Genomic DNA, 535296 nt, shown 5'->3' with positions numbered 1-535296 from the left:
TCCACAGCCTGTCTTTGACGGATACATGTAGAATGGACTATGTGTCCTTGTACACATATAAACACACACACATGTCTATATGATGTGTGTCCCTTCAAAGAATTTCTCTGGAAATCTCTTAAACTGTTTCAATACAGCAGTGATGGATGGACCTCTCTTTTAAGTGCCATCCCTCTGCATTCACCCACCAGCCTCCCAAAATTTAAATGGAGGGATAAAGAGCTTTGGGGGGATGGGGAGTGGATGAAGGGGAGGGGGACATGATTCATTTCAGCAGATTCCTTGTGAAATCATTGCCCAGACTTTGCATTTATTGAGAGGATTTGTCTCTGCACTACTCTGATTGCTTTGGGCAAGCACTTGCTTTATTTTCAATGCACTTGGGGGGACAGTTGCCACATGTGCTCTGAGATGAGCACAAGTGGGAAGCAGTGTCTGTGGACAGAGGCAGGGAAGGTGGGCATAATGTGAGAATGACTCTGGAGCAGTGTTGGCAAAATTAAAGCCATCCACAGAACAGCTTTATCTGCACCTACAGCTCTGATTTATCCTTCTCTTGCTCTACCCATCCTCGCCTCCAGAAAACAAACAAAAAATACCCACACACCACATGATTGCAGGATAGCTAGAAAAGTGGGGGCTTAAGACAACCACTTTGAGGAATCCACCTGAAATCACCTTTGTATTGTTAGCTTTTCTTTTTGATCATTCCCTCAAGCCAATCAAACTTAAAAGTCACTTGTCCCCTCTCCCCGGTGTCTATTTCACTTTCCTTTGACTTTCTATTACAGTTTTTAGAAAATGTCAATGTCAGTGTATTTTCTGACCATGATCCTGAATTGCCCCATGACATCTCTTGGACTGTGTTAGGGATTCAAACTCCTTTTAAAGAAGCCAGGTTTTTCTTAAAGTAAATTCTTATAGGTAAACAGTGAAGGAGACAAGTTTTTCTGTTCCCCAAACAAAGCAATACGGGGCTGCAGACATCATTTCAATTATTACTACAGGCATGGAGAAAAAAAATATACCCTGGTTAAGATATTATTTAATAGGTCACACATTTTCACAATTTGTGATTGTCACATTGTTGTCAGTGATGAGAATGGCACCAGGTGTTAGGCTGGTGGGGTTAGACGGGACCTGGGTTCACAACCTAGGTACTTGAGTTCTGATTAGTAAAGAATTCAGAGCCAAGGCTCTAAGACACATGTGTCAAACACAAGGCCCACGGGCCAAATCTGTCCCACCAGGCCTTGCAATGTGGCCCGCACCGCGCTGTCATCACTGCACTCCGCTGCGTTTCCATCACAATGACAGTTTATGACTGTTCAGTAAACCATTCGGCCCGCGATTTAGTCTGGATTTTAGATTTTGGCCCCTTCTCTGATTGAGTTCGACACCCCTACTCTAAGAGAACATTTATTTAGAAAATCACAGAAGTAGGAGAAGCAATTTGTAGAAGAAGGTGATGCAGGTAGAAGAAGGTGATACAGGTAGAGGAAGGGCCCTTAGAGCTTAGAAGTGAGGAAGATACAGGGGATCTGTGTACCTGTGGGGAGGGGGGTGGGAGAAGGGAAAGGTGCAGGAATGGGCATGCTCCAGGGAGGGAGAACACTCTGGATCCTTCTTCCTAAGGGCTTTCAGGGTGGAAATTTTAGAGGTGCAAGGTCTCTTCTGTAGCTGCTTCCTGCCGAAGAGAGATGCATTTTTCTTCAGAGTTAAGAGATCCTTGCTCTCTGTCAGAGGGATGATGAGGCCTGGGCATAGAAGGTGGTGGCGATGGTGTTTAGAGGTGGCATTCCCTGAGTATAAGTGAGGTCTGTCACCTGGTGGAGATAAACTGTCTTGGCATTATTGGGGCAAAAGTTAGAATGACAAGAATTATGACAAATGATTTGATAGAAGGAGAAAGATTTTGTTCTAAGTATAAGGATGGGAGAAAAACAAAATATTAGTTTGGATGATGATATGAAATACTTAAGAAAATTATAAATATTCAGGTTCCATTCAATTCACAGGTGAAAAATAAAATTTGAAGACAATGATTTGAATTAAAGTTTAATATTCACAACTGTGTATTATATAGTCTATAGAAACATAGTTTCCCTCTTACAATCACTGTTATTTTTTTATATCAAAGAGCCAAATTAAGACTAATTTATTTACTATACTAAAGGCCCAGTGCATGAATATTAAACGGAATCAGAAGAGGCTCCTGCCACTGCAGCTGCCCTAGCCAGCCATGAGTCCAACTTCTGGCTGAGAGGTGCACCCCCTGTGGGAGCTCCTGCATTGAACGTCTGCCCCCTGGTTGTCAGTGCACATCATAGCAACCAGTCATTCCAGTCATTCCATTATAATGGTTGCTTAAGCTTTCATATATATATATATGTATATATATATATATATATAAAGTCCAGTTTCAATTTGGCCTGATTATTTGCATGAACATAAGAATAGCGATTGGTCATATAGGGTCTCTTAAGTCTGCTTCTCTGAACTCTCATTATTGAGCTTCAATAAACCTTTCAGGCCAAAGTAGCTAAACTTCCAAGCTGTCATCAGGTTTTCCTGCAATACCTATAGATTTGGGGGCATTTATCAGGTTTTTTAGGTCCCCAAAGATGTCTTGAGGTTCCTTTCTTGTCATCTCTTCATTCCTTACCTGGAAAGACTACTATGGGTCATAGGATCAAGCAATGTACCAGGCCATGTCTCCAAGAGGCTCATATTGACTTCAAAGTCAATCTTCATTTCTTAAGGATTTCTGGTGACATCCAGAGTTCAGGCATGTCTCTGCAGGTGTGACATTCCAGCCAAAGTCTTGGTTAATAGAACCACAGTTGGAAGCTGGTCTTATTGACATGCAAAGAAATGTATTGCCATGACTCACTCATTAACAATTGCCTGGTTCTGGAGGGATTAGGTAGAGAGAAAAATAAATTACCGAATTGCTTTTATAAAATAAGTCTTCTTATATCTGGAAAGCAAGAGGAAAATCCTCATCCATTTAACAATGTAAAGAAGAACTAAAAGCAAATGTTTGCTTTTGTTCTTTAAATTGATTTTCTTAGTAAATTTATTATTCAGCTTACTTATATAATTTTCTTTTAACATTTTTTTTTTCACAAACCTTCTATAACTTTCACAAACCTTTTTACAACTTTCACAACCTCTCTTACCCATTCAGAAAAGAAAAACAGCTTTGGAACAATTTACTTCATTTTCCTTAAAAAAACAAAACAAACAAACAAACAAACAAAACTTATACCTTATGCCTGCTATAAAAAAAACCACACACATTCTTTCAACTTACAAGTAAAAAGTAAGCAATTAGCGTTTTTTTAGATTGGCAAATATATTTCACAACTTTTAAAATCATAGGGTCCTCTATTGGCAAAGACACTCGTATTTTTAAGAGATATATTTCTAACAAAGTTTAAGATGTTTATTAACAGCTCCAAATCTATTTTCTAGCTTTTTGTAATAAAAGTAGATGAACTTAATACCTGTTTAGCAATCAATATTTAACAGCTAAAGTAAATTCATTTGATATGCTTGAATGGCTAAAGTTTGTTTTTTCTTTCAATAAGGATTATCTCCCAGACACTTGTATTTTAATAGATGGTTCAGATAAGAGTTCTTGAATAAAACCAGATATTTCCCTTTCAAAAGTACAGAGAAATAAATGTAGGCTCCTCCTAGAACTTTGGTTTCATAAAGCCAATTATCTATAAACCTTTTGAGCAGAAAAGTGGGTGTTAGGGGAAGGTAAAAAGATTTAGTGGGCTTTGATGTTCGGAGCCATATCTCTAGCCCTGTAAACACTTTATTTGTAAAACATGGAAGTCATTTTTAACACCTCAAGAATTGGGTTGCTACTCAAATGTTGGTGAAAACTGGCAAGTTTATTCACCCATTTTTGGAATATTTTTGTTGTTGTTTTTCCATTAGGTATATTTTCTTTCAGACTCTGTAGCAATTAGAGAGAGATCTAGTTTACCCGTGGTACATAGCTGAGGGTGATTTCAAAGAGCCATAAAAGTTTGCATGTATGGAAAAGACATATTGATCTAAAAAGGCCTCATCCTCTGTGTGCTTCCCTTGGGACTGGCAAAATAGGTTATTGTAACAGTGGGGATTATAACCCAACCCACTATTCTTTTGACATTGTTTCTGTAAATGCTGACTCAGACTAATATAGAGCTTTTAGATAAACAGCATGTTTGTATAGAATCCTACGAACTAACTTCAGGAGATACAGACTCCAGCCTTCAGCTATCCCAGTTCTGGGAGATTTGCTCACATTCAAACATAGAACTAGGATGATATAGAGACAAGATGATGAAGACCAGGATGACGTACACCAAACCATCACTTGGCCAGTTTTGAGATCCTTATCAGAATGGACGACGCTGGCCTGCACACAGAGAACTTTTCAGCCCCTTCCCATTGAGTTACTTGTTCTGCTTTCCCCTTCGTCCTTATAAAATCCCGTGCCTGCACTGAGATGTTGAAGTGGGCTTTGTGACAAGAGTTCCCCATCTCCTTGTTACGGACACTTGAATAAATCTCTCATTTTTCACCAGCATCAGTTTCAAGAGTTCAGTTTTTGTGGCAGCAAGCAGCTGAACATGGGTCCAGTTACAGGTGTAGCTATAAGATAGTATTAAAATTAATGGTGCCATTACCGGCCACACCTCTCCATTGCTGACTTTATAGTAGGGCCAGGCTATGTTACACCTGGGACTTTCAATCTTGGCGACCTTATGAAGCTGGTCTGTTGTCAATGCTCTGCTCAAGTCTGTCTAATTGCTTATCACAACATTAAATACTATAAATGCTTAAACCTACATATTTAACATTATTTAACAACAGGAATGGTTTTGACAGGTTATTTGGTTTCACTATTTTGAAATGATAGCTAATATGCATTGAGCTTTTAGATTATGCTAAACATTGTGCAAAGTACTCTTTAAAAGATTGTCTTGTTTAATCCTTAAAAAAAAAACTTACATTAAGAAAGAATGATTATAATTTCTATTTATTATTTATTTATTTATTTATTTTTATTTACTGTCTAAAGTTTTATATATGTCTCCTTTTCCCCCAATTGACCACCCTCTGCCCCAGCTATTCTCACTTTGGGCAAGCCCCTGATGCCCCAGTGTTTGTGTACATTAGTTATGCTAGTATGCCTGCATACAGGTCCTTTGGTTGCTCTCTAACCTTCCCCCACCATTGTCTCTGGATCTATTCTTATTCATCAAATTATGTTGATCATTATATCCCACACTAGAGGCCAAATACACAAAATTAGTGCACTTGGAATGGAGGGTCCCTGAGCCTGGCCTATACCCTCTCATAGTCCAGGAGCCCTCGGGGATGTCTGAGTGAGGGGATGTCTCCTGCCTCCATCTAAGGTGCTGCGTTGGAGGCAGGAGAGACTCTTGCCCCTGCCACTGCCATTGCGATCACCAGCTGTGAGCCCAGCTTTAGCTAAGTGGTGCTCCCCCTGTGGGAGTGCACTGACCACCAGAGGGAAGCTCCTGCATTGAGCATCTGCCCCCTGTAGTCTGTGCACGTCATAGTGACTGGTCGTTCTGCCATGTGGTCAACTAGCATATTAGCCTTTTGTTACATACGATATGAGTGAGATCATGTGATATTTATCTTTCTCCGCCTGGCTTATTTCGCTTAGCATAATACTCTTCAGTTCCATCCATGCTGTTGCAAATGGTAAAAGTTCCCTTTGTTTTTAAAAATAGTGGCATAGTATTCCATTGTGTTGATGTACCACAGTATTTTAATTCCCTCATCTGCTGTTGGGCACTTAGGCTGTTTCCAAATCTTAGCTATTGTAAATTGTGCTACTATGAACATAGGGGTGCATGTATTCTTTCTGATTGGTGTTTCTGCTTTTTGGAGGATATACGCCTACAAGTGGGATCACTGGATCAAATGGAAGGTCCATTTTTAATTTTTTTGAGGATATAGTGGTTGAACCAGTCTGCATTCCCACCAGCAATGCAGGAGGGAACTTTTTCTTTACATCCTCTACAGCACTTGTTGTTTGTTGATTTGTTGATGATAACCATTCTAACAGGGGGGAGATGGTACCTCATTATTGTTTTGATTTGCAACTCTGGGGTGATTAGTGACTTTGAGCATGTTTTCATATGTTGCTCAGTCTTCTGTAAGTCCTCTTCTAAAAAGTGTCAAATTAGATCCTTTGCCCATTTTTTTATTGGATTGTCTATCTTCTTTTTGTTAAGTTGTGTGCATTCTCTGTAAATCCTTATTGGAAATATCATTGGCAAATATGTTCTCCCATGCAGTGGGCTTTCTTGTTGTTTTGTTGATGGTTTCTTTTGCTGTGTAGAAGTTCTTATTTTTATTTTGATGTAGTCCCATTTGTTTATTTTCTCTTTAGTCTCTATTGCCCTAGGAGCTGTGTCTGTAAAGATATTGCTACAACATATGACTGCTATTTTGATGCCTTTGGAGTCTTGTAGGATTTTTATGGTTTTCCATCTTGTATGTACATTCTTTAGCCATCTTGAGTTTATTTTTTGTATGGTGTAACTTGGTGATCTAGTTTCATTTTTCTTTTTTTTTTCTTTTTTTTTGCATGTATCTGACCATATTTCCAAACACCATTTATTGAAGAGACTGTCTTAACTCAATTATATGCTCTTGCCTCCTTTGTCAAATATTAATTGAGCATAATGGCTTGGGTCGATTTCTGGGTTCTCTGTTTTGTTCCATTGGTCTCTATGTCTATTCTTGTGTCAGTTCAAGGCAGTTTTGAGAACCATGGCTTGGTAATATAGCTTGATATCTGGTATTGTGATCCCTCCAACTTTGTTCTTTTTTCTCAGGATTGTTGTGGCTATTCGGGGTCTTTTTTTATTCCAGATTAATTTTTGGAGAATTTGTACTAGATCTTTGAAATATGCCATTGGCGTTTTAATGGGGACTGAATTGAATCTGTAGATTGCTTTGCTTTGGGTAGTATGGACATTTTAATGATGTTGATTCTATCAACTCTTATTTTTTTAAAAATATATTTTATTGATTTTTTACAGAGAGGAAGGGAGAGGGATAGAGAGCTAGAATCATCGATGAGAGAGAAACATCGACCAGCTGCCTCCTGCACACCCCCTACTGGGGATGTGCCCACAACCAATGTACATGCCCTTGACCAGAATTGAACCTGGGACCTTTCAGTCCGCAGGCCGATGCTCTATCCACTGAGCCAAACCGGTTTCGGCTGATTCTATCAATTCTTGAACATGGTATGTTCTTCCATTTGTTTATGTCTTCTCTTTTTTTCAGTGTCCTATGGTTTACTGAGTACAGGTCTTTTATTTTCTTAGTTAAGTTAATTTCTAGGTATCTTAATTTTTTTTTGGTGCAATGATAAATAGGATTGTGGGGTTTTTTTTGTGTTTGTTTTTTTTTTCATCTTTCTTTCTGTGAGTTAATTATTGGTGTATAAAAAGGCCATAGATTTCTGCATGTTAATTTTGTATCCTGCTATATTGCCAAACTCATTTATGAGGTCTAGTAGTTTTCTGATGGAGTCTTTGGGGTTTTCTAGGTAGTTATTGGCCTATTCTGGGTTTTTTTATTCTTCCTGAGGTTTTGGGTATTTTTTCTGACCTTGTCTTCTAGCTCACTAATGTGGTCCTCCACTTCTTCTAGTCTACTGTTGTTGCTTTCTATTGAAATCTTTATTGCAGAAATGTCATTTTTTCATTTCTTTTTGGTTCTTCTTCATTTACTCTTGGTTCTTACACATATTGTTGTATTCGTCTTCCAACCTTTAGAGCATTCTTTTGACCATTTCTCTGAATTCTTTCTCTGACATGTTGTTTTCCTCTATTTCATGTACTTCCTTTACTGGTGATTCATTCTTTTCTCTTGTATGTGGGCTGTTTCTTTGTCTCCCCATGATAGCTTCTTTCAGGGTGTCTGGTTAAATAGCTCTCTCTCTCTCTCTCTCTCCTGTGTTTACTTTCTCTAGGCAATATCTGACATTTCCATCCATGAATTACCTCAACAGCTGTGTTTAATTCACCAATTCCAGGTGGGCATTGTTCAGTTCACCTGTTCTTTCTATCTGCTCTGTGAGAGAGCACAGGGCCTGTCTACATATTCAATGCTGCCTTTTCTTCCTCTGAACAGACTTTTTAGGCATGGTCAGGGAGGCTGGAGTCCCAGTGTTCATGGGTTCACAGCTCAGGCAGCTGGTCCCTGGAAGTTGTAGGGTCCCAGGAGGTATCCACAGTCTTCCTGGTTGAAGGTAAGGCTATGCTTCTGATCACAGCCCGTCTCACCTTCAAAATGGTATGGTCTCTGTGGCAGAGCTGGCTGCTCTGGAAGAGATTTCAGCAGCAGTAGAGGCTGCCCAACCCAGGGAGCCCAATCTGCCAGGACCCAACAGTCCTGGGGAAAATATTAGTAGCTGTCCCTCTCTCACAAATGCAGACACTCCTCACATGTCCACACACTCTTCTTTAGCTTTCTTACTCACACACTATCTTGCAGCCTGCTGTCCTACCAGCAGCCATCTTGGATCTCATCTCCATTTATTATAACTTGTTTATAATTTCCATTTATAATTTAAAGTTAAATTATCTCTATTAAGTTTTATTTATATTTCTCTTTTTATTTAATTTATTAGGATAACACTGTCTAATTATATAGGTTTGAGGTGCACAGTGCTATAGCATATCATCTATCCAGTGTATTTTGTGTTCTCCGTCCCAAGTCATGTGGCCATCCATCACCATTTATTCCCCCTATAACTTCTTTCACCTCTTCCCACCCTCTACTCCAGCAATAACCACACTGTTGTCCATGCCCTTGTTTTCTTCTCTTTTTCTTTTTTGCCCTGCTCAAGTTCACAAAGGAATAAAGATTCAGATGTGAGATTTAAATGAAGTTGGTCATGACCCCTAAATTTCTATAAACCCCATGAGAAGAACCACATGTCTTTTATTCAATATTATAGTCACCAAAATTAGCCTAAAACAGAACATATAGGATATGCTCAAATAACAATTTATAAAATAAATCAATATATAAGTAACTTTAAATCTTTCAAAACTATAATGATATATATATATATATATATATATATATATATGGAAAAAATTATTAATTACAGTATCATTTTAAACTTTGTGCTGGTAACACATTCTCTTTGCTTTTTTCTAAGTTAAAATAATGATGTTTTTCCCATCCTGTGCTATTACTTTTATACTCCCTAGGTGTTAGTTAAACTGTTCATTTAAATCTCCAAAAATGTGTCTAAAATTTTTTTGGTAGAACAGAAAATTTTTCTAGAAGGGTACTTTAAAAAAAATATCCTCACCCAAGGATGTTTATTGATTTCAGAGAGAGGAAGGAAGAGTAAAAACTTCAATGTGAGAGCGTCATCAAATCAGTTACCTCCCGCACACACCTTATCCAGGGATTGAACCCACAACCTTGGTATGTGCCCTTACTGGGGATCAATCCAGCAACCTTTTGTGTATAGGATAATGCTTCACTAAACCCAGCCAGGGCAAAATCATACTTTAAATATTAGAATTTGTGTAATTAGTTAAATACTAATTACTTATGGGATTTTTAAAATCTGTCATAAGATTGAGGTCTCTATTGTCCCATGGATACAAGATTGATTGAATTAAAAATCACTTTTGTGATGCCATTCTGTTTGCTGCTACTACTCCTGGTCTTAATTCTTATTAAGGCAGTTAATTAATCCATGTACTTCAGTTACCTTACCACTAAAGTAGGACACTCCATGCCAGGAACTGTGCTAACCATTTCCAATGTACTACTATTTTACTTACCCAATTCATTTCCTTCTCCACCCCCCCACCAAATATATATATTAGGTATTATTGTCATCAGTTTATAGATAAGAAAAGTGAGGTTTATTTATTTGTTTATTTATTGCCGAAAAAGCTTTATTGCTTCCATTTGGATCAATGCATGGGAGAGGGCTCCAGGGTGGTTAAAAGGCTAGTAGTTTTGGGGAGAGGCTCAGAAAGAAGCACTTGTGTAATCTTTGATATTGCTTATCTTTCCCATGCAACTATATCTTCTCGTTCTCTGCTTTCATACAGGTCCCACCCTCTGAATGGTAATTTTTCATCTATAGAGCCTCACCACTGAATAATATGTGTTGACTACTTTTAATGTAGGAAATATTGCAAAATTCATTATAATTTGTATTAATTTCCTTTAGTTGCTATAGCTCAATTTAGAGCATGTACATAAAATCTTGGGCAACACATTAATTTGTCTTAACTTCTGTGGAAGGTAGTATCATCTGAATGTTTGTGTCTTCCCAAAATTCAAATATTGGAATTCTAGTCCCCAAATATTGTAATATTATTATAGAAGGTCGGGGGGGAGGGTGTTGGGAGATGTTTAGGTCATGAGTGTGCAGTCCTCATGGATGGAATCTGTGCCTTTATAAAAAGAGGCTCCATACACCCTTCCATGATGTGAAGACTCAACATGAAGAAAGCAACACCTGTGAACTAGAAAGCGGGTCTTCATGAGACATTGAGTGTGCTGGCACCCTGAGTTTGAACTTCCAGTCTCCAGAAGGGTGAGGAATAAATGTTGTTTCTAAGCCACCCAATCTGTGGGATTTTGTAGTAGCAGGCCAAACAGACTAAAGACACTAGTATCTTTGACAGGAACTCCTAATGAAGAAGGAATATATGTTTCAGAGATGGAATATGGTTAATGAACAATTGCTTTTTAGAAAACCAAAAGTAAGTATGTGTGATGTTCCACATAAATAGTGGTTGAACTATAAGTTTGGATCAGATAGAGAATATTTTTAAAATATGTGAAGCAGAATCAGAAAGCAGTGAGACGAACAGGCACAATGTCGTATTTATATGAATATATTTTGAAGAGTGAGTACAAGGGCCACATGAAGACCTAGACCTCTGTGCTGTCAGAATTTAGCCACAAACCATGTATGACTAAGTGAATTCAACCTTAAGTACAATTGAAACTAAACTTTCAAACTTGTAGTAGCTATTGATATTATACATTTCAAGTACTTACCAGCCAAATATGTATGGCCAGTGGATCCCACAGTGGACAAGGAAGATACTGAGATTTTTTTCACCATTGACAAAAGTTCTTTCCGGGATGTTGATGTAGTCTGAGATGATTGGAATAAATGTCATCTACATGTGATTATGGACTCAACCAGTGGGACAGAGCAAGAAAATGACTGTTAAAGATAAGAGTATACTAAAAAATTGGTATGGGGGGGACATTTAATTAAAAATCTACCCTCTTTCTTTCTATTAATATTTTATATAGTTTGAATAAGAGTAACAGGACTTCAATCACTTTTCTTTGGGAAATAAAGTAACTGACAGGAGACAACTCATTGTTTTTGGAGAACATGTCTGGCACACACTACAGATACAAGCACAGAGAAACTGGTCATGAGAAAACCTATTTAAAATAGGTATTTTTAACAAACACCTGTCTACTAAGGAATGTGATACAATCCATACATTCAAGTTCATATAGGGTGTCTGGGAATGTGACACATCTGTCTAGTGCATTAAAAATGGCCTAATTGAAAACAACTGATAACTTCAGGACACATTCTAGATATAATATTAAGCAAAATAATTAATTTAACATCGATTAACCACTAAAAAAGTTTCTAATGTTTACTCAATCAAACTATAGACTCAACCACTTACCCAGTGTGACTTTTGCCACACTCCCAGGAAATCTGTTGCAGAAGTTGTGGTAAGACCACAAGGCAACTTCCAGGACAATGACAGAAACAGTTGAAGGACATCATCACACAGTTGGAATTGTCAAGTGTGTAAAAAAGCCGAATTATTATTATTATTTTTCTCTAGAAATGTGTTGTGCATACTAAAGCAGAAACCTGTGAGCAGTTCACTCATGCTGGTAAAGCAATAGTATGGTGCATATTAAAATAAATTCCTCTAAAAACGAAACAAAAGGACCGTCGTGACTGGAGCTGCTCTTGCCCTTTGGGGAGTAAAGAGAAGACAGGCGTTGAGAACACCAGGAAATCTGAGCTAAAACTAAACTCTGTGATGCTGCATTTTCAGTTTTCGTTTCTGAGCCACGAGGGGCCATTCCCCGAACCCAGGGAGGGCTAGTTAACTATAACACTCATCACCTTTTGTTTAGAGGCTAGCTTTTATGTCTTTCCAGGTGCTGGCTGCTTCGTTAAATCTGGAGTGCCCCCAACTTATAAAGCCTAAGCATTCCACACCTGGTATGTTGGAGATGGGGAGATTAGTAAAAATGTATAAATTTGGGGAATCAACTTTTTTTTTTCTCTGAGTTTAGAACCCCACGATGATAAAAACAGAAATATCACAATAAGGTACTTCTCAAAGCAACTGTTTAATCCATTCGTTTTGCATCTTAAAAGCCACATAATAAAATGGAGGTTTCCCTTTTATTATATGTCCATGTTACATGTTTATTGTGGTTTTGGGGATCTCTGAGGGCAACTCGGTTTACCAGATGGGCACTCAATACCAGGAATTACGTTTCAAACTTGAGAGAAAGGCTTCAGCTGGTGGAGCACTGCTTTTCTGTGAATTTGTATGTGTGTCTGTGGGGGGGAAGGAGGGTGGGGGAGGTGGGGAGTGAAAGGAGATGTTTCTTTTTAATATACTATACTGCACACAGCTCATCTGGTTTATTGGCCTGACTTATGAATTACTTAAAGAGCTATTTAACTAACGCTATGATACCATGGTCCCGAATAACATAATAACCTTGGCAATTTTGTTAATGACTGGATTTATATCTAGTTTATTCATTACAAAGCAGTATGGTTTAGATTTTTAAGGAAGCTTATACTTAAGTTCCTAATCCAGGATCCTGGGATTTCTCATTCAAAATGGTAGGGTCTTTGGCAGACTTCTTACTTCACTCACGTTTGAGACTCTTTGTGCTCACTGGATTCCTGGAGATTCTTTAGATCGAAGAGACTATCAAATCCATCAGAAACATTGCTATTCTCTAGCCATGTAACACGGACTATGAGGAGAAAAATCTCTGAAATCGTCTATGTTGCTTAGTTATTTAATCATGCTACATTTATATGCTTTTATAATGCACAATAATGTTGCAAATATAGCAAGAGGTCAGATGAAGTATGTTGCTCAGTGTTTTCATCTAATCCTGAATGGAGAAAAATAACTCTAGAATGAACCAAATGTTCTCACCCTGCAATTCTAAAACAGGATTATACCTCATATATTGAATAGGTGATGACATTTAGCAGAACACCCACATGGAAAACCCCAGTTACTGCTATCTTAAACTTTTTTCTCTTTTTTTAAGAGAAAAATGTTCATAGAATTTTCTGAATCTCTTTTCCATGATTTATTTTTACATTTATAAAGGGATTACAACCTTTTCTTTTATAAATAAATTAAATATTTTCTTTAACTATCTTTCTATTCCCGAATAATAGATTTATGTTAGCATTTTTTATGTTTAAAAGTAACTAATATTTTTCCAGGGGTTTTTTCCCCCCCTCTTCCTTTTCCTCAGAAACAACTTCCTAATTTTCCAAAGTGCTATTACATGTTGTGGTTATTTAGCATCATTCTAAGAGTAACTTAGAAGAAAACATGTGTCTCACTTAAAGATTTCATTTGGAACTTTAGTATAATATATAGCTTTAATGCCCTATGGTTTCACATTTATCCTTATAGATTTACTTGGGGCCCAGTGCACAAATTTGTGCACCTTGAAAGGAAATGTGGGCTGTGAGGCTGCAGTGGGCACAGGGGTGGGTCTCAGCCCATCCTCTGTGCCTCCGCCTGGACTCTCCCACTGTGACCCCTGTTCCCCTGTCTGCCAGTAGCCCCGCTCCAGCTGCAGATGCTCCCACATGCTGACAGCACCAGCCCCTCTCGCACCCACTGAGGGCACAGAGCATTTGAGGCTGGCACCAGTAGTGGGTATGAGCAATGCCTGCCGGCCCTGATCGCCCCTCAGGAGCAGGGGGAGGTGGGGAAGCCCTCAGGGGTGATTGGAGCCAGCAGCCACCACTCACATCCCCTGATGGCACTGAACGATCAGGGCTAGTGCTGGGCACTAACAGCGGGTGCGAGAGGCAGCTCCAGCACCAGCAGCAGGTGTGAACACCAGGTGGGATGGTGATACGGTGGAGCAAAGAATTTTCAGTAACCACCAGAGACTCACACCGATGACAACAATTGGCACCTGCTCCACCATTCTGCTCTAGCCAATACCCACCATGTTCTACATTCTTCACGTGCTGCTGACACCTGCCATGTTCCACGCACATCTCTGATGGTCAGCACACATCATAGCAACCAGTTGTTTGGTTGTTCAGTTGTTCTGCCATTCAGTCTACTTGCATATTAGAGTTATATATACAATATGTGTGTGTGTGTGTGTGTGTGTGTATATATATATATATATATATATATATATATATATAATATTATATTATAATATTTAATTCTTTCTTAATGTACACAGAGATAGAGAAAAATCAAAATCAGCCTGGCTCAAGTACTAATTATCCACATATTGAGAAAACCGAGACAAATTAACTCACATTACTCATCTGCAAAATAATAATGAAGAATATATAAAAAGGGTTGTGACAGTTGTTTTTAATTATATATTTGATCATTAATATAGCAACAATTGGACAATAGTCATACAACTCACATAGGAAATATTTAGGAATGCTATACAATTTTTGTAATTGTTTTTGTTGATTCTAAAACATAAGATACTCTTTTAGTTATTTAATATCTCAAATAGAAAATACCTCCATTAAAATACAGAGTAAAAACATGCTTTTGGCATAGGATATTAGGAAACCCCTTAGTGTTTAACAGTTATTTAATCCAAAGTGCCTGTTAATATTTTAAAATAAATTTTAAGTGACACTAGATACAACTATAAGTTTTTCATATGCATCCATGTGTTAACTAATCTAGGGAAGCAAAAAAAAAGTATAGAATTTCATGTTATAAAATATTGCTGGTGAAAAATTATATTTAAGTAAGATAATTTGATACTTTAATATGTAAAACGTTTGGGGCATGCTCAACTTTGCATTGGCATCTTGCCTAAATAAATGTCACTAAAATAATATTCTTACTGTCACTTAAGGGAATTATTGCATCCAGAAACTAACAGTATTTGTATCAGGTCTAGTAATAATTAATGTCGTTTTCTAATACTTTTTTAAATCAAATTTATTTAAACAATACAACAAAATTTAATCAACATTATAGCGCGGTGCGGGCCACATTGCAAGGCCTGGCGGGACGGATTTGGCCCGCGGGCCTTGTGTTTGACACATGTGGGTTAGATGGTAAAAGTTCATAATGAAGAATTCCTGTAAAATTCCACCAAACACACAACATCACTTTTTTCGCATGCAAGTCAGGTTTTGGCGTGGGCTGCGGACCCTCATTTTTGTCCAACCATTGAGGCCGCCTTTTCAAATTAACATACAGCACCCATTGTTCATCTCCGGTAACAATTTGCTCTAAAAACGGCAAACGGTTTTGACGAGAGAGGAGCGAACTGCAAATTGTGACTCTTTGATTACGGTTGTTGTCGGTCAACTCATAAGGAACCCATTTTCCAAACTTTTGGACTTTGCCAAGTGCACACAATTGATTGGAAATTGTTTTTTGTGAACAATTTAAAGTTGTCGCAAGCTCTTGTTGGGTAATTTGAGGATTTTGCACCAAAAGAGCTTGAAGAGCTTCTTGATCAAAATTGGACACACGGCCTCGACCACTGTTGTCATCTAACGAAAAATTTCCCTCGCGAAATTTCTCAAACCAACGCTGGCATTTTCTGGCACTAACTGCATCTTGACCAAGAGCACTACAGATGTTTTTTGCAGCCTCACTTGCTTTTCTTCCTAATTGGAACTCGTAAAGCATGCAGTGCCGAATATGCTCTTCATCCGCCATCTTCTTAGCCCTAGTTTTGCAACAAAAACCAAACCAAACACAAACTTTTTCAAGCAAAACTTGTTAATTGCACTTCACACGTTCTGTAGATACCACGTGTTTGAAGGTTATGTCAATACAAGTCAACGCCACGCAAGATTTTAAACGAATGTTTAAAAACGACATTAATTATTACTAGACCCAAATATTTTCTTTCATTAAGTCAGCAAAAGAGAGATTAAATACCAACATGATTTATCTAAAATATTTCTATTGTCTGGATTTCTCAATGTTTAAGTTTTAATTGCCCGCCCCTCCCCCCCATTTCCAAATAATTCAAGCAAGCCACTCATTTTACATTCAAGTGTATAGAATATATGATTTGAATATACAGAGTGGCCAGATTATTATGATCTCTAAACCTATAATAATAATCTGGCCACTATATATATATATATATATATATATATATATATATATGTATTAGAAGCCCAGTGAATGCATGAATTCATGCATGGGTGGATGGGTGGGGTCCGGCCAGCCTGGCCAGTGGGAGAGGACATGGGCGGTTAGTCAGCTTGCCTGCTGGTCAAACTCCTGGTCAAGGGGGCAATTTGCATATTAGCCTTCTATTATATAGGATATACATTGAGTGGTCAGATTATTATGCATTCAGAGATGATAATAATCTGGCCACTCAGTATATATTGTCCACTAGAACATATAGAGTGTCTGGAATATTTTAGTGACTATCAAAAACTATATAGGCTCTGAATAGGCCTTATTAATTTTCACCTAATATATAAAAATGATTGATGATTGCCTTCAAACAGTATGACAAGATAGTAATAAACTATTTAATTTTGTGCACAGACACATATATACACATACTAGTACACGCACACATGAATGCATAAATAAAATCTAGTGGTCCTTCCATCACAGACTACTCTAAAAAAAGCCAGTTTACTAATTCATAAAGTATTAGATTTCTTATTTGACCCGAAGCCTGTGAATTTACAAGAGAAAAAAAATCGAAACTAAAGGCATAGTTCTACTTTTCTAGAAATTTTAAGGATTTCCTATTTTCTGATACACATTTTTAGACATTGACTTAAGACAAAATCAAAAATTCACATTCACTATTGAGATTTATTCCAGCTCTAATAAGTAACATCTTAATAGCATATGATTTTCAATAGCAAAATAGGCACTATTAATATGCATTAACATTAGAATTTATTTTCAATGATTATGAAAACATTGAGGAAAATATTTATAAGCATTTATAATAAATTGACATCTTTAAATATTTTCATTTGAAATATTTTACCTCAAACAATTACATATTTCTGTAGCTGTACCAGTCCCAAACAGGACTTGGTGATACTAAAATGTTAACTGTTTTTTTCAGCTTCCAGATAATTGCACAGGCGATGTTAATTTTCAAAAGACTTTCTTTATATATTTAATACTAGAGGCCTGGTCCACCTAATTCATGCACAGGGAGGGGGAGTGTCCTCTAGCCCAGCCTGCAACCTCTCCAATTTTGGACCCCTTGGGTAATGTCTGACTGCCGGTTTAGGCCCGATACCTGGGGATCGAGCCTAAACTGGCAGCCAGACATCCTCTCACAATCCGGGACTGCTGGCTCCTAACTGCTCATCAGCCTGCCTCCCTGCCTGATCAACCCTAACTGCCTCTGCCTACTGGTTTGATTACCCCTAACTGGCACCCCTGCCTGCTTGGTTGCCCCCAACTGCCCCCCCCCCTCCTGCCAGCCTGGTCGTCCCACTCAGCCTGCTGTTCAGTCATCCATCTGATTTTTTTGGTGGTGACGGCCTCTGTTTTTTTATATATTAGGATATTGTTTAATACGTCTTAATTCTAAGCACCTATGGAACACTTTGCTTGGTGCTAAAGATCCCACAGTGACTTTATATATTGTGGTAGGAAGAAAAGTGGTTTCCAGTAAATGTCCTTGTCCCCAGTCCCTCTGCCCAGTGAATGTATAATCTTAAATAGCAAAGGGAGCTATGCAAATGTGACTAGGATTAAGGCCCTTGAGATGGGAGGTTAGCCTGGGCTATCAAGGTGGACCCCATCTCATCACATGCGTCCTTTACATCAGAGGACCTTTCCCAGCTGTGTTCAGAGAGAGAACCAGGATGACTAAAGAAGTGCAGATTGCTGATGAAGGAAGGGGACCACAGAATAAAGAATGAGGGCATCCTCGTGAAGCGGTAAAGGATAGAGAAACAGATTCTCCCTTTAGCGCCTCCAAAAGAAACACAGCCATGCCAACCTTTTGATTTTATCCTAGTCAGACCAATGCCAGATATCCGATCTACACTAAGATGATATATATTGTTTTAAGCCACTGAGTTTGTAGTAATTGGTAACAACAGCAATAAAAGCCAATGCGTATGTGTATGTGTTCCCTCCCAGAGTAGTTTGTAAACTATTTAAAGATAGGAGTGAAGTCTTACATTTCTTTATATCTTTGCAAATCATCTATTTTTATGCTTTTTTTTTCTTAGTAAATGTTCAAGAAATCTTGATTGAATGATATCATAAGGAAGTTGTGTGTGTGTTTAACTGTTTGTACTGTTTAGGTGGTGATGACAATCTTAACCTCAGTGGTTTCTGCTTTGCTCTGTGCAACGATGCACTGACTGCTCTCTGAGAGAAACATTTTGCAATGTGTTGTTTTTTCAAGTAATCAGGAGAAAGCACAAAAATTATACTGGACATTTCAGGAAGATTAGCAAACAATAGTGCTGTTTTGAAAGACAGAGATCTGTGTCTTTGAAAGGGGAAGTTGCAAAACTGTCTTTTCCTTTATCTATTCAGATCCCTAAGGAAGGAGGCTTTTACAGCCAGTATTATCCTTGATGGAGGCTCTTTTCTGTCTGGCCCTCTTCCAGGTCAACTTTATCTGATACCCTAGGCTTCCCAGAACCTCTTTGGGATGTAAACCCAACTTCTTGTGCAAAATGTAACTGAAAAAATTTATGTAACGGTGCAAAAGAAATTGCCAAATAATTTATTAGAAAGAAGCAGAAAAAATAGTTATAGGAATTACACAAAGTGTCAAATACAGATGGGTTTTGCTAAAAATCCTGGCCACATCCTCTAGGACGTGTGGGTGTAATGTGGGGAATGAAAGTATTTTTATCCCTGCCCCACCTGACTGGCCCATTTACTGCTTCTTGGATGACTGTTGTATTTACACATCTTATTGCAAACATAAATCATATGTTGAAACCTACATCCAATTCTTGCACCTGCCGGAAAATGACATTAATAATATTTGAGTACCCAAGGTATTAATAAATATGAGATCATACAAAGAAATAGAAGACATGAGCCCAAACCAAAGGAATGATCTTCTACCAATACACCTAACAATGAAAAACTGAGAGAGCCATCAGACATGTATAAAGTTGTTTTACGTATTTTAATATTTAATTTTGTGTCACTATTCTTTGTATGACTTTTCTTGTGATTTTTAAACTGTTAAGTAGAACTGGGTTTATACTCTCCTTTTTTTCTCAGTAAAAGAGGGATTCGTTTTTGGTCATTATAATGGCTAGTCAGTAATATTTATTCATTTGCACTTACTGCACACGTATTGCTTTCACTATATTTTCTAATGTAAAAATAGCTAGAAATACCATTTTCATTAATTTAAGAAATCTTTATGTGGACTGAACAGGTAATCTCCCTTATCAATTTTGCTGTAAATAATTTAAATGAATTAATTCCAAATTATAAATATAAATAGGCATTTATTAGAGCACTATTCTAAGCACATTTCATACTTTATATTTTTAAAATACTTCCTTAAGTTCTTACAGCAAACATAAGAATAGGCACTAATATTATATTTATTTCCCAGATGCTCAGTTTTACTACAGACACTACAGAGAGCTAGTATATATAAAAAAAAAATCTAAGATTGAAATCCAAGCATTTTGCTTCTGGAGCCTATATTATAACCTCTAGCAACAACAACAAAAGAAGAAAGAGAGAGAAACAGAGAGAGACAGAGAGAGAGAGAAAGAGAGAGAGAGAGAGAGAGAGAGAGAGAGAGAGAGAGAGAGAGAGAGAGAGAGAGAAGGGAGAAAGGGAAGGGAGGGAGGGAGGAAGGAAAGGATGAAGGAAGGGAAAAAGAAAAATGAAGATTGAAATGCTTCACAAAATCTAAGGGCATAGGATAAGGTCTGACTAATTGAAACTTGAATTAAACATGGAAAATGAGGAAAAATCTCTCCATTAATCATATAATTGATTTCTCCATCTGATAGGTGGCAGTGTGGATTAGTCACTTTTCTTAATCATTACTCAAGAACACACACTGTATATGTTAATAACTTTCCATTTCTTTCTGAACCCTATTAAATATTGAAATAAAACATGGATTTTAAAATCCTAGTTACTCATTGCTACAAATGACACTAGTAGCCATTCATCCTTTTATTTCTTCAAATAAACACTTTGGGTAGTTTTTTTCTGATGTTCAACATTTACATTGTTAGAAAATTCTCCTTCATATTGATCAGAAATCTCTACCTTACAACTTCCATGTCTTCCTGATTCTGCCTCCCTCAGCCAAAGAAAGACTACTCTCTTTAAAATACATAAAGATGTATATTGCTTCTTCAAGTGATGCATCTCATTCCAGTCCTCTTAATCATTATCATTATCAGCTTTTATATTCCAGTGCCCTCTTAAATTCTCCGGAGGAGAATGAAACACCATTAACATGGCCCAATCTACACAGAGTGGAACTCGGATTATTTCTATTCCTGAAATAAAAATTAAGGAGTTGTACCTGGATGGTGTTGCTCAGTGGTTGAATGTCAACCCATAAACGAAGATGTCACCACTTTGATTCCTAGTCAGGCTATATGCCTGAGTTTTGGGCTTAATCCCCAGGAGGCAGACAATTGATGTTGACATTTCTCTCTCATTGATGTTTCTATCTCTCTATTCCTCTCCTTTCCTCTCTGCCTAAAATAAATCAAATCATGGTTAAAAAATAAATTTAAAAAAAATAAATAAAGGCACTGTCTCTCTAAAAATATTTAAAGAGCCCTAACTGGTTTGGCTCAATGAATGGAGCATCAGCCTGCGGACTGAAGGGTCCCAGGTTTGATGCTGTTCTTGGGCACATGCCTGGATTGTAGGCTTGATCCCCAGTAGGGAGAGTGCAGGAGTCAGCCAATCAATGATTCTCTCATCATTGATGTTTCTATCTTTCCTTCTTCCTTCTTCTCTAAAATCAATAAAATATATTTTTAAAAATATATAAAAAAATTTGAAGAGACATCAGTTGGACTTAATTTTTATACAGGCTCAACCATCTACTGACAGTCTATTATGTGGGAAATAATTTTGTATAACACTACGCCATTTAATCCTCATAATAACCCCCTGAAGTGGGTAATGTGGGGTGCAAAGCACACTACTTCCATCCAGATGCAAGCTTTCTTTCTCCACGTTTTGTTCACTGTGGTCTCTCAGTGCCCACTCACTATCACTTCTTCAAGCAGCCTCGTGAAACTTCTCTTACATCCTTTGTAAATATTTAGGAATAATAAAAATATAAAATGTACATAAATGTATTTTATAGCAGTAAGATGTAATAAAACAATTCCCACATAATAAATCCCATAAATGCTGTGACTTTAAAGTGTTACTTTCCCATGTAATTCATACTTTAATTCATGCATATAAGGTTAAGTCAGCTCATAATTTACATAGGATTTGATTATGTAATACTAGAGGCCTGGAGTTCAACATTCATGTGTGTGTGGGAGGGGTGTCCCTCAGCCTGGCCTGGGCCCTTTTGCAGTCTTGGACCCCTTGGGGATGTCTGACTGCCGCTCCCTGAGGGGTCCTTAGCCATGCTGAGAGGCAGGAGAGGCTCCCACCATGACTGCTGCACTCTCCAGCCATAAACTCAGCTTCTGGCTGAGTGGCGCTCCCCCTGTAGGAGTGCACTGACCACCAGGGGGGCAGCTCTTGCATTGAGTGTCTGCCCCCCTGGTGGTCAGTGTGCATCATAGCAACTGGCCTTACCACTGTTCGATCTATTTGCATATTAGGGTTTTATTATATAGGATTTACAGGTAAACATTTGGTCACAATTTTTATTTTTTTCAAAATTGAAATCCGCCATAGTAGGAATAATGTAAGTTATTTTTTAAAAAGCTGTTTGGAACATTAAAATGAAACAACTCTACAAAAAGTATCCATAAATTACAAAGAAAAACTTTTGGAATATTTAACCACATTCCTTTTTTTTTTTAACTGGGTTAAAATTTAATTATTAAAGCATTAAGATAAAGAATAACTGTCCAATAATGTGTTTTAAATTAACTAAATGACACCTAACACTCTTTTCACATCTACCCCAGGAACCCCTGATCTTCATAGTTCACAAAAATATAAACAGACTTGTCAGACCTTTCTAAATTTATTAAGCTTTGGCAGAATGCCTACAGGAAAAAATCATACTTCAGAATAAAGCTTAAAATGAGTAAGAAAAATAACCTCTTGAAAGTCAAGCAACAGAGTAGAGCAGGTTACTGGTGAAATAATGAGTTCTTCTAGTATTTGTCTATCATATAGTTACCATTTATTTTTTATTTTTGGAAACACAGTTCTAAAACAGATTTACTGAAGCCTGAGTTCTATTTATTTTGGAATATGTAACCAAAATAGTACTGAGGTAAAACTGTGTCATGAAAATGAGGGAGAAAGATGAAGATATGCGTATTAACTAGCTGATGTTGTCAAACTGATGCCTTAAAATTGTTTTCACCTCTATCTTGACTTTATCTAGTTCTTGGTACATTGTCCCTGCATTATGTTGATTTATTTGACTTTAGATTTAGAACATTAGGCTGTGCTTATTTCTAAATAAACAATGAGACAATGGATAAGAAGTCTTTTATAATATTTACAGAAAAATGCATTTAAGTCACAATTTCTTTTTAAAAATATATTGTTATTGATTTCAGGGAGGGGAAGGGATAGAAATATCTATGATGAGAGAGAATCATTGATCGGCTGCCTCCTGTAGGCCCCACCCTGCGGATCAAGCCTGCAATCCAGGCATGTGCCCTGACCAGGAACCAAACCATGACCAAACCATGGTTCAGGAGTCGATGCTCAAACATTGGGTCATGCCAGCTGGGCTAAATCACCATTCTTTAAATTTATTATTTAGAAATTAAGAAAATCTTAATTAAAAGTGAATATATATATATATATATATATATATATATATATATATTCACATATTTAGAATATTTGCCCTGGCCAGATAGCTCGGTTGGTTAGATTGTCCTCCTGATACACCAAGGTTGACAGTTCAACCCTTGGTTAAGGAATATACAAGAATTAGCCAATGAATGCATAAATGAAACAACAAATCAATGTCTCTCTCCCTTCCTCTCTCTCTCAAAAAAAAGAAAAGAAAATTATGTAGAAAAAGTACAAGTAGATATTCACAAATATTCATTAAAATAATGAATATTTATATTTGAATGTCATTCTTAAAAGGGCCCTCTCCCAAAAACTGTGCTTTTATTCATTTGATAACTATTCATTAAGGATTTCTGTCAGTGTAACATTTTACAGAACAGACCCATTTTTTTAAATCCTTACCTGAGAATATTTTTTTTAATTGATTCTAAAGGGAGTGGGAGGGAAAGAGGAGAAAGAATGGAATGGAGGAAGGAGGGGGAGAGAGAGAACAGAGAGAGAAACATAAATTGGTTGCCTCCCGCAAGACCCCACAGGCTGAGAACCTGCAACTGAGTTATGTGCCCTTGACCAGTAATGGAACCTGAGATCCTTCAACCCATGGGTTGATGATCCAAACACTGAACGAAACCAGCCAGGGCAACAAAATTATTTTTAAACTTAATGTCTCAATATGCTAGATTTAAGAATGAAATATTTTTTTTTCAATAGCCTACAAAATACCTAAAGGCTACATTAACTGCATTGATGATTAACCTAATTTTCTGCTACTGTGGTTAAAAATATGCATAAATTCTGTAAATAAAGGATGTGAATTTTGCCGATGTATCTATAATTTAAACTGATGACAGAAAGAAAAATGACTTCAGGAAAAATAGAATTACTTGTTAAAGTCTTTAATTATTGAAATAAAAACAAAGAGAAGCCAACTTTTTTACCTTCCATTGAAAACATCATAACATCAAAGACATTCAAGATAAAATAGTCAAAACTCAAACAAATTTAGAGACTAAACTAACTATTAAGTACATAATTACCCCCTGAGTTACAGATTGAGTGTAACTTTCACTAAAATAAAATTTAAATGGTAATAATTAAAATGTAATTTAAATTTTCTGCCAGGATAAATATTGTTTTCATTCTTGCTAATCTTTTCCAGCTATTGAACTACCACTAATGTTACACTTATCTCCAAACAGGGCCACAGTTTTAGAGAAAAAAAAAAAAAAAAAAAAAGATAGCATATAACAGGCCAAATGTTGTGTTCTAATATTGGAAAAGAATAATTTCATTTTGTTCTTATGCTTAAATACCTTCCCCCAGAAAATTGTTTTATTGCCATGGCTAAGCACATATTATTATATTTTTTATTGTTATTATATATTAATTACATTACATGAATAGGATCTAAAAAGAGCATGCAAATTTGTACTTAAAACATCACTGTTAAAACATTTCAGGAATGTTTCAGGCCAAAAGCAAAAAGCAAAAACCTGAACATTTTTAACTTATTATTTATCTTTGGTTAGGATAAAAAGACTAAAATAGGAGTTAGTAAGTTAGCTTCTAAACAGGCTGTAGATATTTTTTTTTATCTCTGAAATTAATAATAAATTACAATTTAATTGTTTTAATCATATACCCACAAATGTTCACCACAAAGCATTTTCTCATTTGGTGTTTACGATATTATATAGTACATTTACTATGTACTTTTATTTTATTTTTCATTGCATCAGTTCTGTCCCCACACATCATCTTTGGTTGATTTCCAGAGTTTAGTCCTTCATTTAATTCTTATGCCTGAATACCTTCCCTCGGAAGACTGTTTTATTGCCATGGCTTAGCTCTGTAACGACAATTGATATATCTCATTAAATTATGAGTCTTCAGCCCTGGTTGGTGTGGCTCAGTTGGCTGAGCACTGTCCCATGCAGGAAGAAGTTGCAGGTTTGATGTCAGGTCAGGGCATGTGCCCAAGTATCAGGCCTAATCCCCTGTAGGGTGTGTGCTGGAGGCAGCCAATGGGTGTTTCACTCTCATCAATATTTCTCTTTTCCAATCTGTCTCAAACCTATCAGTAAAAATATCAAAACTAAATAAGTAATAAAAAGAAATTATAAAAGTTTTTTTTTTAAGTACACCTTTATTACTTAACATATATTTTAGTTGAATCTTCTATATCCATTACTTCTTTCACTGTTTTTGTTTTTCTTTAAAATGTTATTGTGTATCTACTTCCCACCAATAATAGCTCTAGGCTTGGAAACAAGATAGGCAAAAGTCCCTGGTCACCTGGAGGTGACATTTTAGTGATATTTTAGAGACAGCAAACAAATGAATAAATAATGACTGAGACTATTTCAGATAATAGTACGTGATATGAAAGGCATAAAACACATTATCCCTAGCAATGGGATAGCTAGGGATGAAAAATTTAGATTGGACTAGGGAAGACTAAGTGGGAAAAGTAACAAGAGAGGTAAGGTAAGAATATAAAAAGAAAAATAGCTTTGGAAAATCTGGGACAGGAAATTACAGACATAGGGAGCAACAATTGTATTTATAAAGCTACTAGAGGCCTGGTACACAGATTTGTGCACATTGAAAGGAAATTCATTAGAATAAATAATTTAATATCACAATTTGCCCTTTCTCTATAATAGAAATGTCAACCAAATTCACTATCGACAAGGACAAATCAAAACACACTCCTGTGATTGGCACCAGCTAGAGCTTTATATGTATCACACATGCATGAATCAACTTAGCCTTTTATAGATATAGAACAAACTTGCTTAATTAGACCTGCTTTCTGATTTAGCTAAACTTTTTCCAGCCCAGTGAAGCATCCCAACTTCTCTTTCAGGTAGTTATCAGCAACACAGCAGTAAATATCAACACAAAGCAGATTATTATTATTATAGATCATGCAGGGAGAACAGGGGGTAAAATATTTAACTGCGGCAGTGTTTGACTATATTCTGCAAAGTGAGAAAACCTGAAGTCATTTTCAAGGTCCACCATTTCTTCTTTTCAGTAGGGTCAAGTTTCTAAGATGTCTAAATCTCTTTTTTTTCTGCTAATGAAAAGAAAATAGGATTCCACCAAGTCTCCTATCTACCTACTCCAGAACTTCTGTGAGGATCAAATGAGATGAAGCATGGGGAAATGCTTCATAGATATTTGGTTAAAGTATAAAATGTTTCCACCTGACTATAAAACAAGTCATGTTCCTGGGCTGAAGAAACTGCAAGGAGGCTAGTTTCTAGGGAGAGGAAGCCGGGTGTTGCTACATGACATCATTACCCAGCACCCACAGCAACCAACCGTTGCAGGGCTGGGCTGGGCTAGGCTATGGGCCACATGTTGTGCCATGAGGTCTTAGAATCATAGGCTGCAATTTGGTGAGCTGTCACTCCGGAATGGTGGCAGGACCTATGCCACACTTGGGGGAAGCTGAGTATTGTTTTGTGGATGCCAGGTCCCCGGTGCTCTTTCTCTGTAAATGGCCAGTATGTATGATGCTCCTGAGTTGAGCATCTGCCCTGATGGTCAGTGAACTCCATAATGACTGGTCAGATGATTGGACACTTAGCATATTAGCCTTTTATATAGATAGATAGATGATAGATAGATAGATTTTTCTAGAATGGGCCTGTCACTGACCTGCCCTTTCAATTACCTTCTAGTCATCTCAATAATTTTTGGATATCAACCCAGAATCAGTTTAACAGACCACCATATTAACTTCCTTTTTTACACTTGCCAATCTTTATAACTTTAAAATGTTTTTGGTGACATTACCATTTCCCAAATTCCAGGTTCAGAATTTTGAATTAGCTGAAGCCCACATGCTTTGTTTTGAGAAAGCATTAGCCATTGTTCTTTTGAGATGCTTTCCTATCTTCTCCTTCCTACCTCCTTGGATTGTCAACCTAGATCACTTAGATAACTTTCTTAAAACATACTTTCTCATTTGTAAAGCAGAGGTAATAGTTATAGACACTTCTAGTAGAAATAACATGGGTTTTGGAAAGAGGCAAAGGAATTGAAAATTTGGCCCACCACTTATTAGCTAAGGCCTCAGGAATGTGACATCCTCTTTTAATCTCAGTTCCTTTACCTTATTTTATAATATTATATGCTTGGTTTATAAAACTTTGTTAAAGAATAAGGGGAGTAAACAACTTAAAGAGAACCAATTGGTATTAATGAGTGTCAAGTAATCTTTCTTGTCCCTTTAGATTATGGAACAAAAAATAATAATATATAGGAAAGCACTTTATTGATGAAGTAAAATATTTTGTCAATTTTCCCCCTTATATTCCCAGTCTCTCCCTCTGATCCAAGTCCTCATATCTTTCAACTTGCATTTTTCTTTAATTTTTTTATGATAAAATGAAAAATTCAGAATTCTGCTGCCTTTAGTTCTCTCACATTAAGCAAATTGAAATTGGGACATTAGAACATGAAGTTTAAACATTTTGTCTGGAATAGGATATAGAAGAAACTGTCACTGAGAGTTTTGCCTATTCGGTACCCTTTGATTCTGGCTCCATCACAAATAGTTCTTGGGAATTGATGCCTAAGCCCTGTGTAAGGCAGAAGGAGGATTCCAATCCCCCTATTAGGATTTAATTAACCTGTGATCTCCTGGAGGACAAGGCCAGCTATCATTTACCTCAGTGTCACCAGTGCCTAGCATAGTTTCTAGAACATACTAGGTGTTTAATAAATGTTTGTATTTATTTTCACATGATGCTGATATAATCTTGAGTGAATTTTAAAATAAGAGTGGGGTATATCACTGAATATTAAACCACCAAAATTTCATCACACTGTCCATAATTGAGTATCTAAGGGTGCAGAGAATTGTATGGCGAAATCTAACCTCTGGCACCACATTGCCATCACTGAGCTGATGGAGAAAGGAGTCCTCACTTAGTCCTGTAAACCCCACACCACCCATGACCAGGAGCCTGGCAGCTCCTCTGTAGACTCTGCCAATAGAATGACTATAATATCATAGAGCAGGCAATAGGCCTCAAAGTTCAAGAGGGAATCTCTTTTTGAAGCTATTATTCCCTTCCCTGGGAGGTCCAGCAAAGAGGGTCTTTGCTGTGGTTGCTTTGTTTGTTTTGGGTTTGTTTTGTTTTTGCTTAAAAAAAAAAATAATAAAGTTCAACGCCAGAGAATTGTATCACCCATAAAGCAACCCAGAACTTCCTGCCAGAGGAATTTCTGACCAAATGAATGGTTTCAAATGGAACAGCCTGCTACCAAGTTCCCAGCTTGCAATCTCCCTGGAATCTGCAGTCTCAGATTAACCCTCAACTAAAAAGCCCCTCATTCTGATGCCTGTGCGGTCCCTGCTCTGCGCCCCATTCCTACAGACCCTCCATGCTGGGCAAGCTAATGTGGACGACTGGATGTGTGGTCATCCGTAAAAGCAAATTTGTTCCACTCTTCCCAAATACATATATTTTTCTAGGTAAGGAGAAAGTAGCAAAGCCTCTTTAAGATCCCAAATTCAAAACACAGCAGAAGTAACACAGGAAGTTTTACTGAGTAATGGAAGTGATTACATGCAGAGCACTTTCCCATAATCAAGGAGTTTTCAAAGGAGGGCAGAGGGTGATTGACAGTGCTGGCTACTCTTGAAACTACATCCTGATTGGAGGAAATAATTACAGGCATGGAAAAAGAGATCCAGCACTCTACATTTCTTTATTGTCAGGTCTATTCTGGGAGAAGAAAGACAGTAGAAAACACAGTTCTGGAAATTTAGAAATCTTGTTCTTAGAAACAAGAAAACCAAGTCTCTGCTGGACCTACAACAAATTTTCCTCTTTTTTTTTTTTTAACATTCATTTACTGACACCTACTACGCTCCTTATTGTGAGAAAGATCAAAGCATAGAATGCCTTATAAGCCCTTCATGTGCACTGCAAACCTATAGAAAGATAGAAACTGTCACTCTGGATATTAATTAAGAAAAGTCCTGAGGGCAAAATGGCAAGATGTGGTACCAGGTTAAGCTTGCTGGTCTGTCTGCCAGCAGGAGTATCTATCTATGCATATGTGTACACAGATGCAGAGCAATTTCAGTTGAAGCAAGCATGGGGTCACTTGACTCAGAATTTTAGAGCTTCAGGCAAGCATTTGAAAGCCTGTGGGCTAGAAGAAAGAGCTAGTGCACCTCTGTCTGCTGTTGGTGCTCTGGCCTTGCAGAAGGAGCCGCGCTGTTTTCTTGATGCCTTTTCCCCTTTAACTTGATATTCCACTCCAATGCTCCCACCTTAAATTCTTGATTTTTTTTTTCTAAAAGAGCAAAAAATTGACCGCCTTGCCTGAAGGTTCCCAGATTCACATTTATCTTTTGACTACTCCCTGCAGCAACCAATAAAAATACAGTACTTAATTTTATACTGTTTTGTATTACCCAGTCATTTGTATGAGTTTCTCATAAATCCCAAGAAGCTCATGAAATAATTATCTGTATCCTTGAGAATGCTTATCACAGGTGCCCAGTCTTAAGAGTCTACTTTAGGAGGCTTAATCCTGGCATTACTACTTACTGGCATGACCTGTAAGTAAACTACTTACCATCTTTACACTTCATTGTTTTTACTCTATAAAATGATAATATTCATATCTAACTTATATGGTTGTGTTTTGTTTTATATATATATATATATATATATATATATATATATATATATACTTTAATTTATTCCACAGAGGAAGGGAGAGGGAAAAATAGAAACATTAATGAGGAGAGAGAAGTATTGATCAGCTGCCTCCTGCCCCCTACTGGGGATTGATCCCACAACCCAGACATGTGACCTGATCGGGAATCAAACCATGAGTTCCTGGTTCATAAGTCAACACTCAACCACTGAGCCACACCAACCAGGCTATGGTTGTTTTAAGTGTTAAAAAAATAATAAATGTATATTGACATGTTAAGTACTCAATAGATTTCAGCTACCATTATTATTATCATCAGCATTATCTTTACTTTCTCAAAGAAGTTTTACTAAATGGAATCCTATTGAATATAAAGGAGAATAGATCTATATCAACATTTTTCATCAAGGAGAAAAATAGAAACTTTTCATAATGTCACCCATTCACAAGAATGCATTGCTAAAGCCAAATGGGAGGGGAACTAAAAACCCTGAATGGAACTGGTTAAGCAGAAAGTCTATTAGACTAAACAATGAGCTGGGTGATGGAGGGGAATAGGGCATTAATAAGAAAGCATTGGCTTTGAAATCCCTGCTCACCCTGGTCAAGCTGGATGAGCAGAAAGGGATGTGGCCCAGCTGCCTTCCTTGACACTGTTTCTTCAATGTTGCAAGCATTTCCTTAAGATTGAATCCTGCCTGTAGGTATTCTGTTCCATTTTATGGTTAGATCATTCTCTCTGGACATTAGCAGATTGTGTCAATTATAGGTGGCAAAATGTAATTGCTCTAGAAACAAATGCAGAATTTAGACATTTTTAAAGATACAGATTGCCAATTGCTTCAGTGTAGGGACTGGACCACCCACCAGTTCTGCTGTTTTTGCACTGTAACAGAGTGATGAACCAAGAAATTATGAGCAAAATTTTAGGTTCTCTAAAGCAGCAAACATTGTGACATTTACAAAATGACATATTCATAGATAGTATATAGAAGCACCTTAAAAGGATTTCTTCATTTAACGATGTTTAAGTATATTTTTTAATCTTGTAATTTTTTCTAATTTGGTTGACTTGCTCTCAGAAATCTTGTTAACTAAAATATGTTGACCATTGTACATCTAACAAAAAGACTACTTTATAAAGCACTGAAAATTTAATTATTTCGCCGAAGCTGGTTTGGCTCAGTGGTAGAGCGTCGGTCTGCGGACTGAAAGGTCCCAGGTTCGATTCCGGTCAAGGGCATGTACATTGGTTGCGGGCACATCCCCAGTAGGGGGTGTGCAGGAGGCAGCTGGTCAATGTTTCTCTCTCATCGACGTTTCTAACTCTCTATCTCTCTCCCTTCCTCTCTGTAAAAAATCAATAAAAATATATATTTTAAAAAATTTAATTATTTCATCCCATTTGTAACATATAGGAAAATTACAAAATACTAAACCTTCTAAAATAATTCATTTGAGACATTTATGATCACAAAAGTAAGTAAATTTCTCCAGATCATTAGATAGTGGAGATTACAGGAGACAAGAATAGATGAGAGACTATTTTTAATTCTCAAGTTTTTCTCCCTAGTTTTAGAAGCCAAAGAATTAAAGGATAGGATTCAGCCACTTAACATATACAGGGTGTCTCAAAAAATGTATCCACACTTTAACTGACAGCTCAATTGACGTTTCTTTCTTTTCAGATTTAACCCATTGGAATTCTTAATTATTCCAAGTGTGTATACATTTTTGGGGAAACCCTTTACTATATATTGAAGATATGGCAGCAACCCAAGTACCCATCAATAGATGTGTGGATTAAAAAAAATGGTGGTACATATACACAATGGAATATCATTTGCCCATGAAAAGAATACTGTCTTACCATTTGCAACAGAATGGATGGGCCTAGCACGTATTATGTTAAGTGAAATAAGTCAGAAAGAGAAAGACAAATATCATGTGATTTTACTTATATTGTATTACAAAGAGCAAACTTAAACAAAAAAAATAAACTCAGAGATACAGAAATCAAACTGATGGTTGCCAGAGGGAACAGGTTTGGGGTGTTGGGTAAAAAAAGGTTAAGAGATTAATACCTACAAATTGGTAGTCACAGGATATAAAGTTCAGCACAGGGAATATAGTCAATAATATTGCAATAACTATGTATGGTGCCAGGTGGGTACTTGAAATATTGGAGGGACCACTATGTAAATTATATGATAGACAACCATTATGTCATACACCTGAAATTAATAATATTTTAATGTAAACTGTAATTGGAAAAAATAAATAAAATAAAAATTTAGAAATATATTTTTGAAAGATTTTCTACTAATCCTGAGGCTTGCACTTATAAAACTCTGCTAAGTTACTGTCTTGAGTTCAGAAGTTGTCCACCCCTATCCCAATTCCAGGAAGCCCCCTAAAAGGCAGGGGTCACCTGCAGTCTGCTTGCACACAGTATTGAGTTTTATTTCCTCGTCTGCAAATTGGGAAAATTATATCTCTCTCACACATAATATGTGAAACAAACAAAAAACCACCTCAGGGTTCACAGATGCAGGCGTTACTCTTGACACTAAGGAGTGACAGCAAGATAAATGGCCTTTGAGAGAGGCCATTGGAAGGCCATTTCCAGGAGGAAAGATTTGTCCTTTATATTTGAAAAAAGTCATTTTTGGTGGGGAAAGCTCTAAGCCCTCATTTCAGTAAACAGTGCTCATCTCATCTTCTAAAATGGTATCTTTTACATTAAGAAACATTTAGATTCCATGTTCTAAAGTGTGTTTATGTCTAAGAAAATGATATTATTTGCTTTTAAATATTCTTTTGCTAGATAGATTTATAAATTGCTCTATATTGATATACAAGTATATGTATGTTTTGCTAAATCAAAATGCATGAGAACATTTAAAATTTCCCTATTTATGGGTTAATATATTTAGCTATGCCTGTTATATTCTTTCTGTAACCTCTACTTCTGCTTTAAAAGATATACATATTGACAGAAAAATAGATACCTTTACTAAAATTCCCTTATTGATCTAATCTCCCTAATACCTTAAATAAATTTGTTACATTAAAATGCAAACATTTTCAGGTGAATTATATATTGCACATTGTTCAGTAAAATTTATGAGATGGTACAAATGATAAGAATGTTTATGTAAATTAACTCCATTAGATATGTAGATGTAGGTTACAAAAGAGTCAAGTCTCAGTAGGAATTAGGCTTACCTTAAAACATAGTGTGTATATACCTTTATGGTTTGGAAAAATAAGAGGTAGTTATTTACATAATTAGCCCTAATTAGACAGTAACAAAAAATAATCTTTAAATCCACTGACCCTGTGTTGACTGCAAAATCTCCACCCGCAGCAAAACATGAAATCAAAATGTAAATAAAGATCAAAGACTTTGCACAGCTGGCGGCGGTGGCTACTCAATTCATGCAGGCTCATTGACCAGTCAGCAAAGCCATGTTAAAGCTTTGCTGAGTGTCAGTGTCACCTGGAAACTGTATGGTTGGAGATCAGGGAATGAAAATGGGGAAGGGATTATACACAGTAGCTCAAAATATCAGTGAAATCCCTAGGAAAACCTTGCTTTATAGAGAAGAAATATGAGGCGTTTTACAATTCATTTCACCCTTAATAAGGCAGGCCCATTTTGCAGACAATTATTGCAAACTGTCCCTTGAATTAGAAAACACTTTAATTTCCAAACAAAACCATAGGACACCATCAAGTAACTGTAAATAAGACTTGGTAAAACCAATACCATCAATTTCTCTTTAAATCTGACATGCAAATTTCAAGTCACTTGCTTGGGATCAAGAGTGAATTATATCTTGCTTCTATGAGGTTGCTTTATGCATAGAGTGTTCATTCAGCGAATCATTTCAAAGGACACAGTGATAAATATGAACTTAATTCTTCTAGAATGAGATTATTAAATGCAGCAACAATGGATGGATCTCATAATTTGAGAAATGGACCAATCCCCTCTTCTCTTTATAATGCCTCTTAAAGTCTGTTCATAATACATCTGGTGTTTGTTCTCTTAGACTGAAAATAACTAGTAGACCACCAGTAATTTAAATTGTACCCTGTCCAAGAATATTTGACATGTGGTCCCTTTGGAAGAACTAATGCAAAAAACTGGCTCTAACCCTGGAAATAAGGTTACTATAGAACCACAGAAGGTTGTAATTAACTAATATCAAGTAGGTTAACCTGCAAATTTCTCTCTCAAATACTTGCTAATCTCATTTGTAAACCTTTTTATGCAGTTACGGAGAATGAAATAATAGGGTATTAATGTTTAATTTAAAATTTTATTTCTTTCACTGAAAAGAAAAATAAGAAAGAAGTGTCACATAAAGTTAATAGTTTCCAGTCTACCAAAGAACACACACAGCCTGAAGTTATTTAATGCCTTAAGCTCATTGACAGGTGACACTAATAGAGATTCCTTCTGAAGACCATGATATCTGTTTTTATCTTGAAATATGCTCAAAAATAAATAGAACTTTGTATTTTAAGGTCTTTATTATTCTGCACTATTGTGATTTCCTAATGCAATGGGGGATGGGGAGTTAACCATTGCACTTCATAGGTTAAGAAGCTAAAACTCAGATACCTGAAGTGACTTGCAGTAGTGTGCACAGTCAGTAACTGGGAAATAAGAACTAGAAATCTGTGTTCCTGACTCAAATCCAGAACACTTTCTTTCTTACAATACCATAGTGTTTCTTATAAAACATTCTGCATGTATCTCTGTAATTGATAAAATGTGGGCATACTTAACTAGAAAGGTAAATGGAAGCATGTAACACTTGATGAAAAATTTAAATATATTCTTGTATAACAGAAGTTCCATTTTAGAATGTTTCTTCTAATGGAGGGAACAAAAAGAATGACTTTCTAAAAAAAAAAAGGAAGTAATCTATTTATTAGAATTTTCTAAAAATACTAGTAAAATAATCTGATCATGGAACATTTAAAATTTACCTATAGTTTAAAGAATTACTTTAGTTTAATGGTGACTACTTGGGACAATGTATACATTAGACCATGTCACTCTGAGTATCCTATGAGCTATGGTGCCACCAATACCAATTCATGCAAAATAGGGTCAGTAGCAAACACTCTGATGTTATCTTTTTTATCTCTGTTACTCAAGAGAACAAGCTGCTAAACTACATACTGAGCTAACAGGCATAATCAAGTAAAATTTGAAACTGACAAAATATTCATTTATATGACAATAAAAATAGATTTGTCTGTCAAATAATAAAGATTATTTGACATGCTATATAATAAAGAGCTAATATGCAAATGGTCACCACGCCCTCGCACTGGGGCTGGGGGGACCTGAGGCTGTGGCCCCTGCCTTGTGGGTCTTGACAGGGGTGGGGCCAGGTCAGGTCTGGGTTTCATGCAATTTTGAGGCGAAAAATAAATTAATATTTTCTGAGGTGGGCAGGGACTTGACTCTGGGTCCCTTGGTGTGCCCCAGGCTCTGACAGGAGGGAGATTTTCATATACATTTTACTAATTTTCTTTCATCTCTGACACTTCTATTATAGAGAAAGGGCAAATAGCAATATTAAATTATTTCCTCTAATTAATTCCCTTTTAATGGGCATGAATTTCATGCACTGGGGCATTAGTAATTATATAATTAGCCCTAGAATAAGTAATTTCTTGATCATTTTGGTCATTTTCATCTGCCCTCTAGCCATGTAGCACTCTCCTCCAGTGATCACCCTCTCTCTCATGCCTTCCCCTTATCTTTTTTCCTCAGTTTATCATCTATGAAAAAATGTATCACTCATTTATTTCTCTCATATAAATATTAATATTGAACCTTTAAATCCTAAAACTGTAAATACTGCTTCATGAAAAGTATTCTATAATAGACTAGAGGCCTGGTGCACAAAATTCATGCATGGGGTGGTATCCCTCAGTCTAGCCTGCACCCTCTCATAATCCAAGACCCTGCGAGGGATGTCCAACTGCTGGTTTAGTTTGGGATCAGGCCTAAACCAGAAGTCTGAAATCCCTCTTGCAATCCAGGACTGCCGCCTCCTAACCACTCACCTGCCTGCCTGTCTGATCACACCTAACCACTCTGCCTGCCTGCTTCATCACCCCTAACAAATTGCTTGATGCCTAATCACCCCTAACCATTTGCCTGGCTGCTTGATCACCCATAACCACTTGCCTGCCTGTCTGATTGCCCCTAACCACTCTGCCTGCCTACCTGATTTCCCCTAATTGCGTCTTCCTTGGCCCTGCCACCATGGCTTCTTCTGGAAGGTCATCCAGAATGATGTTTGGAAGGTCATTTGGCTGTCCAGTCTAAGTAGCATATTGCACTTTTATTATTATAGATTCAAAATGAAATTGAACAACAAATTTGACACTAAAAATGACAACAATTTGGCTGAATTGCAGCTATAACGTTGGGAGGGACATGAACATTTGAAGGACTTAAAATAATATCACTAACACTAAAGTTAATAATCCCCATAAGTAAACTCAGCAGTATCTATACTTTCTGGTCATGAAATTTCAACAAACTGTTGGAAAAAATTTTAGTCCTGGAGATTTGATCTTGAAAAGTATAAAAAAAAAAAAAATCAGGAAAAAAAAAATAAAATATGAGTAAAAACAATAGTCGGCATCTCCTCCATATGTGGAAAATTAATTTTCAAAATAGGCCTAGGCTACTTTTATTTTTGAGACAAAGTCCACTTAAAGGAATATATTACATTTTATTTTGAGTTTCCTGTTAAGGTCTGGAGAGGTCTTCTGTAGGGTGAGGTGATAAAGTAGCTATGAAACCATAGAGATTATTGGTGTGACTCGTTTCTGCAATTTCTTGCACCACACTTTCCTCATTTGAAAAATATGGAAGCTAATAAATGTCTTGCAGAGTTGTGTTAAGTTTCATAAATAAAATGCCTGTTGCAGAAGAGGAGTTTAATAAATGATAGCTAATATTATTAATGTTATTGGAGGACATAGGCTTAGCAAAGCATGGGAGAAACTTCAGACAAAGAAAAGGAATAAAAAATTATAGTTTTGCTAGGTTTGGCTCTATTAAACATCATCTTGGCAAGAACAAATCATTTATAAAATGCAGAAATTTTTATGCAGGTGCAAATGCATGATTTATGCACTTATAACTAAATCTGGCTTTACACATGGCTGACTATGTAAAATGGGCTTCCCCCCGCCCCAGGGGATTTGTGATCATGGTATCTGTGTATAAAAGAAAGTGGAATTGTTAAGAACTCATAGTAGTAGAAATTGTGGAAATTATGATGTCAAGTAAAGTTTGAAATATTTGAAAATGAATTTTTTTAAATGCCATTATATCTAAAGCCATGGTCATGGTCTACTTTTTAAGAAGAAATAGATACCTAATACACTATAATTGACAACAATGTGCAAGAAATAATATTCTTCAAGTAATTACATTAGTAGAAAGCAGTTTAAGAGTAAAATCATAGGCAATGTGCTTTCACATAAAGATCTATTTGGAGGGGGTCATTAAACATGTAATAAAATTATTCACTTGCTGTGAGTGGGACCATAGATAAAACACTGGGCTTTGGTTTTATTAACATCTAGTGGCCCAGTGCACTACATGCACATTGGAAGGAAATTAATTAGAAGAAATATTTTAGCATTGCTATTCACCTATTCTTTATAATAGAAGTGTTAATTCATAATTGGCAATGACAGATCAAAACACATATGTGCAATTGGCAGCAGCAAGAGCTTTATATGTATCACACATGTGCATGGCAACTTAGCCTTTTGTATATATACTAGTGGCCTGGTGCACGAAATGCATGCATTGTATACATTTATAATTTAATTACTAATTATTTACTCCAAGGGAAGTAAATGTCTAGAAATGATAAATAAATCTGAATGGCATGACCTGTTTGTTTTACTGTCATTGATAATGGCAATTCAAGTTTATGGGAACCCAATCACTTTTCTATTCTTTTAAAATATATTTTATTGAATTTTAAAGAGAGAGAAAGGAATAGGAAGAGAGAAAGAAAAACATCTTTGTGAGATTGGAATATTGATCGCTGCCTCCTGCATAGTCCACACCAGGGACTGAGTGCACAATCCGGCATGGGCCTGACTGAGAATCAAACCAGCAACCTTTTGGTGCATGATTGACATCCAACCAACTGAGCCACCTCAGCCAGGGCCCAATCACTTTCCATCTACAAGTTCAGAATTCCACAAAGGACATGAACACTAACATTCGTCTTTTTGGCTTTCCAAAGGCCACAGCAGAAGCCAAAGCCAATTAGCAAATCTGGGCCTAATTTAAAGAAGGAAGATGCATCTTTAAATGTGTTTAAACTTCATGAGTCCTTTCTTATTTTCTCTTTGCTGTTTTCTAACTTTTGTCGTATTCTTATTTTGTGGAAATAATTATCATTTCAAATCCCTCCAGGGGTCATTCATAAAAATTTATTCAAGTTTGAGTTTGTATTATAAGCAGGGAAGGCCTGCTTCCCCCAGGTGTGACCTACCATCTCACAAGGCCCTGTGCTCAGAAGGCCTCTCAGTTTAGTGCTCACTGTGGACACCTGAAATTCGTAATACTTGTTGAACAAGGGGACCCATATTTATTTTTACCAGGCCCCACAAACTGTGTCATTGTTCCTGGTTCGAAGTCTACTCTTTCATTTTAGGTCAATTTTAATCTTCTTAATTTGTTTCCTTATTTTGAAATTGCTTCTTCTGTGAAACTCTCTAGTCATCTTTAGTTGCCTATTTGTTTTTTAAAACAAAGCAATTGAAAATGTTCTTCTATGCCTGTGTGTGAAGACAGGGCCTGCTTAAGCAGGAAGCCTTCCTCTCCCTGCAGGAACTTAAAGCTTGTTCTTGGGACATGCATTTTCTCCACAGAACAATTTTCTAATTAAATGTAATAGTGATACCATCACCTTACAAGTTAGGGTCACTCCAAGGTACAAATGAAAACAGACCTGTCTTTATCCTCCCTTGGGTAGCAGACTATACCTATATAAAATGTTTTCTCAGAAAAAAAATCTATTTTCTGTGATGATCTTGCTATTTTATCATCAGACATCTAACAAATGATTTTTTCAAGAGTTAAGCTATAGAAAAAGTTAAGGTTGATTAAATGGGAGAAATGCTGTTTTGTATAGCTAAAGGAAAGTTATTTTATAAGTAAGGCGGTTCAGGCATAGAAATTACTGAGGGAATCTCAAGATAAGGGACTGTATTTATTGTGGACATAATAAATGTTAACCCCTGTGTGTCCCAAGCAAGCATATGTGGGCTCTTCAAGGAGACATTAAGGAAAGTTTAGGATTTGTGAAGAAGAATGAGGATGCTGAAAAAAATCAGTAAAATCAAGTCTCACTTTAATCTGTCTTATTCTCACCCATTTCATATTCAAAGTGTTAGTACCTTAAAATTTGAAAATACCCTTAAGATGTAGTCTTTCCAATAATCAGAAATTTTTCTCTTAAAAGGTGCTCAAAATAATAAAAATTCATTTCTACATGTCAATCTGTGCGAAAGACACAATTTAAATTGGAAAGAAAATAAGATATGATTTTATATATTGTATATGTCAGATATAATACATAATGTATATGTGTTAATTAATATTATACTAATTAAATATTTATTGCATTATATTATTATATTATACATTCTGGACATCATTGCATATAAGGCCTTCCTGTTTTGTTTCCTGGTTTATTCTCTAGTACACATTTCCATAAGTAAAATTTTAAATAAAAACACTAAATTAAAATGAAAGGTCTTACCATAGAACTGTTGTCACTTAAATGGCTTTATTATAAAATGAAACTCCCAAATCATTTATAGACCTGTGGGAGGTACATATGTATGTGCAAGTGTATTTGTATATGATTTTTTTTTTTGAGAGGAGGAAAGACGATTTAGAATGATTATAAGATTCTCCTGTAGATCTTAACCTCTGTATGGCTAAAACAAAATCACTAATTTATAGAAAACTAAGAATACTGAGAAGTGACAAATTGGGACAAATAGAAGGAAGATTTCTTCAGTTTCTTATCCTTGCTGCTCTTAAATAATTTGATTATCAGTGCCTTGGAGAATAATATAAAAGACACTTAAAATTTGGTGACATAAAAAGTTCAATGAATTGATAGCATTCTCTATTATTTGGCTGTAATTCTGGGCCAAAAATATGTCATGGCTGTCAAAGTATCCGCCTGCTCTTTGAGAATGAGGGTGTTCTAAAAAAAATAAATAAATAAAAATCACACTTCAAATGTTTTTCATTTAGGGAACAGGACTGGCAGAGGATCTGGGCATCAGTGACAAGTAGCTTTATCTCTTAAATTGGGGAATATGTGAATTGTGATACAATTATTGGCAATAGATTACATATTGTTTTTAAATATCTCCCCTATTTTTTTAAATTATTGATTGATTTTAGAAAGAGAGGGAGAAAGGGAAAGGAGAGAGAGGTATTAATTTGTTATTCCACTTATTTATACCTTCTTTAGTTGATACCTCTGTGTGTCTGGAACTGGGATGGAACCTGCAATCTTGGCATATCCAAACAATACTCCAAACAACTGAGCTACCCAACCAGGATTTTAAAATATAAAAACAGAAATAAAATAACAATAAATAAATGATATTATGTGGATTAGAAAGACACATTTATCAAAACATACAGAGAAAGCAATTTCAAATTCTCTACTCTTAAAAAAAACTCACTTTCTTATTTTTCTAAAATAATACTGATCTTCATTTGTAGAATCATTTACTTATCCTTATTTTTGAATGAACTTGATACTAGAGACATTTAGAATATATACTAGAGGCCCACTGCACGAAATTTGTGCAGGGTACAGTCCCTAGGCCTTGCCTGCCATCAGGGCCATCTTCCCCGAATGCCTGCAGCCAGCCCAGCCCCCCACCTCCACCCACCCCGGTTCCCTGTTCACCATGAGGCAATCAGAGATTGGTCAGGGGGAGGGACTGTGAGGTCAGCCATTCCTGTCTGCTCAGGGACCCTGCCCCTGCCCCCAGTTGCCCTATGGGGTAGGGCTTCCCTGGAGGCCTGACATCTCCCCACCACCTAGTTACCGGCTTGCCATTGGGTGAGAGGTGGTCAGTGCGCCTCATGGTGACTGGTCGAGTGGTCATTCTGGTTGTTCCACCATTAGGGTAAATTTGCATAATACCCTTTTATTATACAGAGGATAATTTATTTTTAAATATATTTGATTGTACACCCGATGTATTAAAGGAGCTCTGATTTCCATTTATTTTTATGAGAAACAGCTGGATGAAGAGAGTTCTGCATTCTCTTTTAAAACAGCGATGGAAGGGGTCCATCGGCATTAAGAACATGTGTCCTGAAGTCAGGTTTGAATCCTAGTTTCAACACCGACCTTTTTTAGCATCTTTGGCAACTTACTGAGGACACTTATAAAAGTGTACCATCTTCACAGAGAGATTGTGAGGATTGTAAAGAGGTTGTAATGCACCTAAAACCATGCCTGGCAGATAAGCCCTCACTAACTGCCCAATAAGATCCTGCTACCGTTGTTGCCACTGCTGCCTGTATTGGACATCCATCTGTCTGGACTGATTGCCCAGAAATCCATTCCCCCTCTTTTAAGAGAGCACTGATTTCCTTTGGGGGACATTGCCACTCCCACTATTTGTGACCTTGATGGGACTGTAAGTTCAGATGCCCCCTTTCCCACTAGGGAAGCCAATAAGGTCCCTGGAGATTTCCTACCTCAGAGCCTGACGCCTATTGCCCTGTGTGTGCTTGTATGCCTCCTGAGCTCAGCAGGACTCTCACAGGACTTTAAATACCGAACATCTAATAGATGTGGAACCATTTAAAACATATCTGATATACTCTTCCTTTTTTATAGATGGCTCTTTATCTCTCTCCTTTGCTGAAGGTGATAGGTGTAGTCCCTCCCTCTTCTTCTTTCTCCTGTACTCTGGCCCAGGGGGAGGAGTGGAGGAAGAGAGAGATGGAGGAGAGGAGACCGAGATTCCCACTTCAAGTGTTTCTTTTTTCTCCTGAAAAATTCTGTCTCTGGGTGCAATGATAGATGGTCTCATCAGATAATTAAGTTTCAGTTTTGTTTCAGTTTAATACTGCCTCTCCCCTCAGAATAATGTGCTTAACCGTATTTATTTGGATCTGACAAGGTCTACCAGCCCCGGACACAGTGGGAGGGGAGGGGAGAGACGATGATTGCTTGAGAAGGAAAGCACTTCCAGATCTCAACTGACTGTCACAAGCTATACACTGGAGGGCCAAGGAAAGTGAGGCTAATTCATTAGAGTGATAGAGCCTGGAAGAAACTGTCACATTCTTCCCGCTCTTGAGACCCAGGTCACCTTGTTATAGTGACAGGCGCAAGGGCAGCCGGAGAGTGGGACTTTCTCTCCTATTGCTTGGGACAGGCTGTCAGACTTTTAGCTACCGAGACTCTAAAAGCCTGGGACTCTTGGGCCCACACTTGGCTTTTCAACCTTTTGCTTCTGGGAGCTCCCACAATATCTTTTCAATAAATGTCCTGAAGTTGCCCAAAGCATAGGTGGTTTCTGCTACTAGGAACTGAACACTAACTGAATCAGTGCTGTATAATGTCACTTATAAAATAAACTCCTGAAAATTAGTGCCAAGAGAAAATTTGTTTTCCTGATATTGTATTGTGCTTTTCAGGAGGTAATTTATTCCATTTTTCTTTTTGCTTAGCTGCCAGGAAGTTTAGGAGTAGAAATAGCTCATAGCTACAAGCAACTATCTTTAAGTTAAAAATTTTGAGGGGGGAAAAATAATGTTCTTTTTTTCTTATCATCTTTACCATATTTTAACTTTTACCTAATTTTAATTTTTAGCTACAGAATTGCCTTTATCAAAAGTTGCTTCTCTTATGCTTAAAAGGATGCATAATAAATAACAAGACTCTAAAAAAAATATAACCAAATCAAAGATAGAGATGGTGCATTTTATTAAAGCATTACCTGATCTTCATCTACCCTGCCGTTCTCTTACATGTACCCCAAATGAATCAACTGGGAAGATGTAGTTGATTTTTACTTCAATGTAGTCTTTAAGTTTCTTTTAAACCTGATATTTGAATACGTGCACAGGTATGAAACTTTAGTGTTCGTAAGTCAGATTATCATGAACATTTGCCCAATTCTTTTTTCCTTCTGATATTTAATGTCACTGGACCCTTTTCTTTATATTTAAACTCTTCAGTGACACTCACTGATGATTAATGACCCATGGGCTCGTGCTGCCTTCTAACATGAAAGTCACCGAAATGCCTTTCCCCTGGAGAGCAATTATTCTGTGGAACAATATCCCCTACCTGGTGCACTGCTGTCCCCAAAGCTGGCTGTTAAACTTGCAGTTGTAATTTGTGAAAAAGTCCAGAAAGCCAAGTTTTGAACTGTTGGGGATTTTATGCACAGTTTCATTTTACTAGAACAACTTGTTTCTTTTCTGCTTTTGCTTGCAACGATTTTGAATAAGTGGCGGGAATGGCAAAACCTTGAGTTAGATGCATTTATTTTAAGTCCAAGGATACCTAACTGGGAGCTTGGTGTTTCCCAGATTTTTTTTGTTTGGGAAAATATACAGCTGACGTTTAAAACACACACACACACATACACACACACACACACACACACACACACACAGAAAGTCTGGCATATTATATATGTTCAGATGCACAACCATTTCGATATTTCAATTGGGTGAGATCATCAGAAAGAGGATGCAGCTCAGGCATCAGAGTTACATTTTGAAATATAGAATTTCAATATATAATTCTACATGTAAATCTCTGGTCCTCAAAATAAAGGATGTTTCCAAATCTGATGCTTTCCTTCTTAGAAGAATATTCAGACTATTTGGCTCAGAAAAAAAGTGTATAAATAAAGCTGAAATTATTAGATTTATAAAATCTAAAAAAAAAAATGTCATATACCTATTTGAGATTTTTGATACCAAAGGATACCTTGTCAGCCTTTCCTCTCTGCTTATAAAATACGGTAATGCATTTTTAATGAATCAGCCAATTAGTAAAATATCACTGTTATGTGCCTTCAACTGTTTTGATGCTATCAAAGGTACAAGTGACAGTAGTTCTACACAATAAGCATTTAGAGTCTCTTTAGTAAGACAAATATACCACATTCATTAGAGCACAGTAAAATACCAGAGCATGTGATAGTGATGAAAATCACGTGAATTCAGGAAATAGAGAAATCATTATAAACTTCCTCAATCACAGAAGATGGGACATTGATTTTGAGTGAGCCTTTCAACATGGCTAAAGTTTGAATACAAAGAAAAGGTGTAAGAAGGATGGAAGATAAAATTATTCAAAAAATGTGGAACAGAAATAAGGAGACTTGTGACCTCCCTCAAGCAGAGTGAATGTTAGACTATTCTAGAAGAATAAGAAAAAAAGACAGATTAGGAAGACTGAAACCCAAAAGAAGTGTTTTGACTAGTGAGTGGCTGTGGATATTGACAGGCCACTGATCTGGGGCCAGAGCAGTAGATGATGGAGTGTAGGCAAGGGAGTCCTCTGAAGGCTCTTTTGGCCATTTAAGACTGAGGTGATGAAAGCCTGGAGCAGTGAGGTAACTATGGGAATCACACAGGGGAGGCCAAATGAAGGAATGAGAACTCTTGGGGACAGACCATAATTAGATGATGAAGGAACAGAATGAGTAAAAGATGGCTCCGAATTTCTAGTCCTTTCAGATGACTAGAAGAATGATAGTGTCTGTGAGAGATATGATGCAGTTAGGACTTGATAAATTGAATATGGTGGCAAGACAGTTCAGTGGTGATACCTTACAAGCAGTTAGAAATTTGACTCAGGAGAGCTGCTGTGAGATCCAATATATACATGCATATATCTCTTCAGATAGAAATGTTTCTATGATATTTTGATACTTGGCTGAATGCCATAGAAATTAACAAACAGGAATCTGAGAAACTTAAACTGATTTCAATTTTCATGTAAGTAAAAAATAAAATGCCATATTAAGAAATTAAATTTATTGAAACTTACTATCCAGTGATTCCATTTAACTGCCTCAGCCACTTTGTGCCTCAGTCTCCTTATCTGTAAGCTGGAAATAATAACCTTGGCCTTTCCCAACTAAAAAGAAAGTATCTAAATCTTTTCATTCTAATTATTCTTCATACTTATTTAAAAATGCTTGGCTAGTCAATTAGTAAGTAAAAAATATTTTTGTGTGTTTGAATTTTTGTATTACCGCTTAGTGATATAAGATATACATGTAACATATAAACTACATATGGCAATTTTTGACTATTGTACACATTTACCTTTGATACCTATTGATACCGTGTTTCCCCGAAAATAAGACATCCTCCCAAAATAAGACCTAGTGCATGGAAAGATAAGACACCCCCTGAAAATAAGACCTAATGCAACTTTGGGAGAAAAAATTAATATAAGACACTGTCTTATTTTCGGGGAAACAGGGTAGCTACATGCACTAGCCAGCTATGGAGCTTACCCTGGGTTAGTGTATTATAGAATATATCACTTACCTTACCCAACTGATGGGTAATATTACTCAATTGTTGGGTAACTAATCTACTGTAACCTACCACCATATGCTCAGCAGAGCTTCTCTCATCCTAGAGGCCTGAGGAGAGCAGTGGAACATGGCTGCATGTACAGCTGTGGGAAGAGGAAAAAGAACTGAAAATAGCATACCCTGTCACAAATACCATCAGGCTGTTAGCAACTGCAGCATTCCACAATTCTCCTACTGCAGTGGAGAGGAAGAGGAATGAAAAGAGAAGAAAGAGGCAAAAGGTAAACCAAGAAGGTAAATAATGGAGAAAAGAGAGGTCAAGGTTAAGTCCTTTTCAGTCTTCAGCAAGTTGTAGAGGCTCTCTTTACTCATCATTTAACACTCCCCTCCTATTTCTCAAGCCCTAATCTGTGGTACTTGAATTCTTCTGTGTCTTCTCTATCTTCTTTCTGGAGTCCTTGCTGTCTGTAATCTTCAGGCCCAGAGTTTGAAGGCAGCATCACTAGTGTATAATTGGGGACAGTCTTGTTTGCCATCATCTATCAACACCTAGATGGACACAAAAGCTTGAACAGTGAGAAATGAGAGAGTTTTCTGCCCTTTGCACTATGGTGAAATCTCAAGAGTGACCTTCTCCTCCTCAAAGGTCACTATTGGAAAGAAATTGATATCACTGAAAATGTGAAGACTTTATTGTTGTTTTTCTCTCCTTTCAGTACATATATAGTGCATGCTCAAAGATTTTTTTTTTAGCCCTTAAACCTTGGGAATTCTATTTTACACAGTTCTATTTATAATGTGTTCATTATAAATTTCAGTCTCTAGGCCTGCTTCAGTCATTAGCATTTTCTGATTTCTCAATTTTTAAATTAAATACTTAAAATCTTTTCTATAATTCTGTATGAAAGAAAGCATTGTACAACATTTTTTTAAAAAAATATTTTCCCCCAATTCTGCTTGGGGAAAAAAGCATTGATGTCAGTCTTTTTACGAGTGTGTCATCTCTAAAATTCAGTTTTCTTAATATAAACTTGGAATAATAATATTTATCATACTGGGCTCTTGTGACCCTTAGATTAGGCAATGTGCTTAGAGTATTTGGTAACAACTATAACTAGACTATGGTTTTATAATTCTATCTTCTATTATTTTTAATAAGAGAATCACAAATGTTTTGCAATATGGGATGACCTCAATAATAGACTCTATAATGAAATTAAGAAATCAAGCCACACTATGAATTAAACATTATGGGTTCAGAATGCTTTGATTTCATAAAGATTTAATTTTTTTTCCAAAAAGAGACAAGAGTTGTATTTTATGAAAAGAAAGTTGGATTGAAGTTGAGTTAACAGATGTCTAGATCCTCAAACAAATTCATAGACAGCTCCATGTTCTTGGAAGGTCAGGCAGTAAAACCACTGGGGAGCCTGATCTCAATCAGCTTGCCACAGGCAGAACGTTTCCTTGCCTAGTTGCAACCCTGTCCATATTTAAGTAGCATTTAGTCTTACCATCAAGGCAGATCCTGGGAATACCTAGGTGCCTGCTTTTGTGGTATAATAGAAAACAACTCAGTGGTCATAATGCTGTCACAAATGAACTTGTAAATATGATTTTTAACATAGCTTTAGTTTTTTGCTTATTTTTAGAATTATGAAGGTTAATAATTATAACAAAAAATAATTAAATATAGAAATAGTGTTAAAGGTTTACAACTTGCATATTATAAACATATCTATTTTCTTTACTATATACTGTAGTAATGCATTTGGGTACTAAGTCTATTTTATGCATAGAGGAATTATAAACTGGATCAGTTCTCAATTGAAATTTAAATAAATATTTTAATAATGGAGCAATATAATACATAAACATATTTTCCATTTAAAAAACTTTGCCTCAATTTTGCTAAACCTATGACTTTCCTAAAGACATTTCCATATTTAATCACTAAGATGTGTAACTGGATGTTTATTTATCTGAAACTTAGTAATACCATGTTCTCAGTTCATTCACATTCTAAGAAAAACAGTCATGCTTTGTGTTGTGATTTCTATCATTAAGATATTGCACAAATTGTTTACAAACATCCTGCCATATTCCCTGGAACCAACAACCTTGAAGGGGAAAACATTAGATGATGTCCTCTCTTCTATTCTCCTAGTGTTTGACTCATAGAATACCTTTTAGAAAGTACTCGTTAATTTAAGAGGCTTGGTCTTTTCCATGTTTGGAGAGAAAGTATATAAACTCTGGAGTTGGGCAGAGTTAGTCAAATATCAGCTTAGCTTCCAAGGCAACTGATTTCATTCCCCGTTGCCTTACCTGTGAAATAGGGCTAATAATGCTTTTCTCAATGGTTGTGAGAAGCAATAACTGAGGCAGCCCACGTAGAAACTGAACACAAGGCCTCGTAAAACTGTTAGCCCTCCAGATCTTGGCATTGGACTGAGAACAAGGAGGAGATTAAAGACATGAGCACGCCACACACACACACACACTCACTCTCTCTCTCTCTCTCTCTCTCTCTCTCTCTCTCTCTCTCTCTCTCTCTCTCTCTCTCCTTCTTGGCTGAAAAATGCAGAGGTGCTGTTCAGAAAAGCCCCTATTTTCTTCAGATGAACCCACAGTACACAAATTCAAATGGGGTGCACATTAACATGAAAAGCACATGTTTGGTCAGATTTCACTGTGGACCTGCAGGACCTAACTCTGCCAGTCAGGCCTCAAACTGCCAACCTCATGACAGTGAAGCAGGGACCAGGTTTGCTCTCTGCACTTCACTGCGCAGTGAGGAAGAGGCATGGTCTCAGTTTCCCATCAGCTGGTTTATAACCACCTCCACTCAGGTTTCACTCAGAAGAGCACAGATCCAAGGGAAAATCATTCTGTTTGGGACACTTCCCAAAATATATGAAACTGAACATGAGAGCAAGTTTTAAAGGGAAAAGAAATTTTAGAAGCCTAGCTTGTGTGCTGCTTTGGGGTTATTGGCAGTGTGCCGGTAGGCACCTTACATGCTCATAAAAGAGTCCTTCTTAGACTTTTAAAAATGGTTTCTTCTGGAATGAGACAATAGAGGACTGGGACTTGACCTTCAAAAAATAAGCCCAGGGCAGGGTAAGTTTAGTTTCATATGTTGTCACACCAGAAATAATGAAGTTAGTTTAGGGAACTTAGCAAGGGTTTGTGAAAAAAATATATTCACAATGATAGAATCTTTAATGTTGATATTTTCTGGAGCTGGTTTTGCCATGCTGAAAAGAGTCTGGTTTGAATTAAACACCAGAACAATGGTCTTTTGCAGGTAAAAAGAGAATCAAATGATCCTGTCCTCAGAGTAAACCTAGTCTCTCAGGGACTCAGGAGAGAAGAGATACCATGAGACTTGCCTCCAGTGGTCAGTGCAGCATGCTGGACTTACCCCATCAGTCTATACAATCATGTGGCCCATCCAAAGCCTTGTGCTGACAATACAAGGATTGTTTGCTGACTCAGCAGGGTTATTTTTAAGTATTATTTAATGGTCTTGAGTCTCTTGTTGAACAACAAAAATAAGCAAGTGAGAGACAGAATTCCTCTTTTTCTCCTAAAGGAAGGAGATTCATATCTGGAGGCTCTAAGCACATCACTGAGACCTGATGCAGCAAAGCTAAACCCTGCAGGATAAAGTGCTGCTTCTCAGCTGACTGCCCGGTCACCACACAAAGACAATTTTAGGGACAGAGAGATGACAGCAATATCCTATAATATCCATCCAAGAGCCTTCATTTTTGAAATTCCCTTAAATTTCATCAAGGAAATCAGTCACTGAGTGGCTGGGTCAGGCCTGTACACTAACATTTGGTGACTCCTACCACTAACTAAAAGCTCACAACATGTATATATAAACACAGGCCATAAAGTCACGAGGACCAGCAGTGTTGACTTTGAGAAGACGGCAGCTATGGTGACACTGGATCTTCACATTGTGTTACTTCTCTAAAGGAGTTGTCTGGTATTCACAATTGGGAAGTGTAGAACCTTTATTTCCTCAACACATCACAAGTGGTCTATAGCAAATATGTTGTTCTAGCTGACAGTAAACTCTGGATAAGCCAGAATGACAATTGTAAATTTACAGCAAGAAATACAACCTGACACTGAAAACACTGACCCAGATAACCAGTTCATTTGCTTTCGGTAGGAGATGGGAATGTGGGGAACCAAACCGTAACTCGAAGTGATAAGCACAAAATCAGAGCAGAGAGAAGTACCCATGCCATCTACGAACACTAGGATGCATAGCTAGATCAGTTAGGGAGCTTGCTAACAGTGTGGGTTATCTAGCTGTACTCTGGAGATAGCAAGTGGGACATGGAAGTTGCCTTTTAAAGGCACCTCAGTCAAGTCTGCTGACACCAGTTTCCATTTAGGAATGACAGAGAGATCATCCAGTGTGTACTGGAACTGCTCTAGGACAATCAAATGTGTTCGCCTCCACATAAACATGTCACAGCCTCCTGACTAAACAGTTCACATCCTTATCTCCTCTCCGCTGGACATAGGTGAGAACTGCCAGTGAAGTTCCTTCTCAAAACATCTGTGACTGCATAACTGCTTTTCCAACCAACACCTTCTGTATTTACACACACTGTTACCTTCACTGATTTTGTTGTAACCTGGGATCTATTTTGTTTCATCAAAGACAGATTTTTCAGAAAATAATAATATTGATGCAGCACCTATTTATTATGTATAAGATCTAATGCAGTGTAGTTTACATACATTTTTCTCATTTAGACTTCACAATTGCCTTGATCATTTATTACTATTTCACTGATAAAGAAATACATTTCAGAAAGTTAATAATTTGCCTAAAGTGACAAAACTGAAAATCAAGTATGTTTTGGATTAATTTATATCCTAGTGCCATGACAACGATGCAGAGTGACTTATACATGGTTTTATACTTCACCTCACAAAGCACATTGTTAATTCCAAATACAAATGCAGGTCCTTCACTGTTGCTCTTTCTCTCTGTGGATAGCCTGCCTAGAAACTTGAGATACTTGTGCATTTACTGACCCAAACAAAGAAGTTAGAACATTTACTTACTTATTTATTTATTTAGTCCATTTTCTCACTGTACTCCTTGGCTCAATGAGAAAACATTTTAGTTATATTAACAAGTGCACATTAATTTTAATAGAATATTAGGAGATATAATATTAAAAGAGAACTTTTAAAATAATTTGTTTTTAAATGAAGATTAAATAATAACATGATAATTTTTATTAGAAAACTATGCATACACATATGATGGAACAGAAGATGACTAATAAATATTGAAGAAAATGTGTTAATTCACCATAGGTTCTTAGAAAACATAAATTTTTTAAATCTTGAAATGCTCCTCTTCTCAGCTTTGTTTCTTTTCTTTGTCACCCATGGTGGTAAGCTATGGTTAGGAAAGGATATCTTTAGTAATAAAAGGACACTACTAGCAAAGGCAAAGTTTACTTAGCTTTTGTGATGCTCTAATTGAAAACTCACCTTTTCATTTTGCAAGAAGCATTAACATATTTGCCAAACACCCAAAGGGGGGAAAAAGTCTATTCTTTCTCCTCCCTAGTTTCACACTGGATTCTTCCAGTTTGGTTTGAAAATTGTTCAACTTGTATTCATCAACAAACTTTTATTGAGTGCTGCTATGATCTGGACAGTTACACAGTGATTGATGTGCTTATGGATTTAAGGTTTACCACTTGATGAGCTCTTAACAAATAACTCCCAGACTGTTTAATTTCTCCATACTTTTACTCAAAGTTTCTCTTCTTGCTGTCATATCTTACTAATTTTGTCCAAAAATTAAATATCTTCATTGGATTTTAAAACTCAGGCCAAAAAGTTACCTACTCCATTAAGCCAATAAATGACTCAGGAAGAACAAATAACCCAAGAGGTAAAAACCAGATTCCACTTTGAAATTGACATAAGACACTTGAAAAAAAGGGTCTATTATCTGAGAGCATAGCATGCTTGTCAAGCATCATGTAAATTTGCAGGTAATATTTGCCCCCATTTATTGGAAGCATGCCAGAGAGTGAAACCATTAAAAAGTAGTCAAGATGGAGAGAATGCTAAATAGTATTTGAGCATCTGACTGTAACTGCCTGAAGCTATTTGCATCCCTAGGTATTTCAGCTACTCCTGCTAATGGACATTAAGCTAGTTTAGGTTGTTTTCATCATTTGCAACTAGAAAAAGTGTGCATTAACATGCCATGATTGTCTCTGTGTTTGATGTAGGAAATGCCTATACTATACTATAACAGGAATTTAGAAACTGGGTCCTCAGATTATTTACTACTTAAAGAATGAAATATAATCTAGAATACAAGATAAAATATATGTTTTGCCCTAGTCAAAGTATACTAACAATTTGGTACCCTTCTACCAAAACAAACAAACAAACAAACAAACAAATATCTCCCAAGTAAAAATTAATTATTTTTAAATTATTGTACTTCATGGTCCTGGGTCATTTTTGAGGCCATTCCTAAAAATAACAAAAATAAAAATAAAAATAAAAACCTTAAGGTGGCTTACTTAAGTTGGGTGGATTTTGTTAATATCTCAGGATAATCAAGCCCTTTATTTACATCTTAACACCAAATGATATCCTCCAGGTCCTAAAGTTATTTTAAATGGCACGTGAGATGGCGTTTCTGTCAGTTCCCTTGGGATTGGGTTTCATGGTGTAATCAGACTCACCATTAACAATCTTCCCCTGGACAGGAACAGAGCTAATATAGTGTGATGAGAGAGTGTTGGCCGGTGGCTCAACCTGCTCTGCAAGTCTGCACATGTGGATTTTATTTTCAAACCTATGATTGATTTACTTTCCGACTATGGCAAACCTCTCCATTCTCCCATATGATGCTTATCAACAAGTGGTGTCTGCTTAACTCATTTATGGAGAAAATATAACCACATTTCAAAAATTGGAAATTATTTTTTGTGAAATTTTTTGCTTCCCCCTCCCCCCCATTGTGTTGTTTTGCATGTGTGATTTACTATCTGATCAAATAAAGCTACTTTGTGACAATTATTTAAAATTTTGAAAATTCAAAATTCATTAATACCTCGGGATAAAGATATTTGACCCCTTTTGATAATTTTATATTCCTCTTAATTCAAATGTTATTTATAATCTCTGTCTTTTTAAAAAATATCTTTTGAGGATTCATTGTTTTTAAATATTCACCAGTTAGTTCCCTACAGAATATAAAATATTCAAACAGGGAAGGATGATTATTGAAAAAGCATTTGTTAATTTGACTTTTGAATTTGATGCAATAATCATCAATTTCAATATATTCATACACAGCAATAGCAATGTGTGTGTGTTTATAACATCCAAATGCAAACTTGTAGAAAAAATAAGTATTCATTTTCCTTTTGATGTTATACAAATTTGATCTAGCTTGCATTAAAAAAAATGGCATGAGCCATGAAAAATAATTATAAACCCTGAATTACTGCTGAACCTTAAAGTCAAGAGTTATCACAGATGCTTTTTAGGGATACTTTAGAATTGATTCTGTTATTTGAAAATTGATATCAGACAAAAGGAGAAATTATGTAAGACTGTCATATATAAAGTTTCTTTAAAATTTTAAAAAATTTGTGTATGGATTTATAATCAGAGTTATGCTGACTTACCTACTGTCTTCCTATTATGGAAACAAGATCAGCATTGTCTGTTCCTTCCGGGATTAAAAAGAAGTCACCTGGGAAATTGTCTAAGCCTACCACTTTGGAAGATGATTAGTTTATGACTTTGTGAGCACTTGTTTTCACAGTTAATGGTTTGTTCAATTTATCCCATGTTTCATTTTTTTCTAGGGTCATTTTTGTTATTTTGGTTTTCTAATATTTTATATAGTTTGGGTTTTATTATAGACATAATTTCTTTTAGTTTTTTGCACTTTTTTATCTATAACTTTGCAAAATACATACTAAAAAGTGTTTACTTCTGCCCTTACCTTTTTACTCTTTTTTTAAAATTGTATAATTCTGTGTTCTCCTATTATTATTTTTATTTTATCCAAAAATTTGCTCTTCACTTTTTTTTTTACTTTTTCTATTTTTCTATTCATTTGTTACAGCTTTTGTACCCTTCTTTTATCTTTCTTAGGTTTATTTTGCAGTCTATTTCTATCTTGTTTTATTAAATATTTTTTTAGATTTATTTTGTATCAAAGTAAGTAGCATTAATGTGTAAGGCTCTGAATTTTTTATCTGAGCCCAATTTAGTCCATCTCATATGTTTTTTTTTTATATGTAGTGCTTTCATTTGTATATATTCTGCATACTAAATATGTGTGTGTGTGTGTGTGTGTGTGTGTGTGTGTGTATACATTGAACACTATTTGTTCTATATCACATTTTGGAATACTCTGTGAGGAACATAGTATTTTTTAAAAATATAAAATAACTTTTAAAAGTTTTACTCTAATACCATGGTTATTCATTCATGTATATACTTGTATCAACCTTATTAATTACTATATACACCTCTATCTTTTCATTTGTCTACTTGATTGTTCTTGGGATATAAAATTTATTGTGTTACTCATTTCTATTCAGTTTCTGCAGATTTATCTTTGAGAATCTTACATTCTCATTTTATATATCTGATTACTACTTGCTGCATAATTATTCATTCTCCAGTTTAGGAACATGAGTTTTTTAAAAATTTACCGTTAACTCTGTACCCAATATAAAACCATCTTTAACTACTTTAAGGAATTGTCTGTTCTATGTCATTATTTCAGTTTTTAGATATGCATATTTATGCTTTCTTATTGGTCGCTTAATTGTTAATTCTTTAATGCCATGGGTTTTCCCCTTGATTTTATAGTCTCTAATTTATATCCGCCTGTTGTTTCATTATCTCATCCTTATTTTATTGACTTCAAATTGTTTAGCATTTCTTCTGGAATTAAAATTACTTTTTAGAAAATCTTTTTCAAGTATCTGATGTAAGTTCTATGAGAAGGGTTTTTTTAGCTTGTGTTGCATTTTATGTTCTTAAAATTGAGCTGGCATTTTTTCCCCACAGGGGTCAGGGGATTTCTCCTTTTCCATATCACAAATGGATAATTATACCTGAACATTTCCCCCAGATATAGTTTATATGAATTCCCCATGACACTTTCCTTTCTTTTCTGAATTCTCTTGGTGTTCACTTCAGACCATCATGAAGGTTGAGGCCCGATTATTGCTGGTTTGTGGTCTGTCTGTATTTTTGTGCTCTTATTTTAGACAGGAGGCAAGGGTTCATTAGTAGATGCTCTGTGTCAACACAATTTGTGGATTTTTTTAATCTCTGATTCTTTTTTAAATTAAAGGTTTTATATCACCCAGTTATAATAAGAGATAGATTTGAATTTAATATGTAAGTCAAATATGAAGACTTCATCTCTCATGGAGATGAACACCTTTGTCCACCTTTCCCCAGAAGCACTCCATCTCCTCTCCTAGCCAGCGGAGAGAAAAATTGGCAAACTTTGCAGAGATCAAACAGAACTTTTCTGGAAGCCCTTCCATTGGGTACTGACACAATCTCAGGCATTCTATGTAACTCACTTTTTCTTTTGTGTTTCTGACCATTCAGACACTTATTCTTGTTGACCAGTGTTATCCTATATTGCCTCTCTTGCCTTTCAACCTGTAAGAAGACAAACTTACTCATTCTTACTGAATAATTCTTATGATGATGATGATGACATTTGCTTTCTCTTCCCTTTAGCTATCTGTCTGCAGATAAAATTAATTACTCTGGAAATGAGGTTTGCCAATTATTTAACCTGAAGTAATCCCATTTCCCATAGCTCAATCAAAATTCTGGGAGGTAAAACTTTTGAAACAAATGTTCTTCATATCTACAATGATCAATCCACCAGAATACTTATTCATTTTCTTCTGAAAAAAAATCTGTTTTATTTTTATTAGTTCTATAATGACAATGAGATATACAAAATTTAATTATTTCAGTTTTAAAATTTCTATAGGCTATGATATCTGTAAAACTAAAGGCAAGTCTACGCACTTAGATTTGCCACACTAATTTGTCCTGATCAAACCAAAATATCATTTTAGTCATGTGGTATTTAATTGTGAACAGCAATGGCTAGAGGGTTTTAAGGGTCACTCGGTCCAGATGTTTGGTCATTAGTCACCACCATATAACCCACCTTCAATATAATAAATATGGATAAAATAAGGAAACACTTCAGCCGTCAACAAGATTAGTGTTCAAGACTAATAGGAGCCTGATTTCTGCTTTTTGACTTTGTTAACATTTAACCCTTTGAGGGCAGAGGATTTCACTTGAAGTAAATCTCTCCTCACACACTCTGCTCTTATTTTCTGAAGTTTATATACCTTCATTAATGGCACGTCCATTCTCCAAAGAAGTGCAGGCATGCTTTTAAGTGTTTTAATACTTAACATCACACTTCATATCTTTTTCTTAACAACATATTGGAATGTTTAAGAAGGAGGTTTGGTTGGACAGTCAGGTAATTGTCTGATAAAGTGACCTATAGGGTCTGCTTATTTAAAAGAACTTATTGGACATATCGAGCTGATCTGTGCTCCCCAAAACAATTAAGGTTCCTTTAAAATGAGTATTACATTTCTTTGGTATTTATATAAAATGAAAAGTAAATACTTTTATTTCTAATGTAGTGGTTCTCACCTAGTGTGATGGAAATAAAAACCTACAGCCACATAGTGCAGGCCTTGGAATCCAGATACACTAGAAGCCATTACTATAGATTACTCTGTAAAAACGTGGGCATAATAATACTACTAATAAGACTAAGTTGTTGTTCAGCTTAATTAGATTACTTAATTAAAAATCAATTAATCCTGATCTTATTTTTCTTAATTGTGCAGACATTGTACAGTATTCTGACACGTATATTTGCAAATCAAATATGTACTTAAAATAGTGGATTAGATTATTGGCTACAAGGGCAAAGTTACTGGTATGGATCCTCTTGCTGATAGTTTTCTAATATTTTTGCATGATATAATGCTTATAATGTCTATTATTTTACATCTAGACCTTTTATGGAAGTTCTTATATTTTATTATTAGATTAAATATCATCTTGATTTCATATTTGTGGAACTTGTTTTTCTGTCAAAATAGTCATCATTCTGCACTATTGATAAGTTGCTTAAATTCTAGCTTTATCTTAGGAAAAAAGCTCTTATTTAAAAAATGAAAAAAACTCTTATTTAAAAAATTATATATATATAATTCAGTCTATAAGGATATATTTTTAATAAAGACACAGTGGCAGTTGTGACCCACTTGAGTACAGATTAGTTTTGCTCTAGATCTTTGCTTCAGAACACAAAACCTGATCCGGTTAAAATCATGGCTTGGTTCCTGTGAGTCCCTCCTTGACCTGTCACAGAGCAAGGTGGCAGTGATCCAGCTATATATAATTGTTCAACTGAAAGAAAGTAGTGGGAAAATAATGGATCATCCAGTCCAACCAAAAGTGGGAGTCCAATGACAAAACAGCCCCAGAAGCCCTTCCTCTCTTTATGAGTCTATTGTTTCTTTTTGTTACCTCTTCTCTCCCTTGCTGCTTTCTCTTCTCTCTCTTTCTGCAATTTGTTATTTCCTTGTATCCAAACAGTATGAAGAATAATCTTATTCCATACGGTCTATTCTCACGGCACACAGCATTTTTATGGGAAGAAAAGTACAAGGAATTTTTCTATGTCAATCATAAGATCAGAAAACATCGAAAATTTAAAGCTTCAATATAATAATTAGCTGCATTGTTTGTTGTCTATTGAGATGTTTTCACATTTTGAAAACTTAATCAGATTTTGGTTCTATTTCGAAAGCTGAGCTAAACTGTTATCTGTTTACTTACCTATAATCTCTATTTTCAAAACCATTTCTCAATCAAAATATATAAAATGGTTACACTTAATATATCCTTGTAACATACTAAATAGGTATATACATGGAAAGTTATATATTGTTCACACCAATATTGTATTATTATATTGTTCACACACATATATGTTAATTAATATCAATTTGTATTCATCTTCTCATACATCTACAAATAAGTTTTCCAATACTTACTTCTATCCCTACTGAATCTAGAAACATTGTCACAATTAATGTCATACATTATTAGGAAGCCAAGGAGAAAATATCTGATGTATTTTTCAAATGTTGACCAAACTCTTTTCTCCATTCCTTTCTGTAAACTGTTTAGTTAAACTAGTTCAGCTGTCTGAACATTAAGATTTAAACCTTCAAATGTTTTCTTGATCTTAGGAAAGATGCCTCAGTAGATTTTGAACCAGAAAGGTACGTTGAATCAACACAGCCTGTTTGTGTTTTTTTTTTTACTGCATTTTTAAACAAACGACCTGACAGCCCCAAAATAAGGAGCCAGCTTTATTTGTTAGGATATGTATGGAATTTAAAAAGACCACATATGTTTACCCTATCCGTATGAAGGAAACTAAAATAGGTTGTTTAGGAAACAATTCCATACCTTTCCATGCACAATAGGGGGTTAAGTGAAATACTTACATGTGGCAGGCTTCTATCAATGAGATGGATGCTTGCAAAGTGAGAAGTTTAATGGGGAAGAAAATTAGTGTGTCAGCTCGGTAGAGCCATCCATCCAGGCATAATTCTACGCTAAAGACACTTGACATGTGATAGCAATCCTGAGTGTACACATTATAATCTGGTTTTATTGGAACACGCATGGCAGGAGAAGCCATGCTTATCGATTAGGCAGAAATGAGGCATTCTGAGATCTCAGAATCTCAACCCCTCAAGAGAAGAATAGGGTTAGCAAAGAACACATTACCTGCTGCTTTTCACCAAGTGAGGTTTAGGGATTTAGTTTCTTTTAACTCTGAGATGAGAATGTGGACTTTGGACAGTAACACAGAATTAAGAGACATAGCTCTAAGATGAAAGGTCTTAAAAGCATGTCACAAATTATAGAGTTCTAACTCATAAAAAATAAGTAGGAAATATAAGCCAAACATAAAGATTTTGATTGCACTCTCTTATTTATGTGTGTGTGTGTGTGTGTGTGTGTGTGTGTGTGTGTGTGTGTTGGGGATGTGGGGGTGTGTATCTGGATATAAACTTGTGCTTTTGGCTACAAATATATTTCTATTTGGAAAAGGAATTTTTCATAATAAAACAAGAGATTTGATATACTGGATTCTAGCTTCTGACCCAATTTACTCAGGCACTAACGGTGCTAACGGGGTTAATCAAACAATGAGAGCCTTTCCCACAGAATGAAGATCAAGAATTCTCACACAGACAACCTGCACTTCATCATTTTAGTAACAAGGTACACATTTTTAAGGCATCTGAGGCAAAAATGCATTCAATTATAACTTGTTAAGGGTATCTAAATTTTCTTTATTTTTAAATATATTTTTATGGATTCTAGAGAGAAAAGGAGAAGGAGAAAGAGATAGAAACATCAATGATGAGAGAGAATCATTGGTCAGCTGCCTCCTGCATGCCCCACACTGGGGATTGAGTCCAGGTATGTGCCCTGACTGGAATCAAACCGTAACCTCCTGGTTCATAGGTCGATGCTCAACCACTAATCAACACCAGCTGGGCTAAGTTTTCTTTTTTAACAGGCTATATCAAATAGGAGAATTTTCTTTAAAACAACAAAAGGCTACCCTATCAATAACAAGATAACTGTATAAAAATAATAACAAAATAAAGGAGAAGCAGCACAATATTTGTTGAGTATTTAATGTGGGCCACTTGACTTCTGATTTTTGGTCCAACATGCAAAGAACTTAGAAATCATTATTCCCATCCAGATGTGAGAAATGCCAAACAAATGGAAAATTAACAACTCTTTTTAAATACAGCTGGGAATTAAGGTTTTATGCCTCTGTGCCACCCTGAAAATTGGAGAAAGTGAACAAGCAGATACACCCTGTCACACTTAATGGAAGCAGAAGTTGCGGAGCCCATCGCAGTGGGAAGACTAAATTATTTAATGGTGGACAGCAAGAGTTCAAAATTAAGTGATGGCTTATTCTCGGTATGTTGTGAGCCTACACTTACAAGGTTTTTACTTCCAGTTGCTCTATCAGGTTCCAACTGTGAAAATTTGAGAGAGAAAAAAAATACCTCATGCTTTCAGCAGGGGCGGGGGGGAGGGGGAGGAAACTACCATTTTGAAATATTTCCAGAGCTCCCTGTCTCAACAAGGTCTGACCCGATGGAATCTATCTTATGAGAACCTAGCTGCATGGAGTTTTACTAGAGCCTATCTAAGCTCAGAGAAGGGAAATAACCAAACTCAAGCCTACTCTAGCCTTTGATAAGCAAGAAGAGAACTACCCAACTCAAGAGAACTACCCAACTCAATCAGGGACTATAAGTCACTTTTCCTCTCTCTCACCATATTCTCTTCTATATAAAAGCAATACACTTGAGGAAGTTCAAACCTCAGGCCTTATTGAGTCCCTGCGAAAACCCAACACCACAGGGTAGTAAAAAACATGGAACCAAAAGGACATTTTAGCCTCTGAAACTATAGCTATAGCCAACATGAATACAACCCAAGTCTTAGATAGAAAGACATAAAAGTTCCCAGTAAAGCTCTATCTTCCTCAGTTCCTTTTACCTGAAAGTCTTTCTGGCTTTTTACAAAGATTACAAGATTTGTTAAAACACACACACACACACACACACACACACACACACACACACTAACACCCTTAAAAAATATACTCTGTAGAGGCAAAGCAAGCATCAGAACCAAAACCAGATACAGCCAAGATTTTGAAATCATTACACTGGAAATGGTAGAAACTATGTTGACTATGCTAAGAGCTCTACTTGAAAAAGTGGACAACAAGAAGGAACAGATAGGTAATATAAACAGGGAGATGGGAATTCTAAGAAATGGTTCCAAGAAGTGTGCACTCTACTGCTTCCAGGAGATGGACACATGTCCAAGGTGTACACTGACTTCTCAGTGTTCTCTGCAAACTGGTGCTGAGCTGCCTGCCACTGGCTCAGCATCTCGTCCTCTTGCTCCATCTAGGCCTGGGACCCGCTGCACCCAGACCACATCAGAGCAGAGCAGAGCCCTGCCGCCTTGACATTGCAGGTCGGTGTCTGTTACCTTCACCTAGGATATTTTGACTTTATACATTTTTGGATTGCTTGAATTTTTGTACACAAATCAAATATTTTTTAAATGGGGACACATTAATATTAATTTAATTTTGAAAAAAAAGTTGGGTTAAAAAAAATAAAAGTTGGGTCATACATTTGGACTCAATAATCTCACTTACTAAAGTAGGTCCAAAGAAGACTATTCAAAATAAGAAAAATATTTTATAGAATAATTCTATAGAAATAAAAAAAAGATTTAAAAAAATCAATAGAATTATTTTATTGGATCATTACTTATATTGTAAGATAGTAAGACTAGCATATGTGTCCAACTTAAGAAAATACATATGCTATTTGATGAAATATTGGGAAGCCATTCAAATGTAATTGTGAAGCTTTGCAGAAACTTACACACACACACACACACACACACACACACGACAAAAAATAAATGGAAACAGGATATAAACTGTGTCTAAACGTACCATTGTTTGTATTTGGTGATATATTTAAACAGGCATTATTAAGGTTGGTGGAATTCTTGCTAGTGTGCATATATACTTTTCAACTCTTCTTATTATAACTTGATTTTACTTTATAAAAATACTTTTAAAATGAGTTGCTTTGTTACTTTTTTGTTAAGTCTTCTTTGCTGGCTAGTGAACTCCTGGAAGGCAGTCAATTAGTTTTACCATTGGTTTTATACTGTCATTTCATATTACCTATCACAGCTTGTGATTATTTGTTCATTTGTATATTTATTGTTTTACTATCCTTACAAACCTAATCAAGCATTCATAAGTTCTAATTTTTTTCAGATTTTATTCACTAAATTATAAATAACATGAGGTCAATTACTATACCTGTTTATTTATACTATTTTATAGTAAAGTTATTAAAATATTTCCAGATTTACACTTAAGTGATATTAATCCCTCAGAAAAAAATACCACCTAGATAGAGGAAATATATTTATAAAAAGAAGAGAGGGGCACTGTAAGGGGGAGATGGGAAGCAATACACAGATAACATGCAGGTAATAGGCACTGCAGGTAATAGGTGCTTACTTGTATTAACTCCTTTAAACCTCAGAATGATCCTATGAAGTAGGCTCTATTGATAAACTGTTTCACAGAAGAAGAAAAAAGCTAAATTATAAAAAAATAAAGAACTAAGTAAATCCTGAATATGAACCTACGTAGTGTGGGACATTCTGGCTGCAGAGTCTGTGGTTCTCTTTTATTTTTATTTTTTAATTTTTATTAATTTCAGAGTGGAAGGGAGAGGGAGATAGAGATAGAAACATTAATGATTAGAATGGCTGCCTCCTGCATGCCCCACACCAAGGATCAAGCCCATAACCCAGGCATATGCCTTGACTGGGAATTGAACCATGACCTTCTGGTCCAGAGGTCAATGCTCAACCACTGAGCCATGCCAACAGGACCAAAGTCTGCCATTCTTTAATGCTCTTGTTATCTATCATAGCTCATTGGAATTGTTATTAAACAAATATATCAATTCATATTACGTGATGCATACATTGAATAATTCGTTTAAAGAAAACTTGAATATCTGCATGTATATTGTATATAGTATTGAAATTCTACTATTCATAATTTTTTTTGTATTTTCAGTCTAATTAATAAAGACTTTTCTCTGAAAATTCATACATAACCATTTTCTCTAATTACAAAGCATCATTTAAAATTAAAAATTGAAATCATATAACTTACATAAAATCTAGATTATTTGAGCAGGTCATCTGTTTTTTAAGACTGGTTTTTGAGACAGGGGAAATAAAAAAGACCAGCAATTTTAAAATATATTAATAGTTGGAAGCATTTTCCTTGAGTCACCTTATTGAATTTCTGGCAGTGGAATTGGAATTTCTATTATATAGAGAGAAGCAGCCACTAATTCTACTTAACGCCAATCAACTGAGAGATTTTGGTAAAAAATTTTGGTAAAGTCATTTGTCATGCAGCAGTGAAAGATTTTTAGGAAGGCAAGATGATTATTTTCGCAGGTAGATTCTTTAACATGGGATAGACATGCTCTTCACCTGTACTTCCTATACTCTTGGTAAGTTGTGAACTTACAGGTCAAGCTTTACACCTGTGGCCAATGCAGTACAAAGGCAGCATTAAGCTATTTAAAATGTAAGAATGATTAAATTATACATCTTAAGAATAATGCTTTACAGACATAATTATAAATTTATGAGTATTTTTTTTCTATTTCAAAGTGGTTTGAGACTATTTTATGGCTATATCTGGGATGATCCTATCTAGTCCGATGTTATTCTATTATTTAGGTACACTTGATAATAAAGAACATAATTACCTTTTCAACAGATGCAATGATGTTACTATGAGACATTAGCAATGTACAAAAGCAAAACATTCATATTATTATACCTTTCTTACATGAATCAAAAGGGCAATAGTGATACCTGGCAATTTTTTATTTTTTTTTTAGGTGGCCCATGCTTTCTATAGAGAGTGGATCTTATCATCAAAAGGCTGTGAATATAAAACAAAATAATATGTGTAAGTGTAAATTAAGCAAGATGTTCTTCATCATTCTTATATCTTAATTCTTATGGTTTTTTTAAATTGTATTACACCTCCCTCCCACTTTCCTTATGTCTAAACATTCCCTCTCTTCTTCACACATAGAGTAGATTCCCCTCTAGCTATGAATGAATGAAGTCATTCAGTTTACTTGGAGTATGGTCAGGAAAGTTACCTTAGCTTTATTCTGAAATGTTAATTAGCTTATGCTTAAACAATGGGAAAACATGTGACGTCAACTCACCGTGTTGTTTAAAAGTATCCAACCTATTTAGTTAACACATTTGTGATTTCTATAACACCCAGTGTCATTTTCCCCCCTTATTTTTAAGAGTTCTGAATGGTCTTCTTTAATGGTACCTATACGGTAGGAGCTACAAACTCTTTGCCTCTCTTAAGTAACAGGAGTGACCAAATTATAAGTAAACCAAATGTTCTAAAAAGTTCAAAATGATACAGTATTTGTATCTTAGAGACTAATTTGGGTTCTTGATGTTTAGTGTCCTCTTTCATTCTGCTTGCAACCCAGATGATAGCCGAAATGAGATATAAGAAATGTTTACAGTTTCGTTTATCCTCTCATGTTCTTCATTAACTTACTGTGGGTGTTGTTCTTTGGAAAGGCCAAAGTTCATGGCTCTGTTTTTTAATTGCAATTCGCTCTTTCCTACTTCTTTCTGGAGCATCGGCTTTATCATTGCCTGGGAGATTTACGGCGTTTCCTTCCATCGTCAGCTTGCTAATAGGCAGTGTTGAACTCCCTGGAGTCTAAAGGAGGAAATATGAGCAGTATGTAAGTGCTACAGCTGGAGTCACATTCCACTTCAGAAGCGTCTTTAACGGGGTTCTCAGATGTGTGAATATCCATTAGTGACCCAAGGGGATTACTCGCTGGCACCACGTTTACCTTTATGAGGGGCCTGGAGGATGAGGTGTCCCCATCCTACCCACAGAAGGGGAAGAGGTGCAAGGGGCCCAGAGGCTGGTGAATTAAAAAAGAAAATGTGTGGGAAAAGCCAGCGCTTTGAAAAAGAGATGAATTCAGAAAGGAAACTCGAACATTTGGCCTCGGGGGTATGCAAGTTTATTATTTATATTGCTAACATATTTATCAAAACATCCCAGGGCAATAAAGCTAACTAACACGACTTGATCTTCCTGTGTCTGTTTATGTGGATGGTAATTGACAGTAAGCAACACTGAACTTTCACTTCCTGTTCTCTGTATCTAGGGCAGACAATGCTGGGAGGATGACTCAGTTGCTCCAGCAGCAACTGCCCTTTGAGGAAAACGCTTCCTGATTGCACCACGTCTCTTTTTAAACATTTTACTCTTCCTGCCCAGCCCCAGCAGCTCTTCAGCTTCTCCTTTTGGAGCCACATCTCTAATTACTTAGTCCCTTAGATGTTACAGCAGTCAGAAAGACTCCCCTTCACAGCTTTCAGATAAGGGGATGTGCCTATTTTACAGAAGAGGTGCGTGGGGTGTTGTTTTTTTTGGTTTTTTTTTGTTTGTTTTTTTTCCACAAACACTGTCTGGGTTGCTCCATTTGTGAAATCAGTGTGAAAGGCTACCACGTGTTCCAGTAACATGCACAGCGAGGAGATTAGCAAGGGGAAAATTCTAGGGTTAAATTTGTCATTTAAACCCATGATATCAGCAGAGGGAGAAAAGAACTCAGTTAAATCAGAATGTAGAAAGTATCTAGCTATATTGTGTAGTCTTTTACAACTCCTAATAGAAACTTTTGCTTTTACTGAAAAAATATACTATTTATTATTAGTGTAACAAATAAAAGATTTGATAATATGATTTAAAGTCATGTTTTGAATAAATATATGAATGAATGAATAGAAAGATCACTTTATCAGAATTAGGAATTTCCTACACCAAGTCATGGCTTGAATGTTTTGTGAACAGATGGGTATTCAGATTTCATCCATTAGAGCATGTTTCACAATCCTGGCTAAACCTTAGAATTACCCAGGGAGCTTTATAAAAATGTTTCTTGATCTCCACCTCCAGAAAGGCTCCTTTAATTGGTCTGTGGTGGGCCTAGGCATGGGTACTTATTAAAGGCTCCCCAGGTGATTCTAACAGGCAGCCATGTTTAAGAATCACTACATTATAGCCTTGTAGATTCTTAGAATGACTTACAGATTATAGGAATGAACATCTCCTGATGATTTATTAAAAGGAGGGAACTAAAAAAGCAAGAGAGATTAGGAGGAAGAGGAGGAGGAGGAAATGTAGAGAGGAATGGATAAAGAGAGAGCAAGAGAAGAGGGAGAAGGTGAGGAAGAGAGCGAAGGAGAGAAGGAGAAAGAAGGAAAAAAAGAAAAATTAAATTCACTCTTGTTATTCAACAACTGGTAAATATATTGTATATTGAGTTGTTAATGTCACAAGTTGTGTTGAATATTTATCATGCACTGACCACTAGGGGGCAGACGCTCAACATAGGAGCTGCGGGGTTTTCGGGTGATGCACCAGGATCAGAGAAGAGGGAGCCCAATTTCAGGGTGCTTCACCCAAGAACCACCCTCTTGCAATCTAGGACCTCTAGGCATTGTTGGAGAGCCGGTTTCAGCTCGATTCTCGCAGGCCAGGCCAAGGGAACCCACCAGTGCACGAATCTGTGCACTGGTCCTTGAGTAATGAATGTAAACAGACTATAGTGGAGCTTATAGTTTCTTGAGAGGAAACTAAAATAAAAACATAAATGCCTATGAAATTATAATTGACAAAAACCATGAAACAAAAAGCAAATAGTGCTATGGAAAAAAGGTTTTCCTGTATTCCTTGGGAGGGATGGGTTTCCCAATGAAGTAAATTTGAACTGAGATCCTGTACAAGCACAGATGAGGGAGTGAAGTGATATAAGGGTAGAGGGAACTGCATTTGCAAAGGTTCTGAACATCCAGAGACTATTTATTGAAAGGAAGCCAGTAAAATTGTCATGTAGAGATCCAGGGGAAGAATAGTTTGGTACCTACCTGAAAGGATAGGCAAGAGTCAGTTCATGCTTGTTGGCTATGTAGTGTTGGTTTGTGGGACACTTTAAGGCTTGATGATTACTCTAGAAGCAGAGAAATTAAAGTATTATGAGACTTGGATTTGTAATGACCATCTAATGAGGAGAATGTATTTAGAGGAGATAAAAGTGGATAAGGAAGACTAACTAGCAAACTACAGGCAACCTTTGCAGTTACTGGACTTTTTATTTTTACAAATTGCAAGGTGGTGATAACCCTGCATTGATCAAATCTATTGGTTACAACAGCATATCTCTGTGTCGCATTTTGGTAATTCTTCCATATTTCAAAATTTGTCATTACTGTTATATTTGTTATGGTAATTGGTGCTCAGTGATCTTTGATGGTTACTGTTGTAATATTTTGGGGAACCACAAACACTCATATAAATGGCAAACTGTATGGGTAAACATTGTGTATGTTCTAACTGCTTAAGAGGATGGCCATTCCCCATCTCTCTCCTTCTCAGATCTCTCTATTTTCTGAGACACAACAATATTGAAATAAGGCCAGTTATTGATCCTATAATGGCTTCTAAGTGTTCAAGTGTCACATCTTTCACTTCAAATCAATGGTTAATTAGACCAAACAGCAGAACGACCATCCGGATGACCTTCCTGAGGAAGCCAGGGCTGCGAGGGCTGAGACAGCTGCCAGGGTGGCTGCAAGGACTGAGGTAGTCACTGGTGTGGCTGCAGGGGCCAAGTCAGTAGCCGGTAATGCAAGGGCCATGGCAGCTGGGCTGCAAGGGCCTATCCTAGCACAAATTTTATGCATCAGGCCTCTAATATTTATACATTGATAAGACTTAAAGCAATAAGACAATCCTATATAATAAAAGGCAAATATGCAAATAGACCAAACTGTGGAACGATGGGTCGATATGACACACACTGACCACCAAGGGGCAGATGCTTAATGCAAGAGTTGCCCCCTGGTGATCAATGCACTCCCACAAGGGGAGCACCACTCAGCCACAGCTGGGAGCACGGTGGACCACCTCCGTGGCAGCACTAAGGGTGTCTGACTGCCGGCTTAGGCCTGCTCCCCTAAATTGGACATCCCCCAAGGGCTCCTGGTCTATAAAAGGGCACAGATTGGGGTGAGGGACCCCCTCACCCCTACAAGTGCACACATGTCATGCACCAGGCCTCTAGTTTTAGTATTATGTTATATCAGAGTAATTAAAATATTTCCATGACTATAAAAATGTGAATACTTTTCCAAACTTGTGCTAATCTACTGTTGTGGAAAAGCTAAGTAACAAATGTTCTATGACAATCAAAGAGAAAATGCATGGATATCAATGAACTTCATTTAATCCACCAAATCCCACATAATTGTTAGGAGGCAGTTCTTAAATCATTTCAAAATGAAAAAATGTATCTCGAGATTAAAACAAAATACACACATTTGTTCCATTTAGACCTATTTTAGCTATCTCGTTTATTGGCTACATTTCCATTATATTTATCAGACTAAGATTGGTCTTGATCTTAGTAAACTTTTCATATGGTTCACTGTTAAGTCATTATTGTGTTGAAAGAGAATGTTTGACTCCCAAAGAATTTTTATGATAAGGAGGTATTATACTTCAAAGTCACTTCTTAAAGTGACTTTGGTAACTGATGTGTTTTAATTAGACACTTACAAATGTTCAAAAAAGCCTAAAGTTTTTGGCTTTATCTTTTACAAATATATGATTTTCTGACAACCAGATACTGGTAATTAAAGATAGTTCCTGTGTAAACACAGAAGCCATAAATCATAGTATCTTTTTTAAAGTGCATTGCATATGTATTTTAGAAAACCTGGAGCCTTCTAAGCTTGACCAAAACAAAATAAAGCAATCCAAACTTCCTTTACTGCATTTGACATTTATTATTATTATTATTATTATTATTATTATTTTCATTATTATTATTGGTGGTTCCATTTAGTGATTAAGATAAGCAACAAAGACAAATGTCTTATTCTGAGCTATCATCTAATTCTGATAATCAGACTATGGAAAAATAGTCACCTTTTGTGAAAAAGGGAAAACTTAAGTTGGACAGTATTATTTTTATAAGTTATAGTAAAGATCATGTGCTTTAACTTGAATTTTTTGATACTCCTGTACAAAATTCTTGGCATTTGTCTACCTAAATGACTATTTGCAAACAATCTGATTTATTTGCAAAGAATACATCAAGGAACCACAGAGAGTTACCTTTTTTTTTCTCTCTCTCTCTTTGACCTTACATTGTTAATTTTTAGCAAAGAGTTTCACATCCATAGATAGTTTCCTCTAATTTTAATTTATCGGTAATGATTTATGAAAGGAAATAAGATATAGATTAGGTTTGCAGGAAAATATGCTCATAGTTTTACAATTTTGGAACAGATTGTCTTTTTCCAAGCATAGCCCACATGAAATTATTATACTAGTAGGATGTTACTCATCATTAGTGATAACCCTTGACTTTTGTCATGCTGTCAAGTAGCAGGCTGAAAAGTAAGGAGCCTTAGATTGTGATACGATCGCATACTCTTTTCAGCTGGATTTAGACAGAATTAGTGTTCAGTTACTCTGCATTCATCATGATGACATGCATATGAATGATGCAGTATAGAAACAGACACCTGACCCAAACTGCTGAACTCAGAGTCATTCTCCTTCACATGGGTGCTCTGGATCTGTCCTTTGAGTAATGGAACGACTCTTAAAGTGTGCCTGACAGGCAAATCAAACCTGAGCAGACTATCAATCTGCCAGATGCCTCTGCACTTCAAACGTTTTGCATTTAATTTTGTATTGTACTTTATTTTATATGAAACTTTGTTTCATTAAGTTGCATGCTATGTTCAACTTTTTGTGTGTGTGCACAATCTCCTGATATGTAGTGCCTTTTGGAGGAGCCCCTTAAATCAGAGCATGCTCTTATTACGGAAGGAGAATTAGCAAAGAAAAAAAAATATACTGTATTTGTCACATCCATATTTTAAAGGAAATGGAATCCAAACATCTTTATTAGATAATAACCATCAACATTTGGGGGAACCAGCTCAAGAAATGTTTCTTTCCCACTTGGCAAAAGACAATGTTAACACATGTACACCAATCTAAAAGTCATTCTATTTATGAGCTCTAAGAAGGAAGATTTAGCCAACAGAACACATTTTCTCACCCATGTTTTACAAATCTCTCTTCTCTCTCTCTCTCTCTCTCTCTCTCTCTCTCTCTCTCTCTCTCTCTCTCTCTCTCACACACACACACACACACACACACACACAGTTGTAGATTTTCTGTTTGTTGGCCTTTTATATTTTTTATGCTACACACAAAACAATTTTAGGTCCATTTGGGTATTGAAGAAAACATTGTTATCACTAATGTGAGACAAAAAATTTTCTTTCTTTCTTAGAATAGATGAAGTATGGTTTCTAAATTTTATAGAGGTAAAAAACTTAACATTTTCTTGATTTTTTAAAATTCATGTTAGGAATGTTATTTTAAGGAAATTTTGCAAAGAAATTGAATAGAAGAACCCTAAGTTCTGCATAAGGCCATGATTACTAGATTACATGAGTAGACAAAATTTTAAGGAGTATGTAGAGTTTAACCATCACCCATTGCAGTCCAAAGGATTGTTGCAAAGTTTTGCAAAACAATTAACATAAATATTTAGTTTTGGCTTTAAAATAGGTGTGACACAGGAATATATATAGTAAATATTAACAATATGAGGCTAGTAATAGTATGATTACTGATCAAAGGTTGTTTGCTTATTTTTTACATTTTCAACATTATAATTCTTTCTCACCATCCCTCCAAGGTATAACTAATTTTTCAGTTTTGATATCATGTGAATTATATAAGGTCTTTTCCATAAACTCCAAAATCTCTCTCCCATTGGTAAGCCTCTCCCCAGAAGGCACTTTTTTTGTTTTGTTTTGTTTTGTTTTGTTTTTTAATCCAGCTCCTGGTAGAGAATGACTCTCCAAATTTATGATTTTTATAAGGGGTCAAAAGATCATGAATAACTATGAACCAAATTGAAAATAAATCCAAAAATTATTTTCTAGTTTTAAACATTTATAATCATATCGAGGGAAATTCCTTTGTTACTGTTTGTAGAACAAAATATTATACTGTAAGGGTCATGTAATTCAAATGAAAATATATTACCACTATTATTTCTATGTTACGAGTTTTAGGTAGATTAGTATTTGTAGTGAGGTAAATAGTGACACTCAAAAAGATATGTCTGCATCCTAATTCCAGAATCAGTGAATGAGATCTTATTAAAAAACACTTTTTTTTAAGTGTCTTTACAGATGTCAGTAAATTAAAGATCTAAAAACGAGATGCTTTGGATCATCAAGAGGGGTAGCAAGTCCAGTGACAAGTGCCCTTATAAGAAACACACAGAGGAAGGACACAGGAGGCGGAGTGGAAAAGCCAGATGAAGAAAGAGTCAAGAGATTGGAGTTGTGCAGCCACAAGCCAAGGGATGCCAGCAGCATCAGGGCCTAGGGCAGGCATGGAAAGACCGTTTGCACTAGAGCCTGTTGGCTCTTCTGACACCATGTTTTCTTTCTGAGGAAAGAAATTCTGTTGTAAGGCACCCAGTTTATATTAATTTATTATGGCAGCCCTAGGAAATGAATACAATGTCCAATTGTATAAATTAAAGACACACTTCAGTTATAATTATAGATCATTAAATAGGCACAGTCCGGAGGTTTCCTCCTTTGGGTAACCACCAAATGCAGAAAGCCAGGCAAGCTGTAGGTGCTCAATAAATAAGTGTGAACTGATTTTTAGAGAGAATGGAAGGGAAGAGGCAAAGAGAGGGAGGCATCCATGTGAGAGAGACACATGGATTGGCTGCCTCCCCGACTCCATCCCGCACGTGGCCCCCAGGGGAATGGAGCCTGCAACCGAGGTGTGTGCTCTTGATCGGAATTGAACCCAGGACCCTTCTTCAGTCCTCGGGCCAATGATTTATCCACCGAGCCAAACCAGCTAGGGCTCTCTTGAATTTTAATACCACAATTTGTATAAGGTAAAAAATGTACAAGACAGATTTCATATCCTGTGGATTTAAAAAACTTTATTAAATATCCGGGGGAAACAATTTTTCAGCATTTTTCTAATGCGAGTGTGGAATCCATGGGAAACAAAAAGCCTCAAAGAGAACCTCACACCTGTCCTTTGTGAAATGTGTGTCTTTTTCATGCAAAGCAAGCTTCAGTTGAAAATATTGGCAATTTAATTTGCTTTTGCCACAGAACCACAAATGAAGCAGCACGAGAGTTTTACACAATTTTCATGTAATATGAGATACGTACAAGAGAAAAAAAATTATAAAGTATTTATATATGCTATAAATCACAGTAAAAGAGCAGCCATGAACCCCTCTCCCCCATTCACTTCAGAATTAGAACATTAGCAGTAAGATCGCTTTTACCTTTGTGTTTCTTACTTGTTTTATGGCCCTTCCTCGGCCACCACCCCACCTGTATTTGTTTTCTTTGGCTGCCAAAAAAAAAAAAATTAAAAATTAAAAAAAAATCACAAATGTAATAGCTTGAAACAACCCCTGCTTAAAATCTCAGAGTTTGACTTCTATGCTAATGAAAAAATTAGACCCATGGGGCTGAGCCTATTAAACAATACTGTTGTATTAATGAAAAGCTTTTATCTCCCTACATAATTGGGCCCAAAAAGCTGATCCTTAAGGCTTTTTTGCAAGGGTTCTGGCCCAGCATGCCCAGTGCATTCTGGACCAATTTTAAATAGATACAAGGATCAGATGGTGAGAGGGCAGGGCGGGGCAAGGCTAACTCCTAATTCCATTTTGTACTGTGGGGCAGGGTGGAGCAGGGTGGAGCTATCTTCCATTTTGGACCCTAGCCCTCACCCAACCAATCGGGGTCAGCCAAAGCAGTGACATCACCACCCCTATAAAACCCCTTGATCTGTCAGAGTTTGGCTTCTCTTCTGCCATGCTGTCAGAGTCAGTGGGAAAGAGCCCATGCTAGCATGGAAGAGGCTCTTTTGTTTACTGCATCGGACTCGGCTCCCTGGTGGTCCTTGGGGATCAAGAGGTCTGGGCATAACAATGGAACTCCAAATCTACTATTGATTTACAGTACAGCTAGATAGGAAAATGAAGTTTGATAACCTGAACATATTCAGATGTCAGACCATTCCATCCCCTACAACTGAATTTACCCTCCCAGCCAGAAGGGACCAATGATAAATAGCAGAGCCTATTATGGGAGAGAGCAAAGAAAACAGCACATACTATATGAAAGACAGAAATTTATCTTATCTCAATAACTTTTTTTTTACTTCCTCTCTCTCTCTCTCTCTCTCTCTCTCTCTCTCTCTCTCTCTCTCTCTCTCTCTCTCTCTCTCAATACAGCCACTAGCTAAACTGGCTAAAAACATTAAGAAATAGTTAACAGTATGCATTTGTATTATCATAGCTAAATTTCAAAGAAAAAGAAGCTTTATGTAATAAAAATGTCTTACCTCAGTCATCAGGAGTAGAAATTAGGCCCTACTGTGGAGCTTGGCATGCAGGGAGCTGGAGTTTTAGTAACCAACAGCAAGAGAAAATATGGTATCAGATCTGAATTCAGTGTAGAGTTATGGAAGTACTAGTAAGCCTTCTGATAAGGCTGGGACTCACAAGATGTGTCCACTCCAGACAAAGAAGAAGGTGTAAATAAATAGCTGTGTGTCAGTATAACCATAGTGATACAATGCCTGTGTCAGGACTTTGATGGCAAAAAAATGTCTTCCATGAGAAGTAAAAATTCCAAGGTGGTGGGGATGGGGAAGAAGCTCACAAATAAAAATTAGAGAGCCACAGTTTGAAAACTTCTGTCCTAAGGAAGACCCAGGCAAAGTGGGATCTGTCCAAATGGCATTGTTGGACCCTCTGACCAAGACAGCATTTATTTTGCCACAAGCATAATAAAAATGGTTTCTCCTCACTAGCCTAAACAGCAAACATCTTTTAAAAATATATGTATTTTATTGATTTTTTTACAGAGAGGAAGAGAGAGGGATAGAGTTAGAAACATCAATCAGCTACCTCTTGCACACCCCCTACTGGGGATGTGCCTGCAACCAAGGTATATACCCTTGACCAGAATCAAACCTGGGACCTTTCAGACTGCAGGCTGATGCTCTATCCACTGAGCCAAACCAGTTCCGGCAATAGCAAACATCTTAAAATGCCTATATAACAATGGACTTCACTTTTTTTTGAGGCTATTGTGTTCCCTAATCAACTGTACAAATGACCACAACTCATGACATAAACAATAGAAGTTTATTCCTTCACAGTTTAATTGGGAAGTCCAAAATCAAGTTTTCAGCAGGGTCATGCCCCCTCGAATGGCTCTAGGGGACACTTGCTTGCCTCCTTTAGCTTCCAGTGACTTCCAACAGCCCCTAGCATTCTCTGACTTGTGGCAGCATGACTTCAATCTCTGCCTCTGTCTTCACAGCTTTATTCCCTGTGTCTTCTCTGTCTTTTTATGTCTCCAAGCACCCTCTCCCCCATCTCCCATTAAGATACCAGACTGGATTTAGAGTCCACGTTAATCCAGTATGTCCCCTTTGAAATTGATTACAACTGCAAAGACCCTGTTTTCAAATATGGTGGCATTCTTAGCTACCAGGGATTAGGATTTGAACATATGTTTTTCGGAAACACAATTCAATCCACAACATATATATAAATGCTTCTGATGATTTATAGAAATAGAGAGTCTCATAATTTGCTGTCAAAGATTTGGTAGCTTTTCTGGAGGAAATTTAGCAATTATCAAGAGATAAAATGTTAATGTTGTTTTGTGTGTGTGTGTGTGTGTGTGTGTGTGTGTGTGTGTGTGTGTTTTGTTTTTTAATCCTCACTGGAGGATATTTTTCTCATTGGTTTTTAGAGAGCATGGAAGGGAGGGAGGAAAAAGAGAGAGAGAAAGAGAGAGAAATATCTATGTGAGAGAGACAAATCAATTGGTTGCCTCCTGCATGCTCAACCAGGCTACATGCTCTTGATGGGGAATCAAACCAGCAAACATTAGGTCTGATGGCTGGTGCTCTAACCACTGAATCAAAACAACCAGGATATGTGTTTTTTTAATGTTCATATTTTTCACTTCAAGAAATGTACCCACTAGAAATAATTGGAAATATGTAAAGAATCAGTTGCAAAGCTATATAAGTTTCATTGATAAAAAAGAACATTTTTAAAAAATCCATATTATTTAAATAGAATCAATGTTTTTAAATTATATATTAAAAATATTAATATATAACTATATATTAATATTTTTAATATATAGTGAAGTACTAATAAAATAATTTAAAGTAAGAAATAGTTTGTGCTATGTTTTTGTTTTTTAGGTGTCATATTTATAGTTTTCTAAGTGCCATAGCTTTTTATTTTTTTTGTATATTTATATATTTAACGTTTTTTTCTCTAATCAGGAAAAAATAAAACAATGTCATTCCAGCTGCAATGACCTCTCAATCTTTAGTTATAACAGATTATATCTGTTCATCTGCTTTTTTTTTTTTTTTTCTGAATTGCAATGATGTCTTTCCTCAGGCTCTTTTGATCACCACTGTTATTGTTTTTCATGTCCTACTGAAATAATAATGTTCAGTGTGTGGTTACAGACCTGCTGAGGTAAATAGAAATGAGTCTGAAAAAACAGCTACTACAAAAAATCAGAATGCTGCAAAAACCTCTCAGCTACACATTTAGTGACTCACGTAACACTCTAAACTAGCTGAACAATATCACAAATGTGGCAGAGAATGTGTATGAAAGGGTACCAAAGCAGCCATAGCAAGAAGAAAAAGGATCAAGAAAGATTATAATAATTCACAAATTGCAAACTAAGGAACTGAATAGCTAAGAAAGACCCAAAATTTTTAGATTATTTTAATATAAAGGAGGATTTCAAATCTTGTTGTGTTATTCTTTAAAAAATATATATATTTTTTAATTTTTTAAAAGAATATATATATATATATATATATATATATATATATATATATATACTTTTTTAAAATTTTTATTTCATAGAGGAAGGGAGAGGGAGAGATAGAAATATCAATAATGAAAGAGAATCATTGAAAGGTCGCCTCCTACAGCCTCCTACTGGAGATCAAGCCTGTGCCCCAGGCATGTAACCCTGATCAGGAATCAAACTGTGACCTTCTGGTTTATAGGTCAACACTCAACCACTGAGGCACACTAGCTAGTTGTGTTTTTCTTGTTTCAAAAAGAAGATTTTGCCTAACAAGCATACTGTCTAGAACTCAGAAAAGAGCACATGCTGGTAGTATTTAAATGCCCAATGTACCCTGAGCCCCAGGAAGACCTTTCCAGGAAATCCACTCATTGATTTAAAATGTAGGAATGTATAATCTCATCGGGAATAACAGCCTGACATTTAGAACACTGTGAGGAAAGAAAAAAAATTAGATTAACTTTTGAAATAATTACCAGAGTGTTAAAATGACATATAGCGTGATGAATTGAAGGAGAGGTTAATCCTAAGAGCATACATAACGTTAAATTGAATTTTGGCGTCAAAGAGAACACCAGGAAAAATTTGGGAGGTGGGGAAAGCTGGAAAGGAAAACGGTGCTGCGGCTAATGTCTCCGCAGTGAATGTGTGTCTTGACTTGGTGACTTCCACGAAGATCAGACATGGTTATTTTATTATTATTGATTGATTGATTTTCAGAGAGGAATAGGGGAAGAGAGTGTTGGAGATGCTAATAGGGGGAATCAGAGGATAAGGGCAGGGAATCAGAGGATAAGGGCAGGGTGCTAGTTATATCCCACTTGCCTACTCAAATCTGTTCTCCACTCTTTTCTGTCTTGTGCTGTGAACCCATCAAAATGGTATTTATTCTGTGACTGCACTATCCAGGCTCTCTAGTGCTCTGGTTTCTAGAATAGTAGAATTTGGACAATGGGAGGTCACCCGTAGGAAATCTAAAGTGAGAAAGGTCTGATTTTTTTTACTTCTCCCAACCACCTACCTAGGTCATGGCTATGGTTCACTACCCTGAAAACAGTACTGTTGGGCGGCTTGTATATTTTGGAGATAGCTCTCAAGTTTCTCTTAATAATTTCATACACTTGTCAGCTTAAGGGTTTTAAGAGTTTCTCATCAATGATTCTTTTTAGGTGCTTTGCCATCCTTATTGTTTCTCTTTACTTTTTCTAGAGCTGCATAAATAGTTCTTGCATTAAACTCTTGAAATACCACTTCCCATGTGTTGTTTCCTGCCTATACAATTTTTGGTATTTCAATTTTTTACCAAGTTCTGGTAGCCTTAAATAGACCCTCTTCATTGGATTTGGAACTGTTGCTCATATACTGAAAGAGACAAAGAATCTCCTTGTTGGAATAAATGAGATGCTGTTAATTTGTGGCTTGCATTGGTGTCAGGATTATTCACATTATCACTGCTGGTAAAATACTGGTGGTGAGTGAGGCATTTGCAAATCTTGAGATGATGAAGCTTTTAGTCACCATGGTTATGATGATGATTATAAAAACTGAGCTAGCTGTTTCTGGATAACCTATAAGCTTGAAAAAATAGAGATACACTGAAAGCCCTGAATTAAAAACTCAAAGCATGGATGAAAAATCAACTGGCTTCCAGGCAGTTACAAAAGAATGCTCGTATTTAGTCCCAGGAAAGACTAAGGATCCAGCCCAAGGCCTGATTGCAAGAGTTATGGAATTTCAACTCTAATGAAATATATAATACCTCAGTCTCTTCTCCTGAGACAGAGATATAGGGTTAATAGGAATAGTACCCTGAAATGTGGTATGGAGGCATTTGGACATAAACAAGACAGAGACGGCATAGAAAGCACTGAACACTCAATCCTTCTCAACATTCCCTGGAAGAGAAAGCTCCCTCTTCCTCCACCATACCCCCCAGAAAACAAACCTCCCAATCTAAAAAAACCAAAAACTTTAAATAGCTGTACAAATAACAAGAATTACATAGTCTCTTAGCTGTCATTCATACCAATTCCCCTCACCGCTAGGCCCATAGGGTGATTTGTATCTTAGCATTGCCCAGATATAAAGGTGAAAAATCTGCTCAGGGATGAGGCAGTTTAGCAAAGTATTGAGCCTATTTGCACAGTCAAAGAGTTTTGCAACATAGGTAGAGATTATTTACAAGAATATATATATATATATATATATATATATATATATATATATATGAATGATCAAATACAAGATTGATTTTAGTTGAATTTAGAGAATCTCACCTGGGATGAATTTAATATGGGAGCTCAAGCATTTGGGAGTAGAGTTAGTACTGGCTTGGTTCATTAACCAAATGAAAACTGAACTTAGTGGTGAAATACTATCAATGAGCCAACAACACTTCCTGGCATGCTAAAGAAAATAGTGTGAACTCTACTGATGGGCACTTGGGCTGTTTCCAGATTTTAGCTGTTGTAAATAATGCTACTATGAACATACTGGTGCATATATTCTTTCTGATTGGTGTTCCTGGCTTCTTAGGATATATTACTAGAAGTGGGATCACTGGGTCAATTTTTAACTTCAACTTTCAATTTTTTGAGGAAACTCCATACTGTTTTCCATAGTGGCTGCATAAGTCTGCATTCCCACCAGCAATGTATTAGAGTTCCCTTTTCTCCACATCTTCACCAACACTTGTCAGTAGATAAGTGAATAAAAAGATATAGTTCATTTATACAAATGGAATACTCTGCAGCTATAAAAAAAAAAGGGTATCTTATCCTTTGAGACAGCATTGGAGAAACCTGGAAAGTATTATGCTAAGTGAAATGAACCAGTTAGAGAAAGACAAGTATTACATGATCTCTCTCATATATAAAATCTAATGAATAAAATAAACTGATGAACAAAACAGAGACATAGAAGCATGAAACAGACTGATGAATCTCAAAGGGAAGGTGGGATAGAGGGTTGGAAGAGATTAACCAAAGAACTTACATGCATAACCATGGACATAGACAATAGTGTGGTGAAGGCCAGGGAGATGGAGGGGTGGGGCTATGGAGGGAGGGAGTTAATGGGGAAAAATAGGGACACCTTTAATCCTTTCAACAATAATGACAATTAAAAAAAAAAGTGTGGAAACCTAAGGAATGTTAGAGCAGATCAATTTTACACAAGTTCCTCAGCCTCATTTTACTATCTTTCTAGAAAGACCAGAGGATACAGGCATAGCTCATTTTATTGTGCTTTGCTTTACTGCACTTCACAGATGTCATAGTTTTACAAATTGGAGCAAAAAATAAATAAATTTACATTTTGCTTTATTTTGGTGTTCATTTTATTGAGGTGATCTAAAACCAAACTCTCAATATCTCTGAGGTATCCCTCTTTACTCTTCTCTAAAACATTTTTTAAAACTCTCGAATTACTGTCTTATATAGGCCAGTGATAATAATGGGATATTATGGGCTGGAATCATACTTCTGCGTTTAATTTTAATAATAAACTCTTGGTCATAGCTGCCAGAATCAAGCCTAACCCACCAAAGGCAAATTGGCCACGAGGACTTGAAAAAGGACTGCAGTGCGGCTACAAGTTATGGAGTCTTTTTCTGAATAACCTATAAACTTGAGAAGAAAAAAACCGAAAACAACAACAACAACAAAAAAAAAACAGGAGTCTTTTCCTAAGTCTTCAACTAATGGAGGGAGATGGTAGTAGAACTTTACAGCAGATATGGAAATACAGACTTTTAGGAAGATTATTAGCTCTACACAGAGTCAATTTCCTGAGGTCAATCCCTGGATATACGAAATGCCACCAATTCTCAGATTAGAATGGAAGCTTACTGAAGTACAATGAGAGACAGAGTCTTGGTCTGAGTTAGTCTCACAGTGGAACGAGTGGCCCATCATGTGACTGTTTACCTAGCCCAAGCATGCTCAGTAAGAATGTGTACCTTTAGTATCTGGCAAACTCCCGTTAGTTATCTGATCATGGAGTAAGGCTATTATGATAGAAAAATTATAGTGAAAGCCCTTATAAATGCTGCTCTCCATAAAAAATAACACATTCAAAGCAACACTGCATCTATCAGAGAATTACAGAGATTAGCACTATCATTAATGTCTTGACAAATGCCGGGTCTGTAATTCCTCTCACATCTCTTTAACTTGTCTCTTTAGCCGTTACAAACCAAAGGAGTCTTAAATAATGACTGGATTTTAAAGATGATCAGGCAGTACCTGGAGCTAATCCCAGCTGTTCTTCATGATATCATTGCAGTAAATCTGTCCTTGGTACCTGATATTCAGCTGTGGAATAAGACATCCCTTTCTTTTCAATTTCTAAGAGAAGCAGATATAGTTGCCATGCAACTGGAAAGATGGAACTGTTTTGTTAGCTGGATGTAGTCATGCACACCAGCTACATTGCAATAGTCTGGCATGATGCCCTTATAAGGGACCAGCAAGATGGTCCCGGTTTCTCTGGATTCTACCTGAAAGAAGAGTTGGCTTGGCTTCAAGGTAAAGCAGTGAATGTGTATATACTGCTGACCTTTCCAGGGGCCACTCAATTCATTTTACTTTGTTGATGGTAACTTGCCTCTAAAATGGTCCATTTTGTAGCATATCATATATTATCTAGTTACAGCTATTATTTAAAAGAGGGGATTCTGGGAGTGGGGAAGAATCGATTGTGGCAGCTATTTTCCATTTCACCTGCCAGACCCCTTCCCTGAGTTTCTCTGCCCCACCCTGAACTCTCAAGAGCCTTGCTTCTACTGTGTGTAATCCCAGACTCCCTCTCACCTTGGCCTCTGTTGATATACAGCCAAGGTGAGGCGTCAACAGTCAATCACAGAATGAAAAGAGAGAGAAAGCTACCAGGGAAGTGATTCCCCTAAGTTTTTCCCTGATGAATTATAGTTTGCTGGTGCCTTCGTTTCTTGATCCATAGCCTCATGCTCCTGTAGCTTTCCTCAATGTTGCTTTCAGATAACAACAGCTTTCTTCCCCGTGCTCTCACTCTAGGGATGGTAATGGCTTCCAGCTGTTGCTAATTTTTGGGCTCTTCACCACCTCTTTGTAATTTCCTTCTGCCTTCCCACTCTTTGTAAATAGTCCCCAATTATCTCTTAAATTACGCATTTGCACCGCTAGCAGCACTTCCGCCAGGACCCCAGCTGACTTGGGACCGAGATGTGAGAAGGTAAGATTTGCAAAAATATTTTAAGAGGGAGTAAATAATATGGATATTTTGGGAAAGAGTGCTTTATACTGAGGTAAGAGCAAACTCTAAATAAAGCCTGGAGGCAAGAATGCAACCAACTACTTTGCTTAAGAGGTAAAGTTTGTGGAAGGGGAGTTGTTACCAAAAAGGGGAGCTAGCCCTTGGCGGGTCTGCGTAGGGCCAGCCGGTACGTTGTGGGTTCTTGACTTGGTGCAGGAAAAATGTTACAAGTCTAGGTGAATTTTAGAGGATGTTTATTAAAATGGGGGGCAATGAGCCCAGCGGGCTGTGGCTCAGTGGTTGAGCATTGACCTCTGAAGCAGAAGGTCATGGTTTGATTCCTGGTCAGGGCACATGCCTGGTTGCTGGCTTGGTCCCCAGGGAGGGAAATGCAAAATTCGTTCTCATCGTTAATGTTTCTATCTCTTCTCCCTCTCTCTTTCTCTCTGAAATCAATAAAATATATTTTTAAACACACACACACAACCTCTGGGACAATGAGACAAGAAAGGGCTAGGCCAGTGATCTGCAAACTCATTAGTCAACAGAGCCAAATATCAACATTACAATGATTGAAATTTCTTTTGAGAGCCAAATTTTTTAAACGTAAACTTCTTCTAACTTTATGTCCTCGAAATAGATTGGCACAGGCCGTGGTATTTTGTCGAAGAGCCACAATCAAGGGGCCAAAGAGCTGCATGTGGCTTGTGCGCCGCAGTTTGCTGACTATGGGGCTAGGGAAATGAGCTTAGGCTGTTCTACTTTGGCTAAGAAGTCAGTGAGTAGGGAGCCTTTAAGACAGGGGGTTTGCCTGGGATGAACTGCCACTGCCCATTGCTGCCCTGGTAGCAAGCAAGCCCTGTGGGTCCCTTAGAGTTTAGGAGATGCATGCCTGTGGGGAAAGATGGGGGAGGGGGAGCATGCTGGACCTTCCTTTTGAGGCCTTTTAAAGGCTGGGCATTTATAAGAGGTCTTAAGGGAGAATCTCAATAGAATATTCATCAGCTTTATGTACCAAAATGAGATCTATTCTCAATTTCACTGTCCTTGGGTGTGGTTGGCACAAATGACAGTAACTGGATTTGAGCTGACTCACCGAGTAAAGTGATTTAAGCTATTTGCTCTCTGGGTCGGGAGGAGTACAATCGTTTACTCTTAAGTGTCCTCTGTTTAGGGAAGATAGGACTTACTTGATAGTTGCAAAGTGCTTTGCTTCTAGATTTTCTAGATGGCTACAGACTGTTTAACTATCTGTCTCATTTTCCTATTCCGCTTGTCCTGGCTCACTAGCCTGTCTCAGAATAAGCCAGGGGGAGAGTTGGAGGGAATGAGATAGGAAAGCTTATAGGTAGCAATGAAAAAAAAATCCTTGTAGGGACTTTGGGTTTTACTTGGAAAATAGAAAGCCTTTGGGAAGTTTAGATGCAAAAGTTACATATAAAAGAGTAACAGAATCACTGTGGCCCCTCTGCTGTGAAGAGACAATAGCAGCAAGAGAGGCGGAGGTAGTTGCAATAGTCTTGCAGTAATTGTGGTAGAGATGATGGTGACTTGGACCAAAGTGACAGCTGTGGAGGTAATGAGAAACAGTTCTAGTCTCAATATATTTGAAAATTGATAACTAGCAGTATTTGCTTGTGGATTGGATAAAGAGCTTAAGAGAAATAAGAGTAAAAAATGACGACAGCCATTTTGTCCTGAGCAGTGGGAAGGATAGATTCACCATGAATTGAGATAACCTGTGAATGGTTTCAATGGAAAACAGAATACACTTTCTACAATCAATGCCACCTTTCTTCTGAAGAAACTCAGTGTTCTATTTATCTCCACAAAACATGTCTCCCTTCACATGGAGTTCTCTTTATAAGGACCCTCCTCCAGTGCAGCTATATCTTAACTACACCTGTGATCCCCCTATTTCCAAATAAGGTCGTACTCTGAGATAGTGTGGCTAGGACTTCAACATATGAATTTTAAAGGAATACAATTTAATAAATAACAGAATTCCAGGGCCAGTATTGATCAGCTGTGTGACCTTGTAAGTTACCATTTCTGTGTCTCCTGCTCTTCAATCAGAGAGTGTTGTTGATGATGATTAAGTGGATAAATTCAAATAAAGAATGTGTATCATCCAAAATAATCACCCAATAAACATTGGCATCAAGTAAATGGGCAACCAACATGTAGAGGATATTTCTGGAAGCTTGCCCCCTTCATCACGTTAGTCACATTATTTTCTTACAAGTGTTTCCGCTGACGGTAATGAAAATCTTACATCTATTTTGAAAGAATCTGAAATTACTGCTGTAAATGGTCCCCAAATTTTCATAAGATAAACATGAACAATATCAATGAATTAAGATATGAAGGCTCTATATTTTCTTTAAAAAGGTTTATTGAAATCTAAAAAGAAATCTATTAAATATTTATGCACCTAATTTAAGTAAGTAAATGTGATTAAATAAACACATTTTCCATGAATGGATTTATCAAGGCAAAATTGTGAAGAGGATATTGCCTTTATTTTAATGCAAGCTTTGTTGCATTCATTTTCCTCTGGATTTTATTTGTTTAGAGAACTGCTTAATGATAGACTTCTGAAAGACTAACTTTGTCTTATAAATCTTTAATATTTCACATGTATAGTTGTCAAGGACAAATAACAGAAAGAAACTAGCGTGTCTGAGTATCTGAAATAATAAGAGCAAAAATTGCCATTCTAATAATTCTTAAAAATGTATTATTTTACTAGGGCTTTAGAATTAAAAAATGTATTGGGGTGGCATTGGTTAAGAAAATTATGTAAGTTTCAGGTATATGATTCTACAGTATATACTGTGTGTTTACACCCCAAGTCAAGTCTCTTTCCATTACCATGTATTCCCCTTTTACTCTCTCCTACCCTTCCTCACCCTCTCTTTCCTTTGGCAATTACTATTGTGTTGTCTGTGACCAGGTCTTTTTTTTTTTTTTTTTTTTTTTTTTCTTCCTTTATGCCTTCACCATTCTCACCCAGCCTCTCCCCTTCTGACAGCTGTCAGTTTAGTCTTTGTGTCCATGAGCCTGTCTCCACTTTGATAGTTTATTTTGTTCATTAGATTCCACATATAAGTGAAATCATAAGGTACTTGATTTTTTCTGACCAGCTTATGTCACTTAACATAATACTCTCCAGGTCCATTCATGCTATATTTCAAAGGGTAAGATTTCCTTCTAACTTTTTGTCATGGTCAAGTAGTATTCCATTGTGTAAATAATGAATGGTGAGCTGAGATGTTTTCCCTAGGTTGTGTCTTGTGATGCCCAAGAATGAGCTCCATGGACCAGAAGATTTAAGCAAAAGTGTGGAGAATTTATTACAGCAGATTCAGACTCCCCAGTGGGGAGGGGGTCCAAAGAATGGGCTGCCCGTTAAAGCCTTGAAGTTCAGGGTATATATTTGCTACAAGCCTGCTTCTATTTCTATTTGTGTCATCACCTGATTGATTTCCTAATTTTTTTATTTTATTTTATTTTTGCCCAGCAAAGGACTTAAAATTCCCTGTTTCTATGTGTTCTTTCTTTCTCTGTTCCTATGCTAGACTTTCTGTTTTATGTGTTCATACACCTTGTTTCTGCAGGCCCTCCCTTGTCTTCCCATGCCTCCCGCTTTAAGTCCAGAAACATTTTATTATCTCTGCTTGGTTGGTTTCTGTGGTTAGGCTGCTCAAAGTGCTATGCCTGCCCCTGCCTATGTTTCACCTGCCTTTGTTTTCCACGAGACCCCTGCCCTGTCTGCCTGCATTTCAAGTTAACCCTCTCATAAATGTACCATAGCTTTATCATCCACTCATCTACTAATGGACACTTGGGCTGCTTCCATATCTTGGCTATTGTAAATAATGCTGCAATGAACATAGGGGTGCATATATTCTTTCAAATCGGTGTTTCAGGTTTCTTCAGATACATTCCCAGAAGTGGAATCCCTGGGTCTTAAGGCAGGTTCCATTTTTAATTTCTTGAGGTGACTCTATACTATTTTCCACACTGGCTATGCCCACCCACAGGGTCCAAGGACTCCCTTTACTCCACATGCTGGCCAATACTTAGTTTGTTGATTTATTGATGATAGTCACTCTGACAGGTGTGAGGTAATACCTAATTGAATGTCTTTTCCTTGAAAATGAATTAATGTAATTCTTACAATAGCTCCATGGGTGCCTCTCTAATTAATTTGTAAATATGGTACTTCATGATTCAGATTATGAAAATGTATCTATTTAAAAAATGAGTCATTTTACCATACATTTGTGTCTCTCTAGATATAAATCCAATAGACCAGTTATGGATGGCTTCTCTTAATAATGCTATCTCACCTGAAAAAAGAATATCTAATGGAAATTGTTTGTTGCTCATGAACCAATACCCATTAAAATGAAATATATCTTATAATAGTATCTACACATATACTTTTATGAATGATAATAAAATAAAACAATGGGATATCACTAGCCCAGAAAAAAATATAGAAAGCAGGTATGAATGTATAAGCTATTTAAATTGCCATTTTAATGTAATTGTATAAACCTTAATAAGCAGCCTTTATGCATTCTTTGACTAGGTTTATGATTGAAATATACTTATAGTTGTTGTTTTTTTGTTGTTTTTTTTTGCATATCAGTAGCACTTCTGTTTTTAAAACTTTGCCCCATCTTTTTTTTAGCACCATTTGCATTGAAATATATATATTTTAAAATTTCTTTATTGATTAAGGTGTTACATATGTGTCCTTATTCCCCATTACCTGGGGGGTGAGCATTATGCTAAGTGAAATAGCCAGTCAGAGGAAAATAAATATTACATAATCTCACTCATTTAGGGAATATAATGAACAACATAAACTGATGAAAAAAGATCCAGAGACAGAGAAACATTGATCAGACCTTCAAACCCCAGAGGGAAGGTAAGGGAGGAAGGGGGTAAGGAGGAGAGATCAACCAAAGGACTTGTATGCATGTATATAACCTAACCAATAGACACAAAAATATTGTTAAAGCCTATCTAAAGTCAGTGTAAGTCTGGCTTACATTTTCAGAGTCTAAATTGGTGGAATCTAAATGAATGTCAAAAAACTGAGTGTTGTCCTCAGTTTCTCTTAACTGCTCTCCAAACCATCCAGTCCCACTAAATGATTGCTTTTAAATATCTCTTCAGTGTATACATTTATTTCCATATTTATTACATTTGTGTTATAGCCTGTATAAGATTCCTAAAGAGCCTATACCTAGACTTTGCCCTACTCTTTTTACATCCAGTCTTGAATTGCTCAGAGTGATTCTCCATATTCAATGAAAAGATAGCAAAGATGTCTCTGAAATGCAAATCTGAACCATTTATTTGTTTAAAACACTTTAGGGCTTTCCATTGCTCCAAAAACCATAACCAGAACTACAAGGTACATTTTCATGACAAATGTATCTATTCAGTCATTTTAAAGCAAGTAAAGTTTAATAAATGATGAATAAGCACACCAACGTTCATCCAAAATATCTTGTAATAAATTAGATAATGCTGCCTGTTTGTATGCATTATGACTTTGAGCCTTCACTATGTTAACTTCAGTTTTGAATTTTTTCTGGTGGTGTCAGAAATTTACATGATTTCAGATATTTGATATGCCCCATCATTTCTCATATGGGTTCACCCTTCTTCTGCAGGATGGCCTGAATGTACTTTCACTGGTAGACACTGAGAGTAATGCTGGTTTTTGAGGCTTAGTATTTTTTCATCATTCACTGTTAATAGTCTTTTTCATAGTGACCTGTTGGATGGCGTCATCCTGATGTCAAAGTTGGTGAAGTATCAGCTGTTATTCTTTATGTCTCTGACCTGTACTTTCCTATGCTAATTATCTCCCCAACATCTATTGTAATAACTGTCTCTCAAACACTAAATCCCAATAAACAATCAAGCAAGCCTCCTTAGCCTCACTGACATCCTTGAACATTTCCTGGATTTACCACAATCCCTTGCCTACAGTCTTTCAAAAACCCTCATTGGACCCTCCCACCTGTTTAAGGACTAATTTAAGTGTTCCTTCTGTCATACCATCCCATCCCAACATATCAATCACTTTGTTTGCTAATCTCCCCCAGCTAATCGGAAGTTTCTTAAGTGTCTTTTGTGGACATAACATCCAAACAGAGAATACTTGTAAGCTTTTATTTGAACTAAAACTGACGACAATTGCCAGGAAAAGAGGGAATGCAAGGAAGTTTACGTGAACTTCAGAGAAAGCAAGGTGGGGACTGAATTATCAAATAGATAACAAGATTATATGTCTCCTGGGGGTGTTTATTTCAAAGATGTGTTAGCCTAGATTTAAAATAACACTGAGCAGGGCTTGCTTAAGGCAAAGATAAACCTTTTACTAAAAAGGTTTACTTAACCCATATGAACTGTCCAGTTAGAAATTTATGGTCAAATCACCCATCTAAAAAATAAATTGATTTGATCCAATTAAATTTAAATGTCTTACTGAGCATTTATTTTAACTTAAGTCACCAAATAAAATAAAAGTTGCTAGCACAATGGAGGACTGGCAAAATTTAATATATTAACAAGTACAATTGTTGAGGTTCCTCCACTTCACTCTGCAGAACTGCTCTCCCAGCAAAACAGTACACAGTACATGACATTAGCCATATAGATGGTTTAAGACAAAAATCAGATTGTTTCACTTCTTACATCGCTCAATGCATATATGCATAGCCCATGGACACAGACAATAGTGGGGTGCAAGTCTGGGGGATGGGGTAGGAGCAGAGTGAAGGGGGGGGCAATAGAGAAGAAAAAAGGGGGACATCTATAATACTTTCAACAATAACGATGCATTAAAAAATAAAAAATAAAGTCTTACTTTATCCAACCCCATCTCCTACCACTCACATCCCTCCCCAAGGCTTCATAGATAACTCAGAGTTCTCTTGTGGTTTTCGGTAGATACTTGATGGTTTCCTGTAGGTGTCTTGCAATTTTCTGAGTGCTGTATTCTTTCTCTAAGAAGCCTTATACAGGTAGGTGTGCCCTCCCTTACTTAATTATTGCTCACACAACACTCAGAACTAGCTGCCCTGGGCACCCTACTCCTTGTATGCCATTACTGTCTTGCCTTACTCTAATATCTGTGTTTTCTTAATAGATATTTTCAGTACCTGATTCAATTTGCATCTTCAAGGCTCCTTTAATAATATGCATATTTATTTCCCCCTAATTAGAATATAAACTCAGTGATTACAGGGATTCTTATAAACAGCTTTAATTCCAGCACCTGAACCAGGATCTCACACTTCATATATGTTCATAGAGTATTTCTGAAAGGATGGAAAGATGAATTAAACATTTTAAACTGTAATTTCAAAAACCCAAATAGTTTATTCAGTGCTTTAAACCCATTGAGTATTTGAATTTGCCATGCTCTCAAAAAAATAGGCTTGCAGTCATTTGTCTTTTAATTAATCTCAAATAAGAGATGAGGGAAATGGTGGATTTTATGATTATGTCTAAATAATCTTGTCAGAATTACATTTAAAAAGATTGTAAATAAAGTGAAGATTTATATATATATATATATATATATATATATATATAAATTACAGTAATAATTATAGATTATAGACAGAGGATATTATTTTTAGGTGCTTATACTTTTTAAATGTTTATATTTTAACAATGTTATCTTTGGGATATTCCATAAATATTTGTTGAGGCTTGACCATTGCATGGTATTGGGGACATAGCGGGGACCCCTGCTAGATCAATAATGATATTTCATTCCTCAGCTATAGTGGTTCAAGTGCTGGCAAGTGCCCCAATCTGACCTTTTTGAAGACAGAATCTTTTCAAAGGATTTTTTAAGCAATACAGGCAATCCCTTTTCTCCTTAGTTTCAGGGGGTGGAAGTTTTTTGAGTACAGAGCTGCAGATGGCTATTTCCTCCACCTTGTAGAGAAACCCATGGATGGCTAAAGACAATGAAGATGACTCACAGAGAGAGAAAAAAGAATCCAGTGATAGAAAACATCTTAGGGGCAGTTGTTTTGTGGTTTGAACTGGTCTGACTTTGGAGCTGTGTCTTTTATGAGGTTTGGGAGTTTAGCTTTTCCTTCAGTTCTCTGTCCCACCATTATATATGTCTGATATCATGACTTGTTATTGATTAGGTATTACAAATTGATTTCTGTCTTTGTAACAAGAGAGTTCTGCCCAACATAAAGATTATTCATAACCTGATACATATATTTAAAAAATTAGTGTACTTGAACGCTATGAAATTTTATTATGCTATCAAAGAAAACGAAGGTAAAATAGTATTATACTTTGAACTTGTCTCTGTATATTATATGAACAGATTAAAAATAGCATATACTTCAAGATACTATATGGCCTAGGAGCTGAGCTTATAGGAAAAAAAGGGGGAACTCTATACATATTGTATTTTCTTGTTTGTTTACAATAAATATTCTATATGTTTATGTTTATTTTTAATAAGATTAAAACATAAAGCTGTCCTATATAATAAAAACCTAATATGCAAATTGTCCCTGGGTGTTCAACCAGGGTGTGGGGCCAGTTGGCCAAGGGCCCTTGGCCTCTCCCTAGGGCCATCTCCACACCAGCTGGTGGCAGCGGCAGGCAGCCAGGGGAAAGGAGGCCCTGGCCCGTAGCTGGCAGCTGCTAGGGATCCTACCCATACACAAAATTTTGTCCACAGGGCCTGTATAAAATATAAAAATTAAAGGAAGTAGACAATGAAGAGTCTGTTTACTAATTTAAGACAATTTAGCATAGACTCATGGTTGGCAAACTGTGGCTCATGAGCCACATGTGGCTCTTTGACCACTTGAATGTGGCTCTTCCACAAAATTCCATGGCCGGGCAAGTCTATTTTTAAGAAGTGGCCTTAGAAGAAGTTTAAGTTTTAAAAATTTGACTCTCAAAAGAAATTTCAAACGTTGTTCTGTTGATATTTGGCTCTGTTGACTAATGAGTTTGCCAACCCCTGGCCTAGACTGCAAATACTAAGGCTTTATCTATACTACTAAACTATGTATGTATATTTGTTAGCTAAAATGTTGCCTTTAAACTGGGGTTATAATGGCAATCTCATTCTGAGTGTTTGTCAACTGCTACAAGCCTCCACCCATAATAAGGCTACTCCATAGAAGATATGCTTCTAAGATAAAGTCGCTATCTTCAAGTTTTTTTATGTATTACTATACTGTAGGAATTTAACAGTATGAAACGAGGTATATAGCGAAAGGAATAAGAAAAAAAAATCTTCCTATAAACATTTGAGAGAGGAAACACAGCTACAGTTACATAGATCATTTTGTGTAGAGACAAATTTGGGACCAATATCCTTTAAACTGTATTATTATAGGCAGAGAGTAAGGCTGTAAGCTCTCTGGCTCACCTTCTCATGGTTTCTTTACAACAAACGTAAGTGTAAGAATTGGTTGGCACCTTGGGTTTAGAGTCTCACAGAAATATGATGTGACTTTCCAGCTGTTGCCATGAATTAACTTCACATAGGAAATATATGATACTTCTCTTCATATCAAACACCGAAGCCACATAGGCATTACTGAACCAACTTCTGATGTCACATTGCTGGAATCCTTTTCATCAAGTAACACTGACGTATCATAGTGGGAAAGAGGATCCTAGGAGAGAGGCAGGGAATGGCCAAGGAGCCGCTATATCAGACTCGACTCTGTGCTTCAAAGGTACACTATTCATTTAAAAAAACAAATGATGTTGTAGTTTAATTGCTCATTCAAGAATGCCCTATACTGGTCTTACTGGTCTTATGGAAGTACTGTGGTGTTTTGTTTTGTTTTCCTTTATTGATTAAGGTATTACATATGTGTCTTTATCGCCCCACTCTGCCCTCACCCATCCCTGGTGTCTGTGTCCATTGGTTAGGCTTATACGCATGCATACAAGTCCTTTGGTTGATCTCTCCCCCATATCCTCCACCCTACCTTACTTTCCCTCTGAGGTTTGACAGTCTGATTGATAACTTCTCTGTCTCTGGATCTGTTTCTATTCATCAGTTTATGTTGTTCATTATATTCTATAAATGAGTGAGGTCATTATAATAAGCTATATTTGGCTTATTATAATGCTCTCCAGTTCCATCCATGCTGTTGCAAATGGTAAAAGTCCCTTTCTTTTTACAGCAGCATGGTATTCCATTGTGTAGATGTACCATAGTTCTTTAATCCATTCATCTGCTGATGGGCACCTAGGCTGTTTCCAAATCTTAGCTATTGCAAGTTGTGCTGCTATGGAAATAAGGGTGCATATATCCTTTCTGATTGGTGTTTCTAGTTTCTTGGGCTATATTCCTAGATGTGGGATTACTGCATCAAATGGGAGTTCCATTTTTAGTTTTTTTGAGGAAAGGCCATACTGTTCTCCACAGTGGCTGCACCAGTCTGCATTCCCACCAGCAGTGCACAAGGGGCACTGTTTTTTCAGCAGAAAATGCAATCACCCTCTTCTATGTTTCCTCCAACTTGCTCTTAGGGGAGTCTACACAGAGTTGTTTTTTATTGTTTGGTTTTCCAGCTTACATATATGCAACAATTACAATCTTGTGTTTTGATCTTCCTTAGGTTTTCCTTCCATGTGACTGTTACTCTACAGCACATGTGTCAAACACAAGGCCCGCGGGCCAAATCCATCCCGCCAGGCCTTGCAATGTGGCCCGCACCGCGCTGTCATCACTGCACTCCGCTGCGTTTCCATCACAATGACAGTTTATGACTGTTCAGTAAACCATTCGGCCCGTGATTTAGGCTGGATTTTAGATTTTGGCCCCTTCTCTGATTGAGTTCGACACCCCTACTCTACAGTCTTCTTCTCTTGGTATGCTTAATCAGATCATGCTTTTCACAGCTTTCCCTGAGTGTCTTTTTCACTATCATAGTCAGGAGCTATCAAAGCCAGTCTGGAGGAGAGGTCAGCCACTATAAAACCAAGCAACATTGTTTTTGTAAAGTAAATCTAGGACTATAGGAAAAGAGTTGATTGGATCAATAGATATTTTCTCAATAAGTAATTTACTCCCACTTAATCGATAAGGAAATCAAATCAACCCATTGTCAGATTTATTTTGGATATTAAGACTGTTTTTCCCAGTCAGCAACTAACATCAGAAACTGAGACATTTTTTTTTTTAATCCTTACTCAAGGTTATTTTTCCATTGATTTTTAGAGAGAGTGGAAGAAAAAGGACAGAGAGAAATATCTATGTAAGAGAAACGCATCAATTGGTTGCCTTCTGTATGCACCCTGATCAGGACGTTGGCAGGGGAGAAGCCTGCAACCAAGGTACATACCCTTGACATAGGAATTGAAACTGGGACCTTTTGGTCCCCTAGCCAATGCTCTGTCCACTGAGCTAACCGGGCTAGGGCCATTCTTGCTTTCAAACCTGGAGCAGATGCTCATTGATCATAGCATCCTTTCCAGCTAACTCTGAATTTAACCTCTCAATTTTTCTCAAAATATATTTGCACATAGGCACTATCAATTGGCCAGAATAGGCACTCAAACTGAAAGCTATTTTCTACTACAAAGCTTGAATGCACTCTCTCCCTGAAATGATTGAGGTCTTTGTTTACTTATCTGTAAAATGGGAGCATTGGACTAAAAAAAAAATCTCTAAAATTTTTGCCACTAAAAATTTTATGATGATCACCAATCTATATATTCCCAGAAAATACATAGTTTAGGAATTCCGAGGTATTTTCCATAGAAAATATATTTGAATTAGAGTACGTTTAGAATATTAAAAGTAGCATTACCCATGAACTTACATTCATTTTGTAACCTTCAAATGGTTTTCCTCAGGGTGCAAATTTTTCATGCTTGATCACAGCCCAAAGATAACTTGGTTCTGGGAAATACACAAACACCATATCTTTATTCATCTAGAAGTCTTGTCCTGTATGTGAAGAAAAAAGAAAATAAAGAAGAGCCACACACAGTTGAAATATTCCATGTGTCTGGTCTTTACCAAAGCATATTCTCCTGAGAATGACCATTTGAAATATGTTTTACAAATTGAATTTTTAATGGGATATATGTAGTATGAGGTCAGGGGAAATTCTTTGGTTATTTCTTTGAAGTTTAATGTTTTAAATATAATGCCAGTGCAGATTTAGGAATCTTTCAAAATTACATAACTGTGGTTTAGTCTTGCTTTTTAACCTAGAGGTATAATCTTTTTTTTTTTTTTTTTTTTTTTTTTTCTCTTTCTTTCTCTTTTGAAAGACACCAGCAAAGCATTGCTCTGAGAAATCTATCTCTTACCCATTCCCTTGTCTTTTGGCCAAAACTATACTCACATCTGTACAGAGCAGGGGAATTCCCCGCCACCACGTGCAGTCTGTGCTTTCAGCCTGCTGTCCAGGAAATTACTGCCTGTGTGGGCAGTCCTCAGTGCATTACTCTTAGGGCCCCCAAAACTGAAGATTCAGCAAAACAGCCAGGAAGCAGAAGAAGGAGGCAGGAAGGGGAAACAGAAAAAAGAAATCTCCCTCTTTTACCAAAGTACCATTTTTAGGGTTTCACAACCAGGGTTATAAAAAGAGTAGGTTAGAGTCAGGAATGTGTACTTCCTTAATAATAGAAGCAAAACAAAGCAAAAACAAAAATAAAAACAAACAAACAAACAAACAAAACACACCACACATAAAAAAAAAACCCACACAAAGAAACACCCTTAATGACACTTGGGAATATCTTTACAATGAAAATAATATATTCTTCAGTTGAAAACTGTGCAGAGTTTACTCATTTCCCTATCACCTTAACTCTGTTTACTACAGATTAGAATCTCCACTTTATAGATGAAAGAAATTGAGGCAGAGACGTTGAACACATTGTACTCATTCACAGGGCTTATGCAGTGGTGCTGGAAATTTGACTTGGACCATTTATTCTGACCCACAAAATTGGCTCCTGACCTGGACTGTCCAGTTGCTAGAACAGACTCAGGCATAAGGCCGATGCATCTTTCCCAGAGCCTCATAGCTCTGGAGAGAATAAAGTGCTGTAATGATTTTTTAATTCTTAATAGGAATATTTTGAGGGATTATTATTTTCATATAGCCTTTAGCCTGTAACAAATGCTAATTTAGGAATTTCCTATATCATTCTCTCCTTGACAACCCAAGACTCCCCTCTCTCTCACCCAACGGGGTGCCACATAATTAAGCCCCTTTCTTTCTTTCACACTCTCAAAGCTCAGCAGATGACTCACTGTTGTGTGGGGCAAGGCAGTGAGGCAGAAGCTAGAGTCTCCTCTTTAAGGGCCCTGCAGTGCCTGACATCCATGGGGTATTAGATGACTATGTTCTAGGACAGTCAGAGCTACAGACATGGCAATGCCACTTCATCACTGTGTGTCATTATTAGTGTTAACCCGGAGAGCATCCTCTTCAACTTAGCCTTCTGTTAGACATAAGCATTTTTTTTTTTTTTTTAGAAATGTGAAAGCAATATTGTGTGATAATTCCAGTTGGCATGAATATATGATCAACTTAAAGAGGCAAGATAGACAAAAGGATATTTTCCCATTTTTGCAACTGTCACATGGAACAGTTTTAACTCTAGTTTAAATGCCTGAATGATCATCAGTAAACAGTACCCTCAGAGGTGTCTACCAATGGGTGCATCACCTCAATCCTCTGTGAGTTCCTCCTCTTCTCTTTCTGTCCCTGGAAGTGTTAAAGCAGAGGATAGGGGCCCATCTTCCAGGACAGTGACAGGGAGAATGCCAGGGAGAATCCACACTAGTACAGTGTGAATGAGGTAGCTCAAATACCCACCCTGTTATTTGCACTTATGATTGGGAGATATTGTAATAATAAAGAGGAGTATAAATCTTAACTATGAGTTTAAACTATTTAGAATATAATTTCAACCTAAACCAATTTCCATATGAGTGGTGGTAAATTGAATTAGGTTTTTTAAACATCTTCTGGCTAGATTCCTTGCAGCTAATCTGTATGGTTATGCCATGTGGTTGGGAACAGGAAACACCTGTCTCCCTGCTTGCTCGCACTCACTTAACATGATCCCTGGCAAAACAGTTTTTTCAGCCCCGGTCCAATTCACCAGAGGTCATTTCAATATGGACTATTTCAACTTGTATTACAGTGTTTAACAATTTTAAAGCACTTTCTGGATATGAATCTGTGTTTAACAATTTTCAAGCACTTTCTAGGTATGAATCATTATATAGTCACCAGAGGTTTTTAACTATTGTCTTGAGGTTCTCTGAAAGAGATTATTTGCAAATTTCAAATTCATTGGAATTTCAATAAATAAAATACCTTATTTTTACATTTTTATTGTCATAGAGAGAATATATCTCACCTAGCAAAATGGAAAGTGTATTTCTAGCCCTTTGTTTTTAAAAAAGCATAATAAATAAAATCTATTGTAAGAGTTTCAAATGTCAGTGAAATATATTTGCCTTAGGGCTTTTAGTTTCTTTCTCTTTTTTTACTTTTTACAGTTCTTGAAAACTGAATCCTCATATTTATTATCCCACTCAAGTTCTGGCTTTGAATTTTGCGATGCAGACTTTGACAGTTACCACTAATACAGATGCTTCAGATATGCTAACAATTTCAGCTTCAGGAATCAATGTGTAGACTTTGTTAGCATTGCATGACTTCATAATTGGCAATCTGCCTAAATTGACCAATAAAACAATGAGTTTGGGAAATTGCTTTACCATTCTCTGTGGTTGTTAGTATACACATTTCTAAAAGAAGGAGATTGAAATACACTAGACTTTGTTTTTGGAAGGGTTGAGGCAAACTCTGACTTAAACATAGCAAACTTAAAAATATCCTACATAATAAAGAGATAATATGCAAATTAACCATCACTTCATCACAATATGGCTGCACCCACAGCTGAGGGAAGTGGTTTTCCCATAATGAGTGATCAGCAGGGACCTGAGGCTGTGTGAAGCTGGGCTGGGGTAGGGGATCTGAAGCTGTGACCCCTGCCCAGCAAGGCTTGGCTGGGGACCTCAAGCCATGAGCCCTGGCATCTGGCTGGGGGACCTCAGGCTGTGCACCCTACCCAGCAGGGCTTGATGGGGCCTCAAGGTGCATCCCCCATCCCAGTGCCAGGCCAGAGGACCTGAGGGTGCACTGGGGGACCTGAGACTGTGCACCTCAGACTCTGACAAAAGGAAGATTTTCATATATGTTTTATTTTCTTTCATCTGATACTTCTATTATAGAGAAAGGGCAAATAACAATATTAAAATATTTACTTTAATTAATTCCCTTTAATATACACTACTTTCATGCACTGGGCCACTAGTATGTTATATAAAAAATAGTCCACAATGACTGCACAAAAAAACAGTCTAAAATTACTGCAGTAGTTGGTCATCCTATAAAACTATGTGGTTGCTTGAAAGAGCTGTTTTCACCTTTGATGTAACTATTCTTCTTTACCTGTGTACCAGCAAAGGATTATTTGATATCCCAAGGAAGTGCTATGTAGCTCTGGCTCTGAGTTACTATGACATTATGTACCTTATCCCTTATAATCTGCTTTATATCATATTTTAAATCTTTTCAGTTAAAAAGTCAATTTGACAGACATCAACATAAGAGGGTATCTTCAATGTAAACAAAAATAAATATTATGTATAGATTAAAATTTGGTAGTCTACTTATGAATGGCTTGTGATCAATCACTTGCCTTTGTATACTGGTAAAGAACTAACTAGTTAAACATAACTTGAGCAGCTAGGTAATAAGGCAAAAAACAAGACCATTGTTTGATTAGACAGGTAGAATTAGAAATGCTAGCTGACTTCCCCTACCCACCCATCCACCCTCCTTTACTACAATGCCCAACCCCATGCCAACACTCTCCACCCACAGAATTTAGAGAAGTTTTTGGACAGTCAACTGTCCCAATAAGAGATTGGTCCATGGGAAAAGGCAATGTGAGGGTACCAGCTGCATTATGTCAAAAGCAGTTCAGGATAAGTTGTTCTATACATGTAAAAAGAGGAAGCCATATGTCTACTTTTTTTTCCCCCCTGGAATCTCACATCTCCCAATAGATGCCTCTCTAGATCCAGAATATTCTCAGCCAGCTGTCAATTGACAGTTAAGAAATACACTACTTTGGGGGTAGTATCTTTACCAAGGAAACTATAGCTCAGGAGAACAAGAATAAGATTTTTTTCCTTATATCAAGAATTTACCACCATTCCCCCTCTGTGGGTTCAGTGCCACATTTCCACAAGGGGCTGACTACAGGAATCATCTTAGAAAGTATTCTTTAGAACTTTTATATCTAACATTCAGGCTATGAACAATGCAGACCCTGATCACTGGATGGGGTTTGGGTGCTCTGATATTGATATGCAGGTCTGTAAAAATAAATCTTAAAAAAACCCTGAAAAACAAAACAACAAAAAAATCGTTGTGTAGGTCTTCAGATAAGGTCAGTCTTAGGAGAGAGGAGGTGACATCTTCCTGTTTCTGGAAGTCAAATATAAAGGTTAGAACTTCCACTGCCTCCTGGGAACATTAGTTGTCCTTGAAGATGGAAGCAATGGATTACAAAGTTAAAAACTAGAAGAATCTTGAGTTCCCAATGCTCTTGGAGAGCCAGAAAACAACTTTGGATTGCTTATCCCTGAACTACTGTTGCATGAAATAAGAAATACTTGTGCGATGTATCCACTGTGTTTAGGATTATGTTACTCATAGGCACATATAATTGATGTATCTTCCAATACTAAACAGTACATCCTTTTCTCTACATGGAAATATCTCAAAATGGAAATTAATTTTTAAACTACTCCATGCTTTACTATTCCAATTTGGGGATAAGAAGAAATTGGAAAAAAATAATTATCCCTTGTAAAATAAAAACCAAAATGGAAGCCAGGACCTATCTTTGCTTTTTAACTGATGGCTCACAGGCAGATTAGTAAAAGTCATAAAAATCCATTTCCTGAAATACCCACTTAAACTATAAAGGAAGTTTGAACCTTATTTTCTTATCAGTGTGACTCAGCACATTCTGGCCAATCAGTGATGATTTAGGTATTCTGCTTGTGCCAACCAATCAGAATTAAGTTCTATGTACTTTCTCTAGATTCATAAGTCTTACTGTAATCTTCCTGAAGCAACCTTTTCAACTCTTTTTGAAGTCTCCCTGTTCATGAAAAGTTTGTTTTTTGTCCAATAAAAATATCCATATCAAGTAAAGCTTTCTGAATTTTCTATTGACACTCTGCACATAAAATCGTAATTTTAGGAAGAAATGAAGAAAAGAAGGAAAGAAAAGTAGGTGGGCGGGACAAAGGCAACAGATTTCATAGGACAATTATGATGAGGTGAAAATAACATATTGACTTTGATTTGTCTTCAGGAATAGCTTGGACTAATTTGGCTCTCCTTCCCCTCTAACATAAAATGGGATTTCCTGGAGCAGTATGGGAGAAGTGGGCATATTAGATCTGCTTTACATTTGAGCAGGAAGGGTAAAAGCAGAGACAGTAGTTTTAATGTGGGAGCAAGGTCTCTTATTATAGGAGTTAACTATCAATGTTTGTTAAATTACTAAGAGTAATTGCCAGAATACACCAAGACTGATGATTTTTTATAGAATACAGTGGTCGGCAAACCACGGCTCGTGAGCCACATGTGGCTCTTTGGCCCCTTGAGTTTTTAACAAAGGTCAGCTTAGGAGTACCTTAATTAAGTTAATACCAATGTACCTACCTATAGAGTTTAAGCTAAAAAAATGTGGCTCTCAAAAGAAATTTCAATCATTGTACTGTTGATGTTTGGCTCTGTTGACTATGAGTTTGCCGACCACTGTCCTAGGAACCATAGATGTGTAATCCCTGCTTTAATTTTTCATTTATTCCATTTAATATTTTCCCAGAAAATGCTTTCCTCCCCTCTGTTAAATTATTTGAAGTCAGTTTGGTTTTTTGTTTTGTTTTGTTTTTTCATTAAAAATTCGAATTTTCACAAAATTGAAAGAAAAGCCCATTTTCTAAAGAGATATAGGTACATACATCAGAATTCACGTAATACAAACTCAAAAAAAATGGGTTTGTGGGAGGATATTTTTGCTTTGGCCTTGTAGACAATAGTATGAAGTCTCTTGAAACCTTTAGAAGTTTATGAGAAAGAAATGGAAGATCAACAAATGTGAACTTTCCAAAGATGGGAATATTTCTGCAGAATGAAGTCCAGAGTTTTATACATCAGTTTCACCACAGACAAGAATCTGAAAACACTTGGGAACCCCACGGCCTTCCTTTGAAGATTCCTTCTGCTTAGACAGAAGGAATTGAAATGTGGATTTCTTATTAATTTCTGATCTGTCAAAGACAACATCAGTAAGGTATACCTTGCCAAAGATGATGTCAGCCTTAAAGACAAAAGAAAAAATTTGAAATGATTTCAAAGAAATGTCTTAGAGCATTCTGGGTTTCCTCGACATAAGCCACCCTTATCTGGAAGAGTGGCTATGAGAATGTACTGTTTCTGCTTGCTAATGCATACTTTTATGAGGTTAGATTTTCTGCAGCTTGCTGTTAAACACAAGATGATCAAAATCAATTGCTTTTCAAAATAGTATGTAAGAGACCACTCATCAATTTAAATTATTCATATCCACTAATGCAATCTTCATATGGAAAATTACATGGAGCAGAATTAAACTAATTTGTACAGTTGAGTTTCCAATTTTTCAGTGCAATAGCTACAGTTTTACAGCAAAGTTATTAACAAAAGACCATTTTTGAAATATAATAAACATTTTTTATTATATGATGGAATGAACTTCTAAGGCATTATAATGAATTGCAGGTAAATTTTTGAATGTAAGTGTTGATATATATATTGGAATAAGCAGAGGTGGAAGAGGATTTTAGATTTCTTCAATCTTAAAAGGTACATGGCTCTAAAAGTTTGTCACTTTTATCTGGTTTATTTTTTATATTGTTACAGTTTTCAATGATTGGCAATACATGCATGGTGCCTGCATGTGTTTTAAATTTTCTCTTTAATTTTATTTTGATAATCAGTGACAAGTCTTCTGACTTTCAAAATGTAAAAATAATTTACCATTATAAAATAAGAGTTAGAACCCTATAGATTTCTCCCTCTCCCTCCCTCTCCCTCCCTCCCTCTCCCTCCCCCCCCCCTCTCTCTCTCTCTCTCTCTCTCGTGTGTTTGTGTGTGTATACTCAATTTTAGCACCTGTTTATTGTTAAATAACATATTTTAAAATATCCATATGATCTTTGAAGGATTATTTTTGTAGTTAACATCACTTTGCCACCATATGTACTAAAATTATTCAAAATCTATGTTTCATGTCCAACTGCAAGTTTTTTTATTTTCCTGTTATTAAATGTTTTTATGTTGAGAATGTATGTTAAATATTCTAAATCCATTTACATATCTGATAAATACTTAATGTATTCAAACACAAAGAAACCATTCTAACTATAGGGCTGCATTGCTGGCTTGTTCAGCCCCTCTCCCCTTACCTCCCCATTTGTTCCCACTTGCCCACTGTTAGATGTTTCAATGTACAGATTACTGGCATTTAATCTTGTGCCAGTACACAGAGCAGGGAATCTTTTGTTGAGTTGTAGCTGTTTAAATTGTTGAAATTTCAAGGGGAAAGACCAAGAGTATTTCTCATGCCACCATTTCTCTGACATCACTTCTCAGATGCTTTCATATTATTTACAACCTTTTTCTTAACAATTTGAAGGAATCTCTCAAGATCTAGTGGTGATAAACTTCCTCAAATTTTGTCTGTGAAAGATTTTATCTTTCATTTTTTAAGGATAATTTTGCCTAATGTGGTATTCTTGGTTGGAATCTTTTGTTATGTTTAGTACTTTGTATATATCATTTCCCTATTTCCTCACTTGTAAGGTTTTTCTTGAGAAACAGTCTTACGGAGTTCATTTGTACATGATAAGTTGCTTTTCTCTTGATGCTTTCAAAATTCTATTGTCCTTGAAATTTGAAATTTGATTATAATATATCTTGATATAGTTTTTTTTTGTTGTGGTTTCCCTTTGAGACTTTTAAGCTTCATAAATTTAGATACTCATTTAGCTTTCAACATAAGGAAATTTTCAGACATTGTTCATTTAAGCATGCTTTCTGTCCTTTTTTCTCTATTCTCCTACTGAGATGCTATAATTTATATATTCGTTGTTGGTATTTTATTCACTCTTTTTCATTTTCCCCCCTTATTTCTTCTCTGATTGGCTAATTTCAAATCACCTGTTTTTCAGTTCACAGATTATTTCCTCTGCCTGGTTAAACTGTCGAAACTCTTTAAAGTGCTCTTAAAGCTCTTGAATCATAGTGTTTAAACTTTCCATTTTATTGTATTCTTCACTTAAGGCTAAATAAAATGGTGGTAGATAGGTTGGTATGGTCTTAATTGACATCTTGAAACTTTTCTTAAACTCCATTTTATCTAAGCTTTTGAATTTATTTGCAGAAAAATAAATTTCTAGATTAACTGGAATTTACTACATAGAGAATTATGTCATTTGAATATATAGTTTTATTTCTTCCTTTCCACTTTTTTCTTGCAATACTGTACTAATTAGGAATATTAGTATGATATTGAATAGGATTGATAAGAGAAGTCATCCTTGTTAAAAGGAAAGCATTCAGTCTTTCACCATTAAGTAAAATTTTAATAATGGATTTTATTTTTATAGATAACTCTCTCTGCATTAGGTGAAATATTAAGATATTTCACCTTTTATCACAGCTTATTGAGATTTTTAAATCATTATTATTATAAATGGATATTGCCTTTTGTCAAATGCCTTTTCTACAGCTATTGAGATAATCGGATGGTTTCTCTTAAGCTGTTAATATGGTCAGCTTCATTGATTAATTGTCCAGCATTGAACCCAAAATTGCATTTTGTGAATAAACTCCACTTGGTCATGATGTCTAATTTTTTTTAAAATACATTGTAGGATTAGATTTGCTACTATTTTGTTAGGAACTTTTGTGTCTATGTTCATGAGAGATATTTATCTGTACTTTTCTTATCTGCACTTTTCTTATAATGTCTTTGTCTGGCTTTGGTAATATGCTGGGATCATAAAAAAGTAGGATATAAATAGATTCAGAGACAGAGAAGCATCAAACAGCCTGTCAAACTTCAGAGGAAAGGCAGGGGAAGAGGAGTGGGAAAGAGATCAACCAAAGGATATGTGTGTATGCATATAAGCATAACCAATAAGAGACAGACAATAGGGAGTTGAGGGCATGTGCGGAGGAGGAGGGAGAGTGGCTGGGGAGAAGTCAATGGGTGAAAAGGATATATATAAAACTATATGTAATACTTTAAACAATAAAGTATTTTTTAAAAAGTAGGGAAATGTTCCCTCTCATTTTCTGGAAGTGATAATATAGTTCTACCAATACAAATTTTATGTAGTTCCACCATATAACAGGCATTAGTTATTTATAAATGTTTGGTAGAATTCACTATTAAAATCATTTGTTCTTAAAGTATGTGAGTTAAAACCTATAATATTTAATTGCAATTTTATTGAATAGATTTTAACTATAATTTAATTTCTTTGGTGGAAAGAGGCTTTTTCAGTATATCACCTTCATCTTGATGAATTTTGGCAGTGTATATCTTTCATGGAATTACTCCATTTTATCTAAGCTTTTGAATTTGTTGGCATAATATTTTGGTTGTATTTTCTTCTTATTTTATTCAGTAATTATATTTCCATTTAATTTCTGATATTGATAAATTAGGTCTCCTTTTTTTTCATGATTAGCCTGAGTAGAGTGTACACTACAGCTAATAAAACAATGCAATTGATAGATACAAGGAGAAAAAGAACATGTTAGAAATAAAAGGTTTTTAGTTTGTATTTTCTCTAATAAAGAAAGAGAATAAGTGAAGGCATAGAAGACCAAAGTAATATATTTAAAAAGATAGATCTAATTGATATACATCAAACTCTGTACTCCATAAAACAAAGAAATTACCTTATTTTTCCAGGGTTCACAGAACAATCATAAAAAATGACTATATATTCACAAAGAACAGTTTCTAAAAATATAAATTAAAAATATAATCTATATAAATAAAAGCCTGAGTGACCACTGCAGTGGAACACCCAGAATGACTGGTTACTATGATGCACACTGACCATCGGGGGCAGTTGCTCAATGCAGGAGCTGCCCCCTGTTGGTCAGTGCTTTTACATAGGGGGAATGCCACTCAGCCAGAAGCTGGGTTCACAGCTGGCAAGTGCAGCCATTGTGGTGGGAACCAGCGAGCTGAGCGGTAAGGAGCCAGGGATTCTGGATTGTAAGAGGGATGTCCAACTGCCGGCTTAGGCCTGATCAATCCACTGGGCCTCTAATACTACTATCCAAAACATTCTCTGATTTCATTACACAACTAAGCATTAATTAATGACAAATACCATAAATAACTATGGTAGTAAACCCTAGTACTCCTACTCTGATCCAGTATTAAGCAATTTATAGAAGATGGTATGTTTGCCTTGTAAAAAAGGCAAAATGAGATAAAAATCAAGTTAGACATAATAATTCCCCCTTAAAAAATCATCAACTCAACCAAAATGATGCTAGAGCATGGACCTAATCATGTGAAAATTGCTATGTGTTAGTGGTGGCTAGCATAATTCAACATTTTAATTTCTAATTATGTATTTTTTGTTTAGAAAGTTATTTGAGTAGCTCCCTTGGTTTTTGGAATATATAATATATCCTTTAAACTTCTTATAGAATTTTCTTTCAATATACACATATTTCTGAGAATGCTTCTGGTTTGTTATATAATTTTTATGATGCTCTGAGGTGATTTGTACACATGAGAAATAAATGTTCTATATGCCATAGCAACTGTTTCTATGTTCCTATTGATATTAGAATGGGGAAATTTGCACTTTACAGAATATTAACTCCTTAACAACTTATTTATAGACTATAAAGGATCCATATCCAAATTTGAGGACAAACTACTTTTCTAAGAGATAATAAGTGCATTTAATCATCAGCATTGAAAACCATGGACTTTTAAATACTGTCAAATTTTTATATAATAACTGCAATTAAAAAGTCGTTTCCACAGCTCAAGGCTTTGTATCACATGTCAGATGCTACCAAAGGGGACATAAATCTCACGCTCCCAGAATTTTATTTCTGAACAGAGTTGTGGATGATAGGTTAATTTCATGTTTGATACACTTCTAGTTAATTCTCTTCTAATGAAATACAATTTCTTTCATTGAGTTAGTGGCTTATTTTGAAATGTTTCCAAAATTATCAATAATAAGTCAGTAGTTCTAAGAAAACCTGTTTGAAGCAGCGATAATTGAATAATGTGTGGTTATGACAAATAATTCAGATACTTACTGTTGTCATTGTGAGGCTACTAAGATTGTATAAGATTTTTCTATTGCAAATTAGAAAATTAAAAGATATATCAGTTTCATATACAAATTAGTGACAACTGCTTTTAATTTTCCTCATAAGTCTTTACAGGCTATTTTAATCCCACAAATTTATTGTTCAATTCAAATGTAAAATACATTTTATTTCAATAAATAAAACATAAACGCTACTTTTCTGATAAATTTATCTTTCTATAATTATTCACTGGAAACGCTTTAGCTACACTAGTAACATAACATGCTCTAATACCTTCATCCAAATTCCTGCTTAATTCATCAAGGATGGTTTCTGTCCTTAACACTTAATTGCAATCATACTCATTATGGTAAATGGTTTGCTGTCTTATATATCCTTTGTTTAATCTCATCAACACCAGTAACTGACTAGGTCACTTCTCTTTCACCTCCCCCCCCCATCCCCTTTCACCTGCTTCTCCTCTTGGCCTAAGATCCCCTCCTTTTCTTGTGCATTCTTCATACTGGTCATGAAATAAATCTCTAGTGAAGAAGTTAAAATGAAAATTATTCCATCTCCAGATAAACTGGTGGCCAAAAATATTATTCCAGAATGTGTAAAAAATAAAGCAAACTTTTCAGGTGACTTGAATGCTATTTCTATAATTTAGTTCAAACAACATGCCTTTCCTAAAATGGATTAAAAATGAGCTTCAGTGATAAATTAACCACAGTGGTCAAAGGGTATAAAATGAACCATTTCTGAAACAAAAATGAATACATACACTACAGTTGCTTTGTTAATTTAAACGTTTTAGAGATCATTTTTCAAACTGTTTCAGTGGCTTCTAGCCAAATTCTATGCTCCAGGTGAACAAAAATCTATCCTTTCTAAATGAATAGTATGGACTGCCAGTTTCCTTAGAGGAGAGGAAAGTTTAATGTATTTTCTCTGCTATAACTATCAATAATGATGTAGATAAACTGTAAAATATAAAAAGAACCTTTTTGTGAAGCTTAAGCTTTGCTTAAATCCTGTGTTAAGATAAATGCAATTTGTACTCACAGCAAAACAAAAATTTGAACTAAAATGTAGTACCATGTCACATCAGTCTTAAAAGGCTACTTGTGTCTCAACCATATAAATGAACATCAGAAAAAAATGTCAACTAGATATATGTTTTTATCAAAAGAAAAATATATGTGTTTTCATTTTCTGGCTTAAAATACTGTTATTCTAATGTCTTTCCCCCAAAGCTCATGAATATACCATACATCTAAGATAATACCAGTGAATTATGAAACTATAAACTATTCAATGTTTAATAAATTAATAATAGACCTGAAAGTATGGAATAAATCCACATAGCACACAGTTAACTCTTCACATGCTTATAATTTTTATTTATTTTTATTTTTCTTTTTTAAATCAAATTTATTTAAACAATACAACAAAATTTAATCAACAATATAGTTGCCGTTGTTTTCTACTACTTGTGCCCAACGCTCAGGAAGCATTTTAATCCCTCTGTTGTAAAATTCTTGTGATTTTGATGCAAAAAATTCGGTCAATGCATTTTTGAGGCATTCTTCATTATTAATTTTTTTTCCAAGAAGAAAGTTTTGCAAAGAACGAAACAAATGGTAATCGGAAGGGGCAATATCAGGAGAATATGCAGGTTGAGGGAGAACTTCCCATTCCAACTGGCGCAGTTTCTCAGCAGTGATTCTTGCAGTATGCGGTCGTGTGTTATCGTGGTGAAGAATTACGCCCTTCCTATTAATCAGCGCGGGTTCTTTTTCTCTTAAAGCTTGGGCTAAGCTTTCCAATTGGGCACTATACACTGCACTTGTAATGGTTTGGTTAGATGGTAAAAGTTCATAATGAAGAATTACTTTAAAATTCCACCAAACACACAACATCACTTTTTCGCATGCAAGTCAGGTTTTGGCGTGGGCTGCGGAGCCTCATTTTTGTCCAACCATTGAGGCCGCCTTTTCAAATTAACATACAGCACCCATTTTTCATCTCCGGTAACAATTTGCTCTAAAAACGGCAAACGGTTTTGACGAGAGAGGAGCGAACTACAAATTGTGACTCTTTGATTACGGTTGTTGTCGGTCAACTCATGAGGAACCCATTTTCCAAACTCTTGGACTTTGCCAAGTGCACGCAATTGATTGGAAATTGTTTTTTTTATTATTATTTATTTATTTATTTATTTTAATATATTTTATTGATTTTTTTTTTTGCCCCCCTCCCTTCCTCCCACACATCCCCTCCCTCCCCAGAGTTTTGTGTCCATTGGTTGTACTTATATGCATGTATAAAAGTCCTTCGGTTGATCTATTATCTCCCCCAGATCTTCCTCCCCTCCCCGCTGTAATTTGACAGTCTACTTGTTGATATACTGTCTCTATATCTATCTTTTGGTTCATCAGTTTATAATGCTCTTTATTATCCACAAATGAGTGAGGTCATGTGGTGTTTCTCTTTCATTGATTGGCTTATTTCACTCAGCATGATGTTCTCCAATTCCATCCAGGTTGCTGCAAATGATGAGAATTCCTTCTTTTTTATGGCAGCATAGTATTCCATTGTGTAGATGTACCATGGTTTTTTGATCCAATCATCTGCTGACGGACACTTAGGCTGTTTCCAAATTCTGGCTATTGTAGATTGTGCTGCTATGAACATAGGGGTGCATATATCCTTTCTGATTGGTGTTTCTAGTTTCTTGGAATATATTCCTAGAAGTGGGATTACTGAGTCAAATGGGAGTTCCATTTTCAGTTTTTTGAGGAAACTCCACACTGTTCTCCACAGTGGTTGCACCAGTCTGCATTCCCACCAGCAGTGCACGAGGGTTCCTTTTTCTCCGCAACCTCACCAACACTTGTCATTTGTTGATTTGTTGATGTTGGCCATTCTGACAGGTGTGAGATGGTACTGCATTGTTGTTTTGATTTGCATCTCTCGGACAATTAGTGACTTTGAGCATGTTTTCATGTGCCTTTTGGCCTTCCTTCTGTCTCCTTTTGAAAATGTTCTATTTAGGTCCATTGCCCATTTTTTAATTGGATTATTTATCTTCCTTTTATTTAGTTGTATAAGCTGTTTGTAGATGTTGGAGATTAAACCTTTATCAGTGGTATCATTTGCAAATATGTTCTCCCACACTGTGGGCTTTCTTGTTGTTTTGTTGATGGTTTCTTTTGCTGTAAAAAAGCTTTTTATTTTGATGTAGTCCCATTTGTTTATTTTCTCTTTAGCTTCCATTGCCCTAGGGGTAGTATCAGTGAAGATGTTCTTTTGGCATACGTCTGAGATTTTGCTGCCTGTGGATGCTTCTAGTATTTTTATGGTTTCCCGTCTGATGTTTAAGTCCTGTATCCATTTTGAGTTTATTTTTGTGAATGGTGTAAGTTGGTGATCTAGTTTCATTCTTTTGCATGTGTCTGTTCAATTTTCCCAACACCATTTATTGAAGAAACTGTCTTGACTCCAATGTATATTCGTGCCTCCTTTGTCAAATATTAATTGAGCGTAGTGATTTGGGTTGATATCTGGGTTCTCGATTCAATTCCATTGATCTATATGTCTGTTCTTGTGCCAGTACCAGGCTGTTTTGAGAACAGTGGCTTTGTAATATAGTTTGAAGTCTGGTATTGAGATCCCTCCTACTTTACTCTTCTTTCTCAGGATTGCTGTGGCTAATCGGGGTCTTTTATTGTTCCAAATGAACTTTTGGAGAGTTCTTTCTAGGTCGGTGAAATATGTCATTGGTATTTTAATGGGGAGTGCATTGAACCTATAGATTGCTTTAGGAAGTATGGACATTTTGATGATGCTGATCATACCAATCTATGAACATGGTATGTTCTTCCATCTCCTTACATCTTCCTCTATCTCTTTTTTCAGTGTCGTGTAGTTTTCCGCATATAGGTCCTTTACTTCCTTAGTTAAATTTATTCCTAGGTATCTTAATTTTTTTGGTGCGATGGTAAATGGAATTGCTTTTTTAGTCTCTGTTTCTGCAGTTTCTCTGTTGGTGTATAGAAAAGCCATGGATTTCTTGGCATTAATTTTGTATCCTGCTACATCGCCAAATTCATTTATTAAGTCAATTAGTTTTTTAATGGAGTCTTTTGGGTTTTTTATGTACAATATCATGTCATCTGCAAATAAGGATAACTTTACTTCTTCTTTTCCAATTTGGATGCCTCTTATTTCCTCCTCTTGTCTAATTGCAATGGCTAGTACTTCCAGTACTATGTCAAACAGGAGTGGCGAGAGTGGGCATCCCTGTCTTGTTCCTGTTCTTAGAGGGAATGGTTTTTGTTTTTGCCCATTGAGTATAATGTTGGCTGTGGGTTTGTCATATATAGCTTTTATTATGTTGAGGTATGATCCTTGTACTCCCACCTTGTTAAGAGTTTTTATCAGAAAAGGGTGTTGGATTTTATCGAATGCTTTTTCTGCATCAATTGATATGACTATATGATTTTTATCTTTCAATTTGTTTATGTGATGTATCACGTTTATTGATTTGCGGATATTGTACCATCCTTGCATTCCTGGAATAAATCCTACTTGGTCGTGGTGTATGATCTTTGTGATGTTCTTCTGGAGTCGATTTGCTAGAATTTTGTTGAGGATTTTGGCATCTATGTTCATGAGGGATATTGGCCTGTAATTCTCTTTCATTGAGTTATCTTTATCTGGTTTTGGTATTAGGGTGATGTTGGCTTCATAGAAGGAATTTGGAAGTGTTCCTTCCTCTTGGATTTTTTGGAATAGTCTGAGGAGGATAGTTTTTAGTTCTTCCTTGAATGTTTGGTAAAACTCTCCTGTGAAGCCATCTGGCCCTGGACTTTTGTTTGCTGGAAGCTTTTTGATGACTGTTTCAATTTCTTCCCAAGTCACTGGTTTATTGAGATTTTTAGATTCTTCCTGATTGAGTTTTGGAAGATTATATTTTTCTAGGAATATGTCCATTTCCTCCAGGTTGTTCAGTTTGTTGGAGTAGAGTTGTTCATAGTATTTTGTAACAATCCGTTGTATTTCAGTGGGGTCTGTTGTTATTTCACCTCTTTCGTTTCTGATTTTGTTTATTTGGGTCCTCTCTCTTTGTTTCTTGGTTAGTCTGGCTAGAGGTCCATCTATCTTGTTTATCCTTTCAAAGAACCATCTCTTGGTTTTGTTGATCTTATGTATTGTTTCTTTGGTCTCTATGTCGTTTATCTGTGCTCTGATTTTTGTTATTTCCTTCCTTCTACTTACACTGGGCTTTTCTTGTTGCTCTTTTTCTAACTCTTTGAGTTGTAGAGTTAGATCATTTGTTACACTTTTTTCTAGTTTTTTGCAATAGGCTTGTAAGGATATGAACTTCCCTCTCAAAACTGCTTTTGCTGTGTCCCATAGATTTTGGATTGTTGTGTTTTCATTGTCATTTGTTTCCAGGATGTTTATAATTTCTTCCTTGATTTCTCTGGTAACCCAGTCCTTGTTTAATAGCATGCTGTTTAGTCTCCATGTGTTTGATTTCTTTGGATTATTTTTATTGTAGTTAATTTCCAGTTTTATGCCATTATGGTCTGAGAAGATACTTGATATGATTTCTATCTTCTTGAATTTGAAGAGACTTTGCCTATGTCCCAAAATGTGGTCTATCTTTGAGAATGTCCCATGTGCATTTGAGAAGAATGTATATTCTGTGGCTTTGGGGTGGAATGTTCTGAAGATGTCAATTAATTCCACTGGTCTAGTGAGTCATTTAGGATTGATATTTCTTTGCTGATTTTTTTTTTTAGATAATTTGTCGAAGGGTGACAGTGGGGTATTAAAATCTCCTACTATGATTGTTTTGCTGTTAATCTCTCCCTTAATGTCCTCCAGCAGTTTTTTTTTTATGTATTTGGGTACTCCTGTATTGGGTGCATATATATTTACCAGGGTTATTTCTTCTTGTTTGATTGCTCACTTTAGTATTATGAAGTGGCCTTCATTGTCTCTTGTTATGTCCTTCACTCTGAGATCTAATTTGTCAGATATAAGTATTGCTACCCCAGCTTTCTTTTCATTTCCATTTGCCTGGAAAACTTTTTTCCATCCCTTCACCCTCAGTCTGTGTGCATCTCTTTTTCTGAGGTGGGTTTCTTGTAGACAACAGATGTATGGGTCTTGTTTTCTTATCCAATCTGTTACCCTATGTCTTTTGATTGGGGCATTTAAACCATTTATATTTAATGTTATTAATGATAGGTACTCATTTGATGCCATTTTTATTCTATACCCCTGTGTTCCTTCTTCGCTTCCTATTTCTTTATTTTTACATTAGACCCTTTAGCATTTCTTGCATTGCTGGTTTGGTGGAGATAAATTTCTTTAGTCTTTTTTTGTCTGTGAAGCTCCTGATTTCCCCTTCAATTTTGATTGATAGTCTTGCTGGGTACAGTATTCTTGGATTCAGACCCTTTCTTTGCATGACTTTGTATATTTCATCCCATTCCCTTCTGGCCTGATAAGTTTCTGTTGAGAAATCAGTTGTTAGTCTGATGGGGGTTCCTTATATGTAACTTTCTGTCTCTCTCTGGCTGCTTTTAAGATTCTAACTTTGTCATTGGTGTTCGCCAATTTAATTATAATATGTCTTGGCGTCGGTCTTCTGGGATCCATTTTGCTTGGGACTCTGCGAGCATCTTGGATTTGTGTGGGTTTTTTCTTCTCTATCTCAGGAAAATTTTCTGTCATTATTTCTTGAAATACGTTTTCCATATCTACCTCCGTTTTCTTTCCTTCTGGAACCCCTATTATTTGAATATTGTTTTGTTTTGCATTGTCCCAAAGCTCCCGTAGGCTCTCCTCCTGCTTTTTAATTTTTTTTTCTAGAAGCTGCTCTAATTGGGTATTTTTTTCCATCTTGTCTTCTAGCTCACTGATGCGATCCTCTGCTTCTTCTAGTCTGCTCTTGAAAAAGCGATGTCATTTTTCATTTCATCTTGAGTCATCTTCATTTCCTCTTGGTTTTTTTTCATTTCCTCTTGGGTCTTACTCATATTGTCAAATTTGTCTTCCATTCTTTTTAGCCATCTTAAGATCGTTACTCTGAATTCTTGCTCTGGTAGGTTGCTTGCCTCTATATCGTTTACTTCCTTTTCTGGTTAAGCCTGCTTTTCTTTCATATGCGGGCTGTGTTTTGGTCTCCCCATGATCTAGGATGTCTGGTTGTGTAGTTCTCTCTCTCATGCTTTGATTTAAAGGCACAAAATACAACACAACCAGGTACAACACACAAGGCTCTGAATAGAAATGTGTTTGCGATATTAATAACCACCAATAAGGGTGACTAGAACCCAGCTAACAAAAACATACAATCAAACAAAAAGCTTAGGAAAATCAATCTTATAAAAGAAAAGCATACAACTTCAGTAAAGTTAACATTCAACATACAACTTCAAAGAGTTAGAGAGAAAGACTGTTTTGTTTTTTTTGTTTTGTTTTGTTTTTAGGACAACTGCGAGGGAGGTGTGAATGGGTTTGTAGCAGGTAGTTGGAAATTAGTTATATACAAGTAGGGTGAAATTTTAGGAGGGGGTAGACAGAAGGAATGGGGGAAATCTAGAGCAGGAAAGGCTTAAGATAAACAGGGTATCAAATAAAAGATTGGAAAGAGGGTGAAGGCATAAAGGTAGGGTTGAGATAGAATAAAGCATTGGAGAAAGAAGGATAGATAAAGACTGTAGAACAGTAATCCTGAAATTAAAAAAAAAATATATATATATATATAATCAAATGAAATAAAAATAAACAAAAGAAAATAAGATGAAAAAGGTAAATTAGTAGTAGTAATAATGTTGATTACATATACAATGTAATAATTATCAAGATTAAATCAAGTGAGGAAAAAGAAAAAAAATAGTTTCTTGAGTAAACGTTGCAAATAATGAAAACAAAAATAAAAAACAAAAATTTAAAAATTAAAAAAATAATAATAAAATTTAAATAATTTAATTAAAATTTGCAGTAATGAAGGTCATTCGCTTTCTCTATTGTTATGATCCAGTCCTGATTTTTAGGCAGGTTTTGCTTTGTTTTTATTACACTAGAGTCAATTTGTGAATTAGCCTCTGGGTGCAGTGTTTCTAGGTTGACTTCCAGACTCTAGACTCACTCGCAGGGGTCTTCAAACTATGGCCCGCGGGCCACATGCAGCCCGCAGAGGAGTCTGATCCGGCCCGCCAGGTTTTTTGGGCAGTGAGCGCAGCCGAGGTGTTACAGTAGGAATTAGTAGTTTATATAGTCCGGCCCTCCAGCTCTCTGAGGGACCGTGATCTGGCCCCCACTTTAAAAAGTTTGAGGACGCCTGCAAGCCTCTCCAGCTTCTTCTTCTTTTTTTTTTTGTTTGTTTGTTTTGTTTTGTTTTGTTTTCTCTGAAGCTGGAACTACGGAGGGGGGGAGGGGGCAGGTCCGAGCAACTGGAATCTCCTGCAACTCTCCAATATCCCTCCGAGCCGGATCCAAATGTGTTGCTCTTTAGATATCTCCCCTGTTAGGAGCCCCGTCCACTTTCAAGGGTGACAACAGCCCAACAGCGGGGGCTTCTACTTGTAATCACCGCCCTTGTCCTCCAGCTTCCGCGAGCGTGCTCTGTGCGCTCAGGCTTTTTGTTTTCACCTCGAGCGCTCTCCACCCTCTCCCTGCGAAATCTGACCTTTTCGCTGAGCAGTGGGGCAATCCTGTGAGGGCAGGTGTTCGCGCCGCCTGGGATCCGCGTTCTGGGGGTCACAGATGCTTGGTGGTCGCTGCGGCTGAGGATATTCAGGCCTCTGACATGATCCTATCTTCCTCTCAAGATGGCGAGGTTTCCCTGTCCAAGCCGGTAGGTAGCTCCAGGCAGGGACACAGCCCTCATGGGTGCTTCCCTGTGAGGGGCACCTCTGTCAGCAGCCCCCCAGCAGTTTCTTCTGGTGTTCACTGTCTCCCAGCTTGCCGATAAACACTCACAGCACAAGACCCTCAGTTGCTCTCTCTTTCTGCTTCGGGAGAGGGCTCAGAATCCGCCCATCTATTCTTCCGCCATCTTACCTCCTCTCTCTGGAAACTGTTTTTTGTGAGTAATTTTTAAAACTCTGAAATCAGATTACTTTTTAATAAAACATGTCATAATTATTTTATAATGTGATAAGGAAATTAAGATCTAATAAAATAACTTCATCAAGGTTTGTTGAATTGGCATGTTAGGAAAAGGACTGTGATTATTCTTTATAACAGCAAATATAAAAATGCTTAATAGTTTTAGTTGCAGTTAAATAGAATGGACTGAAGCGTTACTGTTTGTCTTAGGATCTAAAGTTAGGAATTGTATTAGTATTTAAAAAACTGATGGATGGGAGAAAAAAAGGTCAAGGCAGGGGTAAGATTTGGGCAGTGGAATGGAGGCCTCAATAAAAAGTCAAAAATGGAAAATGTTGGTCAGATCAGAACAGTGCCAATTGTTATGTTGTATTTTAAGAAAGTGTAATGTTATATCAGGGTTCATAAGGGAAGTCAAGTTGATGAGTGTTATAAATGCCCCCTATTTCAAATTGATTGTAAGCCTAGTTTTAATTTGTGAATTTCTAAAACGGAAATGGAGAAGTCCAGAATCAAACTACATAGCCAGACTTCTATTTGTGATTTATCTATGATTGGATCACTACTAGTCAATATCTTCATCCAGGAGATAATTTCTAACTAGACAAAAATCCCGTATTTTTTCAGTCTGTCCTTTTCCTTGGTGTTCTTTTCTACACAACCAAATAATTATTATTAAAATTCTTTATTGCTTAAAGTATTACTTATGTCTCTCCCCCCCACCCCCACCCCGTTAACCTCTCGTCTGCTGTTCCCACCCCCAGCTCATGCCCTCTGCCGCCCCCCAGTCTGTGTCCATTGGTTATGCTCATATGCATGCATACAAGTCCTTTGGTTGATCTCTTACCCCCTCAGACACCCCCTTCCCTCATAGGGTGGACAGTCTGTTCTTTGCTTCAATGACTCGGGCTCTATTTTTGCTCTTCAATTTATGTTGTTCATTATATTCCACAAATGAGTGAAATCAAGTGATATTTATCTTTGTCTGACTGACTTATTTTGCTTAGCATAATATTCTTCAGTTCCATCCATGCTGTCACACATGGTAAGAATTCCTTCTCTTTTACAGCAGCGTAATAGTCCATTGTGTAGATGTAACCACAGTTTTCTAATCGACTCATCTGCGGATGGACACCTAGGCTGTTTCCAAATCTTAGCTATTGTAAATTGTGCTGTTATGAACACAGGGGTGCATATATCCTTTTTGATTGGTGTTTCTGTTTACTTGTGATATATTCCTAGAAGGGAGATTACTGGGTCAAATGGGAGTTCCATTTTTAGTTTTTTGAGCAAACTCCACATTGCATTCCCACCAGCAGTGCAAGAGAATTCCTTTTTCTCTGTATCCTCACCAGCACTTGTCTTTGTTGATTTGTTGATGATAGCCATTCTGACAGGTGAAGATGGTACCTCATTGTCATTTTGATTCTCATCTCTTAGATGATTAGTGAATTTGAGCATGTATATTGTAAAAGTTTTTTATATCTTGCCTTATGAAAAAAGTAATATTGTTACACATATTATTTTTCTTATAAATTTTAAAGTTAAGGTGTTTAATTTTGAAAATAAATTCCTATTGTATTTTTGTCAATTAAAAAATTAATTTAGTTGTAACATATCTTTATTATAAAATTTCTACCAAAGCTCAAGGAAAATTTTTCCATTTATTAATTTAAAAGTTTCTTATAGCATTTATTTACTTTTCCATGTTTTCTATTAATCTTTTTTCCTTCATCCTCATCTGAGGATATTTTTCCATTGATTTTTTTAGAGAGTGAAAAAGAGAGAAAAGGGGGGAGAGAGAGAGAGAAACATCGATTAATTGCCTCCTGCACATGCCTCCACCAGGACCCAGTGATCTGCAATCTATGTACATGCCCTTGACCTGGAATCAAACCTGCAACCCTGTTGTCTGCAAGCCAGTGCTCTAACTAATGAGAAACCAGCCAGGGCTAACAATTAATCTTTTTATTCCTATTTTTTAACTTATTGTTTGTATATTATATAAGCAGACTCCTACTATTGTATATTAATATTGCATCTACCACTTTACTATGTAACATAGTGTTTTAATATCCTCTAGGGTTTAGATAGTACAATTTCATCAAAAATTATAATTTTACTCTTCTTTCCATTTTAAAGCACAATTCTTTTTCTTTTTCATTGTATTACTTACATAGTACCATTCAAAGTCACTCTTGTGCTGAAGTGTCATAATAACTTTAGTAGGTAGATTTGCAATTTTTTTTTTTTTTTTTTTTTCGTGAAAGAGGTATATTGCAGACTTTTGAAGTACCAAAGACAATGGAGTATTACTGTGAGAGCAATGCCTTGAGAGAAGGCTGTAAAGTGGAGAGGATAACTGATGTGGGCATGAAGTATTCAGAGGAATGATTTTTCAAACTCATTTTGTTGGTGAGGTAACCAAGGCAGAGGTAGCATCTGCCTTTTGCTTATTCCCTGGTTTTACCAAACATCATTTGATTTGCTATCTTTCTCCTAAGCAATTTCAGATGCTGATTGAGGTTCTGAAGCTACTCTTGTCATCTGTTCCCTCTACTCTCTGGTCTTTCTTTAGTACTAAGGACTAAGTGTAGTCATCTTCTTAAATGTGTTACCAGCTATATTAGTGAGCTACTCTCCACTTGGTTCCACCAGTCACTCGTCTTGATTTTGGAGTGATAGCTCTCCTCACCCACCCTTCATACTGAAGGGACTGAGCCCCAGTCCAATGGCTTGTGACCTGCCACTTCAAGGGCAAAACTTTCATGTAAGGCACTAGTTATCAACCTTGACAACTCATTAAAATTACCCAGGGAGCTATAAATATTTTTACATGTCTGTATTTCAACCATACATGTCTGCATTTCAACCCTAGATACCTGATTTCATGAGTCTGAGGTGGACCCCACAACTGTGCAGTCAGTTTGAGAAGCATTGATCTTATTTGGCTATAAAATACAATCTGCTTCTCCTCTTTTTGGCTGACATTCTATCACTACATGGACACCCATGGGTGATTGTGACCTAAAATAGCCTTGGGTATATCAATTTTCTTTGGCCAGGGTTCTCTCTGTAGGATCTCTTTGGTAGATGTTCTATTATCTCCCTGCCTCACTTATCAGCCTATTCAAATTTGGCAAATTGTTCCCTTTCTTTTTCCCTTACCTGGGCTTGAAGGAGCAAGCATAATTCACACTTTAATCACTCACATGGGTAGTAAGTGGCAAAGCCAGGGCCTGAAACCAGGTGTACTGACTTCTAGACATCTGTTCTTTGCATTATGACTGAATGTCTTTAACTTATTTTATTATTTACTTTGCCATATTCTAGAATCTCCCTCTTTCCCTACATTTGGGCTTGGCACACTCAACAAATATAGATTGGTGATTATTTATATTTTTACACATTTTTCTCCCTTTGTACACATATCTCCTTTTAGACAATGCTGAAAAGATCATGATTTATTATTTCACGTAGTAAGAAACAGCTGGAGTCAATTAAAGTGAGTTTAACTCATATACCACATGGCACAGAAGCTGGATGAAGTTTTTATTGAAGCTAGACATTGGTAATATAATATGTAACGTATATAGACTCTCGATCACATTTCATTTCACATATCCTTGAATTTAGGTATTATAAGAAAATATGATCAGATAATGAGAAATGATGATATCCTAATTTTTTCAAAGAAATAAATTTTCTTTCATTAATGTCTCCACAACTGTGCTTCAAAACAAATTACAAATACAAATTCTTTTTCACATTCTAAGACTGGAAGGATCTTCAAATAAAATGGCAAAAATGTGACTTAAAGTACTGCTTAGTAATGTTTCATATGTCATAACATTATTTTTTTCTCTTTAAATCATCAAGGAACAAGCAATAGATCTTTTTAAAAATTGTCATTGATAATTAGAATTTTATATTTTAGGAATAATCTAGTGAGTAAAGCTAATCAATCCACATACAGGGGCTTAAAAAAAGCCATTCTTAAAAAATTACATTTCTGTATATTAAAGTACTATTCTAGACATGCACATCACATTATATAGTTAATACTTCAGTCACCAAAGACTTAAAGAGATATCCTATACTTGGCCTGCAACAACTAATAGCAAATGTTGTATTTTTCAATGTTTTATTATCAAATACAGTTAGACTAAAATTTAAAAATTATAAAACATCAAACTATTTTTTAAGCAATGGAAACTATATTCAATTGACATTATATGTGAATCCCAGACACTCATACTTTAAAGCTAAAAGCAGAGCCTGAGATTACATTCTCCATGTATCTGATCGCATTGATGCACTGAGCTCTTGCTCTCATTCAAATAATGGATATGTCACTTGTCTAAATACTGGACTGAACAATTTTACCTTCATATGTAATTGAGCAATGGGGGTCTAAAATGAATGTTTTTTATTTTTCTCAACAGAAATGCTTAAAGTGTAGGTTGGTCTAATTTTATTCTTTTGAAAACTCATCTTTTTCTCCCATATATTCCAGTGATTCTGTGATAGAGCACTCTAATTTCTTTCATCTCTAAATCTAGTTAGAATCTTCATATTGCAGCCACCCTCTTTACTTACATATCCTTTATGATGTGTGCCATATGCAAAAGCCAGTTGCAGCTTAGTGGAAATAGAGATCCTTGGCTATCAGCATCATGGAGAAGATCAGGACATTTCTGAGTTGGATGCAAAATGAGGTTGAGATTATAGAGCCAGTGAGCTTGCCAAAGGTTCACAGTGGAAGTAGGGGAAAAGGGCCATGTACGTGGCTGACGCTCTGGAAGGATAGTCCAGGCCATATGGGGAGACAGCTGAGTTAAGAGAATCAGGTACAAGCAACAAGGACTAAAGTGGTATCCAAATCGACAGGAGAACTGCCAACTTCACTTCAGAACAAATACTACATTTTTATGAAAGCAGAGACAATAAATTATTCCCTCTGGTAACACAATTGTTTATTGGAGACGGTGGCCAATATCTTAGGCCAGATCGGACACTACCAAGGAGAGAGAGCAGCACTTGGAGCAGAATTGCACTCCTAGGTACTTTCTATTCCCACTCATTCCTTCTGTCAACAAGAGAAGCAAGAGAAGACAAGAATCCCTGGGAGACCCTATTTAGCACCCTAAGTATCTGCTGACTTTGGGCTATATTTGTTTTTCTTTTCCTAGTCCTTAAAGAGGTAATGTTAGGTTGTTTATTTGGCCAGATTTCTACTACAAACTACAAATTGGGATTCAGAAACTAAAAATAAATTTCAATTATGAAGAAAAATGGACACTTTTCATTGTGTTCATTTTGTAACTGCAGTCATTTAAAGCATATTATAAATTGAGTTCTTTGCCCTATAGACTTTTCAGATTCAGGGTCGTTTCTGGTAACTCTAAAAATTATTTTAGCCATAGTTCCTTAATAATTATTTAGGTCTAGGTATTGTTTGAATACTTTAAGGTCTTATTAACCACAAAGGAAACTATTATAATCTTCATTTTATAGCTGAGGTAACTGAGGCACAAGTTAAATAAATTGTCCAAAGCACATGGTTACTATATTGTAGTACCTGCCTCCAGACCTCATGTGCTTACATAACGACATTACACAGCTTCTCATGACACTCACTTTCTCATTATCTTTTGAGTGACTTTTGAGTGACTAAAGTTTCCCCATTGTATTGTTCTGAAGTTTATTTAAAAATATGTCTAAGTGCGAGCCTTTTAAAATTTAAAGTGAAGGGCATTTGGTGAGCTCTTTCATTCTAAAACGTGTCTTATATTAAATCTGTTTCCTCCTTTTCATCATCTTTTTCTATGTTTTGTAGAAACCCCCAAATACTGGAATTATGGGAACTTAATTCTGGGGTACAAATGACTACACTAAAAGGTTGGGTTTTCCCATTTTCTGCAAAAATATTTTGGCTAAGAGAACAGGCAAAATAAGAGTAGACTAGGTTTTGTTAACAAACAAACCAACAAATGTATGACTTGAACAACAGTAGAGCCTGGAGCCTTTGTTCATGTATCCACTCTGGACTTAGGCCGACACTGGGGGTAGCCAGTATGGCATGTTGCTGGTCTGAGATTTATGGAAGGAGATCTGGAGTGGTTGTACCAGTTAAATGATCTGCTCAAAAAAGGGACACATGTCACTTTCTCTGATAGTTCCTTGGTCATAACTGGTCACATGGTCCTGTGAAACTATCAGTAAATTTGCTTGGGAACGAATGTGGATGTTTGTGATTTGTTTGTTCAGGACTAGTCAAGGTAAAATGGGTGTTTAACAACAATTATTTCATATTTACACTTTCACTGAATTTTAGTTCTCCTTTCCATTTTCACACTTAATCATATCTCCTGATTCTGAGAGGAGCGCTTCTTAGAGCTTCTCTCTAAAAATGTACTATCTTTTTTTGTTATAGTGTATTTAGGTTGCATCTTCTCTATTCAGCAATGATCTTTCTCGTTGGTGAGTCATGTTCATTTCCTTATTCCTGTTCTACTCAATGTTATACTTTTATCCTTCTTTGTAATTCATTCCAGTTATTTCAGTGGAATCTCAAAAAGAGTGAGGCAGACTATAGGTATTATCTGACTTCTATAACCTTAAGCCAGAATACTTTTCCCCCCAGTATCAGATTTGATTGATATACACCTTACATTGAGATACACCTAAATATATGAGAAAAAGGTGCTTTAAGATCACCCTTTTACACAAATCAAAAATATATTTTAGGTTTGTTTTTACTAGATCTATGGGACAAATAGATCAGAATTTTCAACTTTTTATTACAGTTGGATTACAAAGGTAACTGGTCTTTGTCTTGAAAAAGTGTATGATTTATCAGGGCAGGAAGATACAGATACATAAATATACGATATTAATTTAAAAAATTAACAACTATGGGAGTACAGAAGATGGAGAAATTATATTTAACTGTTAGATGCAAGAAAATCTATATAGGAGAATGATTGAAATGAACCTTTTTTCCCCTTTCTTTTACCCATCCTCCCCACCTCTTCTACTTCCCTTTTTGGATTCTAGTTTTCATGCTCTGCCATCTAAGTGTGAAACATTCAATTCCTTCATAGGAAAGTGAGAAAATTTCTACTTAATTAGACCTAATTTTAAACATGGTCTAAAACAGACATAGTTTTGTTAAAAAACTTACCCAAGAAGCAAGATATTATTTGGGCAAACACAGGCAAATCAATACCTTTCTTAAAAATATCTGGTATATCCTTTAAAAATCCTATCTAATAAAGCAATAATATGCAAATTAACAGTCACTCTGCAACAAAGATGTCATTGCCCATAGTGGTGGTGGGGGCATGCTGGCAGCATTGCCCTGGAGACTGTGAGCCCAACATCCCATGCCCAGCTGTGGAGGGAGAGGCGGTTGCCCCTGGTGACATGAACCGTGTCCCATGCCCCGACCATGCAGAGGGAGGGCCTCTGACTAGAGGCCAGGGTTTGGGACACTGGCGACATTGCAAGCCAGGCTGAGAGGCACACTCCCTCCTGTGCATGAATTTCATGCACCAAGCCCCTAGTCTATAAGAAATTTGAATAAATAAAATTGGTATAAAAGAGAGATGAGGGATCAAAAGATTCATTAGGCTAAGTACACATTTATTTATAACTTTTTACTTTTTGGCCTACCACATCTAAACTTATGATTTCAAGTGCTATTTATACTGTATGTTAACTGCAAATCTGGAGTTTTCTTGCTGTGATACACACACATTCTATAGCTACTCTACACATTGCTTTCCCATAGGCACATAAAACTCAACCTTGACTAATGAACTCATTATTTCTCTTCCCAATCCAGCCCCTCTTCTGACATCAGTTACTTAGAAAATGGTATCCTCATGTGTCTGGAATCCTGGCTAACTTTTGTTCAGTTGTTTCATTTAGAGTTCTTTGGGCTTAAGTAACAGAATGGCTGAAACCTCTCTAGTTGGCTGTTGTTTTAATTGCCTCCTGTCCATTGGTCTATATCAGAACTACATACTAGGATGTTCCTGACATGGAAGATCTGTGCCATTTCAATAAATATTTTGCAACCATTGTCATGCTTATTTCCAAGGGGCTCACATTTTCTGCACCCCAAATGCAGAGTAGGAAATGACAGAAATTGGCAGCTATTTTCTTGTTCAGGCAAAGGGAAGCTTCACCATTAATATGGCTTTAAAAAAAAAAAACTAGATTGAGAGAATCTAACATATTTTATTAACTTTTAAAGTATGAGCTTTTGAAATGAACATGGCTAAGTTCTAGTAAACTTTAACACATGCTTTCTCATGTCTATATTAAAACAAATGAAACAACCTGATTTTTTCACATATCTTATAACCCTGCTGCTGTTAATAGTAGAATGGCTTAAAAATTATATACTTATTCATGATTTTAAATTTTAAATTGAGTTTATATTTTATGACCCTCTTTAAACTGTCATGTCATATTAAAGGATGTATAGTAACCTAATTGATTCTATGAATGTCCATTTTATCCAGGGAAATGCTTGGTATTAGATCACACATAGAGGCCCATGTCTCATAGTTTTGAACACCACATTTTAACAATGCTAGTGAAACTTGAGAAATCATTTCCCATTTAGTCATCACTAAGAATGGAAAGGGATGAACAAGAAGAGATTAAGAGTCAAATATGTATTTTTCTATGTATGTGTGAATTTTAAAAGAAATTAACCAGTAAGCAGATTCATGACAGGGGTAAGGTCATGTACTGAAAATAATCACCCCACAATATGCTTCTGGAATGAACTTTTGGCAGAATCTAGACTGCTTATTTTTGAATTAGAGCCATTCAGATAAGTAACAAAAACTGTGATATTTAGAAAAAAATATTACTTTATATAACATTTACTTCATTATTGTATGTGTGTATTGAATATCTTAACATGTCTTGGAATCCAACCATGGGGAATGATATGGTGCAATTATGAATTATGTGCAAAAAAAGATTCTATAATCTTTTTGGATTATGTGAAGACAATGAGAACCAATGGAGAAGTCCAGAGACAAGAAGTCAAATTGCTTGGCCTTGCCCAAATAGGAAAAGATTATAAATTATAGAGATTCCTGGGATTTTGGCTTGAGAGCTCTGTGGATAATACTGCCATTTACTGTGTTGGGTTGGGGGATGGAACCAGTTTAGTGGAAGGGAGGGAACTTGAGGTGGTAGAGGGTCCGTTGCAGTAAAAGTTGTTTTCCTACACAACTATAAGAAAGCTTCCTTTAGAAATATAGAGTTGGGTTCTATGGGAAGGAGACTGTAAAATGGATACATGCATAGAAGTGGTTCATCACAGTGTTCTTAGGAATAATACTTATCAGAAAAGAAAAGGAGCAGGATTGTACAGAGGAAGAAGATTGTGTCAGACAGTTATAACAGTTCTTAATCCATCTTGTCGGAAGCTTTGGAGCAGGGATGACTCCTACTGAGTTAAGACAAGTGCTCTCAGTTTTTGTAACCTCCCCATCTATCACCATGGAGGCACAGAGCAGCTTCCTTCACCCCAAGGTAATTTCTGGAAGGGACTTAGATGTGAGCCACAGTCCACCCTCCTGGAAAATAGTAGAATAAGTGCCTCAGTATTGATCATAGGTATCTAGATGTTGCATCATAACTATATGACTTTCTAACCTAAACTTCTAAGTCTTATTTGAATATATTGCAAAGAGACTACCAAAATGTGTCTGTAGCTATACAAAAGGGTATTTTAATTCTCGGTTTCTAACTAGTAAGTAACAGGGCTAATGGGCAGCGGCGGTTGTTTGAGTTTGCTGTTTTAGAAAGAGGTGTCCTGAATGTGTTTGCAGGCAGAGAGAAGTGAGCCTGCAGAAAGGGAGGACTGGACATGCTTAAGAGAGAACTGATGAAACGAAGTCCCCAAGGAAGAGACGGGGGTGGCACCAAGATGATTGATAGAGGAAATGAGGGAAGAGGATTGATGGAGGTGATACATTGGTCCAGAATGGAGCCAGATGTTCCAAAAACAAAAGTTATCTACCTTACACTTTGAGGTAGGGGTTTTCCTGTTAAAATGCCTTGATCAGAAACTAAAGGGTCAAATTTTCTAGTAACCACCAATTAGGGTACCTACATACCACATTCCTCTCACATGTAGATATTTTTTGTTTTCACATGGAAGTCCCCAGAAAGAAAAGTAGCTTACATTATACTGGGTTCCACATAATATCAGGCTTCTTACTTGATTATTAAATGAGCATAGGGTGGCAGATTGTAAGTTGGTTTCAATGTAAAAGGAACCTAGTGTGTGTGTGTGTGTGTGTGTGTGTGTGTGTGTGTGTGTGTGTGTGTTTAACTCTTTATAAACTTCATTGTCTTAGCTGGCATAAAATAGCTAGCAGAAATATTTAAATATTAGATGTAATGAAAGGTATGCATAGATTCAGATATTTTAACAAGTTTCATTCAAACTATTATCCATGTTTAACATTTTTTGCCTAGAATATTTTTGTATTTTGTTTTGTTTGTTTTCTAAAGAAATCAGAAGTCTGACTTACTAAATTTCTAAATGCCTTGATGACAAAAGTGCACGTGAGAAGGGTCAGAGTTACATGAAGGAGTTGCAAGTTCATTTGTTTATTTGTGACTTGAGGTTTTGTAGAAGTACTTTGCAATCTCAGCTTTTGCTTCCAAAATCTAGAATTATTTTCACAGAAAGGAAGCTTTCTTAAAACATATTTATGATAGAAACCATCGTCTCTTTCAACTGTATTCTAAGTAATTAAATAGTCCAAACTGTCGTGACTTTAAATGATAAACTTTTATTCTGAATATACTGTTTTTGCACAAGATTTAACACAACATTTTCTGGGGTTATAAATATTTTTATAACAGTATTATACAAATTTTTACAAAATGTTTTCATCAGGCTACTTAATTTCCACAAAAGTGTCAAGAGAACATAATAAATGGGAGAAAAGATCTTTTGTTCACAAAGCCACTTGGCCTTTTGCATGGATGCACACTAAGCATTTTAATAAAAACATCCTAAAAAGCATGATCCAACAATCATACAGCACAACAAAAGAGAGCTTTGTCAGGTCACACTGTAAACTCAATTGGCATCTATACAAGACAGTATCCCATTAGTCTCGGAGGCATTTCTCCGAGTGAATTACGTGAGCTGTATAAACAAAGTACACGAAACTATTGGTAAGGGTTGTCTAAGTTTTTGAAATTCTGGATTTTTTCCCAACACTTGATACATTAGTTATATGGATTTGCTCTTTACACAAATGCACACGGGTTATTAGCAATATTAACATTCTGCTTTGAGCAGAACAACATTCCGATAACAATAAGGTATTTGAAATTGTGGGCAAGTGAAATCATCATTCTATTCTACACTTTAAAAAAAAATAAAGTCACTACATTTGTTTCACTGGAACAAACTCTGTATCTCTAGACATTTTAATGTCAACTACCATGATCAATGGAATAGTTTAGAGTTTTAAATTAAGACATAGAATTTCCGCTTTGGTGGAGAGGAAGATTTAAATGAGATGGGAAATACAAGAGAGCATCAAATAAGCAAGTAACACTTGGGTTGAAAAGGTCACTTAAAAAGGGATACTGCCTATTTGAGTCCAGTAAGGCCAGTTTTAAAGTTAATAAAAGGAATATTATAAGAAAACTTACAAATGGCAGCAACACTGTTCCGTTTTTTTATGTTTTTGTTTTCCAAGTTAAGCAATAATGCTTCAAGCATTAGAAACATGAAAAAAGATCATACTAAAATCTTACAGGTCCAGGACCTCAAAATCTCTTCAGTCAAACTTGCTTTGTCATATTAAAAACCTGTTATAAATATGGACCACGATTGGTGTTTGGCAGTAATGCTGGTTGTTCAAATGAAGAAAACCATTAATGCAAAATTTATTCCTATTACTCCACACCAATGCAAGAGTTATTTGAATTTGTTTTAATGACAAACGAATTTAAGCTGCATGAGTATAGCACAAATGAAGAATTTGAAAGCTCCTTTCTTGATCTCTTGTACTGCTCAGTCTTTGAAATTCAATATATATAATAGGCTATAATTTAAGTTTTTTATAACAATTAGAACTCAGAGAAAAATCCGAAATTAAAGATACACATTTGATGTGATGAGTGTTATTGTCTTACAGAAAAGTATGTATGCAAAAGGCATAAAGACAAGTATTAGGATTCAGAACAATTTTTAGTCAGAGCACATTCTTACCCAATTTATAATCACGTATGTGGCTGTCATAATATATTATTATCTTGTACAGCAGAAAATAAGGGATCACAGCAAGACTCATGCATTGAATATATTTTCATGGCAAATAAAATCAAATAGGATCCTGCCAAGAGATGCCACGTTTAACTGTCATTAATACAACAATAATGAATACATACTATTTCGTGACATTAGTCATGAAAATATATTTAATAGATTTTAAAGATAATTTTAAGGTAGTCTGTTGTATGCTGGAAGCAATTCCATTGTTTTAATGTGTTGCTTATATACACAAACTAACAATTTTATATTTTGATATCCCCTCCCAACACTTTCTTCATTTAAAATAGTCTAGCAAAAGTTAACAATAAGTTTTAAATATTTAATTAACAAACAACATGATTTAAACATTTCTAGAGTGAGAAATTCCACTTTTTGTTTTTAAACACTTTGGTGTTTTCTAAAATGTCAATACCAGTTACAAATGAGACTACAAAATCACAATGCATTAGAAATGGTAACTGATGTTAACTCTTAGAACAATAGTTGGCAAAGTGAATCCATTTCCCAATCCCCCCATTTTTAAATTAAAAAAATATTTTAATTAAGGAAATGTACACAAATAGTACCTAGGGTATATTGGTGGTAGGAGATTACAAATGTATGCAAAGCTAAAGACAAAACAAATATACCCTTTAAGCTATGTTAAAGAATTTGTTATATCTTTGCTATGTTGAGCATATTAAAGCATGCTGGATAATGTTTATAAGATTTTGACTTTAAAAGGATATATAAGAAAATTTCCAACACACTCACACACCAATATTTGGCATGTTCAAAAAAGAACAAATGCATTTTACCATAAAAAATATCTGTATACTTCCGACTTTCAGCAGAATTACTCACTACAACTAGAGTTACACATTCAGTTTTCACCCTTTCTTCAAATACTGTTTACTCTTGAAAATAACTTTTAAAAGTATACGTAATATCCGGCTTCCATATTCTTCTATAATGGAATATTTGATTTACTACACTAACGATTTTCACCAATGAGGCTGTATAAAACAATTTTGATTATCCATAATCAAGTATTCATGTGCATACATATAGATTCAAGGTTTCCTGTTTGTTCAGATTCTTGTAAAACCCTCATCAATCTGCATGGGAAATTTTGGTCAATTTCAGACAATTGAAAATGGAGGGACAAAGCAGCAGCAGCAGCAGACACTTTTGGATTGTAGGTGCCGCTATTCAAACGAACAAAGAGGAAACCTAGGATGAATCTTCATTGAGAACATATATGTACTTTTCAAAAAATAAATGTGTCAAATCTGATTTATGTACTTAAAATATCTGTACATAGGTTTTCAGGCAAAAGCACGAATCTGTATAAAATCTGTTAATTCCCATTTCACCATTTGTCTAACCCAGCCATTCAGCATTTACATTGCACAGTATATTCAGAGTAGTTTAACAATGGTTTTAAAGATGACTTAGGTGCATTACACCGCAAGGTTCAGATTCTTACATAACGATTATGTCACTCAGGTAACTGCTCAATGGACTATACAGTTAAGAGAAAAACAAAGGTAAAATAGCAGCAGCATCATGCAAAATACCCTTGGCAACCAAAGTTATCACAAGAAAAAACATCTTCCCCTCCCCCCGACAAGCTTTTCTTAGAGCACTGTGAAATATCTGATTAGCACTACATAACTCTACTGTGAACAAAGGAACAGTACACTGAAGCAATTAGTAAGGGCTTACATTTATGAGGAAGTACGTCAAATTTTCAAATTTTACCCTCAAGCACCTTTAGTATAATAACTTATTATTTTCAAACAACCAATTTATTACCCCACCAAAACTTAACTAGTCATCATCTGTGTTACATTTTTGGCAGAGAAGCCATTCTTCATAAGGCATTTTATTCACGGCGATTTTTTAAAATAGAAAATTAGCCATTATTTCTATTTCAACAGATTACATCAGTATTAATTCTCTCTATATATACATATTTCAATAATAACTACTCAAAGCAGGAAATCATGGTCAACAGAAGAATAAGTAAAGGAAAAAAAAAAAAAAAAAACAACCCTTATTTTTTCCCCCCTAGAGATGTTCTTTGTAAAAGAACAAGGATTGAACAAGTCAAATTCCAGGTCAAAATCAAGACAATTTGTGTGAATCAGAAACAGTTGTGTGGGGAGCCCTTGTACAAGTAATCACCAACAACAGCAAACTTTCAAATTCTCCAGGAAAGCACGTACAGAATTTTGCTTTGATGGTATACATGGATGATGCAACATTCGGACAAGTTTCAGGATCTGGCACCCCGACATGCAGCCAGTGGGCGCCTTAGGAGTCTGTGCCTTAGAGACTTATGCCATGTTATGGGCCCTGCTAATGTTCTCCTGATCCGAGGTCGACCCTATGTGAATGCAGTGGAGGACTCCTGTTGGCAGGGTCTGGAGTTTTAATTATGCAGATTTGGTTTTGGAAGGTCATAACTGGCAGTGTCTGATGCCAGATAAAAGCCAAAGAAGGACTAACTGGATTCCAACGATGGACCACAGGGAGGCATTTAATCCAGAGGCACCACCACAGTCGGTATAATCCTCCTGTTGGAAAGAACAGGGGAAAAAAATCCTGAAAAATATTTAGTAAGACGTCTTTCAGAGCACCTGGGTTTAGTCCACTTCTGAACTCACCTTATAAAATTTCTTTGAGTCCAAATAAATTACATTCACCCAGATTTTATTGGTCAGTGATTTAGGATAAAGAAATTTCCCCTAGTACCATTTAGAATGCTTTATAATTTTATTGTAGTTTCTGATGATGATGAAAGAAAATATTTTAATAGTGAATGCTATTTTGAGTTATGTACTAATTTCTAATTTTAAAAAAAACCCTCTCACATGATTAAGTGTTCCCATATATTCATAAATACAATAAATAAAAATAAAATTTAACAGCATGTTTTACAATTGCCATGAATTATGCTTTTAGCAATTATGCTCAATTAGGCAAATTTTGGGACTGGTAAAATAAATAAATTTGAGAAGTGAACTTCTATTTTCCATATCCTTACATCTAGTTTCAAAGGTGAACATCCCACACTGCACATGTAGCATCTGGACCTCCATCAAGAATTAAAATAAAAAGAACTTATTTGAACCATAAATGAAAGGGCATACTAAAGGAGCTAAGCTATCAAGTTTTGTTTAGAAAACCATGAATGTGGGTAATGCATATACTCATTTGGGTTACCCAATGTCTAGTTGTGGTTCATTACGTTCCCTAGAAATACAAAATTATTATTTATCTTTTATTCCAAGGTTCTGTATTCTATAATATTTTCTATATCATTTAATTCCTTTTAATATGTTGAATTTAATAGAAAACCCTCATATCTAATTATTTTTCTAAACATCATTTAAGAATTTATTAATCCAAGGTTGATCTTCCAAAAATAAAAATAATGTTCTGTAAGTATGTGAGTACAAAGGTAATTAATTAAATATTCTATTCAGAATATTTACACAAAAACTCTGAACTCCCAGAGAATAGAACATTGACTCTTTGCTCACTAGGGTTTAACACAATGATTGCTACCCAATAAATAAATACAATTTCTTTTTTGAATTGTATTATGAGGCAGAACGCTTTTGTTTGTCTGTTTAACAGAATTTTTGAGGAAAAAGAATCAACTAAAGGAAATTTCACTTTTAAAAGATAGGCCCTAAATCCAAAGAGATAGTTAAAAAAATGATCAATTCTCAGTCCTCATCCTATGAGACTTTTCAGGAGCATTTGACAAAGTACAGCAAATATTCTCTCCTTGAAATATTTTCTCAGGCATCTTTCCTCTACACTTGCTTGTGGTTCATCTTAACCTGTTCAGCATGTTCTCTTCAGGATCTTTCCATGTTTGATTATTCCAGGGGTTATTTTTCACTCCTATTTTCTTTTTTATTTATACTGTCTCCCTAGGTGTTTTAAACCAGCCCTGTAGCTTTAAATTTCACCCATTTGTTAATTACTCACATTTTTATTGTTTTAAATATGAAAACAATGTTTTTCCAAATTAATTCAACTCTATTGAATTATAATTGACAAAGTGGCAAGATATTTAAAGTGTACATTGTGGAACTTGATTATGAAAGTATTGCCCCTATCAAAATAATTCACACATCCATCACCTCACATAATAATTTATTTATTTTTGGTGAGAATATTTAATATCTATTCCCTTAGCAAATTTCAATTTTACAGTGTTACCAACATAGTTATCAATTAGTCACCATGTTTTATTAGATCCTCAGGCCTTATACTTCTATCCTCCTCTCCCCAGTCACCTCAGCCATGGGCAGCAATTTTGTGAAATTTTTTATTTTTTTAAAGATTATATATATATATATATATATATATATATATATATATATATATATATATCGGGTCTAGTAATAATTAATGTCGTTTTTAAACATTCGTTTAAAATCTTGCTTGGCGTTGACTTGTATTGACATAACCTTCAAACACGTGGTATCTACAGAACGTGTGAAGTGCAATTAACAAGTTTTGCTTGAAAAAGTTTGTGTTTGGTTTGGTTTTTGTTGCAAAACTAGGGCTAAGAAGATGGCGGATGAAGAGCATATTCGGCACTGCATGCTTTACGAGTTCCAATTAGGAAGAAAAGCAAGTGAGGCTGCAAAAAACATCTGTAATGCTCTTGGTCAAGATGCAGTTAGCGCCAGAAAATGCTAGCGTTGGTTTGAGAAATTTCACAAGGGAAATTTTTTCGTTAGATGACAAGAGTGGTCGAGGCCGTGTGTCCAATTTTGATCAAGAAGCTCTTCAAGCTCTTTTGGTGCAAAATCCTCAAATTACCCAACAAGAGCTTGCGACAACTTTAAATTGTTCACAAAAAACAATTTCCAATCAATTGCGTGTACTTGGCAAAGTCCAAAAGTTTGGAAAATGGGTTCCTCATGAGTTGACCAACAACAACCGTAATCAAAGAGTCACAATTTGCAGTTGGCTCCTCTCTCGTCAAAACCATTTGCCGTTTTTAGAGCAAATTGTTACCGGAGATGAACAATGGGTGCTGTATGTTAATATGAAAAGGTGGCCTCAATGGTTGGACAAAAATGAGGCTCCGCAGCCCACGCCAAAACCTGACTTGCATGCGAAAAAGTGATGTTGTGTGTTTGGTGGAATTTTAAAGGAATTCTTCATTATGAACTTTTACCATCTAACCAAACCATTACAAGTGCAGTGTATAGTGCCCAATTGGAAAGGTTAGCCCAAGCTTTAAGAGAAAAAGAACCCGCGCTGATTAATCGGAAGGGCGTAATTCTTCACCACGATAACACACGACCGCATACTGCAAGAATCACTGCTGAAAAACTGCGCCAGTTGGAATGGGAAGTTCTCCCTCAACCTGCATATTCTCCTGATATTGCCCCTTCCGATTACCATTTGTTTCGTTCTTTGCAAAACTTTCTTCTTGGAAAAAAATTTAATAATGAAGAATGCCTCAAAAATGCATTGACCGAATTTTTTGCATCAAAATCACAAGAATTTTACAACAGAGGGATTAAAATGCTTCCTGAGCATTGGGCACAAGTAGTAGAAAACAACAGCAACTATATTGTTGATTAAATTTTGTTGTATTGTTTAAATAAATTCGATTTTAAAAAGTATTAGAAAACGACATTAATTATTACTAGACCTAATAGTAAGTGATACGATGCAGTATTTGTCTTTCTCGGTCTGCTCTATTTCACTTACGTGCATAATACCTCAAAGTCCATCCATAGTTTTTGCAAATAACAAAATTTGATTTTTTTTAATGGCTGAACAAAAATCCAGTATTTATATAAACTTTTAGGTTGTTTCTATACCTTGGCTACTACAAATAATGATGCACTGAACACAGGAGTGTATATTTTCCAGTTAGTGTTTTAATTTTCTTTGGATCAATACCCCTAAGTAGAATTTCTGGATTATACCATAGCTTTATTTTTAAAACAAATTTAAGGAACCTCCATACTGTTTTCCATAGTGGTTGCACCATTTTACATTCCCCAAAATGTAGGCTTATCTTTTCTCCACATCCTTGCAATAATTTATTTTCTCTTGTCTTTTGTTTATTTATTTTTTACAATAGCCATTCTAATGGATGAGAGTTGGTTTACACTGTAGTTATGATTTGCATGTCACTCATAATTAGTGATGTTGAGCCTCTTTTCATAAGCCTGTATGTCTTCTTTGAAAATATGTGTATTCAGATCCTCTGCCCATTTTTAAATTTTATTTTTTTGATACTGAGTTTTATAAGTTTTTTCTGTATTTTGGGTACTGGCCCCTTATCAGATATGATTTGTAAATATTCCCTCCCATTCAGTAGATTGAGGTTTAATATATATATATATATATATATATATATATATATATATATATATATAATTTTTTTGTTTTGTTTTGTTTTGTTTTTGTTTTGTTTTGTTTGCTGTACAAAATCTTTAAGTCCCATTTGCTTATTTGAGTTGATTTATTTGAGCATAAAATGTAATAGTGGCCCAGTTTCATTCTTTGCATGTGGCTGTTCAGCTTTCCCAGCACGATTTGTTAAAGAAACTACCCATTTCCCACTGTATGTTCTTTGCTCCTTTGACATAAATTAGTTCACCATATATGCATGGATTTGTGGCTCCCTATTCTGTTCCATTATTTTGTGTCTTTTTTTATGACAGTACTAGACTGTTTTGATTACTGTAGTTATATGATATAGTTTGAAATCATGAAGTGTGATGCCTTCACTTTTATTCTGGATCTTTGAGATTTTTGTGGTTTATGTTGTACATATTGTAGTATTTTTTTTTCCAGTATACAGGTCTTGCACCTTCATGGTGACATTTATCCTTGGGTATTGTATTCATTTTGGTGCAATTGTAAATGTAATTAGTTTCTTAATTTCTCTAATAGTTCAATATTACTGTTTAGAAATGCAACTGATTTTTGTATATTGACTTTGTATCTTGCACTTTTATTAAATTTATAAACTCTATCAGTTTTGTAGTGAGTTTTAGGGCTTTCTATATATAAGACCATGTCATATGCAAATAAAGACAGTTTTACTTCTTCCTTTCCAAGTTGGATGCCTCTTATTTATTATTTATTGCTGAATTGTTCTGTCTAGAACTTCCAGTACTATCTTGAATAATAGTGGTGAGAGTAGACATCTCTGTCTTATCCCAGATCTTAGAGGCAAAGCTTTTACGTTTTTACCACTGAATATGATGTTATTAGCTGTGGACTTGTCATGTGTGACAATTATTATGTTGAGGAATGTTCCTTCCATACTGTCTTTGTTTAGAGTTTTACCAAACAGAAATTTGGAACTGAGCTGAGCTGCTAGCTTTCCAAAGAACAAAAATATTTCTTTGCTGAACTGGATAAAGTAAAGGACCCTCTCATCTTTAATTCTAGCCTCATTACAGACCTAGTTTGTTATATCCGGCTGGGACTGCACTGGCTTCACCAGGATGCCAAGTTGCTATCTTTAACTGAACACATTCTTGTTGCCTCTGATTTTCTCCATGACACTGTTACACGAAGGAAAGCTGCCATAACATGCCACCTAACTGACACCAAGAATAAGGAAGGGTGTTCCCCTCCCTTGTTCCTGTGTCACTGTTTTTATAATCTAAAGCCATCATCATATCATCTGACCCTGTCAATATTCCCAATGTGAAAAATTACTGAAATGCTTTTAAATCTGCAGGGAAATAAGCCTGCATGTTAAATTTGGTAAATGTGCGTGTGTTGAAATTATCACATGATCTTTATCATTTAGTTTGTCAATGTGGTATATTATGTTGATTTATTTGCAGATGTTAAACCATCCTTACATTGCTGGAATAAATCTCATTTAATCATGGTATATGATCCTTTTCATTTTAATATAATATGATCCTTTTCATTTAATTTGTTGGTGAGAATGTTTACATCTATGTTCATCAAGAATACCAGCCTTACTTTTCTTTTTGTAGTCTCATCTGGTTTGGATACCATGCCAAGCTTGGCCTTGTAAAACGAGTTTAGACTTGTCCCCTCCTCTTTAACATTTTAAAAGATTTGAGGAGAATTGTTATTTATTCTTTTTAAGTGTCTGGGAGGATTCATTAGTGTAACCATCTTGTCCTGGACTTCTCTTTGTTGAGAGGTTTTTGATAAGTGATTCAATTGATTTATTAGTCATTGGTTTGCTTAAATTTTATATTTATTCATGATTCAGCCTTGAGAGGGTGTTTGTTCCTAGAAATTTGTCCATTTCTTCTACTGTCCAAAGTTGTTGGCATATAATCATTCATGGTAATTTTTTTGATCCTTTGTACTTATTTGATATAAATTTTAACATCTTTCTCATTTCTAATTTTATGAGTTCTCTTTTTGTCTTGGAAAGGCCAGCTAATGGTTTGAATGTTCTAATTATCTTTTATTTCATTTATCTTTTCTATTATCTTTTTAGTCTCTAATTTAATTATTTCTGCTATGATCTTTGTTATTCCCTGACTACTACCATTGTGATTAGTTCTTTTTTTAAAAACATTGTAGAGGTATAGATTTAGGTTATTTGAGATTTTCAAAATTGTTAGTATAGGTATTTATCACCATGAACTTTCCCTTTAGAAGTACTTTGCTATTTCCCATAGTTTTGGTATGTTTTACTCCCATTTATTTTTTTTATTTCTTCTTTGAATGAAGATTATTTAAGAGCATGTTGCTTAATCTCCACACGCTTATAAATTTTCCAGTTTTCTTCATGTAATTGATTTCTATTGTCATACACTTGTGGTCCAAGGATGCTTGATATAATTTGATATCATAATCATCTTACATTTATTAAGTCTTTTATGGCATGGAATATGTCCTATTGTGGGGAATGTTCCCCATGCAGTTTAGAAGAATGTCTATTCTGCTGCTCTGGGGTGGAATGTTAATATCTCTTATGTTCTTCTGCTCTAACTTGTCACTTAGTTCCAAAGTTTCCTCATTGATTTTCTATCTAGATGTTATATCCCCTGATGAAAGTAGGGAATTAATGTCCCCTAATATTATTGTACTAGAGGCCCACAGTGCATGGATTTGTGTACCAGTGGGGTCTATCGTCCTGGCCTGTGACCTCTCACAATCTGGGACCTTTTGGGGATGTCGGAGAGCCGGTTTCAGCCCAATCCCTGCAGGCTAGGCCAAGGGACCTCCCTGGATCCAGGGTGCGGGTGAAGCAGATTCGGGGCGATCGGTGTCCCAGCAGCAAACTAACACATTACTGACTGATTCTATGAGGAATCGGGCTCTCTCCTCTACCGGTTGGAGTGTCTCCCCTTGGTGGTCGTTGCACATCATAACTACCAGGTGATTGGCTGAATGGTCAGATGGTTGCTTAGGCTTTGATATATATAGATTGCTATCTATTCCTCCTTTTGTCTGTTAATATTTAATTGATATGTTTAGGTGCTTTATGTTTATGCATAAATATTTATAAAGGTTATCCTCTTTTTAAATGATTCCTTTATCATTATATAATGACTTTGTTTCTTATTACAGATTTTTTAAAATCTTCACCAAGGATATGTTTAGAGAGATGGGGTGGGGAGTAGTTGGGGGGGAGAACATGGATGTAAGAGAGAAATATCAATCATTTGCCTACTATATGCACCATAACTGGGAAACAAATCCCCAACTTTTTGGTGCATGGGGCAATGCTCCAACCAAGATACCTGGCCAGGGCTTTTTATTAACTATTTTTGTCTGGAAGTCTATTTTTGTTTAAGAAAAGCATGGGATATCTGTTTTCATTTCTTCACACTAAATCTGCGTGTACCTTAAAACTGAAGTATATCTCTTGTGCACAGCTTATAATTTTGTCATTTTAAAAAAAATCCACTCTGCCAATTTATGTCTTTAAATTGGAAACTTTATTTTATTTACATTTAGAATAATTATTGATAGATATTATGATAATCGTTTTCTGGCTGTTTTCAAATTCCTTTGTTACCTTTACTTCTCTTACTCTCTTCCTTTCCAATTTGATGTGTTCCTGTAGTGGTCTGTTTAAATCCTTTTCCCTTTATCTTTGGGTACGCAGTATATTTTTGTCTTGTGGTTATCAAAGGCTTACATAAAACATCTTTTAACACTGTATCTTAAGGTGATAACATTTAAAATTTTTTAAAAATATTTTTTTATTGATTTTCCACAGAGAGAAAGGGAGAGGGATAGAGAGCTAGAAACGTCGATGAGAGAGAAACATCGACCGGCTGCCTCCTGTACACCCCCTATAGGGGATGTGCCCGCAACCAATGTACATGCCCTTGGCCGGAATCGAACCTGGGACCTTTCAGTCCACAGACCGACGTTCTATCCAGTGAGCCAAACCGGTTTCGGCCATTTTAAGTTTTAATACATCCTAAAGCTTTACATTTTTACCCTCTCTGCACATTTTTTTATATCACAATTTACATATTTTATCTTGTGTAATAATTATATTCTAGTTATTTTACTACTTTTTTTGGACGAAGATCTAGTTTGGGAGCAAATTTGCAAAGCACTGTGCAAATCATCACATAAATTATCTCAATTGTTTCTCATGGATGCCAATGAAGTAGGTATTGTGTCCAGATTTTACACAGAATGCAAGTTTCAAAAAATAAGCCATTTGCCCATAGTCACACTGTTAAGAAGCCAAACCATATGACCATAATCTGTCTCATACACCAGGATTAACTCTTAAATAATCATATTAGATATATGTGATTATTAATCCACCACCATTAAAATATTAATCTTAACTATGCATTTGCCTTTATCAATGACATTTATAGTTTCATATGATTTCCTGTTACTAATTAACACAGTTTAACCTGCACTTAAAGAGTCTTTAACATTTCTTATAAGTCTAGTGGCTATAATTTTTCTTTTCCTTTTTTGCTTGTCTTAAAACTCTTTTCTTCAATTCTAAAGGACAATTTTCCTGGGTATTCTTGTTTGGCAGTTGTGTTCTTTAGCTTAGTGCTTTGATTATTATGTGCCACTATCTTTAGTCTAATAGTCTTAGGGTTCCCTTGTATACAAATTTTCTTCTTACTCCTTTTAAGATTTAATCCTTGTCTTTACTTTGATAATTTAATTATGATGGGTCTTAGTGTGGGTCTCTTTTTATTGAAATACTAGTGGCCTGGTGTACATATTCATGTACATTGAAAGGAATCGAGTTCTCCTCTCTTTGGTTCCAGGGTGCATCAACTGCTGCTGTCAAGTCACTGCAGCTTGGCAGCTCCTGCATTGAGCATCTGCCCCCTGGTGATCAGTGCATGTCATATGTACCAGCCAGTTGACTGGTCCCTCAGATGGATGGTAGCTTAGCCTTTTATATATAGAGATATTTGAAATATAACATTTTATAAATTTAAGGTGTACAATGTGTTAATTTGATGGATGAATATACTGTAATGATTGCCATTGCAGCAATAATTAGTACCTCTATCATGTTATGTAATGACCCTTTCTTTTTAATAGTTGTGATAATTAAGGTCTAGTCTCTCAGTTTGATGATTATAATATAACGCTATTATGTATATTCATTGTACTGTGCATTAGAGATCCAGGACTTATTTACTACTTGGCTGTATCCTTGAACAACATCTGTTCTATTTCCTCACCCTCCTTTCCATACTCTGTTACTATTCTGTTTTTACAAGTTTTTTTTTTTTTAATTTTGTTTAAGGTTCTATATATGTGATATCATATAAAGTGCTTGTCTTTTTCTGACTGACTTACCTCACTTAGCACAACATGCTCCAGGCCTAACCATGTTAAGAATAGCAGAATGTCCTCCTTTCTTATAGCTAAGATATTCCTGTGTTAATTATTTGAAAAACCTTCCTATTGTTTTCCATACTGGTTGTACCAGTCTATATTCCAACCAACAGGGTACAAAGGTTCCCTTTTCTCACATCCTTATTGTCGCTAATCTTCTTGACGAAGCCACTCCAATAGATGTGAGATGGTATCTCATTGTGGTTTTGGTTTGTATTTCCCTGATGAATAGTGATTGATATTGAGCAACATTACGTGTGTTTTTTGGGTACACTGTCCCAGAGGGGGGGGAATCCGTTACACCCAAGATGGGCATTCTGGTAGCTCCCTCTGCACTGTTGTGTGGGAGGACAGCTGGTTAAGAACTGTCTGTTTGCTAAGTCCTGTATGAGCTGTGCTGGCCACCAGAGCCGAGTGCTCAAGGGGTGCCTTCTTAGAGTTGTGGTTAAGCCAAGATGCCAGATATGTTCAAAAATCTTCTCAGAGAGACACCACAAACCTGGAGTGGGTCAGACGATGAGCATGGAGGCATCGCCTACTGTGGTCAGCCTTTCAGGGAGGGCCACAGTCAGCCACTAAGAATGTGCTACATTGGAGGACTTCATTCTCAGGCAAAAGCTCTTAAAGTATGCAAATATCCCCGGGCAGGGAAAGACTGGGAGAAGGCATTTCTGGCTCCTCTCTTCTCTGAGCCCTGGGAGGATGGCCATGCTGAGTCCTCATGGGCCCATTAAAAACCTTTGTTTGCTATGGCCTTGTGGGTCTCATGGATGCCAGCCCCTAATGACTTTGAGAGCTAGGTGTTTAGGGGGGGACTCATCATCGGGTAGAAATCTTAAAAGTTGAGGTGCTAGATGTTCAATAGAAACCCTTCAGGAAGAAACTGGGAGTTGTGAGTTGCCTCTTGATTATAGGTTGATGTGCCAGATGTGAGGTGTATGACAATAGTGTGATCAGCATTTCCTATCCATTTCAATGTATTTTCTTGATCATCCAAAGTATAGGGGTCACTCAGCTGGATTTTTTCAGAATGAATTTGTTTATAGGTATAGGTTTGGTGTGTCTTGGGGCCTACTATGTCACCATCTTGGACCAGAACCTCAATTACTCACATTTTTATATCTTTAGCCCTAAATTCTCCTCTGACCTTCACATTCATTGATCTCTACCTCCTCTACTTGTATATGGGCTCAGAAAGCTTGCCCCAAAACATTATTTTTCTCAATGACACATTTAGGAGTAGTGGATCAGGTCAAAAACAACAAGTCGCATGCGTTTTCTCCCTTTTTCTCAAATCCAACCCATCAGCATGTCTTCTAGCTTCAAAATATATCATAAAACCTACTACTTCTCATATCTAAGTCACCATCTCTTCTTGTCTGTACTCCTGCAAGGCTGCCCCGTTGCTACTGCTTTCGTCCTTTTATTATCTTTTCCCAAAAAGCAGTCTTTTAAAAAATAGACATAAAATCATTTCACTGCCTTTCTTTGAATTTCTTATTGCTCTCAGAGTAAAATTTCTCAACAAAGCATCATATGGTCTGAGACTTGGCTGTCTTTCCAGCTTCCCCTTGCTGTATCCCTCTCCCCTCTCTCACCACTTATTCTGCTCCAATAATACTGGCTGTTTCTGCAACAGGTGAAGGTGTTTACTATCTCAGGCTTTTGTGCTCTTTTCTTTGTTCAGTTACTTTTCCCTGGTAGGTAGGGTTACCAGATTAAAAACAAAATTTTTTTAGTTTATACATATTTCAAATAGCTCACGAGTAAGTACGTAACAAATAGTAGGTACTCAGTAAAGTAGCACATATATTGATCAGTTATAAACACAAAATACTAACTTAAAGCTTGTCATATTATACCAGGAGTGTCTCCTAAGTTTAGTTAAGTGGTGTGTTTTTTCCATATTATTTTTTTAAAATTATTTGTGAGTATTACAGATGTCCCCTATTTTCCCCCCTTCACCTACCTCCCCCTAGGCTTTCACCTATTTTCTGTGTCTATGGGCTATGCATATATGCTTATAGGTTCTTTAATTTTTGATGGAACAAAAAATTAGACCACAAACAAGACCCATTAATGCATTAAGGATATATGTATCAAAGAAATCCTTATTAACGAAAAATCCTAGAAATGTATTATGGAAAGAAAAATATTCTCTGGCTTAAATCAATTTTCTTTATTTTTAAATGTGTGTTTGTTTTTTTTGAGGGGAGTGGGGGTTCCTTTCCCCCGTGTGATGATGAGATATGTCTGTATGAGCTTGCAAGGTGGTAGTTTAGATAAGTTATTTGGAGTCCCTGAAATCTGTAAGTTGATTCACACTAAAAAAAAAAAAAAAAAAAAAAAAAAATCTGCCTCTGCAGTTTCCTGATCATGCTTTCTCATGCATGGGCAACTACATTTATGAAGACTTGAGATTATTCCATGCAAGTAAATTATGAGCTATATTCTAAAAACATTCCAAATGCAATGGTATGGGTGGAACTTCAGCATTTCTCGGTTTTAAAGTGACTAACGGTCATGACCAGATCAAGTCTGATTTGTTTTAAAAGATTACTACAGTAAAAATAAGAGATTGGTACCTTGTTTCAGTATGACAGATTATATAGTGCCAATATTATAGAATATATAATAAAGTTAAACACAATAGAATAATTGATTTTAGTATATTTATTTCCAGGGATGTCTCTCAAAGGAATGTATAAAAAGATAAACTGAAAATTCCTCATTCCTATTTTCACTTTTCAGTTATTCATTAAAAAATCACACACAAAACACCAACATTTAAACCATAGTTATATATTCATATGCTTTTTAAGGATAACTTTTTAAGACTATGTATACTTGGTGACTAAAATTTCTTCCATTTTACTTTGTTAAACAGCTATTACTAAACAATTATTCTTTCTTTCCAAAACCAGATCCTGGGGTGACTAGCTGCACATAGTAAGAAAACAATAATTTTTAATTTATTTAAACAAATTTATGAATAATTTTCCCAAGAAAAAATTTTCCGTAACTTGGTTAAGAAGTTTTGGCTCTCGCCCCCCCCCCCCCCCCTGCCCCTGAATTATAGTCACCATAAAATTTCCTTCAAAAGGCAAGTCACTGGTGAAGACATCTACCAAACAATGGCTAATTTTCAAATTTAAATAGGTCAGGTCTGTACTTAAGTCACCCATAACAGCTTCAAAGAACAATCTATAAAACTCTTAACAAGTAATTTGTACTCTTACACAGCACCTTAACATACTTGCATTAACTAATGTAGTAGGTAGTGCATTTTTTCACCTATGTACATATACACCCATTTCTTCCTCCATAATCATTTTTCATGTACTCAATAATGTGTTTTTATAAATTAGGTTTGCATAAAATAATGAACTTCCTCAATGGACATAATTGGCTAGCTTTAATTTCCTCTTTGATTAAAAACAAAACAAAAACACACACACAAAAAACCCCCCCTCCAAACTTCATGTTTATTTCTCTTTTGTTATTCTTTACCACTTCATTCTTCAAAAAGCTCTAGTTCAAAGATCTCATTTGAATTTAAATACTTGTGTTTTAATAAAGCCTTCATGGCATGGGCTTCATAGTCAGATACCTATCATCTGTATCCTTTTGGACTCCACAGGGTGTAAGGGTCCTAGCCTTAGAGTCACTATTCAAATGTCTACAGAGAGGTCACCATTAGAAGGGGACACCTCTGGCCCAGCTTTTCTGTGAGCAAAATCTAACTCACACAGATTCCTACTTATATTAAGACTAACACTGAAGCTTAGATTTTAACCTTTATTGCTCCTAAATATTGGGGTTCATGGTGATATTCATTTTCTTAGTAAATTTACAGTTATGCTAAGAAAGAAAGAAAAATTGGGGGGGGGGTCTTAGGTAAAAAAGATTAATTCCTTATTGTTATGGATTTTTAAAATTTATTTTAGAGAGGGGTAAGGGATTGAGAGAGAAACATCAACCAGCTGCCTCCTGCACACCCCCCACTGGGGATGTGCCCACAACCAAGGTACATGCCCTTGACCGGAATTGAACTTGGGACCCTTGAGTCCGCAGGCTGACGCTCTACCCACTGAGCCAAACCGGTTTTGGCTGCCTAAAGGTTTTAAGTTAAAACTAGAAGCGACCTATTCAAAAGGAAGTTGATATGCATATTTGCCTGTAAATGGTAGCCTATAAATTTTATCTAAAAAAAAAAAATCTGTGATTGATGGAAGTAACTTTTTATACTATTCTTCACCTATAATTTTTTACCCTTAAGCTGTAGTTTGCTCATTTCTATTATGATTATAAATAGGAACACCTATAGAAAATGTTATGCTTATCTATGTAATCATCTTTAAGGAATCAATTATTTTGTGTGTTTTTTTTTTTAGGTAGAGAAATTGATTGGCTGCATCCTGCATGCCCCCTACACCAGGGAAAGTACCCTGAATGGGAATAGAACCAATGACTTCTGGAGCATGGAATGATGCTTCACTAACTGAACCACACCAGCCAGGGTAAGGGACAAATGATATTTTAAAAAAATGTTCATACAGAGAGAGAATTTAATTTCGGTATTTAAACCAGATGGGTTTCTTCACTTGGATTTTTTTCCGGTGAAAACCCATTTTATTATCCCAGGACAAATGCAGTTGTTTCCTGAATATCCCTCTGCTACTCCCTGTTTCCCTCTGGTAAGCTCACTCCATCCATAGTAATGGCCACACCTCCATCTAGTGGTTTCCTAATCAATGACTACCTGGACAATTATGATGAAAGAAAACACAACCAAAGTTGCTCTAGTAATAAAAATCATGGTGAATCAAGGCCCTCAGAAAAGAAACTGCAAAACTATAAGTGTTACCCTGAACACAAACTCAGGCCTTAAAACATCTATTTGGTTACACTAGTTATGTAATCCAGTAAATGGCAAAAGGTTAATAATGATTATTTTGCCATAGATGATGTGATATGAAGTAAAAAGCACTTATACAATAAGAGCATCACAATTTTGGCAGTAAAAATCTAAAAAGTTGTTTAAAAAAAGTATTATAGAATGATTGAATTATTAAATAATGATTAAATTGAGATGACCAGCTCTAATAATAGTCCTTAAGGTATTTCTCTTTAATAAAATTGAGACATCATGAAGCATCTATAATTTTTTTTCCACAATGACTTATTTAAAAATCAGTATTTTTCTCAAGTTTTAAAAAAAATATAGAATGTTATGTTCAGTTTAAGATTAGACACTTATACAACATTTGAAATTAACTATTTACAATTAGTTACTGATATTTTAATAACCTGGTATCAGGACAGTTAGAGCATTTATGGATTATTTTTAAAAATTTCGAGCCAAACACAAAGAAAAATTAGAGAAAGTGACTGACCATCCACACCACATGAAAACTTGCAGTAAAATGAAGGTAGGAGCTGACATCATGGTACAGAAAGAGACATACAAGATGAGATTTCATGCAATTTGCGAGCCTCCATCCGGAGCAGATTCACAGTGACCATTGCAAATAAGCATTACTGAAACATTCCACTGCTAAAGAAACGGACATTATTAGCACATTAAGCTACAGAGCAAGAGTTGTACTTTCACCCACAATCCACTGTATAATTTATAGGAATTGGAACGTTTTTAATGCCTTGATAAAAAAATATAGAGCTTCATAGGGTAAAATAGTTTTGAGTAACAGGGATTTTGTATGATCTTTTAAAGTTCATCTGAAGGAACTTAACCTCAGTCTTTGATGGCAAATAGCTGATGAGCAGCTATTGGTCATACATACAACATTCTTTGGGGAATGATTTGACAAAGGCAAAGCTCCTGAAAGTGTAGTAGATATAACAACCTAAGTCCTCATATCTGAATTTTATTTAATCCTAACTGGGTAAAATGAAAAAGAATAATTAGCAATTCTGAATCATTTCCCCATCAAAGGGAATAATCAGTATTCCTCTCAGAGATATACTTGCTAAAACATCTTGCTTTTTTAGCCTTAGTCTCCATATTTCCTTCTTTGCACCAATTATAATTTATCTAATTGAGTAATATGTATCTATGGAAATGCAAAAGGATGTAGTAGGCAAGTCTATTCTAAATAGATAACCTCTATAACCTCTATAAATGTATATCAATCAGTAAATGATTGGTACTATTTTTAAAATACCTAAGATAATAATGCTCTGTGTATGCAAACCACTAAATGTACAGGCACAGTTTGAAGAATCAGAATTGAATATTATATTTAAAATTAAATTTTTGAAAGTGGACAGGCATTTTGTAACCTTTATGTTTGAGAGTAAAGTTTCTTAACTAAAATAATTTTAAAAGCATAAAGCTGATTACTGTCACAGTGATAACAGTGTTAGAGAAAGACAGCTGACCTATAGAAAAATCAGCAGTTTGTTAATAAATAAAATTTTACAAAGCATATTTAATATGTTAACTTAACCTTAGATTGTCTGAAATTAGATCAGGTGAATTACACAGGGTTAAGAGAAATAATATATATCTAATCTGTGATAGAATCAGAAACCATGTAAAAAAAAAGGATTATAAAATAATAAGATACTCTGAATAAATCCATGTTAATAAAAACAACTTTTATATCTTTAAAGTTGGAATATAAATGAAGTCAGACAACTCATATATCATATGTAACATTTACTGCCCATGAAAGTCTTTAAAATCATCAGATTTCTAATGTTGGATTATTAGTAAATTGATTGGAATTATGTTTGAAAGTACAATTTTTGTGGAAAGGACAGATAGAAGAAGCAACTGGTAAGCTTATTCTAACTATGGAAAATATTGAATGAAAAATATAATTACCAGAAAGTACATCATGTTAATGAAAACACCATGGCTCTTTAAATTCTTATGGATAAGGACCATTGAGATAAAGTATTTTAATACAGTAAACATGTGGTCTTACCAAGTCATTGTTATCAAAGCAGACCTCAGGCCCCTTTCGGTATCTGGGTTGCTTAACCATAACACAAGGATCAGGACCATCAGCTAAAGAATGTTGTTAAGGAATATGATTTAAGGAACTAAACTGCCATGAACTTTTTAAATTTTGACCACATATGTCCCTGACACATAAACGTGAATGAATGAACAGAGTTATACTTATAAAATAGCACCGGGGAGAACCCTGGGGGACAAAGATAGACATAAACCAATTTCTAATAATAAATATCAACTCCAAACATAGGTGAGAACTTTTTTCAAAAATAGCAGGAGCAAATGCTAAAAAATAAACAGAATTATAGGTGCTCTACAGAACCTTTGCATGCGTGCTTAATAGTCATTGCATGTCATTTTGTTTGCTACAACTGCTAAAACTACTTACGGGGTAAACAACAGGGTTTCCTTTTTAAGACTTAATGATATTCCATTGGATGCATACACCATATCTGACTGCATTTTGGATTATTGACAGCTTTCAAGCCACAATGCCCCCTTTCCCTCTGCCCCACATCTAGGAGAGCCAGAGCGGAGGGCTCCCTCCTTTGGCACTGCCTGGGAAGTTTGAACCACACAAGCTCGAACCCAGCACTGCTGCCTAACCAAGACAGTTGCTCTTCCCAGGCCATTTCCCCATCTGCTTGGGAATCTGCACTGCTCTCGCCACCAAACTTCCATCCTGTGAGTAAGAAACCTTTTATATTCTTTTATAGCAACATCAGCCTTGACATCCAAAACACATTTTGCGTGAGGGGTCTATTCTTCCTGTGCGATGATCACTCTGTAATGTTTTTCTTTTGATGAGCATAAACAACATGACAAGGTTAAAAACGCATTATTTCAAGATGATTTTCCATTCCAAACATCTCTAGTGTCAAAGGATACAAGTCTGCTCTGCTTGTATGAGCAGTCGTGTGTCACAGGGGCATGTCCCTTTGCTCTCAACCATTATGAATACCAAGTTGGTGTTCATAAGTTTTTCTACATGAAATATCCTACAAAGAAAACATTTTTAAAAATTAACAGAACAGTATATTTTGGGAAAGAAATAATTTTCAAAGATTCTTAACATATTAAAATGATATCACATCTTGAAACATGAAGTATCACCAACATAAACAGTAAAACAGAAGAAAAATGAGTTTAGAAGAGTTACTGTGTTTTATGTATGAATATGCACCTATTACCTCTCTCAAATGAATAACAAATGCAAAATTGTTTTAAGCATGTTAAAACATTCTATGAGTTTCAACAACTAAATAGTGCCAATTTTGCATTGAGAACTAACATTTTTTATTTTACACATACAAAAACTCAGACTGCAAATGTGGCTAATCACCTTGCCCAAGCCAATGGCAGAGTAAAGACTATATCAATCAACTTTCTGTGATGATGGATTTTTTTTCTTTATGCAATATGATAGACAATAAGGCTACTGAGCACCCAAAATGTGACAGAGGCGAACACTTTATTAATTAACTGTAAATTAACTGTAATTGCCAAACATGGTGGTAACTGCTTAACTGGAAACAGACAAATCGAGAAAATCAAGAGTTTTACATTCCATGAAGTGTTTTGTTGTGTGTGTGGGTTTTCACATCTTAAGCTGCTTCTCTGGCTTCTTTAGCAATCAAGATAAAAATGTAACTCTGTCCTTAGGAGTGATATTTTGCAGTTCATTCTAATATCTTGATTACATTTATCTCTGCAATTTAATTTAGTTATTTTAAAGCACACATTGCTAGTACTGCACATCAATTAATGGAAGACCAAAGAATTCTGAAGCTCTCTCTGATGTGCCTGTAAAACATTGATAGAGGATAGCCTAATATACTAATCTCTAAACAAGGAGGTCTGCTTTTTACTGAGTTCAGCATGCCTGACTATCCTCCCCTTCCTTCTCCTTTTCATACTTTCTACTTCCTCCCAGGACATAAAGGTTAGCTAAATAAAGTCATCAAATCATATTGAACATGCTTATTAAAAATTCATGCCAATTTCATGCCAGTTTCAGCTAACCCATTCCTGAAAATATTTTTAACTATTCCAAACATCTATTTTGAATCCCTTGCAACTAACAATTCCAGCCTTTTCATGTGCTCAGATTACCTCAGCTCCTCGTATTTTCTCTTCTCAAATAACCACCTGCAGTCGCTAAAAACAAAGTATACCTACTCTTTGCTTTTCTGCTCGGTTCTCAGCAGACCTGTGACATGGAACATCAGCCTCCTCTGAAAACCAAACTTCCCCACCTCACCTCTATCCCATTACAGCCAAACTAAACTTCCCATCTCTCCCAACAGTATTTCAAGATGTTTTATATATACTGGTGACTAACTTTAACCTTTGGAAATATTTTCTCCCAGTTTTGAATTAGAACACACAACACTGAAAATTGTTTAGTAACTAAAGGTAAAAATAAATAAATAAATAAATAAATAAAAATCATACACCTGCCTTGGAATTACTGATATAATTAATTCTAATCTTATTAGAACGAATAATTTAATTTTTTAAATTTCTGTTACAAACATTTTAATATAAGAAAATACACAAATATAATAGAATTTCTCTAGTCTGCCTAAAAGTGGATGCTTTTTAAAAACCATTTATTATAGTTGAAGGGATTATCACTTACCTAAGTAAGAATGAGATTTAAAAACTATAATTTTTAAAGAAACTACAGAGAAAGTAAAGATCTCTGATATTTTCATCTTAAAACAATCTCCATTATTTTCTGTAATGACTATAAAAGTGAATATAATTTCTTCGATCCAGAAATGAGGAAAAAAATTACCTGGAACAGTTTCCGCAGTCTAATACACCACTGAAGGACTTACTGTCATTATCAAAGAAATACTGCGTTTGTTCAGTGATGCAACTCTGCTTCGATATAGAGGCTGTAAATTCCTCATCTTCTATATCAACTGTGGGGAAACAAAGACCACCATCAGGAAGGGACAGGGTAGGCCACATGTGTCAAACACAAGGCCCGCGGGCCAAATCCATCCCGCCAGGCCTTGCAATGTGGCCCGCACCGCGCTGTCATCACTGCACTCCGCTGCGTTTCCATCACAATGACAGTTTATGACTGTTCAGTAAACCATTCGGCCCGCGATTTAGGCTGGATTTTAGATTTTGGCCCCTTCTGTGATTGAGTTCAACACCCCTAGGGTAGGCAATCCCACAGCTTTCCTTTCACAGGGAGCAAAACAACTGTAAGAGGGCGTGCACCTTGATTGGCTGTTTACTGCGAGTATTACAGGGGTAGCCCTTAATAGGTGGCCAGCAATTTTTCAATGGAAAAATTAATTCAAATATATAACAGCTGCAAAATAGAGCCAATGAAAGAGAGGAAAGTTTTGACAAATAGATATGAATCTATGTGTCAAATGGATGATTCTTTCTCTTTCTATCACACACACTCTGAGTTTGTTAAATTCAGTACATCCAAAAAGAATGTTTTAATTATTATGATAATATCTGAGCATTTACTTACCTGCCTCCAGAAGCCGTGGAAAAGTCAAACTCAAGATAAACTGCTGTAGAATAGACCTGGATTTTAAATATGAGTAATTATTGATTAAAATCTACATATTTTCCTCTGTCAATTATATAATAAAAATGTGAGGAATTTTTAATAACACTTTTCTTTTTCACCTTTCCGGAAAATATTGAGAATTTGTTAAAAAGCTTAGAAGTATTTTATATAAGTATCCTTAAATTATACAAAGCAACATACATTATTTCCGTTAAAGATGTTATGAAGTCAGGGTGTGTAGAACCAAAAGAGAGACACATGTGTGAGGAGACAAAGAGATCAGTAAAATATCAATAATTCAATGTATGGGTTTAACAGTCAGAATTTTCTCCTTTTAGTTTTTAAAGCTTTGTGATAAAAGTCATTTTTGTTGTGGGTTTATAAACTTTTTACTTTATAATATAGAATATATTTTTAAATATAGAATTATTTTTAAATATACAGTGTAACTGTGGCATATAGAACATTTCAATTTTATAATAAAGGACAATTGAGCCAAATATTAGTATAGAGTTATGTGGAACTGAGTTTAGTGAAAATAACATAAAGGCAATCAAGTATTTCAGAATCAATATGAGATTTAAATATATATATAAATATATATATTTAGTGATTTCAGAGAGGAAGGGAGAGAGAGAGAGAAAGAAAAACATCAATGAGGAGAGAGAATCATTAATTGGCTGCCTCCTTCATGTGCCCTGACTGGAATCAAACTCAGGACCCTTCAGTCTGCAGGCCGACGTTCTATCCATTGAGCCAAACTAGCTAGGGCTCAATATGAGATTCAGAAATCTCACTTTCACAATCACCCACCCCCTCCTAGAATAATGGATTTTGTATTCTAAATTTTTGTTACTTTATTATCTATTTTTATCTGGGAAAGCCTCAATATCAAATGAATGTAAAGATTAACCTACCTGGAATAAAGCTAGGACAATACAAAGTTGGACATTGATAACAAAGAAATAAATATAGTAACAGTGAGGAAGGAAGGGAGGGAGGGAATGGATCCCAGACACAACAGGAGGTTGTTACTTGACTAAGCAGAACTGAACAATGACAAACTTGATCTTTCAGACTTTCCACAGTGCCTCACTAAGCAGTTTAAATGTCACATTTTCATGTCCCATTTTCACAGGTGGCAGGTTATAGGTGAGGGGGTGAAGGAGGTTGGATTCAGTGAAAAGAAATAAATAGATCCATTTCTGCAAGATGATTGAAGCCTCTAAAACTATGCCAGCCTCTGTATGAACAGTCAAGAGGTGGATAGATGAGTCGTCATGTCAGGAATTTAATAGATGAAGATATCCAACTTGAATATGGAATGCAATAAATAGAAGAGATAAAAACACCTACAATTTAAGGAACTGAGTTTAGAAAAAATAAGCTTTTGGAAAGGCTGGCATTTTGATGAGCATAACATTATTTTCACATTAAAAAAAAAAAAGGAATGATTGTAATAGCCTTACAAAGATCACCTAGAAGAACTATTTATAAATATATATTGCCGATATGCGTTATTGGGAATAAAAATGTAATTCCCATAATAATAATTTACATCTTTCTCTCCTCACCAATAAAAATACAATTTTGACTTACCAGGCAGCAGCTGTTGCCCACCAGCCAATGTGTAGTATGTCTGCTATTGACGGCTAGAAAACAGAAAATAAAAAAGTCAGTGCTTTAATCCACACTGAGTGTCTCTTGGAGAGGGAGGGGGGAATTGGATGTCACTGACCACGTATGCCGAGCGATGGCCTGCCCCTTGTTTTGGCGCAGCACCAGGCTCACACACCGACTGATAATCGTAGGATTTATTAAAAGCATAGACTGATATATTAACCAGGTGTCTCATCAAACTTGGATCAATCTCTCCAAAAAATCTTCCAATCTGCACAGAAAAAAAAGTTGCAAATTAAAGTAAAATATTAATACCTGGATCAGTACAGTGAAAAGAAATAATACAAAGAATCATGTACTAAAACTACTCAGGAGTTTTAAAACCAGAATCTCATATTCCAAAAGAGTGCAATGAGCTTAATTAAAAAATTCTGGATGGTATCTGAAGAAGGAATGGACACAATTTATTCAGCATTAAGGATAATCAAATGCCTCCTGAGGATGAGAAACAGCACAAATAAGGAAAATGGATGGGACTTGAGAAAAATCTGTAGGGACTGTGATAAACTGGAGTGAGCCCCATCCACAGGGTATTAGAGGACTACCCTAGAGTTTATCCTAAACTCCAGCCCATAAACATTGTCAGGAAAAACTGTCATTGGTGAGAGATCTTTTCCTTCTTTTTCTTTTAAGAGAAGTCACAAATGTAGACTCAGAAATGAAATTAATTGACCAAAAATTTTACTTTGTTGAAAATCTTCTATGAAGCAATTTACAAATTTGGGATTAGAAACTTTACTTGTTTCAAAGCAACCTTTTATTAACTTAGACAGTATCAACTGATAAGTATTTAATATATGGGAATATTTTACATTTCTGAGAGATCAAAAATAAAAAAGTTTATATCATGTTAACATCCTTAACTAAAGGTTTTAATTATGTTGAGTACTAGACAGTGAACTCAACTAACAAACATAAGGAAACCATATTTTGGATGCAAATCTTAATGATTTACATCATATTAAGCACTTTAAAATTTATAACAAAAATAACTCATCAATTTCTATTATGGTATGAAGGGGTTTTGTAATGTTGATTAGGAAAATATACTTTGGAAACCTTAATTCTTTTACACTTCAGGTACATACCTGGTTAGTATAATCATCATGATTTGCCATTAAAAGAAAGCCACCATCATCTAGAATCACACAATCCATTACCTATAAAAATAACAGTTAACACATATTTAGAAAGATTAGAAGGTTGTGCTAGCATTACTTAGATACATGCAGATATTTAACACTAAGAAAAATTCCAATGATTATGTCTTCTCTTGGATACACATGCTCAAGAGATTCTGATTAAATAAATTAAGGGCATGTATAGATTCATATCAAATCCCCACTATCCATCCAGTTAAAACTGTTAACCTAGTCTTAACAAATCATAAGAATAAATCAGAAATCTTTTTGCCACTCCAAAAATCACCTTAATCATTCAGTAAACTGAATAGATCAAAATATTAATGTATAACTTATTATTTTAAGCACATTTTTAAGACTTGACAGAAAATATTTTTGAAAGAATTTTAGTCACCAAGTTTCATAGACTAAAAAAAAAAGTCTGGGGATATATATATATATATATATATATATATATATATATATATATATATTCACACACTTGGTTAGATCATTTAAAAGCAAAAGAAGAAATGCCTGTGACAGAAAAAAAATCATTAATCCTAAAATATGGAATAAATTCCCACCTAATTGAAATCATGTGTAAATGCATGAAATCAGTATAATAGTTTTTATTATATAAAAATCACAATTTGAAACACTGTTTTCAGAGTTGAGGACGTGGTCATTCCATTTTCCTACTGTGGAAACAGCTTGCCAACCCTTTGCTTTAAAAATATAGTTCCCATAATCAATGTGTTCAAAATCTCTATAAAAATGGACAAATTATAAAAATTAAATTAATGACATAATTTTGATGACTATTGTAGAAGTGATCAGATTATATAAAGCCCTTGCTTCATTGGGAAATAGATGACTAGAGGAGTGGAATACATCCTTCCTTATTCATTTTAAAAAAAAATAGTTTTCTAGTATCATTCTTAAAGCATCTTCAGCTTTTTTCTGAACAACAACAACAAAAAAGTCCACATTTGCTTTTTCAAACTCTCAAATGGAGATAAAATAGAAAAGGCAATGTAAAATTCAATCCATGTTAGTAGAACTTTATAATAAACTAGAAGCCTGGTGCATGAAATTCGTGCATGGGGAGGGAGGGTGTTGCTCAGCCCAGCCAGCATCCTCTCCAATCTGGCACCCCTGGAGGGATGTCCAACTGCCTGTTTAGGCCCTAGTGGGATCGGGCCTAAAAGGGCAATTGGACATCCCTCTCACAATCCAGGACTGCTGGCTCCCAACTGCTCACCTGCCTGCAAGCCTGATTGATGCCTAACTGCCTCTGCCTGCCAACCTGGTCACCCCCAACTACCCTCCCCAGCCATTCATCTTGTGTGTTATAGTGATGGTAAATTTATATATCACCTCTTTATTATATAGGGTTATATAATCCTTAGGTTTAGTTAAAAAAAAACAAAAACACTTTCTCATCATTGTGAATACAGTGTTGAACAAACTTATGAGGAAATGCAAAAGAGGGGGGAAAGACTGCATGGATAAGGAATAAGAATACCTTGGTTAGAAAATGCCCACCCAGGAATAAAGGTAAAGATACATAGGTGCCAAAGAACCTAACAGAATTGAGATAGAGAATACAGTCCTTATTGATAATGCCTTTATTATAATTCCCCATAATAAAATCTTTTTTTTAAAAGAAGGATTTAAAGTAGTTCACAACTTCATAGTTAATTTTTTAAACTTGATTATTTTAAATAATAAAATCTTAGCAAGAGTAATAAGAAAAAAATTATAGTAGTTAAAATGTTTATTTTAAAGAGTTTTCTTACATCACTGTTTCTTTTGCAGTCACAAACTGGACCAGCACACTGAAAGACAAAATTACAATTATTACCACATTTTGTAAAACTGAATTTTAATTGTATCATATTACCATGTTGCAATTATAAATAAAAATAAATCAAAATAATTTATCTAGTATAAAAGATTAAACATCAGTCTTTCCCATAACAAAAAAAATAACTAAATTACTTTATCTTTAGAAAATAGCAATAGTTATCTACATTAGCATTTAAAATATTACTTTCTTATATTATTTTTTAAATCTTTGAAAAAAATTCATAATTTTGTTTCAGTTTAGTAGAACTGAAAATTTAGCTTCTGTATAAGATTTTACTTTTAATTTTATTCACATTTGAGAGTAAGTACACAGTAAAACAATTAAAAAAAAATATATATATATATATATATCTTACCGGATCCCTGATTGATGTTTTGGTGAAATTCTCTATCCATGAATTTACATCAATTTTAATTCCAACAACTGAAAATATATAAAAGAAAAATTGATATATATCTTTAAAAATGTAATTATGATTCTCATATGTCAATTTTTCTCCTCATATTTGAAAATTCCTGAGCAGGTTAAGTTTCTTGAGATTTAAAAAAAAATCAATTTAATTTCAGCTATACATTGAAAAGTTTATTTGAATTAATTTAAAAGACTGTAATTTTAGTTGCAACAAATATTTGCTACATGATAATTCAGGTAATTTATATAATAGCATTGAATTTGGGTTGAATATAATGTTGGTTACAAAGCTATTTCTTAGGGTTTGCATTAAAAAGTAATGCTGATAGCTCTTCATCTATCACCTAAACTTCATTTATATTTACAAAACAGCTTATTCATTTGCCACAGCCTGGCCATTTAACTAATATAGCTGATAAGCTTAAAAAAAAAGAGATAGTATTAAGAATAGCCTTATAAATATAAGGTCATTCAAATAGAATGTCTTAGGGCAGTGGTCCGCAAACTGAGGCTTGCGAGCCATATGTGGCTGGTAACCTGCTGTTTGCCGCTCTGTTGACTAATGAGTTTGCCGACCACTGTAGGAGGCTTTCCTAACCTGGCCAATGCAGTGAATGCCATAGGTGATTAAGAAATGTTGGCTAAAGAGTGACTAGATGAGAAGATGAAAGGTTGAGTGAGAAAATGGGAGAATGATTAAGCATCTGAGCAATAACTAAATGAATAAAAGCAAGTGAGCAAACGAAGGAAGGGTGTATTGGTTAGAAAGCGATGGAGTGAATCTAACTATGCAATTGAGCCACTGAGGGATAAAACTGCCCTCAGGAGTAGGAAGGCAATTTATAATATGAACCTTCTCCAGGTGGCCTAATGCATGCTCTCTGAACAAATCAAACAGCATTGAATCATTACAATGAAAAAATAATAACAGATACATTATTGTATCTACTCATTCCAGCCTACTTCCATTAATCTTCAGTTTTACAAACTGTTTTATTTGTTTGATTTCTTTCAGCAGTTATTTTCCAACTTACTTTATTGGAAGCTTAAAAAAAATGGATCCTCCCTAATACTTTTTATAGCATAGTTATGCCATAATTTATCTTTTCACCCCAACAATGGAAACTAAACTTTCCATGTTCACATCATTACAAATATTCACATCTTTGGGTATGTATCCTTCTGCACATTCATGTGTCTTTCAGGTTGGACTTCTAGAGTGCGAATGCTGGACCAATCCAGCATTTAGAATTTTTACATATGACACTAAATTAACTACATACATTTGTGCCAACAGCATATATACATATATATTTCATAGAAAATTCCTCAACTCCATATACTAACAACTTTATTTTTTCCCCAACCCCAAAGAGAAGTAATGGTATTATATTTTATTTTTAAAAACATTTGTCTTTGTTTTGGTTGAAACTTTCTGATAAGCATTGCCCATTTTTTAATATAAACATTGGGTCACATTGAATATTGGTCATGTGTATGTATATAATATATATGCTTACCTGCAGGTTTAAGAAGTTTTCCTTGGATATATATTTCTACTGCTTTGCTTACCATAATGCCTGATTCATATGCTCCAGGTCCACTTTCTAAAAAAAAAAAAGTGGAAAATAGACCTATCTAAATAAATCAAATAATTTTGAATTTCTTTCAATTCATGACTATTCTAGCACAGGTATATGCTATATGCCAGAGTAATTGGAGTGTCCATGAATTGGTTTGCATTAATTGCCTTTGGGATGTGAACTGTTCAGCTTGGCTTCATGCACTCCATAATACAATGGGTGCATGCCAAACCTCTGCCTCATGACATTTGCTAAAATATTGGCAGCTGAAGTGGAAAGATTTATCTTAAATCCTCAAACTGCCTTTGCATTTAAAGAAGATAATGTCTCTGGACAAAACTAAAATTTTCTGAACTTCTTGTAAAAATGAGGATAAATAACTATTTCCACAGAGGCTAAATTAAAAACTTTTGGGGGAAATAATATTTTAAAATATGGCTATTAATTTCTATACTTAATATATTTAGAGTACAGAAAATCGATTAATTACTTTTAACAAGCATTCTTCAATATATTTTCAGTTTGTGAAATGAGGGTTTACCTACATGTTTATAGTATTATGCATGCCAGTAGATAAGCTGCTTCTACATTATTGGATGACTGTTTCCTATATGTGCATTTTACCTCCTCAGTTAAATAGATGCTTCTGTCTTTCCAATGTCAGCATATCGTGTAATGACTATTCTGAGCAATTAAGTTATATTTTGGGGGAGTAATCCAAGTGGTAGAAATAATTTATTATTTTTTTAATGGTAAAAGCTAAATTTCAAGGAATACTTACTGTTAAAGTAGGGAGCAGTGAAAACATAGTTATCATTATCAAGACTCCTTTTATAGAAGCTGTCCTCATAGGTTTCTGGGTTTTCTTGCCAATTTTCTCCAGCCCTAATGAGGAAATGGCTCATCATTTTTATTCTTTAATCTACCTGATAACTTACACTTCCCTTTGTGGACAAAAGCAAAAGTTACCGATATGTCTACATCTCAGGTATGCCCAAGCAAGTTAGTGGTAATTAATGGTGTATATGATTCTCATTACTAAGAAATAGATCAACATTGAATTTATAGAAAAAAACTGACTCCTACATTTTACTCTGCCATTTACTAACTAGGCAATTCTGGACAAGTCAGTTAATAGGTCAATTAATATTAATAAGCCTGTCCAGCCCACTTTATAGACTGTTCTGAAGATAAACAGAGGTAAGATTCATTGATGTACAGTGAAAACAATAAAGTGCTATTCAGATATAGTCTATAGGCTATAACCATTATGTTCATTTGACTACGTTAGTTTGTACAAAGAGAAATGTATTTAAAATATCTTAAATTATGCAATATATATAATAAGCAAATATAAGCACATTACTGAAGAATTATATAAATAAATGAAATATTTTGTAATGAAAGTACTTTAAACAATGATTCCAATTTAATGTATGAATAATGATCAGTGTCTTTGGCTTTCTCATACAGTAATGAACAGAGTCTTGCTGTAGTCTTTTGTAATGCTCTTATTTTTACAGATGTTATTTGAACTTACTCTTTGGGATAAACTCTGGTAATCCCACCATCAGTCACAACAAACCGAGCTTTCACTCCCTTGCTAGAACAGAAGACAGAAAAAGGAAATATTTTATTCAACTTGCTCTCTGAAAGTTACTAATTTAGGTGTTGGTGATACAAAGATAAATAAAACTATTTATTAAAATACAGATAGCCAAAGTAAATATATCAAAAGATGCAACTGTGTTTTAATAGCTAAAATACCTAAGAAATAATTAATTAAAAGGGAGGATGCTTAAGGAAGACATATCATAGGAAAATAATAATAGAGCTGAATTTTGAAGAGGGAATAGGCGCTAACAGGGATGACAGAGCAAGCTAGTGAAGAGTGATTGCATCGGGTGTGATAAAAGCAAAAGGCACAAGATGAGAAAAAATAGGAAGTCAAGTTTTGAGTAAAGCTTCTAAGAATGGTCAGCTCATGAATAATCTTAGAATCTATGCTGGAGAGTGCCACCTTTAGCCTAGAATTGGAACTGCCTTTTAAAAGTTAAGACTGGTGTGAGTTATATGAAGATTATAGACAGGGGATTGTTGTAGGCAGAGGAATGGGAAATATTAAAGTCATAAAAATCAGTTGCTATAATTTCTTAAAAATTGAAATTAGGACTCTGTGTATAAAGAGAGGAAAACATTGTTAGAATAAATAATTATCATTTGATGATTGATTGGAAATGGGTGGAAGAGAGAGTGTAAACAAGAACCATCATCAGATTTGTCAGTTTCTTGACTGGGCACACTGTAGGAACCCTATTTTACCACATGTAGAAACACACAGAAACATGCCTATTCACACGTCAGTGCACACACTGCATGTAAAGCTGAGTAATGGCAGGTGTCACTCCTCACATACACCCACAACTGCAAATGCAAGTTGTCAATAATTGCAAAATAATTTTCTCAATAAATTGTTATTAAAGATAGGCATCAAATCTAAAGTTTGTTATTTATCTCCAGACATTCCCCAGAAAGATGCTAAAAAGAACAATACTCACATATTTTTCTGCTTACTCCAGTAATTTTGGACCAGTTCACTTGTAAAACCTGCATCCAGCAAGACCCGGTTTATCAAATCTGTGTTACCTAACTCAGAAAAAGGAGACCCTCAATGAAACCCACATACTTCTAAAGGTAAGATAATGAGACAAACATATTATTTCTAAAAGCAATTTAGAATGAAAACTATTTCTATGAATTTAAAAATAAATACTATATTTATTTTCTGCATTTTTCATCACACCTGGACTTTTTTTAGGCTACGGTCAGAATTAGTAGTGGAAAAGCCAATTCTAAATGAGGCAACTTATTTTTTGAACTGTGTTAAAAAGAAAAATGAAATATGCCATCAAGAAACAATGAAGAAATAGTATTCTCTTTTGCTTTTGTGTAGTAATTTCAAACTATTGTAGCTTAATTTCATGGACAATTTTATATATAAATATAAAAATGTATAGTTATGTAGGTTTTTGTTTGTTTTGGCCAAGAAACATAAGTTATCACACACCATCTCTATTCCAAGACTAGCTTTTGCAATCTACTGATATTAGTGAAGGATGCTATTAGCTCAAGTTCAAAGGTAATAGGGAAGATAGATGATAAAAACCAAGGATCAAATTAATACACATTTAAAAAACACTTTTTCTTCATCTTTTTCTTCAGGCTCCTCTGCTCTAAGCCCATGAAGCTCTGAATAACCTGTAAGCACCCTCTAAAACTTCATATCAACATTTCATTTTATTCGGAAAGGAACATGTGGTTTTACTTATGCTATTACTATGAGAGGTGGGGGTAAGATTAGGCTTACCCAACATTTTGGTTGGTTTTAATTATTTTAATTTTTAGGAATAAAAGTAAAGATTTTTAAAATGTTTTTAAAAGCTAAGAATTCATAAATCTTTATGAAGTTTCATAGCATGAATGATGCACAAATTTCTCTAAAAGACAAATGTAATAAAGACTACTAAAATTTCTTTATCCCAATTTTATTTACTTCATAAAATGGGGAAATATAGAAGGTTAATTACATAAGGTTGTGATCAAAATAGAATGTCAGCAAGAAAACAAACTATTAAGTAAGATACTGCTTATCTTTATATCTTTCTTTCTATTCATATTAAAACTCATTATGTAAATTGGAAAATATACATTTGTTTTCCTCTATATAGCAAGAACAATGCAACGAAAAACCTTCAGAAGATTATTCAAAATTAAGCTTCTCAAATTTGAAAGAAGCAAAGGTAAGCATATCGTATTTCCATCTAAACACTTGCAAGTAACTATTTTCTGGCTTTAAAATTTTGAATTTATTTAACAATGTAGTAACATTCCTTTACTAGGGTCATGTTGTTACATCTTACCGTTAAAATATTATAAAGTAAATAAACAAACCATCACAGCAAACTAAACTGAACGAGGATCTGACCACACTGAAACAATTATTGTGAATGAATGCATACTTACAGGATGGATTGTTTGGAGTTTTTCTATCAATAAACTCATTGAAATTTAAAAGAAATTCCGTGTTATTATCTGATATTTTAAGTTCACTGCAGTAATCTCTGAAAAAATATTTTAAGACATTGGGTATTAAAATCAAAACACTGAAAATGTACACATAATCAGAGGAAGTGGAAACACTTTTCTTACTAGCCATAAGACTGAGAGGGGCCTAACTAGGCTTCACCATCCCCAGGAAGAACCCAGTCTTCACATCCCTAATTGGTGCTTTGAACTTTCACTCTGTGCCCTTCTGTTACTGCGTAGCTCCAGGCCAAAAGCAACTTTGACCTCTACCAATAGAAGGTATCTAGTGTGGTGAGCAATTAACAGTGTCATCCTGTGTATGTGTGTGTGCATGTTTATCCTTGCTGGTTGAGTTGTGCTGCATTTTGAAGTCTTCTAAAGACATATTGACTACTTTGGATTACAGTAAACATCAGAGTATCAAATAATAATCCGATTGTTACTAATATCAAAAGCTAGAAAGTGTTGAAAGTACCCTTTTAAGGAGAGTTGTTGAATTAGGATGGAAAAAAGTGAAAAATTTTTAAAACGAAAATGTGAGAAGATATGGAATGTTGTGTCAGTGGAATGAGCTCTTTAGTAATAAGATGACCCAACAGGACCACAGAAAATTACCCACCGTGCGGAGTGTGGGGTCTATGCCACAGGCAATAAGTAGCAAGAAGCTGATGGGGATAGTTGAGGTGAATATGGGGTTAGGCAGACAGCATTGATGTTGGTTGCCCATTAGCCTAAAGGTTATTCAACACAGGCCTGGGAGCTTAAGAAATCAAGATAGTCACTATTTCTTGTTTTTTTGTTTTGTTTTGTTTTGTTTTCCAAAGGATTCACACATGTCAGTTGCATAGCCAAACAATACCTGTCATTACCAAAACTTCTAAATTCATCTCTAACAACATGTGGGAATACATGCTATATACCTTTTATTTTGCACTGTTTCTCTAAAAGTGACCACTTTCACAACACTGATCATCGTTCATTTCTTTTAGGAAAATGATTCCTTAGAAAAGTGAAGCAGCAAGGTGAAGAAATGTCTGCATGACTTTAAAAAAAACAAACTTCAATTTGCTGAAGACACTTTCAGGGCCTGTAATCTCTTTTGGTCACTTTCTGTTTATGACCAATTAGCTTTGTAACTTAAAAGGCTTTGAAACTACAGATCTTTACTATTAGAAATTTGGTAAATTACTTCTAGAATACTGAAAATGACTGTTTTCATTCTGTTCAGCAACCTTAAATACCGTATTTTTCGGACCATAAGACGCACTTTTTCCCCCCCAGAAGTGGGGGGAAAAAAGTCCCTGCGTCTTATGGTCCAAATATAGCCTACACATATACTTTAAAAAAAAGTTTTTTTACTTGCCCGGCTCTGTTTGGTCTCTGTGTGCTTGCCCGGCTCTAAAATGGTTCTAAATGCTGCTGTTTACTTTACAGGGTTGATTACATGTGTTTATGACTGTGATGTTGGGTTTTAATGCACATAAAATATTTTAGGACACTATTTGTTTCAGAATCTTTTTTTCTTCATTTCCCTTCTCTAAAAACTGGTGCGTCTTATGGTCCGGAGCGTCTTATGGTCCGAAAAATACAATAAGTCACAGATTAGCACTGAACTTTAGCCTATTGAAAATTGCTATTTATTTCTCATTCTACCTCATCTTCTTTGAAATGCCTTTCCCATTTCTGGACATCCAAGAAAGGCAGCCAAATTAATCTATGTTTTAGACTTTTCATTCCTATGACTGCATGCCTCTTTAAGGCAGGAATGTACTGTGCATCTAAATTCTCAATGTTTTCCTTTTGCAGTTTTTAAAGTGAGGAAATTACAAAAACTGATTAATCATGATCAAATAGTTTCATTTATTTAAGAATTAACAAAAATGGCTATATATATATATATTTAAAATTATTTTAGAATGACTATTTATAATACCCTTTATTGAATTCCTTTTCCTCTCCTTCCTCTTACTACAACCGTAAATAATAATGATTTATCTAAAGCTCATATCTTACCTAGAACTTTGGTATACACTTTGCATGCATAACCTCATTAAAAGATTACACAAACTCTGAGGTAGGTGTTAGCAACATTTAAAAGCAAAGAGAATTTGAGTAACACACCCTAACAATGAACATCCGGGTAACAAACCCAGATAGTCCTGCTCTAAAGTTTGCTACACTGTTTCTCATTAATAACAGTGACAAAAGTATATGACTGCTATCCTATATACATAACTTTGTCTTTTTTTGCCAATTATTATTTATCCCAATTTACTTTATTTTTCACAACTCTTTGAATACTTTCTCAGGAAATCTTCCCTACAAAAACGTTTTACTCAGATATACTAGTACTGAATGTTCTTTTGACACCAATCAGTATTTGTTTATTCGATCTATGCTCATATCTTGGAGTAACAAGGAAACTATTATCTCACGTCTCTAAAACTGTTTTCTGAAAAAGTGAAACGGGACAATAACACTGATTTATTATAGAGTTCTTTTGAGCAGTAAATATACTTACGCAAGTAAAGGGCTTAATGTGTGTTCATTGAGGTGTCACAAGTTACAACAGCATTGCTTCCCTTCTCTGGTGGATTTGCTCCATTCATAAACACATAGGAAAATACCAATCTTCCAGGAAGTCAGGTTGATACTGAATATGTCTTAGGGCAAACCACTGCTCAGGAGCCACATGCGGCTCTTTGGCCCCTTGAATGTTTTCTTCAAAACAGACTCGCCTAGGCCAAAAACCAACTTCTGTGCATGGGCCACGAAGTTTCAATCGCATTGAACATGCACGCCTGCACGTGGTATTTTGTGGAAGAGCCACACTCAAGGGCCAAAGAGCCGCATGTGGCTCTCTAGCAGTGGTTTGCCGACCACTGCCTTAGGACACAGATAAATTCCACTGGCTAAGTCCTTGCTAAAGCCCATTGCTTACCAATTGGGAATGAGACCATTTATCCTCTGTGGGAGTGTCCGCACCTCTATTTTCTACCATGTCTGATGGTGAAGCACAGAAGCCAATCAGCATGGTCTGTTATGTAAGACCTTCTATAGGGTAAATATATTCTCGTGTGTATATGAGTGTGTGTGTATATATTCTTGTGTGTATATGAGTGTGCGTGTATATAACATGTAAAAACAGAGAGGAGTGTTTGTTTTTTGTATGTGTGTGTGTGTGTAGACATACAAATGCAAACATACAATTCTTCATTCTTGTTGCCTAGTTAGTTCCAACAAAAGCAAAGCCTACATCTGTCTTGTTCACTATTGTATTCCCACATCAGCACAGTGCTTAGCATATAAACACCCGAATGAGTAAATGAATGAGTTAGCAGTATTCTTTTACTTTTTAAAGTTCTTGTTTTCTTTGGGTCCTTAATTTGGCATGATCAGCAATGTAGACCCAAATTCAGAACTGTTATCATTCGTACAAGCTATAAAAATAAAATAAAACCAAACCAACCTTGGTGCTAAGAATGTATAGCCAGATTCTTCAAAATTATCCGGCTTCAATGTCTCTGAATCTGCAAAGATAATGTTATAGGGTTAGATAAGCAATCAAGAATATATATCCTGAGAGTCTATGGTAATAAGAAGGCATTAGGAATATAATCTAATGAGAAAATTTAAATATGTGTATATTCTAAACTGAAATACATCAATGAATATAAATATCCTCCATACTTATAAAAAAAAAACACTTTAATTTTGTAACATGGATTAAAACAGTTTTTTTCAGAGAAAATGCTAAGTTTATAACTTTCCCATTTACTAACCATATCCTAACCAAAATATTCTCTTAAAAATAATTTTGTTATCAATAATACATAACAGGTATTTAAAATGTCAACATAACAATTTTATGATATTATAGTAAAGAAAATGATTTCAATAAACCAATTAATGCCTGAGTGAATTAGTAACATTTTTCACATTAGCATGGATTAGTAAGTGGAAGGATAAACACACACAAATATTTAAGTCTGAGACAAAACTTGAATGTGAAACAGGCTCCATTTGAAAACACAAGCCTATTCTTTCCCCGTTTTTGGCCGCTAAGGTTTGAATGATCATGGAGGAAAATCTAGCAAATGAGAAGCACAGAGGATAATATCCATTAGGAATGGAAAGATCAGTGGAAATGTCAAGTGTACTAAACAGGAAAAAAAATGAGCAACAAGAAAAATACTTGCCCTTCATTTTGCCCTTTTTTGCTGTGAAAATCCATCAGAAAGAGAAAGCAGGGAAACAAAAAAAAGAGGGTAAAGCAAAGGGGGTCACAAGCAATATTTTATTCAATGACTTCCTTGAATAAAAATATTGTGCATAGATCAAAGGTTCATTATGTACAGCTGTAGTCTGGAAAAGAAGACACATTTTTGGAGACTGGAAAGTATGCCCCGTCCATTACTACTAGAGCCCTATGTCTGTACTGTGGGTATTTCAAGGGTCTATTCTGCAGTGGTTAATGCAGGTGCAGTACTGGTGTTAGCCTATAAACAAAACCATTTACCAATCATCAAAGACCCGCTCTAGACATGCAAAGTTACTGATTGTGAAAAGACCATCATATCTATCAAATGAAAGTGATAAAAATGTATAAAATACCACAATGTACTATAAGAACCAGGACTACAGAGGGCAAAGGACTGACACAGAAATGAAGGAATCTAGTTTACTTATTCTTTAGATTTCTGATATAAAAGATATATGTAAATATATATACATCTTTTACTTTATTGCATTAGGAAAAATTTAGGGTGTCAGTAATAACTGAGCAATGTGCAAAGGATATGATGGTCCTTTAACATCCCTAAGTCTAGCCACCCAAAACAAAACAAATATTAATAATGATTTGAAATATTCACCAGTGTTAACAATTACTCCACATTCCAAATGATACTTAAAATAACAAATTCATTTGAGTTACTGAAGACATTAATTTGGGTTATGAGAAAAGGTCAATCCACCAAATCAAAACCGAAGACCAGTGCAATCTAATATTTTTCAACGAAGTAGAACATGTGGAGCACAATATTATTCTTGCCAAAAGCAACGACAAAACAAAAGAAAAAAAAAAGAAAATAAAAAAGGTAAAGCTTTACTTGCACAGTGCCATGAGCAGAGACCATGTGACACATTTTGCATCAGCTAGCGGACCCTTAAAACAACAGCAACAGAGGACACAGCACTGCAATGATTCTATGAGCACAAAGCAAGGCAGGGAAGGGTGGGTGGTGGGGACTGCCAGAGAGACTGGAGTACCTGCTCATATTCTATCCATGTAGAATATTTCTTGTTCCTTGCATGTTTGGAATGGGTTAGAATCATTGCTGTAGATTTAGTAATAAACAGCTACTAGAATGGATAAGCCTTGGGTATTCCAAAATCTAGATGTCCTTAAACATGTAATGCTAGAGGATAGTAAATAGACCCTGAAGTTGCTTTCACAGTACTTACATCTGGCCTGAGTTATTGTCTCTTCTATTTTGGCTTTTATATAGTAAAAACTGTAGGTTGGTAATACCAAGGCCAAACTGCAATAGAAACAAGAGAAGCATAAACACAAACAAACAAAAATGAAACATAAAAATAAAAATTAAAAAAAAAAAACACACGTCAAGTTCATGGAAAAAAATTCAAAAATATTTTTTCATGGGGAGGGAAAGACATGTTACCTTGACAGTAAAATGCATTCAGCTAATAGAATATTTAATCTGATCCTGCCATCCTGAGTCACCCAGTTCTCTCCATTATAGGGGATCAGAAGACACATGGAAAATAAGCACCTAAATATGCCCATGAATTAGCTGAGAAAGAAAGCTCATGGGTACTATATTTCCAGAAAACATTTGAGTGTTAAAAAATATAGAATAATACTGGAGTATATTTAAACAAAGTAAATAAGATTGATGAATTAACTATGATGTTAAAGTGCTTTATAGCAAGTATATGCTATTAAAAATTACAAATGTATTACCATTTCTATGACCCAATTTATCTAATCATCTGAAATATACTGTTTTAAAAATAATTTTCCTCTTTTAAAAATGTATCTTTATTATTTTTATTATATCTTTAGAGTTAGGTCAATGTACCCTTTTTCTCCCCTCTGACCCCGTCCAGCCCACCCCTTCTCTCTGCACCCACCCCAGGCCTTCACCACACTATTGTCTGTATCCATGGGTTATTCATCTACAATAAATAACTACTTCAATACTGTAATGTTTAGACAAGTCCACAGAGTCTGTTAATGGGAAAAGTCAGATTCCTTTATAGCACTAAAAAAGATTCCCTGCTCATGTCATTGGTTCTTACCCAATACTTCAGATTCATTTATTACAGATATTCCATAGCCCTGGGAAATTGCTGTCAGGTACAACAGGGCATACAACTTGAGCTCAGTACTTTACAGGACTCATGGGATACTAGATATGCAAAATAGAGGGCAGGTCCTGTGCAAATCTTAAACCAAGTTCACAGCGATCTAGACACAGGATGGTGAGAAAAACCTGTCTTCAAACCTTGTCTGAGTAACTGAACAACAAAAAAAAGCTGACAGGCAGGTAACCTTGCTGTTTTGAAGTTGCCAATTAATAAAACACATATTGCATTAAAAGTTAAAAGATGCCAGAAGATTTGAGTATTATGCAATTTCCAAAAATACAACACATGTATGAAATTCTTTTATTCTTACAAGGGCTAATATACATGTGTAGGACATTACTAATTATGCCATGCCTACATTTGCTGTTGCAAATGACTTTTGCAATCCTTTGAATATAGAAGGAAACTTAGGAGCTAATGGGTGCAAGATAATGAGGCAATCTCAAAGATTTCCCATGCAACTGTTTTCAAAAGGTGAGGTGAGGTTAAGTTGATCAATTGAGTCATTCAGGATTCGCCTTTAATATGTAATCTAAAAGGTAGCTGTGTACAGGAAAAAGTGTGCCTCTTTAGGCTTCTTCATGTTTTCTAGACATTTTCAGATCTTCTTTCAAATAACTCGGGCCTCATACCATGGCTTTGGGATGAATGCCCAGATTGTCATCTCATTACTTTTTCCGAGGGACAATACAGAACAGGAAGAAAAAATACAAAATTCCAGGTTTTTCTTCTTATAAATATACATGCAAAAAAAATTCCTTCTATGAAGAATAAAAAAGCAGTGGTTTATTTGCTACAATTTAACTGTTCAGTCAAGGTAGCAAAATGGGTGAATGCTTGCTACCTCCAGTTCTCAAACCTTTCCCCAGCACTAAGTAATTCATAGGGTTTCCTTATGGATAAAGGTCAGAGAAATAAAACGTTATGTACATTTAATGCAAATCTCTACATTCATTTTACAGGTAACTTCCTTTAAAGGGAGGCAGAGATTAAAATTAAAATAAGCAGTGCAATTAGCCTGAAAGCAAGATGACCTTTCACGATTCACTTGCCAGGAATAAAATGTGGAGCAGAATTACTGAGCATTTGAAGATTGTCTCCTAAAAATCCCTCTCCGGGGAAATTAGGACATTTTTACTACCCCATCAGCATTTATTGCTAAGAGAAACTTCTAATTAAAACCGATAACATTATATCATGTGGTTGCCACAGTGACGTTCTGTAAGCTTGTGTTACATCTCATGTACCATAAAAAAAAAAAAATTGTATGGCAAGCCTCGAGGGACACAGTAGTTTTAAAAGTGACACATTAAATATATGTCTGGCCTGGAACTCGGGTTGTTATTCGTGGATACACACTATTCTGTAGAAAAATATAGTTACATGTAATTATTTCCATCTTAAGGCAGCAGTTATTTCTTCAACCTGCAGCAGATAAGATCTTTACCAACATTCTCCCTCAACGATGCTTTCATATACTGTGTTTGCTGTTTCCCTCCATATAAAACCAATAGACCAAGGCAGCTTTATTTTCTCCTAGGGATTCAAGTCCAATAAATCCAGTGGTCACAAGATGGATGTTAGGTCCCATGTAATATTTATGTGACTCATATAAATGCGATTAACTAGTGAAGTAGAATAGAACACTTTTCAACTCGAAAAATGTTTCACTATAAACCAAAATCTTCATTAATGCTGAGGGATTTCTATTAATATAATTAATTATTGTATTTCAAAATGTATCAAAATTATGTCAAAGCTCCAGGAGACAAAAATCACTAAGTGAAATTTGGTACCTCGTTCATTAAATCAACACGTGCCATGTTTCTTTAATTTAGATGGAACATTTTGTTTCTAAATTGGTATTTGTGAATTTATTTGTACAGAGATTCAGGGAAGTACTTATAATGGAAAGAGATGGGAGCTGGCTCCATGTTGTAGGCTGGGGAAGAGAATGAATGACTCAGACATGCAGAAGAAAGGAAGATGGGCTATCTAGAGAGCAGTAATTTGTATGGGGAGAGCAATGGGAGAAAAGTCAGGGTAGAAATATGCGACGTGAATTATCAGAATTGGAAGTTGAAATTAAACTTGCATGAAAATGGGAAGAGACTAAAGTTCTATAAACAGGTAATATGCTCAACCCTGGAGAAATAAACATTCACCTGTCCACACCGTGTGTTATGTCTGGATGTGTGAGGAGATAAGCATTTGAGAGACTGTTACAGACACATTTAGGTAAGACAGAATGAGAAGTAAAAATACCCCCAAAGTATAATCTGGCTGCAGTAGGAATAAGTCTCATTGACAGCTCATTGTCAGGATCACGAGGTAACAGTTTTTCTAATTTAGTATTTGCCCACCTAAGAAAAAAAGGGATAGAGTGCATTCCCAACAGTATATCCGATCCTGTGTGTTATCATAAAACCATCTCTAAAGAGATAAGTCTCCTAGCTCTGGCTGGTGTGGCCCAGTTGGTTGGAACATCATCCCATACATCTGAAGTGAATACTTTAATTCAATATACAAATGAATATAGTTAATTACCTGTAGTCTGTTCCATTGACAGGGGTCCATGTATATGTCCTGTTTCCTTTGTCAATATATCTCTAGAAAAAAAGTTTCACATGGTTATTCTCACCTCTTATTCTATGTAAATTTAAATGATAAGCAAAAACAAACAAAAAAACCCAACACATTAGGATCTATTTATAAATCCAGTGGTCATTTAACATCCCTCCTCACAAATTTCTGATCTAATGTTATAATGTTTATTCTGTTATGGATATAAGTATGAATAAAGCAAAATGTTAGGACGAAATAAATACCCACATGATACATTTTAAGAACTTGAAAATCTTGGCAACTTATGCCAAATTACTAGCCCAAATACTTTAAAAACACTTCCTGAAAAATAAGCTTTAATAATGAAATAGGATTATGAAACATTAGGTAAGGCTCAGATAATCCATACTAGAGTATGTTTGAAAGAAATGGTCATAATACTAGGAAATTAATGCAGTGTGTATAGATCCAAATGTAAGATTAGCATATTACTATTCTTATTAAGCCATTACTACAGTTTTATCTATCAAAAGAGACTAACAACTCAGTATTATGAAGGTTGAAAAACAACAACTAAATCTACCAGGGAAAGGAAGTAAAGAGCTAAATAACTGCACAGATATAGACTCTTTCATATGCAGCTGATGAACAATACTAAAGAAATTATTCTTTCTTTCCTTAGATAAAGTGATAACATATTCATATCTTGTAATTCTTTTAGTTATTTCCAGTTTAGTCATCCTCATCAGAACAGTAACGGTCACCGAATTATTACTTGGAGTTAGGCAACATACCAAGTACTTTAGAGTGACTGTCTCATTTAATCAACCTTTTGGTGAAGGTACTATTATTTTCCAAAAATTAATGATGAAGAAATAAAGGGGACTTGAAATGAAAGGATGAAGAAAAATGTATGATGCTAAAACCATTGTATAGCAACTACACAATGCTACCACTATACATCAAACATCCCTCTTTTATTTATGCGAGTGGAGAGTGAGAGGAGGAAGGAATGGAATATTAAGGTTTGTGGACTAGTAAAACTCTTAAAATAATTTTTTAAAATAATGTTTACCAATTAGATACTGCTCAACAAACATGGCAAACTAATGTTGTTCTGCAAGTTGTAAAAATAATATAAAATAATCAGATGAGAAAACATACAATATGACATTGTTTTCACTATTCCTAATAGGAAAACTCTGTAAGTGACTATTGGTCATAAAAATAATTTACAGTAAATTGAAGTAGGAAAATATTAAAGTGATTTAATAGAAACAAAAGTTGAGGAAAGAGTGTTCAAATCAAAGAGTTGGTTGATGGAACAACATGGAAAAGTTGGTGAAACTGGTAAGTGGTATACGTCTTTCCTGGAAGGAATGAAGGGGTAAACAGCACAGCTGAAGTCTGAGTAAAGAGAACTGAAGTGTTAACAGAGACTTAAATGGATATTTACCTCCCCTATGTTCTCATAATGGGGACTCCGAATACCATTAATATAAGGAAAGCCACATGCCAAAGAAGGATCCTATTTAGATCCTAGCTACAACTTAGGAAAAGATCTACTGAGGAATTCAGGAGAAATGTTTACATTTTAACAGTATGCTATAAAGATTAAATTAAATTTCTAGGCTCAAAAGCTTCTGAGCTCTCTATATATTTTTCAAATACTCAAATATATGAATATGCATTTACTCTACATGTGACTAAAAACAGGCACACTCGTATAAAGAATTCTTCAATGACGATGGAATAATAATAAACAATAAATTGTATTACATGTTTGTACCAGTGATGTATGAGGGGAGTGGTGTTTTCAGATTTATATGCAAGAAAATTATTATAAAACGTACATAAATGGTGCACTAAGATAAATCTAGCCAGAAACAAGTAAACAACCAAAAAAATGCTTTAAAGCTTAAATAATTAATATATGGAATACAATAATTAAAACATCTGCATTATTGTGCTTATATCTTATAATGATAAAAATATTTCAAGAACATATTGTCAATATAAGAATACATAAAAATTAAATTTAATTTAAAAAATAACGATAAAGAAACCAAAAACAACATTATTTTACAAAAATCCAAGAGTTAAAAATCTTATTGAAAGGGGTGGGGGTGGGCTAGAAAAGGTCAACGGGGGAAAAGAGGACTTATGCAATATTTTCAACATTAAAGATGAAAAAATAGCCGCAATCGGTTTGGCTCAGTGGATAAAGCATCAGCCTGCAGACTGAAAGGTCCTGGGTTCGATTCTGGTCAAGGGCATGTACCTTGGTTGCGGGCCATCCCCAGTTGGGGGTGTGTAAGAGGCAGCTGGTCAATGTTTCTCTCTCATTGATGTTTCCAGCTCTCCCTCATCTCTTCCGCTCTGTAAAAAATCAATAAAATATATTTAAAAAAAATATATATATATCTCTCCAGGAAAGAAGAATACCTTAAAAATTGTTTATTGGAGACACTCCTGTTTTATAAATAAATATTGCTTTAATAGAAAAGAAACTACCAATATAAATTATTATTGACATGTATGAGAATAAGCCTGACTCAATTCTTACCTCATCTTGAGATTTAACCAGAGTTCTGAATGATTTTTCTCCATTTTCTCCATCTATCATTTTATTGCGAATCTAAGGAAAAATGAAAAAAAATACTTTATTTCTGATACTATTATAATTGACCTATCCAAGTATGTTTATTAACATATTATACCTTATTTCAGAATCAACTGAATAAAAATAGCAGGCTGCTGCTATTCTCTGGGAATACTTTTTCAAAAGCTATCACATTACAGTAAGTTTACATTATTTAAAAAAAATAAGAACTTAGTGAAATATTTTCAATGGGGCATTAATTTTTGAAATATAATCAATAAGACAGTGGACAGTTACTTTATGGGATGAAGAGGAAACTAATATTTAGGAGAGGCGAAATAATGATCATAGTTACGCAGTGGCATGAGAGTTCAAAGACCAGGCTCCTTACTGTTACATAATCGTACTCTAGAATATCAAAACACTTTACAACAAATATTCTTTAGCCTCCAAAAATATCCCAGCATCAGACCTTGGCCCAGGATAATTATAATAAACTAGAGGCCTGGTGCATGAAAATTCATGCACTGGAGGCGGGGGTTCCCTCAGCCCATCCATCCCCCTCTCGCAGTCTGGGAGCCCTTAAGGGCAGGAGATAATCTGGTGACACCCTCAAGGGAAGGTGACACCCCATCACACCTCTGGGGTGTCACACCTCTGCTGCTGCCACTGATGACAGTGCAAGCCTCTGCTGGCCCTGGTTATCTGAGCCTCAGCTGACATCCCAGGTTTGCCTGTGCCTTGGGCTGGCCATGGGGAGTGGAGGGGCTAAGGAGACTGGGGGACTCCAGAGGCAAACTTGCGGAGCAGCTGGGCCCACCTGGGGAAGAGCCCAGCCTTGACATGCACCTGCTGCCCCAGCAGGGCCGAGGGGACTGGACAGCGCCATCTTATGGCTGTGGGCACTTCCATCTTTGAGGGTGGGGCAGTCAATTAGCATATTCCCTTTTAAAAATATATATATTTTATTCAATTTTTATAGGGAGGAAGGGAGAGGAATAGAGGGTTAGAAACATCGATGAGAGAGAAACATCAATCAGCTGCCTCCTGCACAATCCCTACTGGGTATGTGCTCGCAACCAAGGTGCATGCCCTTGACTGAAATCAAACTGGGACCCTTGAGTCTGCAAGCTGACACTCTATCCACTGAGCCAAACCTGTTAGGGAAGCATATTCCCACTTTATTAGCTGTGGGCACCGCTATCTTTGAAGGCAGGACAGTCTATTAGCATATTCCCTCCTTACTGGCTGTGGGCACAGCCATCTTTGCTATGTTGTAAGGGTCAATTAACATATTCCCTCTTTATTAGGTAGAACAATTAAATTCTATTTTACAATGAGGAATAAAGCTGTAAAATGTGTAAAGCAAGTACAAATTAAAACACAATCTGACAAATTATGGTAAGAGAAGTTCATCCATCGGAAAGAATCTTAAAAATATTTGGTCTGGAGAGCAAGAGCTTGGTTCAAAGCCTGATTCTGCTACTTTTCAGCTGAGTAACAGGAGACAAGTTAGGCAATTTATCCTCTTTGTACCTTGCATATCATCAGTACAACAGATAGAATGACAATAACAGTAATAATAACAATACCTATTTCAAAGGCTCTTGAGAATCTGTGACTTATATATCATGTACTCAATAAGTATTATTATTATTATTACTAATGATTATCCTTATCCTGATGGGAGACCCTCTCAGAGGAAGTGATATGCAATTCTGGTTTTGAAATTAAATAGACATTTTCTGAGGAAAGAACACTAAGACAAACACCTCAGCTTCTCTATACATTGGTTGGTTGAATGGTTAGATCCCTGTATATTTCAACTCCATAGCAACATACTCTACGTGTTTTGTTTTGTTTTTTGATTGAAATTTACATGTTTCATTTGGGTTGAGATACTTAAAATATCTCTACCTGTGAAATGAGAAACAAATACACCCAACTTAAAATATTTATTTATTTTCAGATGACCTTTTGGATAAGTGAGCCCAGAACCTAGATTTTTTCAAGAGAAAAAGCATCCAAATTTGTACATACAGTACCTAAGAGAGCGACCAACCCACTGAAGCAGCTCAACAGATACTTGTGGAATGGCGGATTCCAGCATTTGACCTGAGGGTATTGCTCAGGCCTACTAATTACACTCACCTCCACTTTAATATCATTCTCTAATTCTGCATCAAGGAAATCCAAAGTTACTGGCTCCTGAGATTTGGGGTTCTACACAAAAAATAATAATTAAGCATATGTGACATTGTAAAATAATGCTATATATAGAATAATTCAATTGATATTTAAATTTAAAATTAATCTGTAAAAGGTTACTTACCTAAGGTATAATAAAAATTATATATATAATAAAAAAGGTATATTCTTTCATATATATATACAATATATATATATATATATATATATATATATATATATATATATATATATATATATATAAAATAAATAAATAAGGCCAGAAATTTAAGCTTTAAGTGCTGCAAATTTTAATTAATCACCAGTTAAAGACAATCTTATTTGGAGCACTGAGTTAGATACTACATTTAGAACCACAAGCTCTTGGGGGGAAATGACTTTGAAGATTCACTCAGAAGTTTCTCTTTAATTATGATGGAAAGGAGAAAAATATAGACAAGTTATTAATATATTGAGCAATATAACAAAAGAGAATATATAAATAATATCCTTTCTTATTTGTATCTGTAAAGTAATAAGAAATTCAATGAAGAAAAATACTTTCAAAACTATGAATGTGCTAAGCAAAACAAACTCTACTAAATGTATTCTTCTTTCTTATAATTCATTAAGATGCAAATTCCTTTCATGTATTTGAATCTCAGAACCTTTACAAATATTTTAATGTCAGGTTAAGTTTACTTACGGTAGAATTTGTGGCAAAGGCATAAGCACTTTTAATAAAGTTTAGGTATTGTAATTGAAGTCTACCAAGAATAATAACCTGTGGGTTCATTAAAACTGTTCCCTGTTTTAACATCCCCTACTGCTACTTCTTGCTGGTGTCCAACAATAAAATATATTGTGGAAAAAGAAATTTTTTTTAACTTATTTATATAAATGTATCAAAATAAAAGTTAGAGAAAAATAAAATAAAAGTTAGTCTGGCTAATTCACCTCATATGACATTTTTAAAAAGTTGTCAATTACAAAATGAAAACTTACTGAACTATTTGATAAACAAAAAATATAATGATTATCTTTTAACACTTGCCAAGTAATGCAACATGCCATAGTAGAATTTCAATGTTCACTAGAACAATGAAAACGTAATAGATATCTATAATTTTATAGTTGCAAAATTTTAGAAACCAGGTGCTTAATGTTTCCTGAAATAAATATGGCTATGTTATAATAATTAACTAAACAAAAGCAATAAATACAAACTGTGTTGCATTAGTACAAGGTAAATAGAATTTGAATAATTTCAGCCTCACAGGCTCTTCCAAAATATATTCAGATAATCACTATTTTAAAGAATGTTTTAGGAGGGCTGACTATCAAAGACAGAACCAATTATTAAAATCTACTAAAATTAACCATATCTTATTTATCACAAATGATGACAAATAAGTACACATGGCATGTATTAATTTATAATTATAACAAAAGGCCTTCTTTTGAAGAGTAACTCCACTTAAACAGTGACAATTTATGATTCCCATGGATTTTGATGAATGAGGATTTTTTAAAGGAAAATTAACAAAAATAATCTCAACTGTGTCTGTCAATTTTATTGAAAAAATATTCACTGCTTATGAAGTCAATATGTAGAATCAGAAGATTCTAGATTACTGAAAATAAGTATTACATGGTTCAATACTGACTATTGTTTGGGTAGCACCTTATTCGCTCAGAAGCCAATATTGATTTGAAATGTCACATATTTCATAAGAAGAAAATAAAAATCATTGTTGAAAATAATCCTAATCCTTTCTTTAAAGAAACAAAACAGAAAGTTTCTAACAAAAGGATACTCTATAGAAAATATTAAGAATTGCTTATTTAAAGTCCCATGAACTAAATTATCTCCACACAAGCACCATTATACCAGCATTAAAATTTTAATAAACTCACTGCAAAACAAAGTCAAAATAATCAAAACATAAATAAGAATATTATCTTACATGCAATGGATAATGCATAGCATGACCAGACCCAAACAGCATGCATGGAGAAGGCATTATCAGGAAGAATTGGCAATATGAAGATGATGTCCCAATCCAACATATAAAGACACAGAGAAGAAAATGAAATAATAAAAGAAAAATGTCAATGAATAACTTGTACTTTTTAAATGGCAATCTGGCTGACCATTGTTTGAAAGACTCATCATAGGCACAGTTATTAAAAAATGCAAAAGTAGAATCTTCTAATAGAAAGCAACAAGAGAGGCTTGATAATTAGAATTGAGTTCCTCTACTCCAAATACTTTTATTTATATTTTACATATCGAACATTTTTCATTTGTAAAATTTGAATACCAGCTGACAGAATAACCATGTAATTTGTGGAACTAAAATAAAAGGCAGTGTTAACAAATTTTAAGTTGAAATAATTAGTAGTTAGGTATTATTAAAAATACTACATACGCCGTTCAAAAAATATTCCCAAAATTCAGAAGTCTTGTGTGGTTGCTAGTTTGCCATTTGGGGTTTCCTTAAAGGAAAACAAACATAAAACAAACCACTTTAAAGGTTGTTTGTTTTAAAAATTATATCATAATATTACATGCAATCTGAAAGTACTGCAAAAATAATAATTCACTAAGATGTACATGACTGCTAATACACAGAAACATGCAAGAAGAGGAACATAAAATAATTTATCGAGAAAAGACATAAGTATGATTTTAATCTCCATAGGAATCATTAAAGATATAAAGACTTGATGCAACAACATGAAATTCAAATTGTCACAGAAAATCAAGAGCTAGAAGGGAACTGAAGCCATGAATCCAGAGACTCTACATTTAGAACAACCTGGGATGGTTTAAAAACTAATCAGAAGCCTGGCTTTCATCCACTGCCAAATTAAATGAAATTTTCAGGAAATGGAGCCTGAAATAAATAAATATATATATATAATCTCCTAGGCAGATATACTGTGTGAGGAAGAAAATAATTATTCCTTCAATCCTCCTGCTTTTCAAATGAAAAAAATCTGAAGTACTATGGGGTTTAGTGAATTAATCAATTTTACAGTATTGGCTATAAGTCCTACTTTTATAGCTCCAAGATTTCTTTTTAATATCATATTACCTCTCCATTATAGATGCTCTTTGTGTTATGAGGAGCTTCCGTCCTGATAAACACATCGTAAATTGAAAAGTTATAAGTTGAAAAATGCCTTTAACACTCCTAACCTATGGAGCATCATATCTTCAGCTAGACTACTTTAAAAGTGCTCAGAACTCTTAACACTGTTCAGTATCATGAGCGAGGATCCTACCATGTCCTGCTAGCCCAGGGATAATCAAAATTCAAAATTCAAAATACTATTTCTATTGAATGAATATTGCTTTCACACCATTGTGAAGTCAAAAAATTCCCAAGTCAAATCATTATAAGTAGAGACCATGTGTATGTCACCAACTTTCTTTTTTAAGAAATTGTAAGCTTACATTTAAGCCTTAAATAATATTGAACTTTCTTTAAAATTTTAAAATTCTTTTAGTAAACTGTACTAAATTACAGGAAGTATTATTTTACATTAATTATTTTTACGGTGCTTAAAGAAATATGTATACATATAATAAAGTTTAAATTTTGTTGACAATAGAGAAAAATTTTGCAATGAGTTTGCCAAACAATAACAATTCTCAATGTTTATTTGTAATTTTAGACATCTTTAATTAGTTGAAGGGAATTTTCTCTAACTTTTGACCTAAGCATACACTTTTAGAAAGTCAAAAAAAATGTTAGCTTAAATTCTATGGCTTGTAGAAACTATCACATCAGAATTGTATTTTTATTTCCACTTAGAAATTAATTTCACAAATTGTTAAGACTACATGGATTTGATACCACTTTCACAATATTTAATAAATTTATCTTTAGAAGCCATCTGATTATGATTGTGCTGATTGTTAACATTATTACTTCATAATTTGCTAGCAGTTTTTAGTTAGCCAAAGCATATACCCTCTGCCAAAATTAATAACATTTTGCTCCAGCGTATTGAGAAACAATGCTCATCTCCATCTCATGCTCTGGAAGCTTGAAGTCAGGAAAGGCAGCATTAATCATACGTTTTAAGAAAGAGAAGCTTAATTTCAACTCTGATTTAGCAAATCTGAAGGCACCGCCAATTTCATTCAGTTACCTGAACATTGGGTCTCCTTTTTCTTAAATTAATTGTTGGTATACCTACACCAATAGGCTAAAGCAACAGAAAGATGGTAATTCATCATGCTACATCTCAACACAGATAAGGGTTTTATCCTATAATAAATTGTGGTCAGGTATTTGCTTGACCAAAAACAGGTATTATAGAGTTCACTAAGAGTCAATAAACAAAACAAAAATTTAAAAATATGGCTAGTAAATAAAAACCTGTGGTTTTATTTGCTTTTTTTTTTTTTTAAAGTGAAATGACTGTTAATATTCTCTTTTCCTGGGAAAAAGTGAAGAAGTTGGAAGTGAGAAAGATGATTTGTCTCAGACAACTTTTATGCTGATTAAGAAAACAAAGAATTTATAGAATTTACATAATTCAAATATGTTAAAATATAAATACTACAGGCTACTAAAAAGTTTTAACCCTTGAAATTTGTACCTTTGTTTTCTGAAGTAATACCAAGTGTTATAGCTGTGGCACAAATGGATAATTCAGTGAAAACACTATATATTTATTTTAAATATTGACTTCTATGACATAGAGCAGGCGTCTTCAAACTACGGCCCGCGGGCCACATGCGGCCCGCAGAGGAGTCTGATCCGGCCCGCCAGGTTTTTTGGGCAGTGAGCGCAGCCGAGGTGTTACAGTAGGAATTAGTAGTTCATATAGTCCGGCCCTCCAGCTCTCTGAGGGACCGTGATCTGGCCCCCACTTTAGAAAGTTTGAGGACCCCTGACATAGAGTATATACAATTTTCCTTTACAATAAATACTTCTTGGGACTGATAAGAAGGAATTATCTAATATGAATACCTAATCTGATGGTTTCAATAAAACAAAATGGAAAACAAATGAATTTTGAAATAGAACAGAAAATTAGACTTTGATCTTGTTAAATAATTTTGGGTGCTATGGGACACAATATTTTTCTTTTTTCTATATTGCTAATGAAAAATTAGGATGAATTTTGTTAGCATATCTGCTGAAATTATCATATTGGTCCTTTGTATTTGTCAGTTTCTGAAACATGTCATGTACTGTATTATTACTTTATGAGTTTATTATATCAATCTGTATAGCATACATCACCCAAAAAATAGAAGTTATGCTTAACTTTTAATGTAAGAATTCAAACCCATGAATTTAAGGAAAAAAAATATGTTATTTAACAATATTTATTTCTAAAATAATATTTTTCTAAATGGATTCTGTTGCATACTTGCTTTTAATAATTTCCTATAAAAATATAATAGCTGGCCCTGGCCACTGTGGCTCAGTTGGGCATCATCCCATGTGGAAAGGTTGCCATTCAATTTCTGGTCAGGTCACATGACCAGGATGCAGGCTTGAACCCCAGTAGAGGGCGTGTAGGAGGCAGCCGTGTAATGATTCTCTTTCATCAATGATATGTATTTCTTTCTCTCTCTCTCTCTCTCTCTCTCTCTCTCTCTCTCTCTCTCTCCCTTCCTCTCCGAAATAAATAAAAATATATATATTTTAAAAAAGAATATACTTTATATCCTAGGAAAAAAGGCATAAAAATTAGGAAAAAATGGTGTATATAATTTTATTAATTGTATAATAAATCTCATTGATTAATAAACACTTCCCATTTCTGAAGCCCATTCCATGGAGTTTTACTTATTGAATTGCATACATATTTTTATAAGTCTATTTAAAAGTAGAAAGAAAACCCCACCACAATCTTGGAGATGAAGGGAAGAGAGAATTACCAGAGGAAAAGGGCAATAGAAAATGTGGCCTATGCATTGAGGAACATTACTTGAATTATCAGATTCAAGGGGGAGGAAGGGAGGGCAATCTCCTTCACTATCTTACAGCCTTAAACAAATCCCAAGTGGGGCATGTGGAACTCAGGCATGGGTGGTGAGAATGGCTGTCTTTAAGCCAAGAGTCTTGATTAGCTAAATATTGGAAAGCTAATTGGTAAGAGAAAATGAAAAGTGCTTTCACATTTTGATATATTATAAACTGTGATCTTGTCATCTATCAACATTACAAATATAAAAATGTTCCTTTCTATTTAGTGCTATACAGTAAATTTTAAAATGACATATCTATTAAGAACATTAATCATTAATTTTATAGGACACTAATCATAGTAAACAAATTGTATACATACCTTTGGCTGAAGATTTGGATGTAATAAAACATAACCATTAGGATCAATTGCAAAATAATAGCCATTAGGGCACAGCTGGAAACAAACAATAAAAGTAAAAAAAAAAAAAATTAGATAGAGATCCCTAAGCCACAAACAGAAATCCTCTTTCTCCTTTAAAAGAAATCTTAAATACAGGTTTCAAAGCATGAAGGAAGATAACATGATCTCTTTAATTTTTTTTATTTGAACATTTAGTTCCTTCTTTAATATAACTGCACATAATTTTTGAAAGTTATTTACTGCTTTAAGGACAAGTTAAATTAACACAGTTTTAAGACAGAAATAGATACCAAAATTGTAAATTGCATCTTACTGTAAAGCGTGGTGTTAGTCTTTTAATATCTTCCAAAGACACATCAACTCCCATCACGCCAAGGATTAGCTGGTTCTATAAAATAGCAAAAAGGTAGTGGGTTTTATACCAAAGCTTTACATAGTTCTACACAATATTATTCATCCCTTTTCTTGGCATTGGTTGAATACCACACTATAGCTCAAATTTACACACACAAGACACACACACACACACACACACACACACATCAGAGATCCGTTCCTACTGTGTGACATAACATGATTTTCACCACAAGTCAGAACCCACCTACAAAAGCATCTATGTCACTCACATGGAGCACATACACAGTAGTAATGAAGTGAAATAGCAAAAATAAATTAAAAAAAAAAAAAGGTAACAATTTTTTACCTTTACTTGTGGTAAATAAACAGTAATAAAAAATAAAGCACATATGTACATACGTCAAAATGAAAGAACTTTTTTTTTTTAAATAAATAAATGAAAAATGGCTAAGTAACCATGAAAGATGTACATCGAATCCGATGTAACTCGAGGACTGCCTGTCTATATTAGAGGCCAGGTGCATGGGTTTTTGCACATTGAAAGTAAATTAATTAGAAAGTGGCTGGAGGGGCGAAACTGGGGGAGATGGGCTGGACACGCCCTAGAGTCAACCTCCAGTAGTCCCTCCCCACCCAGCCACACCTGAGGTGGCACCTGGGCTCAGAGGGTGTCTGTGGAGTGAGTGGGGTCCCTCTGGCAGGTGTTCCTTGGCCAGGCCTGTGGGGATCAGGCCAAAACTGGCTCTTCAACAGCCCCCAAGGGGTCCTGGATTGCAAAAGGGTGGTTCTCGGGTGACACATCCCGAAATCCGGCTCCCTCCTTTCTCGTTCCGGCTGCGTCACCCAAGAACCGCAGCCGCCAAGTCACCACAGCTCAGCAGCTTCTGCATTGAGCTACTACCCCATGGTGATTAGTGGGCATTATAGCTACGAGTTAGACAGTTGAATGGCCGGACAGTTGCTTAGGCTTTTATAGAGATAGATATATAAAATAATATGGCATGTATGTATGGCATTTTTGTATCAATTTACAATGATATTTAGCTTTGTTTTCCTACAACTTTATTACTTATTATTTAACTTAAAAAAATAAAATCTTGAAAATTTAAGTAAAAATTTTTAAAATATGAAAAATTTTATTTTAAACTTATTGTATTTATTTTACCCCTAATATTTAACTTCATTGCTACTGTATAGTCAGCAGCCACAGCTCTGTGTGTATGCATGTGAGTGTATACTGATTTTTTGGTGTACTATCATGACAGAGACAATAGTGCAGTGAAGGCTGGTGGGAGGAGTGGCAGGAATGGGGTGGAGGAGGTCAATGGGTGAAAAATGGGGGACATCTGTAATACTTTCAACAGTAAAGATAAATTTTAAATATTAAAAATTTTTAAAAAAGCATTAAAATGTCTAGCTAACAAATGTTTGGCAATATGGAATGAGAAAACTTTTGGTTTTGTTGTTGATAGTACCTATTCTACTATCCAAAAAATATGTGATCTTATTGGTAATAAAGTAGCAGAAATCCTAAAAACACTACTTTCTGCTTGCTGCTAATTTCCCAGAAATACCAAAGAATGGGCATCATAGTTTTAATTGCAAGTCAAGGAGGCTGTTTGGCAAACTGTTATCATAATATTCTATGGGACATAAATTGAAAAAGGAGTTAACGTTTAGAATCAGGAATTTTTGTTTTAAAAACTTTACATGCATTGTAAGTTAAATTGAGATGTTATCAAGAAAACTATAAAATCCAGACTCTAGCTATTATAAGAATTCCTTAAACTTTGTGTAGATGCCCAGAGAATGAGAAAGTTATGTCAACAACTATGCTGTTTTCCTAGTTTGAGCAAAATCCCAAATTAAAGCAATCCCTTCTATGATCCATATGAGGAGAGAGAGAATGACTACTTTATGAGTTATGATATTAAGACCCATAGACATTTAAGAATGGTAATGGGCCTCTGAAGAGTAATAAGCAATGTTTTCTATGGCTACATTATTAAAATAAGGAGCTTAACTGAAATTTATAATAACTAAACAAGTAATGCTTAAGTGCTATAGGCTTCATAATACCATAAACTGGAAATAAATGGCCCTCAAATCAAGAATGACGACCAGCCTACAAAATGACTATTCAGTATTCTCTGGCATTCTTAAATTCCTTTTGATACAAGCTAAGAAATAATAATGTAGCCCTATTTTTAAATCAAAAGTATTTAAAAAAAAAAAGAAATGGAAATTAACAAGCACAGATATATATTTTTCAGAACTTTCCAAACTTTAAGTGGGTAGAATTTTCTTGTGCTGACAATATGCCAGTGTTAGAAAAATAAAATTTAAAAATTGTGAAATTCAAGTATTTTTCCTGAATCTTAACATAGAAAACATAAATTATTTAAATCTGATCCTTGTGCTGCATGATGATTAAAGAAAAGAATTGTTTGAATGGGAGCTGGAGGAGGAACAACTCCTTAAATAGACCTTATGTACACCTGAGACAAAATGCATTTGTTAGGATGTTCTTAACTCCATGAATATCTTCGATGCATTTTAAAAATGTGCACATAACAGTATTGCCCATTCATTACATAATTACTCCCAGAGCCTGAACTTGTATTCTCCTCATCAGGTCATAGTTAAATAGGGTCAGACTGAATCCTGTCTATGGGGACGCAGAGAACTTGACCTGCATTTCCTTTTTCCCAGGTGGTTATCACAGGAGCAGCTGTTGCCTTTTACTTCTAGCCTCACAGTCAGTTACACTGTATGTACTGCCTCATCGAAATATCTTATCCACATTAAGCTTCAACGTCATAATTTGTCAGTTATCATTACTAATTTTATCAATTAACTTTTAACCTTTAAATTTGTCTTATTTTCAACTTGGCCAGTTATATTGAAGACCGGAAGAGTTCCAGTAATGACAAGTCCAAGTTCCTAAAAATAGAATCAGAGAGAATAGGCAAATTAAAATTACAATTTAAACTCTGTTCTTCTGTATTAGTCTCTGATATCTGACATTGCATTTTATACTATTGATATATAGTCACAAAAAACTAGTAATATATTTTGAAAGATTATTTTACACAAAAAAAACACACAATAAAAATGACTTAGAAATAATCAAGATCTATTAGGCAGCTACGGAAGCATGCAACAACTAAAATATTACTCTGTAAGAGCACTGCAAATAATTTAAAATACAAAAAAAAAAAATCAATGACACCAAACATTTCAGTTATCCTGTCCTTCTACTCTTTTCTTTAAGGTGATAGTTTAACTAATATCAAAGGCATCCATGAGCAGAGTGTTACTAAAATATTATATGCTTCAAATGATTTATTCACCTTCCTTTGTTGTAGCTTCATTTATTTTTTTTCATGCCCTAGCCCTAGGCTTACATGCTAAATCACAAATGTGTTGCAGAATAACATTATGAACTGAAGAAACATGTTACTGATACTGTATTTCTGGGATATTCTTGGTAAATACCATGCTGTTCAAAAAAAAAAAGTAATAAATATCCTCCAAAAGTAAGAATACGTAGTTTTCACAAAGTAAAATGGTATAGACAAAAACTTCAAGCATAAAATATGAAAGACTAGTCATGAAGCAGTTTAGTATAACAATAATAAATCAGAATGTAGATAATATCCTAGATTAAACTAGAGGCCCGGTGGGGTCCCTCAGCCTGTCCTGCGCCCTCTTGAAATCCGGGACCCCTCAGGTGCACCTGGCCAGTTTTGACCGATCCTAGCAGGCCAGGCCAAGAGATCCTGCCGGTGCACAGATCCATGCACTGGACCTCTAGTATGCACATAAGATCTTTGGCTAATCTCTTTTCCCCTTTCCTCTGAGATTCATCAGTTTGTTCCATGTTTCCATGCCTATGCACTGGGTGTCTGCCCCTGGTGGTCAGTGTGTATTATAGCTACTGGTCAAACAGTTGCTTAGGCTTTTATTATATTATATAGATGAGACCATGGATGAGTCCAAATGAACTGATTTTCAAATTCCCTTTTCTTTATTACTGTCATCTGCACTAATAAAGAAATATATGTCAACTATATATTCTCCACTATTTCATGTCAAATACTATTTTTATTATAACAAAGTAATTTTTTAAATAATTTTTAAATTGTTGAAAATTTCTCAGCTAAGCTGAGAAAATAGTGAATGATATTAGTGACAAATATTAGTGAATCTTGTGAATAATAACCCTAAATCCAAATCTCAGGATCCCTGTTCTCATTCCAGAAACAGCATGGTCTTATGGAGAAATGTCCTAGACTATGGTTTAAAATTATGCATGTGAGAAGCACAAAAATAATGGAAACCAAGTCAAGTGAGGAAGGACAATCATAGAGAGACTTTCAGTAGAACAAGATACTATTGTACATTGTGGGGACAAATAAAGTTAAAGAAACAACTATACATAGTTGGGTGCATGATAATCTATACATTAGCATTCCATTTAGTCATAAACAAGAACATTTGACAATGAAAGTGTCCTTAATTAAATGTGCAAATTAATATTCACAGTGAAAATGTTTCATCTCAAAAAAGTCAAAAGTACAGGTAATTAATAAAACTAGTCCCCCAAAAATAATTAATTGAAAATTCCATTTGGCAAACATTCCATCTGAGTTATATAGTTTAATACATGCTAGGATAGAATAAGATAAGGTATATATGGATATAATCTCTTTCTTTGGGTCACTTTTGAATTTGTATAGAATACCCTAATTAGCATATAAATACTGTAATGTGTTCTAAAATAAGATACAAGACTAATATATTAAATAAATTTATGGGTAAACTCATTGGTGGCCAACATTCATTTTCTCCCTTATTTATACAGCACACACACAAAAATATGTACTCTGTTCCTGGCACTGTACAACTTTCTAGAGAATTGAAAAAGAGGAACAAAGCAAGATTTTTGCTCTTCTGCCTGGAATTCATTTGATATTTATTTTCTAGAACCCAACTCTTCCCGCCTCTATATTTTTATATGAAGATCCTCACTTTACTTCCCAAATAAAGTGAACCCTCTATAATACTGTTCCAGTCTTGTTTCTGTCCTTTCTCTCATTATCACCTGAAGTGCCTGAAGTATCATTCCTTCTCTATACCCCGCACTACCACAACTTTCATCCTGCACCCTATGTGGTTCACTGCTCATCACCAACAATAGAAAACTAACCTGAAGTGGAAAACCAGAAAAAATTCCACCATCTTTTTAACCTCACCCTACTTTATCCCCAAATATATGACTTATTTCTTCTGATTTTCCAGATACCTTTTCATTTGTTCATTATACTTATTACAGTCTCTTGGAATATTTTTCCTTTTACTTCTTAGTATAACAGTTATTTTGACCAGCATTTGTTTTGAATCTGCTATGTGCAGAGACTATAAACAAATAATTAGAAATACAAGATGGGTCACTTTTCATTTTCAAGGGAGCAAAAAGAATACTCTATGTGTTCTTTTTTAACATTTAGTTTCAGCTTATAGAACAGCACATTTAGAACCAACGTTTCTTCCTAATGTCTTTCGCACTATCAGTAAGAACCTTACCGGCAATGCACAAATGTTGGTTAATGAACTTCTGGTCATAGGAAATACTACAAGGCACAATTATTGACTCCTCCTATCACTCTCTGTACTGTGATGGATTTGGGAAAGCAAAAAACTTGACCATAGCTTTAGATGACCATGTGACCTTAAATAAATATGTGATGTCAAGAAGGAACACTGGACGGTAATTTTAACTGGGGCCCGAGGTAGCAAGCTTTACTTTATCTGTCTTAGCATGCAAGGCTGCTGCTAATAGTGCCTATTTTCCTACTGACTTCCTGTATGTGTTTATTTTACAAGAACCAAATGATAAGTAATTTAAGTGGGTTGCATTTTGCCCCTTGGGTTCATCATTGTGTTTAGAACAGTTGAATCAGTATATAATTAAATTTCAAGTAGGAAAAGGGGTTATTGAATCAGTATGTACTTTTCAGAACTTAGTATTTTGTTTCTCTCTAATATGTACATTATTAAAATCATTAATAATGTCTTAAGATTAACCATATGAATATTTTAAGTATGATAATGACTATAACTTTCATATCAGGAAAGAAAAAAATTACATTAAATTTATTTTCACAAATTCAGCCTTATTAACATTTTGAGCTGGATGATTCTTTGTTGAGTGTGCATAGTGGGAGCTCTCTAGTCCATAATAGGGTGTTTCGCAATATGCCTGGCCTCTGCACCCCAGTCATCGTGCTAGAAATACCTATATAGATATTTTCAAATGACCTGCAAAGGGGAAAATTGCCCACAGCTGAGAACTACCAACTTAAAATATAATTGAATACCTGAACTAAAAATGTAATTGTATAATGGAAAAGTTAACATGCTTTTTTGTTATTTCATACCAGATTTGATCACCTCAAGGGCCTATTTTTATAAACATCTGGAGTTGACCTAAAGCAAGAGTTTATACATGAAGAGATGATTAAGTTTGTATTGAATTCAGAATAAGGTAAGATTTCTTGGCTGTCTAACTGCATGTACTTCTAAGATTTTTTTTTTTAATCTAGCTTGATTTACCGAAACTATAAATGTTTCTGCTAATGGAGGTCTACTTTTAAAATACTTCAAAATTCTTGTTCAAAACCTGTAGTAATAGGTACTAATTCACAAGACTTTCCATGTTTCACATAGCCATTCAACAAGTTACTGACATGCCCATAAATTCATGGTTGGAAATTTTACATTTTTAATGGATCAACTGTAAAAGAGATAACACTTTACGTTTGTGGTTTTCTATTGTACAAGTATAGCTTCATATTTAAATTACCTATATTGTAGTTTAAAAATGTTGTGATAGTTTCTTTTTTAAAGGTTTAATGTCATGGAAAAGAGAAATGTCATCTACAAAGAAGTCTACTTCTGTTATGACAGTTTTTGCTGAATAGCTAGCCTCTTACCAGTGCATCCAGGTACACATTTGTCCATTGGACTTGCTTAGCTTTGTCTCCTGCTAAAACCATTGGTCTTCCCAGAACATCCAAATATTCCTATATATTAAAAAAAATAGTTGAAAATTAAAAATGCTGTGTTAAGAAAATCTTCTCCATAGAAGAAAAATTATCTAGAGTTAAAAATGGAGTCAAAATTATTAAGACAATAAGTATATAATCATTCCATTCCGACTTTGTGTACTCCTTAAATGGTATAACTACATACTCTGAATCAACATTATTTGACTTATATTATTTATAAAAGATATCTACCCCACTTTTTCCTAGTAACAATCAAAACATTATCTTTCTATGGAAGAGCCAATGATAAATGAAATATGTTTCTTATGAATTGTTTTATGTTAATCTAAACTATTTTAGGCTCTGTGATTTACTGGATGGAACTGCACAAATTTGAAATAATAAAGCAGCCACGTATTTGCTTTCATATCATGGATTGTTTGGCTGAAATTCAAATCTACATTTAAACATATAAAAATAAATGAAATGCTGTGCCAAATCTAGACAACAGACTCAAATGCAGCTGCTGTTTCATTTCAACATTCAATGTATTCAGTATTCATTTCCACAAATCCCACATTATTTCTGCTAAATTTTGACTTAGTCTATTTTACAGACCCTCAGTTATATTCAAAATTGAGCTATGATTTCAAACAGGAATTTATGAACACTTACAAATAAACATAATTAAATGAACTTTATTGTTTCAATGTATAAAATTACTGACCAGTCATGTTTTTAAATGAATGGTTGTAGAAAAAGTCATCTCCTTGATGTATGTTTATTTTAAACAGGTAAATATATCTACAGGGGTTATTTGGGGATATACATTCTCAGTAAGAACTTATATAATTTGTCCAGAATAATGATTGTTTCATTTTCTATATGATACCTACAACTGGAAAAAAACTCACTTAAATTATTTGCAATGGAATTAAGTTCAAATTACATGAGATGAGACTATTAGTAACTTTGATTTTATTTGTTTTGTATGATATTTTTCATATCTGAGAAGAATAATATACTTATTTACTTCATGTTTGAGTTTTAGAACCCTTGAAATCCTAATGGAATAAAGAGTAATACATGATGCCCTGGCTGGTATAGCTCAGTTGGGTGGAGTCACATCACAGTGCATCAAAGAGTCATGGATTTGATTCCCAACAAGGCATATACCCAGGTTTCAGGTTCTATCCGTGGTAGGAGGCAAGCCATGTATATTTTCTCGCTCTCTCTACCTCTCATTTCCTTTGTCTCTAAAATCAATAAAAACATATCCTTGGGTGAGAAATAAAAAACAACAATGCATTACCATAATACTCATCATTTTGTTACGAATGTAATATTATGTATAAATGTAAACTTACTATGTAAAATATTTTCATTTCCACCTATTTTCTGCATATTGAGCAAATATAATTCAGAAAATACCTTATACTTTGAGAATAATAACTTAATCAAGATTTGAAAAACTGTACCTGAGTATTGATTCTTATTGCTCCAATGGAAGGAATTTCATAGTAATAACCTGAAACATATATATACATATTTATGAAAATATATTACACAAAACTTCATGCGATTATTTATGGCTTTGTAAGAAAAACATTTTTTTCACATTAATTGTGCAAACAGTAAAATATTACCACCAATAAATTAGAAAATTTTTTTATTATTGTATATTCATTACAGATGAATAGTTTATTAGAAATGTTGCTACATTATCTTACATTGCACAAAATAACTTACTTGTCTACAAAGCAGTAGTGAACCTGGTAATATTAAAAATATTTTCTATGGGGGGAATTATTAATGATGAATGACCATGAGAACCTGTTAATTATATTTATATAAAATATGTGCCTAAATATAACTTTAATAATACATTTAGGATCTTTCCATTGCTGTGTGATTACTGTTTATTTTTCAAGTAACATCTTATATTTTCCTGAGAACAAAGGAAATATGGACTTACTACACAAGATATGAGTTATTTAGAAATGCATAAAATACATTTTTAAAACAATAATAACTTATGCAGACAAAAATGAACATATGTCACACTTTCTTATGTTTAAGATTTAGGTAATTCAGGTATTCTTTCATTCTTAGTTTTTCACATAAGGTTATATTTAATAAGCATGATTAAGTATCATTTAATATATCTTTTTATGAATGTACAATAGGACCAATGTCTGAGGAATTTTTATATAACAAAGTCTGTTGTGTTGTGTATTTTCCAGAGAAAACATTGTCAGCATCTCATTCTAGTGTTGAGTCCTATAAAATTAGCTACAACCTTAGATTATTTTAAATAGTAATATGTAGAACTATAACTACCAAATTATTTTGTCTAATAAAATGTGGTAATGAAAATAGATGTTACCTTTATTTTCACAGGCCATCCATTGAATAGGTCCCCTGTCATAATTATGCTGACCAACAGAAAATGTGAATACACGTACCTGGTGAATAAAAATTTAGGTATCTGTTAGGCTGCATACTCTTTAATTAAACTGCACAACAATATAACTAAAGTAAAAAAAAGTAAATAAAATCATGTGGGTTTTTTTTATAGTTGATTCATGTGACAAGAAAAGTTGACACCAGAAGAGCATTATGGAAGGCACCAGAAGTGGGGGCGAGGTGGGGGATAACCAGTTATGACATTTAAAGGTGCCCTGCACCATATCCTGATCCTATGGCAGAATCACATCTAAGATTTTATTAGTAGAAACAGCATGTTTCAGGTCCAATGTAAGTTCACCTGTTTTGCTTGGTTAAAACATATTACTCATATACCTAGTCAGTGCCAAATAAAAATTTCCCCATGCTTTATAGGTATGTAGTGATAAAAATCCTATATAATAAAAAGGTAAAGTGCAAATCTACCAAATGGCGGAATGACCGGTTGCTGTTACACACACTGACCAGACACACAATGCAGGAGCTGGCCCCTGGTGGTCAGTGACTCCCACAGGGCTCATGGCTGGCGAGCCCAGTGCTAAGGATGTCTGACTGCTGGCTTAGGCCCGCTCCCCATGGACATCCCCCGAGGCTCCCAGAATGCGAAAGGGTGCAGATGGGCTGAGGGGCCACCCTCCCCCAGTGCACAAATGTTGTGCACTGGGCCTCTAGTATATACATAATGGAGGTCATTATACTTTTAGTTGCTTAAGGCAATTATATTTAGTGATGTTTTCACTACTTTCACACTGTGGAAATATTCAGGATGCATAGGTATGATTAAGCTAGTTATATTACTTATTTCCTCTAAAGGATGGTTGGTATATATAAATATTTTAAGCTCCGGGGATTTTTAAAGAAAATCAAAATAGGCAGTTTCTAACATGTTATAAAATATGCAAAGATTTAAAAATTTAATTGAGATGGTTCTTAAATTATAGTCATTTAAGTATTTATTGAAAGGCATTGAATTTAAATAATACTGTAAAAGCATAGAGGACAAATTTAATGATGCTAACAAGTATTTGATAAACTGGCTATTTAACATGGGTGATTTTTACCAATTTAGTAATATAAACTAAAATTCTAAGTTCCACATTTCAGCTCTTTCTAAAGATAAACATGCAGAAAATCACTTTTCCATGATTTTCATGTTCTGATTTGAACTATGTTAAGAGCTTTTCCCTAATTCATGTCGATTGACTGTTTGAATTGACATTTTCTAATTGTTTCATCTGTTTCATCTTTTCCACATGATTGCAGAGCTCAAGTCTCAAAAGAGATTTCACATCTGTTCTCTGTTCTCTCACTTGTCTCGGCCACACATAAACCACATTATAACAACCCCTGCCCAAAAATGTACATTGGGGATGTTGCTGTTTCACTTGTAAAGTTTCATGCGAGCTGCCCATAAGCCGTCTAGGTTTGCCTTAGCTCGTTATGTAGGGAGCCATTTGGTGGACATGGCTGAGTTTTAATCACCTCAAGTTGCAAGAACAAACGTCTGGTTCTAGGTTAACACAAGTTGGTGACTAATGACACAATCTCTCTTAAAACACAAGGTTCATTTTCTTAAATTCTTCAATCGTATCACGTTTTAGGCTGCACACACACACACACACACACACATACACACACAAACACAATTTTATTATATATAATTTTATTATATATATATTTTATATTATTATTATTATTATTATTATTATTGCCTGTATATGTCAATGGCGTGTTACTACTTATACAGTTGAACTTGATCCTAAATGGAAATACTTTTATATAAACAGGCTGGCCACCTATGGATGACTTGATTTCAGTGCTATCCCCTAAACATTTGTCACATGAATCCAGGGCAGGGAAAAAACCCAGATGCTCCAGAAAGCACTTGGGGATTGTCTTCATAATTAACACGTGAAAGCTTGTCTCCACTTTTCAACTGAAAGCATTGCTTTCTCTCATTGTTCCTGTTCTCACAACAGTGTTCCAGGAAAAAAATTTCCATAAACACTCTTCATTAAAAAGAAATAAGTGAACACAACTAATATGTCTCTTCCAGGCAACAATTTCTAATATTATAACATAGAGGCATACATGCTAAACTTAGACATACCATGTCATTATTTTAAGTGATGTTATTCATCAAATAGTCCAAGTCAGCCAAAAAAAATGTGTTAAAAAAAACAAAAACTTGTAACTTTTATTTACTACAAAAGTTTTGCCTACTACCCTGGAGACCTCAGAAGTCCAAATTAAGGAATTCAGGATCAGAGCTGGGTGTGGAAATATACTTTCTGTCACAATTAAAACTTTATAAAATTTTAAAGCACCCTAATTTCCCCCATCTATCTTTGTTCATTTTTCACATAGGTCCTTATTTTTTGTTTTTTGTTTTTTTTAATGTAACATTAACTGATTGAATCATTCCCATATAACAAATGTATATACCTTAGTCAACATTTTTTTAAAAAGCATTATATTTTCTATTTTTCAATTATAGTTTACTTACTGTAAATATTTTAAATCTTTTTTATTTAAAGAGAGGGAGAGAGAGAGCTAGAAACATCCACAAGAGAGACACATCAATCTGCTAACTCATGCACGTCCCTTACTGGGGATTTAGCCTGCAACCTGGGCATGTGACCAGACCTGGAATTGAACCAGTAACCTCTTAGATGCTCAATCCACTGAGCCACACCAGCAGGGCTACTGTCAACATTTTAAAGATACTTTCTGAAATTTTCCAAACTCCATGTGGGTAATAAAATTTCAAGACTATAAAATGTAACCTTTAAATAATTTCTGCAACTACCTTATCATTATAGTATTTACAACATCTTTCTACTATAGCTAAGATTCTCATTTTTCTCTTGATGGATATACACACACACATATACATACATATACATCAATCAGATGCATGTATATAGTTAATGATTTCGGATTATCTTAGAATTTTCTGAAATAATTTAAAAATATATATTTGATTCAGAAAAAGTACACTAAAAATTATCTAAAAATTTAAATTCCTTATATGACAATGAAAAAAATCAATAAAATTTCACTTGCAGATGCCATAACTATGTCTAATTTTGCTTTAATATATAATAGATAATTATGAAATAAGTATTTTAACTTCATAGACATGTGAAATAGACATGTTATAGTAAATGTACATGATGAATTCATGAAATTTAAAATATGGATTTTTTTTGCATACTGACTTTTCACTTGGACTTGAGATGGTATTCTTTCTATCCTATATTATATTACTGCCACCCTGTGGAATAATGAACTCACTCTAAAATTCCAGATCCCCAAATCCACAGAGATGATTTCTATGCCCTGCTTCTCATGGTTTCCACTTCTTGAAATTTACACTTCATATTTAGCTATAATTTAGGTAGAGGAAAAATAAAGTGATTCCTTGTAATATGCACAATTTAAAAATCAAGGTAAACTACATTCCCAATTATATATACTTTTAGGATTCTTTTCTTATTCATGCATTTGGATGGTCTTACATAAAAGCAAATAAAATGACACCCAAAATAACTCAAAATCCTTAATATGTACTCACACAAGCTATGTATTTTATCTAAAGTCTCAAACAAATTAATTTAAACTAACTCTATATCAAGACAAAGTCAACTTTTGTAAAAAAAAAAATTCTTTACTCATGCTGCATGGTACATTTATAATCACAATATTAGATTCACGTAACAAATGCAAACTGAAAATTTTCTTTCCTTAATAAAATAATCTAGAAAATTTGTTAAATGTTCCTTAACGAATCTGTGTGATTTTCAACAGGCTCATGTTTCAAATGTTCACTTTTGTGAGGTACATATATGAGATATACAATCACAGATGGCTTTGAAAAATGTTTTGATAATGCTGGTGCCAAGATCTTTAACAGAAACACTATGGGAAAGTAGTGTTAAATAAACATTGAATTAGGTAAAAAAAATTCCAAGATTGCATTATTTTATCTATTGTATCTAGTTAGTGTCTTATAAATAAATGGAAATAAATATATGTTAAATAAAAAAAGAAAGCCCATAGTCAAAGGAGTGGTCTCAATTTCTTACCAGAGGGATCTAAGACATATGTCATGCTATCTGACATGTAAATCAATTAATTATAATATAAGAGAGCAGACACAACAGGGCTCATAGCTATCTTGAATTTTGTAATCTGGGCAGTTTCATTATATTATGGTAAATCCTTGACCTTTTTTTTTTTTAATGTTATTTATACTTGCTCATTTATACTTGTTAAACAATATTTTTCAGGCAAAATAAAGTATACTTAATTCATGTATCATTTATATACTGCATTAATTCTTAAAGAATAAAAAAAAATTCTTATTACCCTTGACTCATGTATAGTTGTATAAGCATAAGGATATGCATAGAAGCAATAGTAATTTGAGAGCATATTTAATAAAATTAAACTGAAAACAATTAAACACCAGTTCTTATGAGCCTCAAACTCTCATAATTGGCCTTTAGTTGTTTCCAAATCCAATTTTTCTCTGAATAGAGAAATTATAATTCCAATAATATAAAGATGATACATCAAATCTTTTTTTTTAAACAGAGAAAGCTTTTAATTAACAAATTTTGTTACTTAAAATACATTACTGATTTGTTTCTTATAATTCGCAAATGTTTTCTAACATTATCCTATAATACTGGGCTTCTGCTAATCTCTTTATTTTGTTTTGTTTGTTGAAGAATAAAATACTTGTCGTCAATTAAGATTTTTCCAAAGCCACAGGGTCAGCCTATTTTAAAAAGTCATAGGAATTTCTCATTTCCCAGCAGAACACAGTTACTGGAAACTGTCACCTCGGCAATTATCAGTTACCCAGAGTTCAAGTTTAATTTGCATTAGGCAAATCTCCAAGGAATAATGGAAATGAGACTAAGAAGAAAGCCAATAAAACTAAAATAAGAACTTCAGCTATCGAAACATATTAGAAAAAATGATGTCAAAATGCGTTTTATTAATTTACTATGTGTACTAAAATTTTTGGCTTTACGCCTCTAAAAATATGAGATTGGACTGAGTATTTTAGGATAAAATTCTGCAGTGGTTTCCAGGACTCACAAAGATTTCAGAATCCAGAGCATTTGAATAGCCCATATCTCTCGTTTTATAGTATTATAAAGTAAAAAAAAAATGTTTAAATACCCTTTTCACGCTGAATTTATAAAGCCCAGTGATCTGAAAGGTACTTGCAGCCTGCAAAGTTTTGACAGCTTAGTTTCATTCATCTTTGTTAAAGCTGTGGGAAGCATGTCCTTCAGTGGTAAAATTCTGTTGTCCAACAAGAAGGGAGGACAAATGACTGGCATAGCCACAGGGCTGCCCAGAAGAGGAGAGAGACAGAGGACCAGCCAGGCACATCCCACATAAGGCTCTGAGATTTGGACTGTAGATCATTTAAACTCTTGATTCTGTCACTTAATAGCTGTGAGACTTTCAACAAGTTACTTCTCAAATTTTGGATTTCTAATTTCCAAAATGGCAATGAGGATGATAATAAAAATGCTTTTATTATATGATTAATCCAGTTGAAAATGATGTGATACATGTAAAGCATTTATATTATATGGAAAATTGTGAGCTCTGTACATATTAGCTATGGTAATGAAGATGAGAATAATTATAACAGAGACAATGATAACTAGAATGTTTTCCGAAGTCAAACCATCAGAATTCAAAGAGGCAATATTTCCCATTAGTGGGACATTAGCCTTTCATGCCTCAAAATGAACTTGAAATTCCTCAAAATAATACCTCTCTAAAGGAACAAATTTGGCTCACTCTCTTACATTTAACAATAGCTCTAAATAAAAAAAGTCTAATATTGTCTAAATGTCATTTTGTTCCTATGAGATATGTCTGTACAGAATTTCCAAGGGTCTGACAAAGCAATAATATAATTGATGTGTGTTGGATTTAACAATACGAAACAACTTTAATAAGAAAAACGAAATGCAATAGTCATCTACTTTTATCTAAAAGAAGTAGATATTTTTCTCTCATATCTTACATGTGAGTGCATAACACAGATACATGACTTGGGATTATGTAGGTATTTTTAATTGATAAACAACAATTATAATGAATCACCCTTACATGATCAGATTATAAGAAGAGATTGAGTAACCCCTCCTTCTACGTTCATTTGTAATACTTTATAAGGAAAGAATAAGTTACAGGCCCATGGCATTTCCAAGCAATTTGTAACTCTGCAAAGACTGCTGTCAGCTGGGATATCAGAAAATAAGCAATATAGTGACTTATTTCAGATGTTACTCTTGAGTAATGCCAAATACTTTACTGACACTAATAATGAAAATCCTCATGAAAAACTAAGTGTTGGACTGATTAGGGTCAATGGAAAGCTGCCATTGATACAATCATTTTTATATAAACTTAAATCCTCCCTACATATAAGATGATGTATAAGAATAGACCCTCAATTTTCCTCGACATTCCAATTATAAGACAAATATTTTGTTTTGTTTTGTTTGTTTTTAATATATTTTATTGCTATTTTACAGAGAGGGAGAGAGAGAGATAGAAACATCCATGAGAGAGAATCATCGATCAGTTGCCTCTCGCACACCCCCTATTGGGGATGTGCCCGCAACCAAGGTACATGCCATTGCCCTGAATCAAACCTGGGTCCTTTCAGTCCCCAGTCCTACGCTCTCTCTGCTAAGCCAAACCAGTTTCAGCAAGACAAATACTGTTTTAAGTGACTTCCCATTAGAAGAGCAAAGCTATCGGTTTTTCATGACATTTATGAATTTCTTATATCAATAGTTTAACCTCAGGTGCATATTTATTGCATATTCACTGATATCAAATATGTCAGTAATCATGTAGCAACTACTGAGCCAAGCACTGTGCTAACCATAAGGGTTCAATGGTTGGCTTATAAACTAACACAATCCCTATCTTATAATAAAGGGGAGTTCAAATTAAAGAGTGAACAAGTACTTTAGTAAAATTAAAAATGGTAACCTGGGGAAAAGAAAACAAAAAAAAAAAAAAAACAAAAAGAGGCTGCTGACATAGAAAATGCTAAGGGAGTTTTTGAAGGAAGGAGCCACTCTAGAAAGATTGGGTAAGGAAGACACCTACAGAGATATATTGTACACAGAGTTGTTCATCTACCAATAAGGCAGCCCCAGAAAAAGGAGAAAGCAATGCCTTCTCCGGTGTGATGTCTTAACTCAAACAATGGGCAATCCCAGTTGCAGGTGATATCGTTCTACCTAGAAATTACTTCAAGGGTAGTTTCTATACTCTGAGGTTTATGCTACATTATACGCTTTCCGCTTAATACTTAGCCTCATTTTTTCAACAGATGTGTTTTAGATATTAAAAATTACAAATGCATTTGTTTTAGATATTAAAAATTACAAAATCTCTCTCGATGTTTCTAGCTCTCTACCCCTCTCCTTCCTCTCTACTTACTGAGTAATAAGTAATATTACTCAAGACTAAAGGAAATACATCCTATATAATAAAGAGCTAATATGCTAATTAGACTAGATGGGGGAATGATCTTCCGGAATAACTCTCCAGAATGAGTGGTAGGCAGGGTGGGCCACGGAAGTAGCCAGGGCTGTGTGGTCCTACTCTTGCATGAATTTCATGCATCCGGCCTCTAGTCTGATAATGTTTTCCTTAATTTAGGTAACTGTCAACACTAACTTTATTCAGAAAGAAACAAACTTGTTAAAAAGGAGGACACAATAACACACACATGCACAAAACCTGCCTTTGATAATCTCTCTATACTGGCACGGCCGTTCTTAAATGCAATTATTGCTCTCAGCTATCCAGTAACTCTGGCATAAAGTAATATATTTGATTTTATTAATAAGGTATAGTTCCTGTTCCAACATTAAAAATCATTTGGCAACTGTTGAAAGTGTCAAAATATCTGTAATAAAACTTTTAGAAAAGTTTTAAAAGTTTCATTATAGATATGTTAGAAGCAGTGCATTTGTTAAATAGTATTAAGTAATTTTACATATCTGGCCCAGCCACTGTGGCTCAGTGGTTGAGCATCGACCTGTGCACCAGGAGGTCATGTGTGACACCCAGTCAGGGGACATGCCAGGGTTGCAAGCTCAACCCCTAGTCAGAGCATGCAGGAGGCAGCTAATCAGTGATTCTCTCTCATCACTCTCTCTTCCTTTTTGAAATAAAAACACATTAAAAAATTTACACATCTTAATGCTCTTATCATCATATGTTTGAAGATTCATTCTAAAGGCTTTATTCTTGCCTTTTAAAGAAGCCACAGAGAGATAAGAGAGAAGGCAATGAATCATTTTCAGTCAATAATTTTCCCTACCATCTGTTGAGATATTGAAAATTTTCACTATTATCATATAAAACACATACACAGAGTCAGCCACTTGTGATTTGTTTTAAAATCGTATAGGGTATAGAGTATATCTCACTACTTTGGATGTGATAGAACATTAGGACAGACTTTGCCAATCTTTTTATTTAATTTAAAAAATAATGTATCTATTGTCAGATGATTATAATTTTATGACTAATCACTCTTAATTTTGAAAATTACTCCCCTTTTATCATATGCTTTTCTCCACTTGTTCTCATCCATTTACTAGTTGTTTTGAAATGCCCCCATTTTATTAATTTTGACTGTCTTTCATTTTTTAATTCTGAGAATTAAGCTAAGAATCAGAGAACAATTTTTTAACTGGCAAGACAAGCTTAAATGTGTGATACTAACCAACCCCTTTGCCAGTCTACAGAAGAGCCACTATCTTAATTTTGCTGGGCCTGGAGATTATCTTTCAGCTTTGCGTCTGGTTTTACTTTTCTTTCTTCATTTGTTTGGACTCTCTGAGAGAGTTCATTTTCCTTTTGGCACAATTTTAAGGATGTCTCGTACACATGGGTGAACCCTAAGGAATGGCATTGCTGCAGGTAAAGATTAGGAAGCGAATTGACTTTAATTTGAAACAGCTGTGCGAGGAGATTAGCATGGATTTGGTTTTAAAGCTGCACCTATCTGTAATCCCCAAGAGGAATACAGAAAGAACCCAAACATTCTGTTCTAACGCTCAAACTTTTGGCCTCATTAAATTGTGCTATGTATCTGTAGCATCATTCATCAGTTCCCCGGATGCACCTCATCACACCTACCTGGCTGCTCTGAGTGATTTCTGATGTCAACTGGATGAAAAATGATTGTAAATGAAGCATTTAGCAGCCACATTAATGCCAAGCAAGAGGCTTGGGAGAAAAGTAGCATTCAAAGAGTAGTTTTCTGATTTTTTCTAAAGCTAATAAAACTTTCTTCATGACTATAATTTTGGTATTTTTAAGCTACAAATGATTTTTTTTTAAAAAGCATACTTTAAACAAAGTTATAATCAAATATAGACTTTTTATGAGTATTGAAAATGTATATCTATCTAAATCTATCAAATTTCATTTGTACACATTGGGCATTTGAAAGATCATATGGCTAGTGAAATTCTGAGTTGATAAATGTACTATGTAACAAATATTAATTGAGCAGGTATGGAATTAGTCTATCATACATATTCTTAAATGACAAAGAGAACCAAAACCAGTTTGGCTCAGTGGATAGAGCGTCGGCCTGCGGACTGAAGGCTCCCAGGTTCAATTCCGGTCAAGGGCATGTACATTGGCTGTGAGCACATCCCCTTTGAGGGGTGTGCAGGAGGCAGCTGGTTGATGTCTCTCTCATCAATGTTTCTAGCTCTCTATCCCTCTCCTTCCTCTCTGTAAAAAATCGATAAAATATATTTTATTAAAAAAAAATGACAAAGAGAGACAACTATCTTCCACATCAGAGTCTGTGGGCTGCAAATGCGTCAGACAGGGTTGGTAGGTGCATGGAAGATTGGGAAGTTTGAATGAGGAGAGGAAGTCAGAAAAGATTATTCAATTCATCTACAACCATCTGAAGCTATAGGTGAAGATGATTAAAAAAAATCTTTCTTATACACCTTATACAGATACATTCTATTTTTAACATATATATCTATGTGCTATATGCACATATATGTCCTTGACATAAACAATTAAATATGTAAATACTATCTGAACAAAATGCAAAAACATTCAAAAGTAGAACTGAATTAAGAGTGTTTGTTGGTCATCATCTATTTTCACTTAGGAGTTACAGAACATGGTAATACCAGGAGAGTAATATGTGTTTAATGAAGTTTTCTCATGTTAGGGGGAAAAAATGAACTTCAAGAACATCTTAATTTTTAGGTTAAATGAAAATAAAAGTTATTTAAAAATCATATAAACTAAGGGCTAACTACTGAATTTTCAAAGTTGCTTTGGTATTAACAAAAGATGTGTGTTTTAAGAGAATGAAATGTCCTTAAAGCACAATAGACAATATATTGTATTAACAGAAATTCAGCAGTATTGCATATGAGAGTTTCATTAGTTTTACAAAAGTAAATGTTATGTGAATCATTTAATATGAGATGTAGCATGTCACAAAATGCCTTTGTTTAAAAAACTGAGCTTGGCTAAAAATAGGCATGGCTCAGAAGTTGAGCATTGACCTATGAACCAGGAGGTCATGGTTTGATTCCTGGTCAGGACACATACCTAAATTGAGGGTTCAATCCCTGGTCCAGGTACCTTTGGGGGGAAACTGATTAATGTTTTTCTCTCAATTGATGTTTCTCTCTTTCTCTCTCCTTCTCTCCCTCACCTCCACTCTCTCTAAAAACCAATAAAAAAACATATCCTCAGGTGAAGATTTAAAAAAAAAGGTTATAAAATTGCACTCACTTTTCTGTCTTTGTTGTATTTGGCAAAGATCTCCTGGGCTCTCTCCTCTCCTCCATCCGTGAACAGCATGATGATCTTATTGCAGTTAGCTCTGGAAACGTTGTACTGTAAAAAATACATGTATGTCATTCATAATCAAAGGCAGAAATATAAAGCACAGGAAAGAGCGTGAAGAGGATGCAAGTAATGAGGACATTGTATGCCCAGTATGTTTATTCTAAGATCTGGTTCCTGGATCAGCCCAGGCCCATCCCCTTACAGAGCCTTCCCTTCAGCCCCCACCCCTGCCCCAGACCTCCGAGACCCCAACTTCCTTCAGGTCTCTGATTAAATGTCACCTTATCAATGAGAACTTTCCCCAAAGCTACCCGAGGCTGTATCTTCTTCACAGCATTCTATACTAATATTTATAGCAGATATTTTATTTGCTTGCCCATTGTTGGCTTTGTATAATGTAAGGACCATAAGGGCAGAAGTCCTGTCTGTTTTTGCTCAGTGTCTTTTTTCTTTGCTTAGATAAATGCCTAGAACACAATAATTTTCCAGTGATTAATTCATAGATTTTAAATTAATTAATAGTTATGTTGTCATTTCTCTCCCCCTATAATTTAAACCAGAAACAAACAATATTAATAAAAATTGTTCATACCTTTTCACATATACTTTTAAGCTATTTACAAATATTTTCCCTCCCTTTCCTCCTTCATCCTACTTTATTTTATTAACTTTACATTTCTGAAATTATAAACTCCCAGTTAATCCCTAACACCAATACTCTTTCATATCTTTGTAAATGTTCATACCTATTCTCAGAATAGCCTCTGCTATTTTCTCTCAACCTGCCACACATATTCTAATCCTGAAAGACTCAATTCCTAGTGTAAATCACTTGAACTTTAAGGTCCCAAAAGAGACAAATTTAGGAGAACAATGGATTAGCACCAAAAGACCCCTCTGATGAATTTAATTTAGAAATAAGGGCTTCTTTGAAGTTTGCAAAGATAATGGCAGCCTTTTTACTGTTGCAAAGTGTGTTTCTGTGTTAAGTGCTTAATTTAAAATTAATTTATGAATGCTCACCTTCTTTCAAAATGCCAACGCCCTAGCCAGCCTAGTGCTATCAATAGAGATACACCTTATTTGTAATTTTAACTTTCTGATAGCCATGTTAAAGAAAGTAAGAATATCTGAAATTAATTCTAACAATATATTTTATTTAACTTGGTCATCCAAAATATTATCAATTAAGTATGAGATCAATATAAAAATTCTTCAGATAACATATACTTTTTCTTTCATAATAGGTCTTCAAATCTCAGTTCAGACCAGGCATATCCCAAATGTTCAACAGCATATATGATTGTGGTCACCATACTGGACAGCACATTAAAATGGCCCTTAAATTACACACACACACACACACACACACACACACACACACACACATATCCTAAAGTTATCCAGGAGATAATTAAGCTATTGGAGGACCATGCTCTATCTTATTTTAAAAAAAGATATACCCCATTTCCTGTTGGACCAGCTAAGAAAAACAACATTTTGCTTTATTGATGAAAAAATCCTGTTTCATATAATCTCACCCCATTGAATAGGCATTAGAAGATTGTCAATTAAAGCTTTCATCCAAGCATTGTGAAAACACAAGAATTAACTAATACAATTTGTCCCATTCAAACGTGATTCTTTTCTTTGAGTATAACTGTCTAAAAATTTCACTATACAAAAAATTACATATTTTATTATCAAAATACTCTGTGAAAGGTGTCGAAATCCCTTAACTAAAATTATTTTCCCTAATGATTTGTCTTTTTGATCTGCATATTAAAAATGGGCAAAATAAATATATATTTAAAAAATTGTCTCATAAAATTGATAAGTAAAATTTTTATCACAGGACTTAGTTTCCTTAAACTTGTAGAGGTATTTTATTACTAAATGCAAACATCACACTGGGTCGTGCTGATCATTTGTATATTGGTACAAATAAATAATAACCTTCCCCAAGAGAGAGAAATTAGGACACACAAAAAATGGAAATAAAATGTTTTGTTTTCGACATGATTTTTCCTAGAAGCAGCCTTCTCAGGACTTTTGATAAAGCAAAATACATCGTAGGAACTTTTCAGTGGATTTGCAATTACCTAAAGAATCACACAGTCATACAGTCACACAGCTATACCTGACTGGCTTGTAATGAATCAAATAAAATAAAGAACATGACTATTTCAATAAGTTGATTTGCTTTAATATATTATTTCATAACCTTCTTTGCTATATCCCTGCATGGTCAGGACACAGAGCAGCATCTATTACATATGCACTCAATAAAAATGTTTTGAAAATTGCATCTCCATGTATTTGGTGATATCTTATAAAATGCTACCTGAAGAATAATTCAAATCTTAATTTAAAGCTTTCTATGAGGAAAATTACATGTCTAATTCTATTTGATGCCTGCTTCAGTGATCTCAAAGGTAAACCTTACAAGGATTTACTGAAAAACAGAGAGTGGCATTACATGATAATAAGAGGACTAGGAGGGTTTGAAATAACAAAATGTGCTTCAACTGTGAATAAGGCAGGCTGTGACATTTAGGGAAATTACTTTAAAATGAAGAAGTGCAATACCTAAGGGACATGTGGAAAGCAGAACATTTGAGATTTATTCCAGGAATAACTGAGACATATTAAAACTCCTTTACAATGGTGGTGCAGGCAGCACCAGAGGCCAAGAGAAGTTAAGTTATATTTTATCAGCAACAAGCAATGAGTCTGGGAATTAATGTGGCGCCTCTAATGAGACTGCCTCTGAAATTGTACATTAGGCTGGAGACACCTTAGCATTTCACAAGTGAAACCTGAATAAGGGGGAAGGAAGCCAGCTTAATGAACAACGCTGAGAAGAATAATGAACCTGCCAATCCCAAAAACCTGATTACTGACTCAAGAGATAAATAATGATTAGTTTTAAAAATTATATTCCTTTTCTACAGAAAGGATATATCTGGATCTAATGGCCAATTATATTTGAATTTTGAAGTTTTCAGTTTTCATATTTTTGTTAGTGAACATACATCATTTAACAAGCATGCGCTTTTACCAAATAGAACTTCCCTTCAAACTGCAGGGCTGATCTGCTTTGCCTTTCCATCTCCTCCCTTGCTTATCTAACAGTCAACATAACAAACTGAGCTCTTTCTACCCTCATCTTCCCTCTATCTAGATTCCTGTGCCATTATCTATTTAGTAATCTCCTTAAAAGAACTTAGAGTCACCCAAATCCCTCCTGCCACTCACCAACCTTTTTCCCTAGTCCAGTTACCCTGTCACTCCTATTCCAACACCAGGATTTCTACCATAGCTTAACCCCAAACACTAGTTAGAGCATGTCATTTCCATAGCATTGCCATTTTGTTGGCTCCTAAACACGTCATTAACTGACAATTCATGGTCTTTCCATTTCCATCCTGCTCCTATATTGCTATGCCCCAGCCATGGCCAAACAGCCTGCAATCCCCGCAAGGTTCCATGTAAATCTGGCAATTGTCCATGCAGTTCTTTTTATCTTAAATGATTTACCCTCTATTGGCTACCTACCCAGATTCTACTCACTGCTCAAAAATCCTGTTTTCAAGGGAAGGCCACACCTTCCCGATGCCCTGTGGGTAAACTGAATTCCTCCTCCATGCTGTTCCAGAAGCATACTCGGAATGCCCCATGATGGCCCTAACTCTTTGAACTGGGTTAATGGTTTAGTGTATGCTGGAGCTTCTCAAGAATAGATGGTCTGGATTATTTCTGTAATTCCAGCTCTGGTGCTGTGACAGGAAATTGTGCGACACTCACAAATATTGGCTTGAATGAACCAAATGGATGGACCAACTGATCAGACATCTCAAAAACTGTTTAGAAGATTCACTTAGGGTACAACAAAGTCAAATTTGAAGAAAAGACCACCTGTAAGGGCTTTTCTGATTCAGCAAATAACATTAGGAATTACGTGCTGATTCTGTACCAGCCATGTTACTAGTCATTATTATAGTAATCATGATCTTAACTCCAACACCAGCCCAACAGCTTACAGTACACCAGGATTACTGTGTGTCAGGTACTGTAAACAACCCTGTCCACAACCGTCTGATGTACATGTGATGGTGACCTCCACTGTATAAGTGGAAAAAAACCAAGGCACAGGAGAACGGTTAGGTCCTCTCTCTCAAACAGGGTGAAAACACAGTCTCTTGAGAGATACATAACTGCATGTGAAAAATACAACTCCTGCTCTCAACTGGTTCAGAATGAAAAGGATGGCACGGCCATTTGAAAATACAGTCCACGGTGTCAGGGAGTAGGCAGCCAGTGTTCAATAGTCTCATTGCATACATGGATGGGTGGTGATTAGTTCAGGGGAATCTTCCCTGAGGAATTCCTGCTTGGGACTTATTTTCCCTCTCAATGTACTGCCTACCATTTTGACTTTTCTGTACACTTAGGAACAATTCAAATACCCAAAGTAGATGTTTAAAACTAAAATATTTCCACTAACTATTTGATGATTAAAAGAACAAATTTCCAAAAAATGTAGCAATTGATAGAAGGAAAAATAAATGATATTCTAATTATGCCAATTAAGTTTTAAGTGCTTATGCAAAATTAAATGACCTTATTAATATGTTTTTAAACCTATTCTGAAAATATGATAGAAGATAACAAAGGACAAGAAAATATTCATTTTGTATACCTTTTGAATTTGGATTTAGAAAAAAATAAAAGTAGTTCAAAGATTTCTACTGCCTGGACACATCCGCTTTCTAAACAAATGAAAAAGAGCACTAGGTAGCTTTAACTCTCAGGATATTGACATTCAGCAACTGCAGTGCAATAATGAAAGAGAAAAGGGGTTGGTATTGCTACTTACATTAAGCAGCTGTTCAAAAGCAAAGCTAAAGCCCTTCTTATAATCTGTAATCCCTTTCGCTGTGATATTATTCACGGCATCTTTCAGTACTTTCTTGTTTCTTACATTTGCTTGTACAAGGTGCTGAAAACAGCTTACATCCTGGGCGTTGCTGTTAAACTGAAAAAGATAAAATAGTGAACATATAAATGAACTTTAAAGCAACCATGTAATTTTCTTTGAATTTGTTGTTTGTACTTCTCAATCCCAGGGGATTACTTTCTCTTAAAAAAGAAAAAAAAAGAAAAAAGGTAGAATAGATTGGTAACAAAGGTATACCAAAGATCAAGTAGTAATTTTCACCTAAGCTATGAAGTTATATTGGAACTCTGAGCCTGTCACTTACCTCCCGAAGCCTGGTTTCCTTGATTATAAATTTGGGATTTTATTTATATACAATCCTTTCCAGCTCTCAAATTTTATGAGCATTCTGACAGGACAGGACAGGACAGGACAGGACAGGACAGGACAGGACAGGACAGGAAAGGACAGGACAGGAAAGGACAGGAAAGGAAAGGAAAGGACAGGAAAGGAAAGGACAGGACAGGAAAGGAAAGGAAAGGACAGGACAGGACAGGACAGGACAGGACAGGACAGGACAGGACAGGACAGGACAGGACAGGACAGGACAGGAAAGGAAAGGAAAGGAAAGGAAAGGAAAGGAAAGGAAAGAAAAGAAAAGGAAAGGAAAGGAAAGGAAAGGAAAGGAAAGGAAAGAAAAGAAAAGAAAAGAAAAGAAAAGAAAAGAAGGAAGGAAGAAAGGAAAGAAGAGAACCCCAATATATAATGAAATGTCTTCAGAATCCAGAAATGAAATGATGATGCCTTTGCAGGATAAGGGAGAAACTGAGTATTTTACTTGTGCTCTTAAGGAAAAGCTAGATGGAAAAATAGTACACTGAGTTACAGGAAGAGAGGTTTAATCACTTTGAAATTTGAGAGTCGAGTCTTCCTATGGGGATTAAAACAGGAAATCTGAAAGTGACAAGAACACCTGGTAGGTTTTTAGAACTATCACTATTGAGGTTCTCTGCAGAATTCAGTGAAATCTGGAGGCAAGCGAACACTGCTGAGAATTACTGCTGGAAGGGATGTGTCCCTGGTCAACAAAGAGGCAGTAAGAGTAGAGATGAACACCAACCATACGTGCCCCAAACTGAAAAGGTAAGAATCATCACCAATTCCACCAAGCACTATAAAAGGTATTCACGTAATTCATTGGATATTTCCCAAAAAGAACAATAGGAGTAACTGCAGTAAGATCCAGAATACTGAGAGAAGTAGGATCGTCCTGTCATTTATTAACTCTGCTATTTGTGTAAGTCCTTCATACTCATCTCAGTATTCTGGATCTACTGCAGTTACTCCTATTGTTCTTTTCTTTTTGGAAAATATCCAATTATGTGAATTCCTTTCATAGTGCTTGGTGGAATTGGTGATCATGATTACCTTTTCGATTTGGGGCACGTATGGTTGGTGCTTACTGCCTTTTTTTTGTGGTCTGTTGAATGCTTGTAGATTCTGACATGGGCATCTGGGTGGCTGGAGAGCTGGAGGAGCAGCTAGAGGACTTACAGGGAAAGGAAACAGAGTGAGCTTTCAATACAAGGGAGATATGCAAATGGAGATGTCAATAAATCAGAACATTTAAAAGAAGTTCTGGTTAAAGTTAAAAAAACAAACAAAAAACAACTTCAGCATAGAAATTGGGTTTAAAACCATATAAATTAAAAGTAGGGGAAGAGCCCTTGAGAAAACTGAGTAAGAGTTATGTTCCCATGGAGACAAGAAAGAAATGAGAGGGTTGGACTGCCTTAGATGATGAGAGAGAGAAAGAGTCAAGAAGATGACATTGCAGCTCCAGACAGAGAAGATGAGGCGGAACAGGCTGTACAGGCTGAGCTCAGTGGAGTGCGCTGCAGAACTATAGGAGGTGAAGCATGTACAGAGGATCACCTTCAAAGAGCCCTGGGTGGGAAGCAGAGAAGCAAGAGAGGGAAGTGCCTGTAAGCATAACTCTGGGGTCAAGGAAGGGCTTCTTTAAAATGAAGGTTCAATAGAGCAAGAGAGGATCGATAGTAAAGAGAAAAGGGAGAAAAAGATGTAGAAAATTAGGGTGTCCCAAAAAATGTATACACATTTTGAATTATTATAAAGGCAATGCTTATTAAACTATATTTCATTTTCAAAATGTAACAGAATCAGCTGTTAAAATGTGTATACATTTCTTTGGAACATGCTGTAGAAAAATATAAAAAAAATAAAAGTTCTTGTGAAGGTGGGGAAAGAGGGAATACAGCTGGCAGCTATAGCAATGATCCTTCAGGAAAATGTGTGTTGACTACCTGTTCTAGGAAAGAAGAGTGAGGGCCGAGCACAGATAATGGGGATGTGTAGGTTGGGTGTTAAACAGATGACAGTTTTTGTCCCCAGTGAACAATGAGGCAAGGTCATCAGGGTGAAGTAAGAGGAGAGATGGTTTGGAGGAAGTAGATATTAATAACAAGTAAAATGTCCTACACAGGTACTTTAAGTTCTTACCTTAACAGTGAACACTACTTTCAGGTTCATCATATATATGAGAATAAACTTCCAGTATATTTTACTGTTGTCTATAAATTTGAATGTTTTAACTCCCACTGCCTCGTTCATTACTTTCCAGTCTTTGATAATATGGCGCAATTTTAATCTACATGTTTTATTTTGACAATAAAAGAATGGGAGGCTGTGGCTGGTGTGGCTCAGTTGGTTGAAGCGCCATCCCTTGTACCAAAGGTGGCAGCTCGATTCCCAGTCAGGGCACATTCTTAGGTTTTAGGTTTGAACCCCAATCAGGGATTGATCGATCAATTTTCTCTCACACATACATGTTTCTCTGAGTGTGTGTGTGTGTGTGTCCATTCTCCTAAAAGACCATTTTGAAAAAGTATATATTTTATTGATTTTTCACAGAGAGGAAGAGAGAGGGATAGAGAGCTAGAAACATTGATGAGAGAGAGTCACGGATCAGCTGCCTCTTGCACACCCCCTAGTGGGGATGTGCCCGCAACCAAGGTACATGCCCTTGACCAGAATCGAACCTGGGACCTTTCAGTCCGCAGGCCGAAGCTTTATCTACTGAGTCAAACCAGTCTCAGCCTAAAAGACCATTTAAAATATTTTTTTTAAATGAGAATTACCATGTTAGAAAGTAAAAAAATTTGCCAATATATTAATAGCAAAATATTTAACTGTAGAAAATTATTAGGTATAGTTATAGGAAATGTTATTAACTGATTTAGTTAAACTAGACACCATAAAATTATGTTATGTAGAAAATGAGTATTGAATAATGTATAGACCTGAGTCTTCTGATTGACCTTGACCTGCTTTTAAACAGGAAAGTGAAACATCTCATTAAATCACTTTAACACAAACTGATTAAATGTAAATTTAATTCATTAAATATAAATTCAGTGGTGTACATCAGAAAGACTACAATTATATTCATAATAAAACTCATAAATAATGCAAGAAAGAACTTACCACATTTAAGTCCATATAGCAATTCTTATTCTCCCAAGGAAAGGGACAATACATTTAAAAGTCTATCTTAGGTAAGTACACATTTCATAGACATCTGATATTCATCTACTTTTAGAATAGAAAAATAAACCAGGTTTATTTTCATGAACTAAAATAGTAGTCTTCAGTAACACATGCCTAGATTTTATTTTATGAATCACATGTTTAATATATAAACCACATGTATATTAAAAACTGTTAAGGCAAAAGTTTAATAACATAACTGTGTAAAACTTTGAAATAGTATATGGTGAGTGAAAATAGATTTAATGAGCCCTGCTTTTATCATCTATAAATAAAATACTTCTTGCCCTAACCGGTTTGGCTCAGTGGATAGAGCGTCGGCCTGGGGACTGAAGGGTACTTGGTTCTATTCCGGACAAGGACATGTACCTTGGTTGCAAGCACATCCCCAGTAGGGGGCATACAGGAGGCAGCTGATGGATGTTTCTCATCCATGTTTTTAACTCTATCTTTCTCTCTGTGAAAAATCAATAAAAAATATAATAATAATAAAAAATACTTCTTTAAAGATGCATCTTTAACCCAACAGAGTCAGATTCAAGCTAACATCACACTGATTCCTTCCCTGACCTCCCCCAAATCCAAGCAGGTAGGTTCCTTTTGGAATTGTTGAGCAAAATCTCCGTGAGCATCTGAAACAGGGAAAGCGTGGGGGGTAATGTGAGCATCTGCCTAGAAACCATGAGGGACTTTGCATCTGTGCTCTGGCACTTGGACATTCATTTCTCTTTCACGTATCCTCTTCCTTCTGCCTACAGCCCTCCGCCTCTCCTCTACACTTGGTTATCCCACTTACCTCCACATTGTTTCCTGAGCAAAGGCTTTCATGCCTTTCCCTGACTGGGACAAGTCATGCCATAATAAGCTTTCTTAGGCCTAGATTCATATTTTTTATAAGAACATATCTTAGTTATCATTTCATATTTCTTTGCATGGCATCTTGAATGACTCTTCCACATGGCCAAAGAAAATGGTCATCCTACATTGCATCCTCAATGTTTGATATATAATAGGTATACTATAAATATTTACTAAATATAGGAAGTGAATTTAAGAAAATTAGAAGATGGTCCAAAATGCTGATCAATAATCAAGATATAAACTTATTAGTGTAGTGACTATATTTTTACCTGTGTAATATGTGTTTATATTTCTCTATCACAAACATAAGTAGTCTTTCCAAACAGACACTATTAAAATAGTCAAATGAAAATGAGTATAAAACACCTAGCATAAAGTAGATGCCAGCATACAGATGCTAAATCAATTATAACTCTATCCTTTAAAAAAAATTTAGTAAAAACATTAGTATAATCAATAGCAAAATCAGAAAGGATTCCTAGATGCATGAGATTGAGATAAACGATACCAGCTTATTGAACTTTCAATAAAGTTCACTAACAGGATGTTGCAAGGGTCCCTCAAACATTAGTTTAATATTTAAAGACATTCTCTGAGATAATCATGATGAGTAAATTTCAAAGAACATTCCTATTAAATACCACAGTCAAGTACACACATCAAAAAATAAAAGATACTTTAGGTCCAAAGCAAACTCTTAAGTTCTCAAACGAGGTATCCTAAACTCTTGGTTTTGTGAGGGCTGTATCTATTTATGTTCTATGTCCTCTACTAAATAAGAAACCATTCTAAAAAATATTCCTGGAGCAGCTCTGTTGCCCACTGGATTAATCTGGGATACAAACCATAAAATGCTGGCCTTGATATACACCAACAGCCAGAGAACATCAAGGTCCTGGAAAGTAACTGTGTCCAGGAGTGGCATCTGTAATACACCTTCGTGGAACACCAAGTTTCCCTGTGAAAGGTTGGTGGGATCACAGTTTACCTTAAAACATTAAGAACTAAAAGTAAAACCCCAAAGGGGATTTCTTCCACTTAGAACAGCAGAGAAAGAGAAGTGGCCTATTTAATATGTGTCTGATCACTCAGCTTTCTTTAATTCCCACTCCTTTACCTCATCATGGATTCTAAACTCCTATAAAGTCAGAACTACTTTAGGGTACTTTGTCGTAAAGCATTCTCCAATTGGAAAACTGAACACCATTTATAATTCCTTGATTTTTAAAAACTTGTTCTATATATAAATTTTTCCTTAGAACATGTTCTAATGATCTTTTATCTCTCTCTCTCTCTCTCTCTCTCTCTCTCTCTCTCTCTCTCTCTCTCTCTCTCTTTTGCATGTAAAAGAAATAGAGGAAAAGTGTGGACTCAAGCTGTGCAGTTGATATCAGCAAAAACGAGAACTCAAATCTAGACTGGCCTACTTTGGAACATGGGTATGGGTATGTTTAAGAATTATACAATATGAGTAAACTTCTTTACATAATTTAAATTAGATAGCATAATTAATTTAAATGAATTACTAAATTATATATTGTAAACAATGCAATTTTGCATATTAAGTAAACACAATTACCAAATTATGGTAACAGAAGCTATCCATATTTTGGACACCAGAGGGCAATGCAGGAAAAAAATAAAAGTGAACACAAACTGTGATCTTGAAAATATTAGTTAACTTTTATTCCTATTAAAAATACAGTTTAGTTATGTTGATTTTTCTATTTTTAATAGGATGTTTGTAAACTAGAAAATATAATAAAATTGTTATAAAATCCAAAGAAAAGAGCTGATAACACTTATTCATATACATGCATTCATATTCCCAGTTAAGAATCACTTTAAGGTTCTTTATCTATTGCCAAATTACTTTCCAGAAATACTGAATCAATATACAATAATATGCATAAAAATCTTACTTCACCTTCATAAGCACTTAATACTTTAATTGCTAAATTATATTAAAGAGGATAATTCAACATTTAATTACTTAAATTTCCTTGATGGCTAAGAAGTAAAATTTTTCTCATGGATTAATTTTCATATAATCTATTAAAATATAAGTCCTATTTTTCACTTTGTTAATTAGCTTTTAACTTTTACCCATTTATTATGAATTCTTAAAGTAATTCTATGCTTAGAAAACCATAAACCAATCAGGAAAATATTCATTTATGGTCTTTACTCGTATTTGATGTTTTTGGTTACTTATTTTACATTTCAGTATTTAGTCATGTTGAAGTTTATTTCCCCCAAAAGTATGAGGTGACAATTACATTTAGCTGTGTGTTTTCTCAAATAACCAATTTTCCTTTTTTTTTTTTTTGAATAATTATGGGTCTATGATCCATTCTTTTATAATCAATTCAAATTTAGATACATTTCTAGTATTTTTAGTCCTTTTACTCTTTCCATCATTTCACCAACTTATTTGTAATATTAATAAAAATATTAGCCAAAATATACTGAGGATAACAACTGAGCCAAGCTAAGCATTTTATGTGTATTAATTCAACTGACCTTCACCAAGCTTAATGTTTTATTTTTAATATGATTTTCATTATAAAGTTGAGAAAATGAGGCTTAGAATGAGGCAGAAACAGAGTCAGAGCTCTACTTATAACTCAAGCACCTGACACACTCTTATCTACGGTGTCTAATCATTTTCAATATATACCAGAAGAGCAAGCTGCCATACCTTGTCACTTTTTGCTCAGTTGTCTTCCTATTGAACTTTGGAACTTTTTTTTGTAAAATTAAAATTGCATTTACCAATCAACTTGAAAAAAACTGACATATTCACACGAGTCAGCTTTTCAATCCAGAAAGAATTATTAATTTCACATTTATAACTGTATTTCCATTTCAACTATTCTACATATATCTCATATATTCTTTCCTTTTTTTAAAAAAAATGCAGATCCTAAATATATTATTAAAAGTACTACTACGGCCCTAGCCTGTTTGGCTTGTTGGACTGAAGGATCCCAAGTTTGATTCAGGTCAAGGGCACATTCCAGGGTTGTGGTCTCAATCCCCAGTCAGGGATATGAGGGAGGCAACCAATCAGTGATTTTCTCTCATCATTGATGTTTCCATCTCTCTCTCCCTCTTCTTCTCTGAAATCAATTAAAAAAATATAAATTTTTAAAAAGTACTACTAGGTAATTTGTGAGTTTTGCTAATGTTGTAAATTTGATTTTAATTCTATTATTAATCTCCATTCAGGGAAAACCAGAATATGGGGCCATCCATAGTTGGAGACAAAATGGAATGTCTTTGCTGTGGTTTCTTGGTTTTACTGCATAAAAAATAGAGTTTGATAAAAATAAAAATAAAAACTTTTCCACTTTTTAATTCAATTTAGGAAAAGCAGGACTAGTTCAGGTACTGCTAATAATAAGCATCAATAGTCACATTTTATTAAATTCTCTGTTCTGAGCTTTAGGTTCTTCCTTTCTGAAATCAAAGGGAAAGTTCCTCAAATTATAAAATCAGGTAATTAAATTTAATAATTTTTTTTAACTCTCACCAGAAGATATGTTTTTGTTTTTTTTTACAGAGACCAGAAGGGAGAGGAAGGATGAGGGGGAGGCAGTGAAGGAGAGAGAAAAGAGAGAAAAGGAGAGAGAAACATTAAGGTGAGAGAGAAACATGAATTGGTTGTCTCCTGTATGCTCCCCTGACTGGCGATGGAACCTGCAATCTAGGTATGTGTCCTGAGCAGGAATTGAACCCACCACCTTTTGGTGTACAGGACAATGCTCCAACCAACTGAGCCACACCGGCCAGAGCTAGATCTGATCATTTTAACTATCAGGAAAAAAAATTACATAAATAGGAATAATAAATCCTGTGTGTCAAAAGAAAGTGACAACTATTATAATAAAATAATAAAAATGTTGATAACATTACCAAGACAAAATTTCTGTTTGCCTATAATTGTGGTGGTCCATCAAAAATTTTAATGGCTTCATTTGAAAATAAATATTCCAATTAACTTAAATCATAACATACTCAAAATTCAGTCTATCGTAACTTTGTTGAAAGTGTAAATAAATTTCTGCATAAGTCCAAGTGACATTTTACTGTATTCTATTTGCATTTTGATACAGGTTATTAACATTACCAATAAGTTCCTTTAAACATGAAATATCACCTGGGATCAACAAAAAAATACTAACTAGATTTGAAGGAATTATATTCAATCTAATTCAGTTCTATTGGGACCAAAATATAAATTTGAAATATACACATCCAAAAATTTTGTACTTTTGATATGGTATAAGTTAATAACAATAATAGATACCTATCGGTAGACCAAAGGGTTAAACAGAAGAGATTTCATGAGGAGTGAAAAACATTTGGGGAATATATTTTGAAGGGTACAATAAACATGAATCATTTAACAAAATACTAGAAAAGTGAGGGAAAGCAAATGGCAATATTTGTATCTGAAATGTAGAAGAGAACGTAACATGTTAATTGTCACTATAACAAAGACATTATAATGGAATATATGACCAAGAATTTGCTGAAATGGGATTTTGCTATTCAAAAATTAAGGTTTAAGTCTATCTGTTTACTAATAACCACCTTATAATACTATCACTTTATATTTTAATTTCTCTTAAAGTTAAGCCTGCCAAATAATTAAATAGCAAATATGATAGTTTAATTTAATTAAAATAACTGTGAGTTACCTTAGGCTATAGGTCAGGTTAGCCCTAGCCAATCTCTTTGCCTTTACTTAAAATTAAATGAATAAATGCACTTTGAAAATTTTACCCAACATGTAATGACATACATCTGTGCTTACTGGTGCCGTGCAGTCTTTACCTAGTCCTTCAAGCCCCAGTAAATAAGTTGATAGCTTTTATTTTAAAAATAATAGCCCAGTTTTAGAAATATTCCCTCTGCCTCACCTTGAGTATTACTTTCTTATTTCTAAAACTCCAAATGCAACTAATTTTTAAGTACCAAAGCCATCTTTCTTGCACCTTATAATTAATGGAAAAATATTTACCATGCTTGTCCACACCTTCTTATAAACTTTCCTTATACTCCCAAAGTAATTAAGTTATCCTCTAGCAATCTTTTTTTTTTAACTAAATAACCTTGATTACTTGTCTTGTTATATAATCCCTAAATTCCTCCTTTATTTCAGTCTTTCCTTCACAGTCTTCAGTTTCTTCTCTGTGTAATTTAAAAGAAGATAACTTCTTAAAGCACCCATCTTTACATTTAAAAGTATGGAAAAGAGGGAATTTCAGGTTTTTTTAATGAGCTTAATTTTACTCCTTCTTCCTGTTTTATTTTTTTTTTTATTTCACCCTCCCAAAAATAAAAGGCTACAAAATAAAAATATCCATTGTATTAGTGATTCTATAAAATACCAAGATCTTAAAATCTAAATCATGAATAAGCATGATTAGTTACAACAAGGCCCAGACAGATGCCCGCTGGTCTCTGCAAAATGTGCCTCCCTCATGAGCCCCATTCTTTGGTTTTCCTGCCGCTGAGGAATCACCCGGGAGACTTCCTAACTGCAGACACTGGATCCTGAGATCAGGGGCAGAGTTTGAGATTCTGGTTTCTAGCCAGCTGCCAGGTGCTGCTCATGCTGCTTGGCCACAAGCCCCACTGTGAGGATCAAGGGTATAAACTACAATATTCTTCTTTGTTGACATGAATGAGATATGAATCAACATACAATTTTCCTGAAATCTAAATGGATGGCTATTTTATCAGATGTGAAATGGAATTACTCTCCCAGAATTCATTTGTCGCAAAACGGCAACGGCATGCCAAATAGCTTTTCTTTTACTCGAGCACTGGCAAAATGAGGGCCTGCTTTGGAAGGAAATAAAAATAACTTTTAAATTTAAACTGGGCAACAACTGACAACTGTGCTCATTATCATATGCAGAAAAGTTCCTAAAATGAGAAAACCACGAGGCATATTTTAGAAGGGAAAAAAAAAAAAAGTTCTAAGCTCATAGGAAAAGGAGCAATCCAAATCGTATCTCTCTCTTGCAACTGCAGATTTCAACAAACCCCAATGACATTAGTTGGTGTTAAACTGTCAGGTCAAGAACTGGAACAGGTGTGAGATTTCATCCTACTTTTAAGCAAAGGAGTTAGTCTTCTACCATGTCAGAGATGTCCCCCCAAAATATAAGTCCTCTGGTGAGAGACGAAAGGCAGTAAAAACCAGACTGAGACCTATTAGCACCCCAAACCCAATTCCCACAGGGGATAAGAGAAGGGCCAGAGCTCATCGCACTGGCCATTAAAAAGTTTCAGGCAAGAGATCCCACATGAGGAAGCCCCAGCCCATCATCCCCATCAAAGGGAGACCGCACCTTCCCTCCCCAGCAATGTGAACCTCTTCTGGGGGGAGAAGACAGCTCTCCCTTCACTTGCCTGGAATGTACACGAAGCTGAGCAGATTGGCTGTTAGTGCTTAGCCTGGAAAAAATGTGACAGATTCATGAAGAACTGTCTCCCAGCAGTTGTTAGAAACGTAGTAGAGGAATATGATGGTAATAATAACAACTGCCATAAATAAGCATTTTGCATGTAGTGCTCAACAGCTTTTTGACAAGTTAAATGTGATCTGTCCTTTTCAAGGAGGAAGGAACAGATCCATAAGCCTCACATAACAAGTATAAGGTCATGGAACTAGTCGTTCCAAAAGGTTATGCACAATCCCTATGCAATTCAATGAGTACGTCCAAGAGGCAGAATTGTCTGAGAAGAGTGGGAAGTAGGTCACTTAACAAGAGGTGAGCCTTTACTAATGTTGCCATCATGTCGAGATCATCCCTTCCCCAGCTCCTACATGGTGGTGGTTCCTCACTCAACATTTTGCACTACCATTTAGACATTGTCACTCCTAAAACTGTCCTTTACTGACCACAATTTAGGTATGACTGCAATCTAGGGAAAGTGGAGAGTTTACTTTAAAAACAAGTTTCTCAGCCCTGGCTGGTGGGTTCAGTTGGTTGGATCGTCATCCCATACACCAAAGGGTTGACTCCAGGTCAGGGCACATACGTAGGTTGGGACTTCAATTGCCGGAGGTCAGGGCCTGAATGGAAAACAACCCATTGACGTTTCTCTCTCACTCGCTCTCTTCCCCTTCATCTCTCTCTAAAATCAATGAAAACATATCCTTGGGTGAGGATTAAGAAAATGATCTCTTACAACTAATAGCAACGCTATTATAAGGAATTATATTTTGATTATTTCATTCTGATGACTAATCAAAGACAGCCAACATTTTTTTTTCAATGTGCATGAATTATAAAAGCTTTCTGGAAGAAAATGCACTCAAGGAACCTTAATACCATCTTGATATTTGCTGCTAATTCTTAAGTAAGGAGATATGTCATTTTATGGAATTATATGAGAACCTTGTTCAGTTGCTAACTTTTCACACATTGCCCATAATCAGCATACATTTTCCTTTCATTATCCACTAGCTCACAACTTTATTCCTAAAATGTCAAATTCCCTCACTTTCGTAAACAAATTCCACTCCCCTGTCAACATTTGAAATTTTGCCTGTAAAGCAGAACATGCTATAATTGAATTGCTGCTCCTATCATCTACTCCTTATACTTCTGTCAAAACATAACTGGATTAGTGGGAAAACAGCTAAATAATGCTTGCATCTGAGCTTTGCCTAACAGCAGGCTTCCTTTCTGTAACCAAAAAAACAGCACTGGAAAACAACAGTCACTAGGAAATGATGCAGCATTCATTCTGACATCTCCTACATGATTTACGCATAAAAATTACTGTTCCTAAACAAAAGAAACTTAGATATGGCAAATCTGGACTGAATTTACGACTTTCTATTTTGCGATGTCAAATATATTTTGTTAGCAACCATCACAATGGCTGTTTATGTTTAAATGAAATAAAAAGACTGTCTTTTCTAATCACTTTTCTTGAGAGCTACAGACTAAATGGTGAGGTAACACACGGGGTCAGACAAGCTAAGGTTTCTAAAAGTTCATCACAAGCAGAAAAACATCTGGACATGGAAGGTGGTGCCCAGATGTTATTATGGGCTGAATCCTGTCCCCTTGAAATTCATATATTGAAGTGCCAAACCCAGTATCTCAGAATGAAACAGGGTCTGAAGATAAGAACTTCAACCAGATGATTAAGTTAAGCTGGGGCAGTTCGTTTATAGGGACATGTATCCTTATAAAAAGAGGAAGAGACACCAGAAGTCTGCATACACTGAGAGGTGACTATGTGAAGAGGAAGCAAGAAGGTGGCTATTACAAGCCACGGAAAGAGAACTCAGGGGAAACAGACTGTACTGGCAGCTTGATCTTGAACTTCTGGCCCCCAGAACTATGAGGAAATTCATTTCTTTTCTTTTTTTAAACAATATCTTTTATTGATTTTTTTTACAGAGAGGAAGGGAGATAGTTAGAAACATCTAATGAGAGTCATTGATCAGCTGCCTCTTACATGCCCCCTACTGGGGATGTGCCCACAACCAAGATATATGCCCTTGACCAGAATCGAACCTAGACCCTTCAGTTTGCAGGCTGAAGCTCTATCCACTGAGCCAAACCGGTTTCAGCAGGAAATTCATTTCTGTAGTTTAAGCTATCCAGTCTGTGGCATTCTATATGGTAGCTCCAGAAAACATAGACAGATGAAAAGAAGTCTCAATAAGAGGTTTGAGGGGTTCTTTGTATAGCTGGACTCGTTAAACTATGAACTAGCTCCAATTTATTAACCAGAGAGTTATATCATCTATGGACATTTTTCAGGGGGTTTTCCTTCATTGATCCTGGGTCCTATTCTTCATAGATACCCTTAGCTGGGGATATTATGCTTAAAAGCACCTTAGGATTAATTATCTTCCTCTCAGTAAATACCTTTAATCTAGTTACCTGGAGCTCTGATTGACAAGGGATTATACCCCATTCTCCTGCCTTCCACCTCTTTCACTACCCAAGGTGCCCTCTCAGTTAAAGGGGAAAAATCTATGGCAGGCAACGTGCTTGAACTTCTTCCTGCCAGTGGTTTCAGAGGCAAAGCCATTCTCCTGCATTCCACACAAAATGACCTCACCACAAATTCCTCTTCCTTCGCGTTCAGCTCTAGGAATATATCCACTTCAAATGGGAAATTACATCCATCAATCATCAGCCAGGACATTTTTGCCTCACTTCTATGGATTAAAATGAGACATTGTACCATTTATTTTGTTCTATCTCACTTGTTTCAGAGTTCAGTACACTATGAACAGGGAGGTCTAAGATGGTTCTGGGGAAAGAAAACTCTAAAAGAAGCACATTCAAATATCTATTGGTTCTCTTGTTAAATTGAAAAATAAATTTTATTAAGAGTTTCAATGACATCAATGAGTAAAAGGGTTCATGCCACCTGGCTAAGCTTCTCTGAGTAAAGGAGAATATGTGTAATGTTTTTTCCTTCAATTACTTTGTGAGTAAAGCCTTAGACATTGAGAAAGGACCTTGGTGAAGAAATAAAGGAAAATTAGTAACAAGATAGGAATAGATCAGTGAGATAGTCTTGTAACAGATCAGAAATATCTCAGCCTGTCCATAATAAAACACTACAGAGTATTTTAAAGTCACAGGAGATAGAAATTGCAGATTTAATTTCCCCAAAATGAGATGACTGCATAAGCCCAGTCATCTTATACTTACTGAAGCTACATTCACAAAATCATCATCTGAGAGGGTTTCCAACATTTCGGAGACAGACGTTCGGATCAATTTAAGCGTCAACCCACTAACACTTCCACTCCTATAAAAAATGAGTGCATGCATGTTAATGACCATCTACTTAATCAAAATCAGACACTTTAAGTAAAGGAAACTTATGTACTGGCTCTAGATCTTTATATAATATTCTAATAATTTTGTCTTTAAAAAAATCAGTAGAAAAAGTCATATTTTTAATAGTGTAGGAATAAATCTTTTAATATAACATTGGAAAATATATATTTCTAAACACAATTATAAAAATTAAAAGACACATGACTATTTTAAGAAAATATGGATACTCAGGGCATATTCACTTAGTAAAGAAACATAACTTAATACCAGCTTGGTTATCCAAGTTAGAAGTGAGGGGTTAAAACCTCTGCAGGTAAACATTTAAGGTCATTGCTCATGGTTATCCAGCGTTTTACTTGATTACACCAATAATTAAGCAGCAGCATAACAAATATAATAAGAGGCATTTTTTAATGTGGACAAAAGGCCTTATTTTGTATCCTAAAGTTGATATATTCAGGAGTTCAATCTTCAATTGTCTCTTCTCTAGGATGCCCAAGAATGACCTCAATCATTTGTGGGGCTCATCTCTAGACAACTTACCAATTCTACATCTCTAGCTCCCCACTTTCCCCACTTTTCCACTTCACTGCTTGTTAAACAACCATAGGCTTAATGTCCAAAATGACAAATTATTCCCAAACATATTTTTCTTTCCTATTTATGTTCTTGGTAATAATCAAGGTAGGTCTTAGTCCAATGTACTCCTCCCCACAACCTTCCTTCCCTTTCAGACAATTTCCTCATTCATTCCACTTCTCTCTGTTCCTCTCCTCTTCTCTCCACTCTGACTCAGATCTCCGTGACCTGAAGATGCTGAACTAGGGTTAACAGCTACTGCAGGCAGCTCTTAGTTGCCTCTCCTTGCCATGCTAATAGACGAAAATTCTGGAAACACACCTTAATACAATACTAGTAATAGCTCATAGTTACCTACTAAATATATATACTTTCAATTTTGGGATATGCATTTGGTTTACAAATATTTTAATATGATAAATTATTTCTGGAAATTATATATCCAATAGGATTATAACACATTATATTACCATTTAAAATTTGTACCTAAGGATTTATGTATGATATAAATTCCTCAATAATTTAAATGAGATATAGCTTAAATGCATTGAACAAATGAAATGGGAATAAACATTTAAGTTACATTTGGCTAATTCATTTATCTTCTCTTCTCAGGCTAGGTTATAAGGTTTTGAACTTGTTTACTTTAGGTCACAATGGAGAAATTTTCAAATGTTAATGCTAGCCTGGGATACAGATATATTTGCCAACAAATTGCTGTATTCTGTTTCTTCTGATGTGGTGAAGAACATTTGAGGACACACCTTTATTTTCTCAGGGAAAATAAGCAAAGCCATATGCTTTGATTTTATTCCTTGGTATTATTCTTAAAAACTAAACCTTTATAGCAGGATATATGTTTTTTTCTATGCTCTATCATTTCATTTTCAACTTCATTAGAGGAACACACACACACCTTAAATTGAAACATTATAACACATAAAATGACCAATATAAAAACTCCTGGAATTCTTTCACATACATTAGCATTTCTCTTGAGAAAGTTCCAGTATTGACATTTAATACATTTTACTCTTATCAGTTTTGTGGTCAAAACCCTCAAAGTTATTTGAATCTTAATGACTAGTCATCAACTGAGTGATTTTTTTTTTTTTTTTTTTTGTAGCAGGAACTGCTTAGTTTTAGCCAGACTATACCTTAAAGATATCTTAAATATAAACCCCCAAATTAGAAGCAAATTACTATTTTTCAAAAAAGTCCAGCTTTGAGAACCAGGCCAGGCCACAATTTTCAATTCTAATATAGATTATTTTTATTTTCAATAATATAATTTTTGTTTTGTTACTTTCTTCATATGGCTTCTTTGTCTGAATATAAAAGTAATCATAATAACATTTTGTTCTTCTCCCCCAACCTATCAATCATTTCTCTAGTCCCAACACATCACTGTAATCTATGAGTCCACCTATATTCTCAATATAGAAATAAATATATAGCATTTAACTACTCACACATCAACCAGAATAAGCATGTCTTTAGGAGATGCAGCTCCTTGGATGTACCTGAAACAAATTCCAAATAAATATATTTTTCTCTAGCAAAATAGCAAACATTGATATTTGTTACCCTGATATTTCCTAATTGGAGATAAGGTATTTTGCAAACAGACCTACTTCTATGCTATTTCAGTCAACAATGTTCTGCTCTTATTCATGATTTTGCATTGTCCATGTTAAAAATCTATAATAGTAGGGATGCCAGAGGCATATTGTTTCAATTACGTTTTTCAGATATTTATTTTAAAAGGAGGAAGAGACATGTCTTAGTACTAAGAGCAAAATAATGTAACTTCTGGAAGCCCATTTTTTTTTTTTGGGGGGGGAGGAGGATTATCCTGAACTTCAATTTGTTGACTACATATTTTAAAATGAATTCTAAGAAACAGTAAGAATAAATAATCATGAGACTAAGTCATATTTTTAAATGCAAAAACTAAACACAATATCTAGCTAAGTGGTTTAGGACTATCAAAAAGCAACATCAACAGAAGAGAAATGCAAAGGGACAATAAAGAAATTAAAAACAGAAAATATATGATGTTATTGCCAAGAGTTTCAGTGGTAGTTCTTAAACGTTTTAGCATCAATGAAATCACCTGGAGAGTTACTTTAAAATGTTGATTCGCAAGTTCAACCCAGCCCTACAGATTTAGAATCTCTGCATTTTAAAGAGACCACAGGAGAGTTCTCAGATCATTCAGGAATTGTAGAGGGAGAAACTTAACTGCAGCTGAATGATCCCAAAGTTCACATTGCCTGGCCAAGAGGGCCAGGGCACGGGGATCTCCTTTCCCCACAAGGCAGGGCTGAACCTGAATTCAACTTTCTACTCCTCTCGGATGCCCCTTCACCCAAACCTCACTTCCCATAAGTTTGCCCTATAATTTGTCAGTTAGTTACAGACAGCATCCAGCACCAATAGTATCTACTCAGGACTCCTTGCTGTGTTCATGAAACAGTTTACAACTTGCAGGCAAGTTTAGATCTCTATAAGAGGGCCAGGGGAGGCGCTGCTGGGATATTCCAATGGAAAGCAAAGTTACTTATGTACTTTTATTTAAAAAGGAGGAAGAGCAAAATAATGTAACTATTTCCCCGAATCCAAATCATGTGATGTAATTGTCTTTACCTCCCATTGCTTCACAGCCACCACACTTGGAGAAATATTAACAAACATAATACGTGAATTAATAATATTTTGCATGACTATAATGGTTGATGTTCATGTAAATTGCTACGGGGATATTTAACAGGGCACCATAAAAGCATTAAATACATTTACTTTGAATCAAACATTATGTCTTAGAATTTGTCTGAACTCTAGCAAAATGTTAGAAATAACCTAAATGTTGAATAATAGGGGATTTCTTAAATACGTTACCTCATAGTCGTTATTTTAAAATGATGTAAAGTGTATCCCTTACAAACAGGTACTAAAAGGTATTGCTATGAAAAGAGTAGATTATACAGCAGTCTGTTGGACATAATGTGAACTAATTCAAGAAAAGATATATTAAATATATTTCTAAAACCCCACAACACATAAGTTGGGAAATTATAAGTTATTGGTATTTTTTGAGTTTTGTATTAGGAGAATGAGTTGCTTTACTAGTGAAAAACAAATAATACTTAGTTGAAAAAAAAACACCACCTAAGCAATATATAGCTAAGGGCAGCTCTTATAGCTTGGGGCCAGTTCCCATTAGTTGACTGGCAAAGACAAACTATCTCCTACTCAGTCCAGAGGCTCAGTTAGAGCTCTACTCCAAGCAAACTGGAGGTCTTTCCACAAAAACCCCACCAGCTAAAATACTTTTGGAAATGGAATTACACATAAAGGTAGTTGATTTGAAATTGTTGATTAATTTCAACAATATTCAAATGAAAGTATGTTCCCATGTGAATTTATCTTCATTTACTTTTAACTGTATGCATTTGTTAACATTTTTAAAAATACTAGAGCCACTTAAATAATTAGACAATATTCATTCTAATAATGGAAAGATTCCATCCATCTTTCACACTCAAAAAAATGTAGCCTACTTTTGTCTGTTTAATCTTTTCATGATTACCTAACATTCTTACCATGGTCTTCTGCGTACATCATAAAGGTCAATCTTGTTTGGAGTTCGGCTGTTATCAACCCATGGAGAAGCTTAAGAGAAAGAAAGAAGAAAAAAAAGAAAAATAAGAGAATAAAAGGGAGAGATAAATTAAGTAACATTAAAAATTAGAGAAATTACATCAAAATATTAGATATGACCTATAAAAATAGTATTTGAAATAAATCAAAAACACCATTGACACATTCTTCTTAGTCACAACAATTTTAAAATGGGAGATACAATTTTTATGCATAATTTTTGGTTTTTTTAAATGGCAAAAAAATGGAAAACAATATAGCAATATAAAAGAAAGTTAACATATTTTCTTTTTCATATTATTTCAGAAATAATTTGAAGACAGAGGGATTTCCCGGGTGCTGACTTGTGTCTAGAAATTATATATTTTCCTTTTTCTCTATTAACAGAAAAATTTACCTTAAAAGAAAAACAGATTTGGGACCCATGGAAATTATGCTTTCAATTATTTAATCCTTATATTTTAATCCAAGCCATATTATCTTTATCTATAAAAAAGATTGCTGTTTTTCTCGGGTTGTTATCATACAATATCATAATTTTAACTTTATTATTAACATGTTGGATAATAGCTAGTCCATTTGAAATTATAATTAAAAGATTAAATTATAATTTAAAAACTATACAAAAACTGTTTTCCTTAAATTTATTTAAATGACTTGAAGTAATTCAATACAGATTCAAGAAACTTTTGTAAATTCAGAGCTTTTACCATTTTCAGTAATCAGAAAAAAATACTTTTGTCTAACTGCATTGATTTAAAATGTAATTAATGTATACTTAATTGAATTAAATCTATATTTTAATTTAAATGCTTTACAAATCTTCTCTCACAATCACACACACACACACACACACACACACACACCACTTAGACCCAATCTATGACATTAGAAGTTGATGAATGAGATGATAATTTTATGCTGAACAAGTCCTCTTCTCAAACATGTTTAGATATATGACCCTTAGAAAAATTTCTAATAATAATTCATGGTTCTTAAATGGTTTATATTTAAAAAGATTAAGAATCTTCTCTTAGCAGTCTTTTGAAATATCTACTATTAGGACATATCCCTTGATTATAGTTAAGATATTTATATTATGGTAAAATTAAACAATGTGATTTCTTCTGTGATATTACTAATTAATTTGTTGTAAAACCCCATTGTGGCAATTAACCGCTACATTATTTATATAGGCTCAGAGCTGTGGAAGATCAAATAGTAAAAAGGACTAATAACCATACAGTGAAATGATCTGATTCATAATGATGCAGAATGAAAGATACATGCTTTGAGAAGAAATAAGGGCTTCTAAAATCCCTGCAAAAAGTGAAAGGTTGCTCAGTTTAGACTCTCTTTTGCTTTTCCAACAAGATTTTGGGATGACAGAAGAAAGAAAGGGGTGGGAATAACAACTACCTTGTGGGCATATAATTTCTGAAAGCCAAAGTTAAAGGTGATATTAATCATTCATGACAATGCTTTCCTCTGAACTGCGAGTTTATCATTGAATACATCTAGTGAACTACGCTCCTACTTCATATGATATTTAAGGTGTACTCTGTCAGTTGTTGGACTACTGACTTAAAGGTGTTTATACATAACATCAGAATACTAAATGTGTGTTAGTTATATTCTCAAGAAAGTATGCGAACTACAAATCCATTTTCTAGTTTAATACAGTCTAAAATAACAGGACAGTATCAATTTTTCTTTTCAGCTGCTAGGAAATAATCCAGCTCATAATGATGCATTGCAAGCTGATTCTCTTGGTAGATACACCATTTCGCATGAAAACTAATTGCATTTCCAATTAGCAAGTTCAAGTGCATTTTTCTTATTCTACAGACTTCGCATTTTATTTCTCATTAAAAGAAAAAGAAAGGTGAATTTCACATACCTAAAAATACCTTTAACCTTGGTCCAATTGCCGGGATCTAACTGATGTTATGTCAATCATTATTTTAGGCTTGTCTCAGTCATCTGCTATAGAGTATTAGTCATGGTTCTGAATGCCAAGCCAAATAATGAGTTTGGACTTTTTTTTTTTTTAATTAACTCAATAAATTTGTGTTGCATAGTTCACAAGATTTTCAGGAATCTGAGTGTTGCTGCCCAACTACTGCCATCCCTGAATGGGTTCTCTACAGTACCTAATTAGCATCATGGCTCACACAGCAAGGTAAAGGATGAATCTGCTAGACAGCGAGGGGTTATAGACCCATATCCAGGTGTCAGAGAACCTAGGAAATCAAAAGTTTGCTCAACCATTGCTCAAATGTAGGTATTTCAGGAGACCACAGGGTTGCTTCCACAGCTAATATTCCAGAGGGATCTCAAGGATTCAGCTAAATTAAACCTTTAACGTTTTTTCCCCAGAACAAGTGGACAAATGGCAACACATTTGAAAGTATGTGAATAGGGCTTTAAAAGGTTAAAGCTTCTTCCTCAATTAGCATGTAAGATGAAAGAACTGAATGTGATTAAATAGTATTTTTAAAAGTCAATTGCTATTTGTAAAAAGAGCCATCTTTGAAAGGGCTTATAACATATAACACAACCTATCTTTACTTCCAACTCTAGAGCACAATGGTTTTACTTCCTCTTATTTTTCAATCTTTACTTCCTAGTTCTCTTTTACCATACTGATTTGCCCTTCCTCCTTAACATAATCAATTTCCCTCTGGTACCAAGTTATTGCCATACAAATCTAGATATTACCCAATTTATATTTCACCCCATGTTCACTTTTGTGAATTTTTTTATTGTAACGAATTCTACTTGCAAAACATGTTTAGAAAAAGTCAAGTCTCAGGAAAAATTCTGCTCCATACTGTTTCAAGTCAAGTTATTTAACTATCCCATAACCCAGGCCATGTCTTTGAGAAATAAAATGCATTTGTGCTTGTCAGCTTGTTCTTAAAAGTGGAGAATCAGACATTTCACTAAAAGTCCTTTCAACAGGTTCTCAGGATAGACTAGTGATTAATTTTTCACTTTCTGGTAGATTTACTTCTCCAAACCCTCCTTTGTAAGAAAATATAAAGGGCATCACAAAAGGGTTTATCCATTTTAATGTATAAAGCACATTCATCTTCATCGAATAGATCTATCTCATTGCTGAGATGCCCTCAAAATGAATCCAACTTGACACATTGAGAAAGCTTTATTTCATTGAAATTGCATGTTATTTCCCTTTATATTCATTTCGACAAATCCACATTTGTGATGGACGAAAAGCATCAATGCATTTTACATAGAAACATAAACCAGATCTGGAGAGAAAAATTTCAATTAGTTCCTGGGAATTCTCTTCAACTCTCAATGTGACTCACTGGTCCATGCAGAGCATGTGGCCCTTTATCTCAGAACTGTTTTAGGATTCAGGATCACTTCCTGTTCCAGATATACAAATACCTGATCCCTGATCTCACAGCGACCTGGCCTGACTCCAGGTGTCAAGGTTTAAAGTGATGTTGGTAGCTACAAAGCCATTTGAAGAGAAATAGCCTTTCCTTTTAAAAGTAGCATGGTAACTATCTTTTTGTTTCAACGTAGAAGGTCACAGAGTGTTCTCAAGAAGCGTCTGTATTTAGGATTTTGTCTGGTACCCACTAACTCACTAAGCACTTACCTGGATAATACCGGGCCAGGCCAGTGGCACTGCCAAACACCTGCCACAACAATGAAGGATCTTCATCTCGATTTTTTTTGAAAACTTCATCTAAGGCACTTGTCCAGTTCAGTTCATTTAACACAATTGTTGCTAACAACAACAAAAAAGAAAGAAATTAATAAAAATTTATAATTAATATTTGAATCAGTCTCCACTGATTCGCAAAAAAAAAAAAAAAAAATTTCACTGCTTTCTTATAAAGTACTTTAATCCAGTAGCTATCAAAATGTTTAGACATGGAATTTGTCTTCAAAAAAAAAATTTTATAGGAGGTCGGCCTTTAGACATTTTGGGCTGGGCAATCTTTGTGTGGGAGCTTTGTGTGCTTTGTGGCATACTTAGCAGCATCTTGGGCCTCCGCCTATGAGAAGTCAGTACAGTCCCCCTTGTTAATAATGAGCAAAACTACCTCTAGACAGTATCAGAAATCCCTGGGAGGGCAAAACTGCTCCCTCTTGAGAATTATATACTATATATATATTTATGGCTAGGTGTTCCTCTCTGTCTGGTAGGTAGATATGATGCACACTGACCACCAGGGGGCAGATTCTCAAAGCAGGAACTGCTATGGCATGCACTGGCCATTTAAAAATAAATGGCACCACAGACCTGATGCTGACAAACCAACACTTGGCTTCCCCTAAGTGGGATATAGGTCCCGCCTCCACTCCGGAGCAACACCCCACCAAATTGCAGCCTATGCTGCCGAGAACCCATTGCACAAAATGCAGCCCACAGCCCAGCCCAGCACAGAAACCGTCGCTTGGGCACTGAATTAATTATGTCATATAGCAATGCCTGGTTTCCTCTCTAGCAACCAGCCTCCTTGAAGTTTCTTCAGCCCAGGAACTCAACTTGCATTACGGCCAGGTGCAAACATTTTACAATTTAACCAAATGTCTGTGCCTCATCTCATTAGATCTTCACAGAAGTCCTGGAGTAGGTAGATAGACTTGGTAGAATCCTATTTCCTTTTAATTAGACTGGAAAAATGATTTAGAAAGCTTAGAAACTTGACACAACTGAAAAGAAGAAATAGTGGAACTTGAAAATAACTTCAGGTTTTCTCACTGTGCTGAATATAGCCAAACACTGTTGCAGTTAAATATTTTACCCTTTGCTCTCCCTGGGTGATCTACAATAATAACTGCTTTGTGTTGATATTTACTACTGTGTTACTGACAGCTATCTGAAAGAGAAGTTGCAGTGCTTCATATATATATATAAGTTGACTTGCATATGCAGGATACATATAATGCTCTCACTCGTGCCAATCACATGTGTGTTTCAATATGTCATTGTCTATCGTGAATTTGGTTGATACTGCTATAGAGAGAGGACAAATAACCATATCAAAGTATTTCTTCTAATTAATTTCCTTTCAATGTGCATGAATCTGTGCTCCGGGATTCTAGTAATACGTAAAACAGACAATGGCAGCATCTCTAACTTTCAGGCAGTTCAAAGACCCCTACTGGACCCTTCAGGGCACAGTTTGATGACCACTGCTCTCAAGTGTTACATAATCTGGTGTGTAACTTGAATTAAAAAACAAAAAGGTATTTGTCATTGATCACAATTTAATGTGTTTACACAATAAAAAAAATTAAAAAAAATTATTTTGACCAAAAAAATGATTGAGGTTTGACAATGTCAGTGTTAGAAATACGAAGTAGCTCATATTTTATTACTATCATTATGAAGTGTTTTTTTTCTAGTTAGCTCAATTAATAATTAGAATATGTTGCTAATAAGGATCAAGTCATTGATTTTGATACCTACTTATAACTGCTGACTGAAACATATGTCTTTCATTACAATGAAAGAAGTATTATAATGTGGGATAAAAAAAAGGGTTAAAGTAGTATATAATTTGTAATTATGGGCCTCGGTAATTACAGCACCCTATGTTTAGCATACTAAATATTTAATTGGCTTAGAATATTATTTTCCTTCCACACAAAAAGGTGACATTTTGTATGTGTTTTTATTTTGTGTGTGTGTTTGTGTGTGAAATATATACCATGACCTGAACAGATTAGCACAATGGACACCTCTCTTCTTGAGAATCAATGATCAAACCTAAACTAAAAATTAGCTTCAGATAAGGTCTGGAGATACTGTTTGGTGACCACATCAAATAAAGGAAGCAAATGCAATTATGGCTAAACCATGCACAAGACATTTTAAATGTAAAAGATAGAGCTTCTGTCAAAAAAGGTGTATATTAAAGTGAATCATTTACAAAAAAAAATGAAAACGGTAAAATTGTAAAACTGTTCTGGGACCAGCATCCTAATACATTTCTCATTATTGAAAACTAACAAGATTTCCATCTTTATAGACGTGGTTGCTTCCAGAAAGACCAGTGTGAATGTGAATATTCATGAGCTGGGTCGGATTCCTGGTGCATCTGAGATACCAGTGATTTCTTATGCAAAAGCATGATCCAATGAACACTAAGTGACTGGCTATATAAAAATTTATATTCACACAGGTAACCTGAAGTGATGCTCACTATTCATGAATATTGATAGCAATTTACAAAACATCCCAGAAAATGAGGGATATTGTACTTTTCTCTAAACATTCATAAGTTTAACAGTAATATTCTACTGAGCAAATAATCATGTTTATTTATGATCTGGTAGTATTCATTAATCTCCAATCTATTCTATCTTTTCAATTTCCTTGACTATTTAATTCTTATCAAGCAAAAACTGATATCTAATTATTTTAATAAACTTATTTGTTTTCAAGGCTATTTTTTTCTTAAGATTTATTTGGTAAATTAACAACTATAAAGATTAGGCTGTGATACGCTGACTGTGCATTACACTTTTATCTAGTTGGGAGAAAAGCCAACTCTGGAATATTCTTACTATACTGGTGATATGTTTTAAAATTTGCCGTTTATAGACTTGGAAATTCTCTTATTCAGATAAGCTATTATTGAAGTAGATTTCAAAATGTTTTTCTAAAATTTAGGTCATCTGCAAATGAGCAAAGTATTTAAAATATTTACATTATAGGACCCTGAATTGATTTTAAATTTAACTCAGAATGAAAGAAATGGTATTGTATACCTATCACAAAGCTTATCAACTTGATAATAGCATACAGCGATGAATAAGAACACAAATACTTCCATTTGTGAGTGGCTCTTTATAAAGGCTATTGGATGTTATCTTTATCCTATTAGACACTATCTTTATTTGAAAGTCTGGAGTAAAAAATTAAAATTAAAAGTTGGCCATGGGAGCACAGAAAAGTGCAACCTCTTTCAAGGGGAGCCTGCTTGTAGCTGTCATTCAAAATGAACATAGTCTTTAGCAATTTCAGCGGACTTAAACCATGAAGACAGTATGGATCTCCAGTCCTTAACCAGAGAATTTTAGAGCAAGAGTCATTCATTCTATCATAGTGTTCAACTTTTTAAAAAATATATATTTTATTGATTTTTTTACAGAGAGAAAGGGAGAGAGATAGAGAATTAGAAACATTGATGAGAGAGAAACATCTATCAGCTGTCTTCTACTAGGAATGTGCCCACAACCAGGGTACATGCCCTTGATCAGAATCTAATCTGGGACCCTTGAGTCCACAGGCCAAAGCTCTATCCACTGAGCCAAACTGTTTTCAGTTGTGTTCAACTTTTTAAGACACCAAAACCACAAAGGAAAATATATTGCTGCACTAGGAAAATATCTTCTTAAGCTATGTTGAAAGCAACTATAAATACAAAAATATATAAAGTATCATAGTAAGCAAATAAGTATGAATATTTTAACTGTTTCTTCATTATTTGGTTATGTTTTTCTGATCTACATCATACATTGCACTAGACTAATAAGCATATATTATTTTAGTATCCTCAAAGGAACAGATTTTTGTCTTCTTAAAACGTATAGAATTAAATACTAGCTTATTTCAGAATTTCAGGGGGAGGGTGTGTCATTTCTCCATTTCTATGGTATTAACACAACTCAAATTACTGGGTAATCTGCAGATGACTGAAAAATATTGTACTAGTAAAAGGAATGCAGAATATTGGCCATGGTTAAAACAAATGTATCTCATTTCCTGAAGATACTTACTCTCTCTCACCTAAAATCGTCAGGTAGAGATTATTTAGGGGGATGATTTTTTAATCAACTATCCTGGCTACAATTGGGTAAGAAGCCAGGCACATTCAAAAAGTTATTATAAGGAGATCTTTTGTTTTATAGTACAAGGAGTTTTTGTGGTTATGGTGTGGGTGCCTTTCTTTGGGTCTGAGTCTCCACTTTTTAAGAGTCTCCACTTTTCTTACACCATAGTACTGAAAATTAAAGATACAAAGCATAATCCTTCTACAATAAAACAAAACAAGACCAAATCTCGTGGAAAATTATTCTCAGCCAATACTACTTTGAATTATGAGACTGTACTGCTCATTTATAGAAAGACCTGAGATGCAAAGAATAATTAAGGTAATCTAACTCAATAAAGATAAACAGACTATAAGTAAGCTTCCATTTGTCAATGTATATTATATACACTGTTATAGTGCAGTTAGTTTTCTGTAAGTCACAGTCTTTATTTGAAACTCCAGAGCAAGAAATCAAAATCCAAAAGATTTTATTTAATTGCCAAAATACTGATATAAATTAGTGTCCAAATAATGTTTCATACAAAAACTCCAGAATATTTTTAAAAGAATTTGCAATATGTCTTCAACAAAACCAAAACTTTACCTGTTATTGGGACAGAATTACTTAATAACTGGATAACAGTTCTGACTGGTTTTCTATAAATTGTATAGCAGTATTTTAAGTAATTGTATTTTATTTATATATATCAGTTATGTATTATACATGTATTACATTTTAAAATATTGTGTACTATACAGGGATGGTATAGTAGCATTAATGCTTTTAATTATTCATTTAGATAATACAATAATTAAAAAGTAATAATACAAGAATAAACTGTTTCCTGTACTCACAACTGTAAACCTATTTCTGCCTACCCCTGTATTTACTCATGTCTTCCTTCTCCCATAACCTCCAAAAATAACCTCCAAAAATAATGTTTTACATTCACACAAGCTTATGATTTTTCATTTGAATGGATATTAGAAGTAAATGAGAGATTTTTTTTTCCACTATAGAAGAGTAACTGGTCGATGCTGATCTAGCCTTGAACCTCCTGCCAGTAACTAATGAACTTACGTTAAGTATCATAAACACAAGATAATGAATCCACTCTGCAAAAAGCAATATCCCCAATAAATGTTGTCAACAAAAACCCACAGCAAAACTTCTTCAAAGTGAGAGATGATATAATTTTCAAATATTACCGGTATTTTATGATATTAAATAATTTCAATATTTCTGTCTACATTTTGACAGAATTTATTACAGTTATTTCTATAAGAGCAAAATTAGTCCTCATGTTCAGCTGACTTTAAAGAAATGAAGAACTTTATCTTTGTTAGAAAATTAGATTTTGCAAAAATAAGTCTTTTATAGATGTCCAAGGCTAAGCCTATTCAAATCCATGAATGCTGGGGAAGCAAACCTTGACTTCGGGCCTCTGTTCTGAATGGTTAACAGGATTCCACTGATGATTGACGCAGAATGCCAAGGATACATCTCTATTCTCATACTTGGTTTTTAAAAACATGGCCTTGGTGTTCAAGGATTCTCTCTTTTAGAGTGTTCCATTCTTTAATCAGGCTTTTCAGGGGAAGAAAGGAAAATCTAATTTGCAATAGCATAAAAGAAGCACCTTACATTTGGTACGGTAATTCTTTTAAAATAAATGGCATGTCTATATCTTGTTTCTGACAAGGCATACAGAATTATTTATAAGTTCTGAATGCATTTTTCCTGTAAACTTCAACCCCATAAAGTGTTGCACTATTGATCCCCTACTTTAAGTCTAAATATATTTTGTTGACTTATTCAGGGTTCAGGGCCTCATGTGCATAGAAGACACAAAATTACTATTTCAAAAACCTTAACATTATAATGTCAACTACAGCTTTCAAATGAAGCAAATATATGTAGAAAACCAACATTTTTAATTATTTATTTAAAATATAAATAACACTGGTACATCTGTATCAAAAATAAATTTTATAAAACATATCGATAAAATAGTTTTGACAAGTCTCTGATAAGACCAGTAGATTTGAAGCCATGAAAGGACTAGATGCTAAAAATTGTGTTGTTTTATAATGGTAAATATGATGCAGTTAAATCATTACAACAAGAGAACTGGCTCCCATGTTTACTATACTATTGCTATATAACTAATAATACCATTCCCTTATCAAAGCCTTGCATTATGATGAAATTCGTATACATGATTTAAGTTCTTGCCACTGGTAATAACAAATAAGGTCAACAATATTTATTAAGCACTGACTGTATGCTGCAGGTATGTTAACTGTATATGAGCTATTTATTTCTGCGTTTTCATTATATGTTTAGGTCTACATATTTAAAAATTTAAATCTAAAAACATATATCAATGTCTTTGTTAACACTGTTTTTCTACTGAAACATTCCTCCCCAGGGGACCTTCATCAATGACTAAATACATTTTTTATTGTCATGCCTGGTGGGAAGTTATTTACATCTGGTGGGCAGAGCCCAGGGATGCTCTGTTCATTGAAGGATGTTTAGAACATCCCACACGAAATATTTACTAAAATGTCAATAGTGCCCAGGCTTAGAAACCTGGCTCAAGTGCAACTATAAACACAAGACAATGAATCCACTCTGCAAAAAGCAATATCCCCAAGGGATGTTGTCAACAAAAACCTACAGCAAAATTTCTTCAAAGTGAGAGATGATATAATTTTAAGTATTATTTTATGATATTAAATAATTTCAATATTTCAGGCTACATTTTGACACCCTGTGGTTTGAGCAAATATTTCATTTGAGTCTCAGAAACTCTAATACACTTTCTGATTTCTAAAAAGTAAGGATGCAAAGCTACTTTTTAGTGCCATTAAATGTTATCCTTCCCACCACCTGCTCTTGGACAGTCACAGAATATTAGAATTTTGCTTTGATGCTGTTGTTATTTTTAATGAGTCAACACTTACTGTGTGATTCTAAACTGAACTTATTTTATCTCTATAGCAAATGTTCATCTTATCCCATAGTACATAAGGTCACCATTAAAAAGGTTGCATTTAACAGATGAGCTGAGCCAGATGTCACTTATTTTATTCATCAACTCTAATCTCTAAAAGAAAAAAAAATGTTAATAAGAAACCCACTGATCCAATTAAATGCACAGGCAAAAAAAAAAAAAAAATCCACTTTAAGGATAGACAGGGTGCATAAGTATTAAAATGAACTAATCTTTTCAATGGGTTTGGCTAAGGGAATCTCATCTAATCCCAGTATAATGGGAAGATTAATAAAACACAGAGAGAAGAGAAGGCCACATCTAACCTCTCTAATTGTGTCTCACGCACCAGACTGCACCGCCCACTGAGGATGGGGGAACAGAAGGGTCCAAGGCATATGTAGACCCCAATGACAAGATAAGCCTTATTCGTACAGTTAATTTGGTACAAATATTAAAAGGCTCTTGTCCTTGTCAATTCTCTAAACCCCATATTACTGCGATGTCTGGTCTTGCTCCTTATGGCTTTCATTTCCCATAGATTGAGCATGCATGTGGCCAATATCCAGGGCACAGCTGTTCTGTTTTAAAGAAATCTGAAAATCTGAGAAGGGACTAAGAAAAAATCCAAGAAATTAAGAATACGGTAAGGGGAATAGAAGACCCTGGTTTATAATGTTATGTTTAGTAATTGAAGGACTTCAAGTGCCACTTTCCAAAAGTATGATAATTGTAACCTATTTCTCAGAGGGATGTAGTGATTTTGCATGGGAAAAATGAGAGTAGAAGGCAAGGTTAAAAACACTGTGTTTATCTTTCAAGCATTCTAAGTTTTTCTGTTCATCACATTATCCAAAAAAAGAAAATACAATTAGTGACTTTGGCAGAGAAGAGTCTCTATCACTGGCACAACAGGCTACTTAAATCATGTAACCTCTTGTGCTTCTGTGTTCTTTCATCTAAAAGTGAATATAAGAACTCTGGGTAGCCTTCAGAGTTAGTATGAATGTCAGATAAGTTTTTGAATAAAAGGGAGGATGATTCTATTATAGCTCTTCCCTTAGCTGGATTGGAAAATTGTAACATGTCCATGTCCTTTAGATGTCTACCATAGACAATAGTTTCTTTTTACATTTTTACATATTATTTTAGTCTTGCCAGTATCTTTGTTTTACTTGAACAGTTAGCATATGTCTCCATTTATTTTGTAATAAATCTACTATCTTTATATCCACCCCCTAATTAAAAGTTCTCATATCATGAGATACTCTTCACTGAAAACATATAGGTAAAATATATTTTTAAATTTAGGCCCATTGCATAATTTATCAATAAAATTATACAGAATCAGTAAACCTGAAGAGGACAATTTCTCCCATTGATAGAAAATCGCTTTCATCATAAATTCAACAATTTGTAATTAAATTTATAATGGTAAACAAAATTGTTAAACATGCAAATAAACCAAATGGTGGAACAACCTGTCATGACATGTGTGAGCCACCAGGGGGCAGACACACAACCCCAGAACTGGCACCTGGTGGTCAGTGTGCTAGGCCAGGCTCATGACTAGCAAGCCCAGCGGTGGTAGTGGGAGCCTCTTCCGCCTTAGCTGCAGGTGGGCAGTAAGGAGCAAGGGGTCCTCGAGTGTTAGAGGGTGCAGGCTGGGCTGAGGGACCCCCTTCCCACTGCACTGGGCCTCTAGTCTAGTTATGATATCTTAGAATAGATTACATGTATTCAGAATACTGTTTGTCACTTCCTAACTGAACAATAAACGTTGCCTGCTCTTACCATTATTATCTTATTTTCCCCACCTCCATTTTTTTTTTACTCCTCACAGTAGGACATAGTTTTACTAATTTTAGAGAGGTGAAAGGAGGGAAAAAGAAAGGGTGAGAAAGGAGAGAGAAGGATAAGGAGGGAAAGAAAAGAGAAAGAGAAATACAGATGTATGAGAAATATTGATCCACTGCCTCCCATATACACATGACTGGGAATCAAATCAGCAACCTAGGCATGTGTCCTGATAGGGGAAAAGAACCAGCCACCTTCAGTGCACTGGATGATGCTCCAACCACAGTGGGCAGGGCTTAGTTCCCTCTTAATATTCATCATTTCAAAGGTTAAAAATTATATTTTGATGGAGGAATTCTAATTGAGCTGCTAAAATGCTAGGATGAATAATTAAAATCTCGAATTCACTCCCTCCTCAAGAAACCTTTGCTCTTTACTCAGCCCTAAGTTAATGCCCAGCATTACTTAATCTCCTTGCTGTAAATGTCATGAAGAAAAAGGTATGTTAACCTTTCCAAAATTATTTGCATTGTTATAAGAGAATAAAAAATCTAAAAAAAAAAAGTTATCTGTTATGACAGCCCTTTATGTAGTGTATAAGTTTGGTGGGTAGACGATTTTTATAATGGGATATTTCCAGTGGCCCCTGATATCAAACCACACTGGTGAATGCTGCCATGATAGATTAGGCACCCAAAAATTCTGGTAGCAGCAATTAAATTATATAAGGTCTAATGTACACAGCAGACACAACACATAGAATTATACACCCACTGTTGCGTTAAAGCTGAGAAAACCCTGGGTGAGAATTATAGGCCAAATGAGATATAGGATATCTCTCTCTTGCCCTGAGACTCCTTAACTGCACAGGGAATTTAGTGTCTCCACAGAAAACTGGTCTGCTGAATTCAAAACGAAGGATCAAAAAGTATTGGAGCAGACTAATGAGATAAGGATAACAAGGCTCCTGGGGACGGGGCTGGTACTATCAATAAGGCACACAGTGCTTGCTACTTAAGGGTTTGTGTCAACCAGTTTTGGAATAAAGAGTTGCCCGGTGATTTAAAGATGCAAAGATCAGTACACAGTAGTTGGCCGTAATCAAGAAATCACTTGGTTGATACAGTATCCTCTGCTTCAGAATGAAACAAAACAAAACAAATTGAATGACAGATTGTTGTTTCCAGAGTCATGTTACCTAGAGGTATGAATAAAACTGAATACCATTTCCAAGGCAACGTGAGGTTAATACTCTATATCTCTAAGTGCACAAGAGATGTAGTTGCACAGGAATAGAGAATTTCTCAAGTGCATATAAACATACATATATGCAGAGCACTCAGTAAGTACGTTGCTTTTTATAGAGACAGATACCATGCTTACAACACAGTGAGCATGATTTCTTCAGATGTCAGTGTACCTGTTATAGTAATTGTCATTCAATTTATATTTATCAGCCTTAACGACTGCGTTGTTCAGCGAGTATCTGATACAGAAATAATTCTTATTAATAATCCTTGACTAGACCTTCAAGCCAAAATCAAATAAATTGTGATCATTATTCTCAAGTTTATCTAGAGCTAATAGGGAAGATAGTTTAAACCAAAGCATCTTAAATCAAATTTTTCTTTTGTATCATAGATTCTAGTAACTTTAACCTCCCTATGAAAAGCTAAGGGAATGCTTTGAGGGCTGAAGGAAGGTGGTCACAGAAGACTTCCTGGAGTGGGTGACACACAGTGTGAAGGAAGAGGGGAGAGGCAGACAGAGGGTGTGGTGGCTGAGTCAGCGCCTAGCCTGTGAAGGGCACAGAGACGATGATGACAACAACAACAAGGCACAAGACATTCTCGGAGCTCCTTGGTCAAGATGGTGAACGAAAGGGGATTGCATGTAGGACAATGGCAGCAACGATGAGATTAAAGACGCACTGTTATGATCATCCAGAACTACTAAATACACCATAATTTTATTCTGAGAATTATAGAGAGCTATATAAGCTGACATCGAAATAATATTTGCACTTGAGAGTTCACTTAAAAGCCAGATCGGAAGCAAGCCAGATGAGTGGGGAAAGCAAAAGAGAAAGCTTGCTTGGATGGCCAGGTGAGGATAACAATGGCCTGCACTAAAAAGACAGTGGTGGACACGGGAAGTGAAAGTTGAGGGAAAATACTCTACAGACCAGAGAGACCAGAGAGTGGGAAAGGGAAAAAGGAAGCCTTGGGCCAGGCTAGTGCTATTCATAAAGATAGGAACGTGGGAGGAGGGGTATGTGTGGGGATAATGATGATGAATTCCATTTTGCACACAACGTGAGGTACCTGTGAGATAGCTAGTAAACAGGGTTACTTAAAAGGCAATAAGAGAAATGAATCTGCGGCTGAGCAAGGAAGTCTGTAAGGAAGAATCAGATTTGGGAGTCATTGTTCAGTGACAATGGAACTGTCTGCTTTGCCTGAAGTCAGCAGTTATTGACATCATAAGCTCTAGGGATCTTTAAGTATGAAGGAAGCTTTCCTTATCAGAGAGAGATTGCCAAAAGGAACAAATGAGGACCTAACTCTCATAAACAGCATTATTTTCCCTAAAAAGTAATTGATGCACCGTATACTTCAATATCTATTGTTTTCATCTCATTAAGAGAGCAAGATTTGCCTTTCAAATATGATTTTCACATCTGCATTAAAATAAGAGTACTGAATACAAATTGTCCCTTATCCATGTATGGCTCACAAATCATCAAGAAGAGAGAATATGAAAAAGTATAAAAACCAATAAAAATCCATTACCTTCTAATGCATTTTTTTTTACAAGTTCGTATTTTTAAAATAGTTATTGACTTAAATGAAGTACCCAGGGATACAATGCCTGCCTCTCCTGTATGTAGAGGGAACGGATGCTCGCTGAGCACTCGGAGAAGCAATTTGCCTCTGCCTCCGCTAGAAGGATGGGGTAATCTATTGTGCCTGTATACACTGAGAGCCTCAAGAGAGTGAGGCTCGATGATTACATGATCTTATAAGACCATCGAGTTCTACCACAGGACTCATATAGGTATTATAAAGACACTTCAAATTGCCACTCACACAGTCCTCGCCGTCCTCGTGTGGCTCTCTTCTGCAATTCACTTGCACCTTTGACTCTTGGAAATGATTGAAACCGGCATCAGAAGCACTCAATGCCCGAATGCCAGCCAGCCTCATTCATCAGAAAGCAAGAGTGACAAGACTTAATTACTTAGAAACATATGAGGTTTTTCTTCCGAACAAGAAAACTTCAAGCAACCTCTCAGTAAAATGTAATATCAGGAGATAACACAGACCAAAAATTTTTAAACCTTCCATTTCATAAAAACAAAATTAGGTGCATATAAGAAGTAATAAATGCAATTTAACTTGAAACACACAGTTACCACTCTCAAATATAAACAAGGTTTCTGAAATATTACCCTTCTTCCCAAAATGAATTTTCTTTTATATTAATCTTATTCATGTTTTTAAAAGAAGCCTTTGCTTTCTTGTCCCTTTGTATTTTGAATTAAACTGATGAAAAGCCAGAATCTTTTATATTGTTTGTCAGTTCCTCTGGCCCTCCAAACATATCTGAAGCAAAGTCTTTTCATTTATTTGATTCAACTGAAGTTCTTTTATAAATTTCCTACTAAAGTGTCAATTGTTTATTTTCTCACCCTTGCATCTGATATTGGAAAATGCAACATTTCCAATATATTTTTGTGTGTGCAAAAATAAAAGCATGTGCATTTTATTGTTAACATTTTGGGGAACACATTTTCATAATACATATTCTTTAAAAAGGTACCAAAACCTTTTTCACCAAGAAGGTAGGGAGGAGTGTGTATGTATCATAATAAGCTCCAGATCATATTAGTCCATCCTCTATTTGAACCACTGTATACTTATATACAACCAAGAACATTTAATTCATTCATTTTAAAAGCATCCAACATAATAAAAGGCTAATATGCAAATCGACTAGAGGGCAGAACTGGTTGCTATGATGCACACTGATCAGCATGGGGTAGACACTCAACGCAAGAGCTGCCCCGGGGGTCAGTGTGCTCCCCTAGAGGGTATGCCACTAGCCAGAAGCCGGGCTCATGACTGGCAAGTGCAGCAGTGATGGCAGGAAAGCAGCGCTAAGGATGTCCGATGGCCGGCTTAGGTCTGCTCCCTCTTAGGTCAGACCTCCCTTGAGGGTGCAGGCCAGGCTGAAAAACCTTCCCTCCCCTGAGAGCATAAATTGTGTACAACAGGCCTCTAGTTTAGTGATAAAAGCCATTCTATACACTGACAAAACCTCACATAATTATTTTCCTGTTGGACAAAAACACAATTTTTTTTAAGCCTTTGAAAAATACAAGTATAATGACGTCGAGATAGAATTTACTGTTTCATTGTAATAGTATCAGAAAGGATTCTCCTGAATGTAAATTTATTTCCACATTTCCAAAGACAGGCAAAGTGACTTTTTTTCCTACCAAGTGGACTATATCTTATTAATAATTTAATAAAATAATTACCATTTTTTAAATCAAATTAAAAAATATCTTATTGTCTTTAATAAAATATATGTATATATTTTAATGTTTTTAATAAAATAATTTATACATTTTATTAAATTTAGTAAATCTTTCACAAAAGATGAATTCAGTAAAATTAAAATTTCCTTAAAATTCATGAACATTGTTATGTCAACTTCTAAACAATTCTCTTTTTTCCCTTAGTCAGAATAAGTTGAAATTCATGCCATCAACATAAAAAATATAGACAATGGCAGTATACTTCTTCCCTAGGTTAAGATATTTTTATCTGAAATTTCAATCAATACACTTCCTAGAGGGAGTTGTTCAATCAGATGATATATGTATGTGAAATGTATGCATATGTGCATTTAGCAAAGTAAAATGAGGATTAACTGGGAGATATGAAATGATATTCTAAAGTTTTCATTTTTCTGAAGACATCAAACAGAAGTCTTTTTTCAAAAAACTATTGCTTTTATTTTGGGTCCAAACTCTAACCTTTCTACTTTTTTCTAGCAACTGCTTTAGCATCATTTTCTAAGTAGAACTTTTAATTATAATTTTTTGAATGTATAAATCATAATTAAGATCATGGGGTTAACTTTTAAAATAAAACAGACTCTAAGTAGTTGGCAATATTTTTTATTGACCTAGAACTCACTATTCAAACCAAAGACAAGTAATGTTCTTTTATGTGCTCCTAGTCTGGGAGATTTTTATATACATAATATTATATAAACATTAAATTTGAAATAACTATATACTAATATAATGTGAAAAATTTAAGAAGAAATAACCATGTACATACAGCACTGTATGTTACCAAAAGAATTTGGAGTTTGAAATTAAGAATGTCTTAGTGAGAACAGAGTTCTCAATTTTCATTGTACAAAAATCTCCCACACTTTTACTGTTATAGAAAGTCTGAACTCAGCTTGCCCTGGAGCTAGGGAGACAGATAGGAGATGATGATCACACATAACTACATTGTTTATCCAAAAATTCAACAAATCAACTCCAGTGAAATGTCAAATGAGAGATGGAACTCATAAGACAGAAAAATATGTTTCAAGATCAAACTTGTAATATAACTTATTGTTTAATTCAAATCAGCAAGGCATATAATAGTCTTATTTGCTCCATTGATAAACTACAGTATTTTTAAATTCCATTAAAATTGTATCCTTCATTTAAGAATTAATGGAAAATATTTAAATAAAGATGAGTATAGCAATGGAGTAGTTACAATAATGGTATTTCAGTATATGGTTCCCTATAATGCAAAAATTTATTTGATTGATAATTTAAGTAGATATATATTTAAGAATATAAAAAATGTATACATACATGTTATAGCCTGCTAACTCAGGTTTAATGCAAATTTCTGTATTTGAATGGTCCCTAAACTAGTGATTACAGAATACATGTTAGTTCATATATTTTGTCATAATTACACATGGCATAATTGTGACAGTGGGAAGGTTAGTTAATATCATGTATTGTGAATAGTGGATTATTTTTTGAGTTTTATAAAACAAGCTAATAAATTGGAAATATCATTTCAACATACAAGATTTATATGCTTTTAATTCTTTGCTTTGATTATTGACTTGGAACTGAGAAAATATGTTTAAAACTATCTAAGTCTGAAATTGACCTATCATCAAGCTCCTCAGAGAATCAGTTGTGATTTTTGTTTTCCCTAATCTGTCATATTTAAAATCTTAATCAAGGAGAAAGAGAAAAATAATAAAAGATTGAGAATAAGAAAATGGAAATGAAATGACATTTATTTTACAGCTTTGTAATCTATTTGAAGTTGCAAGGTCAAAATATCAGAAATAACTAATATACATGCAAAAGTATTGCATAAAACTTGTTCACATTTATAAGGAGAAAACATATTTAACAGAAATACGTTCTTTTAAATTTGAGAACCTAAAAACCTAATGCATGACGAATAAAATACAGGGGAAAATTGACCCCCCCCCCCCGCCCCAATTAGCCCTACTATTGGAAATTGAAAAGTGTACTGTACATATAGTAAAAAAACAACAAAAAAAAAGACTGAAACCAGTTTTTCTTTTCATTTACTTGTTTGTCTTTTTGTTTTGTAGCTTTGGGAAGAAACTGATAACGGAAGAGGGGCAACAAATTAAATTATTCTGGAATGAGGATGTTCTATAGACTAAAGAAGCCCTGTGATTTATAAAAGATAAAGATTAAATAGAAAAGCCATTTTGAGAGTAAAAGATGCCAAACCCATACAAGGTTAGTTTCAAAAACAAAGCTTCCCACTAACTATTGTACTTATAGCTCTCCTGGGGACTTCTGCTCTATACCAAGCGTGGTCTAATCATTACCAATGCAATTCTCTGCCAAGAAAGTACAGAAACAACTGGTCCTCAGAGACCTGAGAGGGTAGGAATGGGACAGCTCCTCAGTCATGCTCCAGACTGGATGAATGTGAGACAAGAAAGGGCTCCAGTGTCCATTGAGCCTACAATGAACTTCTTCACAGATTCTACAATAGTTACTACAATATTATTTGCAAGAAACAAGTAAAAACAAGTTTGTACACAAGATTGAACCAATTAGCAAGGTTTGGTACTGCCTTTAGAATGTGATATACCTCAAGCAGTGTTTTTCAAAAGGGTCATGTATTATTCATTAAGTTAAAATTGTATACGACTTATTTGCACTAATCACAATAATAATTGACAAGATGCCATCTCAATCCTAGCATAGCTCATAGCCCCATGCTTTTAAAATCTGATCTTTGTATCTTGAGACCAAGAAGTTTTGAAATAGTTAATCTATTTAAAGTCTTCCTTTTTCTTCCTTTTTTTTAAATTTTTTTTACAGGATTATAGAAATACCTTTTAAATGCCCCTTTGTCTCTAGGGGGAAATCTGCATAAGATTTTATCCATGAAGCAAATGCCAGATGATTAAAAGATTCTCATCTCAAATTCCATACTTTCATTTTCTCTCCAATTGTCAATCCCTTTTTAATTTGCTGTGAACAGTACTATCAGTCTGTTTTGGAAGCTATTCTAATTTAAGATTTCATTATCTCTTTTCTTCAACCTTTGAATGGCCTGTCACTTGTTATATTCATCATAAAAAGCTCGCCAAGTACACTTCTGATTTCCAGCTATCAATTTATGAGGCATTGAATTATACACACATCCTTTTTCATGTCTTCCCTCTTATGTTCCCATTTTAATTTATTTTTTTAAAAACAAAAAAGTGCATTTTAATTTGTAATCCCCACTACACAATAAGAAATATAGCAATAACTGGACCTTTATCAAATGCCTGAATTTCTTGTTCATCAACAGTATAAAATAATTCAGAGTGTTCTATTTGTAACATGGCTACTAACAAAATATGAATAGAAATTAAGAAAATTTAACACACTGTTTAATGTTTTTTCTCCCTCTAAAGAAAAAGCACTGAGAAATAAATGCCAGCTCCTATATTTCATGGAAAGATGTATTCCTGAGTTACTAGTAATTGCGTGCTAAACAGAGTGCTAAGATATGGGTGATATATAAGGGCATTATCCTTATTAGATGAGCAAGATGGGGACAATACCAGTATTAATTGTGACATAGATTCTTAAAAACTTTTCTAAATATTCTTACTGAATATCCTTCATGTGGCTCCTAAAAATAACCTTTCCATTAGCCATTTCTTATATATTTGGCCAAATATGCAATGTATGAAATAAACTTTGTAGTTAAATATAGTCAAAAGATATACAGTAAAACATTAAGAACCATGTAATATCACATGTCTAAGTTCTGGCTGTCTTGGTAGCATCTGCTAAGACTGGCATGAAGTATGAAGGATGTCACTCTTCTACGGGACCTTAGGTTGTTCTGGAGGAGCCAATACAGAATGCCACGCCGGGCCTTGGAGGCAAGTAGCGGCAAGTTTTCATTCACATAGTACAGAAATGTGTGCTTCTTGGGTCAAAGGAACTAGAGAAGAGAAGAATCCAGCAGGAATCTCTAAATAACCCATAAGATCTTTCCCCTCAGTTCAATTATCTTAAAGATGCATCATCCACCCAGCCCCACCCTAAGCCACCCAGCCCGGGACCATCCTGCACCTTCCCTTCCCCACCTCGCTTCAGCTGGATAGGGGTAAAATTCACATATGTAGCAGCTTATAAATGCCCCGCCCCCACCCCGCCCCTGTCCCCTGTGCCTCTTCTCTGCTGCAGCCTCTAATCTATGGTGGGAAAGAAGAGGCAACACTACCTCAAATTTGAGATTCCTATTACATGGGAACAGACATTATCATTTCTGAATGGAAACATTTTTTTTTTTTTTTGGTGATTGTTTTTATGACTAAAAATGACTAAGGCCATTTTATTGTTTTAGAGTGATGATGTTAATTAAATATAATATATAGTTGTGGGATGGTAATGTTACATGGCCAAAAAATATGAAAAATATCAAGTAAAACAACATGAGTTTTGTTCCTTTCTAGCAGGATTTCTTTGAGCTGTTAAAGGTAATGTGTACTATGAATCTCCAAAAAGGGAACTATAAAATACAACATTTCTAAAACTTATTTGACCAGTAAACCATTATCCCACTGAAGAATCTTGATATAATTTTTTTACTTATGGAAATATTTAGAAAATGTGCCATTCTAGGGTAGTTGACAGGGTGAGTGATATAGAAGACTGATGCCACCATCATAAATAGATATCTATACCACAGAGCTAAGTGGACCCTGTGATCATAGCTATCTCAAAAGCTAATTTGCAATTTTATTTTCAATGAGATCAGAGAAGTTTTATAATTCTAAATATTATGAAGGTCAAAGTATCCCTCAAGTTTCAATTCAAGAACTGGAATGCTTCACAAACTCACCCAGTAGGAGAGTATTCTAAAATGTGATCTATTTATAATGTGCGCAGGACAATAGTATCTGCACATACTGGTAGAAACGATAGCAACTACTTGTCAGCATGACTTCCTAATTATCAGACTGTTAACATATTATTCTACCCTCTCTTAAAAATGGCAAAAACAAACCAGAGTTCAGTAACTATAATTTTCAGTTTCTACATCTGCAGATCCCACATATTCACTCAATCAATAACTTAGGGAATTCTCCATGAGAATCATCAAACTAATTATTGTTGCTATTTATGCCTAGAATTGCAAATTAATTGTCATGCCAATCAGATCTGTATCTATTGAGTTTGGTGAGCATTGAAGACCAATCCCTTTGAAGGGAAGTGCAAAAACCAAGATTCTGGATTAAAATGCAAAAAGGAAGCTTGCAAATACAAATTTCCAGCCAAATAGTTCTAAGCCATATATTTTAATACTAGAGTCCCAGTGTACAAAATTCATGCATGGGGATGGGAGTTTTCCCCTCAGCCCAGCCTGTACCGTCTCCAATCCAGGACCCCTCAAGGGGGATGTCTGACTGCCAGTGAGGCCCTGTGGGATTGGGCCTAACATGATAGTCAGACATCCCTGTCACAATCTGGGACTACTGGCTCCTAACTGCTTACCTGCCTGCCTGCCTGATCACCCCTAACTGCACCCCTGATGGCCTGGTCACTCCCAACTGCCCCCCAACCTGCCAGCCTGGTTGCCCCCGACTGTCCCCTGCCAGCCTAGTCGCCCCCCCCACCCCCTCCCACCCCCCGCTGACATGGTCACCCCTCACTGCTTCCCCCGCTCCAGCCTGGTCACCCCATGCTGCTCGGCCATTTGGTTGGCCCTCAATAACTCCCCTGCTGGCCTAGTTTCCCCATGCAGCCTGCTGCTCAGTTGTTTGTTCATCCCTCACTAACTCCTCTGCCCGCCTGGTCACCCCATGCAGCCTATTCGGTCATCCGTTGGGTTGTTTCAGTTGAAGCAGTCACTTAGGCTTTTATATATATAAATATAGATAAAGTATGAAATAAACAATGACAAAGTTAGGTTGGCTATTTTATCTTTATTCTTTTAAACCAGAGTTGCAGCCCATTGCATCTTTCCTCTGGTAATAAACTTGTGTTTTAGTCAGTTCAGGCTGCCATAACAAAATACCACAGACTTGGTGGCTTAAACTAGAAATTAATTTTCCCACATTCTGGAGGTTAGGAAAACCAAGATCAAGGTGACTGTCTATTCAGTTCCTGGCTTGCAGACACCTGCCTTCTCATATTATTCATCACCTGGACTTTCCTCTGTACATGTATGGGCTTTTGCTAGTAATACTAGCAGATTGGGCCCCAGTCTTATGACCTCATTTAACTTTTACCTCCTACCACCTAACTTTTTCTCCAAATACAATTACATTGGGGGTTAGGGTCTCATCATGACTTTTTGAGGAAAATTCAGTCCATAGCAATTTAGAAAACTGCTATTACTAATTATTCTGTTACTCTACATTCCTAAAAGAATTAAAGAGCCAGTATCTGTAAGATTATTTAGGTTTACCTGTGTTCACCATTTTCCTATAGAAAAATAAATATTTTATCACTCTTTCTGAAATGCATGTATTACATAAATAAGGTATTGAAAATAAGTGCAGATTTTACCTCAGAGAAGAATTGCTTATCTTTGGGCCATTCTTATTAAATACTAGGCCCAATGCACAAAAATTCATGCAAGAGTAGGTCTTCCTCCCGCAATTGCCAGCACTGGCTTCCCTCCAGCACAGGCTTCTCTCCAGCACCTGGGACCTGAGCTGGCTTCCCCTGGGCTGCCCACAGACACCCCAGACCGGGGCTGGCTTCCCTCCAACCCCGCCAACCCCGCTTCAATAGGAAGGACATCTGGAATGATGTCTGGTAGATGGCCGGTCTAATTATCATATTACCCTTTTATTATTAGATATGATCAAATTACCCTAGCCTAAAATCTGCATTTTGTACCTCAGTATTGTCTTCAATGTATTTTTATGATGTTCTTATTATTTTATTGCCATACTCCTAGTAAGAAATAATGTTAATTATTTAAGATAATTCTTTTTCCCACCAAGTGATGGGATAATCACTTTGTTACAGAATCAATTGTACTTCTTAAGAGTTCCCTTTCATAGCACTTATCAGATTTCTGTTTCCTTGATTCGGAACCAAGGTTTTATAATTGAAATAGAATTTTAAAATAAGAAAGAAAAGCTGCTTTGCCACTCTGGTATATTAATAAACGTGGTGCCATTTTACTGACAGTTATTTAAGGCATTGACCTTTTTAGCAGTTAGGCATACAACTCTATAGCACTGGAATGATGCACCCTCCAGAACTGCAGAAACATTTTTCTTTTTTTGGTAAATTATCTGGTTAAAAAACAATGGACGCAAAATTTAAGAATATATTATTGCTAAAAACACTTTGTATAATTGTATCTTGATCAAAATTAATATTTATCATAAATACCAGCAAAGAAAACAATTATAGAACCCAGCACAGGAAAAAAAAATATATGATGTAATAGCTGGACAAATATTGCAGTAAACTAAGCCAACTTACATTCATTGTTCTATACACTGAGAAGTTATTTAAAAGGTAATATTCAGCCGAAACTGGTTTGGCTCAGTGGATAGAGCATTGGTGCATCGGCCTGCGGACTGAAAGGTCCCAGGTTTGATTCCGGTCAAGAGCATATACCTTGGTTGCAGGCACATCCCCAGAAGGGGGTGTGCAGAGGCAGCTGATTGATGATTCTCTCTCATCAATGTTTCTAACTCTCTATCCCTCTCTCTTCCTCTTTGTTAAAAATCAATAAAATATATTTTAAAATAAAAGGTAATATTCAATGTTGATAATGTTGGAGTTAAAAGGGCACTATATCTCTGCTAACATAAATTTAAATTTGTATTAATCTGCAGTATAAATAAAATTTATCAATAGTTTTGACTTTCTAATATTTAAAGTCAAATTTTATCATAAGAAATTTATGAAAGGATTCGGAGATGTATTTATTTACCATGATAAAATGACAACAATATAAGTTAGCTATGGAACATATAATACTGAAATGTTATTTTCAAAAAATATTATTAAATAATGTATGATAAAGCTTCCTGGCATGTTAAGAGTTCAGGTTATAAACATTATATTCACTTGCTTTTGTAATATGTCATATTGGTAGATTCACTTAAGTTTACTATGTATTTACTATTAGTATATTCAGTGAACACACATATATATAGTATTAGTATCACTGTAAATTTATATATTCTCCTTTATCCTATTTTGTAATAGAGAAAATCATGTTTTTCCTTTACAGGGATAGATGGGGGACTCTGTAATAGTTTAAGAGCAAAAATGTTATCTGTATTTTACCTCTAACATTAATACTAACACATTAATGTTAGGTAAAATACATTGGTAGTTAGAATTTCAACATATGAATTTGGGGATAATATAAACATTCAATTCATAATGGAAGTGGAAAGTGTGATTTTTTTGTAGGAGGAATTACATAATCTGTTTTACCTTCATAAAAATGTTATATTGGATACTCTAGCAAGAACAGAGGAGGGGTGGTGTGACCTGGACAAAAAGTGGTAGCCCAAGGACGCATGCCTGTCAATACTGTGTAAACCTGGTATCTTTTTAGGTCTATACTCTTCATTCTAATTTCATATTTTATAATGACATTCTAGTATATTAATCTAATTATCTCAAAAATGTGATGTAAAAATTTAATTCTTATCAACCTTATAAATGTACTTTTGAAAAGCAAATGAGCTAAGATAAATTTATTAGGATCCTTAAAGAGCAGTGCATTAAATAAAAGCACAATTTGGCAAAATTTGAAATATCTTTCTCCATAATTATTTTAAAATACGTTTTTATTGATTTCAGAGAGAGAAAAGAGGAAGAGAGAAGGAGACAGAAACGGATGTGAGAGAGAAATAATGACCACTGACTCCTGCACACACCCCGACTAGGGAATGAACACACAACCTGGGCAGATGCCCTCACTGGGAATCAAACCAGCAACCTTCTGGCGCATGGGATGCTGCTCAGCCAACTGAGCCACAGCAGCTGGCCAGGGCTCTCCAACACTATTGATTTTTATTTCCTAAATTAAATAAACTCCATGTAACTTAATTTCTTTTCTGATCATTCAGTGGTAAAATTGGAACAGATGATAGAAATACCAGAGGACGATATGCAGATTTTTTTTTTTTTAATTCTGGTTTACAGAACTCCTTATACATTGATAGACATTTCTGAGCGTGGCTTTTGGGCTGGCATATTTTTTTGTGATCGTTTCTGATTTGGATTCACAGCACAGTACCAACCACTAATGCTTATATATGTTCTTGGTAGTGTTTTGGCTGTTTTTCTGTACAAAATACATAATTGTGAACTAATGCCATGCTCTATTTTTTTTTTAAATAAAGATTTTGATTGAGTTGTTCTACATATCAGAATATTGGTTGAAATAGTATATGATCTCTTATTAAACATCTTATGAATTTTGAAATTTCGTAGACTTAAAAGTATCAACTTGTGAAATTCTCAAAAATGAAAACTTTCAGATAGGGTTTTAATTAAATATACTATAAAATTTTAAATATATCATTGAGAAAAAAATGACCTTTTTTTTCAATTCAAGGGAATAAAGTAATCACTTTTGGGAAATAAGAACATGAGATTTATTAGAATGTAAATCCTCAACTGTCTTTAAGTGAAAGAAGCTGTTATCTTCTGTTAAGCTTCAATTAAATTGTACTTTCACTTTTTTTAAAATTCAGACACCTAGAATAATACTGTAAATCTAACATGTTGTGATCGACTGCATAACAACTATAGAATTATTAAAGTTTTACGATCTTGTTAACATTCCTGATTTTACTTCTGTGTCATTTACTCACACTGCCCAAAACACTGCATATGAATTTTAAAGGAGTATAGGCCGGGAAGGGTCAGAGTCTTATTGATGAGATTTTAGCCAAGAAGGAAAAGCCAATATCAAGATAAATAGGACTAAATAAATAATCCAAAGACAGAGCTTCTTTTTTTTTCTTTTAAAGATGTATGCTGTATGCCAAAGTTTTATGACTTCTGAAAACCTCTAAGTATTTTTTTAATTATTTTTTTAAAGTAAAGCAGTAATTTTATTCTGAGGTGATTAAAATCATCTTCTGCAGTTATTTGAAAATAGTTTATTTGAAGTTATAAATAAAAATATTTAGACAAAGTCAAAGCCCTTGTAAGATACTGAAAAAAGATCCATGCCCTGGCCACTGCGTCTCAGCTGGTTGAGCATCCTCCTACTCACTGAAGCACTGAAGGGTCGCCCTTGGATTCCCAACAAGGCACGTGCCCAGTTGTGGAGGGTGCAGGGGGCAGCCTATTGATGTTTCTCTCTCTCTTTCTCCCTCTCCTTTTCTCTCTCTCTAAAAATCAATAACAATATTTTAATGAACAGATATATATATATTATGTGACAATTAATATCTTAAAATATATTTGTGGATTTATTTTGTGTGTCAGATTTCATGACATTATAAAATAGATGAAGACATTAGTCATGAACTTAATTTTCAACTAAAAAAAATAGAGCAAAATAGTAAGAAAATGAAGATTCACATATGTAAGTCTATTGCTAACTTCTAGGGACAATCCTGGCTCCAAAATAATAAAGCCAAGTGAAAATTAACTCAAAAGTAAAATATCAGGTATATTATCTCTCATAGTTATTAAAAGAACAAAAGAGGGAATTAGAATTTATCTGACTGCTGACACCATTGCTTACAAATGTTGCGGTTTTTCATTAAAGACTTCACATCAGTTTCCTTCTTTTCTAATTTATTTTAACGAAGTTATAGTATTGTAAATAAAATATTAAGGAAGTTTATTAGCATGAAGTCAAGTAACTAGTATACTCTAAAAAAAAAAAGGTTATTAATCAGGTCAGTGGAATTAGAGTCTATTAACCCTTGGTATTAGTAAAATATATATACAAGGTAATTTATCAGACTATTAAATTATGTTCTAATTAGTTTGGGTTCTAATAATCTAGGTAAAAAATGAGAAATGCATTTTTTACTTATTTTTTGCTTCTAAATAATAGTATCCCATTGAAAAATTAAGCAAAAATAATTTTGTTTTTATATTCTCTGGGTAACCTACACCTGAAGAGAAATGTTCCTCTTTCAGTCTTTTAATAGTTTAACAAAAATATCTCTGCATTATAAGGCAGGTGTGGGGAAGCAAGCTGAAGAACAGTATGAAAAACCTATTAAAATTATTACATTAGTTAGTGTCGGCAATTTACAAAATGTTCTAAAGGACCAAGTCCCAAACTGTTAACCATGATTAGCTTTAGGAGAGGATGCCATTGGAGACTTTCATTTTCCATGTTAAATAAGTATGCAATATTAAAACTTTTGCCATGATGGCACACAGCTTTTAGAAGAAAAAAGAAACTTGTATTTCTTTTTGTTTTGTTTTGGTTAATCCTCACCCTGGGATATTTTCCCAATGATTTTTAGAGAAAGTAGAAGGGACGGAGATACACAAAGAGAAATACCGTAACCATCTTTTTGGTTACCTCCCAGACACTGGGCTGGGGATGGAGCCTGGACTGGAATCCAACCCAGATCCTTTCAGTTCACAGGGTGATGCTCTATCCACTGAGCAAACCGGCTAGGGCAAGAAACCTGTTTTAAAAAAGTTCTGATACTTTTCATTGAAAATTTTACAGAAAATTTGAGGATTTCTGTATAAGCACTACTGGACTGCCTGAACGTCAAGAAAATTTATCTACAGAGAGGCAAAAAGAATATGGAAGTTCATGTGAAGAGCCTCATTAAATATTTTGTGTATTTAATATGTTCTATTTAAGAATATAAAGGGATAGCTAGCCAGGGTTCTGACCATACCATATATTTCAATCGTGGTGGGGTTTTTTTTTTGTGTGTGTGTGTTTTTTAAATTTTACCTACAAGTCTTCCATGTAAAAAAATATATATATTTACATGGAAGACTTCTAGGTAATATATAAGTGTTTACATGTTAACATTACTTGAAAAAAATAATTGACTGAATATTTTGTTGACATTTATAAAGTACTGAATTTCAGGAGTAAGGGGAAAACTCAATAAGAGGCAACAAAACAGAAACACAATCAAAGAAGCTTCCCAATATGATCAAAACAATCAAGTTGAAGTCCATTTTTTTTTCAACACACTAATGCAAGTTGAAAAATAGAGCCATGCTATGCACAGTATTGACAAAAAATATGTTTTGACTAAGAATTTCTATATCCATTCACCCAGTTTATTCTTATGTAAATTCAATAGAAAGATAAAAAATAAGATTACTTTGTTGACATACCCAACGAGCAACAGGTTATAAACATTTAAACAAAATAAGATGAATTAAATAATATTTTTAAATGAAAAACATCATCATAGAGCTTAGTGTTGTCTGAATAGTGGCTTGCTATAGTAGTTATAAAATATAATTTCACATATTACAATAAATAACTTTTTTTCTAAATATACTTTTTATTGATTTTAGAGAGGAAGGGAGAGGGAGAGAGAGATAGAAACATCAATGATGAGAGAGAATCATTGATCAGCTGCCTCCTGCAAACCCCCTTCTAGGGATCAAGCCCGCAACCCCAGCATGTGTCCTTGACCGGAATCGAACCCAGGGCCCTTCAGTCCGCAGGATCTACTGAGCCACATTATTTACCGTATTTTTTCGGACCATAAGACGCACATTTTTTCCCCCAGAAGTGGGGGGAAAAAGTCCCTGCGTCTTATGGTCCAAATATAGCCTACACATATACTTTAAAAAAAAAGTTTTTTTACTTGCCCGGCTCTGTGTGGTCTCTGTGTGCTTGCCCGGCTCTAAAATGGTTCTAAATGCTGCTGTTTACTTTACAGGGTTGATTACATGTGTTTATGACTGTGATGTTGGGTTTTAATGCACATAAAATATTTTAGGACACTATTTGTTTCAGAATCTTTTTTTCTTCATTTCCCTTCTCTAAAAACTGGTGCGTCTTATGGTCCGAAAAATAGGGTAAGTTAAGGCTTAAATAACTGTTAGATAAAGAAGTGTGTGTGTGGGGGGGGGGGGGAAAAAAACACCCAAAAAACAATCTAAATCCCAGGTAATTTCTCAAAGGACTTGCAATTAATAGGATAAGTTGGTTGTAAAGAAGTCAAATTATGTTTAATTTGCATGGAACCTCAAAAACTACCTATATATACCATTATGTATCTATTATAGGTAGAGAAATATTGTATGTTTAACATCTTATAAGAATTGATAAGAAAACAAGATGCACATTTGAAACATTAAAAAGAAACAAAATGAATGAATACAGTATTTTATAGGTGAAATCTGTTAATGAAAAGAATCACACATGTACATAAAATTCCCTTTTAAACAACGAATAATCTCATAGTGGATTAAAAAAATAACAGCTAATTTACAATATCAGTCCCTGTGCTTAATCCTGTTTCTAAACTTTACTTGTAATTGATAGTAACAACAAACACATAAAACTCACTACAAGCCTGGTACTGCAAACTTTGCTTGCCCAGAGCATCAAAAATTTTGCCTCAGGAAACAATACTGGTAAAATTTAGATTTAAGCATAGGCCATCTGGCTCCCGAAACCTGGATGCTAGATACTCAGAACACTCTAGAGCCTTTCTGATTATGGGGAACACAGAAAACACACTTTAATAAATGTCAAGTGGTTCTTTCTCCTTACCAGTTTATGTGAGAAGGCAGGGTATGAGGGGGCATGAAAGTAAGCTGGTTAGAGAATGGAAGCCAGAGCTGTGAGCAAAGACCTTGCTTTCTGGGTCACAGCTAGTCCTCCTGGATGGCTGGGCCGTCCTTACAGAATTCCTAGTGAGAATTCTCAGGCTCTGCCTTGGTTCCATGAGGGTGTTTCTGGGAAATATCACTGACCCAAGCTTGCTCCCTTCCATCTTCCCACATAATTTACACCTTCCATTCTTTACAGTGAAGCCTTCTCAGTCTAATCTTCCCTGTAGTGGTTTTCTGCTTCCTTAGGTCTTTTGTCTATTCCTTTCCCCAACACTTCTTTTTATCTTGAGCCCACAATATATTGGGAGAGAGACTTAAAAGCATAAATGTGGAAAGAAATGGAGTCTAAAATATACATCTCACTGGTTTGTGTGTGTATGTAAGAATATTTGCATGTGTGCACTTGTGAGACATAGTTTTGATTTTTAAAGAATATATCTAATACTTCTAAGTTATTGATGCCAATCGAGAAAGCAGGATTATTTACTGGACACTAGAGTAGAACATCTCCATGGACTTGTACCTACCTACAAACATTTGTCCAAATAAAGCATCACATTAGCTCAATAAATTAGATAAGAACATGGTATATGAACTGTTGTTTGCATTCTTTTACTTACAGCCCTCATAGATGTCGGTGGGAATATGGACTGCTGCATGTTGATAGGATATTTGTCGTCCGAAATTAGCATCTTCGATGAAAACAGGTTTTATCCTCTGGCTGCCTGGCTCACTGTCATTTTTTTCAGGCTGTATAGGAAAATACAAAAACAAAAGACAGAATATTACCATGTATGCTAACACAGATGCTTTCACATTCCTATTGTCTGTCAGTGCATATTCTTTAAAAAAGGAACTAAAAGAATATTTTAAAATAGAGTACCATGATAACATCCAATTTATTCACAGTATAACCTAACTTCCCTCCTAATTTCCTCCATGTTCGAGTCACTCCTCAAGATCATCCCAACAGAACCAAAGCTTACCAGCACCTAACACTTATCAAAATGAACATTTAAACAACAAGATGAGTGTCGTTAAATGCAACCTAATTAAAACTATCCCCTTGGAGGGAATTGTACTCTTATCTTACCACATTTATATTGTACAGTTGAGGACAACTTTGGGTTTGACAACTAATGAGCCACATGACAAAAAAAAAAAAAAAAAAAAAAAAAAAAAAAAAAAAGTATTGAGCAATTATTTATGTTAGGGGTGTCGAACTCAATCAGAGAAGGGGCCAAAATCTAAAATCCAGCCTAAGTTGCGGGCCGAATAGTTTACTGAACTGTCATAAACTGTCATTGTGATGGAAACGCAGTGGAGTGCAGTGATGACAGCGCAGTGCAGGCCACATTGCAAGGCCTGGCGGGACGGATTTGGCCCTCGGGCCTTGTGTTTGACACATGTGATTTATGTCATGCTCCCTTGGCTTTTGCATGTTTCCCAAGAGAATAAGATTCTCTCCCCCCACCCCCCCCATAGACCAGGTCTATTTGATTTTCATGGACCTAGCCCAGAATATCACTGGAGACTATTTTTTCCGTTGATTTTTAGAGAGTGGAGGGGAGAGAGAGAAAAAAAACATCAGTGTGACAGACACACATTGATTGGTTGCCTCCCATATGGTGATTGGGCCTGCAACCAAGGTACATGCCCTGGACACTGGAATTGAACCCGGGACCCTTCAGTCTGTGGGCCCACACTCTATCCACTGGGCCAACCTGGATAGGACATATTTTGTTTTAAAAAAGAAAGTATACTAGAAAAGAAAAGATATATTGTAACTGAGTACAATTAAATTCTAACTAGAGCAATTTGTCTTCCAAGGTAGGAGCAAAAAAAAACCAATCAATAACGACTGAGGAAAATCCCACATGAGTTTAAGATTAAAGATGAATTTTCTATCTCTTTGAAATATGTTTTAGATACTGAATTACCTGTTGACCTCCCCTAACAAAATCTAAGAACCTCACTCATTTATTCAAAACACATGTCTACAACAATTGTTTTTGACTAAATATGTTAATCTTTTTTTTTCCAGTCCAAATATAGTTATTTAACTCTTCTCTAATTCTTTTTTTCATTAAATTCAAACCTGTATTATCAACTCATTCATGTTAGAGACTAATGTTTTCCATATTCCCAAGGTAATCTCCTAAAAACAAAACTGAATATAAAAATCACAACATTGGACTTTTTAATAGCACAAGGCAGTAATGCAAAGGATAAACAGAGACTTAATAGGATGATCAGAAGGATTCAGGAGGAGGTTGGGGAGGATGTGTTAACAATATAAAGTCAGCAGGTCTAGAAAGAAGTGAGTATCCAACTTTCCATATGGCTCTGGAAATTTATATGGCCATCAGCATCCTGATGATATTTTAACACCTTCCTACACACACAATCATAGTTATGTATTTTTTTTTTCTCTAGGGAAACTGCAACATTGAAAAGATTATTTAGACAGAAATATGAGCAATACAGTTTTTTTATTTCTGTAAAGCTGTAGGTCTGATCCATCATTAGATAATAAAATCAACTTAATAGGTCATGACCAAATAATTTTAAATGAAACATAAATATGAAAATACACTCCACATAAGAGAGAAATATATTGTGAAATTTTTGGTCAAGTTAGGTATGTGTGTATGAACATACATGTGGGTATGTGCAATTTGAATTGTAAAATTTGTCAATGATAAAAATATTTGGGAAGAGTTCACATTTTATTTATGTGAGTTACCCATCCATTAACAGATAATATGCAAAACAACACTGTCCAAAAGTCTAAAATTTAGCAACATACCTACATGCAAAAATCACAAATTATACACTTCTAAAACAGAAGTGTGTGTAGTATAATACCTATTACAAAGAACATATGGTACTTACAAAATACCATAAAAGGACAGTGGGAAGTATAGATGTCAGGAGATCTGATTCTACTCTAAAGTCTGAAACTCAAGTTGGTCCCAAGGTTGTGGGTTATTGTTAAGCTAAAGTCTGAAACTCAGGCCAGTCACTATTCCTCGGGCTGCAGGTGTGGTCCTTACCCGCGGGCTGATCAGAATCACAGCGAGAGCCTCCTCCCGCACCAATAAAGCGGCATCCCAATGGGGAGACTGTCTTTTGAAGGAATCTCTCAGTTGATTCTAGATTCTCTCCTATCTTCAATTAAGAACCCTCAAACTGAACGATTTGCACTGGATTCAACTGTGAATTTTAATACACTTTAAAATTCACCCTGCAGTTCATGGGCGTCTATTCCAGGGTACTATTGACATTAAGTGAAAGGTACAATAAAACAAACTACTTTCGTTAATAATGTGAATGTAAAGCGGGTTCTAACGGATAGACATTATTCTCAGCTGCAAGCATTCTGAATTAGTGAAAAGTCTCCACATTTACTTTAAAGCAGTGGTTTCTCAAAGTGCGGTCCTTGGACAAGCGACATCAGCATCTATGGAAACTTTAGAACCCAGGCTCTCAGGCCCCACCCAGGACCTAGTCAGTAAGAAAGACCCCGGGAGGGGCTGAGCGATCTGCGTTTAACAAACCTCCAGATGATTCTGATGAACACGAAAAATGGAAGTTCTGTGCTTTAAAATACCCGTCGTTTAAATTATACATACATTTTTATGTAGTAGAAACACTCATGAAAAAATTAGGATTGATCAGTAATAAGTATATTAATGGATGCCTAACATGGTCTACCCTCCATGTATAAGACAGTTTTCATATTACCGTGCATACACATGGCAATAAGGCAAGTAATGTTTTTGTCAAAGGAAGTTTCAAAAGACAACAGTCCCTTATGATACTCTAAGGCAGGGGTGGGGAACCTTTTTTCTGCCAAGAACCAAACATCATTAAGGGCCATACAAAATTATCAATGTAAAAATTAGCCTGCTGTATTTGGTCAAACATTTAATGAACTCAACCCGAATGCCTTGGCAGGGTCAGACCAAGTGATTTCTGGAAGCTTATATGGCCCGCAGGCAGGACATTCCCCCTGCTCTGGGGGTTAGCTCTATCCACAATTAAACTGGGAAAAATGCTGCCTGTTGGTTTCTTCTATTAAGAGAATACTGCATTTCAGAGCACACTGGTTTATCAAAGCTTCTGAAATAAGCTTCGCTAAAAATTCAACTGTTCCATTAAACAGTTGATTTTTTAGGGAATCTTATTTCAGAAGCTTTGTTATGCCCGTGTTCTCGAGCTTATACAACCCTGAAAGTGTTTTGTTTATCTTTTTAATATATTACCTGTTACAAAGAACAAAGGGTACTTACAAACTACCATAAAAGGCAGAGAGAGTGGAAAGCGTAGGCCTCAGGAGATCAGGTCCCACTCTGTTGCACTAATAATGTCTGGAAGGTAGGCCGGCCTGTGCTCCTCCGGCTTCTGTTTTTGACTTATAAATAAAGGCCGCTAGGCTGCAGGTGTGGCCCTTACCCAGGAAGATCAGAACCACATGCGGAGCCTCCGCCCCCACCAATAAAGCAAGGCATCCCAACGGGGAGGATGTCTTTTGTGGGAATCTCTCAGTTGGTTCTAATTCTCTCCTATCTTCAATTAAGAACCCTCAAACTAAACACTCTAAAATAGGGGTGTCGAACTCAATCAGAGAAGGGGCCAAAATCTAAAATCCAGCCTAAATCGCGGGCCGAATGGTTTACTGAACAGTCATAAACTGTCATTGTGATGGAAACGCAGCGGAGTGCAGTGATGACAGCGCGGTGTGGGCCACATTGCAAGGCCTGGCGGGACGGATTTGGCCCGCGGGCCTTGTGTTTGACACATGTGCTCTAAAAAGTCAGTTTCAGTTATGAAAATTATAGTTCCACTTGTATAATTTTAGAAAACAACACATTATTTTGGTAAGCATATATTTTCAAGAAATCTCATTTACATCTATTTCTAGCAAAGTTCAGATATAGAAAAGTAGGATTAGATGATAATAAACCAATAGGAAGGTAGTGAACTACATCTATGAATTAAGGTTAGGAATATGTGGAAATGTGCAAATATTTCATTCATTCATTCATTCATTCATTCATTCCAGAAACATTTACTTGGTAAAATGAGGAGGATTTACTGATAGTAATGTTTATAGAAATGCCATTTAATATCTAAATTGGAAAATAAATTAAATGCCCAACAATAATAAAATGGTCACAATAATAATGACAGCTACAATATAAAAGAGTAATTGCATTGAGAATATACATCTATGCTGTATTTGTTTAAACTTATCTAAAGTTTAAAAAGTAAATACTTGGCAAAAAGGAAAGAAAAGGCCTATTTATTTTGAGAGGAAAGAGGTAGATGAATATATCCATGGATGATTACATAGTAAATGTAATTAGTTTTGTAGTTATGAGATATAACTATAGTTATGTTTGTGTTCTCTTGCTTTTTATAATAATACGAGGAGCATGTATTATATTTTAATTGAAAAAAATATTAATTTTTTATTGAATTCCTTTCTGAAGTTCATTAAGCATTACATGATTATATTACTAAGGTGAAAATTGCTTCTTATATTTTTTCTGAATCCTCTCATAGCTAAAAATCACAATTTTAAATATATTAATTTATTTTAACATATATTATACAGATTTTTTTACTTTTAAATCACAATATAATGGATTTTTTATAACTCTAAAATAATAATGTACTTCTTAACTTGTATAATCGTGTATTAAGACTAGTTTTAATGTGCAGTTGCTATTATACATTAAGGAAAACTAATACTGTTGTTCTCCCTGGTCCTTCATTTCATAGTCTCTATAAATTGAAATACTTTCATGAAAATACCAGAATTTTTTAATGCAAATCATTTATTTTCTTAAACCTATATTATTGTTTCAGAAGCCTATATTAATAATGTCATTTTATAATAAAATACAACAAATAGTATACATAAACGAATTAATGGAAAATAAATTGGGGGAAAGGTACTTATATTTTTTAGTGTGTTAATTAAAATATTTAAATGCTTCCCCTGGAATTAACATTTCCTTGTTAAGTTATTATATTCCTTTTTGACATTTCCCCCCCAAAATCTCTCTTCTGAATTCTCCAGACCATCCTATAGAGAAGTCTACAAAGAAATGAGCAAACTGATTCTCAAATGTATTCAAATGCATTTGGTAAAACACGTAAGTGAAACATGAGGAGTCTGTTTTTCAGACTATTGGTCTCAATATAATTTCAGTTATTAAATAATAGATTAGATCACTCAGGGACAGCGCACAGGCCAATGCTGGATGGGCAGGTCATTCAATTTTCCAAGCAGTACACATTAGCAAATTTAATTTGCAAAGTCACAATGACAAGTCTGTGACAGACCGGAAAAGCTCTTGCATATTTAATATATTTATCTTGAAGTAAAGACTCAGAATTGATATTTATGATAACACATTTATTTTCAATAGTTATTTTTGCATGCTGTGTACTTCAAACTACTTCTGCTGAAAGGAAGATGTCCAGAAATTTAAAGTTTATTTATTTTACCCAAGTTGCAGTAGAAACTAGCCTAATCACCTTGCACAATTCAGATTAAATGTGCTCATTGGCTCCCAATCATACTTTGGCTAGGCTTATCTTCTCCTCCTGATCGCTCTTATTTTTTTTGTCCTACCAAAATTGAGAAAAGTAGTTGATAAGAATAAGAATGGTACACGGAGATTCTTGAGTGACTCTTTATATAACTGGTATTTCTAACTCACTAATGAAGTTAAACGAATGAACTCTTGTGAAATGAAACAAATTCTTCAATACCTAGAGTTCACTACTTTGTATACAATTATCCAGTATGTATGTGTGCATATTTTAAAATGTCTACCTTTAAATGCATCTTTTTTTTCTAACCCTCATTCAAGGATATGTTTGTTTTATGATTTTTGTTTTTAATTGGTTTTAGAGAGAGGGAAGGAGAGGGAGAGAGAGAGAAAAAGAGAGAGAATGATGTCAGAGGAAAACATGGATTGGTTGGTTGCCCCCTTTATGTTCCTCAGCTGGGAATGGAGCCTGTAACCTAGGTACGTGTCCTGACCTGGAACTAAATCCACAACCTTTTCGTGTACATGACCACTTTCCAACCAACAGACACACCTGGCCACGGCCATCTTTTCTTTTTTTACTATTGCAAGTATATTATAATATTTTCAACGGGCCTTGTGATCATTCTGTGGATTAAAAAGTTAAGGTTGCCTCTCTAACCACTAGTCCAATCCTGGCATGGAAGCATTCAGTGCTTCTCCATTAGTTACGGCTTGTTACCAGTTCTAGCTCTTACAAAGGAAAGCCTCCTTTTACCAAATTACTTGAATCTATTAGGAATGGAAATTCACCAAAGCAACTGCAGCTGACCAGGCCCAATTAGTGAATAATAAATAGCAAATGCGGCAGAGCCTTCTTCATCAGCCATAGTTGTTCTGGTCAGGTTGCAAGGCCAAGCTGAATATTAAGCCATGAATCCAGTTACAATAGCAATAAGAACACTGTTGAGTCTCCTCAGTTAATTGGTTTAAGCTATTTTCTCTTGAGGATAATCTGACTCACAAGTATTGAGTGGATGAAGAGAATTAGAAGGAAAATATGACTAAATAAATTATACATTAAAGACTAACATATTTGTACTTTTATGTAACTAGATTATAACAATAAGAACAAATTTTGATCTTAATAGACATATTATTCTTGCAAAAACATCAGGTTAGCTAATGATAATATGTTTTATGAAGAAATTGAATTTTTATGAATTCATGCCCAGGGTCCCTTTACAGCAGATAGAAAAAGAAAGTGTTGGAGCCCTAACTGGTTTGTCTCAGTGGATAGAGCATCGGCCTGTGGACTGAAGGGTCCCAGGTTCGATTCCAGTCAATGGCATGCACCTTGGTTGCAGGCACATCCCCAATAGGAGGTGTGCAGGAGGTAGCTGATCAATGTTTCTAACTCTATCCCTCTCCCTTCCTCTCTGTAAAAAAATCAATAAAATATATTTTTTTAAAAAGAAAGTGTTGGAAATAACTTGTGTACCTCACCACTGTTTGTTTTGAAAAATATATAAAAGCCTAAGTGACCAAATGACCAGTTGACTGGTCGCTGTGACGCACACTAACCACCAGGGGGCAGATGCTCAACGCACAGGATCAGACTCCCTCCTGTCAGGATCGGGCCTGTGGAGATCAGGCGGAAACTGGCTATCCAACATCCCCTGAGGGGTCCCGGATTGCAAGAGGGTGCAGCCCAGTTGAGGGACCCCACTTGTGCATGAATCCCTGCACTGGACCTCTGGTATTAGTATAACAACCAAAATGTGATTACAAAATCCTGATCATACCAACAGGACAGTGCTTTTAATTGGAAGATTACAACTCAACATATCTCTCTAATGCCATCTAAATTCATAGTTTTTTTTTTTTAAATGGGATTACCCTATATCCTTAGTCTGTCACTTTATATTAGCAATTATCCCATCCCTGTTATTTTTTTTCCAAAATATAAGTTTCCTTGCTCTATTCTAAAAAAAAAAAAAAAAAAAAAAAAAAAAAAAAAAAAAAAAAAAAAAAAAAAAAAAAAAAGAAATTGAATTTTTATGAATTCAGATTTCTTTAGTTCTTTGGGTAATCAAAATGATATAACTTTAGATTTACCTTATGGAAAAACTATAGCATTAATATTTCAGAAGCAATTTATTTAACAAATTAAGAAAAGATTGTTTTAAATATAACATGAAAAGTAAATTTACAACACTAGTGATCAAAAGACAATTGGAGAAATAATTCTAGCTCTTAAAGATTAGATTCACTGTGAAGCCTCCATGTATTCTTCTACTACTAATTATGATACATTAAAAAAAAGGTAGAAACAGTATGAAATAAGCCAACTTTGGATAAAAGAAACAGTAAGCAGGTTAAATTGTGCAATAACAAAGGTAACAATTAAAAAAATACTGTAGGGGATATTAAAGCAAAAGTATATATACATTTTCTGAATATGAGAGAGTCAAAGATAGGTATGAATATGAAACACATAAGACTACTAAATTAAATCAAAAGTGACACTGATCACTATAATAACTTATTTATTAAATTAAATGTAAAAGCAAAAATAGACACTCCTCAAAAATATATATACTGAGATTGCTGGTAATGATTATAATGATAACATTTTTTTAAAAAGTTGGAATACACAATATGAGAACATTCTCAGAATAAAATGGATGATTTTTTAGTTTACATTATGAGTGCAGCAGCTATTCCAGAACCTAGCACAGAGTAAGAGGAGGACCTTAGAATCATTATACAGGTATGTTTGATGGCAATAATATTTGGGATTGATTTAAATTCCAAAGTAGTGTGAAATTTTCAAATCACCAGCATTAGAAAGGGATGTAATATAATGAAAATATACAGATATCTAAATTTATAAATCTGTAAACTAAATTTTGTAAACAGGCTGATATTTCTCTCTATTAAGGGATTGTGAAGTATTGTCTTGAATTTGAAAAACACTATAAGATTTTCAGATACTCTAAAAGTTCAATATAGTACACCCTCATAAAAACTGTATAGTATTTTACACACACACACACACACACACACACACACACACACATATATATATATATATATATATATATAATAGGGTAATATGCTAATTAGACTGGGTCAATCGGATATCTTTTGGACAGTTAGGGGGCAACCAGATCAATCAGGGGACTAGTTAGGGGGTGACCAGGCTGGCAGGGGACCAGCTAGGGGGCAACCTGGCAGGAGGGCATTTAGGGGTGATCAGGCTGGCAGGAAGACAGTTAGGGATGATCAGGCAGGTAGGTAGAGTGGTTAGGGGTGACCAGGCAGGCCAGCAGGGGAGCACTTAGGGGCAATCAGGCTGTATAGGCAGTAAGGGGGTGACCAGGCTGGCAGGGTGACAATTAGGGGGTAACCAGGCCAGCAGGGGGCCAGTTAGGGGGAAATCAGGCTGGGAGGGTGACAGTTAGGGAATAACCAGGCCAGCAGGGGCCAGTTAGGGGGAAATCAGGCTGGCAAGCAGAGGCAGTAAAGGGCAATCAGGCAGGCAGGCAGGCGAGAGGTTAGGAGCCAGCACTACCAGATTGCGAGAGGGTGTAGGTTGGGCTGAGGGACCCCCCTCTCCAGTGCACAAATCTCATGCGCTGGGCCTCTTCGTGCACTTGAGGGTTGGGAGGGGGTCCCTCAGCCTGGCCTGAACCCTCTTGCAGTCCATGAGCCCTCAGGGATGTACAACTGCCAGGTTAGGCTTAACCCGGCAATCGGACATCCTTAGTACTGCTGTGAAGGCATGAGAGGCTCCCGCCACCACTGATGTGCTCACCAGCCGTGAGCCCAGATTCTGGCTGAGTGGTCGTCCCCCTGTGGAAGCACACTGACCACAAGGGTTAGCACCTGCATTGATCATTTGCCCCCTGGTGGTCAGTGCACATCATAGTGACTGGTTGTTCCACTATTTGGTCAATTTGCATATTAGCCTTTTATTATATAGGATATGAAAAACATTGAAATGAAATCATCCTATTTCTAAAAATTAAAAGCAAATTTTATGTTATAAATCTTATAATGGAAAATATACTTTTCAAAATACTGGAATAGTAAAAAGGTTTTGGAAAATTTTCAAGATGGGAAGGTAGGTCAATTTTGTTTTCCCTTGAGATCCGAGGTAAAGACCAGCCAATCCCTTACAACTGAGGTATAGACCAAGAGCCCATACTTCAGAACTCCAAGCTCCCACCATATTTATAGTGAAATGAAAACCCCTCTATGGCCTGTTTGTAAGATTTCCTACAATCTACGTCCAGCCTGATTACTCACCCAGACCTCCCATTCTGCTTCTTTTTGCTCATTGTGTTCCCACTGCAGTGGCCTATTTTCTCCTTCTCACACTCATCATGCTCTCGCTGGGTTAGCCTTCCTTGTACTGGTTGTTCCCTTTGCTTGGTATGCTTTTCTCTGGTCTTCTTTCATGGCCGCCATTTGTTCTTTAGGTCTCAGTGAAAGAATACTCTCTTGGACATTCCCCATCGAATCTTGACAATGGCACCCTACTTACTACCATCGGAGCACTGCTCCACTTTAGTTATCCAACTTTTTATTTGCCCATCTCTGTTGTCTCAGTACACTAAAATTAAGCTCCTTGAAGGCAAGAGACCTCGTTGGCATCATCAGTTGTATCCCTACCATCTAGCATAGCACTTAGAACTGTTTTTGCTTGCCATATTAGTATTATCTTTTGAGTAAATAATAAAGGTGAATCCATGTTTCCTCGTCTCCAAATTTATGCTTTTTTTCTAGGACAAACACTGGAAGCAATTTGGTGAATGGACAGACAGTGCCTCAGTCAGGAATCTGGGTTCTCTATCTCATTCCAACTCTACGAATCCTTGCTGTCTCCTCAGGTTTTCTTTTATAAGAAACAGAAGGAAACAAGATCTGTAAGGTTCTTTTTAGCTCTAAAATTTCTAATTCTGAAATCTATGGTCTTAAAAGAAATTGTCTACAAAGTTTTTTTTTTGTTTGTTTGTTTGTTTGTTTGTTTCAATGCCAAATAACTGGAAGAACATTTTAACGGTGGGTTGCTACTATAAAGAAGCATTTACCACTAAGGTCTCTGGGTAACCAAACCCTGAGAATTTACATTTTAATTTAATGTACATTCATATCAGAAAGCTACAGACGTCATATCAAACAGACAATTTGTAGGTGCATATGAATTAAAACATGGGTTTTATTATTTCATTTACATCTCTAAGAGATAATCAAATCCTTCTTTTTCATAAGACTTTAAATGAAAGTAAATTCATCGTGTATCAGTGGGATCTAAAAGGATCCATTGGAGGGTTGAAAGAAAATTGAACTGAAACATATTTATAGTAAGTGAAGTGAGGAAAAAAGCGAAAGTTTACTGATATTTACTATAGGGATTGACATTAGTGCTCCCTCTCCTCCTATCTTCTGTGTGTGAGCTGCTCTGGAATCACCTGCTACTAGTACAGGCAAGCACCACAGCAAAGAGTGGAAACCTACACACTGACAGGTAGGAGGTTACCTTCTCACTTGAACAAGCACTTTCAATGTATGGTGCTATACTTTATATGCAATTCATATACTATTATATTTTCTGATTTAGCCTATTTCACATGGATCAGTAGCTTAAAATATCTTAAAATTAATAATGGCTAAAGATGAAATTCTACCAATGGAAGTTGCACTGAACAATAGGAAAATGACAGATGATGCTTCTGTTTATTCTCAGCATTAGATCTTCTTCAACCTCATTACAAGATGAAATCAGACATTTAATTTGTTTAATTAGGCAAATTGGTCAAAAGTTAAAAAGTATCAAGAAAGCTATTTTAAGTACAATTTATAACTGATAAGAATGTAATGTGTTCGCATGGCCTGTTGAGATATTTCCAATGGTAACTGAAATCATCATAATTAACAAAGGCCTTTAATAACTAGCATCCAGAAAACCCTGTGCACTTTTTCATCTAGGGACTTTTAATCATATGCCACCTTAAATCAATACTTTATAAAATTCCACTAAACAAAGATTTAGAAGTCTCTTTTGGGGTTTTTAAATATATTAATTCAGTAGTAAATATTGAATTTATAAGTAAATATTCTTTTATAGGGAGATGCATTTTTTTTAAATAACTGATATGCATATGTAAACAAACGGTTGAAGATTCTGTTAAAAACAATCCAGTCTCCATCTTTGTATAACAGGGTAACTTTATAATGCCCATTTAATGCATTAAATTTTCTAAATTTAATGATTATTCATTGTGTTTTAAATATATATGCCATACTCTACTTCTGGAAAGAAAGAACTGGATGCAAATCTACAAGAGAATCATTCAATCTCCAAAACAACAACAAAAACACCCAAGAATCAATGTTTAAACTGTCCTTGCTAAACGAGCATGTGCCTAAGTGTGTAAAGCACTAAACATTTCTGAGCAGAGTCAAAACTTTTTAAAGAAGCCCCCAAAAACATAAGGTATAATTACTAAAAGAGATTGAATCTAATCTACCTTTTTTAAAAATTAGTTTTACAAAAATTTTCCCAATGACTCCTAATGTGGTCATATTTCACACAGGTTTGCATGCATTAATATCACTGGGAATAGTAGATCAGACCAGTGGAGATTTATGATTCAAAGCCCAACACCCGTTTTAATCATAGAGATTTCATTTTACCTACTGCAAATCACTGTCAATGATGAAACTGGCTGGATTAAATACAGGCCAACTACATCACCATTAAATATGGACAGAAAAACAGGTAGGTATAATCAATTAAAATTTTAAGTCAAAACCATCTCCCAAAATGTTTAACCTTCAGTCTTGATTTATAGCAGCTCCATTATAGAGCCCTCTCCATCCCATGGGCACCTACAGCACAGCACAATGCCACGCTGCTCTTGAGGTAGACTATGTGGACTGAACCACGTTCAATGCCCTGCACCACCAAATACCTACTGTGTGACTTAAGCTCACTAAGATTTACTTGTCTCATATGAAAATCAGTAAAATAATACTGTGTGTTACAAAAGATTAGTGTGAACTCTAAACACTGACATTGCATACACAGTATTTACTGCCTACTAAAGAATAAGAATATATATGTTAACTACTACTATAATCAAATCCAAAAATATACTATCCAAAATATTTAAAAGATTTATTTTAGATGCATACACACACACACAAAAAGCAACTCTCATTAAACCAGTTATTATACAGAAGCAATTAATATTCCATCTCTATGCCATCACCTATGTGAGGATTCAATATCAGCCATTAAAGCCTGAAACAAAGGCTACATTCTATAAGATAGTGAAAAAAGTAAAGTTAGGGGGGGGAAATCTAGACTTTGCTTCTTTAATAATTGGAATAGATTTCATCACTGATGCATATCCCTTCTAAATTGAGGTTTATTTATTTATATAAAGTAAGATAAGATCATGAAAGATTGGGCTTTTAAAAAGGCATTTAGTTAGGACATTGTGTTCAATTAATTTTAACACAGACAAGACTCTGCTAAGAAAATAAATAGTAACATAAATATGCAAGGAAATTCGGCAGGCTAGCCAAAAATCCCAGACAGGTCAAATTTTTAACATGATCAATAAAATAAAATGTAGCAAATAAATCAGCTCAATTTATCGACTTGGGAATTCAATGTTAAACTTCTTTCATTTGGAGTTTAGTCAGAAACATAGATCTTGGAATCAGGTTAATAAGAGTTTGTAATGATCTGCATTCTTTTTGCTTGCTCTGGGAATTAACTGTGCTGCTGGCTGGCACAACTCAAGTCTTGTGGGGATTTTGCTTCACTAATTTTGAGCGAATCTAAGGACTTATTGAGATAAATGTTCCTAAAACACCAAGCCAAGAACCTAAATGAATTTCAAAGCGAAGTAAAACTTAAAGTGGAATTTCATAAACAATTGTTGCTTAATAGCCTTTTTTCCCCCCCCCCCCCCCCATCTTATTTTGATGCTTACTTTTTCTTTCAAATCTGGACATATAAAACCTTTACTGATGCCAAGACCAATTTTAGCATTGTGTTCCTTTTATTCTAAATATTTTTTTAAGAAGCTACTTCAGTTTTTATTTTGTTTCACATTGTCTTAGTTATTACATCCATGCTAGAATTATATTCATAACAATAAAATGAAAAATAGTTTAATCTATTACCCTTTAATTATTTTTAATGCATACAAACAAATGTGCTCCATTTTCAGTTAAAATCACTTCAAATCAATCTTAAATTTATTGTAATAGCATTAAAATTATTCTCTTTAAAGACATACTCATTAATATTTCTGTATTACTGACTATGAGATAGGAAATGTTCTTAGTGCTTTATATGTGTTAACTAACTTTAATTTTCACACTACCTGTATGAGGTAAGTACTATGATTACCTTTATTTTACAAACCAAAGAAGTGAAAACAGAGAGACTGTGTGCCTGGGCCAATATCATCCGGCTAGAAAATGGCAGAGCTGGGATTCAAATCCCAGCAGTGACACCCCAGATTACAATCTCTCTCTTTTTTTTTAATGATATATTTTATTGATTTTTTACAGAGAGGAAGGGAGAGAGATAGAGAGTTAGAAACGTTGATGGGAGAGAAACATTGACCAGCTGTCTCTTGCACACCCCCTACTAGGGATGTGCCCGCAACCAATGTACATGCCCTTGACTGGAATCAAAGCTGGGACCTTTCAGTCTGCAGACCTACGCTCTACCACTGAGCCAAACCAGCTTCGGCCCAGAATACAATCTCTTAACACACTATAATCCACTCTGTATAACAATGTAGATAGTGATTGTGTGCGTGCGTGCGTGCGTGCGTGCGTGCGTGCGTGCGTGTGTGTGTGTGTAGTTAGTATTTAGGGGAAAACAGTTGTATACTGAATTATTTAGGAATATAATGCCATATTTCTAAATTACTTAATTCAACAACTTTTATTTACCCTAATTACAGGTTGAATCATACAGACCTTCAGTTTGATCAACTAACACAATATGTCTGATTTCATGTTTCACAGAGATTTATAATAACTTAGCTCATCAGATCTGCCCACACTTAGAACGAAATTCCTGACCAGGAATCAACTGTGACCTTCTGGTTCATAGGCAGATGCTCAACCACTGAGCATGCTGGTCAAACTGAATTGTTTTTTGTTTGTTTTTTTTTTTTTTTTTTTTAAATATATATTTTATTGATTTTGTACAGAGAGAAAGGGAGAGAGATAGAGAGTTAGAAACATCGATGAGAGAGAGTCATCGATCAGCTGCCTCCTGCACACCCCCCACCGGGGATATGCCCGCAACCAAGGCACATGCCCTTGACCGGAATCGAACCCGGGTCCCTTCAGTCCCCAAGCCGACGCTCTATCCATTGAGCTAAACCGGTCCGGCCTGAATTGGTTTTTAAATACTTAACATCTGACTGGAAAATTGTAGGGTAGCATGACCAAGTAATCAGAAGAGAGACTGTTTTTGCATTAGCCAGCACAGTGGACACAGGAAGAATCACCTTGAATTTCTAGTAAGGTTATGTGTCTTATATCTTTCCATGAGAACTGTGGCTTACCAAATAATTTTGCCCAGGTACAGTATACATACTTTTTTTTTAAGTTTCAAGGGGAAAACTTGTCTAAAAGTCTGCATTCATAATTTCTTATCATATTACACAATCCTAAGAAACATTAATTCTACCCCTTATTTTAGTCACTACTTTAGCTAAATCTGGCTGTCACCACTTATTTATTTTTATACCCACAAGGTGAATATAAATAGCATTGATCTGAGAAGCAGAATAATATAAAGTGACCCTGAGAACTTGTCTTATATTAAAGTCCCGATAGCTTCCCACAAACTGACTGATTCAGATGTAGCTAATAGAAAGATTACATTCCAAAGGAATAATTGATCACTTTAAAATACTTGTTAACCTTTAACTGAGGTTACATATCATCCTTATAATGGGCAAAATCAATGGGTTACACTTAAATATAACATTCTTTTTTGAAATCTTTATTGTTGAAAGTATTACATATGTCCCTCCTTTCCCCCACTGACCTCTTATTGCTCATCCCTGCCCCCCACATCAGGCCTCCACTACCCTATTGACTATGTCCATGTGTTTGCATATATGTATACAAGACCTTTGGTTGATCTCTTCACACCCATCCACCTACCCCCACCTTCCCTCTGAGATTCGACAGTCTGTTCCACGCTTCTGTCACTGAATCTATTTTGTTTCCTCTGTATCTTCAATAATACAATATTTCTACTGTACTGTTATTGAATTTTTCATAGATTGCTTCATCAGATAAGCAAGTCTTTAAGAAAATTATAACCACTGAAAATCCTAAAGTAATGAAAATGTGTCCCTAATCTGTCCTGATCTGTTCAATATTATAAGTAACTCATTTGTGCTAAAATAATCATGTGCTGAAGTCATTTGAACATGTACTTTAGAGATATTTATTTTAAAAGGCATATTGAGCACATAATATGCTTCAAAAGATTGAACAGGCAGGCTAGTTGTTGCTCAGCTTCCAGAGTGCCATTCATAGATGAAGTAAATGGCTTCTCCTGATGTATGCAGTTAAGGCCAGAGTAGACATGCCTAGTGACCATGGTGAGAGGAGCCAGGGTACAGAGATGGATGGGATCCAATCTCTGTCAACAATGTTAATGGAGTAGAGAGAATTTAAGTCAGTGCAGTGGACTGAGGTCTGAACAGGGGAACAGGGTACATTGTACAAATAAGAACAGAAAAACAGTCGAAACTGGTTTGGCTTTGTGGGTAGAGCATCAGTCTGTGAACTGAAAGGTCCCAGGTTCGATTCCAGTCAAGGGCATGTACCTTGGTTGTGGGCACATCCCCAGGAGGGGGTGTGCAAGAGGCAGCTGATTGATGATTCTCTCTCATCGATGTTTCTAACTCTCTATCCAACTCTCATCCTCTCTGTAAAAAATCAATAAAATATATATTTTTTAAAAAGAACAGAAAAACATATGGCATTTCTTCTTAGGAAGATACCAACAGTAAGTGTTAAACATAAGCACTAAAATTCATTATTACCTTGTGTCTAATTGGCATTTTTCTTCTGCTATGGAGCATTTTCTGGAACAGAACCCTGCTAAGTCAACTTGTTCAATAAAACCAATCATCCCAATATAACAAGGTCACCTTGGAATTTAATGTAAAATGTTAATACTCACATCCAGATCATCCTTTGCATTATAGTAGACAACTTCATTACTCTATAAAAAATATAAAAAAGAAAGCTTTATTAATTTGAGTAAAAACAAAAATATACAGGATGAAACACTAAATACAATTGATTTATATTTTAATTATTAAACCCATCATAATATTCTTTTCACAATATATTCCACAAAGATCCATAAAGATTAGCCAATATTTTCTAAGAACATATTAAAACACTATATCAGTGAGATTGGAAAAGCACATTTTGCATTGAGGGAAAATATCTCAGTGTAAGTCTGAGAACAATTTGTCAAGAAAAAAATAAAAATTTCATGCAGATAAATTACATACACACACGCACACACACACACACACACACACACACAGCCTAAACTATAAATGATAAGACAATTCAAGGAAAACGTAATACAAGCTGCTTAGTTGTTTGCTAAAACTATGACTTTTAAAAATACATATTTATCTAACACACTAATATTTTCCATTTCTACTAAGGTGGTGAATAAGTGTGTTGGCTCTTCAAGAGTAAATTTTGCCTCATAATTTGGGACATTTCTTTGAGTCTTAAAGGCTAGAACCATGCAATTTAAAAATAATCCATTTCTATTTCCTTTCCTCTCCTGAAGTGATTGAAAATACAATCTATTTTGTTTGTCTTCCGCAGTAATATGACTACTATGTAAAAAATGCTTTTTTTGTACCTCTTAATTAATTATAAATATGTATACTATAAAATTTCACTAAAAGAAAACACAATGTATAAAAAATATTTTAGGAAATTCCTTGGGAAAGATTAATGTTTCTAAAGATATGGACCCCTCTCCTCACAAAAAAAAATTCTAGCTCTTCAAACCATAATAAATATTACATAGGCAAAAGTACTCATTGATCATGGTGTCAGAATAAAAATAAAGATAAAATTGTCTCTTTTTAGTAGGCCCGCCACAGAGCCTCAGTGTATGCATGTATATTATATATGTCCAAGAGAAAAGTAGATTTTGTTTTGTTTTCCAGATTTATTTGCCACAGAACCTGGCTCCTTTTGATGCAAGAAACATACCATAAGATATAGGTATTTCTGAATACCAAACGACCAAAACAAGCCCTATATAGACAAATACGTAAAATCTTGATTCACAACACTGAATGAAACCCATGATTTCAAATGTATTTCATATAGAGTCAATAACACTTTTTTTAACTTATCATTAAGTGATCTTTTAAAAATAATTAAGTATCTAGAGATTTTTTACCATGCGTGTGAGTTCTCATTCCTGGAGCATTTCCTACAGCATTCGTTTTGAAGAAAGGTTAAAATGCAAAATCAGAACTCATCATAATCATCTGAATATACCTGAGGCACAAATCTAATATTAGTTTATTGATCCCTCATGCAACCCTGCAATTTACACTTAGGAGACAGTTTTCAATTTAAAATGTGGAGTCCATCAAACGTTAAAGCACTGAATAGATTTATCTTCATTCCAGACTTTATTTCTTCCAACTGCTTGCTTATATTTCAAAATTAAACTGTGTTGAAACTGTATTAAATACCATGCAGTTCAGTATCATCATTTTCAGCATCCATTATATACCCGAATGTACATACCGCTCTGCCAAGGAAGACACAATATAAGTAAACATACCTACCCTTTTCCTTTCAGTGAAATAATGGGTACAGGTCAATTATCTAAAGCCACTCATGTCTAAGACTACACCTGGTACATGTACTTGAGTAAAAGGACTAAATTGATTAGTAAGCTTTTTTCTTATCATCACATATAACAAATAAAGATAATTTATTTCTTAAACTTAAGATTTAGAATATCAACTACAGTCCCAGGAGAGAATTAAGTATGATAAAGAAATGGTAGTTTTAATTCAAACTACGATAAGTATTTTGATTATATTTAGATCAACTGTGCTGGAAATTAAAATAAAAACTAACATAAAGAAAACTGTTTATTTGAGAATCTCCAAATGCCTTTCCCTCTTTTACTCTACTGCATATTATACAAAACCCTATTACCTCTTCTTTTACAACCTCTGTATTGTTTCTAAAACTGTGATTGAAAAAATGTCTATTGCCAAGTTTATTTAAATTTTATACATTTGTACAAGTCTTTCTGGACTTTGAAATACATGTAATTCAAAAAGCTGACATTTTTTTTTCTTTTATGTGAATTATGAAAAATACATTGATCACAAAATAATAGTTCATGTCAAATATTCACACCCCTTCTAAAATGGGTAATTTGTATTTATACTTTTTTATTTTATTTTATTTATTATTTTATTTTATTTTATTTTATTTTATTTTATTTATTATTGACTTCAGAGAGGAAGGAAGACAGATAGAAACATTAATGATGAAAGAGAATCACTGATCAGTGGCCTCCTGTATGCTCCCTACTGGGGATTGAGCCCGCAACCCAGGCATGTGCCCTTCACTGGAATGGAACCAGGGACCCTTTAATCTGTAGGCCAACCCTCTGTCCAGTGAAATAAACAAGCTAGGGCATATTTCTATTTTTAAAAAGCTCTTTCTTTATACAAGGTCAATTTCTTACATGGTCAAAATATAAATGAGAAGGAAAACAATAGTGTCACTTTCACTGCCTTACAACAAAATGTCTTCTCCAATAAATGTGACATTGCTTTTGGCCTGGAAACATTTTTTATAAATATACTTTCCTTTTTGGAACCTCAAAACTTGCATGGGTAGCATGCACATTTCATTAGTCCTTTATTTTACCTAATAGAAAAGCTCTACTGATCAATTTTAGCAAATATGAATCCAAGTAACAATTTGGAGAAACTATAATTGTGCATTTAATTTGTCATCCCAATCCAACTACATGGCAGTTTGGCAATAAAATACAAACATTCACAGGGCACTGAATTTATATAAATTTTTGCTACATAACAATAGTTTTCCAGACTCAGTTCATCATACTTTTTTATGGAAAATTGCAGTGATTTGTTTTAGTGTGGCTTATAGTATTGGAATTATTTGAATCAGAAAAAAAAAAATTAAATGTAAGCTTGAGGAAAAACATGGTTTGGCGCAACTGTAAAGTTATAAATCAATTTCATTTATAACCATCTCTTTTGCCATATAAAAATACATATTAGTTCTGTACATAAGGATGTACATTAAGACCTGTGCTGCTTCTGTTGGTAATGCAGACTGGAATAGCGACTGTGAAAAACAATAGAGTTAATGCAAAAAACTAAAAATGGGACTGCCTTCTGACCCAGCAATTCTACTTCCGAGTATATATCCGGAGAAACCCAAACACTAGTTCAAAAGAATATATGCTCCCCTATGCTCATTGCAGCATTATTTACAATAGTCAAGATTTGTAGGCAGCCTAAGTGTCCATTAGTAGATAAGTAGAAAAGGACAGAGGTTTTGATTAGTAAAGGAATTAAGAAGTACAAATTGATAGTTATAAAATAGTCGTGAGGATGTAAAGTATAGCATAAATAATGAATATAGTAAATAACAGCTATAATTACATATGGTGTCAGGTGGCTGCTAGAAATATCAGGGGAACACTTTGGTAAAGTATATGATTGTCTAACCACTGAGCTGTATACCTGGAACTAATACAAAGTAGTACTGAATATAAACTGTAATAGAAAAAGAAAAAAAGAAAAAGAAAATACAAAAAAATCAACATTGAAAATTACTTAAATGTAAGGTCAATGTATTAGTGCAATTAATATTACAAATGATGGGTCAAAATCTAAATAACAAGCATGTTTAAAAACTAAATTGCTTCCAATGAAACAAGACATAGATGTAGTTCTATTTATATTTGTTTAGACAATTTTCAATACAAGTATTTTATATTACTTGTTAACACGAAAAAGAATGTGAAGCTTTGTTAAACCAAATAAGTATAAAATCAAATGACTCAAATCATGGGAGCACCAAAATATATCCAGAACCAATCTTAACCAGGTTGGGATAAAAGACAACTTTCAGGAATATTGGACAATTCACTCTGAATCAGCACTGCTTCTTTGTTCCCATGTTTTCATAGGGATGGATTTTAGTTAAACTCTGTCTGGCTGCTGTGTGTCTCAGTTGTTGAGTGTCAACCTATGAACCAGGATATGAGGGCATCTGCCTGGGTTGCAGGCTTGATTCCCAGTGGGGGGTGTGCAGGAGGCAACAGATCAATGATTCTTTCTCATCACCGGTTTCCCTCTCTCCCTCTCCTTTCCTCTCTGAGATAAATAAAAATATTTTTAAATGAATTCTGTGCTAAAGCAAAATTAGGAAACAGTGTAAAGACAGCCTTATGTCCTGAGGGGGTATAATTAAAGAGGAGTCAAAAGAATGACCTGCATTCCTTCTCCCTTTACTCTATGGAGACTTTGAGATCTTATGACCAACAGAGGGAGACAGTCCCCACTTATTCTACAATTTTGGCGACTTCACTCTGTGCTTGGTTTAGGAAACAAAGACGAAGACTCCCCTCCAACCATATGGAGCAAGTTCCTGCTTCCCATCTCACATGGGGCAAGAACTTGAGGTAGCTGAGCCAATCCCTCTAAAACTGAAGAATAACTCTTATTTGCCCTGACCACATAAATTAACTGTCCCACGTTTCAAAATAGGTGAAGATTAAGAATTTCAGGTAGTTGTAAAAGTCTCCCCATTTTGATCAGTTCAAGCATGTGTATTTGAGAATGTGCATGTGTGTGTTTCTTAATCATTTATCTACCCTATTACTCAAAATCCCCTCAGTCCCTTCTTCAGGAGTACATAGTTATACCAGTATATTTTAACATTTCAACTAATTAGCATATCTACTAATTATTACAGGCATATATAATAAAATTGAGTTATCTTGTTTATCATATTTCAGGCTAAATGTTTTTATGCAAATTATTCAACATTACCTTGGAAGTTATTTCTATCTCAAACACAGAAGTTTTCAGTGGATTTCAGTGTATTCCATGCCTTACAAGAGGATAAAGCATGCAATGGCCTCAAAGGAGATTTGTACATGAGTTAAGCCTTTGGAGAGCTATTTGTCATAATTTAAGCACCACCAGATGACAAGAACAAATTGTTTCATTTCTGATTTTAACCAAGTAGCTTAGTTATTTATTATCTCCTTCAAACAAATTTACCCAAATTGTCTATGCTAATATAATACTGCTGCTTACTGAAATTTAAAACACCCCCAGCAAGTTGAGAGATAAATTACTTTAGTTTCCCAGCATCTATTGGGAGTCAAACATTAAATCTGGGCAAAATAGACCATTCCATCTTTAAAATGGCAGTGAGTGACAGTCCCTTGCATGACACTTTCCTATAAAAGTTGGCCTCTGATGAATAGTTGATGTTAAAAATTCGAAGCATAAGTACAAAGCTTCTACATGGAAGTGAGATGCTGCCAGGAATATGATTTAAATATTGGATCGAAAAATTAGGATTTTATAGCCAACATCTGAAATATATACACATTCAAAATTCAAATAGAGATGAACTCCCGGTCCAATTTATTAATTCTCCTTTCTTCACAATACCCTTGGCTCTGCAAAATGATCCACAACCTGGCAAATTTCCAGCAACACTATTGTCTGCTAAAGATTTTGTTTAAATCTCATTATTATGGTCATTTTTATCACTCTTAAATTCCAAATATGAAGTCAGTCAGATAAACATTAAGCATTCTCTTATCTGTAAATGAGTTATGTTAAAAATTCCTATCAACAAATAATTCCTAGCCCATAATTTAGCTCAAATCACTTATAACTCAAATTTTGTGATTAATATACCTTTGTAGCAATGTGACCTGGTAACCATACACCACTGCTCCTGACTGTGCCCAGGTAAGCCATGGTACACGGGATGAGGTAACCAGCATCACTGTAGCCTGTGTGAATAAAAGAACTCAGGAACTCATGTGGGTATGCTTGCCCAGCCATGAGTGTGGTTGGGTGTGCATGCATGGGAGCACGGATGGCATGGGGGAAGAATATGAATGGAATGAATGTTTCCAAAGATAGCTTAAAGTAGATGAAGTAAACTGAAAATGGTCTTTGAGAAAAGAAAATATGTTTGTGTCATTACATTTTTGTGAGGTTTGGATTGTCTGAGTATATTGTTTATAAAGATAAAAAAGAAAAGGAAAGAACACTCATCAAACTAAAGATTAATGTTGCCAGATTAATGGACTGAAGACATGTGACAACCCTACTTTCATATTATGTGCCAGGAGGTAATAAATAACACAACTGATAAGTTTAGCACAGTGCCTGTATGACCTGTATATGTTATCAGCTATTCTTCTATATATTGAAAAAGAAAAATCAGGATTATCCATAAAATTTATGTTAGTTTTATCTGATACTTATATGAATTCAAATAAATGATTATAATTTTATTTCCTTAGGTCAGTTATTGTAGTATGCTGTGTGTCTATTTCATTCATTTAAAGTCATTAAAGTCATTTTTTTTAAAGACTCCATGTAGCAGAGTAAAGAAGTAAAATTAATTCCTATTATTTTTAATTGGATAAATTAGATGAGATGCATTTTTAAGGAAGTCTAATGCAAGCAGGATGCATATTGAACCATAAGTGATTACATTACACTTGTTGCTGTGCTCCAAACATATCCATTTTATGCACTCTTCCCAAACCCACTTCTCACACATCAATCCTCACTGATCCCTGCCCAACCTTAGTAAACCAAAACTGTGGAATCCTGCTGGAGAGAATTATACAGCAAGCCTCATACAGAGTAAGTCCCCAGTTCTCACAGTGTAAAACCTAGGATAAGCAAGTGTGGATTTGCTTTGTTTGGTAAATTTTCTTCTTTTTAGAAATGCTACTATCTGAAAAAACGGTTTCTTCCAATCATGTGATTCCATTTGGCTGACAACACAACTCCTGTAATGACAGAAATCTACTCTAATGACAGAAATTGCAGGTGCCTAAATCTGTCCACTTACAGTATTTCATTTTCCTGTAACTTTTTCAGAAATATTCCACTTTCCATGAGTAGTTATGGTCGTGAAAGATAAGCTGCTTAAAATCTCTGTGCCAGATTCCCTCCATCTCCATGCTTCTTAGTTTTAGAACCAATAATCTATTATTTTTCTTAAGATGAAAAATAATTTAGAATGTGGTCTCTAACTCCAACAACTGACAGCACTAATACAAATACCACATGCCCCACAATGCTCTTTTCCATTTTAATTCATGTTACTAACAGTTAGTAATAGCATTTGCTTGAACTTTAATTTTTGTTGGTGGCATGATGAAAACATAATTACCGAAAAACCTCAATATAACAAACTAAGTTGGGTGAAGGGGTGTCCACTGAAGCTGAAAGCCTGTTATACAATAAAGTAGGTTTTCTGAGTGCATATGTTAAAAAAAATTGACAAATATTTTCTGAGAGCATAGCTCAATCAATAAATGACTTTAAAGTGCTTAAGCAGTGACTAGTTAGCAGGTGACTTTTTTAGGCTTTGATTCCTTAGCTATAAAATGATGAGTTAGTTGACAAATACAGTCTAGAATCTTTCCACATAGATAGTTCTATGTTTTCACTGAGTAATTGTTTTGCTGTAGATCACAGAAGACCTAGTAGCTATGTTCCTCTATTTTTCACAATAAGTCTGTGATTCTTCTCAAGTGAACACCCAACAGAACTTAGACATCTTTCAATTCTGAAAGGGAAAGGGAAAGATTTAGCTTTGTTTTGTTTTTTTAGCTGAAATCTCTCTGACATATCTCTGTAGAAACATATAAAAGTGTAATAACTTCTACATCATGATTTTTCTTTATATCTTGAGAGGTCAAGTCAAAGTATATGCAATTATCCCTGAAAAATAATAACCGTATTTCTGAGGATGCCTGTGTTGAAATAAAAACCTTATATAAGATTAAATCAACCCCTTTGTTCATACCAATCTGGCAGTCTCTCCATTATGGCATAAAAGAATTGCTCAAGATCAACCACTTCTGTCTTTCATTAATATTATGAAATGCCATGCAGTTGTATTGTAACCAATAGAAATCTTTTTTACAGGTGATAGAGTACATTTTAAAGTTGTTCCACTTCTCTGTAAAAATAATTTTACTAACAGTACAAAGAAAAAAAAGCTTATTGCAGAAGAAAATAAATGAAATAAATACTAAAAATTTAAAAAGCATGACATTCCATCTGAATAATATATAAATGCTTTGAAAACAAATAAAAATTCCTAATAGCCTCAACTTCATTAGCCTAGTTTTAGAAACTGTATTTAATTAAGTTATATTTCAAAGAGCTTCTAAATTCAAACTGTTCATTGATTCAGATATAATTTGTCTTTAATTAAAACATGCATAATTGCTAAAGTGTTAATTATATTGAATAGAAGCCACAATTCAAAATTTCTCAAGGTATCCAAGACTCTCAACATAGTCCTAGTTCAGTTGTATACTGCATTTCACCTTTCACTCAAATTTTTAAAAAGGAGGGACAGGGAAAGGGAACTCTGTGGACAATTCTTAATTCCTCAGGCATACGTCTGCAAATTATTTAATTTTTATAAGGTATAATTATTTAGAAAAATGTATTTTTTTTGCTTGGGAGTATTAAATAAAACCTTTACATTTTTCAAAATATTATACACAAAGTTGTACCAAGCAGAGACAGCATGATACAATACAAATGCACTAAATGACAAATTAAAAGATCTGAATTTTATTCCTTGGTGCAATTCTTAGCCTGTGTTAGCAAGCAAACAAATTCACCAATTCACCTATTCAAAGTTGTTTTGTCTTCTCATTTATCAGCTAGACAAAGAACTCCAATCTCAAAGGACTGCAGTTATAATTTAATGCTATAATTTATCTGAAAGAACTTTTCAAAGTTTAAAGATATATATATATATATAATATTAATATGTTTATACAGCACATAAATTATTTTATAACTGACACAATTTTAATGAAGGCTACAGTTTAATATACAATTATTTAGTATCTTAGATACTTGTTTCAGTAATATAATTATACAAATAAAATAGAATAAGAGAAGGTTGAAACACTGAATAAAAAGTAAAAAAGATATTTATTTTGGTTAAGTGCAAATGATAAAATTTCAGTAGTTTTAAGTAAGAAAGTGAGGTAAAATATTAACTGGACAACTAAAGGACTTGCCTAAATGAAGTTATTTTAATTACAAGAGGTTACTTCAGTGGGGAGCAAAAACATTGCCAAGAAGCTGAGATAATTAGAGAGTTGTCTGCATTTTAAACTGTGCTTCCAGATGTGTTAAGGGAACAAAGGAACACATCAGCATATTCATCTTTGATCACACTGACTTCTTTCCTAGTGCATGGGAAACTCAGTATGAAAAATATTTTCCATTTTAAAGAATCAAGAAATTTCAGTCAATATTCAGGTGAGAAGTCTGAAGAGAATATATTAGCAGCTAATTAACCTCTGCAAACACAATGTCCTCTCCACAAAATTAGAAGGCTGTGTTCTTTCCTCTGTTGTGGATTTTGGTTACTTTCATGGATTACTTGTTTAGTAAAAATATGGCAGCTCTATAAACACCCCAGAGAAACAAGTGAAATGAAAGCAAATCAAAAAAAGCTACCACCCAAATTTTACACTCAAAAAGCTAAATTTTCAAATTATACCCAGAGTACAAGATAAACCTAAATGTGTTTAATCAAAGCTGATAAATACCACTATACATAATGTTCTTTTCTGTCAAGATCAAGTACATGTACAAAAATCAGTTATGGAATTGGCCTGGTTTTGTTTAAAAATTGCTTAGAGATTGCTCAAAGCAGAAATCAGGTCTTAATAAATTTAGAAAGCTTTAGGAAAGCTTCAGCTAAGGAGTTTCATGTAAGAGCTTGAGAAAATATTGGTATTTATAGTATAGCTTTGCTGAATAAAACAGAGAACACCCAATTAAATTTTAATTTCATATATATATATATATATATATATATATATATATATATATATTAGTAAAAGGATGTGTTCCAAACTTATACAAATGATGTTTGTTTATCTGAAATTCAAAATACTGGCCATTCTGTACTTTCATGTGCTAAATATAGCAACCCAAATTTGTAAGATATTATTTTATAATTTAAAAATTTTAATAGGATTTCTGACAAGTTTAAAATTATTGTTGTGAAAGTTTTTTTCTGAAGATGGATGATGCATTAATTACTAGCTTTGAAATTAAATCTGGAACAATGATCTCAAATGACATCAAATTACAAACTGCTCTAGTCTTTTAAAAACCACCCAAAAGGCCAAAGAGCATTTGTTCTTCAAAGTTGAAGTAAATCTTTAGTCAAATGCATTGTATGTTGAAATGGCATTTCCAATTTCACCTAGATAATTACCTGGTCTGTTCATTTAATTCTCATTTTGTATTCCACTAAGGAATCATCAAAACAGGTGCACTGATAATTCAGCAGCAGTTTATTATTTTGGGATGCTTTGCTAAAACTTATAATAGAAAAACATAGCTGTCTTCTCACAGAACACCTATGTCGATTTCTATGACCTGATCATGCAAGTAGTTAACCACTTACATTCAAACTTTCAATTGATCCTATGATTCCTCCAAACTTATACTGTTCTTCAAACAATCTCTCTCTCTCTCTCTCTCTCTCTTCTCTCTCTCTCTCTCTCTCTCTCTCTCGATATGCAATATAAACCTCCATAACTGATGAGTATATTTGTATACACACACAAAATAGGCAACAGTCTAATACCATTCTTTAAGATTTCTTTATATCTTTAACACAAACTTTAAGTAAAATTCTTAAGAAATGTGTTTGTTTTGTAATATAAAGAGAACCAAGAACCTAAGATTACCATCAGCATTTTTCTTCCCACTAGAGAAAAGAATGATACAGCATGTACATAAAACATATACAATGAGTGACCAGATTATTATGATCTCTGAACGTATATCAACCTGGCCACTCAGAGTGTGTGTGTGTGTGTGTGTGTGTGTGTGTGTGTTTTGTGTTTGAGGCCCAGTGCATGAATTCATGCATGGGTGGGTTCCGGCCAGCCTGGCCAGGGGAAGGTGACATGGGCAGTTGACTGGCTTGCCTGCTGGTCAAACTCCAGGTTGAGAGGACAATTTGCATATTAGCCTTTTATTACATTGAGTGGACAGATTATTATGCATTCAGAGATCATAATAACCTGACCACTCAGTGTATATGCTCACACAAATATTGAAAAAAATTACACTGAACTTGATCTTTGTAGAGCCATCATTTATAAAACAAGATATGAACAATAATAATGAAAATAATATCCTTTTCTTGATAATTTAATGTGGAAACATACTACCTCATGAACTGATCACCTCAAATATTAAGGAGATGTGTATTATTATAGTTTATAGGTGAGGAAACAAAGATTGAAGAAGGTAAGCCAATTTCTCAAAGTTACATAGAGAACAGCAAAATAGAATTTAAATCTAAGTCTATCGAACATCACAGCTTACATAATTTCCTCCAGAAGAAATGAATACTCTATGTTTATTTAGTAACATTAAATTAGTATACTACATATTTTTAAATTGTGAATATTCAATAAATATGGTGATAAACACTAGAAGCATCCATAGTATGGAAACATCAAATCCCAAACCTCTCAACTTCTGAATCACAATGTTCCTTCCTGGTGAGGTTCTGAAATGCTATTTTTTTGCAGTTAGCAGAAGGAAATCAAAGCAAGAAGTTTCGCCAGATTGGTCTGTATTTCACTAGAGGGCAGCCAAGATAGAGAGCTAAAAGTCAAGAAGCACACTCCAGTATATTACCAAACTACTGTTTGGATAAATACATTCAGCATGGTATGTTTGCTTAGATACTATCAATATTCATTAGGTATTTTATTTGACCCTTAAACAATTTTTGGGACATGAAATTTACTTAAAAAAAAGGTTTAAAACTACAAATTAATTTTTATATAATTAAAGACATATTGGTAATATGTAAAATTTAGAATATTAAATGCAAACCAAAATGTAACTACAAATTAGTTAAAGGCATGATTTAAAAAAATTAATTGACATAAAATACATCGACACACTAGGCAATCAACTGTCTCCACTTTTGCTTTAATTCAATAAGCATTGCTTTTAAATTTAGGGACAATCAGGGCAAATAACACCCATATAATTGCTTGTTTTGTTGATTTCTCTTTACTTTTGGATCAGGTATCCCAGCAGGAAGCCCTTTGTCATCAAATTGCATGTCATAAAAGAAAGCTGCAGGCCAGAGAACAGCAATTCAAGTTAAATCCCTGACACGTGTAAGTCTTTTTTTTTTTTTTTTAATTGATTTTTTACAGAGAGAAAGGGAGAGAGATAGAGAGCTAGAAACGTCAATGAGAGAGAAACATCGACCAGCTGCCTCTTGCACACCCCCCACCGGGGATGTGCCCACAACCAATGTACATGCCCTTGACCGGAATCGAACCTGGGACCCTTCAGTCCGCAGGCCGACGCTCTACCACTGAGCCAAACCGGTTTCGGCAGAAATCAGTTCTCTTGATTGTTCTGTGTAATCAACTTTCACTCTATAATCCCTAGTAATTTATCCAGAGGAAATGAGTACCCAGCTTTTTTGTTGTTGTTGCTAATTCTCAGCGGAGGATATTTTCCCCATTGATTTCTAGACAAAGTGGAAGGGAGAGGAGGAGACTGAGAGAAACATCAATGTGAGAGAGACACATGGATTGGTGGTCTCCCTCCAGCAAGCACCCAGACCAGAGCCAGGCATAGAGCCTGCAACCAATGTATGTGCCCTTGACCAGAATCAAATCTGGGACCCTTCAGTCTGCAGGCCCACACTCCAAGTACTGAACCAAACACTAGGGCCCCAACTTTTTAAAAAAAAATTACATTTTTTTTTCATTTACATGCTCTGCACCTCTTAACAAGTATCTAAATAATTGGGGGAAAGACTCTCTTTTTAGTGAAATTATAAACTAATATTTCTCCACCCAAAAGGAGAGATTCATCTGTACAACTAAGCTATTATTCATTAATAATTTGCAATGTTTTTCTTTTTTCTTCATTTTATAAACAGAATTCAGAAGGGAAATGAAATGGGAATCTAAGCAACTTCTCTTCATGAAAATGTGCTTAGTCTTTTCCACAAAGACCTCCTTAAACTTATTACCAACAGGTGAAAGTTGCTTACATTTTCCTGTTTTCACATTACCAATTTGCCTAGCATTACGTGATTCAGTAGACTTCCTATCAAACTAAAAAATAGATACCTAATACCCCTTGAAATCAAAGTATTTTGATTAATTTAATTTGCTCCACAGTAACCTTGAATTTTACTTATGAAGATTTTCAAAACTGTTGAGAGATACGGCTTCCTGCCAGTTTCAGGCTGAACTATGAATTATAGTGCAATTGCCATCTTTATTAATTGGAATTCACAAAGCTTCCAATATGGCCTAGCAGTGCTTTTGTGGAGAGACCTTGGCTTTCCTTGTCATTGCTGCCTTTTTTCCTGTGAGTCACATAGTATGACTCAAGACAATTTATAATCATCCACGAAATACACTTGACATTTGAGAGTACTAAGAAAGGAAACAATGCAAGTGGGCCATAAAGAGTGCCATGCCAGAGAATCCAATGTTCTACAGTTCCCAGCATCCTGTCAGTGCTATTCTTCTGTGTGCATTCAAATAAGAAAATAGAGTTTGATGAAAATGGCATACAATGTGATTATCCATTTGTGGCATAAAATGATTCATGTTTCCCACTATTCTCCCTTGCAAACTAATAACTAATTATGAATCAGAATTTAGAATTAAAAGCCTGTGAGATAGAAGAAACATTTAAATTAAAAATCTAGGCTATTAAATTAATGCGTTAACTTTCCGAATCAGAATTTCAGAGAAGCTCCTGTAAAAACTAGAGAAACTTCTGCGAAGCCTCAGGATTAACATCCATCACAATAACATAACAGAAACATTGATATTCTCTGGCAGGTCCGTTTGTTTCCCTTCCAGCCAAAGAAATAGGCTGAAGTCGTCTTGAATATATGATTTAGCCATCTTCACTCATCACAAGGATGATGAAAAAGAAGTTAGCATGGAACGATCAAATATCTATTATAGATGTGTTGCAAGTTGGATTTTGTAATCTATTCAGACTGTAACTAATGCTCTATTTCAAAACAAAAATGCTCAGAGCATAAAAACTCTTGAGAATTTCAAATAAAAGTGCAGAAATGTAGAATGTATTAGATTTTATCAGTCATGAGCTGTAAGGTAATGAGATTTCAACACTCACCCAAACACTATGAGTGCAGAAACATTTTTAGGACATTTTACAAGCTTAAAATTGCTGTGCTAAATATTTATTTGTTTGTTTGTTTGTTTGTTTTGCTCAGAGCAAGAACAGAACTGATCAAAATGGACGTATTAATTCCATATTATCTTTTTTATTTAACATTTCACAGTCACTTGCCTTGCATATCTTTAAAAAAAAATGTTTCAGTAAGGAAACAGCACATTTGCCTCCTCTATTAAAATTATCATTTTTTGAGAACTTCCAAAATGCTAGGCATATTTATATAAACTATCTCATTTAATTTGGGAATATGAATATATTGATATATAGCAACAGGATCCTCCAGGCTTAACCTGGCATATGGCAATATAGGTTAGGAGTTGGAAAATTATCAGGAATCTGTTTAATGCATTCACTTGCTGAGGGTCAATGGATTATTTCCTTAAAAAGGAGAAATACACGGACAAGAGTTCATGGGGACATTGGGGAGATGAGAATAAGGCAAGAAATCAGTCTCCTTAAACTCTCTCAGACAAAGGTGTTACTGCCCTCACTGACAGAGTACTTTATAAATAATGAATGAGCTGATTTCTTCAGGAATTTTGTGACACATGGAATATGAGAACTAGTTTCAAAGCCCTAGTGATTTAAAATCTATAGGGTTGGTATTTTCATTACTGGGTGTTTTTAAATATACTTTTTATTTATTTATTTTTTTATTGATTAAGGTATTACATGTGTCCCCACCCCCACCCCACTGCCATACATGCCCTCTTGCTCCTTATTGGTTATATGGCATTCAAATATTTTCTCCAGTTTTGTAGGTTGTCTTTCACTCTGTTGATTGCTTGCTTTACAGAAGCACTTTAGTTTTGCATAGTCTCGCTTGCTTATTTTTGTTTTTGTTGCCTATGCCTGTTCCATGTCCATGGAACCATTGCCAAGAACAATGTCATAAAGCTTTCCCTATGTTTTAGACTAGGAGTTACACAGCTTCATATCTTATGTTTAAGTCTTTCAATTAGACAAGTGTTGGCAAGAATATGAAAAATTTGGAACACTTACACATTGTTGGTGGGAAGATATAATGGTGCCTCTGATGCTGTTGTAATTAACCTAGTGATTAATAACAGGAAAGGGGCAGAGGGGAAGGCCAAAGATGATAGGCATGTCACTTGGGCAGCTTTGCCAGAAAGCTAAAGCTTTACACTCTCCATGGAGACAGGGCTCTATTCACCACACATTGCTGGGGGAAGGGATTGGACAGGGTGTAAGACAGATGCATGCTCAGTAAAGGTGGGGTCATGTCAGAAAGGTTCTGTCTGTCAGTCACACCTGGGAACAGGTCATTGGCCAGTATAGGCATTGCTGGGAACAGGTCATTGGCCAGTATAGAAAAACAAATCAGTTTCACTAAAAGAGATGTTAACAGGAAGCCAGGAAGGCTGGACAACAACCTTAATTGCTCTAACCACTCACCCTTTAGTTGAGACATTGTTAGCTGAAGCAGCTTCCACCTTGTTTATCCCGTGTAAATTTCTGTTATTTCCTGCCTAAAGGCTACATGTAAATTTCTGTTTATGTTGCCTAAGATGTCTTCCCCAAAGCCTCAATAAAAAGGGGATGGCAAGGCCAGAGCAGGAGTAGTTCTCCCACTAGAATTGGACTACCGCCTGGCCCCCCATATCGCCAAGTTGAATTTCTTCAAGTCTCAAGTCTCTTCATTTGTGTGCAGCCCTTCTCCAGAACCTGAACCCTGAATTGGAACTCTTTGTACATGGGCTGTGAAAGAGAAACGTATAAGACATAGCCATTGCACGGGTGTGAAATTTGGGATATTTCAGTCCCTAAACAAAGGAACTCACTCTCTCGGTTCCTCTTGGCATGTTGTGCTGCACTCTTGGCTCCCCTGCATTCATCCACATGGTGGACTCCACACCCTGAACTAATGGTCTACACCTAGCCCAATACTGAACTGGGCCCAGCTGCAATATGGGATAGAAATTCTGGACACTGGCTTTTATTTTAGCTCTACTGAAATCCCAGCTGCACTTCTCCCAGGACTGAACTAAGAGAAACGGGAAGCTGGAAAGCCAGGAATATAATTCTGCTCTTGCGGGAAGGGTGGCAAATAAAGCACAACAGTCATGGGAGCTGACAGATGCTCCATGGACTATGTGGGTATCCATCCAGGGACTTGTGTCAACCTGCTTGTGAACACCTGAGTCAAATCTTGGGGTTTCTGGAAAATATTTTTCTTGGTCGAGAGTACTCACAGGAACATAGAAAAATAATTACTGAGCATCTTACAGAGATAATTATGCTGGTGGAGACTATAGAGCTATTATACAGAAAACCACAGGCCCAAAATGGCTGCACTCCTGCCAAAAGTCCATGATACCAAACCTAGATTTAATACCTGATCTAATTGCATGCCAGTCTCTCCCAGGAATGTAATCTTAATCAAATCTGAATTTGCTGGTCAAGTACCAGTAATCTGTCGCCTGGGCCCTCTCCATTCCCCCAAGAGAAAGAAGACCAATATGCATAATAAAGACCTTTGCCATTCTCTTACTCCACCCTCTCAAGAAGATGCTGCAGTCTAAATATGGTCTAAAAATAATCTCTCTCCTCTCCTCTCCTCTCCTCTCCTCTCCTCTCCTCTCCTCTCCTCTCCTCTCTTCTCCTCTCCTCTCTTCTCCTCTCCTCTTCTCTTTTATTTTGTTAATAGTTCCCTTGCCTCAAGCTTCTTAATATGAAAACCTTCCATATTGTACAGCTCCAGGAGGGTCCTTGTACAACAGGGTCCTTGTATTGGGTCGGCAACCAAGTAATTGCGGGTTTCACACATATATGGCTTCAGTTGAATTTTTAGGTTTGCAGACGTAGTACAAATGTAAAACACATTTTGTTATTTGATAGTTGGCTATTCAGCTGTTAATCAGTAAAAAAAGTTTTTTGATCTGTTTTGTAGTTTTCGTTTGACGTTCGTTGAAAAATGGAAAATCAAAAGGAACATTTTCGTCATATTTTGCTTTTTTATTTCCGCAAAGGGAAAAACGCGTCGCAAGCTCATAAAAAGTCATGTGCTGTTTATGGTGACGAAGCCTTAAAAGAACGGCAGTGTCAAAATTGGTTTGCCAAATTTCGTTCTGGTGATTTTTCACTCAAAGATGAAAAACGCTCTGGTCATCCAGTTGAAGTTGATGACGCCCTAATCAAAGCAATAATCAATTCGGACTGTCACAGTACAACACGTGAGATTGCAGAGAAGCTTCATGTATCACATACATGCATTGAAAATCACTTAAAACAACTTGGCTATGTTCAAAAACTTGATACATGGGTTCCTCACGAACTGAAAGAATCACAGTTAACACAACGCATTAGCAGCTGCGATTTGCTAAAGAAACGTAATGAAAATGATCCATTTTTAAAACGACTGATAACTGGCGATGAAAAATGGGTTGTTTACAACAATATCAAGTGGAAAAGATCGTGGAGCAGGCCAGGTGAACCAACTCAAACAACATCAAAAGCTGATATTCATCAAAAGAAGGTTTTGTTATCAGTTTGGTGGGATTACAAAGGAATTGTCTACTTTGAACTCTTACCACCCAACCGAACGATCAATTCTGATGTCTACATTGAACAACTAACGAAATTAAACAATGCAGTTGAAGAAAAGCGGCCCGAATTGACAAATCGAAAAGGTGTTGTATTCCATCATGACAATGCAAGGCCACACACATCTTTGGTCACTCGGCAAAAATTAATGGAGCTTGGTTGGGATGTTTTGCCACATCCACCATATAGTCCTGACCTTGCACCATCTGATTACTTTTTGTTTCGATCTTTACAAAACTCCTTGAATGGTAAAAATTTCAATAATGATGATGATGTCAAATCGTACCTGATTCAGTTTTTTGCTAATAAAAACCAGAAGTTTTTTGAACGTGGGATTATGATGCTGCCTGAAAGATGGCAAAAGGTCATTGATCAAAATGGGCAATACATTACAGAATAAAGTTATTTAGTTCCATGAAAAAATTGTCTTTGATTTTCTTTTAAAAATCCGCAATTACCTAGTTGCCGACCCAATAGTTGCTAGATTAGATGCTTCCTAATTCATGAATCCCTTTCTTATAGCCAATTAAATCTTCAAATTTACTTGGTTGATTTTTTTTAACATGGATAACAGTCTTGAGATAAAGAAACTGATATTCAATAAATTACTATTTTTCTAAATCTCGTTGCAAATTTGTAGCAAAGCCAAAATTTGAAATATTTGTATAGCTCTAAGCCCAGTGTTCTGAAACCATGGCTGGGGACCTACATATTAAGAAAAGAATGTTCAGTTCAAGCAAATATTATTATTTCTCCAGTAAAACTGACACTGATGCTTATATTAAAAACACAACTAAATACTCAATTTTCATTAAAAAATATATATGCTACTTTCTGTTATGCATTATAATAGAATAGTTTTCTTAGTAATGCACTAGCTATAGCTGTTATCTCCAAGTTTACATTTTAGTGCTGAGAAAAAGTGGATAAAGGAAAATTATACAGTGGTGAGTACATGCTTAAATAGGAATAAATATACTAGGAATTAGAGACCATGTAAAATAGACAATAAATCCTGGATGAGTAAATGAAAGGCAAGAAGAAATAAGGGGTAAAGAGGAGATAATTCTATGCAAAAATTATCAAAAGTTCTGCAGATAAAGGAAAAAATATACTCCTAGGAAAACATCAAGTAGTTTACTCAGCTTTAGGCTTAGCATTTCTGGAGTGTGTTAACAGCTGCTGGGAAGATGTTGAAATACAAAATAGGAAAGGTAATGTCCACATAAGAAAGTCCAAATCTGTAGAGTATTTTTATAAGTATATTTGAACCAAACTGACAACATATGCCAGAGCAAGATCTCAAATGCTCTGGAGAATAATTGTTTTGCAGCTTCTTTTGTGCATTTTAATTGAGGGAACATAAGGAAGATTACATGGAGGTGGAAGAAAGCAAAGCAGACATTAGATTATACGATAATTGACAAATTAGGTGCTCTCTTGGGGGTGGTTATGCTTACTCCAAAGGTGTGTTAACCTAGATTCCAAAAACAGTGGAGAGGACTTGCTTAAGGGAAAGATAAACCTTTTAGAAAAAAGCAATATGCCTGGATATGACTACCAACCATAACCTGCCATTTAGGAATTTAAGATCAGATCACACAGTGAGGGTTTCCATAGAACCCCTTTTCTCATCCACAGTAAGATAAGGTCAGTTCATGAAGGGGCTGGTATACCATTTATGCTAAATGAAGAGTCACTGGAGATTTTTTTTTTTCAAGGAGCTACACACTCAAGGGGTAGACTCAGTGAACACTAAAGCCACCCTGAAGCATGTCCTGGGTAGCTGTGCTGTAGTCACAGTTTATCAGTCTGGGGATCTATCCCTCCCAGGGACATTCCAGTGACAACCAAGGCTCAATTACATTAGGACAGTGCACATAGCCCAAAGAGGTGAGGAGGCTCTGCCACGGGGCCCTATAGGACACCGACTTACACAGGCCACTCCACCAAGTCTGGTAGATGTGACATCACTACTAATACATAGAAACAAACATAGGGAAGCTGTCAAAACGTGGAGACAAAGAAACAGGTCCAAAATGGGAAAACATGAGAAATATCCAGAAAAAGAGCTAAATAAAATAGAGGCAAGGAAACTAGCAGATACTGAGTTCCAAGCACTGGTTATAGGGATGCTCAAGGAATTCAGTGAAAACTTCAACAGCATAAGAGAAGACATGGAAACTATAAAACAGAACCAGTCCAAAATGAAGGCTATATTAACCGAAACTATGAATAATTTACAGGGAATCAACAGTATAGCAGATGACATTGTGAATCAATTCATCCAATCAAAATAGCAAAAAATACCCAATCAGAAAAGCAAATAGAAAACAAAGAATCATCCATTCCCCTCAATGAAAATAGTGTAAGGAGCCTCTGGGACTCCTTCAAATGTACCCACATTCACATTATGAGGATACCAAAAGGAGAAGCAAGAGAGCAGGAAACTGGGGGGGGGGGGGGGGGGGGGCTGTTTGGGGGAAAAAATAATGACAAAACTTCCATAACCTGGTGAAGGAAATAGACATACAAGTCCAGGAAGCACAGAGTCCCAAACAACATGAAGCCAAAGATACTTACACCAAGATACATCATGATTAAAATGAAAAAGATGATAGATAAGGGGAGAATCTTAAAAACAGTAAGAGTAGCTTAGAGCACCTGTGTTCTTGCTGGGGCCACCTGGCATGACCACAGAGCAATATCTGAAGTTGGCTATTACTTGATGTGGAGGTCCCCAGTAGAGGCCAAGCTGCAAACCAAGTGCAGGGCCTTTAGAAAGAGGTAAGGGTTATGCAGAAGCCAGATGGGCCATTTGTATTAAAATCACTGGAAATAGCTTGGGGTGAGATCTCAGGGAATCACTAGGGAAAGGCAAACAGGATGAACCATGTTGATGGACACTCAGATATGGCACCACCCTGCCAGCTCTATGTCTGTGTGTGAATGGGGGAGTGAAGGAAGGGTATCTCAAAAAAGAAACAATAAACTCTGCCAACACTTTTGTCTGACAGAAAGAAGTTCCCATCCATCAACTCTCATAGTGATGTCAGACAATGCTGTTCCTCCCCATATGTGCCTGGTTCCTTTCAAGCTTCTGTCTCAGTGGTGGAGCTTTGGAGGGAGTTAAGTCTCAGTAAGTTCTTGCATGTGCTCTTCAAGAGGAACTGCCTGGGTCTCCACCAGCCCTCTCTTTCACTCAGCCATAATCCAAGCTGGTTTTTACTGGCATAGTAATGGAGACTTCTCTTCCTGGCTCTGGAACTCTTGGCTGGGGAGCCTGGTGTGGGGCTAGGACACCTTGCTCCTCAGGGGAAACCTATGTATCTGAGATATTCCTCTGGATTTTATCCACCACATGTGCTGTGGGACTAGCTCATTCTGTGTCTCCAGCTCATCCTACCAGTCACCATGTGACTTCTTCTTTAAATCCCTAGTTATATGATTCAGTTAGATTTGAGGCAGTTATGGATGATGGCTATTTTGTACTTTAGTTGTAATTCTGATGCAGTTGTGGGAAGATTTGAGTACTTTTAGTAATATGCAAGTCAATTTATAAAAAGTTAATAAAATCCCTAGATTCAAAAACTCTCTTCAAAGTGTAATTTAGCACCAACTGATGGCAATAATTAACTCTAAAACATTGATGTGGATGATTCTGGATGCAATTCATGGCTAGAATTTTTAGAATACTGGCATCATTTTAAGGAATTTCTCAATGATTTAGCAATTTTTTCATTAGCTTAATTACAGGTTAATAAGGCAACAGACTAGTCTTGAAAAATATAGATTCAACATCCATCTCTTCACTTTCTAAGTCACAGATACCTGTCCTTTCCAATTCATTCATCCCTTCCTGAGGGGAGGGGCAGAAAAAGAGAAAGAAATATACCCAGCCTCTTTTAGATCTAAGTTTGCATTATCCCAGGATAATTACCATGATGTATATCTTTATGGGTTCTATGGTACTATAATGTGACCTTGGTTTTATCTATATAATAGGCTAATATACAAAGTGTCCCTCGGGAGTTCAATCAGGAGACAGGAGTTCAATCACTTGCTATGACATACACTGACCACCAGGGGCGGCATGGACCACGGTGGGGGAACAGTGGCAGTGGGGTGCTGCGGCCAGGCCTAGAGACAATTACCCATACCTGAATTTCATGCACTGGGCCTCTAATAAGAAATAATAGAGAGGTCTGGAAGATCATTAGAAAATATTAAAAATTGTTAAAAATGAAAACAATATTATTGACTAGGTTATTAATGAATAAATATTTTATTTCTTCTATTTTTCAATATAAGAAAATGAGATTGGGGTTATTTCTCATGTTTATTTTTTTCTACTCTGCTGTTTTATAAGCTCTTACCTTGAGTATTTATAAGTATGAATAAACGGAAGAACAAAAATACCATAAATTTGCATGAGTCTTTTCTATTAAATTGGTTTCCCACAATATGGAAGTTAAGTCAATTTTGCACTGGGGCTCCTTTCCATCTATCTTAATAATGAGGAAAGACTGACAAAAAAAAATCTTAAAAGAAAGCAGCTGTAAAAAATTGATTGTTTCCCTATATACAAATGTTGCAAAAAAATAAATTAAATATGCAAGTTCTTGATTGGAAAGGGCAATTCATCCAAAGTTAGAAACTGAGAGAGACTAATAGATCACTTTGATCATCTATTAAATTCATTCATTTATACTTTACGACATTAAGACAGAACACTGCTTTCCCACTTTTATTTTACTCCCCCACTATTTGATCACTAAAAATTCAGCTCGTTCATATCCAGGACCTATACCGTATTATAATTTAGAGTAGTGTTTATCTTTATACATTATAACAAAAAAAAAAAGAAGTATGTTTTTATGGCTCACATATTTATAACTGTTTGTGCTGCAATCAATAAAAATAATCCAATTTCCAAGGGATGAATAGGATAGATGAAATAGTTAGACACATAATACAGTATTAATTTAATTCATATAAACAGAAAATTTTAAATATTACTATTTTACAGTAACATTGCAGAATGTGATTTGGGCAAAGTGATTACACACACACACACACACACACACACACACACAGACACACACGGATGGGCAAGAGTAGGTTTAGTTATTTGCACGAAAAGACATATGCAAGTTATGATTATTACAATAGCTTTATTAACTCTGTTCAGCATACTCACAACTGTAAACCTACTTTTGTCCACCCCATATATACAATTGAAGCTAAATTTGAACTAATGTATCCTGATTGACACTCAATAACATTTAATTTCACTAGAAAATTTCTCACCTTCTAATTTAGTTTCTCTGTGAAGTTGAAGCTAAAACAGTTCCTCAAAGGTTTAATTACTGGCCAATTTCTAGACGTCTGAACTAAGCCTACACAGTAACAAGCTGATGCTAATAACCCATACATAAAGATCCTTCTTATTAAAATACAAATTAGCCCCCTCTCTCATGTTTATACATATGTAAGTACAATTAATATCACAGGCTTAGTTGGAGATAAGACTGTTATAGTTAACCAACCATTGCAATAGAGTCAAATAAGATTTCTAATGCAATTGGAAAGATCAGTTCTATAGAAATGGCAGCACTATTTCATGTGGAGCAATTAGTTTTCCAAATTATTTTTTCCTTCCCCACCTGCTCTTGAAAAAAAAAAATAATAATTCTTCCATCATCAATGACCAGAAATGTCACCTTTAACACTTATATGTTGTAAGGAGACTTGAAAAGCAGCTGGCGCCAGACATGGCTTATTTACAAATATGCTCTGAACTTGGAGATGCATGACCGCACAACTCTTAATCCATTTAGAGTGTATGCCCTTTGTTCCCCAATTGTACATTCAATTGGGAATTGAGCTGAGGGAGAGTGTGAATTACATGATCTGTTTCCTGTTTCCTGTTGCCAGCATTTTAGTACTTTGCCTTTTGTTCTTGTTGCTCATCAGACTTCTCTCTACATTACACAGTAGGGAAAGTTAATCAACATTTTGCCCAAGTAATATTAATAAAACTGGCCTACTTAGACTTGAGGGAAGAATCAGAATATTATATTTCTTTTTGAAATGTTAATGTACCTCTTAGGAAATTATTTCTGCCTTCTAAATCATCTTAATGTTAAATTATTGAAGGATGGCATTAAAGAAATATTGCACTGATGCAAATAGTTAAAAACCTCAAAAGATAAGTCTTATATAGTCTCAAAGGAGGACTTTTTAAAATATGGTGGCATTTAACTTCAAATTAAACCTGTTTAAGCAGTTAGTTAAGACACTGATAAAACCTGCAATTGTTTTGTGAGCTGCCACAACATAAGGGGAGGCTTCGTGGTGATGATTTCTAATTCCCAACCACAGCCAGGCACAAATTTTAATTTGATTTGTATAATTGGCCTTGAAGGAGTTGCTTAGCCTTACTTTATATGAATTGAAGCATCATCTAGTTTATCGACAAACAACAACAAAAAAAACAAAAAAAGGAAAAGAGGGACAGTGTCTTATTTTTGCAATATTGACTTATTTGAGTCTGAAGGTTAGGTAATCTTTATTCAGGTCCTATTCTTCAAATACGAAACCACCACTATCTGACCATTCTATCAGCCATGGCATTTCAAAGGGAAGGCCTCTTATAAAGACGTTCTGTATGACTGACATGGTAAGATATGGAAAATATGAATTCTCAGTGTGCAAACTGACAGGCACGTGTCCCCTGAATAGCATTCGCAGTCTTTCAAGAAGAACTCAGGAAATGAGTTGACAGGGCTCTAAAGTGGCCTAATCTGTTTTCCCTTTAACAATCTCTTTTAATGTCACTCTAAATCTTCATATGTCCTAAATAAATTGTGAAGTAATCCAGGGGGAAATTAAGAAGAGAATTTATTCAAGAATTCTCCACACTGTGACTACTATTTGCTAAGAACTCTTAACATTTGCTGGGTAAACTATTTATTTTCCATTTTACCCTATAAAATGTAAAAATGTCTTTTGTGTCCTTATGGGACTAATTTATCCTCTTGCATAAATTTTCCTAGCAGTGATTCTCATTGGATATAGACAATGAGAAAGTAGGTAATATGAGTTAAATTTCAAAGTAATTTTTTCCATATTTTGACACCTGACAAGAAAAAATACAGCTTCAAATTGCTGGTACATCAAAATTTAATTGGCTTCCTTTTTCTTTCTTAGCAATACATAAATGATAGAGTGCCTTACAAATAATTATGGTTTGAATTCAATATAATATAGAATAGCTAACACACATTGAAAGTTTTTGTGACACCTACAATGGTCACTCATTGATGAAAGCTAATTCCAGCATGTCATAAATGCAAGAAGTTTCATCAAAAGGTTGATGGAACTTGGGGATTCAGCAGGGCTGAATACATATTACCTATTGTTGGAATAGCTAAGGGCATTTCCCCACACCTAAAGATTTGCATATATTATTGCCTGTTGCCAAACAGCTAAGAGCATTTTAATCTACATGTTATTGCCTCCTGCTGGCCAAACACCTGGACAGCTGAAGGCAGTTCCCCAAAACTAACAATGCCTACTGTATACTAAACCTTGCCTTGATATGTATATTTACTTTGCTTTAGGGCAATTTGTGTTAATAAAAAGCTAGGGGTCCAGAGATTCGGAGAACTTGATTACTGAAGCTAAGCCCTCCTCTGGCTCCCCCATGGATTACAAATTTATATTATATTTCTAGTCTCTTTATTAATTTACACCACAGATTCCTGAACCCTTCTAGATGCTGGATATCACGCACCAGCATTAAACTATTATTTCCATAAGGAGAAATAAAACATTGCAACAATGTTAATTTAGTGTTAATTTAGCTTGATATAAAAAAGTTCACAATATATCTGGGGGGAAAAACCTTATATCCATAGAACAGTAACATAATAATTGAATAAAACAACACCAATACTACAAAGGTATTACTACATCCCTACTTGCTAAATTATTTTCTAACACATTGTTCCTTAGAAATCTAAAAATGACATAAACTAATGACTATATAAAATATTATTAAATTCCTTTAAGTCAAAGAAAATCTTTTTGAAAGCAATGGAATATATAAACTTGGTTTTGGGATGCTCAGAATTACTTGTGATTTAAACTAAAACAGCACCAAGTTTACTACAGCAATCCTAGGCAGAATATATGGTCCAGCTTCACCTCTATTATGTTTTACACCAGACTTTATTATGTCACCTAAACGGGTGGAAGGAGAAGGGTTTGAAGATTAATCAAAAGAATATATTTGGATAAATTAGTTTGGCTGCATTTCTGTCTAATCAAGAAACAAAAATATTCAAGTATCCTTTTATCTAAAAAGTAACAATTACAATGTAAAATCTGTATTGGATGAGTTTATAATTTGCCCTCATTACAAAAAGGTTATCTTTTTAAATTTAATCATTAATTATTTTTTCTATGTATTATGGATGACACCTTGATCATTTTTCAACTACCTATTGTCAAATAATTGTGGACCAATCAAACAAGTATCTAAATGATGAGAACAAATCAAGCAATAGATCAATTTATGGAAAGAATCAACCTGACAGTACTGAGTCTCCACTTAGTAGACTAAGAGTTCAATAAATAAGTATATTTTCCTTTCATATAGAGTATAATCATACAAACACAAAGAAAACTTGCTAATTACTGAACCTTGATTTAGTGTTCTGTTGAAGCACAACTTTCTTAAGCTGCAAATTTGAGATTTTGGTTTGCAAAACATTCAAAGACAACTGAACAGTACAATCGATCTGTCACTCATACTTGGTTCATATTTTAACATCCTCAAAATGAATTGTCTACAATTTTTCTGTTATCAAGTTTAAAAAATTTTCAATGTAAGTGAAAAGTACAAATATGTAGCAGACATTTTTAACTGACTATTAGAAATAGACTTTTTCACTGTGCCCCTTAGCTGTAAGACATATAGCTACATACACAGATTATAGATAGATGATAGATGATAGATAGGTAGATAAATGGATAGAAATCAATACAAGAATAATTTCTGCTATTTGTATAATTAGCACAATGATTCTTGGAGAACAAAATAAGTTTATAAAATAAAATACATAGAAAAGTTAATATAAGTTGGCATTTCTAAAAGTGGGCTAGAGTTGATGAAAGATAACTTCCAGCTAACATGGAGCAAATTAAATTTCAAGAGGTTTAATACCTTTATTCTCACTTTAATCACATTGCCTACTATAAAGGTGATTTCCATATGCAAGTCCTGTCTCACAAACTCAAAACTTTAAAATGCCACTTGTTTTTTTAACTGATATACCTACAAAGTTTATTCAGATATTGTAATGTAATGTTATATTTTGCTGTAATTAGTTTTATAAATACCTTTGAGTATGGAAGAACATTTCAATGAACTCTTCTTTAAAAAAAAAATGGAACATAAGCAGAAACATTTGGAATAATTTAATTGGCCCTGATTAATACAAAAGCAATTTTTTTAAAGCAACAAACTATGGTTCTATGTTGGTCCTATAAACCATACTATTTCAACACTAAATTATATTAATGGAATCATAACTATAAAGACAAAGCAACTGGTAAAAAAAAAAAAAAAAAGAAAAAAAGAAAAAGAAAAAAAAAGAAGAAAAAAAAAGAAAGAAATATAAAAGGGTCCTTACTGCAAAATCTTCCCGCCACTGGTGGGCTGCTTGAACTTTCTCTGCTTCCAAAGCCAGGCGCTGAAAAGAAAACAATAAATCTTAGAATGCAAATGACCCCATGAATATGTAATCATAATATAGTCTTTGGGTTTTCAAATCAATTATGAAGACAAAAAAAAAAAAACAGGAATGACTCCTTGTTTATGATTCATAAAGTCTAAATGTTTAGATAATATAACCTACTGAAGTTGATAAACAGTACATGTATTTACCTTTTTAGTAATATAAGTAACACACTACTCTTGAATACCATGATGTTCATTGGCTCTGCCATCATGGGCAGTAAGTTCCCCTTCAAGTGCTTTCTATCAAAAACTAATATTTTAACCTGGGCAGTGTTGCTCAGAGGTCAGCCTATGAACCGAAGACCATGGTTCCATCCTGCAGGGCACATACCCAGTTCCTGGGGTTGATCCCCAGTAGGGGGTATGCATAATTGAGTCTATCAATTATTCTCTCTCATCAGTGATGTTTCAATCTCTCTCTCCCTTCCCTTTCTTCTCTGACATTAATATATATATATATATATATATATATATATATATATATATATTTACTTATTTTTTAATAAATAGTAACATTTTAGTTTTTAGAAAAAGCTTCAGGCAGGAGAGTAGTTTAATCTTGGTAGGTTGTTGTTAGTACATTCCTGTATAGAATACCTGTAATAATAAAAGTGTAATATTCTAATTAGGCTGGACGTCCTTCTGGACAACCTTTCAGATGAAGCTGGGGCTGCAAGGGAAGCATGGGTGTCAGTGGGTGGCCAGCGGGAAGTCCAGGTCCCTGGTGCCAGAGGGAAGCCAGTGCCGGCAGCTGGGGGAACGAAGGCCTACACTTGCACTAATTTCATGCATCAGGCCTCTAGTATTTCTATATGAGCAGAAAGGAAATGACATTGACAAATCATTAAATATACACTAAACATTGTACTAGGCACCTTGTTCCTATCATATTTTGTTGTTGTTATTTTACCAAAAGCCACAGCGATGTGAGAATGTCCACCTCGCTGAAGAACACTCTGAACAGTTCTTTCAGAGAAAACCTGTGAGGAGTAGCAAGCTGTCACAATCGCTTTTTGTAGATAGATTCTTTTTTTCCTTCTCTGGTGTTTAGTTTGTTTTTCCTCTTTGTATTTCCTGGTGTTACCATTATGTTATCCTTGTAATAAGCTTTTACAAAAGACAGGAACATTTAGTAATTAAGAATACAGAGATTAAACCAGACTACTTGGGTTTAAATAGGAACCCTGCTGCAGACTAGCTGTACAAACTTGGAAAAAATTAAGTTTCTCCTCCCATTTTATTATGTGAATAATATGAGAATCTGCTTCATGGATGGTTCAAAGGATTCAATGAGTTACTACATACACAGTGCTTGGCAGATAGGAAGTGGTATGTGTTACAGCTATAACTCTGAAGAGTAATTATGAATCTATTTGCACTCTGTGTCCATGTGAGAAAATAGCTTAGTGTGTGCATCTGTGGCCACCCCTGCCCTCCCCCACCCCCTACACCTCCACACACAGCCAATCAATGATTCTCTATCATCATTGATATTTCTGTCTCTTTCTCCCTCTCTCTTCTTCTCTGCAATTAATAAAAATATATATTTAAATTTTGAAAATGAACTGTATGTTAATAAACGCTGACTTTATGATCATTCAAAGTGTGTACACATTTAGGGGGACACCCTACATAGTAAGTGTGAATGCATTATACTAATTTAATAAGAGGAAATTATCGGGTTAGGTTCGTAAAAAGTATAAATCTCCTAGTGGTTCACTGGCTCATGTGTTTAATCTTTCACAATGAACTATGCTTCAGTGTGTGCTCTTCCTAGCAAGTCAGATTACACTAGATAATGGAAAGAACCTTTAGAGCAATGTTTTATATTGGTGTGTTGACCTCTCTTCCCTGCTATTTAATATAATCTGCACATTTTTCTAACTATTATGTAGGTATTATCCATGACTATAAAATATTGGCTAATGGGAGATCTCAATTTAAGAGTCCCTAAACTGAATTAAGAGGAAAATTGTCCAGCAATTTTAAATGACAAAGGTTTCGGCCATCAGCCACCAGGCACAATGGGATGTAATAGGAACCAGTAAACATTAGAAATTGTACCAGAGAGAATAAACAGAAAAAGGTTCTTTAGTCTTTATCCCTACAAAAAAAAAAATAAAAAACACAAATCACTAAACAGCAAAGTTAAAAGAATGCATATCCTTCAGCAACATTTTATCACACTGCTTTGGAAACTCAAAATCAGCGTGGAAATGTAGGGGGAGGGGGGGGAGTGAATAAGACAGCAGCAAATGAAATGGAAATGGAAGCAATTTCTTTATCAAAAAACCTCAGCGTGGAAGATAAGGAAAAAAAAGGCAGAATGAGAAGATAAACATGAAGTGATGTTCTTGACAAATTCAAAGTGTAAGTCGTCCCTCGTTTTTAACAGGTAATATGAGGTAATATTTTTAACAGCAGAACATTCATATGTATGGGCCACACAATAAACTTAAATATTTTGTGGATTTAAAGAAAATACTGGATAAAATAAAAATAAGTTAAATACTTTTTTAAAAAATATTTTATTGATTTTGTACAGAGAGGAAGGGAGAGAGATAGAGAGTTAGAAACATCGATGAGAGAGAGTCATTGATCAGCTGCCTCTTGCACACCCCCTACTGGGATATGCCGGCAACCAAGGTACATGCTCGTGATCTGAAGGAATCGAACCCGGGACCTTTCAGTCCCCAAGCTGACACTCTGTCCATTGAGCCAAACTGGTCTTGGCTAAGTTAAATACTTTTTAATTTAAAAAAATATTAGAACTTGCCGAATCCAGTTTGGCTCAGTGGATAGAGTGTCGGCCTGCAGACTGAAGAGTCCCGGGTTCGATTCTGGTCAAGGGCATGTACCTTGGTTGCGGGCACATCCCCAGTAGAGGGCGTGCAAGAGGCAGCTGATCAATGACTCATCTATGTTTCTAACTATCTCTCTCCCTTCCTCTCTGTAAAAAATCAATAAAATATATTTAAAAAAATATTAGAACTCTAAAATGCCTTTATGTCTTGGAGGATAATATTAAAAAGTTTTCCTTTCACTGTGCATAAAAGAAGGATTGTTCTCTATCTCCCCCCCAAAAAAACAAAACAAAACACACACACACACACACACACACACACACACACAAAACACACAAAAAACATACTGGGGGATATTCAGCCACAAGGGAAGGAATGGAGGAAGGGAGGGAGGGAGGGAGGGAGGGAGGGAGGGAGGGAGGAAAAGTGTATTTTAAAAGGTTTTTTGAAGCTCAAAATTTGCTAAATTTTATATCCTTAGCTTGGAAATCTGAAAATACAGTTATGAAATGCACTATTGTTACCGTCTTTGTTCATAAAGAAATTAACAAAATAAGTTTTAATCCAGCAAATCTCATGATAAAGCATAACACTGAACTTTAGATGTTTAAATAGTCTATCTTGGGGACTAAAACAAATAGTTGCTGATGGTGATCTTTCTTGTGGCAAAAGACCAGCTAGTCATGACTTGGAGAAAACTGACACTCAAGTCCCTAATTAACTTCTATTCTGGTCAAATGACATTTCTTTTTAAAGCCAACGATTGACCATTAAATGCCACAAGCAAATGTGTTAGGATTGATAAAATTCCTGCCTAATAAATTGTGAACATTTGCTTGGTAGAGTATTTCGGTTTCTATAGTTGGCTATATAAGTTTGGCCTAAAATTATAGCTTATTACAAGAAAAATAATTTTTCCTCATTTAATTCATAGTATCAATCATTAAAATAGACCAAGAACCATACAGAAACAAAGAACCCAGCTCAGCATAAATACATATGACAGAAAACTAAAAATTAATTCTGCTCATTTTAAGATATGCCAGAAAGATTCATTAAATGGCTTCATTATAAATGAAATAGCACATGTATATAAAAACCCTTTGGGTATAAAACAATAAATATATAAACAATGTCACAGATGTCTATACATTTTTATCTACCTATTGGTTTGAGCATAATAAAATAGAAAATCATATTAATGACTTTTTTAGGAATCACAAATTTAACAAAATGGACTTTAAGCCTTCTGATTTCAAAGCTTTTGCTCATTCCACAAGAACAATCTTTAGTATCCATTAAACCTATCAAAAGTGTTCATGTCACTAGTCACTGACAGACTATATGAAGACAAAGCCCTGTCAAAACCAAAAACACTGGTAGAGAACTATTTCAGATTAATGGGAAATTTCCCAGCAAATTTTTAGGCATTGCCAAAGACTGAAACAAAAACAGAACAAAAAACTGTTTGCCAGTTTTAAAACTTTCTTTACATAGGTCCTGTCCTCAAATCCTGAGAGACTATTGCTAATCAGAGAAAAAGCTTTTGATATGCAGTGATCTGCAGGAAGGGGGAAAAAAACAGAAATAGAGAAAGGGAGATGTTTTATCAGATCAGAGAAAGATCAGCTCCCTTGAAGGCCTATTCATTCTCAGCCTTCACTTTTTGACATGTCTTTATCTCTTCCACTAGCATTGAATTCTGTCAGGTGATATGAAAGTCTAATCAAAGCACTACAATTATACAGTGTATAAAGAAATAATTCTATCATTCTTCCACAACAATACCTACATATATTTTTCTTGGAAAGGGATTATTTTTCCAAACCTGTGTGTAATTTGCTTCCTAGACTGTAAGGTAATTGCAGATGAAAGATAAAAGAAGTTTTCTAATAAATTTCATTATTAAAAATTTTCTTTTGATAGCTCTGAAAGGAAACCTTCAGGGATCATATGCCAGTTCAGTTAAACTCTAATAATGTTGACATTCATGTGAATCACAAATTTTCTTTAAAATATCATTCAAAAAAACAATCTTTTTGGCTAGTGTATATCAAGACATTTCTTCCTAATAAAAAGGTAATAGAGCTCTAGTCAGTTTGGCTCAGTGGATAGAGAGTTGGCCTGAGAACAAAGGGTCCCAGGTTTCAATTCTGGTCAAGGGAACATGCCCAGGTTGCGGGCTTGATCCCCAATGGGGGTGTGCAGGAGGTAGCTAATCAATGATCCTCTCTTATCTTCGATATTTCTATCTCTTTTTTCTTCTTCCTTCCTTCTGAAATTAATTATATATATATATATATATATATATATATATATATATATATATATATTATTCACAATATAGTCTATTAGAGCTTCACAATGCCAAAAAGCTCCTAAAGACCCATATGGAGGTTCCAAAGCATAAGCGATTCAAGGAATGTATGTTTAATATTATAGTCAATAAAATGAGTTCAATTTTATTGTAATCATAAATAAAATGAGAAAGAAGAATAGATCATTATGAAATATGAAAAACAGTGAAAAGCCCAAAACAATCTGGAACCCATGACCCAGAATTCATCTTTTTTTTTTATATATATTTGCTTTAATAACCATTTTGGAAAAAGTAAGATATTACAAATACCTTTGAAGCTCCCCTTACTTATCTTCTTTAACTAAATTTCTCTACCCATAGAGATCAGTATAATGAATTAGTCTAAATTCTTTGACAAATATTTTTTAAGTATGTAAATGTTATCTGATGTCAATACTGTTGTTGTGTATAGGTTGAATGCCAAAGAAAACCCTCAAAGGCTTTAGTGGGGGGAGAGAACTGATATTTCTAAAGAGAAACCCATAATCATCGGAAGTCATGGTTTAGATTGAATAAGAGAATCAATTAATGTTTTAGTCATGGTTTTCAAAGAAAAGATAAGGTGCCAAGAAGAGAGAAGAACCCGCAAGGAAACAAAGCTGAAGCCACCTCTAATACCCTTTTTTAGCACGAAAACACTATTTATTGCATCGTTATCGTCAGAACAGAGGAGCAGGCCTTATTTGTAAATATAATCCTACTTTCTCTCTATTGTTGTTTCTGCATAGGTATTACTAGTACAGTTTGAAAGATGCTAAATCAACATTTAAGCAAGGCAACTTATCCAAAGACATTTTGATCCCCTTTCAGTATGGGGCTTTGGGTTAGCAAGCCCACTGTTACAAAAATGACTAAACACTGTTTTTATGTTTTACTTATGCTTGCCTAAAATATGTTTTTGCAGACTTCCTGGTTTTGTTTAATAACACAAAACATGAGCACATAATTACAATCATTAAATTTCTTGTTTTTTCAAATTCACTTTTGTTTTTCCAGCTGGGCAATCCCAAACTTACTCCAAGACACAAAGGTTATTTTTAATAAAATCCTGCTTTAATTTAGAAAAACATACTTCAATAATTTGAAAAATTCTAGCAAATCCTGATTAAATAGCTTAGTACCAGTCTATCTTTTTGAGACAATTAAGAAGGAAAAAAAGAGTTTGCCTTCTTGATTATTATTTCTTATGAGTAACAGAACAAGCTACATAATATATAATTTTTTATTATTCATTGAAATCATATGTAAATAGACTGACCCAGAGGAATAAAATATATTGTCTTGGTATTTATGTCTATTCAAATATTTTAACACTTCTGCAAATACTGGAATTATGACATGAGAAGAACTCCAAAATATTAAAATATTAATTTATTGTATAAATTGCATAATTTAACGTATAAATCTCACACTGCATAAAGTGCTATATATGGCTACAGATTAATTTGGTTTAACAGCCTGCCATTTTCTTACAATTTATTTCATTCCAGGTTATGTGAAATAAAAAATCTCATAATATAAACACAATTTCTCCTTCTATTGCAAGTTTTAAGGGAGAATAACATAGGAAAAACATATAAAATAAAAGTTGCTAAAAATCAAGCCAGTCACCATTCATTCTATTTGTGGCCCAGTGAAAAATAAATGTTTTGGAATATGGTTTCTGGACTGTGTTATTTAGATTTCAGCCCTGGATCTGCCATATTCATGAAATGCTTTTGAAATTAATCACAAAGCTGCAAGTCTAATCTTCAGAGATGTAATTAGCCCAAAATAAATTGGCAGACTCTTGGAATACAGAAGCCAGGGTAAAGGCGATGCCATCTGATAAGAATAGTAATATTCCTTCCAGTGGTAGCAAATGTAAATAATATATATCCAGTAATTATTATTACCTATTTTTTGGCTCTACAGCACAAGCCAATAAAATAAAAGATTGTTCAAATGAACATAATTTCCACATCAGCTTTACACTTTGACGAATCTAAAGAATTACCACATGAGCTTGTTCAACATGCTTGGACTTCATACGAGGCCACTCAACCCCACATTCACTCAAAGATTCTGATTCCATACCTGAGGTCATGCCCAGGATTCTGTATGTTTAAGAGAGTACACCTTTTCCTTGGATTAAACTTTGAAAACATCCTTCTAGAGGGGAATATTTTAGCTATATTAGACATGTGGACTTAATTACTCTTTGAGAAGCATTATTCTAAGTAGAAGCACCATTTCATGGAAGTAACAAAAATAAACTACTGCCCTTTAGTGGAGCCATATGCTTACACCATTATGACACCCTTTATGTTGTACTCAATTTCCTCTCTCTCTCTTTGTGTCTCTCTCTCCTCCTCACTCTTTCTTGTTCTCTGGCTTTCTTCTCTCTCTCTGTCTCTCAATAAAACATTAAATGTAAGTTCCTTAAGTATAAGAAGAAGTTCTTTTCATGTCTGTACACCTCATGCACCTTATACAATGAAGCAGAGCATGCAGTCGATTAACATGTGTGCAAATGTGGAAATAATAATTTCCAAGTATCTTCAAGATTTTCTCTCAGCTTATCAAGATTTATAACTAGGTTCACTAGATCATCATTATTCATTACCATGACACTTTGAGAGGCCACAAAAGTTGTCTTTCTACATGACAAGCATATCGCTAGATTAATTCATCACCACTCAATTTGTAAAAGTTGGATCCCCATCTGATCCTTAAAATTTAGTAGCATTTGGCTGGGCATGTGGCAGGGATCCAAGCTAATCCATATAATCCCACTTTAGGATTCTAGAATTAATTTATAATCAGTCGCCTTGTTCTCTAAATATTGAGTACTAATGTAGATTCAGAAACTCAGGAAATGATCACTGTGAAGAAGGAAGAGAATTTGGTCAGTGGAGAGGAAAAGAAGAGAAAAAACAAACAAACAAAAAACAGTTCCCCAAACTAGTCTAGCCCTTAATCCTATAAATGATGGGCTCTAGGGTCCCAAATAGTTAAGCCAAAAAATCAAACAAATATATTATGGGATCACATATTCAGGAGACTTTGCTCCTATCTTTTCAAGAATTCCAAACAGCCTGGGAAGAAAGACAGCATGTCTCCCTCCAGATTTATTTGTTGCTCCAGAAAATAAAAATATTCTGTGGGGGAAAAGTTAGGCAGGTTTGCTGGAACTCCCCATTTAAAAGATGGGTTTTTCCAACCCCAGGTTTCCTGGGCTGCAACACTAATCCATGGCACACACAGTGTCCACTTGCACTAACTCTGCATGGACTTGAGGGCCAGGAGGAACTGATGGTACACAATACCAAGCTGCCTGCTGTGCAGGAATCATAAAACCCATTGTGTCTGACTCAGTCAGTCTCCTGAATCTTTGAAATGTGGTGAACTAGCTTGCTAGCTTGCAAGAAGGGTAAAACCTCAGAGCCTTAATGTTTTTTTGAAACACCAGGCTAGTTGACTCAGCTTCCATAACAATGTTCACTGAGCTGTCTCCATATTTTCAAACCCTCACCATCATTTAACTGATACATTTAGTTTGTCCTCAGTTCTTTACTGAGCATGCGTTTTATACCCTGCTTACATCTCAGCATCCCTAGAACAGTGCTTCTCACAGGGTGCCCAGACCAGCAGGAGCAGCATCACCTGGGAACCGGTTAGACATGCACATTCTCAGAACCCACTCAACACCTATTTAATCAGAAATTCTTAGAGTGAGCCTCATTTTTAACAAGACCTCCAGTGATTCTAATGTGCACTTTTGAGAAGTGCCGCTCCAAAACAAAAATCAGGGCATTATTCAAGCAGATTTACACTGAGTGGCCAGATTATTATGATCTCTGAATGCATAATAATCGGGCCACTCAGTGTATATCTTATATAATAAAAGGTAATATGCAAATTGTTCCCTCCACCAGGAATTTGACCAGCAGCAGGCCGGCCAACCGCTTATGAATTATAAAACTATCAATATAAAGCAGTGTGTTTCAATAATGTATTTTTAAGAGGAAAAATAATAAGAGAAGATAATTTTAGTAATTCTAAATTGCATTTTTATTAATTCTAATTATCTATACGACGTTTTTTTGAGGATTCAATAGTTTCTTATACATTGATATTGTATATACACATTGATATTGTACATAGATATTTTATGTACACAATATACAATATAGCATTTTATAATCCCTAAAAGTATTGTATTTATCAGTATATCTCCTTTGTCATAATTCAAGAGTTTTAAAACAGCCTGTTATTAATTTTCCAAATGAACTCATACAGACATCCATCACCTCCCTCTGCACCACAACTGTTCTGCAGACAAATATTCAACATCTACCCATCATGTACTAGTAGATGCAGAAACATCCTTATATTACATGGCACCTAAAAACACCACCTAACATTTTCCACCAGCTATTCTGAACATAGTTCTGAAGATTTTACGTTTAGTTAAGCTTTTATGCAGGGCTTGTTCAAGAACACAGGAAACCATAAACCATGTACTGACTTTGAAAATACAGGAGAGAAGAGCATGGTAAAGGCCTGGGCTAGAAGGGACATCTGTAATACTTTCAACAACAGAGATCAATTTAAAAAATAAATAACATTTAAAAAAAAAAAAAGAAAATACGGGAGGAGTTATTTCATTTTTCTGTGTTTCTGCTTCTTCACTTGTAAAACCCAGGTAATAGTACCAGTTTCACAGGTTAGTGAAGGATTACATGAGATGTTTGCAAAACAAAACAGCGGTGACATTTTAATCACCATTAGCTATTACTGATGAAGAAGGGGCAAGGGAGTGCTTTTATCTTATTGAAGGTGAAATCTAACAGGGATATGTCATTCAGGTATAAACATACTTCACTGCACCCCACATCCCATCAGATTGTGTCTGCTCCAGCTGCCTTCCACCCTTTGAGTTTTACAATACTGATGTGCCATCTCTGGAGCCCCTCCTCCCCACAGCCTGCCTTTGATTCTTATTCTATCAAAGGGGATTTGTTTCATTTACCTCAGGCTACTCTTTGACTGGTAGTTAACTATTTATCATTCTTGTCATGAAGTCTTAATTTCTTTTTACCTTTAAATAATTTACATTGGAGTTTAATTAACTCTCACAGGCTGCCAATTTGGTCAGTTCTCAGGCTTTAAAAACAAAATAGTGATCTTAGCAAGCACACTTTCTGTTTAGCTAATGTCGCCATGGAAACAATCCCTTTTTTAAATTTTTGTTGATAACTCTGGGAATAAATGCATTACATCTGGTGGTAGAGAAAAGTGTGTACTGTGTACTTCTCCCCTACTGGTATAATTTTTCCTCCTCGTTTTTGGAAAATCACTGTGATGTGTAAACCAGTCAATCAAATTGGTAAGATATGCAATTTAACTTGAGTAATACTATTATTTCTCTTTGTTGTCATGTGAGTTTCAACAATTTCAATTAAAAAAGTTCCAGTAACTGATATTATCAAAGATCTCTTAATAATGCTCACATTATTATATTATCTAAAGTTTTCTGCTCCAATTTCTTAGCTATAAACTTCTAAGAAGTGACAACATTTTAAACACTTATTTCTTAAGTGGGATGTTCAAGAAGGCTCCTATTTATTTTTCTTTTTAAGAAAAAATAAAGTTTTATAGACATTATGCAATGCACATGAATGATAATTAAACTGGATCTGGAGAGTATTATGCTGAGCAAAATAAGCAGGGGAGCTAAATGTAAGTATCACATGATCTCACACATATGTGGAATCTAATGAATTAAATAAACTGATAATCAAAAATAGACCCAGGCCTAGATGGTTTGGCTCAGTGGATAGAGACTCAAGGGTTCAAGCTCTGGTTGTGGCTCAATTCCCAGAAGGTGGCATGCAGGGGGCAGCCAATCAATGATTCTCTCTCATCATTGATGTTTCTAACTCTCTCTCCCTCTCTGAAATCAATAAAAAAATAGATATTTTTTAAAAATAGACTCAGAGTCATAAAAGCATGAGCAATCCACTGAACCTCAGAGAGCAGGCAGGGGAGGGTGGATGGGAAGAGATCAACCTGTGAACTTGTATGCATATACGCATAACCCCTAGACACAGACAATGGGTTGGCGAGGGCCTTGGGGAGAGGTTAATGGGGAGAAAAGGTAAGTTGGGAGCGGAAATTTCTGCATCTATTCCTGTAGAAATTAACTTACCCAAAATATCCAAGAACGTTTAAAAAAATAATCTATCCTCAGGAAAGGGAAAATAAACACAAAGAAATAGGCCAAATGTGAGAAAGGTGGGGAAGATTTCTAAGTGAAGCCTCCCGATTTGTTTTTATCCAGATGCCAAGACTGTGGAAAGAAACTACTAAAATTTGTTTCACCAAAATTTCTATAAAGGGGGCTAAAAGCACAAGGCAGTTCAATTTTCAGGTGTGCCGTAGAGCAAAGCAAAGTGGATGGAGAGTGGGTTTCTCTTCACTGGAATTCCTGGGGCAGGAACAACCCCCAATAGGCTCAGAAATGCTCTAGACCTGACAGAGATGAAGTGTTATTATCATACTAGAGGCCCCAGACATGAAATTCGTGCAAGAGCAGGCCTGCCTTCCCCGGCTGCTGGCACCAGCTTCCCTCTGGCACCCGGGGCCCAAGCTTCCCTCCAGCTGCTGGCCGGCACCTGGGGCCTGGGCTTCCCTTGAAGCCACAGCTTCATCCAGAAGGACGTCGGTCTAATTAGCATAGTATGCTTTTATTATTATAAATGCAGAGGTGATCTCAAAGTAACATGGTTTGATAATCTTGCTTTTCAAAGTTTAGTATAGTCTATTTTTATCAAAAACTTGGATACCATGTTAGGTTGTAAAGGCAACAGAATGAAGACTTCCAGAAAATTGACCATATCTATACTAATAAAAGGGTAATATGTTAATTAGACCAGAGATCTTCCAGATGACTATCCATACATCCTTTCTGCCAAAGCTGGGCCAGGTGAAGCCGCCTGCCCGCCCTCTGTCCTAGCCACCAGCCCCTGCAGCTGTAGCCCAGGAGAGGGAGAAAAGCCGCCCACCCCGCAGTCCCAGGCACCAGTGCCTGCAGCTGAGGCTGCGGCCCGGGAGAGGCCCGCCCCACGGTTCCGGGTGCCTGTGGGCAGCTGGAGGAAAGCCCGCCCGGGTCCTGGGTGCCTGCATGCAGCTGGAAGAGGGAAGCCCAGGTCCTGGAGGGCAGCCAGTGCCAGCAGCCTAGGTCCCCGATGCCAGAGGGAAGCCTGTGTCAGCCAGGAGGGGAAGGATGGCCTACTCTTGCACCAATTTTCCTGCACCAGGCCTCCAGTTTTAGATTAAGAGCTACCACTTGTTTATGGCATGTTTGGGTGAAGCTTCAGAACAGCGAATCCCAAATAGTAAAGGGAGAATACAAAAGAACGTGATGCTTAGAGGAAAAGGATAAAGGAGGGAGAAGAGCTCACACAAGAAAGATTTCTGTAGGAAAACCTCCACTTTCATCCGTGGGGTTGTAATTGAACTTCTGCTAGGCTAGCTGCTGAAAAGACAGATGAAAACAAGACGACAGCTGCATCAGGTCTACTCAAGGATAGACAAGATTTTGCTTTAAGAGGAACTTATACTTTCTTAAAAATTATAGATGACAGTTAAAAGTTAACATTAAATAAAATAGAACCACAGCAGTAACACACTTCAGTGCAAATATATTTCAAAGATAAGTGACTTCAAATGAATTTATAATTTGAAATATAGATAAGCCTACCTTGCCCTGAAAAAAACTCTTATTGTAGCGTTTGCAATCTGACAGTGCAGTATCTGTTCAAGAGAACTTGCTTCTTTTTTTAAAAACACTTCAGTGGATGCATTTTAAGAGTCAGAGAAGCAAATTTATTTTAAAAAACAAACAAACAATAAATGTAGAAGCCAAAATTATACCATTCTTCACATCCTCAGAAAGAATTGCCTTCATAGCAAGATTGGTCTGCCCTTGTTCCATGCATGGAGAATTCAGTTTACTATTAGTTTTTCTTTATCTTGAATGTAAGCCAATGTTTAATTGCTTCATATCCATAATTGTACTAACTTTAAATAAATTGTTTTAAGTAAAAAAAAAAATTCTGTTCCATGAAACAAGAAGATTAATTACTAAAAGACAATAGCAATCCTTTGCTTTCAATCAAACATGCAGAAAAGCATGACCAGCTAATGAGGACTCAGCTTCATTAACTTTCCTCAAATCTCATTTGTAGTATGAAAGACCACCGTATATTCAATTCCCAGAAAGATAAATTTAATCAACCCAATAGTGTGTGAATTTGTTTATATCACCCTTACTCATTATCTAAAGCCAATCTCATGCTCTCTTCACATCGTAATACCATCTTCTTAAATATTCTTTGATAGAGCTTTGGGCTATTTTTAATTAAATAAATGAATTTTCTGAATATCCTTCAACCCATCACCATTTCTTCTTGGCATTATAAGAAATTAAGTCATAAAATCCTATGTTGTTAAAGATTGAAAGAAATCTTAGAGGCCATTGAGCCCATCCCTCTCATTTTACACAGTGACAAACCAGCTTATATAAAGGAACTGTCTGTTTAGTCATTAAAAGGTCACTAAAGGCTATGAAAAAATACTGTGTTGTTAGAAAGAAATGTATGCTATTGATTGATACTACAAAATTACAAAATACATTCCATTGTGTTTACAGATAAACAATTCACATTTAGTAAGTACACTGGTAATGAGGGCAATAATAAACACTATGCTCATAAAGAAGATGGAGGGTTTGTTTAAAACTATACTATATCTACAATATGTAAAGATTTGCTTTACTTTTATCATCCTGATTGCCATGTTATTCTCTTTAATATATAATTATTTATTAAGGATTTTAATTAAAAGCTAAGGGTTCATAAAGTTATTCATTTGTTTTAACTATTTGTTTAACTAGAAAATATGTACCTACACATTTATTTTACTATATATTTTATGCTTTTAAAGATATATTTTTGCATCTATTCAATGTAAGGATTCTAGCATGCATACTTTTATAATTTATTTTCAGCCTGAGAAATAGTTTTTCAAAACCTATTTGTTTGAAAGAATTTACAATATTAGCTTTCTGATATAAGCTTTGAGAGCTTCCCAACACAATCTGGCTTTATAGAGCTGCTTTTCAGCAAAAAGGTGTTTAATTAGGTTGTCTCACACTTCTCTAAATCTGAAAACCTAATCACCACCTTCAAACTCAAAGCACACAGGCAAGTTGCTTTGAATATTATCCTGCACAAAACCTTTGTTGTTTTTTCCTTCTACTCATTTCCACCTTCTCTCTGAATAAAAACTTTGACTTTAAAGCATTTTGTATTTTTTAAGAATAAAAAAAAATGTATTTTAAAAAGTCAAACAAAATCACAACATATTAAACCCAACTTATATTCTTATATTTTAAGGGGCCATATGTGTGTACATGCATGTGTGTGTATGCATGTGTCCATGTAATAAAGTTCAAGAACAAGTAAACACTTGAAAGCAGAAAAAACAGAAACAAAGAAATCAAAGAAAATGGGAAAACTGAATTATAATAGTAGTGGATATATATCAAAGAAACAGACTGCAATACACACGTTTAGTCAGATATATTTTCTCTCAGTTAGAACACAGATTCATCCTAGAAGCCCCTACTCCCCCTCCAAAAAAAATGATCACTACCTAGTGAGAGCTTAAGGCTCACATCTTTCTAAAAAAAATTTACCACAAGACATATTTGACTAGTCCTTATCCCTCTCTAACTTGCTGTTATATATATATATTTGAGCACCACATAAAATTCCTGCTCCCCAAAATTTTGCACTTAACTAGAGATAAACAGGGAAGAAAAATCATTTTTTAAAATAGAATGACTAACATAGTATCATAAATTAACTTAATATTCAATGGATTCCAAAGGAAAAAAATAAGAGGAATGTAACATTTAATTACTTTAATAATGAGCACTAAGCATGTGGTAGGTAATTTCACAATAATCCCATCAATAAGTATTATCATCACTGTATTAAAGATATAACAGGTCCAAGGTAAGGTAACTTAGCTGATTAATGTATTTTATTTGACAGAAAATGAAATGAATCTCTAAAGATGAAGAAACATTGAGAAATAAAGGTCTAGACTCTAGATGGTGAAGGTCTCACACAAAAGAGAGAGTGATCAATAATTGATTTCAATATCTGAATCTAAATGAAATATGGGGACTGCACAGGGAAGAAGCAGAGAAAGGCTAGGTGGTGTTACAGAAAATTATCCTTACACATAACAAATTCCTTCTAAGGGGGTTCAACCCTGTGAAACAGAGAAGACCACTTTGTTCAGAGGAGCATCTACGTTGACTTACATATTCAAGTTTGGGAATAATGTTGAGAAAAGCAGACTTCTTTCACATGAGGGCAAATGAAATTACAATGATGCGGCAATTCTGGAGGGGATGAGCAAAGGATGAAGACACTTCAAGCTGGTATGTATAAGTAGAATAGATGCAAAGAGACACCAGTGATCATTTCTCATTTGGGAATATCAAGAAATATTTTTTTAAATAATTTGGAAGCTTAATTTTCAATTTAGTGTTATTTTTGTGGCAAAGACTTAAACCCCTTTCCTAACTTTCCCCAAAAATTTTTAGTATGACATGCATGAAGTACAATATATAAGAAAGAATTGTGGAAGCAGAAGTTCTAACCCATACCAAAAAATGGCACTGTTATTTTTAAAGGCACAATATCTGGAGGAAAGGATTTTTAAAAAACAAACACATTTTTATTGATTTCAGAGAGGAAGGGAGGAAGAGAGAGATAGAAACATCAATGATGAGAAGGAATCATTGATCAGCTGCTTGCAGCACACCCCCCTTTGGGGATCAAGCCCACAATCTGGGCATGTGCCCTGACCGGGAATTTAACTGTGACATCCTGGTTCATAGGTTGATGCTCAGCCACTGAGCCATGCAGGGAAGACTTTTTGAGGGAAACATTAAGTGTTCACTTTGGCATTTTGAGGTGCATATGGAATCTGGGAAACTGGGTAGAGATTGCAATGCTTTGAGATGAGGAACTAGAATTTAAAAAAATATGTAAAGGATTGACTTAACAGTCACCTTCTTTTATGAGAAAAAATTTAAATGTGATCATAGAAAGGGAACAGTAAAGAGAGCAGAGGGCCAGGCCTTTAGAATCATCTATTGGATAGAAGAATCAACAGAACCAGTAAAAACAAAAACAAAACAAAAAAACAAAAAAGGATTTAAGGGGCTTCAGAGGGACTTTCAAAGAGTTCATGTCAGGCACCCCATTTAAGGCACTGACACAATGGGGTGCCTTAAATCAACTCCCTGTTGCTAGAGGTCAACTGCACCCAATACTTTCCATTGTGTTTGTATTTTCTATGTAGATCTTCTAAAGCTAATCACTTGAGTAGCTAATTCCTTTTTTTAAGTACACACACACATGAATACACACACACACACACACACACACACACACTTCTTCTTCTTCATCATCATCATCATCATCATCATCATCATCATCATCTATTATGTCTCTACACCTTTCAGAAAGGTAGTATTCTCCAGTACAATGACATCTATCCTGACCTACATGGGAAACATTACTTGATTAATGAGTTTTAGTTATAACCTCCTTGAAACAAAGAAAGCTATTTTATCAAGGTCATCCTTAAATCATCAAACTAGAACTAGATTCCATCTGTTCTAATTCCTGATTCCTTATTGTCTGGTGCTTTTCCTGCCAAACTATATTGGCAAGTTGTGTGCTCTTCTCAAAGGCTGCACAGAGACCTAGCCTGGAGATTTATGTTAGATTTGGATCCAGAACTGCATTTTGCCTGGGCTCTAACCCCTTACCATACAAAATATTAATCAAGACCAAACAGGTGAGAGCAATGTTTAAGTGCTATTAATGTTAGACACAGATGGAAGTACTTCTAAAGTATTTCAAACAATAGACATTGACACATTATCTACTTTTTAATGACTAAGGGCCACACATGACAATAGCAAATTAATCTCTTCTACCATGTGTGTCCAAAATAGTCCTGGGCAAACTGACAAATATCTGGGAAATTTTAGCAGTCTTTGGAATGAACAATAATTGCTTTGTTTTCATTGTAGTTTGCCAAATCTTCTGAGATGTGTGGGTTGGTGGGGGTATTTTTAATCTTAAAAAGATGTAGCATGGACAAAATAAAATCTCATTTATGCAGTGCATTAAAAATTAATCTGAGCGAAACTTGTATGCCATAATCCATGGGAATGCATACTATATTAAAGTGAGTATAAATAAGTAAAAGTGCTGCATTTCTTAGTTTTCTAAGTCATTTTGGTATAAAAAACTTGTGGTATGCTTGTGTTTTTGTCTGCCCCTCAACTCTACCAAAAATTCAATATTCAAAGAATGTGTATTATTAAAAACAACTGTATTTAACATGCTTGTTAGGATACTTAATATATTTTAACATTATCTTTAAATAGCTGATTTTTAACCCAAAAATTCATTTAGTGGTGCTGAGGGAAATCTAAGAATATATCTGGATATAAATGCTTTCAAATATTCCCTTTTATTGGTTATGTTTTATTCACTTTATTTCATGATTTTTTTAAAACAATGTCTCATCTGTATAAGCCACTTTCAGGATACATTGGAATCTCACCATAATGATTTTGGCATCAAAATTATAAGACTACCCTGTGTTGGCACCAAATATCACTAAATAAGGAAGTTAATATTCAATTACATTTCAAAAATGAGCCAACTGCATTAGAGTAAGATTTCAAAGTAGCTGCTAAAGGCACTATATATCTCCACACAAGCTGGCCCCAGCCACTGACAGAATGCACACAGCTCTCTCTGCACTGCTCAGTAAAGCTGGGCATGGTACCCATCAGCAGCCTCCTGCTGGGGCAGCCTGCCTGCAGGGTTCTCCTCATCTCCTCACAGCACAGGAGCACCTGTGATGGTCTCCACTCTGCCCTTCATGATGAAAAACTTCATACATTTTGTGCCAAAATAACAAGTAAATAAACGTCTGCAAGCTCATGTAGGGTAGGAAAATATATCTCTACTTCCTGTGCTGGAACAGCTAAAAAAGGAATATTTTCTTCTCTAAATAATTTGCATATAGTTGTGTATGCGTATGGAAAATACCATGCAAGGATTGAGGTATTTACATGTTCAATCTCAATCTCAAGCCCATTTTTCCTTAGATATATCTCTCTCTCTCTCTCTCTCTCTCTCTCTCTCTCTTTTTTTTTTTAATGAAGGAGTTATCAAGCTAAAGTCTAAGCAGGCATAGATATCTTAATGAGAAAAGGGAGCAAACAAAACCACACTGTATTTTATTTGATATATCTTATGACATTTTAATCAAAATAATTGTAAAAAACATCTTTAAATTTGGGAAAAGGGTATCAATTACAATGCTTGGCAAAATCAGATTGGAAAGAAAAGTGAACAGAGAAAACAAAATTATCTGTAGGGAAGGACTGAAAAATATAATGAAAAGGAACCTTTGAGTGTACGCTATAATGAGATGATACTATAAAAATACTTCACAGATGGTGGGTGAGGAGAGAGAAAGGGAGGGAGAGGGAGGAAGAGAGAAAGAAGAAGAGAGAGGAAGAGAGAGTAAGAGAGAAGGAGAGAGGGAGAGGGAGAGAGGGAGGGGGAGACAGAGAGAGAGAGAGAGAGAGAGAGAGAGAGAGAGAGAGAGAGAGAGAGAGAGAGAGAGAGAGAGAGAGAGAGATATGAACACATGCTCTTCCAAGCAGTCACATAAAGGTAATCATAAAAGGCACAGGCAATAGTTTGATTTTCTCTATCATATGTTTTATAGAAAATAATTTATTTGCAATGTTTTTGGATTAGTGCCCTATAACTGGAAGTATTTTTTTTTCAGATTTACATTATATCTTAATTCAAGCAGATACAAAAAACAGTTCCTGCACTGAAGAATTACATAGTTTTGGAAGAGAGATAAGACCATCACTGTGCAGATTGATGAGTGGATGGAAGTGAGTGGTGTGCCACCAGAACACATAAGGGAACGCCCTAATGTACAATACAATGGGGGGGAGGGGTATGACATTAGGGGAGGCTCCATGGAGAAGGTGATGCCTGACCTGTGTCTTAAGATCCAGTAGAAGTTAATGGAGTACAGAACGTAATAAAGGTTGTTCAAAGTATTTTGAAAAAGCACAGAGTTTGGAATTGGAGAACTGGTCAAAGATGAGTCTAGATAAGTAAGAAAGAAATATTTAAATATATTATTATACTTGTATTTCAGAACTGGATTTAAAAGTATCATTTTTATTAATTTGTAGAGAGAAGGAAGAGAGAGGGAGAAAGAGGAACATCAGTGTTAGAGCAAAACATATCCTTAGGTGAGGAAAAAGCAAAAACAAGGAACAAAAAAAGTACTGAGTGGAATGTAAAGATACTTTAAAATTGTAAGAATTTCCTTACCTGATATGCCTAGTGATTATAATTGTTCTTCAACATAGGCACTTCAGAAATTTTAGGCAGAAAAATGTCCTTGTATGGAGGTATCCCTGGCCCTTCCCACTAAATGCCGGCACCTATTATTATGATAGCCAAAACACCTTTATGTTTGCAAAAACTTTCTTGGTGGGAGATAAGGAGAAGCAGCAACAGGAGGGAGGTTGAATCAGTCCCAGGTTGAGAATATGAGCAAAGGGCTTAAAATGGAGCTGAGGGAATTCAATAAACCTGATGTTACCCTTGTAGCTCTGTGATCTCAGGCATATTACTGCTCTTGTTGTGCCTCAGTTTCTTCTTCTGTGATGTGGATTTGACAAGAGTTACCTCATAAAATCATTGTATGGGTCAAATAAGACAGGGACAACAAAAAGGCTTTACAAAATGTCAAGCATCATCCAAAATTATAACATTTTGTCTCATTTAACAATTATCCTATGCTGTACTTTATATGGTTAGAGATTTGATTTTTTTTAAGTATGTATTCCTGTCTTATTTGAATGCAACCGTACTAATTTGGAGAATCTGATTTTTGAGTTATCCAAGCCAGAAGCAATTCTAATCCTTGACCCTGTGTTACCACCTAATGAGGCTCCATTACCCTGCTGGTAGCTAAGGTGGCTAAGAAGAAGCTGGTATTTAGTGGGAATTTAATAGCCTCTTTAGGATCTGTTCTGGAAAAAAAAAATACAGTATTTTTTTTTTAACTAATGACAACAACAATATATCCATTTTAATTTACTTCTATGGATTTAGGAAATTACAAACCCAGTTCGTGAGGGTTATTTTTCCCACTGTTTTTATAAATATTTACAAAAAGCACGCATGGTACCTTACCAGAAAGGGAAACAAGTGTATACATAAGGTTAAACCCCTCTTTTCTCTTTGTTATTGAAGAAAACTCAGCCTCATAAGAAGCTTATAAAGCTGTCTAACTATTATGAATGACAAATAGCAACATGTCACATTCTGACTTGCTGTGAACTTGAGCCATATACCTTCAGGGCAAGAAAAGGTGGCTGTCACTTTATGGGAAGAATGGTGCTTCTATTATAGAGTGACAGATTTCACAGTCTAAGTGTGCTATTGCAAGAATTACTAAACAAGGATTCTATTCTAGAATTTTACTCTTTCAATGTTTAATAAATAAAATGCATTAGGCATATGTGTGTGTGTGTGTGTGTGTGTGTATATATATATATATATATATATATATATATATATATATAAAGGATAGTACTTAAATTCTATTTTCTATTATGAGTACTCATTTCATTGCATAATGACTTGATATTCTTAATAATTTATTTTAAAGCAATATAAATTACATTAAAATATTATAGGCAAATTGTTCAATCTACCAAACTTTTTTTTTCTGTTTCTGAATTATACCAGTTTTATGCAAATATCTTAGATTCAAATATAAAATTATAATCAGGTTAACACAACCACAGATAATTTATCATGTGTTTTTCAGTAAAAAAAATATCTTTTTTGAAGAATAATTAAATCATTTAATATGTCACATATTCTTATTCAAATTCTAAATCTACTAGTTATAAACTGTCAAATTGGTTTCAACTGCTATTTTAAATTGTTTAAAAAACTATTCAATCAGAATTTTCATATTCATAATTACTATCCAATTTCATCAGCTTATATTTATCCAAAAAAGCCAAATATATAAATTTTAAAATGGTATATAATTTCACTTTTTTAATCAATTAATCAACTGCAGATTCAAACACATATACACACAAACAGTGCTTTAAAGAAAATTCGGCAGAGAACAGTTCAACTGAATATATCCGAGGAAAAATAAACTAGGAAATAGAGACAATGCATGGATTCTCAGTGCAATAGCAAAATCCCTGCCGCTACTTTTCATTCGTGAAAGCTGTCATAAATCTGTGTCCACTGATCCACTTGCATTTGGCATAAGGGCTGGTAGATTATTTATGGAAGAGATTTCTGTCAGACTGGGATTAAGATGTCCTAAAAAATCCCTAGTGGGCAATTCATCACAACACAATTTAGAGAGCCACAATAGACCTTGGTAACAAAGTAGAAGTGAGTGATAGGGGAACCCAAAGCCCCAGCTTGATCTGAAGAAAGCGGACAACACACACCAATGGTGTCAATCAAACTGCCTTCTGAGCAGCCTCATGAATATAAAATAGGGAACAAACAGATTGGGTTTTTTTTTTCCTTGTTCCCAACAGTTATAAGAAGATATTCCAATGCTAATGAGTTCATTTCTGTATATCTGCCAGAAAAGTTCTAGCTCTAATTCTTCTCTATAGTCAAAGAAACAAACACAGGCTTTAATTTTTAAATAATAATGGCTGTGAAATGTTTCACTGCTGCTACATTTCTCCCTATACATCTTATGCCACATTTTTGCACTTGGTGAACCAAATAAGTCTTTCTCTGCTTCTAAAAATTAACCAAATGAAGTATATTTTTGGTACTTTCAGACCAAAATTTACAACAAAATCTAAAAAACATCCTCAATGCAAATGTGAATATTAAGCCATCATGCTAATGTTGAATTAAAAAATAAATTAAAAAGGCTTCCAACTATAAAGCAAATAGTCTTATGTAACTTAATTCTTTGAGTTCAGCAGTCATTTATATTAGTCAAAATTTCTGAACTTAAATATAAAATGAGTGGTTTTCCTGATGCTAATGTAAAAAAAAATTATGACCAACAAGAACTGGTCCTAGAGAATTACATACATTATACAAGTATTTGTTGAGTACATCAATCAATAAATTAATTGAAGGGATATATTTTTTGCCCATGTTAATATTTATAAAATATAGATGGGTATTATAATAGACCAGATGTCTGGTGCACAAAATTCATGCACAGAGTGGGGGGGTGTCCCTCAGCTCAGCCTGCACCATCTCATAATCCAGGCCTGCTGGCTCCCAATCACTCTCTTGCCTGCCTACCAGATTGCCCCTAACCACTTTAGCTTGATCACCCCCTAACCACTCCCCCGACAGCCTGGTTGCCCATAACTGCTCTCCCCTGCAGGCCTGGTTCCCCCCAACTGCCCTCTCCTGCAGGCCTGGTCATGCACAACTGCCCTCTCCTACTGGCCAGGTCACCCCTGTATTTGTTGAGTAAATTGGTTAATTTACTCAACAAATACTTGTATAATGTATTATACAAATACTTGTATAATGTATTAATAATTTTCATAATTCTTTGGTATGCAAAGAACTATTAACCTTCATTTTCCTTTGAGCTCTTTGAGTTATGATATGATTTCACAGTACTTTTTTTATTTTAAATGAGGGTAGGACTGGCAGTCATCTAAGGTGTGATACAACCAAGCCAATGAATTTCATATCTTCAATGAGCTGATGAGCTTCTCTGTGACACAGTCCATGTTGTGGAAACTAGCAACTTATAATCAGCCAAATGAAAGGAATGACAAGACTTCATGAGCGTTGAGGGCGGGTTTGCATATGAAACACCTCCTAAAATCCAGGCCAATAACAGAATGTGGAACAGAACCGGTCTGAGATACCAAAGGAAACTAATCACTGTTCATTTTCAAAGAAGTGGAGTGGTTACCAGTTGTGTAAATACTTAAGTACAACTTGGGGAAAAGTTAGATATTGATGGCATTTGGGACGTTTTGTTGGTTAAAAAACTATAATGTTAAGAGGATGATTGTTGTCTAAACTACATATTTACCAATTTACATCAAATAGATACATTTCAATTCCTTTTAGAGAGATGTGCATTTTTAGGAAACCTTCTTGGCTGGCATCCTGCATGCACTGAAAAGAGCCTCGCTAAGGTCTGAATGAGCCTCCCTAATGTGGTTTAAGCCAGATCCTTGTGATGTGAACTTTTCAGCTTGCTTTTATCTTTAACAGGCAAAGCTAAACATTAGTACAAATATCCTTTTTTGAAGTTGCTATAAAAAATAACTGCAACCTTAGTCAATTTCTCTTCAATTTTCTGAACAAAGGGAACAACCAGGGAGAAATGAAAATGAAGAGATGAATTCTTTGAAGCTCTGTGTGGATGGAAAACAAATCAATTTGGTCAATTGGTATGGATGGAGATCCTTTATTGTTCCTCCTCAAAACAGTCACTTGAGCAATTTTGCAACTCTGTGCTAACAACTATTTTTTTCTCTCATATTAGATTTATTTTGATAAGGTTTCCTAAATAAGACTCCTGATGTACTATTCATTTTATCTATCCTGTCTGTTGCCTAGAGGATTGACTGATATCAGAATTATTTATATATATATATATATATATATATATATATATATATATATATATATATATATGCTGGAAGAAGTCACCACAGAAGGGATAGAATAAGTAGCCCAGTAAAATAATAATAAATTGAATTTTCCGATCTCCAGAACCGCCTCTACAATGGGACTTTCCTTGTGTTGGGATGGGTTTTGAGAAAATCTCTCCCTGGCCAGAGAATTATAGGAACAACAATTAAGCTTGATTTGTGATTTTGCAGTAAGGGGTCTTATAATCTGTGAATTGGAGTTTAGAATATTGGATTGGACTAGGTAGAGGTTACTGGATATAAGGCTGAGTCTGTAGGAATCATGGAGAAAACCATGGTTTGAAACATGGATTTCTACAAAATCATAACTGATAGGCAGCTAAGCATAAGTATTTAGATATTTCAAAACTTTCATTTCCTTTGAGCTAGTAATTTTTCTTGATCCCTATGAAAATTTTTATTTGGGCAGTGAGGAGGGAGTCTAATGCACAAAAGATGTTTAACAGAATATTTTAATCATTCTTAAATTGTTTCATTTATTCCTATTAAGATTTGCAAAACATGGAAATTTTGAAATAATATAGAAGTAATCAATATATATATCAGCTTAATAAATGGAGTAAGTACTTATGTATTAGAATTAGTAGAACAATAATGGCATGAGGCGTAGAAAATATTTACTGAGATTTTCTATGTGCCAAGCACTGTGGTTTAAGAAGATTAATAATCTCATTTAATGTAATATTCAAAGAATTTCTATTAGACACCCTTTTATAAAACGTTCATTTTTATGTTGTTTTCTAATTGCACCACAACTCTTTTTTGATAGTAGCAACTCAATATTTGATGTTGAGCTACTTTTTTGAATTTTTTAAAATCAATTTGCGTTGTGGTGGAGGTTTTCACTATTAAGGCATCTAACCAGGCCTAGTAAATACCCCATCACCCTGACTAGAATAATGGGTTCAAACGCAGACAAGGTTCCCCCAAAAGGATTGTGATATCGACTAAATAAAAATAGAGAATGCTCAGTTCAATTGAATTTCAATTACATAGTGAGTCATTTCTTAGTGTAAGTACAGTCCATGTAATGTTTAAGCCACAATTTTTAAAGATGATTCATTATGTATTTGTAAGTCAGATACATTTAAATTTTATCTGGAAATCCTACAAGAAGAGATAGTAAGACTCAGTCTAAGACTTATTCTGAACCATGAGACAAGAAGTATTTAATGTTTCTCCTACAATTGCTAAATCTATAGAATGTAAAGCCTAAAGCTTCTGGGTACTATCTTTTGTTAAACATGTGGAAAGTTGGCCTAGCAATGAAGTCTTTCAGTATAACAAAGCCAAGATTCTGAGGACATTGTTTGAGCTTCTGGATCCAATAGGACCACTGGACTTAGTCTGGATTGGTACAATTCAATGTTATCATGACAATATACTTTTGTTCATTGATCCATGAGTTTGGTTTATGGTACATGGCACTGAATTATTCTGACCTAAAATGTCATTATTATCTCCATCAATGAAGAAACAAAAAACAAAATATTATTTTGTTAGATTTAAGGCCTCAGAGCAAGTATATGTAGATTTGGGATTTAAAAAAAGAAAATCTGGGCACAATATCCTAGTTCTTAAATAATATTCTAGACTGTCTTTCTAAATGATTACACACACACACACACACACACACACACACACACACTAGAGGCCCAGTGCATGAAATTAGTGCATGGGTAGGGTCCCTAGTCCTGGCCAGTGATCAGGGCCAATGGAGGCCTTCCAACTGCTGGCCAGGGCCTTCCTTTGTTCCCCCTGGTTGTCAACACAGGTCATAGCTAGGGATTGAACTCCCCGTCTCCCAGTTGAACTCACAAGGGGACACTTGGCACTATCTATATCTATTTTGATATCTATATCTGTCCATATCAATATTGATATCTATCTATCTATATCTATATCTATCTATATCTATATCTATATCTAGATCTAGATATAGATATAGATATAGACATATCAATCAGTTCTTTTAAAATATAGTTACACATACAAACTAAAAAAAAAAAAGAAAGAAAGATACCCTCTTGAAGAGCCTGTGCCTTTTATATTTTTAATATATTTTTATTGATTTCAGAGATGAACAATGAGGGAGAGAGAGTTAGAAACATAAATGAGAGAGAATCCTTGATCAGCTGCCTCCTGCATGCCACCCAATGGGATCAAGCTTGTAACCTGGGCATATGATCTTGACCAGAATCAAACCTGGGACCTTTCAGTCTGTAGGCCAATGCTCCATCCACTGAGCAAAACCAGCTAGGATGAGCCATTGGTATGGGCGTAAGGCTCATATATCTAAGGGAAAATTTATACCTCCACACAATACAGAATAAGCTCAGCTCTTCCTCCTCACCTGGTTGTGCTTCTAAAAAAGCTACTAGAGGCCCAGTGCACAAAATTCATGTACTCAGAGGAGGGTTCCCTTAGCTCGGCCTGCGCCCTCTCACAGTCCCAGAGCCCTCAGGGGATGTCCAGCTGATGGCTTAGGCCCGCTCCCCATGGACCTAAGCCAGCAGTTGGACATCCTTAGTGCTGTTGCAGAGGCAGGAGAAGCTCTCACCACTGCTGCTGTGCTCACTAGCAATGAGCAGGCTCAGGGCTTCTGGCTGAGTGCTGCTCCCCCTATGGAAGTGCACTGACCACCAGGGGGCAGCTCCTGCACTGAGCATCTGTCCCCTGGTGGTCAGTGTGTGTCATAGCAACCAGTCGTTCCACTGTTGATTTGCATACTAGCCTTTTATTAAATAAAAGAATCTTTCATTTAAAATTACCTCATATGTTTGAACTCTAAGCTCACTAAAAAAAAAAAAAAAAGAAAAAGAAAACCTGTTTATAATTAAAATTGTAGAAAGCCGAGACTGGTTTGGCTCAGTGGATAGAGCATCGGCCTGCGGACTGAAAGGTCCCAGGTTCAATTCCGGTCAAGGGCATGTACCTTGGTTGCGGGCACATCCCCAGAAGGGGGTGTGCAAGAGGCAGCTGATCGGTGATTCTCTCTCATCGATGTTTCTGACTCTCTATCCCTCTCTCTTCCTCTCTGTGAAAAATCAATAAAATATATTTTTTAAAAATTGTAGAAAAATACACAGCTGGAATACAAATTTCATCATGACACCTCCCTGCTTACCAGCAGAGTATAATTCTTCTATTGTGACCTGCAAGAATTCCACTTATCTGTCCATTGTCTATTTTGATTTCCTCACTTTTATCGTTCTCTATTTATACCTGTTGACTTATCATACTAAACTTGAAGTTCTGAACATGACCAACGTTTTCTTTAAACCTTCAAATAGCTTATTCTGTTCATGTATCACATGATCTCACTCATGTGTGGAATCTAATAAACAAAATAAATTGATGAACAAAATGGATCTAGAGACATAGATCTATAACACATTCAATAATAAAGATAAATTTCAAAAAACACAAACTAATACTCCTCTATTTCTCATCTGTTTAAGAGATTACATGGAAATGAAAAGCATACAGGATCTGCCCTAAACTTGTCAACACCAAATAAATGATGAACATTGTCATAAAAGTACCTATTTCTACCATTATACTTCTTGAAACCTTAAAAAAAAAAAGTGATAAAAAACAAACAAACAGAAGTGAGAGCCAATCTAAATAGAGATAAGCAAATTATTCGCCTGTCTTTAACACAAGTGTGTGTCTTTGCAGTCACTGCTGGATTGCATTTGTTTCAGCATATTTAAAAAGTAATAGGGAGCTTGTTTTTCTTCCTTCCATTCTCCTGACATTCACACCTTTTTTATTTCCAAATATTCCATATATTGTTTAAATTTCTCACCACAAAGTATATTATCTAGGCAGAGTAATAACAATAGAATATGAAGCAGTTTATCAAAATCAATTTGGTCTGCTACATATTCATGAGGTACTTTATTATAAATATTCTGAACTTGCCTTTTCCAAAAATTAAACTGCTGATTTATTCTTCCTTCTATGAAACATTCTGGAACTTCAAGCATTACAAAAATAAGACAGTTTACTCCAAAGAATAGTTTCATTTTGTCAAGTATTTCAGCTACCCAAATACCATATTTCTAGCAAAGTCAAGTAACCAGAACACAATGAATCCAAAAATAAACAACAAAAGAAGATGATGCTCCAAAGAGCAAAAATATTCTCCATAAATAAGCAAACAAACAAACAAACAAACACTAGTAAATGTGTCTGAACAAAAAATAGCCATAAGCTAAAACCCTCTTGGCTATTAGCCTAAATAAATATTATTAAGAGTTTGGGTAGTTGAAATACTTGAAGAAGGGAGGGAGGGAAAGAAGGAGAAACTGTATTTTATAAAAATATAGCGTTTTAAGTTACATTATATTATATCCTTTTTATTCCAAATCAGTAGATAATAATCTTATAGTTACCTACTTTATAAAATGGTATTTCCTTTCTCTTCATGTTAAGGACACTAGCTCAGTCTTTTATTCATATTCCCCATCTGACAGGCCTAGCTTGTGAGTGATTTATAATTTGCTCCTCTCAATCACCTTTTTCACCTGATCCCTTTAAACAATATGCTTTGAATTAATTCAAGACACAAACACGCAAGGTGACAATATCCTGAAGCTATAAGATCTAAAAGAAAGATAATCAGAACAAGTAGAAATCAAGATGTGTACTTCATGTCCATGTCTGTTACATCCTATTTTCTTATTTTGTTTTGTTTGTTTAAGTATCAAGAAAAAGACTATGTCTTTGACACAAGGAAATTTCATAGCCAGGCTCAAATAAATTAGGCACACTTTGAAAGTCAACTAAAAGATTATTTCTAAATATTAAACAGAGGCAGGAAATTTTGTTTCAGACATACATAGAATTTCAGGAGTTTTGCTGCAGCTATTATATTATTGCCACAGGCAGAACTACAAATAGTAACGCTGAATTTTCATACACACATAGGTAAAATTTTATCATGAATAAATATTACACATAACAATCACTCTGAACACTTCTTTTTTACAGTGATTCCCAAGATTCCTATGACATGGCCTTGGATTTCCAGTTCAGAGTGAAATAATAAATGCTGTTAAATTAGTTCACTATTACAAAAAGTGTTAGTTTACCACAAATTCTGATAACACATCCAAATGGCTTCAAGACAAGTAATAGAATATTTTCTATAATGGTCCCTTTAAAGTAAATAGCCATGATTTTGATATAAAGAAAAATTCTTGTAGTCCATAAAGCTACGTAGCTCTGGGCGGCAAAGGGTCCACCAGATTTAATAAAAATGAAAATAAGAGGTTTCTTTTAATCTATAATGTGGAAGGATTTTACCCACATATGAGTAATTGCAGCCCCTACCCAAAAGTAAGAACCATTTCTTTAGGTGTTAGCACAATTCCATTTGAAAATGAAGATTGTGATGGGCATGGAGGGGAAGACTCCCACTGTTTGAAGAATCAAAAGAATTGGTCAAAAGATACTGTTCAAACTGAAGGCCACAGAAAGTGGAAGGGCTGGAGTTAATGGTGCATGCCAGGGATTCAGCTAACACTCAACCCCTGAATGGGACTTCTTAGAAGGAACGTCTAAGAGAATAATGACCAGGAGCTAATCTGATCCATTGTCAGTTGAGATCTGGGTGGCCAGAGAGAGCTGTCCAGGGCTACAGGTATATTGCATACATACCTGTAACTGAAGTCATGTGTACCTGTGACTACAATTAGATGGTTTTCTATACTGAGGAACAGAGACGTTTATCCATGGATCGAGTGAACTTTTCCATTGTGTCCAGTTATAACAGAAGAATGATCTAACACAAATGCTTTCTCCTCTCAGAAGACCTCCTGCCATCCTCAAGATGTGTAAATGTTTACTGCTTTCTTATTTATAATAGAACACTTTATATTTTTCTTCAATACATGCTATTTATTATAGTGAAGCTCTTGAGAGCAGGTATTCTGTCTTATTCATTTTTTACCCCAAGTATGTAATATAGCATCCACCACATACTGGATATTAAATAACTAAGATTGTTTATTGAATAAATATCCAATTAAAAGTTAAAAGGTTTTTTAGGACTTTGGGGAGGGTTTGTTTGTTGGTTGGTTTGTTTGTTTTTCCCATCCCATTTATCCCCTCTATGTCATCTTCTACCTCTCTCTAGTTCATAGTAAGTATTTAATACATTACTGGGCCTGTTTTTGTTTTTTGTTTGTTTGTTTGTTTAACTTCTACCACTAACAGACTAGTCCAAAACATTATCATTTATTTTTAAAATATATTTTATTGATTTTTTACAGAGAGGAAGAGAGAGGGATAGATAGTTAGAAACATCGATGAGAGAGAGTCATTGATCAGCTGCCTCTTGCACACCCCCTACTGGGGATGTGCCCGCAACCAAGGTACATGCCCTTGACCGGAATCGAACCTAGGATCCTTCAGTCTGCAGGCCGATGCTCCATCCACTGATCCAAACCAGTTTTGGCAACATTGTCATTTATAACTTGAAGCGCTGTAATAGCTCCTAAAGGACTCTCCTGACTCCATGAATACCCCTTCTCCAAACATGTAAATCAGTTATGTCACTCTCCTGCCCAAACCATCTTATGGTGTCCCTTCGCTCCAGTTGATAAGGCTGACATGACATGCCACACCTTCCATGCCCTACAATCTCTCAACTTGACATTCCTACAACAACCTCCCTGGCTTCCTCGTGGCTCCTTGACCATGCCAAACACACAGGGCTGGATCCTCCTTGCATGGGAAAACCACTGCCTGGAGAAGTGATCGCTTCATTTATTTACTTACTGAAATTATCTACTAAAATGTTCGCTTATCTTCAGTCCCCCTTAGCAACCTCTCCTAGCCCCACCTATCATTCCGTTTCCTTCTCTGCTATTTGCCCAGGATTTAATGCAGCACCTGATACACAGTGCACCCTCAAAAGTATTTGTTGAATGAATGGATATATTATCTATAATAATTTTTAAACAATAGGTAGCATGCAGCAAACTAAAAAATCATGGAGAAACATTTTCATTACCTTAAATAAAAAAATAAGAACAACTAGTATTTATTGAGTGCTTATTCACTATTCATCAGGAAATCACTGATTTGGTCCTCACACAAAAGTTAAAGTTAATAGGTATAATCTTTGTCCCCGTTCGGCCATTGAAAAGCTCAGGTTTAGCAACTTGGGTAACTAACCCAAGGTAACATAGTCCATGCTAAGAGCCTGTTTGGTTATGAACCCAGGCATTCCAATTCCAAGTCTGTCTGAATCAACACACTCATTTCCAAACAGAATTTTCACCAAAAAAAAAGCCTGGTCTCCTCACAACATTCATTTTCCTGTAGGGTTCATAAAATCATGTTGATCTACTGTTCCTATGTGTCTGATGATTTGTTACTATTCAAAGAGCATTTTTTCCTGTCATGTTAAAAGGGTAAGAAATAAGACAGGGCCTATTTCTCAGTCAGCCCACACTTGATAGTTCACAAAGGTCTGAGGAGAAGTAGCTCCATCTTCACAGAAACTGCATGAACTGCTTCTGTTCATCAATCATGTCGTGGCTGTTGACTCGTCCCCAGGCCACATTTCTCTCCCCAAGGCATCTGAGTCTTCCCCTCAGCAGAGCAGAATGTGCAATGACAGATGAAATTTATGCTCTTATTTGGATGTGAAACTCAAACCTAAGTTGGAACGCCCCATTGCTGAAAAACAAATCGCTATTGAGACACCAAATTTATGCTTGCTAAGACTGTCTAACGTAAAGATATATCAACTATATGATAATCATGGCAAAAGTTAATACTAATTATATAAAAATTTTTCTTTTCCTCTGTTATCTTTTTCTGGTTTCTCATTTTGGTTTCTCATTTTGTACAATTATTTCTGTCTAAGTGGTCTTGTTACCTGGGGTCAAATGTGGAAAATAAGCTAAACTGGACGAAATAATGCAAGAATTATGAACAAAAGTGCATGTAAGGTACAACACAAGCTATAGACTCTATTTAATTGAGCACCAATGTACATTAATAAAGACTTTCCATGCAAATGTAGACTTGGGGGAGGACTAAGATCTGTAAAGAAACTAAATGCTTACAGACTAGTTTATTCATTATTCAAAGTAAAACCAATTCCGAAATCTAAAATATATATCTAAAATAATTCTAAAATATCTAAAATATATATAAATCTAAAAATATATATTAGAAAACCCAACATAATTCAACTTTAATTTTGTTTTAATACCAAAGATAAAAATTTTTTTTTTAAATTATGTCCTAGGTAGTTGATTAGTCAGCTTACTAGGGAGTCAGTCCTTGTTAGAGATCTTTTACAAGGCACTGATGAATTACAATCTCACTTATGGCCAAGAAACTTTCTTACACCGAGTACTCATTGGTTTTCATTGATTCAAACTGCTATACCAATACCACCAGAGCCACCTCTGTTCTCCGCAGCCACCCTTTACTGACGGCTGACTCATGATCCCTTATATATCTCACACATATATTGTATTTACTCATTTGTCCTTACAACAACCTTTCAAGAAACAGAATGAAGTGCATTTTAGATGAGGTAAGCAGTTATTGCTGAGACCTCCTTTCTGGGATGAAGGCTTTTCTCATGACCTATTCTTTTTGGAAAAAAGGGGAAGAACTGATTTAACTTCTCAGACAAGTGTGAGGGCTCTGAGACATTTTGTCATTTTGCTAGCATATTGGCTTTCCAGAGGGATTGATTAAAAAGCAATTGAACTACAGGACCAATGGGATAGGCTTTCTGAGTACAGAAGATGAAGGACCTCATTCAATCATCCATTAGAAATAAGAACAGATCCAGACACCAAAAAAAAAGCAATTAAAATCCCAAAGGAAGAAGAAAAATAGAATCCAGAGGCTTAATCCTAAAATGTTAGACCTAGAAAATGTTTTAGCTGACTATTACTTCTTGCACATCTCAATTAAATTCCAAATTGTTTGTTATTTATGTACTTAATTCTGTACTAGATGTCCACATTTCTCCTAAAGAATCAGTTGAACCAGAACTAGTACCCAGTTTAAGTTGTAATATATATTAAAAAAAAAAAAATCAACCTGTTCTAGGAAGCCTGCCTCTTGTATTACATAAAACACATAAAATATTCTTATTTGCACCAGAACAGTGAACAATTTTATACCATCTTATTACTTTTTAATTCTCAAAATTCATGTTAATAATTTAAAATATCTTCTTTAACATCTTGGATGTGGATTAATAAAATTGAAAGATGTTGCGATAGCAGACAATATAGGCTTTAGGATATAAAGACTTGAAAAAAGGATAAAAACCATATCCATGCCCTACTTTGTGAGAGAAAATGTATTCATTCACAATAAGCCCAAGGACCTTCAGACTGAAAAAAACATGACACAGACTGGAAGGAGCTGAAAATTAGCTGAAACTACTGTCATGGTCTTATCTGACTCATGTAGAAGAGGAAAAGGGCTCTAAGAGCCAAGATACAAGTGCATCAAATCTTACAAATGGGGAAAAATAAATGTACAAATGACAAAGTTGAGAGTCTGATATTGATTCTAGGAAAGGCTCTCAGCCAGGTTTTGAGCCCTGAGAAGATAAAATACAGTCAAGAATCAGATTGGTGATTGGTATAGCAAGCTATTAAGATCTCTTCCAAGCCTGAAATTACAGACCTATCAATAATAGTAACTGGTTCAGGCTCTTTCAATAAACATGGTCCTAGAATAAAGAGAAATTTATTAGATTACCATAGCTTGATAAAAATATCACATAATAAATGTACAGAGTAGCTGTTAAGAGCGATTCCTCTGAATTCAATTAAACCTGCTTCTCTTCTACTTATTCAAGATCCATAAGCTTTTATCTGAAAACTTGAGGCCAGATATCGAGTTTGAAATTTAGATTTTTTTTTTAATTTAGATAGAAACTATGATAAGTAATCTTCTGTATTATACTATATCAACATTTCCAAGACCCAGTATTAAAATACACTGAAATATCTGAATATTCATGCTAAGAAAGATAACTAAAGGCCACATAGAGCCTCACGTCAATTTAAGTCACATTTTATCTGTAAATATGGACTAGTGCACCTACTGTTGTGTGTCTCTAGGTAAAATATTTAATCACTATAGGCAAGTCATTAAATTACTATAATTTAATAATGTGCCTATTAAAAACAAGATCATAACAACTACCTCATAGAATGTTGAGGATAATTTTATAAAATAGTGTACGTAATATAAGCAACTATCAAGAAGTCAAATGTTATATTATTAACCTTTGCCATAAACCAGCAATTTCAACACCAGCCACACACTGAAATCACAAGATCTTAAAAAAATAAAAATAAACATATATATTTTTATAAAATATGTAAGTATATATATAAGTATATATATAATTTATAGTATATATATATTTTTTATAAAATATATATATATTTACTTATTTATTTTTTTAATTATATATATAATCAGTGTCTGGGTCTCACACTTTATCAATGGCATTGGCTCTATCTCTGCTGGCAGAACCAGGACCAGGGCAGTTTCAAAGCTCTCCAGGGGATTCTAATATTCACTCAGCTTTAGAACTACTCCGAATAGATGGTCACAGAGATGCCTGGCTTTTTAAAATAGCGTTTAATGACTATATCTGACTGAACCAACTAGCCATCATGTAAGGGAATGTCCAATTATTGTTTAAATATTTTTTTTATTGATTTCAGAGAGGAAGGGAGGGGGAAAGAGAGATGGAAACATCAACGATGAGACTCATTGAACTGCTGCCTCCTGCACACTCACTACTGGGGATAAAGCCCACAAGCAGGGCATGTGCCATTGACCAGAATCAAACCCGGATGCTTCAGTCTGCAGGCCGATTCTCTATTTAATTATTGAACAAGATATGACCACTACTTTTCCCAAATAAATTGTCTTTCCATTATAAGTCTCTCTTAGATTAGCTCAGTAGGAACAGGATTAGATTAGTTTAGCAGGTAGTTACTCATAGTCCAGTTGCTTTTGGGAAAACTGACAAATCACAGGTATCCCAAAATATAGGAGACCAAGCCTTACATTCAAAGTGCACCAGACAGGGCTCTGGCAGAGCACAGCTCTTCACATGGTTCCTTCTATGATGAGACTGAATATGCAAACAGGCAATGCTGAGACTACAGGTGACAACAGGTGCAACCTCTGAAGGCAGCCAAACCATAACTGCAGCAACTTTCCGAGAACTGGCCAAACTTAGTCAATGATTTCCAGCTGCTCTACTTTTCTGCCTGGACTGTCAATGCAGGCCCAACCAGAGAAAGCACACTGTGCTCTCCCAATGAATCACATAAGATTCCTGGATCCTCCCCTCCCCCCCTCCACCTCCCATGCCAACAGCCCCCAATCACAGCACACCTGAAGTCTCCCCACTTTTTTGCTATGATGCTTTCCCGTTCCCCTCCTTACCTTGGAGTCTCTTCCAAATGCAACTGAGAGAGGCTGATACAGAAAGATCTGAATAAATAGCCTCTGTTTTTATAATCGTGTGGTCCTCAATATTTCCACAAAGTCTGATGGATGAGGCGTAGGATTATTTGGAGCACAGCTCCGTTTCTTGTTACACTTGCCCAGGTACTCACTTCCTTTAACAGTTCATTTTTAAACTTTGTATTGAATAATACACATACAGAAAAGGACATTTATCACAAGTTCACTAACTAGACCCATCTGAGTATCAGAAACTAAGTGAGAAAAAACTCCATGTAACTAGCAACCCTCACACACCATCTTCGGTGCTCCCTTCCAGAAACAAGAGTCTTCCACAAAAGCTAACCACTGAATACCACCGTTTGGTCTGTTTTGTATCTTGCTGAGAAGAAATCAGAGAAGTATCTACGTTTAGTGTCAACCTTCCTTCACTCAATGCTGTGCTTCAGTTTTATCCTTATTATCCTATGTTCACATACATGTGGTATTCCAATATAATGCGGGCACATTTCTTATGTTTCCATTTTTTATGTTTTTTATGTTTTCCATCTTACTGTGAAAGACCTCTGGGTTTTTTCTAGTTTGGAGCTATGAAAATTAGTGCTGCAATGGACATCTAGTGCATGTCTTTTGGCAATGTACATATTTCTGAGAGGAATGTGTATGTTTCACTGTGACAGATACGAAAATCACTCTTTAAATTAGAAAAATTATACCAGACACACTTTAAAAAAGAATTTCTTACACATCTGCACTAAAATGTCACAGAGGGTGGGGTAAAGAAAGCAATTATTCAGATATTTTTCTAAACATCTATCTATTTATATAAAAATATACATCATATGTTAATTAAATATCATTAGTTAAGTGATGTCTTTATTCTCAATCAGACTATTTTATGATTGTAGAAGACATAGCCTTAGAATTTTCCAGAATATCATTTTAGAGAAAGATGATCTATTCTTCAATCTTGAAAGTTTTATGTTATTTGACCACAAGGGGGCCATAACTATCTTTGAATTTTTAGACAACCCAAAGAAAACTAAAAATGGAATCAATCAATTCATGAAAATTAACTAATAGCTAACATAAGGAAACATTTATTAACATAAAAATTTGATTTCTGAAACTGAAATGGATATGAATGGCCTAAGTTTGTCCAAATATGTTATGCATTTGGAGAGAAAACATTTTTCCTACTTCTCTCTCCAAAACAGGCATATCCCTGTTCTTTCTGGATTCTTAACAGACTTTTACTTTAAAGAGAATTAGTATTAAATATAATGGTTTATGAGAATAATTAATAAAGATGTTATTATTCAAGTGCAACAACTTAATACTTCACAAATAATAATATTTATCCAATATCTAACCCAGTGACCTCAGGTAAAACTTGAGAATAGGAGAATTACCAAAACATGCTCACAAGGCTAAATAAGCAAACGAAAAGATGAAAGTAATGTCTAACAATGGCATGTTTTAATCTGCTCCTTTTCTTTTTAATTAAAATTACAAAACAGATGGATGGTAAACTATATAAAGGAACTAAACATTTTGCTCACATATTCTCTACAGTGCAATGAGCAAAATCAACTCATATCTGCAGATAAAAATGTTATCATGCTTGTCTCCTGAAAGAAACATTCCAATCCATTGCTAATATAAAATGGAATTAAACCGATTATCCCTTAATCCTCTAGTTAGTGCCTTAGAGAATGTTATTCAGCACAGTCACCAAAGGCAAATGGACTTGCATTTCACTGCAGCACCAGAAATATCATTAATGCCGCTATATCTAGGTATTCTTTTGTCAGTAACTCCTTCCACTCTCACACATCACTTTAAATTGTTACACCAGAGAAGTGAAGTGTTGGTAATAACAGCTGAAATTTGTAAAGATGAATAGTCTTGAAAATATTCATAAAAGCTCTCTTGATGACTCTTCTAATTTTATATTTTACTAAAGGCTTGATGCACGAAATTCATGCAGGGGGGAGGGGGGGTCTCCCTCAGCCCAGTCTATGCCCTCTCACAAGCTGGGACCCCTCGGGGGGATGTCCAACTGCTGGTTTGGGCCTAAACCGGCAAACAGAAATCAGACATCCTTCTTGCAATCCAGGACCCCTTGCTCCTAACCTCCACCTGCACGCTCCTTACTGCTTGGGTCACCACTCCTTAGCACTGCCATGGAAGCAGGCGAGGCTCCTGTCACTGCTGATGCACTTGCCAGCTTTGAGCCAGACTTCTGAGTGGTACCCCACTGTGGGAGTGCACTGACCACCAGGGGGCAGCTCGTGAATTGAGCGTCTTCCTACTGGTGGTCAGTGTGCATCATAGCAACCGGTTGTTCTGCCACAACAGGTCTCTGGGCTTTTGTTATATAGACCAGAGCCCCAGTGCACAAATACATGCATGGGTGTGTGTGTGTGTGTGTGTGTGTGTGTGTGTGTGTGTGTGTGTGTGTATGTGTGGAGGAGGTCCAGCCAGCCCAGCCCAATCAGTGTGGATTGGGGCTGGGCCTGTAGGAAGGAGGAGATGGTGGGAGGTTGGCCAGCCAGTCTGCCCAGATCAGGGCCCAATCAGGGCTAGGCCAGCTGGGGGAAAGGGCTGCAGGTGATTGGCTGGCGGGCCCTGCCCCCAATTGGGGATGTAGGCCAATTGGAGGCAGGGCTGGCCATGGGGTGGTGTGCCTGCTGGCCCTGCCCCTGATGGGGTGAGGGGGCTGATTTGGGATGGGGCCTGGTAGGAGGGAGAGGCTGCAGGCCAATCAGGGTGATGGGCCCTTTGGGGGTGTGAAGCTGGAAGTATGGGATGCAGAAGGTTGGCTGGACAGCCTCGCCCCCTATTGGGGTAGGGGGTGCGATCTGGGATGGGGCGGCCAGGGGGAGGGGCTTGAGCAGGTTTGTCTCCCAGCCCTGCCCCCTATTGGGGAGAGGGGTTGTGATCAGGAGCAGGCGTCTGGGGGAGAGGGGCTGCAGGCCTATTGTGGCTGCAGGCCTAAGCTGATCAGGGCTGGGGCTGGCTGGGAGGGAAGGGAGGGTGCCTTTGGCTAGAGGCCAGCTCTTGATTGGGGTGGGAGAGTCTGATCAGGGGCAGGCAAGCATGGGGGAGGGGCCACAAGGTTGGCCAGGCAGCCCCACACCCTGATCAGCCAATTTGCTGGCTACAGTGGGCATCATAGCAACTGGCCATTTGGTTATTATGGCCATTATATATGTTTATTCTCATAATTTCATCATGTCTGGATCTTCTCCATTTTTGTAGATTTTTGGCTAATATGCTAAGCAACACTGGCTAACTACTCTGATGGTTAGATATTTAGGTTTGGAATGACAGTGCCATGACAAGCCTATAGGCCAGATAAGGGAACTAGAAAAGGCCTGGGTACATTTCTAAAATGTCACTGTATACAAGGTCCAATGATGTCTCTGTACTAAAGAAACTATATTTCTAGCACTCACTGCCCTCATCTAATAGAAATATACTCACCACCTGCCCTACTGAAGACCGACTGTGCCAGAAACTGTGTAAAGAGCTTTGCATGAATTAGCACCAATAACCCTCCCAATAACCTGAGTGAAAGGCTAAAAAATGAACAGAAATGAGCAAACATCTGGCAAGGTTTGTAGTTGAGTATCACCTTGCTAACAAAAGACCCTTGTTTGTTAAGATAAGCTAATAACTGAGATGGGAAAAATGCAACACCGAGGAGAGAGAAAGGCCTCTGTAGAAACTCCTACCACGTTACTAGGTAAAGCATGAATTTAGAAGTGCAAACCAACTTCCTAAGCAAGAATGTTATTTTTTACACAAACGTTAAAAGGCTTTGGATCCACTCTGTAGCAGAGGCTCATTCCCTGGCAAATAGGGAGTGTGGTCCCAAGAGTCAGGCTGCAGAGAAAGCCGGGGTAACCAATAGCACACTCCGCATCTGTGCGCCACACTGGTAGGCGCTCCGGGCATGCAGCACCAACGCACAAAGTCTGTCCTTCGCGTGTTTCAAAAGACCTTCTTCAAGTTGCACTTGACATTCACAGAGGAGCACATTCTCTGTGATAATTATATTTCTCTCTTTAGTTTTAAATTAAATGTGACATTCATAACTTAATCTCTACACTAACCAATTGTATTATATATGAGAAAAATTGACTTGGAGTAAGCATTTTCTTCATTGGTTTAAGTTAGAATGAAGAATTCAAACAAAGCTTTTAGAAGCTTTCTCCCGTCCTTTTTAGTAGTGTTTCTTACATCAGACTTTTTCTAAAGGTGTCCATCTTGATGATATAGCAAAAGTAGAAGAAAATCTTAGTATTTTTTTTTTTAAATTTCTATTTGACTGATAAGTTCTTAGCAGTATTTCTTCACTGATGTCAGTGATGTGCCATAAAACTAATTTACCTTATACTGAAGATGATTTTATTCTGAAGTCTAAAATTTTATATGAAGAGTAAAATAAAACAATGATTAGTCTAATTTGCAAGAACTTGTTAAAGTTAAAGGAAATCTCCTCAGCAATGGTTAGTACACTTACATTTTTCTGAGTATTTTAATACAGCTATACATAAAAATGTTCTTTATTTTAATTGGTCCACCTATATAATATGAGATAACACTTGTAAAAATAAAATATATCACACTAATTCTATGACACCATGAATAAAACATATTTTAAAGTGTCTTTTTTCTAATAGCTGGGCACTTAACTTATCCAAAGCTTATATAAATTATGTAAAAATTCGGAACCAGAAACAAATATAAGCTTTTCAAGTTTCCTCCTATTCAAAATACTAAAACTAATCTTTTCTCCTTAATTTTATTTTAATTTGGGTTAAAGTCAGGAACACACACACAAATCTAACACTTCTAAAGCTTGCTCATTTCATTTTTACTGAACACAAGATATCATGTCATTAGCAAAACATCAGATAAAAACCCACGAACTTACAGATATATACTTCTGTCTTGCTTTTTGTTTGTTTGCTTGTTTGTTTTTTTTCTATATCCTGCCATTTGTTTTCCTACTTGGATTATTAGGTATGAATAGGTTGTCTCAAACCTTACTCATTTATTAAGTACTATTTACTTTACAACCAAGTCATATATAATTATTAAACCCATGTTAACATTTTGATCTCATAATAGGATGATTTTCTATATGCAAAGCAACTAGTGCAGTTGGTGGCTTGCCTAAAACTAAAGATGTCAACTAAAAAATAAGAAAATAGGAAGCACATTTCGGATGGTTAAACATAACTTATTGTTACTGTTACTTAGAGATCTTTATAGTTATATAGCAATATTTTTCACACACATCCTCTAGTTTACTACAGATAAACTTCAAGAGCATTCAAATTATATTCCTGATCTAATCACATTTTATATTTAAGATCTAAATCTATGTCCAAGTTATGAAAGGAAGCTAATAGTTTTTTAAACTTGGACATAGATCTTAAATGTGAAACATAGAGTAATTTTAAAATCCTCAGAGATTAGAAGTATATATTAGTGTATTATTGACTAGGGAGCATCAAATAATTCTTAAAACCATCTTTTACTTCCTGTTGTTTCATATATCAATAATTTATTAATTAATTTATTAACTTATTCTATTCAATTCTTAAAGCATCCTTCCTTAATGAATTTAAAATTCCTTACATTTTACCTAAAAAGCACCTTTAAGAGTAGATTTCAAAGGTTTTTTTAAGTGTAGATATGCAAATTTTTCAGAATTAGAGCTGAATTAAGAGTACACAAACCTAAGAATCTAAAAAACCAGTACTTAAAACATCTTTAACTTCATCGCAGGCTTTCTGTATTACAATTCAATCTGTCATATAGCAAAACTGATATAACTCATATGTATTTTGAAAATAATTTTTCAGATTTTCTTGGTGGTTTTTGACCTGATTATGAATTAAATACCTTTATAAAGTTTATTAATGGTTTGTATTAATAGGTCATTATTTATTAAAAGATAAACATATGTCTTTGTATTTCAATATGTGATTTAATACTTTTATGGATATTTTGCTCTCTACAACATGAGGTAGCTGCATAGAGAATTGTGCTAATCTGGACTATATTCGCTTAATTCAGGGACTTCTGTAGCTCTGGGAATTGCTTTTCAGACCTGCTTAAGGTCAGACAGCTAAGAAAAGCCCAGACCCCCTCAATGACATTTCAAACATCCTTGGAGTGCTCTTTTCAACTCTGTAGGATTAATTTGGAGATTCATGACAAAAGGTGCCCCAAGAGATCCACTTATATCATTACCATCTCACCTTTCAAATCTTAATTTTCTAATTATTCTAGAATGCCAGAGGGGAGAGGGTTAGATGAGAAAGGAGAAGGAGTAGGAGGGAATGTGTGTGTGCTTCTGCTTATAAACTTCTGAAGTCATTCTACAAAAATCTTCCTCAATTGCTTCACCTTCATAAAGACAATAAAAATATTCATCAAAAGGTGGTATGAAGCTTGAATAAGAAAAAAAATGAAAATGTCTAGTGTAATTCATGGCTTAGGTTAGGGGTTAATTAATATTATGTGAATCTGAATATCCTATAAGAATAGTAAATAAATTTTAATTTGAAGAATAAAAGAGAACAGGACAAGAGCGGCCTGGAAGAGGTTAAAGGGGGGGTGGGCGACTATGTATTACTTTAAAGAATAAAGATTTTTTTTAAATGAAATAAAATAAAAATGAAAGTAGTATAGATAGTATATATATATATATATATATATATATATATATATATATATATAATCTAGATCTATATACTATTAGTATATAGATAGTATACAGATATATTAGTATAGTAACTAGGTTAAGTCTAGAACTATATACTATATATCAATATAGATCTAGATCTAGATGCTATAATAATAGTATGCTATGTAATACACTAGACTAACATAATTAGTAATGCAAAAAGTTTTAATCAATTATCTAACCTATCTGAGACATTATCTTCAGCAGACAATATTCTATGATAAAAAAAATAAAGACATATAAAACACAGCTAATACTGATCATAGCTACCACGAGCAATCTTCATAATCCTATATAATAAAGAGCTAATCTGCTAATTAGACTGAACAGTAGAACAACCATCTGGACGACCTTCTCGATGAAGCTGGGGTTGTGAGGACCCAGGCAGTCAGGGCTACGAGAGCCAAATCCCTCGCATGGATTTCATGCATCCAGCCTCTAGTGTTAATATAGACGTGTTATTCTCTCATATTCAAATTCACAACTATTTCACTTTTAGACAAAATAATTGTTTGTGGACTTTAACTAATTTACACTTATTTTTCATAGGAAGATTTTGTGTTGTTTTTAAATAGAAATTCACTTTTTCATGCTTAAGACACTTTTTTATAGTAGTAATCACTAAAAGAACATGCCTCCATCCCATGCAAAAGATCCTATTCAGCAAATCAAATAACACAAAGGGATTTTCATGATATGCGATAGAATGTTTTCCTTCTACAAATAGAATCACTGCACTGATTATTATTCTTGATTTGTTTCATATTATACACATATACATACTCCAAATCAATTTTATGAATCAGTCCCATAGTAAATTTATTGAAAAATTAAATAAATAAATGCTTTACAAAGCAAGGAAAATGCATTTTGTTCATATTTTATTAAAACTAAGAGTGTCTTAAAACCAAAGCATCACAAAATTGTTCATTATACTATGAAACTCAATCTTGTTTAAGAGCACAAATCAAATTTTCAAGGAAATACTTAGAGTATGTAAAAGTTGTATATTTAACTTTGAGCAGTTATGATATCAAACCATTTTGGTATGTGTTAAATAGGTATTTGTGTTCCAATATGTATTTAAATTCTTGTATCAAAACATTTTAAACTGTGCTGTTCTGATATTTTATTTCATAATGAAACTAAGCCTTATTAAATATGATTTATGAAACTAGACTAGTGACCTCTTTTTTATTTCACGTCCTCCCCATCTATCACCCTACCCTTCACCACCCTACTGTCTGCTGGCACCATTAAAGACCAAGTTTTCTTTATAAAACACTTTTCCAAAAAAAGAAAATAATCCCAGGTGACTTTAGTTACAGTTCATTTAAATTCCAATTCTAGAGTTCATGCCTTATAAACATTTTTTAAAGATTAGTTGACATATTTTAACACGTATCTTTTCCTGATATAGGAACTATTATTCCCAATGTAAACAGGTTAGCTATGCATATATTTACCTGTAATTGTCAGTAATTATTATTATAAAATTACTGTTAAATTAGGGGCCCACTGCAGGAAGATTCCTGAAAGAGCAGGTTTCTGGAGGGCTTCCCTCCCACCACCACCACCTCTCCCACATTCTCCCCACACTTTCCCTGCCTCCTCTGCACCCCACCCCCCACCTTTCCTCCTGCCGCCTCTGTCCACCCTGCCCGTGCTTTCCCTCCAGCAGCCGCTTTGCTTTCTGCTTTCCCTCCTTCTTCCTTCTATGCTGTCTTCAGACTTCAATCCTTCCTCCATCAATTTATGCAAATTAACCATCATCTTTGTTGGATTAATTTGCATGCTTGCTCTGATTGGCTGTGGGTGTAGCGAAGGTACAGTCACTTAGCATTTTATGAATGCATGCTACTTTTCAAGCAGTATGCTGTTTTACACACATTACCTCCTTTAATCCCCACAACAAACACATGAGCAAGGTATCAGGACCCCTCTTTGGAGATGAGAAGGCCCAGATACCAGGAGGCCTTGCAGCCCACACTACTCACACACCTCACTCACTATATAGGTGCAGCCTGGAGAAAACCCAGCTAGTTAGACTCTGAATCCCAGTCTCTTACCCTTTATTCTATAGAGCCTCCAAAAATAAAATCACAGATTTATATTTACTCTAGCTTTAGAATTTTTAGAACTATGATTTGTAGTTCTTGCTATGAAATGTCAGAATTTCCACTTTCAAAGGTGACCAGAAATCCCATACTGGCTTCATAAAGGGAATAGGGACTAAGGATTTTCAAGAGTTTTTCTGACCTGAGCTCACTAATTCTTCAACAACCTAACTTAAGGGTATTAACTCTTTATTTCACCTGGATTTGTATCTTTAAATGAGAATACAGAGTTTTCATTCCTTAACTAATATGTGCATTAATGAGAAAATTTGTGGATTTTATTATTTTTTTCAAAGGTATTTAGTTTCTCAGGTGAAAACAATTCATAGAAGCAAAGTATATTCTTGTTATTAAAATTCTCATTTTTATATTAATGGATAAACACTTCATATGCATATTCATATTCACTTATTAGAAATTTCAATCAGCTTTAAGTTCAAATCCTTCATGGCACTAAGGATAAGGTATCCAAACCTATACAAGCATCCTTTTATTTATCAAAGAGGTTTCTTTTAACATTTTTAAAAATATATTTTTATTGATTTCAGAGAAGAAGGGAGGGAGAGAAACATCAATGATGAAAAAAAATTGATCAGCTGACTCCTGCATGCGCCCCCTACTGGGGATGGAGCCCACAACCCAGGCATGTACCTTCCCAGGAATTGAACCATGAGCTTGTGGTTCATAAGTCAAATGTCCAACCAGTGAGACACATGGGCCTAGCTATCAGAGAGATTTCTACACCCCCATAAGATAAAAGGGGGAAAGTGGGCTTAAGAAAGAAATTAATCAAAATAACTATTAATAATAATTAGATTTTAAATAGTCTTTATAGACACTTTTCCTATGTGCCCATTTTATGTTTAGGTTTAGTTTTAGTTTTCAACTATAGACCAACAGCCCTAATCTAGATTAAACTGAATCAAGCAATAACTTCTAAGAGATGTGCTTTAAAGCCCCAGTGGAAGTAAGATAATAACATGGCCTAATGCGTTCTTATCAGTTGAAATAAAAGGAAAGGAAAATTAAATAAGAAAAAAAGCAAGAAATAAGACACAGAATGATTATGATTAGAGTAAGTGAATAGCCACAGAAAAAGGTCATGTGAATAAAATTATTTTTAATAACATAAAGATCTTCATTAATTAAGAATTCTTGTAGTATCTTTCCTCTTTCAAATTCCCTTCTTGGATAGTATACTCAAAATTTTAAACAGCATTCAACATTCTTTAAAACATCTTTAATTTATTTGATCTTTACAAGTACATTATAAGCAGCTTTCATAGGTTTTCCTGGGTCATACATGAGTGATTTACTTTTACAGAATGTCACATGTGCTAACGGGTAGCAGAAGCGGGACTGTCATAAGTCACCTTATTAATTTAAAGTTTTTGTCGAACACCAAGTTTAAAAACATGTGTGTGGTGGTGAGTGTTAAAACTGAGGTCTGCAAATGGCAGGGAAGGAGAGGTGTTTAGAGAGCAACCAAAGGACTTGTATGCATGCATTTTAGCATAACCAATGGACATGGACACTGGGGTGGTGGGGGCTTGCCCAGAGTGTGAGTAGCTGGGGGAGGGGAGGTGAAATGGGGAAAAGGGAGACATATGCAAAACTTTAGACAATAAGTAAGTAAATAAATACTAAGTAAATAAATACAGAGATCTGATTATTGTCACTGTACACTATTCCTTTATAGAAGACTCTGCGTCTTCCTCTTCAAACTTTATTTATGAATCAGTAAAATTTGATACAGAATTGGAGGGCAAAAATATATAGCAAATTTTAAGGGCCAGAGAAACATAAAGAAAACATAAATAGATAAATAAAGAAATGTAATGAAAATGCAATGTTAAGCAACAGAAAATACTAATGTATAAACATGATTTGTGCCTGGGTATAGACAGCATACATTTCTTAAATTAGATAAATTGCTAAGGTGAAGGAGACAATGCAATATTTCAGAAGTAGCTTAAAGATTGTGAAGAGTGTGACTCTCTGGGTCATAAATGCAGACAACTGTTCCACAGATTTCATCATCAGTAAGGATCATATATTGACAGCTCCGTAAAATACACTGTTGAGGTCTGTATTAACTAGTGGCTAAAATAGATTATTTTCCTAACAGTTCTACTTTCCCACTTTAACACTCATAAACATAATCACTAGTATTATTTTAAATGTATAATTTCAACTATATTCTATTTCTACAGACAACAGCAATGTGCTTTCCATAAAAGTCATATGAATTATACATGGAAAATACCTTTGATCATTCCTGCCTCTCACACTTGGGAAAAGTGTAAAACTGAAAATGCAACAATAGCACAGAGCTGGTCTTCTAACAAAGCATAAAGCATCCTTCAGCACGTCCCCTCAAACTGAGGGAGCAGCACTGACACCAGATAAGAAGTATAATGTGTCTCCTAAGCACCAATTCCATGGCAAGTCCTGGGCCAGTCACAGAACACTGAAAAGTTTCATAATATCAATGATTACCATCTTTTAAAAAATTATTTTATTGATTTTAGAGAAAGAGAAAGAGTGGGGGCAAGAGAGAGAGAGGTAGAGAGAGAGAGAGAGAGAGAGAGAGAGAGAGAGAGAGAGAGAGAGAGAGAGAGAGAGAGATCTGCTGCCTCCTGCACACCCCTACTGTACAGCCCAAAAATCAGGCATGTCCCCTGACTGGAATTGAACCTGTGGCCTCTCCAACTGTCACAATGGGGCCAGGGCATCAGTGATTACTGTCTTACTCAAATCACCATCATCACAGGTGAGCAAAATTCCTGAACCCCCTTGGACTCACCGCTCCCTCACTGATGCACTGATGCATCATTTGTTTTTGTCTTGAATAAACCCACGGATGATTCTCTATTTATGAAAGGTCTCCACTATACAATCTCATCTTTAATGGCTTCCAAGTGGAACAGAACACAGGTTTTGTGTTTCCCAAAATGAAAGAACTCTAATAATGGACTAATAACTAAACAATATACATAGTAAAATCGGTAAGGATATTTGTTTTATAAATAAAAATAGAACCCCCTTGCTTTCTCCTCTTTTATGTCTCTTGTGGATTTTTAAATGTTTATTTTTAATTGATTTTTAGAGAGAGAGGAAAGGAAAGGAAAAGAGAAAGAGAAACAATGACTAGAAAGAAGCATCATCATGGATTGGCTGCCTCTTACAAGCTCCCTACTGGGGGTGCAAACAAAGAGAGAGAAAAGCCTTAAGCTCTCAAACAACCTCTGATAAGAAGCCTTATCACTCCTAGCCAAGAGAAATGAAACTAGGAAGTAAGGAACATGTGCCAAGGCCCAGGTGTACACCAGGCGCCTGGCAGCTTATATTACACCCAGGCTGACACCTCTGAAGCACCGAGCAGAGACAAGCAGAGAATGTCTGTAGATATTACACAGGCTCTGTGTTAGATTTTAAGAGGTCAGAGGCCATGACTACACGTACTAATAGTAACCACAATGAAGTGACAATAATGAAATGCTTCATGCATAAGGTTAATGATGCCCACTCGTCACTCAGGTATTCATTTTGGCTATTTTTTTTCTAAACTGCTGGCAGGTTTCCATGGATCCATACATGTCTCCCAGGGGAGTCCTCTTCCCTAATGGCCTTCCCTTTGGAAGACTGATAATTGGGGTCAGGGCACTGCTGGTGACCTGAGAAGAGAAGGAAGCGCTCCGGCCCACATGGGCACCGGACCCAGGGGTGACCCTGTTGGAACTGTGCTGTTTATTTTCCCAAGCACTTTGGTCACCAAGTGATCTACACAGGATTTAGATAATTACAAAAATGGTAAAGGTAAGATTAGAATCCATACTTTCTTATTTACAGGCTAACACTTTAAATAACCAAGTGATTTGTTTTCTGATAATTAAAGGTAACATTGTGAATCCAAGTTTGGTAATATTGTTCTTGCACCTGGTGTCATAGGAAGCATGGTAGATTTTATCAGAATGCATGCACTCTTTAACCAGAATTTAGCTACATCTCAATTATTAAAAAAAAACAAAACAAAACAAAACACACACACAAAAAAAACCTGCGTTGATGTACTATATCAAAATTCTGCAACTGTATGATCAGAGAGAAGGGGTGGGGTTTTTTGGACACAGTAATGAGCAAATACCTATCCTAAAGATTCTCTAGTGAGACAGACACCAAAACAATCTCCACATAAAATTCAATAAAAAAAGCAAGGGTGATTTCAACTCCCTTCCCAGCCCTTTTGCAGCCATAAGGTTGCCTAAACTGAAGACAAAATGTGCTGAGGGTAAGGCCAGCGCAGGAGGAGGCCAGAGATAAGGAAGTGTCTTGTCTTCCTTCAACATGGCGAAGTTAGTCTTTCAGGATCTGGCTTCAACACACCTTTTCAGCCTCATCGGCAATCTCTTTCCTGCTGTACTCTAGGGCCTTCATATGGTCCTGTGAAGAATTCCCAGATGGCCCCATCCTCTTATTTCTCCAGTTTGTTTCCCCACTGTCCCCAGCATCCCTTTACTTGAAATCTTTGGTTCAATTCTGCTCCTCCAATACTTTCTCTACTGTTTATTTTTTTTTTTTACACTTATTTTTTTTACACTTAAGTGCTTTTCTCACATGAGAGAAGAGTCATAGTCTCAGGAGTATTCCTAAAACTCCCTAACAATACTCCTGAGCCTAACTTTTACAGTATCAACACTGATCTTGTGTTGATTGGCTTAGGCACATTTTATCTCCAATCCTGAACTGAATTGGGTTAGAACAATCAATATCCAGCCAAGCAGCTGGGACGTGGATCAATCCTACCTAAATCTTATGGTTGGTACAATAGGAAGGCTTTGAAAAGGGGGAAAGCAGGGAATGGACGGGGAGCAGGCAACTAGCAAAACAGTCTCTACACATCACTCGCAACTCCTCTGCACTTAACTAAGCTAGAGATATAATAGAAGGGAAAACAGAGCAGACCCTACGTGAATAAAGTTTCATAATGGGAGGTTGTTGTTTTTTTTTTTCTTAAACACCAAATAAGTAAAAAATCTAAATCCAATTTTATATCCTGAAAAGTATTCATTTTTGACTTCGTTATGTAACTTAGGACATAGGAGAGAATTCTTAAGGATTCACAGTGGAATTGTTTACCTCTCTGTGAGGGTGATTACTATTCCAGAAGTCTAAGTTTCAATTGTTATTGCCTCAGCAATGACTTATGTGTAAAAGCTCAAGTTTTAATAAACAGCTCTAACTCACTATAATATAGTAAGACATTTTAATTTTATTTTATATTTAGCCATCTGCATAGTCAGCATTCTTGTAAGAAATTCAATATTGGCTCTTTTGTGTGTTCTTTTCTTCTTAACAAGATTTATGATCCACTAATAATTTCAAATACTTGTCATTTGAAATTTTGTTTCTCATCACTATCACTCTTTCCAAAGGCTACCAGGGACAAAAATCACACTTAACCACAAGAATAGTTCAGGTCTTGATTTGCAAAAAAAATTTCATAATTTTTTCCAGATATTTTCAAGTGTTAGGAGAGTCTGTTGTACATATGTACTTATGTATTTAACAGTTGAAGCCAGGAATAATAAGAAGTCATAAGAAACATAGCAAGTCAGTTATCTCTATCTAAATTCAAAAATCTTCATGAAAGCAATGGACAAAATGTTGATCTATTGCCCATATCTTCCATCTCTCAATGCCATGGTATAATAAGAAGGAAGGTGAAAGGATTAGTCAAAGAACACATATACATTAAACACAGACACAGATAACAGTGCAGTGATAGCCGGAAGGAAAGGAGGTTGGGATAGTTGGATGTAGGCAAAGGGGAGCAAAATAGATAGAAAGAGACTTTGCTTGGGGTAAGGGGAACAAAATACAATGGGCAGATGATGTTTTATTGAGTTGTATGCTTGAAACCTGTATGGTTTTGTGAACCTATGTCATCCCAATAAATTGAATTTTAAAAATTTATGAGACTATGATGCCACAAATTATATACTTCATGTTTGAAAGGAATTAATTTCTTATATTAAATTCCTCCTTGACATACCTAGAATAGTTTTTGTCTCTTAAACAGAGCCCTGATTGATACACCTATTATTAATTATAAAGATTTCCTTGCCCTGGCTGGTTTGGCTCAATGGATAGAGCATTGGTCTGTGGACTGAAGGGTCCCCTGTTTGATTCCAGTCAAGGACACATGCACAGGTTGTTGACTCAATACCCAGGAGGGGGCAAGAAGAAGGCAGCTGATCAATGATTCTCTCTCATCATTGATGTTTCTATCTCTGCCTCCCACTCTCTTCCTCTCTGTAATCAATAAAAATATATTTTAAAGAAAGTATTTCCTTTGTTTTCTATTTTAAGAGTTTAGGTTAAAAAGAAGTATTTTAAATATTTCCAAATTACTTTTTTGCTGCTTTGAGAATGGCATTTAATCATTTAATTTAATAAGTTATATGTACTGATTTTCTAATGTTGGGGAAAGAAAATAAATTACTAATAAACATTAAACAAAGCCAGAAAGATCACCTGCAAATTTTTCACATTTTTAAAGAGCTGCTTTAATGGAGCTTACTAGCACCTAAAATAGGTTGCTATTGTGATATCAGAAGACGAAGAGATTTAAAATCTTATCTGGCACTAACAACAATCAGAAAAAGGAACACAAATGAACCTTTGGGGGTATCAGAAATTGTCTATATCTTGACAGAAGCTGGAGCTAACATTGTATTGCTGTAAGCATCTGTCAAAAGTCCTTGAGTCTGACACAGATTTGTGCATTCCATTGCACGTAAATTGTGTCTCAATTTTAAATACATAAATATACACAAAGGAAAATTTTAAAAGTATAACATGTTATTGTGATGTTGCAATTAGATCTTTTTAAATCAATCATTCCATTAGTTATCCCCCTCCCCCCCCCAAAAAAAAAGAGCAGTGGGTATGAAAGAATTGGGCTGTAATGTACTTTTTCCTTTCACTTCCAGGAAACGCAAGTGATTTGGTGCTGTTTTGTTCTATTCTATTTTCAAAACCATACATTGAAAACATTTTCCAGCTTTTGCTATGCCATATGTTAGTTCCATTAAAGTAGCTCCTAAGATCATTAGAAAATGTCAAGTAGTTCATCAGCGGTTCCACAGCTTGGAAGGGGCAGGAGATGAAAGACAAACAACCTGGACCTACCTCATGCCAATGCCCACTTTCTAAAGATGACTTTTCACATGCTTTATCAATAAGCAGTAATCAGCTGTAAAACTATAAAGGACATGGGAGATAAAATGTCTAGCAATAATCACTTTATATTTCTATGACTCATCTACTTTTCATTACCTAAATTTGCATGTCCTTCAAAATAAAAGAGTATAAAATTATTTACCGGTCACTTATTCAACTTTCTTTATTAGACACTACAATAATGACTCTTTTGCAAGTATGTTCTACCTGTTCTTATTTGTACTCTAACAGGAGAATGCGAACATTTTTTGAGAGAGTCAAAATTAAGATTCTATATTCTGTAATTTTGATAAGCTTCTCTCCACAATAATAACAGTAGTTAATATCCATTTGATCACTGAGGATATACCAAGCGTTTTGCGAACTGCTTTATGCAGTCATTGCAACTATGATCCCAGAGAGTTCTTATATTATTCATTGTCCAATCAAGAACATAGAGCAAAGAGAGGTTAAATGGAGGCAGGATTTCAAAACTGCCAGGGCTGCCTGGCCTTATTACAACTGCACTAACCATACTCCCTCTCTTAATTAAACATCTATTTGTTCATTCATTAAATATGTACTTACTGAATGCCCACTGTACTCATCAATGGACATGCAGAATTCCTGTATTCCAGAAGTTACAAAATAGTAGGCAACACAGCTATAAAAAATAGCATTGTAGTGAGGCAATAATAATAATTGCCTCACTTGATAATCTGCTCAAGCCAAAGAAGAACACTTAACCCAGATACAAATTGTGGTAGCTGGAGAGGATGTGTTGGGGGAGAGATAGAAATACTAAAATCTTGGAAGGTTTTGTGTATAAAGCCCACTTAATAAAATGAGAAGTTAACCAGTTAAAGCGTGTCAGCTTAGCCTCCAAGCCCATGTGACTCAGTGCTTGAGAGGTGACTTATGAACCAGGAGGTCACAGTTTCATTCGTATCAGGGCACATACCCAGCTTACAGGCTCAATCCCCAGTAGGGGGCATGCAAGAAGCATCCTATTGCTGATTCTGTCTCATCACAGATGTTTCTATCTCACTCTTCTTCTCTCTTCCTCTCTGAAGTCAATAAAAATATATTTTAAAATGAAGGTTGTTCAAAGATCAGAACACAGTATATGAACATTGGGAGAAAAGGAAGTGTGAGTAGCTACAGAGAAGAGGGAAGAGAATGGCTGGAGGAAAAGGCAGGAATGTAGGCTCTGTTTGACTTTTTAAATATAATAATTTTGATTATTTCCTGGAGGGAATGAGAAATGAGTTCTGAATTTTGGGTAGAGAAATGAAATGATAAATTTTGAATTTGAAAAAGATGACTGGCAGTAATGTGGAAAAAGAATTTAATCAAAGGGCAGTGAGAATTTTAAAAAGCAGGAGGACAGTTAGAAATACAGGTTTGAAAAGATAAAGATCAGAAATGATAAAGGCATGAACTGAGGTAGGAAGGACAGCTAGGGGGAGACTTGTTAAATTTGCTTAAAAGGATAATCCAGAGGGAAAAGAACTTTTTATATACGGTAAGGGCATAATGATAAAAATTATTGGCTCTGGAAGTTGATTTCATTTAATAAGGTATTTGCAGATATCAACAAATATTTTTATTAAATTATTATCTTTGTACATATACCATTGTCAACAAATATTTTAATATCCAAATATAAACCAACCAAAAAGAATCTAGCAAGACATAAAATATTGGCATATAAAATAAATGTACAATAATGCTGTTAATGATGTTTCATGCTAAGTTCTTCCCTGCTATCTTTGACAGATTTCATGGTGCCATATAATGTATTTCAATTGTATGGATTTTACACTAGAAAAACTTAATGTTTATTAGTATTCTCCAGAAACTGGCAAGATTTTAGAGCAGAATTCCTGAAGCTACTGAACACTGAATTTAGTATGTTTCCATTTGGCTAAGAAACATGAGGTCAAAATATTTTTCTAGGTGGCAGTTTTGTAAAAACGAACTCTTTCTTTCGTGACAATTCAATTTGATGAGTAACTTCATCCTCCCCTTGACTATGTTTGGGGAGTATTTCTATTCTGACTTATAAACAAAACATCAAAAATTGATACCACCAACAGATGATTCATCTAATCTGTATTCTAAATTACCATAAGGAAATAGGAATTTGATTTTGCTTTGCTACATACTAATTGGCCATGAGAAAAATAAAATATACATCATCAAGGGTTTAAAAAGATAACATCCTGCTGCCTCTCACCTCACTCCATCTCTGCAATTTAATTTGGTTCCTTCTTATTCTGTCCTTCCAAATGTAAATATAAAATATATAAAACAAATTAGCATTCAGCATAAATCGCTTGGATATCCTGTGTGTCTCTAAGAATGTGCTTAACAGTGGAAAATTTGTAGTAATATTATGAGTATACAATTGTGGAAAAGAGAACCATTAGCAATTGTTTCCATATACCTTTTATTGGTTCACTATTTTTCAAATTTTCATTCATTTCACCGTATTATTTCTGTTCTTAATTCTTCATGCATTGTTTTGGTATACACTCCTAGTGGTGAGAGGAACACATGTGTTTGAGATCTAGCAATAAAATACAATTTATGTCCCTTTAAGTTGTATGGTCTCTTTTTGTCCAAACAAACAATATGATATCAGACATGTTTTGTAATAATAATTATCAAAAGTATATGTAATATAACACTGTTGATATGCTTCATGTTATGCTATCATTCATCTCTTTACTAGCATATACAGGAAAATGTCAACAGGCTCAGACTGTGAGAAAAACAGGCCTTAAAAGATCTCAAAGGCCAGTTTTACTTTTATTACCTGGATTAAATTTACTGCATTCTAGAGTCAAACTTACAGCCTTAGAGACTTAGAATCCTGGTTTCATGAGTGCCCTTGAAATGAAACCATCTCTTACATGTAAATTAAAACTCATCTATTAATTGCATTTAGAGAAAAAAAAATCCAGTTTCAATGTTTTGCAAGGTTCTATTTAACCTTTCTCTTTCTCTACAGCCTGAGTCAAACCATCCATTAGAACATACTATAATAATATTATTTGGACAAAATAAAAGCATAAACAACTAAAATAATCTGAATCTCTAAGTCATTTTAAATTTGAAGCAAAAAAGCTAAAGTTATTCATAAAACAGTGTTTGACTTAGTATTGTTCTGGTTATACTACCATCTCTAGAAATAATGTGTATACTATCACAAGTTTCAAAATTTAAATACCTTCCCCACAATAAATATGTAAAGAGAATTCATTAGAGATAATATCAATGATTAAGGTGGCAGCAACAAGTGGGGGGTAGTCTTATACAGCGAATATAGGCCTAAACCTATGTTTTAACTGTAAAATTAGGGGGTCGTCTTATACGCCGGAAAATATGGTACTATGGATAATGCATTTCAGCTGAACAAAGCTCTAGCCAGCTCTGCTCCTGGAAGGAACTGGCACAGGATTCTGGCAGCAAGCTCACAGCAGTCTATATTTTACCACCAATCATATACATTACCCCTGTCTCCACATTGAAAACACACCCAGTGCCAGTCATCTATTTTCAGGAAAATTGCATACGCATCTTGGGATAATATCCATTTACAACTGGCAACTCAATCCGCTGAATTAAATCCACTCCTTGTTTTGATTCAAAGCCAAAGTGGTAATGCCTAAAGTATGGATACAGGCTCTGAGTTGCACCAATAAGGTTACAATAAACAAACGAAGGCATTAATGAGACTAAGTATTCTGTACTCTAGGAAATCTAAAACAGGTACTCAGAACAAAATAACTAAATATGTCCTTCCTTTTATGGTTTTATAATATCTTCTCTTTTATGAAATTAAGCTGCTGAAATATAGTCATTGTTAGTCATTTACTAGTTCTCACATTTAAAAAACAGACAGATTCGTGAAATCTGAATATCTGGAAAGATCGAATATAAGTTTGGCTATCAAGTAAAGGAGAGAAGAAACTTTAGCTAAAGGGAACACAGCATGTAAAAATATGTAATTTGTTTGTAGCTTTCTTACAGAGATGGGAGAGATTAGAGCATGAATAGATGTATAAACTTTGAGCCAATAAAACGGAAGAGACTGAAAATAAAATAGGAACATGAAGGGACACCCCACGATTAGATGAGATGGGAGGGAGATCTTTTTGAAAACAGGTGAAGCCATTAGCTTCTAGCAAAGGAAAAGACATTTTTCTGGGACTGGGGGGAGGAGGTGCAAATGGCTATAGTGAAAGTTTGACAGTATTAGAGTTGAAAGAGGAAGAAATCCTGTCCTCAACACTTCTGACTAAAGTAAATCAAGTATTCTCCATTCTAGAAAGCATCGTTATGAACAATGCCTTTTCCCATTTTCCTTCAGAGAATACAGTCCTGCAATCCATTTGTTTTCACTTTCTCCTTTCTATTGAGAAGGAGGAAAAAATGCTTCTGTGAGTTTAAGTCAAGGAAAAAGTTACTTAGTCAATCTGAAAATATGTAAGATTATCCAGTGCAGCCCAGCCAGTGTGGCTAAACTGGGAAAGAGAGGCCCCAGGTGGCAGCCAGAAGGCCCCGATCATCCCTGATTGCCTGCTAGGCCTAGGAACCCTACCCATGCAAGAATTTCATACACCAGGACTCTAATCCTATATGATAAAAGCCTAATATGCAAATCGACCAAACAGAGGAAGGAACAGCAGAATGACCAGTTGCTATGATGCACACTGACCATCAGGGAGCAGACACTCAACGCAGGAGTTGTCCCCAGCCTTCAGGCCCCAGGCCAGAAAAGGCAGGTGCCAGCGGGACCCCCCCTCCCCCCGGTTACCCCACTGGTCATTCTGCAGAGGGAGGCGACCAGAGGCAGCAGTAGGGGGCAAGGCCAGTGAATGGGTGGCACCAGGCTGGCCAAGGGGGGTGTCAGCCGGGGCCCCTGGTCACCCCACTGGTCGCCCCACCTATCAGCCCTGATCGCCAGCCAGGCCTAGGAACCCTACCCGTGCACAAATTTTGTGCACTGGGCCTCTAGTACATATATAATATGTAACATTATAATTACATTTGTACATATAAATTATTTAAATATGCATGAAAAAATGAACTAAAAAACTTATATAGGCTTCCTAAATGCAGGACCTTATTATGTCTTTTATATGCCCAAGAGTTTTATGAGTCTATGAGGAGAGATGTAGTATAAACTGTGCCCAAAATTTATTGGACAATGGCCCAATTTTTAAAATATATTTAAGTTAAGTTTTATTTTATTTTAATTTTATTTCTTGGAAAATTTTACATGCAGTGAAATTCTATTTTTATACCCGCATGCTCATAGCAGCGTGATTTACAATGGCCCGATTTTAAATGTCTCTCAGAACCTGGGTGCTATGGAACACATTTTGGCAAACCCTGAATGTAAAATTTTAAAACCAAAATAAAACAAAACACAACTTAAATATATAAAAAAAATTTCTTCTCCTTAGCAGTTTATGTAGCTCTAATAATCTTGTTATCTCCAGACAGTATCCTCCTTAATCATCTCATAACAAATATATACCACCAAATCACAGAGATTATAAGCACCATATGAGAAAGAGAGAACATTAGAAATAGATACAAATTTTTTCATCCCAAGTGGATAAATGATTTTTTGGTGATGGAAAGGCCTAGTGTCTTATGATACTTTTCTTTCAATGACCCTGATATTTAATATGTTAAAATAGGTTAATCTTGCCTGGCTGGAATGTCTCAGTGATTGAAAGTTGACCTATGAACCAGGAAGTCACGGCTGAGTCCTGGACAGGGCATATGCCTGGTTTGCAGGCTCAGTCCCTGGTGTGGGTCATGCAGCAGGCAGATGATCAATGATTCTCTCTCATCATTGATGTTTCTACCTCTCTCTTAATACTTTCCTCTCTGAAATAAATAAAAATATATTTTAAAAGAATGGCAAGATATTTTTTAAAAGGGTTAATCTTTCCTTGTAGATTGCTTATTTGGAGGTATTGCCAATTTCAAACACTGATGAGGAAGCTGACCAACCTGCCCTTTCTTCTGAAAATGACAAAGCTTGTCATGTTTCCACGCTGACAAATGACAAGAATCAGTGAGTATATTATTGTTGTTGTCGTTGCTATTATTTTTTTATAAACACCTGCTGACTTAAATGTAAAAAATCCGCTGGAGGAAATTCAGGCTCACATAAAAGAGAAAACATACAAAGAGGAAGAGGTATGTTACTCTTTCCCCTATGTACATCAACGTGCTTGGGGAAATGTCACACCTTTGTCATTTTGTTCCTGACAAGCAGAGAGACTTTAGCCTAAATGTGCATAGTTGGTTTTATTTTTAAGTCACTTCTACCAATTCAAGTAAACATTCACTCTGGTATTTTTCCTTAGAAAGAAAAAAAAAAAGTAAGATTAACCTAATCCACAGAATTCTGAAATGATAAATGAATAGTTTTAAAAATTAGATGACAGTGATTATTTCCATTCTGCTTAGAGACATTTAAAAGAGATATCTTAAAATAAAAATAACTATCTGGATATATTTAATTTATTCCATTTTAGCACAACTAGAACTATTATCCATGTTTTGGGCCATTTTTCATGGAGAGAAAGCAAAAGGTCAGGAAAGTGAAAGTATGTTTGATTTTCTTCTGAATGAACAAAATCTACATGTGTTCAACAAGTAAAATGGGGAGAGACTTATCTCAATCTCTGTGCAAAATAAAATATGACAACACTCCTTCCCCCCCAAGACTATGATAAGGCTATAAAGAAACTGATTATATGAGGGATTTTTCCCTTTGTTAATTTGAAGAATATTCTAGCTTAATATTATAATGCAGACCCTCACTGTTTTCAAAAATTGCGTTAGGTCCATGAACTCATTTGAATTTGCAGATAAAAAAAAATGATGTTTATGTTTACAAACCCTAATGCTTTTGAGAAAACAGACACTCATTTCCATTTCTTTTGCTTTTCAACACATCACACTGGTGACAGATGTTTCTGAACTGTTTCAATGTCCCTGTCCAAATATAAAATGCGCACTTAATGATACCCATGTGGGCATATTTATAGTTCTAGCCATATCTTTATATGTCTACCAAAAAATATTTCCCCTTGGTAATTACATTTCTATTCAATATTAATGACTTATTGGCAGAGAAACATCTTTTATGTATATATGCACACACAAAAAGGACTTTTTGACCATTATGACAATTATAGACACACGCTTATGTTTGCTTCAATGTAAATAGTCACATTTTTCACCTATTTTTCTTTGAAAAGCTTTACCTTCATATGCTTACATTCAAAGCATACAGTTCAGATATCAGTTACAGTTGAAAGAGTAAAAGAAATGCAGCTTAGTGTCAACGCTGCTCTCTTTGACTAATCTGCAAGCCACCCACTTTAATGGCTCTTCATAAATAATTCAAATTTTAATTATGCTGCCAGCCTCTGACCTGAAGAGAAATGAAGAAAGAAAAGGAAAAGAATGGGCAAGGGGAAGCATATCAGCTGAATCAAATTTTGCCTCCAGTAAATGACTTGATGTCTCTAAGCTCCACTTTCTTATTCAAGATGCACCTGCTTCCTCGTTTATGATTTTTTTTTTAAATAGTGTCATCCAAGATATAGGTACCACTGGTGATGGAGCCACTTAATCTAAAAAGAGGCATTCTTGCCCTTGTTTTAAAGAGCTTTATCTCTCTCTATCTCATATAAATAAACTTATTTAGAACAGCGATTTTCAACCAGTGTACTGCAAAAAATAATTTTAAAATATGCAATTCTAGTCAGGGGCACTGACCTCTTTTCCCGTTAGATTGTCATATAAAAAAAAATGACAACCAACAGAAACATTAGCTGTATGGTGTGAATGAATCAAAATTATACCTTTTTGTTGTTGTTGTTGTTAGAAAGGTGAAAAATGTAATATATTTTTTGGTGTTCCGCAGAATTTTAGTCATTAGGGTATGTGTGCCATGAGATGGAAAAGGTTGAAAATTGCTGTTATAGATCAAAATATATTCTTATATGATAGCGGACTTCCCCAGCAAGCTATTTCTACCATTTCCAATTTCAGTCTCTACCTTCTCTCCTGAACAGGCAGTGAGGCCCATCCTTTTAGCAGGCACGTTCATATCCCTGCAGGAACACATCTGATCTCCGTTATATTTAAAAAAGGGACACATAAGTCTTCTAAGCCCAGGTCTTATAAGTGATTGTTGGAGGGACCATTGCCAAATGAATGGCTGGCTGAATAGACTTAGGAAAATCTAACTGCATCTGTCATGCAGAAAGCTGGCCAAGGTGGATCTGACAGGCGATACATGGCTGAATGATCTCCTCCCACCAAAAAGCCTCCTTTAATTGCATCAGGTCTCTCAATACACAGTTGAGCATCTGCTCATTAGAACCAAAGCACCATTTCTCAAATTGAAATGCTAAATTCCCTGGTATAATGTTTTTCTAAATATTGCCTTACAATTTTTCCTAAAGCAATGCTAACCAAGTCATATTTGAGTCTAAGATCTCTGGGGCCAAATCTAGCCCATGCATATTAATGATATACTCTTTCATTTTCTGGTGTCTGTGCAGATTTTGTTCCTCTATTTAACAAAGAACACATTTGGATTTCATTCTAGAAGTCTCCAAATCCCGATAGACCCTTTGGCTTATTTGGAGGGCTCACAGATATATCCAGAAGTTTATTTAATCTACTCTGGGTTCTTTTTCTTCCCTGAATATTTGCCTTTTACTGCAAGCTCTCATGAAAGATTTGGAAAATCTATAGGGCTCTACATAAAAGTATCATGTAGCTGTCTTGTGAATAAATTTATCATAAAACTATTATCTTATTTTTCAAACACCTACTGTTATTTGCAACCCATTTTCCACTTATGTATACATTAAACATTTGATTTTTCAATCATTCTCCTCCTTATTTTTGTTATTCTTAAGCCAAGATTTGATTTTGAAAAATGACAGGCAAAATAGAATTTTAAAGCTATATTTTTGGTTAGCTATTTTTAATGGTTCAAACTGTCTACCTCATTAAATCACCTATTTGATCTTCAAGATGATATATTTATTTGTGTGCATGCACCTAATGCTTCATTTTTTATAAAATTATATAAAGGCAGTCTTACAGGAGCCATAAACTACCTTGAAAAAAAGCCACAAAAGCATTTCCATTCAATAAACCAATCTGGAAAATGAGAAAAATTGCCCGACCTTTAGCTAATAATGAGATGCATCTCCTTTATCTATCTGAAATCTAGGTTTTTAGATTTTTAAGTTCAGGGTGCTATTGGTTACCAGCGAACAGACTCCTTCACAGGTCACTGCTGTTAGAATATATTTGTGCTTCTACCAGTTTCAATAAGTATATGTTTCTACGAGTACTTTTTAGTTTCGAACATTTTGTAAAAATGGTAATGAGTTTACTATTACTTACTTATAAATTATAATGGCTATAGAAATAAACTTACACGTATATGTAGTGTCTTATCATACCCAAAATATAGCAGGTCAGTGTTTAAAAGCTATTCATCAAATCTACTGGCAGAAAGGGCCTCCAACTAGTTCTTATCAAAAATGTGTTTGACAGTTTTCCATGACAAGATCAACTGTAATAAGATCTGAATTACCCTAAAGAAGACTGAAGCAGGAAGTATATGATTTGTTCCATATGTACATTTCAATCACCAGACAAACTGCTTCTGAAATGCATTTTCATCTACAAATTCATCAGCTGGACACTCCCAATGAATGCTTACAGTGTATAGCTTCCTTATAACTAACTGATTAATTTAGGTTCACATAGACTCATGACAAATATTAAAAGCTGAAAAATATTATTTATTTTAAAAACCAACAACACTTATATCAGTGAAAAATATATTAGCAAAAATAGGCTATACTAGTGATGATTTGCATTTCTCTAGGAAGAGGATAAGCACTTTCATATGTTATTGGCTGTGTGCCTATGTTTGTGAGAGAGAGATGCCTTATACTTTACTAACTTTTCTTTGGATTGTTAATTATTTGCTTAGCAACCTGTAAAACATCTGACTTTTTGATATACATACTTATAATCCAATTCTTAAGTTTCATGATCATTTATATCTCAGCACCAAATGATATTAAATTCAAATCTGGAAAACAGCTCAGAATAAGTTGTTTGCTGATAATTAATTTTAAGACATTCACTTATAGTACCTAAAAGTGTAATATGGTATTGTGTATCGTTATTGGGCACTTGCCTGTTTCTGCCATTAGCCTGTAACATTCCTCGACCATAAGTACTAAATAGTATTCTTTATAAAACCATCACCTTGCATTTCTCATACACAAAATCAATGTACGACTGTTCTAATGAATTGAAAAAATTAAAGCTTTCAAAGCTAACTTCTTTAAACCTCTAGATTCTACAGCCTCCCTATTTGGATAACAAAAATTAACAAATTAACAAGTAAGAATTATTTTACTACTTGCATATATTACATAAGCAGAGGAAAAATCTATTTTTGGCATAAAGTTTTGCTTTTAACATTTCAACAAATTTAGTGAAATATAAATGGGGTATGGAAAGATGAAAGCCAATCAAAAGCAATTCAGTGCAATAATTATACCAAAGTTAAAATTTGTCTTTAAAATAAAAGAAAATTCATGATAAATAGCTAAAATTTAATAATTTAGATTTTATCTCTATAATATAAAGCACTTGAACTGAAAATGCAAATATATATATATAGATAGATAGATATATAGATATATAGATAGATAGATAGATAGATAGATACATAGATATATAGATATATATATACACACAGTGTTTTCTCAAAAATAAGACAGTAAATGTTCTTTTCCTTTACTATTTACCAATTTCGTAATATTGAGAAAGCAATTTTTCTAGGGAAGCACATAATACTGGTCATTGTTACACATTGTGAATAGTCTTCTAGAAGGCCATATGTCATCTGACCCCTGGATGCACCTCTGAATTCTTCTTAGACACTCTCACACTTGCTCATTAAGTTCCAGTCACTTGAGACCTCTGATCCTGGAAAGCAGAAGATCCCTGGGCAGGGCCTTTGACTAAGCATCCCCACTTCCTGGAGTAGCACCTACACTCCTGCTTCCTCCATTGAATGTCTTCTCCCATCACCTTAGAGGACCTTTATTAACCATCAGATTTATAGCAGCCTACCTGGGCAATCAATTAAGAAGTGCATTCTTCTGGCTACCCATTTCCAGAGAGCTTTTCACTATATAAAAATTTCTCTTTTGACAGAGCTCCCTCCCAGGACCCAAACTACAGCTGCTGTTTCAGCTCTATGGATCACAGTTCCCAGCCCTCCTCACTGCTGCCCATACCGGAGTCCCCCAACATGAGATGCTCCAGGAGGAACAGGAAACAGTCCAGCTAAAGATGCCCCAGACCTTGGGGCCCACGACACTACCATGATCAATATCACGTGGCCTGTCATGGCCAACCACGTTGTCTGGTCCCTGTTCAACACACACTCTTCATGAATTCCTGCTACCCGGACTTCGTGGCATTCACTTGCTCCTTGAAGTTTAGGGACCCTAAAATGGGGAGTGTCGTGATTGGGGTCCAGAGCTATGTGTCCACCGCCAAGTGCCTCAACATCTGGGCCCTGGTCATGGGCCTCCTTTTCATAATTATGGTCATTATTACCATCATCATTTTTTTTCACCACTGCACATTGATAATTTTCCAAGCAATTTTAGATGTCAGAGGGGGATAAATGGTGATGGGCGGAGACTTGACTTGGGATGGCAAATACACTCTATGGCATACAGATGGTGAGCTGTGGAACTGTATACCTAAAACCTGTATAATTATGTTAGCCAGTGTTACCCCAATAAATTCAATAAAAAGGAAAAAAAAAATGAGTTATGGAGACCATGAGTAGCTGTCCATTGCCTGAAGCTATCACTTTTTTTTAACTTTCTTGTTTGCTTATTGTATATCTCCCTTAATCTATAAAATATAAAATTACAGCAGCAAACTTGCCTGTCCTGTTAACTGCTATATCTAGTCCCTAGAAAAATGCCTACCAATAGCAGAGATTGGAGAAATGTTTTCTCAATGAATGAGTGCTACAAGGAAAGCCTTCTTTAATGTTGTTGACCAACACCAATTCATACTGTTCCCTTCTTGGCTTATAGGAACTGCAAGCTCTCCTTCTTCCTTCCTCAATCCTAATGAGTACTATTTCCTCATTCACTGACATCTGTCACTGCCAGGTTATCCTCACTAAAGCACAACACCTGCTCAAACAAAGCAAAGAAAATCACATCTATATTGTCAACAATGTGTGGGAGCTCATATGAACACCATAAACTTCTCTGCTCAGAGAGTACTAAGACAAAGCTCCAGAGGGAGGCAATTATTTGTTTGTTTGTTGCTTAAGCCCCCAATTCAATGCCTGGTACATTTTAGGCACTCAAAAATAAATAACTGTCAAATACATGTCTTTATGAAAGATTGAATGAGGAATAGCCAATGTATTTTGTTCCAGGTATCATAAAAATGATATGGCATAAGGGAAAAAACAAACAAATGTAATTCTATGCAAGGACACACACTGTGATCTAAAGTGCACAGCAATAAAAGTATACTGAAGGAAAACTGCTTGCTCATGACAAATCTCACAGGCAAGCATTAAGTCAGTTAGATATGAATTATATACACAGCTGCAGAATGCACAGCTTTTCCCATCAAGCAGCCAGCTCTTTGATGCTGCCAATTAAATCATAGTGTAAATGCTACTTCAATTAAACATCAACATCTACTTAGGACCTATAGCAAGCTCCTTGGCTCTGTCATGTAGTCCCCCAAAAGACACTGAAACAATACCACATTTGAGCTTCTTCCCCTGGTAATCCAAATTTCAATACCACTCCCCCTCTTATAATACTTCTTTAAATTCAAATGCATTCCAAAGCATGTAGCCAGCAGTGTTTACACATTGTTTAACACTTTTCTTTTACCTTCTCTGATTTTCTTAGTACAACTGTTCACCCAAGGTGAGGGCAGTACCCCTATCAGGTAGCTCTCTAATTTTATCAGTCCCGAAAGCAGCTCTATCATTATCTCTGGAAGGGTTCTTTCTTCAGAGAGCCCATAGTTTGTGTGTGCTTTTCATACATTCTCAGTGTGACAAATACTATCTAGCTGGCAGTACACTGTCATTTCCATTGAAAACCTGTAATTACCTTCCACAAGAAACACTTCAAGCTGATTAAAGACGATTTGCCAGATGGCAAAGAGCAACAGTGTTCTGACATCAGAATGTGTATCTTGTAAGCAATAGTGGAGTAGTATGCACACAGTAAACACTAAGCTTTTAGGAGATGTTATATTTGCCCTCTGGCACACAGTATAATTATCTGTTGAAACATAGATTTTCAAAGATCAAATTGACCAGACCATAACCAGAGTCTGAAATGTTATTAAAAATATTCCACCATAAAGAATAAGCAATTCCAAGGTCCCCACTCATATCATTTCATTTACATTTATACCAATTAAGCAATGATTTAACTGTTTCCATTTTTTGATAGCCAAACCAGTCAAACTGGCAGCTTTGTTTTATCACATCCTTTAACTGAGTTGAGTCTATTTTGCTTTGGATGGTTAATTAGGTGAGCCTGAAATGACAAATTATTTGGACACAGGAGTGTTTAAAGACAATATCCTCAAGAAGTATTTAATTACAATTAGCTAAACATTATTGTGGACATTTGTCATTTGTCTGAGCTTTTTACTTATTTGATTTTAGCCATTGAAATGCCTCTCTATGTTTGGAGAATTTCTCAAGATATAAATTATGTTGGGAGGCAGTGCCTGCATCCAAGTATAGAATCTGAAAGCTTGTTTTACCTGCCTTCTTTGCCTCCTGGGACTTGACCAATCACTTTGATTCCGCTAATTAGAAGGACCTTCACTTGATTTTTTATATATATTTTAAATTTATTGTCCAAAGTTTTACATACGTCTCCTTTTTTTCCCACTTAACCCCCCCCCCCCCGCCATTGCCACCTCAGGCAAGCCCCCACCACCCCAGTGTCTGTGTCCATTGGTTATACACGCTAATATGCATGCATACGTCCTTTGGTTGCTCTCTAATCCCCCTTCCCTGCCATTTGTCTCAAGATCTATTCTTGTTCATCAAATCATGTTGATCATTATATCCCACATATGAGTGAGATTATGTGATATTTATCTTTCTCTGACTGACTTATTTCACTTAGGATAATGCTCTCCAGTTCCATCCATGCTGTTGCAAATGGTAAAAGTTCCTTCTCTTTTATAACAGCATAGTATTCCATTGTGTAGATGTACCACATGTTTTTAATCCACTCATTTGCTAATGGGCACTTAGGCTGCTTCCAAATCTTAACGATTGTAAATTGTGCTGCTATGAACATAAAGGTGCATGTATCCTATTGGTGTTTCTGGTTTCTTGGGTTATAGTCCTAGAAGGGGGATTACTGGATCAAATAGCAGTTCCATGTTTAACTTTCTGAAGAAATTCCATACTGTTTTCCACAGTGGCATCACCAGTCTGCATTCCCACCAGCAGTGCATAAGGGCCCTTTTTCTCCACATCATTGCCAATATTTGTCATTTTTTGATTTGTTGATGATAGCCATTCTGGCAGATGTGAAATGATACCTCATTGCCTTTTTGATTTGCATCTCTTGGATGATTAGTGACTTTCAGCATGTTTTCATATGTCTCTCATGCCTTCTGTATGTCCTCTTTTGAAAAATGTCTATTTAAGTCTTTTGCCTATTTTTTTATTGGATCATTTATCTTCCTTTTATTAAGTTGTATGAGTTCTCTGGAGATTAAACCCTTATCTGAAATAGCATTGGAGAGTATGTTCTCCCATGCAGTGGGCTTTCTTGTTGTTTTGTTGATGGTTTCTTTTGCTGTGCATAAACTTTTTATTTTGATGTAGTCCCATTTGTTTATTTTCTCCTTAGTCTCCATTGCCCTAGGAGCTGTGTTGGTAAAAAAAATATTGCTACGACATATGTCTGCTATTTTGCTGCCTATCGAGTCTTGTAGGATTTTCACTTGATTTTAAATGAGAGGTTAGCAACCCAGAAAAGCAGGGACAGTGATAAACAGACCCATCCTGACTTCGGCAGCAGCATCCAATTTTAGGGACAGCAAAGTCAGTTCCAGAGCTGGTGATGATGGTTGCAGTGCAAGCCACAGTGCCTATGTTTAAGGATTGTGGCAACTGTATCCTTCCCAGCTGGGGTCTACATGCAATTTCCTTCATTCTGTAAATTACTCAAATACTCTTTCAATAAATATATCTTCTGTTTAAATCGGTCTGTAATTTGTAACTGAAAAAAGCTAGGACAACTTCTTTGATAGGCTACACATCAGCACTTTGATATGCGCCATCCTAATTTAACCCAAAGAGACACAAGCCTGTCATCCTACTCTCAGTGCCTGCAGTTTTCTCCCAAGTGCCTAGAGGACTGGTCTAGCTCTGGAAGAAGCTAAGGATCTTCATCATTAACCCAATTTAGACACTGCATTTTTCTTTGACTTCATCCAGAAACCAATTCAGGAGCACAGGATTCTAGAACCTCAGAGCTGCAGGAGCCTTTTCTGTCATCTATCCTATCCCTTTTACATGGAAGTAAGTTATTTGTCTCAGGCCAAACTGCAATTAAATGGGAGAGCTAAGACAAGAATTTAGGCTCCTGATTAAGAATCTGGTTCGGTACTATTTCCATGGCACCAAATATGTCAATTGGATTTCTTTCATCTGCAAATAACTGAAAACTCAATTGGAATTGGCCTAATCATTAAGGGATCTAATAGACTGTGGGACAGGGAAGTCCAGATGTAAGGTGTGGTTCAAAGTTCATTGACTGAGCAGCTCAGCAGCAGGATCAAGGTAGCAAGTGGCCAGTGATCCAAAGGCTCCGCTCTTGTTCTCAGGAGAGCCGAGTTCCAGATCAGAGGCAAAGAGAAAGGTTTCTCTTCCTCACACAACTAATGAACAGCTGCAAAAGGGACTGAGCTTTGATGGAATGACCTGTAAACCACTCCTGGACAATGGAAGGCCATGCACTGACTGACTGCTGGGTTGTAACAAGTTAATCGAGAGACACAGTGAGCAACTGGTCAGTATCATCCAAACCAAACAGATGCTACACAAAGGAGATGGGTGAGCTGGGTGTGGAAGATACAGTTACAATGTTTACTACACAAGACAAGGAGAGGACATAAGTAGTCACCAACTGATTTCCATCCCTTAGGCAGTGAACATTTCCAAATAACATTATCCCCAAAAGCTTTCAATCCTCTAAAATATGTACCGTATATAACATTTAAAGAGTGGTGACTTGCCTTTCATTTTACTTAAACAAACATTCCTGTGAAGAAGGGGTAATTAGAAGGCTATAAGTATATAGTGGGTATTTTATGAAAAGACATGTCATTGTATACAGATTTTATATCATTATGATGAATACAAATATCAAAAGCACAAATATATCATTATGGACTTTAATTGAATGGCTAAAATAACTTATAAGTTCAAAACATTTACTTACAACTCCCTAATTCCATTTTAAAATGGCATTTCCTTCTATGAATATAAAACTATACCTACTGTAATAATGTATGGAGATTTTCGGTTTTCCATAGCAATCTCTAAAATCTTTCATAATATTGTAAATATCAAGAAAACAAAGTCAGTAAACTCTGTACACTAAATCTAATCTGTTTTCACAATTGTTTTAGCCATTGAGTGATCTGGGGAAGTTTGAGGACACCGGCACCAAAAAAGAAGCAAGTTCCCAAAGTGCCACATAGAAAATCTGGGCAAGAGTTGAAACTGATGCATCCTGACCCATGGGTAACAACCCCTGTGAGACAGGTAGGAGTTGGGGGCACAGAGGTTAGTGGGACTTAGGAGGAAAACTCTTAGCAGGAGGCGGGGTGTCTGACTCAGTAGAGTTTAGTTCAACTGGTTATCCCATTTTCTTACATTCATATCTACCGTATTTTCCAGTGTATAAGATGACGTTTGAAACGAAAAAAAAGCCTGCTCAGATTGGCCAGAGTCAGAGAGGCGGTCTATTAAAAAAAGAACTGGTGTTGCCTCGGAAGTGGGGGGTAGTCTCATACAGCGAATATAGGCCTAAACCTATGTTTTAACTGTAAAATTAGGGGGTCGTCTTATATGCCAGAAAATACGGTAATTCCCAGACTTCCAACAAATAAAAAAATTCAAAATTCCATTTTAATGAAGAAAATGCAGAATAAATAAAGTTGTATAATAAGAGAAAACTCACAGAGGGCTATGTTTAAGTCTATCCAAATCACTAAAATGGATTTCAAAGTGAGAACAAATCTCTTAGGTTGTTTCTGATTGTGCCTGTGTATGGGGGACAGAGGGCCCACTCAGGCACACCAGGTACCTTCCTGCAATACATTATAATGTAAACACTGCGGTTCACCCAATATAAGAATCAAACTGAATAACACTGTCAATGCAATGGCAATGCTGACTGTACTTTCAGACTTTTTCAAGTCTTTTACTTTATAACTGACCTATAATTTAAACAACAGAATCAAGAGACAGGTTTTTATCTCCTACATTTCTTTCAAAATATAACAGACACTTGCTCCTACAATTGTATTGTGAGCCTGCTGGACTTCCCTGAAGAGTACCAATCTTCTTGCTACTACAAAAAATTGAAGTTCAAAAAAATTTATTTCAGAAAATAAACAGATAATATATATCAATCTTTTCTTGTCTGGCTCCAAAATTCAAACTGACCTCCCTCAGGTTGTTTAATGTTTTATGATACAGTTTCTAAGGAGCCGGCCTCAAAGATTCCTTCAGATAGAAGACAAGAGCATTCCGTGTTTACTATATACCAGGCAAGGGCAAGGTGGGGAAAAAGAAAAGGCCAGAAAGGATCCAGCAGCTTAAAGAGCTTAAGATTTTGTAAAAGTTTACAGAGAAAGAATAGATATAACCCATGATAAAATGCCATAGATGCTGGTGGAAATGCTTGTTCAAGCAGTTGGATTTGGGGATTAAGATATGAATAGCGACATTCAAGAGAAAAATACCTATGAGTATGAAAAGCAAGATAATATGGAATTAGGAGTTAACACTACATGTTTTTGAGAGGATGGGATAATGGAAAGTTTCTAATAAAACTGTATTAACTATCACCATGAAGAATATCCATTTTTTAAAATAAAATTAGGTTATACAGGAACTTTCAGATATTAAATTGCACCTGAACAACAACAACAACAACAAAAAAATGACAATGAGTGTTACTAGAATAATGTACAAAGAGATTAAGAGAACTGAACTGAGAGTTCAGAAACCAAGGTGTCATTTCAAATTAGCGTATTTATGGTAAAATTCTATATAATAAAGAGGTAATATGCAAATTGACCATCACTCCAACACACAAGATGGGTGCCCCCATGTGTTCAAAGATGGCCATCCCCATGTGGACGCCAAGATGGCTGCCACAAGATGGCCAGCAGGGGAGGGCAGTTATGAGCAATTAGGCCATTAAAGGAGGGAAGTTGTGGGGGACCCAGGCCAGCAGGGGAGAGTAGTTGGGAGGGACCAGGCCTGTAGTGGAGGACAGTTAGGGGTGACCAGGCCTGCAAAGGAGGGCAGTTGGGGGGACCAGGCTTGCAGAGGAGGGTAGTTGGGGTGGGGGGGGGGGACGAGGCCTGCAGGGGAGGGCAGTTAGGGGCAACCAGGCCAGCAGGGGAGCAGTTAGGCATTGATCAGACTGGCAGAGAGGAACGGTTAGGAATAATCAGGCAGGCAGACAGGCAAGTGGTTGAGAGCCATAGTCCTGGATTGTGAGAGGGATATCTGACTGTCCATTTAGGCCTGATCCCACCCACTGGCAGACATCCCTCGAGGGGTCCCAGATTGGAGAGGGTGCAGGATGGGCTGAGAGACACACTGCCCCAAACCCCCTCCGCCTCCCCCCATGTTTCCCTACTTTCATATTCTGAGTCCTGACTGATTATTGATGTAGCACAGCCTAGTTGGGGAGAAGGCAGATTAGATCATGTTTCAATACCTCATTAGGCCTTAAAACACTTTGGTCTTAATCTCATATAAAAGAAAGAAGAAAAAAAATTTTTGTCAAAGAAAAAAAAAATCCCCAAAGAGTTTTTATGTCCATAGAAAAATTACTTTGTCCCCTTGCTTATTTAATAGTGTGTGTGTGTGAATGTTTTGTTTTCCATTTGTTTTTGATTTATAAAGATGAAATGAACTCTGTGGACTTCTCAGAACATATTTGACTAACGTATAGTTTCAAAAGCACAGCAGGTCCCATGTATGGCAAAGGCAGGTAGGTGCTCTGTGCCTCCTATACCATTTAATAGGCCTATACAGATTAAAAGAGTAAATCTTTTTAAACATAATGAAGGGATCTAATTTATAGTTCACTCAATTATTATTAATGTCCTTTACACACTATTCTTTAATAACATATGTCTTCAACTCAGGACATTGACAGTTAGCATCAGTTTTTTATTTTTTATGGATTTCCAGAAAGGAGCTTCAAGACCAACTTTCTAATTACCAACATTTGAATTAACTAAGAACCTGGGAAATCAGGCCTGGGTTTCTTATTTCTCTTTTTGCGTAGTAGAGATTCCTTTGGTATTTCTAAAAATCAATTTCTTATCCATATAAACATATTTAGGCAGACAGGTTTAGCAGCAAGGCCAATGGCTTTAAGAATAGATGCTATACTCGGTTGGGGTGTTCTAGAGAAATAGCCGTATTGAATTATATTACATCTCCACCAAACTACATCCCATTACACAGTTGCATTTGTTTTTCTTTTTCATTCTCATACACATCTGTCCTATATGCTTCACTGAACCATCTTTGGGGGGGGCGGGGGGGAAGGAATGCAGCTGAGAAAGGCAACGAGTATCAAATTCAGAACTCCCCGGAGTGCTGACCCAAATTCTCAAATGATAGCATTGAAGTGCACTTTCTACTTTCAGAGCTGGAATATCGTATGATTTCTTAAAGAGTCAAATGTCATGTATTTTGGCAAGCTATCTTTGACAAGTCTTTTAAAAAATGATGCAGACAATTAAAATAATGGGAACACAACTATGAACTGCCTAATGACCCAAATATAAAGAGGTGAAGCTCAGAGAGCCACAAGGACTAAGAATAGAACTTGTTTATAGTCTTTCTTTTTACCTTGGTTACAGCCTTGCACACAGTTATGCTTTTTCAGCTCAGATGTGGAGCAGAGAAGTGGATGGTTGGTGCGTGCTAATGCTCGCTGTCTGCTGTATAAAATGTTATAAATGGTTTAGGTACAGTCTCCCCGAGTTGTTTTTTTTTTTTTTTATAGAGGTCTTCAAGTGCCATGGAATAAACATTCCTGCAGTTGCCTTCTTGACATTCATTCCAGGATTAGAACTTGTGTATGTTATTAAATATTTCTTTAGAAATAGTATTATTTTTTTTTCCTGGCTCCCTTTGGTCCCATCTCTGTCCTCCAAAAGTTATAATATAAATGATTTAAAGGAAATTGAGAAGAAAGAGGATTGTTTTGGGAGTTAAGAAACCTAAAGGGAAGATGGAAGGAGCACTCATATCAAAAGCTGGCTTCTTTGGCTTCCACACCTAGTAAATACACACACATACACACACACACACACACACACACACACACACACACACTTGAACACTTTAGCTTCTTTATTAAGAGTCATTGAATTGATATATTTGTTGAGCAGTCTATGCAGATTAAAAATTATTCCTACTTAAATATTTGTATCTCACAAATGTACTCTCATCTCTTGCAGACACTAGTTTAATTATTTCATATCTGTAAGGAATCTAATGCTAATTGGGCAGGTTTTCTTCCGGTAGGTATTAATTTTAATTATTTAGAGCAGCATGAGGCTCTTTGTAATTTCCCACCTGACAACTGGGACCCAAAAGAACAGCTGCCTACGGTTTTATGCTCCTATGAACACACCGGATATCAGAGTCAATAAACCTGGGCGTGAATTCTCTGCCTGTTTCACTGAGGTTAGGAAAATGGACCCTTTTGGGGGACTTCAGAGCGATCTGCAACTGAGACTGATGTCCAAGCCACTGTGCAAAGTTTGATGACAGTCATAGATCTCAATGGAGCTGCAGGAAGAGAGGCTCCCTGCTGAAATGAACACAGCCTCTGGTTAAATAATAAATCACAGCCATGTAGCCAGTCTGCAGCAGCCACTGCCTATCAGAAAGGCATCAGGACCACATAGTGCAAATATTTAGTTCCACACAGTTGTATATCTTGATGGGATCCAACTGAGGTAGTTATCTAGTTGTCTTCCCAAAGGAGATGAATGCTATTTATGTATGATGAATTAAGAGTTGAAATGATGTTTTTTTCAACTTATCCAATACAAATAAGTACAATGAAACCTAGTGATAGATTCCCCACATTCAAATATACCTCCCCTCCCCCCAGTAGGACTGTAAGCATCAAGTACCCAACACATACATAATTTAGCACAAACACCTTTTGACACTTCACATATTTTGTTCTTTTGCTAAAGAACAAAAGGCTTCCTGTATGAATACACAGTGTTGTATCTGCTCTCAGACATGCTAATTGAAGATACAATGAACCAGATGAATTATTCATTTTGAAGTTGCAGTTGTTTGTGGGTAAAACTGTGCAGAAACCCAGAATAAAAAGATAAGTACAAATGGGAATAGAAATGGACAGAGCAAAGAATGTACATAGATATATAATTAATTTCTAATGTTAAAGTATAATTAATGAAAGTGCTCCAATTAGAAAATTAAATAGTATTCTCAGTGAGTAAAGACATACAGGGGAAAAGAACTGCCATTTAACCTACGATAGTTAACATACAGTTCATTAATCCTGAATCTTGCTTAAAAATACTTGACCAGCTAAAGGCTCTAAAGCCATCCCTTAAAAAAATACAAATATTTACAGCCTTCCTACCAATGTGAACTAAAAAGGGACTACCTTTCTAGTATTTATAACCCAGGTAGCTAGGGTGCCCTACTAGTAGAGTGTCTGGCATTAATCAATGATCACTAAATATATTGAGTTTGAATAACCTTATCCCTGGCACCAAAAACAATGACATAATGTGCCTTTCCCAAGATTATTATTTTCCACTGAAAAGTTTTTGCTTTACCTTTCCCTTCCCTCCTTTTTGTTCACTGAGAGACTGACCAGTATCACTGTTGTGATTTCTGAAGTTTAACCTGAAAACACTAAAGAACAAATTGGAGCAGAGAGCGATTGGGAGGTGGAGTAGCATTTAGAAGTGGTCACTATATTTCAGGTGGGAGGTAGTGGATTTCTGGCCAGAAGTAGATTCTGTGGAAGGCACAAGAGGCCGGCCTAATAGAAACAATCAAAGGATGCCTCAAATATTTAAATGATGATGCACAGAAGGAGGAATGGTAGTTGCCATTTCAATTTTATTAACTTTACTTTATATTCTTGCTAATTCAATAATATAAAATTCAAGAAGATAGACCTTTTAGCAATACTACACTTGTCCAAAAATAGGCACAAAAGTAACAAAGATATAAGACCTGCTAAATTTGGGGGGCTTTTCCATAATTCTATAGAAAAAAATATAAATGTAGTATATTTCTTTTCCATTAGAAATTGCATGGGATATTTTATTGTTAATTCAGTTTTATTTTTCTCAAATAATACAAATGCTCAATTTAAAAGTTAATCAGCATAGGCAGTCATAATGTTAAATAAGAGTATACTTTTTTAAAATCCTGCCTTATCTCTTTCCACTCACACTTGATTACCAGAGCCATCCATTCTCAATCATATTGCCTTTCCTTGGTGATTTGATTCCATTTTAAAATATAACATGCTAAAACATCCAAATACCAATCAAATTTGTCCTATAAAAATATTTTGTTTTCTCATGTCACTTCCCCTGCCCCACCACACACACACACACACACACACAACATTTATTCCCTCCCTCATTTTTCCCATATAGGTAGTCAAAATTTTTAGGTAATTAAAATTCAGTGTTGATATAATTATGATGATATGAATATTACTTTATCGGTAAGGCATGCAGTTTACTGAGATAATCTTTCTGATTTCCCTGGAGTTATACATCGCCAGGCTCTTAAAGGAAAGGTCAATCCCTTCATCAGGTACTTCCCCTGACTTGTGGGGAAGCAGCTGGAGGTGGATACCTCCAAGGCATCAACCTGGGGGATGCAGAGCCTGGAAAGGGGTGGGAGGGTACATGAAGGCTTTCATTTGTAACCAGACTTTATGTACCTTAAATTGAAAAGCTCTCACCACTGGATAATATTGTTTAAAAAATCTGAGCTCGTGAACCATTTTCAAAATGCATCACTGATTCAGAATGTGCCAAGCATAGCCAGAAGGGTATGTAACAATATTGCCATGGTTTAAAAAATGTCAAACCCACTGCAGAAGTGACTACAAGTCATTTCAGAAAGAATTCTCACAATGGAGACTAGTGTTGCCTTAGGTAGTTCGGTGAATATCTGCTAATGTTTTTCAGTTGCTTGCTCTATGAATAACATCTTATATATTAAATGCATAAAAATAAATTATGTTTAGAAAAAATACTTTTAAAGAGTAAGGCATTGAAAAGCTGATTGCAAGTTCCATGTGCATGAACATGCTTGCTGATATATGGACTTCACCACAGGGCGATCAGTTGGCGAGCTGGTTATTTTGTTGGTAAATCCCAAAGTGTCAGTCTCTGTACAGCTCATCTCTTGAGCCAATAGTTCCAGAAATTAAGTCTCTAAACTCCTCTCCAGTTCTGGGATTCAAGAAGGAAGGAAACTGAGAAGTTCAAGATACAGACTTCCTTTAATCCTAAAAAGAGTTTCTTGGTTCAGAATAATGACACTTCTCTTATCTCCTGCTATCTCCGAGTACAGAGCTTCTTAAGTTCAACCCTGGCCTGAGTTCAGTGAGGGAAGCATTTGAGAAGGGAACTTCTTGTAAACCCTCTTAATCAATCTTTATGTCTTCAGCCATACCTTGCACCCGACCTTTCAAAATCATGTTGTAGCTCTAATTTTTAAGCTCTACCGGAGTTCTGGGACACAAATGGAATTTTTTCTCTATGTGGTATATATTTACTATATATCATTCCAATGTAGACACTTTTTTGCTTTTTCTACTCTTGTAAGTCAAGGAGTACTCTGGTCTGGTTCTAAATTTTGTTAGCAGCCCTTCTGTGACATTATCTTTTATAATTGCTATCCTTACAGATTTAAGCCTCTTTATTCCTTATTCTTATTTTAATAGTTTTGAGATAAACATGCTTATTTAAACCATCACAGTTAGTCATAACTTTAGTAAACCTTTACATTATTTTGTTTAATAGTAACATAAGCTAGATAATAAAATAACTTTGTGTTCATCATATGAAATTTGAATATTTTTGTTTGATGTGTCATATAACATAAATAAATTATATAAAAAATTTAACTTGATATCAGTTACCTTTATCACAGGCCTTTCTCTCTTGAATCAAGAAAATCAGAGTTATTTACACTTATAATTTCTCATTTATTGTCACTATAACTGGCCTTTTAGTCACAACAAAAATATGACTTTTATGCCTTGAAATGAGTCTTTTATTCTTAGGAGAAAAGTATGCTTATAAACAAAGATATTGATTAAAGATTAATAACAAGGTATATCATTTATTGTCTCCTAATGTAAAACTTATTTCAGATGTCAGGAAAGCAAGCATGCTTAAAATAATTATAAAATACCATGTAACAAAACAGATGATTGGTCAAATTTTGAGTGTTCATATACCTGAAGCCAAATATGTACAACAAAATTTAAACTAACAGTCGAGAAAATATCAATGCTATTGAAAGTTGATAAGGGGATTGATTACAGTACTATATTTCAGAGCTACATTTTAATTTATGTTTTTCTATCTATATTTTATATTGTAAATGTAGTTATATCATGTTTTTACAAGATGATATGTTCACTTTATAAAAATCTAAATATCACAATTGGCAGTATTTCATTTTTTCTTATGTCTGAGTAATATTCCATTACATATATGAACCGCATCTTCTTTATCAATCATATATTGAAGGACACTTTTGTTGTTTCCTCGTCTTCGCCACCATGAATATATCTTTGGGTTTAAATGTTTTAAAATTTTCTGGTAGGTACCCAGAAGAGGGGTTGCTGAATTATATGGTAACTTTATTATTTTTTAATCCTCACCCGAGGATATGCTTCCACTAATTTTAGAGAGAAAAGAAGAGGAAGAAGAAGAGGGAGAGGAAAAAGGAGAGGGAGAGGAAGAGGAAGAGGAGGAGGAGGAGGAGGAGGAAAATGTTGCTCCCTGAACTCATCCCAGCCAGAGCCTGAAGTTGCAACCTGGATATGTGCCCTGCCTGGGAATCGAACCCATGAACTTTCAGTGTATGGGACAATGCTTCAACCACCTGATCCACACCAGCCAAGACTGGTAATGCTTTTCTTAATTTTTTGAGGAGCCTCCATATTGTTTTCTACAGTGGCTATTCCAATTTACAAGCCCACCAGCAGTGAATGAGGGTTCCTTTTTTCTCCATAACCTCTCCAACACTTATTATTACATAGCTTGTTGATAATAGCCATTTTAAAGGTGTGAGTAAGGGATAATGATAGTTTATCTGATGACAGTTTTGATTTGCATTTCCTTAATAGCTAGTGAAGTTAGGTATATTCTGTGATGGCCATTTGCCACAACATGAATGCGCCTTGAGAGTATCATGCTAAGCAAAATAAATTAGTAAGAGAAAGATAAAACCCATGTGATTTCACTCATATGTGGGATATATAACTGAAACTCATAAACAGACAAGAGTATGGTGGTTACCAGAGGGAAGCAGGGTGGAGGGTATTAAAGGGTAAAAGGAACCAAATGTATGGTGACAGATTGTTTGATTTTGAGTGGTAGGCACACAATAGGATATACTGATCATGTACCATAGAAATGTAAACTTGAGCCTATATAATCTTTATACTTGAAATCTATATCATCTTTTTAATCAATGTCATCTCAATAAATGTAATGAAAAAAAAATAGTTTAAAAATCTAAATATCAGCAAAAAAACAAAAACAATTAAATCAGTTCAAAATATATCAACTGACGATAATTAGTATACAGAGACCGATAGCTACCAATATTTTTGCACACTAAATTAAACAACAGAGAAAGATTTGCCATTTAAATATTAGTTGCACAAAATCTTTCTGAAAAGTGAAACATAAGACATAATTTTTTGGGAAAGAAAACATGTACTTCAAATACTCCTTATTGCCTATTAAATACTCCTTTAGCCAGAAAGGCTAAAAAAAAACAAAAAAACTGAAAGACAAAAACTCTTAAACTTATAAGTTAAGGCAAAATATTACTTGTTATAATAAAAGAACAAATATCAGAGGAGAAAAATTTCAATCTCAATAACAAGAACACCTTGGGCCACCTACCCCTAAGATTATCCAGAAAAAAATTAAACGCTCTCTCAACTATGTTCTGACTTAGACACTGAACTTGGAAGGAGAGTTTCAAAATTTAGCAGGACAGATGTTTTAGTGATTTGCACTGCATGAACCTAAATGAGTCACTATTCCATAACACAGGGCAACTTTGTCACAGCATAAAGGACTGCAGGGTACGGGGGATGTGAGGCTTGACAGGTAGCTATTGAATAAGGAAGGCTGTTTCTGTAAGTGACCCTTTTAAAATAGGGCAACATTGCACAGCATCTGTGACATCTGAGTCAGCCTGCTCCCTGTGTCAGGCTGAAATGTTGCAGCTTTGAGCCCGAGAGCCACAGCTGTTATAGTGGAGGAAGCTTTGAGCTACCACAATGAATTAGCAGAAAGACACATAATTAAAAACCTTCTTGGAATAGCAGGGAGGATTTTGATGAATTTATAGAAATTTAGACTTTAATTACACATTTCATTTTTTACAAGTGTTTCTCGTTTTCAAGCTGTCAAAACTCCTAGACCCTGCCGAAACCGATTTGGCTCAGTGGTAGAGCGTCTGTCTGCGGACTGAAAGGTCCCAGGTTCGACTCTGGTCAAGGGCATGTACCTGGGTTGAACACCAATGCCTAAATCAGGATTTAACGTATCAATCAAAATATCTGATTCAACACTATTTGAACAGATCACACCACAAAGTGAATCAAAAACAAACATACCGATATCATCCAGGGCAGAAACCAGGCTTTCCCTGGCTAATGTTAGTCGAACATCATCCTCTTTTTAAACATCAGCTGTACCATAGAAATGATTATACACTTACAGAAACCACCAACAGCCTTTTGGAGCTCACTGCCTCTTAAAAATGCACCCATTATTTTCCTTTTTAAACACTGTCACTAGATGGAGAAGTAGAAAATTACTACTGTCACACCAACACAACAAAAATGTGCGCCGCCTGCTCCCTTTATAACGGACGCCTACTTCTGCAGCAATAAAACCCTGGCAGGTCCCAGGGATAATTCCTCTGAGTGCAGCTGAGGAGAAAAGTATGGCCTGCCTGGGCAGGGTCTGCCTTTATGTCTTTAAACTGCCCTCCTTTCAGTGTTTTTTTCCCTGTCCTCCTGTGCAGCTGAGAAATGCTGTTTGGCATCAGTGAGCCTGTCTAACGTATCCCTCGAGAGAGATACTAACTAACACAGGGTTACTTTCCTCAGGGCAGGCAGGAGGTGTCACTTGCTGCTTTAAGTTAATATGCTGATTTAGCTCCCAACAGCCACGGGGGCAATTGGTGTGAAATGTCAACTAAGGACTAGACACTACCATTTAGAGAAGAGAAATTGGATCGTGGAAGTGCAGGAACATTAAGCAGCACTGAATTTCCCAACCAGATGACTGGCAGACAGTTAGCATCATTGCAATTATAGAAAGAGTTATCCCCCCTGCACATTCCCAAAAGATAGCATCATTCTCAACATGATAAATCCCCGGGGAACCACTATCGGGGAGCAAAGGAATGATAGGGAATACTTTAAACAAATATACATTTTAGGAAGAACAAACATTCTGAGAGTTCGGGAGTTCTTTGTGCCCAATGAGATAAACTCAGATGGCTTCCATATTTTCCCTTTCCCACACCCATAATGCATCTCTCCTCCCTTGAATAGAGCAACAGCTCTTGTCCTTTAATCGTATACCATGCCCTAAATTTCTCACTATTTGTAATTTAAAGTTGGTTAATTTAAATAGATCTTAAGTTTAGAATTGTGAGTGACTCACTTACTCTGAACTTTTGCCTATAACCTATGCTTTAGGTGCTAATAAAATGTACTTCTTGAAATATCATCTAACTGATAGAGACAATACCAAAAAAATCATCGGTTTCATTGGATGTAACAAGAGTGAATATCTGCATGGCATTTAAGTTCAAGTTTACAAATAAGGACCATTCTAATTAATGTTGATCTTTATGCCACAACTGTATGTGTTACTATCCAGTTTCCTTAAAACACTCCCAAAATATATTCATTGATGGTACAAAAGCCCCAGCACAGTGTGTTGGCTTGTAGATACTCCAAAATAGTTGCTTTTCAAATATAAACTCAAATAAAACTTTTAGATTTTATGATCTCTGTCTATATCACTAGACAACCACACATTAATGCATTACCAGTAATAGCAATACTAGAGAACAGAAAGTCTATATCCTCTCTCCTTTGTTCCCTTCACTCCTCCTTCTCTTTTAGTATCCCTCTCCTTTTTTAAATTGCTTTAAGTTTTATATATGTCTTCTTTTTTCCCAATTGACCGCCCCCCCAAAACCATCCACACCATGACAAGCCCCCACCGCCCCAGTGTCTGTGTCCATTGGTTATCCCAGTGGTCGGCAAACTCATTAGTCAACAGAGCCAAATATCAACAAGGACAATGATTGAAATTTCTTTTTTGAGCCAAATTTTTTAAACTTACACTTCTTCTAATGCCACTTCTTCAAAATAGACTCACCCAGGCGGTGGTATTTTGTGGAAGAGCCACACTCAAGAGTCCAAAGAGCCGCATGTGGCTCGCGATCCACAGTTTGCTGGCCACTGGGTTATCCTAATATGCATGGATACAAGTCCTTTGGTTGCTCTCTAACCCCCCCAGCTCCACCTCCCCTGCCAATTGTCTCTGGATCTATTTTTGTTCATCAAATTATGTTGATCATTATATCCCACATATGAGTGAGATCATGTGATATTTATCTTTCTCTGACTGGCTTATTATGCTGTTGCAAATGGTAAAAGTTCCTTCTTTTTTATAGTGAAATAGCATTCCTCTCCTTTTACATTGTAATTAAAATTAAAATAAGCTATCAGCCCAGCCAGCATGGCTCAGAGGTTGAGAGTTCACCTATGAAACAGGAGTTCTCAATTCCATTCTGGTCAGGGCATATGCACAGATTTCCAGCTTGATTCCCAGTGTGGGGCATGCAGAGGATAGCTGATTGATGATTCTCTCTCATCACCGTGAGAGAATATATATCATTACCACTTCTTCATACACCTTATATAAAACAAAAATTGGTAATTTGTCATCTTATTTTAAAACAAAAGTACCATTCTAGATCTACATGACCTTGGATGATATACTTAGAACTTTGTAATCTATAATCCCTGCCTTATCATACTGAAGAAGAGGGAGAAGAGGGAACCAGAGGGTGGAAGGAGTAAGAAAAGAGGTGGTAGAGGAGAGTAAGAGAAAGAGAAAAAATTATTAAATGAAATAATACATGTAAAATAACTCAGCAGAGTGTCTGACACATAATAAATACAAGGCAGAGTGAGGAGAAATGCCACTATAAAGCTTCAAAATTAAATGTAACTGGATTCAAATCATTGGGACAAGTGTCTACATAAAATAGATATATTTTTTTTCAAATAAAGTCTTTATTCATGCATAAAAATGTTTGTTTGTTTTTAATACTGGAAACTGGCAAAACAAAAGATGACAATGTTACAAAACTGACAAAATATATCAAACCCCAATTTCAAGAAGTACAATATTAATATCAAATGTGGAAATATATTGTAAGGGTTGAAATTCATAAACACAAATAAAGGCCTTAGCCCTTGTCGTAAGCACTTAATAAATTATTACTATCCTCCTTCTATGTAAGAAGTTACATAAGCTATTAGATTTAAAACACTTTAATACTTAACCTTAAAAACATCATCAGTCTCTCCGAGAAATTGTGAAGATTAATTTCATTGTAATGGTTATAATTAGTGAGCCAAAGTATAGTCACTAACAAAGGCATCGGAAACTACATACTGTTAACATCTATATTGATTTTGTTATGTAAAAATGCACATTTGAGAGGGGAAAGTGGACATGTGCAAAGGCATTTAATGAGAGTGAGCACTTCTGCAAGTGTCAAACTTGTCTCTAGGACAAGTCTGCACAACCGGCTACTGAACATCCATATTTTAAAGAACGATTCTGAGCACATAAATATCACAGTGGATGATTTATTTCTCTCCCTTTTTAAGAGGTCACATTATGTTGTTGTGCTAGAGAAAATAATGGCATAGGCAGTAATGCACAGGGCCATAAATTCTCTGTAAACTCCCTGGTAGAAAATGAGTCATTATTATTATTTATTATTGGACATTTAAGTTGGCTGACGTCGAATTTCTGGGAAAAGACTGTGTAAACAACCAGAGGTGATTGGTTTGTCAGGCAACAATAGGCCAACATTTATAGGAGGAGCTGTAATTGGGGAGTAATGAGTCCAGGGACTAAATGGATGAATTAGCCAGAGAAGGAGTGGACAGTCTTTTGGAATGAATGCCTGGGCTGTCAAGACACAATTTGGTGCCTGCTCATAACGGGGTTTAGATGGTGTCAACTGCCCTAGCATACAAGGTCTACCGACAGCAGGATCATTCATGCAGTGCGGCAGGTTGGCCTGCTGCCCGTGGCTCCGATAAAACAGACAGGACAGAGCATAGGAGCAGGCATGTGAAATCAGGAACTGCAACTCTCAGGCTGTATGGTTTTTTAAATAAATCTGGAAGCAGATGTTTGACCCAGCCAGCCTGTTAATTTTGAACTGATTGTGTTGCCCAAAAACAAAATCACTAATCTGTAGAAAATAGTCTGACTTTTTGAGATTATTATAATAATTAAAAATATACCTATCACTTAAAATTAAGCCCTGCTTACAGAACCCTATTTAACTTATTATACTGGGCTAAATGCAACCAGGTCATTCCTACCTAATTTTTCAGAAGTCCTGTTTTTTAGTAGCACAAATAAAGAGAAGGCAGAGGAAGAGTTCGTAGAAAGATTAAAGATAATGTCCTTAAAAGAAAAATATAAATAATGCTAATCTGTTTTTGACTCAGCCATTCATTCCATTTATACGACTTATTCTAATAAGATAATCAAAAGTTTTCCCATATGTAAAGATGTGTATTGTTGTTTGGATCTATATGAGATGATAGATGTTAAGTAAACTTACTATGGCAATCATTTCATGATATATGTAAGTCAAATCATTATGATGTACACCTTAAACTTATACAGTGCCACAGATCAATTATATAACTCTGATCTTCAGGCCCAATAACACACCTACCTCATAAGGTTGTTCTGAAGATTAAGTTGAATAAGACATGTAAAGGAATTACCACAATGTCTAGCAAAAATGGCTTCTCGAAACTGAGAATCATCATTTGTCAAGACACTAAGCTATGAAAAGTTGATGATGTTCCTTCTACCCCTGACAGTTCCCCCAACACACACACACACACACACACACACACACACACACACACACAATGAGATATTATCACCAGAAGAATGCCAAATTTTAATGTACATGAGGAAAATAAAGTAAAATGTCTTAAATTAGATGAGGACATGAATGTTAGAAATCATTTATTGAAAACCAAGCTAAACAATAATAACTGGGCATTACATTTGTGGAAGCTTCATTACTGAAATATTCTAGGAAAGAAGAGCTATCTTTCTACCCTTGGTGGTATAAACATTCACCTACCTGAGAGGAAGTCAGAAAAACAAATTCCCAAAATTCCTTCAAGATGTATGGCTCTATGGTATTTTAATTAAATAAGCAGGACATTCTATTCTAATGGCAACGTATGTCAGGGAATGTTAAGGAAGGCACGGAAAACTCTTCTTTGTAAATGCGGTTCTTAGTTTTATGAGCTCTAAAAACTGTGAAGAATAGATTCAAAAGAATTATTGGGTATACAAAAACAAAAAACAAAAACCAAACAAACAAACAAAGCTATGTGACATTGGATATCTCACACAGAACTCAGCCTGCACTCAGTAAAAGTTAGAAAATGACTAAATTGAAGAAGACTTAGAGTTTTTATAATTATGTGGCAGGATAATCGGGGTTAAAGCTAAATTTCAATCGATTAAAAATTAAGTTAAACCCTGGTTGGTGTGGCTCAGCTGGTTGGAGCATCCTCCTGAACAGTGAAAGTGTAAGGGTTCAATGCCCAGTCAGAGCCCAAGCCCGGGTGGCAGGTCTGGTCCACAGTTGGGGCATGTGGGAGAGGTAACCAATCGATGTTTCTCTCTCACATCGATTTTTCTCTTTCTCTCTCTCCCCCTTCCTCTCTCTAAAAACAATAAACATATCCTCGAGTGAGGATTTAAAAAAATATATTTAAAAGTAAAAATAGAGTGAAGAATGTTTAGGAATCAGAACACTACTGGAAGTTCATCCCTATAAATGGTTTCCACAGTGCTTATCATTAGCAAACACTACTTGATTGGATCATCTCCATTTTTCTCGCATGCTATGGAGTTCTAGCTAAAGATTCCATTAGGAAAGTCAAAGAGGCTAGCCTTGGATTAGCCCTGTTTCTCTCTATTTTTATTCAAAATACCAATTACTAGCACATTTAGATCAGAACATTTATATAGTCCTATTGGGCCAAGTTTGCAATTTTTTAAAAATAGAACTGGAATGAAATATGGATTTTTGCCTCATTTGGGATTATCTTTTTAACAATTGCCATAGGTTTCATAGACTCTCAAGTCACCTGGTAAAGTTTAATGACTATCATTAGAGAAAGAGCACTGGATGAGTAGTTACTAATCCAAGTCCTATTCCAGATCCGCCATCAATCAACTGTGTCCAAGGGCGGGCCAGGCTTCTGAGGTGTCACTTCTGCAGTCACAGGGCCCTTCCCTCAGCTGGGCCCACCATTGGTTCAATGCTCTGCTGCTGCAATCTTGAAAGTCTTAATCGCTTTGTAAAAGGGCCTCATATTTTCATTTTGCAAATCATTTCACCTAATTCCCATTGTACTCAATCCATTCAACAAACCCATCACTCCCTTTTACTCTAATTGTTGCAGGTGCTATGTTATCACAGCATACATTATCTTTATCAAATTGCCAACACAGTAATGCTCTTGGTGGTACTTTAGATATTACTTTCTAAACTTATGGATTGTCAACTCAGGACAATGAGAATCACATTTCCAAAAGGGACTTACTTATTTTATTAGGAAGGCACTATAATTGTTGCCCGGAACCTTTTCTTATCTAAATGCCTTCCATTAAAAAATTAGGTGCACTATACTATTAATTGTGCTCTCCATCTTCAAAATATATTTGGTATCTGGCTTCTTCCAAAAGTGCCTATGTTCATACAGTCATTTAGTGCAGACACTACTTCATGGAATAGGGTTGGGGGGTAGGGAGGAAGTACTCTTAGCACTAAGCAATTTACAATAGAAAGTGTTATTTAAAAACACTTTACTATAAATGTTTAAATAATGTATAAATCAAAACAGAACATTATAAAAATTAAAATGCGGAGTGTGGTAGAGTTGAAGCATAGTTATAGTTATATGGATCTGTTGCTTCCCTCTTAGTAATTTAGGAGATCCTAAGCAGCACTTAATGTTTCACCAACTCTTCTGCTTGACCCCAAAGTCCTGTCATTATCATGATGGATTTAAAAATCCATAAATATGTACTAAAGTGTGTAACCTGAGAGAGGAAATGTGGTGGTATGTGCAGAGAATTCCATTTAACACATTAACAAATGGTATCAAGAAATACAGGCATCTCCCATTTAAGCCACACATACACACACACACACACACACACACACACACACACACAAAAAAAAAAATCAGATGTTTTGAGTGAAAATTCTGATAGCCTATCATTTATGATGGTAAAGTGAAGGGGAAAAAATCATGTATTTGCATCAATCTACACCCACAACCAACTTTTAAAATTCTAACTAAAACAGTAAAATATATACTTATCAAATGCAAAGGTGCATTAACAAGTGTAAGATAAGCTTTCACCTTAGAGGGTAAAGTGCTACAATCACTGTCTATTGCAACAGTAAGCAGTGCTGTTAAGATACAGGTGTCTGTAGACCTGGATTGGCTTCTTAGTGGCAGCGGAAAACATGCATGCATGTTACCCTCGGTTGGCACCTGGCCTGTTCTTCAAAGCATCTACACATGATTCTGATGTTCTACTAATTCTATTTTAAATCTAAATGAAGACTCCCAGACACCACATTGTTAAAAAAGATTTTTTTTTAAATACTGAGTTTGGAGGTTGTGTATGTAAATAGTTGACTTCCAATCATTAGCAAGAAACAAAAATATCTTCTTGAGAGATGTGTGTGCTCTGTGAAAGTTGGATTTCAAAAATCAAGGGGAGTTCTATTGTGAAACCAGCTTAATAGCTTGTGTTTTGTTTAGTGCTGAACTAAATGCTGCAGGTAGGTGTGAGATGCCTCAGGGCAAACAAAACAGCTGAAGATGCCATTTTATAGGACTTAAATCCAATGGTTTTATGGGACCCAACAAAAGGCATCATTAGTGTGGCTTACTTAGTTATAATAGTTATATTTCACCTATACAAAGAGATTGATTGAACAAATGACAAAATATTTTTTTTGGCTCAGATTACTGAGATGTCATAGATGTGAGATATATGGTGCATAAATATAAAAGCTAGATAAAATAAGAATTCAAGCCCAGATCTCTCACTCTGTATAAGACTTGGTCAAGAACTTAAATTTATTTGAATTTCAGTCCATGTTCTATGAAGATTAAAGGAGTTAATGTGGGAAGTTTCTAAACTAGTAAAGGCTGCACAGAAAATGTCAAGTGCCCTGTATATATCCATAAGTGGGTTTGAAGGACTTGTTAGTTGTGTCAGATTGGACAAATGTTTAATTACTTGAGGCTTCATTTTCTCATCTTTAAAATGGGATCATTTGCCGAAACCGGTTTGGCTCAGTGGATAGAGCGTACCTCTGCGGACTGAAAGGTCCCAGGTTCAATTCCAGTCAAGGGCATGTACGTTGGTTGCAGGCACATTCCCTGTAGGGGGTGTGCAGGAGGCAGCTGGTCGATGTTTCTCTCTCATTGATGTTTCTAGCTCTCTATCCCTCTCTCTTCCTCTCTGTAAAAAATCAATAAAATATATATTTTTTTAAATAAATAAATAAATAAATAAATAAAATGTGATCAATTTTACCTATTTTGCAGAATAGAAATTGTGTTAGAGATATATGAAAAGAGCCTAGCAAAAAGTGTTTGGGTCATAGCAGACATTCAATAAATACTAATTATGAATTTGCTCCTTATCATTAAAACTTCAAAAGCTTTCACTCTTCTCCAAACAACCTTTTCACTCACTCATGCCCCAACCTTGTTATCACCCAAAACTCTTTCTTAGTTTCTTAAATTCCCATCATGTACCACAATTTCTTATTTTCCCACTGTTCCCTATAAACCTACACTTTATTCACATACCATTGTCTTCTTTCTTATACTCATAAGTCTTGGCCATTACCATACCCTACCTATCAGAGTTCATGATTTCAAACATTTCAACTACTAGCAACTAATTCTTAAGTGTCCTTGATGTTTGTAATATTTACTCTGCCAATCTCAATCTAAAATGGATTCAAGAGTCTTTTCATTCTTCTACTATTAATACTGTCTCAATCCTCCATAGAAAAAGCTGATCTGATTATGTAATCATATTAAAGGAATGGAAAGTGTGTGTGTGTGTGTGTGTGTGTGTGTGTGTTAAAAATATGTTTTTATTGATTTTGGAGAAAGAGGAAGTGAGAGGGAGAGAAACATATATTGGCTGCCTCCTGCATGCCCTCTACTGGGGATTGAGCCTGCAACCTGGACACAGGCCCTAATTGGGAATTGAACTGGTGACCTCTTAGACGAGCATGGAAGGATGCTCAACCAACTGAGCCACACCAGTTGAGCAGAACTCTATGATTATTGTTGGGTTTTCTGTTTTGTTTTCTTTCTGTTTTGTATTTCACAAAGCAATGTTTTTCTTTCCTATGTTTCTTAAAATGGATTTGCTCTAGACTTTCTTTCCTAAAACTCACATTAAATCTTGTAAAGGTCTTGACATAGACACCAGCTGGCTGGATTAAAATTTTAACTAAGAATATAACAATTTTGTTCAGAGAGGCAAAAAACTATATTTCTTATCTATCCCCCCTTCCCTTTGCAGTCAGGACTTACTCAGTGAGATGCACCCAGAATGGGACTTCTGGAAATCTTTTCAGCTACCTACCTCAGATTTCTTGTAACATGAAAGAAAATATAATTTGTACTAATCACCCTTCAGCTGTATTTGAACACAATTTTAAGCCTTACAGGTTCCACAACTATCACAAGCAAACACTGTATATATCACTTTTGTACCTAAAAATAATCTCAGCTAATTAATTAAAATATCTAATTTGGGTTAAAGTGAAAACCTAATTTTAAAATTCATTTATACTTCCAATAGTAGCTCAGGACTGCTCCAGGTTGAGAAATTCCCAGGGTCTCTGTGTGAGGAGTTGGTAAACTCGCTCTCTGAATTCCTCCTCCTGATCACATCTTGATGGCACTTGCCAGCTCACAGGTGGAGATTTCAGCAATGGCACTGTGAGAAAGCTGGTAACGGACACCCTTTCTTGCTATGATTGTGTGTTGGTACACTCTGGCATTTGTGGATGTGCATCGCTGACTTACTCCTCTCTTGGGGTAGGTGCCATCCGGCATTGTTTGGGGGTTTCCAGAACATCTCACTATAATGCCACACTTCTGGCTGCCACTCACACCCTACACTTCAGTTCCCATCTGATAGTGTGTGTCTACCCTCTTTCTGTTGAACTGGCTTTGCCCCTGGCAGCGTGCCCTATTGGATGGAGTCCCAGACCAGCTCCATCAGGTACGGCTCACCTCTGCTTTGATTTTTGTGCCCAGTGAAGCCACCTTTCATTGCTCAGCCATCAGACAGATATCTCTAGCCTCCACACTTTATTGTTAGTTTCCAGAAGCATGTGTCAAATCCAAATAAATAAAAGTAATCTACATTTGACAAAATAGTAGTGGATTAGCTAGTCCCTTTACCACTCAGATTCAAGGGGAAATAAAATATAAGCAATCCAAGCAATCATCTCAAGAACATTTATACTAAGATTAAGGAGAAGGGTAAGCACATTATTATCTATGAAAACAGAAAAAGCACAATATTCCATACTTCTCCCAAAGAAATTTTTGTTTGTTCTCTTCAATCTGGATAAATTTATACCCTCAAGATAGATTTATAGCTAATAGTCAAGACACATACTTTCAGACAACTCTCAAATTCATATGTAGCTTAGCACCTCACTCTTAGAACATGAAGATATCTTATACCTTCTGTGTTTGTGTGTGTTTTTTTTCTTAATGTTAGGATGGCTCTATATTTTGTGTACCACTTACCTATACAAGACTTATTTTCACTTTTTCTTACTTTGTTTCCCCAAATCTTTACTATACTTATTAAATCATAACATATTTTATAACTATTAAACCCTCAAGACACCTATTAAATCATAACTATTAAATGCTCAAGACACCTATTCTTTGCATATAAGTATTCTACTTTACCAATAGAAAAGTGGTTATCCAGTGTGACTTCCAATTTCATCTATCTGCAAGTTTAATTATCTTTATTCATATTTACTATCCATTCTGTCTCAAGTGAAAGATAGACCACCTTTTCAAACATAAATTCATTACTCTAATATCGTTGTATGTGTTTTCTGGAACTATCCTTTAACATCCAGGTGCATGTGTTTTTCTTAGTTTTACATTTAATAGTTTTCTTCCTTTCTGTCTATAAGCATGTTTACATGTCCTCCATTCTGAGAAAAAGAAAAGGTCTATAGCAGTACTCCATTTTTCTTTTTCACTGTCCTACCACATTTCCTGAGCATATTAATTTCTTGCCAATTACCGTACTCACTTTCCAAAAACTCTTTAACACCATAGTCTTTATTGCATTCCAATATATTCTAATGAATGTTTTTGTAAAAGCAAACCAATGATTCCTAACACCCAAATACAATATATTTTAAATTCTTTGATTCTCTAAAAATTCCACATTTCTTTCTGATTCTCTTTATCACTTCTTCGGACCTGGTTTTCTGATATTTCTTTTTTTATTTCTGAGTTAAACCCTCTATAGATAAAGGCGAGAAATCTGCACTTTTAGCAAATTCCATATCAATGACAAATAGGGAACTACTGGCTTAGTAGCTAAAGATACTCAAAACGAGTTGGTTAATCAATAATGATCTACCAAGGGGGGAGGGAATAAAGGGAAAAAAATACTACTTTAACAGTCATTTGAAAACATTCATTATTTTCTCTTTTTCATGATCTAATCATAAACTAAATATCAAGGTTGAATTAAGAGGGAGGTGGCTCATATTACAGTATTAAAGCTTCATAATAGATTAGAGCAGCTTTATAATTAAAGTTACCAGGACAGCCAGAGGGAGACACAATACACCATAATTGGAAATGTGTCACTAGAAAAATGTGTTTATTATAACCTTGATCCTATTTTCTTTGAGCAAAATGTCTAGAGACCTTCATTAACTCAGCAGATCCCCTTGTCTGTGCTGGTTGGTGAGCAATAAGACCACTTATTTAATTCATCTCCATCTTTCAGGAGGCACCATTGGAGGAGGTTGGACTGTTTTGTTGAAAAGCTTTTTCCTATGAATTGTTCATTAACACTTGCAGATTTTCTGCCTTGTGCAGGCTGAAATAAATGCGAATAACAATGTTAAACGGTTGTTTCTTTTTTGACTTGAGATTGCTTAAGAATAATCCAACAATGTTAGCAGAATAATGACCATATTGAGCAGTGTGTGAGGCATAGGAATAGCAAAAAAAGAAAAAAAAAAAAGAAAAAATGCTCACTTAAGAAATACATATTGAATATATAATGGCTGAAATTACCAGTGGGAAAAAGCTGAATTCACGGACAGATGTCCTGAAGTGAAATTCCGCCACAATCTCATGTTATCTATACAAGTCTTGGACAAGAACCCTAGAACTTTATGAGTTTCCTCATTAATAAAACAAGAATGAACAGATGTCTAATGGGCCTATTTCATAGGATTCTGTAACAGCCCAAAAGCATATCACTCACCAGAATCATAACATGTTTTTATATAGTACTCACGAAACAAAACCAAAAACGACTTAAGTGCAAAATCTCTTTTGCTATAAACGAGGTTGGTTTTATGGCAAAAGCAACTAATTTTTTTTTTTTTTTACAGTGGTTTCTCTTTCAGCACTTTTTAAATTTGGTTGCTGGAGCATGAATAGAATGTCAATAAATAAATAAAAGGATAATAGTACAATATAAGCATGAATAAAATGTCAAATACTGAAAATGAAAAATGACATTGGTTGAAATAGTTTTGAGTCAAACATATAAACAAATGTAAGCTAAGCATGAAGCAACGAAATAAGTTATGATTTCATGTTTAATCATCAGACTATAAAAGTCAGAATTAAAAATTTAATGTTCAAATACATAAAACCAGTTTTTGTGCAGACATAAAAGCTTATCATAGAATTTATAATCATTCCACTAAAAATAAGAAAAAAAAGCCTTTCAGTTGTTCATTTCCTTTAAAAAAAGACAACTGAATTCTAGAAACTCCTAGGGAATTTCTTTAGTAGATATTTCAGAAAACAACCAGTTCAATTTACATGTTTTTCATAGATTTACATCTATTATATATTCCTAAGGGTATTTTCTATTGATAACCTTGATACTAAAAATATATTGCTAGTGTATATCTAAATTGATAAAACTTATTTGGAAATAATATTCTTGTAAAGCTGACTTTGTGAATACCTACAGTCTAATAATTCCACTATTGGCCCTATAGATATCCTTGCACTAGGTACCAGGAAACTTGTTCAAGCAAATTTAGTAGCACCAAATAATAATTTACCAATAGAGAATAAATGATATTTGAGATATATCCTCATAAAATAATACTTAACTATTTTTGGCTACAATAAATTAAATCTAAGTACAAACCACAAGATAAATCATCCTATAAAATAAAAGGCTAATACTATGCAAATAGACTGAACAGTGGAACAACAAATTGCTATGATGCACACTGACCACCAGGGGGCAGACGCTCAATACAGGAGCTGCCCCATAGTGGTCAGTGTGCTCCCACAGAGGAATCGCCATTCAGCCAGAAGCTAGGCTCATGCTGATTAGCCCAGAGGCAGTGGTAGAAGCCTTTCTTGCTTCTGAGGCAGAGCTAAGAACCCCTTGGTGGGCCTAAACCTGCAGAATGATATCCCCTGAGGGCTGGTGGACTGCCCAAATTTTGTGCACTGGGCCTCTAGTACAAACATAATGGAAGAAAGTTGCTGAGAACTACATACAGTATAATGTGATTTTAATAAAGCTAAAAAGAAAGCAAACTAGCAAATCTGACGCTTAACAAAACATGTATGTGAAGCACAACTACTTTTTAAAATAAAGAAATAAGTAATCAAATAACTAGAGTGTTGGCCACCCCTGGCAGGGAGGCAAGAGAAGGGGACAGGAAAGTTCTAAGAAGGCAGCGTTAAGGGTGCTGGCAATATTCGTGGGTTTTGCGTTGTACAATATATTTAAACATTATCATTATGCATCGTGACTTACATACGTATAAATACATCCATGTACAAATTAAACATACTATTCCTATGTATTAAAATCACCTAACAAATTAATAATTAGAAGTAAGCTGATTATGTTGGATACACAATGAAACCATAATATCTCATCTTTTTTTTTTTTTTAATATATTTTTTGAGAGGAAGGGAGAGAGATAGAGAGCTAGAAACGTTGATGAGAGAGAAACATCGACCAGCTGCCTCCTGCACACCCCAACCAGGGATGTGCCCGCAACCTATGTACATGCCCTTGACCGGAATCGAATCCAGGACCTTTCAGTCTGCAGACCGACACTCTACCACTGAGCCAAACCGGTTTTGGCAATATCTCACCTTTCATGCACACATTAGACGAACAGTTTCTGTGGTAAAGAAAGTATACTAAAGAAAGCCCCCAACTAAAGCATGAAAAATAAAAAGTAATGGAAAATAACAAAATGAGCGAACCCAATTTAAACTCACCACCAGGGCTTTAGATCTGTTGCTTAGAAGTTTTTCAATATCCCTGGCTGCGATTTCCACCAGCTGGCGTGCATTATTTGGTTCCACAGTATACAAATCTTGGTATTTCTCATAAATCTACATGAAAAGCAAAAGAAATTATTAAGAATAATAATTGCTTATTTGGCACATAAGTTCACATAAGAATGTATTTAAAACCATAAACAATTGATTAGAAAAGTCCACCCTTTTCTTCCTTCTCCTGGATCTTTCCAGGGTTTAGGTGTGTCAAAAATATGTACATAAATATTAGCTTCCTATAAGACCACCAGCTCACCAAAATAGTTATGTCCACAGGCTGTAAAACATGTTGAACAACAATGCTTTGTATATGCAATTTTGTGACTTGAAATTGTACTTTCAACCTCAAAACCTGGTATAACTGCCATCAGCATTTTAAAAACAGGGGGATTAAAGTATGGGAGGTCAAACCTGGAGGATATGTGCAGTGAACAAAGGTAGGAGGAGGGGGAAGAGCTAATGTATGGAGAGAGACTTCCCACTGTTCTCCCTCACTGCAATCACTGAGGTTAACGGGTTTGCTGCCAAACCTTATGAAAAGAGAGGGAGAGAATTAATGAATGAATATGAAGCTCCTGCTAAGGAAGGTTCATCCAGGTGACACAGGGAGCTTCATTTCACAGAGTAGCCGTTAAAAGTCATCAAGGTCAACATTAAAGATTAGTTAAAATGGAATTGTGTAAATATTTTTATTATCAGATTGACTGTTTTCTTTTATCTTTAAATCGTTGAATCAAACTATAATGAAAGTAAGCTAGGCAGCATAAGGAAACTCAGCTGCATTTCTGGCTCACATCAGTATCCATGGAAGGAGTTCCCTAGCATGGCATCAGATGCACTTGTTACACAGAGCCTGTACACTACCGGTGGGAGAGGAAGAATGAAAGAGAGGGGGTGGGGAGAGGACCAGCAGCCCTTTCTGTGGCTGGAGGGCTGAGCAGAGAAGGAAATACCTTATGCACCCAACAGATGGGGTGCACATGCATGACTAAACCATGTTTAAAAGCCAAGACCTGGCAGTTTTATGAGAAGAGAATCCAGGCACATGCAGGAACCAGTTCATCCCTGTTTTCCTAACACAACCTCAGCATTCTGTTACTACCAACAGGTCCCACAGTCCACTCCCAGCTGAGCATGGATGCTACTGGTGAATGCTGGTTTCAAATGGACACAGATATTTTATATATATATATATATATATATATATATATATATATATATATATATATATATATTATGCTCAGTGTTCAACCAAGGTTAGCTTTTGCTGCTAGGATCTGGACAATATGGTTTAGATTGGCAGGACAAGCCTGAAGCTCTCCCGTGTCCCCTCCCTGGCCAGCCACCCCCATTGGCCCTGATTGGGAATGGACAAGTTGGTCCCAATCGCCAGCCAGGCTGAGGGACCCCAACCATGCATGAATTCATGCACCAGGCCTCTAGATTATTTATAACAGAGTATGTTAGTTTATATAGAATTAATTTTTTTGTTCAAGTGATACAAAATTAATAATTTTAAAAGATTTAAATCAAACTTTTAATCCTAAATTCATTTGATTTATTCAAACTATGAGGTGTTTCCATACTAGTCTGAATTTTGACCTTGTAGGTTTTCATTTCACCTATTCAAACCACAGTAACTTAGCATATACAATCTCCATGTTTAGAGTCATCCAGGATTCCTGCATATTATTGGACTGATTTTGTTTTTTTCTGCAGGGCAGATTATTGAGCTCTGTTTTAAAGACCCAGGTTATCCATGATAAAATCCATCCAACTCAAGGCTCCCTCTTTTATTTTGGCCTAAGATGACATCCAAGAACATGACCTCCTGAATAGATTAATTGATCAGGGTACAAAAAGATAAACCTCAACATCACTTTAATTGATCCAGGATATTTAGTTCTTTGCAGCAAAACCAATAGAGCTAATTGGTATAAAGGCAGCTGTGCTTTGAACCATTAATGTTTTGTTCCTTTCTGTATGAAGTCTGATCTCCTTCCTGTGGTATAGAGACAGCATTATAATTCAGAGTTGGTGAAGTTCAGGATGCATAGTCTTTACTTTGCATTATGTACTATAAATAAAGACATTTATAAATTCACTACCTACACATATTAGAAACATTATAAGTACTTTAAAGAATGAGAGGATTATAAATCAGAAGAATTTAGTTCAGAAGGGTCAAGGAGACTGCCCTCAGTGCAGGAGGAGGGGAGCCCAATGATGAGAAGGAGGGATGGACTGGACGGTGTGAGCAGAGGTCCCGCTGGAGGACCATGGTGAAAACCACCAGAGCTGAGGGGCCCTCAGCAGGATGAGGAGGAGATGCACCAAGTTCTTAGAGGGAATCACATTCAAGAGCAAATACATGATACATTCCTTCACATAAGCTTCCCCTTGTGCCCAGATGCCAAGAAGCAAAGTCAAGAACATGAGAACATACTGAAAGGGAGTTCGAATTTGAAATTGACTAAATCTATATAATTGACCACAAAAGCCGTTTTTGAACCGAAAAACAGGGAACCTTGAAATGGTAAGGTTAATACTTTCCTCCCCGAGAAAGAATGGTGGCTCACGAGTAAGTTAAGTTCCCTAGAGAAACAGTCGCATTTCTGCGATTACAGTCTACATATGTAAACTTGGTAACTCCTTCCCTCAATACTTGTACATTTGCTTTCCTTCCACTGAACTTGTCCTGCATAAGCAATCAAGATCTTGGCCCTGCCTACAGCCATCTTCTGAGGAAAGATTCTCCTGTGACAGCCCCCTATGAAACAGGAGCCCTAGAGTTTCCTTATAAGTGGGTAGGTAGCATTATTCAAATGCATGACCTTGACTTTGGCTCTTGCTTAATTGTACTCTTGCCTCAAATTCTTGTCCTTCTTAAGTGTTCCGCCTCAGCAATACTGACATTTTTTTCCAGATGATTCTTTGTTGTGGGCAATGCCCGATGCAGTATAGGATGTTTAGCAGCATCTTTGGTGCCAACACACTGCATACCAGTAACACTCACCCCCCCACCCCTCACCCCACCTCTACCCCTGGTTGTGACAATAATAAATGTTTCAAATGTCTCTCGGGGAACAAAATTGCCCCTGGCTGAGAATCACTGCACTCTATATAGAGACATTAAAGGTGTCTTCGGGGGAGAAATATAAGAAGCTATATGTTGTATATTGAGAGTGTGCAGTAGCAAATAATGGTCCTGCATGCCATTCATCTTCATTGTAAAGAAGCAGCTAACCCTTGGCTACATCACTTCCATAATGTTTTTAGCTTTTCCCATCCTTTGTGAATCTCATAGACAAGAAGAGAGCACAGCCGCTATCACTCTCCCTGTAATTAGAATTACTAAGCCATTAGATTGCTACTTGAAGAAACGATAAATAAGAACTCGCTCAAATACCAGTGTAACTTTAAAAAAAAAAAAAAGTGTTATTGACTGATAATAGAACAGAACGGTATGGTAAAAATAAATCATTTTAATAGTCTTTCAATATTAATGTTTTTGAACCGATACTACTGCACTTAAAAACCTGTTAATAAAAATATTGAAAGTTATCACAAGATTAGAAACCCCTTTAGAATTCATCTTATTTCGTGTCTTTGAAAACAGATGTAATTAACCACTGTTTAAAAGAAACAAAGCACATATACACAAAAATAATAGAGTCCATATTCTCTCTACGGAAATACATTCTGCAGTCAAAATAGATTTCTCTCCATTTAGGGAGGGAGCGTAATGTATTTTTCCCTAAGACGACAATAATCTCAATTTGCCTGTTATTACAGTAACTAGTCACAACATTTCCTAGTTGGAGGTGTAAGACAACTCTGAACAAAAACAAAACATGAAATAAGTAAGCTATATTTGAAAAGTAATACTATTATTTTTATAAAGTACTTACATTACTTTTATGTCCCTTTTACCCCTGCAAGGTTTCTGTGAGGAAGGATGAGTGTTATTATATCACTTGACAAGCAGGTAAAGGGAAATCTACTATCACCAGCTACTTAGCATCATTCACAAGGAGAGAAAAAGATTCCCATCCTTACTGTTGACTCTGCATCTTGCTAAATCCCTACTCAGAATCACCAATGATTAATTATGTTCTGCTTCAGAGTATCTTCTTTTGCCAATAAAATAATATATTAAACTCTCTACCACCTAGAAAATGAACATTCTATTTACATAAGATCATGTGACCACAAAGAAAAAGCATTGGACTGTGAACCCCTTGAGTTACTAATGAAATTCTTCACTCGAAATCCTTGTGTAAATACTAAGTTAATAAAGAGAACTGAATGCTCAATATTTAGACATGTTTCATATTTATGTCTTTGAGAGAATATTGGGAGCACTCAGTCAGTAATATATCCCCTGAGGGCGCAGGCCAGCCTGAGGGACCCACCAGCCCCAAGGGCATGAATTTTCGGGCACCAGGCCTCTAGTATAATACAATTCTCTTGACTAATACAAGAGCGGAATGATCTTTCTTGAGTTCTGGTTATAGGTCAATAAATATCATAGATGAATATGTCATCAATCTCAACAACTCCATGAGATGAAACATCTTGGCAGATCACCAAGCTATCAACTGGAAGAAAATAAGTGTCTTTTCTTCAGGTGGAAGACCATAAAGACAAAATCAAGACAAACTATTTTCTGTACAATCCTTAGCAATCCTTTTAATGGATTTACACACAAAACCACGTCTGTACATAACAACAATAATGAAAGATTTTACATTCTGCATGTAAATTTAGATTTTACAATATATCTCTATATTTCAAAAAATAATAATAAATTCAAATAGAAATGTTCATGAATGGGTAACTGCTAGCCAAATTTTGGCTTCTTCTAATTTATATCTCTTAGTAAAAGAGCAGTAGCATAACCATGGTAACCTCATACCTAATCAGGGATCTGCTTGCCTTCTCAATATACAAGAAGCAAAATAAAAAGGTAAAATATTATAGTCTAAAGCAAGAATGTCAGTCAAAGGCTAATATGGGCCAAAGAAACAAGGCATGTGGCCCATGGGCTGCAAGTTTGACATGTTGGGTATAAAGCATAACAATATATATTTGTGTGTTTTTTTTAATTTTGGAGTTACAGCCAATTTAGTAGTTGTGTGTCCAAGAACCAAAATTTAACATTGCAATTGCTTCATGCATATGCAAGATGAGATGATGATGTTCACTTTATAAGGTTGTCTTGAGAATTACTAAGATGCCACATGCAAAGGGCTTAGTGCAGTTCTTGAACTAATAAAAAACAAATGAAACCCTTCAGTTGTATTTGAAAAGTTCTAATATATTAAATTCACTGAGCAAAATTATAATACATTACTATCTCTTTTCCCTAATTTTATTTCTTCCCTTCCCTCAATTATTTCATGTACTTTGTGGCTGAGCATACTCAATTAATGGACATGTTATCTTCTAATAAATGAATAGATAATGGAATAATTCATTAAGACATAGCACTATTTAAGCTAATTCATGCCATATCTTTAACTGAATTTAGGCAAATAACTTTAATTTTCTCTAAATTTTAAAAATGTCTTATTTTCACTAAGTTGCCTCATTACGGCTGCAAATGAGTATTCAAGTAAAATGCTAGTTCTATCTTGCAAATCCAGTAAAAATAATTACATTACATACTTTTGGAAGAATCATCATTTCCATAATATTGAATTTCAATCCATGAACCTGTTAAATCCCTCCATTTACTCAACTTTTGGCCCTCGCCTTGTATCCAATACGCCCAGTCTCAGCTCAGGGTTCACTATCCAGCACATGTGTCAAACACAAGGCCCGCGGGCCAAATCCATCCCGCCAGGCCTTGCAATGTGGCCCGCACCGCGCTGTCATCACTGCACTCCGCTGCGTTTCCATCACAATGACAGTTTATGACTGTTCAGTAAACCATTCGGCCTGCGATTTAGGCTGGATTTTAGATTTTGGCCCCTTCTCTGAGTTCGACACCCCTACACTATAGCATCCTTCAGCCAGTCTCTGCTTTAAATTTCCACAGCCAAAAGCCTGCACATGAACCTTCTCTGTAGGCAAAGCACAGGGGCATATGGATTACCTACCTATGCAAAATAATGCTCTTTTAGTGACCCAATACTCAAATTATTTTTCCAATAATCGATTCTGTTCTATCTCTCCCCCCTCATTTGTTACATATAATAAAACAAATTATTTAACTGTATTTTTTTTCTGTCACTATAGTTACGTATGTGCCTCAGAAGCATAAAAAGTGTGGGGATTTTCTTCCATCCTCTCCATTCTATTTTGTTACTCATATTCAGACAAAGCCATTTATTCATTTAACCACTGTACACTCTTCTTAGTCAGCTACACTTCACAAAAGCATAGTGGAAATCGGGTGAGACTTTTTGTTGCATAATGATTCCCTGCAAAAGCAGATTCTGTGACTGGAAGGTTCACATATTTACGAGAAAAGTAAAAAAATGAGGTCAGCCAAGAAAGTGGTTTCTGATGCTGCAGAAACTCTGGAGGAGTGAAGGAGCGCTCCCAAGAGCAGTTATTTTTAATCTCAATCTGTCAATAAAAAGATTCATGTAGCTTCTAACCAGAACCTGTTAATTCTCATCTCTTTTTTTTTCTCATCCCACAAACCCCATATTTAGTATAAAGCATAACTTAATGAAGGCTCACATATTACCTTTACACACTCATATTCTTATATGTTTCCCCACAATATCACTGCAGGTCACCAGCACCAGCGACCAGAGCTTCCAGGCATGTTCGGGCCCACATAGTGGGTTGGCAGTCAGTCCTCTAGGGAAAGAAACTGTTCCCCCTCAAGCTTTGCAGCCTGCACAGTACCTGAGACACAAGTGTTGACTAAACTACATTTGATCATTGTTATTCACAAGGAACATTTTTCATTCCCAAATATCTTCATCTCACAGACATTTAAGTTTGTTCAACATACTCTTAGATTGAAACCTATGATTGTTTTGTACACAGTTTCTTTTGAATAATTTTTTAAGTATCTGCTTAATTAATAAGGTTCCTTTATGAATTTCTATTAATATATATGGTAACCAACCACACATTCCATTTTCTCTGGAGAGTAGTATTCACACACAAATATCCATATAATAAATATTCATGTATCATACATATGAATCTGCTTGAATACATTTCATCTCATTTTTGGAAAATAAAAGGCCTCGTTGCATCACTAAGATCACAACACGAAAGTATTTTCAAATTGTTACATTACTTACATTGAAATGCAAGTGAGACACTCAAGAAATAACATTAAATGTTTAATAAATGTTATAAAACCTATAATATAAGTGCTCTTACCTAAGTCAAATAACATTTTAAAGATGATAAATATTTATATAATAGTATTATCTTCAAAAATTATTTAATAGTGACTTTCATAAATCCTAAGAAAAACCCTATTTTACAATGACTCTTTTTCTTAGACCAAAATCTTTGCTACCCACATCAATGACTCACTTAGTCTCCAGACATAGCTGTAAACACTTTTCAACTCTCTTTAAAAATGAAATCTACCATCAAAAAATGAAGAAGTGTCCCCACTGAGGACATTCAAAGGAATTCATCACAGTACTTTAAGTCACCACGATGTGAGATTATACAATATAGTTTGAAGAATAGAAAGGTGACATCCCAATTTAAACTCTAAGGGAGTCTACATAACACATGGATTCATGTAAGTGAGGGCTATGTGTAAACTATGAAGTGTGTGTGGTGAGAAAGCTTTGTTAATTGTTAGGGATGATGTTTCTCACAATACCAAGTATATACCAAGGGTCTCTTCCAGGATTTCATTACCAGATCCACACACAAAAAAAATCTTATTTATAATACAGAAAAACATCTGTATTATAGTCCTGAAAGTTAGGACTGCATTCAAATTAAAGAAAAGAGTAAGTTTATTTGGGTTCTACTCACATCCACAAGCTGGTTGACACCACTTGCTGTTTTTGCCAGTGTGACAAGATCTTCTTGCATCTTATCCACCCATGACTTGATACTGCAGACATTAGAGAAGAAAACATTTGATCATATCTCTGGCAAATTAAGGCCACAGAAAGCCATTTTACAGTCATGATGCAGATAATTCATTAAATTCTTTTAAATCTTTCTTCTCCCTCGCAGCTCTCACTATGTCCACCCTCTTATCCCATCTACAAATTATAAAGCTAATGAGACTTCACTGTAAAGCCTCTTAGAATGCTGAAATACCCCAATATAAGAGAAAAATGACATGATTGCCATGACCAATGAGGATAAATTTGCTTATTTTTAATGAAAATTCCACTTAAAATTAGTAAATAGAATATTCTAAACTAAGCCTTATTCTTTAGCTTACAAGTCTTCTGGACATAATACTAAGGGTGTGCTAAGTGGAGAACATTTTTTTAAATGCAAGAAAATGAGAAATATTTTAAATGTCTCCTAATTTAATTACCTAGGGATAACCACTGCTAACACTTCATGTATTCCCATTAAGTTTTTTGGTTTTTTTTAATTACCTCACATGGTTGAAAGCATGCTATGTAAACTTTATGTATTTTTTCTTTTCCTGAGGTCATATGATAAATAGTCCTATGCCATTATAAGGATCTTATTTTTCCAACTTCTTTAATTTTATTAAGACTAAATGTTTTATAAAGTGCTATTTTATAAGGGAAAGTGAACTTCATATTTCATAAGCTCTGGGATCATCGGTATTTAACCATATTAATCTTCTTTTCTTCAGATAAATTTCAATACTACTATAAGGCAGCCATCTTTTTTCTAAATAAACTTAAGTGTGAGGGAACAAGAAATTAAACATGGAAAGAAGTATAACATGAAAAAGGGATTTAAATGAGGTGTAGGAGAACACATAAAAGAATAATGAGCTATCAATAATAAACTAAAGGGGAAGAGGCAAAACCTGAAAGTCAGTCATAAAAAGAATGATATGCCTTAGAAGAAAACACAAAGGTTTGATTTACACATGCAACAAATAAATTAGCCAATTAAATACATAAACGCTAGGGATACTTTCACACAAATGATAATAAGAAAGAATATTTATTGAACCACGCTGTATGAAATTGATACAAAGAAGATAAATCAATATCAAGAAACAAAAAGTAAATAAATGGGAGGAGGGCACAAAGTGGAGAGAAATTTATAGATTCATTAAAATCAATGATGCATAACCACATTATTCTAACATTAGGCTTTGTGCTACTTATGAGCTGGTACATATATTTGAAACATATTATAAATATTAACTAATATTCTTATTTCTACTATTAGAAAAATATAATTGTTCCCATATTTACATTTAAAACAATAGGTTACAGTAGAAAACTGGTAGGAGCAAAGGCCATTGACACCATTTTCTAATTCAGGTCAGACTACCTCATTTCTCCAAGTAGTTACTAAACAAGTCCTAAAACCCAAGGAAAATGAATCATCTCTTCTCAAGCATAATTCTCAACAATGACAAATAATAAAAAAAAAAACACTGTTATACATATATATCTTATATATCCCTTTAGCTGGGGAGCCAAGAGACGAATAGTATATATGTAAAAATATGACCTTAACTCATGCCTGAATTTGATTTATGCTAAATGGTCTAAACCTTTCATTCTAACTTGACACCTGAGTGTGCTGTCACTGCCACTGTTCATTGGGGTGAATCTGTTTTGGCTGAAAAGTTATTCAGGACTCTCCCATCTTCTCTGCCCCACTGACAAGCTATCAAGAACAGTTTATAGGAGCAAGGATTATTTCTCATGGATATGACATATTGCCTGGTTTTCCTAAAAGACATAATAAGAACTCTGCCTCCCAAACCTGGAGCTGGAAGAATATAATGACCAGGAAATAGGCAAAGATCCATCCGGCATAAAAGTCAAAAATGACACGAGGGGAAATACGCATATGTGCAGATTACCAGTCTTTCCATTTCTAGGTAAATTGTCAAGCACATACTTGCAATCACTGAGCACTATTTCATTGACTCTCTCCAGAAAAATAACTGTAAAATGTTGGCGAAAATTAGAAGGGATACATAGTCTTTCCATGAAATAAGAAACCAACAGAGCACTCTAGAAGGAGTCTTACATGACATGGGAGCCTTCCTATGGAAATAAAAACCCAAAGAGATGGTAAACCTGAGTGTTCTTATGCTAGATTTGATAAAGAATGGAAAGATATGACAGGTCAAAGAGTATGAGCTGTGCATAGGAAACTGAGGGAAACGTAACAAAGCCTGTTCACACCTGTTCCTTTCTCCGTCCATGGTTTTTGAAGATAAGGGCACAGCTTTCCCTCCAGGTATGGGTGGTTGCCGAGGGGGGGCTGGAGGGGAACAGAGGAAGATGGGAGGAGGTGGAAGAGAAGAGGAGGCACGTAACTCTCATATGAGGGAAGGTCAGCAAGTCTGACAAAAATTAAAGTTTAAAAAACTTAACCTACCTAGCTTTCTACCCTCTTATTTACTTCAGCCTGTCCCTGAAATTAATTCTCTACCTTCATTATGAATAAATTCCACAACTACTCAGATAGCACCTTTGATAAACTGCAAAACTAAAAAAGATTCTCTTGTATCCACTAAACTCCACAGCACTTTAATTGGCTTTATGCTTATTTTCCTGTATACTTTCATCATTAGATAGATATACATTTATACTTATTTGTCACTAAATCCTCAATATTTTTATTATGTTTCTTGCATATAGTAGGCAGATGAATAGTTATTGAATAAACAGAAAATATATTGAAATAAAATTGCATTATTGATTTTTGAAGCACAATTATATTTATTTTAGTTTAGTACAGGATTCATTTACTAATTCCCTTCTCTTCCCATAATCCACCCAGAAAAAAAAAAAAAAAAAAAAAAAAAAAAGCAAGCAAGCAAGCAAGAAAGAAAGGAAGAAAAACTAAAGAACTACTGGACCTATGCATCTATTAACAGCCCCTATTTTTCAATAAGTAGCAGATTTTCAAAATGCAACTTAATACTTTACAGGAATTAGCAAACCTGTAGAGTATATAACTTATAATTCCAAATTTGTCAGGTGCGTATTGAATGTCATAGGAAAAAATTATCTTGTATTCTCTCTCTGCCCTTACATTGACTCATTAGAGTGGACTAGCAGAATGCTTCCCACTGTTTGAAGATGTCTACTGACTCAATGTAGTTTGGAGAATTCACTGAGATCTTTAAATATTGAAGCAAAATTTTATTGAATAATGATCATCTTTTATATCATCTGCTTCACCTTATGATACAGGAAGAGCACAAATTTAAAAGCAAAAATATAAAATATTAAGTTTTCACAAAAAAATTGAATTAAAAATATTTGGCATGTAATTAATGTTCCTTTTTCGTGTTGGATTTGCCTGTAAAATGGCTTTAAAAAGAGTAGTACCTAGTTCGGAAAACTTTTTTAAAAAGAATTATGGTAATCAATTTCATTTTGCATGCATTTGAGGAAGAGCAAATTCAGAACAGCACAAATTATACCCAATTTAATCTATTGAAAAGTATAAAAGTTGAGCACAAAGTGTCAAGTCTGCACAGTTATCTATTTAATTGTTTTAGATGCTACAAAGAGATTTCCTTTGGAAAAAGGGAGCCAAAGAAATAGCTATGAATTGTTACCTAACTGCCCTCCCTTCCTATATTCAATTTTCTGAAATAGAGAGGAATGTCTGAATCTACTGCTATTAGTAAGGAGAGAACATTGAAAGCAGACATCTTCCTTCTTGAATTATCCAGCTAGCAATTTTCATAGACACCAGAGCCAAAAAATTAATAAATGGGAGACAGAGAAGAGCTAAGGGAAAGGAAGAAGGCTGTTGCGAGAAGGGATTTAGAGGAGGAGTGGGAGAGTGAGAAGTCTCTGCAGCCCTTGTTCTAAGGCAATGCTCTGCCTATGCCACTTTTTAAAAAATCATTTTATTTTTAATCCAAGGAAATACACAAAGCTATGCCCGTGGATCTTGGAAAAAAATAAATAATACAAGCTCTAACAAACTGACCATTTCAATTGTGTGCATATATATGGGTAAGCAGCTTGTTCACAACTTTAAAGTAATAAGTTCATATATTTCAAGTGTTCCACTTGCTATAAATATCCCACCAATGCCAAACTGCTACTATTTTTGTTATATAATAAACCACCCACAGTGTTCCTGTATTTGAGTAAAAATTATATAAGTAAGCCAAAGATTTGGATAACCTACACATGCTATTTGCTAACTGTGCAATTCTTATAACATAGCGAACTATATTATGAAATACAATTGTGTGTGTGTAAAAAGAGTGCTTCATATTACATTAAATCTAGGTGTCATGCCAGAAATGTTAGTTCTTAAAATTATTAACAATTTAAGCCATTTTCAACAAACTGTTTTTAGAAAGCTATTTTGACTTGTGAAATGCTTTAGTATTTCATTTTTGCCTAGAGTCAATATTGTAAACAATGTCAAAAGGCATCTGATTATTTTGCTAATTACAGTGTAAAGGTAAAGTGTGTGAGGAGTAAGGAAAAAGGCTTTATCACTAAAATCTGACTCATAAGTTGATCATATTTCTCTGCCTTTACTTTCTGTTAGCCTCTGTTTGTGTGTGTGTGTGTGTGTGTGTGTGTGTGTGTTTAATCCACTTGACAAATATACATACTCATAATCCTCAAAAAACAAAGATTCTTTATGAGATCTCCTTTTCCACCAACTTGGATTAATTTTTGTTTTATCCAAGCATTTTTCATTGTTTCTTTACTTAGTCAATATATTTTGCTTCAGCATAGGCTTCCAGCTTCCAAGACAACAAATGAGCAATACACGCAAGGTTAATATTCATGTGTAGTTCCTCAGATGAGCTGGAGGGGACAGTTCTCAGACAGGGATGTGATCCCTGGAGGCAGTGTTCCCTTTGTTGTGTTCCCTTCCCCATCAGAGCTGGTTACAACCCCCAGCACAGTCCCTGCGTGGCCCGGTGCCACGGGAGGGGTCCCACATGGCCGCACAATCTGCTGCTGGTGTCTCTATGGACCAAGTGAGCTGAATTCCTAATTGCTCATTACAAAGCCTCCATTCCTTCCTTCTCAATGTTTATCTATACTTTTTCACTCACTGCAGATTGTTCACAAAATTTATTTCAGCCCAATTCATGTGTTTAAATATTATTTAATGTCACGATAAAAACTGCCTCATTTCCTTTCTTCTCTGAATTATTAACTGAGCTTCCGTAATATTTTCAATACTGCAAAACACTATAAAGCTTATTATGTTTAGATTCTGACTTAAATAGCCAATCCACTTCCCCACATGGATCAGTATCTGCAGCCAAACCATTTTAATTGTTTCAGCAACATGTCAATTTTATCAGGTTATCATGTTGCCTACCAGCCTGACATTATCTAAGTCGCTGCAGTTCCTGAAAATCACCCTTTCGGTCTGTGCTTCAGGTCCTTTTTCTCCTGGACAATCCAAGACCTGGAATCCTTAAAAACATTTTCTTTACCCTAAGTTATTAAGATATATATTGCCTGCCTTACAAAATGTCACACATATTAATATACTATGTTATGCTAGAATTATTGTTCTCCAGTACTTTCTTTCCTTGAGTGTATGGACCACAGTTTATAGTTCTGTATTCTGAGAGGATCCAGCATTGTTCTGAAACAAAATGGATGCTTAATAGATAATAGATAACAATTAAGTACCTTGTGCTAGGAGATGTTCTCAACGTTATATGAACAAACTATTTAATTCTCACAAAAATCTATTGAGGCAGATACTGTTATGAGCTCTACTTTACAGATGAGGAAACTGAATGGCAAAGGTTACATTACTTGCCTAAGGTCACAGAGTTAGTAAGTGGTAGAGTTAAGCAATCTGCTTTTAGAAGCAAATAGGTACATACATTAATAAATGCTAATCAATATGGTGATCTGAAACACGGCTTGGTGCTTTCCATCATTAAGCCACCAGTCATCTTCAACTCTCCTCTCATCATAACGTTCAAATGTCTTGTGATGGTGTTTGTTTGTGTTTTTTTTTGTTTTTTTAATTTTATAGCATATTGCTAGATTCTAAGTTTGCTATTGATGTAAAGGGAGCAAAAAACAATTACAAAAGTCTTATGTTTCCATGGCAAGAGAAAAAAGTAAGTTATAATTTGAAAGCAAACATTTAAGTAATTGAGAAAACCCAGGCATTTTCTTCCCCAAAAAGGCCTTTTTGGAAATATGCACATATTTCTTTAATGCTGTAATTTTTCTTCAAATTGAATATTCCCCAACAATATTATCAAGTAAACAAGAACTGCTTATTTTATTTACAAAACCATATATTGGACACCTTTCGTTAGCACAGCAAGACATCCTCAGTTTTAGGTGCACAGCAACTGACCCTCATATTATTCACAACATGCACACACTTGACATAAAGTAGCAGGTTACATGTACAGTCAGCCCTGATGCGCTTTAAATATGCAATATTCTAAGAGCAACATCAAAGCTTTCCAATGTCGATGGAGAAGATGACTGTTTCAGCTGGCCTTCCTTGTTGTCCTGACACAGGCTCCAATACACACACACATGCACCCATGTAAACGCCTGGCCCCACTTCTGTGTGCTCCCTGTACAGACAGCCCACAGTGTAATGTGTCTGACAGCTGTTTCAGGACCACTTTACTCAACAATCAAAAAGCCTTCGATGCAAACGTATTAACCTGCAAATTAGAAAGACAATAATTCTCTTCCTGAAAACCCTTAGAAAGGAACATTATAAGGAGAGCCTGTCTCCCACACTTAATATTTCTGGAATATTAAGCACAGGATTCTCGAAAAAAAAATGAAATGAAACCTTTAAAAACGAGACAGTAAATATCTTACAGCTCAGAAAATATATCACCTTTTAATTGCTTTCAACCTTTTGTCCCCTTTCACGTGTGGTTCTCCTTGACCCTTGACCCTGTGCCTGAGCTGCCCTTGTGCCCCACCCCCACCCCACCCCATGGTCTGAGTGGACCGAGCAATCCAGGCAAAGACTGCCTCTCAGACAGGAATTACAGCAGCACCCTTTCCTGCCCTGCTTAACAGAAACACAAGGCTAAACTTTAAAAAAAAATCATTATTGCAGTGAAATTAACAATGAGAACTGTGTTTAAAAACAAATTGATGCTTATCAAATGGTGACAAAATTTCAGTTTTAGCACTATCCAATAATGACTTGTGAAGAATGTGAAGCTTTAGTGAAAGGCTTATATGAATGTCAAAGGAATACAGGAAAAGAACTCAGCTTTAATTTCTTGATAACAATGTCAAACATTTGTATTTGAATGAAGATTTCACATGATTGGCTGATGTTTAAATAACAACTTTATAGAATCATGACCTTTTGTGAATTCTAAGTGAAAAGGTAGGTGAAAATCCAGGCAATTAAATAGAAAAAAAACTATTATCAAAGGGGGGAAAGCACTTTATGTAGCTAATTCCAACTGAAGCACCTGTGTCATACTCTCAGTAAATTTAAAAAATGCTATAGGCCAGCTAGCGTGGCTCAGTGATTGAGCGTCGACCTATGAACCAAGAGGTCACGGTACGATTCCTGGTCAGGGTATGTGCCCAGGTTGTGGGCTGGATCCTCAGTGTGGGGCCTGCAGGAGGCAGCCAATCAATGATTCTCTCTCATCACTGATGTTTCTATCTTTCTCCCTCTCCCTTCCTTTCTGACATCAATAAAAATATATATTTTTTTTTAAAATGCTGCAAAGCATGATCCTGTATGTATAATTACTTACAGGACTTTTTTAAAAATAAAACTATAATTAAATAACTAACATCAGATGATTGATTTATTATTACAAACAAAAAAGACATTTAAAAAAAAATCGAAGTCTTAGGCATATGTTCCTTATTAAGAAGCAAATGACAAGCTGGTTATAGAATTTAATTATTATATAAAATATGAAATGAACACTTTTAAATACAGTGGCCAATCTGCTAGTAGAAAGTCCCATTCATGTTGATATTTACATCTTCCACATTTGAAATAATTCTCCTGCAATTGGAAGGAAAGACTTGGAAACTGATCTCATTCAGTCATTTTAGAAACAGGTGAGATGCATTTCATGAGCCATCGTGAAAAGGGCTGGAGGGCCCTGCTGTAACGCCATGTAACTCGTCATCTTTATAAAACACGAAGAAATTACAAGCAGCCAGTGGCATAAATTAAACATCAACGTTCTAAAGGAATCGTTGCAGGCTTTTACATTTTTTTTCATTAACAGTCATTCTGTCACTGCTGCTAAGTGCTCCATTTAGAGCACATCCCAATGTGGGTTTCAACAGGCATTTTTAAAGCAGACCTCCCTGCATTGTGAAGGGAAATTCTGAAGATTTCTGAAGCCAGATCTGTGAATCATATGTGACTCAGCAGCCTCCCTCAGGCCTGACAGCCCATAGATTCTATCTCAAAATGTTCTTTCTGTAAAACAGAGGCTGAATGAATGCTATGCACAACATACAAAAGGCAGCCCATTAGCATCCACACGACCTGTTTTAGGTCACCTATAGTAATAGAAGAAAAAAACAACAGCATGCACATCTCCTGCTGTCTGTAGGACTATCTTTTCAACTATCCATGATCTACCCCCACCCCCCACCAAAGCACTGAGTCACCCTCTCATATCTCTTGATAAATAGTAGCCTCATAGGCATCCACATCACCTTTCAACATATAGTATATGAATCTGAGGTTATTTCTCTGATGAACACAGATATTCATAAACATTATTTTTAGTTCTAGAAACTGCAAAAGAAAACAACTTGTTCTTCTAGTCCAGGCTCCTGTTTAATGGAGGCTTCCCTTATGCATTACCCATGAAAAGCTGTCAGGCCAATCCTCCCCAATACTTCCTGTGACAGACCTTACTAATGACTTGGTCATTTGAAAGGTGAAACTGTTAGAAAGTTCTTCGGAGTGCAAAAGAAGTTAAGGACATTTACCTTATAAATGATTAGACAGCCATCTAAAATCAGATATTTTATAAATATTTACATATTATTTGATTGTTATCATGCTTATTACCCCTTTGGAATTTATTAAGTAAAGTTATAAGTATTTCAGAAATATTCAATTCCTAATACCTAGCAAAAGAACCCACAAAAATAGTATCTATTTTACAGTGGAGGCAGCTGACTTAGATGTAGCCATCTGACTACCATATTTTTGTCCTTATCCTGAGATTTAACCAGAATGGAAAGAGTGAATAAAAATATAGGTCTGTAAAGGGCTCAGTGAGAATTTCTGTCTTCTCCTTGCAATAAAAAAAAGCAATAATCAGCCAATAAGGGCAATTTAGATGATAAAGATTACTAAAATATACCATGTACGTTTAACAGAAACATTTTCTGATCAAGGAAAGACCTGACAACCATATACCGCCAAAGTTCTGTGTCCTGAGTTTGGGTTTAGATTTAGGAGTGGACTGGGTCTGCCCTTCCGCCAGCTTCTTTGGACTGTGGTTCTAAGAAGGATCCAATAGTCACTATCTAAAAGCAAAGTTGAAGCTAAAAATCAAGAAGTAGCCCACAAGAAAAATGATTCAAAGAGGTTAGGCAGTGTATATACTTTTCACCTAAAGAAAACACCCGTGTCAGGATTGTGGTAAAAAGATTCTAATTTCCATTTACCCTGGTCTTATTTTCTATGTTCTGTCTTCTGATTTGACAGAGGGGGTGTTTGTGGAATGAACGGGCAGACAATAGAATTAATGGAAGAGGCCCCATTGTGCCCATCGCAATATCTTTCGTCTTCATTAGAGAAATCCAGAGGGTTACACAGAGCTGGGAACCCCAGGGGAAATAACATGTTCCTGATTAACCAACTCTCCCCTGAATTTATGACATGGCCAGCTGGTCTTAGATAAGATTAAATGAAGGAAAATGAAAGTGGAGGAATTGAAAGAAATTCAGTGGACCCAAAGGAAAAGAAAGAAATCAAGTGAAAGAATCAGGAGGTGGGACACAGGGAAGTTGGGAGGAGTAGGGAGAAAAAAAAAGATAAAAGACTAAAATAAATGCACATTTTCAAAAAATGAAGGTGAAGTTTCTCTTAAAACAGATGAAAATTTACTTTTGTACATTTGAAAAGAAAAGTCACCCATGATCAAGAATTTTAAACAATGCACTATGTACTATTGTTCAAATAATCATTGCAGCTTTTAAGCTATGCCATTAACAGTCCTCTAAGTCTAAAATAATATAGCCTCTAACCCAATTATGATAGAATATATGGTTGTTTTAATCTATTTTACATAGAATTGTAAGGCAAATCTCTTACAAGACTATTTTATTTGTACGAATTTTTGTTTATATTCAACTTATTGTTAGGAAAGGTAATGTTCATTGACTTTTATAATCAAGTATATATCTTTTCAGTATGGACAATGGCTATGAATAACATTGATTTTTGCTGTGCAGATAGGTCAATTACAGATCAACAAATGAACGATGATTTGTTGATACCAGTTATATGGTTGGCTCCCTACAAAGCAATAGAGTTCATATTTGTGCATCTCTGTATTTTAGGTTCTCTTATATTTGAACATTGCCATGGAAGACACAAATTTAATTATTTCATTGCACTAAAAACTGAAGTGCTATAGCATGTGTTACCTCTAAACCTTAGGCAGCCATTGTTCTCATTCTCTTGATAACTTCTAGGTGGATAATGAGGAGAGGCTTAAAGAAGGGCTGGAATGATATTGCTGGATTTGCATAACCCTACAATTTATTTTTTATTACACATAGAGGATGACATAAGACTTGGGTGGTGAAGCTACTACAGGAGCTTCTTCACTCCTTGATATTTCAGCCAATGAATTGGAAAAACTTTAGCCCGCAGAACCTCAAAAGGGAAAATGAACCTAAATGGCAAACACTCCTCTGAGATGGCTCGTTGCTATGGCACCAATACATGAGCATATGCATTCACTAGCATTTTGGGTAAGAGACAAAGATTTAGATATTAAACTTGCCACTCTATATAGAATTTGACACCATCGTAAATCAAATAGCATGTTTGTGCCTGCTGTTTCTTCTGCCTACCGCGTTTTCCCTCCAAATCTTTTCATCTCTTCTCATTCTTTCAATTCCACATCAAATGTCATCACCTCATAGACTAAATCCTGATCCCAGTAGCTAAACTGACCACTTTATCCTGCCATCCCCTGTCCTTCACATCAGACTCTAATATTTCTTCAAGATACTCTGAACCTTGCTTTTTGCTTATTTTTAGTCTCTTCACTGTATTAGAATGTAAACAACACAAGGGAAGGCCTTTCTCATCTGAAATCAAAAGCACTTAGCTTAACACTGAGATAAAATAGTTGTGCAATAGAATATTCATTGAATAAATAAATGACGCTTTGGGGGAAAGCAAGGAGAAGAGTCAAATAGGAATATCTGTATTTTTGCACAAGGTATGCTAAAGAAGGCTTCGATGGAAAAAACATGGTCTTACATCCAATAACTTCTCTTTTTTTCTTAAGTGATGGAATGGAGAAGAACGGGCAAAAATAATCTTGGCTGACACAGACACCATAAAGTCTCATAAAGTCATCTGCAAGGGAAAAAAAAAAAAACTTACATTCCAAAAGTCTGAATGTTCATACTAACTATAAAACTATTCCAGGTCATTTTGAAATAAGAAAAATGACAGGATCATTGCATCACTATAGCAAAACCTGGAAATTCCAACAGGGATGAAGCCATGGTACCAACGACCGCCATGTAATCAAGAGTAGCAATTCTGGGCACTGTCCACCACCACTAGGCTGATCCAACACTTCATGTCAATGCCAATCTGCTCCACTTCCTGGACTTGCACTGCCAGTGTCTGCTCTGACTATAGGAATATCCCTCGCCACGTGCAGAAACTTCAACCCATGGTGTTTCCCTATAAGGCTGACGTATTGGTGTAATAGCGTACATGTTTGGGCTCTTCAGAGAAAAGCAGCTACACCAATTGTGTCAAAATACACAGAGATTACTATTTAACCCTGTATGGCTTTGCCATTTGCTAAATTATTTTTCAAAGCTCATTAAGTTCTATGAAGCAGGAAAATAATGACACCATTGCTGATTTCTTATTCAAAGTCAAAAGCAGAATCTGAAATTACGGTGGAAGTGGGATGTGTCTATTTCTGCATTTTTAGACTTTACACAAATCAGTGTACCATTTTATTGTACTTTAAATGGTTAGAGACTATCAAGTCCAAGGAATGTGTTATGATACATATTTTACATATGCTTTGATCAGCCTCAATTTCATAAATAGTTGCTAAGGGATGGGTATTCTCTCTATTATTGAATAATAAATAACAAAATTGAAGCCCTAAGAATTTGTTGTTCACAAAAGCTAGAGCCTATCAATTTGCTCCCTAGTCGGAATTCCCCAGGTACATCGCAGTAAGTTACAAGGTAATGTTTTATAGGACTTTTCTATAAACTGATACCTCCTATATTTCCAATCTTTCCTACCCTGTATCAACATTTTCTCTTCCTTTTCTGTATATAACAATGATCCTTATATCATGTTACTCTCACTTCAGAATAATACCTTAAAATACTTCATAAATTTGAAATAATTTACATATAGGATGTTACTAACTCTTTTTCCTAATGTACAAATTCTTTCTTCACTTTTAATCCTCACCTGAGATATTTTTCCCATTGATTTCCAAAGACAGTAGAAGGGAGGGAGGAGGGGAAGGAAAGTGAGGGAGGGAGAGAAAGGGAGAGATACACATCAATTGGTTGCCTCCGCCACAGACCACTACTGGTACTGTAGAATCTGTAACCAAGATATGTGCCCTTGACCTCGAATTTAACCCACAACCATTAGCTCTGCGGGCTCTAACCACTGAAAATTTCCAGTTATATTTAAGGCCAAATTCAAGTATTTACTTTTCAGTAAATCACTCCAGGACATGGTATAATTTACTTATTATATAAAAAAGCGATTGTATTTTGTAGCAATTTCTTTGTCAAGTTCCCTATTAAACTTTTAGCTTCATGACAATAAGAGTGACTAGCACTTGGCCATTGATTACAATATTGATTAGTGCAAAGAAAATGTAAATCCAATAAGGCAAAATCTCACTCTGTATAAAATTATAGCAATATATGTTAGAAAGCAGTTTTGTTTTTTAATTTTTTAATCTTGCCTAAAACATAAGAGAATTATTTTATTCAAATTTAGAACATGGTTTACAGAGAAGAATCTTGAGAACAGTACATATTTTTTAATCCTCTCCCAAGGATATGTTTTTATTGATTTTTAAAAAGAAAGAAAGGGAGAGGAAGAGAGAGGGGGAGAGGGAGAAACATATTGTGAGAGAGAAACATCCATCAATTGCCTCTGGCATGTGCCCCAACAGGGATTAAATCTACAATCTGGGCATATTCTTGCCCTGACCAGAAATCAAACCCATGACCCTTTGATCCCTCAGTACACAGGAGTATGCTCCAACCTACTGAGCCACACCGTCCAGGATGAGAACAGTAAGTACTGCTAATGATTGTGATTGGAGCAAATCTTGCAAAGAATCTACATAAGTGAAGGGTTAACTATTACTGTATCCAGAATTAAAGAGAATTGCTTATAGTTTCTTGAATGCATTCTTATATTTTACTATCCTAAGGTATAGTTTAAAAATGTAGGCAGATCACTAATATGAACAGGAAAATACCAAACTAAGAACTGGCCAAATGTGAGAATTGGCCAAATGTGAGAATTGCCAAATTTTACTAGTCTACCTTAACTCAAGTGACTTCCTTTCTTTCGGAAAGAGGGTTCTAGCTTAGGTTAGTATAATCAACACTCCTTATTCAGGTTTGAACAACACATGAATATCCTTATCTTTTGTTAAGGATAGCCACATAGTCAACAAAAACACTCCAAATGCTTACACACAAGGTCCGTGGTTTGCAGTCAGTGTGCAGCAGGAATTTTTAAAACATGCAATACCTATTTAGTCAGGGGCACTGACCTCTTTTCCCCTTCCAGGCGTCTTCAAACTACGGCTCGAGGGCCATATGCAGTCCACAGAGGAGTCTGATCCGGCCTGCCAGGTTTTTTGGGCAGTGAGCGCAGCCGAGGTGTTACAGTAGGAATTAGTAGTTCATATAGTCCAGCCCTCCAGCTCTCTGAGGGACCGTGATCTGGCCTCCACTTTAAAAAGTTTGAGGACCCCAGCTTAGACTGTCAAATAAAAAAATGACACCAGACAACACAACTACAGCTGTCTTGAATGAATGAATCAAAATTATACCTTTTTTTTTTTGTCAGATCAGCAAAAAATATATTTTGGTGTGCTGCAGTAGTAATTAGTTTATGTATGCCACGAGATGCAAAAGGATGAAAATCACTGGATGAGGTGATTAAATAAGCTCAGCCACCAGCAAACCTCGACCATTACAATTCATTTTTAAGGACCTCATCGTCTATGCTGTCAACTCCCACTTTTTAATTGTCCCAGGATCTCCTACATAATGCATGGTTTGATTAAAGCACATCACATTGCTTGTGACATAGCATGAGTTGTCAAGGAAAGCATAATCATCTCTGGCCTTAACCCACCAATGGACATCAATAAGAAATGAAACACATGCCTGCAGGCGGGCTAAAGAGGCTTTCAAACTGTGACGCTCATAACTCCCGAGCTGAAAGAATACTTAGCTCCTCAGACACTATCTTTCCTATTATAAATCTCTCCCTATTCTGTTTTCAAGAAAACATATTTATACTGTTATTTACCCATTTGCCTAGCTATGGTTTACAAATAGGATCCATGTGTCAATCCTATTAAAAAAAAAATAATACACACACACACACACACAAACACAAACACACACACACACACATACAATGGGTGTTGTATTTGCTTGTATCTAGATACATCGGGGGGGGGGGGGCCTATGGTTTGAAGCAATATAGCCTCAATTTTATTCAGGTCTATCTTTTCTAAAGAAAACCCTTCCGGGGGGAGGGGGGTGAGGGAAGGCCATTTAACAAGAATTGTATTACCCCTGGGAAGTCCTCCTTCTGTTGTCAACTAAAGGTTGACAAGGGTCGCTCCACACAGAACTGGACATGTGTGACATTCAAGGCAAACCCGTTCCAAAACAGCTCACTTCCCAGGGAGCATTAGGCTTCTTCTCCGGCACACTGTAAATGTTTTAAGGTCGGAGGACGTGATGCCTGTCAAAGCGTCCCATGTATGTTAAAAAGACAGGTAATTTAGGAGGAGCCTGACATTTAAAAGGAAGTCATGCTTTCGGGGTCCCCTCCCCCTCCTCCAACGTGACACCTAATTAAGCATCAATACCAAACAATATAATTGAACAGATGTACTAGTCATTAGCAGGAATTACCCATTTTCCTATCAAATCAGAATGTGCCGAAAAGGATCTATTGTAATAGGCTGGCTTAATTGCCTGAGAATTCCCCGGAGACATGTACAAATGGATCAAGACGTCTCACAGGCGCACATGCACAGGCAGGCACACACCCACAGACAAACACGGGCACTCCTCCTCAGTTTTGATCCAGGCTTTTGTCATCGCTGCATTCATCTTAGCAAATGAGAATTTATGGGAGCTGCAATCAGCACTAGACTACCACATAAATAGATGGAAAAATAAGAAAAACTAAATGAAAGGTAACAGAATTCAGATTTAGCTATATGTTAGTGCAAGCTCCCCATATACCAATGCTTTTCATAAAATAGTTGTTCAAAAAAATTAGTAAAAACAGAGCACAATAGACAAACCCCCACAAAAGAAATAATAAATAAAAACACCACATAGAATTATGCATGGTGTTGTGTATCTTCTGGCAGTTTACTGTAAACCGTGTTTCCTCACAAGGACCTGAGTCCCACTGACTGCAGTTGCATGGGTTGTTGATTAAATCAGCCTGTAGCCATCATTAAGGGAGCTCAGAAATCCTGAAATGTGCCAAGTGATTCTTCTCACATCATTATGCAAGGCAGAGGATCAGGAAAGTTAGCACAATTACGCTTTCCTGTCCCTTTAATTAACAGCCTTCTTGCATATGTATACAGTGACTGCTGATTGAGGTGACTCAGTTACCCTCATGGAAACCTCTCTCAACAAGGCATGTCTATAAAAGGCTAAGGACTTAGCTGGATTTTAGAACTGAGAAAGCAGATACCAGTTTTCCAATCCTCAAAAAGCTAAGGCATTAAATTGATGGAATATAAGGGATTCATTCCAGGAATGTAATATTGGATTTGAATACCCGGGGATCATGCAAATGAAAAACTGACATTCTCTACTGGGTCAGAGATCTATAAGGAAAAATCATGGAGCCCGGCTGGCGTGGCTCAGTGGTTGAGAATCGACTTATGAACCTATGAACCAGGAGGTCATGGTTCGATTCTTGGTCAGGGCACATGCCCGGGATGCGGGCTCAATCCACAGTGTGGGGTGTGTAGGAAGCAGCCACTCAATAATTCTCTCTCATCATTGATGTTTGTATCTCTCCCTCCCTCTCCATTCCTCTCTGAAATCAGTAAATATATACCAGCATGTAAAAAAAGAGAAAAAAAAATGTTTTTCCAGTTGGCCCAGCTACATGGCGCCTCCTGCTTCCTCCTTTTATAGAACAGGTACTATTGACACTAGTTACTGCTTCAACCAGTTAATCAGGCACTGCTTTCAACACTTTTGACACTTCTGTATGTGTGTTATTTTTTTTAATTATTATTATATTGTTAACAAGCTTCCCTTGTGTATACTAGCCACACAAATGCAGGTTTTTGTGGGCAGGACACACACATGTGTGTATTTATCAAAGTGCTTAGTAAATATACTCATTGCCCCTCCCCCCAAACATTATTGATTTCATAGTAGGCTGTCTTAATTGCCCACAGCCCCGAACAGTGTGTCTGCGTGGTCCCGAGGGTGAAAATCAGTTGCTGGTGATTGCCTCGGGCTCCCTGGGCTCCAGGATCCAGTTAATGACTGCAAACACATTGGCTGCCTGTCACTGGGACCCCACCACGTGTCACAGCATTTCTGTGTCAGCTAGAGGAGAGGGGGGTGTGAGGGGGTACAGAAAATAGGTGTCACAAAGGAGATCTTCAGGTCATTGGGCACCTATTTCTTATGAGATATCAGAAACCTCAAAAGAAAAGGAAAAAAAAAAAAAAAGGTCTGTCTGGTTTTGTCAAATTCAGCCGTTTAGGAAATGGGTAAGAAATGCCACTGGATCCCAAGCAACTGCCAAATTGAATTTTAAATTGTTCTACAATATATATTTTAAATAACCCGCTTTTAATGGACATTTTTTCATGTTGCTATATGTCTGAGGCAGCTCAATAAATACCTGTCATTCACACACTGGAAATAAAAGAAGCTTGAAGATACAGAGCACCATTCTTGCACGTCACCCTATTGTTATCGTAATATATAACAGCTGGGAACTTGACAATGCCAGCATAACACTCATGCTTTCCAGTAGAGATTATCCTGGCTGTACTTCCCTAATACAAGGCTAACATTCCCCTCAAAGAGAAACAACTAAGAGATAAAACATATCCTTTCAATATGAACTGTATATTCTTTTCATAGTAAATAAACATTAGATATTTCAAAACATCAGCATCTGTTAATTCAGCAGTTTTCTCAATGGTTAAATTCTTCTCACTATCATAAACAGTTCTACACTTCTTTTCCAAATATATAGCTCTAAATATATACATATACCTCAGTATCTAATTAGAAGAATCCATGGGTGTTAAATTCTTGAATCTATATATGCATGAATTTCCATATAGTACCTAGCCCCAATAATTTTTTTTTCTTTATAACTAGCCTTCTCAGACACTGACAATTACAATATTTGGCTTTCAACAGAATTTCAGCTCACTGTTGATGAAAGTGAGCTACACTGAGCAATGTCAGGTTTGTGCTTTTAAGAAAATCTTTTAGAAAAACAAAAAGAAATCCAACATAACTTTAGAATTAAATGCTGAACAATAAAATGAAGGGTTATTAATACTCTGCCACTTGAAGATTGTTTTCCACCGTTTGGCATGCTGAGATAATTATATACACATGACAATGTATTATATATGCTGTTTGCCTACTTCAAAACTGTTCTCCAATGCAAGTATCATTGATTGAAGCTTCTTGTGCCTCATGTTAAAGTCACACACACACACAAAAAAAAAACACCTAATTTTCACTGAAGCTAATCCATTACTCAGAATTCGTCAGGGAAATTCTGGATCCATTGTACAAAACTGCCAGGCTCCATTCCTAATAAAAATTGATTCTTTTTTATTGGGGTCATACAGTCAGCTTTAAAAATCTAACATCTCTTCTTTTGCCAAAAATCTAACATTCCAGTTATTGACTAAAACTTCAGAGTTGCTTTGGAAGGTATTAGATTCTCTTTTGCATTTAGATCAGGATTGATATATTAGATCAATGCAATTGTGGCCAACTGTGGCATTTAGCTCTCCATATTAGCTTGTCTTAGCCACTATTGTACCTATAAAGTTAGTATGGGACAGTATTGGTCTTAGGAAGTTTGGAAATTTTTCAAGAATACAGAAAGAAAAGAAATAAAATTAAAAAAATTAAAAAAAGAATACAGGGAGAAAATCCAATAAGACTGTCAGGAATAGTTTTGCTTTCTGTCCAAAACTTAAAACATCTGTCTCCTTCCTCCTATTTGGACACATATCTCTCCTTGTCTACCTAAAGGAAGGATTTCTCCATATCAGTTGGCAATTGAAATATTGATTGACCTGTGATTACTAATAATTAGGAATCACTGTGGCTTTAAAGAGCAATGGTCCTTTATAAGAAAAGGCTCCCTTTTACATTTTCTGCTTTTTGCCACATGAACATGGGACCTCAAACTATATGATGTTCCCATTATCTTTCTGGTTCTAAGAATTCAGGTGAAGACAGAAGCAAGAGTCCCCTTTGTAGACCTAGTTTTCTCTTTCTCTCTGTTTCCACAAATACTTAACACTCTAGGTCCAAATTTTAGATTCACAAGAGATTATTTATAGCAAAGTCATTGGTTCCGAACATTGCATTAGACTATCAATCACTAATGGGTATTTATGATAGTACTGTAGTCCCCAAATTACGCAACCCTATATACAACTTCTCTGAAAACAAATGAAAGTAATGTTTCTTTCTTCCCATATCCAGTTCTAGTCCATGGAAGTATAACCAAATTTCCCTTCTTAGAAAAATTCACATCTCTTATTTTGGCCATGGTCATACTTGAAATAGTCTATTTTTGCCTCCATTTCTTAAGTGTTCAGCTGTAAGGAGTACCTGCTCGCTCCTATGAAATATACAGAAATTAACTCACTACTTTTCTGTCTTCCCCATATATCCAACTGCCATTCTCTATGCATTATTCCAACTTCCTTAGCTATAATTTTGTTTTTAACTTTTTCATTATTTGCATCTTAATAATTAAGTAATATCTTAAGAATCTACTGGACTATCCATAGGTTTTAGGCAGTAGTTCTTACTCCCTATGTATCAAAAGAGAAGAAAATGAGTACCTTGCCACTTCCTTTCACCACTTCCTCTCCTCCCATAACCCAGCTTCTCTTCATTACAGCATTACTTTTGAACTGTCAATGTTTATTACACTTGCATTCTATCCTCTAACTATAAGTGCCTCCCATTATATATTATCCAAGAAGCAGAAAGTTTCCATTTGGCATAAAAGCACAGTTCACTCCACACCTCAAATTTTCTCACCTACAAAGAAGATAATGAAATTTAATCAGGAAAATTAGTTTTGTGACTGATTTGAAAGGTATAAAAAAGTCAAGTAAGTTTACAATGACTTCTGCTTGTATTGTAAGAGAATTCATAATATCAACTTTGTCAGCACTTCCTTTATATCAAAGTCCATACACAGAGAAAAATATCCCATGATTATCAGTTGCTTTGAGAATTGGTTTAGAATTGGTAAATCTAGACACTCTCTTATATAAAGATGTGTGGCCAGAGGGAGAGATGGGTATCCATTTAATAAGAATTTGGATTAGACAAATTGAAACTTGGTCAGACAAGTTTTTACAAAATGTTCCAACCTACCAATTGTTCTTTTACTGTTAATGTGTATAAGAATGTCCTTACTAAGCAAATGAAGACTATCTAGATTCCAGAGTCTTATAGAGAATATAGTCTCAAATTATTTCTGACTGACTTTATCATTACCCTGAAGAAGAGCAACAATATTTATGGGAAAAATTCAAAAGACATTTCTCTGGAATCTAGATTTTATTTGTGGATCAAGGCCAGGTCCTTGAACTGCATTCCTGAAAACCCTTTAAAATTACTTTTCCAAAGTTTACCTTGCATTATAGCCTCAGCTGTAATGGACAGAAGTTTATAGAATCCAATCTTATCGTTATTGATCCTTCAACAACTCATGCATTGAAAACTCATGGGAAGAATTTCTTTCAGACCTAAGTACCAGGAAAAATACTTAACTGCCCCTGTGGAATTAGTACACTACTCCCATATATAAATTATATGACAGATTTATTTGCCTTCTTATTCTGGCCTGTAGGAATCTCAAAAATGAAACCTTCAGGAAAATTTTTTTAAAACTATGTAATATACGGTTTACATATTTGCAGTTAGACCACCCTAGCTTCTCATTACATTTATTCTTTTCTTGTCTTTATGTTTTATTTTTACATTCTACTGTATGATTTGGTGTCCTTCTAAGTGCACAAATAAATACAAAAATATTAATAGAACACATTTTTTCCTAAGGGACTTACTTTACCCATATTACATGAGACTATTTTAAAACGATACATGGGCGGGGGGGGGGGGAGAATAAAGCTTACTAACTTGAAAAACATGCACCCTCAATAAAGATACTTTGAAACTGAGTAATGAAAATAGTCAAATTGGAGCTGGGTTATACACATGCAGAGCTCTTGTGAGAAAGCAAACATATACAGCATAAAGAATGACTACATATAGACATTCTTTTCAAGTTAAGGAAATTTCCTGACTTTCCTGGCCTTCGCCCCTAACATTCATTACAGTTAAAGAGAAAGGAACACAGAAGTAGCCAGAACTTAGCAGGGTACTTATTCTGGAGCCCTCCTCTGTCAAGTGGGTGATTTAGACCCTAAAGTGGCCTTTTGTCTTCTTTGTCTGCGGTCACTCCCAGATTAGTTTGTGACCAGCCTGAACATGTTTCCCAGCAGTGATCCGGGCTATCCCATTCACTTCTGACCCATAAGGGCTCTTTTCAAGTTTGGCAGCAAGAGTGGCTGAGGCCTAAACAGAGGCGTGCTGGCCCATTCACAGAGACTATTCAGAGGCCGGTCAGGGGAGGGGCAGTAGGCGGGATGGCAGCCCTCCAGAGAAGAAAGGAAAGTGACCCCTTAAATCAGAAAATGACCTTCTATTTGTTACTGGTTGTGTATGTAAGTGTAAGGGGACCACCTCCTCCATAATATGCTTTGTGATTCCTTAAATGTTACATGGCCTAAAATGGGGCTTCTGAAAAGAGCAGGTGAATGGTTAGTATTTAAAACTACTCAAAGGACATGTTTAGATAGACAGAAATATATGGTTGGTGTTCATAAATTTAAAATAAACTGTGTTTGTTCTAAACACAAGGGGTAAATATATTTGGAGACATTTGTGCATAAATATATATGCTATATGTAATGGTAGCCAAGGATTTGAAGATGTCTTTTCTTTTTTCTTTATTGATTAAGACATTATGAACGTGTCCTTATACCCCCATTGCCCCACCCGACTCATGCCCTCACCCCCTGGTATCTATGAGCACTCATTAGGCTTATATGCATGCATGCAAGTCCTTTGGTTGATCTCTCCCCCTTACCTCACCCTCCTTACCTTCCCTCTGAGAGCAGATGATTTTAAGTCTGTTGGTGTCTAAGGTTTGGGGTTCAATCTTTCCATTATTTTTATTGAAATGTGTTGCGATTTCTTCTATACCATCAGTCCCACAGTAGCAGTAGAAGAAATGATCTTGAGGATGATTTTATCTAGTAATCTAAAACTCAGTAGAAGTTGTAAAATTAACCATTATGGACATTAACACATCTGTCACTTAGAATACAGCCTTGGCACAAAAACAGATTCGAAGTCCTTAAGTTATTTTTTCCCCTCCAAACTTATATTTCAGCTTCTTTGACTGAAATGTTTGAGCCTCTGATCTATTCCAAATAGAAAAACTGGTCAAGGCTAGTTCTACATGCCAAGGGTGCTTACTGGCACGGCTGCCAGCTGCGCCATTGCTGCTCTGAACTAAATCTATTTGCCATTCAATTATTCATATCCAGCCCTTGTTTGGAAGAGAAAGCACGAAGGAGAAATAGAGCAGCAAACAGGCAGCCGGAGAAGGAAGAGGACCTTTCACAGGTACAAGGGGAAGGAGCATCACAGAAGAATGAGGGCATTTGAGACAAGAGACAGAGGAAAGGTACTTAGGAATGCTAATAAAAATGGACAGCATCCTTGGTCTTCATATATAAAAATTAAATTAGTAGCAAACATGTATAAATTCAAAGGATTGTTGAATAAGCTGAGGCTTTCAGAGTAGGACAAAGCACGACGGGTATTTATTTACATCACTTATTTATCACCTTTCCCTGCACCCATCAACACAGGATTTTTTCATAGCTTTGCCTAAAACCCCCCTTTTTGAATTAATTTGATATAATGTTTATTGACTAATACACACAGGTTAGATTCCTATTTTATTCCAAGTTATTTTTACACAAATTAAAATTTCCAATATTGCAATTAGTAAATATTTACAAAGTACCTCTTTACGCCAAGGCATGTGGATAAGCAAAATTTTACATATCTAAAAAATCAAGTGATTTTTTTTAAGACTAAACGAGCCAAAAGCAGCTTCTGGAAAAATTTGCACATCTATATGAAGTGCATATTCACCACACATAGCCAAGTGAGTGCTGAAAATAGGAAATGCTGAAATATACAGAAAAACTAACTCCTGTTCAGTTATGAGATACACTTATATCTCTCATTTATCAACTTTCACTTGACTAAAACACTAGAGAAGTAACACAATAATTTTAAAAGCTCCAGGCGTATTATTATTATTATTATTATTATTATTATTATTTCAATGCTATGGACTGAATTTTGTGCCGCCACCCTTCCCCCAAAGGAAAAAAAAATAGTATGTGGAGGCTGTAATCCCTAATGTGACTGTACTTGGAGATGCAAGAGAAAGAAGTTCTATCTCTGCCATGTAAGGACACAGCAAAAAAAATATCTACCTGTAAACTAAGAAGCAGGTTCCCACCAAGAACCATACTGGCCAGCACCTTGACCTTCAACTTCCCTGTCTCTACCACCTTAAGAAATAAATGCCTGTTACTTAAGCCACTCGGCCTTGTGTATTTTGTTATAGCAGCCCAAGCAGACTAATACAATTCGTTGTAAAATATTTTGAACTATAAAAAAAAAAAAACTACTGGTAATAAAGTAAAGAAAAAAAACCTATTTTGTCCTAGAAGAAATGTATGCTTTAAAATATGAAATGAGCATTGCATTAAAATGCTAAAGATTCAAAATAAAAGGTAAAGCTTATTTGTTTGCTTTGTAGACAAATAACAGAAATAACTGGCTGGTTAAGGAAGAGATAGCTTTCATACAGTATGAAAACAGTAGAAGTTAGGGTAGAAATCGACTGAATATAGCAAAGATGAAGTTGTTTTTTAACTGAAAGTTGATGCAAGACACATGGGAAAATGAGGCATGATGTAAGAATCAATTAATGCATATAGATCGAGCATAAATCACATTAATGTACTGAAATGATCCTGAACCCTTTAGCCCTAGTGAAATACTGGGCCCAAAGCACACAATCCCTTCTCCTCTGCCTGCATTCAGAGTTCCTCCTCCCAGTTCCAACACCTACAAATCGTCACCGTTTCTCCAGGGCACACACCCACTGGTGCACCTGCTGGCTGGATTTCAAGCTCCCCAAGGAACAGGACCACATTGTGCTCAGCCTGTGCTGTGCTCCTCCTTCCTTGTCTGCCCTGCTATTGGCTTTCCAAAGAGGCTGGAGAGCTTCACTCCCGCTGTTGGAGTAAGAAAAATAGTGCAAAGTCTCAAAGTGGAAGGAAATGTAACTTCCCAGAAGGGGAATTGTTAGCTCTTTAAAGAAAGGGACTTTTTCATACATGTGTCTTCTGCCCCACACCTCCATCCTTCATCCCTAGTGCCTACAAAAAATGTCTCTTGTTGATGCTCATGACGAATACATGAGCCTGGTGGTCAAATAGGTAGAATAGTTCTATCGTAATTTTCTATCTGGTGCATTGTGGGTTAAGTAGGCTTTACAAATTGGCCTGAAAAATCTTTCATTTTTTACAGTAAAATATATTGGGGGTTTTTCCGCAAAGAATTAACTTATCCATACACTTGCATTCTTAGGATTTTCTGCAAGGGGCCCTAGAGACCACTAGCAACCATTAAGTAAGCAGCTTCTTTTGCCTTAAATGGCAATAACCACAGCAATAAGTACCTCCAGCAAGAGAAAGAAAGAAAGAAAGAAAGAAAGAAAGAAAGAAAGAAAGAAAGAAAGAAAGAAAGAAAGAAAGAAGCCTGTAGTATTTAATACCCTCCACTTCAATCTTACTTTGTGCTGTCTTATCCTGTGAAAAACATTTATATTGAATGCAACTGCACATCATTAGAAAGTGCAAACCATGCAATATGTTAGAAATATATTTACACATAGGATTGAGGGAAGAAATTAGCTCTTGTTTCAAATTACATTTTAACATAATAAATCATAACCTTCTGAAGCCAAGCAGCTGTCCGTTAAAAACCAGAAATTAACAGAAATACACTCCCATGAAGAGTATATAAAATAAAATATAGTCCCATACCCATTTAAAGACTGTGCATGCAAAAGTGCTAAGCCCACCATTAATTGTTTCATTGTAAAAACCTACTATGACAATTCGGCTTCTAACAATCAATTAAAAATCATTATCTCCATCTAAGGTAATTAGATTAGTAAACAACACACACACACACACACACACACACACAATATGTAGATGGTATAAAGTGGAAACAATTTAAATATATTATATATCATGTGATTAAAGAATAATTGTGACACTTTAATTATTAATCATTGAACTTAAGATATTTCTTTATAAAAATATATAATTTCCAATGTTCATATGTCCTTTATAAAACATTAAATGCCATTACACTGATGGCCAGGGAAGTAATCCATATTGTTAACCCTATCCCAGCATTCTTACCCTTCAACATTTAAGGTATTCCTTGCCATTCCAATACCACACCCTCTTAAAATAGGCATTTTATTGAATATTTTTCTCTCTGTAAAATTTAAGATCAATGCTGGACCAGTGAAAATTAGATCTGAGTCAAAAACACAGATTTTTAGCAATACTGTTAGCTTTGCCTGGCCAACTTTAATACGTTTTTTCCCCCCAAATTTAAACGTTTAGTATACTTGGAAGTGCCAAGGGTGGCAAATGTTGTTTATGTAGTTATACTATATCGATAGGATGGTCCAATAATGAAAGTTACCATGAAAATGTCAGGTTTCACAATCCTAAAGGAGCCCTTAATTATCTGAGACAGTCAGAAGATCAGGAATCATCACTTTAATAAAAAATGGCCTTTCCAACAGTATTTTGACGTTTTCCTTTTCAAATACGTGAGGACACAGTAGCAATAGTTTTGTTATTTTCTTGGCTAGATGTAAATGAGCAGCAAAGGTATTTAAATTATATTGGGATAGCATCATTTGTCTAAGTTCCCAGAGAAAGTTCTTGAGTTCAAATTTTAATCAGAGCTAATCTCTTCCTCTCTAGATCTGCCTTTCCTCTGGTAGGTTGTCATTTTATAGAAAAACAAAGGGGAAGTGATTACTTTTTACTTATAAATTCACCTTTACCAATTAGCAAATCTTCTAGAAGCTTCCTTATGTTTCACAATCAAAGAAGGAAACTATGATTTGGTTTTGTATTGGTTAAATGGAGGTGTGACCAGCCAGAGAACAGACTAGATTAGAAAAGATACTCCCATGAGGAAACATAAAAACACCTTTCTGTTCTTTCCTCTTTCCAAGGTACAAAACGTAGAAAAGCAGATGGAAAAAGCCAAAAAGATGTACTTCTAAGCAAGACAACTGGCCCGTTAACAAATTTCTCCATCAATATCTCACCATCTGTTGTTTGCACTATACTTGTCAATATTGAGCATCACTCATAGGTCATATAAGCATGTAAAATCTCAGAATGCACATAGTACCAAGGTGGAAAAGAAAGCAAATTCAAAGATGGTTTCAGAATCTGACAATATATGCACCACTCAAGTATATAATAAGATGGAAACAAGTTAAATAATCTGCCTGTTTTATGTTTCTGGAGGAAATCCTAATAATTCCTAATAGCGGATTCAATAGGACTGGCAAAAACTATACAGTGCAATCTCCAGTTCTCCCTCTACTCACCTGACTTTTTGAAGCTTCAGATTACCCAGATTAATCTGCATAAATTCAAAATACAGTAAAATTTAAATTACCCACATCATAAGAGGATACTGATCTATGGAAAGCCAAGGCAGAATATGGCATAAAAATATTAGGCCTTGCCCGGCTGGTGTGGTTCAGTGGTCGAGTGTTGAAATATGAACCAGGAGGTTATGATTCGAAACTCAGTCTGGGCACTTGCACTCTGTGGGGCATGCAGGAGGCAGCTGATCAATGATTCTCATCATTGATATTTTCTCTCTCTCTCTCTCTCTCTCTCTCTCTCTCTCTCTCTCTCTCTCTCTCTTCATCTCTGTAATAAAAAAAATACATTTGGTCTTTAATTAACTTCAATGTTTTCACACAATAGATTTTATTTCTTAAATTCTGTATTATTTCTTTGCACAGATTAAAATCAAACAAAAAAGACACACAGATACAGAAAACAAGACTGATGGTTGTCAAAAGAAATAGCAGTTGGGAGACTGGGTGAAAATGGTGAAAGGATTAAGAAGTACAAATTGGTAACTACAAAATAGTCCTGGGACTGTAAAGTATAGCACAGTGAATACAGTCAGTAATATTCTAATAACTATGTATGGTGCCAGGCGGGTACTGGAAATATCGGGGAGAACACTTTATAAAGTGTATGACTATCTAAACCACTATGCTGTATGTCTGAAACTAATACAAAATAATATTGAATGTAAACTGTAATGGAAAAATAAAACTTTTTAAAAAACAGACAGTAGAAATAGTTTACAGAGGTACAGTTGGTGGTCCCATCTGGTGAAATTTAAAGGAAGCTAAAATAATTAACTTCTTCCCCACACAAAATTAGTTATTCCTGGTTTTATATTAACTTATGTTTGTTTCCTAAAGTGTTCTTTTATTTTAAAATAACCCTATAAGGGCCACTATCAGTTTACAATGTTTAATCACTATCAGCTTACAATGAATGAATTTATTACACTTGAGAGAATCTACAGAAACAATATATGAACACTAAATGCCTCAGAAAGAATATTGAGTCCTATCCCAAGTTAATACAAAAATGATACTTATAAATGTTTCCCCTTGGACATAAATGGTCAGGTGACTCTGTAAGTCATCAGGAAACAGCAAAGACAAGATACACATTTATTCACTATCTCATTGAAAGATAATGTACCCCCTTTCTTGGTATTAATTCAGAAGTGATATCAATTTGATTATATTATCAATTTGCATGAATTTTGTAAATATGAAATTATAAATAATCAGTATTTCTGCTCAGTCCTGAAAGATTCAAATAATAAGACTGTAGACTATAAAAAAAGAAGTAAAAGGGCAATTACACTTGAAACAACATCTGCATGTAAAATTTTGACATATATACAGATATGTACTATTTTAATGAAGCAATGGAAGTGAAGGTCATATTTCAATAGAGAAATGTTGAATTATTACACACAAAAATGCTAAATATATTCTTGCAAATAAAAATGTATACGCCATGCTGAAGGTTATGCAGGTGTGTTCAAGTTATGCAATTGTTCAAATAATAATTCCATATCTATACTAATAAAATTACAGACAAATGAAAAGAGGAGCTAATAAGATATACACTTATATTAGGAAACTGAATTTAAAATGATATTTAATCTCTTGGGTATTTTACTTCAATGCAACAAACAAAACAAAAAGATGTACATTCTGAAATTATTTTAATGTAATGGAATGTAAGACTTAAATAAATTTTTCCAGAAGGAAAAATTCATTTATAAGAATATCTACCAGTGTCTGAGTTCTCTTGGACATAGTTATTAAGTGCCACATTGTTATTTATTCTAGAGCTTTCATTTAAGATTGAGGAAAACATAAATGAATTAGAAAATTTAAGACACTGCAAATTATTTTATTTAGATAATTATATTATCTAAATATTAAGTATTTCTATATGCTAGAGAAAAATTAAGTTGGCAAGTAATTGTCAGAGTAGAGTTGTAATTTTAGACAGGTGAACAGGGTTTAGTTTTTATTTTCAATGAACTCAGTAAAAGAAACAAAAAGCTTTGTTTTATTTTTGTTTCTCCATTTTACTGAATTTATTGCGGTGACACTGGTTAACAAAATTATACAGGTTTCAGGTACACAATTCCTTAGAAAAAATATTAATACTGTTAAGTACTGAATAGTTTTTGTCAGTGTAAGGGATAAGATTTAGTGCTGTTAAGTGAGAATACATTGTTTTCTCCTTTTTCTGCCGCCTCCCCCACTACCAATCCCTATATTGAATTAGTAACCAAAGGACATGAAGTACACAGACCAGAGTCAAATTCTTGGATGGTTGGTTGGGAGTTCTAAATAAGTTCTTGAAACTCTGGCCAAAAGAGAGACATGGAAGTGGCTGACAGAGGCCAGTGACCTGAAGGAACCTCATGACACAGAGTGACTTTGGCAGATGCAGGGACATGCATATCTTAGGATCTGCAGGAGGGACAGAAGTCTAAAAGTCTAAACAGGTTAGCTTCCTCCAAAGGATGCTAGATGAACCTTTTCTTCCTGAAGTCTAGAAACTCCATAGGCCCTCCTCAGATTTGAATTGCCACCCCCGCTAGAAATGGTTTAGTGAAGAATCCTTAAATTGACTGTTAGTTTTTTTAAGTATCATTCTTAAAGACGGCTCAATTTTAAAATAAAGTTCAAGAATAGGGGAATAAATTTAGTTCTATATCTTGCATACTTGCTTTTGTATGTATGACAGAATAGTGACTGAAAGCCAAGCTCAACTTCACATTTGCAACCATTAGGCAACTTTTAATACTAAATATTAACTCATTGCGTCACACTCTCAGTCAGTACTACTAATTTTACACAAGCAGAAAAGTAAGCCATAAGACGGTGCCTTATGTCTCCCTCGGTAGTCAGCAGAAAATATATTTGCTGGGCCAGAGAAGTCCAGGGAGAGCAGCGATTTGCCAAATATGGCCCATCAGAGCACTGAGAATGTAGGGTTGGGTTTCAGCATTTGTTGCTGTCACTCAAGTACAGAATCTATATTTACTTGAGGCAGCAAGTGGAGATTTAGATAGAAAACTCCAAAGCACCCAAGATACCGGCCTTTTCTAAGGTAGCTGATTTTGAGAATTACTCTCACTGAGAGACAGTGTTTTAAAACTGGTTAAATAAAATTCCACTGGTATTATAATAACATGAGTCCAGGTAAAATGGGTGGGTTAGCAAAAAACATTGGGTTAGAAAAAGAATGATATTCTCTTTGCCATGTTTTAAATTATCTGATTAGTCATTTCATATCATTGCTTTGGCGGTTCTTATCAGAAAATGTGGCCAATGTTGAATGACAACTGCTCTCAAAAAATGGGATATAATGAACAACATAAACTGATGAACAAAAACAAATTCAGAAACAGAGAAGCATCGATCAGACTGTCAAACCTCAGAGGGAAGGCAGGAGAGGTAGGGATAAGGGAGAGAGATCAACCAAAGGATTTATTGTATGCATGCCTATAAGCCTAACCCATGGACACAGACAGACACTAAGAGGAAGAGGGCATGAGTGGGAAAGTGGGGGAGGAGAGCACAAGGACACATACGTAATATATTAATCAATAGAGAAAAATTTATAAAAAGTAAAAAGTATTTTTTTTAAAAAGTGAAGGCATATATCTAATTAAGATAATTATAACATGAAAATAATAAACAACACATTTTCTCTTTAAATGTATGATTAAGTATGTCTCTTAAAATTTACAAGAATAATCTAAAAAAACAAATTAAGGTTTAAAATTAATATGCAAATTAAGATATACAAATACAGAGTCATATTTCCAAGTGAAGGCATTGCAACACTCTGGCCACCACCTAAAAGAAAAAAGAAGAAAAGAAGACAAGACTGTCTAAAACTATAGGAGATGGTCAGAAGGAAAGTGAAGGACCGAGTCTAGGAATTCGCACTGTGGCTGTGTGGCCAGTAGCAATGTTGTCTGTGGAATTCAGAAGGGGATTCTAAGGAACACGGCTCAGTGTGTACTTCTGTATTACACAGTGCACAGTATTAGATCTCAATAAGTGGAATTACCTGTCCAGTGCAGGGATCCTAGTTTAAATGCTGTTCGTTGGAAGACCTTCCCCAGTCTACCACCAAGGTGTCACATCCTCAACTCTTTCCCTCCTGGGGTTTCTAGTGTGGATGCTGTGCAACATACACAGGGAAAAGGATTGTTGAGAATGAGGGAGGCTCTGTGAGGCTATGATGAGTAGGGGCAGAGCTGTATGGAAAATCTCTGAACTATATCTCAATTTTGCTATGAACCTAAAACTACTCAAATAAATAAAGTATTTTTGTTCTGTTTTATTTTACTTATTTTAGAGAAGCCCTGGCTCAGAAATCACAGCCTCCTGCACAACCCCTACTGGACATGTGCCCTTGTCTGGAATTGAACCCAGGACCCTTCAGTCCATAGGCCAATGCTCTATCCACTGAGCCAAACCAGCTGCAGCTATCTCACTATTATTTTTAGATTTTCCACTTTCTTTTCAACTTTATCCAGGAAATTATTTTAAAACATAATATAACTATATATAAATTATGTTTAAATAATGCCAAATGTCAGGTACACATATATAAAAACTAATCTTAAAGATCAAATATCCTATTTACTACCCCTCTAAAAATATTATAAGGACATCAATAAGGTGGATCTGTTATTTTATAAGTCCTCTGTACAACTGAAGAATGTAATTGGCACAGAGAGAATTCCAGAATGGCTTAACGTAACAGCTGCCTGCCAGTTGTCTTCAACTCTTTGTTCAAGCATTTTTTGAGTGATCTGCCCAACACAGTAAGCAATGTTTCCACAAGACAGCACACACACTAGGTGTATGAGCTCACTTTGCTAGTTATAGAAGTATATTTGATATTCAAACAAGCAATGGGAAATGGATTTGACATCCAAATTTGAGAACCTTTACTTGGGTTTTAGTTTTTTTTATATCACTAGATGAGTAAAATAATCATGCACAAAATATCTGATATTTCTATACCTCTGTAAAATGTACATCTTCTATATCCCTCAATATGGAAAGAATACTGATGTCCTAGAACAATTATTTAATGAAATTTTCTTGATGAAAATTATGAGAATTCCTTTTAGCAGAAAAATATATGAACTGCACATGCCCAAGTATAATCTATATATTTATATAACAGGCTAATATGCAAAGTGTCCCAATGAGAGTTCGACCAGGAGACCAGGAGTTCTATCGCTCACTATAATGTGTGCTGACCACCAGGGGGGCAGTGTGGAATGAAGGCAGGCCCCAGCCCACAGCCTGGGAAGGGAAGCCTCTCATGACAGCCAGAAGGCCCCCATTGGCCCTGATTGCCAGCCAGACCTAGGGACCCTATCTGTGCATAAATTGTGTGCACCAGGCCTCTAGTTTATTAATAAGAATGACATTGACATACAGTTTAAAAACAGCAATAATTATTACAAATAAGACAGTTTATATGTCTAGGCTGTAGATAATATTTGCAACCCAGAGGAGTTGAGGATACTTTAGAAACAAACTTCACAGCACTCTCTTCTACTCAGTCAGAGGTGCAGTGCACACAGAGGTCAGAGAATGGTACTAAAAATGCCCATAAAAAGAGCTTACTACCTCATGAGGTCAGTTTTGCTCTGTGGTCTGACCATATTGATACTTAATGGTAGATAGTTTTTCTTCGAAGAATGTCAGCCATTCAGAAAGACAGTTCAAAAAACATGTTAGTCAACCCTGGCTGGTGTCGCTCAGTTGGTTGAGCATTGACCCATGAAACAGGAGGTCACAATTTTATTCCCAGTCAGGGTACAAGCCAACGTTTTGAGCTCAGCCCCCAGCTCAGCAGGAGTCAGCTGATCAATTATTCTCATCATTGATGTTTCTATCTCTCACTCCGTCTCCCTTCCTCACTCTGAAATAAATAAAAACATATTTAAAAAAATAATGTTAGTCAAATTCAGCAGGTCAATAGATCTTAGTCACACGTAAAAATATCATATAATTTAATACATAACATGTTTACCTCTTGCTTTATATAATCCCTCTTCTCATAACTTCTCAGAGTACTTTTCAGAGACCTACGTATCAAACATTCCATAAAGAGAATGCTGTGCATAATGAGAAATGTATTTCCACACTCAAAGTAAAAAATTAATACTATCTGGAACACTGGTATGTCACAGCGTACTATATATTAACTCATGGTGACAGAACTATTTTTAAGAAATTTGTGTGGAAACAAAATAGTATAAAGGTTCAAAAATCACAGGCACGTTTCCTTCCTGTTATTTCATCTTCCACTTCTTCATCCCCTTGAGTTGAGGCCTTCTAGATGGACCACTACAAAAGCCTTGATGATCCCGGCATAACCTCCTTCCCCTGGAACCCATCATGTCACAGTTGGAAGTACAAAAACACCCAGGAAGGCCCAATTATCCAATAGGCTGATTCAACAACAATATATATATAGAAGATTGATGCTGTACCTTCTCTCTCTCTCTCTCCAAAATGTTTAGCACAGCATATTACAAAGAAACTTTTTGATTCAAAACATTCATTGATTCAACTCTACTCACAGGAATTAGATACAGTATAGAATACAATGTGTTCAATAAATAATTTTTAAATAAATAAGCATTTTTATTGAACTAATATAATGTATACATCCCTGCCTGTTTAGTCTTCTAAAATAACTATAATATATGCCCTGTGCAAAACTCTTTTAACAACTCCCTGCTTCCCTCAGGATGAAATCCTTTCTTTGAATTGGTATTCAAGGGTTCCACAAGCCACCCTCTTCCTCTACCTGCTTTTTGTCTCTTCCCCTTATTCATTTATACAGGGAGACTCAGCAGAATGGACAGAGCACTGCTTTTGATATCAGAATGGCTACTGGACTGTGTTGGAAACTTGACTTGATGACTTACTAATGTTTGATATTACAAATTCATTGAACCTCACTTTTTACTAAAAAAGTAATCTAATACCTGGAAAAAGTTGTAAACATAAGATAATAAAAATGCATCTAACATCGAGCACATGGAAGAGGAATTGTATAAGCTTGTTACTATTGCAATAACTTTCCTTTTTCAATCAGGTTGTATACTATTTACTTTTGTTTACTATGCCCCGCCCGCCCCCTGCCAATCCGGAGCAGGGAAAATTCAACCTACTGTCCTTGCACCTAGATTCTGTTCATTCTGTAAGGCCAGCTCAGAAGCTACTGCTTTAGATAAACTTCATAGTCAAGTTCAAAGCAGTTGTAAACACTAGGGGTAATCTGCTAGGTAAGGGTGGTCCCAAGACAATGTGATTCAATGAGGAGATTTTACGAGTATCTACAGGAGGGAAGACCAGATGAGTCTGTGTCTCAGCACTTTTAAGCTACAACAAAACTTCAGAGACTGCAGCTTTAAAGGCTTTAAAAGAAAATCTGTGATGGGGAGGATTGCAAACCTTCTATGAACTCTCCAGGACCACATGAGCCCAGGGTTGTTATTCTTCCTCGGTTCATTTTATCACTGCTGGGCACTGCTGAGAAGCACATACAGCTTTAGAACATTGATTACTCCTTAAGATATATCTATTACTCCCCAGATTACAAATTCTTTGAGAAGAAATAAAATGCTAGACCCCTGAGGCTCTCTCCCCATCTGTGTCCTCTTATACGGTAGTCATTGAACAAATATTTGATTAACTTATGAATAGATTATTGGGTAATGAAACCCTATTTTTTTAATGCTAGTGTGTCTGAAAATGTGTTATAATCCACAGGTCATGGAAGCCAAGTATAATTAGGGATATGTAATTCTTAATGCACAGCTCTCCTGTTGAGTTTTCTAAGTCAATGGTTCTCTACCCGGGCTACACAATAAAATCATCCAGGGAGATTTTTTTTTTTTTTAAATACCAATGCCAAGCCAATTATCTGAGTCTCTAGAGTAGAACCTAAGAACTTGTAACTTTTGAAAACTTCCCAGGTGATTCAAATGTGTATCTGCTATGTTGCCTTGAATAATGTGTGCAATAAAACTTCTGTATCTCCCCTAATCCCAATGAATAGCATGAACAGCCAACAGCTCATGACTTTCCTGAGAAAGTCAGTGTCTAAGATCTCTTCTGTTCCTATTGTTCCCTGGGCTATAAATATTTAAATTACTACACTTTGTCTTGAATAAACAGCATATTATGAATAAATCTCTATGTAATAGTTTCTCTGATTTCTTCAGCAACATACACATGCATGTAAAATTTTTATACTAATAAAATGTGTTCTGTTTTTATCACAAAAACTGGTATTGTTGTGTGGTAAGGGGCATTTATGATCACCTAGGTTTTGTAAGAAAGCCACTGACATATTCCTTTTTATTCTTTCCTTATGAATCAATCCATCATGGCAGTTTATCTAATCCATTCTTTATTAATTTTTTTTTTAATCCGGCACCACTGTCTATCCAACACCCTTTCATTCTGATCTGCTTAGCTTACGAAAAAAACTAATACATGTTAACATGCACAAGAAAAATTACCTCTCTTCTGACCTCAGTGGGCTGAAGGCGCAAGCTATATCTGGGTGGCTGATGCCAGATGACTAGGTTGCGACACTTAGGAAGTCCCTCACACCTGACAAAGGAGGCAAAGACTGCAGGAGTCTGTGAGTCTGACTGAGCAAGCGCTTAGGGGCAAACAATGCTCCCAACTGCTGCTAGCAGAGCTCTAAAAATAAAGCTACAAAAGCACAGGGAAGGCAGGATGAATTCTTAACACTTGTTCTCTTCTATTTTAGTCTGTTAAGAAGCAGGTGACCTCAGTACCAAGCGACGAGTCTTTAGCATTCTGTATCCCTCACTTGCAGAAATGATCCTGAGTTATGTCGATCATGACAGAATTCATCCCAGCTGCTTCAAATGCATAATCACAAAGAGAATCTTTTCTAATCTTTCACAACTACTCTCTCATAGGATTAGATTCTAAAAGAAGCTTCTTTGATATTCACTTGCCTCCTTTGCTTTGAAGATTTATTTCACATATACTATAATGGGAGAAGTGTTTAGTCCATTGTGTGGACTCTCACCTAAGAAGCAAGAGTTAAAAGTCATTAACTTCTTCAGAGAAATGGTAGTTTAAATGTTATCCATTTAACAATCATCTAGATAAAGAAAAACTATAGCCTGCCTAAGAATATAGTTAATGACCCAAATATAGTCATCCTTATTTTAAATGCTATTTTAAATACCTGGCACCTGCGCAGTTCTGCGTGAGAAGGCAATATAATTTTGTGGCTGAGAGAAAGTTTGGAATCAGACAGACCAGGAATTATATTTCTATCCCACTATCACTATCTATGTGGAGCAGACAGGTTATTCACTGCTCACGACCTCAGCTTCATCTTCTTCCTCTATAAAAGAGAAAAGTAATGTCTGTCGCTGTTTTATAAGGGTTGAAGTCAGAATGAAATAAGATAACATAACGTAAGTAAAACAGCAAAACACTAGCATACTGCCTGACACCTGTCACTCAATAAATGCTAGCAATAATGTTTATTGCCAACAATGATTTATTATTCAGTAAGTAATAATCAAAAAATAAAAAAGCAGATCATTTAAACTGCTGTTGACATTATTAAAAAGGCATATAATATTCACATCCAAGAATCCAAAATCTCAAAGCCTTCTTTTCTATATAGGTACGTGGGCACCTTTCCCTTGCCCATTTTTCTGGAGTATATTATAAAGGAGCTAATAGAAGTAGAAAATATCTTGGGAATTATTTTTCCTGAGTAGTAAACCTCACTAAAGCAACTTTTGCATTTTGGTACATTTCTCACAAGAGATGTCTAACTTTGATAAAAAGTTGGAATTATTTCATAGAAAATGAAGGTCCCTCAAGGTGTTAAATTCCTTACCTCAAGCCAAAATCAACACACACACACACACACACACACACACACACACACACACACCATTATCTTTATAATAATTGCTTTCCTCTTCTTCTCATTAGAAACAGGATACACAGATGGGTGTTTTACACACAGGATGGGATGTGAAAACACAACATGCCAAAAACACTGCAACACAGCATACTGCAGTCTGGGTCATTTACCCATGATGTTGGGCAGATGGCTCACTGGGATCTGTGTTTGCTGTCCTGCCCAGCATCACAAGAGAGCATTCTACCACATGTCACTAGCCTAGGAGAGATCAAAGTTCAAACTCTAAAGGAAGATTTGGGCATGGCTTTCGCATCTTAGTAAAGTTAAAAAAAAAATTGTAAATTGAACCACAGTCAAGCCAGGGACTAAATCTCAAACAATGTAATTGAGTTGCTACCCATGTACTGAATGCATGAGAAGTAATCTTAAAAAGTAAATGTTAGTCCAAAAACTGGCCTCATCTCACCTCTGGGCTCTTTATCATTCATCCCAGAGACTGTTCGGGGCTCCAATTACGTGTTTGTACTTGTGTTTCCAACTCTCTATGCCTGTAACCCTTTCCCTCTGATTTGGTTCTCAAAGATAAACATCAGTTGTTAATCTGCTCAGCACTAAGTTTATTTTTGAGAAATGGAATAAATTGCTTCTTGCCTTACTCGTTAGACCAGAAAATATCCAATCCTTGATATAAATGGGGGAAAGTATGCAGAAACCTATGTAAAAAAAGAATACTTGAAATTCAGAAATTCTACTTAGGGAAAAATTATACAGCCCTCCTAAGGTTATCAAAACATTTTGTGAAGTTCAGAATTAACTAAAACATTTCCCTAGTTGTTTCAGAGATGCAAAATGATGAGAGGAAAAAGCTCTAAAATGCTCATAAGCCACTTAAATAAGTATTAAAATTTGCTAAAAGTGAGGTATTTCATTTATTGAATTACTTTAACTATAACCACTTTATCTTAAAAATTAAAGAAATAATGTTATTTATATTAGTCCACATATCTACTTCTGTCTATTTTACAGTCTAAACAGATTTTCAAAGACTACATTAGTATTTCTGAGATAACTTTTCTGCACAGCTCTTAATTGGACATTTCTTAGTCAATCAATTTTATCTTCTATATTCTGACTGAGGAGCCACTTTGATATCTGTGCAAAAGGAACTTCGTATGGACTTACTACTTTTACTTCTAAAATATCTAACATTTACCTAAAGGAAAATGGGTCATCAGCAAGTTTATTTCTATTCATGCCCTGATTTCGCAGCCAAAGAAGCCATGTGTCTGCATTTTCAGGCCCGGGTGGAAGTCTTCCCAACTCTGCCTGGTTACACGTGCCCCATACATATGACCCACACCTCTCTGATGTGCTCCAGTACAATGGCCGATGGGTTTCGCTCTAAGACCCCTTTATTCCCTAGAAAAATAAGTGTAAGTATATCCTATTATGTGTAATTTCTAGAAAAACTTACTGAGGTATAATTCTTTTTTTTAATTTTATGCAATTTATTGGGGTGACATTGGTTAATGGGGTCATATAGGTTTCAAATGTACATTTCTACGGTACGTGATCTGTATATTGCACTGTATCCCAACACCCAAAGTTAAACCATCTTCTAACCCCAAATACTTGGCTCGATTTATCATTCACCCCCACCCCGAGCCCCCTTCCCTTTGGCAACGAACTATCCTACTGCTATCTGTCTGTGTCAATGGGTTTCACTGTTATATCCCACATATAAGTGGGATATAACAGTGAAAAAGTTAAGAATCATGTGATTCTTAGCTTTTTCTGACCAAGTTATTTCACTTAGCATAATATCCTTAAGGTCCATCCATGTTGTTGTAAAATGGCAGTATTTCATCTTTTCTTATGGCTGAGTAGTTTCCATAGTCTATATGTGCCATATCTTTTTAATTATAATCATAACACTTATAAACCTAGAACACTTTAGAAAAAGATTAATAAAAATAAAATAAAGCTTTAAGATAGTTCAAGTAAATGATTAAATGTTAAATATTATTATACTTACCCTAGAAATTATCTAAAGTACAATCTTGTTCTATTAACTCTTTTTCTTCAGGGACTAACATATTGCCTGGGCTATGATTGGCAATACTTATTAAAGTATTTTATTAATTTTATCAATGAGTGTCTATACATGTATATTATATATGCACATATGATATATATGCATATATTATAGATATATATATATATAATGAGACTAAACATTGAATTATTTTGCTAATGAGGATATATTATCATGAGTAACATTTATAACTTACTTTACTCTAGCCCATCATTCAAATTTTACCCAATAAAATACTAGAATAATAAGCCAGGATGTAATGGTAACTAAGTCACCACTTTATAATCATAAAATACAAATGCTGGTGTCTACACTAGATGGTATTTAAACTGCATTTCAAACACAACATGCATTCAGAAAAAAGCAAGGTTCTGAAAAAGAGGCCAACCACCCACCTTCATGGCAAGTTAAATGTTACACAGATCCAACATGTGGGTTTAGTGGGGGAAAATGAATAGGATAATATCACATGTCAATATTGTGCTTTGCAGTGTCAATGTATTGGCATATACTGGTACTGATAAGGAAATGTAACTGAGATATCAAGCACTGTATACCTGCACCCATGCTTAGCACAAAACCAAAAGTCACACGTGACCCTGAACACATTACAGTGCTCGTTAAATGAAACATCAAACAGAGAAGGAAAACCTACTGAATATAATGCCAGACAATTAAATTTTGAGTAGGAATTTGTGGGAAGCAAGGGTAGCAACGAGCACTAAAAGCAGGAATCAAGCATTCTAATCCAGGGAGGACATGGTGAAAAGAGTGTCAAGTCCTGAAAGAGAATATCTACGGTATTGACTCAGCCTCTGAGAGATTTTGATCCATTCTAGGGAGGTGTATGTGTCCAGCATGTTTATTATAAAAAATTTTTCTTTAAGAAGGTGAACACAGTACTAGCACTAATAGCTCCAAGTGAGCCTGGCCTCTGATTCTACAAGACAACACCCTGGAGTGGACACCTCTGGGAAATTGTGTGTTTAATGCGCTTGTTATAGCCACACATTTATATTTATAATCGCATCATTAGCATCCTAAAAATGTGCATATTAACGAACTCATACTATTCAAACTTAAAAGGCCCCAAAGTAAAAGTACTATAACCACATTATGTTATTTTTAGAAGAAAAAAAACTTTCCAAATTAGCCTCTCTCTTATCTTTAAAAGCCTAAGGGTCCTCTTTATTCCTTGGGAAGTTTGTGTGGCAAGAATCAAGCTATTCACCCGTCACATATTTTCCAAGCCTGGAGCAAATCCACTGATGCCGTGCCAGAGGAAGGAGGACAGGACAAAACACCAGATAGAAGTGTCTCTTTGTAAGAGAAGGCTAGAAAAACTCCCTAGACCTGAGGTCTGGGAGCTTCATATAATTACCTGGAACTTTTGCCTAAAAGACAACCTACACTGAGTACGTTAGGGAGTATACATAGAGCATTCATCAGTAAGTGTTCTAAAGGAATTATTTTTACTAGTAGTGATGTCTCATTGAACATGAAACCACTGTAATAACTATATATGATGACAATATGCTCCACCAGGCTCTAAAGGACTGAATGGAATGTCATGACCATCCTAACAGGGGACAGAGTCTGTGCTGTGGTTTCCATAACAAAGTACCTCAAACTGGGTAGCTTAGAAAAACTGACACATGTTGTCTTATAGTTCTGGGGTCTAGGAAATCAAGATCATGGTATCAGTATGACCAGGCTCCTCTGGAGGCACTAGGGGAGGATCTGCTCCAGGCCTCTCTCCTAGATTCTGCTAGTTCCTTGGCTTGTGGCAGCAGAATTCCACTCTTCCCGTGGTGTTCTGTGTGTGTGTGTGTGTGTGTGTGTGTGTGTGTGTGTGTGTCTGTGTGTCTGTGTGTTGTCTGGGCCCAAATTTTCCCTTCTTAAGGTACATCTGCCATATTGGATTATAGTCCACCTTACCCCTGTATGACCTAATCCTAACTAATTATACCTGCAAAGACACTATTTCTGAATAAGGGCGCATGCACACTGAGATTCTGGGGGTTAGAACTTCAACATAAATATATATTTTGGAAAAGCATATGTCAACCCAAAGGAACTCAAAAAGCAATCTCACAGGTAATGAATAAATCAGATTGTTCTTCATATCAATGGTTTGCATAACTTAGTAATTCACAGCTACTTAAAAATGTTAAACTGCTGTTGTGGGATATACAGTAAATATCTCATTTCTTAAAAGCACTTAAAAGAAAAAAATATATCCAGGATATGAAGAAAAAAAACACACACACACAAAAAAAAACACACACAAGTGTTTCTAAGTCATGTTAATGTATCTCCAATCCAGGCATGTGTATAGAAGTTTATTAATATTCAAAATTTCCACTATATGCTCCATATATAAAATTTCAAAATGTAATCTAAATTTCCTAATGATGACACCATAAACTGGATTATACTGTACAACATACTGATAACATAGATTGAACACAGGGTACACATGTAACTTGTTTTCTGAACCTGGATACTTTTGAGAGTGAAAGGTCATCATTAACCATTAGGATGGATAATAGGCAGAAACCAAAAGGGTCCTAGTCAAACCCAACACCAGGGCCAACAAAAGGAAGAGCTGAGCTGAAATAAAATGCTGGTCATTACAGGATACTTTTTACCATATCTGTCTGTAGTAGAAAAAGGGGAAGGCAGGGATTATTATGCTCATGCATGAATATTGAGTACTTAAAGAAGGGAGAAAATGTGTGGAAATGCACTTGATTTTGAAAGTGAAATATATTTATGTCTTGTTAACAAAATGGTTAAGTATTAGAGAGGTAACAGAGAGAGGACAACAGGAAAGGGGGACACAAAAATGTATCTTTCTAGGCTCTCCTAAGTCAACTAGAGTAGGATGAATCTGAAAACTTCAAGAATCCCAGTTAAGCCCAACCAACTAAAAAGATAAAATACATGTTATTTCTTTGCAGACAGGAAAACAACAGGCAGAGAAATTACTCCTTGATCTTGGGTCAGAGATTTTGGGTTTCCATTTTCCCTCCTGTAATAGCATTCCTTTCCAACTAGTGCACCTGCTACTCGCCAGGATTTCTGTTTCTGCACTACACCACATTGCATTGTTATTCTTGTAAGTACACTGTCCTAAAAGAGAACAAACCACCATGTAGCTTGGCTCCATTTACAGTGCAAGTAGATGAGCAGAAATGCCTGGTATTCTTTTCATGCCCATCAAGATATTTTTGGTGTATGATCAGCCCAGACTAGCCCTATAAAATTTCAAAACGCTATAAGACAGAACACTATACCAGTACATCTACAAATAACGCTTTGACATAGAATAAGTTTGTCCCAATAGTGCTCATATTGTTTGGGGAATGGGGGTAATGGGGGAGGTCTCTGTTCATTACTTCCCTCTCAAAAATCAGAGTCCTGCCAAAACTGGTTTGGCTCAGTGGATGGAGCATCGGTCTGCGGACTGAAAGGTCCCAGTTTCGATTCTGGTCAAGGGTATGTACCTTGGTTGCGGGCACATCCCCAGTGGGGAGTGTGCAGGAGGCAGCTGGTCAATGTTTCTCTCATATCGATGTTTCTAGCTCTCTATTCCTCTCTCTTCCTCTCTGTAAAAAAAAAAAATCAATAAAATATTTTTTTTAAAGGAGTTTTTTCAGCCAAGAAAATTTTCATTAGTTCAGTACACAACTTTCCCGGGTGAACAAACACCCCCAACAAGAAAGTGTCCATAGTAATTAGTTTTCCCACAGGCCGCTGCCCAGCATTTCTGGTGTCTGTGAAGCATTTTCTGCCTTGTGCACAAGGACCAGCTGGATTGTCTCATTTCTGCTCCACACCCCGCAGGAGAGAGCAGGTAGCAGTATACTTCTGTCACAGACATGTCCCACCAAAACCTTCCTTCAGGAAACTCACTGATCTTAAGGAACAGAAGTTTTCCCCATACATCTGACTCTACATTACGTAATTATTCTTCTTGCTTCACCAAGCACTCAATTTAACAGTTAAATTTAGAAAATAGTTTGAACTGACCAATTTACCTTTTCTAAAAGCATACTTCTCAGGGATTCATGAACATAACTCATGGATGTGACAAAATGTTTGCAAAATGCAAACACCACATACACATACATATTTTGGGAATGAGCCAGATAGAGATACCACTGGCCACAGGAATACATATCGTAGGTCAATTGGTTTACATTTAGGTCAGTGGTTCCCAACTAGGGCTGGTGTTGCACCATAAGAGACATCTGACAATGTCTGGAGATATTTCTTATTGTCATGACTTGGAAGGGGCTATTACTGGTAGCTACCAAGGGCAGAGACCAAGGATGCTACTAAACATCATACAATGCACATGACAGGCCTCCATTACAAACAACTGCCTAGTTCAAACTGTCAGCAGTTCCAAGCTTGAGCAACCTAGCCTAGATTATGTGAAAAAAATTAGTGGCTTCTTATAAATTCATGGTAGTAACACTATCTTTCCTTGGTGTATTTTAATAGACTTCAATAGTTATTTTTGGTCAAGTTTCTATTATTTGATTTTTCTAAAATTATGAATTGTTAGTAAATACTATAAAAGTATTATTAAATGCAAACAAGTATGTAAAATTAAAATACAATAGTCTAGTGTCCATCATGCTGCAGCTTAAAAAAAGTGATAGAATATCTTCCCTGTGATACATTTTATGGAATAACTGCTTTAGTGTTTTTAGGTCCTTATTTCCTTATTTTATATTATACAACAACAATTTTGTTGAATCCTTGCCTTTGATAAATATGTAGTATGTGTATGTGGAACCAATTTTCAATCTTCAGTGTAGAAGGCCAGTTTAGCAAGAGTTTGTCTAGAACTTTCCACATTGGCATTGTTCCTCTTCTGAGGTCCTATTAGCTTAGAGATGCAGCATCTTTATAAAAAGATCTAGCTTAATTCGATTATCTTTAAGTGACCCACTGAACAACAGAATAAGAACCCTTCAAGAGAGTCTTAAGACACATATATTCTAATTTTCTTAGGAAATTAATCTACCTCAATAGTCTGGAAAACTCTATCCTTAAGACAATTGTTCAGGAATAAGTGTGTAGTGATAGATACAACTCAGAAGAGACTGAATAGAAAGACATAAAATAAAGAGCTGACACCTCATTCTTCCCATCTATTGCTATAACTTAACATGCCTTAATTTCATCAGGTAAAATCCTACATGCAATTGGAGAACATCTTTGGCACTGCCTGTCAGAAAAATCTCTAGTCAAACCAGGAGAAAACAACAGAAAGAGATTTTGTCAAAAAATAAATACTTATTTTCATACATTTCAGTTAGTGAGTACAGATGGCTAAGGAGAAATAGGGGTCTACAAAATGAAGAAGTTTTGCAATTCTCAATACTTATTAAGTGAACATGTGAAACTCTCTTAGAAAACGTTTAATTGCCTTTTGCAAGAGTCATATTGTTTGATTCTGGATGTATTTAAATACAGTGAACATGACATACTTTTATACTTTGCAGATAACTTTAAGATCTGAGATATCAACAGAGATTTTTTTATACATTAATCTCATAGGCCAAGTACACTTTATTCAGATTTTCTTTTTTAAAGGTAAAAAAAAGCAACCTTGTCTCAGCTATGGCAGTCCTTCCTTTCATTGCAGTACTAATATGTTTGTTCTATTTATAGCAAGCATTTACACTCATTGGAAAAAGAAAAACATCCTAAAGAAAATGCACTAAAAGTCAAATTGCTTGTAAATCAAATAAAATTCTATTCAGAAACTATACATGTAACAATCTAAAATAGGCAGCTACTTTCAAACCAAAACATTATGATTACTTTGAGGAAAAAGGTCATAGTTATCCAATAGCCTAAACTAAAGATAAGCATTAAAACAGGGCATATCATTTTTAAAGACCACTTAATGAGAAAATTTTCTATTTTAGTTTTTATTATTATTATTATTATTATTATTCCATTTTCAAACTGAAAATACTAATTTGGTTACCTTAAGTAGGCAAATCAATTAAACTAAGGCTACTCTGGTTGTACTCTGCTGATCTCGCTCAAGAAAAGTATAGAAATAGTGTTTAGACACTTTTATAACTGTTTGAAAAAGTAATGCTATGACTACTGAATCTGATGATTTTAAAACACTCGTATCCCGGTGTGCATGAGGGGTGGGAGGGTGACCCTCAGCCCAGCCTGCACCCTCTCTAATCTGGGACCCCTAGGGGAATGTCTGACTGCCAGTTTAGGCTCGATCCCTGGGATCAGGCCTAAACCTGGAGTCAGACATCCTCTCACAATCCAGGACAACTGGCTCCTAACTGCTCACCTGCCTGCCTGCCTGATCACCCCCAATTAGTCTACCTGCCAGCCTGATCACCCCCAACTGCCCTACCCTCCTGGCCTGATCGCCCCTAACCACCTCTGCCTTGGCCCTGCCACCTTGGCTTTGTCCAAAAGGACATCTGGAAGATCTCCTGGTCTAATTAGCATATTACTCTTTTATTAGTATAGATGGTTCAGCCCTGGTCAGTATGCTGCAGTGGTCAGGGCATCAGACTACAAATCAAAGGATCACAGGTTTGATTCACAGTCAAGGGCACATACCTGGGTGGCAGGTTCAATCCATGTCCCTGGTAAGTCTGGGTGTGAGCAAGAGGCAACTAATAGATGTGTCTCTCTCACATTGATGTTTCTCTCTCCCTTAATCTCTCTTTCTCTCCCTCACCTTCTCCCTCCATTCTACTCCCTCTAAAAATTCAATAGAAAAAATATCCTTGGGTGAGGATTGACCAAAAATAATAATAAAAATAAAACATGGTTTTAAATCACACTTTATCATTAATTGATTTTCATTGTTCTACAAAAATATACATTTACAATGAATATGAAATTTATAAAAAAGTAAACTCTATTCTTTTAGGACAGTTAATGTGAAAAGCACTGAACTAGGCAATTACTCTGACCAGAATACCCAGGTGTTAGCAAATTAATTAATGCTAGTGGTATAACAAGACAAATCCTGAACAAATCAGGCCTGGCCTGCGGGGATTGGGCTGAATCCATGCACTGGGCCTCCAACATCCCCGAGGTGTCCCAGATTGCTGGAGGGTGCAGACCAGGCTGAGGGACTCCACCAGTGCACAAAGCTATGCACAGAGCCTCTAGAGTTTATATATTATATAATGTGCTGTATTCCTATGTTATATAATACAATACACATTTTATGTATTATCCTGGAATTAGGGTGGTGGTTGTAGAGGAAACAGAAAAGGAAAAAAATATATATATATATACTTTCAAACCAAAACATTATGATTACTTTGAGGAAAAAGGTCATAGTTATCCAATAGCTAAACTAAAGATAAGCATTAAAACAGGGCATATCATTTTTAAAGACCACTTTAAAATATATATATATATATATATATATATATATATATATATCTTGAGCAATCTATCGACTCCAGGTTTTAGAACCCATACATATTATGAGTTCAGAATCCAGAGGCCAATGGACTTTCCTTGTGGAAAAATCCAGAAGTGGTAGAATCAAATCCAAGGCTTGCAAACATCAAACCACCCCCCCCACCCCACCCCCCGTCACAGTCATTTACACCCAGGGACTCAGCTGGCATTTAGACACCACACAGACAGGTTGTGTCACATCTGATAACTTAAGGAGATAAATGGACCTCATCTAATTATCATGCATGGTTGGCTCTGTGATGAGTTACCATTCCCCTATGTTTATTTATTACCATTGAGCATTGATATAAATTTTAAACAATTACTCACTGGCAGACCTTGACACGATGTACATCCATCCCCTGGGAGCTGAGCTACACATGTACAATAAAAATTTACCTCAGGAAAATTAATTCTGATTTCTACATGTATATTGACAGGAAAATCAGATGTGCTGAGAAACAAGCAAGCTCCAATGTTTAATTTAGAGCTATGAGCATAGCCCCATGGCCCATCGGCCTGTCTCTCCTAACATTTTCACAAATGCAAACGTAAGCCGATTCTAATAGCATGGCATAGCAAAGGCGGGTTGGTAGTTTTAAAGTGACTAACATCATAAGACTATTTACACATTCTTCTCTGTGGCAAATGTCAAAAAGGCAGGTTCCTGGTACTTGAAAACTTACTGCTTCGATGGTTATTACCAAGTTGTACTCATTAGTCATCGGATTATGGTATAGTATCATCAAAATACCTCTTTCCTCCACGAATGGATTAAAAATGTACAGCCGAAACTGGTTTGGCTCAGTGGATAGAGCGTCGGCCTGCAAACTGAAAGGTCCCGGGTTCGATTCCGGTCAAGGGCATGTACCTTGGTTGCGGGCACATCCCCAGTGAGGGGTGTGCAGGAGGCAGCTGATCGATGACTCTCTCATTGATGTTTCTGACTCTCTATCCCTCTCTCTTCCTCTCTGCTCAAACCTCAGAGGGAAAGTAAGGGAGGATGGGGGTAAGGGGAAGAGATCAACCAAAGGACTTGTGTGCATACATATGGGCCTACCCAGTGGCCATGGACAATGGGGGTTGGGGGAGGGGGCATATCTAGGGAGGGGTTGGGGATGGGAATGGGGGAATAAAGACAATTATGTGAGACCATAATCAATAAATATATATTTTTTTAAATAAACAATAAAAAATATGCAGCAGACATGTTAACTTTTTTTATTTCTATGAAGAGTGTATGTAAAAGACTGACCTGCATTCATACTGAAGCGTGAGCGGCAGGGTTAAATGGGTGTGGCTCATCATCAGTTGGATGAAGCAAGTGAAAACTGGCCTTTGCAGTGTGCTCTGACTTCTGTATTGGTTGCTAAAAGTGCAACTGGTCTTGGTTTTACTCTTTCTGTGCTCTGCCAATTTGGAGTGGTCTGGAATCATTTCTATCAACATCATGGGCAGATCACCTTAACTTTCAAACATTCTGACTCAAAGCTGAAGGCTCACATCTTTGTTTGATAATGAGAGGTTATCAGTGTCAAGGTTATAGCTTTTAAGAACGGATTCAACCTCCTGTGGCACAGTTCTCATAGCACAGGTGCTGGCTGACATGTCAGATAAAACATAGCGTCCTTTATGCTTCTGCTTTCTCCACGGTCTGTTTTAGGGCACAGGCCGTCCTTCACCTAGAGACCAAACATTTCACTCTCTCAAGTTCACTGTACACTAGAGTCACCTCTTCATGATCATGGCCACAGAAGCTTTACAAAGAGACACTTTGAAGGCCTGGTAAGCATTCCTCTCCCCCCTCATTCCAGGTTTTCCTCGTGGTCCAAATGATATATTAGCATACTAATCTAGCTCACTGAATCTTAGTTATCGCTTCTGATTTCTTGAAGGCAGAAAAAACCACATGTGATACAAATACGACAGCTTGGCCATTAGACAGCCCTTCCAAGTTCCCCACGCATCTTCTCATTTGACCTTCATGGCATAACACTGTGATTCTGGATCTCCTTAAAGTTATCCTTGTTCTGCAGATGGAGAAACTGAGATTTGGAGCTCGTTCTGCTCTATGTACACTGACTCCTTTCCCCTCAATCTCACTGCTGAGATATCCAGTCGGGCACAACTGGACCAGGTGGGGACTGCATGCTAACACATCAAAGCTCCTGCCACAGAAGGGCAGCCAAGTACAGCAGGTGAGTAATTAAACTGCTTGAGAGATCAAATTTTGCCCCGAAGAAAATTCATAAAAGTTCTTCATACTCTAAGTTTAACTTCCCTAATCTAGAAAACAAGGATAATAATATTTAACCTTGGGGGGACTGACTAACTAAAGCTGCATGGGTTCAAAAACAGGCAGAGTACTCATTCCCAGTGCCTGGCATACAGAAGGAGCTAAAAAATGTCAGCAAGCAATCTTATAATATGTATGGAGAATACTCGGCGTTAGTGTCCCTACATTCTGCAGGGAGAGACATCAAAATTAGCTCAAGTAAACTGTGACTACCTACGGGAGAGAAAAGAGAGCAAAGTCACAGAAGAGAAAAATACAGAGCCCACCTAACTCTTCTCATCCCTCGTTGCACACAACAGGGGTGCTTTTTCCACACTGCACTGGTCCCGAGGAGATCGACATTGATTCATAGATGTGCTGGTGTTTGTGATCCTGACCATTCATCAGCCATCCTGGAAGCTCAGGGAACTGCTGTGATGGCAGCTGCCGGTAATTCCCAGACCTTCAGGAGACCTGAGGGGCCTCTCTAAGAGGTGACCAGGAACATGCCTTGCAGAAATATTCCGTGACTTGTTCCTTATTTTACCAAAATTTTTCATTTTGTTTTGTTGACAAGGAACTGTTCCAATTCAAACCTCTTCCTTTTGCTACAGACTGAATATAGGGTGGTGGGATAGAATGTAGTAGTAAACCTCCCCTATCTGTCAAAAAAATTAATAAATAATGATAAACTGCCAAGACAGAAATGCTTTCCTCTTTCTGTTATTTCCTTTTCATTCATATTTCTTTCTACCATAAGCACATATATTTATTAAATCTAATAACATTTTGCAAAACTACATGGATTTTCAAGATAATAATGTCGTCTAAAAAAAAAGTGAACAAAAAAGTAAAGACAAAAAAGGATCCAATGTGACTGTGTCCAAAGGGAATAGAGCTATGAACTGGAATCTTATTACTACCAGGTACAGAAAAATTCTAGTATGTGCATCTCAAAACTTGGACATTACTCTCACCAGGTCATGGAGAATGGATTATGTAATTTGAAACATTCCTCCAAAAACACCTCCAGTATAAATTAAAAATGCATCTATTCTATATCCCAAACATCTGCTTTAATTCTCAGGCTGATTCATCTTTGAAAAGTTACTTTGTAAAACACTATTTTTCTTGATCCATTCCTCACCTTCCTGTCAGAAAATGCACCTATCAGTCATGGACCCTCATCTCTTTCATCTCTCTGCCATTTGGTCTTCTCCTTCAGATATCCTCAACTTTCCCCTCTGGTAACACTTACTTAGTTGTCTCTACAACCTTTTCCAACCCCAGGAGCCATTTTCTTATAACTACTTCTCTATCCATGCTAACAGCAACTGGCCTGTTGCAATATAATACATCCTTATGAGATTTGACTAGGACAGTGTCGGCAAACTCATTAGTCAATGGAGCCAACTATCAACAATACAACGATTAAATTTCTTTTGAGATCCGAATTCTTTAAGTTTACACTTCTTCTAATGCCACTTCTTCAAAATAAACTCGCCCAGGCTGTGGTATTTTGTGGAAGAGCCACACTCAAGGGACCAAAGAGCCCCAAGTGGCTCTCGAGCCACAGTTTGCCAGCCATGGGACTAGGATATACAGAAGTGCCCCAAGCTCCGATAACCAGAGTCCTTTTTCCAAATCCCATCTCCTGATCACAACTAAATGGGCTATAGATGGCCATATTCACATGGTCAACGTAGGAGGCTAACCTTGAACTAGAATTCTAGTTTCAAACTAGTTCAAGGCTTTGATGGAGAAAATGTAAACTCTCACAGCTATTCAATGTCATGCACACTGGAAAGCAAGATAAAGCCAATTTGCAGGGAACAGAGAATGAAAAGTCCAAGAAAACCTGTAGACTGGAGCAAGGGATGAACCCATTGGCAGTCCCGCCACTTCTGCAGTTGTTGGCACATCTTTGACCTTGACTCCCATCAATTGATCATCCAGCTCCACTATCATTGAGCAATATCTCCCTTTTTGGTTCAAGATAGTCCTATGGTTTTTTTTACTGCTACTACTTGAAATCCCAAGCAGCCTAACAGAACTGCTATTTTCAAACAAAGCCAAAGCGTGCCACATTTCTTCAAGTGTCTTCCTCTGAACCCACTATGCATCTTCCCCTTTCCTCACACAGACAAATCTCTGAAAACAAATGATCTACACTCGTTACCTTTCTAGTCTCAGCTGCTATAAACTCCCTTCTGAAACCGTTCTCATTTTCTCATGGCCTGGTGACTTCCTCAGAGGACCCTCCTTTCAGATCTCTCTGCAAAATGAAACTGATCAGGGGTGGGGAACCTTTTTTCTGTCAAGGGCCATTTGGAATTTTTTCTGTCAAGGGCCATTTGCATTTATAACATCATTCCTTAAAAATTAGCCTGCTATGCCGAAACCGGTTTGGCTCAATGGATAGAGCGTCGGCTTGGGGACTGAAGGGACCCGGGTTTGATTCCGGTCAAGGGCATGTACCTTGGTTGCAGGCATATCCCCAATGGGGGGTGTGCAGGAGGCAGCTGATCGATGACTCTCTCTCATCGATGTTTCTAACTCTCTATCTCTCTCCCTTCCTCTCTGTACAAAATCAATAAAATATATTTTTTTTAAAAAAAAATAGCCTGCTGTTTGGTGAAACATCTAGTTAACTCACCCAGAATGCTTTGGCAGGGCCAGGCCAAATGATTCCTCTAGGCTCCTATGGCCCAAGAGTCAGATGTTCCCCACCCCCGCTGTACCTAGGTTCTTTCTTTGGAAACTCGCAATGTCTATCATAACAGCTACGAAATAATATTTGCTGAAAAGATGAATGAACCTTCTTTCTGACTCCAAAGACTGCACTCTGAATTTGCCTCCAAATCCCCTTGAGAGACGTATTTCTACAGAGACACTAAGAATCAAAATGGCCAAGTGAGCCCTTTACCGTCACTCCCCCCACCAACATGGCCTTCCTCCTAGTGTGCTCTAATGTACATCGTTCAGTGTAAATGACCTACCTGTTGCATCTTGGATTCTAACTCTTCTCTCTTTCTGATTCCCCAAGTACCCAGGCCATTTTGCTTCTACAGGATGCTCCATGCCTGCTCTGCTTTCCCACCACCACTGTTGTTTTTTAGACCTTGGCCAACCCTCACTCTGGGAAGGCTGCCATGGCCTGCTAGCCGCTCCTCTCACTGTCTCTGCATCAGATATTGGTCTCTTTAATCCACCTACTAGGCTTTATAAGTCAAAGCTTATAACTTTTATTTTTAATTTTAAAAATATCTGAGGAGACAGGCCAAATTTCAGTACGCAGAGCTGGGCTACCACAAATGGCCATGTGCTGTGAACACGGCCCGTGTTCCCTCAGGTCACGTAGAAAGATGGCCCTGCATCTTATCATTCAGACTCCAACCAACAATCCAGTCCCACCAACATCTCTTCCTACCCCAGGAGCCCCAGACCTAGCACGGAACAGACCATGTCTCTTCAACATGCTGTGTGCTTTTACTGGATCATGTTTTAATGGATCCCACTGCACCCAGTCACCTTGGACTTGTGATTGTCTTCCTGAGGGTTGCTCTTCCTCAGTTTGGATTCTCAGAATGTAGCTCAGTGTATGATATAATTTGTACTGAGTAATAATTATATTATTCATTGAATTAAATTGCATTTTATGTTAAAATATTTGAAGCAGGAGACAGTGAGAGGGCATAAATTAAATTTATTTTTTAATATGATGCATTATGTACTTTGAAGTCTAAATAATCTTCGGTATATAATACATAGACACCTACAGACCTACAAGTTATTTAATTTCTCATAATCTAATGACAAAAATTACAAACAGAATTTCTTTCTTGATTATTAGCACTTTGGTTTTTAATATCTTATAGTAACACTTCTTATCCAATAAATCACTTCCCCAGGGTTTTATAAAAAAAAATTAAAATGTTTAATTGCTTCTCTTTTTTTTTTCTTGAGACTTAGACAATTTTATTGTCTTTGCTAGTTTCTAAGGTGAATTTCCATATATGAATATTTAGATATATAAAAGCTAATATTACGTTCAGTAAACAGCACTAGGAAAACCAAGCTCACATGGGAAATGGGGAAAAATAAGAAAAAAAAATTATATAACCAACTTCTGCCTATAGCATCTGTAATTTTGTAATCCAAGGGCTCCTTTGTCTGTCCCACTTACACATGCATCATTACTCATGGCATGCTTACCACACCTCCAGACCACTTTTTTAAAACAGGAGATTTTCCAGGTTGCCTAAGCCCTTTTCTTTTACTGAGCCAGTCCTCCTTTAATCCTGAAAATAAGACCTCATTAATGTCTAACCATCCCTTTACGTAGTCTGACAGTAGGCACTTTATACAGAGAACTATTTTATTAGCTCTTTCCCTCTTTCCTCTAATTATCCCACAATATGTGAGCAAATATCAAATGAAACAATTGTCTAGACTGTTTGACAATTTTGGTGGAAGTTTTGATTATATATTACAGAATTATCTGTTCCTCAAAATTCCTCAACAGGTTCCCATGGAGAGAAATGTCTGGTGGTGAAAGGAAGTCCCTGAAACAGTGAGAGAAGAATCAAGGGAGAAGGAGGACCCGAAACTGAGGTCTGATCACAGGTGACTTGGGGGGAAAAAACAAAAAACAAAAATTCCCCAATAGATTCAATGTTATATTGAGTGATAAATTAATAGTAAATATGTATGTGCATGAAGGTGAGAACTAGCAATTAGCTATTTGAATAAAACAATTCATAATTAGCCAGGTGACTATCACAAAATTTTAATTACTCAGAAAAAAAAAAAAGAACTTCAAATTGACAGTAAGATTATCACCAAATCTGAAGCATTTAAAATGGGCAACAACATTATTTGCATTACCATCATTTCTAGCTTAAGTAGTCCCCCCATTTATGATATGGAATTTAAAATATATCCTTTTTTTTTTTTATCCCAGCAGAGGCATATGGTAAAAAAAAAAAAATCAGTAGAAGCAAATGTTAAAATAACATCTAGCCAGAAATATCCCACATTCATATTCAGATAGAACTTTAAATATTGCTTCATATATAACACCCTGATTCTGAACACTGAAATTAACTGTAAAAGCACACCAGTTTGTTGAGGCCACAATGTCAATCTTTTCTTTGTTTGGAATCTTGTTAGAATCTGTACAAATGGCAAATTTTAAAGGAGCAATGATCATTTGGCTCATTATTTTTTTTTTTTGCCAATGGTAATTTATTCATGTGTATTAAAACACTCCAAAATATATAATGCCTGCAAGGAAAAGAAGCCTGAAAGTTTATATTTTACAAATAAAGCTAAAACATGGGAGCATTTATCCGTCATTCCGAAAATGTCAGAATGCCAAATAGGTTTAATTCTTACAAATTTATAAGTATCCCATACGTAAATAGCAGAAATAAAATTGCTTAGCATGCATAGATCTCTTAATATGTACCCAGTATCCCATGTGCAATAGTTCCTTTCTCATGCTTGTTTTGTTTAAAAGATGGCAAAACTGCCCGGCTGGTGTGGCCCAGTGGTTGAGCATCAGCCTCTATACCAGAGAGTTACAGCTCCATTCCAGGCCGGAACACATGCCAAGGTTGAGGGCTTGATCCCCAGTGTGGGGCATGCAGGAGGCAGACAATCAATGAGTCTCCCTCATTACTGACGTTTCTCTCTCTCTCTCTCTCCCTTCATCTCTGAAATCAGTAATAAAAAATATATTTTTTTTAAATGATGGCAAGACTATCTTTAGAATCATACTTATTTTTAATCATCATTATGTTAATAACATGTCACTATATCAGTGTTTTTCAACCTTTTTTGGGCAAAGGCACACTTGTTTCATGAAAAAAATCACGAGGCACACCACCATTAGAAAATGTTAAAAAATTTAACTCTGTGCCTATATTGACTATATATAAAGTAATTCTCTTGAATAGGAATCAAATAAACACAAAGAAAGTATTTTATAATTACTTTATTATGAAATATTAAGTAAACAAAATAGTGAAAAATTATAAAATTCTTGTCTTGTCTGCACCTACGGCACACCAGGCAACATCTCGCGGCACACTAGTGTGCCACGGAACAGCGGTTGAAAAACGCTGCACTATATGATCTGAGCATTTTCCAGTTGCTTTTGTGTACAATATATGATTTTCTTTACAAATTATTCCAAATGCTAGTGTTACAAAAATATTTTGAAAGGCATTCAGTACCTAAAAACAGCTGTGGATTGGCAGAGATATTAAATCATGGACATTTGTTTAAAAAAACTTGCCTTATTGAAGTTTTTCTACCCTAGCAAACCACTTGAAGTTTTTAAAAATACACACACACACACACACACGCACACATACACACACAGTATCCCAAAAAAATGTATACACCCTAAAATGCAGCCTTAAAATACACTTCATTTTCAAAATGAAATAGAATCTACACCTATCAGGTATTACAGTGTATATACATTGCCCCATACATATATACAATAGGTTGGGGCAAAAGTAGGTTTGCAATTGTAGATGAAAGTTTATTCTTGTATTATTATTTATTAATTACTGTGTTATTTTTCCATACCAACAATGGGAAACCTACGTTTGCCCTACACTGAGTATATTGGCACACACATAAAATATTATTAAATAGAGTACTATAGTAATATAAACTAGGCAATTTATCTAACTTTACAATTAGGGAAAGATTGCAAATACAGTATTTTTCACAGAGTGCTACTATGTTTACTTCAAGTGACACTGAAGTCAAAACCCTCTTTCTTTCAACTCTGTAAACAATATGACAATCATTTTTCTCTTCTTTTCGTGCACACAAAAGAAAAGAAGATGAGCCATGTATAAGCTCTGTGGTTGGGTGTCTCAGTCTAGTTCCACATGCACTGGAAAGCAACCGTATGAAAGGCTTGGGAACAGGTGTGGTGCTAAGCAGAGAATCCAGGAAAAGGACTGGCTGACACAGTATGCTATAGCGCCTGATGCACACTATCTGCCTTCAGTAAAAGTGGAGGGGATGCCATAGAACAGTCTTTCCCCATGGTAAGCAGCTCACAATGCTTTTTCAAACACTATAACAGGCCAACTCTTTTATTACAAATAATGAAAGGTTGTCACTTTAAGAGCAATACTGGAATTTTGATTTTTGTTTCAAATTTCTAGATATATATGTTTATGTTAGAACTGATTATGTCCATACATGTAAATCAATAAATTGGCAATTTGCCTAAAATGCATTTTACTTTAACCGTTTAAATTTCCAGTTTAAGTTTATAAACAGTTTGAAGATACATACAAGAAAATAACATTGTGAATTGAGAACATATTACTTCCTTGGAAATTTATATGTGTATTGAAAACCAATGATTAAAATTATTTTTAAAGTTCCTAAATGCATTGTTATTTTTTATGAATATATACTATAAATATAAATACTAAACTTGAATTCATAATTTGCACACATTATTTAGGTTTCTGCAAAACCTTGACATGTTTAAAACTAAGTTATTTTTATCAATACTAGAGAAATAAAAGAAAGCAGAGAGGTTTCTTTGAAGAAACAGTGGTAAATTTTTTATATTTTCCAAAATGAACAGTTTGCTACTGATTCTGATTTTATATGTACATATTTAATTAATGAAACCCATGAAAAAATAAAGGCACATTTTATCTCCTTGTAATAAACTATAAGTTATGCCTTTGTATAATTCTAAAAAAAATTTTGGTTTATATCCATTTCTGTCAACCTAATGCTCATCCAAATGCCAATCCAAATAGCTACACATGCATCTATGTGCAAACATTAATAAATTTAACATCATGTTACTACTTATTTGAAAAAATATATATCTACTGCTGCATATTTTAACACACACTTGTGAAATAATAAACGTCATGTGTGTAAGCTGATGAGAACAAATTAAAGGTCTAATATAGAGACTTATTGATGTTCATAGTTTCAAGGTTTTATTTTACATTTAATATTTATCTCATTTTATCAAGGACACATTTTCTTGTATACATAATATGTGAAAAGAAATTGCTAAGCCCAAATGAGAATAACTGTCACTGCTATCACATAGTAGATACCCATTTCAAGTCATAGCCATTGCAATGACAGGGGGGAAAAAAAGTTCTACAACCTTTAAGTTTAAATTTATCTATTGTAGTAAATAGAAATATATATACCTGTATTTCATGTAGACTCCTGTAATTTATCCCATTATACAGTTTATATTAAAACCACCACATACCAATGGTCTCTCAGCCAATTATTCTTGACTGATTGGCATTTCCATATGAATGAGATAAAAGTTTAACATGAGTAGTTAGAACTACAATGTTTAAAAAAATGGATTTATAAATAGGTTCTAAAATTAAGAGGGGCAGGTTTAAATTAACATTACAATACTGGCTTCCATACATATTACCGTGAGTTTTAAAATAGAAGTGTTTTCACGTATGAGTCAAGAAATTATTTCTAGAACAAACGAGAGCTCCCTTTTTTGAAAACTGTATTTTAAACTACCAATACAACGTGCATTTTAACATGAAAATGCAGTAATTTACATATAAACCAATAGACATGAGGTGGTTGCCACCATATAGCATATATATTTCACACCTTATTGAGACAATCATTTCCACAAGGAAAACATAAGCTAGCAAAGAACTGTATCAAAATTTCTTTGTATTAAAGTTATTTTAGTATTAACATTTAGAACAGTTTAACTATTATTTTAATCCAGAAGAATCTGCTATGAGAATGTATGAGAAAGCAGAGAGCAGAAAATTAAAGCTTCTTAGAATATTTTTTGCTTTATTATAAGAAAACTTAAGCTCTTAATATTATAAACACTCTAAAAAAACAAAAAGCAAAAACACTTTGTGAATTTACTAGCTCAAACTGAGGCCCCACTCCAGTAAGTGCATAATTAATTTTATAATGTGTTGATGGCATCCTTTTCTGATAATCAAAACTTCTCATGTTACCTTTTCTCTGAAAAGTAAAATCATCAACAACAACAAAAAAGATTTACTGAAGACTTACTAATGGGAAACTTAGACACAGAAGCATAATAATGTGCCTTTAGTGAATGCTCTCATCTTTGTGTGCAGTTTTTATAAACTTGGAATTTTTCCCCAAGACTTGAGAATTTTCCTGATCTCAACATTTCATATGATTTTTTTTTCTTTCAAGAAAAGCAAATGGCTTCACATCTTGATGAAAAGAATGCTACAATTTAAAAATTTTTATTCAGAAATCTAACATGAAGTACAGATGTCAATTATCATTTGTCCTCTCCTCAGAAGATGGTGTTACTAACTTTCCAAATAAATAATTGAAGATACAGAGTCTTACAAAAATATTGTTAATATTATCTATAGGATACTGGTTTAGACCTACAAAATCGTCTACTAAGCTTTTTTTTCATGAAATGATGTTTCATATAATTTGAAGACATCTTAAATTTCCATTGTTAAAAGATAAATTTCAAATATTAAAAAGAAAATTTATTTTCCTAATTCCTATTTTTGCCTCTTTTCTTTCTTGTGTCTGGTAAATTTCTGACCAAGAAAAATTAGTTATTTTAATTTTAGGACATCATTTATGAAAGCTGTTCTTACAATAAGGATTTTTACATTAATATTTTACCATGTCACATTCAAGAATAAAAGGTTGTAGTTTGTTGTAGTTTAAAGTCATAGCTTTCCCCAACGGTGTGATGATGCATAACCCCCAAATGATAGAAATAATGATAAATTGTCAGTTAAAAATAAGACTAAAAATGTGTACACTAAGCACACGCCCTTTTATTTGACACAAAATGCAAGGGAATCACTGGAGTTCTTGCTGTATAGGCCAAGATAGAAAGAGTAAAAAATTAGTAAGAGTAAATAATTTTGAAGTACCTTTAGGGCAATCCTCCCTATCCTTATGTTTTTAAAATATCTGCTTGGAACATGCTGCCAATTAAAAGAAGGTGTGCAGATGGCATTTACCCTTTTGCTTCATAACAAACACAGGATCTGCAATCATTTTTATGGAAGATTATCTAAAAAGGAACAGGACTGTAAATCAATGACAAACACTGTAGACACTTCCCTCCTCTGGGTTAGAATGTGCATCAGTCAGATGCTTGCACTGGTACCTTACGCCATAAATACTTTAAGCTGAATCTAATAGCTGCCGGGTTTCAGCTGGTAAAGATTCACAGTTAGTATCCGCCAAAAAAAAAAAAAAAAAAAAAAAAAAAAAACTATAGCATTTTCAGCACTTGGTCTATGAAAGGACAGCCAATAATTCCCAACATCCTAAATAGTGGGAAGGCTAGCTTTTGGGCTTTGTTTTTGTTATGTAAAATGCATTAAAATGAGTCATGCACTTAAGATTACCTACTCTCACCAGCTTTACAGTAGCTTCGAGAACTAAAATAAATGCTTTCCCTGAGTGCCTGATAGGCTATTCGGGCGCATTTTAAAAAGTAGGTATGTGTATTTATGTGCCCTCTCATTCTGATTGCTTTTTCCTGCTTACAAGAGAGGGGGAGAGAATTATTTTTCAATCTCTTCCTGCCGTGTGACTACATGGCTACCTTTAAACACGCTATTTCCAGAAAAGCAGAGTGGTGTGTGTGTGTGTGTGTGTGTGTGTGTGTGTGTGTGTGTGTGTGGTTTTAAAGATCTTAAATATAAGAGAACATTGCAGGAGACTCTGGCAAGGCTCAGTTCCTTCCCCAAAGAATAGGTTCAAGAATAGGTTCAATTCATCCTAAGAACAGGAGCCGCAGGTCTCCCGGCAATTAGATGCTTTTCCCAGAAAGGGTGGTCCCGTTACCTGCCAGACCCCGGGGTGGACCTGGGTGACCGGCGGGTGCTGGGCGGCGGGGCGCGGGCCCCTTCAGACCAGAAAGGCTGTCTGTCCGGGGCGCCCCGCGCCTGGGGACCTGGAGGCGCGCGGACCCCAGCGAGCATCCCAGGGGCCAAGTGCGGGGCGGCGCGGGCTCCCCTGCCCAGCCTGGGACCGCCTGTTTGCAAAACGCACGGCCGCCGCACAACTTTGTACCAGGCTGCGTCTGGAGGACAGCGGCTGAGTGGCTGCAAACTTTCTTCCCCCGCGAAGCGCGAGCCTGTAAACTCTAACGTCCAGGGGATCCTTGGAGAGATGGGCAGAGGCGCCGCGGCTCGGGGGCAGATGTTGCCCGGGGGGCACCGCGGGGCACCGCGCGGCCCCGGCGGGCAGCCCCCTCGGACGGAGCTCGGGTTCGGAGCCCCGGGGCCCATCCCCGCGGCCCGCGGCGCGCTCCTCCCGCCCGGCCTCTCCCTCCAGATGGATCCCCGCGGACCCGCTCCCCACCCCGGGACCGACCGACCGCACACCCCGCGGTTCGGGCTGTCGGAGTCCGGCTGCAGCGGCACCTCGACCGGCACTCCCCGCCCTGCCCGCCCGCCCGCCCGGCCGGCCGGCCACTTACGTGATGGCCGAGGGGAAGGGCTCCTCGGACGAGAAGCGGACCAGCCCCGATTGGAAAAGTGTCAGAGCCCAGAGCAGCCGGCAGCCAGCAGCCATCTTCGCGATCGAAGATCAATCCCGCCTCCCGCCCCAGCCCGGGAGGCAGGCGCGGAGCGGGGCGGCCGGGAGGAGAGGGCGCTCTCCGCGCCGATCGATCCCGGGCTCCGGGCGCGGGGACCGGGGGGCGCGGGGCGCGGGGCGCGGGCGGCGGCGGGCGGACCCTCGAGCTCGGGGCGGCGGCTCAGCGTGGCGGCTGCCCGGCCTCCGCCGCCATCAAGGGCGACTTTGGAAACTGACCGGGGCCAGCCTCTCAGGCTCTCTCCCTGCCTCTCGGTTCCTCCCCGGATTTATGCCCCGATCGCCCGGGGGAAGGAGGAGGCGGGGGCGGCGGCGGGGGCGGAGGAGGGGGCGGCCCCGGAGGGTGCGGGGGCGGATAGCGGGATGGGGGGCGGCGGCGGGAGAGGCTCCGTCTGGCTGCTCCCGAGTGGAAGGGAGGGAGGGAGGGAGGGAGGGCGGCGGCTGGGGGTGGGCAGGGGCGGGGACGGCGGAGCAGCCTCCTTACAAGGCGGAGAGGAACCGACTCCTGGAGCCGGCGGCGCCCGGGAGCGGAGGCAGAGCGGCCCGGCCCCGCGGGGCTCCCCCGGGACCGCCAGCCGCCCCGCCCCGCCCCGCCCCGCGGGCATCGGGCTGCCCAGGCTGCACCCCGGGACCTGGCCTGCGTCCTCCGGGGTTATTTTTGCACAGGCTAAGCTGCTTTTTTTCCCCCCCGAGGGTAGAACCCACTGACTGCCTGTGGATTGTGGGGGAAGTGATTTTGACAACCAAGGCAGGAGGAGCGGGGTTGCATTTGCATGGTAAAGCTTTGGGCTCTGCCAGGTGGCACTGTTTGTGGGCCCGGCGGTGCCAGAAGCCAGAGCCAGAGCCGCTGGCGCAGCTGAATGCCATGTGTGGGCAGCGGGCCCACCCCCAGGCACGGCTCACCTGGCCGGGACAGCCTCGGGGCCCGGGCTGGGGACGTTCAGAGAAGCTCCTGATGCTGTGCAACCCTCCCAGCCCTGCCATTCTGTGGGACAGAGGGGTGGAGGGGGGCGAATTCTCCATCCTGGGAGGAGAAAACTGGAAAAGGGGCTTTGTGCCCTCCTGGTGAGGCCATTCCAGAAGGTTTAGGAGGCCACTGGTCCGCCTTGCCCGCAGGGTGGGTTCGCTTTGGCAATGCGCAGGCACAAGGGTAGCGATGAGAGAAAAGAGCCTGAGAGGTGGAGGGGGGGATTGTGAGAGGAGGAGAAAGCTAAGGAGTAGCAAGGCAGAGCCAGCTTCCACCTCCACCCCCAGCAGCAGCGGCGGTGAGGCGTGCTCAGGCCTCCTCCCAGGAAGAACAGAAGGGTCTGGGATTAGGCCTCCCTCTCCCCACCTCACAGGCCTCTGCAGGGGCGAAAGGGTGTGCCAGGAGCGGAAAAATGTCCCTGCACGTCTTACATCCACAGGCTCCCTATGACAGTGTGTTGGAGCACGTCTGACATGAAGCATAGGGAGCCTGATCCCGCATGACTAAAAAATGACCATCCTGCCTATAAGCCAAAGCCGTACTTAGGAGATGGCTGTCACGTTTTAATTACCCATGCTCTAGTTTCAGGGGGCGCTTAGGAAAGACCCTTATGTAGTATTTGGAATTTATGTTTCAGCTCTCTGAAGGCAACTCCCCAAAACAGAGAAGACATACGACGCCTACTTATTAGCTAAAGATAAAAAGTATGATTTTAAGATGCTTGGCCCAGTGATGTATTCTTCCCCCACCCACCCCCCTGACCTCTCCTTGGAGGTGCCTTATTTGTTTTTGTATTCTTTCCATCTCTCTATTGCTCTTTGTTTCTCTCTTCCTACTCCGAGAGGCCTCACAAAAGGCACCCCACCGGGAGTTAACTTTGTTTTATGCTAAGCCTGGCGTGTGGCAGCAGGAGCTAGCAAACAGAGGATGAAGTGAGATGTAATGCGATTGAGAAACAGCTCAGGAAGGATATTTTCTATAACTGAAGATAGCTTTCCACGCCAAAGTTAGATAAGCAAAAATAGTCGAGACCATCATTTATTTTCCAATTCTCAATGATGCAAAAGCAGATTTTCTCCCCCAGCCTGGGGATTACAAGTAGCAGAATTCAACGCCCATTATTGTCTATGTGATGTGTTGGTATCATAATAGCCCCACAAATAGACATAAAAACATTTGTGGAATGTATTCTGTCAGTAATTTCAATAATGCCCTCCGAGTTCCTACTAAGGTATACCACTTCCAATTTTATATCTTTAAAAGAAGGAGCTTAAGGAATAAAAAAAAAAAAAAAGTAATAAACTTTGAGAGAAGGTAAGTCAGCCTTCGTTATTAACATTGTTGGCCTTTGAGCCAAATCTTTTTTTTTATCACTCTGATGAAACACTCTGTTTTCTAATATCTGAAGCTGTTGAAGAAAGATATTGCTTCTACAATTCTTTCTGAAAGGGTGGTTATCAACTGTAAAGCTAAATCACTGCTCAATGCTCTGTTGGAAGGTTTGCTGTTTATGGTTTGTTTGTTTTTTATCTACCCAAACCTTTTTAATGAGGATATCCATAATGTGGATTTTATTTCTAATGTGCGAAATGGTTAAAACATGACCATTTCCACAATAATATTATGTGCCTACTGGATTGGCCATAGCCATCCACAATGCGTTGTTTCATCTCAGTTCCGTAATTTTAGAAAATTTCGGCCAAAATCAGATCTCATCCCATTAATTTGAATAAAAGTTTGCTAAAATCGTCAAAATTTGCCATTCAAGGTAAACTGTTTATAAACCATAAGGACTGATAATAAAACTTGTCTTATGGGCTATCAATGAGCAAGAAGTCAGAAATTGATACCTACCATTCACTTAAGGAGGAAATTTTCTAATAAGAAAATAGACTAATGAAGAGTTGTATGTATTTATGTTTAATCGCTTTTAGAAGAAAGTTTTAAAGAAGATAAGTTCGGGCAAAGCAGTCACTTTTACCTCCTATTTACTTAATTTATTGGGGTGACACTAGTTAACAAAATTATGTGTTTCAGGTACACAATTCTACAGCACATCATCTGTACACTGTATTGTCAAATCTCCATGAGAAATGATTTTTATAACAAATTTATGATTTGTAACTTGTGGCTAACTCTCAATTGTTATATGTAAATATTTAATTTGTTCATCTATATTTTATTTTTATTAAAAGTGAACAAAGAACAATATGCACCTTGTAACCACAAAGTGGTTTTTCTCCCCTTTTCAGGTTATAGTATATATCTAGTGGTAGCATAAAAGTCTACTTGGTTGTATATTTGTTTGTATGTATGAGCATGTTTTCCTAATTTTTTTTTCAGTAAATCAAATCTAATTTATTCAACATTTTGACTATATAATAGAACAAATAACCTAACTGAAATATTTTTAATCCCCCCCCTCTCTAACTGTACTTATACAAATACTAGAAAAAATAATTCCCCATAGCCAAAATAACCTAAAAGGCGATCATTAATTTTTTAGGTTTTTCTTTTTGGCATATCTTAAGTAATGTAAGGAGAAAATGATAACAATGGGCCTTATTTGTGTATATGCAGATAGGGGTATATGACCTGTCTCTGAGATGAAGATACACTGTAAGAGCCATAATCCATAATCGAAAATGCCTGCCTGTCACTTGAGGTGATATCATGCTTCTATGCACACACATATATGTGCCAGAAAAAGCCAAAGTTAAACAAAATTGGACAGAAAGCTTCAACTATCTATGTCCTTTTCAGAACATGGGAGTAAGACAGAAAGCAACTCAGAAGTATCACTTCCCAGGAGAATGAATGGTGAAGGGAGTGTGCAATGGTTTTTAAGGCAGCATTAGCCTTCAGAATTTTAAACCAAAGGAGCACACACAGGCCATCATAGAAAGCAACAAGGAAAAGGCACTGTTTTAGATAAGAAAACATGGTCAAATACTTAGTACAAACAAGACAAATATTTACAACAAAATTTTCCTTGGTAAGAATAATACAGCTATTGACAGATATTGCATTGAACTTCTTATTGTTGTTAATACTCACCTGAAGATATTTTTCCATTGAATTTTGGAGAGAGTGAAAGGGATGAGAAGAAACAGAGAGAAACAAAATAAAAATTTTTATTTATCTGTTTCTCTTGTTTTATTTTTGCTTTTTCTATCTTCCTCCACCATTCAACACAAGCACATCTCAGGAAAAATTAGCACCTACATCATGAATTCCCATTTAAAAACACAACAAAACAACAACAACAAAACAACCTCTATTAGACTCAAAAGTCTAAATTTTATTATATGATCCTTTTTCACTCCATAAATAAGGCTGGAGTTTTTATGATATTTTATTCCTCACCCCAGGATATATTTTTCATTAATTCTAGAAAAAGAAAAAGAAAAAAAAAACACATCCATGTGAGAGAGGAACATTGATGGATTGGGTTGCCTCATGCATGCACCCCAACTGGGTATCATGCCACAACTGGATATTACACCTCCAACCTGGGTATGTACCCTGACAGGGCATTGAACCCATGACCCTTTGGTGCAAGGGACAATGCTCTAACCACTGGACAAACCACACTAGCCAGGGCAAAGGCTGGAGTTTTGTTGTTTTTTTGAACTGTAAGTTATAGCACAAACTACATGGAATGCATTTATTTAGACCTAATAGATAGAGGGAAGTACAGAATTCAGTTACTTGTCCAAGCAATTATTGGAAGCAAAAATGCAATGGGATATGGTTAATAATGGGTAGATAGTAACATTTGAAAAGACAAAAACTAATACTTATTGCCACTCTTCCAGTTTTTTTTTAATTATGTAAATGCAACCTTCCATGAGAGAGAAAAAAATATCATTTGTGGATACTATTCTTTTTTTATTATTGATTTTAGAAAGAGGTAGAAAGAGGAAGGGAGAAGGACAAATATAGAAACATAGATATTGATAGGCTGCCTCCTCACACCATCTACATTCTTCTGATAGTAGATATTTTCATAAACATCAAATGCAATGAAACACCATTATGACCTGGCATATTTCTGTAAGAATTTGGATATGTTATGGATCAAATATAGCTGCTATAGATTAAATATTTATATAAATAAAGATATTATATAAATTAATCTGGTATATGAGCACTTATAGAAGCACCTCAAAAGGGTATTGCTAGGAGTTTCTCCCTCTACAGTAATGAGGTGGGGAAAAATAGAAGAAAAATAATTTTATTTTGTAGCCACACATTTCAGAATTATATGACTAAAATATCTACTATCATTGCAAAAGAGACTTGATTATCTGAACATATGAGTAATTTTAAGAGTTAAAATCCTAGAATCCATTGATAGGTGACAATAATATCTATTCTATTTACCTATCACATGGGAAATAGAGACTTAAAAGTTTGATATTAAGAAACTTTTGAAAATCAATATACATCAATCTTTTAATTAATATCAGAAAGATGAAGGGAGAGGTGGAAAGGGATAGAAACATCAATGATGAGATAGAATCATTGATTGCTGCCTCCTGCATGCCTCCTACTTAGTTTCAAGCCCACACCATGGCATGTACCCCGACTAGGAATCAAACTTTGACATTCTGGTTCATAGGTCTATGCCAAACCACTGAAGACACTGGCCAAGCCTTCAAATATTTTAAAGTATTATTTTTAATCCTCACCAGAGAATACGTTTTTATTGATTTTTTAGAGGGAGAGGAAGAGGATGGGGGAGAGCGAGAAAAACAAAGAAACATCAATGTAAGAAAGAAACATTATCAGTTGACTTTTGTATGCGCTTGACCAGGGATTAAATCTGCACCTCTGTGTATGTGCCCTGACCAGGAATTAAACCAGAAACCTTTCAGTGTTCAGGATGACACCCCAACCAACTGAACCACACTGGCCAGGGCTACATAAAAACATTTTTTTAATATATTTTTTATTGATTCCAGAGAAGAAGGGTGAAATGGAGAAATATCAATGAGAGAGAATCATTGGTCAGCTGCCTCCTTTGTGCCTCACACTGGGAATCAAGCCCGCAACCCAGGCATACGCCCTGACAAGGAATCGAACTGTGACCTCCTGGTCGACACTAACCATTGAGCCACGCGAACTGGGCCATCAAATATTTTTAAATAGTAATAGTATTTTCTTTAAAAGATAGAGGACAGTGGGGTATAAGTTCTAACAATCCCTGATACTTTGGAAAAAGACAAAATACTGTGATGCCTAATCAACTGGCTGAAGGATATTGTTATATGCCTCTGATGTGATATTTTTTTCATAATTGAAACAATATTTCAACGGTTTGTACCTTTAAAAAACTAAGAACAGGGATTTAAATATTAATAATTCAATTCTAAAGATGCCTTACATTGTCTACAGTTGGAATTTAAATGCATTGCTTTTCTTTTTCTTATTCACTTTTTTTTTTTTAATTTTTACTCTAAGATGACCCTTTCCTTGAGATTATGATTCTCTCAGACTATCCATAGCTATCCAGAATAGAAGAATTGGTTTCATAAATTTGCCAACCTGGGTGAAGATAGTCCAAAGTAAAACAATAAACTTGAGTCTTGAGTTTCATGCTGAGTATGTATATAGCCTGCCCTCTGTATCCGCTGGTTCTAAATCAGTGGCTTCAACTAACCAAGTAAAAAGAAGTTACGTTGTCGCTGACGTGTACTACAACGCAATGAGACCTGTGATTGTTGTGTTTGTAATGAACATGTACAGATTTTTTCCTATGTATTATTCCCTAAACAATAGAGTTCAATTATTTACATAGCATTTACATCGTGAGTAATTACATTATGAGTAATCTAGAGATGATTTAAAGTATACAGGAGGATGTGCACAGACTGTATGCAAATATTATGCCATCCTCAGATTTTGGTATCCATGGAGATTCTGGAACCAACCCCTCACAACAGCTATATGTATTACCTGATGTTACTGCAAGTCTTCTGTTACACAGAGATTAATTCATCTTTTGCCAAGTCGTTATTCATTTTCTTGGATATAATTTATACTGTCAGGATATATGCAAATTATTAAGTTTAAACCAAATTAATAACTTTAAAATATCAAATGGATAACTTAAAAATGAAGGATTTTAAAAATAATATTCTAATAACATTCTTAGTCCAGTTGCCATTAAAAATTATCTTAATTTTATTATGTCATTCACATGATTAGCAGTCATTAACCTATATAATAAAAGGCTAATATGCAAATACACTGAACAAAAGGTCACTATGTCGTGTGCTGACCATCAGGGGGCATGTGTGGAACATGGCGGGCATTGGCCACAGAGGGATGGTGGAACAGGTGAGCAGGGGCACCAGATCAAGACAGGGCACCAGTCACTGTCATCAGGGTGAGCCTGTAGTGGTTACTGAAAATTCTTTGCTCCCGTGCCATGGTCCCATATGGCGCTGTTCCCAGCACTGGCCCTGCTTGCACCTCCAGCCAGTGCTGGAGCCACCATTCGCACCCACTGTTGGTGCCTGGCACTGGTCCAATCAATAGGCATCACCAGCTGGTGTGAGTGGAGGCTGCCGGCCCTGATCACCCCTGAGGGCCTCTCCAACTCCCCCTGCTCCTGAGGGGCAACCAGGGCAGCATCCAATGCTTGCACCTACTGATGGTGCTGGGAATAGGACTGCCAGCAGACAGACCAGGGGCCAAGGCAGGAGGGACCAGGTAGGGGCAAAGAAGATGGGCCAAGACCCACCCTTGTGCCTACCACAGGCTCGCTGTCCACAGTTCCTTTCAAGGTGCACACATTTGTGCACTGGGCCCCTAGTCTATTTATATAAAAGCCTAAGCAACCATTACTACTGGAATGACGGGTCAACCAGTCCCTATGACGCACACTGACCACTAGGGGACAGATGCTCAATGCAGGAGTTGCCCCCTGGTGCTCAGTGCACTTCCACAGGGGAAGTGCCACTGGCTGCAGTTCTGGTGGCAGGAGTCTCTCCTTACTCTGGGGCAGCACTACTGAGCACTGGTGGCAAGCTCAGTGGGCCAGGATGAGTGCAAGCAGCAAGGTGCACAACTCCAGCTTGGGCTCCTCCTGGCCGCCTGCCGCTTGGCTCACTGAGGGGTTCTCAGATTGTGAAAGGGTGTAGACCAGGCTGAGGGAAACTCCCCCAACCCCCCATATGAATCCATGCATCGGGCCTCTAGTTTATAACAAGAGCCAGCATGTTTTTTTGGTGGGGAGGGCTGTGTATATTCAGTCATCTCTTATCTCTCCCTGTTGGTCCTTAAAAATTTCTTAAATTCAAGACTTCATATTTTTCAAAAGATTATTAGAATACTTTGTACTTCCTATATATTGGATTATACATTTTTTTAAAACTTAATTTTTACTTCTCAAAATACACAACATTTTTTCCTTTAAACAACCACAAAATACTTATCAAAGATGGACTGTCATCATAAACTTAGTTACACCACGGTGACAAAGCTTCAGATTCAAGCCTGAACAAATGTCCATGATTCATCAAAAGTATAGGAATAGAACTCAATTCTGCTATTTTTTTCCCCTTTCTTCCCCAACTTAACTAGCTAGTTCTAATCTGCCTCTTTTCCAACTCTTTCTTTGACCTTTTTCCTTCCTAATAGACAATAGTCAAATGTCTTAAACACATTACCAAAAGAGAACCTTTTAAAAGTAATATGGAGGAAAGGAAGTGTAAATATTAGCGAAATCAAAGAGAAATTACCCAGAGAGAAAAAAAATAGAAACATGAAGGAAAGACAAGATGAAAGAAAGGATGAATTTGCCTCTATAACACAGATAAATGCAATGCAAAGGAGAGAGGTAAAACAGAGACAGTAAGAAGGAAGAAGGCCAAAATGCCTGGAACAAAACAGCATAAATGAGGCAAAAGGTTAAGATAACTAAATTTACTTCAATTATTTCAATCAGCTAAAATGTTTATTGCTAAACAAATGTATTAATCTTCAATGTCTTTCTATATATATATATATATATATATATAGAAAATATGAAAAATCTTTCAAGATTCTCTAAAAGTAGAATGGGTTTTATGATATTAATATTCAACCACTTTTTAAAATAAAAAAGTAAATATTAAAGTGTTATATAAGGCACAACTACCGTACAATGTTTGCAAATTTCCTATGCATAGGCAGCAACCTGATCACTTGGCATATAGAATTTTTATATGAACTCAACTGAAAAATGTCCATACCATTCCATACAGAATACTGATTTATATGTGCAAATACTTTCATAGTAAATGACTCATGAACTTCGATGAGCCTATATTCTTTCCATTTCCAACCTTCAGGATCACTTCTTTCTCTCAATACCTTTGTTCAGAAAAATTTCACAAACAAGAGGAAGATGTAAATGGGATTAGGAGGAAAGGTCAACAGTGACTTAGCTGCTTCAGTGACTTTATTCTAACCTGAAAAACTGTTAGGTTTTAGAAAATATCCAAGAGCCCTGAATTCAGTGTCACATGTCCCAGCCTCTTTTCTGTGTCTTAGGTTAATTTTACATTAATGTGCTCTTAATTAATGAGAAAACTTGAACTCATTAATCTCTAAAATCTCCATCAAATACTCAAATTCTTAACCCCAGATTTAATGAGATTTAAAGAATATAGCAGTTTCTTAACTCATCCACAGCCACACCCAAAGTCAGGGGTATTGCAGGACAACACATAAAAAGCATTGAGTCATACAAGATGAAAATTTTTCAATCTCTATGATTTAAGAATTGAAAAGAAATTTATAACAAGTTATTTTAAAGAAGGCTAAGCAATTATCAGTAAGAACAAACAACTGGCATGCAACATGTATTTCATGGTGCATATATATGTGCTAAAGAAGTACTTTTTTTCCCTCATTCTTTTATAATTTGTATATATGCATGCTTTAAAATACACCTAATAGATTAGTAAACTAATGGTCAATAAAGGTGGAGATCGTTCATTTGGCAAAAAGCTTGTATTGCACTTAAGAAAAATTTGTCTAAGAATAAGCCCTGACTGGTTTGGCTCAGTGGATAAAGTCTCAGCCTGCAGACTCAAGGGTCTCAGGTTTGATTCCAGTCAAGGTCATATACATTGGTTGTGGGCACATACCCAGTGGGGAGTGTGCAGGAGGCAACTGATGGATATTTCCCTCTCATTAGTGTTTCTGACTCTCTATCCCTCCCCCTTCCTCTCTATAAAAAATCAATAAAATGTATTTTAAAAAGAAAGAAAATATTGTCCAAGAATAAACCATTTTTATGGCTCAAATATGTAGGCAAATTTTAAAAATTAGAAACATACATTTCTTTGCAATTTGTTAATTTTAATAGCTTTACTTATGTATAATCCACATACCATTATAATTCACCCATTTAAATTGTATGTTACAATGGCTTTTAACATTAAAATATTTAGCTAGAAAAATTTTCACTATCATTTTTATTTTAAAAGATCAATTCTTACATATTTAAACAGGCACAGTATTTAATGATATATGCAAGTGTTAACTTTATAGCTATATGACATATTAATTCAACTTATCATAGATGTTAGACAAATTTTAATGGCCTTGATACTTAAATTGTATAAATTACTGATGACTAGGGTTTTTCCAAATATAAACTCTTAGCTTTTCTATCCTTTAGTCTACCTCAAGCAATTAATCACTATTAAAAGTTTATATTTAAACTTATATGAAAAAAAAATCATCTGGGTAGGCCTGTTCAGAGACATATAAAATAATAAAATTATAATTTAGGTTGGCATATGTACCTATGTTTTTATTTGTATCATTTGTGTATGTGCTAAGGAGTTTATTTTGTGTTGTCATATTTGTACTTGTACAATGAGAGTAGTATTTATGATACTGAACTATGTGAGGCTGTAAATGGCATTTGCATCCATCAGATACTTCAATTCTATGTCTACATTTAATCACTGGCTGGAGCTATTTACTGCTTCATGTACTCTTCTTCCATAAACAGCAATACCTCAGAAAGACACCTTCATAGTACTGATTTTGTTACCTTTCAATGGAGATTAGAAAGGTAAAAATATTTTATAGAAATAAAGTATTATCACCTTGATCAAGCAAATAAGAAGCTTTAAACCCTGAATTTGAAAATACAAGAAAAATAAAATCTATAACTGTGAAAATCTAAAAAATCTATGTGTTTCCTATATAACATAGTATATAATTTTAAAAATTTCTTTAGATCCTCAAATAAACAGTATAGATAGGATTTGTCTTTTTTTTCTGAATGAAATATTAAGACAAATGAATTTTATACTTACTCTTAGAAGTATATTTTTAATTTTAAGTAAAAAGTATTTTCTAAACACTATAATAGTAACAGTATTCCAAAAATACAGGCAATTCCCAACTTATAAACATGTGTTTCAAACAGGTATTTTTATATCCTTGTTTTGAAACACAAGCTTCATTTTCTCATTGAAAGAACATGTGGGTTTTAGCAAGCAACCTAAGTATGAATTCAAAATGCTACTTAGCTTCAATTGCTGGGTCTAGAATCACCATTTCTACATAAATTCTAACAGACTTCAAATAACATTTAAATTAATAACCTTGGAAATATAAATTGATAAATGTGGGTTAACAGTTATTACTTAATCTCATTAACAGTATTAAGTATAATGCATTATATTTCATTTTTTGAAATCAAAATTTCCCTTTCATACACATAGCATAATATCGGGTCTAGTAATAATTAATGTCGTTTTTAAAATTCATTTAAAATCTTGCTTGGCGTTGACTTGTATTGACATAACCTTCAAACACGTGGTATCTACAAACGTGTGAAGTGAAATTAACAAGTTTTAATATATTAATATATGTGAGTGCATAATAGAAACCTTAAGAGTTCACTTTTGCACTTGTTTAATGCAAACTAGAAATTTATTGTACATGTATTTTCATTCATTTGTTCATTCTTGCAGTTGGTCATCTACTCATTTGTTAGTAAGAATTTGTTATGAGGGGCTTCCAGTCAGGGAGATGAAATGTTCTAATATTAATTGAGGTGATAGTTGCAAACTTTGTATATAAATTAAAAACCACTGATTCATACACTTTACATGGATGAAAGTCATATTAACTATACCTTAATTGGGTCATATATATGACATATATATATATAAATAAATGCATGGTACACTTTACTAGACTACATATTTTATAGACAATACTGCCTTTAGTCAAGAGTCTGGGCCACAGGAGGCACTCCACAATTATATTATTAAGGAAAAAAGACTGGCAAGTAAACAAAAGTATTACATACAAGAAAATTTAATCAAAATTTGGTATTGTGTCTGTTAAAATAAACCCAAGCTGAAATTTGTTCTAATTATCCTCCTAAGAGACAAGATCAATTCCTGGGAGAGGGGAATTTGTAGAGATGTAGGTTTGTCCTCCCCTAAGAACTTTCTAAGCACTTACTTGAGATGGAGGCCTGATGGAGGTGCTGCTGATAGAAAATCCTGACAGAAGATAGCTATCACTGGTTAAAGCTACAGTGCCACTCATACATATCAGGGGTCCTCAAATTTGAGTATGCATCATAAGCACGTGTAAGACCAGATTACTAGTACCAAGCTTGAGCTTCTGATTCAGTAGGTTTGGGTGGGACCAAAGTATTTGTATGTCTAACAAATGCAAAAGTAATACCGATTCTGTTGTCAGGGGAATTCTGCTGGTTATTCAAAGAGTGAATGTTTATAAGTGGGAGATGATGTGAGATGGGCTAAGGAAAATGAAGACGTAAAAGGAAATGACTCACTGAGATAAATTTTTTTAAGTCAATAAACTAACTTCCAGCAAAGCTTTTGACACTAGTGCATTATCTTGGTACCTGGTGAGAATGGTGATTCAGAGAGCCAGCTTTATTATCTGGTGTTACCATTAACACCAACTCCTGAGTTAAATTGCTTGTCAGATCTCCTGCTGCCTTTCACATATCAAATTGACTGACACTGGCTTGCCCATAAAACAGCTCCAGCAACATGTGGGGCCAAGTTAGAAGTCTATTCAGTATGAGAGTTGGGATGTGTCTAAAATCTTTTCCCAAAACATGTACCCCTCAAAGGCCATCTCCCCCTGCCCCTACCTCGGATTAGAACTCTACTATGAAGTGCACTCTAATGCACAAGCCATCAGGGTAGAGCACCTTTTCTATTCACACAGAAATATCCATTTGTTGTTATAAAAAATCAGTTTAGCAGATGAACTTTCACCTTAAAAACAGATTTCCAGGCTTTATGAAAAAATATTTTTTGGGGAAAAAAAGTCAATATGGATTTGATTCATTGCACCTATTTCATTTCAAAATTAAAAATGATTAGGCTTTGGTTGTAAATTTCTCATGAAAAGCACTTATAAGAACAATAATCAACAAGAAAGCATTACTAAGAAAGAGTACTTTAAACATATTCTTATGTTTTTCAAATTTACTTTATGAGACATTGAAGCGCAATTTCATTCATTATCTCTCTTTCTTAGAAGATATAGTCTAATATGGGCCATAGAATCCTTTCAGAGAACAAAAGCAAAACAGAAACCAACTTTTTAATTGGTTAAAAAATAAGAATTAATCTTAATGCCCTGGAAGAAGATAAATCTGGAAATGCCAAAGAAAATATGGTTATGGAAATAAAAATAATCCAATAGAGAAAGTTTGGATTTGTAATTCAGCTTCCACTTCTTTCAATTCCCTAATTTCCCAAGGAAATCTGTACCATCTGCAGACAAATGCTTGTGCTTTTTATGTCAATACTAGAGGCCCAGTGCACAAATTTGTGCACAGGTCGGGTACCTCAGCCTGACCAGCAATTGGAACAGATCTGGGCTGGCCAGTTGGGAGGAGGGACCCTGGGGATAATGGCTAGTGGGAGCACACTGACCACCAGGGGGAAGCTTCTGCATTGAGTGTCTTCCCCCTGGTGGTCAGTGCACATCATAGCTATCAGACATTCATCCTGTGGTAACAGTCGCTTAGACTTTTATAGATATAAATGAATAAACAGATAGGAGTGTTAATATAGAAATTGGCATTGGTAAATACATGTATTGGGTTATAGTAAGGTTTAGGTGTCTAGTGAGAATTTTGTAAGCATAATGACATTTCCAAAGCCAAATATATATATTTTATATATATATATAAAACATTTTTTAATCTATAAGAATTATGGCACTGTTATTGTAACTGATAATTTTCTATTATATTCAGTATCCGTATGTGATTGGGCAAGCTAATTCTTAGGTTTAAGTGAAAGCATAAGTAGCATAACTAAACTACCTTGATACCATAAAGGAAATCAAACCCCTGAAATGTTATGGCTACTTTAGCAATAATTTACAAAACTAACTAGGTTGATTTTTGTCATGATATGCTCAACATTTCCAAGTGTTATGACCTATAATATTTGGTTTTATCTATACCCCTTTATATATAAAGCAATATACTGTATCAATCAGATGCCTGGTGCACTAATTTGTGCAGCAGTTGGGTCCCTCAGCCTGGCCTGCAGGATCAGGCTGAAACTGGCTCTCCAACATCCCCCAAGGGGTCCCCAATTGTGAGAGGGTACAGACCAGGCCAAGGGACCCCACCTGTGCGTGATTGGGGCTGGGGAGGAAGGCCAGACGCCGATGAGGGACCTCATGAGGGCTCCAGGGCATGTCTAGCCATCTTTTTCAGTCCCAATTGGCCAGACCCCAGCAGCAACCTAACCTACTAGTCGGAGTGTTTGCCCCTGGTGGTCAGTGCACATTACAGCAAGTGATTGAGCAGCCTTAGCATATCATTAGCATATTATTCTTTGATTGGTTGAACAGAAGACTAGACTACCAGACACTTAGCATATTAGGCTTTTATTATAGAGGATATATATTCTCTTTGATACCAAACTTGTTGCAACCATGGAGCTGATATAACAAGATTATATTTACATATTTCTTAATATAACCAAACTCTTAAAAATAAAAATTGAGGCCTGGCCAGTATGGCTCAGTAGTTGAGTGTAAACCTATGAAGCAGGAGGTCACTGTTTGATTCCCTGTCAGGATACATGCCAGGTGCAGGCTTGATCTCCAGTAGTAGATGTGCAGGAGACAGCCAGTCAATGATTCTCTCTCTTCATTAATATTTCTCTTTCTCCTTCTCCTTTCCTCTCTGAAATCAATAAAAATAAAAATTTTAATAAAAATTGAGAATCATGCTAAATTATATCAAACAATATATTTAATCATGCTCTTGTTTTTAAAGGAGTATTCAACAGAATAGGCATTTTTGTGCCTAAATATTTACAGATTTTTAGCACTGATTAAAACAGTCACAGAATTATCTATGGACTTATGCTACGATTTTCACACATTTTAGTGTTTCAAGTGTAAAAGATGAACCCTCTCTAAAATTAATTTTTGTTTTTGTTTTATAAGATTAAATTTTCAATAAAATGATTGACTTTTCTTTCTGATTAACAAAGATTTAAGTGACAAGTAAAATCTTATATTTTAAGGATGTAACATAGAAAGCAATATTGTTCTGCTCATTTAATAATCCAATACAGACTTGCACATCAGCAAGCAGATTTCTCCTAGTGTTAACTTAAGGGACTAGGCTCTTTCCTTCTCATGGTTCCTCTGTCTCCCAGATCCCAGAAGTCTTTTGCTCTTATCTTCTTGAAGGAAAGATTTCAATGGAGACAAAATGTAAAAATGCAAGCAAGGATTTATTGACTGCAGCTAAAACACAGGACAGTGAAACTAGGAAAGGCATAAAATAAGGAGAGCTGAGGCTGGGCTGCTTTGGGTCACTGGGAAGTCAGAGAAAAGAGGGCCTTAGAGACAGGTTCAGGAGATTTGCCTGAGATTCGCTGCCACTGCCCATTGCTCCCCTGGTTGCAAGTCTTTTAGGGTCCCTATCAGACTTAGGGGTCAGGGGATACATGCCTGTGGAGAAGGGAGTGGCATAGGCGTGCTCCCTGGAGGGAGGGCATGCTGGGACCTGCAGTTTCAGGGATTGCTTGAGAGTGAAATAGGATTATGAAACTTGCTTAGGAAGGGATACTGCCAAATAGGAGCATGAGAAATAAACAGGTCACTGCCTTTGAAGACTGTGGTATTCTCAAAGTCCTGCTCTGAAAAGCTCTTTAGATCTTTCACCCTCATTCACAGGTTTCAGTGAGGACGAAAGTTCAGAGGGGATTTGGGTTCTACAGAAAGTTGGGCCTGAGAGGATGTAATCAGTGCTGTCCTGGCACTACAGGGTAAGGTAATAAAGAAACAATGACTCAGTTTCAATGATCATGATGATAATTTTTTTTCCAACTTGGTGAGTCATATGTAATTTTGATTTGTGATGAATTCTTCTAACTAGAATGATAAAATATTCATAGGCATACAATTCCACAGACTAAGGTCACCACAATGATATAAGAAATAAACAGTTACAGGATATAGTGACATTTGGGGAAAATACTTGGAATTTTTTCACTTAGCCTTGACTTTTAACAGTTTGTGATTGTTTCTGTGTAAACATCTCTAAATTTGGAGCCACCCTCAGTGAGTTTTCATTTAAGACTAAGCTGAAAATATGAGAGTATTATCCAATTTTAACATTTAATGAAAGATTGTGTGATGGCTGCAAAATCCTAGGAACATAAAAATACTTGTTTCTTTGGGAAGAAAATGAAGAAATTGAAATACAGGAAAATACAATAATGCCTAAGGAAACATTTAATAAAAGCGACTTAATACCTCTGTTCCAAATTCAGTATCTCATGGAGGATGACAAGTCTTGAGAAGAGGCAGGAAATTAGAATGTCTTAAAAAGTGAAAGTAAAGACAAATAGACTTTTAATCGTATAGCCACTGACATAGCCTGCCTAGTGTCAGGAGAACTACTGAGGTAGGTTCATGGAGGCTTGGCCAGATAGGCTAGGAAAAAAGTAATCACTTATCCGAGAACCATGAATTCTTGGAGATTTTAGATCGTATGGTGTTAAGAAATGTGTAACTATGTCTGGTGATGGATATTAACTTAGATGCTATTATTGAGTCATTATGTTGCAAACCTGAAAGTAATATAGTGTTAATTCATATAATGTTAAATATTCAATTAAAAAAAGGAAATCAGTCTTTCAAATGAATTTCCCCATTCTGCCACTTATCAAATATGTGACCTTCACTAGTTGACTAAAATGTTATTTGTTTTAGTTTAGTAATGTGAAAAAAAAGGAAATGGCAGTAGAACATCTCCCATGGAGTTATTATAATGTTTAAATGAGTTCATGTACAAAAACAAAGATCAAGAATGGTGTCTGGATTATAACAATGATTCCATGACATTAGAGACTATATCATCATCATCATCATCATCATCATCATCATCATCATCATCATTGTGATGTTATTATTAATGTGTCATCGTGACCAACATTTCCCAGTTTTTTGGACCTTTCCCTTTCTATTTTGCTCAGACTTCTTATTTTATTCTGTTTTACTTAGTCATTTCCCCCTTTACTTTTCCATGTTTTTCTCTTCCTTCTTCTTTCCTTCCCTCCATCCCTTCCTTTCCCTCATTTCCTTGCTTTCCTTTATAACTCTATTATTAAAATTATTTTGTGATATGCACAAAATAAAATATTACTTATAATAGGCTATTACGGATAATGAATAATCATAAATTAAAACCTCCCATACCCACCACTCAGATTAGGAGGTAGACTATGATAGGTATACCTTGGAAGTCCCTACTTGCCCTGCCCTGGTTCCATCTACCTCTCTCTTAATTTACCATGAATTCACTAATATTTTGAACTTTTTGTTTGTCATATCTTCCTTTATCTTTCTGTCTGTAGTAGTTATTAATGTATTGCTTGATATTACATGTACAAAACTTTATATAAATGGAATTTTACTGTATTCAGTCTTCCATGTCTTATTTTACCCCTCCACCTCATGATTCCAAGGTAGTCTCATGCTAATTTTAGCTTAAGATCATTCACTTTTATTGCTGGCTAACATCCATTCACTGCAATCATTTGAAGCATTTTATTTTTGAGAGACTTGCCTAGTTGCTAATTCTAAACTCTCACCAATAGTGTTTCTATGAACATTCTTGCACCTATTTCTTGGTTCTCATATTTGAGAATTTCTTTAAGATACAATTCTAAGAAGGAATTATTGGGTATTTGGGTATTCATATTTTTACTAAATAATGCCACAGCAGCTATCATGTTTTACATTCCAACTAACAATGAATAAAAATATGTATACTTGATAATATCCTCTCTCCCTCTCCATCCCCCCTCCCCCCTCTCCTAATTCAGCAAAGCCTTGAACTTTACCTGGAATTCAGGACATCAGGGCCTAGGCCTATGGCATTTTGCTGGGCTTAAAGACATGTACTATATTTATCTTAACCAGTTAACAATTTCATCTTTAAAGCTTTTAATATTTTTACAATTTGGTAAATGAGAATATTGGAAATAACAGTTTGCAAAAAAGTAAAAAAAAAAAAAAAAAAGCTTAATACCCTAATTCAATGTTCAAGCACATAAGAAAAAAAAGAATAAAACACAATAGGTTGCTATGATTAGACATTTGGAAATACAAAATATATCATGCTATATAAAGATGTTGACAAGCATATTTTACAGGGTCACAGATACAGAGATGAAATGGATCTGCCTTGGTTTGTTGAGAATGGAATTGAATCATGCTAGAGGAGTTTGGGGAGGAGGCTGACTTATCTCAGGCAGTTCACATTATATGACTCAGCAAGTCAATGGCAATGGCTTGGAAAAAAATCAGATGAAATAATTTGTACTTTTTTCTCATTAAAACTATATGCATATGCATTTCTGATAACTAAATGCATGATAAAAAAACAAATTTATTTTCCTATATTTAAGATTTAAAAAATAGAAATACCTGTGATTCCTAGTGTTAGAAGTATAAAGTTTGGTCACATAGGCAACATTTTGAGGACTCTTGGTCTTTGAGAATTACAATATAAAATAATTCCAATGGAAAGAGTTATATATATGGGGGTGGGGTGGAGTGGGGTGGTCAAAGACCTCTTGGAAAGCAAAAAGTCTTGCAAAAATAATCAGCCACAAAATTTCCATTTGGGCTGCCAAATTTGCATTAGTCCTGCCCACAGTTTGAAATGTCACTCCACCCTCTCTCTGCCATCTGCACTACCACCTACTGATTCCTATGTCGCTAGTCTTACAGAACAGAAGCATCTGCCTATGACAGGCACATTCAGAATGGCCCCCAAACACAGATTCAAATAAAAACTTTAAAAATATATTAAAGTCGGATGTATATTTCTTTTAGAGTCAGAATTTTTACCATTGTAAGCTTTTCAGGCTGAATTCTTTCCCCCTGACTTTTCACATTTTACAAGCACACACAAAAAAGACAGCATTGTCATGATGAATCTAAGATCATTTTGATGAATTAGTAACAAAGAATCTGTGCACATTTTCTTACTTGTTGCTAATTAAATAATACAGCTATGCTCACTCACTATTTGCCATTTTTTAATTTAGTCACTCAGTACATAGTGAAATAGATTTGTTTTCTACATATAGTGATCAGTAATCAATAATAAATACAGTGATCAAAAATCAATAATCAAAGTTTTATCTACTTTTGAAGATCATGATGTGCAGTGCTACTTAATAGTAATATGTGTGGCACATTTGAAACTTTTATATTTTTCTGTAGCCAGGTAAAAAGACTAAAAACAAAAACAAAAATTAATAATATATTTTACTTATTTCAAAAAAATCAAGATGTCAGTATTTCAAGGTATAATCAACATAAAACATTTTATTGTAATACTCTGTATTCTCCTTTTGGTTCTATTTTTCAAAAGCCAGTGGAACATATTTTACCTTTATAGCACAACTCAATTTGCACTAGACACATTTTAAGTGTTCATTACTCACATGTGGTTAGTGCCTACTGTGTTGGACAGTACCGTTCTAGCAGGTAGATGATATTCATTCATTGTTCCAGAGTGAGGAAAACAACAAATAAATAAATACAATGTAATCAAGTTGCATTGAAAATGATGAGAGTATTTACTAAGAAACCAATTCATCTTAAGAGCCTGGGAAAGTTTACCAGACGAATTTTAGGCCAATGAAAAATAGGAATTAAACTAGCAAGAAAGAAGCAAGGGGGAGGGGGGGAGAGAGAGAGGAAGTTTTTTCTAAGTCCAAGTGAATGGCATGTCACATGTTGATAGGTACAGTAGAAAAAAAGAGTATGCAATAAATATGACCATTGTTTATATATAATAGATGAATGACCAAGATGCAGTGACAATATGGACAATGGAATGATTCTAGAATTAGGAAAGAAGGCAACATTTTAGCCAGGGCTTATAGAATGAGCAGTTGTTTTAAAAATGGAAAAGGAGAATTTAGAAGGAGAGAGCACACTTTCCTATGCAGAGTACAAAGCTTAAAGTTGTGAAAACAGCATGTCAAGATAGACATTTGAGATAGGGCTGAAAATGGTTATGGTGATTGCAAGCACCACTGGAGCCAAATCATGAAGGACTTTGTTTGTCAGGATCAGTATGAACTTTATGCCATTGATGATGCTGCTATGGAAGAGCAAGCCAATACCATGATCAGGTTGGCAGCGCAGAGCCATCCCTCAGCACTGGAGAGGCACTATCAGAGGGAAGGAAGACTATAGACAAAAATCCTTTGTTGGAGACCCATGATCCCTCAAAACTGCCTTATTTCTGTTATCTGGAGAATTTTTTTCATAGTAATTCTGGAATTCTTATTTAATTCTTGTATGGTTATTTTGCCATGAAATAATATACTTAATTCTGCTTGTATTAGTGAGGTATGGCTGCCATAACAAAATATTATAAGCTGGGTGACATACACAACTGAAATTTATTTTTTTCACAGTTCTGGAGGCTGGAATTCTAAGATCAGGGTGCCAGCACAGTTGGATTCTTGTAAAATCTCTCCTCTTGGCTTGCAGATGGGCACCTTCTTGTTATGTCCTCACATAGAGAGAGAGAGAGAGAGAGAGAGAGATCCTGTATAACTTTTTTTTTTTTATGTTGCTCTACTTTACTGCAGATCTAAACATGCCAGCTGGGTATACTTATGGAAGTTTAAATAATTCAAAAAAAGCCTTTTCAAAATCACCTGCAATTTAGACAACTGTCTCACAAAACACTCACCCAAATCTTACTTTTGTTTTTTTAAAGATAAACAATTATTTATTTTCTTTAACATTCCACTACACACACACACACACACACACACACACACACACACAGAGAGAGAGAGAAATATGATTGAGAGAACATTACATAGCATAAAATGATGAAAGAGAAAAGCACATTAACATATTTAAAAAGTATCATGCTTTTTACATGTGTGAATATGTATGAAATATTTTAATCTATATTTATAAAAGGCTAAGCAACCATCCGATTGTCCAACTGGTAGCTATAATGCACACTGACCACCAAGTGGCAGACGCTCAACACAAGAGATGCTGAGCTGCGATTCTTGGGTGATGCACCCGGGAACCAGAGAGGAGAGAGCCGGATTCCGGGGTGAGTCACCTGAGAACTGCCCTCTTGCAATCTGGCTCTTCAACATGCTTGATGGGTGTTGAAGAGCTGGTTTAGGCCTGATCCCCCAGGCCTGGCCGAGGGATCCCACCTGCTGGAGGGACCCTGCTCCCTCTGTAGACACTCTTTAAGCCATGGTGCCGCCCCAGGTGTGGCCAGCCACGGGAGGTTGGCTCCAAGGCATGTCTGGCCCTTCTTGTCCAGTCCCGCCCTACCAGCTACCTTCTAATTAATTTCCTTTCGATGTGCACGAATCTATGCACTGGGACACTAGTATAGTATAAATCCCATTGGAGATTGATTTTGTTTCACTTTCTTTTAACTTAAAAATATTTACTGAGTACATAGTATAGTCAAGGCACTATCCTGGGTACTACATAATTAGGAATCAACATGACAGATGAGGTACCTGGTCTCATTAAGGAAAGGGTAGAAAGAAAAAATATAGGACAACAGGATATCTGTTATAGCAGTAAGGATGCTTTCTATCTCAAACTACAAAGAAACAACAACAATAAACTGAAATTTTGGTCAGTAAGTGCATTGATTATCTTATATAACAAGATGTCAGGAACTAGGAAAATTTCAGGATGATTAACTCAAGAGCTCAGTTACCTCATCATTTACATAAACCTTTTCTTTGTCATTTTCAGCAAAATGGCTAGTCTTTTTTTGCCTGGATATACTCAGTACTCAAAACAGCAGAGAGAATCTCAGCTGTCTGATACCCTGAGATAGTTAAGGGGGGCTTTCTTATTAAAGGATAAAACTTTTTAGAATTGCAATGACTTGACTGTCACCCAAAGTTTCCTCTAAATTGTATGTTAGACTTATGGCTAAAATGACCAATCAGAAATAATCTGAAATAATCCTGACATGCCTTAACATAACCAAGATATGCCTCAGGCCTGTCTCCCTTGAAGACTGTTCTAAGGGATATGAATAAAATCAATATTCTGTTATCAAAGAAGAATGGCTGTATGATAATCCACAAAAGTGTCTACTACATTGAATGACTGGTTGGGAAGGAGTGGGAACTTTGAGAAATCTCTCTGAGATAAAACTGAACTAAAATGCAACTGACGAGAAAAAGACAGCCATGCGGAAATCTGAGGGAAGAGTATTCCAGGCAAAGTGAAGAGCAAGCGAAATGGATCCACTTTGGGGTGAAGTTTGATGCGCTGGAGGAACGTAAGAAAGAGTGTGACTGAAGTTCAGAGAATATCTTGGAGAGTGGTATGAGAAGAGGACCAAGAAGTAAGCACTAACTAAAGCCGCGGGGTCTTGTGGGTTACTGTAAGAAGTTGGCTTTATTTCTATTGAAAGTTCAAAATCATTGAAATGTTTTTAAGCCTGGGAAATTTTTTAGCCACTTTAAAATGTTTGTTTGATTAACATTGACCAATGACTTCAGCAAAATAGGGGTTGTTGATAATAGCCTTCAATATGGTCAACTCTCTATAAGGAGTTGTTGAGTGATAATATTCTGACTTATTTTCTGCCTCACTATTGTCCCCAATTCCAATGTAACTGATATCTAAAATGCAAACAGTTTTATTATGACATAATAAATGTTTTGTTGTATTTATTATTATTATTATTTTAATCCTCAGCCCAGGATATTTTTCCATTGATTTTTAAAGAGAGTGGAAGAGAGAGGGACAGATAGAAATATCAATGTGAGATAAACATATTGATTGGTTGCCTCCTACCAGGGCCTGGGCTGGGGCGGAGCCTGCAACTGAGGTACATGCCCTTGACCAGAATTGAATCCAGGACACTTCAGTCCACAGCCGAAGCTCTATCCACTGAGCCAAACTGGCTAGGGCATGAATGTTTTATTTAATGAACCTCTAATTATTAGCCATTCTTAAACAGCTTGCTTTATCATCAGGAGTAATTATCCATAGGTCTCTTGGATTTTTGTACAATTTTGGAGGAACTGTTGGCCTTTGTCCTGAGATATCTTCCCCAGGATGTTTGTATAAGAAACCATCTTTAATGATGAAGATAGTGTCTCCCTCTGGAGCAAAAAGCACGTTTGTTCACTGTTGTGTTTAAATAAATGTAATGTCTTCTTCTGGGGAAAAAGTCAGTCAGACTTACTGTCCATTATAAAGGATTTTTTCCCTAAGCTCAGGATTTCTCTCCAATAGTGTATGTATGGGAACATCTATCACTCTTCAAGTCCCCTTGTGGAATTGGGATATTAGCTTAAATGCTGAAACTCTGGAATCAGCTCATACAATGAGGAATAAAGCCTTTTGTCTTTGACCTAGGAGTCTTATGTCTTTTGACAGCACAGTTTTGAAACTGTGACAGGTCAACTTGTTAGCTTGCCAGAATGATAAAATGTCCAGTCCTTCATAGTACTTGATGAATCTCAGCCATCAACCCTGACAATAAAGAAAACAATGGTTTCTTCCTAGATTGTAATATTTATCACACAGTAAGTCTTCAATTAAATAATGTTGTTGTTTTTTTGCACTATGACAACATATAGAAACTGTACTTTCAAGCCTTAATTAAATAATTTGCCTGTTATTTCCATAAGAAAAAGCTGTTACTTATATTTGGTAAATGAGGTATCTTGAACAGATAACTCATAGAATGTGTATGATAATTGGATTTCTAGGTCTCTCCACAGATTGTACCAAATTTTGAAGCTAATATTCTACTTTTTTGAATTAGGAATATAAATGAAATTATGATGTTTTGTAATTGACACACTAGTTTCCATGAATAAAGAAGTACTGCCATTTTGTTGTAACAGATATTGCTTCAATAATATATGATTTGTTTTATCCTTTCTCACACACTCAGAATAATAAATTATAGAGCTAGAAGAACCTCAGAGAGTATAATTTCTAACTCCTAAATTTGCATGTGAAGTAACAGAAACTCACATGTGTTAAGAAATTTGCTTTCGTTAATTATAACACCAGGATTAAATTTAGATTTCTGATTGTATGGTAGTTTTTCCTTCCATAGTGCTTTATATACTTGCCCTCCTCTGCTCTCTGTTCTTGTTAATCTCTCAATGCCAAGAAAGAATGTTTTAAAAAACAATGTATACTGAAGGGAAGAAAAATATGGCAGGCAAGTGAGAGAAAAATAGGATGAAGTTTATAGCTAAGATTCCCATGTCTCCCCTGGCCTATTGTTTCCTGCAAATTTTATTAAACAAATAAACAAACAAAACTACCAAAAACAAAAAAAAAATCAAACTGGAATTTTATAGTCTTGCTAATTAAAAAATTCTATTGGCTCAGAGTTCAGAGAAATTGTTATGAGCAAATTATCAGCAAATAAGGGATGTTGAGTATTGCACATACATTTATTCCTTTCATTAGTTCCCAGGACTGGTCAATCAAGACAATAAATCAAATTTGTGATTATTTAGAATAAAAGCTTAGGTGTTTGGTATTCAGACACATTTTTTTCCTTTACATGTTTTTAGGCATATAGAGACATAGAATAGGAATTATTTTGCAACTAGAGATACTAGACATTTTAAAAGACCATGAATCACTTTAGATTGGGTCTAGTTTGTCTATCTTTAATCTTTTCTGCAGAGAAGGCACACATTTAAAAATTTTATATTTATTCTTAAGTGCAATAACAATCTTTTATTTAATATTCTAAAATTGACTATAATTCCTCTTTTGAATCCACTGAAAAGTATGCAAAGAAACTTACATGCCATTTTTCTCTTGTGTAATTGTGCTTGTGACTCTATTTTTGTGGAGCAAGCTTGAGTTTTAGGAATGATTGATTACTATCTCTTACCAACCTTGAGAATTTTGTTTTAAATCAATTCCAATGAGCTGCTGATTTTACTCTAACTTCAGAGCTCTATAGCTACACTGTGTAATCAGCAACAGAAATATTATCTAGCAAGTAAGGGCTTGATATTTGGCTGGTAACTAGGAAGTTTTATCCACTGCCAGCTAAATAGTGAGAACTGATTTTACTGACATCAGTCACTTCTACCTTTAAATGAGAAATGACAGCATCAGCATCTGAGCACAGCAGTTAACAACTGCTATGACATTTTTTTCCTTTAAATTACCATTAGCATTATATCCTATTGCTAGGTAAGACCACTTCTGGTACTTCCTAGATTCATATGACTTTTTTAAAATATATTTTTATTAATTTCAGAAGGGAAGGGAGAGATATAGAGAGAGGGGAACATTAATGATGAGAGAAAATTATTAATCAGCTGTCTATCCACTGAGCCAAACCAGATAGGGCATATGACTTTTAAATATATTTTCATTTGTATTGCTAAAAATTCATTGGAAAACAGAAAATTTTCCTTATTAAAGTAGCATATACCTGAACTCATCCTTATTTGTGCAGCTAACCTTTTAAAACATATGCAGAATTGTCATATTGTATCTAACAAAGATTGAGTACATTAGCATGCTTATTCCTAACTTGCCAATAGATGCCACTTATTTAATAAGTGGGATTCAATTTCACAGCACAGCTAAATTTAGATGCAGCTCAATTACTCATGAAGAGACAAACAAACCAAAATGAATTTCTCATGAAAAGTTAGCCCGTTAAACTGAGTCTCTTTATGATAACCATACATTTTTCTTACATCTTAAAAGTGCAGTGCTATGTTTTGTGGGAATTGTGCACATAATTCAAAAGCTTCCCTCTTGTTGTTCCTGTAATATCTCTTGTATTCATTCATTCCTTTATTCATTGAAGTATAACTGACTTACAATATTATAATAGTTTCAGATTACAAAATAGTGATTTTATACTTATATATATTACAATGTGGTCATCACTTATAGTTGTTACCTTTGGGTACCATATCAAGTTAGTACAGTAGTATTGACTACTAGAGGCCTGTTGCATGAAGATTTGTGCAAGAATAGGCCTTCCTTCCCCTGGTTGCCAACACTGGTTTTCTTCTGGCACCCGGGACCCAGGCCTTCACTCTGGCTGGAGTCTTCACTCGGCCAGAGTCTTTGGTCCAGCCAGAGCCTTCAATATTTGGTCCAGCCAGAGTCTTCAGTCTTGGTTCCAGCCAGAGTGCCACTCCCTTTGCCCTCGCCCTTCCACTCATAGGTGTCCTGCCACATCTGCATATGCAAATTAAGCCAACCTTTGTTGGGTTAATTTACATACTCACTCCTGATTGGCTGGTGGTGTCACTCAGGTACAGTCAATTTGCATGTTTTCTTTTATTAGTGTAGATTTTCTCTAAATTGTTAGTTACTTTCACGCAACTTATTGATTTTATCCTGGAAGTTTGACCCTTTAATTCCCTTCACCTATTTCACACATCCCTACATTTCACCCACCCCACCAACCCACAGAGGCTGGGTTGAGTAGGATCTTTTGATACATCATTTAACTGCTCTAGACAACTTGCTTGTAAATTAGCTTATATTATTTGTAATAAATGAGAATATAGACAAAATTTACACTCATCTATTTAATTTAATTTACTATTATTTTTTATTTTGAAGCAAATTATGAAAGTTAGGATCCATACTTTGCATATACATGCAGGCATTCTAAATCTGTTTCCTACAATGTTATAAGTAGTTTTCTTTACAGATCTTACCTAACTGGTCTGTTATAAACACTGCTACAAGATTAACTTTCTTAAATTATAGTTCTGTTGGAAAACATTCAGTTAGTCCAATTTTCTCTTAAAGCAAGGACAAATGTCTTAAACATTTAAAACCCACCCTAATCTGAATCCAATCTCTTTTTCAAACTGTATCCCCCTTTACACTCTTTCATGGATAGTTTATAGAACTAAAGTATAAGCTTTTTTTTTTTTTTTTTTCCAAAAATACATTCAAGCATTTAATTAGAATTTACCTTCTTTAAACAGTAACTTTTAAGTTATTTGAAATGAACTTATTATAAACTGTCACATGTCTCTTAATCATCTCCTGATATGTATTTTCTGATCTCTGATTTTGAGGTAACACTAACCATAGCAATGATAATTAACACACAACTGCATTTTTTTTAATTTGCAAAAATGTCATCTAATATGCTATTTTTTTATTTTTAGAAAACTTCATGATGAACTATCACTTCAGTTTTCAAGCAAAAAAAAACAAAGCAAAAAAACCCCAAAACCTGAAGTTAATAAAACTGTCACATATTTGATATCACTTAAGTGAATCGCTATTCACTTAAATAGAATCTATATCTTAGATACTTAATCCATTAGGTGGTGTGTGTTTTTTCACATTATCAAACTGCCTCAGTATCATGTTATCACATAAAACACTTTTCAACATGATCAACATTACAATTATTACGTAAAAAGGAAAAATCAAAGAATCAAAATATTATATTAATTAAATCAATATTATGAAATCATAATAATTTAAATATGCACTAATATAGCTTTTATAGGAGACCAAAAGCAAATGTGAAAATTGAGGGGGGGAAATGTCGGTCAATTTTTTTGAGATCTGGAGCAATATTATATACACCAATTAGAAATGGCATGAAATTAAAATATATTTTGCTAATTTAGAAAACAGGATTTTTAGATATGCAATATCATTGAGATAAATTATATTTTTAAATCATGTGAATTTAAGATATAGAAATGCATAATAATCCCAAGTATGTATAAACTTTGAGATTGCATCGCAATAGATGAGAACTTGAGGACTTTTTGTTTGTCAATGATCTCTGTAGTTCTTAACGAGCTGGGCATCCCACTGCACCCACTGCTGGTGTCATCTATGATACCATGAGGGTGGCAGCCATCAACATTGCAGACTGCAGACTGGGCAGTCCCATCATCTCTTTACCAGTTCCAGAGAGTTCTCTAGCTAAAGATCAGTGCTGCATCTGTAGGCAATGTTGGCAATCTCGTCAAAGTGATATTTCTCCAGTGCTTAATGTTTTCTTGCTTCTTTCTGTCAGTCAATCTGCAATTCTACTTCAATCTCAGGCTGTGTGTTCTGAATGGTCAGTTTCACTGTAATACTAAGACCCTTCTAATCACGGGTTGCTTTGGCAAAGTCATTACCAAGCTTTTTTGGGCGACAGACTCAGAGGGCCCACATTGGCGGCTAGGGCAGATATGGCACCAACTTCTACACCAGTGTACCTCAAATATATGGCTGCTGTCTTTGGAGTTGAACTTCCACAGCGACATGGTGAAGGCAGCTGGTGTCAGATGAATGTAGACCTGGGTTCCAAATAACTTTAATAATCTGTTGTTTCCAGGTAACAGAACTTAAATTATTGTTGAACTTTGAACAACACAGCTTTGAACTGCTCAGGTCCATTTATACACAAAGTTTTTCAATAAATACCTGTACTGTTTTCAATCCATTGGGGAGTTTGCAGGTGCAAGGGCTTTCTGTATGCATTGATCTATGCAATTTTATATGGAGGACTTGAGCATCTTTGGATTTTGGAGTCTATAAATGGAGACGGGTTCCTGGATCCCCACACAGATACCAAGAAACAACTATGTTTTGGCGGAGTAAAAAGGTAGATATGGGTATTCAATTGTGTGGTGGTTGGTTCCCTATTCCCTGTGTTGTTCTAGGGTCCACTGTCCTTTTATAAAATTGTAGCCAAAGCCTATCAATATATAACTGCTGGAGTTAAAATCCTGACCCTCCTATTATTTACTGGCATGAGTTTCTGAGCAAGTTGTTAAACTTCTATTTCTTAACTTTTTGGCTGTAGAGTTGAAATAATAATTGTACCTACCTTCTAGGTTTGTTCTGAGGATTGGATTCGTTAATTCATATTGCACAGTCAAAATAGTTTGGGGCAAGTTGCATGAGGCAGTTATGGACTATGAACAGTGCCTGGTTCAGTAACGTCAGCCACTGTCACCATCACGTTCTTCATCAAAAACAGTAACATGGAATCTATGAAATTAATGGTTTTAGAATTTGAAAAGGAATCATATACTCAGAAGAGCATATGTTTTACAACAGCAGTTGATGGTTTTGAAAAAGTAAATGGTGCCTAGTTGTAAACATTGAAGTTGATTTAAATAGATCTAATTTGTGTATAAAATGGAGATGCTTGAAAGAAGCTAGTGAGACTTTTTGATATTTGAAAGGTGAGTTTGAAATTTATTGTTGATTCTACTCAATCTAAACAGTTTTCATAAATGCATTGCACCATCTCTCTTCTATCACAGTGTGTGGTTATGCTTTGATAACAGACTTCACACATTTAAATTAAGTATTGGTTTATTTGATTAAATTAAATCTACTGGATTAATATGTGATAAAAAATTGTAATAACTAAAACCTAATGTGGTTTTAGCTTTTGGTTTGTTTTCAAATAAATCTCTTTAAAGTAGGTAGCAAAATGTTTGTCACAGTAAATAAAGACTTGGAAAAGCTATATTTCTGGTTAGCTGGCTCAAATCAAATCATCAAATCATCTTTATAAGTTATCACAAAGAATAAGCATGACTATTTTCATATAATAAAATTACATGAAGAGACATAGTGCCTTTAATTACAGTAAATTGTCATGTATTGATTAAATGAAGTGTTTTAGGGAAATATTTTCATAAGAAATTGAGCAGCATTTTTCATTTCACCCTCTAGTGGCTTTGTGCCAATACTGCATTATCCCATTTAGTCATTTCAAAGCAGCCTCTCCTTTCTTTGGTTAACATTTGTCTTATAGCACAAGGTTAAGTGATTTAATAATTACTCTGAAGTCATACATAGCAGTTTTTTATCCTATACTATAAAATACTATTCTAACAATCATAGAAATAAAATGGTTTTATTTTATTGTCTTCATGATGTTAGTATTGTAGATTAAGGACTCAAGTCATGAATTGTGCCATTCACTTATGCTTTTCTATGTAAGTATTTTGTTGAATGTTTGTTATTTACTTTCATTTTTTGCCTCTATTCACTATAGAAAAATAATGATTCCGTAAAATGTGAAGAAATAACCACACCTTGATTACCTCGCTACAGTAATGGCCTCATCAATTTTTTTTTCCAGTTCATAAAAACTTGAACTATAAGGCTAGATAAATTCCCAAGACCGCAAACCACCATCCCAGAACCTTACAGTGCCATATTCAAAATTTCATAGAAAGAGATGATTGCTTAATGACCAGCCCATTCCTTTTTACTTCTAAATAAAAGAAATCAAAATACAAAACAGAGCTAGTTATCTGAAGTTTTACACAATAAATAAAAATATCATAAGTAGGATAAGACCTATATTTTGGTCTTTTTATTTATTTATTTATTTACTTACTTACTTACTTATTTATTGTTAATCCTCACACAAGTGTGTGTGTGTGTGTGTGTGTGTGTGTGTGTGTGTGTGTGCAATATTTTTGCATTGATTTTTAGAGAGAGTGGAAGGGAGGGGACCAGGAGAGAAAAACATTGATTTTTTTGCCTCCAGCAAGTGCCCCTACCTGGCACAGGATCGAGACTGCAACTGAGGGACATACATGCCCTTGACAAGAGATCCTTCAGTCCAGGAACCAATGCTCAAACCACTAAGAGAACTGGCTAGGGTTATCCTGGTCCTATTTTTTATCTGTTGTTTCAGTTTAATTTTTAATGATGCTCACTTAACTGTCTTAAGATCATGAATTAGATTGTTTACCTATAAGACATTAGTGGGGACAAAAGTATAACCCACCAACTACAGCAAGTCATACTAAAATCCCCGCACCGTTATTAGAAGTTGCCTGGTACCAGTCGGTAACATTAGTTGCAAGCGATGGGAACTCTCTGTGGAAAACCTAAGCAACAAATGAATATCTTGGAGGCCTGTGAAGAGAAAATGGAAAAGCCAGAGCCCCGGTGTGCAGCAAGAACAGTTCCTGGAGGCTAGGTACCAGAGACGAATGGCCAGAATGTCACAAATTGGGGTATTTTGCCTCAGAGTCTTGCTAGTGTGGCACTCTGCTAAGTTCCAAGGACAGGGACTCTGATTCATCTTGGGTCATGTGACCATCTTCTGGCCAGACAAGGTCACAGGGTACTTTCATGGGCATTGACAAATCACCTACAATGAGAAAAGTTAGACTGGAGTGAAGTACAAGGAAGGGTGCTGGAGGAAAATCACAGATATCCACCATGCCCTGCCATGTCCTGCGGGGTGGGATTGAGGACCCCCCCCCCCCCCCGCCCCAGGAGATGTTTCAGCAGACAGGAATCCTCTTTCCCAGACTTGAATTCAGTCCCAAGCCTGATGGAAATTTTTTTATAGCATTGTTTTTAACCAACTGCTTTACATTTCCCCATCAGCTTGCTTTTGCAAAATCTCCTCTCAGGTCAAAGAGAAGAGGTATGTAACAAACAACGGCTATTTTCAGGTCCACAAGTTCACTGATTTTTAATTGCTCCAGAACTTAAGTATACGTTTTGATTTATGAAGGGACTGACTCAGAAGCCAAATGAAAATATTACTACAATGTTAAGATCCATACTTCTCTCAGTCTGGCATTTAATATCCCCCACACCAAACCCAATCTTATTTTTACTGCTGGGTCACACATATCAAACGTCCTGGGAAATATGTCTGCTTGCCAATTACAATCATGCACAACCTTTGCTTGATCCTTTGTCTTTGTCAGAGCCACCCTTCTTCTTATCATATTCAGCTGTGACATAATCTTCAGGGCCAGCTCAACTTACATTACGTAAACAATTTTTACCTTGTTCTCTCAGGGCAGAGATATTTCTTGTTATAACTCTGCCTAGCAATCGCACTGTCTTGCATAAACTATATTTCATGTGAATACGTCTTACACTTTCCACATGACCGTAAACTTCTTAAGAGGCCAAATTACTTCTTACAACTTTTTTACTCATAGCAGTGTGCCCTGATATGTCTTGATTAAATACTACCCCAGGTCCTGAGGAGCAATAACCAACATCTACAGATAAACCTAAATAACTGCTATGCTCTCTGCTATATATATATATATATATATATATATATATATATATATATATATTCAAAATAACTTCCCTACCATTTTTAATAGTTTATTTAAGAAAGTGTCCATGCCTTTTAAATAACATTGAGATCTTAGCCAGTTAGGCCAATTAGCTCATATCTATTTACAGATTCAGAATGAGTATAGTCTTCTTGCCTGACTCTAGTTGATGTAATTCAATGTCCTTTAATGACCTGAAAATCAAAGTGATGACAATTTTAAAAATGGCTAGTCCTGTGATTTTTATACATTTGAATCATTCAATTAATTCCAATGTTTGCTATATATATATATGTATAATTATATATATATAGCAAACATATATTTTGCCTTGTGTGTGTGTATATATGTGTGTATGCAATATATATATATTGCAAACATATATATTTTGCATACACACAATGCAAAAGAATGTATTTCTTTAGCTCCTTTATGTTAGATAAGCTCTGTATACTGCTCTTAAATGTCCAACAATATGCAGTTGCTGACAAATCATCAAGCTTTTGGCTGGTTTCATATAAATCTTTGAAAGAGTTTGGGGAAAATCCAAATGCAACATATAATTATCTTATTAAAAAAAATCTACTGCTGCCCAAAATGAATTCATAAAACTAGCCATGGTATCTTCACATTCTAAAATATTTTTTGCTGAAAGACATTATAATTGATAATTACAGGTTCTTTTCTGTCGTTTGTCATGGAGTTGTCTGGGGCCTGAAACTATTTTATTCTATGTACACACACCTAGTGCAAAGATTTAATTACTCTGGCTTCTTTTCTTCTGTGGCTCACAACTTGTCCTCTGCTCTTAATTGGTGATTCTAAACCTTATTGGAGTCACTCTAAAGTGACTTTAAACATCTATAATGTTTTATCACGAGCTGCTAGAGTTTGCTTATCCAATGCTATTCCCATGCTTTTTAGAATTTTTCAGTTAAAGTTTTGAACTCCATAATTTTTTGTGTAAATTAATATCTACCTATTCTTTGAAGCTTTATGCACTTCTTTGAACATCCAGTCTAAGCAATCACTTCATATAAGTATAGTACTTTGTGATTTGACATTTACACATGAATCTTTTTAAAACCATGGCATTGTCAGGTCAGGAGTGCTTCAAATTTTCTAATTTTAAGTGACAATGTAGTTATTGGAAAGCATAGTGTTCACCGACTTCAATAAAAGTACACTCATATGTTTTAAAACTTGAAGGCATTGCAATGTACAGAAATGTGGCCAGAATCACACTGTAAATACTCTAGTATTCATTAAGTGCAAATATAAATATGGCAATATTATGGGAAGTTCCTACATCCACAAAAGTGCTGGAAACTCTGTTTATTTTATTTTCATGACCACCAACTTTTTAAATATATTGCCTTGCTTCCAAGGGAAAACACATCATAATATCAAAAGCAAATATGAATCTCCAAATATGACAGCATTCTTACTAGCATACCCTCTCATAAAATCTCTCCACACACATTTCAGTATCAAGCATTGGTGTCCAGAGTTTTTATTGGGGTATCGTTATAGACATGATTGATTGAATCAATGGCCAAATGAGTGAACTCAAGCTCTAGATCCCTTTCTTTCCTAGGGGTCAGACTTACTTACATGTGCCTGAAAAACCCAGTACTCGAATTAAACGGTTGCTCTTTTGGGCCTAAGTAGCCCCCATTCTGAGTCATCTTGCTAGCTTATCCAATGGAGGGGCCAAGTCAGTATAAATTACCAGAGTCCATCATATAAACTAAGATGTTTCTATCACCCAGAAAATGCCAAGGATTTAGAGGCAACCACCCAAAAACCAGGAACCAATGCCAGTAAAGTTTTTATCACACACTACCCCCAACCAAATCATTATTATTTCTTGCTTGGACTATTGCAATAGCTTCCTAAACTGGCATCCCTCTTATTTTACTTCCTTATGCCCATTCTCCACATATTGGTTACAGTGTTCCTTTCAAACCTTCAATTCAATCATCTTTTTCCTCTGCCTCAAAGCTTCCAGTGGCTGCTCAGTTTATTCAGAGTACAATCTGAGGTGCTACATGTACTGGCCCATGGCCACCTGTCTAAACTCATCCCCTATCAATGTCTCCAGGCTTCAATCTTTTTCTAGCCATAACAATTTCCCACTTACTCCTCAAATTTACTGTATAGTCTTAGGGAAGAAAAAGTTATTCTCATGGCTTCTCCCTTCTCCTTTAGCATATTTCTCACCTATGGCATAGTTGCACTCATTTGCAGGTAGCTCAGTAAAATTCCATTGGGTAATCAAGAGTCTGAATACTACTGTGCTTCAACTGAGATTATAAAGTATAATTAAATAAATTTAATATTTTAGACTAAAGTGTCTTAATAAATGGCCTAATGGGAAATTTTGTCTTTTCAACTGAGACATTTACTTTTTTCTTTGACAATATTGAATGTATAAGATTATGGGGGGGGGGGGGGGAACAATGACTAAGAATTCACTTATTGACTAAAATAATGAATTATTGAATCTAGTGGGAAATGCATCTTTGAAATAAATTATTCTATTTTTCTTTATCCTAACTTCAGGATTGTAATTACATACTAGTATCATGAGAAAGTAAAGCATTTAAAATAGGTATAGCTGATGCCCAGAATGGTAGAGAAGTGGAGGAAAATTAGCTGAAACAGTTCCATTACATATAAAGTGCCAAATTTTTAATAAAATAAATAAATAGGGTTGGGGAAATAAAAAAAAAATGTTTTTATTTATTTTAGAGAGAGGAAGAGAGGAAGGGAGAGGGATAGAGAGATAGAGACATTGATGAAAGAGAAACATTGCTGGGCTGCCTCCTGCATGCCCCTGCTGGGAAATCTAGCCCATAACCCAGTATGTGCCCTGACCTGGACTCTGGGTTCATGCATTGATGCTCAACCACTGACCCATACCAGCCGGCCACACTTTTTCTTTAAAGCACAAGTAGTAAATATTTTCAGTGTCGTTCATCATAAAGCTTCTGTCACAACTACTCAACCTGTCATTGTACTGCAAAAATAGCCACACACAATATGTTAATATATAGACGTGAGTGTGATCTAATCCATCTTTGCCTATCAAAATAGGCAGCAGGTGAGATGTGGTCTATTAGTCAGGCAAAATAAAAAAGGATATTATGGTAACTGCTATTTGTGTCAAGCAGAGTTTTTCCAATGCAATGCTATAAAACAAAGTTTAAAAACCACTAAAATTGGATGCTGAAAGTCATATGAGACTCCCATCAAATAGTCTCACTGTCCTCATTGACAAAATTTATAATAAAAGTTACAAATTTGAATTGAAAAAATAAATTTATCTTTGGGTTTACATTCTCAGAGTAATGGAACTAGATGTGTTTTTTGTTTGTTTGTTTGTTTGTTTGTTTTTCATATTCCTTCCACTAATTATAACTACGACTCCTGGACCTTGTATGTAAAACAAAAATAACAAGACTCAAAGGTGGAGAAAATGAGGAAGGCCAACTAAAGATCTTGAGACTGAGACAATAGGAGAAAAACCTCTATGTTAAATTCTCCAGGTTTTACTTTTGTCTCATATATCTTAGACTGGATGCTAGAAAGGTGGCAACGTGGCGATACAAAGAGGAGCAGACAAAAATAACCACAGCAAACACCTGTTCTCTCTAGCCAAATTGAATCGGCAGCTTAGCTAGAAAAAAACACTTTCAACAATAAATTGCACTTCAGCCAAACACTGCAGAGAAACTGTGCCTCAGATTCTGCCCCTCACATTAGAAAAGACTGAACAAAAATGATATCCAGGCTATCAGAAAGTGCCCCAAGCTGCCTTCCCAAGTGGCGTCAGAAAAGGTCAATTTGAGAAGTGGGACCTCCATTCCCACTGAGCAGTAAGGAGTGTCCCCTTCAGTGGAGACCATGGATAGAGCATCATCCCCCACTACTACCTGCAGGGATGAAGAGCATCCCTTTTTCTCCTCTCCACAGAGGCGCTATCAGAAGAAGACTAAGAAAGAATCAAGACTTTCCTTCAACACCCAGTGACAATGAGGTCACACCTTTGTCTCTGATGTCCCCAGAGGCCAGAACTCTCACCCCCACCACTCAGTAGAGAGGAAGCACTCCTAACCCTACTAACTAGGATGATTGTCAGCAAAGATCTATAGGAAGCTGGAATTCCTCCCCATTTAGCAGGAGAAGACCCTTCCTGATATCAACTGAGGCCGAGGGGGATCTTGGGCTTCTGCCCCTATCTGGCAGTAGCAAGGTGAAATCCCGTCTTCCCCTCCTGTAGCATTATCAGAAAAAGCCAGCTAAAATTGGTTTGTTTGAAATCGAGAGTCTCATAACTAAATATGTGAAATGTCCAAGTTTTGATTTTAAAATCACATATTACAAAGAGAAACAGGAAAATTATAATTTGAATTAAAAAAAAATACAAATATAGTGAAGATGTTAGAAATAACTGACAAAGATTTTAAAGCAGGAATTTTAAAAAGAAATCATTAAGTATTACAAACACACTTGAAACAAAAAGTTTCAGGGGAGCGTAAGTAGCCTCAGCCAAGAAATACAAGAAAAAAGAACCAAGTGTAAATTCTGGAACTGATATATATAATAACTGCAATAAAAAAAAAAAAAAAAACACGATGAATAGACTCAACAGCACAATGAAAAGGATAGAGGACTCCGTGAATTATAAGAGAGAACAACAGGTATTACCCATTGGAAAAGCAGAGAAAAAAAGACTAAAAACAAACAAACAACACATTTAACAGAGCCTCAGGGACTGGCAAGACAATAGCAAAAGATGTATTTAATATTTCTATTATTCTAGGAGTCCCTGAAGAAAAGCAGAGAGAGGACAAGACTATAAAAGTGCTAAGACATAATGATTGAAAAGTAGTATCTAAAATAATAAGGAACTCCCAAAAGCTCAATCCAGTTAGAAAATGAACAAAAGATGAACAATCCAGTTAGAAAATGAACAAAAGACATGAAGGTTAAACTAAAGTGAATTTTAGAAAGTTTAAAGTCCTGATTCTGTTAGAAGCAAAAGACAGACCACACACCAAAAAGAGGAACGACTTCATTCAGTCTTTGTACTTTGGCTCAGAGAAAATGTACTCAGTTACATGCTGTTCACAGAGCAACCAAAAAGGGAAAGAAGGCATGTGACTTCAAAGGTTATCTTTTTGCATATCAATTACTTATGTTAAAACTTCATTTTAGAAGATTCCAATCAAGATGGCTGTGTAGCCTAAACCTGTTTGGCTCAATGGGTAGAGCTTGGCTTGGGGACTGAAGGGACCCCGGTTCGATTCCGGTCAAAGGCATGTACCTTGGTTGTGGGCATATCCCCAGTAGGGGGTGTGCAAGAGGCAGCTGATCGATGACTCTCTCTCATCGATGTTTCTAACTCTCTATCTTTCTCCCTTCCTCTCTGTTCAAAATCAATAAAATATAAAATTAAAAAAAAAAAAAAAAAGATGGCTGTGTAGGCAAATACCTTGCTTCTTGCCTCCTTTTAAAGCTAAATTCCAGAACCACTACCCTGAAAAACCATCAGATGAGCTAGCTGAGCAGAATCCCCATAACTAAGGACATACAGGGGTGGGTGCCAGGTAAAGGGGGTCAATCGGAAAAACAACAACAAAGGATATCTGGAATACTTCCAACAATAAAGATAAATTAAAAAAAAAAAACTTTGCAGAAAATTGTCATGAAATATGAAAAGCAAGAAACTACAACCAAGATTACTCTACCCAGCAAGGCTATCATTTATAATTGAATGAGAAAAGTTTCCAGATAAATAGTTAAAGGAGTTCATCACCATCTAATCAATATTACAAGAAATTTTGAAGGGACTTCTTTAAGAAAGAGAAATAAAAAGATAATTACAAATAATAAAATGGCAATAACTATAGACCTTTCAACAATTACTTAAATGTAAATTCATTAAATGTTTGAATTTAAAGACAAGATGCTGACTCATATGTATGCTACCTACAAGAGACCCACTTCAGATCATCAGATTCACACATAGGCTGAAAGTAAAGGGATGGAAAAAGATATTTCATTCAATAGCAACAAATGAAGAAAAAAGCTGGGGTAATAATACTTATATCAGACAAAATAGACTTTAAAACAATGGCTATTAATAAGAAACAAAGAAGAACCCAGCAATTTCATTTCAGGGCATTTATCCAAAGAAACCCAAAACACTGATTCAAAAAGACATATACAACCCTATGTTCACTGCAGCATTATTTACAATAACCAAAATATGGAAGCAACCTAAATGTTCATTGATAGACAAATAGATAAAGAAGATGTGGTACATATGTACAATATATGCTACTCAACCAGAAAAAGAATGAAATCTTGTCATTTGTGACATGAATGGACTATTTTATAGATACACAGAACAAATTGATAGTTGCCAGGTAGATGGGAGGGGGTTTGGGGGTTTGGTGAAAGATAGGAAGGGATTAAGAAGTACCAATAGGTAGTTACAAAATGGTCACAGGGATGTTAAGTATGGCATAGGGAATATACTAAAAATATGTATAGTTTTTGGGGTACTAGACTTATCAGAGATATCACTTCATAATTTATATAAATGTCTAACCATTAGGCGGTACTCCTGACATTAACATAACATTGAATATCACTGCAATTAAAAAAAATTAAAAACACATTTAAATTGCCTTCTCCTGGGAAATGTTTCCTTTCAGAGGGTTGTATCCTATCTAATAAAGCAGTAATATGCAAATTGACCATTACTCCAACATATAAGATGGCCACCTCCATGTGGTCAAAGATGGCTGCACCCATGTGGACACAAGATAGCCAGTAGGGAAGAGCAGTTGCAGAAGACCAGGCCTGCAGAGGAGGGCAATTGTGGGCAATCAGGCAAGCAGGGGAAGGAAGTTGGGAGGGACAAGGCTTGCAGGGAGGGCAATTAGGGGCAACCAGGCTGGCAAGGAAGGGCAGTTAAGGGTTACCAGGCTAGCAAGAGAGGGCAGTAAGGGCAATCAGGCTGACAGGGGAGCATTTAGGCATTAATCAAACTGGCAGAGGAGTGGTTAGGGGGTGATCAGGCTAGCAGGCAGAAGCAGTTAGGGGCAATCAGGCAAGGCAAACAGATGAGTGGTTGAGAGCCAGCAGTCCTGGATTGTGAGAGAGATGTCCGACTTCTCCTTTAGGCCCGGTCCCTCAAGGGGTCCCAGATTGGAGAGGGTGCAGGCTGGGCTGAGTGACCAACCCCACCCCATGCATGAATTTCATGCACCGGGCCTCTAGCTTAACTATAAAAGGTTAAGGACAATAGCAATATGAACAGTACTTCTGACAATCACATTTTACTGTGACTTAATAAGAAAAAATTTTAAATATTTATTTTGTACACAAATATCCAAGACTACATGGCACAATTCTGGTTTTATATCATCCATCTATCAATGTGAATGTACAGCTTTGCTAAAGGCTATGTGGCTAGGTAATCCTTATGGAGAGCAGATATTAGTAATATATTATTTAACACTCATTTCTTTGGTTAAATTCAGTCATATATTTATTTCTACTGACAGCTCAGTGAATAGGAGCCTTGATAAGAGTCTATGGGAGATAAATATATATATATATATATATATATATATATATATATATATATATATATATATATGTATATGTATGTATACACACACACACACACACACACACACACACACATATATATATATAATGATTCCATAAAGCTTTCCTGACAATATTGTTATATACGTGATTATTTAGAATTCATCTTTAAACAAAGCTTTAGGTAATAAATATGCTGAGTTTTTCCTTATTTATAATAAATGTTCTAACTTGGAAATATCTATCATAAACATGAGCAAAGTATTTTTTTTAAGATAATTACTATCTCTTATTCATGTTTTATTCCCTTAGAGAGACTTAGAGTGTTCTCCATACACTAGACATTCAATATATTTGCCAAATGAATGCATGAGTGTGAATAATATTCACTTTCCTTAAAATATTTATCCTAAGTTCAGTTATCATTTTTAATTACTATATTCTGCAAATTTACCACTGTACTTAAAATTAGCTCACTCATTACTCTACTTTGAGCACTGATTTTTTAAAAAATAATTGAGAATGAAGTAACGCGGATTAACACTGGTCTGACAGTGACAGCTAGAACACTATTGTCAGAAGCTGGCCTGGCGCTCCCAGGTTGGCCATATTGTCCTGTCAAACATAAGGATTCCTACATCATGTCAACATCAGACAAGTTCATTCTGAGACAAAACAAGGCCACTTCAGAATTTTATTTAACCAGACAAAAACAAGGTCACTGAATCACCTACAAACTACCAAACATCCCGCCCAGAAAATAAGAATGACAGTTGCTTTTTAACCTATTACAATTTTATTCTTATTCTAGTTGGCCTCTCTGTAGATATTTAATGAGCAACTCAGTCTTAAAATTGTCCTTTTTTTTGTTTGTTTGTTTTTTATCTCTGAAATCACTTTCAAATCAGATGTGTCCTAAATCATCTGGAAACTGAAGGTATTCAATAGCACCTTTCTTTTTTCTTTTAAGAAAATTCAAACCTACAGAGAACTGAAAGGACAGGACAAAAATAACCATAACTCTCCATCTAGATTCAACTGTTGTTAGTATTTTGCCACATTTGGTTATCTGTGATATAGATATAGATATAGATATAGATATAGATATAGATATAGATATAGATATAGATATAGATATATCATATAACCATAATATTATATGGTTATATAAACATATTTACATATTATATATGTCTATATAAAATACATAATTGAGTTATAGACTTATTCCTAAATAGTTGTGCTTCTCCTAAGAAAAAAAATAATTGCGTAGTGCCTGGCTGGCATGGTTCAGTGGTTGAGCATTGACTTATGAACCCAGAGTTCATGTTCTCTTCCCACTTATGATTGCTAGTGTGAAGCTTGCAGACAGCTGATCAATATTTCTCTCTCATCACTGATGTTTCTACCTCTCTCCCTCTCCTTCTCTTTTCGGAACCAATAAAAATATATTTTATTAGGCCCAACCTAATTGCATGGATTCTTAAAAGTAGAAAACCTTCTAAGGATCCTGCTGTGGTCAAAGGGAGATGTGATTATGGACAAAATGGGTAGAGAGATGGAATATTGCTAACTTAAAAGATGGAGAAAGAGAGCCCTGAGCCAATGAATATTGATGGCCTCTAAAAGCTGAAAGTGGAAAGGAAATGAATTATCCCTCAAGACCTCCAGAAAGGTAAACAACTGTCAATGCTTTTATATTTGCTCAGTTAAACCCCTATAGGACTTCTAACCAACAAATCTTTAAGGTAGTTCTTTTTAAGCAAACTGGTCTTGAAATGTCGATAAGCTATGAAAAATGATAAGCAGCAGGTAGAAGAAAATTTCAGCAAAAATATGGTAATGCATTAACACAGGTTTACTGAGAACCAGGTTTTGTTTTGTTTTGTTTTGTTTTGTTTTGTTTTGTTTTGTTATTATTGATTTTTACCAAGAGGAAGGGAGAGGGACAGAGAGCTAGAAACACCGATGAGAGAGACATTGACCAGCTGCCTCTTGCACCCCCCCCCCCACTAGGGATGTGCCCGCAACCAAGGCACATGCCCCAGACTGGAATCGAACCCGGGACCCTTCAGTCCACAGGCCGACACTCTATCCACTGAGCCAAACTGGTTCTGGTGAGAACCAGGTTTTGAAGGCCCTTCAATGACAAACTTTTTTTTTTTCTTCTTTTTCTTTTGCAAGCTTTCATAGTTGGTGATATCTTGGAAACTTTGTTTTCAGGAGTTTAATGTGGCACATCTAAGAGTGTGTAGCAGCACTGATTAGTGAATACATACAAGTTTAATAAGGAAATAAGCCATTTAGAAAAAAAGACTCAGTAAGACATGACTTATCTCCCCAACTTCATTGTAAATATCCCAAGTTCTGGGTTCACATGGAACAGTTTTCATTTTAGTGCCTATGTCAGTGTTTTTATTAATGCTCAAAAATATTTATTACTGCTGGGTTTTATGGTATTATTTCAACTCAATAACAAACTGTAGAGAAGCAAGAGTGAGAGATATTTGAATTACCAGCCAACAGGTGATAACTGGATCCTTAAGTGTGAATCAACAAAATCTCAGGAAACAGTCTCTGTGTTGAAAAACTGTGAATGGATGATGCAACGATTTCTATGGTTACCCAGAATCTGAATCTCAACCTTCTCACTTCTCCATACGCTGTACCACAGTAGTCTGATTAGAAAAATTAAGCCACTAATAATTAGTTACAATTTTTTACCAGAAAATATAACTACCTCTAACCTTGCTGTGATTCTTAATTAGTAAATATTTCTAGTCATATAAATCTTAAGGAACCATGTACTGAAGCAGTAAAAGTGCTGGAAAAGATGATTTAGAAATAAAATATTATTTTTGTATTAGCAAAGATTCATATTCTTTTGTTTGTTCCTAACAAAAGAATCATGATCTCTTCCCACTCATTGAATCATCTGATTGCACACTCAGTCTTTTAAGTGTTCCCAAATATCATGAAGTTTTAATGATTGTGTGTGTGTGTGTGTGTGTGTGTGTGTTTGTGTGTGTGTTGTATTATTTAGCGAAATGTGTGTCTGCTAATAAATTTAAGACAGCCAGGCTGCATTTTATATGACACATAACCTCAGTTATGTGAGATATTGTCATGGTTACCTGCAAAGCAGCAGGATGTATGTGGGTGAAAGACAAGGTTCAAAAAGTAAAAAAATATGCTCTTTAGCAGAAGTCAAAGATTATGGATAAAGAAAGGAAGATGGAGGAAGAAGTCTGAGCAGACCAATGTTTAGTTGTTTTTTTGTGTGTTTTTTAAGGCATTGACTGAATAATTATTTTCTGTAAAGCTCTGATAATTATTAGTTTTAAATGTCTGTATCTCAGAAATTGCATTCTTTATGAAAGTGACCCCCTCCTAATTGGAAGAAACTTGAGAGTAAAAAAATGTTAAGAAAGCAATGGAATTATTTAAGAAAATGATGAATATGTAGTCCCCTTCAGAGATTTTGAGATTATTGAAACATTCAATAATCTAGTTTACAAACATTAATATATTTACCTAGAATATTTAGTCATTTTTGTGCTTAAAGTGCTTCACAAGGATAGTTTGTTGTTTATAAAGCTTCTATTAAAAATAAAATTTCTTAGTTATTGCTATTACTTAATTTTGTCAAAATTCAATTTGAATTGACTCCTTTATAACAATTTATTTATTGTTTCATTTTTGTCTCATTTTTCAGTAACTTGGTCAGCAATATTCTCTAATTATCATGTACAAATAAAATGGGAAAAGAAATGACTAAAAGAACCAGTGTTCTTTTTAAAAGATAACATAACAATAAAATCAGTGCCTATCTATTCAGCCTGTAACAAGAATCAGTCCAAGCGGTGGAATAACAAAAACTCATTAAATGTGATCTCTGTTATTGGGAACCTCACAAGAGTAAGAAAAGTGCCACATGAAAAAAAGCAGACAAGCAAACAGATGTAATAAAGCCCATGTTAGGCTGTGGAACAAAGGAACTCGGGACTAGAAAGAGCAATTAAGAGGAGACTAAGTTTGCCAAACAAAGATTATTCACAACAAAACAGCGGCACACATTTATTTGTGCTAAATAAACAAAGCTTTTATTATTATTCCTATAAGGAATGTGAGAATTTATATTTAAAACAACCTTCCAAACATCCTACTTCAGTAGAAACAAAACTAGAAATATTATGTCACTCAAAGACAGCAGCAACTTCTCATGAAAAGCATAGGTTTTTTCTCTTGCAATTCCAATTTAACTTGCCCAGCTTTGTAAATAATCTCAGATAAATGTTTTATAATTGGAAATTCTTTTATTTTTCTTCTTATAAGTTTAAATATATATAATATAAACATAGGTTCAATGAATCAATATAATGAAAACAAGTTTGCCCAACATATACACAACTTCATGACATAGCAATAGATTTATGAAGATGCTATTTTCATGACATTTAGTTAACATTTTCCTCTAATGAGAATTTTAGTACTGCGTTGCTACAGTTTGAATTGATGCTAAAGATGTATAGGAGTGAAACTGGTAAGAAAGGAGCCATGGCTCCCCTATTCCCAGGAGGAAAATCTCAGACTGTGGAAGGACAGTTTTTCTCCAGGGCCCAATTATAACAGTCAGTTATGTTTTGTGTTGTATTCATGCCTCCTTACAATTCTCCCACATGCCCATGGAATAAAGCTGTCCACTGTGAACCCTGGCCAGGTGGCTCAGTTGATTAGAGCATCATCTTATACATCAAAAAGTTGCAGGTTTGATTCCTGGTCAGAGGACATACCTAGGTTGGGAGTTCAACCCTGGTTGGGGTGCAGACAGGAGGCCACTGATAAATATTCCTCACAATGATGTTTCTTTCTCTCTCTCTCTCTCTTCCTTTTCCCCTCTCTCTAAAATCAACAACAAACATATCCTTGGACAAGGACTAAAAACAAAAACAAAAAAGTAGAAATGTACTAACATGTGTACCAAATATTGCTTCATTCGTCAAGAATATTATATCTCAAAAGGGGAAATGGGAACTAAGGTGCTTCATTAGCTTTTCAAATAATGACAAATTTATAAACATGTGAAAGAGTAGGCTGCTAACTCAGATTAGTCCAGGGTCCTCAAAGTAAGAACCAATGAAGGTAAACAGTTTCAATTGATGGTGTGATTTTGTTCTTAAAAACATACTGCAGCAGAAACCGGTTTGGCTCAGTGGATAGACCTGCAGACTGAAATGTCCCAGGTTTAATTCCAGACAAGAGCATGTACCTTGATTGTGGGCACATCTCCAGTGGGAGGTGTGCAAGAGGCAGCTGATCGATGATTCTTTCTCATTGATGTTTCTAACTCTATCCTTCTCTCTTCCTCTCTGTAAAAAAAATCAATAAAATATATTATAAATAAATAAATAAATAAAAACATACTGCAACTGCCTATCTGTGTCTTTCTATTTCCCTAGAACTAAAACAAATCTTTCAAGAATAGGAATCTAAGATCTCCTTTTCATCCTACTGACCAAAAATCCATACCGATGTTGTGGACATGCTGTGAACAAAGACAAATACACCACTGCACACAGGATGCACTCTGGATCTTATAATTGGAAAAGAGATTCAGGGAGCAATCTGAACATTTGCAAAGGAGAGAATTTCTCCTTAGGAGCTTTTGGCAGGACTTTAAAGTGAATTGAGCCATCATTTTTTTTCCTATAAGTAAAAACTTATACATATATAATTGATTTCAGAAAGGAAGGGAGAGTTATAAACATCAATGATGAAAGAGAGTCATTGATCAGTTTCCTTCTGCATGCCCTGTACTGGGGAGATCAAGCTCACCACCCAGGTATGTGCCCTTGACCAGAATCAAACTGTGACCTCTGAACCATGCTGGAAGAGCTAAACCTTATTGTTTTAATGCCAGCTTCCTCTCCCCCACCCCACACAGAATACAATTTATAATAGAAATATTTTTTGAAGGATTTTTTTTCTCATTTAATAAGACTACCTTCAAATTCTTACTTTATCTTTAAAGAATATATAATAGAAATTCAGCCGAAACCGGTTTGGCTCAGTGGATAGAGTGTCGGTCTGCAGACTGAAGGGTCCCAGGTTCGATTCCGGTCAGGGGCATGTACATTAGTTGCAGGCACATCCCTGGTGTGGGGTGTACAGGAGGCAGCTGGTCGATGTCTCTCTCTCATCGATGTTTCTAGCACTCTATCTCTCTCCTCTCCCTTCCTCTCTGTAAAAAAATAAATAAAATATATATTTTTTAAAATTCATTCTATGGTTACCAGAGGAACATTTTAAAACTGATTAATATTTTACAATAGTATTACAATCATAGTTTTAGAGGCCCAAGAAATTTAGAAGTCCCTACATCTGAATTACTCAATTTTATAGGTACTGCTTTTGAAGTTCACTGGCCAAGATCTCTTGCAAGGATCACAAATGATACTAGAACCAAGATCTCCTGTTTCTCTTTTATTTCTAATTAGAGGGGAAAAACTCTTGAATCAAGTATTTGGCTATATATATGCAGCAGCAACCCTATATAATAAAAGGCTAATATGCAAACCGACCAAATGGCAGAATGACTGGTTGCTATGACACAGACTGACCACCAGGGAGCATACACTCAACACAGGAGCTGCCCCTGGTGGTCAGTGCGCTCTCACAGGAGAAGAGCCGCTCAGCCAGAAGCCAACTCAAGCCTAGTGAGTGCAGCAGCAATGGTGCGAGCAATAAGGATATCTGACTGCAAGAGGGTGCAGGCCGGGGCTAAGGGACCCTCCCCACCCTCCAAGTGCATGAATCTCGTGCACCAGGACTCTAGTACGTTAATGATTCTGGGTCACAGGGACTGAAAACTTAAGCTTATTTTCTTTTTCTCCCCAACCACATTATAATTATAAAATTCTTTAAATTGTATTCTATGCACTAACAAAGAGAACAGGAAGGCAGGGTATCAACAGAGAAGGGGTTTTATCAATTATCTTGAATATAGTAAGTAAATTGAAGGGTGCCAACAGATAGAGCAGGCTGGGTGAACCCATTGTACAATCCTGACAGCAGAAATGAAGAGGAGGTCATCCAGATTTGAACATGGAAATGTTGTAGATTACTGAGCACTAAGCACTTGAGATGCCTCCTCTCCAAGCCCCCACGTACAAAACACCCTACTCCTGGCACTGACCCTGTAACAACTTCAACGGAGTATAGATCTCTAAATAACTCGATAGAATTCTGGTGAAAAGTGAAAGACATTCACTAATACATTAAATCCTTGAATAATAATTATATGTGAAAGTAGCAATTAAAAATAGAAATAACACTGGAAATAAAATGGACAAACATAAATCCCACATTAAGTTTGGAAGCTAGAGTAAAAAAAAAAAAATTTCCAGAAGGTAGATTTTAAAAATGTAGAGCAAGAAAATATATTTTTTAAAGTCTCAGAGATAGACGAAAGGTCTCAGTATCTGACTAAATGGAGCTCAAATCCAGGATAGAGAAAATGGGAGGAATGGGAATAGGAGACATTGTCAAATTAAAAAACATGCAAGAGGGACAATCAAATGTTCAGCCTGAAACTCCCATGGAGGGCTCATGCAGATGAATCAAAAAAGATAGCAGGATGAAAGTCAGATGTTAGAACTTGAGAGGGTAAGCTCACTCTAGAGAGCCAGAGCAAAAAAAGATTGGTTTGAGGCTATAATTTGGCAAAATAATGAATTCAATAAAAGTGAGAAAGATGATAGATACTGAAAAGGGTGGATTTAACCCATCACAGAAATAAAGGCAAGTCCTCAGGTCACAGCTGCACTGCAGGCTTAAGGAGACACCTGTCACAACTGGCCAGAGGATGGAAGGCTCTTGGGGGGAAAGTTCAAAACAAAGACATCATGGCTACAAATCTGGATTATAGGTAATGGATATGATCCAGGTGAGAGATAAGCATAGTAGTGAAAGAACTGAGAAAATATTGCTTTTTTTTGTGATATTTTGAAGGTAGAAATAGGATTTGGCAGAAGTCTGCAAGTTCACTGTGAAAGGAACAGTAGGGTCAAGTATAAGTCCAGAATTTTTCATTTTAATACCCCAAAAGAATAAAAATGGCCCTTTACAATGTCAATTAAATATCTGTTCAGAATGTGTGGTTAAATATGTAGACATAAACCCAAATTAGAGCCCAAAATAGGTAGACTTCAAGGAGAATAAAATGAGGGAATAAATGGAATGATTAAAATTAAAGATTCTGGGGCCCTGGCTGGGTGCTCAGTTGATGGAAGTGTTATCTCATTTACCAAAGAGTGTGGGTTCGATTCTCAGTCAGGCCACATACCTGGGTTGTGTGTCCCATCCCTGGTCAGGGTGTGTACAAGAGGCAATGTTTCCCACTCACATCGATATCTCTCTGCCCCAATCCCCATCCCGCCCATGTTCTTCTGTCTCTAAAAATAAATATATCTTCAGATGAGGATTAAAAAAAAAAAATCAAAGATATGTGACACAATGTGAGATAAACAAATACTGCACCCACAAAAGAAGGTCAGAAACTCCAAAGCTATACTCACAAGCAAATTCATTTTATAAAGTGTCATTACCTATTGGGAGTTAAAAGTGTACTAATATTTAACTCAAGAATTTTGAAAGAAAAAGGAAACAGCCTGGCTGGTGTGGCTCAGTGGTTGAACGTTGACCTATAAACTAGAAGGTCATAGGGTTCTATTCCCTGTCAGGGCACATGCCCTACAAACCAGGATGTCATAGGGTTCCATTTCCCCATCAGGGCACATGCCCAGGTTTTGGGGTTGATCCCCAGGGAGGGGCGTGCAAGAGGCTGACAATCAATGATTCTCTCTCATCATTAATGTTTCTATTTCTCCCTCTCTGAAATCAATTAAAAATATTTAAAAAAAATAAACAAATTCACTCATTGTCCAGATCTGTGTCACACTGACTGTGTGAGGACCTACAGGTAAAAATTTAAGGATGTACTTAGGTCAGTCAATGCATGTCTCTGCCATAAGTATCATCAGTTTCTATGGATCAAAGCTTCAGAAAAAATAAGCCTGAGCAATCTGCCTCGGAGTCTCTTCTGGTCTTGTAGTCAAGATGCTGGCTGAGGTTACAGTCTTCTGCAGGCTTAAGGGGGGCTCAAGGCTCTGTTCCCAATGTTGTTAAACCTCATGGCTAGCAAGAGGAGACTGGCTGTTGGAAGAAGGCCTCAAGACTTTCTCCATGTGATCCTCTCTTTAGAGGTGTTGAAGTGTCTTATGACCTAGTCCCGGGCTTCCCCTAGAATGAGCAATACAAGAGAGCTGAAGCTACAATGCCTTTCCTTATCTAGCCTTAGATCTCATTCCATCACTTCCACAGCATCACAGAGACCACAAGCCAACTGGTGCACCAGGTACCTCCTCCTTAGAGGTCACCTGACTCAGAGAGGGCCACCTCCCCTTCCTATAAATTTGTCTCGGGGCAAGAAGTTTCCCATTTAAGTCTGGCTATCCTCTTAAGAGGAGGAATTCTAAACTCAGAGATGGTAGCCAGCTGTCACTGTGCAGTCTAAGAGAAAAATGAAGAAATGAAAATAAATAGATGAGAACTGAAAATATATGCAGCAGTAGTTGTTTGTTAGCTGCCTACAGAACATTGAGTTTCCCCTTTTAAATTCTCAGAAGATCTGTTTCCTTGAGGTGGTATCAGAGATGTTAATATTATTCCTCCTGACTTCTGGAGCAAACTGCATAGCTAAGGCAGGGCTGATCATTGAATTCCACCTTCTGAACATAAAAATGGCCTGGGGCTTTGTGAATATAGTATTTGGTCTTAGCAAGTCTCAGATTTTAAAAGATATTTGCTCTTTCCTGGAGGAACGAGAATGCAGCCTTGGGATCTATGAGCTACCATTTAGAAATTAAGCTTAGAATAAACTTGGCACCAAAACAAAGGGAATAGACCAAAATAAATAAATAAATAAAAATGGTCTTGTTCATGTATTTGAGAGATCACTGTCAACTTTACATGAAAGCTTATCTGCCTCTGGAATAAGCTAATAAAGCATTTTTATTTTTTTTATTTATTTTTCTCCTCTCTCAAAGATTTGCTGGGAGGAAACAACAATAATTCCCAGATCTCTGGAAGTAGCCTAATGTGAGAGTATTTTCAGTTCTGGCAGTATTTTCACATTTCTTTTCTTTACAGAGCTTCTGTTCTCTCTTCTTATAGTTTAGCAGAGAAGTCAGGCCTTTAATTATGCTGACTTCACCCACAATGGGGATATCTTCTGCTCATATAATCATCAACCTGATAAAAAGACTTAGCTCTTTCTTTGGCTTGGCTAGCAGAATTTAAATTCATGTTCATATAGATGGGTTTTATATATTTTTATGCGTTTTTTCTCCTCATTTTTAATTAAAAAAATTCAAATTCACAGAAATGTTAAAATAATATTACAAAGTTCAACCCTAAGTACTTTACCTAGATTGTCCAACTGTTAATCTTTTCTACATTTGCTTTCTCTCTTCTCCTCTGGGGTGTGTGTGTGTGTGTGTGTGTGTGTGTGTGTGTGTGTGTAGATACACATACATCCATTGATACACACAGATTCTATTTATCAATTGCTGGGATTTGTTCATCCCAAAGCTTAATGGCTTAAAAGACACTGGATTGTTATTTTTCATGGTTCTGTGGGTTGAATGGGCTTAGCTGAATGGTTTTTGCCTGGGGTCTTCATATGATATATATTACAGAGCGCCTGTGGCTGAAGTCAGCTGAAGATTTCACTGAACTGAACACTCAGGATGGCCCAGTCATATGGCTGTTATCCATTGGCCAGAGTAGCCTCCTGTTTGAAACTGTATTTTCTTATAATTTTATTTTTGTATTCTTTTTAAAAAATTAAAGTATAGTCAACATACAGTATAATATTAGTTTCAGGTATACAACATAGTGACTGGACATTTATAAGGTTTGATATAATAACCATGATAAATCTAGCAACCATCTGTCACTACACAAAATTACTGCAATGTTATTGATTACTGAAGGCCTGATGCATGAAATTCGTGCATAGGGGGTGGGTTCCCCTCAGCCCAGCCTGTACCATCTCCAATTCGGGATCCCTCAGGGCATGTCTGACTGCCCATTTAGGCCTAATCCTGGGGATCAGACATAAACCAGCAATTGGACATCCCTCCAACAATCCTGGACTGCTGGCTCCTAATCGCTCACCTGCCTTCCAGCCTGGTCATAGGCAGCCATCTTGTGGGGGCATGAGGGTTAATTTGCATATTACCTCTTTATTATAAAGGATGTTCCCTGTATTGCACTCAATATTCCTTATTTTATAACTGGAAGTTTGTACCTCTATTCCCCTTCACCTTTTTCACTCATTCCCCTATCCACTCCCATCTGATAACAGTTTGTTCTCTATATCTATAAGTCTGTTTCTGTTTGGGTTTATTTATTCATTTGTTTTGTTTTGTTTTTAGATTTTACATACAGGTATAATCATACAGTGTCATTTTTGGTCTGACTTATTTCACTTTGCATAATAACCCTATAGGTCCATCCACCTTGTCACAAGTGGCAAGATTTCATTCTTTTTACTGCTGAGTGATATTTTAGAGAGAGAGAGTGTGTGTGTGTGTGTGTGTGTGTGTGTGTTTCTTTAGCCCTTCATCTTCTGATGGACACCTAGGTTGCTTCCATATCTTGGCGATTGTAAATATTGCTGCAGTGAACATAGTGCTTACCCTGCCTTGCTTTTCCTATGGGGACTGCACTACTGACTCTTTCTCCATGCTTTCCCCTCACATCTTCTGACTACTGACCCACCATAATGATTCCCTGTGAGGTGTGTGTAGTGTACCCTCTCCTTTTGGGAATTGTGAACAACAAACTATCTTTTCATTGGCAGTTGTTTCCTGATCTGTTGGCTTCAACGATAGCTGAATAATAATAAAATTTACATTTTAAAACACCTATATGGTTTAGGCTTCTGACAGCATGGTAAGTATCCATAGTATCAATTTGTACTTAGGCCTGGAAACTAGCACAAGACTACTTCTTTCATATTACTGGCCAAGGCAATGACAGCATCTGCCCACATTCAAGGGAAGAGTATGTGAATTCCATCTCTTCCTGGAATGAACATCAAAGAATTTGTGGCCATCCTTAGTCTGTCACAGTCCACCTTGTGTCCACAAATTACTTATATATCTCCAATATGCAAAATGCACTTAACCCCTTTCTCCTATCAAGAACTCAAAGTCTTAGAAATATTAAATATCAGTCTAGGATCCCATTGAAAGAGGGAAAACTGAGTCATAGTAGTCAGTGGACTAGGGCGATTCCAAAATGCAGGTGAGCATTTATCTCAGTTGATTAGGGTCTAGTCTTATTCCCAGGAATTATTCTTTGCAACTCTTAGAGTTACCTGATCAGTTCTGATGCTTCTGGCTGAGTCATTCTGCCATTTTGGCAAGAAAATAGCTGGTATTTGCAACTGAAAAGATTTCTGGGCTTTCTACCTGCCCTTAAAAGGTTCAGGAACAAAAGGACTCTTTTCACTTTGTACTGTTTATCTTATAATTTCCTGTGAGTCATGATGGTATATACACTATTATCTAAAAGTGCTTCCCACAGATTTCTTCAGACATCTTGTACCCAGTCCTCTTAAAGTCCTTATTCCCAGTCCTCTTAACATGCTTAGAAGTCTAATATGTAATAGAGAGGGACTACAAGGCAACGTCTTCAGATCTTTGGAAAGCTTTTTGCTGAACTAAAACAGTCAATTATATCTGTCTATCTCACAGAAACAAAAGGTCCTACAAGGGCACACGAGGGTGTCTGTTGCCATGAAGTCATGTCTTATTTTGTGAAATTTTTTTCTGGGAAGTGCAAGAGACATAAAACAGTCTTATTTTTAAATTTAGAATGTTTAGCTCCTTTATGTTATTTTATAAATTCTCAGAATCACACACACTCTTTGTTAGTTCATCTTTTCCTTCTTGCATTTTATCTTAGGTATATTAGTTTCCTAGAACTGCCATAACAAATTGCCACCAACTGGCTGGCTTAAAACAACAGAAATTTATTCTCTCACAGTTCTGCAGGCTAGAATTTAAAAAGCAAGTGTTGATAGAACCATGGTGTTTCTGAAGATCCTGGGGGAGGATCTGTTTGATTCCTTTGTCTTTGCTTCTGATGTTGCCAGGAATACTTGGTGTTCCTTGGCCTGAAGACACAATACTCCAATCTTTACCTCTATTGTAACATATTTTCTCTGTGTGTCTATGCATCTTGTCCTCTTCTTATAAAAGCACCAGTCACATTGAATTAAGGCCCACCTAACATGCTCATCTTAACTTGATTATATTTGCAAACACCCTATTTCCAAATAAGATCAAGCTCACAGGTCCTAGGGGTTAATACTTCAAAATAATTTTTTGTGGGGGAGGGGAAGACACACAATACAACCTGTAACAATCACTTAAAAGAAGCCAGTTTTCACTTCTCTAGATTCTTCCTGGAAATCTCTCTAGTCAGATTGGTAAATTTATTAAGTATGCTTTCTATTTTCTTTTTATTGCAGGTACCAGCATAAACTTTTACTTTACAACTCAAATGTCTTTCTTTTCATCTTATACTAACATTTTCAAACCTTGAATACTAGTCTCCTCAAGGCTTTTTCAACTTCTGTCACTCAATTACATGTTTGTTGCTTTTTTGATACAGTCTCTTTCCTTCTCTCTCTACCTCTCTTCACACACACACACACACACACACACACACACACACACAATTTCTGTTTATATATTGAAATTCATTTTCTGACATCATGACACTACACATTATCTTTCATTACTTTGGCAAATTTCTCCCAAGAATTAGGCTGTTTTCTTTGATATCACAATACAATTACATATGTTCCTTGACTTATGATGGGGTTATGTCCTAATAAGCCATCATAAGTTGTTAATATCATAAGTCAAAAATGCATCCAATATGGCTCACCTACTGAGTATCAGAGCTCAGCCTACCCTACCTTAGTTGTGCTCACAACACAGTATTCAGAAAAAACACTGGCAATATGTACTGTAGTGTATTAGCTGTTTACATTTGTGATTGTGTCACTGACTATGAGCTGTATCTTGATGCCACAACTCAGCAGCAGGAGAGAATATCATAGTGCATACTGCTAGCTCAGAAAAAGGTCAAAATTCAAAATCTGAAAGTTTCTACTAAATACTTTAGAATCATCATAAAGTTTTAAAAAAGTATGAGTAGAACCACAGTAAGTCAGGGACCACCTATACTTGATTCAAGAAATTTAACTTTGATATGACATGATTACTTAATATATATTCTATCTTCAAATTTACCCACAATGAAAAACTACTCTGCTTTAAAAAATAAGAAAAGGAAGAAAGAACCCTTCCCATTCGCAGCAGCATGGATAGACATGGAGAGCATTGTGCTAAGTGAAATAAGCCAGACAGAGAAAGATAAATATTATATGGCCTCACTCATTTGTGGAATATAATGAACAACATAAACTGATGAACAAAAATAGATCCAGAGACAGAGAAGCATCAAGCATCAAACAGACCATCAAACTTCAGAAGGAAGGCGGGAGGGAAGGGGGGCATAAGAGATCAACCAAAGGACAGATCTCAAACATCATATGATTTTTGCTCATAAATACTTCAACATGTATCTCTGTTATTTAAAAATAACTACAATAGTAATACCACACCTAAAAAATAATAGTAATCCTGAACGATCTAATATTCTGTTAATGCTCAATCTTTCCTAATTGTTTTAGGAATACATTGTACTCTTCCCCTTTCAAAAAGCCATTTAGCCCAGCCAATGGTTGAGTGTCCATCTAGGAACCAAGAGGTCACTGGTCCGATTCCCAGTGAGGGCACGTGCCCAGGTTGTCACCAGTGGGGAGCATGCAGGAGGCAGCCAATTGATGATGTTTTTCTCTCAGCAATGTTTTTATTTCCCTATCCTTTCCCTTTCCTCTCTCTCTAAAATATAAATAAATAAATACATAAATACATAAATAAATGAATGCTATTTATCTATTGAAGGAATAGATGACAATACCATGGAATTCAGCTGATTACATTTTCTTGATATTTAATATTTCCCTCTGTTTTCCCTATGAGATGATAGAGTAAGAGGTTTCTTAGATTAAGGTTTGATTCTTGTTTTTCTTGTAAAGATGTTAATACTGATTTTGCCAGTAGCACGACTCATGATTCCTACTTAAAAAATATAATCAGCTCTTTCGCCCATTCTTCACTTTTATAAAATTTATCTTGTTGACCTTCTAACAGTGTCACCTCACCCCAATTTCTACTTTGTATTCAACGAATGATTTATCTAGCAGCATTCAAAATGAAAGCTATTAGATGGAAAATCTCTCAACATCCTGCCAATGGAATTGTAAACATACCAACATGAAAACTTGCATTGGTTTTTGTTAAAAATTGGAAGCAATACCATTTTTTTTCCCTATCCAAGACTCACTCATCCTTTCTCCAGAGAATTGCTGCATTTCTTTTGATCTTCTAGCCCAGTGGTCGGCAAACTCATCAGTCAACTGAGCCAAATATCAACAGTACAATGATTGAAACTTCTTTTGAGAGTCACATTTTTTAAACTTAAACTTCTTCTAAAGCCACTTCTTCAACATAGACTTGCCCAGGCCGTGGTATTTTATGGAAGAGCCACACTCAAGGGCCCAAAGAGCCACATGTGGATCATGAGCCGCAGTTTGCAAACCACCATTTTAGTCCAATCTATTTTTTATCTGCTTTTATTCCATTAGCACTTTAACATGATTCCATTTTAAAAATAATGAAGTACTTTCTTTTAGTCCCTCAACCACATCCAGCTATCTTTTTCCTGCTAATTCACAACAAAACACTGAGTTTTCTACACTCATCATGAAATTTTTCTTACCTCCCACTCACTTCTCTACCCAATTATTTCTACCAACAATTCCATTGAAATTACAGTTGCCAAGGAATTCAGCAGTTTTCATATCATTAAATTAAATGAGCACTTCCAAATTCTTATTTGGTTTAGTGCCTAGAAATACTTGATAATCCTGATAATCTTACCCATTGTTGAAAACTGTTTTGTTAAAAGATAAAGTGCTCTAGGCATACTTAGAAAAAAACAACACACTTATAAAATCCACAACTCTCAATGACATAAGAGAAACCCCAAAATGAATGATTTTTACCAATTGCAACTACTGTTGGTGGGATACAATTACCACTTGAGGATTTCTAAATTGATATTTCTAGAATATAGTATGGTCATATGTCCAAGACTTGTTCTGCCCTTAGCTTTTATAATTTCTTTTTTTTTTTTCTGTGTCTATGAGTTTTTCTTTGCTTAATTTCTTCAACTTTTATACTCAGCCCCGAAAACCTAATCTGACAGCTGTCATTCTGTTCTCTCTTAGTCTCTAATTTGTTAATTTTGTTCACTACATTCTACATATGACTGAAATAATATGGTATTTGTCTTCCTCTGACTAATTTATTTCACTTAGCATATACTCTTCAGCTCCATCCATGCTCTTGCAAAGCATAAGATTTACTTCTTTTTTTATGGCTGATTAGTATTCCATTGTGTAAATGTACCACAGCTTTTTTATCCATTCATCTACTGATGGGCACTTGGCTGCTCCGAAATATCGACTACTGTAAATAAAGCTGCTATGAACATAGGGTTGCATATATTCTTTGTAATTAGTGTTTCGGGTTTCTTTGGATATATCCTCACAAGTGGAATTATGGGGACATAAGTGGGAACTGCAGTTTCATTTTTAATTTTTTGAGGTAACCCCATGTTGCTTTTCAATTTTCAAGACCACCAACAGTGCACAAGGGTTCCCTTTTCTTCCCATCCTTGCCAACACTTATTATTCATCTATGAGCATGGCCATTCTGACAGGTGTGGAGAGATATCTCATTGTGTTTTCAATTTGCATTTTTCTGATGATTAATGACAATAAGCATCTTTTTATATGTCTATTGGCTATCTGTATGTCCTCTGGGGCAGTCTATTCAGGTTATTTGCCATTTTTTTCCTTGGGTTGTGTGTGTTTTGATGGTGAGTTGTTTGAGTTTTAGCAAATGTAGATGTATCATTGGCAAATATGTTCTTCTTTTAACTGGGTTCTCTTTTCATTTTTAATTTGATGTAGTCCCATTTGTTTATTTTTTCTTTTGTTTTCCTTGCCCAAGGAGATATATCATAAAAAAGTATTGCTAGGTGAAATGTCTGAGACTTTACTGCCTATATTTTCTTCCAGGTTTATTTTTTTAAATCTCTTTTTTATTATTTCAGTGTTTATTAAACAGAACCCTACCTAATTACTAATCCTAATTTCCATTAAATAGTTTTATTCAGATAATCAACTACTTAGGAGGAGAGTCACTTTTAAAAGCAGTATACTCCTTTTACTTCACTGTACTCTGGGCAGACAAGACCTTCGATTTTCTTTCTTTAAAAGCCAGCTAATTAGAATGAGTGAATGGAGTCTGAAAATAGAATTCCTGATCATCATTACTAAGGAATGTTTATGCAGTTGTTAACACAGTATTTTTTTTCAAATTCTTGAGCCCCAAGGAATTAATTAAAAGTGTATTAGAATAATAAATATAAGGGATTAGGAAAATTTTGTTAGGCAAGCCATATTTATAATTAGCTACATTCTCATAATTCCATTATATATATTACAGCATTTTGATTCTTATTTATTTGAAAATAGAATAGTCAAATAAAGCTTTTAATTAATTTAATTATCTTACTGAATAAAACTTTTCTTTAAAAATTTTTATTTCAATAAAAATATACTATGATTTCTCTTTTATAAAGACACTCTAAAGAAACAATAATACTATCCAGAAGGGACTAACACAATCACAATTGTATTTTTGAGATTGATTTACCATTCATGTTAAATCTGTTTGATGATCACTTTTGTTTTAGCTTATTACTGAGACTTTTGTCATATAATCAAATGAATTATTGTCTAGATTTTTTTTTTCATGTTTGGCCTGACATCATACATGATAATATACTTATCTTAGAGAAAAGAAAGACTGATTTTATAAATTAGTCAATAATCATTTCATAAGTTGGAAAAAAAACATTATCATAATACTAGATTTGTGCACATTGAAAGAAAATTCATTAGAAGATGGCCAGTGGGGCAGGACTGAGTGAGACAGGCCGGACATGTCCTGGAGCCAACCTCCTGTGGTCCCTCCCCGGCCAGTTGCACCTGGGTTGGTGCTGGGGCTCCAAGCACATCTATAGGGTGAGGTCGGGTGCCTCAGCCTGGCCTGTGGGGATCAGACCAAAACTGGCAGTCCAGCAACCCCGAGGGGTCCTGAGTGAGAGAGGGCACTCTGCAAAGTTGCTGTCACTTAGCAGCTCCTGCATTGAGCATCTGCCCCCTGGTGGGCAGTGCAACTCATACCTACCAGTTGTTGGTCCAGTCAGCTGGTCAGCTGCTTACTTAGCCTTTTATATACCGTATTTTTCGGACCATAAGACGCACTTTTTTCCCCCCAGAAGTGGGGGGGGGGGGGAAGTCCCTGCGTCTTATGGTCCAAATATAGCCTACACATATACTTTTAAAAAAAAGTTTTTTTACTTGCCAGGCTCTGTGTGGTCTCTGTGTGCTTGCCCGGCTCTAAAATGGTTCTAAATGCTGCTGTTTACTTTACAGGGTTGATTACATGTGTTTATGACTGTGATGTTGGGTTTTAATGCACATAAAATATTTTAGGACACTATTTGTTTCAGAATCTTTTTTTCTTCATTTCCCTTCTCTAAAAACTGGTGCGTCTTATGGTCCAGAGCGTCTTATGGTCCGAAAAATACGGTACATAGATCAGTGGTTCTCAACCTTTCTAATGCCTGATGAGTAGAATTCAGTCCTTTGAAAAACATTTGGACTGAGAGTAAGGGAGCATTGTTTCCCAAGGAAAAATCAGAATATGGTTACTAAAGATGGAGACATATAATAAATGGCTAAAAAAGTTAATGTTTATTCCAGAGTCATTCTAAATCATTTTTCCTCTTTGCTTGTTTTGAAAATAAAGGATTTAGAAACCTAACAAGCAAAAAGCTGTTTTGCCTCTACTATCATTCAGAGTAATCAAAATGACACTATCATAATGAGACCTTCAAAGAAACGTATGTCCAATATTTTATTTATCCCAAAATATTCTAAGGTAATTAACCTTGATTTATTATTATTATTATTACACTAGAGGCCCAATGCATGAAATTCATGCAAGAATAGGCCTTCCTTCCCCTAACTGCTGGCACCAGCTTCCCTCCAGCACCCAGGGCCTGGGCTTCTTTCACAACCCTGGCTTCCTCTGGAAGGATGCCTGGTTGGATGTCTGGTCTAATTAGCATATTATGCTTTTAGTAGTATAGATTGACTTTACTATTGACATACCCCTTTCAAAGAATATTGATACTTTGTTGGATTCTCAATAATGTTGTCATGCCCATTTTGTTGGTTTTTCTTTTTTAAAAATATATTTTTATTGATTTCAGAGAAGAATGGTAAGGGAGAGATAGAAACATCAATGATGAGAGAGAACCATTGATCAATTGCCTCATGCACATCCGACACAGGATCAAGCCTGCAACCTGAGCATGTGCCCTGACCGGAATCAAACTACGACCTCCTGATTCATAGGTTAATGCTCAACCACTGAGCCATACCAGCCAAGCTTTTGTTGATTTTCCAATGATATTTTTTATTCTTAGCTAGAACATTATCTACATATTATAAGTAAAAATAATGGGAGCCAAAAAGTCTTATTTTTTGGAATGGATTTTAGGTACAGCTATTTCCCTGATCTATTTTTTAGTTGTAGAAACTGAAATTCATATAGGCTACATGGATGCTCAATGTTTTGTAATGGACAAACTTGAAATAAACTTCATTTCCCCCCTATATTATGTCCTACAGAATCTGAACAGATGGCAATTCTCATATTTAAATTTCCAGTTAAAAATTTTATTTGCTAAATTTATGTGTATGAATAATGCTCATGCATTTTGAGGTAGGGTGTGGAAATAGATTAAGTACCAATAAAAGAAATTAATAGGCAGTGAAAGGAAAGCCCTGGCATAAGTGTAACAAATGGTCCAGTGTTTGAATCTAATGTCACATGAGCAACAGGATCAAATATTCAAATGGCAGAGACTACAGTGCACTTCTGTCCTGATAGCAGTAGGATTGCTATCTAAGTGAATGGAACTCTGGGTCATGTGTTACTCTGAATTTTAAAAGCAGCATCAATAGCATATTGTATGAAGACCATAAAATGCACGTTTGCTTTTTTAAAATTGATTTTTATGTTAGGTACACACTAACATATGGTGAATGGGGGGTGGGTAACTTTTATATTATCATTTTCTTGTTTACTTACCCTGAGGTCTCTTTACAGTACAGATTTTTTTTTTTTTTTTTTACAAATACATTTCTCTGAGTCTTTTGTGTAAATACACTTTACAACATTGGAAAAAAAAATCCTCTTCAGATTTCTCTTTGAGGTTTGTTTTGTTTGAGGAATTTGTTGCTGTTAAATATCAGGGGAAATACTCAAAATCAATTCTATTCCATTGCAAGACATAAAAGGACAAAGGGTATTTTAGCATGATTTGAAAATGTAGTGATTTTATCATCATAAGGCCAGTTTTGATCTGTCTATGTAGAATTTCAGACTCATATCTTATTCACTTATTTCTATTTATCCTGTGGTCCTACCATACTGAATTACTATGAAGTTATAGTTTCTTAAATAATACTTTGCTAACAAGCACTGTTAGGTACTGTGCTAAACACTTTCCATACATAATATGAAACTTCATCACTCTGACAGAAGTGTTATTACATCATCCTCATTTTACTGTAGAGGAAACAAAAACTTGAGAAAAGTAGTAAGTCAAGTTTATGGGGGTCACTGCCAACAGCAGATGTAAGGATTCTTGTTTCCACCTGCTCCCAAGCCTACGCTCATACTCAGTGCCACCTATACCATCTCCTACTCACTTCTATACACCACGTTATTTAACTTCCTTGTTGCTGCATGTACTCAATCTCCACTGCTAGACATGCACTTACTCTTTTTCATCAGAACAATTCCCATCCATCCTTGCACTGAAATCCCATTCAAGCATCAGCCTTCCTTTTCCCTCCAGTCCGCACCATGCCACTTATCCAGGGCTGTGGAATTGCTTGATTTCTAATATGATTTCCCTCAGGCTGTGAGTTCCCTACGAGTAGAGATTCTGTGCTACATACCTTTCACCTTATAGTCTATCGTAAAACTCAGGTCTGCAGAAGGGATGCACAATAAACACTCATACGCCTCTGTGTCATTATGTATCTGACACTAGACCCAATTGTGTAAAAATGGCCAGTATAGGACTACATCAAAATAAAAAGCTTTTTTACAGCAAAAGAAACCATCAACAAAACAATAAGAAAGCCCACGGTGTGGGAGAACATATTTGCTAATAATACCACTGATAAAGGTTTAATCTCCAACATCTACAGACAGCTGATACAACTAAATAAAAGGAAGGTGAATGATCCAATTAAGAAATGGGCAATGGACCTAAATAGAATATTTTCAAAAGAAGACAAAAGGAAGGCCAAAAGGCACATGAAAACATGCTCAAAGTCACTAATTATCCGAGAGATGCAAATCAAAACAACAATGCGGTACCATCTCACATCTGTCAGAATGGCCAACATCAACAAATCAACAAACGACAAGTGTTGGCGAGGTTGCGGAGAAAAAGGAACCCTCGTGCACTGCTGGTGGGAATGCAGACTGGTGCAACCACTGTGGAGAACAGTGTGGAATTTCCTCAAAAAACTGAAAATGGAACTCCCATTTGATCCAGTAATCCCACTCCTAGGAATATATCCCAAGAAACTAGAAACACCAATCAGAAAGGATATATGCACCCCTATGTTCATAGCAGCACAATCTACAATAGCCAGAATTTGGAAACAGCCTAGGTGCCTGTCAGCAGATGATTGGATCCAAAAACTATGGTACATCTACACAATGGAATACTATGCTGCTATAAAAAAGAAGGAATTCTCATCATTTGCAGCAACCTGGATGGAATTGGAGAACATCATGCTGAGTGAAATAAGCCAATCAATGAAAGAGAAACACCACATGACCTCACTCATTTGTGGATAATAAAGATCATTATAAACTGATGAACCAAAAGATAGATACAGAGACAGTAAAGCAACAAGCAGATTGTCAAATTTCAGCGGGGAGGGGAGGAGGATCTGGAGGAGATAATACAATAGATCAACTGAAGGACTTGTATACATGCATATAAGTACAACCAATGGACATAAAGCTCTGGGGAGGGAGGGAATGGGTGGGAGGGGGAAAATAAAATAAAATTAAAAAAAATAAAGAAAAAAAAATGTATAACAGCATTTCAATCAGCTAATAGTTAATATTGAGATGAGGGGCTGACGAAGGTCTATGGCGGGAGGGGGGAAGGGAGGGAAAGGGGGAAAAAGAGATATATATATACTACTATATGTAATACTTTAAACAATAAAATACATTAAAAAAAATGGCCAGTATATTCTGTAAATAAAATATCTTTTAGCTCATGGAGCACACAATAAAATCCTGAAGAATGTTAAATCAATCCTCTGTGTTTGTTTGTTTTTCCTTTTCCTTTTAACTTTAGGTTAAATTGAATCTGCAGTGTGGTAGACATTTTAGAGCAGCTTGTCTAAGATATCAAACTGGTCCCTGCTGGGAAGAGGGTCTGCAAAGGGCAGAGAGCTCCATGCCCCAACCACTTTCCTTTTTGTCTTCTCTGCAATTCCTTATCCTACAAATCCCCTAAGACCCTGCCTTCAGCTTGGGTTGCCAATCAACCATTGTTTGATCCTGTTCTGCTCGGGGAGGAGAAGCAGGGAAGGGGTGCCATGAGGCTCGGCCCCTGAGGATGAGTCCTGGGGGGACAGGAGCCCCCATGCTGGTCAGGCTTCAGGTGACATATTGAAAATAAAATAATAATCCTAGCCTGTTTGGTTCAGTGGGTAGAGCACTGGCTTGTAGACTGAAGGGTCCCAGGTTCAATTCCAGCCAAGGGCACATGCTGGGATTGTGGGCTTGATCCCCAGTAGGGGGCATTCAGGAGGCAGCCGATTAATGATTCTCTCTCATCATTGATGTTTCTATCTCTCTCCCTCTCTCTTCCTCTCTGAAATCAATAAAAATATATTTAAAAAATAAAAAAATTACAACATCCACACTGGAAAGATTAATCTCCTGTTAACATGGGTTTATAAATTATGGTAAATGGGTGCCCCTGTTCAGCCAATGTCTTACACCAGACTGCTTTTAAAACACTATTTTTTAAAAATATGTTTTTATTGATTTTTAGAGAGAGGGGAAAGGAGAGGGGGAGAGACAGATAGAAGTGATGTTTCTGAGAGATAATCATCAATTGGCTATCTCCTGCATGCCTCCTACTGATAGAGAATTGAACTGGTGACCTTTTGGTGCATGGGTTGATACTAAACCATTGACCCACATTAGCGGGGCCAGACTGCTTTTTGTATTAGTGTTTATGTATGCCAGGCTCCAGAAGATGGGAGTAGGACATAAAGTAAATCCCTACACTCTTACACAATATCAATTATTATCCTATTAGGTCTCTTCCCTGCAAAACTGCCAAATGTGCTGATTGTTAGAAGTCATTGAGAGTTTAAATAGGCAAGTAACTTGACCAGTGTGTGTTTCAGAAAGATCTGTCTAAAATAGTGCAGAGTTCATGGAGAAAGTCAAGACCAGAAATAGAGAGACTGGTAGGAGACAGTTATAATTACTTAGTAGTAAAAATGATGGACAACAGATGTTAATGAGGAACAGTAATTTGCTTTTCATAAATACCTCTGTGGGAAAAGAGATCTTGATCAGCTTTTTCTGGAATGTGCATCTAGATGTATGCTAGGTAACATTGATACTGAGAATAGAGGAGCAGGTTGAGAGAGGGATTTAGTGTTTGGTTTGGAAATTTTGAGTTTGAAGCACTTCTGAATCATCTGGGAGGACCTGCTGGTACCAATATAAAATTTGGAACCTGGCCGGTGTCGCTCAGTGGATAGAGCATTGGTCCAAGCACTGAAGGGTCATGGATTCAATCACCAATCAAAGGTATGCACCTGGGTTGCAGGTTCGATCCCTGCCCCAGTGGGAGGCAACCAATAGATGTCTCTCTCACATTGATGTTTCACGTTCTCACTCTCTCTGAAAAGCAATAGGGGACCAAGGTCCTTGGGTGAGGATTAACCAAAAAAAACAAAAAGAAATATAAATTTTGGAAATATAGTCATTAGCACAGATACCAAAATCTATTGTCCCTATAGTTTTTCTTCTGATCTCTATCAATTCCCCCCCATTTGTACATAACTCCTGTTACAATTTGGAAATCTTGAATGTTACGAAGATATTTACCTTTTTTACTTTCAGCACAATCTCTGGCTTATAATTGGCTGAATGGATGAATGTATATTTTCAAAGACATAGTAAAAAAAATCCATTCTTATAGTCTCTAAATGTGAGCTCTAATTAATATTGAATCATTATTATTATTTGTATTGTATGTAGTACCTTTTCTGAGAACAAGCTTCCTTTGCACAGGTAATTTATATGTCTACTCAAAGAAAATTTTAGCCTTATTAATAATGATTTATGCTGCTCTCAGAGATATAACATTATTAAACATAAATGTTAAATACTGGGTGGAAGGGGGAAATTATAACACACTAGAGAAGATATGGTGACAAAGAAAATTATATTTAGTCAGGCTTTGAAGAATGGGTAGGTACTGAATGAGCATACTAAAGCAGAAATATATTAAAGCTTGGGAACTTGCTATCAGAACAACATTTTCACTTCTATTTATTGTCTTCAACTCAGATATGGTACTATTAATTGTTTGTTCAGGTTTAAAAAAGAAAAAGAAATATGTGAAAAACTCTTGTTTCTATGTACTATTGAGCCATTAATCTGGATTAAAAGAAATTATAACTGTTCTATATTTAAAATGACTTTGGGGCCTCCAAATTACCTGCAATAGACAACTGTTATTTATTAAAATAAAAAGGAATGAGAAGGGAAAAAACAAAACAAAAATACTATAGTAGCCATAGTATAGAAATTTTATATGACTGGTTAATATTAGCAAGAGTAGACATTCCACAAAATGTCTACAAAAGTAGACATTCGATTGGCACAACTTAGTAGAAATAAAATGAATATTAAACCAGGTAAGTGCATGAAAGATTCTTCTTTGACATTTGCATTGGAAGTAGATATAGGGGAATCTCAGTGCCATATGGGCTTGAGATACCTAGTAATATTAAGCAGTGTTTCTACAACCAGTACATATGATATCTATGTGAACAAAAGTATAAATATAAATTTGGGACAATTGTGGAAACAGACCCTTGTGAGTTGTGTATCTGAGTAATATTATAAAATGCATTAAACCAGGAAAAACACTGATGTGTTGGCAGGTGCTGTCATACTTTAATCTCCATTTTAATTTTCAAATATTCTCAATGTAGAAACAGACAGAATGTTTTATTTTTTTTAAATCCCTTCTTATAGTCTTTAAATGTGAGCTCCAATTAATATTGAATCATTATTATTATTTGTATTTTATGTACTACCTTTTCTAAAGAAGCAGCTTCCTTTGCACAGGTAATTTATATGTCTACTCAAAGAGAATTTTAGCCTTATTAATAATGGTTTATGCTACTCTCAGAGACACATCAAACATTGACTTCTTAATAAAGACCTTTCTTGACTTTTAGAGCTGCCATAAAAGTTAGGAATACTTCAGTTATTGGAGTCCCACTTTAAAGTCTTCACCTCACATATTAAAACGAAATCTGCCATGTAATCACAACGGAAACCTTTCATTTCTTCCTCTTGAAATCCTTATTAGATCCAGTTGTTCCTCAGAGAGAAAGGGGAGCTGGTGTGAGCTAAAAGGTCAGAGCACAGTTGGCATGTATACAAGTATTGCCATGGCTCCCCCTGATTTTTCAAAAAGAAATTTCAATGGCTGGTATTAATTCTTGACAGTTTTATTTCTGATATTATCTGGTTGACAGAAAATGAGGAGAGGAAGAGAAAACCAGAGTCATATAAGAGTGAACCCAATGCACCTAACATAGTGATTTTTGTTTATGTGAAAGGAAGAAGAGCAAGTTGGTTTGTGAAAATATTAATTTTCCACACTCCCAATTATTAGGAAACACACATTTTAAACCCCACTTCCCTCCCATTGCACGTAAAAACGCAGTATTTTCTTGTTAGAAGGTCCTGTTGATGGAACATTTTCTTTGGGGCACATTTTATTACATGAAGGGATGAACCTGACAGCCAGGTGTCAGTTTCTCTGAGATGCAAATGGAATCTATGTCTTCTTTGCTCCATCATACTTTTTTGCAAAGTCATTAAGGTTGTGTGGGGGTGGCCTGAGACACCTTTGCTTTGCAAAGAATTGTCAATGAAACAATACGGGGAAGGTCACTTCATATAGTTGTAATCGATGACTTCTGTTGCCTTTCCAGCCAGGCTGTTGTGCAGGAACAGATTTTTAATTAAATAAATAGCTGGGTTGGCAGGCAGGTGCACCGGGGCAAGCAACCTGCCCCGGGATTCAGTTTGCAGCGGTTGCTTGGCAACACAACACAGCCAGTCCCTGAACAACAGCTGCACCCTCAGCTAGCGATTCACAGATGCTCACACCTCAGAGAATGGCATCAGGAATAATGATTTGCGAATAATAATGTGTGGAGCTCTCTATAAACAGGAAAAAAAAAAGTTAGTTTGAATGATAAAGGTCAAAGATATTCCAAACCGTGAACAGTGAATGTGAATTTGGACCCAGTGGCATTATCAGAAGACAATGAAATTAAAATATTACCACAGGCTGCAGTGGAAAGAGGAAAAAGAAACTTCTATTACATATGAAGCAAAGTGAGGAATGTCTTCATGTATATTATCTTATTAAATTATCCTAATGAACTTCTAAGGTAGTATTATTACTATATTTCAGCAGAGACACTACTAGCCACGGGTAGCCATGTTAATTTATAACCCCATTCCTAATTCCATGCCTATAGGATCACGCTTGAATTTAATACAACCAAAAGTTTGAGTGATTTGATTTGCTGCAGCTAATTAAAGTATGTTGTATAATGTAGAGCTGGAAATTCTTAATCTCTGCACTCCTATGAGCATAAAATTAAATTGTGGTAAACCAGAACCTCCTACTATTTATTCTTATCTGATTACCCCATGCCATGAACATATGGCCCTGATTTAATGTTCCTTTTGGTACAAATTTAGTTGAATGAAATCAATAGTGTCTGTCTGCATTTTGGTAAAATAAAATAAAAAATGCTTTAACATTTATTTGAAATTTACAATATTTGTATTTTATATGTTTTTTAAGGCATTTTGCCAACAAATGTTTTGTGTGTTTTTCCCCTTCAGTTCATCATTCTAAGCACACATCTTATATAATCTTATATAATAAAAGCCTAATATGCTAAGTGTCCAGTCGTCCATTCAACCTTCAAAGCATAACATGCTAATGATATGCTAAGGCTGTTCGACCACTCTCCATGATGTGCACTGACCACCAAGGCAGATGTTCTGACCAGTAGGTTAGCTTGCTGCTGGGGTCCAGCCAATCAGTTGGGTCCCTAGGTCTGGTCTGCACGCTATCACAATCTGGGACCCCGCAGGGGATGTCAGAGAACCGGTCTCAGCACAATCGTGCAGGCCAGGCCAAGGGACCCCACTTGTGCACTAATTCATGCACTGGGCCTCTAGTGAACTATTATAAAGAACCCAAGTTCAGATACAGACTATCTAATCACATAAGAATCTGTCTCCCTTCACAACCACAAATGCATGCACAATGTATTTCTTTTTTCTTACAATAAATGGAGCAATAATGAGGCACCTCTGTTATAAAATATATACAATATAATTTTTCATTTTGAATACATTTTTAATCAAACAGCATTTTTTCAAAGCTATGTTACATAAAACACATCTTCACAAATATTGTTCATTCACCGTATTTTTCTATCTTTGGACAAAAGTGATGATTCATTTTCCCTTTCAAAACCTTAAAAAACTTGCCCTAACCACTTTGGCTCAGTGGATAGAGCATTGGCCTGCAGACTGAAGTGTCCCAGGTTCAATTCATTGTCAAAGGCATGAACCTTGGTTGCGGGCACAGCACCAGTAGGGAGTGTGCAAGAGGCAGCTAACCTTTGTTTCTCACTCTCTATCCCTCTCCCTTCCTCTCTGTAAAAAAAGAAAAAAAATCAATATAATATATTTTAAAAATAAATAAATAAAACCTTAAAAGCTTAACTTATATAAACAGCATTTTATGCTATCACATTTTTGAATGAATAGCCCTAGTTCTTTTAGTAGGAAATAAAAACATAAACTTCACCCTAGCAAGTGAAGATATAAATAATTTTGTGACAAATCATTAAGAATAATTTAATGTAGAGTAATTAAACTAAGTTAATCCTTGTTGGGGCAATGAATAAGTTGCAAACAATCTAGATAGTGTTTCTTTCCAAATCTTTTGTAAGATATAAACAAATCCAATGAATGAAACATTATACACATAAATAATTGGATAGCCTAAATAGTAGTACATTTAAGAGTAAATCTTTAAGGAAAGAATAGTACTTTTTTTTTTTTAAAGGACAATGTTTACTGATTTAAAGCTAGGGAAAAACCGTTTCTCTCATTTACCCTTAAGATAGACCTAAATGCTCAATACATTTTTTTACATCTTCATTGTTGAGCGTATTCAATACATTCTTGAGTTATACTCAAAACTCACTTCACTTCATTGACTCTTCATTGTCATGTATGTATTGAGGCCAAGGTGTGGGAGGTGCCCTGTCCAGCTGCTTGTTCAGGCTGAATTTTAGTTAAAGTCTGTCATGTAAATACTTTTTCAACATCAAAGTTGGCCACTCTAGTTTATGCAGATAAATTTAATGTTTAGGTGGTTTAATTGTCCTCATAGTCAATCTCCTTCTAAGAGGACAGTATGATACTGTGATTTATAAAATCAATGGAGAGAAGTGCAACATAATAAAGCACTTTATTATATAAGGTTTAAACTAGATGGATGTGAGAACTAACATCACAAAAGAGAAAAGTGAAAATTTTACCTTTTAGTATAATTTAACAAGTTCTGTGACTATATCCTAATACGATATAATAAGCACATTATATCACTTCTGTATTATTGCTAAAATGCATAGTCCAATTTAATTATGAAAAAAAAATCACATAAGCTGAAATTGAGGATATTCGACAAAATACTTTGCTAGTACTTTTTGAAACTATCAAGGACTTGAAAGAAAAGAAAGACTGAAGAACTATTCCAGAATAAAGGAGACTGGATCAGGTATAACTAAATGTAATGTGTGATCCCATAGTACAATAGATCCTGGACTAAAAGGACATCAGGGAGGCAGTTGACAAATTATTATTATTTTTTTAATCCTCACCTGAGGATATTTTCCCATTGATTTCTAGAGAGAGTGGAAGGGAGGAGGAGAGACAGAGAGAAACATCAATGTGAGAGAGAAACATTGATTGGTTGTCTTTTACACTCGTCCCAATCAGGACTGGGAATTGATCCTGCAACTGAGGTACTTGTCCTTGAGCAGATTCAAAGCTGGTACTAATGCTCCAACTACTGAGCAAATACTAGGGCTCAGTTGACAACATCTGAATAAAGTCTATGTTTAGGAAATAGTATTATATCAATATTAACTTCTGATACTTCTGAATTGGCAGGATCAACTGGGTTTCTATATTTTTACTGTGATTCTATAAAGTGTTGACATTTAGGGAAACTGGGCAAAAGGTAAACAGATTTTTTTTTATTTTTTTTTTACTATTTCTGCAAAGATTTTGTATGTCTGAATAATTCAAAATAAAATATTAAAAGAAGTTTAAAATATTTCTTAAGATCAAGCTCTTTTTAATATCAATATCATCTTCTTTGCGATAGTTAGTGACATCATTAAGGATAAAGGAAATGCATACATTTATAAAAAAGATTAAATCAGACTCCTTGTGAGTAAAAAGGGGGGTTACAACTATTGGCACAACAGGAGTAAATAGGAATAGGTCAGAGCAAACTGGAGTTTATGGTCACCATATTTAGAGAATAACTTTCTGGGCTTACTGAGGCACAGACTATAATAACAGTGACTCATCCGTCTTTGTATTCCAACCACTTAGCACAGCCTTGTCTACAGTAAAAACTCAATACATGTTTATCGAACCACACAGAAGCCCGGCAAAGAGGTCAGCTTCCTATGAGGTAAAAATGGCATAATTTACCTGTTTTACAATTTAATATAAGACTGCTTGGCCCACTTAGTAAATAACGTTTGGGAAGATGTATTTCCCACCTCATTGTTGCATTTTTAGAACTATTAACCTCCTTGTTTTTAATTACCACATATGTGATACAAACCCAAGCTCAAGTTGAACCTGTCAACTCAGGAGAAGGCTCAGAAAGAAGTGAATTGGCTGTTGGGACATTCACTAGAAATGCTAGGAATTTCTGTAGTTAAGAAAAAAATTGGGTATGTTTATTTCTTCAGAGGAAGTATAAACACTGAGTCATTATCGAACAGAGAAATGACTTTGTAGAGGGCAATCTAATTGTGCAATGTGCCTCCTCACCCCCTCTCCTGGGGTCCAAATCAGAAAATCATAGAACACTGCTCTTCCCCAAATTCTCTCCCATCACATACAAATAAAAGGCTCAACAATCAATCAATTCATTCAGGGCCCAATGCTGTGTCAAAAGGATTGCTAAATGCTACTTGTTATAGTGCGTTATTCTTTAGTAAGAATATAGTTTTTCTGTTGCCTCTTAATAAAAAACATATTTTAATATAGACCAGATGCCTTTTACTGGTCAAAAATACCAACAAAGCTTGGATTGCTTTAGACTGTGTGAAGACACCAAATTCATTCCCTTAACAGGTTACCAGTCTCAGGTATTAATTCTATGTTTATCTGTTGCTAATTGAATACCACTTTACCCTTCCTAACTAACTCTCTCAAATTAAGGAATAATTAATAAGGCCTACATATTCTTGCTAACTTTAAACAATGAAAATATGGAAAATTTTTGCTTTCTAAGTTTACCACTTTAATAACTCAATGTTCTTCTAGGTGTTAACATGTAATTTTTAAAAAGACAAAATGATTTATGCAAAGTATAAGGAACGATGAAAATGGGTTCACTAAGCTATGCTGAGCTTAGTAAAACATTTATAAGAATTTTAAAATTTTTATTTAGGAAAAAGCTCTTATAGAAAAACAATAAGTGAAATACTTAGACACTAGGATTGCATTTACCTGAAATATGATCATAGTTACTGATCATAAACTATTATTCTGCAAATTTTCAATTGTATTTTTATATTTTAAGAAAATGTATCCTCCTTTTTCCCAAGGTAAGAGGAATTAGAAATCAAACAAGCTTCAGTATTTATTCTCTATCCTGAACATGCAAACATCTAAATTACACTGAACTGGGATGATAAAATTTAAAGAAATTCTGGAAGTGGAAATTAAGGGAGAAACTAGAGAGCATTAATTATGCTATACAAACAGTCTAAGGCATGAAGAACATTCATTCATCAAAGCAATGCAACTCGAGATTTTTAAAAAGCGAAATATATTTTCTTTTTTTTAAATATATTTTATTGATTTTTTACGGAGAGGAAGAGAGAGGGATAGAGAGTTGGAAACATTGATGAGAGAGAATCATGGATCAGCTGCCTCTTGCACACACCCTAATGGGGATGTGCCCGCAACCAAGGTACATGCCCTTGAGCGGAATTGAACCTGGGACCTTTCAGTCTGCAGACCGATGCTCTATCCACTGAGCCAAATTGGTTTCAGCCAAAAGCAAAATATTTTCTACATTATTTTTAAGATGTCTTTACAACCTTACTCCTACCTTTTACCCATATATTTTTCTAAAAGCATAACATATCTATGGTCCCAAAGTTTGGGGATTGGGCATGGTGACAAGGCAGAAGAGAGCAGAAAGAGAAATTAGGCATTATTTTTTTCTTCATTTTAGAGTCCATGTACAAAGGAGAGAACCAAGTTGGAAATAATCTATATTCCTTGAAGATAGACAATATGTAAGTGAACTATATTTTACTGCTATTAAATTTATTTGGGCATCGAACAAATCTTGTATAAAAAATATTCCACTCTACTTTTAGTTTAACATGAATAAGAACACAAAACTGGGTCATTTGTAGTTATTTAAATGTAAATACATTTGCTTTAGCTAGCATCCATTTCACACATTAGGCATATTCACAGTTTTATGAGCAATAGTCCCACTTCTAATCTTAGCAAATTTCATCTGTAAATGTATAACATATCATAATAAATTATCTTAATAAATCTTTAAAAGGATTAATTGCTTTTTAGTGAGCATAAAGCCAATGAGGTATTAGAGTGAATCCCCCTCTTAGATACTCAAAACCTAGGAAAAGTAATTGTTGATCTTTTATGTAAATTGGTGGTTTTCAATACGAATTGCAAATTAGGATTACCTATAAATCTGTCAAATAATAATAATGTCCAGGCCACAATCCAGACCAATTAAACAGTACTCTGGGTTGAGACCTGAGAAATTGTCTATTAAAAAACAAACAAACAAACAAAAAAACTCCCCATGAGATTGCTATACTAAGTAAATGGTTGATATTCATATGGTAGTTAGGACAGTGGTAATGACTATGTAAACTCATGTTAAACAATTATAAAAAAAATAAATGAGGGTTTGGAGATAGAGGGGGAGAAAGTCTAGGTTTAAAGGACCAGTGTGGTAGTCTGGCGTCCTCAGGGCTCTCACTACAGCAGGAACCTCACTGCAGGTTTAATTTGGGATTGATCAAGAAGTCCAATCCGACAGAGAGAAACTGTGGGGATATTTTGAGGCTTTAGTTGTACATAACGAAAACTGACTCAAAAGTAGTGATGTGCATGAGTGAGAAGACCAGTGGCTCAAATGAGATCATAAGTATTGGGAAATATTTTCTCATCACTCTTGACTCCACTTTCTTTGCTGCACTTCATTTGGAGGCATGCTCCTCCTCTTCCCACAACTAGTTCCATTTTACACATTCCCCTCAGTAACTCCAGAAAGACCTTCCTTCCCCCAGGAGGTCCAGGCAATGTCCCAAGTTGTAAGTTTCACTGGCTCTGGCTTGCCCTGCCCAGAATGATGGCAATGAGCCTTTGTTTTCCTGATGTAAAAGCTTCTTGGCTTGCTAAACAATGGACTAATGGCTTCGGGAAATGTGAGGCTCAATTAATTAAACTGAAATCATATGCTCATTTTGGGAGCCTAAATTGGAGTTAACCCTGCACAACCCAATGAGAAAGAATACGGGATTAACAACCAATGAAAGAAAAATCGGGTGTTGTTACTAAGAAAGGGAAAATGAAATCAGGGCGGGTAACACCAGCAGACGTCGCCAGGGTTAAGGAATAATAATGCTCTGCCTCTTTGAGACCAAACTAGTGGGGTCCTGAGTTCAGCTAGATTTGGAATCTGTGGGGTCGAACCTTCAGATACTGAAAAGGATCTCTCAACGTTACAAAGTCCTCCTCTTGTTAATTCCTGAAATTCTTTTT

At 35.7% G+C, this 535296-nt stretch overlaps 1 protein-coding gene and 1 pseudogene across 8 annotated transcripts; both read right to left on the bottom strand.

Annotated features, from left to right (window-relative positions):
• Nucleotides 1–124198: 124198 nt before the first annotated feature.
• On the bottom strand, nucleotides 124199–461469 carry CACNA2D1 (calcium voltage-gated channel auxiliary subunit alpha2delta 1). 8 transcript variants are annotated; one of them, XM_036429577.2, is made up of 40 exons: nucleotides 461058–461469; nucleotides 401018–401099; nucleotides 392987–393103; nucleotides 299574–299633; nucleotides 271905–271946; nucleotides 254723–254852; nucleotides 226808–226939; nucleotides 223116–223185; nucleotides 220983–221033; nucleotides 218800–218899; nucleotides 204602–204760; nucleotides 199666–199770; nucleotides 188735–188813; nucleotides 187827–187876; nucleotides 186295–186384; nucleotides 182162–182239; nucleotides 179253–179327; nucleotides 178898–178972; nucleotides 176741–176797; nucleotides 172541–172612; nucleotides 170354–170425; nucleotides 167770–167831; nucleotides 164296–164372; nucleotides 163029–163049; nucleotides 162299–162359; nucleotides 158767–158864; nucleotides 157302–157389; nucleotides 156284–156346; nucleotides 155525–155628; nucleotides 154681–154767; nucleotides 153105–153172; nucleotides 152679–152717; nucleotides 150844–150915; nucleotides 149814–149966; nucleotides 149675–149727; nucleotides 148034–148089; nucleotides 147332–147461; nucleotides 145420–145529; nucleotides 144500–144582; nucleotides 124199–128281 (listed from the first exon to the last, which is right to left on the bottom strand). In XM_036429577.2, exons 1-40 carry the CDS (start codon nucleotides 461150–461152, stop codon nucleotides 128165–128167), a joined length of 3333 nt encoding a protein of 1110 aa, XP_036285470.1. In that variant the 5' UTR covers nucleotides 461153–461469; the 3' UTR covers nucleotides 124199–128164. The 8 variants fall into 8 exon arrangements, with proteins under 8 accessions (XP_036285470.1, XP_036285469.1, XP_036285471.1 ...); XM_036429576.2 differs by lacking the exon at nucleotides 163029–163049; XM_036429578.2 differs by lacking the exon at nucleotides 176741–176797.
• Nucleotides 461470–489385: 27916 nt separating this feature from the next.
• LOC123651995 lies at nucleotides 489386–495468 on the bottom strand (annotated as a pseudogene).
• Between the last annotated feature and the right edge of the window lie 39828 nt (nucleotides 495469–535296).

This window comes from Pipistrellus kuhlii, unplaced genomic scaffold, assembly GCF_014108245.1.
Source record: "Pipistrellus kuhlii isolate mPipKuh1 unplaced genomic scaffold, mPipKuh1.p scaffold_m20_p_10, whole genome shotgun sequence".
NCBI classification, from domain to species: Eukaryota; Metazoa; Chordata; class Mammalia; order Chiroptera; family Vespertilionidae; genus Pipistrellus; species Pipistrellus kuhlii.
Note: the sequence above shows the minus strand (reverse complement) of the source record. Positions and strands in the feature narration are given on the sequence as shown.

What these genes read in the sequence shown, in the direction of transcription:
- CACNA2D1 (XM_036429577.2), bottom strand. Translation starts at nt 461,152, where the DNA reads ATGGCTGCTGGCTGCCGGCTGCTCTGGGCTCTGACACTTTTCCAATCG. An exon ending in GATGTACGCAGAAGACCATG is followed by an intron (nt 221,034 to 223,115) that starts GTAAGAATGTTA and finishes AATTTGTTTCAG; the next exon opens with GTACATCCAAGGAGCTGCAT. An exon ending in ACCAGAGTTTATCCCAAAGA is followed by an intron (nt 155,629 to 156,283) that starts GTAAGTTCAAAT and finishes TTTCCTCATTAG; the next exon opens with GGCTGGAGAAAATTGGCAAG.